Source organism: Entelurus aequoreus, linkage group LG11 (assembly GCF_033978785.1).
Source record: "Entelurus aequoreus isolate RoL-2023_Sb linkage group LG11, RoL_Eaeq_v1.1, whole genome shotgun sequence".
In the NCBI taxonomy this organism is placed as follows: Eukaryota; Metazoa; Chordata; class Actinopteri; order Syngnathiformes; family Syngnathidae; genus Entelurus; species Entelurus aequoreus.
In genome coordinates this window covers 43,655,187-44,231,875 of record NC_084741.1, presented here as the reverse complement: position 1 = coordinate 44,231,875, position 576,689 = coordinate 43,655,187, and the positions used below count along the sequence as shown (strand labels likewise).

The 576,689-nt window shown below is 40.5% G+C and overlaps 8 protein-coding genes and 1 long non-coding RNA gene across 19 annotated transcripts; 1 reads left to right on the top strand and 8 right to left on the bottom strand.

Annotated features, from left to right (window-relative positions):
• Positions 1 to 3,950: 3,950 nt before the first annotated feature.
• Positions 3,951 to 21,371, bottom strand: LOC133660173 (transcription factor E2F3-like). 3 transcript variants are annotated; one of them, XM_062063401.1, is made up of 8 exons: positions 20,515 to 20,681; positions 19,294 to 19,411; positions 16,042 to 16,172; positions 15,538 to 15,626; positions 9,313 to 9,471; positions 8,683 to 8,797; positions 6,917 to 7,058; positions 3,951 to 6,839 (listed from the first exon to the last, which is right to left on the bottom strand). In XM_062063401.1, the coding sequence occupies exons 1-8, from the start codon at positions 20,554 to 20,556 to the stop codon at positions 6,553 to 6,555; spliced, it is 1,083 nt and encodes a 360-aa protein (XP_061919385.1). In that variant the 5' UTR covers positions 20,557 to 20,681; the 3' UTR covers positions 3,951 to 6,552. The 3 variants fall into 3 exon arrangements, with proteins under 3 accessions (XP_061919385.1, XP_061919386.1, XP_061919384.1); XM_062063402.1 differs by lacking the exon at positions 20,515 to 20,681 and adding an exon at positions 20,239 to 20,349; XM_062063400.1 differs by lacking the exon at positions 20,515 to 20,681 and adding an exon at positions 20,816 to 21,371 and having other exon boundaries at positions 3,953 to 6,839.
• Positions 21,372 to 34,616: 13,245 nt separating this feature from the next.
• LOC133660172 (uncharacterized) lies at positions 34,617 to 43,034 on the bottom strand. Its single transcript, XR_009827782.1, has 4 exons — positions 42,610 to 43,034; positions 42,284 to 42,509; positions 35,976 to 36,120; positions 34,617 to 35,878 (listed from the first exon to the last, which is right to left on the bottom strand). It is a non-coding gene; the product is annotated as an uncharacterized LOC133660172 (long non-coding RNA).
• A 1,155-nt stretch (positions 43,035 to 44,189) lies between these two features.
• mboat1 (membrane bound O-acyltransferase domain containing 1) lies at positions 44,190 to 74,540 on the top strand. The gene is made up of 13 exons (XM_062063398.1): positions 44,190 to 44,473; positions 45,034 to 45,179; positions 48,200 to 48,277; positions 52,485 to 52,580; positions 64,201 to 64,256; positions 64,343 to 64,397; positions 65,609 to 65,801; positions 67,545 to 67,737; positions 67,805 to 67,908; positions 68,000 to 68,064; positions 68,132 to 68,264; positions 68,349 to 68,500; positions 73,257 to 74,540. The coding sequence occupies exons 1-13, from the start codon at positions 44,384 to 44,386 to the stop codon at positions 73,426 to 73,428; spliced, it is 1,533 nt and encodes a 510-aa protein (XP_061919382.1). The 5' UTR covers positions 44,190 to 44,383; the 3' UTR covers positions 73,429 to 74,540.
• A 15,525-nt stretch (positions 74,541 to 90,065) lies between these two features.
• Positions 90,066 to 202,748, bottom strand: LOC133660170 (transmembrane protein 65-like). The gene is made up of 8 exons (XM_062063397.1): positions 202,503 to 202,748; positions 202,062 to 202,373; positions 154,668 to 154,712; positions 150,242 to 150,309; positions 131,283 to 131,337; positions 116,661 to 116,703; positions 96,057 to 96,162; positions 90,066 to 91,116 (listed from the first exon to the last, which is right to left on the bottom strand). The coding sequence occupies exons 2-8, from the start codon at positions 202,333 to 202,335 to the stop codon at positions 90,976 to 90,978; spliced, it is 732 nt and encodes a 243-aa protein (XP_061919381.1). The 5' UTR covers positions 202,336 to 202,373; positions 202,503 to 202,748; the 3' UTR covers positions 90,066 to 90,975.
• Positions 202,749 to 204,692: 1,944 nt separating this feature from the next.
• Positions 204,693 to 294,808, bottom strand: LOC133660169 (protein MTSS 1-like). 8 transcript variants are annotated; one of them, XM_062063388.1, is made up of 17 exons: positions 294,292 to 294,808; positions 284,417 to 284,478; positions 260,621 to 260,709; positions 231,893 to 231,977; positions 229,888 to 229,979; positions 229,741 to 229,815; positions 229,223 to 229,234; positions 222,368 to 222,525; positions 222,138 to 222,245; positions 221,900 to 221,997; positions 216,440 to 216,704; positions 215,280 to 215,396; positions 212,885 to 213,112; positions 212,514 to 212,729; positions 210,042 to 210,201; positions 209,677 to 209,952; positions 204,693 to 207,257 (listed from the first exon to the last, which is right to left on the bottom strand). In XM_062063388.1, the coding sequence occupies exons 1-17, from the start codon at positions 294,361 to 294,363 to the stop codon at positions 206,776 to 206,778; spliced, it is 2,595 nt and encodes an 864-aa protein (XP_061919372.1). In that variant the 5' UTR covers positions 294,364 to 294,808; the 3' UTR covers positions 204,693 to 206,775. The 8 variants fall into 8 exon arrangements, with proteins under 8 accessions (XP_061919372.1, XP_061919373.1, XP_061919375.1 ...); XM_062063389.1 differs by having other exon boundaries at positions 212,885 to 213,115; positions 260,621 to 260,694; positions 294,292 to 294,807; XM_062063391.1 differs by having other exon boundaries at positions 260,621 to 260,694; positions 294,292 to 294,807.
• Positions 294,809 to 295,347: 539 nt separating this feature from the next.
• On the bottom strand, positions 295,348 to 334,310 carry mal2 (mal, T cell differentiation protein 2). Its single transcript, XM_062064277.1, has 4 exons — positions 333,933 to 334,310; positions 323,532 to 323,702; positions 307,460 to 307,660; positions 295,348 to 296,574 (listed from the first exon to the last, which is right to left on the bottom strand). The coding sequence occupies exons 1-4, from the start codon at positions 334,059 to 334,061 to the stop codon at positions 296,503 to 296,505; spliced, it is 573 nt and encodes a 190-aa protein (XP_061920261.1). The 5' UTR covers positions 334,062 to 334,310; the 3' UTR covers positions 295,348 to 296,502.
• An 8,430-nt stretch (positions 334,311 to 342,740) lies between these two features.
• LOC133660697 (low affinity immunoglobulin epsilon Fc receptor-like) lies at positions 342,741 to 356,059 on the bottom strand. Its single transcript, XM_062064276.1, has 4 exons — positions 355,913 to 356,059; positions 355,753 to 355,836; positions 353,783 to 354,640; positions 342,741 to 343,641 (listed from the first exon to the last, which is right to left on the bottom strand). The coding sequence occupies exons 1-4, from the start codon at positions 356,010 to 356,012 to the stop codon at positions 343,262 to 343,264; spliced, it is 1,422 nt and encodes a 473-aa protein (XP_061920260.1). The 5' UTR covers positions 356,013 to 356,059; the 3' UTR covers positions 342,741 to 343,261.
• A 7,373-nt stretch (positions 356,060 to 363,432) lies between these two features.
• On the bottom strand, positions 363,433 to 449,008 carry colec10 (collectin sub-family member 10 (C-type lectin)). Of its 2 annotated transcripts, none has more exons than XM_062063387.1 (7): positions 448,822 to 449,008; positions 440,789 to 440,860; positions 417,967 to 418,038; positions 415,619 to 415,672; positions 414,062 to 414,157; positions 411,116 to 411,327; positions 363,433 to 363,756 (listed from the first exon to the last, which is right to left on the bottom strand). In XM_062063387.1, the coding sequence occupies exons 1-7, from the start codon at positions 448,931 to 448,933 to the stop codon at positions 363,526 to 363,528; spliced, it is 849 nt and encodes a 282-aa protein (XP_061919371.1). In that variant the 5' UTR covers positions 448,934 to 449,008; the 3' UTR covers positions 363,433 to 363,525. The 2 variants fall into 2 exon arrangements, with proteins under 2 accessions (XP_061919371.1, XP_061919370.1); XM_062063386.1 differs by lacking the exon at positions 363,433 to 363,756 and adding an exon at positions 408,730 to 409,047.
• LOC133660166 (low affinity immunoglobulin epsilon Fc receptor-like) lies at positions 380,078 to 395,838 on the bottom strand. Its single transcript, XM_062063383.1, has 4 exons — positions 395,651 to 395,838; positions 395,493 to 395,576; positions 392,364 to 393,221; positions 380,078 to 380,766 (listed from the first exon to the last, which is right to left on the bottom strand). Exons 1-4 carry the CDS (start codon positions 395,748 to 395,750, stop codon positions 380,387 to 380,389), a joined length of 1,422 nt encoding a protein of 473 aa, XP_061919367.1. The 5' UTR covers positions 395,751 to 395,838; the 3' UTR covers positions 380,078 to 380,386.
• Positions 449,009 to 576,689: the final 127,681 nt, after the last annotated feature.

Genomic DNA, 576,689 nt, shown 5'->3' with positions numbered 1-576,689 from the left:
ATGTATTGTACATGCAAATTCACATATACTCACACACATACATACAGACATACATAGGTACCTACGCTCCCACATACATATACAAATAAATACAGTACATATTTACACACTCAAAGTTCGTACATCCACACGCACATTCATTATACAAACATACTGTATACACATACTGTACATATACTTTCACTGTAAAAACATACATATACACATACTGTACATATACACTCACTGTACAAACACACACATACTACACATATACATTCACTGTACAAACACACACATACATATACTGTACATATACATTCACTGTACAAACACACATATACACATACTGTACATATACATTCACTGTTCAAACACACATACTGTATACACATACTGTACATATACATTCGCTGTACACACATATACACATCCTGTACATATACATTCACTGTACAAGCACACATATACACGTACTGTACATATACAAGTACATATGCACACATACACTCATGCACATAATCACGTTTCATCAAACATATATTAAAGTTGTTGCCCTAGGGTAAACTGGGTATAACACATGGCACACTGACAAAGCTTAACCTAAGGTTACTATAACAATCTACAAGGTTAATGTAGGTTGCTTCTCTTTCTTCCCCTCCATTTTTCTGCATTCTTTCGTATCTCAAGTTATCATTACGTATATGTATTGTTGCATTTGAACAATTGTATTGTTGATAATAAAGGTAAAGTATTGGTATTGTTTATTATCAATAGCACTATTTCTATTGGTATTCATATTGCTCCATTTTTAGTGTAATAATGCTCATTGTCATTTCTGTATTTTTATTTTCGCTGCTTATTTGCTATTACTTTTACCATCATATTTGTACATGTCGTATTTGCTGATATTGCTCTGTTGTTGTTGTTGTTGTGTTTGCTGTTGTTGTTTTTGTCTCTCTGTTTAATCCCCCTCTTGTCCCCACAATTTCCCCCTCTGTCTTCCTTTTTCTCTCTTTCTATCCCCTCCTGCTCCGGCCCGGCTGCACCAAATGATAATATAAATACATTTAATAAAGTCAAAATACAAGTAAGGCAACAAGAGAAGTATCCTACACTTCTCTTTTGTAAAGTAAATCTGAAGAGCCGATATGGGCATCTACATCTGCTATATGATTTGCCCGAGAAGCTGGGCAGGACATTATAAAAAAATTAAAAAAAATTAAAAATAAAAAAAATAAAAAAAATAAACAGAACTAGCTATTTATTGATTAGCAATTGCCGAATCATGTAACATTAGCTTAATGCTAAAAAGCCAGGTTACTATCACAGACAAATAATTTCATGTAGGCTAACGTTACCTACCTGCTACCTCTGTCTTTTTCTCGTTTCTCCCCTTCTTTTCTCTTTTTTCTTCCCTGGGCACCTGACAGTTTTGGCCGTTTTGACATCTTGTGTTGATTTTTTTGATGTGGTGACATCCAAAAAGAGTCATGATACGGGAAGGGAGGGGGCGCACCGTGCGGGGGGAGGGGGAGGGGGGGGCGCAATGCTGTGGCAAATAATATTTCTATTAAATAGGCTTTACTTTACATTTTAATTAACGTGGGATTATTTTTTGTATTTGGAAATAATAGTACCAACTTTTTTTCTTCTTCTCCAACATTTGTGGCACTGGCGTGGCGCCCCCTGATGGACGGCGCCCTTAGCATTTGCCTATACGGCCTATGCCACGGGCTGGCCCTGGATAGATAGATAGATAGATAGATAGATAGATAGATAGATAGATAGATAGATAGATAGATAGATAGATAGATAGATAGATAGATAGATAGATAGATAGATAGATAGATAGATAGATAGATAGATAGATAGATAGATAGATAGATAGATAGATAGATAGATAGATAGATAGATAGATAGATAGATAGATAGATATGGTAACTGTAACCTTAACTGAGTCAAAACAAGCTCTTACTAAATGAAAAGTCGTAAATCCAGAAACATTTGGACGGCGAGTCTTTAGGATTCCATTTGTATACACCAAAATGGGTCTTAACTTTTTCCACAGAGGGCTGCATACTAAAAAATGAAAGCATGCAGGGGGAGTCGAGTGCACTTTGATACATTTTGTATTTTGAATATGCTAAAACTAATTCAATTCATCAATCAGTATATGATTAACTATCCATTCATCCATCCATTTTCTACCGCTTGTCCCTCTCGGGGTCGCTGGAGCCTATCTCAGCTGCACTCGGGCAGAAGGCGGGGTACACCCTGGACAAGTCGCCACCTCATCACAGGGCCAACACAGATAGACAGACAACATTCACACACTAGGGCCCATTTAGTGTTGCCAATCAACCTATCCCCAGGTGCATGTCTTTGGAGGTGGGAGGAAGCCGGAGTACCGGAAGGGAACCCGCGCAGTCACAGGGAGAACATACAAACTCCACACAGAAAGACTCCTAGGATCGAACCAGGACCTTCGTATCGAACCCAGGACCTTCGTATTGCGAGGCACATGCACTAACTCCTGTGACATTGTGCTGCCGTATGATAAACTATTTATTTTATTAATAGGTGACAAAGCAAATTCAGTAGTCATCCATCCCACCCATTTTCTACCGCTTATTCCCTTCGAGGTCGCGGGGGGCGCTGGAGCCTATCTCAGCTACAATCGGGCGGAAGGCGTTCTACACCCTGGATAAGTCGCCACCTCATCACAGGGCCAACACAGATAGACGGACAACATTCACACTCACACACAATTTAGTGTTGCCAATCAACCTATCCCCAGGTGCATGTCTTTGGAGGTGGGAGGAAGCCGGACTACCGGAAGGGAACCTGCGCAGTCACAGGGAGAACATGCAAACTCCACACAGAAAGACTCCTAGGATCGAACCCAGGACCTTCGTATTGTGAGGCACATGCACTAACTCCTGTGACATTGTGCTGCCGTATGATAAACTATTTATTTTATTAATAGGTGACAAAGCAAATTCAGTAGTCATATTACATCTAATTAAAAATGAGTTCATTCAATCATCAAAACATATCGAGGGCCAATAAAAAAACTAGCTGTGGGCCGAAGTTGTCCCCCCGGTGGCACTTTAGACAACCCTGGATGAGAGGGACATATGAAGGCAAAAAAGAGGAAATGGGACAGCGACTGTTACGTTCTTGAAAATGTATTTGGCATTTTCCTAATTGAATTATAGCCATTTCATAGAGTACATAACTTCCATTTTTGAGGCCCAATAGTATTAAAAAGATGTATAACCCCAAATGTTACTACCTGAACGGAAATCCTTTAGTCAACGTTATTGCTTGTGCACAACTGTTATTTTATTCATGCAGCGGATTTCCTTAATATACTGTAGTCAACACTGTAATATGTCGTGAAATGCACATTGCACATGTATTTGTGTATGTTTAAAAATATTAGATTTTTTTTTTTTTAAATGCTTGCATTGACTTCAGTAAAAGTCGTTAACCAGTTAATATTATTTTCTGATCCATTGTGGCTGTGTATAAAGTTCAAAGTTAAAGTACCACTGATAGTCACACACACACACACTAGGTGTGGTGAAATTACTCTCTGCATTTGACTCATCCCCTTGTTCCACCCCCTGGGAGGTGAGGGAAGCAGTGAGCAGCAACAAAGGCCACGCTCAGGAATAATTTTGGTGATTTAAACCCCAATTCCAATCCTTGATGTTGAATGCCAAGCAGGGAGGTAACGGGTCCCATTTTTGTAGTCTTTTTGGTATGACTCGGCCGGGGTTTGAGCTCACACCCTACCAATCTCAGGACACTCTAACCACAAGGCCAAGTTATTAAAAATGATTGTCACTTTCCAAACTGTATCATGAATATTTTTAAATTGATACCACCACTGAAGTTTTGACTTATTTCTAGCTAAATGTGACATTATAAATAATTCCCATGTACACAAACCAAAATGTAACAATATTTGCTCACGTATAATTCCTTTATTCAAATGTTCAATTACAAAGTCTGACAGTACAAAACAAAAATCCCATTTCACCCTCCTCTCCCCACAAACATTCACAACCCTCAATTCCTCATTTAACAGAACTTATGAACACGGCAAACGCAAGATACTAAACAGACATCACACCAACAACCTTTCACCAAAATCTTAAAAGCAAAATGTCTATTAGATTTGTTTCCCCCCTTAATAATTAGTAGACAACTCTGATGGGAGAGTAAAGTTTACTGAATTGGTGACAGGTTTAGCGTAACCACAACATGTAAAGCAGTGCCGTTTAAATTTTAGGGATATTGTCAATAAAATCATTTAATTTGCAGGTGCTTCACATCCAACGGTTACCATGAGATGCACGCTTGCACTATGTGGAACAGTACAGATTTAACTGGGCACTACAAAAATATCTAATTTATTTTAGAAACTTTCATGGTAAGACAAAATCCTTCCAAAAAAAGGCAGTCTCAACAACACAAAAGCAGATTCACTTTTCTAGAGGAGACAAAGAATGGAGATATTCGTTCACTTATGATAGACACCAGATTTTCCTCATCTTGAAAAGTTGGAACAAAACAGGTAGTTGATATGCAAGACTATAAAAAAAAAAGAAAAGAAAGAAAAGTCCAAAAATGTAAAACGGACACACAGTGTCACGGAAGCAAGGCTAGACTACTTCAGCAGTGGACAGAAGTCACTGATTCCAGTCTTGTAATGGCCATTTAAAGGACACGTGGGCTCAACGGTGATAGAGAATTTTGGATCTGGGGCTCAAAATATTCTATGGGAAAAAAACAAAAAAACAAACCCACACGCAGACACACACATACAAGACAGAATAACCATCCATTTGCCTACTAATCAGTATTTCCATCGGAGATGTGACAACAGTGTATTAAAAAAGGTGTAGGAGTGGATGCTCACACACAAATAAAAGTTCTAAGTGCGATGATATCCACCTTCACTGCTAATAATACAAAAGGTAACCTCCAAGACAAAATCAGCTAAAGACATTTACGTCCATGCCTTACTGTTTACTATGGTATTGTCGAACACTAAGCAAGAGGTAGCCCGGGGTACCTTGTGCACAAAACACTTTTAGAAAAAAGAAAAGAAAAGAAAAAACATGGCAGGCTTTAATCTTGAGCAATCCATATCTTCTGACACACAATTACACAGGCACACGGCAATTGTGTGAGTGAAGAGCTCATTCTAACAGCAGCAATACTACCTGCATCCGCAGGTTTCCCGAGTTGAATAAAACTACAGACTCAAGACAAGACAACTGGGTTTTACCATCAGACTTGTCAACTAATCCAAGGAGCCAACCGGGAGCGAGAGAAAATCATTTTACGTGGTTTCAAGATTATGATTATGGCTGTGAAACATGGTTTAGTTGAAGGCGAGGTGAGCCTTTTTTTTTTAATGACCCTTACTAGTTCAGTCTGCGGTTTAAAAATCAATTAAAAAGTCATCACTTATTCAACTTAAAATGACTACTCACCAAAGCTGCCTTGCAGAAAGCAGACAGTAGAGGAAGTGATCAAGTCACTGCTACTAAATCCACAAGGTTATTTGTCAAGATTAATTTAAATTTGACCATAGGGACGGCGTGGCGAAGTTGGTAGAGTGGCTGTGCCAGCAATCGGAGTGTTGCTGGTTACTGGGGTTCAATTCCCACCTTCTACCTTCCTAGTCACGTCCGTTGTGTCCTTGAGCAAGACCCTTTGCCTCCGATGGCTGCTAGTTAGCGCCTTGCATGGCAGCTCCCGCCATCAGTGTGTGAATGGGTAAAATGTGGAAATACTGTCAAAGCGCTTTGAGTACCTTGAAGGTAGAAAAGCGCTATACAAGTACAACCCATTTATTTATCATTACCATCCACTGGTTATGAATGCCTTTGGTTAATTTGTTAACTTTTAAACATTTTCATATTACTGAAAATCAGCATAAACCTTTCATGTTTTGAAAAACACTACTTTTCCACCAATGCAATTGTACCCATAAGTGCAATGGCTCCAGATCTATACTGTATCACTCAGACTCAGGTGACTAATTTTGCCCAAATTGTTGGCCTGAAACATCACTTCATGTCATTTTCTTAACAACACAAAAAAACCTACCAAACAGTCAAACATGTGAAATTCTGTTACATAATAAGAACTTTTGATAGTTGTGTTGAAATGTGCGCATTAGTTTACAAACTTCTAGCCTGCCTTCAAACCAAGTGTTGTCTTCTGTTCCCTCTGCTCCGTCAATATGATGGCATCAATCGTTTGGAAAAAAAGGCAGCTATTCTTCTTAAATGCGTATTATGCCAAATGAGACATCTTAAGTACCGATCATGCTACCCCTTTAGCTTCACTGGAGTCCTCCCAGAGTCTGAGCCAAACATGCCTGTGTGTGACACCGTGAGTAAACATGCCCTTTTGTCAGCCTGGGACTGGAGGAAAAAAGCCCTTTTTGTCAAACTTTCTTGTATTTTGAATTGGCCTAAACAAACTACAGTCACAGACCTCCCAGCTCATTCCAATGCACTTAATGAGGACATGGATCAGCTGGCGCTAGCTGCACAGGAGGTCATCCAAGCCGAGTGAGGGCATCCTATCAAAGTCACAGGCGTCGAACAAGTCGCTGATTCCCTGATCGTCTCCCAAACCTAATAAGTAGTCATCTTGCTCCAGGAGAGGGGGACCCAGGTTCAAGAAGGGCCCCAGGGTGGAGGGGATCTGGTCCTCCGTTTGCTGGAGAAGGCTGGTGTATGGGGAAGAGATGGGCGAGAGAGCTGAGACGGTGACGGATGAGACTGGCGCCAGGGAGGTGCTGGGGGACTTAGTCGGGATACTTGGATCTGGAGCAGAGTAGAGGCTTTATTTACATCAACTTTTGGAAGCAGGTTATCAACTAACTTGAGCCAACACAGCATACCTTGAAGGACTTTGAGGAACGGTGAGTTCCCATTGATATCTGTGGTGCCATTTTTAACAGGACTACCGTGGTCATTCTCCTCATCTGGACATAGGAGAACTTCTATAGGACCTCTGGTGCTGGTCAAGTGGATGGATAAACTCTGCAGAAAGAAGAGGTCTCAATTAAAACTGCAATTTAGTCAAGTAGCTGACTGAAATAACAAACATTGTACACCAATGCAGTTGTTTTCCCAATAATATAGATTTGAAAATATTTCCACATGTTTAGGGGGGTGTATCCAAACTTTTGCCTGGAAGTGAATATCATAAAAGTGATATTCTGCACACTTTCAACTTCGGGTAAAATAGTATTTCCCAGTGCAGCTGCAGTATATCCACCATTTTGCTAAGTTTGTTGCAACAATAAGGCATTTTTACAGCACCACTGGGGGAGTTTAATTTGTCATGGCCTTACCTTAAGTGTAGTCACATGCTTTTTACAAGTTAAAAGCGCATTTTGAACATAACTACACTTGACTAGCCAACTACACTCTTACAAGAAAACAGCAAACAAAAAATTACATGGCCATTGTTTTGCTTCTATTTAGTCGGCATGCACAAAGATATGCCCCATTTGCATTCCAAAAGAGTGAAAACCTTCATGTTGAGGCAATGCTACTACTTAGAGGATAAATACATGGGTCCTACACCATCCTCTCAGACTAGAGCTTCCCGATCCAGTCTTTAAGCATGAACTGATGAAGCCTGCTCATGAGAGGTAAAACGTCTTCAAGGACAACCTCAACATCAACACTGTATGCTGTCAAATTTAAAGGGGAACTGCACTTCTTATTTAAATGTTGCTGAAAGTTCACAATCTTTATGAGAGACAAGAGCACATAATTATGTCTTTTTTAATGCATTCTAACTAGTAAATAAACGAAAATAAAAGTCTGCTTACATTGGAGCCAATAGGAGACATGACGTCATTGCTTCTATTCCGACCATCAAATCCGATAACCATCCAAAAAGGCCAAAAATGCACCATTTAAATTTTGTGACCTGAATATTAACGAAATGTTAAAGACCTAAATTTAGCGGCGCATTGAGGCAACGTCCTTTGCTGTTATTTGTCGCCTCTGACCTTGTGAAAGCCAATTCTAGATTATAAATCATGTCTCTCACCTTGATAGTAAAACGATGTGGACCAACTGAGAAGTTGGTACACTTGACAGCCAACATATACTCGGAGACGGCGAAAAGACACGTGAAAAAACATTTTTTAACTCTTTGCGACGATTATGAGTCATTCTTCATCTAAACAGGAATATATCAACAGCCTAAAAGTCGGCATCCCAGTGAGAGCAAACATTGCACAGCAAATTATGTTTTATTATGTTTGTTGGCTCTCATGAAGTCTGCATAGGTTGTAGTCAGTGTTGAAGTTGAAGGAAAAAGTGATCAACGCGAGGAGTCTGTGAAATTAATGCATTACAGTATGCTTAAAATGAGGAAAATATGTAAATATTACATATTATAAATGTACCTGCAACGACATTACATATATTCTTATAGTGTGTACCGTATATAAAATGTTGATGGAAGTGTTTGGCTGTTTTTTCAAGCTTTATAGGGCGAATAGAGCGACTTTCATTGTCTCCATTGTGCACAGACTTTTGGTAGCATGTATTTACTAGTTATAATGCATTAAAAAAAAAATACATATGTGTCATTGTCTTACATAAGATTTGTGAATGATAGGCACAAGTGAATGTAAAGAAATACCTCATCAGGATCTGGTACTTCTAGCTTGGTGTCTGTAGGCGCTTTGACAAGAATAACAGTCTGGTCTTGAAGGTTTCCCAGTTGTTTGATGTCCTCATATGTGACATAGGCATATGTGGAAAACAACAAGTCAAAGAAATAACTGCATTCAAAAGCACAAAGAAATTTCACATGATTACAAAACAGGCTGCATTGATATAAAAAAATAACCTTTACATGCTTGTTAACTTAACTAGTGAGATATGTTCCCAGGGCATAATTGGCATAAAAACTGCAGAAAAGATGCATGCCACTTAGATGTAATCTTTTAATATCTATGCTAAGCTAGAACTCATTACAAATAGCATGCACATGGCACAAAACTCTGTATATGTCAGTGCATACCTGTAGCCCCCACCCAAAAATCAATGTGGGAAATACGATAGAGTATAAATTACAAAGGTCTGCTGAAATTGCTGGTGTTCTTTAAGCACATATTTTAGTGTTTGTAACACTTGCTATGTGTTGTCTAATACTATAGTAGTTAGCATCATATTGAGCAAGTGTTTTGATGGAAGATAATGAAGACTGGTTTAAAGGATGTGGAAAGGAAAGACTGTGGTGAAGTGACTCAGGACAAAAAAAGGATATTTTTGATTGCTTGTTGACTCGCTTATGTGCCTTGTGTCCAGGCTGCATCTCTGGATGAGCTGCTCCAGCCTCTGCTCTTCTTCAGCCAGTGCAGAAACTTCTGCTGTCAGTCTTTGTCTTTGGTTTAGTGAGCCCTCAACCTCCAAAAGACTGCAGCCCCTTTAAGAAGAAAAATTATGAGGTTGCTGCAAAAATTGTACAAGTTTTAACAAATGGAAAAGCACAGACTGGGAGGAGCCAGGAGAGGACAGGTGAATTATGGCCTCTAGCTTGATTATGCTACAGAATCACAAACCCAGTGTAATCGCTGCCGGCTCACTCCTCCCCCTCCAAAGCGGCGGATTTTTCGTGCACTTTATTAAAAAAAATTTTTTTAAAACTCACTAACTGCAAGGTGGATCTAGGCCCGGGCAGATACATTTTGCTGGATGAAATTGACCTACAAATTATTGTAGGTTATTAAATTATTGTATTTCTTGTATATTTTAACATTGATATTTAAAAGTTTAAATTTCAAATACAAAGTTCAGTGAAACAAATAATAAAAGTAAAAAAATACTCAGTCATGGTTATCGCGGTATTGTTGATTGTGTTTGAAAAGTACTTTTACCTACACTACTCCTGTTGAACATATCTTAGTCTGTTTCAACTGGAGATTGTTGAGTTTATATCAATCATTTTGTGAAAAAACACCTGTCTTTATGCTCAGTGTGAGTAGGGTATCTTAGTTGTTGAGACAGTAATGTGTTTATACAAATTTAGATTGGGGTTTGATGTTTCTTAATGGGGAAAGATGTTAATGTCACTTTTCATGTTAGAATTTAAGCAAGCTAATGCTAGTTGGTCCGTAATTTCATTAGAGTGGTTATCAATCACGTTTTTTCAATAATTTTAATTTAATACCATAATACTGACCATCAGGAGTTTTACAGCGGTTATAATTATTACAGTTGATGTGCATTTAGTACAAACACACGGAGCTCCTGTAACCGATGCAAAGAGTGACCGCTCTTGCAGTCCGTAAATACGCATGCACATGACGATTTATCGAAGCTGGCAAAGTTACAGAGTTCAATTTCATTAATCGTTTGATTAATTGACTTATCGAATATCGACCCAGGTCTACATGGATCACAGAGCTGTCATTGATCGTCTTTTCTAATCCATAAATCTCTGTATTTAGCCTTTTTTCTCCAAAAGCACGACTGCTGTGCCTTCCTACATCATGCTTCAAATCTCGCAGATTTAAACTTTTTCCCCCCTTATAAGCATATTCTACATGTTTTTGTACTAAATTAAGTGTTAAATTAACGGCGTGGCGAAGTTGGTAGAGTGGCCGTGCCAGCAATCGGAGGGTTGCTGGTTACTGGGGTTCAATCCCCACCTTCTACCATCCTAGTCACGTCCGTTGTGTCCTTGGGCAAGACACTTCACCCTTGCTCCTGATGGTTAGCGCCTTGCATGGCAGCTCCCGCCATCAGTGTGTGAATGTGGAAATACTGTCAAAGCGCTTTGAGTACCTTGAAGGTAGAAAAGCGCTATACAAGTATAACCCATTTATCATTTATTTATCATTTATAAATTATGTTTTATTTGTGTATAATGTGTATCACAGTGCAGTATTTGTCTTATTTTGTGTTAATTATGTTGTGGCGTTTCCAAATTAAAGGTTACACTGCTTACAACAGTAGGCGGCTAAACTTGGCGCTACTCTATTATCATCATGACAATTTCAAGTTAGCTTTGGTAGAAAAACTTTTTAATGGACTTCATCTTCAACTCCTGCTTCATCAATAATTGGTATCACATTGGCAAGCCTTTAACCCGAGCGATGTAAGTAACATCAGACATCCAACGTAGCACTTGAGAGGGCCACCAAACTATCAGAAAGTGTTCAAAGTGGAGATTAAAGGCCTACTGAAACCCACTACTACCGACCACGCAGTCTGATAGTTTATAAATCAATGATGAAATCTTAACATTGCAACACATGCCAATACGGCCGGGTTAACTTATAAAGTGCAATTTTAAATTTCCCGCTAAACTTCCGGTTGAAAACGTCTATGTATGATGACGTGACGTCAATCGTTGAACCGGAAGTATTGGTACACCATTGAATCCAATACAAAAAAGCTCTGTTTTCATCTCAAAATTCCACAGTATTCTGGACATCTGTGTTGGTGAATCTTTTGCAATTTGTTTAATGAACAATGAAGACTGCAAAGAAGAAAGTTGTAGGTGGGATCGGTGTATTAGCGGCGGACTACAGCAACACAACCAGGAAGACTTTGACTCGGATAGCAGACGCGCTAGCCGACGCTAGCCACCGACCGCACGGATGATCGTGGTGAAGTCCTTCGTCCTTCCGTTGATCGCTGGAACGCAGGTGAGCATGGGTGTTGATGAGCAGATGAGGGCTGGCTGGCGTAGGGGGAGCGCTAATGTTTTTATCATAGCTCTGTAAGGTCCCGTTACTAAGTTAGCTTCAATGGCGTTGTTAGCAACAGCATTTTTAAGCTTCGCCAAGCTGGAAAGCATTAACCGTGTATTTACATGTTCATGGTTTAATAGTATTGTGAATTTTCTGTCTATCCTTCCAGTCAGGGGTTTATGTATTTTGTTTCTATCTGCATTTGAGCCCGATGCTATCACGTTAGCTCCCTAGCTAAGTTAGCTTCAATGGCGTCGTTAGCAACAGCATTGTTAACCTTCGCCAGGCTGGAAAGCATTAACCGTATATTTACATGTCCATGGTTTAATAGTATTGTTGATTTTCTGTCTATCCTTCCAGTCAGGGATTCATTTATTTTGTTTCTATATGCAGTTAATCACGATGCTATCACGTTAGCTCCGTAGCTAAAGTGTTTCGTCGATGTATTGTCGTGGAGATAAAAGTCACTGTGAATGTCCATTTCGCGTTCTCGACTCTCATTTTCAAGAGGATATAGTATCCGAGGTGGTTTAAAATACAAATCCGTGATCCACAATAGAAAAAGGAGAGAGTGTGGAATCCAATGAGCCAGCTTGTACCTAAGTTACGGTCAGAGCGAAAAAAGATATGTCTTGCACTGCATTCTAGTCGGTCACTCTAACGTTCCTCATCCACAAATCTTTCATCCTCGCTCAAATTAATGGGGTAATCGTCGCTTTCTCGGTCCGAATCGCTCTAGCTGCATTGAAAACAATAGGAAAATATGAGGAGGCGATCAACTGACTACGTCACGCTACTTCCGGTAGGGGCAAGGCTTTTTTTTAAAATCAGAGACCAAAAGTTGCGAACTTTATCGTCGTCGATCTATACTAAATCCTTTCAGCAAAAATATGGCAATATTGCAAAATGATCAAGTATGACACAAAGAATGGATCTGCTATCCCCGTTTTAATAAAAAAAATTCATTTCAGTAGGCCTTTAAGGCTATGTCTACACTAAACTGGATAACCCCTTCAACGAATAATTATTTAGCCCAAGCCCCGTTTCAGCCACACTAAACCATTGTTTAAGCTCAATTCGAATACTCATCCTCCTACTTGTTTTTCCATGTTCACGTCAATCAACAGGCGTTCTAATTATTCATCAGGCAGAGGGGGAAGGGCAAAGTACAGTACAATACACTTGCAGACCTCCATACACTTTCGAGTGCGAGGATAAAGATGGCAGACCAGACACCCAGAGAAGCAGACAAATGTAAATAATAAGCGTAATTAATGACTTTCATAATAATGACACTGGTGGTTTTAATGACAGTCAGACCTTTGCTACTACACGTAAATATTGGCTTCAAACACAAATACACAATGAAACAGATTTTATATACTGCAAGTTGATGTGGCAGCACTTGCATATTTCAGCAAAAACGTTGTCTCCTAAACAGTATTCTTCTTAATGAAAACAGGCGAAAGAAACTAAGAAGAGCACAAGCAAAGCCGAACATCGCGCGCGACAGAATCTTGAAAGTAAACTTTTGTCGCATCTGCCTTACGTCACTGCTGGTAAACGGCGAGGGTTGATGAGACTTTGTGCAACGTTTGTATGCCTCAGGGCGTATTTGCAATACTTTGCCATGGCACTAGATGCTGGAGCCAAGGGGGAGGGTCAAGTAGAAGGGAGGGACAATTCGAAGTGAGCCTAACTCCTGAACACTTTATCTTCAACATCAATAACAGCGTTGACGTGATCGATGTGGAACAACAACACAGATATGTAACGCTAACACGGAACGCTAACATCAAAGCTAATGGTCGTAGTTACAACTGTCAAGTTGACCAATAATTTATGCTTGTGGTTTCAGCACTGAAAGTCAACTTAGAGGAATTCAGTATTTCCACGTTGTTGCTTTGCTGTAGTGGCCGACTGATGACCATAGCAATGGCACTTGGAGGATCTTCCGGGCTACACGTTAAGTGAGTATAGTACAAACTCAAAGTTAAAGTCAAGGCTACTATATTGGGAGAAACGAGTGTAAAGGTGTAAGTGGGTGTTACTTCATGTTTAGAAGGCTCTAATAATGTTAAAAAACAAATTTAGAAAGTGTAATGATTGTTTTTATGATGCTCTATTAAAATATTTTACTTAATAATAACCCTACGTTGCGGAAATAATATTGCGGTGATGTCAAGTCCCAATTATTGGTTGCTCTCTCAGGAAAACACTGCCTCTCTTATTTTGGCAGATAATCGAAAATCCGTCAACGTTCACCATTTGGCAACTCTATCCTGTAGCCACGCCCCCTTAGGTAATACAGGCCTCAAATTTTTACTTTTTGAGGTCAAGGCAAGTGTTGCCTTAAGAGAGCGCTCATATTTTAGGGCACCAACGCAAACATTATTTTCTTTCGAGGCAGGATATATATATATATATATAATCCCAGCCGAGTCATACCAAAGACTATAAAAAATGGGACCCATTACCTCCCTGCTTGGCACTCAGCATCAAGGGTTGGAATTGGGGGTTAAATCACCAAAATGATTCCCGGGCGCGGCGCCGCTGCTGCCCACTGCTCCCCAAGGGGATGGGTCAAATGCAGAGGACAAATTTCACCACACCTAGTGTGTGTGTGACAATCATTGGTACTTTAACTTTAACTTAATATACATATATATATAAAAAATACATAAAAATAGTGTTCATGTATAAGATCTGGGGCCAAAGTAATAATTAAGATTATTGTTATCAATATTGAAATCATGATTACTGATTGTTAGGTAAAGCTGTGATGGGGTGCGAACGTAATACCATCATGTCATTTGTAATGTCTAATAAAAAGGCTATAGATCAACGTTATCCATATAAAACACAAATATATATATTTTTTAAATTCTTTACTATCAACTTGTCAGCTTTTGTCATGACATGATGCCTTTATCTCTATTTTTACATTTTGATAGAGGGAGGTTTTTTTTAATAAAATGATGTACATTCATATGTACAGGTAGATGCTGGGACAGATCCATTAAGAGTTTGATCAGAAATATGTCAAATTTTTGGGGCATTACGGCGAAAGACGAGGGCCGTCACGGCCCTTGCCGTGGCTGCCGTGGTTAAATTCGAGCCCTGGTAATATACTTCCAGTGTTGTGACCTGTGTTTAGTGTTTACATCCGTCACGTCAAAAATATATCTTCTCACTGGCTACTAATAAATGCTCTAGAACTACAGCTGATTCACAACTAACAGTGTTCGGGTAATAATCATCCAAATAGGAGTAGCAGCAAAGTAGAAAGACTTCAACGTTGTGGCTCGAAAAGCGAACGCAGGAGACGACAAGTAAGCTAGCTAGATGATGCCAACTCTGCCAAGTTGCGAACTTGTTTCTGCACCATGCCTTATAATTCGGTGCAGCATTTAGGCAAGAGGAACAGCGAGAGCCTGCGACTGAGGCGAGCGTTCAACAAATGTTGTTTGGATCCTATTTTTTCGATATTGTAGTGAGTTTACATAATTAACTCACGGAACTTATTTTATTGTTAGAGTTCCGGTCGGACGGGTTTTCACGAGACACATTTCCGGTGCTGTGTGTTGCGCTGAGAAGTCACAGATGTACCGGTATATATACTGCTCGATTGCCGATAAAAAAAGTCGGAATGTCATTAAAAAAAATTTGCTTCATCTTTTGACATACCTTCTTTGACAACCATCCTTACACACTACAATATTTCGATGCGATAATGAATGTTTAACAATGCGTATTTCCGCGTTTTAGTGGACATTTTACATGCCTGCACTTACATCCACTGAATGTTGTTCTTTGACTTCTTCTTGATGAGATGAATGCCCTCAAGTACATTCGTGATGTCATACAGCCTTCTTTTCTGCACCTGTACACACAAAAGTACATCACTCCACTGTTCTTATGGGATTCTGAATGACTGACAGCAATGTGACAATATCATTAACGTTCAAGCCTTTACAAAGATAATATTTAGTTTGAAAGGTATTAAACTGTGGCTATAGTGTAAAACTGCTGTGTCGTCTTGGGTCCGTCATGTACAATACCAATGATAATATATACATGGCAAATAATTGCTGATGTTAGTGTACGCTGATAAAGTACTTGGACTAACAATAATAAATAAAGATACTATTGTGCAGGTATTAAATCACTTATGTTATGGCCACTAAGTGTATGTCATACACAGGGTATACGATTAATTAGGGAGCATATACATTACTTTAACAGTCAACAACCCTTCATACAAGCAAACAGTTCATCAATATGGGGGAGCAAATTACCTGCAAAGTTTCTGCTGCAAGATTTAGGTCCAGAACACCATCGGAAGACTGCGCTAGCAGATCCACAAACTTCTTGGTTAGGAGGCCCAGGGAAGTGTCGTACCGCGTCCTCTCTGGTGGAGACTTAGGCGCTACAGTGGAAGAGAACACGACAAAAATAAACACTAAAATAGATTGATGGTGTTTATAATGTATTATTTAAGTATAGCACTTACAAGCGATCACACTCATTTTTACATCTATGGACAATTTAGGCCCTGTTTACACTGCACACCAAATCGGATTTCTTTGCCCAAAAGCACGATGCAATGCCATGGGGGTGCGTGACCTCGGGTAATAAGCTTTTTTTCTTTTACCAGAATATGATGAAGCGTATGTAGCACTTGGCTCTACTATAACCACAGTGGGAGATGAGGAAAGACCCGTGTGTCGTTTCCTTTAATGTTAATAAGCTTACAATGTTATGCAGAGGTAGAGTTATAACAATTTTACGGACAAATTATACTATTTATAGTCACAGTGGAGAGTGGGGGGCGCGAACAGAAAACATTTGAGAAGCACTGCCCTAAAGTGACACAGATCAGATTTTTTTGGCTGTCTAAATGCTCCAAACTCTTTCAAATCTGATCTTTTCGCATCAGATTCAGGAGGTAGTCCAAATCCGTTTGGAATCTGATCTTTTCAAATGTGACTTTTTGACAGGGGGGGGGCCGCATTGGGCTTAAAAATTGGGCCGGGGGCCAGAAGTGGACTGCATGCAAAGTAACTCTCTCTCTCTTATATATATTATACATATTATCATAATATAATGTATAAATAATAATTATAATTAGTTAAGAGTATGTGAAAGTTCAACTCCTACCTTGTTTACTTCCATGACAAATTCCATAAGGTTTTTTTAATCACTCAAAAATATCAAGTAAAAAAAAGTGCCAAGCATGGATAAGTGTGGAGAGTGTTTTGCATGTTTCCCATCATCCCTTGTAATGGATGTCATTTGGATTTTTTTATGTTGGACGTTTATAAAATCCACAAATTCAATGAGCAGGTTGTGTTATGTGTGACCATGTTTGTATTGGTTGATTTTTTATTCTGCACCGTCACTAGGTGTTTGGATTGGGTCATATAAGTAAATTCTGTACTTTATTAACTTGAAAGTACATTTAATGACAGTTACTTACGTTTGCCACCAGATGGCAGCAACTAGACCACTGCCTAATTATATATGACAGGGATACACCACTCCTGGTCAAATTGTTCACTTAACTAGTGCCATCTCATGGGTCAAATTAAAACCGTCCGCTGCAGTTTGGACACCCCTCGTCTAAATGCAATGAGACCCGAGTGTGTTTTTTTCGTCAGCTTTGGGCGAGCTACAACATTCATGTGCGCGGGGAAAGACGCAGCCCCCCAGCAAAAGTGGATACTTCATGAAAACATCCGGTTTTGGCGAACAAAATCTTCTTTCGACAGCTGAATTTCCGGTGCATCACTAGTCAGCAGTGTGCAAATAATAGGCTATTTGTAATATATAAAAATATATTTTGAAAAAAATAGCGATTGTTGAAGGACGGGAATTAACACTCTGGCGTATTTGTTTACATGTTACATACATTGCGCAAGTTGAAGAAAAAAAAAAGCTAACATAGATCCACGCTGATGGCCTCTACTTAAAAGCCAAAAAGATTAGAACCATCCCAAATATATTACACTGTATATATACACATTCATCCATTATATTATTAAAATTTATTTTCATGTAAAAAAAAACAATTTTTTTTAAAGTGTAGCGACTTGTTTTATTTGGTAGTAGTAGTAAGGACTTCCTTGTTCATTTACGTAATTGTCAACTTCCTTTGTTTTCACTTTATCGTACTAAGTTAAGTTAAAGTACCAATGATTGTCACACACACACTAGGTGTGGTGAAATGTGTCCTCTGCATTTGACCCATCCCCTTGTTCACGCCCAGGGAGGTGAGGGCAGCAGACTGGCTACCCCAGGTGCCAACCCACTCAGAGGTGGAACAATTCGAAGCATACGAACGTAGTAGGACAACGGCCCGTGGGCACATGACCTGTGGGGGGTGGTGGTGTGCTTAATCTAGGGATGTGACGAAATGTGTCAAGGCTTTGAGGCGTGTGTCAAGTAACTGAGGGGGCGTTTCCGCCAAGCACCTAACGAGGCTTGCTTCTCTGTAGGGTACGAAATGACGTGAAAAGCCATACCATGTGACTGCTTCGGGAGGCGGCTCAGATTTTGCGAGGGGATTCGACAAAATGTAAACCACCAAAACTTTATGGAAAATGTGGGATTTTAAGAGTTGCGGTCTGTCTGGAATCTGGATAGAGGATATATATATATATATATTTTTTTTTAACGCCAATAGAATAAAAGAATAACAGCGCATGGTATTAAATTTGACAAGCCGTTTACCACTCCACGAGCAAAATTAATAACACAAAATTGAAACAAAACAGAATATATTTGCTAAATGTCATTTCTTTCATAGCAGTTATTTGGTCATGTAATGGTTTACACCCTTACCTTTTATGCCACATGACAAGAGTTCGATTCTCGACAGAGTCATTATTTAATTTCAGCAGTTGTCTTACAAGAAGATTTGCACCATAAGTGGTGGTTGTATGCTACTATAATAGTTACAGCTGCCCCTGGGGTAGACTGACGGTTATGTGGGTGCCCCCCCTGAAAAAAGTCTGGATACGCCACTGAAATATACACTAAAATATAACCCAAGTGCTTTGAGCGAGTCAGCTATTGTAGTCAGTAAGTTCCTTGTTTTTTTTCTGTGCTCTTGTTGTGAGACAGACTGGCTCGTATATGCCTCCTCCGCTGTTGCCATTTGTAATACAAAGTAGTGTATAGTTCTAACTCATATCCGTCACGAGACTATATATGGAAGCGCTAAAAACTACAACATGGCTGACAGGGAGAAGACGCAGTCGAAGTGGAAGCACGTAAATAATACCGCCCACAAAAACGGCGCATCCTGAAGAGATGGTCAGAGAGCAGCTTGTCTGTAAAACAATCTATGCAAAATGTTTACCAACCAACCACAATTACATGTTATATACATACATAGTGTTCTTAATGTAGATAAAAAAAATCATAATAGGCCCCTTTCAAGAGTTTAGGCACATACGAGGTGAGCAACTAAAAATCAAGTGGCTGAATTAAACTGCGTGCAAACTTGTCAATCTTCATCGCAAGTTGACCATACACACAAGTCTTACTTTTCGGCGTCTTTAAATGTGTCCCATTGGTTATTGTGGCGCCTCTTCCTCTGGACGTCCTGGAGGGCTCTGACTGGTAATGGTGGTCTGAATCGTCGAGGGCGAGCCTCCTCTTGGCCTGGTGTCATGGACGAGATGAAAACGTAAAAGGATGAGCATTTGAAAATGAGCCAAACAAAATACTAAAGACACCCATTCTGATTGGACGTAACTGTAGCACTACTTTATGAGTATCCATAATTTAAAATACTGTCGAACAGCATTACGCCTTAAAATGCGTAATGCCGGACGTCTGTAGCAATCTCACACTTGCACATTCTCGTTCTATCTGTCACAATCCCTTTATAGGAACATGCATAATATTGAAAGGTGGACATTGTGCAATGGCTCAGTCAGATGTTAAGGGTTTACCCTGCCCTTTTCAATCACTAGGAAATAATTTCAAAAATATATTTTTATAAATACACTCCACATTACATGGTCTTAGAGACTTTTCATGTAGCCTCCACACTGCCTCCAAAAAACAAAGTATTTCAGGAGTGCTGCAGTAAAACCAGTATTCTGATGCGACAACCCCAACTTGAATCACATCTGCACATCATGCAAAGGTTTATTTTATGTAGTCAGTGACTAGTCTTCTCTGTTGACAAGTCAGCCATTTTATATCAGCCAGCAGCTCCCCTCACCCCTTGCCTGCTCATGGCTCCAGCCTTAAACACACACGAGTTTAAACCTCAAAATCAAATCATATTTCAACTCAAATAAAAACACAAATAAAGCACATACTAATTGTGATGTGGTTTTGGGCAGGTTGTGCACACAGGAAATGTGCAAAGTAGCACCAACTGGAGTTTCACCATGAAATGTATGCACTTTATTCCAGAGAAGGAGATTACATTTACATTAGTGCAGACATGTAATAAGTCGGTAAACGAGTGATCCCACCTTGTTCATGAACATTGCTGCTAGCCATGACAGCTAACTCATTTTTCTTTTTTTTGCTTCATCCAAGTTGCATCCTCATGGACGATTTTGAAAGCATCTGAGCTCAAGTGAGGCAAAAAAAAGTGGCATTAAGAGCAAGGGCCTGAAGTGTAAAAGAGTGCAGGGCTGAAATGAGGCTAGCGTGGAGTCAAAATGCCCGAACACCCATTCCCAACCCCCCCAAATCGAAACGACTAAGAGCAGTCACTAGGCCACCGCTAACGTTGCTGGTCTTACCGATGTTGCCATCTGGCTTGCGAGGCTGAACTCAAAAAGCATCACTAAGTCGGCATAGCGAGCCGCTCACGTACACCTCCGCGTTTTTAAACGAGGGCCAAAAGACTTTAAGGGCCTCGTTGTGTGGTCGACAGCCACGCTGAGACACTTTCAGGGCTCCACTTGGGACAACTTAGCTCGGAGTTAGCCGCCTGGCTAAAGCGGCTAGCAGCAGCTAGCTGGCAGAACAACAAGCTCGGCTAACTAGCGAGCTAACATTAGTGAGGGGGGAAATGCATAGAAATGTTGCATGGAGGATTACCGGCGGTCTTCCTAGTGCGGGTCGATGTCCTGCTCCATTTGCAGCGGCTTGTTGTGGAGTTGTGTAAATGTTGTTTATCGAAGGCTCGGATAAACATACACTTGATGTCTGTGTAACGTTGCAAGGCGGCGGTGTGGTTATTATTTGGAAATAAGTGGCGTTGGCTTGAGTGGGGTTTAAACGATCCGAGAGAGCGGTCAAAATGATATTATTGTCCAAATGAGAGCTACCGACGCCCGCTAGAATCACTTTGTCCGGAGCCGAGGTGATCCCTCTTCTCATCTTGTTCTCGGGGTAGCCCCTTTTCTTGTCTCGACACTTACAAGCTAATCCGCGGCAATGGTTACAAAAATATTCAGTGCGAAGTAAAGGTTAAAGTCTGAAGCGTCGACTTTTGCAACGTATGGCTCCTCGTGATCGTGCATTTAGGCAGATGCGACGGATTAAAAAGTAAGCCAACTCTCGTTTCCCCCGTCGAGAAATGGCTTCAGGAAGCGGCCTGATGAATGAAGGGATACGGTTTACGCGCTCAAGAGCCCTCCCGCGAAACTCAGATTTCCCGGGAAGTTTTCAAAAGAAATTTACATACCAAACGTCAATGGTCGTTCGTGTCAGAGTCCCCGCCCCTTTTACTGCAATTCTGTCCAATGGGAGCGATGAGTCCTGTATGCCACGTGCTCATTGGCAGTTGTAAACAGGCGACGTCATCGGTCGCACGTCATGTAGTTTCCGACTGAGGCGCGAGATGGCAGAAGCAATCAAACTTTACTGAATGAGTTTGACTTGACGGTTCAGTTTTTTTTATTCAAAAGCCCTACATTTTACATACATACGTAATATACGTACAGAAAATATATCTATTTTTCGAACACATTATTTTTTTATGACATTAGATTAGAACATCAATCTGATAGAATAATTTTGGAATGTTGTGTCGTGAAACAAGTTTGGCAAAGAGCAAAGCAAGCAGAGAGTGAAGAGAGACATTTTCTCAACCAGATTTATATATATATATATATATATATATATATATATATATATATATATATATATATATATATATATTTATATATATATATATATATATATATATATATATATATATATATATATATATATATATATATATATATATATATATATAATGTATGTAAATATAAATTATGTATGTATATATATGTGCACATCTATGCGTGTAATGTATATATATTCATACATACATATATACGTGTATATGTATATATGCATATATATATACTAATGTATTTATATATTATGTATGTATGTATGTATATATATTATATATACATATATGTGTGTAATGTATATATATACATTAGTATAAATATACACATATATGCGTGTAGTGTATATATATACAGTATATACATACATACATATATATGTGTATATGTATATATATATATACATTAGTATAAATATACACGTATATATGCGTGTAGTGTATATATATACATACATATATACGTGCAGTGTTGGGTTAGTTACTGAAAACCAGTAACTAGTTAAGTTACTAGTTACTTTATCCCAAAAGTAACTCAGTTACTAACTCAGTTACTTACACCAAAAAGTAATGCGTTACTGTGAAAAGTAACTATTTAGTTACTTCTTTTTTTCTTCTTCTTTTTTTAAAGCTCCCATTAATGCCCTTTTAGCCTTCATTTCAGTACTGTTATTGCACTGGAGAATAATACAATGTGTTGATCAACTTGACATGCATTTGCATCACTGAACTCTGCTAAGCAATGTGGTCTACATACAACACACAAAGACAAAGATATGTTTCAAAGGGCCAACTTATTTCAGGCCAGAAAAAATTGACAAAACTATTTTAAATAGCTGCAACATAACATGCAAAAGTAACAAACAGCATAATAACAACATAGCTGTCAATCAAATAAGTACTTTAACTTTACTTTTACATACCAAAGCCTAACCAGGCGTTTTTTCTCTCAAGGAATTCTGAAATAAAATCATGTCTGAAGCCCAGAACACTCTACACATTTCCCCAGTTTTAGTTTAGAGATAAGGAAAGATTAGCTTGGCCCACTAGGATCCCTCTTTATGTTTGTGAACTTTATAGTCTATACATTTAGAGTGATGTGATGATCAAACACTCTAGAAGTCTAGAATGAAAGAGTATATAAGAGAATTGACAGAGTGTGTGATCTATAATTCATAATAACATTGATTTTGATTCAATATTATATTTGAGCAATGACAGTTTGAAAGAACAACATTGCAAAGTCAACATTGCAACTTTTTCTAAATTACATTTCACCTTTAAGCTTTTTTATTTCACTTTTGTTATGTTTTTGTTTATTTTCATTCACCGACATCCCACTGGGGTGAGTTTTTCCTTGCCCGTATGTGGGCTCTGTACCGAGGATGTCGTTGTGGCTTGTACAGCCCTTTGAGACACTTGTGATTTAGGGCTATATAAATAAACATTGATTGATTGATTGATTGATTTTAATACTAATTTTAGAATGGGCTGTGGGCCTTTAAAACATTAGCTGTGGGCCGCAAATGGCCTCCGGGGCACACTTTTGACACCCCTGCTATAGATAATAAAAAATTAAATCTGATAAATCTATCGATAAAAAGCTGAGCCTGGCGACGCATGCGCGTTAACAACTCTCTCGCTCTCTCTGTCTCCGCCCCTCCCTCACGAATGCTGCTGCGCGCACCCCTCCCTCCCTCCCTTCCCACACTCAAACACACACACAGCGCGGCTCCTCCGTGTGACACAAGAGATTAAGAAGAACGACACCGTAGCGCTGCCACAAAACACACTCAGATCTTCTGTTTCTAGCCGATACTACACAAAAAGTAACGTAAAATAACACAGTAAAGCATCATGTAGTAACGGTAACTGAGTTCCTGAATATAAAAAATAACGCGTTAGATTACTAGTTACTGCCGAAACTAGCGGCGTTACAGTAACGCGTTACGTTAGTCCCAACACTGTATACGTGTATATGTATATATATATATATATATATATATATATATATATATATATATATATATATATATATATATATATATATATATATATATATATATATATATATATATATATATATATATATACTACTGTATGTACATATATATATATATATATAAGCCAGTAAATTAGAATATTTTGAAAAACTTGATTTATTTCAGTAATTGCATTCAAAAGGTGTAACTTGTACATTATATTTATTCATTGCACACAGACTGATGTATTCAAATGTTTATTTCATTTAATTTTGATGATTTGAAGTGGCAACAAATGAAAATCCAAAATTCCGTGTGTCACAAAATTAGAATATTGTGTAAGGGTTAAATTTTGAAGACACCTGGTGCCACAAACTAATCAGCTGATTAACTCAAAACACCTGCAAAGGGCTTTAAATGGTCTCTCAGTCCAGTTCTGAAGCCTACACAAACATGGGGAAGACTTCAGATTTGACAGCTGTCCAAAAGGCAACCATCGACACATTGCACAAGGAGGGAAAGACACAAAAGGTTATTGCTGAAGAGGCTGGCTGTTCTCAGAGCTCTGTGTCCAAACACATTAATGGAGAGGCAAAGGGAAGGAAAAACTGTGGTCAGAAAAAGTGTACAAGCGATAGGGATCACCGCGCCCTGGTCAAGATTGTGAAAAAAAACCCATTCAAAAATGTGGGGGAGATTCAGAAGGAGTGGACAGCTGCTGGAGTCAGTGCTTCAAGATCCACCACCAAGAGACGCTTGAAAGACATGGGTTTCAACTGCCGCATACCTCGTGTCAAGCCACTGTTGACCAAGAAACAGCGCGAAAAGCGTCTCACCTGGGCTAAGGAAAAAAAGAGCTGGACTGCTGCTGAGTGGTCCAAAGTCATGTTTTCTGACGAAAGCAAATTTTGCATTTCCTTTGGAAATCGAGGTCCCAGAGTCTGGAGGAAGACAGGAGAGGCACAGGATCCACGTTGCCTGAAGTCTAGTGTAAAGTTTCCACCATCAGTGATGGTTTGGGGTGCCATGTCATCTGCTGGTGTCGGTCCACTCTGCTTCCTGAGATCCAGGGTCAACGCAGCCGTCTACCAGCAAGTTTTAGAGCACTTCATGCTTCCTGCTGCTGACCTGCTCTATGGAGATGGAGATTTCAAGTTCCAACAGGACTTGGCGCCTGCACACAGCGCAAAATCTACCCGTGCCTGGTTTACGGACCATGGTATTTCTGTTCTAAATTGGCCCGCCAACTCCCCTGACCTTAGACCCATAGAAAATCTGTGGGGTATTGTGAAAAGGAAGATGCAGAATGCCAGACCCAAAAACGCAGAAGAGTTGAAGGCCACTATCAGAGCAACCTGGGCTCTCATAACACCTGAGCAGTGCCAGAAACTCATCGACTCCATGCCACGCCGCATTAACGCAGTAATTGAGGCAAAAGGAGCTCCAACCAAGTATTGAGTATTGTACATGCTCATATTTTTCATTTTCATACTTTTCAGTTGGCCAACATTTCTAAAAATCCCTTTTTTGTATTAGCCTTAAGTAATATTCTAATTTTGTGACACACGGAATTTTGGATTTTCATTTGTTGCCACTTCAAATCATCAAAATTAAATGAAATAAACATTTGAATGCATCAGTCTGTGTGCAATGAATAAATATAATGTACAAGTTACACCTTTTGAATGCAATTACTGAAATAAATCAAGTTTTTCAAAATATTGTAATTTACTGGCTTTTACCTGTATGTATGTATATATATATATGTATGTATGTATATATATACACACATATATTCATGTAGTGTATATATATACATACATACATATATATGTGTATATGTATATATATATATATATATATATATATATATATATATATATATATATATATATATATATATATATATATATATATACACTAATGTATATATATATACATATGTATATATATACAAATGTGTATATATATATATATATATATATATATATATATATATATATATATATATATATATATATATATATATATATATATATATATATATATATATATATATATATATATATATATACACACGCATATATGTGTATATATGTATATGTATATTAGGGGTGTGGGAAAAAATCGATTCAAATTCGAATCGCGATTCTCAGGTTGTGCGATTCAGAATCGATTCTCATTTAAAAAAATAAATATTTTTTTATTTTTAAATGTAATTTATTTTTTTAATATATTTTTTTTATTAATCAATCCAACAAAACAATACAGAGCAATACCATAACAATGCAATCCAATTCCAAAACCAAACCCGACCCAGCAACACCCAGAACTGCAATAAACAGAGCAATTGAGAGGAGACACAAACACGACACAGAACAAACCGAAAGTAGTGAAACAAAAATGAATATTATCAACAACAACATCAATATTAGTTACAATTTCAACATAGCAGTGATTAAAAATCCCTCATTGACATTATCATTAGACATTTATAAAAAACAATAAAAATGAACAATAGTGTCACAGTGGCTTACACTTGCATCGCATCTCATAAGCAACACACACACACTGTGTCCAATATTTTCACAAAGATAAAATAAGTCATATTTTTGGTTCATTTAATAGTTAAAACAAATTTACATTATTGCAATCAGTTGATAAAACATTGTCCTTTACAATTATAAAAGCTTTTTACAAAAATCTACTACTCTGCTTGCATGTCAGCAGACTGGGGTAGATCCTGCTGAAATCCTATGTATTGAATGAATAGGGAATTGTTTTGAATCGGGAAAAAAATCGTTTTTGAGTCGAGAATCGTGTTGAATTGAAAAAAAATCGATTTTGATATTGAATCGAATCGTGGGACACCCAAAGATTCAGAGCCCTAATGTATATATATATATATATATATATATATATATATATATATATATATATATATATATATATATATATATATATATATATATATATATATATATATATATATATATATATATATATATATATATATATATATATGCGCTCAGTGGCCTTGTGGTTAGAGTGTCGGCCGACTCGGCCCTGAGATCGGTAGGTCGTGAGTTCAAACCAAAGACTATACCAAAGTCATACCAAAGACTATAAAAATGGGACCCTTTACCACCCTGCTTGGCACTCAGCATCAAGGGTTGGAATTGGGGGTTAAATCACCAAAATGGTTCCCGAGCGCGGGCACCGCTGCTGCTCACTTCTCCCCTCACCTCCCAGGGAGTGGAACAAGGGGATGGGTCAAATCAGCCCTTTGAGACACTTGTGATTTAGGGCTATATAAATAAACATTGATTGATTGATTGAAATGCAGAGGGTAATTTCACCACACCTAGTGTGTGTGTGACTATCAGTGGTACTTTAACTTTATATATATTTGGTAAATGGCAAAGCAAACAGATTGAAGAGATTTAAATTTTCTCTGCAAGATTTTATATACATACATTATATATACATTTGTATGTATGTGTATATACATGTATATGTATATATATATATATATATATATATATATATATATATATATATATATATATATATATATATATATACATATACATATATATACATATATAGATACATATACATATATATATACATATACATATATATATATATACATATATATGTATATATATATACATATATACACACATATATATATATATATATATATATATACTGTATATATACTGTATATATATATGTATATATATATATATATATATATATATATATATATATATATATATATATATATATATATATATATATATATATATATATATATATAGTACTATAATACACCTCATGGTGCAACCTGGACACATCATCAGTGATTCTCCCGGGGTCATAGGGTGTTTCGGGTCTTAATCAAACACCCTCACCCGGGCGACCCAGCCGAGGGTGATCAGTACCTCGACTTGTGTCCAGGTAGCGCTCTACGCCACGCGTCCCCCCTCCTCAACCAGAGCCAACGTGAAGCCTTTTCAGATGCTTCCAAGATGTTTTTTATGGCTCTTCTCCTGTGCAGTCCACAAATCCCAAGGAGCCCCAGGACCCGGTGTAAGGACTTGCCTGCAAAACCCCTGCAGCCCACCTCAATAGGCTCGCAGCGGGCCTTCCACCCGTTCCTCCGGCAGTCAGCCACAAGATCTGCGTACTTCGCCCTCTTCCTTTCCTGAGCTTCCTCCATTCTGTCCTCCCAGGGGACAGTTAGCTCAAGGAGTACCACCTGCTTGCTGGTTCCAGACATCAAGACCATGTCTGGCCGGAGTGTCGTAGTTGCGATGATGTCTGGGAATCGCAACTGCCTTCCCAGGTCAACCAAGAGCTGCCAGTCCCTTGCTGTTGTTAGCAGTCCCCCCTGGGTCTTCTTGGAGGGTTGATGTTTCTCTCCTGCTCGGACAAAGGCAATTGTGCTCTTGGTTGGATGTTGCCGCTTACTGGTGTTGATGCCTGTGCAGATGGTGTCTGCTATTGCCCGCAGGACCTGGTCGTGGCGCCACCGATACCTGCCATCTCCCAATCCCTTTGAGCAACAGCTGAGGATGTGTTCTAATGATCCTCTTTTCTGACAGAGCTGGCACACAGGTGCGTCTATCAGGCCCCAGGTGAACAGGTTAGCAGGGCTTGGGAGGACATCATAAACTGACTGGACCAAGAACTTAAACTGGTGTGGCTCCGCTTTCCAGAGTTCGGTCCAGGTGATTTTGCGACCAGCTATGTGCTCCCACTTGGTCCAGGCCCCCTGCTTGCTCATTCCCACCACTCTGCTGAAGCGAGCCTCCTCCACCTAGGCGCGAACCTCCTCTTGGACAAGCTTTCGTTTTTCCTTTCCTCTGGCTCTGCTGTAGTTTGGTTTGGTGTTGCTACCCAGCCCAGCCCGACCAGTAGCTACGGTTCCCACCAGGGTGCTGTGCCGCAGCCTTGCCTCTGCCCGCTCCACTGCATCCTGGGCACGCCACTTCCTTCCTGTTCTGACCTCCACACCTGCTGAAGATACTTTCCCATCAGCAGAATCTCTGTAGAGTAGGACTTCTCTGGCCCGGGAAACCTTGAACTCCTCTGCCAGACTACTGAAAGGAAGCTGCAGCTTGGTGTTGTGCCCAAACAAAGCAAAGCTGCTTAGGCTTCGTGGCAGACCCAGCCACCTGCGCAGGGACGAGCTGATCTTCCTCTCAAATCCCTCCACGATGGTCATTGGGAATTCGTACATCAGCAGCGGCCAGAGGAGACGAGGCAGGATGCCATGCTGATATATCCAGGCCTTGAACTTCCCAGGAAGTCCTTACTTGTCCACAGCTGAGAGCCACATGTTGAGGTTATCACTGGTAGCTTGACATGCAGCGGTATCCTTCAGATCACCAGTGAAGAGCTTGCCCATATATACATATATACACACACACATATATATATATATATATATATATATATATATATATATATATATATATATATATATATATATATATATATATATATATATATATATATATGTATATATATATATATATATATATATATATATATATATATATATATATATATACATATATATATATATATATATATATGTATATATATATATATATATATATATATATATATACATATATATATATATATATATATATATGTATATATATATATATATATATATATGTATATATATATATATACATATATATATATATATATATATATATATATATATATATATATATATATATATATATATATATATATATATATATATATATATATATATATATATATATATATATATATATGTGTGTGTGTATATATGTATATATGGGCAAGCTCTTCACTGGTGATCTGAAGGATACCGCTGCATGTCAAGCTACCAGTGATAACCTCAACATGTGGCTCTCAGCTGTGGACATATATATATATATATATATATATATATATATATATATATATATATATATATATATATATATATATATATATATATATATATATATATATATATATATATATATATATATATATATATATATGCTGAGATAGGCTCCAGCACCCCCCGCGATCCCAAAAGGGACAAGCGGTAGAAAATGGATGGATGGACATATACATATATATATGTATACACATATGTATATATATATATTGTATATATATATATATTAATATCAAAATTAAAAATTAAGAAATAAATTTAAAGGTTATATACACATACTTAGAATAGAATAGAATAGAATATATCTTTATTGTCATTGTACATTGTACAACGAAATTGTAAGCAAAACTAATTTAGTGCAAATTCATAACACATAAAACCATAAGAACATAGATAAATAGATAAAAATACATAAAATACATAAAAATAGCAAGCACACAGCTCACATGCACAGTCATTATTGTCGTCTTGTGTTCAGCGACACTATTACTCTCGGGTAAAAAGTGTTCTTAAGTCTGTTTGTCCAGCATTTTATTGTTCTGTATCTCCTGCCTGAGGGCAGCAGGTCAAAAAGTTTATGTCCAGGGTGGGATGGGTCCCTTATGATGTTTTGGGCCTTTTTGAGGCACCTGGCACTGTACAGTTCATCTAGGGAGGGGAGAGAGCAGCCAGTGACCTTCATGGCAGTTTTTATGACCCTCTGAAGTGCATTTCTCTCTGCTGCCGTGCAGCTCGCATACACACATGCAGTATGTCAGCACACTCTCTATTGAGCAGCGATAGAAGGACACAAGCAGTTTTTGTGACAGGTTGTTCCTTTTGAGGAGTCTCAGAAAGTAAAGTCTCTGCTGTGCCTTTTTGATGGTCAGTGATATACACATACTTATATTTGAGAGCACGGAGGTCTGACCTTTCTTGTTCGTCACTATGGTTCCGCAGGTATTGATGGGTACCTTTTACTTTTGAATCGATACTGTGTCAATATTCTTTACCTGGGAATTAGTACCGGTACTCAATGGTATCAAGTTTATGTACTTTTGTGTGTGTTCAGGTGTTGATGAATGTTAATTGTTTAATCATGAAATGTTTTGTATTTATTTAAGGATGAGCTGATTATGGTAACTGTGCTGACCAGTTGTTATATCTTGTTTTCTTACACTTCTGAGTCTCGATTGCAAGTATTGTATAGTAGGTTTTGCATGCAGTTGCAATTCCAAGACTTTAGATCGCAGTAGTGCATAGGCTATGGTGTGTTGCCTCATCAGGAAGTAGTCTTCGCCATGAAGCTGATCGAGCCAGTCTAGTCTTATGTTGTGCCCTACAATGTGTCTGTAATATAAGAATTGTACTTACTACCAGAGGTGTGGACTCGAGTCACATGACTTGGACTCGAGTCAGACTCGAGTCATGAATTTGATGACTTTAGACTCGACTTGACAAAATGTAAAGAGACTTGCAACTCGACTTAGACTTTAACATCAATGACTTGTGACTTCACTTGGACTTGAGGCTTTTGACTTGACATGACTTGCTACTTTCCCCAAAACCCAAACCTTAAAAAGTTATTTGGGAGCGCTCCGTATCTTTCATTTTATACGTCTGTGTCTATAAGCGTGTGTGCTGCTTGTCAGCGTGTGTGCTGTCAGTACAACAGCCAATCAAAATAAATCTACGTTGTTTTCATCACACAGCATTCATCCAATCCAATTGCAGGACAACCACCGAACATGAGTTGTCAAACAATGCGGCAGTGAGAAACAATTATGCCAAAGTTGGTTTCGTTCGGGTATAAAAACTACGACTTGGTCAACAAAAAACGAATTGCCGTATGCAAATTACGTAGTTCGAATATTACAGACGGAGACGCAACAACTTCCAACTTCGTTCGACATTTGAAGTTGCACAAAGAAGGGTAAGTTTTGAATGTAAGATAACGTTTATTGGCTAAGTAACATGACTTTTATTTGCTGTGTAGTTAAATCAGTGAGGCTGCAAACTCACTGCTAACGTTATAACCATAGACATCTTATAAGGGTACGCAGCATTGAGCGCTACTGCCTACTGGCGCAGACGAGACGCGGAGCCGCCATCTTGGAGTGGTGATCCGCTCCACTCAGTGCAATTCATTTGGCAGGAGCAATGAACTGTCAGCAAATTTAATTCATCTTACCTCACTGAATACCACTGATTTTCACGCGTTTTTTTGTCATACGTGTAGCTATGATAACGGACACATGTTTTGGCGTTTTTATTATTCATAGTTTGCTTAACAGTAGTATAATATTCTTATACGCTATAAGTGACCAGACGTCCGAGATCAAAACTGGGAATATAATCCCAGAGAAGGGGGAAAAAAACGGTCAGCTATTTTTAAATTGAAGGAACAATATGATTAGATTATATATACATGCGTATATCCTACATAAACAATGTATGAATACATTAGATATCTATATATTTTAGGGACCTATAGACTGTAACTCTGTTGCTGCAGCAGCAGAGAGTTTATTCTGTCTTGACACTTTGTATTGATATTTTGTATTACATTCTTCCCTTAAATGATAATGTTTACAGTGATTGTTTTATATCTATTTTTTATGTATGTCGCTTTGGATAAAAGCGTCTGCCAAATACTTAAACATATATAAACACCTGAAAGTCTTTATATCAGCTAAAACCACCAATCTGTTTCACTGGATTCAGAATAAAACCAAATGCTGTTTTACCCAACAATGTTAGTATTTGAATATTGTTACTTAAAGACTTATTCCTGGTTACAATTATACTGTTAAGAAAGTATTGTCTTATACTTTGCCTAAAATGAGAATGCATCATAATCAGTGGCGGCTGGTGAATTTTGTTTTAGGTGGGGCTGAAAGTTTGTAAACCAAACCCCTGTAGGGGGGTCATCCTCCCCTGGAAGATTTATTTGTGATTCTCACATACAAATATTGAAGATCTTTGCTCCTTCTCAACTTTGTGGTAATGTTATTTTCATAAAATACAACCAATAGTATGTTAATGTTTGTTTTTGCAAATGTGTTTATTCTGTAAAGGAATGAGTTAAATGTTTAAAATTGTTTAAACTATTAAAATGACTGGATAATAGTGCTATTATGAATTGCAATGTCAGCACTATTTTTTTCCCTGCAATTTCAAATGCACTTGTTTTAATAAATAAATACAGCGTTTTAAAAGCATACACAATCTGTGTAAAAATATTAGTCTGTGGTTAAAAGGACTTGAAAGGACTCGAAACTCAAAATGCAGGACTTGGGACTTGACTTGAGACTTTCTAGTCTTGACTTTGGACTTGACTCGGGACTTGCCTGTCTTGACTCGGGACTTGACTCGAGACTTGAGGGCAAAGACTTGAGACTTACTTGTGACTTGCAAAGCAATGACTTGGTCCCACCTCTGCTTACTACACACTTGCTTTTTGATTGTAATGTGCATCTCAGTTGTAGTTTTCATTACCAAATTTAGAAGTGCTGAAATTGCCATGTAAAATTGCTAATGCTAATCAGTAGCATGTATATGACAAAGCCAATGTTAATTAGCATCAAGCTAGCGTCCGGGCATCTTCTATCAGGCATAATTGCTTTATTGGAATTGAAAATTATGAGATTACTTTTAACAGTTTGAATGAGTCTGCGCTGAGTGCTGCTTGAGTAATTATTTCCTCGCTAAGTGTTTGATCCCGTTCATAGTCTGCAACTGGACATGAAGACATGGGCGACAAAGTTATCAAAATATGGCATAGCTTGATTTTACATTATAAGTACTGACGGAATTCGGTCATCCGTATCAAGGCTGTCGTTTGGCAACTCAAAGTTTAGTTCCCGCACTCTTTTACTATGAAGCCACGTTGATGTAACACGTGGCTTGGCATTGTCTTGCTGAAATAAGCAGGGGCGTCCATGGTAACGTTGCTTGGATGGCAACATACGTTGCTCCAAAACCTGTATGTACCTTTCAGCATTAATGGCGTCTTCACAGATGTGTAAGTTACCCATGTCTTGGGCACAAATACACCCCCATACCATCACAGATGCTGGCTTTTCAACTTTGCGCATAAAACAATCCGGATGGTTCTTTTCCTCTTTGGTCCGGAGGACACGACGTCCACAGTTTCCAAAAACAATTTGAAATGTGGACTCGTCAGACCACAGAACACTTTTCCACTTTGTATCAGTCCATCTTAGATGAGCTCAGGCCCAGCGAAGCCGGCAGCGTTTCTGGGTGTTGTTGATAAACGGTTTTCGCCAAGCATAGGAGAGTTTTAACTTGCACCTACAGATGTAGCGACCAACTGTAGTTACTGACAGTGGGTTTCTGAAGTGTTCCTGAGCCCATGTGATGATATCCTTTACACACTGATGTCGCTTGTTGATGCAGTACAGCCTGAGGGATCGAAGGTCACGGGCTTAGCTGTTTACGTGCAGTGATTTCTCCAGATTCTCTGAACCCTTTGATGATATTACGGACCGTAGATGGTGAAATCCCTAAATTCCTTGCAATAGCTGGTTGAGAAAGGGTTTTCTTAAACTGTTCAACAATTTGCTCACGCATTTGTTGACAAAGTGGTGACCCTCGCCCCATCCTTGTTTGTGAATGACTGAGCATTTCATGGAATCTACTTTTATACCCAATCATGGCACCCACCTGTTCCCAATTTGCCTGTTCACCTGTGGGATGTTCCAAATAAGTGTTTGATGAGCATTCCTCAACTTTATCAGTATTTATTGCCACCTTTCCCAACTTCTTTGTCACGTGTTGCTGGCATCAAATTCTAAAGTTAATGATTATTTGCACAAAAAAAATGTTTATCAGTTTGAACATAAAATATGTTGTCTTTGTAGCATATTCAATTGAATATGGGTTGAAAATGATTTGCAAATCATTGTATTCCGTTTATATTTACATTTAACACAATTTCCCAACTCATATGGAAACGGGGTTTGTAAGTCTAGCAACATTGTCGAACTCCCATCAAGATGACTTCATGAATGTAAATACAGTGGGTTTGCAACAAGGTACATTCACACAAATACTTTTTGGCTGATAGGAAAGCGCTACATAGCGCATATGACCCTACACCTACTATGAACAATGTGACACAATTAAAACAAGTGTGTGTGCCAAATAGAAATCTTTGGATGACACATGATGTAATATACTGTACAACAATTATTAGAGACAGAAATACTGCATTGTGGGAATTAAACACTTTAAAAAGGCCATACCTCTATCCCTCTATCCAAATCAATTTGCATACAGGCAGAATATTTCAACAACCAACAACACCCAAGGCTGCTCTTCATTGATTTTAGTTTGGCTTTAAACACATTCCAGCCCTACAGACTCTGTTACAAACTATAGAACCTTTGACTGAACATCACACTGTGCAATTGGATTGTGGACTTTGATCCACTAAAAGCCAAATAGCAAGTGCTAAATGGTAGGGATGCTAAAAAAAAAAAAAAGATTAACATCCAAACTGCGATTTTTATCTTTTTAGATTCTAAATTGATTCATAATTTTTGAGAAAAGATTATAAAAAGTATATATATTTTTTTAAATAATAAATTTTTGGATTTGAAAAATTAAACACCTATTATTTACATTATTATTAGCATCTGAGCAGCAAAGGCTGCGAGAGCCCATCATAATTGCTCCGTGAATTATTTTTCTACCACTTTGATTTTGTTTTAGAGGTCCGTGTCATGTACGGCAAGGGGGAAGGAGACGGCACAACACAGGAAGTATCGCTCAACAGGGTATATTGAGCTTTGATGAGTGAGTGGAGTGTGTATGCTACTATGTGTGTACATTCAATATTATGTGCAGGAATTAACAAGATAGTATTACCAGGAGTTTATTGTAAGTGTGTGTTGGTTGGAGAGGCAAACAAGTCCAAAGGGGCTGGGCAGAAAGAGGTCCATGATCCAAGCGGGAGGTCCGTGGGGGCTGGAGAGAGGCGTCCTGAGGTCCGGGTCCAAAGTGAGGGAAGTCAAGGATCGAGGGAGGCAGTCAGGGTCTAGAGGGAGAACCAGGAAAGTGAGGTGCACAGCTCACTTCCAAGGCGACGGAGGATACTGCGGGAACAGGGAAACGACAGGGACAAGTAAGCACAAGGAGCAAGAGAATATGGAGAGGAGACACAGGAGGGGAGCCAGAGACGCGATAGCTTACTGTAAACAGAGAACTACGTTCCGGTGCTGGATCGTCTGCTGCGTTGGTCCTTATACTGTCGAGACTCATCAGATCCAGGTGTGCTGATTGCAGATTGCCCGCAGCCGTGTAGGCATGTGGCCGCGCTCAGCGGAGCTTCTTGCTGCTACAGCAGCGGAGGGAATGAAAGTGTGAGCATGTGCCGTAACAATCCGAACAGGCACGAAAACGCAGCAATTTTTGAAAGTGCATCTGGTCTGGCCAAAAACTTGTTGGGGCTATCGAACAAGAAATTGCAAAATATACTCTCTAGCGCAGTGGTCCCCAACCTTTGTAACTGCGGACCGGTCAACGCTTTAAAATGTGTCCCACGGAGGGGAGGGGGGGGGGGGGGGGGGGTGTCATAAAAAAATACAGTCATGTGTGCTTACAGACTCTATCCCTGCAGACTGTATTGATCTATATTGATATATAATGTAGGAACCAGAAATATTAATAACAGAAATAAACAACCCTTTTGTGCGAATGAGTGTGAATGAGTGTGAATGAGGGGAGGGAGGTTTTTTGGGTTGGTGCACTAATTGTAAATGTATCTTGTGTTTTTTATGTTGATTTAATAAAAAAAAATTAAAAAAAATAATGTTTTTATTTATTTATTTATTTATTTTTCATTCTTGTGCGGCCCGGTACCAATCGATCCACGGACCGGTACCGGGCCGTGGCTCGGTGGTTGGGGACCACTGCTTTAGCGCTTTCTTACAAATTAGAAAAAAATTAGCTCCTGCCACCAGTCACCCATCGTTCCTCTCTGCTCAGCCACATATGTTTTAACATGACTTTTATTATGTGTGTATGTGTGTCGTGGAGGGGAAAAAAAGGTTTGGAGGTGAAGGACTGACTGTTTGAGCCTAAAATAATTTAATTTTAAAAAAATGTTTTTAAATGTAAAACACTTGGTGCTACACTTTATATGTATAAAATGTGCTATACAAATAATGTTGGATTGATGAAAATCGCTGAAGATGCCTATCATGACACACGCTGTAAAGTTCAAATTTGAATGACAATAAAAAGGAAGTCTAAGTCTAAGTCTAAGTCTAAAAGTCTCAAGAACTCATATTTTAAAACAAACAGGAAGTCAACCATCTTGGTTTAATTTTTAGGCCAAAACAGGGATCGTATTTTAACCAATTACACCTCGGGACTTTGACCAAATGAGCCACGTTTAAAATTACACAGACTAGAGAGATAGGAAATAAGTATTCCTTTTCATCAACCATCAAACTGTCATTACTTGACTTTAAAATGAACAGATCTCCTTCCAAACTGATGATGATGATGAGGCTTTAAGGTTGCGGTGTGATCATGACTACACGTTGATATCGACACCAATATCGCCCGCCTGTGGTGGGAAATTATAACGGTCATGTCTTCCACCCACAATTTCCGATCCTCCTGATATTTTTGATGCCGGGTCAGGGCATTGGGTGGGACGTGATTTCATGTCAAATCAAATCAAGCTTTATTTATAAAGCGCTTTTCATACATAAAAGAAATGCAACGCAAAGTGCTTTACAAAGTTAAAAACAATACCCCGGTGACCCATATCCCCCATTATCACATATGTACGCACGGACACAGATACCAAACACAAACACACACAACATACACACATATGCAACTATATGGACAAATGATTACATGGCTGAGTACAGAGGAGACATGTGAGTAAACACTATCACAGGAGCCATCTGCACCAGGAGGTCATCAGACCATGGCCACCAGGACACTGACACAAAAGCTTCCCCTCAAGCACGGCCGATAACCCCTGAGGCAGATGGCTCATCTGAGGATTGATTGATTGATTGAAACTTTTAGTAGTAGATTGCACAGTACAGTACATATTCCGTACAATTGACCACTAAATGGTAAAACCCGAATACGTTTTTTTAACTTGTTTAAGTCGGGGTCCACGTAAATCAATTCATGGTGGTAGGAACGTTGGAAAATAAAAATAATAAAACTTGTAAAATAGTAAGAACCATGTGTAGAGATAAAGAATAAAATACATGTAAGACATATGAAGATTAATAGAAAAAAATAAGAAAATAAAAAATTAAATATATATACAGTAAATAAATAAATATAACTAAATAAAATTGTGCATAACTAATAGGATCCATCCATCCATCCATTTTCTACCGCTTATTCCCTTCGGGGTCGTGGGGGGCGCTGGAGCCTATCTCAGCTACAATCGGGCGGAAGGCGGGGTACACCCTGGACAAGTCGCCACCTCATCGCAGGGCCTAACTAATAGGATAAAAAATAAAATACAAATGACTTCAATAAAATAATTAATATCAGGTAAAAGCAAAATCAAAAAGGTGGGTCTTAAGCCTGTTCTTAAAAACATGAACGTGGGAGGGAGGGAGGCGAGAGCCCTCTTAATGCTGCTCGCAGCTTTGAGTATCATTGATACTTTTGCTTTTATACATTTTTGGTTTTCCCTTTTTCCAGTATTTTATTTAATAAGTATTGTATATTTATGTATTCTCAATTTGCTTTGTACATTTATGTCTTAGTATTGTAAAGCTGATAATGGGTTGGAGTTTGGGTTGCTCTATTTTCTTTTATTCAATTTACAACATTCTGCGATTTTTTTCAATAACATTTTAAAAATAAATTTTTAAAAAGACATCACTAGGCCAACACTGTGTTTATGAGTCCTACGTCAGCAGCCAAGGAAAGCTTTTGTAACCTGTTTCCTGTTTTGAAAAGCTTTTATCATAATTGATATACCAAGTAATATAGTTAAAAGAATTGTGTTGAATAAAGAATGGGAATTGGACCAAATCGTGAGGTGCCTCTACTAAATAGTGTGCGCAAAGTCGAAAATTGCAAGTACTATTCGTAGGAGTGCTTCAGGTGATCTACTAAGACTGCATGCACAATTAACAAGTGGAAATGTGGTGAACACTGAAAAGGACGAATATTTTGCGTGTTCAACCGGCTGTGCACACGGAGACATTCCACATTCACATACTTTCCATATTTTTATTATTATTAATTATGTATTGTACACCCTGGTCAAGTCGCCACCTCATCACAAGGCCAACACAGATAGACAGACAACATTCACACTCACATTCACACACTACTGACAATTTAGTGTTGCCAATCAACCTATCCCCAGGTGCATGTCTTTGGAGGTGGGAGGAAGCCGGAGTACCCGGAGGGAACCCACGCAGTCACGGGGAGAACATGCAAACTCCACACAGAAAGACCCCGAGCCCGAGGATTGAACCTAGGACCTTTGTATTGTGAGGCACATGCACAAACCCCCGTTCCACCATTGTATATGAAAAAACACTATTAAAAAAACAAGCAAACACACATCAAAACGCATTAATTGGTTATAATCAGCCCCTTGAGTCATCCAGCAGCTATACAGTTATAATTAGGGATGATGTTCGTTAGGAAATTATCGAGTTCGAGCCCATTATCGAATCCACTTATCGAACCGATTCCTTATCGAATCTCTTATCGAATCCAGATAGGTTGTTGTGTGTGCAATGAGTTCCAAAAGCCATAGATGTTATATGACTGGGCCGGTACGCTGTTTATATGGAGGAAAAGCGGACGTGACTGAGGACAGCATGCGGCCGTTATAGGGTGAAGGTTTCGGTGAGAGAGGACGCTAAAGGCACGCCCCCAGTGAGCATATAGTGCTGCTTTGTGCGTTGTAAATAAAAAAAATGCTGACAAACACATCACAAACATGGACGCTCACTTTCGACATCCCGGTGAAGCACACTGGAGAAGAGGGGACCAGCACAGTAGCGAATCGATACGCACAACGAGGCAAGAGAAGTCGGCTTTTACTGTTGTGCTAGCTTGCTATGCTAATGGACAACGAGACTGACTTTGAAAATGAGGAGAGGGAATCTTGCGTGTTTGATGGAGAACTCGCCCAGCTGTTAATTTTGGACACAGAAAATGAGGACTTTGATGGATTTGTGGATGAGGATTGATCAAAAAATAATGTGAGTACATTGAAAAATCCTTAAATAAAGTACAACCGAACTCAGCTTTGCTCCTGCTGCATTTTTAAAACAGCGTCCATGCATGCTAGCGTATGTTTTAAGCTAGCGTATGTTTAACCATGCCTGCGCCCAAAAATACGCTGCGCCTTATTTATGCGTTAAATACAGAAATAGCACCTGTAACTGACACGGCGCATTTTAATATGGTGCGCCCTATGGTCGCGAAAATACGGTATAATGGCTTTGATAACGGGAACCGGTTCTCAAAAAGGGATTTGAATCCCTGGAATCGGTTCTTTTCTTATCGAACAATCGGGAGAACCGGTTTGAGGGGGTAGGGAGACGACACAGCGACAGATGTAAAGCTCAACAGAACCGTCCTTCTTCCCCACAAAGAAAAAGCCTGCTGCCATCGGGGACTTGGAGGGGGTGATGATACCTGAGGCGAGGGATTCTGTGATGTAGTCCTTCATGGCCTGTTTCTCCGGTAGGGACAGATTGTAAAGTCTGCTGGAGGGAAGGACATAGTTGGGAATGAGGTCGATGGTGCAGTCATAAGGTCTATGGGGGGGAAGAGAAAGCGCACGTTCCTTGTCAAACACTGCTGCAAGGTTGTGATAAGCAGCGGGAACACAGGAGAGATCAGTGGGAGGTGAGGTGGGTTTTGCCTTGTAGGCCGGGGGAACTGCCGACCTTAGGCAGTTAGCGTGGCAGGCGGTGTTCCAGGCAAGGACCTTGCCCGTGGACCAGGATATGTGTCGTAACCATGATCGCCCGAGAACAAGAGGAACGACGGGAGCGTCGAGCACCCAGAGGCTGATGGTCTCGATGTGGTTACCCGAGAGGGTCAGAGATAGGGGTTTGGTGCGGTGCTTGATGGGCCCAAGGGGATGTCCGTCCAGGGCTTGTGCAGGCAGGAAAGTCTCCAGTGGGATGAGGGTTATTCCTGCTTGGCGGGCAAACTCGTGGTCAATAAAGCTTTCGTCTGCTCCGGAATCCAGGTAGGCCCCAACGGTCAGAGTCTTAGAGCTCCAGGACAGGGATGCCGGAAAGAGAATGCCCGGGTCTCTCATGGTTTGGGGAACAGTACTGTGGGTCACCAGGATCCCCCTTGCTGGTGAGCCTGGTCTTTTGGCCTCGTCGGGCAGCTCCGGATTGGATGTCCAGCTATTCCGCAGTAGAGGCAGAGATGCTGCCAGAATCTGCCTGACTTGTCTGCTGCCGCCAGGCGTGACCTGCCCAGCTGCATGGGTTCCACCGTTACTGCCGGCACGGACGGAGGTGTAGGCCGAAACACAGCAGCGTGGTCGGCAGGCCGAAGCTTGGGTGTCGGAGGTGAGCTAGCTGGGAAGCTAGCCGAAGCCTCTGCTCTCTCTGCTGCTCGTTCAATGAGTCTTTGGTGAAACAAGAGAGCCAGGTCAATGAGGGCTCGACACGAGGTAGGTCGGTCCCTCAGCAAGCCGTCCTTAATTTCGTCGCTCAGTCCTCTCCTGCATGCACTCTGGAGCGCCTTGTCTCCCCACTCGCTGTCGGCCGTCAGAGTGCGGAACTCGAGGGTGTAGGCCAAAACCGAGCGGGAGCCAATGATGGATGGAGTGCAGTCGTGAAGCAGCGTCACCCCCGTCCACAGAGTGATTGAACACAGCTTGGAACTCCGCTCGAAAAGCAGCATAGTCGGTGCCCAGCCCCAAAGTTTTGTCTACTGCTGTGGTGGCCCACATGAGAGCCTGCCCAGAGAGCAGCGAAAGCACAAATGCTACCTTAGGTCTGTCAACAGCATAGCGAGATGGTTGGTGTTTAAAAATTAGTTCACATTGAACCAAAAAACCCAGACAAAGTTCAAAATCCCCCTCAAAGGGTCTGGGGCTGGCTATCCTGGGTTCCTGGGTGTAGGAGGGGCTCCAGGAGGTGGCGGATGACGGAGCACTGGAACTCGGCACAGGAGGAGGAGCAAGGCTTGGACTAAGGTTGTCCAGTCTAGTCAGCAGGCTAACGAAGGCAACCTCGAGCTTGTTCTCCAGGTTCGAAAAACGAGATTGGTGTTCCCGGAGAACAGCGTGCATGGTCGAGATGTCGGGAGCCGTGGGCGGTCGGGAAAAGGACGCGGACTTGGGTCTACTTGTGCCGTCTGCGTCCGACATGGCTGTTACGTTCTACAGGGGAAGGAGACGACACCGCGACAGAGGTAAAGCTCAACAGGTTTATTTTGAGCTTGATGATGGGATGGAGTGTGTATGCTACTATGTATGTTTGCAGGACTATGTGAATTATTACAATGAATATTACCAGGGGTTGTTGTAAGTGCACGTTGAGTGAGAAGGCGACAAGTCCAGTAGGGCGAGGCTGGTAGAAGAATCCGTAATTCAAGCAGGAGGTCCATGAGGCTGGAGAGAGGCGTCAAGAGGTCCGTGCCCAAAAGCAGAGGTCGTTGTCCAGGGAATCAGTAAAGATCCAGAGGCTAAGTCCAAGGAAATGAGGCGCACAGCTCGAGTCCAGGGAGACGAAATGAATACTGCGGGACAAGGAAGACGACAAGAGACAAATGAGCACAAGGGCGGAAGGACACTGAGAGCGAGCGAAACAAGGAGAGGAGCCAGAGACGTTAAGCTTACTGTAAACAGAGAACTACGTTCCAGCACTGGATCTCAAGACACGCTGGCTTTTATGGGGAGTGGTCTCATCAGCAGCAGGTGTGTTGATCGGTGATTGCGCACAGTCGTGCAGGCGCGTGGCAGCAGCAGAAGCTCAGCGGCAAGTGCTGTGGAATGAAAAGCTGACTGCGCACGCGCCGTAACGCTGTCAATTTTTTTATTTTCCTGAGGGAACTCTCCTGAAGGAATCAATAAAGTACTATCTATGTATCTATGTAATCCAAATATGTTAATATGGACACAGAAGGAGGATCGTCTATCCATCGTGTAGTGTGTAACTTTGCCAGTTTGCACGAACATTCAAGACGTGCTAGACATAGAAGCAAAACAGTGGCTGCAGAACAGTTTGAAGCTTGTTAAATCACAGTGCGAGCGCTAAATGATTATATTTGCTTCTCATCCTACCAGTATTGTGGGCATTCCTAATAATCAGTATACGGTATAATACACTAATGCAGTATATATTGCTCATACACGTTGCTCATTTGAGAGACGCAATCATTTAAGTATGATCTTATTAGATCAGCTTTGCGTGCGCTATCAAGTTTGCACGTATTTTGATACACGCAAACCTTTGGTAGCACTTACTCCACTCCAGGGGCCCCCAAGGGTGTGTACTCAGCCCACTGCTCTACATTCTTTTCACACATGACTGTTCTGCTATTTTTCATTGATCTTAATTGTCAAATTTGCTCAGATACCATTTATCAACAGCGATGATGAGACAGCCTACAAGGCTGAAGTATAACAGCAGACATCATGGTGCAATTCCAATAACTTAGTCCTAAACATCAAGAAGACCAAGGAAACTATTGTGAACCTTATTTGTTTTCGCACTTCATTACTTGAATGTCTTTAATGGGTTTTTGTGGCATGGGATTGCTTTAAAGAATTTGCTACTGTGCAATTGATGATGCTGTAACAACATTTTTGTGTCATTCTATGAAAATTATATGAATACAACTGTGGTAAACTTTTTGACGGCCCATAAGAGGAATATTAGGACGCCTGATCTCACGCCAACTGAAGACAAAAGTAGGGGCTGCAAGACCTACAGACAAGCAGTAGTTGAAGTTAACACAGTGAAAGCCTGGCAAAAGAGATTTGGGGAGTTCCATGGGTTACAAAGGATTGTCATCAAAGTGTTAAAATTATGTTTTTTGAATAAATATAATAATGTCACTTCATCAAATACCTTTGGAAACTGACAATTGAGGAGCGACAAAGCAGTAATTCTTAAAAGGCACTCTCTAAACATGCACTACAATATACTGAAAAATCTATCCATCCATCCATTTTCTACTGCTTATAGAAATGTATACTCCATAATATATTTTGTATGTATAAAAGAACACTTTTTACTCTTTTTTTAACCACTAAAATTCATCAACTTTTTGAATTTCTCGAAAAAAATCCCAGCAAGTTATTTGTATTTTCTTATCCATCTTGTGACAGTAAATGCTGTGAAATAGAAACAATAATAAACTTCCGGTTTGCGTTTTATTTTGGAAGATATTTCCGGAGGCTGTGCTCATCCTTCATTCATTCAACCGTCGAACTCGTAGTGGGAGGAGGTTACTAAGAGTGATTTTACTTGCGCTTTCCCAAAACCGTGGACTGGTTTGACTTGTCACAGGACCTTCTTTTTGGGAAGCAATGTGTTTTAGTCACAGAAAATAGTAAATGTCTCCTTAAAAAGGAAAGAAAAGACGAGGAGTCACAAGAGCATTTTAGGATGGGCCAGCGCGCGGACGTTGTGTTTAAAACCACAGGTTTTCAATGGCTGCTGCCTGTCAGTGAGTACTTGGGATTTCCTCTTGACCAGGTAAGACCATGATCAAAATAGTATGTCACCAACAAGGTTTAACACACGCCAGGTCGCTTATCATCAATGGGGGAGTACACCGCTTGACCTAGCGTTCCTGTTGATCGTCATTTCTAGAAAAGGCTCGTTTTGCACCTCAGTTTGGGGCAGGTGATCCCTGTCTAACTCTCACATAAATTATGGGATGATTAATCACTAACCCCCACCCAGTCGTACTACGCCTATGTTAAAAACAAACATACTGTCTAATAAGCTCCTTAAAGAGACACTCCAGGTTGAATAAGGTCGTATTACAGTTCCTAATTGATACATCTTGTTCTGATCGAAGGAACTTACAATTTGTATAATTATATGATGGATTAATGTGAATAAAACGGTTTTTATTAGCTGGGTTGATGGGTTTAAGTAGAGGATTATCCTCTACTTTTCCCAATAGATGTGAAACTACAATAAAAACATATTGTCACAATGCACCATTTGAGAATCAGTATGTTTTTTTAGCAATATTTTGACACTTAACTCCAATAACCCTCCATTAAAAATGTGCCTGTTTCTCACAGGTGAACTTTTTGGCATGTCAGCTGTTTGCTCTGTCTGCTGCCTTTTGGTTTCGTCTTTACCTCAGTCCTCATCATAGCAATCCCCTAGTGAGGCACACTGTGGCCACTCTACTTGGCATCATCTTCCTCATATTCTGCTTTGGATGGTACAGTATGACCTTTAAGTTCACAGAGTAAAGCAATAAATAAGTACAGTGGAACCCCAATTTATAAGCTTAATTGTTTTTTGAAATCATAATTGGTTCTTGAAAAGTTTATTGAAGCACATTTCTTCATAAGAAACAAACTAAATAAGAATAATAGGTTCAAGCTTTGACAAAAATCCATCTTTTAATAAAAGGTTGTTCACTTTGGACACAATATAAAGCGATATACAGTAATGTATAATGAATAAGGTTATGAATCTTTGGGTACCACACAATTCGATTCGATTCTTGGTGGTAACGATTCGATTCAATAGGATTGGGTGCCAGCTCTATGATTAACTATATTCCTCTATAAAATAGATTAACAGCTCTAGCACATTTATATATTACTTAAAAGAAAACTGTTTTTTTTTGTTTTTTTTAAATTATATACTCAAACATTTAATAAAGTCAGATACAAATAAGGCAAGACAAGTATTCCTATTTTTCTTAAGTAAATCTGTCCAGCAGATGTGGGCATCTCCATCAAAATATGATTTTCCTTAGTGGCTGGAAAGAACAGATAGAAAAAATAATAGAATTACAAAAAAATTTTTTTGAATCGATTATAGTTTTTTTAATCAATTAAAAATCGTCACAAATAAGAATTGCGATTAATTGTAAAATCGATATGTTTTATTTAATAAACAATTCAAAACAACAACAATTAGCTGAATTGTCTTAATTTGCAGCCGCCTGCCTATACACACACACACTGTCACTAGCCATGTGGTGCACTCACAATTTGAAATCACAAAACTCCGTAACTGTAAGAACCAGGTTGCGGTGATTATACAAAATAAAATCCACTTTACCTTGTTGATTGATCTTCTTGCTGTACAGCTGAAGAAAGGGGGAAGAGGAAGGCCGTGTCAACAACGCTGCAGATACTTTCTGAATGTTTCAAACCACACATCGCTTGTACATTGCTCTTGTTATTCTCAAATTGAGATAGCAAAACTTGAAAAATGCTGTAAAAAGGCTAAAACAACACCTTAAAGCACACAAAGTAGTGATTACCACAGTAGCTAACAACAGCACTAATGTACTGACTGAATAAGCGCAGAGCGCGATCAGCCCACCCACAATGGATGTGCTGCCAGGCACAAAATGCCTAACCTGACTCTCGCCAGATCCTTGTAGTTCGCTGAGCTCCACACAAGGATCTGGGACTTCTCAATAGGAGATGTATTTCAGAAGGCGGGCCTTGTAAAAAAATCACTGTATGTAATTGGATAAACCACTTGTCCGTTATCTTGAATGATGTGCTACTTCACATCGAAAACAACCGGTGACGCTGATGAGAGCAGCGCTGGGAAATCCAAAATAGAACAGCCGACATATTGGATAACGACAGAGCGAAAAGTTAGAGAACTTTTACTGAAACAAACTGTTGTTTTTATAAAGAAAATATGTCAGCACACGACTCCTCGCTGCATACCGCCATTGTTGTTTGAATCAAACAGTCGCTTCGGCGCTACGTCACATCTATGATATCCCGTCCGGCGATCCTGATTGGGTCATTATTTTTTGTTATCTTGAAGGAGTTTGTATTGCCTTCGAGCCCAGATCCTTGTGTGGAGCTCAGCGAACTACAAGGATCTGGCGAGAGTTAGGTTACAAAATGCCTGCGCTGCAGGCACACAATGGCATGTTCGCACACTGAGACAAATGTTTGTTCAATAAAACATATTTTTATTCGGTCTGTGGTAGGGCTGCATGAATAATTGACATCGAATCGACATCCAGGTTTTAATTAGTGCGATAAATAACCGACTGAAGCAGTTTTTTCTCTGGCGTCCCCGGCATATGAGTGACAGACATGTTTGCCATTCAGAATTGTTGAGCCTCATGTCATTTGCCTCCTGGCCAATCAAAAGTGTTAAAAGAAACAGCAAGTTTGTGTGTGCTACAGTGAAGGTATTTAGTTAACAACAAGCATTACTTGCACCTTGGAAAAAGGTTGGATGGTGACTAGGCCTGAGCCGATAGTCAATAAGTCAATCAATCGATCAATAATTGAAAATTAAGTTGAAATACTTGGCCGGCATAGGTAAACTGCTATGTCCGTGTGTGTTTGTTTCCTTAGTCTCCCGCTTCAAACAGGGAGTAAGAGGTCTACTTGCTGCATCACTTTCAGCACCTTAGTCTTGCTGGGCGGAGAACAGACCGCTCGCTTACACACCGGATTCACAGACATTGCCTCCCTACGGACAAACGAGCGAGGATGCTGTGATCATGTGATGGCAACAAAAAAAGGACAACCCGATATTGTTTTAGTTCAATATTTATTTAAGTTACATTTTTGCATACAGAGATGAGAGTACAATTTATTTATTTGTTTGTTTAGTAAGGATTAAAAAAAGGTATTTACCTTTCAATAACAGTACAATGGTGAACAATTCTACAGTAATGAGAAATACAAGTTTATATCCTTGTAAATTGTTACTCGCAATATTATTATACATTATGATTATATTACATTATAATCACTGTATAGTTTTTATCGGTTATTTCTTCAGTTTAAGAGCATGTAGTAGACAAAAGCTAAGAGTCTGTCTGCGTAAAGACAAATATGTTTTAATGAAAATGATTGCATACTGTTCTGTCTGGCACCTTGAAACAAGAATATGTTGATTGACAGTCTAAAAGTAACACGTCTTCCTTCACTCGTTATTTGCAGTTTTATGCATTTTTATGTATACAATGTAAAACTCGCAAATCGAATCATCGTCGCAATTTTGTCGAGAAAAAACACTATTAGTTTTTTCTCAAAATCATGCAGCCCTAGTCTGTGGTTTGTAAAACGAAAAGTTCTTATAATGAGGGGTTCATAAATCGAAGTTCCACTGTATGAGGTTTAAAAGGGTAGAGAGACGAGTAAGATGTGCGCTATTTCATATGATCTCACTTCCCTGTAATTAAGGAAGCAGCTTGACTCGCACTGTTGGTCCATTGTATCCTTCTTCCCTCTTCTATAGGTATTCCACTCACATCCTGGCAGTAGTGCTGGCAAACTACTTGATCGTTAGCCAGGCTGACCTCAGCAATGTACACAGGTAAACATTTTTGTTTGTGCATTCCATTTAAATTGCGTGTACTCATTGACCAGTTCATTCATTAGATGCATTGGTGAGCTTTTGGATAAAAAAAAGCTCAATCAAAAATGTCTGGCCTTACAAATATTATGTAATAAAGCTCAAGTGCTGCAAAAAAGACTCAACACATCAAAGTATGTTGCAGCTTGTTGCATTATAGCAAGCTAAATAAAGCTGACAAATATTAGAACGAACTGTCAGGACTGAGCAGTTTTAGATTGTTGTATCCAAAAATATACCCTATATGTTTTAAAGTGGAAGGTATCAAGAGTTACAGCAATGTGCAGCTGAAATTCTCAAGTCAGGCAATCATGCTTTTAGGTAGATAGAGTTCTTTTGTTTTAAACGAGCAAGGTCTCTCGACCAAACTGGCCTATCTGCCTAGCAACAAGCTGACATAGACTGATGATGCAAAAGCAGAAAACATGACAATGACGACATTCTTCTCAGGTATTCAAGTAAAACTTGTCTGTCAAGCTCACCCATTGGTCATCTTTCTGGGGTATTCGTTCATGAAATGTGCAGTTTGTTTTTTGTTACGCACATTCCAATGTGATGCATTGTTGCTCTTGTTTAAAAGCATACACACCAAGTAAAACATGTCAGGTCAAAGGGAGCTTGACAGACCAGTCTGAGGTACGTTTGTGTGTTGACATGAACCTGGGTCTACAAGTATTTAGGACGATAAAGGAATTTTTACAACTTTACCTTCATGTATCAATATACCTAATTTTTAGGTGTTCAAAGATAATAGGAGTAGTAGTGTACACACTTATTAACATTTACTGAATAAGACCAAACAAGCCAGCTCTAGTTTGTTATGACAATTTTCTGAAAGGAGGAGTGCGCATAGACGAGGAAGGTTACCTGCAGGCACAGATTGTTGAGATTGTTCTGTATTGTTCAGTAACACACGTAGAGGTGTGTAAACTGTTTCCCAGTTTAAACATGTCTTTGCCCAGGCCTAATGTGCACTGATAATCCAAGATTAATTCACTGTTTACTCTAAATGAGTACTTTTGTAGAATGTGACTTTTTTGTAGAAAGCCAACATTTGACATTTTGAATAAACTTGTCATATTGAGGTTTTATGAGTCACTGCATTAGTATTTGTTCATTTCACCTTGACCAGATTGTTTTTTGTGTAGCCCTTTCTTACATCATAGTTAGCTGCAACGAGATGCAGCATCAGTGTACAATGTTTAGAAAGAAAACACAACACAAACACAGCCATTACAGCCGCAGTTCGCTCAGTACATCATAGTCATTTTCAATTCTTCCATTTTGTCAAGGCTAATCTCATTTGTATGCACAAATGTACAATGTATCAACGTCTGTGTCACATTTCAGTGTGTAGAGAAAGCAGAACTAAGCAACATCATAAATTCTTCCACTTTAGATGTTATATTAGCTTGCAGAAAAGTAAACAGTTGGTGTTTAAACAGTGATCATGACAAGAAAGGACACAAGAGTGTATCATAGGGGGTTACTTACAAAGAGTAATTAAGATGGGAACCAGGTCTTACCGTTTACTGTATTCTCCTGTCCAAATTTTGAACCATCGATTCTTATTTTCGATGCTCAGTCCGTCGACAAGAAGATTTAGCTGCCACAGAAGCGGCGAAGGAGCTAACTGTGTATCTATATACACCGTGTGGCACCGCACCTCTAAGTCAGTAATCCTCTATTGCAGAAAAAAAAATTGGAGGATAAGGCTAAACATGTTACAAACAGAGGAAGAGCAAGCAGGAGTAAGCAAACTAATCACTAAGCCAGCCGCTGAACATGCTTGAAACAACACAAGGAAGAAGTGCTTATCAAACATTTAAAATAGTCTTTATGGAACTGTGTTACAGCAGAAAGTAAGCAGCTAATATTAACAAAATAAATAAGTAGCTTAAAAAGAGAGTAGATCAGTGCTTCTCAACTTTTTTCACCAAATACCACCTCAGAAAACACTTGGCTCTCCAAATACCATCATAATGACCAACATTGAAATACAGAGGCAGAGATTTTATTTAACAAGTATATTCACTATTTTTGGCCAGTGTAACATTACACACAGTTTGAACGGTAACTGAATATTGTGGAGGGTTTTACAATTTTAGATTTTTTTAAAATTAATTTTATCTTTTTATTTATTCTGCTGCTTATATTTCTTTTATTTGTACTTGTAAGAAACTTACTTTGTTTGTCGCCATGGAGGCGAGTATTAGTGATTTAGAAGTAGCTAAAACAATGTCAACTGCGGATGAACGTTAGCCGCTAGCTAGCTATTTATGTTTTGAAGAACGTCTTGTAGAGCGGCGCTTCAGTGTTTATAGCTTCAACTTTTTCATTAGTTTCAAGCTAAAATGCATCCATATTCTCCCTTTTCTGTCTCCATTCTGTTTCCGCTTGTAAGTGTGTGTTTCCTAACATGCTCCCATGCTTGTTTTACCAGCAATGTCGCGACATTACAGCAGCGCACCGTCATTTCTGGAAAAAAAAACTATCAGAATTTTTCAGAAGCAGTATAGTACCGTTTTTAATTCATTAGTACCCCTGTACTTTATTAGTACCGATATACCGTACAACCCTACTTTGGTGTACCACTAGATAAAGCCCGCATTCCACTAGTGGTACATGTACATGTACATGTTGGGACGGCGTGGCGTAGTGGGTAGAGCAACCGTGCCAGAAACCTGAGGGTTGTAGGTTCGCTCCCCGCCTCTTACCATCCAAAAAATCGCTGCCGTTGTGTCCTTGGGCAGGACACTTCACCCTTTGCCCCCGGTGCCGCTCACACCGGTGAAATGAATGATGAATGAATGGTAGGTGGTGGTCGGAGGGGCCGTAGGCGCAAACTGGCAGCCTCGCTTCCGTCAGTCTACCCCAGGGCAGCTGTGGCTACAAATGTAGCTTACCACCACCAGGTGTGAATGAATGATGGGTTCCCACTTCTCTGTGAGCGCTTTGAGTATCTAACAATAGAAAAAGCGCAATATAAATCTAATCCATTATTATTATTATGTACCACAATATACTCATATAACAACTGTTGGGCTCTTCTGTTGCTGTTTACCGATATATGGATCGATCCGTCTTCTGTCAGTGACTGCTAGTGCTGATACCAAGTATATTATCAGGATATGATGGATAACAAGAGTTATTAGATTTATATATTTTTTCCTCAAAACCTTTTTTTGTTGTTGTTTTTGCCAATGTTTTCAAACTCCGGGAATAAGGCCTTTTAGGGTAAAAAAAAGAAAGATTTCAATGAGCGATAGTACTTTTTGGTTTGATTTAGTTATTGTTGTTTAGTTATAAACAATTGTATAGTTAATACATGTGATCAGTATCGGCCGATGTCACTTATGGATGATCAGTATAAGAATGCATAAAACCCTGATCGGAACAAGCCTATCACTAACACATAAACAACAGGATACGTGTAAATGTTTAATTATGAGATTTTTTGAAATAAAGTAAAATTTCTGTGAAAGTGTACTTCTGTTGAAATAAACTCCATAACATATATTTTCAAGTTCAAAGGACTGAAAATACAAATACACTGGTAAAAATAGCCCAGTGAGAAATTCATAGTAAATTTTTTACACCGCCTTTTAAAAGAATCGGAATTGAGAATCATTGGAAACCGGAATCAAAATGAGTAACTGATATCGGAACTCGAATAGGAACTGGAATCGTCAAAATTTAAATGATGCACAACCCTAACATAACCGAGATTGTATACAAAAACAGAGGCAAAGATTTGATTTTTGTCTTTGTCTAAAACCGAATCTTACGAAAAGTGGTGAGTACGAAAACCGAGGTACTACTTTAAAATGTTTTGTATGATTAAGGACAATTAATGAAAAACAAAATCCACCAATAGAAAAATAAAAGCATGAATTGGTTCGAAATGATGGCGTAATACACTTGAAGTTAAAAGGTTGAACATAACCCACAAGATGCTTGTTGACCTCAAACATGTTTTTCCTTGCAGCATGATGGATGGCCGTGTTTGTACAGTGTTTGGTACTCATCTTTTCATCCCATTTTAAAGTCAATTCTTGTGAGAGTATGTTCTCGTTTGTCTTGCTCAGGTTGACCTCAATGTCACAGTAAATAGACAAATTATTCTCAGCTGATGTTACTCGAAACTTTTCTTCCCTTTCCTTCCAAGGTATTCCATGGTGACGGCATTGGGATACCTGACCGCGTGCCAAGTGGGAAGAGTCTTCATATTTAACTACGGAATACTGTCCACTGACTTCTCCGGGTGAGAAAACCACACCTTTACTCTGAGAGCCTGCTAGGCATTTCACTTTGAGAGCGGTTCACGTGTTATCCGTTAACTTTTCTGCAATGCGCTCTACCTGCGCAGTCACCCTTGCCGCGGCCTTTGGTAAATACAGGGCAGCTTAATAAAAGTGACGCGTTGTGTATGTGATACTGTCCATGCAGGTGGAGTTCGCTCTGCCTCCTGGCAACTGTTGTATTTGAAAACAAAGCTACTTATTCCTATTTTTTTCATTAAACTGATGTAATTAAACTAATCTCTTGAATGTGCGCATCGTAGAGAGAAAAACAAGTAATACAGTAGGGAGCTTCATCTCTCAGAGGATGGACAAATCACTCCTGTGTTGTTGCTCATCATTAAATAAATGAGACATTTTATAGTAGATACAATACAGCAGGGTTGTCCAAAGTGTGCCCCGGGGGCCTTATACGGCCTGCTGTATCATTCTAAAATGTAAAAAAACACAAAAGTGGGAGAAAAGAGGTGTAAAGTAACAAGAAAAAAATTGTTGAATATAAAATTTAGGGATGCACGATTAATTTTTTATAAGCCGATACCGATGCAAATAACTTTCTGCTGCTCAAGAACGGTACCGATAGTCAATTACCTCATTCATAACTAGTAATTTTGTGCACACCTTTCTTTGCGGCTGGTTTTGGGGCAGTTTCTTTAGCAGCAGGCGTCTTTGTAGGCTTTTAAAACATCGTTGTAGCGATGCTAGCATTGAAAGGGGACCAATTATGTAAAAGTAACTTTTCTTACCTATTGGTACCTGTTTTTGTGTATTTTAGATCTGCATAAGTCCCGAAAATTTGAAATCAAACCATGGAGGCATGGCGGAGATGTTTATAAAACAATCTTGCCTTCCTTCATACTTCCTCCAAATTAGCCATTTGGAATTTGTCCTATATTAGTGATTTTTTTCCAAATTGTGACATTAGCAGATATTTCCAATATGGTAGAAATTTACCTGAAGTGCTTTGCGCGATTGTAGTCTGACGCTGTAGTAGTCAATAAGTTCCTTCTTTTTCTCCATCCTCTTGTTGTGAGGCAGACTGGCTCGTACATGCAGATGCATCCTCCGCTGTTGCCATTTCTAATACAAAGTAGCGCATAGTTCGAATGCATATTCCTCAGTAGACTTGTTATGGAAGCGCTAAAAAGTACAACATGGATAATGGGGAGAAGACTCAGTCGAAGTGCAGCCACGTAAATAAGGCTGCCCACAAAATGGCTAATCCTCAAGAAATGGTCAGAATGCAGCTTCAAGATGGTCTACATAATCTATGCAAAATGTTGACCAAATAATCAAAATTACATGTTATGTAACCACAAGTAAGGGTTTTAAATGTAAAAAATATGACACCTTATAGATGGCCGATAAGGTTTGATGTGTTGATGTGCAATGTATTTTTCTCTCCTGCGAACTGTTTGAAAAATCTTTGGTGCAAAAACCAGGTGAAATGTCTTCCTCTTAAAGGCCTACTGAAATGCGATTTTCTTATTTAAACGGGGATAGCAGGTCCATTCTATGTGTCATACTTGATCATTTCGCGATATTGCCATATTTTTGCTGAAAGGATTTAGTAGAGAACATCGACGATAAAGTTTGCAACTTTTGGTCGCTGATAAAAAAGCCTTGCCTGTACCGGAAGTAGCAGACGATATGCACGTGACGTCACCGGCTGTGGAGCTCCTCACATCTGCACATTGTTTACAATCATGGCCACCAGCAGCGAGAGCGATTCGGGCAGAGAAAGCGACGATTTCCCCATTAATTTGAGCGAGGATGAAAGATTCGTGGATGAGGAAAGTGAGAGTGAAGGACTAAAGAGCAGTGGAAGCGATTCAGATAGGGAAGATGCTGTGAGAGGCTGGTGGGACCTGATATTCAGCTGGGAATGACTAAAACAGTAAATAAACACAAGACATATATATACTCTATTAGCCACAACACAACCAGGCTTATATTTAATATGCCACAAATTAATCCCGCATAACAAACACCTCCCCCCTCCCGTCCATATAACCCGCCAATACAAATCAAACACCCGCACAACACACTCAATACCACAGCCCAAAGTACCGTTCACCTCCCCAAAGTTCATACAGCACATATATTTCCCCAAAGTCCCCAAAGTTACGTACGTGACATGCACATAGTGGCACGTACGTACGGGCAAGCGATCAAATGTTTGGAAGCCGCAGCTCATGCGTACTCACGGTACCGCGTCTACGTATCCAACTCAAAGTCCTCCTGGTAAGAGTCTCTGTTGTCCCAGTTCTCCACAGGCCAATGGTAAAGCTTGACTGTCATCTTTTGGGAATGTAAACAATGAAACACCGGCTACGTGTTTGTGTTGCTGCAGCCGGCCGGCTTCCCACCTACAGCTTTCTTCTTTGCTGTCTCCATTGTTCTTTGAACAAACTGCAAAAGATTCACCAACACAGATGTCCAGAATACGGTGGAATTTTGCGATGAAAACAGACGACTTAATAGCTGGCCACAATGCTGTCCCAAAATGTCCTCTACAATCCGTGACGTCACGCGCAGGCGTCATTATACCGAGACGTCTTCAGCAGGATATTTCACGGGAAATTTAAAATTGTACTTTAGTAATCTAACCCGGCCGTATTGGCATGTGTTGCAATGTTAAGATTTCATCATTAATATATAAACTATCAGACTGCGTGGTCGGTAGTAGTGGGTTTCAGTAGGCCTTTAAGCGGTGAAGAAGTCCCACTCAATCGACGCCATGTTTGTTTACAATGAGCTCAGTGGAAGTTTTCGACAGGCGAGCATGAGTATAGGAGTGCTTGATTTTACTATGACACAATCTGGGTAATCTCACCTCTTTGGAGCCTTTATTTTATAAATCAGTTATCAGAGATATTTTTCATTGTCATCACGTTTATCGTTAAAATGTCATAATTCCTTATATTAATCCGATAATTATCTGTGCGATATTTATCATGCACTTTTACTAATAACACAAAGCTGACTTGCCAGCTGTTGTTTTAAAAAAAAAAAATCTATATATTGTTATAATCCTTTTGATTTTTTTTTTTAACGGGCATGACGGCACACGTCACGTCACAGGTACCTGTCAAACTATTTCACCAGAGTAAGTGATGCTCACAGGTACTACACGAGAGGGAGTTCCTCAGACCTCGTCCCCCCTAAATTCAAGACTCTCATGGGAAAAAATGCATTCTACTATTTTGCCACCACACAGAGGAATGCACTACCAACAGACCTTAAAATTCGATCTTCCCTACTAAACTTTAAAACTGCCATAAAATCCTGGCTTAGCTCAACTTCTACCTGATATTAACCTAATTTGATCCGCAGCAACTCTTCGAAGCATCAAGCAGGTTTATATGTGGTTATAGTGTATATATATTTTCTCATTCTGTTTTGCACACTCTTGGAGTCAACATGTGCATAGTCATGTACATAGTGTCATGTACATAGTGTACGGTATATACCCCCCCGCCCGCCCACAATTGAAACAAGCCTTTTGGCTTTTTGTGCCATCCATTTGTCTTTTTAAAGCATTACATGGATTCAATTCTTTAAGATGTCAATAAACTTCTCAATCAATCAATCAGTCAATGACATTGCTGGGTTTACGAGCAGAGGAGCGTGTTCGGCAGAACACAATTACGGAGTACATACAAGCAGACACGGTGTGTAGACAGAAAAGGGAGAACGGACGCATTTTGGCTTGAATACTGACGATAAATGTGAAGCTATAACACTGTAATGCCCACAGGAAGAGGTGCTTTAAGTCATGGCTAGCTAGCTAGCAGCGAACATCCATCTGCAGTCGGCAGTGTTTTAGCTACTTCTAAATCACTAATCCTTGCCTCCATGGCGACGAATGAAGTATGTTTTTGTACAAGTATCATCTCTGCAGGACAACGAATATCTAAACATTCTTCACTACACAAAATTGTTCTTCGATTGCAATAAGAAGCATATGTTTAATGTACTGTAAGATTTTTTGTTAAAAAAAGCCAATAATGCCATTTTTTTGTGGTCCATTTATATAGAAAAGTATTGAAATACATTTTGGTACCGGCACCAAAATATTGGTTTCGGGACAACTCTAGAATGCGGTACTCAGTGGAAGACCGTATGAATCCTATATTATGCAGCTGAAAGCATGGAAACTAACCCTAACCTATACTGTTAGTCAGAGGTTCTAGCATGAGTTTTACCCAACAAGAGTGGAGGAAAAGGCATTCAGTGAAAGCAGGTTGGAGGTTGACTTTGCTAGTCAGCATGTTCTTTGCAAAGTTTCAATTGGGTTGAATATGCTGGCAGCCTCCCATCACTCCACATGACTTTGGGGATGAGCTGCCAGACCTGTGGGTCAGCATTTGCAAGGAAAGAGTGACCGTTAACATGGTGATTCACATACAATAAATCATGTTAACGTGTGGAACTCGTTACTATACAGGGCACTAGTACAGGGGAAGTTAGTATCATTTATCATTTGATTACCGTAATTTCCGGACTATAAGCCGCTACTTTTTTCCCTCGTTCTGGTCCCTGCGGCTTATACAAGGGTGCGGCTTATTTACGGCCTGTTCTTCTCCGACACAGACGAAGAGGATTTCAGTGGTTTTAGTACGCAGGAGGAAGACGATGACACAATGATTAAAGACTGACTTTTCATATACCGGTAGGCTGGTTATTTTGATAACGTACAGGCGAGCACTTTGTATTATTTTGCACCGTTGTATTATTTGTACTCTGCACGAATGCTGTTCGCCATGTCAAAGATGTGAAAGTTTGATTGAATGATTGAAAGATTTATTGTTAATAAATGGGATGCTTTGCGTTCCCAAACAGTCATCTCTGTCCCGACAATCCCCTCCGTGGTAGAAGGAACCCCTATATACTACAGTAATTACACATCAAAACCCTGCGGCTTGTAGTCGGGTGCGGCTTATATATGGAGCAATCTGTATTTTCCCCTAAATTTAGCTGGTGCGGCTTATAGCCAGGTGCGGCTTATAGTCCGGAAATTACGGTATATGTTTTTTGTTTTTGCGTCCCTATGATGATTGGTATTATGGTGACAGTCAATGTCTAAGGCTGACTACTAACTCTGTTTGTGCTGGCACTGCCTGCCTCTTAGCTGGCCCGTCTGTGCACTAGGGGTGTAACGGTACGTGTATTTGTATTGAACCGTTTCGGTACGGGGGTTCCGGTTCGGGGGTTCCGGTTCGGGGGTTCCGGTTCGGTTCGGAGGTGTACCAAACAAGTTTCCACACGAACATATGAAATAGCCGCCTGAGCTAAAGTCTTAACAAGCTGCTCTGCTTTCTGCCTCTGTCTCCTACACAGCACCCATCATTGTCCCACCCACACAACCATCTGATTTGTTACAACCATAGCGGTAACAGCCAATCAGCAGTGCGTATTCAGAGCGGTAACAGCCAATCAGCAGTGCGCATTAAGAGCGCATGGAGTCAATGCTTCTGCGGTGGGGTTAGCAGATAGGTGTTTAGCAGGTGAGCATCAGGCAGCGGACTCTCCCCAAATTAAAATAAACACCTCCCAGTCAACTACTAGTAACATCACTATGAGCCCGTTGACGTTCTAGAAACAAACTACAGCTCAGCTCGTTCGCAGTCCTGGCTTGAGGTGAAGACTCAGTCCCTCTCCGGGCGCCGAGATGAGCAGTCGCATTTTCTTTCGCTCCCGCTCGGGAATCCAAACAACTGCTCGGATGATACCACACTTCCTCCTTTTTCTACTGTGGATCATGGATTTGTATTTTAAACCACCACGAATACAATATTCTTTAAAAAATGAGAGTCGTGAACGCGAAAAGGACGACCACTGTGATTTCTACCTCCTCTGTAATTCATCTGCTAAGCACTTGGGTTTTGGAGGTAATGTGATCCACTCGTGCCTTACAGCGGATCGGAACAGAAGAAATAAGCCCCTGACTGGAAGGATAGACCGACGATCAACAATTTTACTATTACTTCTACTCTCAGGAGACACTGAACTTAACCCCGGACCAGTAACCACCCGGTTAATGTTGTCTCGCCTGGCGAAGCCTAGCAATGTTGTTGCTAATGACGCCAATGTAGCTAGCTTAGCTGGGGCACCTCGTCAGAGCTATGCTAAAAACATTAGCTCTCCACCTACGCCAGCCCTCACCTGTTCATCACCACCCGAGCTCACCTGCGTGTCATCGGTCGGACGCACGACGGAGGACTTCACCCTGATCATCGGTACGGTCGGCGGCCCGGAAACGGAGGAAGTCAACCCAGACACCGGTGATGACAGCGGCGCGGCGGAGGAAGGGGAAATGGCTTTTGATGACACCCGGGTCGCCATTAAAGTCGGCAGTGCGGAGGTCCTTCCAACCTCTCCCCAAACCCTGAGGGTCTTTACCGCGTCACCTGGACCCCCCGCGGCCTACACAGGATTCAGGGGATTCTTTGTACATCCCTGGTCATTGTTTTCAACCTCATCGAAACCCGCGAAAACCAAGTCCACCCGCACCACCCCTACCTGGGCCCCCCATCGTCAACTCCGCCCCTCCCCCATCACCTGGCCGACGAACAATGGGCCTCTCTCCCCCTCCCCCAAGTTGCTCCACACAAACAGTGAATTGGACAGCAATACAACTTCAACAACAACCAACATCTCTCCATCTTCTGGACAATACCTCTCCCCAGCGAACTCTGTTGTTCTTTTTGGTTCCAGTGTGCTACACATCATCTACCTTAATGTGAACACCCTCTCTGGAACTAAACTCGACCAAATCTGAGAAATGTTCCACAACAATTAGGTAAAAATCTTGTGTTTCTCTGAAACTAAATTAGATCTAAGTGTTTCTAACTCAGCACGGTGGAAGAGGGGTTAGTGCGTCTGCCTTACAATACGAAGGTCCTGAATAGTCGTGAGTTCAATCCCGACCTCGGGATCTTTCTGTGTGGAGTTTGCATGTCCTCCCCGTGACTGCGTGGGTTCCCTCCGGGTACTCCGGCTTCCTCCCACCTCCAAAGACATGCACCTGGGGATAGGTTGATTGGCAACACTAAAAAAATTGGCCCTAGTGTGTGAATGTGAGTGTGAATGTTGTCTGTCTATCTGTGTTGGCCCTGCGATGAGGTGGCGACTTGTCCAGGGTGTACCCCGCCTTCCGCCCGATTGTAGCTGAGATAGGCTTCAGCACCCCCCGCGACCCCGAAGGGAATAAGCGGTAGAAAATGGATGGATGGATGGATGGATGGATGGATGTTTCTAACTCAGAGATAGAAAATTTCTCGGTTATCAGAAAGGACAGAAATAAACATGGTGGTGGTGTTTGTATGTATATTCACCAGGATATAAAATACATAACTCGCACCGATCTTAATCACAATGCCCTTGAATCTGTGTGGGCAGAAATCAAATTTAAAAACGCTAAGCCGGTACTGATAGGGACTGTATACAGACCCCCTAATCAGAGTGATTTCTATGGTGCTCTCGAGGAGTGCTTATAACTGGAGATCTGAACACAGATATTCAACGCAGAGATGCGCCTGTCTTCAAATCTTACAGCAAGCTTTGTAATCTGCACGGCCTCTCCCAGCTAATAACACTACCCACAAGGGTGTGTGATTCCACCCAATCAACCATAAATCTCATTCTCTCATCAGACCGGCATAATATAAAAAATAGTGTGGTCATGATTTGTGGTCTTAGCGACCACTATCTAACCTTCTGCACCCGCAAAATAACTAAACCCAAAGCCAATGGCCACATAACAGCTCAATCCAGATCCCTTAAAACATACTCCAGTGATAATTTCAACCTTAAATTAGGTGAGTCGGACTGGTCCCCTGTGCTCACGAGCAACCTGGTCGAAGATGCTTGGGATCGCTTCAAAACAGCGTTCCTAGCGATACTAAATGATATGGCTCCTGTGAGAACAGTCAGAATCAAAGCCCGCTCCGAACCATGGATGAATCCAGACCTATTAGCTGCCATAAAAGACTGAGACAGAAAATACTTCGAATACCAAAAGTGTAAAACCGAAGTAGATAAACAACCCAATAATAATAACCTCAAATCACTCCTTTCAACACTCAAAAAGCAATGCAATAAATTAAAAAAAGAAGGCAAACAATCTGACTAAATCCTTAAAAAAAAATTACATTAACGATAAAATAGAGGAAAACACAAATAAGCCACGTGAGCTCTGGAAAATTCTCAACAACCAGCTTCCTGGATGCAGCCAGAAACGTAAAACCAGACTCACCAACATCAACATCAAGGAGGGTGACTCCCTCATTACAGATAAAATGGAGGTAGCAAGCAGACTCAACACCTTTTTCACCAGCATAGCCACAACTCTAGTTAACAAGCTGTCCCACCACTCTGGTCGTTTTGGTGTAGAACACATTAAAGCCCTCTACAGAAAGCTAGGAGTAATCAACAACAATTTCAAATTAGAAATGGTCTCAGCTGACGAGGTGCTTAATAAATTGAGCGCGCCCCACCTAAACAAGGCCACTGTCCTTGACAATATTCCCTCCAGATTCCTCAGGGACTCTGCCACCACCATTGCTCCTATCATCACACACATATAACCTCTCAATTAAACAAGGCCAAGTACCCAAGGATTTCAAGATAACAAGAGTAACCCCCCTTTTTAAAAAAGGTAGCAAATTAGAACCTGGTAACTCCCGACCTGTTTCTATTCTCAGTTCCATTTCGAAAGTAATGGAAAATCTTGTTTATGAACAGGTCGATAGATACCTTGCTACTAATAAACTCATGTACAAATTCCAATCCGGCTTCAGAACTAACCACTCCACTGACACATCTGACCGACCACATCAAACATGAGGTGGACGCGGGCAAATACTGCAGTATGGTCATGCTGGACCTTCAGAAGGCCTTTGACACCGTAAACCACGCTATACTGTTGGATAAGCTCAGAGCAATCAGATTTGATAAAACCTCATCGAGCTGGATGCAATCTTACTTGGAGGGGAGGAAACAGGTGGTAGAGGTGAACGGCACTGTGCCCCCCCCCCCCCACAACCCCTCTCAGTAAGCTGTGGAGTCCCCCAAGGCAGTATATTAGGGCCTTTACTGTTCCTAATATACGTAAATGACATGTCATCAGCATGCGACTGTGAATTGTTCCTGTTTGCGGATGACTCGGCCCTGCTGGTATCCGGCAAGGACAAGTCACAGCTGGAAAAAATCCTCAGTGCTGAACTCCTTAGTATTTGCACCTGGCTCGCTGACAATAAACTATCCATACACTTAGGTAAAACGGAATCCATCCTATTTGGGTCCCAAATCAATCTCAAGAAAGTCAGTGACTTCACTATAAAAGTGGGTGACATTGTTATCACCAGGAAAGATGAGGTCACCTACCTAGGTTCCATTCTAGAGGCTAATCTTTCCTGTGATAAAATGGCAACCAAGGTAATCAGAAAGGTCAACCAACGAACAAGATTTCTCTACAGAATCTCCTCTCTGGTCAACAAAAGCACCTTGAAGATTCTAGCGGGAACTCTCGTTCAACCCTTTTTCGATTACGCTTGCACCTCCTGGTACCCTAGCACATCCAAAACCCTCAAATCTAGACTCCAAACATCCCAGAACAAGCTAGTCAGGTTACTTTTAGACCTCCACCCCAGATCACACCTCACTCCAACCCACTTCTCCAAAGTGGGCTGGCTAAGGGTGGAGGATAGAGTAAAACAACTTGCACTGAGCCTAGTCTATAAAATCCGCTACACCTCCCTGATACCGAAGTACATGTCAAACTACTTCCTTAACATAAATGACCTCCATAACCACAACACCAGGTGTATTTCCACAAACCACATTAAACCCAGATTCCGATCTAACAAAGGTCTAGACTCATTCTCCTTCTATGAAAGAAAGTGCATCTCTATCCTCCTTCAAAACCGCACTAAAACAACACCTCCAGGCAACTTCAACCCTTGACTAACACCCTCCCCCTTCCACATCCCACCTTCCTGGATTGTAAATAACCAAATGTAAATAATCAAATGTATTTCTAATGTATATACTTGTTCTTATGCTATCTGAACTCAATATGTTCTCTGCTCGCTGTACATATCCTACCAAGTCAGACCTACACTGTTTCAATGCCCATTTCTCTGATGATGCAATTGTTGATGACTGAAGTGCTGCTATCAACCAAACCCTCCTCATCCCACCCCCCGAATTGTAAATAATGTAAATAATTCAATGTATATACTCTGATGATTAACTTGTGTGATGACTGTATTATGATGATAGTATATATTTGTACCATGAATTGATTTGCGTGGACCCCGACTTAAACAAGTTGAAAAACTTATTCGGGTGTTGCCATTTAGTGGTCAGTTGTATGGAATATGTACTGTACTGTGCAATCTACTACTAAAAGTTTCAATCAATCAAAAGGCTAATTAGCTTTTAGCGTAACGTTAGCTCATTTTGCGGTGTGTGTGTGTGTGTGTTTTAGCTCATTGTGCGGTGTGCGTGTGTGTGTGTGTTACAGACAGCAAAGCCCTGTCTGCCTGTTATTTCACTTTACCTTTTTCTGTGTTGATTGAGCTGTGTTGAAGCAGCAAAAAAGGACATTATGTTAAATGAAGAGTTTCTGTCTGTGATAGTTGATATAATAATGTAACTGCATCATTAAGCCTACATGAACTCCATGGTGTTCAGGGATGAATAGTCTCTCCTATTGCTATTGTACTATTTTTTCAGCTATAGTTAGATTAATCATTAGTAATGTAGCAGCCTAGTTTTGAATGGCAGGGTCCCTGCTATCACATGTTGATAAAAATATAACATTTACATAATAAAAATCAACTACAGGCTTCACAAATGCTGTAATAAATTAAGCATGATGAGTTGACTTGAAACTGTTTAATGTTGCACTTTTTATATGTAGAAGAAAATTTTTGTCATTTTATTTAATCTGAGCAACAACATGAGGCAGTTTAATGTTGATTAACGTGGGCAGAATTATTATAGTGTTCCCAATGTTAAAAGGATAAAGCCATTGTTTACAAATTTGGTAAATAAATAACCAAAAAATTTATATTTTGTTGTTTTCTTACTGTACCGAAAATGAACCGAACCATGACCTCTAAACCGAGGTATGTACCGAACCGAAATTTTTGTGTACCGTTACACCCCTACTGTGCACACAATGTAACACACAAGTACACTCAGTAGTCTCTTTATATGACGACTTTTTATTGAAATGTAAACTGTGCGGCTTTCATGGCTTGATATTACTTAAAAAAGGCCACCCTGTTGTGGTGTCTTCTCTGTTGACATTAATGTTGTAAATTCCATGCTGTTTGACTGCTAAGATCCTCTTACTGTTAATATATGTAGACTTTTGTATTAGTCTTAATGACCCCGAAAGGGACAAGCAGTAGAAAATGGATGGACTTTTGATTCATAAAATGACTTTATTGTGAACTGTACACAGTCAGTGTAGTGGTAGGGCTCAAAGTGTCTAACATTAAATGGATACTGTATACTTAATTGTGAAGACATGCTATTGAATTGAACAAAACTGTCTTTTCTGCCTAGCCCACTGATGATAGTGACTCAGAAGATTACTACACTAGCCTTTCAGCTCCATGATGGTAAGAACACACACTGACTGTAGCTAAAAGTTCCTCTCAAAAGTGAATTGGAGTTTGTGGGATGTAAATAAAGAGTCTTCTTTCAGGTATGTGTAAGAAAGCAGAAGAACTCCCCTCAGAACATAAGCTACTGTCTATAAAGTAAGTCCAGATACGTTTAGCATTCTAATAATAGTCACATGATTGTGTTTAGAGGGCATTGAAGAACCATGCCTGTTTACTCACACTAGTTTAATTACCAGTCTAGTCAAAATGCAAACAAACACATTCCTACAAGTGTAATTATGGAATTAGAGAGAGGTTGTTCATAAAGTGCTCACCATTAAGTTGTTTGCCAGTGGAATGTTCGAAACAATCCTTCAGCATGAATGCCACATCGTTCTCAGGTTTTTGTCACTACTTTCTTATTGCAGGTATAAACATTACTTATTTAATACATATTACATTTTTACTAATTATTTAAGTTTTTCTAATTTTGCCCCATCACAATGAACATATGTAGAAACACATTTTCATGGACTCAAGAGTTTGTAAACACCATACATTGTATTACTTTTATGAAAGCCCTTTGATCAAATCAATGACGATAAGTCTGGAGACTAAGGCCATCAACAAGTTCTATTTTTACAGTAATCTCACTGAAAATGTTATTTGCATGAAAATGGTTTTATTTCTTAAATGGTAAATGGCATTTTTGTGAACCCCCATAAAATCCAACATAAGAGTTCAACATTTAGTTGCATCTTCTTTGATTTCAAATCCATTGCAGGGGTGTTTACAAACAAAATCAGAAAAATTACAGTAATCTAAATGTAAATGGTGAGTCACAAATGAAGTTTTTAGTTGATGTTTTTCACACTACTCAAGCTTTGTTTTAGAACCAGGGTATGTTGTCTGCAGATGGATGCTTCTGAGTGATTGAATATGTTCAAGAATGAATCATTCTCTTTTTCCCTTTAGTTTTGAAGCACAAGGACAAGGAGATACAGCCATGGTGAATAGCTTGTTCATGTACTGTAAAAAGCATCTTTTTGCATGGGAAAGATAGCATGAGAATAGATGGCAATATGTTCCGAAGTATATCACAGGAATCCTGCAGTCTTGACTTTATTCTTACTAAATAAAAATATAAAAAAACAGTTTGGGTACCTTAAAATCAAAGTTCATCAACATCAGTCATGTTTCAACATGTGTCTGTTTTATTGTCAAATGTGTACTTTTATGGAACATTAACACCTTTATTTGTTAAAAATTAAAATTGCTCACCCTTCTTGCATCTCTATCATTACATTACATACATTATATTGTACCCATGGCTCACATTGTTATATTTTGTATGTGTCTCTTTGCAGTGTTAGACCTTCTTTAATTGAATACCTGAGTTACAATCTGAACTTCCTAAGTGTGCTGGTGGGTCCGTGTAGTAATTACAAGGACTACATCGACTTCATCGAGGGCAAACACATCAGCAGCAGGCTCAGTCGACACTACGGCACTTGTAATGGCAAGAATGGCTACCATAAAGTTCCAGACCCGTCACCTTTGGTAAAGTTCTGTTTTCTGTAGTCATCACAAATCTGCAAACAAGAGTATATAGTAGAACACAATAAATGATAACAAAACATTTTGGCATAGTTTTTATGCAAGGCCAACAAATCTGGCATTTTTAGTACATCCCATTGATGTGAAAGGTTCCCACTGTACACAGAACACATGAAGGATATAAATATTACAGAATTAAAAAGATAAAATAGAATAATTTATTGAACGGTAATTAAAAAAAACAACCCAACACCTTTTTAATCCCTGTGGTTACAAGGGAGGCAGAGACGGGCTTATAGAAAGGAGGAAATCTCAATATTAAGGCCTTTAGGTTGCTTAGTTTTCACTGTCCATTTCAGAGTAGTAACATATTCTTTCATACACTCACAGATACCATATTTGTCCATCAAGACATTCAGTGTTTGGGATGCAATGTTGTTTTTATCCTCTTCCACTAAGAATAGAATATAGCTTTATTGTCTGTGTCTACAGTAACAACAGAAATGACTCATAAGTTAAAAACACATTCACACACAGCAACATGTATTAAAAAAAAAGAGCATTTTATGTTGTCTAATTTCACTTTACTTTTTGCTTTCACTTTCCTTTTCTTTGGCGTGCTGCCCCAGGAAGACGCTTGAGTGTTATAATGAAGCCCAAAAAGTTACCTAATAAGCAGCGTTAGACCCAAACTGCATTTTTGTGCCATGTGTGGTGCACACAGGCTACTGTATTCGTCCATTGCACTCCCTCTAACAGGGTGTCATGGGTAATCTAGTGTTTACAGACCCAAAATTAAATTTTTCATTAATTTATGGGGGAATGTTCATAACCACAAAACATAATTTGATGGAACCACCTGTGCCTCCATTGTTTTGGCCTATGTTTAAGAATTTTTTTCTGCCATCAGTGAAGCCATTTTAATGTCCGGAGTTTACCATTTCCTTTTTTCTATATAACCAGTTCATATGTTTTTGTTAAGTTACATTTTTTTAATTGTTTCTCGTATTGTTTAATTATTTCACAATACAGTAATTTGTCTTTGCTTTGTTCTGTTGTCAATCTTGTTTTTATTGAGGGCCACCTTGCAATTATGGCTGCACTCAGAGAGTCATTTGTAACAGCGAATATATACTGTATGAATATAAACGTATAACAACCTTGGTACACAAGTTTTATTTTTGTATTTTTTTCCCCAATATTGTTTTATTTAAATGATTTCATATTACAGTATTTTTGACATTGTCTTTGCTTTGTTCTAAAATAGTGCTGTCAAAAGTGTTTTTACTTAGGGCCACATTGCAATTATGGCTGTAACAGTGAATGTATAGAGATGTATACTTATAATAGCCTCGCTACACAATTTGCATAGACAGCTGTTTTTGGTTATTATATTTTTTACCAACAGATTAATGGATAACTTATTTTAAACTCATAAGTCAAGGTGGCGAGCAGATATTTATGTATTTATTTTTGATAACAAAAAATTAAGCTTTGAAAAGATTGTTACATGATCAAATAATATTTAAGTGTAGACACTATACCATTGAACGCAGTACATTTTTCTGTCAAAATTGAAATAACAAATACATTTAGCCAGAAAGTGCTTTATTATTTACAGCTTTTTGCAGGCTATATAAAAGATGTGACAGGCCCCTGGGCTTAAGTTGGACAACTGGGTTCGAAATAGTTGGGATCGTCCAGTGGTCAGTGACTATACTGTGTGTGTGTCAATCATCTCAACAGAATGCTGTCTGTCAAAAGCTGCTGGTGTGCTGCGGCTGCATGCTCTTCTTCCTCATCGTCACGCGGTCCTTGCCGATAATGCACAACGTTCACCCTGACTTTATCGACCACGCCCCCTTTGTCAGTCGGCTCACATACGCTTTCTTTTCCATTCAAGCTGCAAGGCCCAAATTCTACTTTGCCTGGACGCTAGGTAAGCAACCTGGTCCTCAGCATGATGTAACATGAGCTCAACATTTATCTTTCTTCTATCCCATCAGCTGATGCCATCCACAACGCTGCCGGTTATGGTTTCTTAGGGATGGATGAGAATGGAAAATATTCCTGGAACCTAATCAGTAACCTGAACATCATGGGGATTGAGGTAGCCAAAATGTATTTTAGTTACTTGGTGGCAATGAATATTTCATAACTTAATATCGTCATTCTACTATTTTAATGATCGTCTTCTTCAGACGGCAACCAGCTTCAAGACGTTCATTGACAACTGGAACATACAAACAGGGAATTGGCTTAAAACGTAAACCCCTTCATCTTACTTAATTTATTACATTATTGACAGCTTACTCACGTTCAACGCTCATCAGGGTGTGCTACGACCGAGCGCCGCACCATCGGTTAGCCTTGACCTTCATCTTATCTGCCCTGTGGCACGGCGTCTACCCAGGATACTATTTCACCTTCATCACTGCCATCCCTGTCACACTGACTGCACGAGCTGTGAGTTCAGGCAATTGACACAAATACACTAAATTAATATTTTTTAAATGACTTAAACAAACATGTTTTTTCTTTATCCACAAGGCACGCAGGTCCTTCCGTCACTTCTTCCTGGGCTCTCGAGGTTTAAAGTTGGGTTATGACATTTTGACATGGGCTGCTACCCAGCTGGCCATCTGCTACACTGTCATGCCTTTTCTACTGCTGGCTGTAGAACCCACCATGATGTATTACAGGTACTTTTCTTCCACTATAAACCATCTGGCCTCACACATGACAGGGGAGTGCATGATAGGTGTGAAAGCCACACCATCTTTTGGCACAGTGTGCACACATGTTTTCCGGTTCAGATTTATTTGGATTTTACATAATTAAAAAAGATATGTAAGTAAAACTTGCATCATGATAAATAGTAGTAAATAGTGTATGGTTTTAGTAGCATTTAATTATGATTAATACCCAAGATTAATGTCTTGGGTATGACGTTAAACTACATCCAGGCATGAGATGGGAGGTTGTGTGTGGGGTTAGTGAGTCCCAACTAACGTCTATAAAATGCACACAAAGAACCGTTTGCACCTTCTCTTGTGACTGGCGGGCGGTCAGCGCCATAAAGCTGAGCGGGTCCCTGGGTAATTGGGGCGTGGACAACCAACAGGACAGACTAAGTTCAACAGCCCAGTAAGGCAATTAGTCTAGGAGAAGGATCTCCGATATAAAATACCCCTTCCAACCCGCACCAAGCCAGCGTGGAAGGTGTAGGCTGATAACCAGCATGAAGAGTACGCCAAGAAGACGGCCCCCAGTCCCCAGCAGTTCCAGAGCTCCAGACCAAGATGGCGGTTCGTTAAGGCAAGGAACAGGGGGTGCTAAGAATCCCTGGGTTCATACAGGCCATCATTGGGATCTGCGAGTGGCAACGTATAATGTGAGATCCCTAATTGGAGACGACAGATTAACGGAACTTGAAGAAGAATTAGATGGTATAGAATGGGATATCATAGGTCTCAGTGAAGTGAAGCGACAAGGAGAACAATTAATTGAACTAAGCAGCGGGCATCAATTCTATCACATAGGAATGGGAAACAGAAGCCTAGCAGGGGTTGCTTTCATCATTAATAAGAAATGGACAAAGTATATAACAGAATTTAAAGGAATAAATGAAAGAATGGCCCAAATAACCATAAAACTGAACAGTAAATACAGCATTAAGGTCATTCAGGTGTATGCTCCAACATCAGCGCATGATGATGAAGAGGTTGACAAATTTTATGAGGAAGTGGAACAGGCTCTCAAATCATCAAAAACTCACTTTAACCTAGTAATAGGGGATTTCAATGCTAAAGTAGGAATCAAGCAAGATGGGGAGGAAGAAGTGATGGGAAACTTTGGATCAGGTCTCAGAAATGACAGAGGTGAAATGCTCATAGATTTTGCTTCCAGAAACAAACTCAAAATTATGAACACCTTCTTCAAGAAGAAAATATCCAGAAGATGGACTTGGAGAAGCCCGGACGGTAAAACCAAGAATGAAATTGACTTTATCTTGACTAACAAGCCAAAGATAATTCAAGATGTTACCATATTCAACAAAGTAAACACTGGCAGTGACCACCGTATGGTTATGTGCAAAGTGAAGGTAGATACGAGACTAGAAAGAATGAAATTAATAGCAAAATACAGAAAGCCCGATATGATCAATTTGGAAGCCAGAAAGCATGAATTTCAACTAGAACTACAAAACCGCTTTCAAGGACTGGAAGTAGAAGATACTTCCGACCTTGATGAATGGAATGACAAATTCATTGACATAGTACATGAGAGCTCTATAAAAACAGCAGGGAAAGAAAAGAAAAAGCAAGAGTCCAAACTCTCAGATAGCACAAAGTGGCTAATGGAGAAAAGGAGGAATATGAAGAGAGATGGAGTGGGATTCCAGAATGTTGAATATACAGAAACATGCAAGACAATACAAAAGAAACTCCGACAAGACATAAGAAAATACAACACCCTTAAAATTCAAGAGACAATAGAAAACAATAAAAGTTTGAAGAAAACAAGGCAGAAACTTGCAAGTGGAAAGCAGAAAATAACAACATTACTTGATAAAAAGGGGACAGAAATCACAGATCAAGACATGATTTTGATGAGTATTGAAGAATTTTATGAAGAGCTCTATCAAAGCAGTCAGTCAGTAGACCTTCAATTATCCACAGACTCAGAAGAAATTCCAGACATCACATATTGGGAGGTGCAGCATGCAGTCAAAAACATGAAACGAGGGAAAGCACCAGGACCAGATAATATTTTAATTGACACAATTAAAGAGGGGGAGGATGTCATTGCTAAGGAGCTGGCGAAGCTATACACAGCTTGCTTACATCAGGGGAAAGTGCCAGAGAAGTGGAAAGAAGCTAACATGATCATCATTTTCAAGAAAGGGGACAAGAGGGACCTCAAGAACTACAGACCTATTAGCCTTCTTTCAAACATATACAAGTTGTTTACAAGAATTCTGACAAATCGAATGGAAAATACACTTAATAGCAACCAACCCAGAGAACAAGCAGGGTTTAGGAGTGGTTTTTCTACCATGGACCATATTCATACATTGAATCAGATCAAAGAAAAATGCCAAGAATACAACAAACCACTTTGTATGGCCTTCATAGACTATGAAAAAGCATTTGATTCGGTGGAGACACAGTCGGTTCTAAAAGCTCTGCAAGATCAAGGAATTCATCATAAGTACATTAACTTACTCAAGGACATCTACACAAACTGCACTACCACAGTTACGCTGCACAAACCAAGCGAGAAAATCCACATAAAGAAGGGTGTCTGACAAGGCGATACAATTTCGCCTAAACTGTTTACAGCTTGTTTGGAAGGCATATTTCGCTCTCTGGAGTGGGAGGATAAAGGAGTTGATATCAACGGAGACAAATTTAATCATCTGAGATTTGCAGATGACATTGTTGTCTTGGGAGAGCAAATCAGTGAAGTGGAAGATATGCTTAAAGACCTTGCAAATGCCAGCAAATGTTGTGGATTGAAAATGAATATGAAAAAAACAAAAGTTATGGCAAATTCCATGGTACCTCATGGACCTGTGACTGTTAATGGAAATGAAATTGATGAAGTTAATGAATATATCTATCTGGGGCAGAGATTTAGCCTGAAAGAAAAGAGTCAAGAACAGGAGATAGGGAGGAGAATCAGATTGGGCTGGTGCCAATATGGAAAACTGAGCAACATCATGAGAGGAGAAATACCGTTAAGCCTAAAAAGAAAGGTCTTTAATCAATGCGTGTTACCAACCATGACATATGGAGCTGAAACCTGGGCATTGTCAAATAAAATGGAAAAGAAAATAGCAGCAGCACAACACAACATGGAAAGAAATATGCTCGGAATCACATATAAAGACAGAAAAACAAATGAATGGGTGAGAAAACAAACGCAAGTCCAAGACATTATGAGAACTATCAAATTCAGTAAGTGGAAGTGGGCTGGACATATCAGTAGAACAGATAATAGATGGACTTCCCTAATGACATCATGGAGACCCATGGATGGGAGCAGAAATAGAGGAAGACCAAGAGTGAGATGGCGAGATGAGATAGACAAATATTGGGGAACAGTGCAGGGGCAGGGAGCAGCTAGAGATCGTTCACTATGGCAGAAACATGCTGAGGCTTTCGTCCAGCAGTGGACTGACAATGGCTGATGATGATGAATTATGATTATTTGTGCTAAAAGTGCAAATCTTAATATTACAACTTCGAAACTATGTTGCAAACCTTACTTTTGGGTATTGCGGTTGGCTCTGAGCAGTGTTGGTAGTAACGCCGCTATTGTTTTGTTATCTCATTACTTTTCTGAATGTTACAATATTGTTACAGATGTAGTGCATTATCATTGTACTGTCCCCATAGATGCACATTTTTTTTACCTTTATTCTGACCTTAACAAGTCAACAGCAGTGTTGTCTAGTTAACAAATCTCTCTAACTTGTATGTTTATCAACACACTTCCTCATTTTTATAACCGTTTTTTGAGTGTCTGCAAGATGTTCGACTGTGTAGGCATTCCCAGATTGTAAATGACACCACACTCCACCCTCTCCAAAAGTATAACTTATCTTCTGAAAATGTAAACTGTTTAAATATGTATCTTGAAATTGTCGTCGCTGTGTTTTCTTTTATCAGACACAGTCGAAAATAAACTTCATAAACATATACTGCAGGTGCACCTGCACACTTTCCGATCAATACAGAGCTACATGAAAAATGTAATTTCATGTCGTACCTCGGGTATCAAAAAATATGCAGATGCCTGCAACGTACTGCAGCAGCTGACAAAACAACAGCTATACATAATGAAGTGAAAGTCCAACTATGTGAAATAATCTGGATGTGTCTTCAGTCCTTATGAACTCTCCCACATCAGCCTGGTGGAACACAACAATGAACATGGGGTCCACTCATCTGCACTCCTGCGTGGTCAACCTTGATGTTGTTATGTACATGCCACTATTAGATAAACACTTTATCCCACCTTTTCTTATGTTTCCTCAAACTCCTTCTCTGGATGATAGCGCTACTTAATGTCCAAATAAGTATGTTCACCTTGCTGTGCTTTCACAGCATAGCCAGACTGAACACAAAATCACGCCCAAAAGGCATGAACCCTATGATTTGACGCTTTAGTATGGTTTAACATGAGTATCCAACATTGTTACAACATTTATAAGTCCGAAATGACGAGTCTAGTTATTAAGGGCTGTCCAAACCTTTTCCACTGAAAAATCAGAAGATGTGGGGGCCATTTTGATATTTTTCAGAACGAGTACAATGTATACATTTTTTTAAGTAGTATTTTTACAATGTGCCGTGGGCAGCACTTTGGACACTCTTGAGTTATTATTACATGTTAAATCAGCAGTCATTATTGCCACACTGTACGCTGACACGTCCTGTTGTCTTGCAGGTCCATGTACTGTCATGTGCACATCATCAGCTTGGTGGCTGCTATTGCCCTACGCCCCAAACACAAAAGCAATGCTCCAAAAGCCAGCACAAAAAGCACAGACTCCCTGTCGGCCTCTTGCCTCCCCCACTGTCTTCATCTTCACTGTAACAACAATGACCAAACCAACTAAAGACTCACTCTTCTCTGAGAGAAATGAACAATTCTGTAAAAGGCTCCAAAGAAAAAGGGGCAGTGAGTTTATTTTTAAATTTTTTTAAAAGAACAATGCGGATCTTAGACTGTACGACATGATGACATACCTCGCCTTCATTGAGTGTGGACTAGACAGGAGGCTCTCTGTCTCTGGGAAGGATTCAGGCAAGCACAGTGGGAGTGTGAAGAATCACACACAAGACTCCAATACTACAACACACGACATTATAGACTAATTATGCCCATGCACACTTGCTCTTTGTGGCACTGATGGCACAAAAAGGTCCCCATTATGGCCGTGTTTGTGTGTGTGGCTGAGGGAGGGAGTCACTGTACCCACGGTTGCAAACTCCCCCTACGGACCGCATGGGTGTGTGCGCCTGAGATCTTGTCACTGTTCATACAGGCACATGTAAAGCAACAATTACACATTTGAAGACATCTTAATTTTGTCAAAGTAATTGACAACTTGTCATGTAAGTGGATCTGGACGTCCACACCTTATTTGTGCCACTGTACTGTAAATAGGAATATGTTTGATGGTTCACACAGTACTAACTGAATTTGTCACGTTGTTCTATTGCACACCAACAGGATCATTTATTTATCAGCTTTTCTTGGTTTAATTTGACACAAAGAGCACTTCACAAATTAATAGTTTTCAAACCTTTCACTCACTTTAGCAAGGTGCACGTGCTTTAGGTATTGCATGGTTTCATGGTGTTATATTTGTGTTTGTTAACAATACACATGGCCCAAAGAAAAAGTTTGTCTCCCAGAACTAGTGTTTAAATTTTGACTATCAATTCCAAAGTGTGAGAGAATGTATTGTTTGGACATTTTGAAGCTCCAATGTGTATTTTTGACAAGTTTGTTTTGTTTCAGTTTTGCACAGATGTCTTCGTGTAAGGAAATACCAACTCTTGTCCCAAGTTTTAAGGCCATTATACCCTCGTCTGTGGCCATCCTGGCATATGTTCAAGTGTTGCTGCTTTTTGTAAATAACCGAAATGAAGCGAAAAATGACAATGTTGGCAAGTCACACAATGTTTAATACTAATGTATGTTTTTAGACAGAATTCAATAAAGATTGTCTTCTTTTTACCTTGTGAAAGTTGTATTTCTGACTTGATGATGCTAATCATGCAGTCAAATGAATGTTCCTATGTTTCACAATGAACTATTTTCGGTAGCATTTGAGTTGCTGAAACACTTCCTGTATTTTCTTTTTTTAGAGACCACTCCACCATTATGTTTCTGGACTTAACAATATAAAAACTTTATATCACGGTTATTATTATCACTGTATTGTTGAATGTGCTCAATAAGTACTTACACACTGAAATATTTTTACCAAGTTTTATTTAAGTAAACAACAGACACATATTATATACCATATCTAAATATTTACATAGATTGGGGTAAAGTCTTAATAGCTTACCACCATCATATGGAATTAATGACTGATGGATTCTCAGTTCTCTGAAGTGTATTGGGTGTCTAGAAAAGTGTTATGAATATAATCCATTATTATTACTCATTCATGTGTATTGTATTGTATTTGGCAGCACGGTGACACAGTGGCTAGCGCACATACCTCATAGCGAGAAGGTCTTGGGTTAAATTCACGGGCTCAGGGTCCTACTGTGTGGTTTGCATGTTCTGCCTGGGTACTCTATGAGTACTCCGACTTCATCCCACCTCCAAAGACATGCAGCTGGGAATAGCTTGATTGGCAACATAAAATTGGCCTTAGTGTGTGAATGCGAGTGTGAATGTTTGTCTGCCTTCCTGCGATGAGGTGGCGACTTCTCCAGGGTGTACCCTGCCTTCCGCCCGAGTGCAGCTGGGATAGGCTCCATCCCCTGTGTCCCTGATAATCATTCTATTCTATTCATTTATGTTCTATTTATATTCTATTCATTTTACCATTTAAGCAGGTTAGCAAGTAGCAGTGCAATGAAAGTTTTACTTTTAATATCCATTTTTATTTTTATTTTTATTTTTTATTTATTAATTTTTTTCCATAAAGAAATACAATCAGGTGTGCTTACGGACTGTATCCCTGCATACTGTATTGATCTATATTGATATATAATGTATATATTGTGTTTTTTATGTTGATTTAAAAAAAAAAATATATATATATATATATTTTTTTTTTAAATTTCTTGTGCGATGGTTGGGGACCACTGATATAGACAATATGGCAGGTTTCAGACCATAGGACGAGGTCTGGACGCAGGGTGGTTGTTGCGATCGCCGGGGGGAAAATGAGCCTCTGATCTAAGTCGACTCGCATCTGCCAGTCCCCCAATGGGCTTGGATCAGGATTTGAAGGTCTCGTCTTCAGCTTTTCCCCCTCCTGAACAAACGCTGGTAGGTGTCTGCACACATCCTGGTTGTTGATGGGTTGGGCGTTGATGGATATCCTCCTGCACTCAAGTTTGTCAGCTAGACATCTGAGGACCTGGTTATGTCTCCATGTATATCTGCCTTGAGTGTGGCTGGTTCTACAGCCAACCATTATGCGCTTGAGTGTTGCTGTTGTACACAGGGGACAGGATGGGTCCTTTCCAAACCATTGTTGTAGGTTTATGGGAGATGGTAGCGTATCAAATGTTGCTCGAACGATGAAACTCAGCCTGTTGGATTCCATGCCCCAAAGTTTGTTCCACGTGTTTTTTCTTTTCAACACCCTCCCACCTTGTCCAGCGGCCCTGTTGGGCTTGTGTTGCGGCTTTGGAACGTCTGGCTGTTTCTTCCTGACGACGCACTTCCTCTACAACCATAGTTCGACGTTCGGTTGCAGATGCCTTTTGCCAGGGAGGGGTTACGGTTCCAAGGCCAAAGCCTCCTCTGCCTTGTTGGACGTGGCCCACTACGTCACGATGGAGCAAAGCTGATTTGGCCTGTAGCACAGCTGTGACTGGGGTCCACTTCCGCCCTGTAACGAGGTAAGGAGCAGCGGCTCTCACTACAGGCTCCCGGGAGTCGGTGAGGGACATCTCCAGCCTCACCTTGGCACATTTGAACTCTTCGACCAGGCTAGAAATTGGCAGCGTCAGGGCTCCGTCGCTGTAGAGTCCAACGCTGCTGAAGCACTTTGGAAGTCCGAGCCACTTCCTTACATGCGAGTTCACTAGCCTTTCCAAGCGAGTAGCATGGCATATTGAGACCTCATACATAGTTAACGGTCACCGGAGTCTGGGTAGCAACCCAAACTGGAGGCACCAGAGCTTCAGTTTCCCTGGTAGTGCAGTGCTATTAATCTGCCTTAGGCCGTTAGCCGTGTCCTGCCGCAGTTGTTCAAGTTGCTGGGTGTCTCTGAGATCTGCATTATACCATCTTCCGAGGCTCTTGATGGGCTTCTCTAGGAGTGTTGGAATTGGTTCCTCGCTGATGTGGAACCGCTCACCTGTTAGTTGGCCTTTTATGATGGAGATGCTGCGTGACTTGCTTGGCTTGAAGTCCATCCATGCCCATTGAATGTTTTCCTGGAGTTTCGGCAGCAAGCGTCTGGTGCATGGTTTTGTTGTTGTAATGACGGTCATGTCATTCATAAAGGCTCTAATTGGCGGAAGCGTAGGCCACTCTTGGTCCTCTCACCTCCCACTACCCACTGGGATGCTCGTATGACCAGCTCCATTGCCATGACGAATGCCAGAGGGGAAACTGTGCAGCCCGCCATGATGCCAATTTCCAGATGCTGCCAGGAGGTGGTGTTGCCCTAAACTGTTACGCAGAACTGGAGATCCTGAAAGTAACTCTTGACCAGTTCAGTGACTTGGTTAGGTACACCAAAGAAATTGAAGGCCGTCCACAAGATCTTATGAGGGACTGACTCAAAGGCGCTGGCAAGGTCTAAGAACACCACATGTAGGTCTCTCCGTTCTTTTTTTGCAGTTTGTATCTGGTGCCAGATCATATTGGCGTGTTCCAAGCATCCTGAGAAACCCTGGATCCCAGCTTTCTGCACCGATGTATCAATAAAGCTGTTTCTTTGCAGGAACGTAGGGAGCCCCTGGGCAAGGACACTGAAGAAAATCTTCCCCTCTACATTCAGCAAGCTGATCTGGCGAAACTGGCCTATGGATGACAAGTCCTTCTCTTTGGGGATCAGGATGCCTCCTGCTCTTCGCCAAGCTTTTGGTATCACTTCCTTCTGCCATGTTACCTTCATCAGCTTCCAAAGGTATCTTAAGACTCTGGGGGTGTTCTTATAAAGCCTATACGGGATACCATTGGGCCCGTATGATAATGCTGATCTTGCCTGCTTCACGGTCTTCTCCACCTCGCTCCATGTGGGAGATCTTATGTCCATTTGGTGTTCAGGTGCATGAATTGGTGGCATGTCGGGCGGTACAGTTACTGGCTCATGCCTCTGGCCGTCGGTGTAGGTCTTCCTCAGGTGCTCCTCCAGGTCTTTTATGGGCATTTTGAGGCTCCCACTCTTCTCTTGCTCAAAAAGACCTTTGACAAAACTGTAGGGATTGCTATAGAAGAGGGTTCTTGTCCGTTCTTTCCTCTTGCGTTGTCGTCTGAGGTGCTATGCTCTTGGCAGCTTTGTCAGCCGTTGCTTTATTTCAGCCTGCAGAACTTCAATTCCCCCTCTTTCTATTTCTGTTGCCTTTCTCCACTGCTTCCTCAATTGTCTACTTTCTTTCACCAAGCTGTCAATTTCACGCTGCCTTCTGGACTTTGGTTGGTTCGGTGAGGGAGGGTCTTTTTGCTGCCTTTGTGCCTTGCTCTTGACCCCAAATCTTTCGGCACCATAGCTGTAGATGGTGGCTCCAATGTTGTCTAGTTTTCTTTCAACAGGACCATTCTGTTGTTCTAGAAGGAGGACCAGGTCTGAGTCAATGGTCTCACACTCTCTCTTCTGGTTGGACTTGGGCCACAGGATCAGGGCTTTCCTTCCTTCCATCTTCCTCTCCGTTGCGGGCAGAGGCTGGCTGGGATCAATGTTGGAGACTGCAGCTGGCTGCTGCAGGACTGGTGCTGGCTGGCTGGGCTCCGGTCTGGAGGCTGCTGCTGGCTGTGGCTGGTTAGGCCCTAGGCTGGAAAATGCTAGAGGGTCTATGCGACGTTGAGCTTCTTTCGAGGTACTGATACCCTGAGGACTGTGGGGGTTCTCCTGCCTCCGGGCTTCACTCGACTGATTTGGCCTACTTCTTAAGAAGTACTGGTCAATGCAAGACACTTCGCTGAGCTCGCTGAGGCATTTCCTCTTGCCTTGATGGATTTTAAGGCCCTTCGCTGTTGTTATTTTTGACCAGCCACAAATGCAGTTCTGCAGTGTTTGTCCTGTTGGCGGACCATTAGTTGTAAATATAAATTTATAAAATTCGAAGTCAACAAGCTACTAATAACCACTGCTTTAGCAGCCGCAACATTAATGCTGTCACAACTATGACTCTTGCTGGCCTACTGCCTTCGGTAATGGCACCATTCCCAAATTATGTGGGCTCTATCGATAACCTCACTAACAACTTTAATTATGCTCTTCGTGAGACCATTGATAGTAAGTATAGCACCGCTAAAGCTAAAACAAGGCCCCTACAAGGCGTACCACATGGTTTACAGAAGAAACTAGAGCTCTTAAACTATCATGTAGAAAGCTGGAACGCAAATGGCGTGTGACTAAACTTGAGGTTTTCCATCAAGCACAAAGTGATAGTTTAATAACTTATACCATACCATACCATACCAACTTTATTTATAAACGCATGCTTACCTTAGCTAAAGATAATTACTACTCCAATCTCATCCGCCTCAATAAAAACGATCCTAAATATTTGTTCAGTACAGTAGCATCGCTAACCCAACAAGGGACACCTCCCAGTAGCTCCACCCACTCGGCAGATGACTTTATGAATTTCTTTAATAAGAAAATTGAACTCATTACAAAGAAGATTAAAGACAATGCATCCCAGCTACAACTGGGTTCTATTAACACAGATACAAATGTATATACGATGGACATTGCCCTCCAAAATAGTCTCTCTCTTTTTGATTAAATCACATTACAGGACCTCCTGCGGCGTGTAAATGGGACAAAACAAACACTTCTTGGGAAACTTATCAAGGAGCTGTTTGTAGTATTAGGACTATCAGTGCTAAATATTATAAACTTATCACTTTCCTCTGGCACTGTTCCCCTAGGGTTCAAAAAAGCGGTTACCTATTCATCCTCTGCTCAAAAGACCTAACCTCGATCCTGACCTCATGGTAAACTACCGGCCAGTGACCCACCTTCCCTTTATCTCGAAAATCATCTAAAAAATTGTTGCACAGCAGCTAAATTAACACATAGCTGTTTGAAAAGGGTTTTAGTTTGACGGGACGGCGTGACTCGGTTGGGAGAGCGGCGGTGCGAGCAACCAGAGGGTTCCTGGTTCGACCCCCACCCAAGTCACGTCTGTTGTCCTTGAGCAAGACACTTCACCCTTGCTCCTGATGGGTCGTGGTTAGTGCCTTCCATGGCAGCTCCTGCCATCAGTGTGTGATTGTGTTTTTGAATGGGTAATGTGGAAATAGTGTCAAAGCGCTTTGAGTACCTTGAAGGTAGAAAAGTGCTATACTTTCTCTCTGGCACTCATCGAGGGTGGACGCTCCCCTTTCCTCTCCCTTATCTCTCCTGCTTGCTTCTTTGTCTTGTCTTAACTTTCTTGTTGCCTCTTTTTGCACTGCTCTCCAAATCTAAACATTGGAACTATTTAACTGGCCTCAACGAAATTGACAAGATCTTGGGTTTGGGGGAAGCTGCTTGTCGTGACGGAGCAGTTGTTGCTGGAGACACGACGGACTCTTGGGAGAAGAAGGAGTGTCGCGTGCCTGGCGACCCTTTTCTGTCGAGGACGTGAAGATATCTACCTATTCGGAATTATGACAACAGGACATCTGCTGATTGGAGTAAGTGTTGCTCTGGTTTGTCGACAAATTGGAAGTTGCTGGCAGTCTTCAAAGTACCCCAAAGCTGCCACAAATGATTGGAGGATGCGGGAAGAACTGTGGACACTCTTGTGATTTGGATTACATCGGACTGTCTGCCCCCCAGGATTTTTGAGGACCAGTCATAGACAATTTAGAGTGAAAAGCAAATTTCATTTTCACTCGCATACAAAACATTCTAACTTGGATTGTTTCCCTGGCTTCGAGACTCTCCCGAAGGACAGTGCGGCGAAGACACAACAAACTCCCTTCTTGTCTCTCATGGACACACACCTGTTGTTGTTGACTTTGGACTAGCGACTGCACAAGATCAAGGCTGCGGAACAGAGACACACTGCAGGCTTACACACAAACATGCATCCAAAAAAATATACGTCACACATACACACCCCACCCCCCAAATACAAATATTTGAATTGTTTACATTTTGTGATTATTTTCGTGATTATTCCTTGTCATTTTTTCAGCTTCTCTATGAACACGACTGATCTGACTGATCAAGCCCTGAGACAAATATTTGTTTACAATAAAGTAAACTAAAAGTAATTTCCCTGGAACTCTTGCTACCTTCTCCAGTTGTGACAACATTTAAATGTCAAAACAAATATTTGAAGGATTCTGCGTTGAACAAAACATTAAAAATCTATTTGAATGGAAATGGATCCTGTATCAATATCCTCGTGTATTGTTGGCTGTGTTTTTGTAATGCCACACCTTTTTTTTTAATTTTTTATATTTAAAACCATTGTTAAAAACGAAGGGCTGTATATCAAAATAAATAAAATGCAGATTTGCATAATCAAAACTTTCAATACATAAAAACGATTAAAGACAATAGAACAGTGGTACTGTATGCGGGCTACAACTGGTGGTACGGCAGATATTTGATTCCATATTTAATTACAGTGCTTTATTGTCCTATAGCCAAAACAGTGTTACTGTTCAAACTGTGTGTAAAGTTATATGTGGCCAACATATGAAATACACTTGTCAAATAAAACCTCTGCCTTGTTTATAATGAATACTTGGGCCTACCACGCTACTGTATTTTAATGTTGGTCATTATGGTGGTACTTGGAGAGCCAGGTGTTTTCTGAGGTGGTACTTGGTGAAAGAAGTTTGAGAACCACTGCGATAGAAAATAAAAAAACATTTTCGGCAAGGGAATAGAGAGTATTTTGTTTGGATAACATTTTGCACACACATGGAATCAAATATACTGTGAGAGAATGTGTATATATGTACATACGTATGTATATACACTGTATGTATGTATGTGTGTATATATATATATATATATATATATATATATATATATATATATATATATATATATATATATATATATGTATATATATATGTATAATTGATTGATTATATTCTATTTTCAGCACACAGGCATGAGTGACTTGCGTGTGTCCCTGATGTCACATGACTCCCTGAATGTTTCCTCCCTGTGGACAGTCTCAAAGTGGACACCTGCTGTATTTCTTCCTTAATGTCACCACTCTCCCATCTCTCTGTTGGTGTGTGTGTGTGTGCGTGCGTGTGTGTGTGTGTGGCATGTTATGATGCAGCCAGAGCTCAGTACCATCTAATTACAAGCAATGATACAAAACAAAGTGACACACTAAGCTAAAACAAAACAAAACAAAACATATTTCTCCACTTAGGATGAAAGTTGAAGAACACTAAAATGAAGGCCATGTTGTGCCAACACATTCTAGTATTTATATTTATTCACATATTTGTAGCACATAAACACGAGTCTGCGTGGGTTCCCTCCGGGTATTCCGGCTTCCTCCCACCTCCAAAGACATGCACCTGGGGATAGGTTGATTGGCAACACTAAATGGTCCCTAGTGTGTGAATGTGATTGTGAATGTTGTCTGTCTATCTGTGTTGGCCCTGTGATGAGGTGGCGACTTGTCCAGGGTGTACCCCGCCTTCCGCCCATGTGCAGTTGAGATAGGCTCCAGCACCCCCCGGGACCCCAAAAGGGACAAGCGGTAGAAAATGGATGGATGGATGGATGGATAGACACGAGGGTTATAGTACAACCCAATGACCGGGTTCCTACAGTCTAGGCCAGGGGTGTCCAAAGTGCGGCCCGGGGGCCATTTGCGGCCCGCAACTAATTGTTTAGCGGCCCGCCACACATTCTGGAAATGCTATTGCAAAAATTTAAAATTAACATTAAAAAAAGTGGAATGAGGTGAAATCTAACGAGGAACAGTTGCAATGTTGACACAAAGCTGCCATGCAGGCTGTTTGTTTTTCTTTTGTCTTTCTTTATTTTGCTTTTTTTGCCATTGCTCAAAAAAAAAAAAAAAGTTTTTAAAAATTCAATGTTATAATCAATTGTTGATCTATTCAACGCTCCAATTACTTCAAATATTTCACTTTAAAATGTTTTATGTGGAAAATATTGCATATATTGTGTGGTTGCCATATAAAAACAATGTTTTCTTTGACAAAAGAGCATAAAACAAACAAAATAATAGTTCAAATGTAAAATGGACAGATATATCTGAAGTTGATCTCGTAATTTAAGTGTTGAAAGTAAAAAAATATATGATAAAAATGTATCACTTTATGAGTGGGGGACCTTTTGGATCCCAAATATATTTAATGGAATTTTATTGATCTTTTCACTGTGATTAATCAAAAATAATAATAAATTAAAATCAATGGTGTCCTGCATTATTGATCTTTTTAGGGCTCCAATTACTTCACATCAAACATTGCTTTCTGAATGTTTTGGGCGGTGGGGAAAATACTGCATATTTCAGTTTTACTATAAAAAACAAAGTTGTCTTTGACAGAAAAGGCATAAAACCTTTTTTTTTAACGTTATATCAACCTGAAGTTGATATAGAGATTTACTGTAAGCGTTAAATAAAAAATAATAATAACAATGTGACTTATTTTTTAACATTTTAATGACTGAGACCCTTTATATTTATATATTTTGTTATGATTTGAAAATGAAAAATACCAAAATGGTCCCCGCATGCTTTAATTTTTCCGTGTGCGGCCCTCAATGGAAAAAGTTTGGACACCCCTGGTCTAGGCACTTTGGAATCCTTGTGTTCTTTTCTAGTCAGCAAAAATTGCAATAAGATGAAAAGTACAATAACGTACAGTAGCACCTCAACTTGGGAGTTTAATTGGTTCTGTGACCGAGTTCTCAACTCAAAACACTGTCCATTCAGTGAGTCACTAAAATATTGGTCATGATACATGCAGCACTTCATGAAATGTGGGCTAATACTTAACAGATACTGTAATATGATTGTTCATGTTTTTCAGCCAGTAGAGAACAGATTATTGCACTGTTGTGCATTACATTACATTCATTACATACATTACATTACATTACATTATTGCACTGTGTTGTGCATTACATTACATTCATTACATACATTACATTACATTACATTACATTATTGCACTGTGTTGTGCAGTACATTACATTCATTACATACATTACATTACATTACATTACATTATTGCACTGTGTTGTGCATTACAAACTCAAAAGCCATTCAGCTCTTGCTGTGGCTAGCTTACGGCTAATGCCTTAGCATGCCGTCCCAGGACGATGTTTTACTGCGCTAGAAAAAGAGTTTCTCAGTGTTCGCTCTTACAATAACAATGTTGCTACAGCTTGGTTATACAGGTTACAGAATGTAAATGAAGTATTGTTGGCGGCAATGTTCCCTCTAATTGTTCATGTGTGTGAGCAAACGCAAAAACTCCCTGAGCATTGAGTGGAGTCCATGTGAGCAACATCAGACGTGCACACTGTGGCTACACCAGCAGCACACCTGTCCCAAACCTGACTAAATAACAACTTACATCTCCATCCATCCATCCATTTTCTACCGCTTGTCCCTTTCGGGGTCGCTGGAGCCTATCTCAGCTGCATTCGGGCGGAAGGCAGGGTACACCCTGGACAAGTCCCCACCTCATCGCAGGGCCAACACAGATAGACAGAAAACATTCTCTTATTATTATAATCAAATGACAGCAGTCATTTCTATTTCTAATATAAGTGTTTAGGCCCACCTACAATGACAATAACAAAAAATATTGTTTTTCATGACCTGTGTACTTGTATTGTTTGTCTGGGTGGAGGTCCTGCTTTGGAAATCATTTGTAGCCCTTTCAGACATTGCATTTAGTTCCCATTAAAACATTCACATGTTGCACAATGAGATGTAAGCAGTGGATCATGTGTACATTCCTGCAACTTCCTGTTTGTTTTATTAGTATTTATTTAATATACTAACAGCATTTCATGATTAATATTTATAAATTAAGATTCCTAATAAATGACACTAGAATAAGCACACATTTGATTGGTAAATCATAGTGTAACGACCCGGAATGACACTTTATGTGTGGTGTTGGAGTTGTCCGACTTTTTGTGTGGCTGTAAACGCATCACTGGCTAAGTGCCATATGTGCATGTGTTGGTGCAAGTGAGAAAGAGCGAGCGGCTGCTGTTGATATAACAAAGTTGCTTTTGGTCTGGTTTGTACTGCAGAAAATGACCACTTTTGCTAGATATAATTTTTTTTGGTGATGTGTTTATGGCCGACAATAAAGAGTTTTGCTCAGTAAAGTGATGGATGGAATGCATGTCCTCAAAGCGTCTCGACATACGTTACAATATTTGAACAATAATGAAGAAAACTGTTTTCTTTGTCGTGTCCGTGTCGAAAATTGTTATGCGCTTATTTTTTTATTTGATTTTGTGCGTGGCATAGATTTGCCGTGCGCAGAGGACGCTTGAGCAGTGCACAATTGCACATGCGCGCACCTTAGAGCAGGAGTCACCAACGCGGTGCCCGCGGGCACCAGGTCGCCCGTAAGGACCAGATGAGTCGCCCGCTGGCCTGTTCTAAAAATAGTAGCACTTATCAGTGAGCTGCCTCTATTTTTTAAATTTTATTTATTTACAAGTGTGACAGTCCTAACTGTCGTGCGGGTTCTCAGGACCATCCAGGGAAGACATTGTCGTGAGACGGTTTAGACTTCTTTATTATTTCAATCAGAGTCTCTTGCGTGCTTTTCAGCAGCTGCCTTTTTTCTCATGTGATCACATGAATGGTTTCCTCCCGTCCGCCGTCTTTCTCCGTCTCCTCCCTTGATGTTCACGTCTCTCGCCTCTCTCTCGCCCCCGGTCCGAGAGGGTGATTGCACTGTCCACAGCTGCGCGCTCCACGCACCTTATGCTGATTGCGGCGTCGCTCCCAGCGCGCCCCACCTTGCCGCTCGCTCGTCCACGCCTCCTCGCCGCCATCTTGGAGCGGGCGCCGTCAGTCCGCCGGCCTCGCCTCCCCACAACTAGCAAGCTGGTCTCGCTTTGCTCGACATTTTTAAGAGAGACAAAACTCAAATAGAATTTGAAAATCCAAGAAAATATTTTAAAGACTTGGTCTTCACTTGTTTAAATAAATTCATTTATTTTTTTTACTTTGCTTCTTATAACTTTCAGAAAGACAATTTTAGAGAAAAAATACAACCTTAAAAATGATTTTAGGATTTTTAAACACATATACCTTCTTACCTTTTAAATTCCTTCCTCTTCTTTCCTGACAATTTAAATCAATGTTCAAGTTTTTTTTTTTTTAATTGTAAATAATAATAAATAAATTTTAATTGAATTCTTCATTTTAGCTTCTGTTTTTTCGACAAAGAATATTTGTGAAATATTTCTTCGAACTTATTGTGATTTAAATTTTAAAAAATTATTCTGGCAAATCTAGAAAATCTGTAGAATCTGAGCTGGCTTTTGACAAAGTCGCAGAAAAGTACTCTCAGGTCATAAACAGAGTTGGGCGAGAGTTTGAGAACAGGTTTTGTGACCTGGATCAGCTTGAGCCATGTATGTCGTTCATTTGTAATCCTTTCATGAACGTGGACATATCATGCGTTGCTGAGCAGTTAAGTGCAACATTCAGCCTGGATGCTGAACAGGTGGAGATCGAAGTTGAAAATGACCTCCACCTCAAAGCCCACCAGGCTGCACCAAACTTTTGGTGCCTTGTTGACACAGCAAAGTACAGTGGTGTATGCGCAGCAGCTATGAAGGTTGCAAGCCTGTTTGGTTCAACTTATCTTTGTGAATCAGCCTCTCCTGACATGAACTTCATCAAGAACAAACACAGAACACGCCTCACTGATGCACATCTGCAAGACTCACTCAGAGTTGCAGTGTCAAGTTACACACCAGAGTACAACACACTAGTTAACAGCATGCAATGCCAGGCTTCCCACTAACTGACAAAGAAACAGATAACAGATTTGGTGTCCAGTTCAAAGTGTGACATGATTCATTTAAAAATTTGAGAGTTGACTTTTGTATTTTACTTGAATTATTATTTGTACAAACATGGTGCAAAGTAATTCATGATTTGTTAAAAAATGTTAGTGGCTAGCTAGTTAAAATGGGATATTGTGATTTCACAAGACTGTCTTAGAAGTGATCATTTGAAAATGTTCAATTTGAAAAATGTGCACTTAGAGAAAATATAAAAATAAAATGTTGCATATTGATATTTATCTGTTTCTATATATATTTATTGTGAGAAATCATTAAGATGATCAGTGTTTCCACAAAGATAAATATCATTAATTATTAATAATAACATAGAGTTAAAGGTAAATTGAGCAAATTGGCTATTTCTGGCAATTTATTTAAGTGTGTATCAAAATGGTAGCCCTTCGCATTAATCAGTACCCAAGAAGTAGCTCTTGGTTTCAAAAAGGTTGGTGACCCCTGCCTTAGAGGGAACGTTGGTTGGCGGTGTTTGGTTTTTGGCATTTTTAAAGTGATTTAGAGGCAGAATAGATTGCTCCATTAACTGCATTGCCAGCCTCTTAGACCATGCCAATTCTTTCAAATTATAATGCAAAAAACATTTGTCTTCTTGTCTTTCATGATGATTATGAGCGATTGGAAAAATAAAAAAACATTTCCCCTTCAACATAATATTTCTGTATTAACTTGTCTATATTTAGTTCTTTTTATGCTTAAAAAAAGAAAAACGGACACAACAAAATAATACGAAAATATTTATTAAATGTTTTATGTCAAACTTCGTATTTTGTTATTTCATAAACATAAAGGTAATTTAAACCAACTTTTAAAAAAGCTATTTGTTTTACCTGAAAAGTCTGACATTTTATATAATAGTAAAGAAAATAATGTAAGTAAAAAAAATCCTACTCTTACAGTGCATCTGGAAAGTATTCACAGCGCATTACTTTTTCCCCATTTTGTTATGTTACAGCCTTGTTCCAAAATTGAATACATTCATTTTGTTCTATACACAATTGCTCATAATGACAATGTGTACAAGTTTTTTTTTAATCTTGCAAATGTATTTAAAATACAAAACTCAAAAAACACATGTACATAAATATTCCTTTGCTCAATACTTATTTGATGCACCTTTGGCAGAAATTGCACTCTCAAGTCTTTTTGACTACGATGCCACAAGCCTGACACACCTATCTTTGGGCAGTTCGGCCCATTTCTTTTTACCCTTTCCTCTTTGCAGCACATCTCAAGCTACATCAGGTTGGACTGGAAGTGTTGGTTTTCATACAGGATGTCTCAGATTTTTTTTTGTTTTAATACATTTGCAAAATGTAAAAAATAAAAATAAAATACATTGTCATTATGGGGTATTGTCTTTAGAAAAAAAGAGACATGTTCCATCTTAGAGTAAGGCTGTAACATAACTAAATGTGGAAAAACTGAGGCGATGTGAATACTTTCCAGATGCAATAAAAAAACATGCAATACATTTGAACACAAACTCACTTGTTTCCCTTGCAGAGCAAATCTGCACAGCACAAAAAGGCATCTAGGTGAATAACATTACTTGTACAAACAGTTGGCTCGGACAGGTAAAAAAATAAAAATAAAAAAATAAACTAAAAAATTTTTTTTTTAAATGCTTTATTTATGTACGATTTAACACTATTACATTTTTTTTTTTTATGTTTTGTGGTCACTAGGAAAAAATTAAGTAAGGTAATAATGGACAAACTACATACTCACATTTTTTTGTAGAAAAAAAAAAGTTGCTTTTTTTTGTTATTCTAAAAGTGTATATACATTTGTATTTTTAAAGCAATTTTATATTTGTTGAAATCTAAAATATTTACTTGCTACAAAGCATACTTTATTATGTATTTAATAGGGGTGTCAAAAAAATAAATTTTTGAATGATTCACGATTCTTATTTGTAACGAGTCTTAATCGATTAAAAATAATAAAAACCAATGAAAAAAACCACAAGATTTTTTATAAACTTTCCTGTCCAGCAGCTCCGGCAAATCCTATTGCTGATGTAGGTGCACATATTTGCTGTACAGATTTACTTTACAAAAGAGAAGTGTTGGATACTTCTATTGTTGCCTTATTTGTATTTGATTTTATTAAATGTTTTGGTAGAATTTTATTCAACAAAACCTGTTTTCTTTTAAGTAATATAGAAATGTATCACATCTGTTTTTCTATGTCATGAAGGGTTGTAGTTAATCATACAACTGACACCCAATGTTACTATAAAGTATTAAGTTTGAATCAAGAATCGAGAATTAATTCTGAATCGAATCATTACCCCCCAAGAACCGAATTGAATCGAATCATGTGGTACCCAAAGATTCACAGCCTTAGTATTTAATCTATATTATTAATCCTAAAAGAATCACCAACTATTGCATGTACAGTTTTTGAGGTTCCATTCCAAAAAGAACAGAAGATGCATGATTAAAATAATAAGTAGAAAACAGGCCCAGTGACAAAGGATTGCGCTGACCTTTGACCTTAAGTAGTTGAGTGTTTAATAAAAGTAGATAATATGCAACAACAAAAACAATATTTCCTGTACAAGTCAATATGAGTTCTTTCATACAGAACACATGCTTCTTTTAGCATGCGGTTTATTGCAACCACTTGGCAAAACTAAACAAAATCAGTCGTGTTCATGCATTTCCAAGTCTCCTTCAAAGTAACAGTCGTCATGACAACAAGACACATACTACAGTTGTCATCATACTTCAAGTCAACTAAAACTTTTCTAAAATAACATGACAGCAAGTCAACATTGGAATAATTGTGCAACATAGATAAAGTTAAATAGAAATCAAGAAAAAAAAAGATTCAAGCTCATTTGACTTTAAGGGATTTTGACAGTAAAACAGTTTTGTTAAATTGACAATTTATCATTCATAATTTGTTGTGCTTTGTTAAATCCATTCCATCACATTAAGGTGTAATATTTAGCCAAGTAATAATGTTGCATAATCAATTTGATTATTCCAGTTATATCAATAAATAAACACAACAATAGTAACACATGCACTGTGGGGGGCCAACACACAACATCCAATAAGTCAGACTTCATTTCTTTAAGGGTAATCAAAAATAACATTGAACATAATCAGAACCATAAAGTTATGCAAGTTGTAGTTCTTATTAATGAAATAAACACATCACAAGCAAAACTTTAAGGAAACATATTTTCTAAAAAGCTAAATACCATTAAACAAGATAAAAAGTTTAGATCTGTTTGGCTGCAGTTAGCATGATATATATATATATATATATATATATATATAGGCACACACATACATATATATATACGCATATGTATATATGTACAGTATACTGTATATACATATATATGCATATGTATATATATGCATATGTATGTATTTATATATATAAATAAGAGAACATAAATATTGAACACTTACACAATGCGATCTTAACATCAAACTCAGATTTGATTGACAGTCAAAGATATTGTAATATTTTGTTTACCACTGAAAACTACATCATATTATTATGGTGTATAACTCACCTAAAGTCAGCATGAATATTTAGTCAAGGCAGACATTTATTGGATCTTGTTCGTTTGCACTTGCGGTATCAGAGATGTGGGTGCAGTGTGACTGTCAACCAGTAGAGGGCAGTTGAGCTCCAATGTGTTTTGTGCTGACTGATTCAAAGCTGCTACATCATGAAGATTTATGTCAAATATCAATATAATATTTATGTGAGTACTAAGCCTGAGACAAAAAATAGTAATTCAGAGAGCTGATTATGTGTTGTAGTGATTCTACTGCAGTTTAACACAAAACAATAAAAAAGTGTTGACTTAAATGTGCTTAATGCAAACCTCAGCCCGTTAGTGAGTCAGCATGCAGAGCGACTACACACACATGAACACAATCCAGCTTCATTTCAGTCTAAAAGAAAAGAGCCTGCAGGTCTTAACTCTACTTAGTGCTCCTGTGGTGAGATCAGATCCTGTCAGTCCCAGGAACTGAAGACCAAGGTCACAGTTTAGTGTTTGGAGCTAAAGGGATAGCAGCAGGCTGATGAGGATGATGATGAGGATGATGATGATGATGAGTCTTCAGGAGACGTCCATGTGCTGCACTAATATTGAAGTCTTCTTAACAATCAGACTATGTTGGGGGTTGAAGGACATGTTGGTCCAAGGAGTGTCCTGCCAGAAAGAAAGAGTTTGACATGTTGTCACTTCTTGCTGTCCTCCATTGTTGCAGCTTTTTCTTGAGCCTTGGCCTTTTTGCTGGCTTTTTTCTCCTCATCGTCCTTGAAAAAGAGAAGCGGGAACATGCCCAGGATGCAGCCGATGCCCACGCCGATAGCTTTGCCCTGCACGCAAAATACTAATTATTAGGAATAATCAATCAGTGAAGGAGCAGCTCACAACAGCACAAAGGTGCTTTAAGCTCCAAACAAGTACACATAGATCAATGATGGATATTTAAACTGTTGAAAAACTCACATGTGTGCATCAAAGCACACTCTAGACCAGGTCTGGGCAATTATTTTGACTCGGGGGCCAAATTTAGAGAAAAATAAAGTGTCTGGGGGCCAGTCTATCTGACTTTTAAGAACACTAATACAAAACCTCACAATAATGTCTGATTGAAAGCTAAAAACGTTATGACAGATCGCCTTAAAAAACGGAATGGAATTGTAATTTTTTTTTACTAAATGAGACACCCAGAATGTACATGAAAATAACAAATTTGGGATTCACAATATTAACTATGAACGATAAAACACTGAATATTGACAACGTATGAACGCCACCCCCCCTCTTGATCGACATATTTTACAATCAAGCAAAACACAAAAAAAAAATGCAACAAACACAGCGAAATATGAACGCAAAGGGTAAAAAAACAAAAAACACCTACTGATATTTCGGATACATCACTAAGCTTTAAAACTTTCTTGTAAAAATCTCCTTCTGCGTCTGTCCCCGACACCCGCATTCCAGGCTGGCCGCGCAAGAAACACTCTGTGGAAACACTTCCCACCCACACTGCTTGGTGCCTGGTCTGAGCTGCTGTGACTTAGATTACCATAGTAACTAATTAGATTACCATAGTAACTAGTATATCATGCAAAAGCGCAGATTCCAACCATTTAAATACTCTGTATAGTTCAAGACTTACGGTCATTAGAAAACATCACTGCACATCATAATGGCAGCTACACTTTCCATCTTAAAGATCTAAAAAAATTATTTGAGAATGTCCGGCCAGGCAGATTGAAAAGCTTAACGGGCCGCATGTGGCCCCCGGGCCTTAAGTTGCCCAGGCCTGCTCTAGACACACACAAGATGGTAACACAACATGACACACGTGTGTGATAGCAACCAGACTATCACATATCTCACACCAGGGCTGCAAGCATTATTCCATTAGAAAACAGCTTTGATTTATATTCTCTTGCTTTAATTAATTATTTAATGAGTGTAAATAACTAATTGAACACAAACCGCATGGAATTCAAATATGCGGACACTAAATATGCCTGAGCTGTGTGGCGGCAAACAGCTGCAGTTCTTTTTTTGTAATAATGCAGACATGTTGAAAGTGCAATGTCAATAACGATGATGTATATTTATGAAAAAGATAATGAAGGTTATGGCAAGCAGAGAAATTGTTGTTTGTATCAACTATCTCCCCTAAAATAGGCATTGAGGCTATAAAGTGTTTTATCGAATTACTCTATTAGTCGAACCAATCGACAGAGGACTTGATGGCTAAAATAACCGACAGCTGCAGCACTCGCTCACATACTTTGTCCCAATATCATACTTTATAATAACATATCATCTTGTTCCTTACTATACAGTTATCATACATGTACCTTACATGACACATGTCAAAAGTTAAAGTTAAAGTACCACTGATATCACACCCACATTAGGTGTGGTGAAATTACTCTCTGCAATTGACCCATCCCCTTGGGAGCCGTGAGCAACAGCGGCGGTTGCGCTCGGGAATCATTTTGGTGACTTAACCCCCAATTCCAACCCTTGATGCTGAGTGCCAAGCAGGGAGCTAATGGGTCCCATTTTTATAGCCGGGGATTGAACTCACAACCAATCTCAGGGCGGACACTCTAACCACAAGACCACTGAGCAGCTGGCCCTTACATCACTACATCTCACACACACCACTACATCCCTCTTGGTTTGTACTATGAAGCAGGAGGTTCCCTTTCTCCCACTCCCACACATCTAAGAAAAATATATATTGTGTTTTGGATGGACTAAATCAGGGGTGCTCACACTTTTTCTGCAGGCGAGCTACTTTTCAATTGATCAAGTCGCGGGGATCTACCTCATTCATATATATAATTTATATCTACTTATTTATGAAATATATGTTTTTGTTAACAAGTTAAAGGTGTTTAATGATAATGCAAGCATGTTTAACACATATAGTTAATATTGTTAATAAACTAAAGGTGTTTAATGATAATACAAGAATGTTTAATACATATAGTTAATACATACTTGCCAACCTTGAGACCTCCAATATCGGGAGGTGGGGTGGGGGGATTGGTCGGGGGAGGGGGGGGGGGCGTGGTTGGGGGCGTGATTGGGGCGGGGGGCGTGGTTAGGGACGTGGTTAAGAGGAGAGTATATTTACAGCTAGAATTCACCAACTCAAGTATTTCATATATATCATTTATCATATACAGTATATATATATATATATATATATATATATATATATATATATATATATATATATATATATATATATATATATATATATATACTTGACTTTCAGTGAATTCTAGCTATATATATATATATATATATATATATATATATATATATATATATATATATATATATATATATATATATATATATATATATATATATATATATATATATATATATATTTATATATATATAAATAAAAGAAATACTTGAATTTTAGTGTTCATTTATTTACACATATACACACACACACACAACACTCATCTACTCATTGTTGTACTTGAAAGTACAATGCTTTGTTAAGGGTTGAATTGTCCATCCTCTTTCTATTCTCTGTCACTATTTTTCTAACCATGCTGAACACCCTCTCTGATGATGCATTGCTGTGTGGCACGCACAAAAGTGCTTTCATCAAATGCACGAGAGTGTGGAATCTTCCATCTCTCCCTAGCATGGCCCAAAACCGGTCAATCCTTGCTTCCTGGGGAAGATCTTCCCTGGCAAGCAATTGGTACTCCAGTATTTGTACCCGGAGGCTGGTCACGTCCTATCGCAGCTGCGGCAGACTTTTTTTTTTTTGGGCGTGGCCTCCAGCTCCGGCTGAACACCGGGAGTTTGTCGGGAGAAAATCTCTGTCAGGAGGTTGTCGGGAGAGGCGCTGAACATCGGGATTCTCCCGCTAAAAACGGGAGGGTTGGCAAGTATGCAATTTTTCATGCAAAGAAAAAACTGCATTTAGTTGATTAATGAGTTTAAAGTTTTGTTTAAACTTTTGAATTAACCTAAATATTACTTATTTTATCCTTGTGGTAAATATTGGATGCAATGCATACTTTGTTAACAAGTTAAATGTGTTTAAAGATAATGCAAGCATGTTTAACACATAGAACACATAGTTAATATTGTTAACAAGTTAAAGGTGTTTGATGATAATACAAGCATGTTTAACACATATAGTTAATATCGTTAACAAGTTAAATGTGTTTAAAGATAATACAAGCATGTTTAACACATATAGTTAATATTGTTAACAAGTTAAAGATGTTTAAAGATAATACAAGCATGTTTAACACATATAGTTAATATTGTTAACAAGTTAAATGTGTTTAAAGATAATGCAAGCATGTTTAACACATAGAGTTAATATTGTTAACAAGTTAAAGGTGTTTAAAGATAATACAAGCATGTTTAACACATATAGTTAATATTGTTAACAAGTTAAAGGTGTTTAATGATAATACAAGCATGTTTAACACATATAGATTCCTTTCTTTCATGAAGACAAGAATATAAGTTGGTGTATTACCTGATTCTGATGAATTGCATTGATAGGAATCAGACAGTGGTGCTGATTACGTCCGCATTTTCAAATGGAGGAGAAAAAAAGTCCTCCTTTCTGTCCTATACCACATGAAAGTGGTTGGTTTTTGGCATCTTATTTGTCCAGCTTCCGTACTCCTTTGTATACACTTTACAAGAAATACCTTGGCGGCAAACTCCTGTTATGAGAGTAGCGTATGTGTGTGTGTGGCCCTTTAATAGGTGACAGCTTGTGAGGTGAGTGACGTCAGTGAGTGGGTGGGCGAGAGAAGAGAGGGAGCGGTAGCTTGAGTGAGGGCGGAGACTAGTTTGTTTTGTGTTGGATTGACTGTGTGCAAACAATCAATAAAGCAAGATTTGCAACTAATAGCCGGACTCATCATTCACCCTAAAGTCGTCCGCTGTGGAGACCCACTACCGGGTAAAGTGAAGGGTGTTGCCCCGAGCATACATCGGCCCTGGAGAAGTGTCTCCCCTGCGCTCTTCGACTACGGTCTGGGAGCAGGAAGCAGGAAAGGTGCAACACTCCGTAGCTTGCTAGCTTGTGCACGCCAGCTTTCTGAGACTCTTATTTTGATAGCGCAGGCAGGATGAAGCAGCGCTTTTATTGTGCAACTGTGCAGTCGGTCTCTGGAGTTTTGACGACAGGTACGGCGCCAGAGTCTGTTGAAATAAAAAGTGTTTCTCGCCTTCCTGTCGGTAAATGGTTAGAAAGTAGGTCGCGGGGGTGCTGGAGCCAATCTCAGCTGGATTCGGGCGGAAGGCGGAGTGCACCGTGGACAAGTCGCCACCTCATCACAGGGCCAACACAGATAGACAGACAACATTCACACACTAGGGCCCATTTAGTGTTGCCAATCAACCTATCCCCAGGTGCATGTCTTTGGAGGTGGGAGGAAGCCGAAGTACCCGGACGGAACCCACGCAGTCACGGGGAGAACGTGGCACTAACAAAATGTTTGTTTTCATTTAATTGTAGACCATTGGGGTACGTATTTACATGCTCTGCACATTACTTTACCACAGATGGACCAGGCAGGTCCAGCAAATATTTTAGACCACCAAACTAGAGACACAAATATCTAGTTACAGTTTACCATCTCACTGATTTTCAAGTTGCTATCAAAATGGTGCCATTTGTACATACTGGTCCTTTAATTGTAGATTTACAGTTTACCATATAAATGATTTCCAAGTTGCCAATTTTACATATTGTTCCTTTAATGTTTGTATAACCAACCGAGTGAGAGCTGACTCTGGTCTGCCACATGTCCGCCTGCTTCGGATTCAGGTCAGGAATCTGCATGCCCATACGAGATGCTAAAGCCTCAACATAACCTGCCAGCCTGAAGACACACACAAAAAAAAGAATTAAACACAATTCACATTTTGTAAAAATGTTATTTTTTTTATTGTGTCAAGTTTTGCAGTTTCATAATTTTATTGAAGAGTGAATAATCCATCACATGGATTAGATTAAAAACACTTTACACAGATGACAAATGTATTGAATGAAGAACATTTAGATTGCACCAAGCCCTCAAATATGACGTCAGTTTATGTATTTTAACATTTTTTTTTTTTTTTTTTTAAATTCACACACAATATCAATCAGTCCAACAAAATAATACGTAATACAATTCCAATTCCAAACCAATCCCAGGCCAACACCATTCCGAATAGCAATCAACAGTTGACAAGACACACAAACACAAAAGTGTTGAACAAAAATTAACATCTACAACAGTATAAACATACCATTGATTAGAAAACAAGCAAACAAAATACATTGTTATTATCACTTGTTTCTATTGTCATCACAGCCATTAATAACAATAAAAAACTAAACAATGGTGTCACAGTGGCTTACACCTGCATTGCTCCAATATTTACCACAAGGATAAAATAAGTAATATTTAGGTTAATTCAAAAGTTTAAACAAAACTTTAAACTCATTAATCAACTAAATGCAGTTTTTTCTCCTGATATATCTAAAGGTTGTGTATACCAATCAATATTGTGGTATTGCTCAAAAAGTACTTATACACACACTGAAATCTTTTGACCAAGGTATAATTTTTTAAACATAACTGGAATAAATAAACACACTGTTAGTGAAGCATAATAAACAGAAGACATGCAGTGTCGTGGCTTTTCTGATAGTCTTTTAGTGTTAGCATTGTATCTGTATTGAAGGCTAAGCTTTTATTGTTTGAATATTGGTTTGTAGATTGATTTAATTGAAAAGTGCGTAACAAAAAAAAAAAAAAATTAATTATTTCTGACAGGGGCATTGTGTCTGTCCTACTCTGTTCAGCTGTCCTTGAACGCACCGTAAAACACCTTGTTTCTTTTCCTCTAAAGCAGGGGTGTCCAAACTTTTTCCACTGAGGGCCGCACACGGAAAAATTAAAGCATGCGGGGGCCATTTTGATATTTTTCATTTTCAAACCATAACAAAATATATAGATTTCCCCCACCGCCCAAAACATTCAGAAAGCAATGTTTGATGTGAAGTAATTGGAGCCCTGAAAAGATCAATAATGCAGGTCACCATTGATTTTATTTTCATTATTATTTTTGATTAATCACAGTGAAAAGATAAATAAAATCCCACTAAATATCTTTGGGATCCAAAAGGTACCCCACTCATAAAGTGATACATTTTTATTATTATTTGTTTTACTTTCAACACTTAAGTTACGAGATCAACTTCAGATATATCTGTCGATTTTACGTTTGAACTATTATTTTGTTTGTTTTATGCTCTTTTGTAAAAGAAAACTTGGATGTTTTTATATGGCAACCACACAATATATGCAATATTTTTCCACATAAAACATTTTAACGTGAAATATTTGAAGTAATTGGAGCCTTGAAGATGTCAATAAATTGTTATTGACTTTTTTTTTTTTTGAGCAATGGCAAAAGAAGGAGAATAAAGATAGACAAAATAAAAAAAACAGCCTGCAAGGCAGCTTTGTATCAACATTGCAACGTTTTCTAGTAAGATTTCACCTCATTCCACTTTTTTATAGTTTTTTTGATTTTTGCAATGGCATTTCCAGAATGTGTGGCGGGCCGCTAAACAATTAGCTGCGGGCCGCAAATGGCCCCCGGGCCGCACTTTGGACACCCCTGCTCTAAAGGAAAGATCAATCATCATAATTCCGTTGTAAGCGAGCACAGCTTGTATGTTCAATTTGCACAATTGAATATTTTACTTGCTCACACAGTAATGTGTTTATATAAGTTTAGATTGGGGTATGTTGTTTCTTAGTGGGGATGCAGAATGCAGGTAAAACTTTATTTAATGAAAATCTAGTGCAGCTAGGGGGTGCACAGGATGCTAATAACTGTCTTGCTAGCAACAAACACTGAACAGAGAAAATATGAGCGTTTGCGCAGCAATGAAGTGCACAATCCAAGAATCCCGGGCTGGCATATGAAGCATCCTGATGAACAACCAGGAAGTGAAGTGAATTTTATTGATATAGCGCTTTTCTCTAGAGACTCAAAGCACTTAACATAGTGAAACCCATTATCAACATATTTAAGCTGCATTTAAACCAGTGCTGGTGGCACTGGGAGCAGATGGTTAAAGTGTCTTGCCCAAGGACACAACGGCAGTGACTGGGATGGCGGAAGCGGGGATTGAACCTCAGGTTGCTGGCACAGCCGCTCTACCAACCAAGCCACACCGCCTCTGATTTTGCTCAACAAAACAGCAACGCTAAAAAACATTATTGTGAAAAAAAAATACAGTGTTCATGAATACATCTCCTTTGCGACGGGCCCATACACGTCTGTGCGAGTGTAAAAGAAGCCAGTCAACTTTAAGTGAGACTACCTGTAATTTTAGCTCAGTAGTAGTAAGCTGATGTCTCACCCAGGCGACGTGGGTTTGAGCCCCGCTCGGAGCAGTAGGAAAACACAAAGCAGCTGAGAGTGAGAGAGAACACAATCGCTAAAAAATACTGAGCGGTGTGTGATTGGCATCTACGAACACCTATCATTGAATTCCGCCGTCAAAATCGGGGGCCCCTGATTGTGTGGGGCCCCTGGGCTTCAGCTCAAGTAAGCTCGTGCATTAAGGCAGCCTTGATCATAATGTGATTTCTTGTGTGTGTGACCATGAAAATATATATCCACTATTATCCCCATGAGATACAAACGGTGTCTGTTTGCCCCATTTTCTCCAGAAGTTGGCTGTCCTATTATTTTTACGTAGTGTCCAGGCTGTGCTGGGAAGCAGCAGATGAATTGGATCATTAAAAAAGCCAGCAGCAGCTGAGACTGAGAAGAGGAGACTGGCTGTCAGTAGTAGCACACACACACACACACACACACACACACACACACACACACACACACACACACACACACACATGCAAAATGCGGATGCTATTGCAACAGAAACTAGCGTCTTAATGATGCACAAGGATTCCTTGAGTATAAGGCACGGGACATCAATTCAGCTGCTACTATTAGTATGGATGGGTTTTTATTCTGGGCATTTGTGTTGTTTTTTTCATTATAAAAAGGAACAAAGCTTCTAATTTAGTAAACTGATTGTTACATGAAGTAAGCAACCTTGCATTCAAAGTAGAGATGTCCGATAATGGCTTTTTTACCGATATCCGATATTGTCCAACTCTTAATTACCGATACCGATATCAACCGATACCGATATATACAGTCGTGGAATTAACACATTATTATGCCTAATTTTGTTGTGATGCATGAAACAATGTAACAAGGTTCTCCAAAATAAATCAACTCAAGTTATGGAAAAAAATGCCAACTTGGCACTGCCATATTTATTATTGAAGTCACAAAGTGCATTATTTTTTTTAACATGCCTCAAAACAGCAACTTGGAATTTGGGATGTGCTCTCCCTGAGAGAGCATGAGGAGGTTGAGTTGGGCGGGGTTGAGGTGGGGGGGTGTAGGGGGTAGCGGGGGTGTATATTGTAGCGACCCGGAAGAGTTAGTGCTGCAAGGGGTTCTGGGTATTTGTTCTGTTGTGTCACGGTGCGGATGTTCTCCCGAAATGTGTTTGTCATTCTTGTTTGGTGTGGGTTCACAGTGTGGCGCATATTTAGACTTAGACTTACTTTTTATTGTCATTCAAATTTGAACTTTACAGTACAGATAAAAATGAAATTTTGTTACATAAGCTCATAGTAGTGCAGGATAAAAAAGCAATAAGGTGCATATATAAATAAATAAATATATATATAAGATAAATAAATATGTATAAATATATATAAATAAATAAATAGATTACTGCACAGATAAATATATTGCACTTTTTCACATGCTTCTACTTTTATGGGTGTATGTTATATTGTCTTTATTATTCCAGCGAGTTTATATATACATATATATATATATATATATATATATATATATATATATATATATATATATATATATATATATATATATATATATATATATATATATATATATATATATATATATATATATATATATATATATATAAGTAAAATAAATAAATAAAAAAAAATAAATAAATAAAAAAATAAATATATATATTTGTAACAGTGTTAAAGTTGTTTATACGTCCACCCTCAGTGTGACATGTATGGCTGTTGAACAAGTATGCCTTGCATTAACATGTGTGTGTGTGAAAAGCCGTAGATATTATGTGACTGGGCCAGCACGCAAAGGAAATGCCTTTAAGGTTTATTGGCGCTCTGTACTTCTCCCTACGTCCATGTACACAGCGGCGTTTTAAAAAGTCATATATTTTACTTTTTGAAATCGATACCGATAATCATGAAACAGAGTTAGGTTTAATGTTTTAACTTATTTCTACAGTTAAGGCTAGCACCGTGCATCAGCTTGTGAGTTAATGAATTTGCTATCAATGTTAGTATCAACACTATGTTTGCGTGGTATAGACGATACACAATATAAATTGGCTGGCAATAGAGCTATCAGTATATCGTGATAATGCATGTTGATGACACCTTCAAACCGTGTCCCACTAATTTGACAGCAACAAGCGAACGAACACTTCCTCAACGCAATGTAACATTCCAATGTCTCAAAAGCCACTTCTAAGTCAGCAGTCATTGCCTGCATGGCGGCAAATAAATTAAGTTTCTTACATGTATCGTTATCACTGGAGGACGAGGAATAGCTAAACATGTGACACTACACATGTGCTAACCGCTAAAGTAGAGCTCTTGAACGTAAACAAAAGGTGTGCGGATTAGTACAAATAGTGACAGTAATGAGAAGTGTATTTTCAGTGTATGGTTGATACTGCTGTGGTTAGATTGATATTAAAAAAAAAAAAATCTTGTCTTTTTTGTTATTGTTTACAAACTCAGGAAATAAGTCCTGGATACAGAAGGACTTCAAAGGCAAGAACCAACATATGTTGAAGAGGTTCATTTAGCCTACTGATGTGTATTTATAAATGGTTGATTTATATAGGCTAGTAAGGTAAAGTTTTGTACCTGACAAGTTTCGGCTACCTTGTTAGGTACAAAACTTTACCTTACTAGCCTATATAAATCAACCATTTATAAATAAAAACAACCAAAATATTGAAATCAGAGGCAATTTCACGCAATGGTATGGCCAATACTGTCCCTGTAACCATTGTCGTAACTTCCATAGAAGACACCGAGATTATGTCCTCTGTATTTTTTTTAAGTGTCAAAAAGAAGATGATATGACTGACTGCTAATATACTTAGGTGTAGCACATCGTGTGCGCTGTACAGCATCATGCGGTAGATCATCATCTCTCAATATACAATCTTTGGTCTTGAACAATCCGCTACAACTCCGACAACGTAATGCAACGAAGTCCACTTTTACTTTAGATATCATCCGATCCAAAATGTGCTGTCAACATAATGTTAACATTAAATCATACTGACGTAACTAATGTTGGTTTCACATGAATGAAATTGAAGTGAAATGATGTCGGTATAATAACGTTGTCATGTGAGTCATGTGCCGCCCTGCCCTAAATGCAGAACACGCGCTCTGTGTGGGGGTTTGCGATCAAGGGGGGCTAAATACACACACACATACATACATATGTATTAGGGGTGTAACGGTACACAAAAATTTCGGTTCGGTACGTACCTCGGTTTAGAGGTCAAGGTTCGGTTCATTTTCGGTACAGTAAGAAAACAACAAAATATAAATTTTGGGGTTATTTATTTACCAAATTTGCAAAATCTTCCACCAAAAATATTTTTCTTAGTGGAATATTTGATGTGAAGTAATCAGAACCTTGGATAGGTCAATAATTCATAATAACATTGATGTTGATTCAATATTATGTTTTGAGCAATGACAGTTTGAAAGAAAAAAAAACAGCTTTGTTTTATTAGTCAACTTTGCAACTTTGTCTAAATTACATTTAAACTTTAAGCTTTTTTATTTCACTTTTGTTATGTTTTTGTTTATTTTAATAGTATTTTTAGAATGTGCCATGGGCCTTTAAAACATTAGCTGTGGGCCGCAAATGGCCTCCTGGGCACACTTTTGACACCCCTGCTATAGATAATAAAAAAAAAATCTGATAAATCTATTAATAAAAAGCAGAGCCTGGCGACGCATGCACGTTTATCCTAACTCTCTCGCTCTCTCTGTCTCTGCCCCTCCCTCACCAATGCTGCTGCGTGCACAATTTGTTTTGTTTTAACCCCTTCTTAACCCTGAACGTACATTCAAAATACACGCAACCCTAACTCAAAATGCCGGACATTACACCCCTAATATATATATATATATATATATATATATATATATATATATATATATATATATATATATATATATATATATATATATATATATATATATATATATATATACACACATTTACATACACTTGTGAAGGATGTAATGTCATGGCTGTCTTGAGTTTCCAATCATTTCTACAACTCTTATTTTTTTGTGATAGAATGATTGGAGCACATACTTGCTTGTCACAAAAAACATTCATGAAGTTTGGTTCTTTTATGAATTTATTATGGGTCTACTGAAATTGTGACAAACTCTGCTGGGTCAAAAGTATACATACGGCAAAAACATACATTATCAATTTTGGTGATGTAGAAAAGTTACAATCAAATCAAGTTAGCTTCATGGCATGGCCTCTTAACTTCATGTGAGTGATTATGATTGACGACACCTGTTGACTTCTCTGAGCCCATTTAAATGTGATGCAGTCATTAGACTTGGTTACAAACGCGACAATGGGAAAGTCAAAGGAACTCAGCACAGATCTGAAAAAACAAATCATTGACGTGAACAAGTCAGGAAAGTCATTTGGAGCCATTTCAAAGCAGCTTAAGGTCCCAGGAGCAACTGTGCAGACAATTGTTCTTAAGTATAAAGTGCATGGCACAGTTTTGTCACTGCCACGATCAGGAAGAAAACGCAAGCTATGACCTGCTGCTGAGAGAAAATTTGTCAGGATGATCAAGAGTCAACCGAGAACCACCAAAAAGCAGGTCTGCAATGAATTGGAAGCTGCTGGAACTAGGGATGATGTTTGATAAGGAATTATCAAGTTCGAGCCTATTATCAAATCCTCTTATCGAACCGATTCCTTATCGATTATCTTATCGAGTCCAGATAGGTTGTTGTATATGGAAAAAAACACACAATATTTGGTTTAACAAAAGCTCACTTTTATTATATAATAAATAAATAAATATTGACTGTTACCCACCTAAAAAAATAAAATAAAATAAATAAATATTGACTGTTGTTACCCAAAGTATATTAAGTGGGATTTTTCAGAGAAACAAATATATACAGTAACACAAAAACAACCTGTCTCTGTGATCACTATAGGTGTATAAATAATAATATAGTGTTAAATAAAATCAGTCCCTTGGGCACAAAACTGAAAATAATACAGCTCTCCAAAAAGTGCACTTCTGCTGCTATTTGACATAACTGTTTGTTATGATGCTTTGACATTTTTGCACTTTATTTCTTTATTGAAAGAAAATTCTATGAAGAGAAAAGTTCTTTGCAAATGTGGTTACAATGCTAAAAAATGAAAAGTTAAAGCTAAAAAAAGAAATACACTTTATTGAGTTAACATTATTTCTTTATGGGGGGGAAATGTTATGAGCTAGAGAATATAACAACTACACTACCCAGCATGCAACGGGAGTTACGAGCATGCGCGGTAGCCCCGAAAAGTGTTGCATGTTGCCACGCTGTGAAAGTAAACGTCAAGAACTCAGCCAACACGCCTCGTCTGCATTATTTATAATTAGACAAACAACACATCTACAGTTTTTTTGTTTACAAGGAAAGAAAAACAAAAGTTAAAAAAGGGAGATGTGTTGTATATATATGTATGTGCTGCGGTTGTTTTAAGAACGTTGCGACAGCTGCCGTAAAGGAGGTGCGTTGCTAGCCTGGTTGCTATGTTTCCGGTTGGTCGTAAAAGTGTTCGTCATGTGTTTTACCCTGCTAAAATCTCTCAGTAAAGTTATTTGATGGATTATAGCTTTTGTTTTGAACTTTATTACACCTTGGAGCGCTTTTTCCCGTCCATTGTTTTCCTGCTTTCTCTATCTGCGCCTAATGACTGAGCTACATGACGTCATTTATTGTGATGTCCCACAGAGCATTTCTGGTCGGGACGGTATTCGAATAAAGAATCAACTCTTTTCCTTTACTATAGTGGTCTCGATAACGGGTAACGGTTCTCACAAAGGGATTCGAGTCCGAGGACTCGGTTCTTTTCTTATCAAACAACCGGGAAAACCGGTTTCGAGTATCATCCCTAGCTGGAACACAGGTGTCAGTGTCAACAGTCAAGCGTGTTTTGCATCGCCATGGACTGAGAGGCTGCCATGGAAGAAGGAAGCCCTTGCTCCAGAAGCGACACCTTAAGGCTTGTTTAAAGTTTGCTGCTGATCACATGGACAAAGATAAGACCTTCTGGAGGAAAGTTCTGTGGTCCGATCAAACAAAAATTGATCTGTTTGGCCACAATACTCAGCAATATGTTTGGAGGAGAAAAGGTGAGGCCTTTAATCCCAGGAACACCACACCTACCGTCATGCATGGTGGTGGTAGTATTATGCTCTTGGCCTGCCAATGGAACTGGTACTTTACAGGGAGTAAATGGGACAATGAAAAAGGAGGATTACCTCCAAATTCTTCAGGACAACCTAAAATCATCAGCCCGGAGGTCGGGTCCTGGGCGCAGTTGGGTGTTCCAACAGGACAATGACCCCAAACACAGGCTAAATCAGGCTAGAATTAAGGTTTTAGAATGGCCTTCCCAAAGTCCTGACTTAAACCCAGGGCCGGCCCGTGGCATAGGCCGTATAGGCAAATGCTAAGGGCGCCGTCCATCAGGGGGCGCCACGCCAGTGCCACAAATGTTGGAGGGGAAAAAAAAAAAAAAAAAGTTCTATTATTTCTAAATACAAAAAATAATCCCACGTTAATTAAAATGCAAAGTAAAGCCTATTTAATAGAAATATTATTTGTTACAACATTAGGGCCCCCCCATCCCCCCGCACGGTGCGTCCCCTCCCTTCCCGTATCATGACTCTTACCACATCAAAAAATCAACACAAGATGTCGTAACGGCCAAAACTGTCAGGTGCCCAGGGAAGACAAAAGAGAAAAGAAGAGGAGGAGAAACGAGAAAAAGACAGAGGTAGCAGGTAGGTAACGTTAGCCTACATGAAATTATTTGTCTGTTACAGAATGTGATAGTAACCTGGCTTTTTAGCATTAAGCTAATGTTACATGATTCGGCAATTGCTAATCAATAAGTAGCTAGTTCTGTTTTAACGTCGGGTTAATATTGTGGAGGGGGCTAAATTGTTATGGAAAATAATAATGTAACGTTAGGTAATTACAGTACTCCCACCTTACATTCCTCAGGGACATTTGTATTAGATCTTTTAAGCAGCTGTTTTTTGTTTACATTGTTATTGCCTTCTGGTTAGCTAATGTTTGCCCTGCAGGTAATAGTCACTTTTCCACCCCTTTATATATTAGGTATAGCTGTAAGCCTAGTTGTTAAAGTGCACATCAATAATGTTAATTAAGCAATATCACATGAGAGGGAATGCTGTTTTTTAATTTGAGCACTGCTGTGATTCGGTTAAAGATAATCATAACATTCTCATAATAAGTTAATTTGCTTTCTTTAAGTAAAAAAAAAGTCAAAGACAAAGCTATTCGGTTTCTTGTGAGTATATACACTAAAATCTTGCCTAGGGCGCCAGATTGGTTAGGGCCAGGCCTGCTTAAACCCTATTGAGAACATGTGGACAATGCTGAAGCCATGTGAGAAAACCAACAATTTTAGCTGAACTGCAACAATTTTGTCAAGAGGAGTGGTCAAAAATTCAACCAGAAAAAGCTTGCTAGAAGCTTGTGGATGGCTACCAAAAGAGCCTTATTGCAGTGAAACTTGCCAAGGGACATGCAACCAAATATTAACATTGCTGTATGTATACTTTTTACCCAGCAGAATTGGTCACGTTTTCAGTGGACCCACAATAAATTCATAAAAGAACCAAACTTCATGAATGTTTTTTGTGACAAACAAGTATGTGCTCCAATCACTATATCACAAAAAAATAAGAATTGTAGAAATGATTGGAAACTCAAGACAGCCATGACATTATGTTCTTTACAAGTGTATGTAAACTATATACTTGCATACATAATAATGGAATCTCCTGCAACAGATTAGTATTCCATTATTATTATAACGGGGACACACACACACACACACACACACACACACACACACACACACACACACACACACACACACACACACACACACACACACACACACACACACACACACACACACACACACACACACACACACACACACACAGTTGACACAGAAGTAGATCTTGCTTTGGTTTTTTGGCTGAGACCAGGGATCTTGGGTTTGAAAGGTTGTTGTCAGCTGGCTTTGAAAGGTTGGTGACCACTGCACTAGCACAAATGCACCACCAAAATCAATGAATTGCGCTTTTCATTAGGTTGGAAACGGTTTTGAAATAATTCCAGCGATTTGGGGTATAGAGAATGTGCCAAGTGCAACACAGCAAAGTCGGCCACATTGGAATGAAAGGCTGGATGCTAATAAATGCAAATGTTTGACTCCAAGGAAAGGTTTGGCTATTTGTCAGTTGATCTTCATTTGAAGAGGGTTCCCAACAGGCCTGCATAATTAATCAGTGTGCACAATATTCATGTATGTTTTGAAATATGTGCAGGAGGTGCAATTAAAGATTGGCCCTCTTTTGCTCCTCCTCACTTAAAATGCACCTTTTTGTCCTGGGTTATGAACCATGGAGTGTGACACCGCTGATTCACTGCAGACGCTCAGTCACCTTGAAAAACACCTCTCTCATGTCTGACCTGATCTCGCCTCACCTTGATAAATCACTCCTAAAGGTTTCGAAAGTGGGAAAGACACAAGCGGACACAAACACACAAGAAGGTGTGTGTGTGTGTGTGTGTGTGTGCCACAACAATGTGAGTCATGCATCATAACACATCCTCATTGACTAGTGTTCTGCATGCTGCTAGGTACAATACATGATACACAACAACACAGTGTGATTATACTGATGACTCCATTACAACAGGCTATCATTATCATCATCATAGTCTGTTTGATAGGCAGTTAGAACTCTTGCAGTCATTTTAATGTGCTCCAACACTTAATTACGCTCAACAATCAACACATAATGATGAATTATTTCAAATGCCGACTAACTTTCTTTACGTGTTGAAAAATTACAAAACAATTATGCACTCCCACACATTATGCAAAGAAAGAAGAGAATGCGCATCACTTTTTTGTTGATGTTCTGCTTCTATAAAGGACTTTTTTTCAAAGCGGTAATATTGTTATTTCATGCAAAACCACTTCCTACTTCAGCTTACACTGCAAAAACTGGAACCCAAGCATTACAGAGCATTCCACGGAAACTGGGCAATTTGTTTTACTCCCTCAGTATAAAATCACATTTCTGCTTTTTTTAAACTTTAAATCTGGTAATTCACATTTTGAGTTAAAAATGGTTTATTTATGTTACTACTTGCTCAACGTTATCACATACCTTTTATTGTAAATCATCTAAATTTATGTTGTATTTGTCACATTCTTATGTTGCCGTTGTTGGTTTGGATCCCAGGATGCAGAGCAAGGAAGGCAAAGTAAAGGCAAAACGGCTATATAATTTAATTCAAAACACATGTAGTGTAGCATGGAAGTGCGCAAAAGACAAACACTTTGGAGGTACAAAGCAAAATGATCCAGCAACAAGTGAAACTACTGTATGTAGGCTAGATTAACTGATGGAAAACAGGTGTGCTAGCCTGAAACATCTTTGGGAAACTCGATCCGATTCTAGAGGTGGCAATTCGATTCAGAATTGATTCTCAATTCAACATGATTTTCGATTCAAACCTGTATATCTCGCAATGCATTATTTGGTTTAATAATTACAACATATTTTCAAAACAGGTTACAAAACCTCCTTTTAGTTGCTAAGTTATGATGTATACGCACAGCAAGTAAGCATGAAGATGGCCTTTTTTTTTTTTTTTTTAAGACAAGAGTGAATTTTTTTAAATTTTTTTTTATTATGACTCAATTTAGAAATGGAACAAAGAATTGTGATTTGGATGGGAACTTTTTTGGAGCACCTATATTGTCTACCCATTCTATTGTTTTCTTATTATATTCTATCGCCTTTTTATAGTTGGTATTGTTTATCGTGTTTCATTTTTTTTTTTTTTTTATTGTGTTTTGAGGGTGCTCTTTTTATCTTTTTTTCTCGTAACTGAGCTATTGTGATTAAACATTTTCCCTTGCGGGTCCATAAATCTAGTCTCAGCTTAAGTCTAAGTATTGACCAATCTCGAACAACTTCATTTCTAAACAAAGTTCCAAGAGGAAAATTACTCACAAGAGTAACTAACATGGCATTTATGCTCATAGCATGTTGACTGGAGGTGTAACAATTAACCGATTGGTTGTCTTTTAAAAAGATGTGAGTTCATTGTTACACAGGTCCTTAGATCTATCCGAATATGAAACAAACCCAGGGGATTGTCCGATTACAAAGTTATGAATCAATAAAAAAAGAATGATAGAGTCAACTTGTGCTAATAGTGAACATTGTATATCAAGTCTGTTTTCATTTTAAGGGGCTTACAAAGTGCTTCAAGCACGATGTGTTACAGTAATGCCACATCAATGTGGAATGCGCTCCCAACAGGTATAAAAGAAAGGGCATCTCTATCCTCCTTCAAAACTGCACTAAAAGTTCACCTCCAGGCAGCTACAACCCTAAACTAACACTCTCCCCGGATTGCTAATAATCAAATGTAAACAATCAAATGCAGATACTTTTTCTTATGCCTTCTGATCTCTCTCTCTCTCTCTCTCTCTCTCTCTCTCTCTCTCTGTCCACTACTTACTGTCCATATCCTACCCCCCACCCCCTCCACACCCCTGATTGTAAATAATGTAAATAATTCAATGTGATTATCTTGTGTGATGACTGTATTATGATGATAGTATATATGATAGTATATATCTGTATCATGAATCAATTTAAGTGGACCCCGACTTAAACAAGTTGAAAAACGTATTCGGGTGTTACCATTTAGTGGTCAATTGTACAGAATATGTACTTCACTGTGCAACCTACTAATAAAAGTCTCAATCAATCAATCAATAATACACACAATAGCTTAGTAATATTTGTCAGCTGGTCATTTGTAAAGTATATTTATTGTAATATAAAGAGTGCCACAATTATAAAACTGACCTAAGATAATTTATAATTAGGAATGTCAGAATTACAGAGTTAACTCGTGTGATTAATCACAAAAAATATTGCATTCACCATAAACACAATTAGATTAATCATGCAATTTATCATGTCCGTTAAAGCTCTTTGACCGTAATCGCCATACGGTCAGTGATCAGATCAATGCATACTTCTGTATAAACATGTGTGAGGACTGGTGTGCTCACTGGCAAATTTCACTAAAAAATACATCCTGAAAGAACTTGAGATAGAAATGTTACCAAGTTTTGTGCAAAATGAATGACATGCTTTTAAGTAAAACTTTAGAAAATGTTCCTGGAGGACATTCTGACAATAACATTGCATTTGTGTACAAATATTGGAGTCTTTTCTTAAGCAATTGTTTTATTCATGCAAGAGAGTAATCACCTGTAATTAATCATGATTACCAAACCCAAATTCCAAAAAATGTAATTAATCTGATTTAAAACATGTCGTGGTTGAAGTGTCCGCCAAAGATCGGTAGGTTGTGAGTTCAAACCCCGGCCGAGTCATACCAAAGACTATAAAAATGGGACCCATTACCTCCCTGCTTGGCACTCAGCATAAAGGGTTGTATTTGGGGGTTAAATCACCAAAAATGATTCCCGGGCGCGGCCACCGCTGCTGCCCACTACTCCCCTCACCTCCCAGGGGTTGATCAAGGGTGATGGGTCAAATGCAGAGAATAATTTCGCCACACCTAGTGTGTGTGTGACAATCATTTGTACTTTAACTTCATTTGACAGCCCTGTTTATAATGTAACAGGAGGGATTTCTTTAAACAAGAAACTGTACCAGATGACACAATATTGCATCAAAGGAAATTTATTGTTTCTAAATGGTATTGTTCTTCATGTATTCAGACACATATCGGTCGTCTCATCTTGGAGAGATGCACACCTCTAATTTTGGCACAAAACACATTAAGTTCTGACGATCTTGAACCACAAGATGCAGAGACAGGAGATGGCGTGCACGTAGGAGTATATTTAATATTTAAAACAGGGTAGGAACAGTGCAGCTGGGAATTGCACAAGAAACATTCAGTAAATACAATTACAAGCGAAACAACAAGCACTAAGCTACTGCAAGCAAAACAACAGAATGCATGGAAGCAAGACTGTGTGGTCACTGGTCACAAACAATGATCCGACAGCATGTGCAGGGCAGGCTGGTATATAAAGAAGCCTGATTGGCAGCCAGGCACAGGTGTGCCCGGATTGCAAATTAGGGACAGGTGAGGGAGACAGTGCTCAGGCCAGAGAAGTGGCGCAGCCAAGTGCAACTACAATAGAAGTACTAGAAAGGAAATAAACACAGAAATAAGGAACTATAAAAAATAAAGTCGGGCTTGACGTGACACATTATAATGATCCAACCAAAATTGTATATACATTTTTTATTTATTTAGGTAACAGGACTGCTGAAATTTTATTCCGCAGTCACAGTTAAAATTCCATTGAGTATGCAGAAAATAAATAAGTGAACATACTTTCTGCTTTCCAATGGCCTCCTGCAGCGAATTTGAATGATGCATCTTGCTGGGGACCATGTGACTTATGGATTATTCCACATTATTCAGAGGGGGTTATGTGTGTTAACGTAACAGGACTGAATAAAAACCCAGGTGCACGACTAAAGTTTGAATTATTTTTTTAGCTCAGTGGTTTTTTTCCCAGATTTTTTTAAAGAAAATAAACTTGGAGTAAAGTTGGGATAAGGAGTGCTACGCATGTAAAAAATAAACATTTCTGAAGGATTTTGGTTATTTTGAGTTCATATGGAGTCTACTGACAAACTTAAGTTAGAACTATACACTACTTTGTATTAAAAATGGCAACAGCGGAGGATGCATGTGCATGTGCGAGCCAGTCTGCAGACTACAATGGCGGACTCGCACAAAGCTGTTTGGGTAAACCTCTACCATATATGGAGATATCCGCTGACGTCACACACACTGGGAAAAATATTACAAATTTGGAAAATTCCAAATAAATATGTCGGCCATGCCTCCATGTTTTGATTTCACATTTTTGGGACTTGCAGATCCCAAATACACAAAAACAGGTACCAATAGGTAAAATAAAAGTTGGTTTTGCATTGTACGTCCCATCCATCCATTTTCTACCGCTTATTCCCTTCGGGGTCGCGGGGGGCGCTGGACCCTATCTCAGCTACAATCGGGCAGAAGGCGGGGTACACCCTGGACAAGTCACCACCTCATCGCAGGGCCAACACAGATAGACAGACAACATTCACACTCACATTCACACACTAGGGCCAATTTAGTGTTGCCAATCAACCTATCCCCAGGTGCATGTCTTTGGTGGTGGGAGGAAGCCGGAGTACCCACAGGGAACCCACGCAGTCACGGGGAGAACATGCAAACTCCACACAGAAAGATCCCGAGGCCGGGATTGAACTCACGCCTACTCAGGACCTTCGTATTGTGAGGCAGACGCACTAACCCCTCTGCCACCGTGCTGCCCTCATTGTACGTCCCATTTAACTCATATTAATCACATTTTTACATTTTGATTAATCATGAATAAAAAAAACCCTCAATATCCATACACTCAATATTACTCACTTTCATGATTTGAAATAACAAAAAAAGAGCTCAACATTTAGACACAAAAGCAATTTTATTGTCAGACTGTCATACAGGAAATTTTTGTTCTACTTGGATGCATGTCATTTATTTGCTCAAAGCTTGCTAACAGTTTTGTCAGGGCCTGCCAGGTCAGGTAAAACTTGGTTTGGTGTTGTTTCTGTGTTGGGTGTTTTGTTCCTTATTTCAGTTCTACTTCCTGTTTTGTCCTGCAGTAACTTTCCTGCCCTGTCTCTGAGTGTACACACCTGCCTCTGATTAGTGATCAAGATCTGATCATGTGGAATTCAATGGGACCATGCTCGTGTCTGCAACGATCACTTTATAAAAATGTATGTTTGAACATTTGATTTGTTTGAGAAACTTTCTGCGATGCAATCAAGTTTATTCTCTACTATATTAGTAGTGTTTGAGAGCAAAACTAGACATAAAGAAAAGACCAGAGATCAGTTTGTGTTCTTGTGTGGTTGCTATGCTTATATATAACTATGAAGACCTGCTTGTGCAAAAAAATATTAAGTCCTAGTAATAAATATTGTGATATATGGTCCAATCCACTGTATTTTTTTGTTGTCGATTTTCATAACAGAAACATAGTTGTTGTTGTGCAGGAAAGCCAAGTGCTTTATTCGACACAGATGACCACATTATAGCGTCTTTGGTGATATTTTTTTGAATCAAGAAAATATCCTTAATAACTAGATGAATAAATCTATCGTAGGTTCAAAAGCATATACTGCATCTTAATATTGTTTGCAAACATTGCTGAACAACAGACATATATAGCTAAATAATGAGACAAAATATGAACTTCATACGGTAAAAGCAACTGCAGACATGAATTGTAAATGAGACTAATATTTGTAGCAGGAAATCAACTGCAAACAAACTTATAATTTTTCATGAGCGTCATGATCACAGCAGCATGGCACTTGTTATGTCAATCAAATATGTTACATAGCGATGCACGAATAACTCAAACATTGTCTTTCACCAATTAATGCTGAATTTGTGGACCCCTCCATATGTGGGCTCTGTACCGAGGATGTCGTTGTGGCTTGTACAGCCCTTTGAGACACTTGTGATTTAGGGCTATATAAATAAACATTGATTGATTGATTGATTGATATGTAAAGACATGATGTGCCTCCAATATTTTCTCTAAATCCATGTTAGTGTCAAGTGAAGTGAGGTGGTAGCAAGCAGTAATGTCTTGGTGATGATGAATGGTTGAAATCTTTCAAAAATATTTTTTCTTAAGAGTGTATAAATCCACGGCATCCCATTTTATATATTTGTTTCATGTTGCTTATATATTTGCCTTTAAAGCTTTCAAAATAGGGCCAAATCTGCACTGATGCAGGTAAATAAACAGTAGCCTAAAGGGGCTCTAAACCATTGCCTGAAATCCGGAAGTGCATTAAGGTCACGTGATTGCAAGCCAGCAGTGTTGGCCTAAAAAAATCTGTCTTTTTTAAAAAACATTTATTTTTAAAAGTGTATTTAAAAAAAAAAATCACAGAATGTGATCATTTTAATAAAAGAAAGTAGAGCAACCCCAACTCCAACCCAATCCCAGCTTTATAATACTTTAGATAGAAAACTTACAAAGCAATTGAGAAGACATACAAATATAATTTTTATTACAATCAAATACAAAATAGTCTCTCTCTTTTTAATGAAATAACATTAGAGGAATTATTAAGGTGTGTAGGTGGGATAAAACAAACAAATGTTTAGTTGACCCACTTCCTGTGAAACTTATCAAGGAGCTTTTTGTAGTATTAGGTCCATCAGTGCTAAATATTATAAACTTATCACTTTCCTCTGGCACTGTTCCCCTAACATTCAAAAAAGGGGTTATTCATCCTTTGCTCAAAAGACCTAACCTCGATCCTGACCTCATGGTAAACTACCGGCCGGTGTCCCACCTTCCGTTTATTTCGAAAATCCTCGAAAAAATTGTTGCACAGCAGCTAAATGAACACATAGTGTCTAACAATCTCTGTGAACCTTTTCAATTCGGTTTCAGGGCAAATCACTCTATGGAGACAGCCCTCGCAAAAATGACTTAATGATCTATTGCTAACGATGGATTCTGATGCATCATCTATGTTGTTGCTTCTTGATCGTAGCGCTGCTTTCGATACGTCGATCATAATATTTTATTGGAGCGTATAAAAACACGTATTGGTATGTCAGACTTAGCCTTGTCTTGGTTTAACTCTTATCTTACTGACAGGATGCAGTGTGTCTCCCATAACAATGTGACCTCGGACTATGTTAAGGTAACGTGTGGAGTTCCCCAGGGTTCGGTTCTTGGCCCTGCACTCTTTAGTATGTACATGCTGCCGCTAGGCAACATCATACGCAAATACGGTGTTAGCTTTCACTGTTATGCTGATGACACTCAACTCTACATGCCCCTAAAGCTGACCAACACGCCGGATTGTAGTCAGCTGGAGGCGTGTCTTAATGAAATTAAACAATGGATGTCCGCTAACTTTTTGCAACTCAACGCCAAGAAAACGGAACTGCTGATTATCGGTCCTGCTAGACACCGACATCTATTTAATAATACCACCTTTCATCTTTCATATCTGCAATCTTTCATCTCCGTAATATCGCTAAAATTCGTTCCATTTTGTCCACTAGCGACGCTGAGATCATTATTCATGTGTTCGTTACGTCTCGTCTCGATTACTGTAATGTATTATTTTCGGGTCTCCCTATGTCTAGCATTAAAAGATTACGGTTGGTACAAAATGCGGCTGCTAGACTTTTGACAAGAACAAGAAAGTTTGATCATATTACGCCTATACTGGCTCACCTGCACTGGCTTCCTGTGCACCTAAGATGTGACTTTAAGGTTTTACTACTTACGTATAAAATACTACACGGTCTAGCTCCAGCCTATCTTGCCAATTTTATTGTACCATATGTCCCGGCAAGAAATCTGCGTTCAAAGAACTCCGGCTTCTTAGTGATTCCCAGAGCCCAAAAAAAATCTGCGGGCTATAGAGCGTTTTCTATTCGGGCTCCAGTACCCTGGAATGCCCTCCGGGTAACAGTTAGAGATGCTACCTCAGTAGAAGCATTTAAGTCCCATCTTAAAACTCATTTGTATACTCTAGTCTGCCATTTATTTTATTTTCTCCTCTGCCCCACACTCTCTTGTAGAGAGGGGGGGGGGGGGGGGGGGCACAGGTCCGGTGGCCATGGATGAAGTGCTGGCTGTCCAGAGTTGGGACCCGGGGTGGACCGCTCGCCTGTGCATCGGTTGGGGACATCTCTGCGCTGCTGACTCGTCTCCGCTCGGGATGGTTTCCTGCTGGCCCCACTATGGACTGGACTCTCACTATTATGTTAGATCCACTATGGACTGGACTCTCACTAATATGTTGGATCCACTACGGACTGGACTTTCACAATATTATGTCAGACCCACTCGACATCCATTGCTTTCGGTCTCCCCTAGAGGGGGGGGGGGGGGGGTTTACCCACATATGCGATCCTCTCCAAGGTTTCTCATAGTCATTCACATCGACGTCCCACTGGGGTGAGTTTTCCTTGCCCTTATGTGGGCTCTGTACCGCGGATGTCGTTGTGGCTTGTGCAGCCCTTTGAGACACTTGTGATTTAGGGCTATATAAATAAACATTGATTGATTGACTGATTAAATATAATACAAAAAAATAAAAATAAAAATGTATAAAAGCAACAGTGTCAATAATAATAATGTCAATAAAGTTGTTTAAATGTATTTTTAATAAAAAAAACTGATTTTTATAATCAAAAAAATAAACATTTGATTTTTGAAGATTATGAATTGATTTAGAATCAGAATAAATAAAAATCGAGATTTGGATGTGAATCGACCCCTACTAATTTATATATATTTTATTTTCGGCACCCATTTGGTTGAATGGCCATTAAATATTTCTTGACTAACTATACAAGTATATTGTTTCCTACAATGATGTGAATTTGATTTGCAAATGGGGTGCAATGTATGGAAAACCATGTTCACGGAAATAATTATATTAATGTCAATATACACCATGTCATAACTAAATCTAAACTAAAGGCTGTTTGATTTTCTTGTACAGTGAAACATTGAGAAGTTGGGGGTTTCACAATGATACAATATATTATCCTTAATATTTCAGGTGTATTTGCCAAATAAAACAAAAAACTAATTATCACGTTGTTCTCTACTGTTAGTAATAAAAATGCATTTACCCTGCATACGCAAGAATGAGCCACAAATTTCAAGTCAGGTCACAGTGTGTGCAGCAGAAGTGTGTCTGCATGGGGGCGTGTGTGTATGTGTGCTGGTGTGAAACTCTTACCCGAGTCCTGCCAGATCAGACACCAAGTTGCCGAGAGCAGCAGCTGAGGGAGGAAGAGACCAGAGTGACATTTGAGTTTGAAGTTATTAGACTCAGATTTGCATGGATCACTGACTGGGAGGTACAATGATAACACACACGCACACTGGGTTTGTAAGAAGACCCAATCATCAGCATATTATAATGGTGGTAGTGCACCTACTTGATTTGAACTAATTCTCTCACTTACGTAACGCACATACCAATAATGAACATTTGAAATGACTAGTCCGACAATAGTTTTATAAGTCTAACAACACTTCAACATGGCAGTTTGTTGTTGTAGATTTTTGGATTGTACACCAGCACATGTTGCCAAACGAGCCACAGAGGATCCCAGCTAAGTGAAGTCAGTATGTGCTGAGATGAAATGTGACTGTGCTACCAGCTGGAAGGAAGCGTCACTATGCTATAAACTCCATGTTGGCTCCAAACATACACGTGAGCTTCTGCTAATCTCACAGGAGACCATGTAATGTTTCCACAAAATGACGATGAATTGACTGAAATGGATCCCAAGCTTTTCCTTCCATGCAGCCCACAACCACATCATGGAAACATTTACTTTTCAGTCCGCCTCCACATGTTGCTGGAAGTGCAGTCGCACTCTTGACAAAAATAGTCATCTTCTAGTGGAGGTGCACAAACTCATGAAAGGAGTGACGGATTCAAGAAAGGCTGAAGACATGCTTCAAATCATTTTACTTCCTCTTTTCATACACACAAATGTTACAGAATCATAAGAACACATGACACAATGACTAAGTGTCCATGTATTAAACTAGTCTGAGTTCTCAAATAATTTGGCTCTAAAAAAACATCCAACAACTAGAGGTGGGAATATTTGGGCACCTCACGATTCTATTACGATTCAGGAGCTACAATTCGATTAAAAATCAATTATTGATGCATCTTTTATGTATGTATTTTGATGCAGTTTTACATTTATGTTCGCTTTACTAAATACGCGTTTATATCTTGCAACTTAAAAAAACAGTGCATTTGTAATAACAAACAGTTTAATCAAATCCCACAATTATCAAATCAATGGAAATGTGTGCAAATCTGCATCATAAGAGCCCTATAATAAAAGAGCTGGTCGGATCGCTCGGCGAGGTGGTTTACTGCAGTCAGCCAAATTTTAGAACTGTCATTACTTTATTTACAATAAATAAATCGATTATTGACGTTTACTAATCGATTTTATAATCGTCCATGTCCAAATTACGATGCATTTAAAAATCGATTATTTCCCACACCTCTACCTACAACCCGTAGAAATACATTAATCTGATCATGTTTGTGCTTTTGAGAAACCAGACTAACGCACCGAGATTGTGCGATTGGAAACCAGATCTCTCGAGTGGGTGCATGCTGCCGGAGGGGACCCGTCGTATCTCAAAGCACAGGATATAACCCGGAAGCAGATACCATTCAATAAAAACATGAGCAACAATTGGCATGCGGAAGAGACTGTTTACTTAAAAGAAACTTAGATTTATTTAGGAAGATAGCTAAGGAAATGGAGAATGCAATCTTAATTTAGACACCGCAGCAGAATATGAGTGAGATGAAAGAGAATGAAGAATGTACTGTACATTAAAAGGCAAAGAATAGAGTGTACACAAACCTCTTCACTCTGCAATTATGCACTTCAAACTGATTAGAAATAATTTTGTATGCGACACAACTGGCAAGCTTGTCCAGAACAATAGCAACCTTGATCTGGACCAGTCTTTTGCTTTGGATTTAAAACTCCTATCAATCCACAGAGCCTTTTGAATGAACTCAGACATTAGAGAGGTAATATGTGTAATATGTGCCAATATTACAGTGGACATCAGGTGCAACGAGAGTTGCGCTGTTGACTTATAAGAAGCCTAAAATGCCTTGTTTAAGTGTGATATCATGGGTAACTGGGAAAACAATACGTTAATCTGCACTAAAAGTAAATAAGCGCCTCCATCATTGCGTATGACCAATAGTCATATTAGAGAGAGTGCATGGACACTTGGACTTCACATGTACAGTAGGTGTGGAAAAACAAAAAAAATAACAATTTGAGAAATCAGACTATTTTAGTGCATGGAAACGTAGTCAATGGGAGTGTTACTCAAGACTTAATATCAGTGTGTGTGCCATTGCAGTAGCAAGTTTGAGGTGGGCTTCCTCTGCAGCTTGTCAATAAAGAAAACCATTTTTTTCAAGCCTGCTATACACTTAGCAGTGCTGTCAAACTGAAAGTTGCCTGATTTTTCGGACTATTAGCCGCACCGGTATATAAGCCCATCCATCCATTTGCTACAGTTTGTCCCTTTCTGGTTAGCGGGGGTGCTGGAGCCTATCGCAGCTGCATTCGGGCTGTAGGCGGGGTACACCCTGGACAAGTCGCCACCTCATCGCAGGGCCAACACAGATAGACTGACAACATTTACACACTAGGACCAATTTAGTGTTGCCAATCAACCTATCCCCAGGTGCATGTCTTTGGAGGTGAGAGGAAGTCAGAGTACCTGGAGGGAACCAACGTAGTCACGGGGAGAACATGCAAACTCCACACAGAAAGACCCAAGCCCGGGCTCAAACCCAGGACCTTCTTATTGTGAGGCACACGCACTAACCCCTAATCCACTGTGTTGCCTTGGTATATAAGCCGCACCCAGTAAATTTTAGGAAAAAAAAAATACATATACAAAACCCAAAACCAGTGAAGTTGTGTGAATCGTAAATAAAAACAGAATACAATGATTTGCAAATCCTTTTCAACCTATATTCAATTGACTAGACTGCAAAGACAAGATACCTAACGTTCGAACTGGAAAACTTTGTTTTTTTGGCAAATATTAGCTCATTTGGAATTTGATGCCTACAACATGTTTTAAAAAAAACTTGCACAAGTGGTAAAAAGACTGAGAAAGTTAAAGAATGCTCATCAAACATCCCACAGGTGAACAGGCTAATTGGGAACAGGTAGGTGCCATGATTGGGTATAAAAGCAGCTTCCGTGAAATGCTCAGTCATTTACAAACAAGGATGGGGCGAGGGTCACCACTTTGTGAACAAAAGATGGGTTTTTAACATGTAAAGCGACTTTGGGTACTTATAAAAGCGCTATATAAATCCCAGGTATTATTATTATTATTATCATAAAAGCGTGAGCAAATTGTCGAACAGTTTAAGAACAACATTTTTTAACGAGCTATTGCAAGGAATTTAAGGATTTCACCATCTACGGTCCGTAATATCATCAAAAGGTTCAGAGAATCAACCTTCGATCCCTCAGGCGGTACTGCATCAAAAAGCGACATCAGTGTGTAAAGAATATCACCACATGGGCTCAGGAACACTTCAGAAAACCACTGCCAGTAACTACAGTTCGTCGCCACATCTGTAAGTGCAAGTTCAAAAACTGTAGTATGCAATTCAAAAGCCATTTATCAACAACACCCAGAAACGCTGCCGGCTTCGCTGGGCCCGAGCTCATCTAAGATGGACTGATGCAAAGTGGAAAAGTGTTCTTTGGTCTGACGAGTCCACATTTAAAATTGTTTTTGGAAACTGTTGACGTTGTGTCCTCCGGAACAAAGAGGAAAAGAACCATCCAGATTTTTATAGGCGCAAAGTTCAAAAGCCAGCATCTGTGATGGTATGGGAGTGTATTAGTGCCCAAGGCATGGGTAACTTGCAAAATAAAATTAAGTTTCCCAGTTCAAACATTAAATATCTTGTCTTTGCAGTATATTCAATTGAATATAAGTTGAAAAGGATTTGCAAATCATTGTATTCTGTTTTTATTTACGAAGTACACAACGTGCAAACTTAACTGGTTTTGGGTTTTGTATATTAGCTGCAGCAGACTATAAGCCACAGATATATACACGTTGGGAAATTAGATATTTACATAGAAATATTTTGTAAATGTTTATTTACATACCTAATTATTTACTAACAATGCCTGTAACACGGCAGTAAACGGCTGTTGAAACAAAACAGAAATAATTGATGTCTTTATTCATTCTTTATGAGCTGAGGTTTAAGATGTTTATCAGGATTCTTCTTCCTTGTACTTTGTAAACAATTTGAGTTTGGACAGTTTCTTAAAGGGGAACAGCACTTTTTTGATATCCATCCATCTATCTATCTATCTATCTATCTATCTATCTATCTATCTATCTATCTATCTATCTATCTATCTATCTATCTATCTATCTATCTATCTATCTACCTATCTATCTATCTATCACAGTCATTATAAGAGACAAGAACACACACGTCTTGTTTATATTAGGATTTTGAAGATAAAAAACGCTTGCGAGATGTGGCTAATGGGAGTCACCGTTGTAGCCTTCAAAATCCTCGAAATCAACTTCAAAACCCTCCATCAACGTTTTATATACACAATGCAAGTCTGTATATAACGTAGTAACAGACGTGTTCATCACAATATTTAATATGTACAATATTTACATTATTTTGGTCATCTTATGCATTACCGGAACCTTTTTCCTCAGCGCATTTATTTCCATTTTCAAAGCACCGCACTTCTGACTTCTGGCAACAAATGTGTGATCCTACTTCCGGGAAACAAACGTGAGTGTGTTTTCTAATCATGGCAAACTGGGTAACAGACAACGAAGACGACTCATTTTGGACAAATGAGGATTCACAACCTTATCTTTTTAGAGCTGAATATACGGAGGATGAACTGTTGCTTATAGAAGCAAACACAAGCAGAGGGTGAAACGTTGGAGCAGATACGTAAGCCGAGAGGGTGAGGTCAGCATGACAAAGATGTGGAACAAGCAGCCGACAGAAATGGATTGCTTACCCAAAGTCAACTTGAAAAAACTTCCCCTGCCAGGTGGACCAAATAGACAACTGTCCATCGAGTGAGTCACTAAAATATTGATCATGAAACATGCAGCACTTCCTCCCTGTTATTACAACTACATATAGTGTCAAGCTAGCTGTGTACAAACAAAACATGAAATGTGGGCTAATTATTTACAGATACTGTAATATGATTGTTCATGTTTTTCAGACAGTAGAGAACAGATTATTGCACTGTGTTGTGCATTACAAACTCAAAAGCCATTCAGCTCTTGCCGTGGCTAGCTTACGATGTTTTACTGCGCTAGAAAAAGAGTTTCTCAGTGTTCGCTCTTTCAATAACAATGTTGCTACAGCTTGGTTATTATACAGGTTACAGAACGTAAATGAAGTATTGTTGGCGATTTTTGGCATTTTTAAAGTGATTTAGAGGTAGAATAGATTGCTCCATTAACTGCATTGCCAGCCACCAAAAACAAACTTTTGCCTTCTTGTCTCTCATTAGGATTGTTAACGGTAGGCAAATTTCCACAAAAAGTGTAGTTCCTTTTTAGAGTGGATTATTTTAGTACATTGTTTAATTTCTTTGCTTAATCCATTCCATAGTTTAGCCGGATCATACCAACAATTATTTTGCTGTGACTTGAATGTAATGTACATTAATTATTTGCTCAAAACTTGGTAACAATTTTATCTAAAGTCATGTCAGTTTGTAGGTTCAATGCCCACAATTGAATAGCTTAATAGCTCAGACATTAATGTGTTTATATAACTTTGGATTGGGGAATGTTGATTAATTAATGGCGAAAGACGCTCTTGACTCTTGTTTTAATGTTAGCATTTTAAGCCAGTAAGCTGGCACTAGTCAGTCTGTGAGTTTATCAAAGTGCAGTTCAATCACGGATTTTCGATCATTTTAAATTAAAACATTAGGACTAACCGTCGAGAGTTTTACACAGTTATCATTAATGCCGTTTATTGTTACAAAACACAGGAAAACAACAAAAACAAGTCCAACCTGTCATGAGTGATCATGACACTTAAATAGGCAGAGACATCTTTACAAACATGGCTGATACGCTGCACTAGGGTTGTCCCGATACCAAAATGTATATCAATACTTGTCGATACTTTTCCAAATGAATGGAACTACGAACAAGTGACAATTTTGGCTTTATATTAACATAAAATCTCACAATACAATAAATATATGTTTCCTATTGCACTCAAAGAACAATTTTAGAAGGTTAAAATATAAACACATTGTTTTTCTTGTTGCATTCAAAGAACAATTTACAATTTCCATATTACATATTGCATATAATCTGCCATAATCAAGAATTAGATAAGAATATAATAAAAAAGGTTTATTAACATTATATTAAATGCTTCATGATTTATGGTTGCCAATCCAGGTCTGTGCTTTAAGACAAATACAGTTATTAGTAAGTACTAAAAACAAAACTATGGATAAATGGACCCAGATAAGCCATGTAGCAAGTAAAACACACATCTGTTAAAGATAAAACACAAATTGTAGCAATTTGTTACCAAATTCAGTCATTTTACTTGCACTAGTTGATGTTAGATGGGCGGTCCTAACTCCGCTAATATTTGGCATCAATCCAAGCAGCTGTCTACATATCTACATGTGCATCTAGTGTCAAAGCGCTTTGAGTACCTTGAAGGTAGAAAAGCGCTATACAAGTATAACCCATTTACCATTTACATGTTATGTATCTACATGTGCACAACAGGGGAGCTGGTTTACTTATGAGTGTACACTATGTGTTTGCGAGAACATGTTGGGCTGAGTGACGTCAGTGAGTAAGTGGGCGAGTAAAGAGAGAGAGAGAGGAGCGTGCGAACTGCGCAGTAAAGTGGTGAATGGGTCCGGTTGTGTCCTGCAAAACTAATAATAAAGCAACCAGATTGTCATAAATCTGCGGCATCGAATTCTGACCGGAAAGTAGAGCTTAGCAGACCCATTGCGGGGTAAAGTGAACTGAAGGGAACGTCTCCCCTGTGCTCCTCTACTACGGTCTGCACCGGAGCCGAACAGCAGGACATGTGTAACAACTACATTATTACCTGTCACTCTTTATAACTCCTTGGGCAAATCTGAATGCTTATTATTTAAATGTTTACCTAAGTTTGAAACAAAGGTGGTAATACTGTTAGTCACATTTGGCGAGGAGTGTTTTAAAGCAACACTTGAAGCGCGGCGCTTCTTAGTTTAAAGCGTGAGCGTTATCGTTAGTTTTAAAGCCCAAATACCTCCATATTGCGCTTCACGCACCCTCTTCATTAACCAGTAGAATTGTGTTTTTTTTGCCATTCTTCCTCTCCAAGATGTTTTTGCTTATATGCACTTTGTGTGTGCGTTTTGACACACTTAACATCATGCGCCTCCGCTCTGTAGTCACCGCCGCACAGCGGCACTCAGATGAAAGAACGGTACCGGTACTTTTCAAAGGCAGTATAGTACCAATTTCAATCAATTAGTACCACGGTACAACCCTACGCTGCATGTAAGAAAAGTCATGAAACTTCTATAATTTTGAAGCAGATAAAAACTTGGAACAGCTCTTTTCTTAAAATAAATCAACAAAACATGCAAAATCCTTCTCGTTATTCACTAATTATTGTATTGGTGTGTGTGGAAAATCCTATCGAATTGCCTTGAAAACCAAAAAGATAAATACAAATCCTTTATTTTACATAGTGAATTAAAGTAATGTTAGTTGCATTTTTGAAATAACATAAATTGACAACCTGCTAACTCTCTCTGTCTGTACCTGCAGTTGATCTTGATATTCTGTCTGCAAGAATATTGTCCAGCACAAATAAACCTGGTGAATAAATGGTCATAATGTTCTCTGACCCAGTACAGTCAGAATATATCACAAATTACGTTTTTTTACCTCTCAAAAGCCATAAAACAGACATATATCGCAGCATAGAGTGTTTTGCAGCGGTTGTAGCCCCCATCTGTGACAGTGAACTCATCCATAAACATTTGCATCCAAGAAATGGTGTGATTGGTGGACTTGATTGCAGTCTTGACACTGGCACTATATCACGCTGGTGTGGGCGCTACAAGGGCAGATGCTTGGAACTCGAATGTCACCAAAGCTGCAGTAATGGCGTCTCGATGGTAGAAGAAGTAAGGATGATGAAGGAAGAGAAGCTGCTCTTTCCTTTCATCTATCTGTTGCCGTTTGGGCTCAAAGCATCGGATAAACTGCAGTGGAACTTTCAGTACACTCCAGCTTAACAGGCAGTAAGTGTTAAAGTGCCTGGAGCTTGTCTAAAATCAGCATCTAAAGCATCTCTGAGCTTGTAACTGTGACCACAAACCTTCCTTGCCCGATAGCGCTTATGTGCCTTACATCCTGGTGACAGCTTCCACATGGTAATGTATTAGGATCGGCCTTTTAGGGACATTCAGTACAGAAGCGGTAAACACAAAATACTAGCCTGTATAAAAACTTTAGGAGTAGGAGAATCTCTCTCTGAATGTTCTGAATTCCTGTTTCCATGTCAGTGTTGCTTCCTAAAGGAATTGTGCCACAGTGGACTAAGTGAATGATGGCCCGAGTGATAACATTGTGTTGTTCTTTAGACAAGTTGTTTCCAACTACAATCATCCCTTAATGACAAGTGGCGACCCAATTTGGTCACCACTACTCACAGAATCAAGGACATTTAAAGAAAATGTTTTTTTAAATTTTGATGATTATAGTTTACAGCGGATAAAAAAAAACATGTTAAGTATCTAATTAGGACCTGGACAATTTTTAAAGTTTACACAGCTTCCACAACAACGATGATAATGGACAGAAAACAAGCACCTAAATTCAGCATTGACACTACTATGTTCCAAGGGACGACTAAACAAGAGGACCTATATTCAGGATTGCATCCACCTACACTTATAGAGATTATTGAAACAACATCAAAGATTGTTGAACAAGAAAATATGGAACAAAAACATTTCTGCAACAAAGATCACAAAAACCAGGATTTGGAAAATAATATAGATCCAGATACAAATTTTTTCTCCCACATCAGTAATAATTATTTTTGTTATACAGATGATCAATATAATAGCAACATTACATGTGATAACAAATTGTCAATTATTCATTTTAATAGCAGAAGCTTGTATGCAAACTACAACAACATTAACAACTTTTTGGAACACATCACTGAACCCTTCAAAGTGATTGCTGTCACAGAAACATGGATTGATGATAAAAAAGGAATAGATTTTGATCTGGAAGGATATGAACTAAACAACATCAACAGAACAAACAAAAATGGAGGAGGAGTAGCTGTGTACGTGATGAAGAACCTGAACTACAAAGTGGTAAAAAAAACATGTAATTTGCTATAGATAATATCTTAGAATGTATAACCATTGAAATATGTCAGGAAAAAAGCAAAAACATATTCATCAGTTGTATATATAGATCACCTAAGTCAGGTATAGAAACATTTGAAGAATGGATCAAGGCTACTTACATGGACAATGGTCAAAGAATAATTTTCTTATGTGGTGACTTTAATATTGACTTATTGAACCCTAACAAGCAAAAGTCTATTGATGACTTCATTGATACAATGTACAGCATCAGTTTATATCCTAAAATCACAAAGCCAAGCAGAATCACAGGACAATGTGCCACACTTATTGATAATATTTATACCAATGATTTTGATAATAATACTACAAGTGGTCTACTTATAAGCGACGTTAGTGATCATCTGCCAGTTTTTACAATATATGATGGAAACTACAAGAAGAACATGGAAGACAAAAGGACATTTCGAAGACTGTGCACAGAGAAGAGGATGATTGCTTTCAAAATTGAGCTACAAAAGCAAGATTGGGACAATGTGTATAATGAAAAAGAGGTTGATGAAGCATATGAACATTTCTTAAACAAGTTCATAATATTTTATGACAAACATTGTCCATGGATACAACTCAGTAATAAGCAGAGAAAGAATAATCAACCATGGATGACAAAAGGATTAAAAAATGCTTGTAAGAAGAATAATACACTATATAGACTATATAGCACAAAGAACTACAGAGGCAGAAATTAAGTACAAAAAGTATAAAAACAAGTTAAAATACATACTACGATCATGTAGAAAAGAATATTACAGTGAATTATTGGACAAGAACAAAAATAATATGAGAGCAACATGGGGCATCCTCAATAGCATTATTAAAAATGGCACTAAGAGGTACTACCCTCAATACTTCTTAGACGGAAATTAAAAAAAATACAACATAAAGGAAGTAGTTGAAAGCTTCAATAATTATTTTGTAAATATTGGACCAAAATTGAAAGAAAGGATTCCAGACCCAGTTTCAATTGAGGACTATAATGATACCATAAAGCAAAATCCCAACTCCATGTTCCTCAGTAATGTGACACAGGAGGAAATAGTTACAATCGTGAAAAAATTTAAATCTAAGACTTCAACTGATTGTAACGGAATTGATATGGAAACGATAAAAAAGGTTATTGAAGAGATCTCAGGACCATTAATGTATATTAGTAACCTATCATTTCAAACAGGTACATTTCCAAACAAAATGAAAATAGCTAAAGTTGCACCAATTTATAAGACTGGAGACAAACATCACTTTACAAATTATAGACCTGTTTCTTTACTTCCACAATTTTCTAAAATCATTGAAAAACTGTTCAATAACAGATTAGAGAGTTTCATAAATAAAAATAGAATACTCGAAGAGAACCAATATGGATACAGAGATAATGCTTCAACTTCAATGGCTTTAATTGAAATTACAGAAGAAATTACCAATGCAATAGATAGTAAAAAAATGTGCGGCAGCAGTGTTTATGGATCTAACTAAAGCATTTGACACAATTAATCACAATATTTTAATCAAAAAACTAGAACGATATGGCATCAGAGGGTTAGTCTTAAACTGGATAAGAAGTTATCTAACGAACAGGAAACAATACGTGAAGCTAGGCGAACACACGTCTACAACGTTAAATATATCCTGCGGTGTACCTCAGGGATCAATACTACGACCTAAATTATTCAATCTTTATATAAATGACATTTGTAAAGTTACAAAAGATTTAAAGTGGGTATTATTTGCGGATGATACAACAGCGTTTTGTTCAGGAGAGAACACACAGGAGATAATACAAATAATAACAGAAGAAATTAACAAATTAAAAAGATGGTTTGACAAAAACAGACTATCGTTGAATCTCAGTAAAACTAAAATAATGCTATTTGGTAACAGTAGAAGAGAAAGTCAAACACAAATACAAATAGACGGAATAGAAATTGAAAGAGTAAATGAAACCAAATTTCTAGGTATAATGATTGATGATAAATTGAACTGGAAATCTCACGTAAAAAATATACAACATAAAGTAGCAAGAAACACGTCAATAATGAAAAAAGCAAAACATGTTTTAGACAAAAAATCACTTCATATTCTCTACTGCTCACTAGTGTTACCATATCTGAGTTATTGTGCAGGAATATTGGGAAATAATTACAAAAGTACACTTCATTCATTAACGGTGTTACAAAAAAGATCAGTTACAATAATACATAATGTTGGATATAGAGAACATACAAATCCTTTATTTATTGAATCAAAGATACTGAAATTCCACGACATAGTGAATTTGCAAACAGCTAAAATTATACACAAAGCAAACTATAACCTGCTACCCAAGAATATACAACAATTCTTCTCAAAAAAAGAGGAGAAATATAATCTTAGAGAGAAATGTAATTTAAAACATTTGTACGCCCGTACAACACTTAAGACCTTCAGTATATCAGTATGTGGAATTAAATTATGGAATGGATTAAGCAAAGCAATCAAACAATGTACTAATATGATCCACTTCAAGAAACTCTTCAAACTTAAAGTGTTTACAAAGTACAAAGAAGAAGAACCAAGATAAACATTCTGAATTTATTGAATTCATCCATTCTTTCACTCTCAAAATAATCTTACTTATCTCATCATATGAAACGTAACTTACTTCACCAATTATTATTTATTTATTTATTTTTATTGTGATTACTTATGGAGTATATTGTGGATAAATTGAGAACAGGAAGTGAACAAAAGTTTTAGCAACGGTTATGTAAAAGAAAAGGGGTAGGATTAAATAAACTCTACTTCTTCTTACTCCTTTTCAAACATGTTGAAAAGAGAAACTGGAAATTGTGATGTATCATGTTGTATGCTTGCATGTTCGAAATAAACTCAAACTGAACTCAACTCAATTTTTTTTTTCTTTTGAAAAAGCTGAAAATTGTCAACTACTAGTACACGCTCTGATGAAAAAATGCACAGCAAAAACTTCCTGAGTCTTACACAGTGGAACTTCGATTTACAATTTACAGGGTTCGTGAATAGAAAAATTCATGAATTGAAGAAAATTTCTTCATAAGACGGTGCGGTTAATTTATAGATTTTTTCTTCGCTGACGGCCATAATGCAAATCGTTTTCAAAAAATCCAAGCAAATTCACTGAAAAGATGTGTTATTGTTTGTGCTATGACACCATCTTTTGGACAAGTTCTGTCACTGCAGGTGCTGCAGTGCACTTAATTTTAGAGCTTTCAACCGGAAGTAGAAGTGCTCTTCCATCTTCTAGCAGTCTATAGCGTTACTACTCGATTTAATTCTTCATTCATCACTCCAACAGTCAAGTAATGCACTGGATTTCGTAGAGCTCTGTTTTTTCTCCAGGGCTGGAATTGCTAATGTTTGTACTTACTGTCTTCGTAGCATTGTTCAACTTAAAATTTTTGTCTCCTCGCTTTGTTCTTCAGACAGTCGTTAGAACAAAAGAACCTGGGAGGACTTTGCCCCTTAAAAAGGAAGGCTCAAACTAAGCCAAATGGTGCGCTCCACTTTGCTTTAATTGCTTAAAGACACAATCAATTAACCAACGATCACAATTCCATACAATGAATTAATTGACTTAATTGGTAATTATGCCTATCCTTAAAATAAAAACTAACCAATCCATCATTTAAATGGTTTAAAAGGAATCAATTAACTTCTCAAATTTGGAGAAAAAATTGTAATAATTATGTTTTTCTTTGTAATTTTAAACATCATTTTTGGAAATCTTCATCCTAAAAAAAAAAGAAATCACTGGATGTTTGAGGAGGGGGGGCGTGTCTGTGTTTACTAACAAGACATCATGGCGGAGCCGAAGCCGAGTTTCTTAACATGGAGATATTCTCACTACTTTTCTTTTGTCGAGCTCAAAGAAAAGAGCATTTTAGTTAAATGTAAGTTGTGTCTTGGATCAAAGATCCTATCTACTGCCCAAAACAGCAATTCAGATCTGCTGAGACAGCTACAAAAGCAACATGCTACAACAAAGCTAGTAAAGAGAGACACACTTCACCTAAGGATTTTAACAGAGGGACTGCTAGCCAGGACAACATTGATAGAGCCATTGCAGCGTATGTGCTAGAAGACATGCAGGCTATTTCTACAGTGGAGTCACCCGCTTTCAGGCAGCTGGACACAGTGGACAATGAGTACATAAAAATGGAAAGCAAGCTAAAGAAGACACTCCAAACTCTTCCTCTGCTCATCATTCAGCACTGAAGGTACACACACTCGGCCAATTCTCTTATATACTCTTTCATTCTAGACTTCTAGAGTGTTTGATTGATGAAGTATGTTACTGTGGCAACACAAGTCATATACTATTATAATGAAAATTGCAATGTGTTAGAGTACCATTGATAGTTAAAAAATCTCAATATGATGATTTGAAGATGAGATGTTTTACGTACAAAATGTGGCGTCTCATTCAGAATTCGTTTTTTAAAATATTCTTATTTAAAGGCTGTCAAAATGATTATTGTGACCTTGCGGTAAATACATTTATATTGTTTACCACAATTAACCAATCTGCAACGCAGAATAATTCAAAATCTCTGACACGTCTACCGCAGTTATCTTCGTATGGCATCGCGTTAGCAGTTCCAAGTAATGTTACTGTCACACATGTGCAAATGGACAGTTTATCTGGTAGTGTCAGGTTGCAGGAGTAAAAAAGTCAATATGGAAGAGGCTTAACAGCAAGTTGGTCCTTTCGAAACGGTTGACCGGTATAGAGTAAAATGCACACTCTGCAGGAAGGATTTTAATTTTCACCAAAGCACTTCCATCATAAAATGCCACATCAATGCGGTGTATATGTTAGTCAGGGATTCTGCAAGCCCTTTGGCTAACTCATCGCCCAGCTTACGACAAACCACCCTCACCGAATTTTGGTGCCTCAGTAAGTCGACCTCAGACAAATTGACAAACACAATTGGAAATTATTGCAACATACTGCAGACCCATTAATATTGTCGAGGACACGGGCTTTGGTTCTGCAACTTGCTCCTCAAGCTGCATTGTACAAGCACAATAATGTCAAAAATTATGCGCTCTATAAAATGTCGCCCCGCTGAACTTCTGTTAGTCACAATAATTATTTTGGTGTTACACACGTACTTTACATGTTTATTATTCCCTTCTTTCTTGAGTGTCTTTGCTTACGCAAAATTTAATGCGATGAATGAAAATAAATGATATTTGATTGCGATTAATCAAAATGAATACACAGCAAAGCCCCCTTTTTGTCCGATTAAAAGTTGTAATAATTTGATAGAATTCATTTATGTATACATTTTTTAATAAAGATCTCTTACCTGCCATAGTAGAAATGCCAAGGATAACGCCAATGGACAACTCAATCTGTGTGCCCTGCAGGGTAAAAAAAGAACAATTTAACACAATTACCTTTTTTTGTCAACTTTATAAACAAGTGTTTAAAATATTCAGAGAGACCAGTTTAATAAATAACACAATTTCAATATTTTATTGTGTATTTACTTGTTGTGCAATAACATTTCCTGATGGATTGATGCTTTGGGACAAGTTATGCTGTTTTGTTATTTATTGTCAGTGTTTCATATTTAAGCTATTCTTTTAGATCAGGGGTCGGCAACCCGCGGCTCCGGAGCCGCATGCGGCTCCTTGACCACTCTGATGCGGCTCAGCTACATACATGCCGACCCCCCCGATTTTCCCAGGAGACTTATGGATCTCAGTGTCTCTCATAGATTACTCCCAGGGAAAAAATAATACTATTTACACTCTAATGACTAAATAAAGGGCGTGCCCTAATTGCACTGCAGTAATTGTCCTCTATAGCATTTACATACAGCGTGCCAGTCCAGCCACATGTTGCATGTTGTTATTACTTGCACACACAGGAGACAGCAAAGCATACTTACTCATCAGCCACACAGCTTACACTGACGGTAGCCGTATCAAACAACTTTAACATTGTTACGTTACAAATATGCGCCACACTGTGAACCCACACCAAAAAAGAATGAAAAACACATTTCTGGAGAACATCCCACCGTAACACAACATAAACACAACACAACCATTACCCAGAATCCCATGCAGCCCTAACTCTTCCGGTCTACATTATACACCCCCGCTACCACCAAATCCCCCCACACATCAACACCCCCCCCCCCCTCTCCGTGCGTTGGTTGAGCGGAAGAGTTAGGGCTGCATGGGATTCTGGGTATTGGTACCGTCAGTGTAAGATGTGTGGCTGCTGAGGTAGTACGCCTTGCTGTCACTTATGTGAGCAAGCTGAAATTGCATTCTACGTGTGGTCGAGCAGGTACATTGTTAGGGCAGACTGTAGAGGGCGCCAAAAGAAGTGTCATCACGCTCTGATATTCGGGAGTCTCCCGGGAAAAATGAGAGGGTTGGCAAGTATGACGCTATCAAGCGCCATTCATTCAAAACTCGCGGGCTACACTAACATCAAATTTCCACATTAAAGTGCGTGCCGGTGCGTGTGTCGGAGACCCCTGGTTAACATAGCACAAAGCATTTAAGCTTTGTATGCGGTGTTTTTCATTTTAAATTTTTAAAATTTTTTTGTGGCTCCCATTACTTTATTTAATTTGTGAAACTTGCCAAAATGGCTCTTTGAGTGGTAAAGGTTGCCGACCCCTGTTTTAGATAAACACTACTGTAGGGCTGTACCAAACAATTATTTCTTGAATCAGTTAATCTTTAGATTAAATTTATTTTTGTATCTAACTGTTTTTAGTGTAGTGGTACAAACACATTTTCCAAACGAGTTCCGCCAAAATACACCAACAACGTTCTTGCATCTAGAATCTTTAAATGCATGTTGGTGGGTCGGGAAAACAAAAGTAAATTACTTACAAGGAGAATGGCCCTTGGTGCCGCATTCTTTAGTGCACGTGCATTGCAGAAGTGCTGCTGTAGTGAGTCATGTTTAATTTGTTTACTGAGCCCCGTTTTGTTTGGAACTTTTCTATGACAATGACAATGGACCTTCCCCTCAAAAGACATGTTTTCTATGGTGGCATCTAGGGGTGTTCTGATCAAGGTTTTTTGCTGCCAATTCCAATCGTCAATCATGGATGCTATTTACTATCTGATCTGCAAAATGAATCATAAAATCACTTTCGGTTATGGGAAGTGAACTAGTAGTCAGTCATACTACAAATTTGTGTATCAATCCAACATAGCTGCTTACTTTACGCCCTAACGTGGTTCCATCTATATGGCTGTAAAAGGGAACTAAGCACCTATGCTGTGGTTGTTTTTGCTTTTCTTGTCGTCTGCTGCTTTCTTGCTCCATGGAGATTGTTGTCCTCAAAGAAATGTCAATTTGGGCCCTCTTTTTCCAGTTCTACAGTGATTATAATACTTGTAAGAATGATTTGCCGCAATGGAGGGGATATTAACTGAGTGAGGCTGCACTGCACTGCGTATGGACGTATACCAACACAGTTACCTGCTAGCCAGTAGCCATGTCTGTTGGCAAAATGACCAGGCTGCAAGGGATAAGCTACAAGTGATCGTTTTTTGTGACCAGCATTGAAAAGCAGTGATTGATTGGCATCTGGCGATCATGTAATTTCAATAGAAATTGGGCAATCAATTGGAGCAAAACTACTGGCATCTTTTTCTCTGTGTGCGGCCATCTTTTCTCGAGGCCTCGTAACGTCGATATATTTACGTCATTGATGACCTTGACTAAATAGACAAATCACTCCAGCGCTACACACACGTGTATAGATTGTCTATCCTCCTGCACGTTAGGGCTAGACAATTAATCACATTTTGACTTCGATTTTTTTTATGGATTCTCACGATCATGAAAATATAATAATGGAAAAAAAATATTAACAAGCCATGCAACGTGCATGCAAATTTTGGAATTTGTGACAGTGAAATGGATAAGGAGTGAATGAGTGGAAAAAAAGACCATGTCCACGAGAAGTTTGGGATCTCACTACGGTTGCTACTTTTTATGTGACGCAGCACTAGTATGCCTAATTAATAATCACTAAACTCAACAGAAACAGTAAGACATATGATTTCCGCATTCACGTAACCGCGGATGGAGTCACTTAATTAGCCAACAAAACTGTTAACCGCAGAATATCAGGGAAGTTGGCATAAATGTGAGTTAAATGTTGTCATTACCAGGCATGTGGGCTTGTATTAAGCCTCAGGGAGTTGAACGCCCCTGCCTTACATAGTTCCGGGTCACCCTTGGGCAAGGTGTAGCACCCGAATGCCCCCCCCCATCAGGGTTACGATACCCCCCATGAACTACACTAAAAGAGGATGCGTTACCCGGCCCGGAGGAAGCCCGGGGCCCTCCTCCGGAGCTAGGCCCGGAGGTAGGGCTCGTCAGCGAGCGCCTGGTGGCCGGGCTTGCCACGGAGCCCGGCCGGGCACAGCCCGAAGAAGCTACGTGGACACGCCATCTTCTCTGCCACGTGGGCCCACCACCCGCGGTCGGAACCAGTGGGGTCGGGTGCGCTGCCAAGTGGATGGCGGTGAAAGTGGAGGCTCCGGACGGACCAATTCGGGGCAGCAGAGGCTGACTTTCGGGACGTGGAACGTCTCTACGCTGGTGGGGAAGGAGCCTGAGCTGGTGCGAGAGGTGGAGCGCTACCGGTTGGATCTGGTGGGGCTTACCTCTACGCATAGCAAGGGCTCTGAAACCACACTCCTGGACAAGGGATGGACCTTGTTCACTTCTGGAGTTGCTCAGGGTGTGAGGGCACAGGCGGGTGTGGGGATACTCACGAGTCCCCGGCTGAGTGCCTGTACGTTGGAGTTCACCCCAGTGGACAAGAGGGTCGCCTCCCTTCGCCTTAGGGTTGGAGGGGGGAAAACTCTGACTGTTGTTTGTGCATACGCACCAAACAGGAGTTCAGAGTATTCAGCCTTCTTGGATACCTTGCATGGGGTCCTGTATGGGGCGCCGGCAGGGGATTCCATAGTCTTGCTGGGGGACTTCAACGCGCACGTGGGCAATGACAGTGATACTTGGACTGGCGTGATTGGGAGGAACGGTCTCCCTGATCTGAACCTGAGTGGTGGATTGTTATTGGACTTCTGTGCTAGTCACGGACTTGCGATAACAAACACCATGTTCAAGCATAAGGATGCTCATAGGTGTACCTGGTACCAGAGCACCCTAGGCCAAAGATCAATGATCGATTTTGTAATCGTATCAGCTGATCTGAGGCCGTATGTTTTGGACACTCGGGTGAAGAGAGGGGCTGAACTGTCAACTGATCACCATCTGGTGGTGAGTTGGGTTAGATGGCGGGGGAAACCTCTGGACAGACCTGGCAAACCCAAGCGTGTAGTGCGGGTGAACTGGGAACGTTTGGAGGAGTCCTCTGTCCGGAAGGACTTCAACTCACACCTCCGGCGGGACTTCTCTGCCATCCCTGTGGAGGTTGGGGACATTGAACAGGAATGGGCAATGTTCAAAGCCTCTATTGCTAAAGCTGCAGATGCGAGCTGTGGCCAGAAGGTCTTAGGTGCCTCAAGGGGCGGTAACCCTCGAACACCCTGGTGGACAGTGGTGGTCAGGGAAGCCGTCCGACTGAAGAAGGAGTCCTACCGGGGTATGTTATCCCAGGGGACTCCGGAGGCAGTTGCAAGGTACCGGCGGGCCCGAAGGGCAGCGGCCGTGGCTGTGGACGAGGCTAAGCAGAGGGTGTGGGAGCAGTTCGGGGAATCCATGGAGAATGACTATCGGGCGGCACCAAAGCTGTTCTGGAAGACCATACGGCACCTCAGGAGGGGGAAGCAGGGAACCATCCAAGCTGTGTACGGCAAGGATGGGACTTTGCTGACTTCAAGTGAGGAAGTCGTGGGGCGTTGGAAAGAGCACTTTGAGGAACTCCTGAACCCAAATACATCAGACACACCCTCCCTGATAGGAGCAGGGCCTGAGGATGATGGGGGATCGACGTTGATCTCTCGGAGTGAAGTCACTGAGGTAGTTAGACAACTCCACAGTGGCAAAGCTCCGGGGGTTGATGAGATCCGTCCAGAAATGCTGAAGGCTCTGGGTGTTGATGGGCTGTCTTGGTTGATACGCCTTTTCAACATTGCGTGGAAGTCTGGGACAGTGCCGAGGGAGTGGCAGACTGGGGTGGTGGTTCCCCTTTTCAAAAAGGGGGACCAGAGGGTGTGTGCTAATTACAGGGGTATCACACTACTCAGCCTCCCTGGGAAAGTTTACGCCAAGGTACTGGAAAGGAGGGTCCGGCCGATAGTCGAACCTCAGATTCAAGAGGAGCAATGTGGATTCCGTCCTGGTCGTGGAACAACTGACCAACTCTTTACGCTTGCGGGAATCCTGGAGAGGGCCTGGGAGTATGCCTATCCAGTCTACATGTGTTTTGTGGATTTGGAGAAGGCGTATGACCGCGTCCCTCGGGAGATCTTGTGGGAGGTGCTGAGGGAGTACGGAGTGAGGGGAACCCTGTTGAGGGCCATCCAATCTCTGTACAACCAAAGCGAGAGTTGTGTCCGGGTGCTTGGATGTAAGTCGGATCCGTTTCCAGTGGGGGTTGGTCTCCGCCAGGGCTGCGCTCTGTCACCTATCCTGTTTGTGATTTTCATGGACAGGATTTCTAGGCGGAGTCGTGGCCATGGCGGAGAGGGTATACGTCTCGGGGGGCTAAAGGTTGCGTCACTGCTGTTTGCAGATGATGTGGTCCTGATGGCACCTTCGGTTCGTGACCTTCAGCTCTCACTGGATCGGTTCGCAGCCGAGTGTTCAGCGGCTGGAATGAGGATCAGCATCTCCAAATCTGAGGCCATGGTTCTCAGCAGGAAACCGATGGTTTGTACAGTCCGGGTAGGGGACAGGACTCTGTCCCAGGTGGAGGAGTTTAAGTATCTCGGGGTCTTGTTCACGAGTGAGGGAAAGATGGAGAAGGAAATCAGCCGGAGAATCGGAGCAGCTGGGGCAGTATTGCAGTCTCTCTGCCGCACTGTTGTGACGAAACGGGAGCTGAGCCAGAAGGCAAAGCTCTCGGTCTACCGAGCTATCTACATTCCTACTCTCACCTATGGTCATGAAGTGTGGGTAATGACCGAAAGAATAAGATCGCGGATACAAGCGGCCGAAATGAGTTTCCTCAGAAGGGTGGCTGGCATCTCCCTTAGAGATAGGGTGAGAAGTGCAGTCACCCGAGAGAGACTCGGAGTAGAGCCGCTGCTCCTTCGCTTGGAAAGGAGCCAGCTTAGGTGGTTCGGGCATCTCGTGCGGATGCCTCACGAGCGTCTCCCTAGGGAGGTCCTCGTTGCACGTCCCACTGGGAGGAGGCCCCGCGGCAGACCAAGGACCAGATGGGGGGATTACATCTCCTCTCTGGCCTGGGAACGCTTCGGGATTCCCCAGGAGGAAGTCGCAAATGTTGCTCTGGAGAGGGAAGTCTGGGGGTCTTTGCTGGAGCTGCTGTCCCCGCGACCCGATTCCGGATAAGCGGTTGAAGATGGATGGATGGATGGATTACCAGGCATACTTGCCAACCCTCCCGAATTTTCCGGGAGACTCCCGAAATTCAGCGCCTCTCCCGAAAACCTCCCGGGACAAATATTCTCCCGAAAATCTCCCGATTTTCGGCCGGAGCTGGAGGCCACGCCCCCTCCAGCTCCATGCGGACCTGAGTGAGGACAGCCTTTTTTCACGTCCGCTTTCCCACGATATAAACAGCGTGCCTGCCCAATCACGTTATTCCATACGAGGCGTCCGGCATACTGCCGATGAGCATGGTGCAGATGGAGAAGATCTTCTCGGCGTCCGTGTTGGCGCACATGTGGCCAAAGCCGACGCTGGTCAGGCTGCTGAGGGTGAAGTAGAGGGCGGCGATGTACGAGCTGCGCACCGACGGGCCGCCGACCGTGTTGTTGACGTAGGGCATCTCCAGGCGTTTGCCCAGGTCATGGAGCCATCCTCGGGGAAGAGACGGGAGGATAACAGGGTGACAAGAACTAAATCATCCAGACTAGAGCTAAATTGTATTATTATGTTATCTTACCTAAAAATAAATATATTTATTAATTTTTTTTTAAAAACTAAATACATTTTTACTATATTTTGCTAAAAACATCAAAATTAATTGTATTTTTATTTGTATTTTTTCTGACTCATTACATCCAGCCATAGAATTATACATTAAAATAAACATATTTGAAATAATTAATTTTAAATTATCATAATAATTCATTTAAAATGACCATATTTAATTATTAAAATAATTGCTTGTTTATCAACAACTTTAGCATTTTATTCATTACATTTTGAAGCCAAGTTATGTTATATTCCTTAAGATTTATTTATGCAAGTTTGAAGTATCAATTATCCAAACACAGTTTTGTTTGCATATTTTCAGGATATATATATATATATATATATATATATATATATATATATATATATATATATATATATATATATATATATATATATATATATATATATATATATATATATATATATACACTACCGTTCAAAAGTTTGGGATCACATTGAAATGTCCTTATTTTTGAAGGAAAAGCACTGTACTTTTCAATGAAGATAACTTTAAACTAGTCTTAACTTTAAAGAAATACACTCTATACATTGCTAATGTGGTAAATGACTATTCTAGCTGCAAATGTCTGGTTTTTGGTGCAATATCTACATAGGTGTATAGAGGCCTATTTCCAGCAACTATCACTCCAGTGTTCTAATGGTACAATGTGTTTGCTCATTGGCTCAGAAGGCTAATTGATGATTAGAAAACCCTTGTGCAATCATGTTCACACATCTGAAAAGAGTTTAGCTCGTTACAGAAGCTACAAAACTGACCTTCCTTTGAGCAGATTGAGTTTCTGGAGCATCACATTTGTGGGGTCAATTAAACACTCAAAATGGCCAGAAAAAGAGAACTTTCATCTGAAACTTGACGGTCTATTCTTGTTCTTAGAAATGAAGGCTATTCCACAAAATTGTTTGGGTGACCCCAAACTTTTGAACGGTAGTGTATATATATATATACTGTATATATACTGTATGAAATACTTGACTTGGTTAATTCTAGCTGTAAATATACTCCTCCCCTCTTAACCACGCCCCCGCCCCCAACCACGCCCCCCACCCCCCACCTCCCGAAATCGGAGTCTCAAGCTTGGCAAGTATGTTACCAGGGGAAGGAACATTTTGGGGGGAAAATAACTGAACTAAACAATGTTAAGTGGGCCACTTTTCACAGTGACTAAACTACGTAACTAAAGCTACCAAGAAAATTCCATACACCCGTAACACATCTTATCTGCTTGTGTTTGTTGTGAACAATCTCATCGCTGTAACATTATATGTACAAACAGCAGTCGCAACTTGATAGGCTCACTCTTTTTTTTACAGCCTCAAGTCACCTCTACTGAGAACAACAGCACAGCACACTTCTCCCATTCACAATAATAGCGTGATGCACCACATCCGGTCTGACTGCGCTACAGTTAACAAAATAAAAGTTTCAAAAAAGTACCTTACACAAGCATAATGCACTTAAACCCCTTTTTGATACATTTACACAATTATTACGCTTTGACCTAAAATACTGGTCAAAATTGTCCAAATATGTATCGCAATAAACTGTAATTAACAAACATTTTATAACATTTTATTTTACACAAAAAACACATAGTCTAAGGTGGTAAAATAAGTGTAAAAGATAAACGGAAAATCAGATTTTTTTTATATTGCTATTGTTATTTAAATGTATTGTTATTATTATTATTATCGTTTTACTTGTTGTGGTTTATTCGTTACAATTGATATCCTTTTTTTAAACTATATCTAAAGTTGAGTTTTGGTGGTACAATAAATACTCATGTTTTGAAATTAATGAATATTCGTGTTATTATTCGTGATTACAATATCAATCAAAATATTTGTCTTATTTTTGCCACAATCATCCGGCACTACTGCACGTGAATGCTTTAAATTAAGCTAAACTTAAAGTTAGTCTGACCACTTAAATGTTTTAAAAAAACAATTAGGTTATTACAACACAGACTTTAGCTGGTAACGTGTTTTTAAAGCCTAAATTGTGCAGTAAGTAGCTTTTAAGTTCTTTTTGAATGAATCGTGAATGTGTGACAACCCATCAGACATTGGTGGTTGCTACTCATTTCAGAAGGTTTACATTATTGACCTGCTTGCAATAGATCTTGAATTTTTAGTGGTCAACCATCTTTTTCTTAGGAAGAAATGTAAAAAGGAAAACACATTTTGAGTGGTAGAATTCTCTAAGCATCAATACAAGATGGTTGGAAGAAGAAATATGTACATTTGAAATTGCAGAAACTTGGTGAAACATTGTCACAGCCATGAGTGATGTAATAATTGGGGAAGGCGGTGCCGTTAAACATTAGCAATGTATATTATTGCCTGTCTGAGTAGTGGTATTTTACTACATGAAATTAGATTTTTTTTTCTGGCTGGTCTTCAGTAAGATTAATGAATGAACATTATAGGAGCATGAAGGAGACAGCTACAGAGAGACACTGTAAAACAATGACTGAGTAGAAACTGTCACAGGCCCAATCTGGACTGTTGTTTCTCTGTCGACTCACTTTACACAAATCTATAATCTGTTCGGCTCATTTTGCAATAAAGAATCGCAATCTAGACAGCAGAAACTATTTGTAGCATGCCGAAGGTGGCTCTGAGATGACAACTGGATGGATGACTGCGATGGTGCATTGGAATGATGCAGAGGCAAGTAAGCGCATGTTGCAACCCCTTTTTTTCATATATATGAGATATGTTAAGGAAAAATGAATACTATTAAAAAAATAAGAGTCATCCTTTTTGTGTTCGAAATCAGCCCTTTAGTAATTAATCAGCTCAAAGATGCAATAACTAGACAGAAGGTATGTCTAATGCTTTTATTTCTGACAGAAACATGTCGATTGTCGCCACGATCACGGACGAGTCTCTCTCTCCATTATCTGTCATTGCCTCCTTCTGACCGCGCCAAGGCCATATGTGTGTAAATGTGCCAGTTTGCGTGCACATTTTAGACATACTGAATAAAGACACAAAACAGCGTTTTGAGCAGTTTTAGACTTGATAAATCACATTGTGAGTACAAAATTGTCACGTGGGTGGGTCGCAGCTGGCTGCGGGGTTGTTCTTCCAATGCAAAAAACGGCTCCGGACGACAGCGTGAAGGTGAGCTTGGATTTATTCAACATAAATCACTCAAACTACCATAAAAAAAGCAAACAATAAAGCAAAAAGGCAAGCGTGCCAAAAACACAAATGAAGCTGCTACTGAGCAGAAGCTATGACGTGGACTATGAAAACTTACTTGTTCGGCAAGGGACATGAACCGATGTGACAAAGACAATGAACGCAGAACGAGTGAACAGAAAGAAAGACTTAAATAACAGACATGATTAATAACAGGTGCGTGACTCAAAACGTGAAACAGGTGCGTGACATGACAGGTGAAAACTAATGGGTGACCATGGAAACCAAACCAAACAAGGAAGTGCAACCAGGAACTAAAAAGAGTCCAAAAAACAAACACATGGCCAAAACAAAAACATGAACAGACATGACAGAACCCCCCCCTTACGGACAGATCCCAGATGTCCAAAAAACAAAACACAAAACAGGATCAAGAGTCATGGGAGGGCGGGAGGGGGACATGGCAGTGGGTCGCCAGGCCAAGTGGCCCCGAATCCACCGAGGCATAGTCATGTGGCGGCAGCGAGTGGAACGCCGCCGCAGGCGAGGTGGACGACCCGGGAAGGGCCACACCCGTGGCCGACGAGAAGGTGGGCGCACCCGGCGTGGCGGACGACCAGGCAGCGGCCACATCCGTGGCAGACGAGAAGGCAGGCGCTTCGTCGTCGTGGCAGGCGTGGAAGTAGCAGATGACGAAGCTTGGCGTGGTGCGTCGGGCGGAAAAGCTTGGCGTGGCGTGTCCTGGCAGCGTGGGTCCTGGTCTTGGCAGCGTGGGTCCTGGTCCTGGCAGCGTGGGTCCTGGTCCTGGCAGCGTGGGTCCTGGTCCTGGCAGCGTGGGTCCTGGTCCTGGCAGCGTGGGTCTTGGCGTGGGTCTTGGTCTTGGCGTGGGTCTTGGTCTTGGCGTGGGTGGTCTTGGTCTTGGCGTGGGTGGTCTTGGTCTTGGCGTTGGTGGTCTTGGTCTTGGTCTTGGCAAGGGTCTTGGTCTTGGCTGCTTGGAGGGTCTTGGCATGGCGGTGCTTGGTCTTGGCTTGGGGAGTCTTGGCATGGGGGTGCTTGGTCTTGGCAGCGTGGAGCTGGAACCGGAGCTTGGCAGCGTGGAGCCGGTACCGGAGCTTGGCGGCGTGGAGCCGGTACCGGAGCTTGGCGGCGTGGAGCCGGTACCGGAGCTTGGCCGCGTGGAGCTGGTACTGGCAGCACTGGAGCTTGGCGTGGAGGAACTTGACGTGGTGCAGGTGGCCTAGCTGGGGGTTGCTGCTTGGCAGGCCGAAAGACCGGTGGTGGTGGACGGGCCGGAGGTTGCTGCCTGGCTGGGCGCAGCTGAGTCACCCCACTATTACAGCTCCTGGCCCTATCCCCCACCTCAAGGAGCGGATACCAGACGCGCTCCCCGTCTGGAACCGTTTTTTGGGGTGGGTGGAGGGAGGTCAGGAGGGGGGCAGAATCCTCCCCATTAAATTGTCCACAATGTCTATTCACCACCCCCACTTTAGACTGGGTCTGAAAAAAATCAAAATTTTGAAAAAAATTTCTCAAAAGGATTATTTTTTGAAACAAAGTCCTTAGTGGGCGGTTGACAGAGGGCATAAATGGAATCTAAAAAAAAATCTTGGTCTCTGATGTCATCACCAGTGGGCGGGATGACGTCATCAGCGCGGGTCTCCTGCGGCGGCGAGGAAGACAGGGCTGGTTGGGGAAACTTGTTGTCCGGAGGAGGATCCTGGGGGAACGACGCGCCATGCTGGCGAAAAGAAGCCTTTCTGGCTGGCCTCCATCTTCGCCAGCGCGTCTCCTTTACCTCGTCATGGCCCGTCTGCGGAAGAACGTCTGCTGCGTTCATACTGTCACGAGGGTGGGTCGCAGCTGGCTGCGGGGTTGTTCTTCCAATGCAAAAAACGGCTCCGGACGACAGCGTGAAGGTGAGCTTGGATTTATTCAACATAAATCACTCAAACTACCATAAAAAAAGCAAACAATAAAGCAAAAAGGCAAGCGTGCCAAAAACACAAATGAAGCTGCTACTGAGCAGAAGCTATGACGTGGACTATGAAAACTTACTTGTTCAGCAAGGGACATGAACCGATGTGACAAAGACAATGAACGCAGAACGAGTGAACAGAAAGAAAGACTTAAATAACAGACATGATTAATAACAGGTGCGTGACTCAAAACGTGAAACAGGTGCGTGACATGACAGGTGAAAACTAATGGGTGACCATGGAAACCAAACCAAACAAGGAAGTGCAACCAGGAACTAAAAAGAGTCCAAAAAACAAACACATGGCCAAAACAAAAACATGAACAGACATGACAAAAATGATTATATTAGCGTCTCATTCTCCTACTATTGTGGGTGTTCTGATAATCAGCATATATTCTGCATCTGCATGAAGACAAACACGCTAAATTGATTGCGTTCGCTATTTTGCTTATTTAAGAGAGGCAATCTTCTGTGCATCTTTTAATACACGCAAACCTTTAGTATAATCAGGCCCTTTGACTTTTTGGGGGGGGGGGTTTCGCACTGTTTTCTCAATCTGACTAAAAAAAAAATCCTACCAACTCTTTTTTCTAAAAACTAGCTGTGCAAATATTTATTTAAAAACCTGACATCCTCACCTTACACCACATTCTAAAAAACATATGCAATCTATACAAATGCGGGGCACATCACAGTCAGTCGTTAATTTGCATCTCAAAAAGAAGGGACATTCCTTTGAGGACAACAATGTCCAAATTCTGCATAGAATGAACAGCTTGTTTAAAGGCCTACTGAAACCCACTACTACCGACCACGCAGTCTGATAGTTTATATATCAATGATGAAATCTTAACATTGAAACACATGCCTGTTATGTCCTCGGCTTCACCTATATGCTTATTTAGGTGTCTTAATTTAATAATAATCAGGCAACACGTTTCAACTCAATGCCTCGGATCGCTCCCGTTTATTAACAACCTCAAGAGTCCAAACTCTCCTTCGCTCTCCTGACGTCACACACTGAACACAGGCTACGGTGGCTCGGACATGACAAAACAGTACATGACATCCCTCCTTTCCTTAGAAATAAACTTCAGGTTATTTTCAAATATCAAATATAAACATTAGGCAGTATTCAAAACATTTCTTATTAAACACATACTCAAATATTCTGTATGTTTTCTCTGTATTCTCAACCATGCATCAATTCACTATTAACACACATTTTCACTTTTGAATAGTCGATAAATATATTATACTTTAAACTTGCTTTGACATTATTTTGAACTTGTTCATTTCACATTACAACATCACACAATATTGTCACTCAACTTGACTCAAACATTTCTCCCTTTTTAAAAAAAAAAATGTTACACCTACATCACCAGACCGTAACAAGATAAACGTCTATGTCATCACATAGTCTGCCAGCTTCTGTGGCAAACGTATCTCTCTAGAAGGTCTCTGTGTCTCTCGGGTATCATGGCTGGTGATACTCTGCTCTGCGCGTTGAGCAGGTTGTGTCTCTCTGTTCATTGTGCAGCCCCCAGCGTCCTGGGATGCATCCATTCTGGTGAGTGTCTCATGAGCGTTGTTGTATCGTTTCACGAATGTTGTATTCCTTGTGTATCTGGCTCCCGTTGGAGACTCAACAACTACTTGGTTTCCTGATTTGCTCACCACCTTATGTGGCGTTGTGTAGAAAGGTGTGGTGAGTTTATCAGTCTTTTCTTGTCTCACCAGGACAGTGTCACCAACATTGACATCTGAATATCTGGCTCCACGGCGTTCATCTGCATAGATCTTGGATTGTCCTTTTTGTTCTGCGTCTGTCTCTTACTTCCAGATCAGCGTGTGCTGCTGCCGTGATGCTTGGCAACTTCCCCCTCATTTTTCGATTGAAAAGCAACTCAGCGGGGCTCTTCCCCGTGGTTGTGTGATCGATGCTCCGGTATACTGTGACATAATTTCTGAGTTCTCGCTTCCAATCAAGTCCATCTGAGACAGCGATGCGAATCCTTTTCATCAGCGAAGCATTTTGACGCTCCACCTCGCCGTTTGCTTGCGTCCATCGTGGCGGCGTTTTCACATGCTTAATGCCGTTGGTGTCACAGTACTCACTGAACTCCTCTGATTTAAACTGAGGACCCTGGTCAGTGTGATGGGAAGTCCATGTCGATCGAAAATTGTCTCTAGACTGTCTATCACCTTTGATGCAGTTGTGGATTTTAACACGTCATATTCATAATAACGGCTGTAGTAATCAACTACAACTAGAATTGAGTCACCTGTCGGCAGGGGTCCGAGTAGGTCGATTGCAACATCTTGCCAAGGCCCCTCCGGTAACTGTGTTGGCAAGATGTTATTGTTGGTCTCAAAGGTTCCGCTGCATCTGGGCGAGCAACAACTTGACAACCGTGGCATGATTTACAATGTCTCTCAGCTGCTTTGTCCATAGCTGGCCACCAGACTTTGCTCCTGAGGTGCAGCACGATGCGCGTCCCGCGTAGAACCAGTTGTCCTATCACACATAACTCACTAGCTACAACAGCATATGCTGTGCACTTTTCAAAGTGTCCACTAGCGATGGCTTTACGCACCTCACTCAGCTCTTCATCGTGGGCTGATGCTTCCTCAACCTCACGGGTTGTCAGTGCGCTGGGTGTCGCGCTCACTGCCACGAATCTCACGTATTCGTCTGATCCGTGTGCATGTTTCTGTTTCAGTACACTGTTTCCTAGTAGACGTGATAACGGGTCTGCTATGTTCTTATTGCCCGAGATATGTATTACTTTAAAATCATAAGGTTGTAGCCTTAGAACCCATCGCTCTATACGAGCACATGGTTTTGAACGTGGACTGTAGATAGATTCTAAAGGCTTATGGTCTGTAACCAAATCAAACTGTCTACCATATACGTATGGGTGTAACCTCTCACAGGCCCATACAAGAGCCAAGGCCTCTTTTTCTGTCTGAGAGTACCTACGTTCGCAGTCAGTTAGACCACGACTGACGTAACATATGGGAACTTTCTCTCCCTTCTGGCTCTGTATTAACACTGCTCCTAGCCCCACGGGACTAGCGTCTGCGATAATCTTGGTTGGTGCATCTTTTTTAATGTAGGCTAGTGTCCCTGCTTTGGCTAAGCCCTCTTTCAGCGCCTCAAACGCTTTTTTCTGTTCGGGACCAAATTCAAAAGTAGTGTCTTGTCTTGTCAGACGTCGCAGTGGCTCTGACAATGTTGCGAACTGTGGAATAAATCTGCTGCTGTAACTCACAAGTCCGAGGAAGCTTCTCACTTCTGATGCATTTTCTGGCTCTCTTGCCTCGCTCACAGCTCTCACTCTCTCTTCTGTTGGACCGATTCCCTTTTCAGACAGCAGGATTCCCATGAAGATTAGCCGATCCATGTTGAACTGGCACTTGACAGAATTCAGCGTCAGTCCACATTCCTCCAGTCTTCTCAAGACTGCATGTAGTCGCTTGTTGTGCGTTTCCTCATCCTTTGCGTGAACTATGACATCATCTGAGATGTTCTCCACCCCTTCTATACCAGCAAGTGCGGCAGCGATTTCATGCTGGTACTGTTCGCTGGCTGAAGACACGCCGAAGATAAGTCTTTTGTATCTGTATACTCCATTGTGGATGGCGAATGTGGTAATACCACGCGATTCAGGGGTCATTTCGAGTTGGTGGTAGCCCCACTTTAAGTCCAGTTTGCTGAACACCACTGATCCATTCATCCCCTGTACAGGTCATCCACTGTTGGAATAGGGTATCTCTCTCTGATGATTGCAAGGTTTGCCTGTCGCATATCTAGACACAGTCTGATTTAGGAGTTTGCCTTGGGTACGATGACCACTGGGTTTACCCATGGTGTTGGTCCATCGACCGGTTCTATGATGTCTAGATCTAAGAGTTCTTTAATCTTAGCCTCCACAGGCGCCCGTAAGTTAAAGGGTATACGCCTGAGTGGCTGTGCTACTGGTGTCACCTGTGGGTCTATGTGTAGCGTTATCTGTTTTGTTTTCAGCTTCCCTACCCCCTGAAATACAATCGGGTACTGGTGCTGAAGTGACTGTTTCAGGTCTGTGACTGCTGATATGTTGGCCCCTATTTTCAGTATACCTAGTTTCATGGCTAACTCTTTTCTCAGTAGAGGTTCTCCATCACCTCTGATTACTATGAACTCTGCTTGTTCACTGCGCTCTCCTATTTTTACTTGGCATGTGAACGCCCCTTTAATAGGTAAAGGTTGGTTGGATGAGTAAGAAAATAGTTTCCTCTCTGATTTTAGAATATAGGAGTGGCATTTTATTTTCTCTGTTTTTAACCCCTCCCATGTCTTTTCATCTATCACATTACATGTAGCCCCGGAGTCAATAAGCATCTTCAAGCTAACTCCTCCCACATTTATGTTAAGTCTCTCTGACCTGTTAGTGTCATTTAGCATAAAAGCATAATCATGTTGCTCTATCCCTATGTTATGCACTTTTTTTTTTCCTGTTGCGCCTTTAGTTTTGCATTGTTTGGCAAAATGGTCTTTACCGTTGCACTTGTGGCATGTTTGACCGCGTGCGGGACATTTAGGATCCCTCCCAAAGTGGTCAGCATGTCCGCACCGGTAGCAAGTTTTGTCTGTTTTCTCTCTGTCCATACCAAATTTTCCTTGTCCTTTCTTCTGATATTTCCCTCCTTTCTGTGTAACGCGGTTCACAGACGCCTCTGCTCTCTCCCCTTTCCCAGACATTTCCGCCATTTGTCCCTCAATTAGCTCACATTGTGCCGCCAATTCGAGTGTGCGAGCGAGCACCAACCCATGTCCTTCTTCCAGCAGTTTACGGCGAATATAGCTCGATGTGCATTTGCTAATAATAGCATCTCTAATCTGATCGTCTGCACCTGCACCAAAACTACAGTCCTTTGCAGCACGCCTTAAACGTGTGGAAAATTGTTGTACAGTCTCACTTGGGTTTTGTGTAATTTTGTGAAATGTCTGGCGGGCGAAAGTGGCGTTTACTTGTGGCACGAAGTATCCGTTTAAAGCAGCAACAGCATCATCATAGTCTGCTGCACCTCCTGTGTTATCCAGCGTCGAGAAGATGTCCTGTGTGTCCGGTCCTGCATGATGCAAAAGAAGTGCTCTCCGCCGCTGTTTCACGAAATCATCTGCGTCTTCTGTGATGATCAGACCTTTTCCATCAGCAAACAGTTCAAACGACATTAGCCATCTAGTCCACCGCGGTCCCAACGTCGCCAGGTCGGAATAGCAATCAAACGCAGACAGGCTCGTCTTCTCCATGCTAAGGCTATGCTAACGCTAGCAGCAACTTTCTGTTACACTTCAAATTAAACTTCGGTATGCTGGCGTTATCTCACTTGGCTTGTCGGCTCTGTGCATCACTCGTCGCCATTGTTATGTCCTCGGCTTCACCTATATGCTTATTTAGGTGTCTTAATTTAATAATAATCAGGCAACACGTTTCAACTCAATGCCTCGGATCGCTCCCGTTTATTAACAACCTCGAGAGTCCAAACTCTCCCTCGCTCTCCTGACGTCACACACTGAACACAGGCTACGGTGGCTCGGACATGACAAAACAGTACATGACAATGCCAATACGGCCGGGTTAACTTATAAAGTGACATTTTAAAATTCCCGCCACACTTCCGGTTGAAAAACTCCTTTGGATATGATTTATGCGCGTGACGTCACAAAATCCACGGAAGTGGTTGGACCCCATCGGACCCGATACAAAAACCTCTTGTTTTCTTCGACAAAATTCCACAGTATTCTGGACATCTGTGTTGGTGAATCTTTTGCAATTTGTTTAATGAACAATGGAGGCTGCAAAGAAGAACGTTGTAGGTGGGATCGATCGGTGTATTAGCGGCTAAGTACAATACTTACAGCAACACAACAAAGACTACTTACTACGCCTAGCCGATGCTTGCCGCCAAACCCACGGATGAAGTCCTTCGTCGCGCCGTTGATCGCTGGAACGCAGGTGAGCACGGCTGTTGATGGGAAGATGAGGGCTGGCTGGCGTAGGTGGAGCGCTAATGTTTTTATCATAGTTCTGTGAGGTCCGGTTGCTAAGTTACTAAATTAGCCTTAGCGTCGTTAGCAACAGCATTGTTAAGCCTTACCAGGCTGAGAGTTTTTAACCGTGTAGTTACATGTACATGGTTTAATAGTATTGTTGATCTTCTGTCTATCCTTCCAGTCAGGGGTTTATTTTTTTTTTTTCTATCTTCATTTGAGAACGATGCTATCACGTTAGCTCAGTAGCTAAGTGTGTCACCGATGTATTGTCGTGCCGATAAAAGTCACTTTAAATGTCCATTTCGCGTTCTCGACTCTCATTTTCAAGAGGATATAGTATCCGAGGTGGTTTAAAATACAAATCCGTGATCCACAATAGAAAAAGGAGAGAGTGTGGAATCCAATGAGCCAGCTTGTACCTAAGTTACGGTCAGAGCGAAAAAAGATACGTCCATCACTGCCTCTCCAGTCTTTCACTGTAACGTTCCTCATCTACGAATCTTTCATCCTCGCTCAAATTAATGGGGTAATCGTCGCTTTGTCGCTCCGAATCTCTCGCTCCATTGTAAACAATGGGGAATTGTGAGGAATACTAGCTCCTGTGACGTCACGCTACTTCCGGTACAGGCAAGGCTTTTTTTATCAGCGAGCAAAAGTTGCGAACTTTATCGTCGATTTTCTCTACTAAATCCTTTCAGCAAAAATATGGCAATATCGCGAAATTATCAAGTATGACACACAGAATGGATCTGCTATTCCCGTTTAAATAAAAAAAATCCATTTCAGTAGGCCTTTAAAGGTGGTGTGAAAGAAGCCATCTATGTAAAATTCACAACAATGTCCTAGCATCTTTCCCCAGAGAGTGTCTCATTCCACTGGAAGAGTGGCCATTAACAAGTTGTTTTGCCACTACCCAAACCAACAAGGTAATGGTTTGCAGGATGGTCAGAGGCTTTGATCAGGGTTCTCCTAGTGTGTGTAATGTGTTAATATTTATTTATGAAACACTTACGGCAACAATCATGATGCAGTTGTCAAGGAATCCAAATCCAACGAAAGGGAGTGCATTGTGCAGTAGAACTGAAAAATAAAGACATAACACACAATTCACTAACAAGAACAATATTGCACCACTTGGCGAATAAATAATAACCATTTGACGTAATTAGGCCTTGTGGTACCTTAACATAACTGCTCTCTGCTGAGACTAAAATGAATGTAGTAGAATACAGTGGTGAGCATGTTTTATGCATCAAGACATGCACACTGGGTATAAAAAATGTATATCACCTTACATAATTTATCTAAATATTAGAAGACAAAAAAATAAAATGTTAGAAATAATGTCTTCATTCTATTCACCCTTTACAACATATATTAATCACATTGATTGAAGTTTTACATGTTTTACACCAGAGCAAACTAATAAATAAATGATAAATGGGTTATACTTGTATAGCGCTTTGCTACCTTCAAGGTACTCAAAGCGCTTTGACAGTATTTCCACATTCACCCATTCACACACACATTCACACACTGATGGCGGGAGCTGCCATGCAAGGCGCTAACCAGCAGCCATCAGGAGCAAGGGTGAAGTGTCTTGCCCAAGGACACAACGGACGTGACTAGGATGGTAGAAGGCGGGGATTGAACCCCAGTAACCAGCAACCTTCCGATTGCTGGCACGGCCACTCTACCAACTTCGCCACGCCGTCCCGCAACTACAGCGACAATACTGAACGTTCTGTCAAATGAATGATTTCTGCGAAAAATTTGTATTGCATCTTATTAGACCGGCTTCTAATGTAATGTTTGGATAGCGTATATGACACCAATGTGAGTGGAATATTGTACTTACTTTTATATTACATTATGTGTTGCCATTATGGGACGGCGAAGTTGGTAGAGTGGCCGTGCCAGCAATCGGAGGGTTGCTGGTTACTGGGGTTCAATCCCCACCTTCTACCATCCTAGTCACGTCCGTTGTGTCCTTGGGCAAGACACTTCACCCTTGCTCCTGATGGCTGCTGGTTAGCGCCTTGCATGGCAGCTCCCGCCATCAGTGTGTGAATGTGTGTGTGAATGGGTGAATGTGGAAATACTGTCAAAGCGCTTTGAGTACCTTGAAGGTAGAAAAGCGCTATACAAGTATAACCCATTTATCATTTATTATAAACACAAGGGCATAGGCAAGGAAAAATTTCCCTTGTGGATCGATAAAGTTTGTCTAAGTCTAAGGTTAGGGCAACAATCCTCGCATCATACCTATTAAAAAAAAGAAAAAACTATCTCAATGTTGAAACACTCCTTACAAGATCTTAATCTCCTGTCTGAACACTTTAATTCAACAACAAAAATACAGACTACTGCTAGAGGTGAAATGTGTCACTGTTTTTCTTTTTAATCTGTTGATCTCTTATCAGTCTGAAATCAGAGGAAATAACTATACAGATTTTGGGGATGTTCAAAATTGTTTAAAAAAATAAAACTAAATTGAGTGAAATCATGGGGTTATGTACATTCTGTATGATGTACATCAGGGGTACCCATTACATCGATTGCGAGCTACCGGTCGATCGCGGAGGGTGTGTCAGTCGATCGCCAGCCAGGCATTAAAAAAAGACCTAAAAATTTGCGATCATCAATCTTCACTAAGACGTCACTTTCGTCACTTGATTGACATTCACGGCACCCGAGGGTCTTGTGAGATGACACTGGCTGCTGCAAGCTCATTATTAAGAAATTACCTACAGGAAGGCGGGAAATGTTTTTTATTTTCAACAGACTCTCGTGCCGTATCTGCTGTCAAAACTCTAAAGACCGACTGCACAGTTCCTGTCTTCACAATAAAAGCCCTGCTTCATCCTGCCTGCGCTAACAAAATAAGAGTCTCAGAAAGATAGCAAGCGACGGAGTTTGCCGGCAATGTATTTCTTGTAAAGTGTATAAAAACGAGTATGGAAGCTGGACAAATAAGATGCCAAAAACCAAGCACTTTCATGTGGTATTGGACAGAAAGGAGGACTCTTTTTCTCCTCCATTCAAAAATGTTGACGTTTTCAGCACTACTGTGAATCCTGTCTGATTCCTATCAATGCAAGTCATCAGAATCAGGTAATACACCAACTTATATTATTGTCTTCATGAAAGAAAGGGACCTATATGTGTTAAACATGCTTGTATTATCATTAAACACATTTAACTTGTTAACAAAAATGTGTCTTTCATAATTAAATACATATAAATGATATATATGAATGAGGTAGATCTCCTCGACTTGGTCAACTGAAAAGTAGCTTGCCTGCAGAAAAAGTGTGGGTACCCCTGATGTACATAGAGCGTTAATATGTTTAATCATTTCAACCCGACCTCATATTTTATTTTGAAATTTTCACTTTTAATACTTTACTTACCTCGTCACACCCGCGTTTAACCAGGATCATATATTCTTTAACTTTGGAAGAGGTCATGTCTTCAGAGACGTTCATTTGGATTTTAAAAGCCTAACATATTAACCTCTGCAGAAATCCAGTTGAGTCCTTGGGACAGGTCTATCATAGCACATATGCCGTATACAGTATCTTTACATAGTTAACATGACCCTCTTGGGGAGAGCCTAATGCGTTTATCAACTTCATAATTTTTGGTCATTATATGGAACCCAAATCATTGTTATGTTAATTGAAGGATCTGTCAACAAATCTCAAGTTTGCCACGCCCTGCTTGCTGCCTTTTCTGTGTCTCATTTGTTGCACGTGCCTTAAGGAACCACTGCATTAGACAATAGGTTGCTCTGTTGAGCGCAACGTTCCAGAGATTGATGAGTGAGTAGTGTTTTTATGATTACTGTTTATCTATGGTTTCGAGTAAAGCGGGAAAAACTGCATTTCACTACGACATGAAAAACACTAAGGCCATGTCCACACGAACATGGAGAGTTTCAAAAACACATATTCGGGGTTAAAACAATCTCCATCCACACAAGTGTAGTTTCAAAACTGTCTATGTCTACACACAAACACCTACACCTGCTGTCATGCACATTAGAAGCCTGAAAAAAGCAGCAATAGCTGACTTGGTGGCATTACACCTCCTATTATGCTTATTTTGATATACTAGACGTACAATGACACGTACATTACCTTTAAAACCAGCCTGCACGTACACAGAGCCCTGGGAACATTATTAAAGAGCGAATTCATGCCTGTGCTGCTGAAACCCAACACTCATAGAATTATAACGTGTTCAGCACTGTGGTGATGTATTACATGTGCAGTGAAGTGTTCATTATTTCTAAAATCAGCACGCACTAACGAGCTAAGGAAACCATTTTGAATGTTTAAGTATCTATATAAAGTACACAGACGTGCGTGTGCCGCTGCAAAACTCTCATGGAATTATAAAGCATTTAATGATAAATGATAAATGGGTTATACTTGTATAGCGCTTTTCTACCTTCAAGGTACTCAAAGCGCTTTGACAGTATTTCCACATTTACCCATTCACACACACATTCACACACTGATGGCGGGAGCTGCCATGCAAGGCGCTAACCAGCAGCCATCAGAGGCAAAGGGTGAAGTGTCTTGCCCAAGGACACAACGGACGTGACTAGGAAGGTAGAAGGCGGGAATCGATATAGTGATATAGTACATGTGAAATTAAGTGTATATGGTCTTTAACATCAGTACACACTACGAGGAGGACACTACATCATGTTTTTTTTGTTGTTGTTGCTTTTTACGTGCGAACACGGTTGCGCCTGGCTCCTTCTACAAAATTGGAAGCAACACACGTAAGTTAACTTCATGATTTGTCGTTAAACAAGGACTAAATAATGTTGCATCTTTCTTATGACACAGATCAAAAATTCTTGTTTGTCAAAGTTGTTTCGTCAGGTGGAGGTTCCACAGCGATCGTATCCAAAACAGCTAACTGTCATTAGCGCCGGCGGGAGTGTCGCAAAGCCCATTTTGATATTATTTATGTTGAGTGAAAAGAGCAGCATGTTTAGGTTCAAAACATACATTAAATCCTCTTAGTGTGTTTAAAGCCAGCAAAGCAGTGTTGTTGAGCTTGGAAATGACAGCGCACAACCGTGACGTCATTACAAGTCTCCGTTTGTGCCGTGTACACGCATACGCTAAGCGGAGAGTTTTGGATTACTACACTTTGGCCAGCGTTTGTAAAAGTCTGCATTTTTAAAGACAAAAGTATGCGTCTGCGTGTGGACAAGAGGCCTAAAACGCAGAGATATGTATGCGTTTATTAAGTATCTGTGTTCGTGTGGACATGGCCTAAATTTACACCGGAGGATTCTTACACTGCATCTAGTTCAGTTGAAAAGTCCACTGTAAAGAAGTAAAATAACTATGCATGATATCTCATGTAAACTGCACTAATATAAAACACACAACAAGCAGAAAAACACTTCTTACCATATCTTAACTGTGCAGCAGTAGGTGGCGCAATCTCGAGCTGCCCTGTTGACAAAGACAAATTAATGTATTACAACAATAAAAAGCAGGAAATGTCTGGCATGCTTTGTGACTGTACTGTTACTATTTTTGGAAACAATCTAACATAGGAGAGTGGGTAAAATGGCATATGAAATGTATTGATGAAAGTGCACTCACTGCAGATAATGAGAAGAGAAAATCATATTCATGCCTTTGAACAATTTAGAGTCACCAAGTAATCTAACATTTATGTTTTTGGAATGTGGGAGGGAGCCAGAGTACCTGAAGAAAACCCAACAGAACAGGAAGCGAAAATGCAAACACCACACACAGATGTTTGAACCTCCGGGAGGCGTGCTAACCGTTACGCCACCTTGCTGCCCTAAATCAGACTCATCTTTCACAACATTTTAAAATATTGGCTTCTTTCCAATGTTGTACATCAAAATACAAAAGTGTACAAACTGTGTTTGTACATTGCATTAATGTGTGATATTTAGAAGGAATATACAACAGTTATTTTGTATCAAAGACATGTGAGTGGTTTAAATTAGCAGGTACGCTAGTCTTGCTTGCAGGACGTAAACGAAACATGAATTACGTGCAGCCACATTGAATCTACAATGGTGAAAAAGTGACATACTGATTAAAAGTCACAAATGAAAGGCACATATTTAAGATGGTATTGGTGAGATAAAATAAACTGTTTGGACGGCCACCTTGTACAACATGTCCTGTAAGTTATAGTTCTTCAACAGCTGCAAAAAGATGGTAGTTGGACAGTATATATAAGGGTAGTTGGAGAGGTATTTTGGCAGGTCGGACGATGTTGGTATAGGTAGGCAGGTAGGAAAGAGTAGATTGATAAATGGGTAGTTGCAGGTATGGGCTAAGGATTGGTTTGTCGGTACGCATTATGATCTTATGGTGGCTGGATTGATAGGGAGAGATGGGTGCATAAGAAGTTGATACCAACACAAATTCTGGACATTTTAAACCAAAGATTTGAACTGAGTTGAATATAAGACAGTGAGATATATAATAAAGAGAAGTTCTGTTACATAGCCAATGTTTAGGCTTCACAGCCAGTTGCGTTTATTGTAGTTGCTGCGAAAAAAGAGAGGAGAAAGTGGAGGACACCAGTGCTGAGGATGGTGGGGATTTCCCAATGCACCTAACCAGTCATGAAGCTAGTGAATCATTGACTCAGGGCAACAACAACGTTGAGCTACCACCTGTTAATAGATCACCATTTATTTGTTGTGAACAACTATCAAGTTATGCACAGTTGGACAAATATGTGACTTTTACCCTTGATGGTGTAAGATGGAGATCAGCTGCATGTCGCAGCAATGTGGCACAGTGTAACCTGCCAATAAATTACAACAAAAAAAGAAGCAAAGGAAATGGACACAGTGCACATCAAATAATTGATTAAAAAAAACACATCCTTACTCCTTTGGTATTCACTGTCTTTCGTAAAATGGCACAATTCATGTTCTTCTCATTCTATTCCCATGGTTGCATGTACAGTACTGTAAATGCTGTCAGTAACAACTCTCTGTCAACCATTCAACAGACAATGTGTCTGGCTCAACCTTACCACTACCATACTACCATACTAGTACAGATGCTACCACAACAGAAGTGAACCAAATGTTCAATTTGCTATGGATTGGTTGTTGTAGTAAAATGTTCAAGTTTTGACAAAACGTGTACCAGTGTACTGCTTACTTTCAGCTGAGCTATATAGAACATAAACAAGTTGATAATTCCAGTCGGTCGCTTTAAATGCCGAGAGCTATAACATTGCTTCCTCTTGCAGGTTCTGTGAAATTGGATTTGTTTCACTTTGGTCTCTGGAAATAAGAGTCCAATTTATATATGCTGACATCTATTTTCATCTCTCACAGGCATTTCAGAGTTAGCTAGCGGAACACACCATTGGTTTTAGTCGTGTTAGTTATATAATAGCATGAAACATTCTGGAGTTTTCTTGACTTAATTCTCTTCCAGCATGTTTTGGGCTTCCATGTCTAGCTTCAAATCATGTTCTCCTTTCCTTTCAGGACATGGTGTCACATGGTCTGTTTCCCGTTTCATGTTGCTGAAAGAACAATAGAGGGCTCTGATACAGCAAATGTTATATTTGTCATCATGTTACATTCCCCAACACCACACGCAGATTAGTCAGACTACTGCAGAAAGGCTCCCGAGTCAATCCAGACATTAATTTAAAAGAACACCAGAGAAGAATTGACTCAGTCTCACGTTAAAAAAAGCCAACCCTCTTGAGGATTGTTTACAATCTGCTCAACATCACCTTACCATTTATTGGCTGACATGGCTCACTAAAGGCCTGCAAGGTCCTCTGTTGTAAAGCATTAATTATGTGGTGTGTCAAATCCTGCAGAGCTGCCCTACTGCAAGAAATTGGGCTCAGCAGGAAGGAGCGAGGAAAGCCTCTAATGGCGCGTGATGAGCAGCTAACAACCGCAGAGCGGCTATGGATTATTGATTTAATCTTGCATCTTTGTCCTACATAAATCCATCAGATAATTTGTATCTGATTATGGCCACATTGACAAATAAAAGTTTAAAATGGGCCTGTCAACTACGACAACCCCTGGAAGAAGCCATTTCACATGCTTTTTTTTTAACATAAAACCAAAAAATTTAGCTGTCTGGCTACAATACCCAGCAATATGTTCGGAGGAGAAAAGGTGAGGCCTTTAATCCCAGAAACACCATTCCTACCGTCAAGCATGGTGGTGGTAGTATTATGCTCTGGGCCTGTTATTGGCTAAATGTTAATGGCTAAATCAGGCTAGAATTAAGGTTTTAGAATGGCCTTCCCAAAGTACTGACTTAAACGTCAGGACAATGCTGAAGAAACAAGTCCATGTCAGAAAACCAACAAATTTAGCTGAACTGCACCAATTTTGTCAAGAGGAGTGGTCAAAAATTCAACCAGAAGCTTGTGGATGGCTATCAAAAGCGCCTTATTGCAGTGAAACTTGCCAAGGGACATGTAACCAAATATTAACATTTCTGTATGTATACTTTTGACCCAGCAGATTTGGTCACATTTTCAGTAGACCCATAATAAATTCATAAAAGAACCAAACTTCATGAATGTTTTTTGTGACCAACAAGTATGTGCTCCAATCATTTTATCACAAAAAAATAAGAGTTGTAGAAATTATTGGAAACTCAAGACAGCCATGACATTATGTTCTTTACAAGTGTATGTAAACTTTTGATCGCGACTGTACATGAATAAAAATGATGTACATCTAAAAGGTGTATCATGAAAATATATTGTTAATAATGAATATATTTGCTGTAGTAAAGTCATTGGAGCACTTTGAATTGGATGAGAGACAGCCTAGCGCAACTAGAAGAACAATTATTAGCCCCAAGGGCCTTTTTCCAGATATCCTCAGAAAAGTTAGTTTGTAGCTTGCTTTCCCAATCAGCGTCAATCTTTTTTACCACAGACTCATTAGTTGTGAACAGGAGGTCATAAAGGAGGGAAACCTGATCCCTGGGCAAGACCCACACCCCGAGTACCAGATCAACGCCACTGGGACTCGGAGCATGAGGAATCGCCAGTCAGTGGGTCCTAGCAAAATCAGGAAGATGAAAACATCGGAAAAAGTCGATGGTTGGTCGAAACTGGCAAAACTGCCACCCAGATAGCGAAGGCCTTCCTCTCCAAAGATGCAAATCGCGGGTCAATCCGAGCTGGTATGAAAAGGTAATTATTATAGAGCAAAATCAGGAAGATGAAAACATCGAAAAAAGTCGATGGTTGGTAGAAACTGGCAAAACTGCCACCCAGATGGCGAAGGCCTTCCTCTCCAAAGATGCAAATCGCGGGTCAATCCGAGCTGGTATGAACAGGTGATTATTATAGATGGGCGTCGTCTAAATTGTGAACATTTCTTAAGTGTGCCTATCACCACAGTATTGGACGTGAAGCTACAAGGAGAGATGGGAAGGGTACCACACACCAGAGATAGGAGAGAAGAAGAACAAGTTAACCTATAATCGGCACCAACTGCACTGGGCGAGATTAACCGAAGTATAATTTTGTAGACATTGGTTGCCCATTAATAGCTGAAGAAGTTAGTTAGCCCAAGCCCGCCCACTGACCTACTCCTCAGGAGTAAAGTCCTATTCATTCTTGCACTCTTACCAGCCCAAATAAAATAACAAATAATGTTGTTAATCCATTTAAAATGGGATTTAGGAAGAAATATGGGGCGACATTGAAACGAATACAAAATATTTTGGTAGCACGTTCAATTTTATAGTCTACCCTTTACGCCAGAAATAGTGGCAAACAATTTCACCTTTGTAGATCTGATTTGATCGCAGCAGTTAAAGCGGTGAAGTTTTTTTCACAGAATGTATGAATGGCATACGTGATTATAACACCTGTAGGTGTTTTACTCCCGTGTTAGATATTTTATATGGTATGGACGAAGGAGACATTTTCATAGCCAATTGATTAATGGAAAGACACTCAGTTTTCGAAATATTTCATTTATATCCAGAATAATGCCAAACATGTTCAGGAGCGAGAGGATAGGTGGGATACTTGCCAGGGAGTCGCACACATAAAGGAGGGGATTGTCAGCATTAAATGAGACGCGGAGTAAAACCCCTACCCCCCTGATCCCCTTGAAGCCCCCAACCAACTTTAAAGGCCTACTGAAACCCACTACTACCGACCACGCAGTCTGATAGTTTATATATCAATGATGAAATCTTAACATTATAACACATGCCAATACGGCCGGGTTAACTTATAAAGTGACATTTTAAATTTGCCGCTAAACTTCCGGTTCGAAACGCCTCTGAGGATGCCGTATGCGCGTGACATAACCCGGGGAACACGGATATGCCTTCCACATTGAAGCCAATACGAAAAAGCTCTGTTTTCATTTCATAATTCCACAGTATTCTGGACATCTGTGTTCGTGAATCTGTTGCAATCATGTTCATTGCATTATGGAGAAAGAAGCTGAGCCAGCAAAGAAGAAAGTTGTCGGTGCGAAATGGACGTATTTTTCGAACGTAGTCAGCAACAACAGTACACAGCCGGCGCTTCTTTGTTTACATTCCCGAAAGATGCAGTCAAGATGGAAGAACTCGGATAACAGAGACTCTAACCAAGAGGACTTTTGACTTCGATACACAGACGCCTGTAGAGAACTGGGACAACACAGACTCTTACCAGGATTACTTTGATTTGGATGACAAAGACGCAGACGTGCTACTGTGAGTATGCAGCTTTGGCTTCTAAACATTTGATCGCTTGACCGTATGTGCGCAACTTTTTTTTGCGTATGTACGTAACTTTTTTAAAATATATAAGCTTTATGAACCTTGGGTTAGGTGAACGGTCTTTTGGGCTGAGTGATTGTGTGTGTTGATCAGGTGTTTGAATTGTATTGGCGTGTTCTATGGAGCTAGGAGCTAGCATAGGAGCTAGGAGCTAGCATAACAAACATGCAGGTGTTTTTATGCAGGATTAATTTGTGTCATATTAAATATAAGCCTGGTTGTGTTGTGGCTAATAGAGTAAATATATGTCTTGTGTTTATTTACTGTTTTAGTCATCCCCAGCTGAATACCAGGTACCGTGAGTATGCAGCCTTGGCTGCTAAACATTTGATAGCTTGACCGTACGTGCGCGTCACGTACGTAACTTTTTAAAAATATATGAGCTTTATGAACCTTGGGTTAGGGGAACGGTCTTTTGGGCTGAGTGATTGTGTGTGTTGATCAGGTGTTTGAATTGTATTGGCGTGTTCTATGGAGCTAGGAGCTAGCATAGGAGCTAGCATAACAAACACGCAGGTTTTTTTATGCAGGATTAATTTGTGGCATATTAAATATAAGCCTGGTTGTGTTGTGGCTAATAGAGTATATATATGTCTTGTGTTTATTTACTGTTGTAGTCATTCCCAGCTGAATATCAGGTACCGTGAGTATGCAGCCTTGGCTGCTAAACATTTGATAGCTTGACCGTATGTGCGCGTCACGTACGTAACTTTTTAAAAATATATAAGCTTTATGAACCTTGGGTTAGGTGAACGGTCTTTTAGGCTGAGTGATTGTGTGTGTTGATCAGGTGTTTGAATTGTATTGGCGTGTTCTATGGAGCTAGGAGCTAGCATAGGAGCTAGGAGCTAGCATAACAAACACGCAGGTGTTTTTATGCAGGATTAATTTGTGGCATATTAAATATAAGCCTGGTTGTGTTGTGGCTAATAGAGTATATATATGTCTTGTGTTTATTTACTGTTGTAGTCATTCCCAGCTGAATATCAGGTCACCCCCGGCTCTCACAGCATCTTCCCTATCTGAATAGCTTCAACTCCCCACTAGTCCTTCACTTGCACTTTACTCATCCACAAATCTTTCATCCTCGCTCAAATTAATGGGGAAATTGTCGCTTTCTCGGTCCGAATCTCTCTCACTTCATGCGGCCATCATTGTAAACAATAGGGAACTTTGCGTATATGTTCAACTGACTACGTCACGCTACTTCCGGTAGGGGCAAGCCTTTTTTTTATCAGATACCAAAAGTTGCAATCTTTATCGTCGTTCTATACTAAATCCTTTCAGCAAAAATATGGCAATATCGCAAAATGATCAAGTATGACACATAGAATAGATCTGCTATCCCCGTTTAAATAAAAAAAAATCATTTCAGTAGGCCTTTAAGGTGATAATGGCTCAATGGCGAGTGCAAAAAAACAGCGAAAGGGGCTGACAGCCCTGCCTCGTGCCGTGAAAAAGAGTAAAGGGTCTTGAACGTTGTGTATTTGTACACACTGATGCGTAGGGGGAAGAGTACAGTAGTTTAATCCAGGAAATGAAGTTGGCACTAAAACCGAACCGTTGGAAAGTGAAAAAAAAAGGTAATTCCACTCCCCCCTATCGAAAGCCTTCTCATCGAGATATATTACAGCCTTAGGTTCGGTTGAAAAGGACGGGGTGTGAATGATCCCAAAAAGCCTTCTGACGTTAGAAAAAGAGTGCCTCTCCTTCATGAATCCTGCCTGATCTTCTGAGATTACAGTAGGCATAATAGCCTCTAGTCGACGGGTTAGGACCTTCGCAAAATTTTTTGTGAAAATTGGTCAAGATGATCAAGAGTCAACAGAGAACCACCAAAAAGCAGGTCTGCAATGAATTGGAAGCTGCTGGAACACAGGTGTCAGTCAGTGTCCACAGTCAAGCGTGTTTTGCATCGCCATGGACTGAGAGGCTACCATGCAAGAAGGAAGCCCTTGCTCCAGAAGCGACACCTTAAGGCTCGTCTATAAAGTTTTCTGCTGATCACATGGACAAAGATAAGACCTTCTGGAGGAAAGTTCTGTGGTCAGATGAAACAAAAATTGAGCTGTTTGGCCACAATACCCAGCAATATGTTTAAAGGAGAAAATAATCCCAGGAACACCAGCCTACCGTCAAGCATGGTGGTGGTAGTATTATGCTCTCGGCCTGTTTTGCTGCCAATGGAACTGGTGCTTTACAGAGAGTAAATGGGACAATGAAAAAGGAGGATTACCTCAAAATTCTTCAGGATAACCTAAAATCATCAGCCTGGAGGTTGGGTCTTGGGCGCAGTTGGGTTTTCCAACAGGACAATGACCCCAAACACACATCAAAAGTAGTAAAGGAATGGCTGAATCAGGCTAGAATTAAGGTTTTAGAATGGCCTTCCCAAAGTCCTGACTTAAACCCCATTGAGAACATGTGGACAACGCTGAAGAAACAAGTCCATGTCAGAAAACCAACAAATTTAGCTGAACTGCACCAATTTTGTCAAGAGGAGTGGTCAAAAACAACACTGAAGAAACAAGTCCATGTCAGAAAACCAACAAATTTAGCTGAACTGCACCAATTTTGTCAAGAGGAGTGGTCAAAAATTAAACCAGAAGCTTGTAGATGGCTACCAAAAGCACCTTATTGCAGTGAAACTTGCCAAGGGACATGTAACCAAATTTTAACATTGCTGTATGTATACTTTTGACCCAGCAGATTTGGCCACATTTTCAGTAGATCCATAATAAATTCATAATAGAACCAAACTTCATGAATGTTTTTTGTGACCAACAAGTATGTGCTCCAATCACTCTATCACAAAAAAATAAGAGTTGTAGAAATTATTGGAAACTCAAGACAGCCATGACATTATGTTCTTTACAAGTGTATGTAAACTTTTGACCACGACTGTATATAGTTTAGAATAAAAACAACTTAAATATGTTGTTTATTTTATATGGGGCAGCGGTTATGGAACCTGAATCGTCTCGTGCCTGCGTAATTTGGTTAGAAGCAAATCCGGCCTTGAGTTGGTGGGCCAGAAGGCAACCCGCCTTGTTGCCATGCTCGTACATAGTTCCACGAGAGCCAAGGAGGAGATGCTCAGCCTTTGTAGTTGTCAAACTCCGTTTGGAGTTCTAGCATTTTTTTGTACAAGTCAGGTGATGAAACTGACAGTAATGCATCAAGGTTAGCTATAGATCTTTGTAATTCCCTCTGGCGAACCTTGCGCAGCTTGTTCACATGACACGTGTAGATAATTTTACCTCTAATAAAGACTTCTAGGGTCTCCTGTCTTATTATTTTTGCAAAAAAAACCTAATTGAGTCAGCAACGTATTTGCAAAAGTTCACATCGGCCAGCAATAGTGGATATAGGCGCAACATTCTGAATTCCTTTGGTTTGAGGTCAAAGCGGAGGTCCAGAATCACTGTAGAATCAGACACAGTAATCAGAGAGTATTGGGTGGAAATCATTGATGAGCTAAGTGTTATATCCCCCCCAAGGAAGAATAGTCTCCACTGCGGTGTAGACTAATGGGGATCCTTAATAAACTAAACTAAACTAAATATCAACCAAAAAATAATCTATCAGAGAGAACAATCAGCGAGTGTGCCAGAAAAAGAATTACCGTCTAGTAGAAAGGTGCAAAAGCCTCCAGGAACCGACATAACCATATTGATCCAGAAAAGCCGACAGGGTCTGTGACATTTTTGAAAGTGGGCTGGGCAGTGAGTTAGACCTGTCTAATATTGTGTCTATGACGCAGTTCATGTAACCTCCAAATATCAGAGTGTGGGAGTGCAAATCCTTTTCAACTTATATTCAACTGAATACACTGCAAAGACACTATATTTAATGTTCGAAATGAGAAACTTAATTTTTTTTTTGCAAATAATCATTTACTTAGAATTTAATGGCAGCAACACATTGCAAAATAGTTGGCACAGGGGCATTTTTACTACTGTGTTACATGGCCTTTTCTTTTAACAACACTCAGTAAACGTTTGGGAACTGAGGAGACCAATTTTTGAAGCTTTTCAGGTGGAATTATTTCCCATTCTTGCTTGATGTACAGCTTAAGTTGTTCAACAGTCCGGGGGACTCCGTTGTGGTATTTTAGGCTTCATATTGCGCCACACATTTTCAATGGGAGACAGGTCTGTACTACAGGCAGGCCAGTCTAGTACCCGCACTCTTTTACTATGAAGCCACACTGTTGTAACACGTGGCTTGGCATTGTCTTGCTGAAATAAGCAGGGGTGTCCATGATAACTTTGCTTGGATGGCAACATATGTTGCTCCAAAACCTGTATGTACCTTTCAGCATTAATGGCGCCTTCACAGATGTGTAAGTTACCCAAGCCTTGGGCATTAATATACCCCCATACCATCACAGATGCTGACTTTTGAACTTCGCACCTACAACAGTCCAGATGGTTCTTTTCCTCTTTGGTCCGGAGGACACAACGTCCACAGTTTCCAAAAACAATTTGAAATGTGGACTCGTCAGACCACAGAACACTTTTCCACTTTGCATCAGTCCATCTTAGATGAGCTCGGGCCCAACGAAGCCGGCTGCGTTTCTACGTGTTGTTGATAAATGGCTTTCGCTTAATATTGGCTGCATTTCTGATAGGTGTTTGTGTACCGTTATAGACCACAGCAAACGTTACTCAGCTTGCAAAGATTGTAACAAATCCATTAGAAGAAGACAGCCTGCCATTTCCTTTAATAATAATAATACCTGGGATTTATATAGCGCTTTTCTAAGTACCCAAAGTCGCTTTACATGTAGACATTCATTCACACCTGGTGGTGGTAAGCTACTTTCATAGCCACAGCTGCCCTGGGGTAGACTGACGGAAGCGTGGCTGCAATTTGCGCCAACGGCCCCTCCGACCACCACCTATCATTCATCATTCAATTCACCGGTGTGAGTGGCACCGGGGGCAAAGGGTGAAGTGTCCCGCCCAAGGACACAACGGCAGCGATTTTTTTTTTGGATGGTAAGAGGCGGGGAGCGATCCTGCAACCCTCAGGTTTCTGGCACGGTTGCTCTACGGTTGCTGCCGCCCTTTAACTTGGACACACACCTTTGGCCATTCTAAGCCAGTAATTTCCAAGAGTTATCTCACCCTCTGAAAAGCCCACGTTTTACTAATGTTTTCCAATGTTGTAAAAATGTGTAGAAAAAATATCACATTTCAACATTTCTGTTAAAGATTTGCGTCAGCCTGTAACACAGTCATTTAGGTAGTAGGCTAATATAGCTAATGCACACACTTACATCATGTGTTGCCTTCATTATAATAAGTTTTTGCAGCTCGAGACAGATTTTTTGTTGTTGTATTTTTGGTTCAATATGGCTCTTTCAACATTTTGGGTTGCCGACCACTGCACGAACCAATGCAACAAACTAAAATAACTGTTTATGGCTAACAACGCTACTTCTATTCCTGTTGTCGGATGGTGCTAACTGATAAATAATGTCTCCAGAAAGACAGCATTTACTGGTTATCTATTGGATGAGCGTGAGGAAGGCTTGGAGAGACGGTGTGTGTGTGTGTGTGTGTGTGTGTGTGTGTGTGTGTGTGTGTGTGTGTGTGTGTGTGTGTGTGTGAGTGCACGGTGAGAGACAACAGCTTTTTGAGTGTGCGATCCCCCCCAAATAAATAAAAAATCTCAGTAGATAATACAAGTTGAGCTGTCCATGGACAGTTTCATGACCTTTCAGGACAGTTTTAGACTAGTGTTTAATATTCTCCTATTTTGGTGTTATTTCTGTTCCAGTGTTCTTATCTTTATATTCCACTTCCTGTGAGCCTTCCTTATCTGCCACTGAGTGCTGGCCTCCACACCGGCACCTGGTTGGCAGTCAGGACATACATGCTCTTGGTTGCCAGTCATAGTGTTTCCTTAGAAAAGGATCATTGTATGTAGTTGTTTTCTGCAACCTTTGCTAGAGATGTTATCTTTCTGTGCACTCCCTATCTTCACTAGTCTTTGTTTTGTGGTGATAAATTATCCTATTACCTACACACCATCTCCTGTCCCTGCATCCTGGCATCACGTTGCAAGCATGAACACTGCACTTATGTTTGTTATATTCTGTTGTTGTAACAGGTTAAATAAAAAAAAGATAGCCACTTTCAAAAGATACATTTCGTTGCTACTGACTATTTTCTTTTGTGAAAAAGGTGGCACACATAATATTTTTATATAAAAAATTATTATTCAAGAACTCAAGTTCCTCAAATCCTGATTCTTGATGAAATCATAAGAAATATGAGTATGTGGATATGACGATCAACTTGTAAGTACATAATTACGGGTTAAAAAAATATTAAAGTCCTGGCCTGACAATCCTCTGTAAGCGCAGGTCTTACAGAGGCAGAAAACAGAACATTTGCAGAGGCGTTGTTCTTCTCAGACAGTGAAATATCACTCTCTGGTTTGCTGTTTTGTGTGTGTTTTTACATGCAATTGTCATCCTCATTTCCCTTTAGGATTTTATCGATTTTGTAGTTCGTCATTAAGGGAGCGTGCGATGTGGCATACGAACTGCATTTCCATTTTTGGTGGGCACACACTGTATTATTCTGATGTGTGTGTGTGTGTAGAAGATCAATAGAGAAAAAAACAGGGCACGAGAGACATTCATCAAGCTCTAAGCCAGTGGTTCTTAACCTGGGTTCGATCGAACCATAGGGGTTCGGTGAGTCAGCCTCAGGGGTTCGACGGAGCCTCCGCCGCGGAGGTCAAGACACACCCGACTCATCGTGTAAATAAAAACTTCTCCCTATCGGTTTTATGGATTCGGCAACAGCAGAAGTCAGACTGATTTGCATGTGTGTAATTTGTTGTGAGTTCATGCACTGTGTTGGTTTTGTTCTTTGAACAAGGTGATGTTGATGCACGGTTCATTTTGTGCACCAGTAAAAAAACATAACTTTGTCTTGAATTTGAAGAAAAAACAACATTTTATTTTTCACTAAAGAAGGGTTCGGTGAATGCACATATGAAACTGGTGGGGTTCGGTATCTCCAACAAAGTTAAGAACCACTGCTCTAAGCGTTGCAGTATTTTTCTATGATTTATGAGACAGAACACAAGAAAATACCCTCAGGAATGTGGGCCACTGTAACAGTGACAGTCATAAGGGAAGAGAAAACGTGATTTTTTAGGACTGCAGGAAAAATATTTCACATTCAATAGATGAGTACTCAGCTAGTAAGTACAACAAATATATCAGCAGAACACCATGAGAACATTGCTCAGTGTGACTTAAGAGGACACTAAATACACCAGCGTCATCCCCAGAAACACTAATTAGGCGGCAGAATAGGAAGAGACACAACAACAAACCCTTGAAATATTGCCCCGACAAACAAGAAAGGGGAGCTTCATACTGGGAAGGAAATGGCAAAAACAGCTTTTAATCTGTCCGTCTAAAATAACTCCAAAGAAAGTCTACAGTGAATTTATCTTGAGTTTGACCATAAAGAGATGCCTGTGCAGTTCCTCAGAGATGATGATGATGGATCCATGGGCACATTTGATCTTATGTACAATCCATTTCAGTTGATGCACTACCATCTGCTCGGAACAGAATCACAGTAAATTACAGTTCCTTTACAGCAAGACAACTTCTAGCAATGCTCGACGGAATATATATATTTATGCAATTTCCGTGTTTAAGCAGAACATTTGCTAATGCCTGGTTCACACCAACGGCGTTTGCCGCGCTTTAAAGCGGCGAGCAAAGCGCCGTCATTTTTGTCAATTTTTCCACGAATATCCCGATCTCCGAAGTAATGTTGTTTTGATACGCTCTGATACGAATTAGTTGCCGCTTTGTTACCGTTCCTCACGATTTGATCCCGCTTTGATACGCTTTAAATCACGCTTTGATACGTTTTATTACTCTTTATTGAACTTTATTATGCTTTGATGCGATCATGACGCTTTAAATCAGGCTCTGACACGATTATCAAGCTCTGTTGTGCATTGTTACAACAAAAATAAAAAAAAAATGTGAAAAACTCAGTATACTGTTTTCCACACATTTTTTATATTCATATATTTTTTCAATTTCTCTTTTTTTTCCGTTATATTATGTTTTATATCTTCATTTCTTTGTCATCTTAATAAATATCTATCTTTCATTTCTTATGCTAGTTGACAATAATAAAAGGCATTTTTTATTTTTTATATTCATTTATTTTTTTAATTTCTCTTTTTTTTCGTTATATTATGTTTTATATCTTCATTTCTTTTATTTCTTGGTCATCTTAATAAATATCTATCTTTCATTTCCTATGCTAGTTAACAATAATAAAAGGCATTTCTTTTATTTTTTATATTCATTTATTTTTTCAATTTCTCTTTTTTTTCCATTATATTATGTTTTATATCTTCATTTCTTTTATTTCTTTGTCATCTTAATAAATATCTATCTTTCATTTCTTATGCTAGTTGACAATAATAAAAGGCATTTATTTTATTTTTTATATTCATTTATTTTTTCAATTTCTCTTTTTTTCCCCGTTATATTATGTTTTATATCTTCATTTATTTTATTTCTTTGTCATCTTAGTAAATATCTATATTTCATTTCTTATGCTAGTTGACAATAATAAAAGGCATTTCTTTTATTTTTTATATTCATTTATTTTTTCAATTTCTCTTTTTTTTCGTTATATTATGTTTTATATCTTCATTTCTTTTATTTCTTTGTCATCTTAATAAATATATATCTTTCATTTCTTATGCTAGTTGACAATATTAAAAGGCATTTCTTTTAAACGTAACATATTTTCTTTATTATTAACATTTTCATACAGAAAAATTATAGACAGTAATGTCAAACTGCAACATCAAACAGCAGAAGTACAGAAACAATGATCATCGTATAAAAAAGGCAATGATGCAAAAGAGAATGGATTTGTAATCCTGTGTTGGTTTTACATAAAGTTTCAATGTCACTAGTCAATATCACAGTCACTTCCTATTGCGCTTTGAACCAAGATCTGTTAAGCTTTCCTACGCTTTGAGTCAAGCTTTGCTGAGCTTTGTTAGGCTTTGTCACACTTTGATACGCTCTCGGCGCTTTATTCCATTCTTGACAGAGCGCAGAATTTTTTTAAACCGTTGAAAAATTTTTGGCGAACTTGCCGCATGTCCCGCTTCACTACAAGCTTTCCCACGATCCATTAGGACCCTCACGCTTTAATCAGGCTTTGTTACGCTTTAACACCGCTTTGCATGCCGCTTTGCATGCCGCTTTAAAGCGCCGTCAAAGCGCTGTTGGTGTGAACCTAGCATAAACGCTATCATTACAAATGCACTTACCATAAGCTATGAGAGGCTGACTAAAGGTCAGCACAGTTTGTTTTACATTTTTCCAGGTCCACTACTTGTGGTCAATGTGTGTTACATTCACATCTGCCCAAACAAATTCACTCCAAACTTGGAAGTTCTGATGTAATAAAGAGTCAAATACAACTGGACACGTCTTGTGCTAAATCACAGTTACTAAACCATAAGCCCATCACTGCGCCGCAATTACCCCTAGAGGGCCACAAAAATATCTGTTTCTCAGCTGCGGTCCGTATGGGCCACAGTGGTACTCGGTTGAAAAACACTTTTCCACCACTTGTGGCAGTAATGACAATATCAAACAAATAGAAGAAGTCTGGAGCTAAAGTCAGACAGAAGTTTCTTATGGGCAAAAATTATGACGAAAGTGGTGAGGCTGTATTTTCATTTGCATCAAAATGTTATTTACAATTTATTTAAGAAACATATATATTATTATATAGTATTAATATAGGTAGGATTTATTCATTTTAGCACTGCCTAATTGAATGTACATTTATTTTTCATCAGTTTTAATGAATTCCTTCTTTTGTAGTATATTAGATTGTATTTATTTTTGTAATCTGCCTGACCTAAGCGGTTACAAAATTATTTGGGATTAACACATGGCTTCGTATCATTTGACAATCATTTCACATTCCCAGCAGGAAGCCAGTGATAAAAAAGTATTGGAATGATCCTCCTCCTAGTTTTCTTTAGCCTAATGTGACTTCCAATCAAAATATAAAGACATTCAGAATCAGCTTTATTGGGCAAGTATGTTTAACACATAAGGAATTTGACGTGGTGGAGAGTAGATAAGATGACAAAGCAGGCAGTGCTTTAAAGCATGGCTCTGGCTAACAATTCACAAGTTAATTCCTCCCGGCAACGCCTAACTCTTCATACAATCATTACTGTCTGCACTAATGATTGTCTGCATAATTGATTGTTAGTGACACACCAGTGAGTGATAGCATCTTGCTTGTTAAGCTTTCAAAGGGAACTGCACTTATTTTTTTTTAACATTTTGCCTAGCATTCACAATCCCTTTTTTTTTTTTTTTTTCCCCCCAAGATGGCGGCGCGCACAGACGCAGCGGCTCACGGCTCTCCTTTTCAGTGCTCTTTCCTCCTTCTTTTCTTCTTGTTTTTTTTCCTTTTGTGTACCACCTGTACTGCAAACACCCGGTACACCCGCCAGTCACTCTTGGATATCGGGAACTCGCACCAGATATCTGTTTCGAGCGACTTTCACCACGAGCACAACATCCCAGACGACATAGCAAGAGCACCGGGCTCTCCGTGGTTTGTTGTCGGGTCTGGGAGACGGCGCAGACGGAGGAGGTAGAGGAAGCAGAAGCGTGGCCGCAGGTCCGGCGTCTTGCTCAGGCTTAGGAAACAACCCCACAAGCCACCTCTACCGAGCCTGTTCTTCTCCAATGCCAGATCCCTCGTACAGAAGATGGACGACCTGGAGTTACAACTCGCTGGAAACCGCTATGTTCGGGACTGTTGTGCTATGATTATCACCGAAACCTGGCTTCACCCGGAAATACCCGATGCTAGCATGCAGCTAGCCGGCCACACTCTGTTCCGCCGGAACAGAACTAAGGACTCCGGTAAGAGCAGAGGAGGGGGGCTCTGTATTTACGTGCATGAGAACTGGTGCAACAACGGGACAATCATTGAACAGCACTGTTGCCCGGACGTGGAGTACATGTCTGTTAGATGTCTGCCTTTTTTTCTCCCGATAGAGCTGTCTGTTGTTATCATCACGGCTGTGTATATTCCACCGGACGCCAAAGTAAACACAGCGCTCTCTCTTCTGCTGAACACTGTCAACGAACAGCAGCGGGCCCACCCCGACGGTGTTCATATCATAGCAGGGGATTTTAATAAGGCCAATCTAAAGACTGTACTCTCTAAGTTCTACCAGCACGTGAAGTGTTCTACAAGGGGCAAGAACACCCTTGACCACGTGTATACCAACGTGAAGCACGCGTACAGAGCTACACCCCTCCCCCAGCTTGGACAGTCAGACCATCTTTCCCTCCTGCTCTCTCCTACCTACACCCCCATCAGACGCCAGGCCAGGCCCATCACAAAGACTGTTATGACCTGGCCTGACGATGCACTCTCCAAACTTCAGGACTGCTTCCAACACACGAATTGGGACCTCTTCCAACAACAGGAGCTGGAGACAGCCACAGGAACGGTGCTGGACTACATACAGTTTTGCATCGGGAATGTGACTGTGGAAAAAACCATCCGGGTTTACCCCAACAAGAAACCCTGGATGACCAGCCAAGTCCGCACACTCCTCAGGGCCCGCGACGCGGCCTTCAGGTCAGGGGACAGGGCACTGTACAGTGCTGCTAGAGCCGACCTGAAGAGAGGGATTAAAAAAGCAAAGGCGGACCACAGGAGGTGCATAGAGTCCCATCTGTCCAGCAATAACTCACGGGAGGTGTGGCGGGGCATTCATGACATCACGAACTACAGAGGCTGCAATGTGACAACTGCGGATCAGAGTGCGACCCTGGCAGAGGAGCTTAACTGTTTCTTTGCCCGTTTCGATACCCCCCAGCGACACTCATCTGCTCCAGCCCTGCCCCCGCCCCCACCGGGCTCCGGCACCACTCCACTCACTGTACAGGAGCACAGTGTCAGACGAGTGCTCCTGGCTGTGAACCCCAGGAAGGCTGCCGGACCAGACGGAGTACCTGGAAAGGTGCTCAGGGCGTGCGCCCACCAGCTCGCTCCCCCCCTCACCAGGATCTTCAACCTCTCCCTGGCTCAGGCAGTCATCCCATCCTGCCTGAAGTCATCTACAATAATCCCGGTGCCGAACAAGTCTCCCATCACCAGCCTGAATGATTACCGACCAGTGGCCCTCACTCCGGTAATCATGAAGTGCTTCGAGAGACTGGTTCTCCAGCACATCAAGGACCATATCCCTCCAGACTTTGACCCCCACCAGTTCGCATACCGGGCGAACAGATCCACAGAGGACGCCATCGCTGTTGCTCTCCACTCTGCTCTGAACCACCTGGAGCAGCAGCAGAGCTACGTCCGGATGCTCTCTGTGGATTATAGTTCTGCCTTCAATACAATAATCCCGGACAGACTCTGCAATAAACTGGACACTCTTGGCCTCCCCCCTCTCACAAACGCCTGGATAAGGGACTTCCTAACGGACCGACCCCAGAATGTGAGACTTGGCCCCCACCTCTCATCCACCCGCACGCTGAGCATCGGCTCCCCACAGGGCTGTGTGCTGAGCCCCCTCCTCTACTGCCTCTACACCTATGACTGCAGTCCAGCCCACAGTGACAACCTTATCGTCAAGTTTGCTGACGATACCACAGTGGTCGGGCTCATCATACCAAAGACTATAAAAATGGGACCCATTATCTCCCTGCTTGGCACTCAGCATCAAGGGTTGGAATTGGGGGTTAAATCACCAAAAATGATTCCCGGGCGCGGCTATGCTGCTGCCCACTGCTCCCCTCACCTCCCAGGGGGTGATCAAGGGGATGGGTCAAATGCAGAGGACAAATTTCACCACACCTAGTGTGTGTGTGACAATCATTGGTACTTTAACTTTAACTAGCTTATACAGCTATATTGACATTTTGAGCCACTGAGGTGCTATATTGCCTCGGAGTTGGTAAAAGTTAATTATATATTATAAATAATGCCTCTCACTTGTATAATAGAATGTTGTGGCCATATACAGGGAAACCGAGAGATGCCACTAGTTTGCTACAATCTTTTTTTAAACCCTTTGTGAGGATCACAATGAATTCTTCATCTAAACGGAAAGATATGAATATTCCATCAGTCGACATCCCAGTGAGAACAGACATTGTACAGTAAGTGATTGTTTTATTAAGTTCATAGATTGTAGTTCTTGTTTAGCACATATACATATATATACACATACTCATGTGTATATACGGTCGTGGTCAAAAGTTTATATACACTTGTGAAGTACATAATGTCATGGCTGTCTTGAGTTTCCAATAATTTCTACAACTGTTATTTTTTTGTGATAGAGTGATTGGAGCACATACTTGTGTGTCACAAAAAACATTCATGAAGTTTGGTTCTTTTATTAATTTATTATGGGTCTACTGAAAATGTGACCAAATCTGCTGGGTCAAAAGTATACATACAGCAATGTTAATATTTGGTTACATGTCCCTTGGCAAGTTTCACTGCAATAAGGTGCTTTTGGTAGCCATCCACAAGCTTGTAGAAAGCAAATGCCGCGGTTAAATTCAAGCCCTGCATCATAGCAAATAATATGATGACGTCATATTGACCAGACCCTTTTCTAGCTTCTAAAACTTGTAGATCATCCTGCTTATATTCAGGCTCAAAAATATAAGGTTCTGGATCATCATTAGTTCCAAAGTAGCCGTCGTCGGCTCTCATGAAGATTTACTGTTTAAGCTGGGATAAGCTCCAGTCACCCCCGCCACCCTGAGAGGGACAAGCTGTAGAAAATGGATGGATGGAAGTTTGTAAATAAACAATAATTTTGTGAAAAACAATGCTATTCACTCTGGTGGAAAAAAACGGGCGAACATTTGGGGTCCATGGCACTATCGCATTATATTTAACCGCATAATATCAAAGTTTGAGTGTGGCGAATGTTGTGATGCGTCTGTGAAATTAATGCGCTGCCACATGCTTAAAATGACCAAAATATGTAAATATTTGATGTGTCTCTTACTACATTACATACATACTTACAGCATTTATCTAAAACGTTGATGAATGTTTTTATAGAGCGTTAAGGGCGTAATAGACGCAATGACACAATTCCCATTACCTCCAGTGTTAGCTGACGTTTGCTAGCCTTTATTTACGCGTTAGAATGCATGAAAAAAACAAAAACATATGTGTGCCTGTCACATAGGTGACATTCTAAAAAAGGTGCAGTTCCCCTTTAACAGGGTCAGCTTGATCTGACATTTTCCCCATTGCAAGACTAATAAAGGCTTACTGTGTTCTGAAATACAAAGATGTCACAAGGAATCTGGAACTCCCACATATTGTATTTTTAGTGCCATCAATGATTATTTGTGTACTGAATGGTATTTTCCATGCTGGTTCATGGAGCTGCAGTCCCAAGTCTGACCACTACACCAAATGACATGACAACATTCAGTACCTGTACCTGTATGTGCAAACAAGTCAATACATACAGGTCAGCAAAGCTTTCTTAACCTTTCTTAATCTTGTGTAGTAGAGCTGTTATGAATAATGCAATTACCATTAATAAGCAACAAGTTAAGTTATGCTCAAAGGGTGACGGGGAGGACTAAAGTACAAGCTTTAAATATGAAAAATCCAAACGAAACTAACTTAAAATGTATAGCTTCTGGACGTTGTGATGTTCCATGAAAGCAAAAAAAAAAATACATTAATGTTCCTAGAATATCACCTGCATTAAAGACAAAAAGCATTACGAATATCACTATCTGCAAATTAATATCACCCAAGTGTCTGCGGTGCCAATATAATTAGGTTTAGTAAGTGGTATGTCTGCCCTGAGATAAAGTTGAGCCACATGCACCACTTTTCATTTTGAATACAGACAACCGAGGACATGCATACTGATAATCAATTATGGTTGTTTTGTAACTGGGTCTTGTGCCAAAATTCAGAAGAGCTACTTTCATTTGGCCAATGTTCTATTAATTTGATATGAATGAACAAAGCAGAATGCAAACTTCTGCTGTTGAGAAAATAATGATGCTCAGCCTTAAGTGACACTGGCAGGGAAATCAATTGTATCAATTTAAATATATCATTATTGTAGAATGACACTGAGGCGATTTGATTACTTATATTTTGTTACTTGAAGGGGCACAATAGAAAAGAGAAATGCAGTTGTATGATGCAGTTTAACTTCACAACCACAATAAAAATCATAGAAAACTTATAAAGGTTTGTATTAGATTTGGTGAAGTGTCCACTGAATGTAAATACAGGCAAAAAGTGTAAATTAAACCCAAAAACTGTGAAACTCTACAAGGAGCAATGTGGCTGTATATAGTTAGGCTAATGTGTTAAATTTAAAGAATAAAAACACACATACTGTATGCATATAAGGAATTTAACGATTACTGTTAAAATGATAAACCGTGGTACAAAAAACAATTCCCCCAAAATCCAGATGGTTAGTATTAGCACTTTGAAAAACTGGGATACTGGTCATTTCCTGGATAACAAACTAGCACGCTAATTGCTAACTAGCTAAATTGCTAACATAAATACAAGACACATTAACATATTTCCCCATTACAAATAACAATCATTTTGCCTTATCATTAGGAAACACTCTCAAGCCTTGATGATAAACCTATTTAAAAACTCAAATAAAAATACAATGGCTCTTAAGAAGCCAGAACAATATTTTTTAATGTTTCTTCTACTAGCGCAATTTGGGGTGTGCGTTTCTTGTTTATTATTTGTTTATTCTTTATTTATGTATTTTTAAATAAAACTTGGTTTAAAAATTTCAGAGTGCGTATATAAGTACTTTTTGAGCACATTCAACAATATTGTGATGATAATTATAACTGTGATAATTTTGGTCACAATAACCATTATAAGAAACTTACATATCGTAACAATATTTATACAGTACATACAGTATGTATGAAAAGTGAAGCCTTACGTTTGAGTGTTAAAGTTAAAGTACCAATGATTGTCACACACACACTAGGTGTGGTGAAATTTGTCCTCTGCATTTGACCCATCCCCTTGATGCAGCGTAGCCGCGCCCGGGAATCATTTTTGGTGATTTAACCCCCAATTCCAACCCTTGATGCTGAGTGCCAAGCTCTATCAGGCATACTTGTTGGCACAGAAAATTGCAACATGTTGGACGTCAGTCTGCTATGAATACGCCTGCACTGCAAAAAGTCAGTGTTCAAAAACAAGGAAAAAAAATACAAAAATTAGGGGCATTTTATTTGAACTAAGCAAAATTATCTGCCAGTAGAACAAGAAAATTTGGCTTGTCAAGACTTTCCAAAACAAGTAAAATTAGCTAACCTCAATGAACCCAAAAATACCTTAAAATAAGTATATTCTCACTAATAACAACTGTACTAACATCGGAACCGAGGATGTCGTTGTGGCTTGTGCAGCCCTTTGAGACACTTGTGATTTAGGGCTATATAAATAAACATTGATTGATTGATACTACTATATGAGTACGTTATTTCTATTGTTTCATTGAAAATAAAACAGCAAAGTCCAATTGGCTGTCATCTGTTTTAATATGAGACACAATTGTGTCAAAGTCATGATTTTTTTTTTTTTACATGCTTGAAATAAGAAATTCTTACTTTGAAAAAGTAGTTTTATACTTGTGAGTGTTGATGACACAGCTTTGCAACAGTTGATATTCTAGTTTCAAGCATGTTTTACTCAATATAGGTCATAAAATCTCAGCAACAAGCTGTAATATCTTAGTGAGATAATTTAGGACCAAAACCCTTAAAACAAGTAAAACACTGAGAATAATTATCTTATCAGACAGAAAATAAGCAAATATCACCCTTATTTGAGATATTTTATCTTACTTAGATTTCAATTTTTGCAGTGTGTTTGCCCGCCAAGTGCTTGTGCTGTGTCTGCAACCGGACATGACATCGTGTGCAACCCGGGTATCGAAAACTGGTACCGTTTGATTTTACTTGAATCGGTACTTAGTAGTACTGTCGGAATAATGTCGGTACTTATGAAAAGTACTGAATTCGGTAGCCATCCCTACAATAAACACACTGGATCAGAAACTAATAACACCAACATGGCATGAAATTGTGTTAAACCATTCAGTAAGGCATTCTTGTTTCTATATCAGCACCAGAACTAACAACAAATGGTGCCCTTTCAAACTGCACCATTGTACTTTGTTACAACATTAATGTTTGTGTGAGGATCGCAATGGGCTGCCCAATGTACAACTCTGCAGGAATAAATGAGCTGAAAGACAATGGAGAGCTGGAAATGTGAGTTATTGCTGAAAAATAACAGCACAGAGACTTAAATATATTTAATGAAATTAAATGTTTGTTACTTGTCACACCCCGCCTCGGGTGAAGGTAATGTAACCTTTGCAAAACCGGATTTTCAAATCAAGGATGGCAAGGCACGCAGTTGGTAACAGTTTACAAACATTTATTGAAATCCCCAAAAAAAGTCAAAAGGTGAACAATGACAGGAATTGATAACGCCCTCAACCCCACCCTGACTCTTTTAGTCAACTGTGACGTGCTATGGTGGGTGACAGGTAACAATTTGTTTGTTGAGCACATGCTTTTCACTAGCTAACAAGATTGAATGTTTGTAGTTTGTCCATGTTGAGCTTCCCAACAAATGTGCACGGTTTGTGAGGAAGTCCAAAGGTCAAACAGTGACAGTGTGGGGTCAAACTGTCACATTACCTCCCTCCTCTCCAGCGACAGCAAGTTCAGGGAGACGAGACAGGTAATCAGCTAGCAAGTTAGTTTTGCCAGCTCGATGTGTGATATTGAAGCAAAAGGGCTGTAACGCCAAGTACCATCTGGTGACACGGGAGTTCTTATCCCTCATGGAGTTGATCCAGCTCAATGCTCGGTGGTCCGTTTCCAGATCAAAGGTCCGTCCCAGAAGGTAATAACGTAGGCTGTCCAATGCCCACTTGATGGCAAGACATTCCTTTTCGATGGCAGAGTACCTAGTTTCTCTGGGATGCAGTTTACGGCTCAGATATAGAAGCGGTTGTTTCTCGCCCTCCTTTCCTTGGGCTAGGACGGCTCCAAGGCCCACACCGGAGGCATCAACTTGCACAAGGAATCGCTGGTTGAAGTCAGGACTTTGTAAGACCGGGAAAGAGCATAGAATAGCTTTGACCTTTGTGAAGGCAGTTTCACATTTTTCTGTCCATTTGACTGGATTAGAGGATGCTTTGGTAGTCAGCTCGACAAGAGGAGCTGTGATGGTAGAGAAGTGGGGCACAAATCTTCTGTACCACCCAGAAAGCCCCAAGAATGACCGGACCTGCTTCTTTGTCCGGGGTCTAGGACTGTCTTGGATAGCCTTCACCTTGTCCACCTGAGGACGTATCTGCCCGTTGCCAAGATGGTAACCTAGGTAGCACACCTCAGTTTTGGCCCACTCACATTTCTGGGTGTTAAGAGTGAGCCCGGCAGAATGGACCCGGAGCAGGACTTGACGCAGGTGAGAGAGGTGGTCTTTCCAGGAAGTGCTGAAAACCACCACATCATCAAGATAGGCAACAGAGAACTGGCCACACCCCTGCAGAGCGCGATCCATTAGCCGCTGAAAGGTTGCGGGGGCTCCGTGAAGTCCGAACGGCATCATTGTGTAATGATAGAGACCCTTTGGTCCACGGAAGGCAGTGTACTCCCTTGACTCCTTCTTTAAAAGGGACTTGCCAGTATCCCTTACACAGGTCAAGGGTGGTGATGAACACAGCTTTGCCGAGCTTCTCAAGAAGTTCATCAATACGTGGCATAGGATAAGCATCAAATTTAGAAACGGCATTCACTTTGCGTAGGTCATTACAAACTCGTATCGTGTTTTTTTTTTTAGGAACGAGGACAATGGGGTTACACCACTCACTGTTTGAGGGTTCAATCACCCCTAGATCCAGCATGGTTTGGATTTCATGGTTGAGGGGCTCCACCATCTGCTCAGGCACTCTGTATGGGCGCTGACGGATAGGTGTTGGGTTTTTTAAGTGAATGACATGTTCAATTAGTGGAGTTCTTCCTGGCTTTCCACTGAACAAGACTGGGAATTCTTCACACACTTGCAATAGTTTAAGGGCAGATTGTGCAGACAAGTGACTTACATCAGGTTTCTGTGGTGTAGTGAGCATAGACAGATCTGTCTCCTCCACATCATCCTCCATTTCCACTTCCCGTGCCAGCATCACTTTTTTCTCTTGCAACTTCTTGCTTTGAGTAGGTACTTGACTGGCCTGGACATCCTTTCCTTCCACAGAGGATTTCCTCTCCTTCCATTCCTTCAGAAGGTTGATGTGGTACACTTGGGATGCCTTTCCTTTATCCGAATGTGAGATCTCATAGGTGACTGGACCAGCTTGTCTGACCACGGAGTAAGGACCTTTCCATTGGGCCAGCAGTTTATGACTTGAGGTTGGAAGCGAGAGCATGACCTTTTGACCTGGCTGTAGCACCCTGTGACGTGCTTTCCGGTCATACCAGGTCTTCCGTTTCAAAGGGCACACTGGGGCTCGATGCCCTGGCTGTTGGCAGTGGTAGCAGATGAGATCCTTCACTGGACTCTGTCTCGGGAACAGTCTGTTGTCCCCTGAGGTGCTGTAACCACCTGCTTTCTGCACACCTCTTTGGTGTGACAGGTCGGCTGCACCTTGGGCTGCTACATGGTTGTTCTGCTGCCTTGGCATTCGGAGTCCTTTACGAGCATTCAAGTACTGGCCTGCAAGTTTAGCAACAGTAAGTCCGTCTTCTGGCTCATGTTCCTTCACCCAAGTCTTCATTTTGTTGGGCAGCATGCGAAGCATTTGCTCCAGAATGAAGAGCTCTGCAATGTCTTCTTTAGAACGCTGCTCTGGCTTGATCCATCTTCTGTAGAGACCTTTGAGTCTGTTGTAAGTCTCCTTGGGGGATTCGCCAGGGGGAATGTAGGTTGACCGGAACTGGAGCCTATAAGTCTCAGGAGAGATATCAAACTTAGCAAGGAGGGCTTCTTTAAGGTCAGTATAGACGTTGGAAGCATCTTCCTCCATCGCAGAATAGGCATCCAGAGCTTTGCCGGTCAAGAGTGGAACAAGTCGGCAGGCCCAGTCAGACTGAGGCCAGCCCCAGGTGCGAGCGATGCGCTCGAAGCGGACAAGAACGTTTTCGATGTCCTCACCCTGCTGGAAAGGGAGCATCTTTGGGCCTTGTCGGAGATGATGGTCAGGTGGCAAGGAATCTCTGGACGGCGACACTTGAGGACTAGGAGTTGGCTGTGGGTGAGTTCTGGGTTTGGGCGACTGCTCATAACGACTATCATCAGTAGTACGGTTAGCATTTTGGTTAGTGAGTGAGTAATCTAGGCTAGGCCTTGTACAGACATTTTTTAACTCCTGGAGTTCATGGACTAGGATAGCTTCCCTACGTTGCTGTCCAATCAAAAAGTCTTGAAACATGTTAACCAGGGTAGGTTCACTTAGCACTCTTTCAGTCTTTGGTGGCTCAGCAGACCACCTAGCCTTCCCAGAACCCTTCCTATGCTGCTTACGCCTAGCCCCAGAGTTCTCAAAACCTTTGACGTCTTCTTCAGACTCCTCTGTGTTCCATCCAACTTCACGCTCCTCAGCCATAGTCGTCCGGTCCAGCCTCATCGCCGTGGCCCCTCGACCAGCCATCTCATCAGTCTCCTCTGTCATTGCCACCTTCGACACTTGGGATCTCAAACCAGTTCTGGCCTGCCCTCTGCCAGATTTGTTGTAAACTCTGCGGCTTGCCATCCCGCCACTGCCACCATATGTCACACCCCGCCTCGGGTGAAGGTAATGTAACCTTTGCAAAACCGGATTTTCAAATCAAGGATGGCAAGGCACGCAGTTGGTAAAAGTTTACAAACATTTATTGAAATCCCCCAAAAAAGTCAAAAGGTGAACAATGACAGGAAAACAAAGCACCTACAATCTCAGTAGATGATGTATGGAGACCGAAACTCCTGCTCAGGACAGAGAACCTCCTCTGGCAGTTACCGACAGCAGACTGTCAGAAAGACGGCATTTTCCAACTTAAATAGCCCATAGCTCCGCCCACTTGCTGGGACCAATTTGACAGGGGGAATTAAGAAAACAGTTATTTTGTAAATTACACCGTAAATAACCATCACATGTCTAAAAAGTATTCACATAGTACTTTTGCATATGTAGAGCAGTCATTTTTGTACACAGTATATTCAGGCTTTAGACAACACAACTTTCAAATGTCCAGTGTCCTTCTATAACACCCAGCTTTTGATAATCATGGTTCGACCCAAATTTGGCCTAATTAGTGAATGCAGGTGTGTTCACCTATATAACGCCCTCAACCCCACCCTGACTCTTTTAGTCAACTGTGACGTGCTATGGTGGGTGACAGGTAACAATTTGTTTGTTGAGCACATGCTTTTCACTAGCTAACAAGATTGAATGTTTGTAGTTTGTCCATGCTGAGCTTCCCAACAAATGTGCACGGTTTGTGAGGAAGTCCAAAGGTCAAACAGTGACAGTGTGGGGTCAAACTGTCACATTACTATTGAGAAATAGATTGCTCAAGTACAAAAAAGATGATTCCTCTTATACCCAGGTTGTCGATTAATCAATCAAAGTTTACTTATATAGCCCTTAATCCCAAATGTCTCAAGGGCTGCACAAGCCACAACGACATCCTCGGCTCAGATCCCACATCAGGGCAAGAAAAAACTCAACCCAATGGGAAATAAGAGAAACCTTGGAAGGGACCGCTGATGTGGGGACGCATCCTGGGTGACCGGTGCAATGGATGCCGAGTGGATAGGGTTAATAATGTGAGAGTCCAGTCAATAGAGGTTATCTATACAAACAAACAGGCTGGTTTAGCGTTGTAGAGCACTCTGCCACAAGGCACAAGTGCTTCGACATATTTTCTCTCAAATATTTGTATTTTTTTCCTATACTTAGCCATGAAGGGTTCACATTTGTACTCAAGTGAACAATGCCAGAACAGATTTACTTTCGAGCAGACGAAGACCCAGCTCTCTGGCAGTCTACTTGTTTGGCGCACACCAGGATTCGTTAGACTGAGTTCACACTTGACCAGGGCAAACAACAGACATGTTTTTAAAGGTCGACATGATCATTTTTATTTTTGTTCAATTAGACAGTTCTTTCTTACTAAAACATAATTGAAATTATTATTTTTTTGAGTGCGTACTGCTGATCATTAAAACATATTGGCTGCTTTATCCTGCACTGGAGACACAAAGTTGTACACAACATGACACGATAATAATAAAAATGAACCATGAGTCAACATGGTAATACGCTGAATATGACTTTGATTTAGAACAGTCTGATGAAACGGTATGAAAGAATTGAAGTAGGATCAGTGAAGGCTGAGGATAGATGTAGACATACTAGACATAGCAATATAAAAATGGATTGCTGTGCAGCCGTAGGGGTTCTTTGATGTGTGACCATAACAAAGTCTTGTTATACTGCTTTCTTAAAAGAGAACTGCACTTTTTATAAATAATTTTGCCTATCGTTCACAATCATTATGGAAGAAATGACGACGGATGAATTTTTTTTTTATGCATTCTAGATATTAAATAAATGTAAATAAAAGTCTGCTTATAGCGAAGTCAATGGTAGCTTGATCATTCCGCCCATAAAATCAGAGAAACAACCATTCAAAAAGCGCCAACAATACTCAATTTACATTTTGTGATATTGTTATTTTAAACAGTAACGCAGACAAACTATTTATAGTGGCACCATGATCACAAGCTTGTGTGCCTATGTTTACATCATAGAGTGGTTTGCTGCTTCCTCGCTTCCCTGTTCTCTGTAAGTTTATTGTAGATAAATCGTGCCTCTCACCTGAAAAGTAGATGGCTGAGAACATAATCCAACAAATTGGGACACTTTGACAGCCATTTCAGGACCTGGAACTGGCAAGGACGACACGAAAAGCGCTTGTTCACCACCCCATTTCTTTGCGAGGATTATGAGACATTTTTCATCTAAATGGGACTATATGAACATCCTTAATAATAATAATAATAACGGATTAGATTTTATATCGCGCTTTTCTATTATTAGATACTCAAAGCGCTCACAGAGAAGTGAGAACCCATCATTCATTCACACCTGGTGGTGGTAAGCTACATTTGTAGCCACAGCTGCCCTGGGGTAGACTGACGGAAGCGGGGCTGCCAGTTTGCGCCTATGGCCCCTCCGACCACCACCTATCATTCATTCATCATTCATTTACCAGTGTGAGCGGCACCAGGGGCAAGGGTGAAGTGTCCTGCCCAAGGACACAATGGCAGCAATTTGGATGTCAAGAGGCGGGGAGCGAACCTGCAACCCTCAGGTTTCTAGCACAGCCGCTCTACCCACTACGCCATACCGCCCCATCTTTGCAGTTGACATCCTCATGATAGCAGACATTGCACAGTAAGTGATGTTTTATTATGTTAATTGGCTTTTATAAAGTCTGCACTGAGCAGAAATCAGTGATGAAGACAAAAAAGCAACGTTGCGATGTGTTTTTGAGATTAATGTGCAGCGTATGCTTAAAAATATCAAAATATGTACATTTTAAATGTTATTATAAATGTGCCCGTTACTACATTACATACACAGGGCTCGAATTAAACCAAAAGCTGCGACCGCCCTCCTCACTTGACGTAATGCCCTAAAAAATTGACCAACATCGACAGCAAGGACATGCTGTGACCGCCTTTGACATTTTACTTGTTAATGGACGAGGGATGTAACGGAAAACGGTATAATGATAATTTGCGATAAAAGTCCTGACGTTAAGTAATACCGTCTAATTTATTAATTACCGTAAACCCGTCATTTATTCATGCATTTTTGGCAACACGAAGTCAGGCGCATGCGCACTAGCATCGTTTGGCTTGATAATCATGGCATACTAACTGCACGGACTTTGCTCCAGAGATTTCCCCTCGGAGTAAACGGAGCCAAGCGCTTGGTTTAACATAATTTTCCCTCGCTTCCTGGCTTGTGTTTAGGAGCGCACTGCTGTGTTTAGATGGAGACAGGTGTGGACAACTTTGGGGCCAAACGCACTTGTCCCCACACTAAAAGTATACAGCAAAGAAGAAAACTATTTAATGTTGCTTTTATTTTCTCAATACAGCGTCCATCAGCTGCTGTGACTGAGAGTTAATGAGGTGAGGAAACATGCCACAGGCGATGTGTTGTGAATGTTGTCACATCTTGTTTATAAAGTCTTTAGTTTGTTTACTGGGGTGCTCACTCGTCCTTTACTTAACTGCAAACTGTATCAGTGTTCAAATAACATCAGTACTAGCTAAAATGTTTTGTCATCTCATCGAATTGAACGCAGGCTGTGAAGATTGTGTATTCGATGTAAGCGATGTCACTCGTCTTTATTTTTGTTGGCCAAACTGTTGCACTCAACCACAAGGAGGCGTTGTTGGAGAAGAACATCCATCAATCCATTTTCTACCGCTTGTCTCTTATGGGGTCGCGGGGGTGCTGGAGCCTATCCCAGCTGCACACAGGCGGAAGGCAGGGCACACCCTGGACAAGTCGCCACCTCATCGCAGGGCCAACACACAAAGCTTGTTTATTAGACCTCATCTATATTAGCCAAACTGCTTTGAGTTTTATATTGATATCAAAAAGTAAAAACCATGTTTTTTTTACATTACTACTTTTTTAATGTCACAAAGGTGTTACTTTAAAAACCATTCGTCTGACACAGCATTATGTTAATGTGTTAATGTGTATAGTTAATTCCTATATGACATATTTCTGCTCAAACTCTAAAAGGATCTGTCCAGATACAGTCTCTACATGTACATATAAATGTACATAACTTAAAAAATAAATAAATAATACAAAAAATAGCTCCCTCTATCAAAATGTAAAAATAGAGTCAAATTCATCAAGTAATGACAAAAAGCTGACAAGTTAATAAAAAAAACACACACACATGTACATATATATATATGAATTGAATTGAATTGAAGTATTTATTTCAAACCTGCACAGTACAACAAAACATTTTTTTTTTTTTTTTTACATTTTGGCAGAGACATTTATGCAAGGCTTGAAAAGGGGTTGGATGAAGCAGATGCTGATATATATATATATATATATATATATATATATATATATATATATATATATATATATATATATATATTTATATATATATATATATATATATTTATTTATATATATATATATTTATATATATATATATTTATTTATATATATATATATTTATATATATATATATATATTTATTTATATATATATATATTTATATATATATATATATATATATATATATATATATATATATATATATATATATATATATATATGCATATATATATATATATATATATGCATATATATATATATATATATATATATATATATATATATGCATATATATATATATATATATATATATATATATATATATATATATATATATATATATATATATATATATTCATTTTTTACCGCTTGTCCCTTCTGGGTTCGCGGGGGGTGCTGGAGCCTATCTCAGCTGCATTCGGGCTGTAGGCGGGGTACACCCTGGACAAGTCGCCACCTCATCGCAGGGCCAACACAGATAGACAGACAACATTCACACACTAGGGCCAATTTAGTGTTGCCAATCAACCTATCCCCAGGTGCATGTATATATATATACAAAACCCACAACCAGTGAAGTTGGCACGTTGTGTAAATCGTAAATAAAAACAGATTTCCAAGTCCTTTTCAACCTATATTTTAACATGTAAAGCGACTTTGGGTACTTAGAAAAGCGCTATATAAATCCCAGGTATTATTATATTCAATTGAATAGACTGCAAAAACAAGATACTTAACGTTCGAACAGGAAAACTTTGTTATTTTTTGCAAATATTAGCTCACTTGGAATTTGATGCCTGCAACATGTTTCAAAAAAGCTGGCACAAGTGGCAAAAAAGACTGAGAAAGTTGAGGAATGCTCATCAAACACTTATTTGGAACATCCCACAAGTGAACAGGCTAATTGGGAACAGGTGGGTGCCATGATTGGGTATAAAAGCAGCTTCCATGAAATTCAATCATTCACAAACAAGGATGGGGTGAGGGTCACCACTTTGTGAACAAATGCGTGAGCAAATTGTTGAACAGTTTAAGAACAACATTTCTCATTGAGCTGTTGCAAGGAATTTAGGAATTTCACCATGTACGGTCCGTAATATCCTCAAAAGGTTCAGAGAATCTGGAGAAATCACTGCACGTAAGTGGCAATGCCCGTGACCTTCGATCCCTCAGGCGGTACTGCATCAAAAACTGACAAAGAGATATCACCAAATGGGCTCAGTCAGGAACACTTCAGAAAACCACTGTCAGTAACTACAGTTTTTTCGCTACATCTGTAAGTGCAAGTTAAAACTCTCCTATGCAAAGCTGGGCCCGATCTCATCTAAGATGGACTGATGCAAAGTGGAAAAGTGTTTTGTGATCTAACGAGTCCACTTTTCAAATTGTTTTTGGAAACTATGGACGTTGTGTCCTCCGGACCAGAGGAAAAGAACCATCCGGATTGTTATAGGCGCAAAATTCAAAAGCCATCATCTGTGATGGTATGGGGGTGTATTAGTGCCCAAGGCATGGAAAACTTACACATGTGTGAAGGCGCCATTAATGCTGAAAGGTACATACAGGTTTTGGAGCAACATATGTTGCCATCCAAGCAACATCTTTTTCATGGACGCCCCTGCTTATTTCAGCAAGACAATGCCAAGCCACATTCTGCACGTGTTACAACGGCGTGTTTTTGTAGTAAAAGAGTGCGAGTACTAGACTGGCCTGCCTGTAGTCCAGACCTGTCTCCCATTACAAAAATGTGTGGCGCATTATGAAGCGTAAAAATTGGTCTCCCCAGTTCACAAACGTTTACTGAGTGTTGTTAAAAGGAAAGGCCATGTAACACAGTGGTAAAAATGCCCCTGTGCCAACTTTTTTGCAATGTGTTGCTCCCATTAAATTCTAAGTTAATGATTATTTGAAAAAAAAAAATAAGTTTCTCAGTTCCAACACTAAATATCTTGTCTTTGCAGTGTATTCAATTAAAAAAAAGTTGAAAAGGATTTGCAAATTATTGTATTCTGTTTTTATTTATGATTTACACAATGTGCCAGCTTTTTTAGTGTTTCTTAAAGCCAGACAGTTGCTATTTAAAATGACAATAGTTTTGTGTCATGTCTGTTAATGTATCTGTTTTATTCCTATGAAATTAAACAACTGAATGAACATCCTCCAAAACTGCTGATTCCAAATGTTCCAAAAGTTGTGCATTTTAGTAGTTTTCTACCTCATGAGAATGATCCATTTTAGTATTATCAACTCACTTTTTAGTAAAAGTAGAAAAACCATAACCACAACGTATCACTTTACAAATCATTTAGTTGTTTAATATACAGTATGAAAATGCAGTATACATGTTGACAAAAGCAAAACAAAATGGTTACAATAATAAGATCAGCTATAATTCAATTGTCCACTGCTTTCTGAAATACAAGACAATGAGGAAAAAGGCTATACCGGTGCATTCATAGAAACGTTTCCATCCAAAACTGACACCTCAACAAATGTTGAAAAACAAAAATGTGAACATAATAAAAATTCAATTGTGAGCATTAAAGGGAATTTGATGATGCAGAATGATAAAGGCTACAAAAAAAAAATCAGTCCCAACGGGAGAATTGACTGTTTTAGTAGTCACTGATTCAGCTTGTCCTCAGCCTGAAGGTGAGGCCGTCAGCAGACTTTGAAAAGTCAATCAGATCTTGTCAAGAAAAAAGGATGACCTTTTGCATAAGAAAATCGTTCTAATCCCAAATGTCCTGACTTTACAGAAAAAGGGAGAGCAATTGTGCCTTTCAGGATTTTATTTTCACAGAAGTTTCTTGTAATTATTGAAACACTATGTATATATATGTATTGTACATGTATTGTGACAATTGTAATGGCACACTTGATCAAGTACAACACTGTACCACTTAATTTAATGATCAAAAATATTGGTAAGGATGGGCACCAAATGTTGTACTTTTAAAGGCATCGACTGAATTCTGTCTGTGCTTTTCTGTGTTTTAATATACACAAACCTTTAGTGGATCAAGCCCTGAGAAGGAAAATAAGCACTGAAACAGCACCCAGAGCCAAACTGCCTCAAGTTAATGCTGCAATTTTCTATGCCAAAAAATATACCTGATAGAAAGCACTCAAACATACAGTAAGACTCCACTTTTCAAAATACGTTAGCTCGATGGTAATTTACACTGGCTGTGCCAACATTCAACTTCATGGCAAAGACTGCTTTCTGGCTCGGCGACACACTGTCCTATATACCTTACTGCTACCTAATGACTTGGAATTACAAGTGCATGCAAAGACTTGCAAATGAGACTCAGAAGTGTAAGAAATCATGTTTTAACAGATGAACAGCAGTTATTATTAGCTCACTGTTGAATGTTAAATAAAAAAAAATGTATTGTATTATTAAACAAATTAACATGTACTATCACATGAGCACATACAGAAGTATCAAAGATCGGTATCATTGAGTACCAGTATTGACTTCAAGGCACCGGGAATTGGTTGTCCAAAAATACAACCTTTCTGTTTTAGGACTGTACGGCAATCAGCGTTCTGTTATTTATACAAACAGAACCTACACCGTTGGAAAATCTTGCTGGAAACTGCACACGACAACACATTCAGCAAGTGAGATATGGGCATGGGGGCGCATTTGCTCACAAACTGGGAAGGAATGAATTTGCACATTAAAGCAGTTATTTTTACTATGGAGCAAAATGTTGAGTTCAGAGGAGTTTTGTATTGGGGTCAAATTTATGCTGAGAAAGGAGGTTTGTTTATTATTACACAGTACCTGTGTCAAGGATGGTTTTATCATTGTTTGGCTGTTACACAAAACTAACATGCTAATTTATTGACTTTCTTGGTGAGTAATGTATGAGCAAGTATTCTTACCTATAAAGTTGTACTGTACTGCAGAAGTCAGAGATCTATTTACATGTGAGCCATTCTTGTATATATTTGTTAGCTGTGACTTTTCAATGAAAACTGATGATTAAAGTTTTTTGTTGAGCTTGCAATGCCAGGATGAAGCAGAAGCACAGAACCATCTCAGAACAATGACTCTTTGCTCTGAAAGGCAGCAGGGATACACAATCATACTTCCCTCAGACACAATGCTGAGAGCCTCTTTCTCATTGTTGTCCTCTACTGACTCATTGAGCTGATCTTTTGATCGACACATTATGTCTCCTCGCCCATTCCAAGATTTGCAGCGTCATATTTTGGTATGCCGGTGAAGCGCTTAGTGACATATCTTACCATGAAACCCATTCTTTTAATTAAAATAATGCTAAAAACAAAAACAGTGGGGTATTTGAATAATGTTTAGTACTGTAACATCAATATACCATAAATTCCGGGCAATAAGCCGCTACTTTTTTTTCTACGTTTCGAACCGTAAGGCTTATAAAACGCTGCAGCTAATTAATGGATTTTTCTCCACTAATAGCCGTAATGTTTTGTGTTCAACAACTTTCATTAAACAAGCAGAAACCCTATAATGATGTGTTATTGTTTGTGCTATGGCGCCATCTTTTGGATGAGTTTGCTCACTGCAGGTGTTGAGGGGCTGAACATTTACTTTTTGTTTTAATGCCTTAAACCGGAAGTATAACCGTCCATAGCTTTTCGGCTCGGAAGGATTCTTCATTCATCACTCCAAGCAATGTTTGTAAATTGAAACGTTTTACTATAACAATTCATACTTACTAAACCGTCTCATGTGTGATGTCTGTAAGAGTATTTTCATACATGCTATCATAATGTAATGAAGCTAGCATCTTTAGCATTAGCTAGTATGCTAAGATGTCTACGAGTGTCTGTGTTACTATTATTAACACACAATGACAATCTTTTTGTATGGTTTCAGTCTGACAAATTCCTCAGTAAATTCACCAAAACATCACTGTGGAGTCTGACGAGGACTTCTGTTTTGTTTGATCAGCCGTTTTACTGCTGTGTTACTAGCATCGTTTGAAAACAATTAATTAGGCTGACCATACGTCTTCTTTTCCCCGGACATGTCCTCTTTTGCGGGGGTGTCCGGGCGGGGTTTCTTAAATGCCTCAAATGTCCGGCATTTTGAATTAAGGTTGCGTGTATTTTCAATGTACGTCCAGGGTTAAGTTAAGAAGGGGTTAAAAAAAAAACTGAAGGTGCGCGCACGTAGCAACATTCGTGAGGGAGGGGCAGAGACACAGAGCGAGAGAGCTAGTGAGTGGAGAGAGACATGAGAACAAGAAATGCCGAGATGTAAATGCAACTTCACGGATGATTTGCGGGAAAAGTATTCGTGTTTTCGTCCTGGCCGTGACACATGGAAAGCAGAATGCACTGTGTGCAAAGCAGGAACGTGTATATATGTGGCAAATAAAGGGGCCAAAAATCTACAAGCCCATATCGACACTACAAAGCACAAAACAGCTGTGCAGGGCGAGAGCTCGTCTGCTGTTTTTTGTTTAAATTTAATTAACTTGTTTTGAGGCATTATTTATGTTTACATTATATACAAGAGGTTATTTTTAATATTTCTACCTCTGCACTTTTTTTCCCAAAACTGTGAATGTTACAGAATATAAGTGTGACTTAATTTTTTATACTGTCAAGCAGTGTTGGCGTTAACGCACTTTTTGTGTCTTTTTAACGCATTGAAATCAGAAAGGACGCAGATTATACATTTAAAAAAATTTTTTTTTACCATTTGCGGCCCACATCTAATGTTTTAAAGGCCCACGGCACATTCTAAAAATACTATTAAAATAAACAAAAACATAACAAAAGTGAAATAAAAAAGCCTAAAGGTGAAATGTAATTTAGAAAAAGTTGCAATGTTGACTAATAAAACAAAGCTGTTTTTTTTTTCTTTCAAACGGTCATTCCTCAAAACATAATATTGAATCAAAATCAATGTTATTATGAATTATTGACCTATCAAAGGTTCCGATTACTTCACATCAAATATTCCACTTTGAAAAATATTTTTGGTGGAAGATTTTGCATATTTTGTGTGTTTGCCATAAAAAACACAGTTTTATTTGACAAAAAAGGGCAGAAAACAAAGAAACAAAAAAAAACAACATAAAAAAAACGAGGAATAGATCTGAAGTAGACTCCAGAGATTTAAGCGTTAAATATAAAATGTATGTATGCCCTGGCACACCATTATCATCATTTCATGACCCAAGCAAAACACTTTTTACACATTTATACTGAAATAAATACACCCACAACTTATTAAAATAAAAACATAGAAAAAACTACCAGCAGCGGTAAAGTTTAGATCCATGAAGGAAAGAAGAAAGTGAATGAATGTTTATAACTGAATACATTTACATATGTATACACATTTGTTTTCTTTTGTATTATCTTTTTTAATGAATTAAGTAACGTTTATGACAACCTTTTTCCAAAACACAATATAGAATGTGAGATATAACAGGATAATGCATACATTTGTCATTTGTTTTCAAAACACTTACAAAAAAGTGGGAACCCAAAAATTTAACAGTGGGACCCCATTTTGAAAATTCCTAGCGCCAACACTGCTGTCAACAGAGGAGAAAAAATGCTTTATTTAAAAAAATATATTATTTATAAAGCAAGTTCGAGTATCATTGGCAAATTTTCACCTAGTCCCGGCCTTGGCGTGCCGCCCGCCTTGGCACGCATATATGTGTCCTCTTTTTGGGATTTCAGAATATGATCGGCCTAAATTAATGATAAACATTAATAAACATTTACAAAATCTTCCGTTGTTAATAACTAATTTCACAATGTAAATATCTGCGGCTTATAGTCTGGTGCGGCTAATATGTGGAAAAACATTTTCTTTTAAGATTTATTGGGTGCGGCTTATGTACTCTATAGTCTGGATAATATGTTAGGTGCTATCAGAAAAACAGATGACATCCTATATATGCTTGCTTGGGGTTCTTTACAAATACAAAAGTTTAAAAAAAAATCTACCAATTTGTCATGCTCTGGCCAGTTATGTTACTGTGTATATTGCATGTAGTTAATAAAGGTTTTATGATGGTGACAGTTTGACTGAAGTATCAACTTTGGAGGTTCTACAGTATTGTGTTTACCACATAAGACTCTTTCAACACATTTATCAATGACAAAACGTGAAATGAATTGTCTCGTTGGACATTTGAAAATATGGCAATCACGTTTGATTAATAAGTAATTGTGTTAAGAGTTCAACGTCATCCATTGATTTAAAGTCAAGAGGTAGGGTTGGGTGATATGGCAACAAATGATCACAATTAATTTGATCATATACAGTATCTTGTAACAGATTTTTATTTCTGCCATGTTTGATCAAGGTAATATATATATATATATATATATATATATATATATATATATATATATATATATATATATATATATATATATATATATATATATATATATATGTATATATATATATATATATATATATACATATATATATATATATATATATATATATATATATATATATATATATATATATATATATATATAAAACTTTTTTCCTCTCAAAGTTCTTTTGTTATTTTGCTTGTCATCACAAACCATGCCCCCCAAAAGAAGCCTTCTAGTGGACGAGATCGAGGAGCAGCTCCTGCTAACGGAAATCAAGGTGCTGCGGCTCCAGAACGAGGAGGAAGATCGGTGCATCTCAGATCTGGAGCAGCAAGTGAACGATCTGGAGTAATATTCCCGCGTGAATGATGTGGTCATCACTTGGCTAGAGATCAAGCCGATATCGTACGCGCTCGCTGTGGCGGGAACAACTGACAACGAGGACACTGCCAAAGAGCTAGAGGAAGGGTCAACTGAGAAACAGGTAGTGTCCTTTCAGCAAAAAAGGGGAATATACATGGACCTGCAGTGCATTGAGGCGTGTCACCCGCTGCCCAAAAGAGCAAATAGACCGGCCATCATAAAGAGATTTGAGAACAGGAAAAATAAAATTGGACCTAAACTGAAAGGTACAAATGTATACATCAATAACCATCTAACCAAAACAAATGCTAACATTGCAAAAAACGCACGATACTTGTGAAAGCAAGGGAAAATTCTAAACACTTGGGTCACAAACTGTAAAATATTCATCAAGTTAAATGGCTCTCCAGAGGAGGCAAAAGTTTTGGTTGAGAAAAAAATACAAGACTTGGACAGATAAACTTGAAAACTAACCTGATAAGTTGGAGGAGTTGGAAACGTATCATCGGACAAAAGGAACTGTACTGTAAAATATAACATCATTCAACAAACACCCATCATACACACCGGCAGCACTCAATCCAATATGGAATTTGAAACCTTCAGCAATATGGAATATAAACATCTTAAATTGGAGAATAACATAAATCCGGACATCAATTTTTTTCCCCATGTCAGGAATAATCGTTTTTATTATATAGACAAACAATATAATAACAGCATTGAATCCGACAACAAACTGTCGATTATTCATTTTAACAGCAGAAGTTTATACGCAAACTACACCAACATCAAACATTTTTTGGATTAATTCAAAGATCCATTCAAAGTGATTGCTATCTCAGAAACTTGGATTGAAGATAAGAAAGGAATAGACTTTGATCTACAAGGATATGAACTAAACTACTTCAACAGGACCAACAATAACGTAGGAGGAGTAGCTTTGAATGTGATGAAGGACTTGCAATACCATGTTGTAAAAAACATGTCATTTACGATTAATAATAATTTGGAATGTATAACCATTGAAATATGTAATGGAAAGAGCAAAAACTTACTAATCAGCTGTATATATAGAACACTTAAGTCTAGCATTGAAACATTTAAAGGCTGAATTAAGGCAACATTCACTGAAATCAACCAGAAAATATTTTTTTTAATGTGGTGACTTCAACATTGACCCCTTCAACCCATCCATTTTCTACCGCTTGTCCCTTCCGGGGTCGTGGGGGTGCCGGAGCCTATCTCAGCTGCACTCGGGCGGAAGGCGGCAAGTCACCACCTCATCGCAGGGTCAACACAGATAGACAGACAACATTCACACTCACATTCACACACTAGGGACCATTTAGTGTTGCCAATCAACCTATCCCCAGGTGCATGTCTTTGGAGGTGGGAGGAAGCCGGAGTACCCGGAGGGAACCCACACAGTTACGGGGAGAACATGCAAACTCCACACAGAAAGATCCCGAGCTCAGGATCAAACCCAGGACCTTCGTATTGTGAGGCACATGCACTAATCCCTGTACCACCGTGCTGTAACAAATATAATCGACTATTATTTATTATTAACAGCGGGCGTTATGACATTCTACTCTTTTTAGTGGTCCTTGAACACACATCGTACTCCTCTGAATATATACCAATCACTCTGTTCTAAGAGAGCACAGCTTGTAGGTTCAATGTGCACAATTTAATATCTTAGTTAAAGGCCTACTGAAACCCACTACTACCGACCACACAGTCTGATAGTTTATATGTCAATGATGAAATCTTAACATTGCTACACATTAAGGCTGAAACGACGCGTCGGTTACGTAAATACATCGACGCCGTTTTTGTGCGTCGACGCGTCGCATATTTACGTCACACTACCGTCATGGCGGAGCGCAAAGCAGACTGTGCGAGCGAGGGGAAAAACGCACGCCAAAAGTCGTCAAAAGTGTGGGAGTATTTCAATACACAGCCTAATAATGTTGTTGTATGCACACTGTGTCGAGCGGAAATGGCATATCATAGCAGCACAACGGCTATGAACGAACATTTGAAAAGAAAACCATCAACCATCAACTAGTCAATCGTCCGCGTTAGCATACGTTGTCATCATTACACAAAAACATGAATGTGTCATTTGTATCTGCTAGGGGTGTAACGGTATGTGTTTTGTATTGAACCGTTTCGGTACGGGGCTTTCGGTTCGGTACGGGGGTGTACCGAACGAGTTTCTAAGCTAAAGCTAACTTTATCTGCTAAAGTCTTAACAAGTTGCTTTGCTTGTCTGCCTCTGTCTCAGCACGCAGCATTGTCCCACCCATACAACCATCTGATTGGTACACACGCAGCATTGTCCCACCCACACAACCATCTGATTGGTACACACGAAGCATTATCAGCCAATCAGCAGTGCGTATTCATAGCGCATGTAGTCAGCGCTTCAGCGTCGAGCAGATAGGTGTTTAGCAGGTGAGCATCAGGCAGCGGACTCTCCCCAAATGATAATAAACACCTCCCAGTCAACTACTAGTAACATCACTATGAGCCCGTTGACCTACTAGAAACTTAAACTGCAGCTCAGCTCGCTCGCAGTCCTGGTTTGAGGTGAAGGCTAATTACCTCTCAGTTCCAGCCACATCGACCCCTTCTGAGCGCCTATTTTCAGCTGCTGGGAATATTGTAAACAAGAAAAGAAGCAAAGCAAGTAGACATGCTAACCTTTCTTCATTACAACTGTTAGTCACTCACTGGAATGAGTAGAATTGGTTATTGTGTACTGTGTTGGACTGGATGTTTATTTTGCACATTTTAAAAGCAATACTTAATGTTTACAGTGCTCCAGAATATTTAGATTGGCACTTTTTTGTATTGGATGTTTATCTTTATTTTTGCACATTTTAGCAAATAAGCAATACTTTCACTTTTGTTGAAATGTTTACACTGTTGTTACAGAATATTTCGTTTTGCACTTTTTTGTATTGGATGTTTATCTTTATTTTTGCACATTTTAAAGCAAAATAAGCAATACTTTTACTTTTGAAATGCTTATACTATTGCAGAATATTAAGATTTGCACTGGATGTTTACTTTTATATTTGCACATTAAAAAGCAAATAAGCTACTTTTAATTTTGTTAAATGTTAAAAGTTTTAAATGTTTACATTGTTACAGAATATTTTGTCATGTTGTTGTCAATGTTGACTGAGTGGCCATACTTTTTTTTTTTGTAAATAAAAACCATGCCTTTTGAAAAAACTGGCCTACTTTTATTTTTTCATCTTCATTTTAAATAATAAAAAATAAAAAAATCGGTAAAAGGAAAAATAATCTATAGATGAATCGAAAAAATAATCTATAGATTAACCGATTAATCGAAAAAAATAATCTATAGATTAATCGATAGAAAAATAATCGTTAGCTGCAGCCTTACTACACATGCCAATACGGCCGGGTTAACTTATAAGTGCAATTTTAAATTTCCCGCTAAACTTCCGGTTGAAAACGCCTTTGGATGATGACGTGTGCGTGACGTAGCCAGTGAAACAGGAGTATCGGTAGCCCATAGAAGCCAATACAAAAAGCTCTGTTTTCATTTCATAATTCCACAGTATTCTGGACATCTGTGTTGGTGAATCTTTTGCAATTTGTTTAATGAACAATGGAGAATGCAAAGAAGAAAGTTGTAGGTGGGATCGGTGTATTAGCGGCTGGCTGTAGCAACACAACAAGGAGGACTTACTTGGATAGCAGACGCGCTAGCCGATGCTAGCCGCCAACCGCATCTGTGATCGGGTGAAGTCCTTCGTCGCGCCGTCGATCGCTGGAACGCAGGTGAGCACGGGTGTTGATGAGCAGATGAGGGCTGGCTGGCGTAGGTGGAGCGCTAATGTTTTTATCATAGCTCTGTGAGGTCCGGTTGCTAAGTTGCTATGTTAGCTTCAGCGTCGTTAGCAACAGCATTGTTAAGCTTTGCCAGGCTGAGAATTATTAACGTGTAGTTACATGTACATGGTTTAATAGTATTGTTGATCTTCTGTCTATTCTTCCAGTCAGGGATTTATTTATTTTGTTTCTATCTGCATTTGAGCCAGATGCTATCACGTTAGCTCAGTAGCTAAAGAGCTTCGCTGATGTATTGTCGTGGATTGTCGACATCCATTGCTTCCGGTCTCCCCTAGAGGGGGGGTTACCCACATATGCGGTCCTCTCCAAGGTTTCTCATAGTAATTCACCGACGTCCCACTGGGGTGAGTTTTTCCTTGCCCGTATGTGGGCTCTGTACCGAGGATGTCGTTGTGGCTGTACAGCCCTTTGAGACACTTGTGATTTAGGGCTATATAAATAAACATTGATTGATTGATTGAGATAAAAGTCACTGTGAATGTCCATTTCGCGTTCTCGACTCTCATTTTCAAGAGGATATAGCATCCGAGGTGGTTTAAAATACAAATCCGTGATCCACAATAGAAAAAGGAGAGAGTGTGGAATCCAATGAGCCAGCTTGTACCTAAGTTACGGTCAGAGCGAAAAAAGATATGTCTTTCACTGCATTCTAGTCCGTCACTCTAACGTTCCTCATCCACAAATCTTTCATCCTCGCTCAAATTAATGGGGTAATCGTCGCTTTCTCGGTCCAAATCGCTCTAGCTGCGTTGAAAACAATAGGAAAATATGAGGAGGCGAACAACTGACTAGGTCACGCTACTTACGGTAGGGGCAAGACTTTTTTTTATCAGAGACCAAAAGTTGCGAACTTTATCGTCGTTGTTCTATACTAAATACTTTCAGCAAAAATATGGCAATATCACGAAATGATCAAGTATGACACATAGAATGGATCTGCTATCCCCGATTAAATAAAAAAAATGTCATTTCAGTAGGCCTTTAAGCAGACAGCATTGTGTTTGTATAAGTTTAGATTGGGGTATGTTGTTTTATTGGAGAAAGACATTAATGTCTCTTGTTTTCATGTTAGCATTTAAGCTAGCAAGCTGGCACCGGTGAGTCTGTGAGTTATCAAGTACGTTTTTTCAATCATTTTAATTTAAAACGATTTACTACGGTTATCATTAATATTGTTTTCTCGTTACATCCCGAGTGTGTGAGAAATATATAGTCCAGTTATTCTCATTGGCTGGCTATAACATTAGGAACACCTGCATGATCAATACATTAGAGTCTTTAACATTTCCATCAGTGTGAATTTAGTCAGTGTGAATGATTGTTTATCTATAAATGACCTGCGATTGACTGGTGGCTAGTCCAAGGGCCTCATGTATCAAGCTTGCGTACGCATAAAAATCTGTCGTATGCCATTTTTCCCGGCAGAGTTGAGATGTAACAAAACTGACGTTGACGTGGAAATGAGCAATGACTCACAGCAACTTCATAGCTGTCGTACGCATATTTCTACAGGCTGTGGATACTTTAGCTAAACACGTCTGTTTTGGCGATATACATCCATCTTCTTCACTTTCTTCCTGATGCCGATCAAATATATATTTATTTTTTTAGCCTGTGTGCTGTTTTTCATAGCAGGAGAAAGAAGCACCTCTTACTGAGCCCTCATTGGGCAATGCGTGGCCTGGGCGTTCAAAGCCACGCACACGTTTGCGGTCGATTTCAAGTAAATTGCGACGCAACAAGGAAATGTGGATATGTGCATGAAAACACTTTAATACATTTGAATATTTACTTGTGTACGCCGTTTTCTGGATTAGATTGTACGTCCATTTTTAGTAGAAAAGGCACACAACTCTCTGTACATGAGGCCCCAGGCCAGGTTGAATCATACCTCATACCGTTAGTCAGCAGGGATAGCCTCCAGCTCCCACCTGACACTGATGAGGACACATGACAGAAAATGGATGGATGGACAGATGGATCAAAATCCTTCTTCACAATAATGTGTAGCTGAGGCATCATTTTAAAGGGGACCTATGATGATCTTCCTCTTTGCTGACTTATAAATGTTGTTCACAATGTTGGATACTTATGTTAAACAATGTCAAAGTGTCAAATCATTAAGGTTCATGCATTTTGGCGCATGCTTGCACACGATTTAGATTTTTTTTTTTTAACATCACAGTTAGGTGAACATACTTATTTATATGATAAATGAAAATGGGTTATACTTGTATAGCGCTTTTTTACCTTCAAGGTACTCAAAGCGCTTTGACAGTATTTCCACATTCACCCATTCACACACACATTCACACACTGATGGCGGGAGCTGCCATGCAAGGCGCTAACCAGCAGCCATCAGGAGCAAGGGTGAAGTGTCTTGCCCAAGGACACAACGGATATGACTAGGATGGTAGAAGGTGGGGATTGAACCCCAGTAACCAGCAACCTTCCGATTGCTGGCACGGCCACTCTACCAACTTCGCCACGCTGTCCCCAATTTAGAAATTCAGGGTAAGGTATCTACTTCAGGCAGGGAGAATGTTATTTTGGCTACTGTCTGCAACCTTCTGTGTTATTCCTTCTCATCTAATGTCCTCCCACCTGCACTGATGCAGGGTTTCCCCTTAATGTAACTGAACGTGGTGCATCGCCACAGCAAAATCCTCGCTAACGTGAAAACAAATAAAACTAATATAATGTATTATAACCTCAAGAAGAAGTCAAACGTCAGACTCGCTATTTTCACTTTTATTGCCAAGCTTATGCGAAAATCCGGCCCAAATCCAAAAGGTTTTACCTCCCGTGAACACACTTTCGCTTTGTGCTTCCTCCGACACACAACAGCACTTTCTCACTCTCCGCTAATCCGCTTTCAGGCACAGAAGGTGCATTTGTGATCATGGGAAAATTAAACATAAAATCGAAACCCCACAAACAGAGAACAATACCACCAGCAGGTCGTTACAGTATAAATGGATATACCGTAATCTCCGGACTATAAGCCGCACCTGACTATAAGCCGCACCAGCTAAATTTAGGGGAAAATACAGATTGCTCCATATATAAGCCGCACCCGACTATAAGCCGCAGGGTTTTGATGTGTAATTACCGTAGTATATAGGGGTTCCTGCTACCACGGAGGGGATTGTCGGGACAGAGATGACTGTTTGGGAATGCAAAGCGTCCCATTTATTAACAATAAATCTTTCAATCATTCAATCAAACTTTCACATCTTTGACATGGCGAACAGCATTCGTGCAGAGTACAAATAATACAACGGTGCAAAGTAATACAAAGTGCTCGCCTGTACGTTATCAAAATAACCAGCCTACCGGTATATGAAAAGTCAGTCTTTAATCATTGTGTCATCGTCTTCCTCCTGCGTACTAAAACCACCGAAATCCTCTTCGTCGGTGTCGGAGAACAGGCCGTAAATAAGCCGCACCCTTGTATAAGCCGCAGGGACCAGAACGAGGGGAAAAAGTAGCGGCTTATAGTCCGGAAATTACGGTATACAGGTTATTTTTTGTGCACTATTGACAAAAGATGCACCGAAAATTCGACCACCGAAAACAGTGCTGCCGAAACTGGATGTTGTGAAATAAACAAGACGCACGCGATTGTCTGGAGTGTAATCAGCATGTCTGCGATGTGGACGTAAATTTAATATATTCCAGATATACCCGCGGACAGCAAGCTACAAAATGTGTAAATATTAAGAGGAAAGTGCAAACTTTTCAAAGAGAGAAAGTCCAACTGGAGCAGCAGTTTAATAGGGTTTATTTTGCAGTTTTATTCTGAAACAAGGTTAACTAAAATATTAAAAACATCTTTGTATGACGCAGTGCAGTTCTCCACCGATGCAAACTAAAACTGGCATTTCATTCATCCATCCATCCATTTTCTACCACTTATCCCTTTTGGAGTCGCGGGGGGTGCTGGAGCCTATCTCAGCTGCATTGGGGCGGTAGGCGGGGTACACCCTGGACAAGTCGCCACCTCATTACAGGGCCAACACAGATAGACAGACAACATTCACACTCACATTCACACACTAGGGCCAATTTAGTGTTGCCAATCAACCTATCCCCAGGTGCATGTCTTTGGAGGTGGGAGGAAGCAGGAGTACCCGAAGGGAACCCACGCAGTCACGGGGAAAACATGCAAACTCCACACAGAAAGATCCAGAGCCCGGGGATCGGACCAAGGCCCTTCGTATTGTGAGGGACATGCACTAACCCCCGTTCCACCGTGCTGCCCTATGCAGAGCCCAAATACACAAAAACAGGTACCTATAAGTAAGACAAGTTGGTTTTGCATAATAGATTCCTTTAATGGAGGACAAGAATTTGCTACTACACCCCTTGTCCTCTTTAACAATATGTTTAATAAGGTTGTATTTTGCATACTCTTATTCTGAAACAAGGTTAACTAAAATATTAAAAATATCTTAGTATGACGCAGTGCAGTTCTCCACCGATGCAAACTAAAACGGGCATTTTATTCATCCACCCATCCATCCATTTTCTACCGCTTATCCCTTTCGGGGTCACGGGGGATCTCTGGAGCCTATCTCAGCTGCATTCGGGCGGAAGGCGGGGTACACCCTGGGCAAGTCGCCACCTCATCACAGGGCAAACACACTCACATTCACACACTGGGGCAAATTTATTGTTGCCAATCAACCTATCCCCAGGTGTATGTCTTTGGAGGTGGGAGGAAGCCGGAGTACCCGGAGGGAACCCACGCAGTCACAGGGAGAACATGCAAACTCCACACAGAAAGATCCCGAGCCCGGGAATCGGACCCAGTACTCCCGTATTGTATTCCATGCTGCCCTATGCAGAGCCCAAATACACAAAAACAAGTACCTAGGTAGGAAAAGTTGGTTTTGCATAATAGATCCCTTTAATGGAGGACCAGAATTTGCTACGACACCCCTTGTCCTCTAACAATATGTTTAATAGGGTTGTATTTTGTATACTCTTATTCTGAAACAAGGTTAACTAAAATATTAAATTCACCTTAGTATGACGCAGTGCAGTTCTCCACCGATGCAAACTACAATAACTGGCATTTTATTCATGTTTATACAATTACAGCTGCACACCCACCTTGAGCGATGGCAATGGACTCGAACTTGTGCAGCTCCCGCAGCAGGCAGGTGCGTTCCGTCGGATGGAGGCTGTAAATAAACTCCTTGGCCCCGCGGGGAGAGTTGAGGGCCTCCACGGGTTCCTTCAGCGGGTGAGTGCCCAAGTGCCGGTACAGACACGGGCTGGACAGGGAGGAGGGAGCTTTCTGGCTAAACAGTCCGGCTCGGAGGGGCCCGCTCCCGGCTCTCATGTGGCGGACGGGCCGCAGGACTCCGCGCAGGCTGGGCAGCATCTCAGGGCGAACAGGGGCGAGTGCTAAGGGTCAGAAGGCTGGAGGGAGATGTTTATTATGTCCTATTACACTTCAAACGGTCACATGGGGTTATGGAAGGCGTGGCTTGAACATAAATATGAATAAATATACGAGAGTGATATTATAAATGCTTTAAATCAACTTACCTTCAGTCGGTGCTGAGCTGTCCCGTCCAACACGGGATAAAGCGTCTAAAGAGAGCGGTTGGTTCGACGCATACGTGTCTTATTTCCGTCCCCGGGCCGAAGGTTAGGAGCTGACGACAGAAACCGCGTCAAAAGCGACCATTTTGATGGTAATATTTTGGTAAAACGACATATTGTCAGGACGGAGGCGAGAGAGTGTAACCTTCGGGCGGACAGGACCGTGAGAGGCGGATGGGAGAGGAGCACTCCAGCCGCTGGAAGCGTCGACAGAAATGACCAATCAGAGAGCAGCTTTCTTGCACGCATGGTAATTACGTCACGTAATGACGTAGGCACGTTCAGAGAGCGTCGTCTATTTACTACTTCACTAATTTACATTTTATTGCAGTGCATGGTGGATTTGTTTAAGTTTAAACTTCACTATTGTAATATTACAATTTAACATAACTTAGAACAAGGTTGGTTGTCACACTAATTATTAGGGTTGAGAATCGAACAACAAATCGCGATTCGATTTTTGGATTGTTTATTGAGGATCCCCATTAGCCGACGCACAAACGCCAGGCTAGTCTTCCAGGGGTCCTTTTCAAAAGTTCAAAGTAAAATAATAATACACAGATCCAGTTACAAAACAGACACAAATCCAATTACAAACAAAAGAAAGGAAAAAGGAAAAGAAAAAGAAAATTCTCAAAAACAAATTGAAACAATAACAGTACACAGATCCAGCTACATAACATACGCAAATCCAGTTACAATAAAAGAAAGGAAAAAGGGAAAGAGAAAAAAACAAAAAAAAGTTCTCAAACTGATAACAGGAAAGATTACCTCTTAAGTCTAAAAAGGGACTTTACATGTTTCTTAAATGCTTTTTGACTGGGAATAGTCCTAATATTTCAATGAAGAGTATTCCATAATGAAATGCCTCTGTATACAACAGTGCTTTTCTTGAGGTGACGATTCGACTCTCGATTCAACACAACTCGCGATTCCAACAGATTCTTACAATATATTATTTGGTATAAAAAAAAAAGTAGTAAGACATTTTCAAAACAGGTGGGTTACAAAAGCGCCTCTTTTCAGCGTGGAGATGGCTAAAAAAAATAACATACATTTATGACAAATATGAATCCATTTAGAATAGAAATAAATAAGAATCAGGTGTGAATCGATTTTTTGAGCACCCACACAAATATATTGCTGGAAATCTAGATTATTAGGATCAGAGCTCACCTACATGGTCCTCTCTAGAGTAGGAGGGTTGAACTTTAAAAAAAAAAATCTAAATTGTAAATATTAATCTCTCCAGTTTTCCTCCTCTAGGCTTTAACACGATGTGTTTATAACTAAAACTAAAAGTGAGAAGGGAAATCTATTATTTGGATTGTTATTAGTTGGCTAGCTAATGGTTAGTTTTGCCATTTAGGGTTTTTGTCACATATACAGTACTCATTCATACATATCACATATAAAGACTGGCCTAAAACTGTCTTTTGCTTATTTTGTGTTAAAATGTATTAAGTTATATATTTGTCACTGCAACTAAACTTTCAAATGTATATTTGCCTAATATTTTCCCCATTAAAATACCATTGAGACAACCATCCTAGTGATGGGACTGGTTGTCACAATAAATGTCCCACCTTCGAGCTGCAGTATTGACGATGGTTTGATGATGAGCAATTCACACTTAAGTATAAAGTGTGCCTACCAACCCCGCTTGGGTGTGATCACATTCCTACTTTAATGACGTCATTCAAACAAGAACATATGACTCCTAGTGGGAAAAAAAACTACAGTACATTTTTCCACCACAGGGAAGTCTTGTGTATAGGACACTGGTGTAATCTGTAATATATGGCATTTACATAAAGGGTTTGTGTTTGATTGTTGTTTTAATAAATGATCAAGGGGTGTAATAATGCAGCTGCATAAATAAAGCTCAATAATGCAAGCAGAGGAGTCATGAATAGCATGGGCAACAGTGACCCCTGGTGGCTTAAATGCCTCATGTAATGACAGACCAAATGGAGATACTAAAACATAATAGAGAGGTAAAACATAATAAATATATATATATATATATATATATATATATATATATATATATATATATATATATATATATATATATATATATATATATATATATATATATATATATATATATATATATATATATATACACACACACACACACATTCACAAAACCAGTCAAGCACATTTCTTGTTTTTATTATATTGCTAAAGCTGTCAACAACCATTAAAGTATTGGAAATAAATTGCATCTTTGCCTGTTGCACTGTGGAGGGACAGAACAACTCTACTAAAATCAACTACTTATATTGTACAGTAAAGCCTTTTTTTTTTTTTTTTAAATATATACTGTATATCATAAGACACACAAACAATAAGGAACTTTGATATAATATATAATCGATATACTGGCAATTTAAATACAAAGGTGGATAATAGGAGTTTTAGACAATCAACAATATTGACGAATAAAGGCGTTGTTTCACCTGTACAACCATTGCTTGAAATGTAACAGTATGGAGGTAAATGCATTGTTCAGGGTTGGTCACATCAACAGATGTAGATGCCTTCTTGGTGTTTGAATATAATCCATCACACATCTTTGGGAGAGTAAATCAGGTTAGAGATTAAACATAGCGGGAAGTGAGTTGTTGGGAGACTACATGCTCTTGACCGTGCCAAATAAGTCTGCATCATCAGTAGAGTAATAGTGATGAAGTATGTCCATTACACAGCCAATATTTGTGAGCAGTGACCTTCAGGTCAGACACATTTATTATTATGACTGTGATTTACTTCCTAACCAGCTGGCTCCATACATTCTAGTTGCTATATGCAGGTGTGAAATAAGGGGCCCAAAGTGATTCATAGCATTGACGCCACAAACAAATCAATATTAGTAAAATAGGATTCATCACACATCATCAGACTGTATGTGCATGAATAGAGCCAAATGTGATATCTGGGAGTATAAAATGAAGAGAGAAAATAACTTAAATTGCTCCGACAGTTATTTACAAGTCGGATACTTTGTTAGTCAGCGTGGTCTCACAGTGCTTAAACTGAAATGTACATACACAAACTGTTAAGTAAAGCCTCATTGTGCTCCTACAGAACCCACAGGATGTCCTAAATACAAAGGATTGTGTTGTGATTGTACACACAGGAAGTATCTATCACAAAATGTCCACACATGACAGATGGAAAAATCTTAAATGCTACATTGCCGTTATTTACATCTTACAATTAATGACTTTTCCCAATTCGCTTATAGTAAGTGTTTTTTCCCCCCGACTTTAGTAAGGTTTATGAACTACATCACTCTGCTACATGAGACAGCATGGACAATAAATGCTAAAAATAAAGGGGCTGTACTGTACAAACCTTGGCGTGTAAATATTGCAGCTCATATTAGACTTGGATAGAACAAACTTAAACAAAGTGATGCCCCAAGGCAACATCTAGATAAAGAACATGCTTGTACAACAAGGCTGACATTGAGATTCCTATTTTAAAAAGGGAAGATTCTGATAGAAGTGTTGAGACCCAATGTGAGAAGCAGCAACACACTTTTTGGCAACAAACGTTTACAAATCATAGACATAACAATAAAGCAACAAATCAATTCATAGGTCAACGTGTGACTCTTTACGTAGAAGCCTCCTTTATGTGATGCTTGACGATGCAGTCCCCATCCTTAACTAGGACGGCAGGCTTGACGCCCCTTTAAGCGGTCAAAGGTGTCACAGTAGTGTTGCGGACGAATTAAAAGGACACAGGACGGAGGACAGCTTTGAGCACATCTGTGTGCAGCTGCTAAAATGTCCTTAAATAAAGTCTCCTTCTCTGGATTTATCCACCTCGTTTCTTGTTGTCCAATGTTCAAATAGCCTCCTCGTGTGGAACATTAACCAATTCAATTCAATAGGGACACCTCTGTAATTGCACAGCTATGGATTCAAATCGGCAAAAACACGTCAGTTTTTCGTCCCGAAATGTCCAATTTAACATCTTCTGAGACTGACTCGTGGTGCAGGATGTACCGGATGGGGTTTTGCAATTGCCCCGTTTGTTATATACAGTGTGTGTATCTTTTATATTTGTTTTTGTCAGGCGACGTGATCTCACTGCCGAATACTTTAGTAGGGAGGTATTCTCACAGTGGAACAGGGAACATGGCATCTAAAAGAAGGAACATTTGCTTGCTGAATACACAATAAGAAGTTAATGGATGGCACTACACAACACGTGGCGCAGAGCGGTCATTAGTGAGGGTCCTCTTGAGCTTGACGCCCTTGCGGATGGCCGACAACATGCTGCCATCTGCCTTGTCTCCTACTGGCTCATTGTGGGGGTGCCGCTGGGCCAGCTGGTTGGGCAGCGGGACAGTGGGAGGGTTGGTCGAAGCCTGACCGCTCCAAGACGCCACAGGCAGTGTGCCAGCATTCTCGGAACTCTCTTTCCCTATCTCCTCGACACTCCTGCTCCCGTTTGCCACCCCCGACATGTCAGGGACTGTTGGGATTTTTACCGGGATGACAAGTGTGCGAATAGGAATAGGACCAGAACCTAGTGAGCCTGCACGGCGGGAAGAGGGTTTTGAGGAGGGGGTGCGGCGGATTGTGGCAACGCCAGGAGTGATGATGACTGGACCGTGCCCTGTGGAATAGGAGCCAGAGGGGTTATGGGATCCGGAATAAAACCCATGATTTGAGTTGCCTGTGAATGAAAGACAAAACAGCTGTTTTTACAATGATCAGATTTAAGAATGACAAGTTCTACGTATGATAAATTCAGAATTCATAACGCCACCCCCACACTGCTGAAAGTGGAGCCCAGAAGAAACCAAAGAGAAATGGCCAGCAGGCATTTTGAAGTATGCGAAGACTTCATTTGAATGCACCTCGCTAGAGACACGTTTTGCTGTTGAATGCAGCTCCCGAGTGAAAGATCAAATTATGAAAATTCTGACTGAACTATTGGTTCAGACTGGGAGAATTAATTAACCGGAGGTAAAAACACATTTGATATATAAATATTTTTGAATGACATTTATAGTTTAAGTGTTTGTTTCGATTCAACTCTTCAGATTAAAACACGTACTAAAATCTTTACGCTTTTTAATAAACACTTTGGCCTGATGTACTAAAGGTTTGCGTGTATTAAGACATGTGCAAACTTGATAACATACGCAAAGCTGATCTATTAAACCCGTGCGCAGAGATTTGCGTCTCTTAAGTGACCAAAATACGGAGTGCAATCTATTTAGGGTGTCTGTCTTCATGAGTATGCAGAATATATGTTGATCATCAGAACGCCAACAATACTGGGAGAATAAAATGCAAATACAATTAATCAGCACAGGCTGTGGGATCTGCCAAGATTAAAACCATTCTATGGCTGTTGTTTTGCGTCTATATCAGGATGTCAAACGGCCGGATCAGGCCCGTGAACAGGTTTTATTCGGCCCGCGGGATGAGTTTGCCAAGTATAAAAATGAGCCGAAATTTTTGAATGAAAGAAACTGCTGTTCTAAATGTGTCCACTAGATTTCGCAATAGCAATTATTTGTATCTTTGTAGATGATGCTACATATGTAAAAAAAATAAACCACATGAAGCTAGTGCACCAGTCGAGGAAAATGAGCAAACTACATAATTAACATCCTGTAATTTGATTTTGATATATTTTTTTTATCTTGATAAATTGAAAATTAACACCAATGATGACTGATGAACATTATCACATAATGTATTCAGAAAGTATAAATAACGACAAATAAAGGTAGAATACTATTAACCGCAACATGTAAGTATAAAAAACCCCCAACAACATTATGATTTGTAAATTTTCAGAATGTGCTTGTTCTATTTTTAAACAAAGACAACAATCTGAAGTTGTCTTTATTTTTAAGTTATCGTGCTGGGATTTTACCAGTACGGCCCACTTGGGAGTAGATTTTTCTCCATGTGGCCCCCGATCGAAAATTAGTTTGACACCCCTGGTCTTTATTTAGTATGTCTAGAAAGGATGTGCAAAATGGCAGTTCGCTGTGAGAAAGGAGGCGATTGTGCTGCAGCCCCGTTGTACGTACTGTATGCTTGTTAACATATATGGGCTGTCAAAAATAAAAATATTACACATTTTATTTATTCAGTAATATCTTTTTATAATTTTATAGCTGCTGGATGACTACAGGGTCTTCTTGAAACAAATTTACCGAATATGTTTTGGTGTCTGCAGGCGTTTTTTAAATGTTAGTTTTTTCATTTAGGAGATAGTATCAACATATCTCCTATATGAGAAAATACATCTTCCATTATGCATTTTTCTTGCATCTGAAACATTCTAGAGCACACTTGCAGTTATTACCAGCATCTTGCATGAGCGCACCTTCAGAGCGTTATAAAAAGTGGGTTCTGTTGTAGATGCACTGCAGGACTGCTTCTTAAATGCCAGAAAAAACACACATGACTGTGCTGTAAATGATCGAGTGTGAAAACCTCATTTAAATAAATAAAGTTAACAACTGTACATGCAGTCTTTTAGATCACACACATCATTGCCACTTACAGTACACACAATTTCATAGTTTGCACACACTGTTTAGTGTGTGGTATTTGGATCTTAGTAAATCAGGCCCTATATGTTTAATTCATTTTTTAGTTTGTGACTAAAAAATGTTTGTTCCTGAAATGATCATTCAACTTGTTTTTGGTGTTGTCACTAGTTTTACACTTCTTCAAATTCAAACTGCACTTTAATGTACTTTCATTAAAAATCAGCATTTTGGGTCACTGCTTGCTAAACCGCTGGTGATAAATAAGCACAGATGTGCATAAGTAATCAAGGAATAAAATGCTATTTACCAGTTAATAGTGTTGTTTAGTAACTGTTAACTTTAAAGAAAAGTATTCAGTCTACCACTGATGATTACTGCAGAATGCAACATTTGCTGACAAGCAAGCTAAAGAGAGAACTTTGAGAGGAACAAGTTTTTACACTCAAAAAACGTACCGAAATAGAACTGAAAAACGTGGCCCAGAAACCGATGTACGGACCGTACTGTGGGTTACCTGTACTGTTGCAGCCCGAGTGCAAACATGTCAAAGACCATGTGTTTAAGCTCAGTGTGTACCTGTCACAGCAGGAGGATAAGGACCAGTAGCTGTAAAATTTCCTATGTGAGTGGGTGTGGAGGGATGGGATCCAGTGGGGTAGACTGTCTGCGGAGAGTAGGGAGCCTGTGCGCTTGGCAGGCCGGCGGTGGAGGCGGGCCGCTTGGTCTGAAACATACGTCGGTAGGACTGGCCGATGTCGCTGTTTCTGGGGATGGTGGATGACTTGTCGAAGTCAGACTGCTGCTGCTCAGGCTCCTGGTCCCCAGCCATTGAGAAATAGTCATAATCGGACACTGAAGGTGATAAAACAGACAGAAGTCAATATACTGGGATAACTCAAGCTTTAAAAGCACCTCTAGGCTGCTTGTGTACTGCGTGTTACCTTGTGAGGGTATTGTGTCCTCAGAGCAGCAGGGTGTATTAGCCTGAGTGCTGTATCCACTGGAACATTGGATCGAGTCCCGACTGGACCTCTGGGTGTCCAGTTCCAGGCCTTTAGATAAGGCCAGAGCCAGTTCATCATGGGCCTCAAACTCACCAGCCTGGGGGCATAAATACAACTTGAGCACACAGCTCTGAAAGTGTCACTACTGGAATATATCAAAGTTATTCCAAATGAGACACACAGTCGTCCCCTTGTTTCCACGGTTAATTCAGAAGGGATATGATACACTGATTTCCACGAAGTAGGGTTATTATTATTAAATCAAATATTTGAATACAAAGAGCATTAAAAATGTTTATGACTTTCTACCGGTAAATATGTTTTTAAAAAAAAACATTATTAAAGCCCCCTGAAATAACCCCCATATAGTCACCTTTACACTTGTTTCAGCCAGTACAGTAGCCTTGAGTATGTTCTACTGTAGATTACTGTACTTAGCAGTGTTTTGACAGCATTTTTTTAAATTTAGTTTTAGTCAGTCTTTTGGCAAAAAATATATTTTAGTTTTAGTGACTTTTAGTCATCTAAATTGATTTAGTTTTAGTCAACGAAATTAGTCAGCTAAAATTACAGTATATTTAGTCGAACAAAATAAAAAGTATAGAAGATAAGGCCTCTTTAATGTTTATTTGAAAGCACCTTTATTTAGACTACATGCAAAGCATTGTCTTAACACAAAAACAGCAAGATCTTATGGTCAAGGATGATGTACTTACTGTAAGTCATATTTTGCTCCAAATGCCAATGCCAATAAATATCTTTCAGGCACTTTTACTAGTTTTTTAAGCTACCTCTCTGGCAAACCCGGTATGCATGTGTGTTGCCAAAGGATAGGTTAGGATGCGAGCCTTCAGTGTAATTTGTTTATAAGCGCGGGAGAACCAGAAGCAGCAAATACACATATGTGGCAGGACAAATTTCATCTATCCATTTTCTACCACTTGTCCCTCTTGGGGTCCCTGGGGGGCTGGAGACTTTCATTAGTTGATAAATGTCTGTCTCAAATAAATAAATACAATCAAAACACTGCATTTACTTCCTCCTATTGCTGCATGTGTCACATAAACACGTTGGACCACATTAACATTTGTCATGCTTTTAGATTTACTATTAGATAAATGATTCCTTGAGGTAGACAAAATTACTTGATCATTTTTTGTAAAGAAGTTATATGGTGGAAATGGAATTAGTCTTAACTTACAGATGTGTATATGTAATGACCAATGACTGGCATCCTAACACCAAAAATAACATTCTGCCAGGTGTACACATATTATGATGTGGAACATATTTACATCAATACAGTTTGGTTTTGGCGGTAAAAAATCTAAATTCCTCATCCCACAAGGAAAAACATTTGATTTGCTCTCCTTTGTAACTAACTCTTGACCCTTCTTTCATAGGTATGCTGTTAAAGAGCTGTGATTAGATATATATTGACCTTGTCCAACCCATCTACAAGACAAAGTTAAATAAGATTGGATTTTGTTTCAGTCAACATTTACGTCTTGTTTTTATTCATTGAGTAAAATGTCAGTTAATTTTTTTTAAACGTTTTAGTCAACACGCACTTGTTTTGATTAGTTAACGTCGTATTTTCGTCAGGGGAAAATATGTTGTTGACAATAACTAAGATGAAAATTATTAGTCACTGAAATTAACACTGATCGGTAGCCCGAGGATACTCCAAGCGTCATTGCTATGGCCGTTGCTCGGCCACTACCACATGGCCATAACGTGGAAATACTTTGTCACGTCCTGAATAATTCCTCTAAGATGGAACTGGACTTTCAGTGCTCAAACCACAGGCGTAAATTGTTGGTCAATTTTCCGTAACTACGACAATTAGCTGTGATGTTAGCATTCCGTGTTAACTTTGCGTGTCTGCGTTGTCATTCTACATCGATCACGTCAAAACTGCGTATTGATTTCGAAGATCAAGTGTATCAAAACAGTTCAGCTCTACTTTGACTGGACAGTTGCGGGCAGCGCTCTCAAGGGTTGTGCTAAATGTCTAATGCTACTTCCAATTGTTGTCATTCGACATTCCTCACGTTAAAGGCTCGCCAATGTGAAGATGTGTTATTGATGAGGCAGGTGTTGAAGATTAAGTCCACCAAAAAGTTGTTCTCCCAAAAGTTAATTTGAAATTGTCGCGGTGAAGATAGAGTAGCTTCAAGATTAACCACCTATTGTTATGAGCAGGCTTGGTGAATATTTTCATATAACATAATTATTTGAACATAAGACAAATACTGCACTGTATAACACATATAACACACAAATAACACTTAATTTAGGGCAAAAACATGTATAGTATGCTTTAAAAAAAAGGCAAAACTTTGAAGCGTGATGTCGCGAGGGACGACTAACTTATTTATACACTACATTGAGAAAAACTCAAGTGACCTTGACAGGTGCGGTCCTGTTCCTCTTGTCGACTGAAGCCTTTTGGGGTGTCTGCATTTCAGCTGTAGCTGGGGTTGGGGCTGAAAGGCTTTGCGGTGCACTGCTTACAGTGCCCGTACCACCATTACAGTCCAATATAGCTGGCGACCCCTTGTCTTTCTTCTTGCGCAATGTGTTGACCATGGGCTGGTCATATGGTCCTGGCTTTGCCCAGTCCTGGTAAGAAACAGTCTAGTCAGTCAGTGTTCTGATACATGATTCACATTTCACTTTAAATGATTGCCAAAATACAATAAAAAAATAGGTAGAAAGCGTGACATGTAGACCAGACTATGGACAAGGAGTAAAATGCAGTGATCTTCAAGACGAACCTTCCAACTGGGGACGCAAGAGGAAGGCATCATGAGGGAGCCCATTGGGCAGTGGTGAGGGAAGTCTGGCAGCAGAGCTGAGGCGGGACGTGACCATGGCCGTGTGGGGCAGGAGGAGGAAGTGGAGGATGGAGGGAAGAAAGGGAAGGCTGTGTCCGAGCCTGAGCTCAGACTCCCACCGTTGCAGGGGGAGTTGGCTGGGCTATAGTGGTCAAAACTATTGGACAGCTGCTTGGGTATGTGGGTGGGAGGATAACAAGGACATAACAGAAACAAACAACGGGATGAATTATTGAAATAATAAAATGGAAAAAATAAGGTAACAGACAATACAATAAAAAAAAAAATTGAAAAGCACAAAAACAATGAAAGAAACTGAAGTAAATAGTAATGGCAATGACATTAGGTTTACAGTCCTTAGCAGGGATGCAACAATTATAGATTTTCACGGTACAATTATAGTCTGAGTAATAATCAAAGTTTTACAATTATAAGGATTATTATGTATTGATTAATTTTAAAATTAAACAAGTAAAACATCACATTGATATTTCTTAGAGATTGTGATGTGTTATTTATTAATACTGTCTGAAATAACAGTAGTCAAATAATAAAAAATAGGTATAAATAAACAAATAATTACCTTAACATTTGTATTATTAAAATAAGACTAATAAACTCAAGCGTTAGTCATCAACTGTCATCTATGCCTATTAATTTTTAATAAACAATTTTATGCTGCGTTAGTAATAATTGAGATGTTATTCTACAAGCTCCTGATGTTATGTTAGTGTTTCACACTTGCTATATTAACTTACAATGCCTGTAGTTTATTCAACACAGGCAAGAAGAAGCAATCTGTAACATTAAATGGTTAGTGAATGAAGCCTTTGACAGGAGTACCAGTTGCTGTTTACACTGAACTCACTCAACGCTAAACTACTGATTGTAAGTGACGCCTTTATATTTCACTATTTACCAACTCAATTCTTCATGAAGTAACTTGCTATTATCATATTTTGACTTAGTTATTATGTGTTGCTTTTACTTTGCTGCACCATTTAGCCACACATTTCTTTTGGCAGGTTTTGCAAATGGGTGAGCCATCGTCTTCAGTGACTACCCGGTCATTTTTAAAGCACCTGAAATGTTCCCTCGCTGCAAACTTTAGCAATTTGGGAGGGCTGGAACTGTCCTGTTACCATTTTTAAGGTAATGTAGCATACTAGCGTGTCTCTTGATAGGTGCGTATCTGTCATGTCTGTGATTATGTTTTGTTTTAGTCATGTTCGGATTTGGTTTTGGACTTTTTGTGCACTTTTATTTGTCACCATAGCAACCATTAGTTTCACCTGGTTCACATTGTCATGTCACGCACCTGTTCACGGTTAGAGTCACTCACCTGTTTTCACTGATCATGTCACTATATAAGCTTTTCTGTTTCTGTTGTTCGTCCTGGCGACATCACATTCACTCCTGCCACTCTGTTCACGCTCATGATCCATGCTGTTCTTTTTCATGTCCTGTTCTGGTTCCAAGTAAGTTTTCTTTATTCAAGCCTTAGTTTGCAAGTTTGTTTTATGTCCTAGTTCTGCCTTTGTGCAAGTCTTTTGTTTTGTCATAGTCAAGTTTTTACCTCCACTGTGAGCGCCTTTTGTTTGTACTTTTTTAGTTTGAATTAAAATGTATTTAAATTCACGTCTCGCACGCGCCAATTTTCCGTTGCCTTCTGGGAGAACAAACCACGCCAAGGACCGAGTCCTGACAGTAACCAAATCCGAACATGACTAAAACAAAACATAATCACAGACATGACAGTATCAGCCCGTGCACCGCTGGTGTAACTTTGTTTCCGTGCAGGTTGTGCCGAAAATAACATACCAACCTAATGTCCGAGTGACACACGGTGTAGTGGAGCCTTTGTGATTATATAACCATGACGTTTTCTCAATCATGGTAAATAGATAATAATAAAAAATAAAAGTGGTTAATTGTTGCATCCCTAGTCGTTACGAATAGGGGTGGTTATTTCTACTAAAACTTCCTGGATTAATGAATGAATGCATTGTTTTTAACCATTGTCCATTAATTATATTAATTTGATGCATTTTTTTGTTTGCGACCAAGTAGTAAACTACATTTTTTTCTAGATCCTATTACTCAACATTAAATTTCACACAATCAATCAATCCTTAATGATCCAATAATCCATTATTATTCTCTAGGTATAGTGGTCCAATGATAGAGGACTCTTCCAAGCATATCTCAGTTGTTGTAGTGTGAGTAACAACAGGTTGACGCAATGTTGAGCCAAGGTTTAGTACAATAAAGCTGGAGGTACAGCAAAGACATTCGTAAGAAGGGGAAAGGCTGATGTTGGGTAAGCATGTTTCACCTCGTCAGCAGTGTGTGGCGTTGCAGCAGCAGCTTCAATAGAATGAGGTTCACTGTTGGAGTCACTGTGAAGCTGCCCACACTCTGACACATCAGAGGAGTTGGAACTAGCACAAGGCTGGGACAACAGCAGCAAGCAGGACAAAAGCAGGTAGCAGAAGGACAGACACAGAAAAGCAAACACAGACATGTCAAAGTGATGATCAGTTTGTTAGATTGCACGGCCAACTTTTCCATAGTTTCTCAGCAGTTAGTCAGAGGTACAGTCATGTGACTATGGAGAAGGTGGAGTGGGAGTTGTTACTTCATTTAAAGCAATGTCAGTGTTGTATAGCGTGGTGTTAATAGGCTTGATAAAGGTAAGGAATGAAATGAATCTAAAGTTCCTTATTAAAACATGCAAATTTAGAGATATTTGGTTTTACTTCCGAGAATATTATGGGATCATTCTGTGCCTATTAACATAAAGGAAATACATTCATATTCCAGACAGAGTGACATTTCTGCTATAACGCAGCGAACCAATTTCAAAAATGTCACTGTTCTTTCTCACCAAGAAAAAGACTCATTCCCATAGCAGATTAATGAAGACCTAACTTGTAAAAACAGATGAACAGACTCACAAATGTTTTGTTGCTAACATTGAGGAACCTAATAGGAGAACTTGGTTGCTGCTGTGCAAACAAAATAACCACTGCAGCGATACATATGGTTTATCCCAAAGCACACTCAGCCCACACAGAGCACGCTTCAGTATTCCGGCTCCTGTTTTGATTGAATTTACAGAATGAGAGTAGTGGATAGAGACGCACTCAAAGTACTCGTGGTGCACTGTGCAACACTTAAAAATGTACATTTGGTAAAAATATTAACTCGTAATGCTTGAGCCTCTCCAAACCACAGTCTGTCACAGCGGTCTATGTTTTTAAAGCATGACCTGCTTTGCCCTGGGCTACAATGGAAACACTAATTTTTTTTACAGTCAAGCTGTAATAACCTCACCACAATCTCATAAACTTACTGCTGCTGGCTAATGCTTTACTAGGTACAGTTAATGTGTACACTTCCCACTCTGACTCAAAATCTGAATTTTATATAGTAAATCACATTTACATGTTACAGATGTTACTAAGAGTGTTGATTGTTAACATTTTTGCTCACCTTGCTCTCAGCTGGCATCGGTGAGGATGATTTCGATGAGGAGTACTGGTCATGCGATGAAGAGATGAAGCCAGAGTCGTGGGAGGAGATGCTGGAGAGGCGAGCCGAGGCCTGCTGGGACAGCGTGGAGCTGCGGTATCGGTGGCGGGGTTGATGGTGGTGGAAGAGGTGGTGTGAGGAAGAGGAGGAAGAAGAGGAGGAAGGAGAATGAGAGTGAGAGCCGCTGGATCCCCTGGAGTCACTACTGTTAACACTGTTCAGACTACTGTGACAAAGGAGGGAGGGCATGAGAGTAGGATGGGGGGCCGGTTTAAGGGGAAGCATTGACAGATGGAGCAAGGAGAAACAAGGGCACCCAAAGAGAAGAACATAAGGATGGAATTTGCATAAAAAGTTGATTAAAAAAAGAGAAATGAAGAACACAGGGAATTGGGGGAGTGAAGAGGAAAAAGGGTAAAAAATAATTAACACAGCCCACCATGTAGCAGGCAGTGACTGAGCAAATTCAGACAATTACAAGCATGAGAGGCTTTGAGGCAGCAATTGAAAATCAAAACCATTATCTTAAATACTATGTATTCTATCTATATATTAGGGCTGGGCGATATGGAGCAAAACTCATATCCCGATATACAGTATTTTGGCTGAATCCCGATATACAATATATCGAAATACCGTAATTTCCGGACTATAAGCCGCTACTTTTTGCCCTCGTTCTGGTCCCTACGGCTTATACAAGGGTGCGGCTTATTTACGGCCTGTTCTTCTCCGACACCGACGAAGAGGATTTCGGTGGTTTTAGTACGCAGGAGGAAGACGATGACACAATGATTAAAGACTGACTTTTCATATACCGGTAGGCTGGTTATTTTGATAACGTACAGGCGAGCACTTTGTATTACTTTGCACCTTTGTATTATTTGTACTCTGCACGAATGCTGTTCGCCATGTCAAAGATGTGAAAGTTTGATTGAATGATTGAAAGATTTATTGTTAATAAATGGGACGCTTTGCATTCCCAAACAATCATCTCTGTCCCGACAATCCCCTCCGTGGTAGCAGGAACCCCTATATACTACGGTAATTACACATCAAAACCCTGCGGCTTATAGTCGGGTGCTGCTTATATATGGAGCAATCTGTATTTTCCCCTAAATTTAGCTGGTGCGGCTTATAGTCAGGTGCGGCTTATAGTCCGGAAATTACGGTAGTTTTTACGGAAAAGAAATTTAGACAAAGTCAAACCCAAATATGCGTGTCAAGTTGTTTTATTGAAACAAAAAGTACATTTCGGGAAATGTTTCGGTTTCAGGAATAGACAAATGCACATAAAATTGTTGAAAAGCCTTGAAAATAATATAAGAATAGTAAAGTATAATTTTCATTGAAACAAACCTTAAGCTATGCTGAAATTCTCAGCCAATAACAAAAACACAAAAGAAGAAAATATAAAATAATGTCCCTGGTTTAAGAGGACTTTTTAAACATCAGCAGCAACTTGGAAATATTTTACCTTTGACAAGAATGTTTTTTAGCTCAACATTTTTAGAAGACCCTTGTTCCCCTTAAAAATTTGAGCGAGGAACACCAAGCTGTAAACTGCAAGATACTGTGTGGCAGCTGACAATACTGCCACTGCAGCTAAACCACCTTTTCAGATTGTTGTGATGAGTTGGGGCAGTGCTTCTTGAGCAAAGTAGTTGTGACTGGGAAGCTCATATAACCACATACTTATTTCTGGTAGCTTTTTAAATCCGTTTTTTTCATACCATTGCAACTCGGAACATATCTATTAACACAAAGTTTGCATTCTGGCAGAAATGTATTCTCCATCGTTTTCATGTGAATCCATCTCTCGCGTTGTTGATTTGATAGAATCATGTCAGTTGCAACTCGCCACGCTGCTATCATGAAAGCGTGTTGACCCGAGTGATGCCAAGCCTTCAGTCAAACAGACCTGATGGCTGTCAACAATACCGCTGAAAATAATTTTCAAGTAAAATCCGGGGAAAACAGGATCTGCAAGACGCCAGAACAGGAGGCCAAAATGCGTGATTTCCCAACAAAATGGTCACGATTGACAGGTATAATTCACACTCTCCTCGTACTGGCGTTTGTGTCAAGTGAGCTGCTCCACATGTGAGTGGAGTAGGCGGGACAACACCCAGCGCAGAAAGAATGAGTAGCAAAACATTAAGGATTGCATATATCGGGTATGATGCTATTGTCTCAAATACATAGCTCTTTATAAAATATACCGGTATACTTCGTAAAACTGGTATACTGCCCAGTGTGTGTGTGTGTGTGTGTGTGTGTGTGTGTATATATATATATATATATATATATATATATATATATATATATATATATATATATATATATATATATGCAAAACCCAAAACCAGTGAAGTTGGCTAGTTGTGTAAATCGAAAATAAAAACAGAATACAATAATTTGAAAAACCTTTTCAACTTATATTCAATTAAATATACTGCAAAGACAAGATATTTAATGTTCGAACTGAGAAACTGAATTTTTTTGGCAAATAATCATTAACTTAGAATTTAATGGCAGCAACAGTACAAAAACGTTGGCACAGGGGCATTTTTACCACTGTGTTACATGGCTTTTCCTTTTAACAAGACTCAGTAAACGTTTGGGAACTGAGGAGACCAATTTTTGAAGCTTTTCAGGTGGAATTCTTTCCCATTCTTGCTTGATGTACAGCTTAAGTTGTTCAACAGTCCGGGGTCTCCGTTGTGGTATTTTAGGCTTCATACTGCTCACTGCTCCCCTCACCTCCCAGGGGGTGCTTAAGGGTGATGGGTCAAATGCAGAGAATCATTTTGCCACACCTAATGCGTGTGACAATCATGGGTACTTAACTTTTAACTTTAATATTGTGCCACACATTTTCAATGGGAGACAGGTCTGTACTACAGGCAGGCCTGTCTAGTACCCGCACTCTTTTACTACGAAGCCACGCTGTTGTAACACGTGGCTTGGCATTGTCTTGCTGAAATGAGCAGGGGCGTCCATGATAACGTTGTTTGGATGGCAACGTATGTTGCTCCAAAACCTGTATGTACCTTTCAGCATTAATGGTGCCTTCACAGATGTGTAAGTTACCCATGTCTTGGGCACTAATACACCCCCATACCATCACAGATGCTGGCTTTTCAACTTTGCGCCTATAACAATCCGGATGGTTTTTTTCCTCTTTGTTCCGGAGGACACGACGTCCACAGTTTCCAAAAACAATTTGAAATGTGGACTTGTCAGACCACAGAACACTTTTACACTTTGCATCAGTCCATCTTAGATAGGCTCGGGCCCAAAGAAGCCGGCGGCGTTTCTGGGTGTTGTTGATATGGCTTTCGCTTTGTATAGTAGAGTTTTACAGAGTTTTGCATTTACAGATGCAGCGACAAACTGTAGTTACTGACAATAGTTTTCTGAAGTGTTCCTGAGCCCATGTGGTGATATCCTTTACATGCTGATATCGGTTTTTGATGCAGTACCGCCTGAGGGATCGAAAGTCACGGGCATTCAATGTTGGTTTTCAGCCTTGCTGCTTACGTGCAGTGATTTTTCCAGATTCTCTGAACCTTTTGATAATATCACGGACCGTAGATGGTGAAATCCCTAAATTCCTTGCAATAGCTAATTGAGAAATGTTGTTCTTAAACAATTTGCTCAGGCATTTGTTCAAAGTGGTGACCCTCACCCTATCCTTGTTTGTGAATGACTGAGCATTTCATGGAAGCTGCTTTTATACACAATCATGGCACCCACCTGTTCCCAATTAGCGTGTTCACCTGTGGGATTTTTCAAATAAGGGTTTGATGAGCATTCCTCAACTTTCTCGGTTTTTTTTGCCACTTGTGCCAGCTTTTTTGAAACATGTTGCAGGCATCAAAATCCAAATGAGCTAATATTTGCAAAAAATAAGTTTCTTAACGTTAAGTATATGCATAAGTAGTGCATTCTATTCAATTGAATATAGATTGAAAATGATTTGGAAATCGTTGTATTCTGTTTTTATTTACGATTTACACAACGTGCCAACTTTACTGGTTTTGGGTTTTGTATATATATATATATATATATATATATATATATATATATATATATATATATATATATATATATATATATATATATATATATATATATATATGTATATATATATATATATATATATATATATATATATATATATATCTGCGCTAAAAAACAAACAAATACAATGAGAAGGTGTTTTATTGTTTCTTTTGGACAAGTTTACTCACCCTACATTTACCAGTAGCCCTTCTTTTTTCCCCCAATCGTAGTGCTGTTCAGTCTTCTAGCCGTCCATAGCGTTTCTACTCCTATGGATTCTCTTATTCATAACTCTAAGCAACGTTTGTAAGTTTTACAATATAACTAAAACTGTTTATAGTTACTAAACATCCCATGTGTGATGTCTGTAGGAATGTTTCCATGCATATTTGTACGTGCTATCGTAATGTAATAATTCTAGCGTCGTTAGAAATAGCTAATATGCTATCACGTTTATGAGTATCTGTGTTAGAAGTATTAACTTACAATGGCATTCTTTTTGTATTGTTTCAGTTTCACAAATTCAGCTTCACTGTATGAACGTTTCAGTTTACGAACCATGTACAACAACCAATTAGGCTTGTAAATCGATATTCTATATACCGGTACTTGTTTTGTGAAAATCGAGCGAAGACTGTGTAATGTTAGATGCCAAGACAGACTGTTGAATAAATGTAGATTGACTGGACACATTTATACGTTACAATTTCTCAGTGAAATGTCATACTTCTTTTAAGCATACTGTAAGATGCAACCCACCATTGCAGGACAAGCAAAGTTTAATCAATGTACCAACACCAAGGTAATGACATATAAAGCGCAAAAACAATACAGCAATACAATTCCCTTAATAAGAGGGGGGACAGATACCTGTGGGCAACTCTTGTCACAGTAAATTTTGTCACTGAGTATTTTACAATAATACACTAGCATCACTTACACAATAAATACAGCAGCTTAATAATAGCACTTATGCACCACTTGGGGGCACAACTGAAATATGTTTGTTTACAGTGGAGGAAAGATTTGAAATCTCCATAAATAAGTGGTTACATTTGCAGTTGATCTGTGATTCCTAACGGCTGCAACAAATCATCAAATTGTGCTATAGAAAATTATACAATTTCCCTTAATTGGTCCTAAAAAATGTTTTTATTTACTAAGTATTCTATAATTGCTCATTTGTCTGTCTGCGACATCTAGTGACAAGAAACTAAATAAATGCTCTGATCATATAGCATATTTACTTTTTGTGACATTTTTGTTTGGTGGCATGCCGTGAGGTATTTGTAATATGAAATATGTTTCAATAAAGGTTGGGAAACACTAATGGAGTAATGTGGTCTTTGTGTTTACCTGCACATGCTGGACTTCCTTGACACTGAGGTGCTGGGAGAAGAGGGAGGAGTTTGGTATGACCAAGCATAGTCTGAACCTTTCAGATCCAAGATGACCTGGTGGGAATATAAATATATATATTATAGTATAATTTTTCATGTGAGGCGAAACGTCAAAACAACATCGGATTCAAGCTGCAACAAAAGTGATGTACTGAGCAAAATATGTGAGTGGGATAAAATCGTGGGTTTCTTACTTGTTCACTGGCAGGGGGGAGCTTGTGCGGGTCAGAGGTCAGAGATTTGAGGTCTTCAGAGATTGACTGGAGATGGGTAACCTCTCCTAACATAGAAATCTCTTCATCCTGCGCCAATCAAGAAGTAAGTAGTGTCAGTCACACATAGTTGAATATTTATCAATTAGCACATAAAGAACAAAGTTTGATCAAAGATTAAAAAACAAAGCAGCAATGAACGTTCTGCTTACCACCACAGGCCGCAACATGGCTACGAAGGAGCAGAACCTTTGTCTTTCCTCGATGAGAGCCTTTCTCAGGGCCTGTTTCTCGGTTTCTTCCAAAAGAATGTATTTATCGCTGACATCCTGCATTGCGCTGTCCAACTGGGGCAGGATATCACCACGACCTGCAATGTGTAACACACACACACACATATTAGCAATACACATGACCTCAGTTTTTAATACAAAACAAAGTGAGGTAAACTCAATGTAAAACAACTATATACATTGACATACTTTGGGCCTGATCTACTAAATGTTTGCGTGTATTAAAACAGGTGAAATCTTGATAGCACATGCAAAGCTGATCCACTGAACTCATGCGCAGAGGATTTTTTCTCTTAAACGAACAAAATAATCTATTCAAATATATCTATTGAGCGTGTCCGTCTTCATGTACAGTAAATGCAGAATTTATGCAATACTGGGAGGAAAAAATGCAAATGTATTCAACACGCACAGTGTGATTTGTAAAGACTAAAACTGTCCTGCGAAAACCATTATGGGTCTTTACGTAGCACGTCTGAAATGTGCATGTAAACTGACAGTTCAACAGAAATGGCTGTGAGAAAGGAGGTGATCGGTCTATTTAACAATTTTATAGCTGCTGTATGACTAAAGGGGCTAATTAAAAGAAATTATTTAATGCTGCGTTTTGGTGTCTTTATGACGTTCATTTTTTTTATAATGCACTTTATGAAAAAAACAATATGCACTTCCTTGCGTCTTGAACATTCCAGCGCATGCGTAATGGTAAATGGGTAAATGGGTTATACTTGTATAGCGCTTTTCTACCTTTTTAAGGAACTCAAAGCACTTTGACACTATTTCCACATTCACCCATTCTCACACACACACATTCACACACTGATGGCGGGAACTGCCATGCACGGCGCTAACCAGGCCCATCAGGAGCAAGGATGAAGTGTCTAGCTCAAGGACACAACGGACGTGACTAGGATGGTAGAAGGTGGGGATTGAACCAGTAACCCTCAGATTGCTGGCACGGCCGCTCTCCCAACTTCGCCACGCCGTCCCCCATGGGCAGACTTTCAGTGCGCTAAAAAAGTGGGTTCTGTTGTAGATCGCACCGCAGGACCGCCTTTAAAATGCCCAGAAAAGGTGATACATAACAGTTTGTAAAAAAAAATGTAAACGCCACAGGTAAATGAGTATCTCCATGGTGAAAGCCGCATAGTACAGGCAAAAACTTCATTTAAATAGGGCGGTCTGCGCCATGTCCACCGATAGTACAAGCAATTTTATAGTTTGCACACGCTATCTAGCGCGCATTATTTGGCTCTTAGTAGATCCGGCACTAAACGTAGTGAAATTCACAGACCATGGAAAACACACAGGTGGTTTCACATTTGATTAGTTAGCATCAGTTACCAGTACCTACTTCACTTTTCCCTATCAGCCCAGCATGAGGAAACATTTTATCACTTAAGTGTCTCCTGATTAGAAGTGGTAAGAATCTATGCACTTAAAGCTAATCTCTCTAGAAAATGTTAATGTTGTGATTGTCAATCTATATTTAGGCACAATTCCTTGTCAAGCCCTTCAAACATATGTTCCTGGTTGTAGCTCAACGAGACATAGAATACATGGACTACTAATCCATCCTAAAGTCCCAATAAAGGCAGAAGGGCTTGTGGTGGCTGTCCAAGTTAGGAACATACAATTGCCAGCAATGTCTTTGATAAATCAAGGTTAAACTCCCAGTGAACAACACTGAAGTCTATCCGATCTGGTTTCTGGGCAAAAAAAACAAACTGCCGCCTTTCAACCACCTCTGACCTTGTCAATGCGAGTCCGAAGTAAAAGAGTACAGATGTAATGACAAATTCACTGTACAGAACACACATTGAGGGTTTTCAACGGAATTCTCCATTATTATACTCAGTCAAAGAAAACAAAAGGGTCATTGCGCATCGGATTATGTTACAAGAGTAGACATTAATGAGCGGTGACAAGGAAAGTCAACAAATATACGGTACAAACCTTGTGGCTGTTGTGGGTGGATGATACAGTTCATTTAAGATTGTGTTTTAACTTAAAGCAAGGAAATGGCCAATCACAACAGACTGATTTTTGCAAGAGGCAATAATTTTTTGGCAAATCATTTGGGCCAATGTATTTCTTCCTGCTCCAGCTCACCTGTGATTAATGAGGACAAGTAGTATATAAAATGAATATTGTTTAAAATGAGTCAACACCACGCTATTGAATATAAAACAGTGCATATATGTATGAAGACAGATTGTTTTAATCACATCATCCGCAAATGTAATTTATCTAGTAAAGACTAATGTCTAAAATAAACACATTTAAAAAAACAAAACAATATATTTATATGTACATACATATGTGTATATATATATATATATGGACTATAAAGACATAGTACCGTAGCTCCAAAAGCCTCTAAAAATGACAATACACAATACGTTTTCATGGTTCCACTATCGTGTAGCATAAATGGCAAATATTTCAAGTTTCTGATTACATTGTACAAGGCTTTGTGATGAACTAGTTGTATAACTTAGCCCAAGGGTGCAAAGTGATCCATTTGAGTCATTTGCTCGGTTTCGACTGAAGAACAAATCACATGTGAGCAATTTTTCCCTGCATACTTCTGAACATGACTCTGGCTATTTAAGGTAAAGGTTATGGTTCACCAGTGGTTCTTTGAATGTTAGAACCTGTTACAATAATCAACCACACTGAAAACATTGATTAGAGCTTCAAAGCCCAGGCTATCTCACGGAACAGCAGAAATTCTATGGTGGGTCTCGGGGGTGCAGAGGTCTGGTTTTCTCTCACGACTCAAACTTATGGCAGAATTTTTTAAGAAAACATGAAGCGGTTTTGAAAGCACACAACTGTAAGGGCCAACATTAATATGAGAACTTTAGAGGTTAACATGATTTTTTTTTAAAAAAAAGCATCCACAGTACAGTCTGTTGCTTGACGGGATCAACACATCAACTATAGTTTATGTAAATATCTACATTATTACAGTAAATAGCTTATAATAAACTATATTGACTTACGAGATTGGTTCTAGCATCTTTAGTGCACAAAGTGTATCAATTTGGTTCTCTTATCCTTTGATCCTCAGGGATCAATACTTGGACCACAATTTTTTTATCTTTATATAAACAACATTTGTAAAGTTACAAAGGACTTAAAATTAGTATTATTTGCAGATGATACAACTGCGTTTTGTTCAGAATAGAACACACAAAAGCTAATACAAATAATAACAGAAGAAATGAACAAATAAAAAATATGGTTTGACAAAAACAGACAGTAAAACTAAAATAATGCTTTTTGGTAACAGTAGAAGGGAAAGTCAAACACACATACAAATAGACGGATTAGATATTGAAAGGGTAAAAGAAAACACATTTTTGATGATGAAATGAATTGGAAACCTCATGTAAAAAATATACAACATAAAGTAGCAAGAAACATGTCAATAATGAATAAAGCAAAACATGTTATGTACCAAAAATCACTTCATATCCTTTACTGCTCGCTAGTGTTACCATATCTGGGTTATTGTGTAGTAATATGGGGAAATAACTACAAATGTGCGCTTCATTCACTAACTGTGTTACAAAAAAGATAAATTAGAATAAAACATAATGTTGGATATAGAGAACTTACAAACCCTTTATTTATTGAATAACAAATATTGAAATTCAACAATTTGGTGCATTTGCAAATTATGTACATAGCAAACTATAACCTGCTACCCAAGAATGTACAACAATTCTTCTCAACAAAAGAGGAGAAATATAACCTTAGGGGAAAATCTAATTTAAAACATTTGTACGCTCGTACAACACTTAAAACCTTTAGCATATCCGTATGTGGAATTAAATTATGGAATGGATTAACCAAAGAAATCAAACAAAGCACTAATATGAGTCAGTTTAAGAGACTGTTCAAACTACAAGTGTTCACAAAGTACACAGAACAAGTATTATGATGAACATTTGTTTACTTACTATGGTAAATTATTTATCTATTATTTATTTATTCACAATTCTGTTACAGAGAACAAGGAAATAAGACAAAATTATATGAAAATGGGTAAGATTAAATAAATTCAGCTTCTTCCTACTCCTTTTCGGACGTGCTGTAATCAAACAACTGGAAATATGTGATGCATTACATTGCATCGTATGCATGTTCGAAGTAAACTGAAACTGAAATGAACAGAATTTTTATGTACGCTATATCGATTTTGTTTTTTTGTTTGAGAAATGTATTTATTGGAGAATTACCTGCCAGCAGATTGTATTATTAGGGATGTCAATGTTAACACGATAATGAGTTAACGCTACAGTAAATCCGTTTAACAGCACTATTTTTCTTGAAAAATATTTGTCTAACGTAGACGAATTAAAGATAAAAACAGTTACTGTGATTAATTTCAAATTAACGGACTTAAATGGACTTAAATATTTTAATCCTTTGACAGCTTTCATTTTTTTAATGGTTCATTTCAACAATCACACGGCTAAGCCGTTTTATGTTTTGCATTTTATGCCCTTACTGTACCGAAATTGAATCGGTACGTGACCTTAGAATCGAGGTATGTACTGAATCGCTAAAATTCTGTATTAAATGTTTTTTTTCCTATTGTTATAATTCAGTAGTTAGAAGCTAGACGGCTGGATAGTAGATAATAAAAAAAATCACATGCATTTGGCAGTTAACTTTCACAAACTGTTGGTTCATTTAAATCAGGGGTGTCCAAACTTTTTCCACTGAGGGCCGCACACGGAAAAATTTAAGCATGCAGGGGCCATTTTGATATTTTTCATTTTCAAACCTTAACAAAATATATGGATTTTTTTTTTTAACCTTTAGGGCTCCCGGGGACCATAAAGGGTCTCAGTCATTAAAATGTTAAAAATAAGTCAAATTATTATTATTTTATATTTAACGCTTACAGTAAATCTCTATATCAACTTCAGGTTGATATCAAGTAAAAAAAAAAAAAAAGGTTTTATGCCTTTTCTGTCAAAGACAACTTTGTTTTTTATAGTAAAACTGAAATATGCAGTATTTAGTATTAGAGCCTTAAAAGATCAATAATGCAGGACACCATTGATTTTAATTATTTAATATTTTTGAGTAATCACAGTGAAAAGTTAAATAATATCCTACTAAATATATTTGGGATCCAAAAGGTCCCCCACTCATAACGTGATACATTTTTATAATAGATAAAACTTTGATGTTTTTATATGGCAACCACACAATATATGCAATATTTTTTCCACATAAAACATTTTAAAGATATATTTTTAAAGTAATAATTCATTATAACATAGATTTTCAGTCTTTTTATTTTTTTTAGCAATGGCAAAAAAAAGAAAAATAAACAAAGACAAAAGAAAAAAAACAGACTGCATGGCAGCTTTGTGTCAACATTGCAACTTTTTCTTGTTATATTTCACCTCATTCCACTTTTTTTTTAATGTTTTTTAAAATTTTTGCAATATTATCAATTTTGCAAATTTTGCAGAATGTGTGGCGGGCCGGTAAACAATTAGCTGCGGGCCGCACTTTGGACACCCCTGATTTAAATTGATTCACACCCTGTCAACAGAGAATAAAAGAGCTGTGTGGCCACAACACTGTAATTCCCTCTGAGCATCAGTAAATAAATACATGTTTGCAGCACTAATCATTAAACACTTCTCTATAGAATATTGCAGCACCACTGACTGATTTGACTTTGTGTGTTGTGTGTTTCTACTTCTTTCCCAGACTTGTTTTTCTCTCACCAACAATCCAGCGAAGGAAAAAAGAGTGGGAGTTGAACTAGAATGTGGCATGTGTATATAAATGTGATTTTACATGGACTCACACGCGATTAACCTCTCCAGCTTGCACATGACCAGTAATTGCATTAAGCTACAGTCATGGGCTGTTTGTTACAAGCCTGGCCATTCTGACTCTTTTGCTTACCGTATATTATAAGTTGCGCTAACAACTAACCATGTTTTTTGGCAAACATCCATTGTTAGTTGTTTCTAAACTGATTAAAGTTTAAAAAAAAAATAGAACTTCACTCACTCTCAATTTCACTACCTTTTTTCTAATGACGGCTAGTTTGAGTTATTGTATGATGGAGGCCAGTCAGAGCACGTTAGTAAATCTCACTCCCTGAAACCTTCAGAGTTCACGTTGGACACCGAGTTAATAGTGCAATGCTTTGCGCTCTCGAATGACACAGGCAGGTGGTAGGACGTGGGGGCGGATTACACTTGTAACGCAGATATTGTCAGTATGACAGTAAATCACCAGCTACCAGAAAGAGAATATTATTGCAGTGTCAGTCCATTCATGCAAATACTAAGCAAGATAACATTTCAGAGGTAGGTGGAGTTTAGTTTGAGCACACCTTTCCCTTCTCTTTTCCCTCAAAATCTCCTTAACACACACCTCTCAACCAGGTATTACATTTCCTCTTAAAGATTGTTTTGACCATATCATGGCTTTTTGTTCCAAGTAATATGGAGTCTGGCTGCCATGGTAACGGGGTTGTTTAACCTTTAGTTCAACAAGCTGCTTAACTGCACTGCCTGAATGAGAAAGGCACAAAAAGAAAAAAAAGGCAGAGGACGACACATTAAAGAGGCAGCTGCTGGGTCTCAGTTACCTTGGCATACTATGAATCTAGCTATGGCAACCAAATACCTTAAATCAAAGAGGACATATCAGTAGAAGAGCTAAATGATAGCAGCTGATGATTTACTTACGGGATGAGCTACCCCTGTGTATTGACTGACTTACCAAAATTATCAGCTGCAGTGCAACATGAATCGAAGGATGGCATCAGAAATACATGAAGACAAGGAGAGAAGAAAAGTGAACTGAAAAGAGGCCACCACTAAACTCTGTCCTTAGGAAGTGTCTGGGTAGTGTAATGTCAGACTACATGAAAAAAATCAATTACAAGTCTGCTGTACGGGTTGTAGAATTCAAAGACTGACTGATGTAATGTTTTTAAAACCACAATCCAAACATCTCAAAACAAAGTGGAAGCAAATTTGGCATGACTGTTTTTATGGCATGTTTTTTTCCATGTACGTAGTAGGTGCATGTGTTTGGAGAACGTGGGCCAAGAGGACTGATGAGCGTAAACCCTACTGCCCTGTGCATGCTACCAAGTAAGGCAATGTTTAGCTGGACCAGATCATCACAAATCTTCCATCAGTCAGAACAAAGTTTTTCTGCACAATTTACTGTAATCCTTATTTGTAAAATGTGTATTCCAAAAAGGTTTCAAACTAAAATGAACTGTCTTTTACCTTTTTTTGCTTTCTTCTGAAGTTTTAGTGTGTCCGATGACTTTTTCTTGATCTCCTGTCGAGCTCTCTTATATTCTATTTCATACAAACATATTAAACAATTACAACTGCATGTATTTGTGCAGTCACATTCATTGTCATATCTACCTTTGGAATGGTCTTTATCCAAAGTGTTGATGCCTTTTTTCCACTCCTCCATTTGATCTTGGAGAGGGTTGATCAGAGCCTCCAGGAAGGTCCTGTTGAAACAAAATAAACAAAAATATGTAACTGGTTTCTGATCTAAGGACCAATTGATCGATTAGGGGATAGTCTTCCAAAATTGCTTTAATTTATGTTTAATTGCAATCACAGTGTTGGCGTTAACACACTTTTGTGTCTTTTTACGCATTGAAATCTGAAAGGACGCGCAATTCCGGGAGCCCGTGCATCTCCTGTACGCAGATTTTTTTTTTTTTTTTACTGCCCGGTTTGCTTGTTATTTTTTTATCTGATCGATTAGTGCTTTCCGTTGGTGTTTTCTTTTGTTTATATTTGCCGGATCAAATTTACGTCCCCGTTTATTGCGTTTTTATTGGTCGTAAATTTTGATTCGGCGAAAGTTTTATCAATCACAAATAATGCCTCAGTTTGCACTCGGACAACTTTACCGCGAGGGGCTGTCAAAAGAAAGACTTCATGGTAAACACTAAGGTGAGTGTAAAGTCAACCTTTTTAACTTCATCCTGTACCTTTTCTTTGGCAAAAAGGGCAGAAAACAAACAAACAAAAAAACAACATAAAAAACAACAACTTGGAATTGATGGATAGATCTTAAGTTGATGTAAACTCTAGAGATTTAAGCTTTAAATAAATAATGTATGTATGCCCTGGCACACCATTATCATCATTTTATGACTGAAGCAAGAAACATTTTACACTTTTATACTGAAATAAATACACCTACAACTTATTAAATACAAATATAGAAAAAACTACCGGCAGCGGTAAAGTTTAGATCCATGAAGGAAAGAAGAAAGTAAATTAATGTCTATAACTGAATACATTTAGACATGCATAAAAATGTGTTTTCTTTTGTATTATTTTTTTAAAGAATTAAGTAACGTTTATGACAACCTTTTTCCAAAACACAATATAGAATGTGAGATATAACAGGATAATGCATACATTTATCATTTTGTTTTCAAAAAGGTTACAAAAAAGTGGGACCCCAAAAATGTACTGTGGGACCCCATTTTTATGACTTGAAGGGGTCCTTTGGACCCCATTTTGAAAATTCCTAGCACCAACACTGAATGATAATGCACAAGCTGAAAAGTCTTCAAATGTTGGACCTTCACTCTGCAGAACATTGGACATTACAACCATTAGGTGTTTGCTCTCCTGGCTATCCAGTAAAGTTTAGTCTGTCAATCATTAACAGACGGGAGGTCGAGCAAGAGTGTTTATATGCCAGTGTGTCACAGAGGGATGTTAGAAGCGTGTGCAGTCATATCCGTCAATCATTACCCAACTGTGTCATTCTTGAGACGTACATTTAGGAGTGTGTTAGAAAGCTGCGAGTGTTCGGCAGCTGCAAGCTTAGTGCATACGACTAAAATTAGACACCACCTCCCTCTTGCAGACATTTCTCTGTTTGTCAGTAGGTGGGTGGTGCTCCCACCCGTGTACAGGCCCTGCTATGGAGATCCAAGAGGAATCTGCTGAAATGCCATCCGAAATTAGAGCCCCTTGTCTGGGTAATGTGTGTGTGTGAAAGGGAGACAGCTATGCTGTGTATGTGTAAGGGACTACGCGTAAACATTATAGATGCCTGTTGCCAGACGAATCGTCTCTTTCCCAGTAAAGAACTGCAGGGAGCATTCTCACACACAGGGGCCGCATGACATCAACTCTTGGCGGCTATAGCTGCGTCACATGTGCAAACACTTTCATTGGACGGCCACTGCAAGAGTCGAAGAACACCAACTGTGTCGAGTTACTACAGACTCCATGGCGGGAGGCTTGATCGTACATGCCTTACCCAGACAATCTTACATACCAAACAAGCAATGACCAAACCACTGCTTGGCATGCAAATAAATGTCGGTAGTGTGGTACTTGAGCAGTCAGAAAAATGGATGAGAAGTGCCACACACAGTCAGTTCCTTACATGGAGAACTGTTTGAATTTAGCTTCAATGCTGCGATGTCTCAAGCACATCCTGGTCAAAGCAGATCCAATGTCTCTGGTTCCTCCTGAAAGACAAAAATAGATAACATAATTAGAAGGGGGGTACAAATAGTGATTTTAGAGAAATTTCTGACAAAGTCAGTGTTTAGTTTAAATAGAGATCAAGTGCACAGTATGTTCAGACCCTAAATCTGTTTTTTTTTAAGTCAGGACTTCCACATGACTGACACATCGGTGATATTATGCTTATAAGGCTTTAAAATTGATTGTAAAGGCATGGGTGATCTGGATTTCATAGATACGTTTTTGTTACAGACAATTTAGAAAATAAACAAAACACATGTTTTTTTTCCCTCTTTCTGCGGCATACCCTTTGTTCCTAAAAGCTTCCGTAGCAACAACATGGCTGCAAATGACAAAAAGCAGAAGCACAATGAACTTGTTCCTGCATCTACAGTAAGCGGGAGAAATGCCACTCTTCACGATGGAAACAACACCGCCCTACCCAACGAACTCCCGCTAAAAAGCAGATTTTTATAGTGGAATCATAATTCAAATCACCAAGAATGATAAGAAAGGAGCAAAATGAAGAGCCATCACTGAAGTGGTCACTTTGCACATGTGCACATAAACAAAAGATGATGGAAAATGTCATTAACATGGAGGTTAGCACCTTTTGAAAGAAAAGAGGAAAATTGAGAAGAAAAAGAGGAAAATTTCTATCTGCACAAAGTGCTGCCAAACATACGCCGAAAGAAATTTTTTAAAATCAAGTTCCTGCAATTGGGTGCATTTCTACATTATATTTTACCTTTAGAATTATCGTCATCTACCAACCTTTTTTGGCTATCTTTTTGACACTTATATCTACGATGTAATGTACCACATCATTTAAAAAAAAATTTTTTTAGAAGATAATTTACTAACATTATTATCATTGAACATGTAATATAAATTATATAACCTGCATGCAAAGAAAATGTTTCCCATCTGGGAACTCTATTCTGTAGCCACACCATTTTGGGTAATACTTCCAGTGTTGTGACTTCTATTTACAATTCGCCACATCAAAAATATAATTCTCGTGGCTACTAATAAATACTCTAAAACGACAACTGGTTTGGAACTTATAGTGTTCGAACTGTAATCATCCAAATATGATTAGCAGCAAAGTGGACAGCAGTCATAGTTGTGGCTCGGAGAGCGAATGGAGGCAATAACAAGTAAGCTAGCTAGATGGTACGCTAACAAGCAAGCTTGTTTGTGTGCTCCTGATAGTCCCCCCATCCTGCAACTCAGTGCCTGCACCTGAGGCCAGCGTTCAACAAATTGTGTTTGAATCGTATTGTTATTCATATGTCCTTGAAAAAAATTACTTGCTAATGTTTCTGAGCTTTTAATGTGAATGTAGCCTATTTCGCTTTAAACTACATTTTTTTTTTTTATAGGAATGGGGATAATTTTGTAAACTTTTTGAATAAATACAAGCAAAACTTGTTTTGAAATATTTCTGCACTTTGAAATTACGATTTTCTTCAAGGGAAAAAAAATCACAAATCAATTTTTTTGTGAAAAAACAAACAATAAACTAAGAATTTATTTTAAGGCCATATCACCAAACCCAACTTCTCATCATGTTAACCAGCCCATGGCCTATAAGTGGTCAATCGCTGGTCAATTAGATTCCAGAAATACAATTCTAAAACCTCCAGGACCCCAGACAAATGCAAATCGATGTGCAATTGCTATGTAAAATTTCGTTATCAAAAATATTCTAGATTCTTTAATTATTTGTAGGGGTGCATGGTAATTATTGGACTGATAATTGATGTCACACTGACCAACTGGATAACATAAAAACTAGCTACATTAACCTACGGGGTTAGGTTAAACAAATCAGGGCGCTCTTATCCTATCGTAAACTTCCCCTGAGCTCACATTGTAAACAAACATGGCGTTACTAGTTACTTCGTTACTAGTTCAGAGGAAGACATTCTGCATGCCACCCACACCAAATGCCCTGCAAACACTCCATGAGGAGGGGGAAAAAAAAGACCTGGCTTCAACACATTAAACCTAACCTAAAACGGCAGCATCACAGCGATGGTGCCATTGAAGCCTATGTATATTAGGGGGGGTCAAAAAAAATAATTTCTGAATGAATCGCAATTCTTATTTGTAACGATTCATACACGATTAAAAAAAATAAACTGGTATATATATACTATATATACACTACCGTTCAAAAGTTTGGGGTCACATTGAAATGTCCTTATTTTTGAAGGAAAAGTACTGTACTTTTCAATGAAGATTACTTTAAACTAGTCTTAACTTTAAAGAAATACACTCTATACATTGCTAATGTGGTAAATGACTATTCTAGCTGCAAATGTCTGGTTTTTGGTGCAATATCTACATAGGTGTATAGAGGCCCATTTCCAGCAACTATCACTCCAGTGTTCTAATGGTACAATGTGTTTGCTTATTGGCTCAGAAGGCTAATTGATGATTAGAAAACCCTTGTGCAATCATGTTCACACATCTGAAAACAGTTTAGCTCGTCACAGAAGCTACAAAACTGACCTTCCTTTGAGCAGATTGAGTTTCTGGAGCATCACATTTGTGGGGTCAATTAAACGCTCAAAATGGCCAGAAAAAGAGAACTTTCATCTGAAACTCGACAGTCAATTCTTGTTCTTAGAAATGAAGGCTATTCCACAAAATTGTTTGGGTGACCCCAAACTTTTGAACGGTAGTGTATATATATATATATATATATATATATATATATATATATATATATATATATATATATATATATATACACAAGTGTCATTTTTCCTCTTGTAGACCCAGAAGCTGTCTTTTGGAAGACCTCAGGCTAGGCTACTATACAAAGACTCGAGGTTGATTGACAGAACTATTGTGTGGCTGCTCAGTATGACGTGCAAGTTTCTCTGTGGGACCCTGTCTGCATATCTTTATGTCTGTGTGACTTTGTGTCGGCATGGGGGGAAAGCAGGAGGCAATGTGCTCCTCTTGTAAGAGCTTGTGTGTTCGTGCACACATGTGAAGTGTGAAATCCTCCAGCAGATAAAATAATTCTTTTGTCAGCAATGTTCATGCCCCATGCCAAAAAACTCAACATAAATCAAACAGAGGTTGGAAACAACCAAAAGAAAGCTTACTTATGAGGCTTTCCTGAACAGGTGATGATTAGAAACCTTTAATATTAGTCCAATTGAGAATATTGTCACAGTAATTATTAAACTCAATTCACTGATTTCATATCGTTAGCCTTTGCCATTTTATTGCATGACAAGCAAAGGGTGTGGCTATTGACTGATACTGCAGACTACAATAAAGACTTTAACGCTCCTGGTTGCACTTGTTACGTCACCCATCCCTCCCTCCCTTCCTCTGTCACTCCCTTACCTACCAACCTTTCCCCAATCCATCGCTCACTGCTTCATCCTACCATCCATCTAGCCGTCACTAAATGGAATATTATTCTTGAGGGTGGGGCTGACAGATGTTAGACTACCACAGGGAGGCCATACGACCTCAGCAAGTGTTAGTTATGGCAAAAGCCATTCATTGCGCAGTAATTGAGCAGCTCAAGTCTGCACTGTCAGGGGAAGAGTTTAGTTTCAGTTGATAATGTATTTTTTACTGCCACACCCGTACATCTGGATTTGATATGAAGCATATGAAAGGACCACAGTCAGCCATATGCTATTTACAAGATGACTTAACTTCGATATGTGTGATCGAGTTTCATCTGAATGGCTAGATTTACAGTTTTGGATTTGAAAATTACTTAAGCGTACATGTTTTAGGCATTTCCTGCTGACGTCAGCAGTCTACCATCCTCACAGAAGGTAGCTTGTCTATGTGGCTTCTGTAATGACTGCCAGTTACCATGGCAACAGCATGTGTGTATAGCTGTGCATACTTTAGGGGGCAGGCAGTTAATATTTGGAATGCTGTTTATATGATGATTTTGGTGGTCTTTGTTTTCAGTAAAGCAACTTTGCCACTGTCTATCATTTATTTGATACAACTGTAACACAAACACCATCTGCTCTGTAATATACTAGGTACTAAGAACTAAGTAAGCTATTTTGAGAAATATTTTCATTTCTTTAATCCACAATATGTGGTATGGTATCGTATGCTCTTTATTGTCATTGCACAAGTACAACGAAATAAAATTTTCACCGCAAACTCGTTCAAGATGTGCAGTGTAAAAGACATTGATAGCAGGCTGGTGGTGAAATGTGGATGTTACAATGCTGTTTGTGGAAATTGTAGTGGCCCTTTCACGGTAAAGACAAGAGGCTGTATACACAACACATCATCTACTATGTCTAACACCAAGTGACCTCTGATAGAAATAGCTACAGCTACAGTTGTCGGCCACACACACACACTCTCTCACACACATTAATACAAACACACATGCACAAGTGCCTCATCACCAGACAAGACCGACCCGCTGGTATATGTATGCATGTACAGTAGAGTAGTTGGCTGTCAGGAGAAATAGCTGCAATGATACCTGGTGTTTTGCAGGCTTGTAATTATACCTGCACCACTAAAAGTTAGCCAGTTGGAAAGAAAAAAACACACACACACTCAAAAGCACGATAAGCCTCATTCTTGCATGCAAGTGTGCAATGGCGCTAAACAGACAAGTAAAAACAAAAGAAAACCAAGTACAAACTATGCCACAGAAGGGTTTGCGTAATTTGGCTCACATTCTGAGAGACTCAGAACGCCCATTGCCAACGTGATCTTGTGTGGCATTTAAGTAGGAGTTACCAAGTACTCTCTGTCCATGCCTTTCAACCTTCTGTATTGTTCTTAGGAATGTGACACAGTGCTTTCAAGGATAACATGTATGTATGTGTCATTGTGTACTTTACATGGAAAGCCTCTTAAACAACATGTTATACAATATAAATATAAAAAATAAAACAAATGCTTAGAGGCAGTGTTAGGTATGTAATGGCAGCATTGAGAACTTATTTAAGTATTTGTGTCTACTGTACAAAATTAACCTTCAGGCTGAGAGAATGTGACACACATTTAAAAATCAATAAAATAGGACGCTATTGTGACAACACAAATCGATTGTTTATCATTCTATTCTATTAGCTTTGGATTTTAATTTCAATATAATTTTTTCCCCACTGCATCATAGCATACAATAATGCAAGCTGGACTAAGATTCATGCAAAAATATTTGATTTGACCTGTTTACTGAACACGGAGTTTGGCTTAATCCCAGCACCGTGTACAGCAGCAGATGTTTGCTGTTAACTGTGGGCTAGTGGTTACACTGATAAGAGACTGAGCCCATACAGCTGGATTTAAACACATGCACGTACACTCATCCAGCTGGACTGAGGTACAGGGATCTGTTCACCAACTAATTCGAAAATAGGGCGTGGTGTGGCGGGGCAGCATGGACTAACAAGGGTCCCTACATCTTAAGGCAAGTTAAATTCAGGACTTTTAAATGCCATTTGAAATTAAAGTGGACCTATGAGAATGTTCCTCTTTTTTGACTTACCGTATAGATGTTACTACGTCGTGTGTGAAACAATGCCAAATCGTCAAATAGGGCTGGGTGATATGGCTGAAAACTGTATCACGATATAAGTGTGTTATATTATTCTATATAGTATTGAATTTGTAACCTTTCTCTGATATCAAGGCAGAAAGGAAATTAAATGTCAACTAAACCATGGAAATCAAACAATAAATGTAAACAAAATTCTAAATTCACATTTAGCACTTAACAATAATCTCTTTAAATTAAGTTGCAAAATGAAGAAATATGTAAGAGTTGCTTTAAAAAGTGTAACAAAATAGAGCAAAGTATGAACATTTAAACATAGACAAACCTGAGAATAATATTTTTTGCAGGTTTGGTGCCAGGAAGTTACGGCTGTGTGACATTTACTTTGGTCCTTTATTCTTATTTATGTGCCTCGTACACATTGCCTGCATGAATGACGTGCATCTAGTCATCACTGTTTTGTTGGTTCCGCTATTGTGATTGCACAGTGTTACCACAAGATTAGACTAGATCTGACCATTATAGAGTTGTGGTCGAAAGTTTACATACACTTGTAAAGAACATCATGTCATGGCTGTCTTGAGTTTCCAATCATTTCTACAACTCTTATTTTTTTGTGATAGAGTGATTGGAGCACATACTTGTTGGTCACAAAAAACATTCATGAAGTTTGGTTCTTTTATGAATTTATTATGGGTCTACTGAAAATGTGACCAAATCTGCTGGGTCAAAAGTATACATACAGCAATGTTAATATTTGGTTACATGTCCCTTGGCAAGTTTACTGCAATAAGGCGCTTTTGGTAGCCATCCACAAGCTTCTGGTTGAATTTTTGACCACTCCTCTTGACAAAATTGGTGCAGTTCAGCTTAATTAGTTGGTTTTCTGACATGGACTTGTTTCTTCAGCATTGTCCACACGTTTAAGTCAGGACTTTGGGAAGGCCATTCTAAAACCTTAATTCTAGCCTGATTTAGCCATTCCTTTACCACTTTTGATGTGTGTTTGGGGTCATTGTTCTGTTGGAACATCCAACTGCGCCCAAGACCACCTCCGGGCTGATGATTTTAGGTTGTTCTGAAGAATTTGGAGGTAATCCTCCTTTTTCATTGTCCCATTTACTCTCTGTAAAGCACCAGTTCCATTGGCAGCAAAACAGGCCCAGAGCACAATACTACCATCACCATGCTTGACAGTAGGCCTGGTGTTCCTGGGATTAAAGGCCTCACCTATTCGCCTCCAAACATATTGCTGAGTATTGTGGCCAAACAGCTAAATTTTTGTTTCATCTGACATCACATGGACAAAGATAAGACCTTCTGGAGGAAAGTTTTGTGGTCAGATGAAACAAAAATGTAGCTTTTTGGCCACAATACCCAGCAACATGTTTGGAGGAGAAAAGGTGAGGCCTTTAATCCCAGGAACACCAATTCCTACCGTCAAAGATGGTGGTGGTAGTATTATGCTCTGGGCCTGTTTTGCTGCCAATGGAACTGGCGCTTTACAGAGAGTAAATGGGACAATGAAAAAGGAAGATTACCTCTAAATTCTTCAGGACAACCTAAAATCATCAGCCCAGAGGTTGGGTCTTGGGCGCAGTTGGGTGTTCCAACGGGACTTTGACCCCAAACACACATAAAAAGTGGTAAAGCAATGGCTAAATCAGGCTAGAATTAAGGTTTTAGAATGGCCTTCCCAAAGTCCTGACTTAAAAGTGTGGACAATGCTGAAGAAACAAGTCCATGTCAGAAAACCAACAAATTTAGCTGAACTGCACCAATTTTGTCAAGAGGAATGGTCAAAAATTCAACCAAAAGCTTGCCAGAAGCTTGTGGATGGCTACCAAAAGAGCCTTATTGCAGTGAAACTTGCCAAGGGACATGTAACCAAATACTAACATTGCTGTATGTATACTTTTTACCCAGCAGATTTGGTCAAATTTTCATATTAAATTCATAAAAGAACCAAACTTCATGAATGTTTTTTGTGACAAACAAGTATGTGCTCCAATCACAATATCACAAAAAAATAAGAGTTGTAGAAATTACTGGAAACACAAGACAGCCATGACATTGTTTTTTACAAGTGTATGTAAACTTTTGACCACGTCTGTAAGTCTAAGACTAGATCTGACCAATCTAAGTCTAGACTTTGACTAATCTAAGTTTATGAGCATGAAGTGATGAAGTCTACTTGGATGTCAGGCGAAGACAAACAAAACAGTCCAGTTGCGATCAATTGAATGCCCTGAGAATACAATGACCTGGATGGATGAATGAGAACGTCCAAAGAAATGTTAACACAAATGTCAATCAGTAACATTAATTAAAAACTACAAAAGTTACCATTTATTTAGAAATCTGAGACTAATTAAAACAATAATATCATATTTATCACGTATTAACATTTAAGACTTTTAAAAGATAGATTTAAGACAAATTAATGCAGGTTGGGTTTTTAGGTTCATGAATTCAATGCCTTTTCGGACCTTTTCAGGACCTGCAGGACTAACATAAGATGCTTTAAGAATGAATAGGGTCTCTTCAAGTTGGGCTCCAGAGCTAGCAATGACCCTTGTAATCCCATTATTGCTAATGCGTAAAATGTTTTTGTACCGTGAGCAAACCTGAGATCAATCAGAACGGATTAGAAATGACTTGTGAGGATCCACTGAAGTATAATTGGCTGGTATTCACAGATATACATAGCTACTAACAACAAAAAATGCATCAGCCTGCTCACTGCATATACAGAGAGTATCTTCGTGAAAACAAACATTTTTGTGGTTACCTGTCTCTACACAATCTGTGCATTCCAGTGTTGCATTTAAAACCATATTTGTCTGTGACACATACTACACTCTCCTTTTAGAGCAGTCGGTCTGTCCAGATGGAGCCACACACATACCAACTTTAAAAAGAACGCATGTCATTAACTGCTTATGTGTTAGTATGATAAACAATTATATTGATCAAAAGAAAAAAAAGGGGCATTTCTATAACTAAGGTATAACAACAATTAAAGGTGCAATGTAAACAGAGGTGTATGATGGCATATCAGTAACGAAAAGGCCTTTGGGAATAAGAACCTGTTCTATACGTTGTCCTAAATGCTGGTTGGACTGATGTGTTGCTCGCTTAATACATCTGATGACAGACAGTCAGTAGTTTTACGCTGGCATCCAACTCACTTGACAGTCAGAATGTCTAGCCTTAGTGGGAACCAACACATGTACATGTACGGCTGTGGACGAGGGAACACACAAACGCACCTGCTACACGGTGACGGGTGCTGACATGCAAAAAAACTGTGCTAACACATCTCTCAACAGCTGTTGTCAAAAGACAGGAGAGGCAGAGAAAGGGGGAGAGAAAGATGAGGTTAGCAGAGGAGTTGAAAAAAAAAGTTGTTTTGTCGCCAATTAAATGTCAGGGTAACCACTGCAGCTCATAAATCTGAAGTAATTTAAAATTTGCCATATTCATGAAAAGCTCAGTTATACTGAATTGACTCAAATGCAATCCAAACATTGGTATTAATGTGGTTTTAGCAGGCAACAGTATAGACACACCACTTGATGCTGGGCAAAGTAGCAAAGAACAAACCACATCTGAGAAAAACGGCTAATGTCTGTGTTCTTCTGCCATATTAGTCAAGTGCTTTAACTGGCGTTCTCACAAGGCCTTGCAGAAGTTTGGGTACAATATAGAGTTGTCCCTTTTGAAGTTTTAGGCATATTTATACAAAATTTGCAAAATAAACTGAAAACAGTTGTATTGTTAAAGTGACAATGGCATTACAGTCATTTATGAAAGATGGAACACATTGATTGTGTTGTGTGTGAAGCATTAGACATAGTAATTGAAACAATGTTAACATCTAAATCACCAATTCTAAACCCCTAGCCCATCTTAAATACACGTTTGGATAAGAGCTCAGAAATATAGGAGTGGCTTAGGGCAGTGGTCCCCAACCACCGGTCTGTGGATCAATTGGTACCGGGCCACACAAGAAATGTAAAAAAAAATTAAATCAACATAAAAAACACAAGATACACTTACAATTAGTGCACCAACCCAAAAAACCTCCCTCCCCCATTTACACTCATTCACACTCATTCGCACAAAAGGGTTGTTTCTTTCTGTTATTAATATTTCTGGTTCCTACATTATATATCAATATAGACGGCGTGGCACAGTTGGGAGAGTGGCCGTGCCAGCAACCTGAGGGTTCCTGGTTCAATCCCCACCTTCTACCAACCTCGTCACGTCCGTTGTGTCCTTGAGCAAGACACTTCACCCTTGCTCCTGATGGGTCGTGGTTAGGGCCTTGCATGGCAGCTCCCGCCATCAGTGTGTGAATGTGTGTGTGAATGGGTGAATGTGGAAATAGTGTCAAAGCGCTTTGAGTACCTTGAAGGTAGAAAAGCGCTATATAAGTATAACCCATTTACCATTTAGATCAATACAGTCTGCAGGGATACAGTCCGTAAGCACACATTATTGTATTTCTTTATGACAAAAAAAAAATACAAAAATAAAAACACCATCCATCCACCCACCGATAGGGATGATGTTTGATAAGAAATTATCGAGTTCGAGCCTATTATCGAATCCTCTTATCGAACTGATTCCTTATCGATTCTCTTATCGAGTCCAGATAGGTTGTTGTACCGGTATATGGAAAAAACACACAGTATTTGGTTTAACAAAAGCTCACTTTTATTATATAAGAAAAAAATAAAATCTAATAAATAAATAAATATTGACTGTTAACCCCCTAAAAAAGTAAAATAAAATAAATAAATATTGACTGTTGTTACCCAAAGTATATTAAGTAGGATTTTTCAGAAAAACAAATATATACAGTAACACAAAAACAACCTGTCTCTGTGATCACTATAGGTGTATAAATAATAATATAGTGTTAAATAAAATCAGTCCTTTGGGCACAAAACTGAAAATAATACAGCTCTCCAAAAAGTGCACTTCTGCTGTTATTTGACATGAAGTGTGAAGTGAATTATATTTATATAGCGCTTTTTCTCTAGTGACTCAAAGCGCTTTACATAGTGAAACCCAATATCTAAGTTACATTTAAACCAGTGTGGGTGGCACTGGGAGCAGGTGGGTAAAGTGTCTTGCCCAAGGACACAACGGCAGTGACTAGGATGGCGGAAGCGGGGATTAAACCTGCAACCCTCAAGTTGCTGGCACGGCCACTCTACCAACCGAGCTATACCGCCCCAATAACATCATAACTGTTTGTTATGATGCTTTGACATTTTTGCACTTTATTTCTTTATTGAAAGAAAATTCTATGAAGAGAAAAGTTCTTTGCAAATGTGGTTACAATGCTAAAAAATTAAAAGTTAAAGCTAAACAAAGAAATACACTTTATTGAGTTAACACTATTTCTTTATAGGGGGGAAGATGTGATGTTATGAGCTAGGAAATATAACAACTACACTACCCAGCATGCAACGGGAGTGACGAGCATGCGTGGTAGCCCCGAAAAGTGTTGTTGCATGTCGCAACCGGCAGCTAAGAAAGAGGTTATGAGCACGCTGTGAAAGTAAACGTCAAGAACTCAGCCAACACATCTCGTCTGCATTATTTATAATTACACAGACAACACATATACAGTGTGATTTTGTTTTGTTTACAAGAAAAGAAAAACAAAAGTTAAAAAAGGGAGATGTGTTGTATATATATGTGTATGTGCTGCGGTTGCTTTAAGAACTTTGCGACAGCTGCAGTAAAGGAGGTGCGTTGCTAGCCTGGTTGCTATGTTTCCGGTTGGTCGTAAAAGTGTTCGTCATGTGTTTGTACCCTGCTCAAATCTCTCAGTAAAGTTATTCATTGGATTATACCTTTTGTTTTGAACTTTATTACACCTTGGAGCGCTTTTTCCGGTTCATTGTTTTTCCTGCTTTCCCTATCTGCGCCTAATGACTGAGCTACGTGACGTAATTTCTTGTGATGTCCCACGGGGCATTTCTGGTCAGGACGGGATTCGTTCCCAGGGATTTGAATAAAGAACCAACTCTTTTTCTTTACTATAGTGGTCTCGATAACGGGTACCGGTTCTCAAAAAGGGATTCGAGTCTGAGGACTCGGTTCTTTTCTTATCGAACAACCGGGAAAATCGGTTTTGAGTATCATCCCTACCCCCCGACACGTTAGGTCAGGAAAAAACACAGAGGCTATTTCATCCCTACAAGAATAGAATAGAATGGACTTTATTGTCATTACATTTGCATACACCGAGATTAAGGACTCCAATATAAGGTTCGGTAGTGGAAACAAATATGGAGTAAACATAAATCACATAAGTAGTAATATGATAAAAAATAAGAATTGAAATAAACAGACTACTATACAATAAAACAATAAGCATTTACAATCCTGTACAATATACAAAACAATAAACAAAATACTGTACAATATACGGAACAAGAGTACCAGAGTAACAAAGTAACAATCAGTGTCGGACATATTGCACAAGGCTGTTTCGCAGGTTCCCTGCTCTTCAGGGAATTTTACGGAAATAAACATGGCATAAATTCTAGTCGGTCTCAGTACTGGCTCCATTTATCGCAATTTTAAGGATTTTGTGCATTTAAAGTCAAATTATTTTGAACCAAAAAGATTAAGAAGCAAGAGGGTAAGTATTTTGGCTCTGGCAGTCTGCAAAATATTTTGTTTTGATGTCTGTGGGCGAGCAGTCATAGCCATGGTAGTGGTGGAACATACTAGGTGTGAGTTCCCAAAACATTATTTTCACCTGTTTTCTGCTCATTTTTCAACTTTTTAAAATTTTTTATAACTGTCTATTTTGATGACGTTCTGGTCAGATGCATGCGACCAGGGCGCGAGAGCGTTCACACTGCATTACATACATATCAGACCTATATCCACATACGAAAGAGGCGTGGGTCGGATATGAAAAACTTGAAATTGCAATGTTTACATGGCAATTAAAAAATCTGACATGGGTCACATCTGCGGTCTGCAGTGTGAACAAGGCCTAAAAGGTGGGTCTAGAGAAGAAATTATTTTGTAGTAAACAGTCGGCTAGAAAGAAGTGCAAAGTTTGTCTTTTTATAGTAATGCAAAAGCATTTCTAGGGTTTTAAACATATATGATTATACTGTTGTCTATAATACTGCATATTTCTGTAACTCAATAAGTACAATATTGCGTTTTTAGTTGTTTTTTCTCTTCATGCTGTCCTTTTGTTCCTATACTGGCATAGTCATCCGCTCCCTCAAATGCCGGTAATGTCTCTTGGAATGTTGTGCTATAAAGCTAAGATGGTGTCTGACTTATCCAGTCAGTAAGCAATTGGCTGTTTCATTGAGCAGCCAAAGTCAGGACAAAAGTAAATGTTCAAAGTAAAGTATTGAATGTTGCATGGGAAAGTACACAGTGGAAAAACAACTTTTTGGTGAACTCATGCAAATGCCATTACCACAAACTTAAAAAGAGGCTTACTTTAACATGTTGTCCCAAAGGAAGCACCCCCCCCCCAAAAAAATAACTTTTTTCCTTTAGCGATTAACAGAATGCCAATTGCATTCCTGCTGCAAAAAACAATCAAGGCAATAGATGTGATATGAATAATTACCCTCCAATAATCCACATCACAAATGTTGGTATTGGCTATGTGGTGCTATAGTCTAGTCCCATTTAACAAGTTCCCTGTACCATGTCCGTAAAAGTAACAACAACAAGCAACTATAATGGTGAAAAATGCCCCAACATAGGTGGCTTCACTGTATGATGAGTGGGTCAGAGAAAAAGAGATAATGACTTACAGAGTTATCGATCACCCTCGGGACTCCCTCTTATGTTTTTTCAGGCTATGGTGTCCTGCTTTTTGTGATCTCCTTATCTGGTCTGACACGCTTTCCAAAGACCGACAAAGGCTTAACTTGACATGCTATCATTTAAATCAATTGACTAACACATATTCTAGTGCCATGTAGGAAACTGAATTGAAAATAAAGTAGACCAGATTAGAAGCAATAAAGAGAATGTTCCTGCCAGTTCTACTTCCAATGGGTCTTTCCTTCCTCAATCTTAAAACAGAGTGTGAACCGTGCAGACTGGCATATACCCGGGTAATAATTAAAACCAAATAAACAGTAGAGACTAAGAAGTTTGCCTGTACAACACAACACTGCCTTGTTTGTAATAATGACCACCATATTACACCCACCACTTGTGTGCCTGAGCCTTTGCTTGTTGGGGCGTGTGTGCGCGTGAGTGTTTGTGTGTGTGTGTGCGTGTGCGTGTGTGTGTGTGTGTGTGTGTGTAGCCATCAATGTGTGAAAGCCACTGATATTGTCAAAGAGCAAGTGAGGGGACAATATCCAACCCAGCGTCACTACATATCCATCCACCCACCCACGCACACAGACACACACAGAAAACCTTCACACAAGCACATTATTCATTCAGAGAGCTTTATGAAGTGTTTAGAGGCACGACAAAGAACAATTAGAACACTGAAAGCTAAGTCAATTTGCTAACTGAGCCGTTTAACACCAAAAGCTGATGCAGTATTTCATAAATCAAATGATGTCGCCACTCCCCATTTGATTAATTGGGATAATGGTTTAATCATGTAAATTTATGTAAAGATATTTCATGGCAACAAATGCTTCTGAAAAGGCAAATGGAAAGAAACAGCCACTCTAGACATTATTCTGAAATTATACTACCTAATATATTGCCTTATTTTGTCCTATTTGATGACATGTTTCAATGAAAAGACTGATGCATTGCCTCCCCAGTATAAATGCAGAAAGTAAACAGAGAAGAGCTAAATAATAACAAGACATTGCTTTATAAGTCTATTGACATTCTTAAGTATATGCCACCTTTCAGCACCAGTTGTTGTTGTTCCCTACAGCAGATGGGGCTTGTGTTACACAGTAACAGTCTGATGGCATCCCGCTAATTTTCTCTGTATATAGTTTTAAAGGCCTACTGAAATGAAATGTTTTTATTCAAACGGGGATAGCAGATCCATTCTATGTGTCATACTTGATCATTTCGCGATTTTGCCATATTTTTTCTGAAAGGATTTAGTAGAGAATATCGACGATAAATATCGCAACTTTTGGTCGCTGATAAAAAAAAGCCTTGCCTGTACCGGAAGTAGCGTGACGTCACCGGTTGAAAGGCTCCTCACATTTCCCCATTGTTTACAATGCAGCGAGAGCGATTCGGACCGAGAAAGCGACGATTACCCCATTAATTTGAGCCAGGATGAAAGATTCGCGGATGAGGAACGTTAGAGTGAAGGACTAGAGTGCAGTGCAGGACGTATGTTTTTTCGCTCTGACCGTAACTTAGGTACAGGGGTTCATTGGATTCCACACTTTCTCCTTTTTCTATTGTGGATCACGGATTTGTATTTTAAACCACCTCGGATACTATATCCTCTTGAAAATGAGAGTCGAGAACGTGAAATGGACATTCACAGTGACTTTTATCTCCACGACAATACATCGGCGAAGCTCTTTAGCTACGGAGCTAATGTGATAGCATCGTGCTTAAATGCAGATAGAAACAAAATAAATAAACCCCTGACTGGAAGGATAGACAGAAAATCAACAATACTATTAAACCATGGACATGTAACTACACGGTTAATGCTTTCCAGGCTGGCGAAGCTTAACAATGCTGTTGCTAACAACGCCATTGAAGCTAACTTAGCAACGGGACCTCACAGAGCTATGCTAAAAACATTAGCTATCCACCTACGCCAGCCCTCATCTGCTCATCAACACCCGTGCTCACCTGCGTTCCAGCGATCGACAAAGGACTTCACCCGATCATAGATGCGGTCGGCGGCCCGGAGACGGAGGAAGTCAAAGTGAGGTCGACGGCTAGCGCGTCTGCTATCCATCTCAAAGTCCTCCTGGTTGTGTTGCTGTAGTCCGCCGCTAATACACCGATCCCACCTACAACTTTCTTCTTTGCAGTCTTCATTGTTCATTAAACAAATTGCAAAAGATTCACCAACACAGATGTCCAAAATACTGTGGAATTTTGAGATTCTATGGGGTCCGAATACTTCCGTTTCAACGATTGACGTCACGCGCATACGTCATCATACATAGACGTTTTCAAGTGGAAGTTTAGAGGGAAATTTAAAATTGCACTTTATAAGTTAACCCGGCCGTATTGGCATGTGTTGCAATGTTAAGATTTCATCATTGATATATAAACTATCAGACTGCGTGGTCGGTAGTAGTGGGTTTCAGTAGGCCTTTAACAGTGGCAGACTGGCAGTGCTATACCACTGTCAAGTGCTCCCCAAAAACCTGCAGTGAACCCTTTGACTTCAGTTTTTAGGCATGTGAGCGAGGGCTGCACGATTATGGCCCAAATATTATTCACGATTATTTTCATCAATATTGAAATTACAATTATTAATCACGATTATTTACTGTTAATTAAAACATATTTTATTGCACTTTTTATTTTAAACAAACTTGGCTTTCTTTTCAAAATGAAACTATAAAAGTTAGTCATTAATATTAAAAGAAAATGTACAAAAGACAAAGGACTAACAAAAAAAATATGCCATTGCAGAGTGCTATCATAATGTGCAAACAAGTGACAAAATAAGATTATGCACGAAAGTCACATACGAAGGAACACATTCATTGTACTGCTCATAGTACCGTATTTTTCGGACTATAAGTCGCAGTTTTTTTTTCATAGTTTGGCCAGGGGTGCGATTTATACTCAGGAGCAACTTATGTGTGAAATTATTAACACATTACCGTAAAATATCAAACAATATTATTTAGCTCATTCACGTAAGAGACTAGACGTATAAGATTTTATCGGATTTAGCGATTAGGAGTGACAGATTGTTTGGTAAACGTATAGCATGTTCTATATGTTATAGTTATTTGAATGACTCCTACCATAATATGTTACGTTAACATGCCAGGCACATTCTCAGTTGGTTAATTATGCGTCATATAACGTACACTTATTCAGCCTGTTCACTATTCTTTATTTATTTTAAATTGCATTTCAAATGTCTATTCTTGGTGTTGGGTTTTATCAAATAAATTTTCCCCAAAAATGCGACTTATACTCCAGTGCGACTTAAATATGTTTTTTCCTTCTTTATTATGCATTTTCGGCCGGTGCGACTTATACTCCGGAGCGACTTATACTCCGAAAAATACGGTATATATAGGACATATGTCTTTAGCCAAATAAAATGGTATTACATCCGTTATTTTGGCGTGTCTTTGAGAGGTAGATGGATACGAGGTCCCTCTGTGCACGGTTGATGTTACGGTCGTCTGTATTTTGGGCACCCCCGCTTTTGTAGCTGTTCGTAGGGGCTTTGTGCCAGTGGTGAGCGGCCCGTTCTGTTAGCAACCAGCTTTACAGCGCTGGCCAACGATGGTAGTTGAGAAAAGAAGGTGAGTGTTTTAAATGCTTAACGTGTCTTCGCTACTTGGTTTGTTTGAATGTGCACACCAACGCAACTTTTCCGTGCAACTTGTTGTGGTGTTTGTTGTTGCTTAACCTGCGCGGGGGCATTTCGGGAAATGAGCCGGAGTCCCTATAGAACAGCAAGGCATCGTGTTCTGGTCGTGTTCTGGGGTTAATAGGCGTGCCTGTTGGCACCCAGTGGTAACTCTGCGGGAGGGTAAAACCGATGTAAAAATGTATTAATTTTCCCTAATATTTTTGGGAGCCTTATTGTAATGTTGTTTGGTTTGTTTTTTATATTTAGTTTTTATTTTGGCCAGAGAATTTGCTTTTATATGTTGTATGTGTCCACAACCACATGACTAATTATTTATCAACACATCACTAACAATGAGGTGGATTATAGATTATAGTCTTTATTGGAGTGTCCTGTAACACAGTGCATATTGAATGGTGATGAGTCTACTTTGCTTACTCGTAATTTACGGGAATATCTCTCAAAAAGCTTGAACAGTTGTGAGCATTTTCTTCGGTATGTACCACTTTTTAACCAACAACAAGCGGTGTTGCACTGCCTCACATAACATACTTTTGTTTATCCCAAAATGTATAGTGATATCATTCAAATTGCATTAATATAATTAGTAGTTGTATGAGGAGCCCACAGGCAGAGATTGATAGACATGAGTGGTTGGCAAAAACTACAACTTTATTAACTGTTGCAAATTTGGATATAAAGTAATTAAGTGTGAAAAAAGGCTGCAGTTTATCAAGACTAAGTGAACTTATATTTAATTGTTTAATCAATACTGTTACCTCTAAAGTTGTGTAGCATTACCTTTTGCGGGTGTTACGTTGGATTACTTGTTAATGTGCGAGTCCCTACGCCTTGTGACTGTTGACGGCGAGACTTGTGCAGTTGCCAATCATGTGCAACATTCTACACATGCGCTGTGTGCTGACTGAATCGAGTGGGGGCGAGCCTTAACATACAGTAACCATGTGCAAGCTTTTGCACATGCCTTTCGTGATGAATGAATCAAGTGAATCCAGTGAATTGATTTACTTAGGTTAGTGACTAACAGGTACCCAAGTCAGTAAAATAATCACGTTTACCATCACTAGAGTCCACTGTCTATCGGTCACCCAGTGGTGGTTGGCTTGTTGTTAGCTGTGAACGTGGCATGCTTGGTTGGAAATGCAGCGGAGCCTATTTTTTAAATGTTAATATCGCCAACGATCACCGTCATTTCATCGAATCTGTCATAACAATGTATTATTGTGCATAACTAATGTGAGCAAAAAAAGAAAAAGAGGAAAACTTCTATCGGCACAGAGTGCTGCCACGCAAGCCTCGTAAAAACATTTTCAAAATCAAGACTACATTTCCTGCAATTGGGTATATTCTAGGGCTGGGCGATATGGCCTTTTTTTTAATATAGCAATATTTTAAGGCCATATCGCGATACACGATATATATCTCGATATTTTGCCTTAGCCTTGAATGAACACTTGATGCATGTAATCACAGCAGTATGATGATTCTATGTGTCTACATTAAAACATTCCTCTTCATACTACATTAATATATGCTCTTTTTAAACTTTCTTACAGAGAAGGAAATTACAACTAAAAAAATCACTATTTTTTTCATACGGTGTTGATCTGAAAATGTTTCTTTCTTTAGTTTATTTCGAACATGAACACACTTACATCATAATACATCACACAATTTCATATCATTTCATTTTACACCATGCCCGAAAAGGAGTAGGAAGAAGCAAAGCCTATTTAATCCTACCCCTTTCCCACTTCAAAGCGTTTACAAATATATAGAATCATTTACTGACCTTTTTATATAATAAAATAACATCTATGAATTAGTATACACAACAGTTTTGTAATATGTAATTAATTAATTCAGTCATTATTAACATACTGAGATGAAGAATATCTTATTTTCAATAAGGTTGGACGTATTTCTCATAATTCTTCTTCTTTGTACTTTGTAAGCACTATTATTTTGAACAACCTCTTAAACTGGATCATATCAGTACAATTTTTAACTTCTTTACTTAATCCATTCCATAATTTAATTCCACATACTGATATGCTAAAAGTTCTAAGTGTTGTACGTGCATATAAATGTTTGAAATTGTTTTTTCCTCTAAGGTTATATTTCTCCTCTTTAGTTGAGAAGAATTGTTGTACATTCTTTGGTAGCAGGTTATAGTTTGCTTTGTACATCATTTTAGCTGTTTGCAATTTTACCAAATCACAGAACTTTAATATTTTTGACTTATAAAATAAATGGTTTGTATGTTCTCTATATCCAACATTATGTATTATTCTAACTGATCTTTTTTGTAACACGGTTAGCAAATGTAGCGCACATTTGTAGTTATTTCCCCATATTTCTGCACAATAACTCAGATATGGTAATGCCTCGGCATTTCGATGGTGTGGGCGTGTGGCACCGAACGGAGATGTTGACGTGCGGAGTAAGCACTGTTCATTCTCTAGCAGGTGACTTTTCAAATGATGCTACATATTAGCAGTAATGCTACTTTTTATAGCAACGCTTTCGCCCCACACTTGACAAATTACGGTTGTCTGTTTGACATATTCCCACTTGAAGCCAAACCACCGCCTGACGATGGACCCCCTGCCGTTTTTGGGGGAATTAATTATTCCTTCATTTGTTACCAGATTCGCACCTTCTTTCGCTCGTATTACCGCTAGCATCACAGCTAAAGTTAGCCATGCTGCTACTTCACTGCTGCTGCGAGGGCGTATACGTATGTGACGTATGATGTGACAGTATGTGACGTGTGTAAGAAGCTGCACTTGCTGTCTGTGAGAAGGAGAGACAGGCAAGAGCGAGCAGAGCCTGTAGTGTAATGCCAGCAGCTAAAAGCAACTGCGTGAGAACGTATACTCGAATGTCACGATATACCGGTAGTCATTTTCTATATCACACAGAGACAAACCCGCGATATATCGCGCATATCGATATATCGCCCAGCCCTAGTATATTCTACACTATATTTTACCTTTATATTTATTCTCACCTACCAACCTCATTTGGCTGTGTTTTTGACACGTACATGTCCCATGAAATGTACAACAGAATTAAAAAAATTTTTAGGAGATAATTTACTAGCATTTGAAAATTTTTAATGTAATTTAAAATTCTATAACATGCATGCAAAGAACTAAGAATATGTTTAATATTTGGCATCGCTATCCTGTTGTGACCTCGGTTTACACCCGTCACGTCAAAAATATACATTCTCGCTGGCCACTGATAAATAAAAAATAAAAAATATATAAAATCAAATACAAGCAGTGTTCGGATTGTAATCATTTACTCATGATTAGCAGCAAAGTGGACAGCCGTCAGCGTTGTGGCTTGGAGAGCAAACAGAGGCGAAAGCAAGTAAGCTAGCTAGATGCTTAGCTAACTAGCAAGCTTTTTTCGGTGCTCATGATCGTCTCCTCATCCTGCAACTCAGTGCGACGTTTAGGCAAGAGGAACAGCGAGTACATGCGGCTGAGGCGAGCGTTCATCAAATTTAGTTTGACCGTGAAAATTAATATTTAAAAACACGGATTTCCCCGTTTTCGCGGACATTGCACATGCCTGAGATTTAATCTTGTACTTTTTTTGATGTACCATTCAGTTCCTTGTGACGAACCAAAAATGGTACAGCCTTTACTGATACACACCTGGGTTGGCAAGCATAAATGCAGACGGTGTGGGTGCCAATACAAAGAAAAGAGTTAACACTGGAGAAGGTAAGAAAATAAAGAATGTGGTTGATGAAGTAAGAAAAAAGCCACAAGGAAAATAGGAAAAAACTATTTCACTGTAGTCTGTATGGAAAGCCAACGTTTCTGTCAAAGTCACATTCACCATGGCCAGATTAATGCTCCTCTGTTTTATTTGGGCTCCAATCAAGGTCTTGTAAGGTAGCACCGTATCTGTGCAATCTAGTGAGAGTCTGTAAAAGTCTATATGCTGCTATAGAACAGAGGCTGGATTGTTTTTGGCGAGCCGAGCTCGAAAGGGAAATGCGGTCTTCAGTTCAACTGCTCAGTGTTGCTTATTAAAGAAAGGAAAACCTAAAATTAGACAACATGGACGCTTGTGAGTATTTTTTTGTCACGGCTCACTGGTCTGACCAGGTTCATGTTTGAACAAAAACACAGTGCAAACAAAGACAACACCCACAAACACCAACTGTTTGTCGCTATGGTTCTAAATTAAGTTGTTTAGCCTACTCTATGTGCCTGACAACAAAACATGTTTTTATTCCATCCTTGTGGATTATCAGCTATTTTCATACAGGTACAAACAGAGACACTCACATATGTGTCCCTAAACTCCAAGACAAGGGCATGCTGATGCCCATCTGTGAATGTATTATAACATAGGGCAGCTGCTCATGTTAAAAAAGAAGGCTGCAGAATCTTTCAAATTCTTTATTTTTCTTATCTAAGACACAGCTTTTTTTAATCCTGTGACCCTATCAAGATGTTAGAAGTCATTTATAAAGTTGAACAAAAGTTTATTTTACCTACAGTATTTAATATATGTAATGAAAGCATCAACTTGAGGGTGCACATGCACACACGTCTGTGCAAGTTTGTGTATGTCAAAGACATCGTTAATCTATGTGCGAGTCTGTGCCTTTGACCCATTAAGTGATTTAAATGCTGTTTCCAGAGATTTGCAAGATTCTGATGATGGGGTCAGGTCAGACAGAGGAGAACAGAAACTTGATTCAGAGCCACAGTACTTGTACGTAGAAAACATTCTGGGCTAGATAGAGGACAGAAAACTTACAAAAAAGGGTAGAGAGACATTTCAAAGGGGGTATTGAGGCAGGGCTCTTTCAGCATCTGAGGCTGCTCTGTAATAAGAGGACAAGCCATGAACTGAGTAGGGCACGGTGGAAACACCCAAACATTTTTTTTGTTTTTGGGTGAGTTGAATGGACGTCCACCACATAGAGCACTGAAATAACTTCAAGTAATTCCAGTGAAGTTGCTTCTTGATTCCACTATGTGCATTAACAGTTTGCCTTTCTCCCATTAGTATTTAAGAGGTAACAATGGACAACAATATCATCGTCATTTAGATAAGCAACTTGTTTAATTAAAGCAGGAGGATTGCTGGTAGTAAATGAATAAGTAGAAGTGAAGTCTACGACACAGAGTTGACAGTGGCAGAAGGCTATTAATACTAATCAGTGACACAAAAATGCACATAAGGCAAAAACACAAGATTGTACGATAAAGCATGGGCCTGCTAAAAATGTATACATATGCAAGTTGGTTTGCTTTCATTTATTTCGAACAAGATACAAACACATGCTAATAGTTATACAATACAAAATGTCTGAAATTAAGTATGAAGAAGCCTGGCTTATTTGATTCTACCACTTCCATTATAACTGACACACTTGATCTCTTTCATTCAAACTGATATGAACACATGTAGACTACGGTTCAGTGTGACCCATGGCATGCATGCACTGATTAGTGTGCAGTGTTTTGGACAAACTGAATGGAGTTCATGTGGGCACACACTCATTACAAACCTCATATAGCCCTTCTAGAGTTTTGGACCCTGCTGTTTCTCATTCTCATTTAATAAAGACTGAGCTATTAGTGCACGTTAACGCAACTTTCCCACGTCTGTCTTCAAGACCCTTTACTTAATGTTGTCTCTCATTAAACGCAATAGAGAATTAATCTGAAAGAAAGGTCCTATGTGAATAGTTAAATTATACATCCTTCATTAACACTACCACAAGATTGTAGAAACAAATACTATAATCATGATTTATAAAACACCATTAGCTGCAATTAGCAGGGTCCAAGTGTGTTTTACACATACAGTGAGTGGCAGTGCATTGGTTTAGGTGATGGTTATACAGTATAGATTGAGACAGCTTCAGTGTGGACAGAACCCTGTATTAAAAGTCACAGATCTTGGACTTCAGGCCAGTTAAAACAACCTTCAAGAGAATTGAAGGATAATGAGTTTAGAAAAAACTAAACACTTAATGGATAACAGAAAAAAACAGGAGACAGTGATTTGTCGATGAAAAAGTGTAACAAACAGATATTTTCAGACGACAAGCATATTCACTTCTTGACCGAAATGTATTTCAGGAGAAAAAAACATTTATTCCATAAGGAGAGCCAGTGAGAAACCAGACAAAGATGGTTGGCCGAAATTAGGGATGTAATATAAAACGATAAAACTAGTATTCAGTATTACCGTTTTAAATGAAAAATCTTTGACAAACAGTGTTTGACAACTGTACTTCGATAAACTCACAGACTGACTAGCGCCAGCTCACAACCTTAAATGCTATCATTAAAACAAGAGACAACAACGTCTTTCCCAATAAAGAAACAATATACCCCTATCTAAACTTATACAAATACATTACTGTCTGAGCAACTAAGCTATTTAATTGTGCACATTGCACCTACAAGCTGTTCATAGAGTAATTGTTCTATATGCAGTTTTTTTTTTTACGATGCATTCAAGAACATCTTAACAAAGAACGCCACAAAGCCCGCCAGAAATAATAAATATTAATAATAGTTTTTAGTTCATTTTATTTAGCGGTGCAACTATTCATTTTAAAAACAATTTGATTTGAATTATAATTTGATGTTGCCGATACAATTCAGGGATGATATTAGTTTTAGAGCGATACAATCCGAAACGATTCAGTGAGTTGAAATCGATTCAGGAACTTTAAGCAAAAAAAAATTACAATAAAATAACCAGTGTGACTGTAAAATAATACTGAATACTGGACACTGCAGGTAAAGTTTCCTATATTCCTGTTATTTCTTGTAAGGGAATTATTTGAATAAAGTGCAACCAACATTTTAGGTTGAATTAACAAGACAAAACATTTTATGCTCTCATTTTTAACATTTAAGAAATGTTCAATAAAGTGCAGTAACCAAGATTGTAACGGTAGATTTGCCTGCTATTTTTGTTTGGATGGCAAGTTTGTCACTTCAATCTTTGATTTGTTGTTCATATAAGACACAGAAACAACAACAACAAAAACATGATACGATATGTACAAATATGATACCAAAAATGATAGCAACATTTTTTTTAGTGAAGTAGATAGTAATAACACAGCAATTACAATGAACATTATTGCACTACAAATGGACCAATAAAAATACCAATTGAAATAGCATTATTGATACTGAATAATAATAATAGTAATAATAACAATAATTACATCGATTATCAACAAAACAATTGTTTCAAATGCAACAGTTCGGAATTCTCTACAATAACCTTTTTAATAGGAAAAACACGATGCATGCAAAATAGTGGGTTTTCAAATGGTGTGTATGTTAGTTAGTACAAAATAAATAAATAACTTGGTCAAAAGATTGCAGTATGTGTAAAAGTACTTTTCGAGCACATTCAGCAATACCGCAATAATAATGATAACCGTGATAATTTGGTCACGATAAATGTGATTGGAAATCTTAATAGATTGAAAAACAAACATGTTTCCACATGTTAGCTCGAGCAAGGAGTCTTTATCCTCCCCAAAGAAGCAGACGTGTCAAAACTCACTCTGAAGTAAAGTAGAGCCTTAGAAAGGGCAAAGGGATTAGTAGGCGCATAAGCAAGCAAGTATGTACACACACGTGTATATACATACAACCACAGAAGAACACTCCTGGTACACGCAAGACATGCCACACAGTTTAAAGCAATACAACTGCTTATACAGAAGGGGTATGGGTAAAGGTTAACAATTAAATAAGTGTTCTCTACATATATGACCAAATCATCTTCACTATTACAATAACTTTAAAGAAGAAGAAAAAATGCATTTTTACTGATGTTTGAATGCTCTAGAAAATAAGATTAGAGTAGATAATAATGATAATTTTCTTTTGAACTCGTCATGTTTAGCCTGTGGTATAATATGACTTCATCTGTGTGTGCAGTTGACTCATCTGGCACAGCTGATGCTTACTTGAGAGAGAGAAAGTAAGACAGCGAGAAAGCGGTGACATTTTTCTCTGTCAACTTTGCACACAATACTTATTTAATGGTATACCGCAGAGGGATAGCAGTGGTTTATATGCAGTGTGCATACACGCACGCTCGCACCCACAAAACACATTAAGTTAACTTTAATTTTATATGCAAATCAAAACACAGGCAAACTTTCTGCCCATTCTGGTTCTTTAGATTGTGCGGTTTAGTTAGTAATAACTAACTCAACCGGTTCATTCTTACAGCTAGTTTAAGTTCAAACTCATTAAGTCATTGGATAAAGTCTAGATACACTTCAGCTTTAAAAGTGGTATGTGTAACCTTCTAAAAACATGCAAAAAAATATGGAATCATGCGAGAGGGAGGCTAAAACGTCCCAAAGTGGGGCTTTATTTCATGAAACAATACGTCAAACAGTGAAAGTTGCAGCTTAGAAATGATCGTTTCTGGTGAGGGTGTACACACCAGTAATGCACTAAAACATTTTTCACGCAACAGGGAATTCCTGGAATGTCATATATTTCACTCTACTCACGAGAGCCACCGCTTTCCAAACAAGTAGAGCAACAGCTTCAAGGCTCAACAGCTCATTTTATAACACGAATGTCATGCAGAAACAGGTCTTTCTTTAAAACAGAAATTCTTATTAACACATTTTTTTAGGAATTAAAAACCTTCATTGCCCCTTACCTTGCTGAGGAAATTGAAAATATTAATTACCAGTATTTGGTTTGTAATCAGAACAAATACTGGCCTGTCGATCACTCATAACTAAAAATACACTTTCCATCCCAAGTGCTGTAAGTGTCTAGTAAAACAATCCTGAAGATAAAGGGGATTTCACACACAACTTAGTAATTACAGGACAATGAAAAAAACACTGATAACTGTAATAACCCCCCTCATGTATTAAGGTTCAGAGTAGTACACAAAGGGTACCACGTTTCAGACAAAAGCAAAGTGTAACTGTAGCAGCATGCTTAATCATAAAATAAATAATATCCAATCGCTGGAATTCAAATGTCAATGATTAGCTCCAACTGAAATGGAATACTAATCAAGCAATGTAGCTGGGAAGAGAGGATTTATCTGAAAGCTTATGTTCATCTTAATAGAAATTCACTCTCAACATTGGCATTTCGCTCAATTAGATGGTTTTCATCGTTACTATTTGAACAAACGGGAGCAAGTTAGTGGCTCTCATCTGGGGTTTATTTTGGTAATATGTATTTATTGTTGCATATTAATTGTCATTTCTTCTCTTAACCAACCAGAAAACATTTACATCATGCAGTATATGTTTTTCGCCACATAACTTTAGTTCCATGTGAACAATTGCATCAAATATGAACATATTACAAATACTTTGTGTTAAAATTCTGAATAGGACTCGTGCAGTCATAAAATGTTATGAAAAGAAAAATGTGTATGAGCTTTGCTGCTTCAATGGTACAATTGAGAACAGTGTCATAGTTCTTCTTTTACAACTGTTAACTATGAAAATAACGTCTGTCTCATATCAAAGTCCGCAGAATCTATAGTTCAACTAGTCTGTCGTTAGAACACCACAGAAACCACAGCGTCAGTTAAAAATTATTATATACCGCCACTGGCAAAGGATTTTTAACCCTGCTGCCCAACATCTACAAGCCTTGCAGTTCATTCCAGCATGGATCTATCTAACTTTGGGGCCTTTCTGTGGGTGTTTCTGTTTACTTCCCAAGTCTTCATAGGTTTTGTCAATTGGTGTTCCCCTTTCCTCCACAACTAAAATCATATATACTTAATTTCAAGTAAAAAAATGAATATCACGGTTATTGTGACCAAATGTATCATGGTTATCATTACTATCCCGGTATTGTTGAATGTGCTTAAAAAGTAATTAAACACACACTGAAATATTTTAGGAAAGCATTATTTAAACTAATTAATAAACTACAGATAGTAATGTGTTTTGTACTCATGTTAGCATTTAAGCTAGCAAGCGATTAGCGGTGCTAGCTGCTATCACCAGTCTATGAGTCTATAGAATTGCTGTTATCTATTATGGTTTTAGGATCATTTTGGGCTGTACAAGTAAATTTAAGGCCACATATCATCACAAACTGTTTACTGTTTGTCTACAAAAACGACTGACCGAAAATTATGGGCAAACATTTTACAAATCAGATTTGACTATGAAAATCGTTAGTCAAAGAGAGCCCTGTTTACAGTAGAACACTTTAGTACCATTTTTTGTCTAAAAACAATCAAACTGTACTGCTTGGGGGAATTGGTCTGTTTTGGAACTTTCTTGTTCTATTTGATGCCAGAGAATATAGGAAAAGTCATCATCAGTATACGATGTGACTGTAGCCTCCAGCTTGCTGATGAGCAAACAGAAAATGGTGTCTGTGTCAGAAATCTGTCTGAACACCTATTTGATGAAGATATAAAAAACAAACAGGTGCTCATTAATAGCAAAGCTACAATAGCCAGATCACATAAACAGTACATATATAATGGCTGTTCCGTACAGCCTCCCTGAGAGTTCCATTAAATGCACATGACAAACTCTGTAAATTCTAACAGAGCTGTGTGCTATAGTGACAAGTTAGTATGCAGCAAGTCATACACCACAAAATTCCTAAAAGATTCTGAAATACATTTTGTGGGCTTCACTGTGGACATTTACCTAAAAATGTGTGCATTTTTTCTTTTATTACTGAGCTACTTGTAATTATGGTTACCAGAAAACATGTCAAAAAGTCGTATCTACTGTAGACAGATTGATCAAAATTAGCAACTGGAAAATGACCTCCGGTGTTAGGGTTATTTTTGTAATGTTTTAAACAAAAGTGGCATTGGGGTCACAATGGTGTAAAATTGAGGTATGTTTATTGTCTGCCCCAAACCTCTTTTTAATGTTCTTCCTTTTTTGGGGGCTGTAAAACATTACTCATCCTACTCAATTAAGATACAATATGTACGTACTACTAACACATGATTCAATAGATGACACTGGCAGAATTAACTTAAACATCACTACTATGCATTTTGCAAGTAACCATGAGAGAAGAGCCACGCTTAAGCTAGAGTTACTCCCCAACACTGTCACACTGTCTGTCTTGCTCACTTCAGCAGGTAGGGTGATGAATGTATGTGTCTCTGTCAGCTCCTATTAATAGGGGGAGCACAGCGCAAGTCAATACAGGGGCGGTGGGGGGGAGTAGTAGGGCTCACTCTCAAGCACAAATACTTGAAGGATTTCTACATCTGGGAGTCCAGATGTAGAAGAGGCTAAGAAAAGTGTGGGGGTAGTGTGCAGAGAACACAAACAAACTGCAAACAGTACAGTGATGAATTTACTGTCTGCATGGTAAAGAAAACAACCAATAAGGAACTTCTCAGCATAGCGGGGTGACTACTGGACCAAGTTTCTGGTGAAAATAATTGAAGCATCTTCATTTCTGTCCACTGATAAACCAGTACTGCTCAATTTAAAAACACCTTTGCAGGTGATTCATAACTTCTGACATTTACGTTGCTTGGGCACAGGCTTAATGACGCAGACAAGCGGATTTTGGGATTCCTACCTCTTGAATTGGTAGCTAGGTCAGCCACTTTCTGAAATGCGTCCAAGAAGGCAGCCAAGGCGACCACTGTGGCCCTGAAAGAGAAAAAACTACTTAAGTTACAAAAACACAACCGATATAAATAAATGGCAGCAGAAGCAGTGCTTCCAACCCACCTTAGAATGGATAGGATATACTGAGGAACAGTAATTAACTTCATGAACATAAACAACGCATTACTGTTACAAGCAGGTGCCTCAGTGAATGCCTGAATGTGCCCTACATTGTTGTAAATGTAAAAGTCTTAGCCAGGCACTGTTCCACTGAGGAAAGGTGTTTAAGCAAAGTTAACCAGGCTGACAGATAAACAATTAACCCTAGCTAAACAAAATAGGGGCCCTTGGGCAGGCAAAACTCATACAGAGCCACTAATTGTTCTCTTGTTAAGTATATACAGTGCAAACAGTCTGAGGTGAAGCGACACGGCAGACCGAAGTATGTCAATCTATTCACTGCGAACAACATTGGTTGAAAATTACATTTTGCTTTAATATTATCAGACAACACTTGAAGACTGCCAAAATGACTAATCCTTTGGTGTCTGGCAACATTGCCTTAGTGTCAGGCCTGCTGACTGGTTAACCAGCATACATTGATAACATCAGACACAACACTCCTCTCATCAATGAGATCACACGTGTGGGATTAAATCAATCAATCAACCAACATTTATTTATATAGCCCTTAATCACAAGTGTCTCAAAGGGCTGCACAAGCCACAACGACATCCTCGGCTCAGATCTCACATCAGGGCAAGAACAAAATCAACCCAATGGGCACAATGACAAAACTCTGAGGGGACCCCGCCCCTGGGCGACCGGTGCAATGGATGTCGAGTGGATCTAGTTAATAATGTGAGAAAGCCTCTTTTGTTGGTGCCCTTATGTGCACATGCATTTTAACTGATACCTGGTCTCAAAAGAGACAACACTAAAGCAGTCACACATGCCACACGGAGACACGCAACACATTTTCCAAGGCACTTACAAAAGTGTGATTGTTCTGAAGGGGAGTACATTCATTTTAAAGTTTCTAAGTACAACGACAAAAAACTTTTCCATTAAAGCGGTTATATTATGTTTTTTCTACAAACCCTGTTTCCATATGAATTGGGAAATTGTGTTAGATGTAAATATAAACGGAATACAATGATTTTCAAATCCTTTTCAACCCATATTCAATTGAATGCACTACAAAGACAAGATATTTGATGTTCAAACTCATAAACTTTATTTAAAAAAAAAAAAAAAAAATAAACTTAGAATTTAATGGCTGCAACACGTGCCAAAGTAGTTGGGAAAGGGCATGTTCACCACTGTGTTACATGGCCTTTCCTTTTAACAACACTCAGTAAACTTTTGGGAACTGAAGAGACACATTTGTTAAGCTTCTCAGGTGGAATTCTTTCCCATTCTTGCTTGATGTACAGCTTAAGTTGTTCAAAAGTCCGGTGGTCTCCGTTGTGGTATTTTAGGCTTCATAATGCGCCACACATTTTCAATGGGAGACAGGTCTGGACTACAGGCAAGCCAGTCTAGTACCCGCACTCTTTTACTATGAAGCCACGTTGATGTAACACGTGGCTTGGCATTGTCTTGCTGAAATAAGCAGGGGCGTCCATGGTAACGTTGCTTGGATGGCAACATATGTTACTCCAAAACCTGTATGTACCTTTCAGCATTAATGGCGCCTTCACAGATGTGTAAGTTACCCATGTCTTGGGCACTAATACACCCCCATGCCATCACAGATGCTGGCTTTTCAAATTTGCGCCTATAACAATCCGGATGGTTCTTTTCCTCTTTGGTCCGGAGGACACGACGTCCAGTTTCCAAAAACAATTTGAAATGTGGACTCGTCAGACCACAGAACACTTTTCCATTTTGTATCAGTCCATCTTAGATGAGCTCAGGCCCAGCGAAGCCGACGGCGTTTCTGGGTGTTGTTGATAAACGGTTTTCGCCTTGCATGAGAGAGTTTTAACTTGCACTTACAGATGTAGCGACCAACTGTAGTTACTGACAGTGGGTTTCTGAAGTGTTCCTGAGCCCATGTGGTGATATCCTTTACACACTGATGTCGCTTGTTGATGCAGTACAGCCTGAGGGATCGAAGGTCAGGGGCTTAGCTGCTTACGTGCAGTGATTTCTCCAGATTCTCTGAACCCTTTGATGATATTACGGACCGTAGATGGTGAAATCCCTAAATTCCTTGCAATAGCTGATTGAGAAAGGTTTTTCTTAAACTGTTCAACAATTTGCTCACGCATTTGTTGACAAAGTGGTGACCCTCGTCCCATCCTTGTTTGTGAATGACTGAGCATTTCATGGAATCTACTTTTATACCCAATCATGGCACCCACCTGTTCCCAATTTGCCTGTTCACCTGTGGGATGTTCCAAATAAGTGTTTGATGAGCATTCCTCAACTTTATCAGTATTTATTGCCACCTTTCCCAAATTCTAAAGTTAATGATTATTTGCAAAAAAAAAAATGTTTATCAGTTTGAACATCAAATATGTTGTCTTTGTAGCATATTCAACTGAATATGGGTTGAAAATGATTTGCAAATCATTGTATTCCGTTTATATTTACATCTAACACAATTTCCCAACTCACATGGAAACGGGGTTTGTACATTTAAAACTCTTCCTTGTGGTCTACATAACATGTAATGGTAGTTCTTTGGTCAAAATGGTGCATGGATTTGGTTTTACAGAAGTCTTTAAGCTGACCATCTTTTAAGGATGTGCCGCGTTGTAGGTCTTATTTAAGTGCCTCTTCGACTGTGTCTTTGTTGTAGTTTAACGCTTTCATAGCGAGTCTACTGACAGATATATGTTCGAACTGTACGGATGTATGTGCAAGTATGACCCAGGCTGCCCCACAACAAAAGTATAGCGAAAAAGAAGGAGCTTATTGAGCGAACTACAATGGCGGACTCACACTAAGCTCTCTGGGTAAAACTTTATTATATATGGCGATATCTGCAGACGAATTAGGACAGAAAACGTCACAGGACAAAGCAAATTCCAAACGGTTCGTTTGGAGGAAGTGTGAATGAAGGCGAGATTATTTTATAAATATCTCTAAAATGCCTCAATGGTTTGATTTAAACATTTTGGCAATTTTGGGGATCCTATATACCAGGGGTCACCAACGCGGTGCCCGTGGGCACCAGGTAGCCCGTAAGGACCAGATGAGTAGCCCGCTGGCCTGTTCTAAAAATAGCTCAAATAGCAGCACTTACCAGTGAGCTGCCTCTATTTTTTTAAATTGTATTCATTTACTAGCAAGCTGGTCTCGCTTTGCCCGACAATTTTAATTCTAAGAGAGACAAAACTCAAATAGAATTTGAAAATCCAAGAAAATATTTTAAAGACTTGGTCTTCACTTGTTTAAATAAATTCATAATTTTTTTTATTTTGCTTCTTATAACTTTCAGAAAGACAATTTTAGAGAAAAAATACAACCTTAAAAATTATTTTAGGATTTTTAAACACATATACCTTTTACATTCCTTCCTCTTCTTTCCTGACAATTTAAATCAATGTTCAAGTATTTTTTTAATTTTTATTGTAAAGAATAATAAATACATTTTAATTTAATTCTTCATTTTAGCTTCTGTTTTTTCGACGAAGAACATTTGTGAAATATCTCTTCAAACTTATTATGATTAAAATTCAAAAAAAATATTCTGGCAAATCTAGAAAATCTGTAGAATCAAATTTAAATCTTATTTCAAAGTCTTTTGAATTTATTGTAAAATTTTTGTTCTGGAAAATCTAGAAGAAATAATGATTTGTCTTTGTTAGAAATATAGCTTGGTCCAATTTGTTATATATTCTAACAAAGTGTAGATTGGATTTTAACATGTCATCAAAATTCTAAAATTAATCTTAATCAGGAAAATTACTAATGATGTTCCATAAATTATTATTATTTTTTTTTCAAAAAGATTCGAATTAGCGTTTTTCTCTTCTTTTTTTCGGTTGAATTTTGAATTTTAAAGAGTCGAAATTGAAGATAAACTATGTTTCAAAATGTAATTGTCATTTTTTTCGTGTTTTCTCCTCTTTTAAACCGTTCAAATAAGTGTAAATATCATTAATTATTAATAATAACATAGAATTAAAGGTACATTGAGCAAATTGGCTATTTCTGGCAATTTATTTAAGTGTGTATCAAACTGGTAGCCCTTCGCATTAATCAGTACCCAAGAAGTAGCTCTTGGTTTCAAAAAGGTTGGTGACCCCTGCTATATACACATAAGCAGACACCATCAGGTGAGAAACACTGGTTAGCCATAATAGGACCCCTTTAACACTGAAGTCTTAACAATTGCTGGGCACAAACTTGTTGGAGCTGACTTGCAGTCAGAGTCAATCAATATCTCAACACAACCGATTACATTTTTTCAGGGTTCACAGTAAAGTTTTATTTCAAAAGACATCTTTAACATGGCTCAAGAATGATGGCTAACAGCTGCTTAAACACATTATATTTCGAAGGGGCTGCCAACAAGCGTGACATATCAAAACTGATTAACTTATACACAATCAAGTCCCATAATTTAGTTGGAGGGAAATAGGATTCCAGATTTTAGCATTCCATCTATGAAGAAAGTGTTTCCTGATCACACATAGCCTGTATAGAGTATTGGCTAATAAATACAGTGTTAGGGCAGAGGTGACTAATCCAAGATTAAAACATATATACTGACTATTTCAAGTGCTACTAGTCACAACTTTAACTCCATGATGTCTATAGGGATTGGCTGGCAGTTGCCAAATTTGTTTAATTTTCCATTATAGGGATGTGATGGTATGAACATTTCTTATCACGGTTATTGTGACCAAAATGATCACGGTTATCATTAATAAGGCGGTATTTTTTAAATGTGTTCAAACAGTACTTACTGTATACTATATACTATATATTAAATCTTTTAACTAAGTCTAATTAAAAAAAAACAAAAAAAACAAAATGATATACTTTGTAGAATAAAAATGATAGTAGATAACTGTTACATGTACCTGAAGTAGAAAATAAATGTGCATATGAAAGCAACATAGGCATTATTAACAAAGTAATATGGCAGAAACTGAATAACATAAATAAATAAAAATACATGTAAAAATGTGAAAGATGGCCATAAGATGTAACTGCACTATTTGTCCTAGTATACAACAAGGGTGTTGATATATGAGAGGTCTAGTCTTACACATATCAGAGAACACCTCTAAACTATTTGAAAGTTTGTCAATAAAATATGACAGCGCTGCAGTGATCTCTTTTGCCATTTTTGTCGAGGAAGCAAAAGCAGCTGCTTATAGAAGACATCAGGTAGTGTATGTGATGTTGGTAGATGATGATGTACGACTGTAGCTGTGGCATCCAACTTGCCCGCTGCATGCCCACTCTGTAAATAAGGGAAAAGCAAATGTATTATTATTTTTATTAGATGCTAATTATTATTATGATCATCCGACTGACACAGTGACACACAAACCCTAATGTTTCACTAGTAAAAACAAAACCCATTGCAGCGTTTCTGCTAGGATTTGTTTTTAACACTAAGTTTTAAAAGTAACATAAATTAGCAGCAGTCATTAACAGCACAAAACACATACAGAGAAGTACATTTTGTTCTGCTGCAGTATGCATTGTGTGCACACAGACTACACGCTCTCACCGATAGCGCCCAATAACAAGTATATTTATGTAACAATTAAGTGTAACTATAACAACATTTGAGGGACAAACGACATGTTCATTTTCAAACACTTTCCATCATGCATTCAGCTACAAATTGACGTACCTTGCACTCGAAGTGGAGTTGTGACCGCTGGTTCCTGAGTTGGCTCGACGTGTTTGAAGTGTGGCCTCCCTTCGCGGGGACTTTTTTCCTGCATTTTCTGGTGATGGGTTGACTATCCTCAATTATTTTACTTTCAGCTTGCTTTACCAATCCAAAATGCATCCAGACTTCAGATTTTGTCCGTGTACTACGAGGGCAAAATCTCAATAGCGACGTCCGTGTGTTTTCTGCCATTGCAAACAGCGCTGGTGCGCATGCGTCATCTTCGGAGGTGCGGCTGCTGGTGCGTTTTCAGGAAATGAGCAATGTCGCTTAGAATACATTAATAAATGACAATTTTTCAATAGTTAAATAATTAAACGGTATTACCTTACCGTCCGGAATTTTACCACAGTTTATCATTATATCGTTTACCGTTACATCCCTGGTCCATTAACAAGTAAAAATGTTAAAACCAGGGGAGACAGGACCTTCTCTGTGGTCGGCCCTAAGCTCTGGAACACTCTGCTCCTCCATGTTCGAACTGCTCCCACAGTGCAGTATTTTAAGTCTCATCTTAAGACCCACTTTTATTCTCTGGCTTTTAACACTACGTGAGTTGTGTGGTCCTCTGTGTTTTTAAATTTAGATTTGTATTTATTGTTTTAATTGGTTTTACCCTTTAAAATTGTTTTTAATCATATTTGATATTATATTTGGTTTTATATTTATTTATTTTTTGTTTTTATTCAGTCATAGTTGGAGCTAAAGATAATATTTGAATATTGTTTTTAATATTGTTGTGTAGCACTTTGGAAACATTTTTGTTGTTTAAATGTGCTATACAAATAAAGTGGATTGGATTAGATTGAAAAAGTCAAGAGCGGTCACGGCATATTCTTGCTGGTCATTTTTGTAGTGCATTACTTGTCCAGGGTGTACCCCGCCTACCGCCCGAATGCAGCAAAGATAAGCTCCAGCACCCCCCGCGACCCCGAAAGGGACAAACGGTAGAAAATGGATGGATGGATGGCATCACGGCAGGTGATAAGGGCGGTCGCGGCACTTGCCGTGGTTGCTGTGGTTAAATTCGAGCCCTGCACCATGATGCCGCCACCTGAGCTGTATCTGCACAGTGCACTTTAATTGATGTTCAGCTGATGCTCTGTATAGCTTTTAATTGCACAACTTGACAACCCCAAAAAACAGATTTGTCATTTTTCAACCTAACACACAAAGAAAGACAGCTATGTGAGACATATATACGTTAATTTTATAACACTGGTTGCTGTATTTACACGGGACAGTGGCCAAGACGCCAATTATTATGCACACCCAGAGTAGTTATAAACAATACAGAATACAACCAGTTTGTTTCTTTATATGATCCTAACCATGTGCAAATTTTTAGGCATTGAAAGCGTTCTTTTTTTTTCAACAAATTATAGATCAGTATTTTTGTTGTCGTAATTGTCTAAATAACTAGTAGACCTACATAATAAAATGTATACATTACATTTTAATGATGGAACAGAAAATAGTTACAATGTTATTGAACGCACATAATAGTTAACATATGATTCATGTAGGTTATGCACTCCATACTGCCAACAGTTCATATACGTATACATATTTGTGTATGTAAATAATGTAACACTGTATTAAAGCAGTTCTCAATATATTCTTAATGTTAAGATTTGAGCGTCAAATACATGTTTATGTTCCATTTTCATTATTTCATGTTAAATCAATACAATTATTTTAACACAAGTGTACGCACTGCGTTTGGTTTCGTTTTACACATCACTCAGAGCGAAGCTCTATCCAGCTTGTTTGCTTGATAAAATTGCAGACAATCTGCTCCGATGCATACTATACTCAATTGACTGCACGTTCAGAAATTAACAAAAAAAATAAATTCTGAGGCTTTAATTAGACTTTTAGTTTGAATTGATACTGAAATAATGGTATGCACCATATTCAGATTTATTGAAATGCATCTGGATATGCTAAGTCAGGGGTCACCAACGCGGTGCCCGCGGGCACCAGGTAGCCCGTAAGGACCAGATGAGTAGCCCGCTGGCCTGTTCTAAAAATAGCTCAAATAGCAGCACTGTAGCGGCGAACAGCTGTCTCGTCAGCTGATGTGCGAGTGAGTAACTGCGGCTGCTTGGCAACCAGCCAAACCCCACTTAATAAAATTATATTTTATTTTAGAGCACATCCACATCCCTATTCACTTAGGCCAGGGGTCAGCAACCTTTACCACTCAAAGAGCCATTTTGGCAAGTTTCACAAATTAAAGAAAGTAATGGGAGCCACAAAAAAATTTTTTAAATTTAAAATGAAAAACACCGCATACAAAGCTTAAATGCTTTGTGCTATGTTAACCAGGGGTCTCCGACACACGCACCGGCACACACTTTAATGTGGAAATTTGATGTTAGTGCAGACCGCGAGTTTTGAATGAATGGCGCTTGATAGCGTCATACTTGCCAACCCTCTCATTTTTCCCGGGAGACTCCCGAATTTCAGAGCGTGATGACACTGCATTTGGCGCCCTCTACAGTCTGCCCTAACAGTGTACCTGCTCGACCACATGTAGGATGCAATTTCAGCTTGCTCGCGTAAGTGACAGCAAGGCGTACTACCTCAGCAGCCACACATCTTACACTGACGGTACCAATACCCAGAATCCCATGCAGCCCTAACTCTTCCGCTCAACCAACGCACGGAGAGGGGGGGGGGGGGGGGTTGATGTGTGGGGGGATTTGGTGGTAGCGGGGGTGTATAATGTAGACCGGAAGAGTTAGGGCTGCATGGGATTCTGGGTAATGGTTGTGTTGTGTTTATGTTGTGTTACGGTGGGATGTTCTCCAGAAATGTGTTTTTCATTCTTTTTTGGTGTGGGTTCACAGTGTGGCGCATATTTGTAACGTAACAATGTTAAAGTTGTTTGATACGGCTACCGTCAGTGTAAGCTGTGTGGCTGATGAGTAAGTATGCTTTGCTGTCTCCTGTGTGTGCAAGTAATATCAACATGCAACATGTGGCTGGACTGGCATGCTGTATGTAAATGCTATAGAGGACAATTACTGTAGTGCAATTAGGGCACGCCCTTTATTTAGTAATTAGAGTGTAAATAGGATTATTTTTTCCCTGGGAGTAATCTATGAGAGACACTGAGATCCATAAATCTCCTGGGAAAATCGGGGGGGGTCGGCAAGTATGCAGCTGAGCCGCATCAGAGTGGTCAAGGAGCCGCATGCGGCTCCGGAGCCGCGGGTTGCCGACCCCTGACCTAGGCAACCCCAGGAAATGTATATAATTCGGCATTATTATCAGTTTACGTTTACGCGCAGGTATAACGCGGCACGCTCCCGTCTCATCTGCTGGTGCGCGAGCCCTGTAATTAGGCAGCTGTGTCAAATCAAGGAGTACAAAAGACGCCAGCGCAGATTGGAGAAAGGTTTGGTTCATAACAGATAACACAGCCAAAAGTGTACTAAAACCAAAAGCTGAACGGACAGCCGGTAAGATTGCACTTTATTTCTCTTTGTGGGTGTGGCGCACCTGTTGCGCTGGTGAGATGGGTGGGGAGTTGTGTGCATGTAGCGTGCTTAGTCTGGAGGCTAAATACACACGGTGTTTTCTGTAACTGTTGTTTAGTAAGGAAGTGTTGTGATTCTTTGCTTAGTTTGATAAATGTTGGAGCAGTTTGCTTCATCAGGAGGGTGAAGTCGCTCAACTTAAAGTGTTGGATTTAACTGTGTTGGATGATTGGCTGCTAGTGAGGGCATAGAAAAGGGGTATTTTTCTACCAGTAGACAGCGTTTAAGATTGAGTTTTTCACTGCTAAATTAATAATATATTTATATTGGATATGGATTTTAAATATGTATCTAAAATAGGTGGTTAATTGGTTAGGTATTTATGTATTTGCATATTGGGTTTTCTGCTGCATTTATCTATTGTGTTTCTGGTGTTAAATGTATTTTATATGTATCTTGGTGCATTTATGTTGAGACAATTTATTTAAAATCTGTTTTAACTTAAAGGGAAAATATTAATCCATTTTCTTGCACTTGTTTAATTGTTAAGTGTTTGATACCCTAAATAATAATTTTAAATTATGGGATTGATAATTGATTGATTTTTTACAGCATGTTAATCTTGTGGTGTTTTGTCCTTAGAGGTTTTTCACCTACTAAAGAAGCTAAAGGCTACTATAGACAGTTAATGACAGCTAAATAAACTAAAGTCTACTAACACTGCTAAAGACTGCTAAAAAGACTAAAGAAGAAAAAAGAAGCTGTTTCTTCGGTGGAAAAACTGTTGCAAACTAAGGGAAAATAAAAGGAAAAAAGTAACTACGGTCTGGTCTTTTGAGTGAAATCCAGAAGCCACATTCAGCATTGGTACATCCCTTCAAGTGTGGGATAAGCACAGTGAAAAAAGCAAGACACTTGACAAGCACTTACCAGTGAGCTGCCTCTATTTTTTAAATGTTATTTATTTACTAGCAAGCTGGTCTCGCTTTGCTTGACATTTTTAATTCTAAGAGAGACAAAACTCAAACAAAATTTAAAAATCCAAGAAAATATTTTAAAGACTTGGTCTTCACTAACTGACAAAGAAACAGATAACAGATTTGGTGTCCAGTTCAAAGTGTGACATGATTTATTTAAAAATTTGAGAGTTGACTTTTGTATTTTACATGAGTTATTATTTGTACAAACATGGTGCAAAGTAATTCATGATTTGTTCAAAAATGTTAGTGGCTAGCTAGTTAAAATGGGATATTGTGATTTCACAAGACTGTCTTAAAAGTGATCATTTGAAAATGTTCAATTTGAAAAATGTGCACTTAGAGAAAATATAAAAATAAATTGTTGCATATTGATATTTATCTGTTTCTATATATATTTATTGTGAGAAATCATTAAGATGATCAGTGTTTCCACAAAGATAAATATCATTAATTATTAATAATAACATAGAGTTAAAGGTAAATTGAGCAAATTGGCTATTTCTGGCAATTTATTTAAGTGTGTATCAAACTGGTAGCCCTTCGCGTTAATCAGTACCCAAGAAGTAGCTCTTGGTTTCGAAAAGGTTGGTGACCCCTGTGCTAAGTTATGCAGTGTTGATTTATTATGTTAAAGGCCTACTGAAACCCACTACTACCGACCACGCAGTCTGATAGTTTATATATCAATGATGAAATCTTAACATTGCAACACATGCCAATACGGCCGGGTTAGATTAGTAAAGTGCAATTTTAAATTTCCCGCGAAATATCCTGCAGAAAACGTCTCGGTATGATGACGTTTGCGCATGACGTCACGGATTGTAGCGGACATTTTGGGACACCATTGTGGCCAGCTATTAAGTCGTCTGTTTTCATCGCAAAATTCCACAGTATTCTGGACATCTGTGATGGTGAATCTTTTGCAATTTGTTTAATGAACCATGGAGACAGCGAAGAAGAAAGCTGTAGGTGGGAAGCGGTGTATTAGCGGCCGGCTGTAGCAACACAAACACGTAGCCGGTGTTTCATTGTTTACATTCCCGAAGGATGACAGTCAAGCTTTACCATTGGCCTGTGGAGAGCTGGGACAACAGACTCTTACCAGGAGGACTTTGAGTTGGATATGCAGTACCGTGAGTACGCAACCAGAATGTTGCCATAAGCATTTTGTTTAATTTGTATGTGTAACGCAGTACGCAGCTGCGGCTAACAAACATTTGATCGCTTGCCCGTACGTGCGTGCCGCTATGTGCATATCACGTACGTAACTTTGGGGAAATAATGCATATGTGCTGTATGAACTTTGCGGAGGTGAACGGTACTTTGGGCTGTGGGATTGAGTGTGTTGTGCGGGTGTTTGATTTGTATTGGCGGGTTATATGGACGGGAGGGGGGAGGTGTTTGCTATGCGGGATTAATTTGTGGCATATTAAATATAAGCCTGATTGTGTTGTGGCTAATAGAGTATATACTATATGTCTTGTGTTTATTTACTGTTTTAGTCATTCCCAGCTGAATATCCCACCCGCCTCTCACAGCATCTTCCCTATCTGAATCGCTTCCAATGCCCTCTAGTCCTTCACTTTCACTTTCCTCATCCACAAATCTTTCATCCTCGCTCAAATTAATGGGGTAATTGTCGCTCTCTCGGTCCAAATCGCTCTCGCTGCTGGTGGCCATGATTGTAAACAATGTGCAGATGCGAGGAGCTCCACAACCTGTGACGTCCCGCTACTTCCGGTACAGGCAAGGCTTTTTTTTATCAGCGACCAAAAGTTGCGAACTTTATCGTCGATGTTCTCTACTAAATCCTTTCAGCAAAAATATGGCAATATCGCAAAATGATCAAGTATGACACATAGAATGGACCTGCTATCCCCGTTTAAATAAGAAAATCTCATTTCAGTAGGCCTTTAAACAGTAATTGTAATAACCTTAAAAAAAGTGGTATCAAGACAACTTCAAAGATGTGTTATCCTTTTTAGTTTATAGTTTATATAGACATTTACTGAAATTTTAGTTGACTCAAATGTTGAGGAATTTAATCAACAAAAAATAAGTCAACTTATATGACTCAAATATGACTATACTAAAATACATTTGTTGTCAAAATGAACACTGCTGATGACAGTGGTCAAAACAGCAACAAAGACTTAAACCATTTTCCAAAACACCTGTCCTGTCCTTGAAGACGACCGACTTTATCTCACCCAGTTCACAAAAGCTCGACGAAGCCAATCTCAATTCCCCATAGATTGTGGCATAGAATAGCAAAGTGCTCTTTCTGACAATGATACATTGAGTACTGCTGCCACCACCTATTCTTAGTGCAGCAGAGACTGGAATGTAGCTGTGGTTGATTTGGACCATAGAAAGAGACTGAATTTAACACCGCTTTTGAGACACTAAATTCCAGCAATTATGATATAGAATACATTTTAGCCGTATTTTTAGATCTTGGCACGTGTTCTGTATTATAAAATGTATTCATATATACAGTATAAGTCAGACCCGGGCAATTATTTAGGGACCACATTGAGAGAGCTTTTTGCAGATGATGTGGTCCTGATGGCTTCATCTGGCCAGGATCTTCAGCTCTCGCTGGATCAGTTCGCAGCTGAGTGTGAAGCGACTGGGATGAGAATCAGCACCTCCAAGTCCGAATCCATGGTTCTCGCCCAGAAAAAGGTGGAGTGCCATCTCCGGGTTGCAGAGGAGACCCTGCCCCAAGTGGAGGAGTTCAAGTACCTCGGAGTCTTGTTCACGAGTGAGGGAAGAGTGGATCGTGAGATCGACAGGCGGATCGGTGCGGCGTCTTTAGTAATGCGGACGCTGTATCGATCCGTTGTGGTGAAGAAGGAGCTGAGCCGGAAGGCAAAGCTCTCAATTTACCGGTCGATCTACGTTCCCATCCTCACCTATGGTCATCAGCTTTGGGTTATGACCGAAAGGACAAGATCACGGGTACAAGCGGCCGAAATGAGTTTCCTCCGCCGGGTGGCGGGGCTCTCCCTTAGAGATAGGGTGAGAAGCTCTGCCATCCGGGGGGAGCTCAAAGTAAAGCAGCTGCTCCTCCACATCGAGAGGAGCCAGATGAGGTGGTTCGGGCATCTGGTCAGGATGCCACCCGAACGCCTCCCTAGGGAGGTGTTTAGGGCACGTCCGACCGGTAGGAGGCCACGGGGAAGACCCAGGACACGTTGGGAAGACTATGTCTCCCGGCTGGCCTGGGAACGCCTCGGGATCCCCCGGCAGGAGCTGGACGAAGTGGCTGGGGAGAGGGAAGTCTGGGCTTCCCTGCTTAAGCTGCTGCCCCCGCGACCCGACCTCGGATAAGCGGAAGAAGATGGATGGATGGATGGCACATTGAGAGAACTATGTGTCTGGGGGCATGGCTGTCTTGAGTTTCCAATAATTTCTACAACTCTTATTTTTTGTGATAGAGTGATTGGAGCACATACTTGTTTGTCATAAAAAACATTCATGAAGTTTGGGTCTTTTATGAATTTATTACGGGTCTACTGAAAATGTGACCAAATCTGCTGGGTCAAAAGTATACATACATCAATGTTAATATTTGGTTACATGTCCCTTGGCAAGTTTCACTGCAATAAGGCACTTTTGGTAGCCATCCACAAGCTTCTGGCAAGCTTCTGGTTGAATTTTTGACCTCTCCTCTTGACAAAATTGGTGCAGTTCAGCTAAATTTGTGGGTTTTCTGACACGGACTTGTTTCTTCAGCATTGTCCACACTTTTAAGTCAGGACTTTGGGAAGGCCATTCCAAAACCTTAATTCTAGCCTGATTTAGCCATTCCTTTACCACTTTTGTTGTGTGTTTGGGGTCATTGTCCCGTTGGAACACCCAACTGCGCCCAAGACCCAACCTCCGGGCTGATGATTTTAGGTTGTCCTGAATAATTTGGAAGTAATCCTCCTTTTTCATTGTCACATTTACTCTCTGTAAAGCACCAGTTCCATTGGCAGCAATCTTTAGACGAGCCTTAACGTGTCGCTTCTGGAGCAAGGGCTTCTTTCTTGCATGGTAGCCTCTCAGTCCATGGCGATGCAAAACACGCTTGACTGACACTTGTAATCCAGCAGCTTCCAATTCATTGCAGATCTGCTTTTTGGTGGTTCTCAATTGACTCTTGATCATCCTGACCAATTTTCTCTCAGCAGCATTTTCTTCCTGATCGTGGCAGTGACAAAACTGTGCCTTGTACTTTATACTTACGAACAATTGTCTGCATGGTTGCTCTTGGGACCTTTGAAATGGCTCCAAGTGACTTTCCTGACATGTTCAAGTCAATGATTAATTTTTTCAGATCTGTGCTGAGTTCCTTTGACTTCCCCATTGTCGCGTTTGTAACCGAGTCTAATGACTGCATCACATGAGCCCTATTTAAATGGGCTCAGAGAAGTCAACAGGTGTCGTCAATCATAATCACTCACATGCAGTTAAGAGGCCATGCCATGAAGCCATGCCATTAATATATATATATATATATATATATATATATATATATATATATATATATATATATATATATATATATATATATATATATATATATATATATATATATATATATATATATATATATATATATATATATTAGGGGTGTAACAGTACGTGTATTTGTATTGAACCGTTTCGGTACGGGGGTTCCGGTTCGGTTCGGAGGTGTACCGAACGAGTTTCCACACGGACATATTAAGTAGCGTAACGCCCGTTGTGTAAACAATGCACAAAGAGGCACAACACACGGCATGCTAGCAGCTAACGGGCTACGATAGACTGACCATACGTCCTCTTTTCACCGGACATGTCCTCTTTTGCGGAGCTGTCAGGGCGGGGTTTCTTAAATGCCTCAAATGTCCGGCATTTTCAGTTAGGGTTGCGTGTATTTTCAATGTACGTTCAGGGTTAAGAAGGGGTTAAAAACAAAACAAATTGTGCACGCAGCAGCATTCGTGAGGGAGGGGCAGAGACAGAGAGAGCGAGAGAGTTATGATAAACGCGCATGCGTCGCCAGGCGCATGCGCGTTTATTATTGACCTATCCAAGGTTCCGATTACTTCACATCAAATATTCCACTAAGAAAAATATTTTTGGTGGAAGATTTTGCAAATTTGGTAAATAAATAATCCAAAAATGTATATTTTGTTGTTTTCTTACTGTACCGAAAATGAACTGAACCGTGACCTCTAAACCGAGGTACGTACCGAACCGAAATTTTTGTGTACCGTTACACCCCTAATATGTATATATATATATATATATATATATACACATATATAAATACATATACACATATACATATATATATACAGTATATATATGTTTATATATATATATATATATATATATATATATATATATATATATATATATATATATATATATATATATATATATATATATATATATATATATATATATATGGGCAGCACGGTGGAACAGGGGTTAGTGCATGTGCCTCACAATACGAAGGTCCTGAGTAGTCCTGAGTTCAATCCCGGGCTCGGGATCTTTCTGTGTGGAGTTTGCATGTTCTCCCCGTGACTGCGGGGGTTCCCTCCGGGTACTCCGGCTTCCTCCCACCGCCAAAGACATGCACCTGGGGATAGGTTGATTGGCAACACTAAATTGGCCCTAGTGTGTGAATGTGAGTGTGAATGTTGTCTGTCTATCTGTGTTGGCCCTATGATGAGGTGGTGACTTGTCCAGGGTGTACCCCGCCTTCCGCCTGAATAGAGCTGAGATAGGCTCCAGCACCCCCCCGCAACCCCAAAAGGTACAAGCGGTAGAAAATGGATGGATGGATGGATGGATGGATATATATGTGTATATATATATATATATATATATATATATATATATACATAAACACACGTATATACACTAGGGTTGTACGGTATACCGGTACTAGTATAGTATCGCGATACTAATGAATCAAAAACGGTACTATACTCTGTTTGAAAAGTACCGGTTCTGTCTATCTGTGTTGGCCCTGCGATGAGGTGGCGACTTGTCCAGGGTGTACCCCGCCTAACGCCCGAATGCGGCTGAGATAGGCTCCAGCACCCCCCGCGACCCCGAAAGGGACAAGCGGTAGAAAATGGATGGATGGATGTGTTCCCAATTTTTATTATTATTTGTTTTTAACGGGTATGACGGCGCGTCGTCACGTCATAACATTGCTGGGTTTTCAAGCAGAGGAGCGTGTTCGGCAGCGCACATTCACAGACTACTTACAAGCAGACAGTGTGTAGACAGAAAAGGGAGAACGGACACATTTTGGCCTAAACATTGACTATAAAAGTGAAGCTACAACACTGTAGCGCCCTCAGGAAAAGGTCCTTTAAGATATGGCTAGATAGCTACGGGCGCAGCCACCACTGCTGCTCACTGATGGGTCGAATGAGCAGCAGAATATAAGAGCGTATCTAGTGGATACTACTATGATTACATCTATATTTTTTATCGTCACAAAATCGTTTTGCCTCTTTTTAAAAATTCATATTATGTTTATAAACTCAGTAAATATGTCCCTGGTATCGCATCAATACCTAAATTTGGGGTATCACCCAACGGCCTACTGAATGAATTTTTTTTATTTAAACGGGGATAGCAGATCCATTCTATGTGTCATACTTGATCATTTCGCGATATTGCCATATTTTTGCTAAAATGATTTAGTATAGAACAACGACGATAAAGTTCGCAACTTTTGGTCTCTGATAAAAAAAAGCCTTGCCCCTACTGGAAGTAGCTTGACGTCACAGGAGGAAGGGCTGCTCACATTTTCCTATTGTTTTCAATGCACCGAGAGAGATTCGGACCGAGAAAGCGACGATTACCCCATTAATTTGAGCGAGGATGAAAGATTCGTGGATGAGGAACGTGAAAGTTGTCATGTCTGTGTTAATCATGTTTTTGTTTTGCTTGGGTTTTGGGCTCTTTTTTTAGTTCCTGGTTGCACTTCCTTGTTTGGTTTGGTTTCCATGGTCACCCATTAGTTTTCACCTGTCTTGTCACGCACCTGTTTCGAGTCACGCACCTGTTTTCACTGATCACGTCACTATTTAAATCTGTCTGTTTCTGTTGTTCGTCCTGGCGTCCTCACACTATTTCATCACTCTGCTCCATGTCTTGTCACAGTTCTTTACCAAGTAAGTTTTGTTCATTTATGCCACAGTTAGTGTTTTTGTTTTATTGTTCATAGTTTTTGTGCCCACGTGCATGTCTTTTGTTTCATAGTCAAGTTTGTATTTCCGCCTTTGTGTGCGCCTTTTGTTTGCTTCCTTTTTTTGTAGTTTATTAGTGTTAAAAAAATAAATAATGTATTTAAATTCACGCCTTGCCCACGCCAATTTTCCTTTGCCTTCTGGGAGAACAAACCACGCCATAGACCCAGTCGTGACAAAAGTGAAGGACTAAAGTGCAGTGCAGGACGTATCTTTTTTCGCTCTGACCGTAACTTAGCTACAAGGGTTTATTGGATTCCACACTTTCTCCTTTTTCTATTGTGGATCACAGATTTGTATTTTAAACCACCTCGGATACTATATCCTCTTGAAAATGAGAGTCGAAAACGCGAAATGGACATTCACAGTGACTTTTATCTCCACGACAATACATCGGTGAAGCTCTTTAGCTACGGAGCTAACGTGATAGCATCGTGCTTAAATGCAGATAGAAACAAAATAAATAAACCCCTGACTGGAAGGATACACAGAAAATCAACAATACTATTAAACCAGGCTGGCGAAGCTTAACAATGCTGTTGCTAACGACGCCATTGAAGCTAACTTAGCAACGGGACTTCACAGAGCTATGCTAAAAACATTAGCGCTCCACCTACGCCAGCCAGCCCTCATCTGCTCATCAACACCCGTGCTCACCTGCGGTCCAGCGATCGATGGAGCGACGAAAGACTTCACCCGATCATAGATGCGGTCGGCGGCCCGGAGACGGAGGAAGTCAAGGTGAGGTCGGCGGCTAGCGCGTCTGCTATCCATCTCAAAGTCCTCCTGGTTGTGTTGCTGTAGTCCGCCGCTAATACACCGATCCCACCTACAACTTTCTTCTTTGCAGTCTTCATTGTTCATTAAACAAATTGCAAAAGATTCACCAACACAGATGTCCAGAATACTGTGGAATTTTGAGATGAAAACAGAGCTTTTTGTATTGGATTCAATGGGGCCGATTACTTCCGTTTCAACGATTGACGTCACGCGCATACGTCATCATACATAGACGTTTTCAACCGGAAGTTTAGCGGGAAATTAAAAATTGCACTTTATAAGTTAACCCGGCCATATTGGCATGTGTTGCAATGTTAAGATTTCACCTTTGATATATAAACTATCAGACTGCGTGGTCGGTAGTAGTGGGTTTCAGTAGGCCTTTAAAGGCCTACTGAAATGAATTTTTTTTATTTAAACGGGGATAGCAGATCTATTCTATGTGTCATACTTGATCATTTCGCGATATTGCCATATTTTTGCTGAAAGGATTTAGTATAGAACAACGACGATAAAGATTGCAACTTTTGGTATCTGATTAAAAAAAAAGGCTTGCCCCTACCGGAAGTAGCGTGACGTAGTCAGTTGAACATATACGCAAAGTTCCCTATTGTTTACAATGATGGCCGCATGAAGTGAGAGAGATTCGGACCGAGAAAGTGACAATTTCCCCATTAATTTGAGCGAGGATGAAAGATTTGTGGATGAGTAAAGTGCAAGTGAAGGACTAGTGGGGAGTTGAAGCTATTCAGATAGGGAAGATGCTGTGAGAGCCGGGGGTGACCTGATATTCAGCTGGGAATGACTACAACAGTAAATAAACACAAGACATATATATACTCTATTAGCCACAACACAACCAGGCTTATATTTAACATGCCACAAATTAATCCTGCATAAAAACACCTGCGTGTTTGTTATGCTAGCTCCTAGCTCCTCTGCTAGCTCCTAGCTCCATAGAACACGCCAATACAATTCAAACACCTGATCAACACACACAATCACTCAGCCCAAAAGACCGTTCACCTAACCCAAGGTTCATAAAGCTTATATATTTTTAAAAAGTTACGTACGTGACGCGCACATACGGTCGTTATCAAATGTTTAGCAGCCAAGGCTGCATACTCACGGTACCTGATATTCAGCTGGGAATGACTACAACAGTAAATAAACACAAGACATATATATACTCTATTAGCCACAACACAACCAGGCTTATATTTAATATGCCACAAATGAATCCTGCATAATAACACCTGCGTGTTTGTTATGCTAGCTCCTAGCTCCTCTGCTAGCTCCTAGCTCCATAGAACACGCCAATACAATTCAAACACCTGATCAACACACACAATCACTCAGCCCAAAAGACCGTTCACCTAACCCAAGGTTCATAAAGCTTATATATTTTTAAAAAGTTACGTACGTGACGCGCACGTACGGTACGGTACGTGTTATGCTAGCTCCTAGCTCCTAGCTCCATAGAACACGCCAATACAATTCAAACACCTGATCAACACACACAATCACTCAGCCCAAAAGACCGTTCACCTAACCCAAGGTTCATAAAGCTTATATATTTTTAAAAAGTTACGTACGTGACGCGCACGTACGGTACGGTACGTGTTATGCTAGCTCCTAGCTCCTATGCTAGCTCCTAGCTCCATAGAACACGCCAATACAATTCAAACACCTGATCAACACACACAATCACTCAGCCCAAAAGACCGTTCACCTAACCCAAGGTTCATAAAGCTTATATATTTTAAAAAAGTTACGTACATACGCAAAAAAAAGTTGCGCACATACGGTCAAGCGATCAAATGTTTAGAAGCCAAAGCTGCATACTCACAGTAGCACGTCTGCGTCTTTGTCATCCAAATCAAAGTAATCCTGGTAAGAGTCTGTGTTGTCCCAGTTCTCTACAGGCGTCTGTGTATCGAAGTCAAAAGTCCTCCTGGTTAGAGTCTCTGTTATCCGAGTTCTTCCATCTTGACTGCATCTTTCGGGAATGTAAACAAAGAAGCGCCGGCTGTATACTGTTGTGGCTGACTACGTTCGAAAAATACGTCCATTTCGCACCGACAACTTTCTTCTTTGCTTGCTCAGCTTCCTTCTCCATAATGCAATGAACATGATTGAAACAGATTCACGAACACAGATGTCCAGAATACTGTGGAATTATGAAATGAAAACAGAGCTTTTTCGTATTGGCTTCAATGTGGAAGGCATACCCGTGTTCCCCGGTCTACGTCACGCGCATACGTCATCCTCAGAGGCGTTTCGAACCGGAAGTTTAGCGGCAAATTTAAAATTTCACTTTATAAGTTAACCCGGCCGTATTGGCATGTGTTATAATGTTAAGATTTCATCATTGATATACAAACTATCAGACTGCGTGGTCGGTAGTAGTGGGTTTCAGTAGGCCTTTAAGTATCAAACAACAGAAGAATAAGTGATTATTACATTTGAACAGAAGTGCAGATGGAACGTGTTGAAACGGAAAATAAGCAGATATTAACAGTAAATGAACAAGTGGATTAATAATCCATTTTTACAGCTTGTCCTTTATAATGTTGACAAAATAATAGAATGAGAAATGACACAATATGTTACTGCATACGTCAGCAGACAAACTAGGAGCCTCCGTTTGCTTACTTACTACTAAAAGATAAGTTGTCTAGTATGTTCACTCATTTATTTAAGGCCAAAATTGTTCTTCGATTGCAATAAGAAACATATGTTTAATGTACCGTAAGATTTTTGGTTAAAATAAACCCAATAATGCCATTTTTTGTGGTCCCCTTTATTTAGAAAATTATCGAAAAGTACTAAAATATGCAGCACTGCACATCATAACGGCGGCTACAGTTTTGATGTTACAGGTGTAAAAAAATGGCGGGTCGGATTGAAAATCCTAACGGGTCGTCTTTTGCCCAGATCTGGTATAAAGCATTAACTATACTGTCTGTTGCACATCGTCCTTCTCAATATCTCAGCTTAAATTGATTTAATAGCCACACTACAGCCAAACAATTTGATCTCTTGTGGTGGTCTTTTTCTGTTCCACTAATACTTCCAACTAAAATAAATTGTGTCTGTCCAAGACACAGCTGCATCAGCCATGAGCCAACAAACAGACCAAACACTAAGATGTTAAAAGGAGTCTGTGATTAGAAAACAGCTAGCCTTTATTCCACTCTGTAGTATTTCTTTTAAGCACTCAAACCAACATGGGCAGTAGAAAAAATACCATAGTTGGCCCCCTGTCCTCCTCCCAAAAATGACTGAGCCGTCTGAACATTGCAATTGGTCGATTTCCGAGTTGCTTTGTAAGAGGGGTGCAGAAGGGCTAAATTACAGAGTAGTACCCTAAGGACATCATTACACACACAGACATATGCTACTACCACTGCTCGCTAGCCACTTATCTAGGCCAAAGCGGGAAGGTGGGTGTTTGTGTTCTACAATTTGTGTGTGTGTGTCCTTCTCTGTAACCCAGTCCAACAACAGATTAGAGAGCTCTATGGGTGGGGGGGACAAGCCTGCAAGTGGCCAAAACCACTATTTTGCCAAATTTGAAGTAGATGTAAAAAAAACTTAAAAGCAGACAAAAATTTATGTATGTAGTGGGTCACTGTTAGGACAATTAGTAGGGGTGTACTGATTGATCAATACATTGATATATATTCCTACATTTAAGGTATGTCGATCTGTACTCGGCAAGTTTGCCTTCCAAGAGATAGGTATCGATCCAAAATCGTTTTAAAAGGGAATCGATCTATTTTATCGATACTAAAAAAGGAAAAGAGTGGATTCAATCAATCAATCAATCATAGTTTATTTATATAGCGCCTAATCACAAATGCTTCAAAGGGCTGCACAAACCACAACAACATCCTTGGCTCTGATCCCAAATCCGGGCAAAAAAAAACCTCAACCCAATGGGAACAATGAGAAAACTTGGAATGGACCGCAGATGTGGGGACAAGCGAGATTGTATCATTCTAAAAAATAATATCGTCCCTGAATCGTATTGGCAGCAAACAAATATTGAATCTAATCATTGTTAAAACGAATCGTTTTACCTCTAACAATTAGGTGGCGGACTCCAGCAGGACTGGCATTAATACAGCTACAGTATATTGAACTACAGCAGCCTCGGGGCAGAGTGTAGGCAGAGATTAATTGGGGCAAAGTTTCAAATACCAAAACAGATTGAATATAAATAGCGCTGCACTCGAATGACTTCTGGACTGTCCATGGAATCTAGTCAAGACATTGTCAATTTTTTACTTTTAATCACAACACAGACTAAGGAATATTCCTCATAATTTAAGTGTTTTTTATTTATCTTTTACTAAGCTGGAACTCAATTGAAATAATGCAGATTCATTGCAACAGAATGTCCTACAACAGGATGAGCAAGAACAGAACCACTGATGCTGCCAGGTGCCTTGCTGTGACTACTTCCCAAAACAGGTGCCTGAAGATGACTTGGATGCTGTTTACTCGACAAAACTGACTAAAAGCATGGAGGGTAGCTACTGCCTTTTATTATAAAAGGTTTACTGCTATGTCACTTGACTCTTAGCCACATAGTGTGACAAAATACCACAATTTACAAAGGTAGAAAACCTGATTCAACCATGCAGCCACCCAGGTACATTGATCCAAATCAGCAGAAAAGTCAGTGGTCACTATGATCGTTAGACACTGCCCCAGTACACACACCCACAGAAACACCCTACTGTCAAATAGGCAGTCATTAGCAATAAGGCCACAAATGCGCCCCTGAGCTTAATATGACAGGGTCACATATCTAACCCCTAAATTATGGGCGCACCATAACAACATATCACCATTACTCAATGGGACACTGAGGGCCCTCTAGTAAGCATTGTTAAGCCCCCGAGCCTTTGTACAGCTGTCACTCCGAGTCTGCCCAGTAACACGTGGACACTTAACATGGCAAGAGATCTGCCGTGCTCTATTAATCAAAGAATATTCCTGACTGTAGGGCATCCATAGTTACAGTACTTGCAGAACAATAAGCTTTTATCTCAGCTGTCGTAAGATGTTTGTCTGCTGACACGTGGCCACTTAAAGCCAACCAAGAGAGGTGGTGAGGATTGACAGCCATTGTTAGGAAAAGACTGGCAAGACTGGTCCAAATGCACAATGTTAAGAAGACAAATCAGATTAATCTGAATGGACGTGCTCGGCAAAAAATGTTTTTAGATGTCAGGAAATACTTTACCTTTGAAAAATTCAGGCTAAAAAAAAAACTATTCTATTTGAATGAACATACACATGAACATTGTTTGGCAAAATACTAGCTTGCAATGGAAATAAGGTCATTGTCATGCAAAAATGTGGTGCAAGTCCAAAGCTCACCTCAGTTGGGACTGCAGTTTGCCAGCCTTGATAATGAAGTCCTCCCAAACAGGGTAGCTGCTCTGTGAACGAGAAAAAGAGAGACAAACATGAAGGACATAATCAAAGCAGATGTCACCATTCACACAGTTACATGAGTCAAGATTATGCGCAGGTGATGACTCGCTTCACCTTCACGACTATATTATCATTATAATATTGAGTTCCTCCAAATGATGTTGTTTTTTCCTCCACATACAACAATTATAAAGATATTTACCATCATGTCCTGTCGGCTGCAAAATGGGTCAGTGGCTTCTTTAAGAAAAGTCCCCACACAGTGAAAGTATTATTACTATGCCATAATGAGCCTGGGTCCTAATGGGACTCCAAATGTATCCAATTCAGGTCTCGGGCTCAAAATAGTGTGATTTAAAACTACAACGGAAAACAATTGGTGGTGAGTAGCGGCTGTAGGCTAGTGAGTGGAGTGGAAGTGGGCAGTGTAGAGCAGCACTAGATGAAGTGAGGGAGGGCTTGACCAAATGTTTGCCAGTTGTGTGCTACAACTGTCAAGAGCCTGAGGAATCTCATGTTATGCTGTCAAACATTACACCCAACAAAGACTTCAGCTCTTTCCCTCTAGTGATCTCTGCTTTTCTCCATTACATCCCTTTTATCTTTTCTCTGATTCAAGTAGAGCGTCATTGATAAATACACCATAACATAGTCACTGCTCTCTCTTAAACTTCCCTCATGGGTTCAATAAAACATATTTATATTTAGTAACACTGCATTTGGGGTTAATGGGTAGTATATTGTTAATAATTCATAATATTATATTTCCTACAAAGCAATGAATCAATTGTGCTGCCAGTCAATTGGCCTACGGGGCAATTATGATTGAGCCATGTAAAATCTGCAGAGGAACGCGATACTGTGAATTTGAGCAATACCACCACGCATGTTAAGTTATTTAATTACAATATGTTATGTAATTAAAGTAGGGAAATTACACAGAAACACAAGTCATATCTGTTTGAATAATAATTGTGTGGGAATTAAAGTAATACATAGAAGTGAGCAGAGGTATTGTACTTTTTTAGTTTGTAAATTGTAACCTACTTAGTTGATGGTCGATTACTTTTCTAATTGGGGACATTGGGGACCATTATATATATCCATCCATCCATCCATCTTCTTCCGCTTATCCGAGGTCGGGTCGCGGGGGCAGCAGCCTAAGCAGGGAAGACCAGACTTCCCTCTCCCCAGCCACTTCGTCCAGCTCTTCCCGGGGGATCCTGAGGCGTTCCCAGGCTAGCCGGGAGACATAGTCTTCCCAACGTGTCCTGTGTCTTCCCCGTGGCCTCCTACCAGTCGGACGTGCCCTAAACACCTCCCTAGGGAGGCGGGCATCCTGACCAGATGCCCGAACCACCTCATCTGGCTCCTCTCGATGTGGAGGAGCAGCGGCTTTACTTTGAGCTCCCCCCGGATGGCAGAGCTTCTCACCCTATCTCTAAGGGAGAGCCCCGCCACCCGGCGGAGGAAACTCATTTCGGCCGCTTGTACCCGTGATCTTGTCCTTTCGGTCATAACCCAAAGCTCATGACCATAGGTGAGGACGGGAATGTAGATCGACTGGTAAATTGGGAGCTTTTCCTTCCGGTCTCGGGCTCAAAATAGTGTGATTTAAAACTACAACGGAAAACAATCGGTGGTGAGTAGCGGCTGTAGGCTAGCATTTTTAAGTTGATAATTTTTTATTGAAAACCGTAGTTTTTACCATTGCAGCTGCAAACCAGAATGGATTATCAAAAACCATACTCATTACGGGAAAACTGTAGTTGTTGGCAAGGTATGGCAAAGAGACGGATCAAGATTTTAACACACACTGTAGGTGGAAAAAAAACTAAGTAAAACTGAAAATATTTGTTTATATTTTTAAAGAGATAAAAAAGATGGCTTTCCGGCTATAGACGGAAAAATCACATGCCTGCACGTGTTGTGCATATTGTGAAGCTTTGTGATATCGGTTATATAATTAATATCTGTTTGAATGGAATTGTTGAATGATAAATACATCCTTAGTTTTCAACAGGAAGCCTATTTAATTTTGTATATACTTGTAGTTACTCAGACTAGACCTAATCAATTAGGCAAACGAGAAATGAAGTTGAACTCGATAACTTTGCTGAAATCGATAAATTGCCATTTCCGTGTGTGCGTTTTTTGTCTGTCCCTTTCAAACAGGGTGGAGGAGGGTTCATTATGTATTTCGCTGTCAGCCCCCTAGCGCATTTAATCAATAGCAGAATTAAATGAACGCAGTGAACCCTCCTGTCAGCCATCCACAATCTTTGTCTCGGTGGGCACAATGTGCACAATTGAATATCTTGGTTGCTCAGACAGTACGGTAATGTGGTCATATAAGTTTAGATTGGGGTATGTTGTTTCTTAATGGGAAAGATGGTAATATCTCTTGTTTTCGTGTTAGCATCTAAGCTAGTAAGCTGGTGCTCGTCAGTCTTTGAGTTTGTCAAAGTGTAGTTATCAATCACTGTTTTTCGATAATTTTTATTTCAAAACGGCAATACTAACCATTGGGAGTTTCACCGCGGTTATCATTATTAGCGTTTGTCGTTGCATCCATAATACACAAGTACTTTGGAAAGTTGGGGGGCCTAGTTGTTAGTATTTCGCCCTCAAAGTTAGGGGATTAAAGGTTTGAATACACGTTGGGGCACTTCTGTGTGTGAATTTTGCATGTTCTCCCTGTCATTGCGTGGGTTTTTTCCTCACAAAAACATTCCCCAAAACATGAATGTTAATTGAAGACTCTAAATCTGGAGTGTCCAAACTTTTTTCAACAAGGCCAGCATACTAAAAAGTAATTTTGATATTTAAAAACAAACATTATACTGTATATATTTAAAGACAAAACTTTAAGTCAGGTTTTTGTTGTAAGTCATAACGCGTATTAGTTATTAGTATAAATATAGGGCTGGGCGATATGGCTGAAAACTGAAAACTGTGAAATATGGTGTAAACAACCATAGACTTTGACAGGAAACTTTAGCTCCAGGAAGTAGAGGTTCCAAGAACTTAAAGTTCCTGAACTTTTGGTGGAAAAAGGCCTATTATGCTGTAAGCCAGGCCTATTCAACTAGTGGCCCTTGGGACACATCCGGCCCGACAAAGCTTTTCATTTGGCCCACCGAACATCACTCAAATAGGCTTGATGAAACCATTAAAATTCGAGTTGATAATTAACGCAGTATTCCCGCCAACCCACAGGGGGCAACAGCGAGGCATATGTGTCACAGTGGAGCAGCAGTGGGGTGAGTAGAAGAAGACTACTCATTCAGCACTGGAAAAGGAATCAAAATAAATTGCAAAAATCTGAGTTTTAACAACGACTGGACAACAAAGTATGAATGTTCTGCCCCGAGCAAGTGCTCGAGTCATTGTTTTATGGCGGGCCTTTTAAGTGACGGACACATTGATCCAGACAAGCAGCCACAATGTTATAAATCCCAGCTTTTAAGCTCCATCACAAAACTTGGTCAACCATTTCTCGGTAGATATAATTTGTGCATAAAGATATTTGGGTTTTTTTGTATTGAAATTGCTGACTTTGTGATGTATTTTGTGTTTGTGGTTGTGTTGTTTTTTAGTCAGAGAGTAACGATCAAATCTCATTTAATACATGTAGTGCTAAATTTGACCAGTAGAGGGCGACAACGCTAATAGTGACGCTATTAGTCACATACAATGTTTGGTGTGCGAATGTTGTGTAATTTCTACAAACCCCGTTTCCATATGAGTTGGGAAATTGAGTTAGATGCAAATATAAACGGAATACAATGATTTGCAAATCCTTTTCAACCCAAATTCAATTGAATGCACTACAAAGACAAGATATTTGATGTTCAAACTCATAAACTTTATATTTTTTTTGCAAATAATAATTAACTTAGAATTTCATGGCTGCAACACGTGCCAAAGTAGTTGGGAAAGGGCGTGTTCACCACTGTGTTACATGGCCTTTCCTTTTAACAACACTCAGTAAACGTTTGGGAACTGAGGAGACACATTTTTTAAGCTTCTCAGGTGGAATTCTTTCCCATTCTTGCTTGATGTACAGCTTAAGTTGTTCAACAGTCCGGGGGTCGCCGTTGTGGTATTTTAGGCTTCATAATGCGCCACACATTTTCAATGGGAGACAGGTTTGGACTACAGGCAGGCCAGTCTAGTACCCTCACTCTTTTACAATGAAGCCACGTTGATGTAACACGTGGCTTGGCATTGTCTTGCTAAAATAAGCAGGGGCGTCCATGGTAACGTTGCTTGGATGGCAACATATGTTGCTCCAAAACCTGTATGTACCTTTCAGCTAGTGATGGGTCCGGCAACACCGATGCATCGGCGCATGCGTCGAGCTCATAGAGCGATACCCTGTGTCGGTGCGCGTATCGCTTTTAGAAAGTCACGTGACCGAACACGAGCTGTTTTGGTCATGTGACCGCTCATGAGCTGTTCTGGTCACGTGACCGCTCATGAACTGTATCGCACTGACGCCTGTGCGCCAAACTGTGTTTGTTAGGAAGCGGCGCAATGCGTGTTGTTGACGAACACCGTTAGGGCCGCTTGTTGTCACTGTCACTCAAAGTTGCATTTCAAAATTACACAGAATAATTGTGTTTATTTTGTTTAGAGATGGGTTTGATTTGGTGCGCGGCATATATTGGCTGTGCGGCGCACGGTGTGCGCGGAGGACGCTTGAGCACTGCGCAATTGCGCAGGCGCGCACCTTATAGGGAACGTTGCTCACAGGGCACAGAGGAGGCGTCAGTACGATACAGTTCGCGTATCGGTCACGTGACCAAAGCAGCTCATGATCGGTCATGTGACTTTCTAAAAGCGGTACGCGCACCGACAAAGGGTTTCGCTCTATGAGCTCGACGCATGCGCCGATGCATCTGTGTTGCAGGACCCATCACTACTGTTACTAGAGAAGGTACAGGAATGACGGCGTGGCGAAGTTGGTAGAGTGGCCGTGCCAGCAATCGGAGGGTTGCTGGTTACTGGGGTTCAATCCCCACCTTCTACCATCCTAGTCACGATACATGTTCACATTATTTGACTGTATCTAAAAAAGATAAAAATATATTTTTATTTAAATGAAGATATGAAATAATCCTAAATGAAATATGATGACTTGGTTTATATTATTGTATATACTAGGTCATAAAATCAGTGTCAGTTGAGTCGGTCCATAGGTTGCCTGTAGGGATTTTTAATGTCCAGCAGATGTCAGTATTTAGTGACACAGTATCGACACAGTATCAATACAGTTTTGCAATGTGTCGAAACGCTTCATGAGGCCTCATCAACCCATCACTACTTTCAGCATTAATGGCGCCTTCACAGATGTGTAAGTTACCCATGTCTTGGGCACTAATACACCCCCATATCATCACAGATGCTGGCTTTTCAACTTTGCGCCTATAACAATCCGGATGGTTCTTTTCCTCTTTGGTCCGGAGGACACGACGTCTACAGTTTCCAAAAACAATTTCAAATGTGGACTCGTCAGACCACAAAACACTTTTCCACTTTGTATCAGTCTATCTTAGATGAGCTCAGGCCCAGCGAAGCCGACTGTGTTTCTGGGTGTTGTTGATAAACGGTTTTCGCCTTGCATAGGAGAGTTTTAACTTGCACTTACAGATGTAGCGACCAACTGTAGTTACTGACAGTGGGTTTCTGAAGTGTTCCTAAACCCATGTGGTGATGTCCTTTACACGCTGATGTCGCTTGTTGATGCAGTACAGCCTGAGGGATCGAAGATCACGGGCTTAGCTGCTTACGTGCAGTGATTTCTCCAGATTCTCAGAACCCTTTGATGATATTACGGACCGTAGATGGTGAAATCCCTAAATTCCTTGCAATAGCTGGTTGAGAAAGGTTTTTCTTAAACTGTTCAACAATTTGCTGACGCATTTGTTGACAAAGTGGTGACCGTCGCCTCATTCTTGTTTGTGAATGACTGAGCGTTTCATGGAATCTACTTTTATACCCAATCATGGCACCCACCTGTTCCCAATTTGCCTGTTCACCTGTGGGATGTTCCAAATAAGTGTTTGATGAGCATTCCTCAACTTTATCAGTATTTATTGCCACCTTTCCCAACTTCTTTGTCACGTGTTGCTGGCATCAAATTCTTAAGTTAATGATTATTTGCAAAAAAAAATGTTTATCAGTTTGAACATTAAATATGTTGTCTTTGTAGCATATTCAACTGAATATGGGTTGAAAATTATTTGCAAATCATTGTATTCCGTTTATATTTACATCCAACACAATTTCCCAACTCATATGGAAAACATAAACTAAACATTTCTAGTTTATTGTGTGAATATATTAACACTAAACCTTTTGTATTTATGTAAACTACACAATAAACGTTATACTTTTGTTATGTTTATTTTATATTTTCAGTCTTCCATCCATCCATTTTCTACCGCTTGTCCCTTTCGGGGTGGCGGGGGGTGCTGGAGCCTATCTCAACTGCATTCGGGCGGAAGGCGGGGTACACCCTAGACAAGTCACCAGCTCATTACAGGGCCAACACAGATAGACAGACAACATTCACACTCAAATTCACACAGTAGGGCCAATTTAGTGTTGCCAATCAACCTATCCCCAGGTGCATGTCTTTGGAGGTGGGAGGAAGCTGGAGTACCCGGAGGGAACCCACGCACTCACGGGTAGAACATGCAAACTCCACACAGAAAGATCCCGAGCCCAGGATCGAACCCAGGACCTTCGTATTGTGAGGCACATGCACTAACCCCTGTCTTATAGACCTAAATGAATGAAAAAGTGTCAAGAAACAAAACTAAGGAAGGAAAATAATTCAAAAGAAGAAACATCAATCCTCAACAGAAATTGAAGCGTCTTTCTTCATACTGTTAACAAAGCTGCACACGCGAGGGCAGACTAATGAATTTATTGACAGTGCAGTGTGAAAGCTGATGTGTTTACTTTGCAATTACTGTAAGTAAACTTAGTTTCAAAGAAATATAACCTACGCAGGCACTTTCTGACAAAACATCCACATTTCGACGTCCTGCCACTGAGCCCTTGGGCTCTTGAAACTGCGGCCCTCTTCATTATGTAGTTGAATAGCCCTGCTGAAGGCAAAAAAAAACTTGAGCTGCGGGCCACAATTGGCCCCCAGGCCACACTTTGGACATCCCTGATCTAAATTATACGTTGGTTTGGGTGAATGCTTGTTGTATACGTGTCTTCTGATTGACAACCAAAGTCAGCTAGGGTGGGCTCCAGCTCCCCCATGCACATAATGAGGACATGCAGGAGAAAATGGACACACTGCAGGTAGTTTAGACCAGTGTTTTTCAACCTTTTCTCAGCCAAGGCACATTTTTTTCATTGAAAAAATCTCGAGGCACACCACCAGCAAAAAAAAATAAAAAAATGACACTCAGCAGTCGATATTGACAATAAAAAGTTGTTCTTGCAATTGTTGGATATGAATTCAAACCATAACCAAGCATGCATCACTATAGCTCTTGTCTCAAAGTAGGTGTACTCTAACACCCTAACTTATTTTGAAGTTGTTGGTGTTTTCCTGAGTGTAGTGTTTTAGCTATTGTCTTGCGCTCCTATTTTTGGTGGCTTTTCCTGTTTTGTTGGTATTTTCCTGTAGCAGTTTCATGTCTTCCTTAAACGCTATTCCCCGCACCTGCTCTGTTTTCTCAATCAAGACTATTTAAGTTGTCGCTATCCTTCTTTGCGGGGACATTGTTGATTGTCATGTCATGTACAGATGTACTTTGTGGACGCCGTCTGCTCCACACGCTGTAAGTCTTTGCTGTCGTTCAGCATTCTGTTTTTGTTTACTTTGCAGCCAGTTCAGTTTTAGTTTCATTTTGCATAACCATCCCTAAACTTCAATGGCTTTTCTTAGCGGCACTTGCCTTTTGTTTATTTTTGGTTTAAGCGTTAGATACCTTTTTACCTGCACGCTGTCTCTACATATTGTGATCATGACAAACATCTACAAAGCAATTAGCAACCTGCTGCCACCTACTGATATGGAAGAGTTACACTGCCGAGCTCTAGACCAGTGGTTCTTAACCTTGTTGGAGGTACCGAACCCCACAAGTTTCATATGCGCATTCACCGAACCCTTCTTTAGTGAAAAATACATTTAAAAAAAATTCTAATTCAAGACAAAATTATATGTTTTTGGTAACACTTTAGTATGGGGAACATATTCTAAGTAACACAGACTTAATTTAGAGTTATTTGGACACTAGGGGAACATATTCTAAGTAATAAAGACTTAATTTTGAGTTATTTGGTTAGGGCTAGGGTCAGGGTTAGAGAGTTAGGGTTATAATAAGGCCATGCCGAATAAGGCATTAATAAGTACTTAATAATGACTAGTTAAGAGCCAATATGTTACTAATTTGCATGTTAATAAGCAACTAATTAATGGTGAATATGTGACCCCGCCTTCCGCCCGATTGTAGCTGAGATAGGCTCCAGCGCCCCCCACTACCCCGAAGGGAATAAGCGGTAGAAAATGGATGGATGGATGTTCCCCATACTAAAGTGTTACCATGTTGTTTTACTGGTGCACAAAATGAACCGTGCATGAACATCACCTTGTTCAAACAACAAAACCAACACAGTGCATAAGCTCACAACAAATTACACACCTACAAACCAGTCAGCTGTTGCCGTATCCGTAATATGCCGATAGGGAGAAGTTTGTATTTACACAATGAGTCGTGTGTGTTTTGACCTCCGCCGAACCCGAGGTCGACTCACCGAACCCCTAGGGTTTCGATCGAACCCAGGTTAAGAACCACTGCTCTAGACAGTGCAGACAACGGCACATTTGCGAATTATAATTACTGGTTTGCAAAAAATATTTTTAACCCAATTAGGTGAAATTACATAATCTTCTACGGCACACCAGACTGTATTTCACGGCACACTAGAGTGCCGTGGCACAGTGGTTGAAAAACACTGGTTTAGACACAGTGAGGACCATAAAGTGGAGCATGGTACACCAAAAGGTGCTGGTGCAATTTTCTTTAACACACTGACGTCTGGCCATTTGACCTCCACACGTCAACCCCTTAACCCCGCAAACATTGTTCCAGCACGATTGTGACATTCTTTCCATTCCTTCTTCAAGCATAGCAGCTGAGACACCAACTAAAAGCCTGCTGGAAGAAGACATCTCAGTTTCGATACTGCCTTAATGAACTTGTACACCTGCCTTCCTACACACGAGCGTAAACAAGTCAACTTCTTCCAGAAATGTAGACTTTCAAAACGATCAAAAGATGTTGCAAGTCAGTCATATGCAACGAGGTCAGAGGTCAAACAGAGCTGAGTTTGAGTTTATTTCGAAAATGCATGCATACAACATGATACATCACAATTTCCAGTTTCTCTATTCAACATGTTCGAAAAGGAGTAGGAAGAAGCAGAGCTTATTTAATCCTACCCCCTTTTTCCTTTACATAGCAGTTGCTAAAACTTTTGTTCACTTCTTGTTCTCAATTTATTCACAATATACTCCATAAGTAATAACAATAAAAATAAATAAGTAATAATTGGTGAAGTAAGTTATATTTCATATAGTGAGATGAGTAAGATTATCTTGAAAATAAATGGATCAATGAAATGTTTATCTTTATTTAGCTGAGATTGGGAAGCACTTTTTTTTTTTTTTAGCGTACATCCCCAAGTAAGCTTAAGAAAGTATACTTGGGGATGTACATGTATATATAAGAATAGCAACAGAAGTAATATTCATAAAACATTTTATTTATTTAATTAGATCTCACCTTCAAGTCTCCGATAAGAGTTTGGAAGAGTCCTCCAAGCGCGCTGCAGTCCTTCTCGATAACAGCCTCCATTTTCAGCACCACCTCCTCAGAGTGCTCGATCCCGACTTCAGAGCTCCAGACAAAGGGAAAAAAAACAATAAAGCGGAAAAGAACTTCACACACAACACGAGTGTCTACTGTGACCACATAACTAATGTTTTCTTGAAAAAAATGGTGGGAAAAGGCGTTGGGAATCGACTCCGGTGAACACCTCACTTCAAACCGAAAGGTGTTGAAACGAGAGTGAAACGTAAAGCCCAGTGTCGCCTCCACGCTACTATTTTCATCGCCATGTCAGAAAGTTTGAAGACAATAAAAATAAGAACGGGTGACGCTGCCCGGTGTCCTGACAGTACCGAGAGAAATTCTCACCGGTTATGTCTTCTCTTCTAAACACCCACCGACTGGTAAAGCGCACCAAACTTTACAAGTTACCACAGCAAAGAAAGTGTTTCCGGTTAACTTTAACGCGACGAAATAAAAGCCTCCAAAAACGGATAATGTGCCATCCAGTCTAGTCTTTCAAATGTATATTTTGACTTTTTAACAAATCGTACATTCATGATAATATATGTTGACACATATCACACACACAATTATTCGCACTGGATAAAAAGCATTACATTTAAAGTTTAGTGTTTGATTGTGAAGGAAGCCTTCTAGATCTCGTAGAAAAAAACAGAACGTAAAGGAGATTGTTGAAACAAAAACATTGAAATCACGTAATTTGAGAGTAAAAAATTAATAATTTCCATTTATTAACAGTGGCAACGAATATCATATGGATAATGTATGTAGGGTACTTTTTATGGATATATCCGCTACTGTATGGAAGTATATAACAGATAAAGGGCGACATCTAACGGTTAAAGTCAAAATTACAACAAACAGTTTTTTTAAGCCCATTTATAAACGAGTTCAACAGGATCAAGGCGATATATTTCTTACAAATAATGCATTAATGTTTTGCCAAAAAGCGATTGATATGTCAATTTCAGCATATTGTATTTCTTGAGGGACTTAGGAGATAGGAAAAATATATATATACATACTAAATTGTTTCAAGCCCAGAGAATACAATGACATGGGTGAATGACAATATTAATATACCGGTATGCACATATTTACAAAGCGGTCGGTTTGAAATGCAGAACTAAAAGCTTAAGGGCAAAGGTTTACTGTAAGTCCAATAACCAACCACTAGAGGGCGACACAGCAATGTTCCAAATTGGAAGCGAATCAAGAATACATTGACCCGTTCAGTGTATTGTTATTAACCTGACGTTACGCAAACATCTTAACTCCCTGATTTTGAAAGGGAACACGTGCATTCACGTAGATGACATCTTTTATTAAACATTTTTTTCTGTACATTAAAAAGGCACCAAAATGTTAACACATGCAATCAATCATGCATCCTAAATGCATTTCAAAATGATTAATAATTTAACATCCTATTATAAACAGTGTCAGTGAACTACTAAAACATCAGTTTGGCAAACGAGTGTAATTAAGTGATAGTATTATTATTATGTGTGGAAATGTATTCAAGCATCAACAAATTAAGTCACCTAACTATGGTAATACTATGACAGTGTATGCTATCCCATGAAAGCATAATTTTCTTATGTGAGTACTTAGTGTGTAATCATGCACATTTTTCATAAATCACACAGTAATCTTATCAGATTAGTGCAACAGTTGATGTTGTGTTAGGGACAAGAAGTGATACCAAATGAACTCTATCGTTCATAAAAGTTTCATGTGAAGTGACTTTCGATCCCCTTTGCATTAATCCGCCACTGCGTGTTCAAGTTTTTTTTCATGAAATTGTGCAACCATATTCTCGGTTATGCATGAAACAAAAGCAGCACGGCTGGTGTTTTGTGGTATTGGTTGATGGGAAATATTCCCTTCAATGAGGATGTGACACAGAAAAAAAGGAAGCCGCAGTGTTGATGTGAATTTAAAAAACTGTTTCCTAAGCGTCAGTAAAATCCTTCATTGAAAGTGTATTACAGTACACTTTCAATGACCTCAAAAAAATTGTTGGTCATTGCTAGTGGAAATACAGTATCAATTCTCAAAAATCTAAAAGACACACACAATCTTGACACAAGTTTGTAACAATACAATACAGTGTTGTGGATGAAGTCGTGATGTTGCAGGTTAGATCCTCCACCGCTTGAAGCCCATCACCAAACTGCAGCCGTAGCACAGCGTCACCACAAACGCAAATATCTGTACCAAAAAACAGAGGTATAAAATGAATAACAGTGAGTGGGAGTAGTTAATGCCTAGATTATTTGTTATGAGCACAAACGTGAGAGAAATATCCTTCCCTTTACTTGTTTGCGCCCACTTTTTTTTTTGCCTGTTGGTACCCTTCTTTCTGTATTTTGGGTGCCCATTAGAAGTCTGAAGATATTTATAAAACTATGTTGCCGTGTTCCAAACAAGCCGTGGCGATTTGCCAACAAGTGTGATGTAGTTTTCCACTGTGATATTTCCATATTGATGTTTTCCTTGCATCTTTGTGTGAGTCCGCCATGCTTATTTCTGTTGTAGTACCTGCTAAAATGTGACCACATGAGATCAACTGCTCTGTTACTGGCTGCATTAACCAACACAAGTCACTCCCGGGGAAGTGCCCGCTTAACTTTTGTGTTTTGTGACAATGTGCTTACTTCGCCTAGCAAAAGACACACCGACACAGAGCACACGGAGCCCGCCTTGGTCTGAGGGTAATATACAGAAGGATTTACCCAATCCCGAAGTCAGTTCCTACAATTTATGGCAACAGTGGATACAATGATACATCAGCATGTAGCAACCCCCTGATAATATTAGCAAGTAGGACACTTGCACATGTAGTTACATAGTTAGGGTTGAGCATACATTGTTAGCATTTTGTATTACTTTTGTTTTTGTTTGCACTGCGCTACAGAACTGTTACTACAACCCCTAGAAACAAATGATGGATTCATCAGACTTGAAAGACGTTCATTTAGTTGTTTAATTTTGTAGGAAAAAAAACAGATAACAGACATTACACAAAACTATAGTCATTTAAAGTGGTAACTTGTTTGGCTTTAATAAACAATTAAATACATCAATAAAATAAATTGTGGTAGTAACAGTTTCAAGTTTAGACCAAGCAGAGTGAAAAAATTATGGAATAAATCAATTCTGAGGAAAACGATATGGAATCATGATAAACAATCAAAAACACTACAACACACTACTAGTACTTTGTTGCACCAACTTTGGCTTTTATAACAGCTTGGATTCTCTGAGGCATGGACTTAATGAGTGACAAAGTATAGTCTTCATCAATCTGGCTTTCTCTGAATGCTGTTGTCTCGTCAGCTTTGCAGGTTGGAGTCTTGACCATTTTCTTTAATTTCTTCCACAAATGTTTAAATGTTTAATTAAAAGGCCTACTGAAATGAAATTTTCTTATTTAAACGGGGATAGCAGATCCATTCTATGTGTCATACTTGGTCATTTTGCGATATTGCCATATTTTTGCTGAAAGGATTAAGTAGAGAACATCGACGATAAAGTTCACAACTTTTGGTCGCTGATAAAAAAAAAAGCCTTGCTACCGGAAGTAGCGTGACGTCGCAGGTTGAAGGGCTCCTCACATTTGCACATTGTTTACACTAGCAGCGAGAGCGATTCGGACCGAGAAAGCGACGATTACCCCATTAATTTGAGCCAGGATGAAAGATTTGTGGATGAGGAAAGTGAGAGTGAAGGATTAGAGTGCAGTGCAGGACGTATCTTTTTTCGCTCTGACCGTAACTTAGGTACAAGGGCTCATTGGATTCCACACTCTCTCCTTTTTCTATTGTGGATCACGGATTTGAATTTTAAACCACCTAGGATACTATATCCTCTTGAAAATGAGAGTCGAGAACGCGAAATGGACATTCACAGTGACTTTTATCTCCACGACAATACATCGGCGAAGCACTTTAGCTACGGAGCAAACGTGATAGCATCGTGCTTAACTGCAGATAGAAACAGAAGAAATAAGCCCCTGACTGGAAGGATAGACAGAAGATCAACAATACTACCAAACCCTGGACCTGTAACCACACGGTTAATGCTGTGCCGCCTGGCAAAGCCTAGCAATGCTTTTGCTAACGACGCCATTGAAGCTAACTTAGCTACGGGACCGTGACAGAGCTATGCTAAAAACATTAGCTCTCCACCTATGCCAGCCCTCATCTGCTCATCAACACCCGTGCTCACCTGCGTTCCAGCGATCGACGGCGCGACGAAGGACTTCACCACGATGATCGGTGCGGTCGGCGGCCCGGAGACGGAGGAAGTCAACCCAGACAGGTAAGGACAGCGGCGCGGCGGCGGACGGCGTTGTAGCTTTCGACGACACCCCAGCCGCCATCAGAGTCGGCAAGAAACATATATTTCCCCAAAGTTACGTACGTGACATGCACATAGCGGCACGCACGTACGGGAAAGCGATCAAATGTTTGGAAGCCAAAGCTGTACTCACGGTAGCGTGTCTGCTATCCAACTCAAAGTCCTCCTGGTTGTGTTGCTGTAGCCAGCCGCTAATACACCGATCCCACCTACAGCTTTCTTCTTTGCAGTCTCCATTGTTAATTGAACAAATTGCAAAAGATTCACCAACACAGATGTCCAGAATACTGTGGAATTATGTGGTGAAAACAGACGACTTAAGATGGCCACCGTGCTATTCCAAAATGTCTGCTTCAACCCGTGACGTCACGCGCAAACGTCATCATACCGAAACGTTTTCAGCCGGAAGTTTCCCGGGAAATTTAAAATTGCACTTTATAAGTTAATCCGGCCTCTTCTCTGAGCTGCCACCTTACCGTGGTAAGGGAGTTTGCGTGTCCCAATGATCCTAGGAGCTATGTTGTCCGGGAGATTTATGCCCCCTGGTAGGGTCTCACAAGACAAACTGGTCCTAGGTGAGGGATCAGACAAAGAGCAGCTCGAAGACCTCAATGAAAAATAAAACCTATGGACCCAGATTTCCCTCGCCCGGACGCGGGTCACCGGGGCCCCCCTCTGGAGCCAGGCCCGGAGGTGGGGCACGATGGCGAGCGCCTGGTGGCCGGGCCTGTCCCCATGGGGCCCGGCCGGGCACAGCCCGAAGAGGCAATGTGGGTTCCCCCTCCAATGGGCTCACCACCCATAGCAGGGGTCATAGAGGTCGGGTGCGATGTGAGCTGGGCGGCAGCCGAAGGCAGGGCACTTGGCGGTCCGATCCTCGGCTACAGAAGCTAGCTCTTGGGACGTGGAACGTCACCTCACTGGGGGGGAAGGGGCCGGAGCTAGTGCGCGAGGTGGAGAAGTTCCGACTAGACATAGTCGGACTCACTTCGACGCACAGCAAGAGCTCTGGAACCAGTTCTCTCGAGAGGGGCTGGACTCTCTTCTACTCTGGCGTTGCCGGCAGTGAGAGGCGACGGGCTGGGGTGGCAATTCTTGTTCCCCCCCGGCTCAGAGCCTGCATGTTGGAGTTCAACCCGGTGGACGAGAGGGTAGCTTCCCTCCGCCTTCGGGTGGGGGAACGGGTCCTGACTGTGGTTTGCGCTTACGCGCCAAACCGCAGCTCAGAGTACCCACCCTTTTTGGATTCACTCGAGGGAGTACTTGAGAGTGCTCCCCCGGGTGATTCCCTCGTTCTACTGGGGGACTTCAATGCTCATGTTGGCAGCGACAGTGAAACCTGGAGAGGCGTGATTGGGAAGAATGGCTGCCCGGATCTGAACCCGAGCGGTGTTTTGTTATTGGCCTTTTGTGCCCGTCACAGATTGTCCATAACAAACACCATGTTCAAACATAAGGGTGTCCATATGTGCACTTGGCACCAGGACACCCTAGGCCGCAGTTCCATGATCGACTTTGTAGTTGTGTCGTCGGATTTGCGGCCTCATGTTTTGGACACTCGGGTGAAGAGAGGGGCGGAGCTTTCTATCGATCACCACCTGGTGGTGAGTTGGCTGCGATGGTGGGGGAGGATGCCGGACAGACCTGGCAGGCCCAAACGCATAGTGAGGGTTTGCTGGGAACGTCTGGCTGAGTCTCCTGTCAGAGAGAGTTTCAATTCCCACCTCCGGAAGAACTTTGAACATGTCACGAGGGAGGTGCTGGACATTGAGTCCGAATGGAGCATGTTCCGCACCTCTATTGTCGATGTGGCTGATTGGAGCTGTGGCCGCAAGGTAGTTGGTGCCTGTCGTGGCGGTAACCCTAGAACCCGTTGGTGGACACCGGCGGTGAGGGATGCCGTCAAGCTGAAGAAGGAGTCCTATCGGGTTCTTTTGGCTCATAGGACTCCTGAGGCAGCGGACAGGTACCGACAGGCCAAGCGGTTTGCGGCTTCGGCGGTCGCGGAGGCAAAAACTCAGACATGGGAGGAGTTCGGGGAAGCCATGGAAAACGACTTCCGGACGGCTTCGAAGCGATTCTGTACCACCATCCGCCGCCTCAGGAAGGGGAAGCAGTGCACTATCAACACCGTGTTTGGTGAGGATGGTGTTCTGCTGACCTCGACTGCGGATGTTGTGGATCGGTGGAGGGAATACTTCGAAGACCTCCTCAATCCCACCAACACGTCTTCCTATGAGGAAGTAGTGCCTGGGAGTAGTGGTGGGCTCTCCTATTTCAGGGGATGAGGTTGCTGAGGTAGTTAAAAAGCTCCTCGGTGGCAAGGCCCCGCGGGTGGATGAGATCCGCCCAGAGTTCCTTAAGGCTCTGGATGCTGTGGGGCTGTCTTGGTTGACAAGACTCTGCAGCATCGCGTGGACATCGGGGGCGGTAACTCTGGATTGGCAGACCGGGGTGGTGGTTCCTCTCTTTAAGAAGGGGAACCGAAGGGTGTGTTCTAACTATCGTGGGATCACACTCCTCAGCCTTCCCGGTAAGGTCTATTCAGGTGTGCTGGAGAGGAGGCTACGCCGGATAGTTGAACCTCGGATTCAGGAGGAACAGTGTGGTTTTCGTCCTGGTCGTGGAACTGTGGACCAGCTCTATACTCTCGGCAGGGTCCTTGAGGGTGCATGGGAGTTTGCCCAACCAATCTACATGTGTTTTGTGGACTTGGAGAAGGCATTCGACCGTGTCCCTCGGGAAGTCCTGTGGGGAGTGCTCAGAGAGTATGGGGTATCGGACTGTCTGATTGTGGCGGTCCGCTCCCTGTATGATCAGTGCCAGAGTTTGGTCCGCATTGCCGGCAGTAAGTCGGACACGTTTCCAGTGAGAGTTGGACTCCGCCAAGGCTGCCCTTTGTCACCGATTCTGTTCATAACTTTTATGGACAGAATTTCAGGCGGATCGGTGCGGCGTCTTCAGTAATGCGGACGCTGTATCGATCCGTTGTGGTGAAGAAGGAGCTGAGCCGGAAGGCAAAGCTCTCAATTTACCGGTCGATCTACGTTCCCATCCTCACCTATGGTCATGAGCTTTGGGTTATGACCGAAAGGACAAGATCACGGGTACAAGCGGCCGAAATGAGTTTCCTCCGCCGGGTGGCGGGGCTCTCCCTTAGAGATAGGGTGAGAAGCTCTGCCATCCGGGGGGAGCTCAAAGTAAAGCCGCTGCTCCTCCACATCGAGAGGAGCCAGATGAGGTGGTTCGGGCATCTGGTCAGGATGCCACCCGAAACTATCAGACTGCGTGGTCGGTAGTAGTGGGTTTCAGTAGGCCTTTAATTGAATAAACATTGACCTATGTATCTTTCTTCAAAGACCACTTTCACAGTTTAAGCCCTGTGATGAGGTGACAACTTGTCCAGGGTGTACTCCGCCTTCCGCCCGAGTGCAGCTGGTATAGGCACCAACACCCCGCGACACCGAGAGGGACAAGCGGTAGAAAATGGATGGATGGATGGATAGCTCTTGAAAAATGATATTAACCCCAAACTGCTTTTTGATAGATATAATAGGAAAAGTGTCCAAAAGGTCAAAGTAAACTTGTGCATTTATTAAAGATGTAATGACAGTCATCACCCCAGTGCCATTACCTTACATACAGCCCCATATCATTAATGACTGTGGAAATGTGCATGTTTTCTTCAGGCAGTCATCTTCATAAATCTCAATGAAAGAAGTTGCAGCATCATCAACTTGCCCAATGCATATTACCGATTCATCACAGAATATGACTTTCATCCAGTCATCCATAGTCCATGATTGGTTGTCCTTCACCCATTGTAACCTTTTTTATGTTTTAGATGTTAATGACGGCTTTCGCTTATCTTTTCTGTATTTAAATTCCATATATTTCAGTTTCTTACAGTTCGGTCACAGATGGTGACTCAAGTTTCTGCCCATTTGTTTTGCTGTGCATTTTCTGTTTTCAAGAAAAATTGCTCTTAAGTTTTCTGTCTTGACGCTTTGATGTGTTCCTTGGTCTACCAGTACGTCTGCCTTTTACAACCTTCTCATGTTGTTTGTACTTGGTCCAGATTTCAGACACAATTTACTGTAAACTACCAGCATCTTTTGAAACATTGTGTGATGATTTACCTTCTTGAAGAAGTTTGATAATCCTCCCCTTAGTTTCAATTGATATATCTAGTGTTGGAGCAATGATTCATGTCAATCCACCTGTTGCAACAGCTCTTCAAGATGTGAACACTCTTTTTTAACTGCAGACTAATCAACAGATTTTATCTGATGCAGGTGTTAGTTTTGGAAATGAAAATTTACAGGGTAATTCCATTTTTCCGTTAGAATTTAGTGATTCCATAATTTTCAATCTGCTTGATCTAAAAATGAAACTGTTGCGACTACCACAATTAATAGTCTTGATTTATCTTGGTATTTCTTAATGCCGGGAAGTTGTCGTTTGAAATAACTATAGTTTTGTGTCATGTCTGCTTCTTTTTTCTACAAAATTGAACAACTGAATGAACATCCTTCAAGTATGGCGATTCCATCATTTTACCAGGTGTTTTAGATAAATCTGGCCGTACACAGTTCCTTAAAACTGCAAAAGCAGTAGTCGGGAATGAGAAACAGTTTCACTCAGCTGCATCTAAGAAGACAGTCCCCAAAACGACTCGTTTTCAGAGACCTTGAGAAAAAGGCTTGGAGATGGTCTCTAAAGCTAAACGTATGCAACATTTTGACCAAAGCGTTATGTAGACTACAAGGAAGTGTTTTAAATGTAGATTATAATAATTTGCATGATGTCATGAATGAAAAACCTTCTTCTTCATAGACATTATACCGCCGCTGATCCGCTGCTAGTTAGATAAGCACACCCCATGTACAGTATACACCCAGCACTTCATGGAGGAAAGCTTTCTAAAAAAAAACAGGCTTCACTACACAGCTTTAAATAAAGCGTTATGCTCTGGCAACTATCTGTCAGTCAGCTACAGATGTGGGAGCTGTAATTTTGATCTTTTACTTTTTCTTCAGCAAATAGGCTAACTTGCATTATATTTCAATGTGAGCGTATGTTAGCAATGTAGCTCACATAGCTAAGCTAGTGTTGCTAAAGTTTGTATCCTATAGCAAGACTAGATGGGACTCAGCGTTCTAACAAGACAGCTATCAGCTCTGAGCAGCTGTCCAGGCAATGTTAAGTGGAGATAAAATCTGTTAATGTACTTCATATTTCAGATCACCAGCTCCACGAGAAACTGGTGAACCTTTGGCGTGAGCAATGTGGAATTACAACGTGGGACACGCAATACTAACAACACGATAGGGATGGAAGCTATTGCCTAAAATCTATTGTGCGATACATATTGCAGCTTTCTGCAATAATGATATATATCGTGCAATATTATTTGGTATGTAAATTATGATAGAAACATTTTACAAAGGCTGTTAAAAAAGATTAAAAAGGTTAAAAATGCTGATACTTAAAATTGTCAATATTATTGAATTATTACATTTTTGATCACAATTATAATCAGACAAAAATGAGGTCGGTGTAACAAAATCAATTAAAGATGTAAATTATTTCCAACTAAAGTACTGGCTCTGATTTAAATAATTTGGATTTTCCCTATGAAGTCCTCCTTTGTGCAGGGACTTATTTTCTGATTTTTTTTTAAATTAAAACATGGACAATACATATTGATGAACGAACAAGTGTACATATGCAAGATTATAGCTAGTGGCTGATTCATATCTTTCGTCCCTGCGGAAATTATTGCCAAACACATAACAACAGTACAGCACCAAACAACAGGACAACAAGGCCATATACAACAATAAAACACTACAAATAGAACAGTAGGACTAAAAAAAAACAAATAACAAACCAAATTGCTCATGACAGACCAGTAATTAAGTCACTATAGAAAGTTGGATTTAAGTGTAAGAGTGCTTAAATGCTAACATGCTAAAGTGCTTTAGTGTTAAGATATGCAAGAATAGAATTGCACGTTGCCCGATATAAAGTGATAATCCACAAGTTTGGAAACAATAACAAAAATGGAAAATAACAAAAAACAAACAATATTGTGATGATAAAATATATCGGTCTAACCATTGTAGAATCGACCATATACTGATACTACACTTGGCATTATTATTGTCAATATTTGCACTGATCTGCTCACGTTGGTTTACATTCAAGAGCTCTAGCTTAGCTGTTAGCATGGCTTATTGTATCCAACTAACAAAAGTATTGAAAAGTACCGGTATCGTTCTTTCATCTGAGTGCCGCTGTGCGGCTGTGACTACAGAGCCAAGGCGCATGATGTTAAGTGTGTCAAAACGCACACACAAAGTGCATACAAGCAATAACATCGTGGTGGGGAAGAATGGCAAAAAACGAAAATTCTACTGGTTAAAAAAAAAGAGTGTGCGTGAAGCGCAATATGGAGGTATTTGGGCTTCAAAACCAACAATAAAGAAAACACTTAACAAGGAAACGCCGCGCTTTAAGTGTTGGTTTAAAAGGCGCCTCGCCAAATGTGGCGATTAGTATTGGAAATGTTTACCTAAGTTTGCTTCAAACTTAGGTAAACATTTAAATAATAAGCATTCAGATCTGCACGAGGAGTTATAAATAGTTACAGGTAATAATGTAGTTGTTACACATGTCCTGCTGTTCGGCTCCGGTGCAGACTGTAGTCGAGGAGCACAGGAGAGACGTTCCCTTCAGGGTCGATGTTTTCGTCTGAGGTAACATCGTTCACTGTACCCCGCAATGGGTCTGCTAAGCTCCACTTTCCGGTCAGAATTTGAGGTCGCCGATTCGTGACAATCTGGTTGCTTTTTTATTAGTTTTGCAGGACACAACAGGACCCATTCTCTCGGCTCCGGTGCAGACTGTAGTCGAGGAGCACAGGAGAGACGTTCCCTTCAGGGTCGATGTTTTCGTCTGAGGTAACATCGTTCACTGTACCCCGCAATGGGTCTGCTAAGCTCCACTTTCCGGTCAGAATTTGAGGTCGCCGATTCGTGACAATCTGGTTGCTTTATTATTAGTTTTGCAGGACACAACAGGACCCATTCTCTGTACCGAGGATGTCGTTGTGGCTTGTACAGCCCTTTGAGACACTTGTGATTTAGGGCTATATAAATAAACATTGATTGATTGATTCATTCATTCATTTTTCTACTGCCCAGTGCGCGAGCTCCTCTCTCTTTGCTCGCCCACTCAGTCACTGACGTCACTCAGCGATGACATTCTCGCAAACACAAATACTGTACGCTACTCTCAGAAGATAACCAGCTCCCCTGCTGTGCACATGTAGATACATAACATGTAGGTAAATAGATGCGCACACAGCTGCTTGGCTTGATACCAAATATTGGCTGAGTTAGGACCGCCCATCTAACGTCAACTAGTGCAAGTAAAATGACTGAATTTTGTAACAAATTGCTACAATTTGTGTTTTACCTTTAACAAACGTGTGTTTTACCTGCTACATGGCTTATCTGGGCACATTTATCCATATACATGTATTTGTTTTTAGTACTTACTAATATTGGCAACCATAAATCATGAAGCATTTATCTATCCATCCATCCATTTTTTACCGCTTGTCCCGTTCGGGGACACGGGGGTGCTGGAGCCTATCTCAGCTGCATTCGGGCGGAAGGCGGGGTACACCCTGGACAAGTCGCCACCTCATCACAGGGCCAACACAGATAGACAGACAACATTCACACATTAACACACTAGGGCCAATTTAGTGTTGCCAATCAACCTATCCCCAGGTGCATGGTTTTGGAGGTGGGAGGAAGCCGGAGTACCCGGAAGGAACCCACGCAGTCATGGGGAAAACATGCAAACTCCACACAGAAAGATCCCGAGCACAGGATCGAACCCAGGACCTTTGTATTGTGAGGCAGACGCACTAACCCCTATACCACTGTGCTGAAGCATTTAATACAATATTAATCAAGCTTTTTTTTTATTATATTCTAATCTAATTCTTGATTATGGCAGACTATATCTAATTTGGAAAATTGTAAATTGTTCTTTGAGTGCAACAAGAAAAACAATGTGTTTAATGCCTTTCAATTTATATTTTAACCTTCTAAAATTGTTCTTTGAGTGCAATAGGAAACATATGTTTATTGTATTGTAAGATTTTCTGTTAAAATAAAGTCAAAATTGATACTTTTTCGTAGTTCCCTTTATTTGGAAAAGTATCGAAAAGTATCAATATACATTTTGGTACCGGTACCAAATTATTGGTATCGGGACAACCCTACCTCCTACTATGTGTAGCACATTAAGCTATTACTAGTCCTCCAGTGATAATGTTGATTGAAAGAAACAGTTTATTTGCCGCCATGGAGGCGAGGATTGCTAATTTAGAAACTTTAGGCTACACTGCGTTGAGGATGCGGTCAATTGCTTGTTGCGGTCAAATTTGCGGGACACAGCTAAGTGTCATCAACATGCATTATCACGTTATAACAATAGCATTAAATAATAAATATAGTCAATTTAATATAGCAGTAAAAAGCTCTATTGTCGGCCAAATTTCTATCATTTATATCGCATATCAGGCCTGGAAACAAGTAGCCGTGATACGCAAGGGACAAAAAGTAAAAAAAAAGTATATTATGTGACCTTTAAGGAGCACCAGCTGCACATAACCAAACAGACATCGAGAAGGATATTCCAAAAAGTAACTTACCGTGGCTACTACATTAATGCCGTACTGGTTACCAGTGAGCACCGTGAATACATTTCCCTTAGGGTAGTGTATACACATCACAGCTGTGGTGCTGTTTGGCAGTGGTGCGATGATGGCTCCCCCGTTGGCTGCTGTCACCGCCGCTTCCAGCACGAAGGCGGAAAAGTAGAAAAGCAGAGCTATGAAATGGTAGAAGACATCCTGTGAATGAGAAAAAAAGATGCGTTGGGAACTAGAATGGCACTTAGGAGAGTAAAGGGGAGAGAAAGAGGGAGACTAGCCTAACTTGTATTTGTTTATTTATTTTATTTGCTTATTCATTGCCTGGCAGGATACTTCCTGTTTCATCATGAACTATGTAGACCTTACTTGTTATTGACAAATGGTGCAATTTTTTTGTTACCACTTCCACTAAAAATCAAATAAGTATCCACGTTCTCCATGAGCCTGACTAAAACTCAATAGTCTCTTTGTTGGCACATCTCTCCAAAGTCTAATTTGTCTGTTGCCGTGCTACCGGTTCATTATGCACTCAAACCTGGAAGAAGTACCCTTGTCTTTTTCCTCTGAGACCATTTTCATTCTGGGGTGCAGGCAAAACCTCACAGTGACTCATAAAAATAAAAATAAAAAATATTTACAAAAAAAGAAAGCATCTATAATAAACAATAAATAATAATAGCCATGTAACTAAATAAGTATTTTTGCAAATAAAGCTCAAAGTGCACAACAATTAAAACAGCGATTCTCAATCACTGTGCCGTCGTTCGAGAGATGATCATGTGGCCATCAGAAAATAACCCCATTTCACTTAATTGGTCCAAAAATGGTTTATATACATCATAATACTGTATTTATAATTGTACTGTATATTTATCTATCTATGCAACAACACATAGTGAAAGGTGGAAGAATTCAATACTCTTCCACGAGATAGCAGAAGGAACATAGTTAAGTTGTGTATCCCCCCGTTTCCATTCATACAACAGAAAAAAGCAAAAATCGTGTATAAATTTGGACCACCACAAATACATTTGGCGTTATCTGTTGGCCCTCACTTATAATAAACATTATAATATTGTTAGAACTCAATCACTTGGTGGCGGTATGGGTCATAACTTGGCTTCTCAAAAGGGGAACTGCACTTTTCATTTAAATTTTGCATATCATTCATAGTCTTTATTTGAGACAAGCAAATATATGTTTTCTATTATTATGCATTCTAATTTGTAAAAAAAACGCTAGCAAAAGTCAGCTAATGATGGTGGTAATGAGATTCACTCTAATCCGCTTACGACGCGCCCTTTAAAAAAACCTAAAAAACCCCAACAATGTTTTATACACACGTTGTAAGAATAAATGTAAGGTAGTAACAGGCACATTCATAATACAGTCAAAAAACAGTTTGGTCATTTTAAGCATACAGTGGTGCATTGAATTTACAGACGCATTCCAATGTTAGCTGTCCATTTCAACAACAAAACTTCTACTCATGGCAAACATCATAGGAGACAACGAGTACTACCTTTGGGACAAATGACGATCCAGAACCTTATACTTTTTAGCTTGATTATAAGGTTGAGTCAAGTTTTAGAAGCTGAGTGATAAACAATTTCAGCAAGTACATAGCACTATTGCTAAGTGCTAAATGAGAAATATAAACTACGAACATAATAAAACAATAATAATTTACTGTACTAAGTCTGCTCTCACTGAAATGCTGACAGATGGGATGTTTATATATTTTTGTTTGGATGAAGAATTACATTTAATCTTTACGTAGGTAAGATAAAGAAAATTAGGACAGAAACGACTGTCATTCTCACGATCTGTGAGCTAAATGTCAAAGTTGATCAACTTTTCGGTTAATGACCACAACCTTCTACTATACAAGTGAGAGGCATGATTTATAATATAAAATCAACTTTCACCAACTCAGAGGCGATGCAGCAGCTCATTGGCTCAGTATGTCATTATAGCTAAATAAGCTAGTTACCGCTCTGTGATCATTGCTAAAAGTAGTTCCTCAGACTTAGCGCTTATAATAACAATATTGCTAATACAGTACTTGGTTAATATTCAAGTCAAGACATGTATTGTTGGCAGTTTTTGGATGTTTTTTTAGAGGGCTTTGTGGACGCAATCGGGCAGTGATTCTCAAACTGTGGTGAGTGTACCACTAGTGGTACGCCAAATAATCACTTGATTAAAGTACAGTGTTTTATTTTCCTATATTCAAACACAGCGCTACTAAACTGTGTGTAATGTTACAGTGGTCAAATATAGGGCGGGGCGATATGGCCTTTTATTAATATCTTGATATTTTTAGGCCATGTCACGATACACGATATATATATCGATATTTTGACTTAGCCTTGAATTAACACTTGATGCATATAATCACACCAGTATGATGATTCAATGTGTCTACATTAAAACATTCTTATTCATACTGCATTAATATATGCTAATTTTAAACTTTCATGCAGAGAGGGAAATCACAACTAAGTCAATTTACTAAAACTGTATTTATTAAACAGTTATTAAGCAGTGGCACAAACATTCATGTAATTTCCAAAACAGAAAGTGCAAGATTGTCAGAGACATTTTAAAACAAGCTATTAGTGCACTTTTGTGCATGATGTCACTAAGATGACATATCAAAACAACACTAATTTAAAGTGCACTTTTTGTACAGAACGCCACTACAATAGTTTAAAACAAATAAAGTGCACTTTTGTGCATGATGTCACACAAGATATTTCAATAACTGTCAAATAAAAATTAGCTGCATAATAGGAAATCAAATAGTCTATGTCCTTCGCTATGTGGTAGGTTACAGCGGACGTTATCTCCTTCTGTTGTTGACTATTTTTTTCATACGGTGTTGATCTGGAAATGGAAGACGCCAGGCTCAATTGGGTCAGTGCATTTTGTTAGTGTGGCACCGGCCGGAGATGTTGACATGCAGAATTTCAAGCACTCTTCATTCTCTAGCGGGTGACTTTTCAAATGATGCAACAAATTAGTAGTGCTGCTACTTTTTTTAGCATCGCTTTTGCCGCATACTTGACATATTACGGTTGTCTGTTCAACATATTACCGCTTGAAGCCAAACCACCGCCAGACGATGGACCCCGTGCTGTTTTTCTTGGGAATTAATTATTCTTTTTCTTCATTTGTTACCAGATTCGCACCTTCTTTCTCTCGTATTACCCCTCGCACCGCTCCGCTTGCACCACAGCTAACTTTACCCATGCCGCTACCTCTCTGCTCGGCGAGTGTATGACGTTGCATGCGCGACAGTATGTGACATATGTAACAAGGTGCGCTTGTTTTATCTCTCTGTGCGAAGGAGAGACAAGAAAGAGTGAGAAACGCCTGTAGTATAATGCCCGCAGCTAAAAGCAACTGCGTGAGAACGTATACTCGAATACTCACGATATAGTCATTTTCTATATCGCACAGAGACAAACCCGGGATATATCGAGTATATCCAATATATCGCCCAGACCTAGTCAAATGTTTGTTAAATAAAAGCTCTGCCTTTGTATTAATACATACTTGAGCCTACTACGCTACTGTATTTTAATGTCGGTCATTGTGGTGGTTCTTGGAGAGCCAATATTTTTTCTGCGGTGGTACTTGGTGAAAAAAGTTTGAGAACCACACCCATGAGCTTCATTGTTAGCCACCTCGTACTTGCCGTACTATACAAAAAAGAATGCAATAAAAAAAGAATGAAATATGTGTTTTTTTCTTACAGAGGAATGATCAATGATAGAACAAATTCCAAAAAAAAAGTGCGGTACCTCTTTAAAAAACCTCATACACTACTGGTCTGCTACAGCAGGGGTACTTAACATTTTCCACCTCAGGGCCCAACATTTCCAATTGGAGAGGGGCCCGGGTACCACTCAAATATTAACACTGAATTCGTAATTTTACTCTTGATTTTAATCATATTTAATAATTATAACTAACCTACTTGCAGTTTCCATCCATCCATTTTCTACCGCTGGTCCCTCTTGGGGTCGCAGGGGTGGCCTAACAGTCTAAACCTTGTAAAATGATCTGAAACCATGTGTTAATCACAAATATTATTATAAAGGAATAGGTCAGGCTGATTACAAAAACAAAAACTAATCAAATATACTGCAAAAGAAGGAACTCATTAAAACTGACAAAAACTAAATATCCGTACAGTTATGCAGTGCTACAATAAATAAATTCTAACTAAATTAACGTATAAATACAAATACTATATTTTTCTTACTTAAAGGCCTACTGAAATGATTTTTTTTATTTAAACGGGAATAGCAGATCCATTCTATGTGTCATACTTGATCATTTCGCGATATTGCCATATTTTTGCTGAAAGGATTTAGTAGAGAAAATCGACGATAAAGTTCGCAACTTTTGCTCGCTGATAAAAAAAGCCTTGCCTGTACCGGAAGTAGCGTGACGTCACAGGAGCTAGTATTCCTCACAATTCCCCATTGTTTACAATGGAGCGAGAGAGATTCGGACCGAGAAAGTGACGATTATCCCATTAATTTGAGCGAGGATGAAAGATTCGTAGATGAGGAACGTTACAGTGAAGGACTTGAGAGGCAGTGATGGACGTATCTTTTTTCCCTCTGACCGTAACTTAGGTACAAGCTGGCTCATTGGATTCCACACTCTCCTTTTTCTATTGTAGATCACAGATTTGTATTTTAAACCACCTCAGATACTATATCCTCTTGAAAATGAGAGTCGAGCACGTGAAATGGACATTTAAAGTGACTTGTATCTCCAAGACAATACATCGGTGACACACTTAGCTACTGAGCTAACGTGCTAGCATCGTTCTCAAATGAAGATAGAAACAACATAAATAAACCCCTGACTGGAAGGATAGACAGAAGAGCAAAAATACTATTAAACCATGTACATGTAACTACACGGTTAAAAATTCTCAGCCTGGTAAGGCTTAACAATGCTGTTGCTAACGACACTAAGGCTAATTTAGCAACTTAGCAACCGGAACTCACAGAACTATGTACTCTCTCCTTTTTCTATTGTGTATCACGGATTTGTATTTTAAACCACCTCGGATACTATATCCTCTTGAAAATGAGAGTCGAGCACGCGAAATGGACATTTAAAGTGACTTTTATCTCCAAGACAATACATCGGTGACACACTTAGCTACTGAGCTAACGTGCTAGCATCGTTCTCAAATGAAGATAGAAACAACATAAATAAACCCCTGACTGGAAGGATAGACAGAAGAGCAAAAATACTATTAAACCATGTACATCTAACTACACGGTTAAAAATTCTCAGCCTGGTAAGGCTTAACAATGCTGTTGCTAACGACACTAAGGCTAATTTAGCAACTTAGCAACCGGAACTCACAGAACTATGTACTCTCTCCTTTTTCTATTGTGTATCACGGATTTGTATTTTAAACCACCTCGGATACTATATCCTCTTGAAAATGAGAGTGGAGCACGCGAAATGGACATTTAAAGTGACTTTTATCTCCAAGACAATACATCGGTGACACACTTAGCTACTGAGCTAACGTGCTAGCATCATTCTCAAATGAAGATAGAAACCAAATAAATAAACCCCTGACTGGAAGGATAGACAGAAGAGCAAAAATACTTTTAAACCATGTACATGTAACTACACGGTTAAAAATTCTCAGCCTGGTAAGGCTTAACAATGCTGTTGCTAACGACGCTAAGGCTAATTTAGCAACTTAGCAGCCGGACCTCACAGAACTATGATAAAACATTAGCGCTCCACCTACGCCAGCCAGCCCTCATCTTCCCATCAACAGCCGTGCTCACCTGCGTTCCAGCGATCAACGGCGCGACGAAGGACTTCATCCATGGGTTTGGCGGCAAGCATCAGCTAGGCGTGTTCTATCAGGGTAAGTAGTCCTTGTTGTGTTGCTGTAAGTATTGTACTTAGCCGCTAAGACACCGATTGATCCCACCTACAACGTTCTTCTTTGCAGCCTCCATTGTTCGGTAAACAAATTGCAAAAGATTCACCAACACAGATGTCCAGAATACTGTGGAATTTTGTCGAAGAAAACAGAGCTTTGTGTATTGTGTCCAATAGGGCCCAAACACTTCCGTGCATTTTATGACATCACGCGCATAAATCATATCCAAAGGAGATTTTCAACCGGAAGTGTGGCGGGAATTTTAAAATTGCACTTTATAAGTTAACCCGGCCGTATTGGCATGTGTTTCAATGTTAAGATTTCATCATTGATATATAAACTATCAGACTGCGTGGTCGGTAGTAGTGGGTTTCAGTAGGCCTTTAAACTGTTATTTTAATACCCATAGGAATACCCCATCAGACCCTACGTGCGTGGCGCTCCAGACTATAATTGATAGCTGTGGTCTTACACAAATAATAAATGAACCCACGCTTCGCAACGGTAATACGATAGATCTAGTGCTTGTCCGAGGTGTCACCACCTCCAAAGTTATGATCATTACCTCATAAAATTAAAAGTTCTGACTCATTGTCAACAAGCTACGAATAACCACTGCTTTAGCAGCCGCAACATTAACAATTGACTCTTGCTGGCCTACCGCCTTCGGTAATGGGGCCATTCCCAAATGATGTGGGCTCTATCGATAACCTCACTTTAACGATGCCCTGCGCGACACCGTTGATAGTATAACACTGCTAAAGCTAAACAAGGCCCCTAAAAGGCGTACCCCTGGTTTACAGAAGAAACTAGAGCTCAAACTATCATGTAGAAAGCTGGAACACAAATGGCGCGCGACTAAACTTGAAGTTTTCCATCAAGTATGGAGTGATAGTTTAATAACTTATAAACGCATGCTTACCTTAGCTAAAGCTAATTACTACTCCAATCTCATACGCCTCAAAAAAAACGATCCTAAATATTTGTTCAGTACAGTAGCATCGCTAACCCAACAAGGGACACCTCCCAGTTGCTCCACCCACTAGGCCAGGGGTCGGCAACCCGCGGCTCCGGAGCCGCATGCGGCTCCTTGACCACTCTGATGCGGCTCAGCTACATACATGCCGACCCCCCCGATTTTCCCAGGAGATTTATGGATCTCAGTGTCTCTCATAGATTACTCCCAGGGAAAAAATAATCCCATTTACACTCTAATTACTAAATAAAGGGCATGCCCTAATTGCACTGCAGTAATTGTCCTCTATAGCATTTACATACAGCGTGCCAGTCCAGCCACATGTTGCATGTTGTTATTACTTGCACACACAGGAGACAGCAAAGCATACTTACTCATCAGCCACACAGCTTACACTGACGGTAGCCGTATCAAACAACTTTAACATTGATACGTTACAAATATGCGCCACACTGTGAACCCACACCAAAATAGAATGAAAAACACATTTCTGGAGAACATCCCACCGTAACACAACATAAACACAACACAACCATTACCCAGAATCCCATGCAGCCCTAACTATTCCGGTCTACATTATACACCCCCGCTACCACCAAATCCCCCCACACATCAACCCCCCCCCCCCCTCTCCGTGCGTTGGTTGAGCGGAAGAGTTAGGGCTGCATGGGATTCTGGGTATTGGTACCGTCAGTGTAAGATGTGTGTCTGCTAAGTTAGTACGCCTTGCTGTCACTTACGTGAGCAAGCTGAAATTGCATTCTACGTGTGGTTGAGCAGGTACACTGTTAGGGCAGACTGTAGAGGGCGCCAAATGCAGTGTCATCACGCTCTGATATTCGGGAGTCTCCCGGGAAAAATGAGAGGGTTGGCAAGCATGACGCTATCAAGCGCCATTCATTCAAAACTCGCGGGCTGCACTAACATCAAATTTCCACATTAAAGTGTGTGCCGGTGCGTGTGTCGGAGACCCCTGGTTAACATAGCACAAAGCATTTAAGCTTTGCATGCAGTGTTTTTCATTTTACATTTTTTTTTGTGGCTCCCATTACTTTCTTTAATTTGTGAAACTTGCCAAAATGGCTCTTTGAGTGGTAAAGGTTGCCGACCCCTGCACTAGGCAGATGACTTTATGAATTTCTTTAATAGGAAAATTGAACTCATTAGAAAGAAGATTAAAGACAATGTATCCCAGCTACAACTGGGCTGTATTAACACAGATACAAATGTATATACGACGGACATTGCCCTCCAAAATAGTCAATCTCTCTTTTTGATTAAATAACATTAGAGGAACTCCTGCGGAGTGTAAATGGGACAAAATAAACAACATGTTTACTTGACCCACTTCCTGGGAAACTTTTTAAGGAGCTGTTTGTTATATTAGGAACATCAGTGCTAAATATTATAAACTTATCACTTTCCTCTCGCACTGTTCCCTTAGCATTCAAAAAAGCGGTTATTCATCCTCTGCTCAAAAGACCTAACCTTGATCCTGACCTCATGGTAAACTACCGGCCGGTGTCCCACCTTCCCTTTATCTCGAAAATCATCTAAAAAATTGTTGCACAGCAGCTAAATGAACACATAGTGTCTAACAATCTCTGTGAACCCTTTCAGTCCGGGTGTAGGGCAAATACATCTACGGAGACAGCCCTCGCAAAAATAACTAATGATCTATTGCTAACTATGGATGCTGATGCGTCATCCATGTTGCTGCGATTTGATCTTAGCGCTGCTTTCGATACCGTCGATCATAATATTTTATTAGAACGTATCAAAACACGTATTGGTATGTCAGACTAAGCCTTGTCTTGGTTTAACTCCTATCTTACTGACAGGATGCAGTGCGTTTCCTATAACAATGTGACCTCGGAGTATGTTAAGGTAACGTGCAGAGTTCCACAGGGTTCGGTTCTTGGCCCTGCACTCTTCAGCATCTACATGCTGCCGCTAGGTGACATCATATGCAAATACGGTGTTAGGTTTCACTGTTCTGCTGATGAGACCCAACTGTACATGCCCCTAAAGCTGACCAACACGACAGATTGTACTCACCTGGAGGCGTGTCTAAATGAAATTAAACAATGGATGTCCACTAACTTTTTGCAACTCAACGCAAAGAAAACGGAAATGCTGATTATCGGTCTTGCTAGACACCGGCCCCTTTTTAATAATACCACCTTAACTTTTGACAACCAAACAATTACACAAAGGGATTCGGTAAGGATCTGGGTATTATCTTTGACCCAACTCTCTCATTTGAGTCACACATTAAGCTCCATGTCTAGCTCCATCCTATCTTGCTGATTGTATTGTACCATATGTCACGGCAAGAAATCTACGTTCTAAAAACTCTGGCTTCTTAGTAATTCCCAGAGCCCCAAAAAAAGTCTGCGGGCTATGAAGCGTTTTCTATTTAGGGGTCCCCACATCTGCGGTCTGCTCCAAGGTTTATCATTGTACCCCATTGGGTTGAGTTGTTTCTTGCCCTGACGTGGGATCTGAGCCGAGGATGTCCTTGCTTGTGCAGCCCTTTAAGACACTTGTGACTAAGGGCTATTAAAATAAACTTTAATTGATTGATTTAAATGTAGGTGCAAATGAAAATAAAGCTTTACCACTCTAGTCATAATTGTTGCACTTAAGAAACCTCTCTATGACTTTAGCACCATACTTCCTTTGTTTGATATTCTCATTATTGCCACAAGTGGTGGAAAAGTCAATTGCACCTGAGTACCTATTTTTGGCAGCCCTCTAGGGAGCCCTCGCGTTAAAAACATTGTGCTAGAGCAGGGGCGTCAAACTCCTTTTTATTGAGGGCCACATCGCAGTAATGGCTGGTTTCAGAGGAGCGCTTTTTTAAAATTAATTAACATTATGCATGCGGGTAATGACCTGTGATTATTAATGATTAACCGAAATGCATATGCATTTGATTATTAGATTTGTTTATGAATAACTTGCTATGAAATCATAAATAAAGGTGACAGGCAGATATTTACCTATTTGTTTTTATCTCACAAAAATAGTTTTGCAGTACAGTATCCATCCATCCATCCATCTTCGGGGTCGCGGGGGGCGCTGGAGCCTATCTCAGCAACAATTGGGCGGAAGGCAGGGCACACCCTGGACAAGTCGCCACCTTGTTGGCAGGGCCAACACAGATAGACAGACAACATTCACACTCACATTCACACACTAGGGCCAATTTAGTGTATATAATAATATATTTGGCATAATCAGATAATACTAAAGTTTAAAATGTGCATTCTTTTTCTGTCAAAATTGAAAGAACGATGCATTTAGTGAAAAAATAAATAAAATAAATAAATTTAAAAAAAAGTATTTTATGTGGCCATGCTTTTGCAGGCCACATAAAATGATGTGACGGGCCAGAACTGGCCCCAGGCCTTGAGTTTGACACCTTTGTGCTAGAGAATAAGAAGATGAAGCATGGGGGATCAGTGTAGCCAACTTAATAACTTTGTCACTATGTAATTTGAGCCCTCAAGATACCTTTTCACAAACATGCTGATTAGAGCTCAACTCCCTCTAGAACAGTGGTTCTTAACCTTGTTGGAGGTACCGAACCCCACCAGTTTCATATGCGCATTCACCGAACCCTTCTTTAGTAAAAATAAAATGTTGTTTTTTTTCAAAATCAAGACAAAGTTAGATGTTTTTCTACTGGTGCACAAAATGAACCGTGCATGAGCATCACCTTGTTCAAAGAACAAAACCAACACAGCATGAACTCACAACAAATTACACACCTGCAAATCAGATGGAAATGAGAGGGAACATTGTTTGGGGGTATCCATAATATGCCGATAGGGAGAAGTTTTTTATTTTCACGATGAGTTGGGTGTGTCTTGACCTCCGTGGCAGAGGCTCCGCCGAACCCCTGAGGCCAACTCACCGAACCCCTAGGGTTCGATCGAACCCAGGTTAAGAACCACTGCTCTAGAAGCACTCACAGGCGGCTCAGTCTTATTTGTGACATTAAACAAAACTGACAAAAAGATGCAACAAAAGAAAGTTAATTTGTAGTCCTACACACATTTGTTTTGCTTTTCATGTTTTTACTCCCTTTTTGTCTCCCACAACAATATTACTTTCTTCTAAAGTCTCCATTACAATTACAGGCAAATGCATCACAGCCAATTATACCTATTACAAATTCCGGACCTCGGCTTGAAGACCTTTTTATTCATATTTTTTTCATTTTCCTGAACTTTAACATTTTTCATTGAAGGCTCCTGTGAAGCTTTATGTCCCACTCTTAAATTTATTTTATTTTACAATTTATTTTCTGCATAACAAACACTTCCCTGTGGTCTACAATAACATGTAATGGTGGTTCTTTAATCAAAATCCGGCCTAGATTATGTTTTATGGACCATCTTCAAGCCGTATCCAACCGCCTCATCAGGATGTGCCGTTTTGTGGGCGGTTTTATGTACGTGCCTCCACTTCGACAGCGTTTTCTCCTCGTCAGCCATGTTGTAGATTTTAGCGCTTCCATATCGAGTGTACTGGCAGGTATAAGTTAGAATTCTACACTACTTTGTATTAGAAATGGCAACAGCGGAGGATGCATGTGCATGGACAAACCAGTCTGCCCTACAACAAGATAGAAAAAAAGAAGGAGCTTATTGACTACAGCGTTGGACTACAATGGCGGACTCGCACAAAGCTCTTCGGGTAAAACTTTACCATATATGGAGATATGCGCTGACGTCAGCAATTGAAAAAAATATTTCACAAATTGGGCAAATTCCAAACTGCTCGTTTGGAGGAAGTATGAGGGAAGGCAAGATTGGTTTATAAATATCTCTGGCATGCTTTCATGGTTTGATTTCAAATTTTCGGAACTGGTGCAGATCCCAAATACACAAAAACAGGTAGCAATAGGTAAGAAGAATTGGTTTTGCATAACACGTCTACTTTAAATGGTTATCCAGATTCTAAACATACTTTTTGAGGTTCTTCTTTTTTAGTATAATGGTTATCTGCCAATTAACTCTAAACAATACATCTCAACGTCTCTCTAAACAGAGCTGGTTTCAAGTGCCAATACGTGAACCGTGAAGGTTATTGCTTCTAGTCTTGCTTAGTGACCCAGGATAAAGTCCAATCATTCCACACATCATAACAAGGTACACAACACTAACAGGGCAAAAAGTAGACCAGTCATCTTTAAAAGTGGGAAGTACAAAGAAGGCGCAAAAAAAAAGTGAAAGACGAGTTTGTGTTGTCAATTCAGTGAGGCCTTTGTTGTGTTCTGGCATGAGCTCATCATCCATGTCACTCATTGTTAGGATGAAAACAAACAGCAGTACACGTTGGGCGACTCAGAGGAACAAAGCTTGCAGCCTGGAGCAAATATTGGAGCCCAAATGTCAACGGACATACACAGCACAGTATTACTATCATATAGGGCTATAAGGATATTGATCTTATTTGTTATATTATAGTAAATATACACAACAGAGTATGTCATTAAAAAGACATCATTTGATGTCTGTTTAAGTAGAAAGCAAATTGTCATTGGAAGGGAATATGTGTCCAGTTTTTGTAAATACAGTTACTAATACAGTGCTACCTCAACTTACGAGTCACTTAAGATACAGGCTGTTTCTTGGCTTTTTGTTATGCTTTCGGTTGAAGCAAAATTTGTAACCAGGTTTGTGCCGTTCCAGCAATTAAGAGTTAATATATTGTTACATGTTGTTGTGCCTTATTAATTTGCACGAGAAAAAAACATAAGTTTTGATTAGACAGTTGATGTGCACAGTTGAGCAGAGATTGACATCCTGCCCTCCAACCATCAGAACTAAGAAAATGAGTGCGAAGGAGGAGAAGCGGACGACCAAATCAGAGAGAGAAACCATTAAAAAAATGTATGTTTATCTTTACATCTCTGCTAGGGATGTAACGATAAACGGTATTATTGATAACTGTGATAATTGAAAACATTTGATAGTAGCCATCTTAAATGCTAAGTTGTGATCGATCTATCCTCAGAGGAATACAGGAAGTGAACTCGCATCATGTCACATAAACCGGAATTGTTAATCGTTATTTTAAAAATTGAAACGGAAGAACCTAAACATATTTAAACCCTCAAATAAAAACAATATAGCTCTGAAGAAGCCAGAACAATACATAATGTTTCTTCTGCCAAGAAAGTGTATTGTGTGTTTACTTCTTTCTTTCTTTCATAAAACGTGTGTGGGTAAATACTTTCTGACCACATTTAACAATACCATGATAGTTTTGGGTCACAGTAACAGTAATTTAAAAATGTTCATATTGTTACATCCTTAGTCATCACCTACGCACCAAAATCTAGGCCAATTTAATTATCTATTATTGGATATCCCAGGCATAAGCTTTTACTGTTTGGGGAACTGGCTCATACTGGTATATTGTTAGTTCCTTTATGAATGAAAATCGGAATGAAAATGACATTTGTTAAGAAACTTGTCAGCCTTCATTCCGATCACAAACTATTAAGATGATATCTTAAAAAAGTGGTTGTGGAACTAATACAAGGCAAGAAGTTATGATAAAGAACACAATCCTGTCACTGCATGTGCAATTATCAACAGTATAGTAGAGCTGAAACGATTCCTCGAGTAACTCGAGTAATTTGATTACAAAATATATTCGAGGAATTTTTGCTGCCTCGAGGCGTCATTAAGTTTTTTTTTACGACATTTTGCCTCCTTTAGTTTCGTTTCGTTTCGTTTCGTTTTGCACGGACTGTTTAGGTATTGCACAGCGTGTTTACGTCACAGATCATACGCCCCCTGCACCGCACAACAGCGGTCTTTTAAATACGCTTGAGTTGAGAAAACCTTGTCGCCGACATAACTCGCAATGGCAGACGCCGCAGAAAGCAATGGACAAGAGCCATAGCAAAACGAGGGAATTAAGAAGCGACAAAAGTTGTCCAAGGTGTGGGAACACCTCACACTAAAATCGAAGAAAAACACAGTAGTAGGCAAACATTGCTAAGTGTAGCTCGCATACCATAATAGCACAAGTTCGATGCTGTAGCACCTGTAGAGAAAGCATCCGATTTTAGGGACGTCCGGAGGCGAGGTAAGTCATCTGTTATCAAATGTAAACGCAAAAGTTGTGTTAGTAAAATAAATGTTATTCATTATAATAACAAGGATGTGTTCTCTCACTCCCGCGATGTCATCAAATGCCGCCAAAAGGTGTTGAAAACTAACAACACTATCCGAGCTGTCGTGTTCCACTAGCCTTTCATTAGTAACCACGCGAAAGTAGTCGTGCAAAGTTATTCGGGTTATTCAAGTCATGCAACCACATTCTACTTGGATAGCTTGCACTTCCACCCACTATAGTCTCTATAGCATAGGCGCCGATCTACATTTCTGCCAGTGGGTGCCGGACGGGCGGTAAATCTGGCGCTACTTTTCTGAGCGTGCGCGGTTTTTGCTTGGTGGTGGCTCACCACTGGTTGCACATTTCAAATGCAGTATTAAAGGCACTACCTAATCCACTTTTTATGTTTGGTATAATGAAAACTGTTCTTATTGTTTTATACTAAGAATATAGTTTTATTTTAACTTTCTCAGGAAATATATAGTTTGAACAAATGTTATATATGTGTTTTCATCTCAAACTTGTTATGATGGCATTCTTAAAATTTAAAACTGTTGTCGTCATTATTAGGGGTTTGTCTTTTTATATTGTTTATTGTTGGCAGGTTGAAAACAGCCAGCAACAAAGGGTTGGAGGTGGGGGTTAAATCACCAAAATGATTCCCGGGCGCGGCGCCGCTGCTGCCCACTGCTCCCCAAGGGGATGGGACAAATGCAGAGGACAAATTTCACTACATCTAGTGTGTGTGTGACAATCATTGGGACAAATGCAGAGGACAAATTTCACTACATCTAGTGTGTGTGTGACAATCATTGGTACTTTAATCTTTAATCTTAATCTCAGCGGATTTGCGTAGAGAAACCACCATTTAAACGGCACCGTATAATAATCATCAACAACGACAAGAGCTTTGTTTATGCGGTCACACCACACAGCACATAGGGCTGTGAGCGCACCTGTTTTTATTAGCACACACAAATTGGCGCAATCAACCACGGACTCATTTCAGCTGTGCGTGTCAGCCTTCAATAATGAAAACAGGTGTTTAGGAAATAAAAGACAATTAGGCCAAACTCAATAATTGAGGGCACATCTTAACATGTATAATTAAACCTTAATTAAGCCGGCCCGGCTGCACCAAATAATAATATGAATCAATTTAATAAAGTCAAAATACAAATAAGGCAACAAGAGAAGTATCCCACACTTCTCTTTTTTAAAGTAAATTAGTACAGCCGATATGGGCATCTACATCAACAATATGATTTGCCTGAGAAGCTGGACAAGACAAAAAAAAACAATAAAAAAAAAAATCGAGCAAAAATATGATTTATTCGATTACTCGATCGGGATATTCGATAGAATACTCAATTACTAAAATATTCGATAGCTGCAGCTCTACAGTATAGTGAGTAATGTTATGGGTTTAGAGTCATTTTCAGTTATGCAATTTAAAAGGGAACTGCACTTTTTTGGAATTTTGCTTATTGTTCACAATCATTATGAAATACATACATTCATTTATTGCTTTATTTTGTGCCCACCACAAATACATTTGGACAGCTACAAATAGATTTGGCGCTACTACCGGTCTGACTTCGCTCATAAACACATTACGGTATAAAAGGACTGTCTTTGAATGTAGCTTGTCGTAACAAATCCATACAGTAGATGGCATCATAACTGATATATTCATATATTTAACAACTATTCAGACCATTTTTAGATTGTCTTTTTCAAAAAAGCAAGTATCAGATGTGACATAAAAAAATTACAAAAACAAAGTGAATTTGTGTTTATAAACACATTTTGATTTTCATGTTGTCACTTTTTGTCTTCCACAGATCCCTAAAAATGACATGCAAATTAGATGATGACATAATGTAGCCTCCTTTAACCCACCACCACAGATAGATTGCAGTCCTGTGGGAAACACTGTCCTCTGAGAATGTATCAAATGTGCTCCATTTTGAGAGATACTGGATCTGAGAGAATGATATACTACTTACCAAAAAGTTCCAATCAGTATTGATGCGGTCTGCCAGGCCGGTGATGAGTAAGGTGAGGTAGGCGGAGGAGAGGAAGAAGGCAATGACAGACACACACATGACCCAGCCTTGCAGCAGAGGAACGGGAACATTGGAGGAAGCCACCAGGATCCATACTAAACCACCAAATAACTGCAAACACAAGCATCAAACACTTCAGCATTGTAAATATTAGCATTAAACATTAAGGTATTAATCAATCAAAATATAATATTTAACACAAACAATTGTGTTTTTAATGGCAATAAAACACATAATGACAGCATTTCCACATATATAAGATTGATACCTTGGTACATGCATGTGGTAATAATTCACTCAACATTAGGTACAGTATGCATAAAGTGTTGCAGAGGGTCCCAAACACATGCAGAACATGTAATTGCTATGTTTTCAATTTCTGTCCAGTCCATCCTAAAGCAGCTTGATCAGACTGGAGATGTTTTTGAGCTATGATCTTATTATTTGTGTTTGTTTGTGTATTAAGTGCTAGAAATCTTCCTCAGCCGACACTGAGGAAGATGGATATAATTAATTAATTGAAAAAAATAAATAAATACTGTCCGTGCCCAAGGTAATATTTTATTATTCCTAGGTGTTAATAGACTTGAATTACCTGTAATGTGTGTGTCCCGCTAAAACACTTTTGGAACATCACAAATATATTTGATGCTCCCTGTCCGTACTTGTTCATAAACACATTACAATGGGACCATCTGTGTAACTGAGCATGATAAAAAAAAATTCAAAAGCATTTGGTCTGACAGAGAATAAGGAGACAGAGCAAGATGGATGCCAACTATGCCAGATACTCTTTTTCAAAATAGCGACAAGCAACACATCTAGTAAAGAAACTTCTGGAGACTAAAACGGAGAGGCTCTAAAAAGGGTGAGATGTTTCCTGAAATTTAAAGTGGTTCTATGATCAAATTCACCTTTTCTCACTTATAAATGTTGTTACAAGGTTGGATATTCGTGTTAAACAATGCCAAAGCATCAAATCATAGGGTTCATGCATTTTGGTGTAAGCTTTCACACAGTTTTGGATGTCTCTGTTCGCAGGGATATAAATTCTGGCTATCTTGTGACATCACAGCAAGGTGGACGTACTTGGGACGTATTGGGGCCGGCGTGGCGCGGTTGGGAGAGTGGCCGTGCCAGCAACATGAGGGTTCCTGGTTCGATCATCACCTTCTACCAACCTTGTCGCGTCTGTTGTGTCCTTGAGCAAGACACTTCACCCTTGCTCCTGATGGATTGTGGTTAGGGCCTTGCATGGCAGCTCCCGCCCTCAGTGTGTGAATGTGTTTGTGAATGGGTGAATGTGGAAATAGTGTCAAAGCGCTTTGAGTACCTCGAAGGTAGAAAAGCGCTATACAATTATAATGTAGCGGTTGATTTAAGGACATAATTCACCACACCTGTTATTTATCTTTGTCATCATCATTCACTGTACTGTTCTATTGTGCACATGACAATGTTGTTATTTGTGTGTTGTTAAGAGCGAGTAATTCGGCGCGGCCCCTTTAAGTGGCCGTCAGTACATTCTCACAAAGGTGGGGGTTTGTTGTTCCCGCGATATTTGAGTGTTGTGATGAAAGCGTTCATTCTTGCTTGTGCTTTTCTTGAATAAACGACGCACACGTTTTTGTGTGTCAACTATATTTCAAATTGTCTAGCCTTCACGCTACGAGCACAACACTGGTGACCCCGACGCTTCACTGAACGGATTCAGTGATTTTTTTATCGACCATGAATGCGAATGCGGTTTCTCTAAAGCTGCCCGAGTTCTGGGAAACTTCCGCGACCGCATGGTTTGCCCAGGCCGAGGCACAGTTTGCCCTGCGTGGTATCACCGAGGACGACACTAAGTTTTATTATGTCGTGTCCTCCCTCGGCAACGCGACGGCGACCAAAGTGGTTAACGCCATTACGCACCCACCGGAGAGGAACAAGTACCGCACGTTGAAGGCTCACCTCTTACAGACATTTCATCTTTCCGACGCGGAGCGAGCTAACCGCCTTTTTTCGTTGCAGGGGCTTGGCGATTGCAAGCCCTCTGAACTAATGAACAACATGCTAGGACTCTTAGGTGAGCACACACCTGGATTCTTCTTCGTGCAGTATTTCCTGAGACTCCTGCCTACTCAGGTGCGGGCTGCTTTAGCCAACACCACCATTTTGGACTGCCGCGAACTAGCTGTTTTTTTTAGCTTCCCAACCGGCCTATGTGGCTGCATTCCTTCCGGCTGAGACAGAAAGACCCGTGGCAGATTTTTCCACTCTCGCTGCTGCTGCTGCTGCGCCCCCCAGGCGGCAACCGGATTCTGGACTATGTTTTTTCCACGCAAAGTTCGGGACCAAAGCTAGGCGGTGCCGTCCCCCGTGCAGTTTTCGTGGACCGCCGCCGGGAAACGCAGGGGCCGGCGCTCAGCAGTGGCCATGAGCGTCGGCAGTACTGGCAGGCTGCTCTTCATCCAGGACTCCCTCTCTGGACGACGGTTCCTGTGTGACACCGGCGCACAGAAGAGCGTCCTGCCAGCATCAAGGTTGGACATGCTGTCTGAGTCACATGGCCCCCCCATGGAAGCGGCCAATGGCAGCCCTATCCGCACTTATGGAATACGGTACGTGGAACTGTGTTTTGGTGGACAGCGTTTCAGTTGGAACTGTGTGATTGCTAAAGTGACGGTGCCGCTCATCGGTGCAGATTTTCTCTGTGCTTTCGGCCTCCTTGTGGATGTAAAAAACAGGCGTTTGGTGGATGCGATTACGTTCTGCTCGTACAAGTGCAGTCTCAGCGCGAAGGACTCCATCAGGCTTTCCAGCATGCTACCCACCGCAGACGTTTTTCTGCGCCTCCTCGCTGATTTCCCGACCCTGGCGCAGCCCACGTTCTCGTCATCTACCGCCAAGCATGGTGTGGAACACCACATTGCCACCACGGGCCCCCCTGTGCACGCACGAGCCCGGCGCCTGGACCCTGCTAAGATCTCCATCACTAAAGCTGAATTTGAGACCATGGAACGCCTCGGGATCATTCGCCGCTCAGACAGCCCGTGGGCGTCGCCCCTCCACATGGTGGAGAAGCCCGGAGGTGGTTGGCGGCCATGTGGTGATTACCGCAGACTCAACGAGGCGACTACCCCGGACCGTTATCCGGTACCCCACATACAAGACTTTTCCGCCCACCTCGATGGGAAAACTGTGTTTTCTAAGGTAGATCTTGTCCGGGGCTATCATCAAGTGCCGGTCCACCCCTCTGACATCCCGAAAACAGCGGTCATCACCCCATTTGGACTGTTTGAATTTTTACGTATGCCTTTTGGCCTTAAGAGTGCAGCACAAACTTTCCAGCGGTTGATGGACTCTGTTTTACGTGACTTGCCGTTTCTGTTTGTCTATTTGGACGATATCCTGGTCGCGAGCACCTCTCAGGCAGAGCATGTGACCCACCACAGGTCCCTTTTTCAGCGCCTTAGCCAACACGGTCTCATTGTTAACCCAGCTAAGTGCCAGTTCGGGTTGTCTGTGATCGACTTCCTCGGACATCGTGTCACGGAGTGCGGGGCAGTTCCCCTCCCAACGAAGGTTGCTGCCATCGCAAACTTCCCCCGCCCACTCACGGTTAAGGCTCTTCAGGAGTTCCTTGGCATGGTAAATTTTTACCATCGTTTCATTCCCCGGGCAGCTGACCTCATGCGGCCGCTGTATGATGCTCTTAAAGGAGCTGCTCCCAAGCACACGGTGGACTGGTCTGACGCGCGGCACAGTGCTTTTGTGGGGGTCAAGTCTGCTCTTGCTAACGCTACCCTGCTGGCACACCCATTACCCGATGCTCCTATTGCAATTACCACAGACGCGTCAGACTATGCTGTAGGTGCAGTGCATGAGCAGTGGGCAGGTGGCACTTGGCAACCTTTGGCTTTCTTTAGCAGGCAGTTGCGCCCCTGCGAGCGGAAATATAGCACATTTGACCGTGAGCTCCTTGGCCTCTATCTGGCCATACGCCATTTCCGTTCGTTGCTTGAAGGCCGGCCTTTCACAGCTTTTGTGGACCACAAACCCCTCACTTTCGCGATGGCCAAGACGGCTGAACCGTGGTCGGCTCGGCAACAGAGGCACCTCTCCTACGTCTCAGAGTTCACGACGGACATCCAGCACCTTGCTGGTAAAAGCAATGTCGTGGCTGATTGCCTTTCCCGAGCCGTCGCGAGCGCTGTCCATGTGGGGCTCGATTTTGCACAAATGGCAGTTGACCAGGCCGACGACCCGGACATCCAAGCACTGAAGGCTGCAGCCACAGGGCTACGGTTGTCTGAGGTCCCATTTGAGGACACAGGGGTTACGCTCCTTTGTGACGTCGCTACCGGTCGGCCGCGGCCCCTTGTGCCCGCCATTTGGAGGCGGCGCGTGTTCGACTCCATCCATGGCCTTTCCCACCCTGGGAGGAAACCTTCCCAGCGGCTGGTTGCGCGCGTTCATTGGTACGTGGGTTGCCCGTTTCGGTACCCCATCGGACATATCATCCGACCGGGGCTCTCAGTTCACTTCCGAGCTCTGGGCCGCTGTGGCCGAGAGCTTGGGTGTGAAACTCCACCACACGACGGCGTATCACCCGCAGGCCAATGGTATGTGTGAGCGATTTCACAGGTCCATGAAGGCAGCGCTCAGGGCGTCCCTGAAGGACAGCGCTTGGGTAGACAAGCTCCCTTGGGTGATGCTGGGGCTTCGGACTGCCCCCAAGGAAGACTTGCAATCTTCCTCGGCAGAGTTGGTTTATGGCCAGCCCCTGCGAGTGCCAGGGGACTTTATTCCTAGCACGACGGCACCTTGGTCCGCCAGTAAGCAGCGAGCTGCTCTCCTCGATGCCGCCAAGGGTTTTGCCCCCATCCCCACTTCGCAACACGGCCTTACGCCGTCTCATCTTCCCGTTTCCTTAAGGGGAGCGGCGTTTGTTTTTGTCCGCCACGACGCCCACCGCGGCCCCCTTCAACCTCCTTACGATGGGCCATTTCGCGTCCTAGAGAGCGGAGACAAGCATTTTCTGTTGGACATCGGGGGTCGGTCTGAAAAGATCACGGTGGACCGACTGAAAGCGGCCCACTTGGATCTTAGTCAGCCGGTTACCACGGCCGTACCCCCGCGCCGGGGTCGTCCACCCGCTCTACCTAGGCCCCAAGATGATGTTATGCATCCTTCGACGCAGGCCCCCGGGACCTTAGACAGTACAGATACCCTTCCGGTCCCCCCTGTTGACTCCCCGGCGTTAGTACCAGTACCAGGGCGGACCCTAATTAGTGCACCAACCCAAAAAACCTCCCTCCCCCATTTACACTCATTCGCACAAAAGGGTTGTTTCTTTCTGTTATTAATATTTCTGGTATATATCAATATAGATCAATACAGTCTGCAGGGATACAGTCCGTAAGCACACATGATTGTATTTTTTGATGACAATTTTTTTTTTTTTTAAATACCATAACCCCGCCCCCCAAGTTTTAGAAGCAGAGTGCTAAACGGATAATTCAGTTTAGATAAAGACTCAATTGCAATCCTAAACGGTTGCCACAACTAGCGTCTTTTTGTGTATTTTCTGCCATCTAAGGGGGACCTGAAAGTCGACCAGCCTGTCGGTCCATGGCCACATTTGTCTACTACCAGGTGAGAGATGCATGAATAATGATCTAGAATTTACTTTTAGCAAGTTGGAGACGAAACAGAAGCAGCCACCGGCTTCGTGTGTCAACAATAGCAGCGTAAGATAGCATTAGCTCACTGCTATCAATGCTGCATTAAAATAGTCCGTCTGCGTTGGCACTTAAAATAACAATATCACTCATATTTGGTTCATTTTGGTTTCATTGACATGTAAATGGAGTATTGTTGGTGGTTTCTGGATGTTTTCAGAGGGTGTAATGGGCGCAATAGAGGACCCTCAATCTGTTGACTTAATTGTTCGCTATTCATTTACGATTTCGAATGCATAAAAAAGCCAAGCATATGTGTTCTTGTCTTACATAAGAATTGTAATTTGATTAACAGCAAATCGCTTTTCAATTTTTGCGTATTTCCAGTATGACTGGTCTGATAATATGGTCAAGAGTGCAGAAGCGTTACAACAGTGACATAGAATAGACATAAATTGTCAAAGATATTTGGAGCGGAATGTTCAAAATGGCCGACTGAATTTGTGGCATTTTGTGATGTTTAGACTGTATTTTTACATAGTTTGTGGATTGTAAATACAATTGGATATTGCTTGATAGATACAATGAAACACAATTAACAGTATAAAGTCAAATTGTTTTTCCACTCTACTGGTTCTTAAAATGTAAATTAAAAGTGGCAAATGACTCATCCCCAATGCACTGTAGCATTCTTGCTGCCGGCAAATGCTCTTCCACAGTGCTAAACATGCTAATTTACACACCGTAGGAGGAAATGCTAACCACAAGCTAGGCCAGATCAATACAAATATCAACAGTAATGATACCAAATATAGCTTCAGTATTTGATTGATACTACAATGGTTAGATCCATATTTTTACTATCAATAAATATTTTGTTGTTTTTGTCATTGTTTACAAACTCAGGAAATAAGTCACAAGGGCAAAAACCAAATAAATTAAATCAGAGCCAATAGTAGGAAATCATTTAAATATTTAATTGATATTGTTACACCACCATTCTGTGTTTTAGTTAGATTATAATTGTGATAAAAAATGTAATCATTCAATAATGAAATACAACAGAAAGTAACCGGATACTTTCTGTTGACAAGGATACTGCTTGCTGATACGGAAATTTGTATTATTGCCCAAAACAAATGTAAAGTACCAAGCCAACAGAAGAATAAGTGCTTATTACATTTTAACAGAAGTGTAGATAGAAAGTACAACAGAAAGTAATCAGATATTAACAAGTAGATTAAGGCTATGTCTACACTAAGCCGGATAACCCCTAAACGAATAATTATTTGGCCTAAGCCCCGTTTCAGACACACTAAACCATCGTTCGGGAGCTCGACCACTCCCGAACTTTGGAACGCTCTCCCCGACCATCTTAGAGCACCACAGTCGGTCGACCATTTTAAGAAGGGACTAAAAACCCACCTTTTCAGCACAGCTTTTATCTAATTTCTCTGCCTTCTTGTTTTTAAATGCACTGCTTGCTTATCTGTTTTTTATCCAGTGCTTTCATGCTTTTATTTCTATTTTTATCTATGTTTCTGTTGTATGTCATGATTTCATTTATATTTTAATTTTTTTTATTATATATTCTTACATTCTATTTTTTTTTTTTTATACTTTGTAGCACTTTGAGATTTTAACAAATGTAAAGTGCGTTACAAATGCAATTCATTATCATTATTATTATTGTTTAAGGTCGACCTCCTCTGAGAAATTTTTACACGGGTAAGTGCGCTGTGTATTTTTTGAATCTCAGGCTCTTAGCTTTGTATGGACTCATTGATCATTTACAAACTGAGTTCGGAGAGGAAGTGACACCAGAAAGACCAAGCGTGTGCTTTGTATTACCTGGCCGTCGAGGGAAAACTACGGAAAACGGCCAATCCTTTTGGACTGGCAAAGCAGACTGTATCATTTATTGTCCGCCATGTATGTCGCGGACTCAACGTCTAGGTCCAGAGTATATAAAGTCACCAAAAATGAATGGACAATGAAGGCGAAGGCAAAAGAGTGAGGTGTGTCCTGACCAGATATCTAGATCCCTAGAGTGACTGATGTAAAATGTTCTTTCTCACATTGTGTACTTTTGTGTCCAATAAAGATTTGATTAATTTATGATGGCTCAGGTGTGATTCACTACAATAGGGCCCCACAGCACACTGGATTCCAGTTAATTGAAATACCACAAAACTGGATATTGTTCAGATAAGTTAAATTTAATTTAAGAATTTGCACACTAAGCAACACTGGAGGTAACTATGACATGCGCATTTTCCGCGCTTGCGTATTAAGTCGCGTTGCGCCGGCGGACGGAGGTCTTAAACGGTGGCATTGTTGTGTGTGGACACGGATAAGGTTAGGTGGGATTTACCCTGGATAACCTTATCCGGCTTAGTGTAAACGGGGCCTAATAATAGTTTGGGGAAATTCATACAACCGGAAATGTCGCAACATGTTACCGCTTGCTTAGCAGCTAAGAGCCTTTGTAACCTGTTTTGAAAAGGTTTTATTATCATTTTCATGCCTAACAAAATATATATATATATATATATATATATATATATATATATATATATATATATATATATATATATATATATATATATATATATATATATATATATATACATACATACATACATATATATATATATATATATATATGTATCAGTGACGTGCTGTGAGGTTCATGGCTGATGAGGCACTGACTTCATCACAGTCAGATTTACAAACATATGAACCCTAAAGAGTATCTTATTCACCATTTGATTGGCAGCAGTTAACGGGTTGTGTTTAAAAGCTCATACCAGCATTCTTCCCTGCTTGGCACTCAGCATTAAGGGTTGGAATTGGGGGTTAAATCACCAAAAATTATTCCTGGGTGCGGCGCCGCTGCTGCCCACTGCTCCCCTCACCTCCCAAGGGGTGATCAAGGGATGGGTCAAATGCAGAGGACAAATTTCATTACACCTAGTGTGTGTGTGACAATCATTGGTACTTTAACTTAACTTTAACTTTAAAAATACAAACTGTAGCACACAAAAAAGCACATTTAATAAAAAAAATGTTATTATACTCTCCTGAAGGAATCAATAAAGTACTATCTAATCTAATCTAATCTTACCTTTACTTATAAATGAAGTCCATGCGCCGCTGTTGTGCTGGATTAATGCACCCCCTGACGGGAGTGTTGTATCAACTAAAGCCCACACTTAAACTTTCCACGTGCAAGATTGAATCTATTTAAAAAAGTTATTTAATAAGAAGCCAAAAAGTGCAAAAACAATAATGTTCGTGTTGGAGGAGTTGTGAATGAACGAAATGTGAAATCCGTGCTGCAGTCTGCAGGTGTACCTAATGTTGTGGCCCTGCAGTCATTCACAACTCCTCCAACACGAACATTATTGTTTTTGCACTTTTTGGCTTCCTATTAAATAACTTTTATAAATAGATTCAATCTTGCACGTGGAAAGTTTAAGTGTGGGCTTTAGTTGATATAACACTCCCGTCAGGGCGTGCATTCTACGGCGGGGGTGCATTCTCTACCACCAGCAGGCAGGATTACTGCGAGCCTCAGCCAGTGCGTCTTCGCAGCAGTTTTATGATTGCTCAGCACAAGAAATACATTACACACATACAGTTGTTGACAAAATACACTGTACATTATATACCTCAGCTAACTAAACCATGGAAATGTATAATATAGTTCATATAGCAATACGGTCTCACTGCACAGCAGGCCAGCAGTTAGCCGAGTCCGCAATCCATGTTGAGGCACAACGCAGTGACTGGCTGCTGATCACCGCACCGTTTCTTCTCAGTATTTGAATGGCAAATGTGAAAATTCAGCGATTTTGAATAAAAATAATCTAAAACTGGTGAAGTTAAATGGAAAATAACTTTATAGTATAATCACTGGATACATATAACAATTTAATTTTTCTTTTTACATTTTTTTTCTTTCCATGATGGCACGTGAGGCCCCGCCTCACCTGCCTCCACTGACTGCACGTCACTGATATATATAGTTACCATTAGCGCCTTGCATGGCAGCTCCCTCCATCAGTGTGTGAATGTGTGTGTGAATGGGTGAATGTTGAAATACTGTCAAAGCGCTTTGAGTACCTTGAAGGTAGAAAAGCGCTATACAATTATAACCCATTTATCATTTATTAGGCTACAATAGTGCGATTTTAGGCCATATCACCCATCCCTAAGTGAATGCTGTCTGTGCTTGCTGATGTCGAATAGTCTCAGATGTTCCAATTCACAACAGATTTAGTACCAGGACGCTAAACAATAAATTCAGTCAATTTTATTCTAGGGACCCGGATGCAAAGCCCTGGTGGGCCGGATGTGGCCCGTTGGCAGCCAGTTGATGACTACCATTATGTGCTTGTCGTTTTGGTTGTGGGTGTTCAAGTTTTGGACCGGTAGTGTGTAATAAATAACGAAGGTCACTTACAAAGTAAATACATAAAGTTGTTAGAAGGAATGAGGGGAGAATGCGATCACCTTGTAGCTGTAAGGTCTCCAGCGGAGATCAAGAGTTAGCTATGCTAGCTAGCTAAACTTCCACTTTTCCTATCAGATTCCCCATACACTTCTACAGTTTTATTTTGGATCTCAGTACATTTTTTTTAACTGTAAAGCAAACGTGTGAACTTACTATTTCTAAGAGGACAAGCGCTCCAGAGTAAGTCCTCAACACTTCCAGTCCCAGTGGCAGCGAAAGGGTGGGCGCCGGGAAGGAGGTGGCAGCGGGATTCGTAGTGGGATTCGTAGCCGGATCCGACATCTCTCCTTCCGCCTCTCACTCGCTCTCTCTCGCCGCTGTTTACTCGTCCTCCCCTCTGGCTCTGACCCGTTGTAAAGCCGCTGGAACAAAGGACAAGAGTTGTAGGGGGGAAATTCCTCAGGAGTCAAGTGTCCCCTATTGAACAGGTTGGACAGGTGCACTCCGGGCCACTCCCAGACGGCAACAATGGTGCTGCGTTCAAAGACATCACGGAAACATCAGTGTCCAATTGGACTGTGACCGAAAGAATGGTGCTACTATCCAGGGCCATCCATATGGCGTCTACCGCTTGTCCCTAACGCCCCCAACCCTATACGATTTTTTTTTAAACTTTTTTAATATAAAAGTTATTATTTTTTAAATGTATTAATTTATACCTAACTTGAATTTAATTTGATGCATACATTTTTCTGTATGTTTTTGGTGCAAAGTAACAAATTAACATCCTTAAAACATATACAGTGGAACCTCTATTAAATAACTTAATTGGTTCTTGAACAGGGTTCGTAAATCGAAAATTCTGTATGGTGAAGCAAATTTCTCCATAAAAAACAATGTAAATATGAATAATGGGTTCCAGCCTAAACAAAAGTCCATAGTGAAGGTTTGTACACTTAAACACAATTTAAAGTGCCATACAGTAACGTAACAGAGAGTGAAGTATCAACGTATTATTTAATCCATCCCATCCATCCATCCATAGGTGCATGTCTTTGGAAGTGGGAGGAAGCCGGAGTACCCAGAGGGAATCCACACAGTCACGGGGAGAACATGCAAACTCCATACAGGAAGACCCCGAGCCAGGGGATCGAACCCAAGTCCTTCATATTGTGAGGCACACGCACTAACCCCTGCCCATATTATTTAATAACAAGCCAAAACAATACAGTAATGACAAGTTGCTCTCCCTGTATGTGCTCCTCTGCCAACACATGTACACACACATAAGTCCCTTTGGTGCCCTTAAAATTTATCAGAAATCACAAAAATCTTTAACTTTAACAACCATATTGCTACAATAATAAACATTTAAAAAAGCAAAATCCACTTACATTAACAATGGCAAAAGAGGAGTTGACGAGAAAAGGAGCAGACAGAGGGGAAGAAGGCAGGGGGCGTGTGTGTGTGTGTGTGTGTGTGTTTTCTTGGAAGAGGCGCCACTGAACGAGAAGTAGTCTTTTCAGAGACATAGTTTGTACGCGGAGGGATAATTGGCTCAATCTAAAAAGTTTGTAAAGCTTGCAAATAGAGAGGTTCGTAAATCGAGGTTTCACTGTATTTGTAAACCGTTCTAACTTAATTCCGCCTAGCATTAACGCCCATTACCAGAACTAATGCCGTGCACCACAGGATCCACTGGGACTCAATGGGTGTATTTGCCATTATATTATTATTAGTGACGGGGCAGGAAGCGGCTATGAATACGTTACATAAGTAAAATTTCATAAGAAGCAACCTGTCATTCATTAAGAAGTGGTTCTTCATTCAAAACAGGGGGCCCTATGGATCATGTGTGACTTTTCCAGAAAACAATCACTATTCAGTTATAATTATTGCAGATCCATTTTGTTGGGAAAAAAAGAATATAAAGAATGTATATATATATATATATATATATATATATATATATATATATATATATATATATATATATATATATATATATATATATTTATATATATATATATATATATATATATATATATATATATATATATATATATATATATATATATATATATATATATATGACCCACAAATGGCTGCTCTTTGGACACCCCTCTCCTGTATTTGCAAATTATATATATATAATTTGCTTTTAATCTAGAAACAGAAAAGGAGAAGACAACAATAGCAAAAAGAAGAAAAAAAAAGCAAAAATGTATAAAAATATTGAGAAAATACCAATGAAAATGCTAAAAATGTAAATTAAAAAAACGTTGTCACCTATAACAAAGCTGAGAGCAGACTGCTTTTTCTTAGCATATGTAAATTGGATTTTCTTTTTGTCTCTGATGTTATGGCATTATGGAAACCATAATTGGACAGACTACATAATTAGGGAAATGTACCGAACAATGTTTTGATCATATGGTCATATCAGCAGACCGCATACAGTATCAAGTTGTATCGATTCATAGCACACAACTTACAGCATTTAAGTCAAATATACATGTAGCTACTGCTTGAAGTGCATACAAATTCATGATTTCAGTCTGTACAAAAAAAACCAACGTATTAAATCGCTCCCTCTACATCCGTTAATCTTTCAGTATGCTGGTATTTCAACAATGAACTGGATATAGATGCAATAATAATTTAACAACTCATAAATAAGAAGGTCACTAGATTTTTTTGTAGTTTATTAACTGTGTCAAAAGACAAAAGTGTCTCTAAACTTTTGACTAGTACTGTATGTCTGCCACATCATCATAGAAAAACATGAAATTGTGGTAGAAAAGCGACTGAAACATGTAGTTAAAACAATCACCAATTGCTTATGTAGGAGGGAAAATAAGGATAAGAGTGGAATTTATTGATTACTTATTAGTGACTAAGGATACATACAACTAAGGGGACAATGGTGTGACTACTGGTTGACTTGGACTTTGAAGGAGTTGAATAAGTAAATATATATTCATAAGTTAAGAGTTAAGACTTCGGCATTGACTGACTTTGTTGTATTTTTTGTAAAAACACATCAAGACTGAAACTTAAAGGTTAGGAAAGTTACTTTGCTGTTGTATTGAAAAGCGCACTTAAAAGAAAAAAGAAACATGCCACTGTTAATGTTTAGCTAGGATTTGGAATATAAAAACCAATATTGACATAACCTCTTGAAAGCATTCTGGCTTAAGTTGAGTTGAGGAGGAGATGAGACGTTACAATGAACGACAGGACGATGCCTCTCATCGCACACCAGCAATGTTTTTTACAGCAGGACTGCTAGGCTGGCAAACCTTTATTACTGTTAACAGCAATCAGATACAGTATGAAGGAAATAGCAGGCAAAGTGGTGAAAAAGCAGTGAGTCCCCAGTGAGTCCTTTGCATGGACAAAACCTCAACACAGAAACTTAAGAACATGTAACACAAATGTCCATTGAATAAATTGAATAACAACATTATTGGGATGTTATTGATATTAAGATTTTTATGAATATTATATGCATTCAGAGTCTTTATAAGCCCTGCACACAGCTTTTACAAACGCTTATAAAGACTTCCTAAACTATGCTCTTAAAACACTTTATACACTAAAACCTACTTTATTTTTTTCGTTTATTCTGTCTTTCTTTCTAAGCTTCAAGTTTTTTATTAAAACCATTAAACAACTATTATTGTTATGCTTTGATACAGTTTTTGTTTTCTGTTTAGCTTATTACAGTACTGCATTTGTACGTCTTCTCAATTGTTCTGTAAATTAATATTATAAGTATTGTAAAGATGGGATTAGGTTGGCGTTGGAGTTGCACTATTTTATTGGATTAGATTGATTAACATTCAATAAAAAAATTTAAAAAACATTTTTAAAAAGCCGTTTTGCAGGCCTTCACTGTGTGAATAAGTTGTTACGTACGTCAGCAGCCAAGTGGAACTATTGCAACCTGTAACCTGTTTTGAAAAGGTAATATACATACAAAATAATATATTACAAGAATCGTGTTGAATTGAGAATTGATTCTGAAATCGAATCGTCACCCCAAGAATCCTAATCAAATCGTAAGGTGCCCAAAGAGTCCCACCTCTAGTAAACATAGTTTGTCATTTGCAGTGAAGTGCAGTCAGTGGAGGCAGGTGAGGCGGGGCCTCTCGTGCCATCATGGAAAGAAAAAAAATGTAAAAAGAAAAAAAAAAAAATTAAATTGTTATATGTATCCAGTGATTATACTATAAAGTTATTCTCCATTTAACTTCACCAGTTTTAGATTATTTTTATTCAAAATCGCTGAATTTTCACATTTGCCGTTCAAATACTGAGAAGAGACGGTTGAGGCACGTCACTGCGTTGTGCCTCAACATGGATTGCGGATATGGCTAACTGCTGGCCTGCTGTGCAGTGAGACCGTATTGCTATATGAACTATGTTATACATTTCCATAGTTTAGTTAGCTGAGGTATATAATGTACAGTGTATTTTGTCAACAATTGTATGTGTGTAATGTATTTCTTGTGCTGAGCAATCATAAAACTGCTGCGAAGACGCACTGGCTGAGGCTCGCAGTAATCCCGCCTCCTGGTGGTAGAGAATGCACCCCCCGCCGTAGAATGCACCCCCTGACGGGAGTGTTATATCAACTAAAGCCCACACTTAAACTTTCCACGTGCAAGATTGAATCTATTTAAAAAAAGTTATTTAATTAGAAGCCAAAAAGTGCAAAAACAATAATGTTCGTGTTGGAGGAGTTGTGAATGACTGCAGGGCCACAACATTAGGTACACCTGCAGACTGCAGCACGTATTTCATAATTCATTCATTCACAACTCCTCCAACACGAACATTATTGTTTTTGCACTTTTTGGCTTCTTATTAAATAACTTTTTTAAATAGATTCAATCTTGCACATGGAAAGTTTAAGTGTGGGCTTTAGTTGATATAACACTCCCGTCAGGGGGTGCATTCTATGGCGGGGGTGCATTAATCCAGCACAACAGCGGCGCATGGACTTCATTTATAAGTAAAGGTAAGACCATATAAACGTTTTTTTTATTAAATGTGCTTTTTTGTGAGCTACAGTTTGTATGTGTAAAGTTAAAGTTAAGTTAAAGTACCAATGATTGTCACACACACACTAGGTGTAATGAAATGTGTCCTCTGCATTTGACCCATCCCTTGATTAACCCCTGGGAGGTGAGGGGAGCAGTGGGCAGCAGCGGCGCCGCGCCCGGGAATAATTTTTGGTGATTTAACCCCCAATTCCAACCCTTGATGGTGAGTGCCAAGCAGGGAAGAATGCTGGTATGAGCTTTTAAACACAACCCGTTAACTGCTGCCAATCAAATGGTGAATAAGATACACTTTAGGGTTCATATGTTTGTAAATCTGACTGTGATGAAGTCAGTGCCTCACCAGCCATGAACCTCACCGCACGTCACTGGTCATTTGTCTCACATATACAGTCGCGATCAAAAGTTTACATACACTTGTAAAGAACATAATGTCATGGCTGTCTTGAGTTTCCAATAATTTCTACAACTCTTTTATTTTTTTGTGATAGAGTGATTGGAGCACATACTTGTTGGTCACAAAAAACATTCATGAAGTTTGGTTCTTTTATGAATTTATTATGGGTCTACTGAAAATGTGACTAAATCTGCTGGGTCAAAAGTATACATACAGCAATGTAAATATTTGGTTACTTGTCCCTTGGCAAGTTTCACTGCAATAAGGCGCTTTTGGTTGCCATCCACTAGCTTCTGGCAAGCTTCTGGATTAATTTTTGACCACTCCTCTTGACAAAATTGCTGCAGTTCAGCTAAATTTGTTGGTTTTCTGACATGGACTTGTTTCTTCAGCATTGTCCACACGTTTAAGTCAGGACTTTGGGAAGGCCATTCTAAAACCTTCACTCTAGCCTGATTTAGCCATTCCTTTACCACTTTTGACGTGCGTTTGGGGTCATTGTCCTGTTGGAACACCCAACTGCGCCCAAGACCCAACCTCCGGGCTGATGATTTTAGGTTGTCCTGAAGAATTTGGAGATAATCCTCCTTTTTCATTGTCCCATTTAAAGGCCTACTGAAACCCACTACTACCGACCATGCAGTCTGATAGTTTATATATCAATGGTGAAATCTTAACATTGCAACATATGCCAATACGGCCGGGTTAACTTATAAAGTGCAATTTTAAATTTCCCGACACACTTCCGGTTAAAAACGTTTTATTATGCTGACGTATGCGTGTGACGTCACGAGGACAAGGGAAGTATTCGGAGCTCGGAGAATCCTATAAAACAAGCTCTGTTTTCATTTCATAATTCCACAGTATTCTGGACATCTGTGTTGGTGAATATTTTGCAATTTGTTTAATGAACAATGGAGGCTGCAAAGAAGAACGTTGTAGGTGGGATCGGTGTATTAGCGGCTGGCTGTAGCAACACAACAAGGACTACTTACTTGGATAGCAAACGCCTAGCCGATGCTAGCCGCCAAACCCACGGATGAAGTCCTTCGTCGCGCCGTCGATCGCTGGAACGCAGGTGAGCACGGCTGTTGATGAGCAGACGAGGGCTGGCTGGCGTAGGTGGAGCGCTAATGTTTTTATCATAGCTCTGTGAGGTCCGGTTGCTAAGTTGCTAAGTTAGCCTTAGCGTCGTTAGCAACAGCATTGTTAAGCTTTACCAGGCGGAGAATTATTAACCGTGTAGTTACATGTACATGGTTTAATAGTATTGTTGATCTTCTGTCTATCCTTCCAGTCAGGGATTTATGTATTTTGTTTCTATCTGCATTTGAGAACGATGCTATCACGTTAGCTCAGTAGCTAAGTGTGTCACCGATGTATTGTCTTGGAGATAAAAGTCACTGTGAATGTCCATTTCGCGTGCTCGACTCTCATTTTCAAGAGGATATAGTATCCGAGGTGGTTTAAAATACAAATCCGTGATCCACAATAGAAAAAGGACAGTGTGTGGAATCCAATGAGCCAGCTTGTACCTAAGTTACGTTTAGAGCGAAAAAAGATACGTCCTGCACTGCCTCTAGTTCTTCACTCTAACGTCCTCATCCACGAATCTTTCATCCTCGCTCAAATTAATGGGGTAATCGTCGCTTTGTCGCTCCGAATCTCTCTCGCTCCATTGTAAACAAAGGAAAATTGTGAGGAATATTACCTCCTGTGACGTCACACTACTTCCGGTACAGGCAAGGCTTTTTTTTATCAGCGAGCAAAAGTTGCAAACTTTATCGTCGATTTTCTCTACTAAATCCTTTCAGCAAAAATATGGCAATAACGCGAAATGATCAAGTATGACACATAGAATGGATCTGCTATTCCCGTTTAAATAAAAAAAATTCATTTCAGTAGGCCTTTGAAGCACCACTTCCATTGGCAGCAAAACAGGCCCAGAGCATAATACTACAACCACCATGCTTGACGGTAGGCTTGGTGTTCCTGGGATTACAGGCCTCACCTTTTCGCCTCCAAACATATTGCTGGGTGTGGCCAAACAGGAACATTTTTGTTTCATCTGACCACAGAACTTTCCTCCAGAAGGTCTTATCTTTGTTCATGTGATGTCAACTTTTGATCGCGACTATATATACACAATATAAAAATAATACTTTGCTAATATAATTAGAGACAGATATTGAAGTACAGTTGAACCTTCAAAGTCGATTGCTAAAGTTTTCTAATTTGGAATTTGGGGCGGGAAATCTGCTCTGAAGTAGCGTAAAATTGATGAAATCGAACCAAAGACGAGGAAAGTGATGGCCATCATGGAACAGGAAATAAAACTAAAGCTGTATACACCACCCGTTCTGGCTTCTACGTAAAACATGACTGAAGTGACGTCGCCTCAATCCTTTTGGGAAGAGTGTTGCCTTTCAAGCGCATGGGTTAAAAGATTGTATTCATACTTTATTAGTAAATTAGATTATTGTTGTCCCGATATTAATATTTTGGTACCGGTAGCGGTAAGGCGAGGGGTTGGGGAACCGGTACTTTTAAGAGGCGGTATAGTACCGAATATGATTCATTAGTATCGCGGTACTATACTAATACCGGTATACCGTTCAACCCAATATTGTATAGTTGATCTACAAACGTATCACCAGTCCCTTTAGGAATTTGCAATGTGTCGATTGCGCCAATTTTCGCAAATTCAACCAATTCCCGCTAAATTATGCTCGTCCTCGCAACTTTATCCAATGCCTGCAACTTCCTCGCACATGTTGGCCAATCAGCGTCATTTTCGCCACTGGAATTTGTCTCTGAAGGGCGTTCAAACACGCATGTCAACTGTCTAATCAAAGCTTGTGTTTGTTTCTTGTGCAGACGAAGCAGAAAACAACGTGTGACAATGTATTATCTCTTTGTTGCTCAAACAGCACAATTGTTGTCCTCTGGCATTGCTCAGACCTACTTCTGGTTCTTATTTGCAGTGCTAAGCCTTCTGGGTAATGTAGTATATGTGCATTTAGCAACACAGCAGCGTCCTCACTTCTTATTTTACATTAATTTATATACTTATTTATTATTTATTTGTATAGATTAAGGCCATTAAGAACATATTTTTATTTGCAATGCTGACCAAGTAAAGAGGCAGCGTTTACATGATAGAGATGTTGAAGTGTGATAATAATCTATTCATCGTTTCTCATTTACCAACAAAAACGTGCGCTATAAATCACGTTCAACAGCTCACAAATACTTTTAATGTGCGAGGGTATATATGTTGGACCATAAATGGATGTTTACGATAGACAAGCATAAAACATACATGGAGAATGTCTGCAACTTGTGGACGACAGAGCAGACAGAAGAGAATAAGGAAGGAAGACTTAGGTGGTGTTTCTTTCTAACATTAAAAAATATATTTCTATTATTAGTTCAAATGAATTAAAACAGTACTGCAATTTGACAATGAGCTCGATGCTTTTACTGCCATCGAGAGTCGACTTTTACTGTAAGTCGGTGTGGTATAAAACGTGTAAAACATATTTTGTTGCAATCATGTGCTTTATTAGGTGAAGGTTACAAGGAACACTTGAAATATTGAGGGCATCCATCCATCCATCCATTTTCTAGCGCTTGGGCGTTTCGGGGTCGCGGGGGGTGCTGGAGCCTATCTCAGCTGCATTCGGGCGGAAGGCGGGGTACACCCTGGACAAGTCGCCACCTCATCACAGGGCCAACACAGATAGACAGACAACATTCACACTCACATTCACACACTAGGGCCAATTTAGTGTTGCCAATCAACCTATACCCAGGTGCATGTTTAATTCATAAAATCACCAATTGAATTAATGTCATTGAAAAATTGAAGCCTCAAAACATTACACCGTTTGTCACAGATTTCTGAAAAAGCTGAAAACAATCATTTATTTCGTGTGGGGGGAAAAACATTGGGTAGGTCGAAGTTCCGCTGCAAAAGAAATGAAGGTGAAGATGCCTGATGGATATGCAGTAGATACAAAATGATGGCGTCTTCTGTATAATCAAACATGAGAAGCAGACTCACAAAGTCAATGTTAATCTTCACAAACCCAGGACAATTTTTCGCCACAAGGCATATCGTTCCATCCCCTTCCTGCATGTGAAATCTCAACACAGTCCTCATGTCCATTATCGTCATTGGGCTCCCCTTTCTGCCAGAATCCTTCAAAGTCCAGTTCCTGCCCGTTCACCCACTTCCACTTGCCCTCTGTATATAAGTCAGACAGCCCGATCCAGATTCTTTTGTTAAAAGTGTTGATAAATTCCTGCTCTTCTTTTGTGGTGATGATGGCCAGGTCGCTTCCTCGGTCCTGACAGTCTCTTCGACTTGTTTGCCACGACCCAGTGTTATCTTTCTTGGAGATGTAGTAGCATTTCTCCTGGAATTTGACCCAGTCAGCTGGACAGAGTTTTTCTATAGGGAGCAGGGTCACATTGTTATTTGATCAATTTAACACAACACAATGCAACAACAGCAGCTTCATAGGAAGTGTGCATGTGTTTCTGTCATCGCCATGACAACCCAGGCGAGCTTCTTTATTTACACAACATGTGCTGGACTAGCTTAGCTGCTTCTCATATACAATGGTATTAGCATTAGCACCAGCTTGGTGCTCATTTAGACCTACTAATTAATTATACAAAGATCAATTATATATATATATATTATAATTGATATTTTATTCTCTAAACTTTGACATGATGTTAAAGGAAAACTGCATTTTTGGGGAATTTTGGGCATCATTCACAATCCTTATGTGAGATAAGAACACATGTCTTTTCCTTTTACGTGCGTTCTAAATAGTGAAAAACGGCTAGTATGAGGTGGCTAACAATGCAATCTATTCCGCCTGTAAAGTGTTCTAAAAAAACATCCAAAAACTGACAACAACGCTCCTTTTTCGTTCCGTGACCTGCTCATGAATCAAGCTATAGTGACATTGGTATTGTAAGCGAAACAGCACCATGTTGTAAACCGTCTCCGCGCTTACTCGTTGTGCGCATACGTCAGCGGCCAAAAGTATTTTTTGTAAAGTTTTACTGTATTATTATTTTCATATTACGGAGCCAGAACTCTGCCAGTAAGATTTGGTATCGACATTTTTTTTTACATTGTAGAAAAAGTTGTATTGGCACCGAAACAAGTTTTGACAAAAAATGAATACAAAACATTGAAAAACATTTTTTGATGGATGTTTTCAATGCCAATATTCATATTTTTGTACACTTTTATTGTTTTTGTGTGTTTCAAAAGTTTTTATGATCACTTCTCTTTTTTATGGTTTTGTTTCTCTTTTTTCGGTTATCACTTCTTCTTTTTTACGGTTTTAAACTAATGGCAATTTTTCAGCGCGAGGGGCAGGTGCTGTGGGCGGGGCTTTTAACAAGTTTACCTGGAAGGAGTTTTACTGGACTGAAAAAACACCGTAGAAGAAGAATGGAGGACTGATGGCGATTAAATCAAGTGTAAAAGTGATGTGATATCTTCGTGTTAACCGATCCGTAGTTTGAGGATGTAGTACAAAACCCAACACCAGTGAAGTTGGCACGTTGTGTAAATGGTAAATAAAAACAGAATGCAATGATTTGCAAATCCTTTTAAACTTATATTCAATTGAATAGACTGCAAAGACAAGTTATTTAATGTTTGAAATGAGAAACCACTTTTTTTTTTGTAAATAATCATTAACTTTGAATTTAATGGCAGCAACACATTGCAAAAAAGTTGACACAGAGGCATTTTCACCACTGTGTTACATGGCCTTTCCTTTTAACAACACTCAGTAAACGTTTGGGAACTGAGGACACCAATTTTTTAAGCTTTTCAGGTGGAACTATTTACCATTCTTGCTTGATGTACAGCTTAAATTGTTCAACAGTCCGGCGTCTCCGTTGTGGTATTTGACACTTCATAATTCGCCACACATTTTCAATGGGAGACAGGTCTGGACTACAGGCAGGCCAGTCTAGTACCCGCACTCTTTTACTATGAAGCCACGCTGTTGTAACACATGCAGAATGTGGCTTGGCATTGTCTTGCTGAAATAAGCAGGGGCGTCCATGATAATGTTGCTTGGATGGCAACATATGTTGCTCCAAAACCTGCATGTACCTTTCAGCATTAATGGTGCCTTCACAGATGTGTAAGTTACCCATGCATGCCTTGGCCACTAATACACCCCATACCATCACAGATGCTGACTTTTGAACTTTGCGCCTATAACAGTCCGGATGTTATAGATAACATTCACTCTTTATGTTTATTTAAATCATCCATGTTTGTCTCGAGATAGCTGTGATATTTGGCCAAACTCCGTATGGAACAATACTGTGTTACATTTCTACGCGGAGAGAAAAGAGCGACTTTAAAATGTAAGTGTAGCTGTATTTATTCACTTAAACATATTTAACGCCAGACATGTAAAGCTTGGTGTGACATTAATAACTAATTTGTGTTGAAATACGAGACGTCGACTATCGTAATGTTGAGCGGCCTCCGGTGGTTCTTCCTCTTGTTCCCCCAGGAGAGAGCCTCATATCCAGGCCGCGGAGACAACTTCATGCACGGAACTGTTTTTAGCGTTTGAAAGTAAAACTTTACATCTGATCAAGGGCTAGATGATTTGGCCCAAAAAAATCATCACGATTAATTTTTTCATATAATCCGATCTCAATTAAAATTACTTTTTTTTTTAAATTCAAAGCGGATTGTCCCATGAAGGATTATAGCGAGTACCTCATCCCTACTGTTTATTACTGCAGTATCTTGTAACAGACATTTCCACCATGTTTTATTGAGGTAATGCTAACTGCTGACAACTGTAATTTTTTTCATATCCATATTTGTGTTTACTAGAGGTGCAACAGTACAGGTAACGCACACTACGATCCGTACCTGGTTCTAGAGCCATAGTTTTGCTTATGTTTTGGGATGTTTTGTGGGGGTAAAGAGACCAACATTTTGTATATTTGTCTCAAAGTTATTTTGTTTTTTTGATTGTCATCACAAACATTCTGCAGTAATCAAAGTATAATTGGTGTAGTGAAAACTATAAAACTTTTACTTCAAGTTAACATTTACTAAACAACACTTTCAAATGGTAAATTATTATTTGTATTCTTTAATTATTTGTATCTCCTTCAAAACCGCACTAAAAGAACACCTCCAGACAACTACAACCCTAGACTAACACCCTCCCCCCACCACATCCCACCTCCCCGGGTTGTGATTATTCAAATGTAAACAATCAAATGTACAAACGTATATACTTCACTGCTCACTGTACATATCCTACAAAGTCAGACCTACACTGTTTCAATGTCCATTTCTCAGATGATATTATTGTTGATGACTGAAGTGCTGATATCAACCAAACCTAACCCCCCCCGCCCCGACCCCCTCCACATGCCACCCCCCGGATTGTAAATAAGGTAAATAATTCAATGTATATACTCTGATGATTAACTTGTGTGATGACTGTATTATGATGATAGTATATATTTATACCATGTTATACCATGATTAACGTGGACCCCGACTTAAACAAGTTGATTGGCCGTGCCAGCAATCGGAGGGTTGCTGGTTAATGGGGTTCAATCCCCACCTTCTACCATCCTAGTCACGTCCGTTGTGTCCTTGGGCAAGACACTTCACCCTTGCTCCTGATGGGTGCTGGTTAGCGCCTTGCATGGCAGCTCCCGCCATCAGTGTGTGAATGTGTGTGTGAATGGGTGAATGTGGAAATACTGTCAAAGCGCTTTGAGTACCTTGAAGGTAGAAAAGCGCTATACAAGTATAACCCATTTATCATTTATTTATTTATTTATAAACTTATTCGGGTGTTACCATTTAGTGGTCAATTGTACGGAATATGTACTGTACTGTGCAATCTACTAATAAAAGTCTCAATCAATCAATCAGTGCTTCTCACCAATGCTTTGGCAAACGGCAAGCGGTGACCCAGATTGTAGAGTTTTTAAAAGTCAAATTTTATATCTTGTATTGAATGAAAATACATTAAAATGCAGTTTGAATTTGAGATACTATAAACATAAAACAAGTTTAATGATTATTTCAGGAATAAATATGTTTTTTTATCCACAAAGAAATAGAACACAGTGTCTGTCTGAAGAGTTTTTAAGTGCATGTTATATCAGAGGAGTGTAACCTTTGCAGACACATAAGCAAAAAGTCTAAATAAAAATATTTAGATATTAAAATGCCTTTTCTGATTAAATTCTCCCAGTCGGGACCAGTACAGTCACATAGACGTTCTCTGATTGCCTGCAAGTCAGCATTCAGGGCAGGATTACTGGTGCGCTGTAGCAGATAGTGAAAGTAAAGTCGCTGCTCCTTTTAAATGTTGTTTTTTACACTTCTATGCTAGTGATAGTCACATTTCTTTATTTTCTTCTTCTGGGCTGCACTTCCAGCTGTGTAAGGGGACGAGGGACAACGTGATTGAACATTCATTACATTGTGACGAGCCTCACTTTCGCGACGGTGGAACGAGATGGTCCCGCGCACGCGCAAAAAACCACGCACGCGCACGCACGCACGCACACACACTACAGTTGTAGTGCAAGTATCATTAGTACTTGAGTAGTTTTTTTCACTGAGTACTAACTGAAGTAATGACTACTTTTTACTTTTACTTGAGTCATTTTACTCTGAAGCAGGGGTCTTCAATGTCTTCCAGGCCAAGGAGCCCCAAACTGAGAGAAGCGGGAACCACTTCCTTATATACGGTGTTGTATATACAATTGTGTTTTAAATGAAACTGCTCCTGAGTGTACCTTGTTATAGTCCAATACTAAGATATTGAAATAATATAGTTTAGAGCGGCTAATAGCTAGCTGACAACTTTTGCTAGTAGACATATAGCGCGCTAAACGCTAGCTGACAATTGGCACGCTAATCGCTAGCTGTGCAGCTCTAATTGCTTGCTATCTTCTTATTTAAAAGATATAGTTAGTAGGTACGTGTCTCTGGTATTTCTAAACTACTAGAATGAGTTGGATCAATGTTAATGTGTATTTAGAGGTATTTACATTTGTGAAAAAACTGCATGGGGAATATAGTTTATTTTTCTAGAAGTCGAATCAACCCCACCTGCAGTACCTTTGCAGACCCCTGGAGGTCACGGACACCCTGTTGAAGACCCCTGTGCTAAATTAACGGTACTCTTACTTGAGTACAATTTTTCCCTACTCTATACCAGTGTTCTGAAAATTACTTTAAAAAAGTAATTAGTTAGAGTTACTCATTTCCTTACAAAAAAACAGTGCCAAGTGATGAGGGATGTCAGCAAAAGCTCCCTCAGAGCAGCTTTTTACCTCAGCTGTGTTTTTTAGTTCAGCAGCGGCAGTTTTGGCAGCTATGTTGAATCTTTTCACTGGACTGTGTTAGCGCTAGTTAGAGATTGACTGTGCTTCCATGGCTGTAGTCTCCTTGTCCACAAACGGGGTATTGTAGCTTGCCTGTGACGATCGGTCACTTCCTTTCTGTTTGTCTCCTTGGTTTTTGTATTACTTCCGGTCAGTGCTCCTATTTTGTTAAATTTCCTGTTCCGCGGAGCACTGTTTTCTCTTCACCTGCCGTTGATTGGCAGCCGGTCCACACCGGCTGCCAATCAGCATATGTCTATTTATGTTTTCTCTCGAGCACTCTTCAGTGCTCGATGATAGACTTCTATGTTTGGAACAACTCTGCAAGACTGCTTTATTTTCTGTTTATGTTAATTAAAATCATCTTACCTGCACATCCTCCTCCCTGGTTCTTGCATCTTTGGGACACACAAACTGCAGCCATGCGAGTTCCTAACAGTATCATCGAGCCAGAATGCTGTGTCCTCGCGAGAACCCCTGTCGGCGACGCACAGCCGACGTTCTGGACCGCACAATTCATAGAAGACTTGAAAGCCAGGTTTGTGCGGTCCCAGCCCACAGCAGGCTCGGACCTTCTCCCTCCGCCTCGACCGCCGGTTCCGGCTCTCCGACCGGCGCGGCCACCGCCGCCTTCCCTCCTCCCGGCTAGGCCGCCGGCTCCGGCTCTCCGACCGGCGCGGCCACCGCCGCCATCTTCCCCGTCGCCTGCTGTGCATCCTGTCCCGGCTCCACGGCAATCGCCTGTGCCGGCGCGTCGACCTCCGGTTCCCACACCGCGTCGCACGCCGGTCGCAGCCCCGCGTCTTACGCCGGTCGCGGCGCCACAACGACCAACACCGGCTGAGCGCCCAGCACCCGTTCCTGCTCCAAGGCAGCTTCCAGCAGCTGCACCACGGCTGCTATCCCTTCCAGCACCCGCTCGTCCTGCCAGTCCGGCGAAGGCTCCTGTGGAGCCGTCCATGATGTCCCTCCTGGCCTCCTGCTGGGACTGGGCGAGGGACGTGTCTTTTTCCCTCCTCCTGGCCCCCTACCGCCCGTCCCTGGTTTTCGCACCGGGGGACATCAACAACCCGGAACTCCTTCTCCCTGTGGTGGACGGCGTCTGGCATCCGCCTACTGGAGGGGGGGCTACTACCAGCAGCAGTGCAGCCAAGCACACGCCGCTGTCATCCCCGCCATCGTCTCCTCCCACGGAGACATCATCGCCGCCACCTTCATCTTCCCAGGCGCCCCTTCCCATGGCGCAGACATCTTCCGCGTCACCGGCGGGACACTGCACGGTGCCGCCATCGAAGACTCCTCCCATGGCGCTGTCGTCATCGTCGCCGCCGGCTGTGCGACCTCTTCATCCGCCAAAGACGCGGCGGTGTTATGGACTTCCTCCGCGCTGTTTGCCGCGATCTGCAGAACCTGCGTGTGGACCTTTGCAGCTGTTGGTGCTCAGGTACCACGCGCTTCCGCCTCCTTGTCGGCCACTAATGTGGCCGTTCCGCGGTCGCCCACCTCGCCAGTGGCAGCGGCGTTCAACGCGTCGCCGCCACCTGACTCTCCCTCGCTGGCTGCGAGGACATTTGGCCTGGCGACCCTCCACCAACTCCTCCCTCCACCCTCCCGTAATTTTTGGACTTTTTACATTATTGTTTCCAGGGAACATCTGGAATCTGTTCCTTGAGGGGGGGGTCCTGTGACGATCGGTCACTTCCTTTCTGTTTGTCTCCTTGGTTTTTGTATTACTTCCGGTCAGTGCTCCTATTTTGTTAAATTTCCTGTTCCGCGGAGCACTACTTTCTCTTCACCTGCCGTTGATTGGCAGCCAATCAGCATATGTCTATTTATGTTTTCTCTCGAGCACTCTTCAGTGCTCGATGATAGACTTCTATGTTTGGAACAACTCTGCAAGACTGCTTTATTTTCTGTTTATGTTAATTAAAATCATCTTACCTGCACATCCTCCTCCCTGGTTCTTGCATCTTTGGGACACACAAACTGCAGCCATGCGAGTTCCTAACATTGCCGCTTCAATCATTGATCCCCTCTTAGTAGTAGTAGTAGTACAAGTGTGTGTAATTAACCTACACATTGTTTGCTGTGTGATGGTGCCTCTCCCTAGTTAATATCAAGTTCATTTTAGTGTGGCACTGGTTGTTGCTTTCATTAGTAAAAAGTTACTTCCTGCTTTGACCTTGCTGTGCTTCTGACGCTGTCTTGTTGACATCCAACTACATCAAAAGTAATGCGCCGGTAAACTAAAGTTATGTCTACACTAAGTCGTTTAACCCCTTAAACGAACAATTATTTAACCTAGGCCCCGTTTCAGCCACACTAAACCATAGTTTAAAGGCCTACTGAAATGAATTTTTTTAAATTTAAACGGGGATAGCAGATCCATTCTATGTGTCATACTTGATCATTTCGCGATATTGCCATATTTTTGCTGAAAGGATTTAGTAGAGAACATCGACGATAAAGTTCGCAACTTTTGGTCGCTGATAAAAAAAGCCTTGCCTGTACCGGAAGTAGCGTGACGTCGCAGGTTGAAAGGCTCCTCACATTTCCCCATTGTTTACACCAGCAGCGAGAGCGATTCGGACCGAGAAAGCGATGATTACCCCATTAATTTGAGCGAGGATGAAAGATTTGTGGATGAGGAACGTGAGAGTGAAGGACTAGAGTGCAGTGCAGGACGTATCTTTTTTCGCTCTGACCGTAACTTAGGTACAAGGGCTCATTGGATTCCACACTTTCTCCTTTTTCTATTGTGGATCACGGATTTGTATTTTAAACCACCTCGGATACTATATCCTCTTGAAAATGAGAGTCGAGAACGCGAAATGGACATTCACAGTGACTTTTACCTCCACGACAATACATCGGCGAAGCACTTTAGCTACGGAGCTAACATGATAGCATCGGGCTTGACTGCAGATAGAAACAAAAGAAATAAACCCCTGACTGGAAGGATCGACAGAAAATCAACAATACTATTAAACCATGGACATGTAACTACACGGTTAATGCTTTCCAGCCTGGCGAAGCTTAACAATGCTGTTGCTAACGATGTCATTGAAGCTAACTTAGCTATGGGACCCCACAGAGCTATGATAAAAAGATTAGCTATCCACCTACGCCAGCCAGCCCTCATCTGCTCATCAACACCCGTGCTCACCTGCGTTCCAGCGATCGACGGAGCGACGAAGGACTTCACCCGATCATCGATGCGGTCGGCGGCTAGCGTCGGATAGCGCGTCTGCTATCCAAGTCAAAGTCCTCCCGGTTGTGTTGCTGCAGCCATCCGCTAATACACCGATCCTACCTACAGCTTTCTTCTTTGCAGTCTTCATTGTTCATTAAACAAATTGCAAAAGATTCACCAACACAGATGTCCAGAATACTGTGGAATTTTGCGATGAAAACAGAGCTTTTTGTATTGGATACAATGGTGTCCGAATACTTCCGTTTCAACCATTGACGTCACGCGCATACGTCATCATACATAGACGTTTTCAACCGAAAGTTTCGCGGGAAATTTAAAATTGCACTTTATAAGTTAACCCGGCCGTATTGGCATGTGTTGCAATGTTAAGACTTCATCATTGATATATAAACTATCAGACTGCGTGGTCGGTAGTTGTGGGTTTCAGTAGGCCTTTAAGATTCCCCTCCTTGGATTATTTTTTACACGGGTAAGTGCGCTGTGTATTTCTTGAATCTCCACTGTTAGCCTTGTATGGACTCATTGATCGTTTACAAACTGAGTTCGGAGAGGAAGTGAAGTCAGAAAGACCGTGCCCCACACAGGAAGTGACGTCAGAAAGAACGCTTCATAACAACCGGAGCTAACCACTGGAAAAATGGAGGCGAGTCATCCAGACATGCCCATATTTCTCATTCTTCTAAATGTACAGACGCTTGTGGAAATCACACATGAATACCTTAAGAGAAGAAAACGCGCGATTGCAGCTATTTTGGATACAACACATCTCAGACGGCAAGAGAACTTTCGAATGTCCGGGTCAGCTGTGATTGCATTTACCGAAAAACTTTGTCCATTAGTCGAAGGAGAGTCAACGAGAATGCGGGCTCCCGTGGATGTGATAAAAAAGGTAGCGTGTGCTTTGTATTACCTGGCCGTCTAAATAAAAAATAAAATAAAAACTACGGAAAACATCGAATGTATTTGGACTGGCAAAGCCGACTGTATCAGTTATTGTCCGCCATGTACTATATGTCGCGGACTCAACGTCTAGGTCCAGAATATATAAAGTCACCAAAAACGAATGGACAATGAAGGTGAAGGCAAAAGAGTGAGGAGTGTCCTGACCAGATATCTAGATCCCTAGATTGATTGATGTAAATTGTTCTTTATCACATTGTTTACTTTCACGTGTCCAATAAAGATTTGATTAATTTATGATGGCTCAGGTGTGATTCACTACAATAGGGCCCCACGGCACACTGGATTCCAGTTAATTGAAATACCACAACACTGGATATTGTTCAGATAAGTTAAATTTAAGAACGTGCACACAAAGCAACACTGGAGGTGACTATGACGTGCGCATTTTCCACGCATGCGTACTAGGTCGCGTTGCGCCGGCAGACGGACAGGGGTAGGGGGTCTTAAACGACCATTGTGTGCAAGTGTGGACAAGGATAAGGTTAGGTGGGATTTACCCTGGATAACCTTCCGGCTTAGTGTAGAAGGGGGCTAAGTAAAAGTAATGAAAGTAAAAGTATAGGCGTTAGTAACACCGTTTCCCTGACACTGCTCTACACCCACTTCTCCATGCTGGTTAACAAACAATAAAGAAAGGATATTAAAAACCTTACATTTTTTTGTATGAGGCCCTCTGTGGAAGACAAAAGTTTGAACATGCCTAATTTATACCAAAAGGCCCCCAAGGCATCTTTTAGTTTGTCAAGCCAATGCCTTACTTGAATAAACAAATGCAAAGTGGTGTTGATAGAACTTGAAAAATACTTACCATCAGGAGCAAGGAATGTTTGAAAAATACAGATCAAGCTTTACTTGGGAATCGAAGTAAATATGAATGTGTTTCATATTTCAAGGACTGATCTTTTCTGAACAATTCCCTTTGAGATCAAATACGTTTCTACCTCCTTATTATCTTACAGGTCTGAACTTGTTGTCTCTGTGCAGGCCTCACCTGGTCTGTTATTATTCAACTCTTTGGCCTCCTCCTTCAAGCCATCGCGACTTTCCACCACAGTGTCGAATCGACTCTGCAGGAACTCCAACGCTTTGGTCAGGTTGCTGGACACCAGCCTCAGATGGTCTCGCTCGTCTCTCAGGGAGTCGCGCTCTTTCGTGACGGTGTCTCGCTCGTTCAGGAGGGTATTCTTCTCATTTCGCAGGGTGTCTCGCTCGTTTTGGAGGGTGTCTCGCTCCTTTTGGAGAGTGGCTCGTTCGTTTTGGACGATGTCTTTCTCATTTTGGAGGGTGTTTCGCTCATTTTGGAGAGTGCCTCTCTCATTTTGGAGAGCGCCTCTCTCATTTTGGAGGGATACTTTCTCAACCTCGAGAGTGTCTCGCTCCTTTTTGAGGGTTTCTTTCTCATTTTGGAGGGTCTCCCTGTCATTTTGGAGGGATTCTTTCTCACTCTTAAGAGCGTCTCGCTCACTTTTAAGGGTTTCTTGCTCGTTTCGCTGGGTTTCTTGTTCTCTCTGTAAGATGTCACGCTCCTTCTTGACGGCTTCCTGCTCATTTTGCAGGGTGTCTCGCTCAGTCCTGAAGGTGTCTCGCTGATGTTTGAGGGTGTCACTTTCACTCTGGAGGGTGCTTCGCTCTCTTTGGAGAATGTCTCGCTCATTTCGAAGGGTGTCCCGCTCCCCTGTGACATTGTCTTTCTCTTTAGTCAGAGAACAGAGATTGTTCTCTAACCGGTTGTTGCTTTCGAGCAAGGCACTGTATTTGCCTTGAAGGTGGAAGAATTGTGAAGTCAGGTTGTCAGATTTGACAACACTAATGGGCAGTTCAATGTCTTTAAGATGTGTTGGCCTGATATCTGTAAAAAAAAAAAAAGGGCAAACTTATATAGCGCTTTTTCTCTAGTGACTCAAAGCGCCTTAAATTGAGAAACCTATTTTCTACATTTAAGCTACATTTACACTAGTGTGGGCGGCACTAGGAGCAAGGTTTTGGGTGCCTTGCCCAAGGACACAACGTCAGTGACTAGGATTGTAGAAGCTGGAGTCGAACCAGGAACCCTCAAGTTTCTGAGCCACGCCGTTCCAAAACTTTGATTCTAATTAATTAAATACATATTTTTTATAATATTTTGTGTGAATCAGTCATCCGTTATGGCATCTCCACATGGTTTGGAAATCTGTCTGTCAAACTTAAAACCCAACTTCAAAACCTTATCAAGAGGGCTGGTAAAATAATTGGCATGGAGCCCCGTTGTTCCCTTCAAGAAATATTCAACAAGACCGTGAGGAAGCAGGGTCTTAAAATCACCCGTGACCCAAACCACATACTTCATAGTGAAATTGTGTTGATGCCAAATGGTAAACAGTACAGAACAGCAAAATACAAACTCAACAGGTATAGATTTTCCTTTGTGCCACTGGCAATCAAAGCACTTAACAACATAAACCTACTGTAATAACTGGTTGCAGAATAAGGAGGGCAATATTGGGATAGTGCAATACAGGAGGTGTGCAATACGGGGGGAGTGTAATGTGTGATCTCAACTATCTGATATACCTGCACACTGTTAACTGTCGTCACTGTATTGTCGGATGAATTGTATGTATATGTATGTATGTATGTTTTTATGTAAAACGCTGTGTCTTGATGCCCAAGACAAATTTCTCGTCGGAGACAATAAAGCTATTTATTATTATTATTATTATTATTATTATTATTATTATTATTATTATTATTATTATTATTATTATTATGATTATTATATAAATCTGGTCATTAGGATGTCGTTGTGGCTTGTGCAGCCCTTTGAGACACTCGTGATTTAGGGCTATATAAGTAAACATTGATTGATTGATTGAATAACATGTATTGATTTATTTTAGCAGTGCATGCAAGCGTTTCCGTTAGCCACACACTCACATTAGCATTGTTGTTTGGATTTGCAGTCATGTCAAGGCATGTACTCACATTGGGCCAACATAGCTATGATGATAACCAGCAGAAGAAGATAGATCAGCCCCAAACACACAGCTGCAACTCCAATCCACCACACTGTGACACAAAAACAATAGCAATTAGCAATGTCAATGTGTGTTGTAAGTTTTAAATACGTCTTCAGCATCCTTACCTGATCGTCTCTTTCCATATTCCGATTTATAATCCGAGTCCATCAAGTCCCAATCATCTGCTTTCATCACCTCTGACTTGCTGTTAAATGTCACTGACATGTGTGCAATTTGTAATCACACTTTAGTCACCCTCTTGTTTGTCACACCACTACAAGTTTCACAAGTGTTGCGTCAAAAGCAGCCTTATGAAGGTTTGGGCATCTGCTGAATCGGGGAAAAAAGCAGTAGCCACGCCTTTTGGATGGATATAAATTTAAAGGAGAAGTCTGAAAAAGTTGTTATGATGTGTAATAGGTGTTTAATGTTAAGCCAGACCTTAATATAAACTGTATATTGTACTCATACTTGCCAACCCTCCCGAATTTTCCGGGAGACTCCCGAAATTCAGCGCCTCTCCCGAAAACCTCCCGGGACAAATATTCTCCCGAAAATCTCCCGATTTTCAACCGGAGCTGGAGGCCACGCCCCCTCCAGCTCCATGCGGACCTGAGTGAGGACAGCCTTTTTTCACGTCCGCTTTCCCACGATATAAACAGCGTGCCTGCCCAATCACGTTATTCCATACGAGGCGTCCGGCATACCGCCGATGAGCATGGTGCAGATGGAGAAGATCTTCTCGGCGTCCGTGTTGGCGCACACGTTGCCAAAGCCGACGCTGGTCAGGCTGCTGAGGGTGAAGTAGAGGGGGGCGATGTACGAGCTGCGCACCGACGGGCCGCCGACCGTGTTGTTGACGTAGGGCATCTCCAGGCGTTTGCCCAGCTCATGGAGCCATCCTTGGGGAAGAGACGGGAGGACAACAGGGTGACAAGAACTAAATCATCCAGACTAGAGATAAATTGTATTATTATGTTTATCTTACCTAAAAATAAATATATTTATTAATAAAAAATAAAAATCCATCCATCCATCCATCTTCTTCCGCTTATCCGAGGTCGGGTCGCGGGGGCAGCAGCTTAAGCAGGGAAGCCCAGACTTCCCTCTCCCCAGCCACTTCGTCCAGCTCCTCCCGGGGGATCCCGAGGCGTTCCCAGGCCAGCCGGGAGACATAGTCTTCCCAACGTGTCCTGGGTCTTCCCCGTGGCCTCCTACCGGTCGGACGTGCCCTAAACACCTCCCTAGGGAGGCGTTCGGGTGGCATCCTGACCAGATGCCCGAACCACCTCATCTGGCTCCTCTCGATGTGGAGGAGCAGCGGCTTTACTTTGAGCTCCCCCCGGATGGCAGAGCTTCTCACCCTATCTCTAAGGGAGAGCCCCGCCACCCGGCGGAGGAAACTCATTTCGGCCGCTTGTACCCGTGATCTTGTCCTTTCGACCGGTAAATTGAGAGCTTTGCCTTCTGGCTCAGCTCCTTCTTCACCACAACGGATCGATACAGCGTCCGCATTACTGAAGACGCCGCACCGATCCGCCTGTCGATCTCACGATCCACTCTTCCCTCACTCGTGAACAAGACTCCGAGGTACTTGAACTCCTCCACTTGGGGAAGGGTCTCCTCCGCAACCCGGAGATGGCACTCCACCCTTTTCTGGGCGAGAACCATGGATTCGGACTTGGAGGTGCTGATTCTCATCCCAGTCGCTTCACACTCAGCTGCGAACCGATCCAGCGAGAGCTGAAGATCCTGGCCAGATGAAGCCATCAGGACCACATCATCTGCAAAAAGCAGAGACCTAATCCTGCAGCCACCAAACCAGATCCCCTCAACGCCTTGACTACGCCTAGAAATTCTGTCCATAAAAGTTATGAATAGAATCGGTGACAAAGGGCAGCCTTGGCGGAGTCCAACTCTCACTGGAAACGTGTCCGACTTACTGCCGGCAATGCGGACCAAACTCTGGCACTGATCATACAGGGAGCGGACCGCCACAATCAGACAGTCCGATACCCATACTCTCTGAGCACTCCCCACAGGACTTCCCGAGGGACACGGTCGAATGCCTTCTCCAAGTCCACAAAACACATATAGACTGGTTGGGCAAACTCCCATGCACCCTCAAGGACCCTGCCGAGAGTATATAGCTGGTCTACAGTTCCACGACCAGGACGAAAACCACACTGTTCCTCCTGAATCCGAGGTTCGACTATCCGGCGTAGCCTCCTCTCCAGCACACCTGAATAGACCTTACCGGGAAGGCTGAGGAGTGTGATCCCACGATAGTTAGAACACACCCTCCGGTTCCCCTTCTTAAAGAGAGGAACCACCACCCCGGTCTGCCAATCCAGAGGTACCGCCCCCGATGTCCACGCGATGCTGCAGAGTCTTGTCAACCAAGACAGCCCCACAGCATCCAGAGCCTTAAGGAACTCTGGGCGGATCTCATCCACCCCCGGGGCCTTGCCACCGAGGAGCTTTTTAACTACCTCAGCAACCTCAGCCCCAGAAATAGGAGAGCCCACCACAGATTCCCCAGGCACTACTTCCTCATTGGAAGACGTGTTGGTGGGATTGAGGAGGTCTTCGAAGTATTCCCTCCACCGATCCACAACATCCGCAGTCGAGGTCAGCAGAACACCATCCTCACCATACACGGTGTTGATAGTGCACTGCTTCCCCTTCCTGAGGCGGCGGATGGTGGTCCAGAATCGCTTCGAAGCCGTCCGGAAGTCGTTTTCCATGGCTTCCCCGAACTCCTCCCATGTCCGAGTTTTTGCCTCCGCGACCGCCGAAGCCGCACACCGCTTGACCTGTCGGTACCTGTCCGCTGCCTCAGGAGTCCTATGGCCAAAAGAACCCGATAGGACTCCTTCTTCAGCTTGACGGCATCCCTCACCGCCGGTGTCCACCAACGGGTTCTAGGATTACCGCCACGACAGGCACCAACTACCTTGCGGCCACAGCTCCAATCAGCCACCTCGACAATAGAGGTGCGGAACATGGTCCATTCGGACTCAATGTCCAGCACCTCCCTCGTGACATGTTCAAAGTTCTTCCGGAGGTGGGAATTGAAACTCTCTCTGACAGGAGACTCTGCCAGACGTTCCCAGCAAACCCTCACAATGCGTTTGGGCCTGCCAGGTCTGTCCGGCATCCTCCCCCACCATCGCAGCCAACTCACCACCAGGTGGTGATCGGTAGAAAGCTCCGCCCCTCTCTTCACCCGAGTGTCCAAAACATGAGGCCGCAAATCCGACGACACAACTACAAAGTCGATCATGGAACTGCGGCCTAGGGTGTCCTGGTGCCAAGTGCACATATGGACACCCTTATGTTTGAACATGGTGTTTGTTATGGACAATCTGTGACGGGCACAAAAGTCCAATAACAAAACACCGCTCGGGTTCAGATCTGGGCAGCCATTCTTCCCAATCACGCCTCTCCAGGTTTCACTGTCGCTGCCAACATGAGCATTGAAGTCCCCCAGTAGAACGAGGGAATCACCCGGGGAGCACTCTCAAGTACTCCCTCGAGTGAATCCAAAAAGAGTGAGTACTCTGAGCTGCGGTTTGGCGCGTAAGCGCAAACCACAGTCAGGACCCGTTCCCCCACCCGAAGGCGGAGGGAAGCTACCCTCTCGTCCACCGGGTTGAACTCCAACATGCAGGCTCTGAGCCGGGGGGCAACAAGAATTGCCACCCCAGCCCGTCGCCTCTCACTGCCGGCAACGCCAGAGTAGAAGAGAGTCCAGCCCCTCTCGAGAGAACTGGTTCCAGAGCCCTTGCTGTGCGTCGAAGTGAGTCCGACTATGCCTAGTCGGAACTTCTCCACCTCGCGCACTAGCTCAGGCTCCTTCCCCCCCAGCGAGGTGACGTTCCACGTCCCAAGAGCTAGCTTCTGTAGCCGAGGATCGGACCGCCAAGTGCCCTGCCTTCGGCTTCCGCCCAGCTCACATCGCACCTGACCTCTATGACCCCTGCTATGGGTGGTGAGCCCATTGGAGGGGGAACCCACGTTGCCTCTTCGGGCTGTGCCCGGCCGGGCCCCATGGGGACAGGCCCGGCCACCAGGCGCTCGCCATCGTGCCCCACCTCCGGGCCTGGCTCCAGAGGGGGGCCCCGGTGACCCGCGTCCGGGCGAGGGAAATCTGGGTCCATAGGTTTTATTTTTCATTGAGGTCTTCCAGCTGCTCTTTGTCTGATCCCTCACCTAGGACCAGTTTGTCTTGGGAGACCCTACCAGGGGGCATAAAGCCCCCGGACAACATAGCTCCTAGGATCATTGGGACACGCAAACTCCTCTACCACGGTAAGGTGGCAGCTCAGAGACATTTTTACTATATTTTGCTAAAAACATCAAAATTAATTGTATTTTTATTTTTATTTTTTCTGACTCCTTATTGCATCCAGCCATAGAATTATACATTAAAATAAACATATTTGAAATAATTAATTTTAAATTATCATAATAATTCATTTAAAATTACCATATTTAATTATTAAAATAATTGCTTGTTTATCAACAACTTTAGCATTTTATTCATTACATTGTGAAGCTCTCAGAAGCCAAGTTATGTCCTTAAGATTTATTTATGCAAGTTTGAAGTATCAATTATCTAAACACAGTTTTGTTTGCATATTTTCAGGATATATATATATATATATATATATATATATATATATATATATATATATATATATATATATATATATATATATATATATATATATATACATATACGTGAAATACTTGACTTGGTGAATTCTAGCTGTAAATATACTCCTCCCCTCCTAACCACGCCCCCAACCACGCCCCAACCACGCCCTCCCCCACCCCCCACCTCCCGAAATCGGAGGTCTCAAAGTTGGCAAGTATGATTGTACTTTTGTGTAAAACAAATAAGACTCCACTTTACATGGACATTCAAAGATGGCATTTGGCTTGTCTTTATTCTCTGTGGCAGAGCCATCCTTCAAGATGGGAACATTACAGAAGAGTCAGCAAAACTCTAAATTTCCTGTATGTAATAACAGGAAGTCACCAAGCATAAGAGTGCAACATTTAAAATGTTAATTCCTTCCTATTCAACACATCAAGTAAATATCAATGTGTGTGTGTGACATTTTGTCAGAGATCTTGGCTTCACTGATGACACATTAGTTACTTTTGAGTTATTCTATCATTCTAACATCCACATTAAAAGGAAAAAGCTTTTAAATGTGTGGCGAGGGAAAGTATGGAGGGTCAAATGAGACAAAATTAAATACATAAATACATCAGGGACAAGCGGTAGAAAATGGATGGATGGATGGATCATTATATAATCACTAATATATGTAATCATTTCATCAAACGGCCCTGATATGTCAAAAGGCATTAATAAATCATGTTCTTTTCGAACACCTTTATAACTGATAACAGTAGTTCAGCCGGGATATGCTCATTTCAAAATTAGATTTACAGCCCCAAAATCTTGTTATTGTTTTAATTTCGATGTCTCGCCCTGTACCATTTGACCAATTAGAAAGTCTGTGAGTGTGTCCATCCAGGTTGCCAGTTACGCACCACCTTCTTCATCTGGCTACTGCCACTGGTAAGGTTACTAAACATGTCAGACCTTAGTAAATCTAAAAGGCCTCGTTACGATTCTCAACTTATTTATGACAAAGCCAGGGACAAAACGAGGATTTGTATCAGGGATGCTTTTGAAAGATGGACACGATTGAAGGCGGAGAAGATTTTTTTCATCTGACGCCAAACTTGCTAATTTCCTCTTTGATAGGTAAGTCAGGAATTTGCGTTTTCTTATTACTTGTAATAAAAGGAAATTGACATTTCGTATATAAACTATATTTTCCAATATAGTCTATGATCTTGTCTAACAAAGCTAGTATGTTTCTGTAATGAATGCTTAGTGTGATGGTGCTTCACTCCTAGTGTAATGCTTAGCATTACACTAGGACACATGACACATCGACATATAGGCTAACGGGGGAAATATATGCCCGTTAGCCCGTATGTTTATGTGTATTCGAACTGACAGGGCAAAATATATTTTCGACAAATAAAACCTATGTGGATATGGGTAGTGTCAGTGCCTATTTCGTTCTCAATATGCTGATACGCTGAGGAAATGGGTTCCAACATTAGCACGGCTGTCATCATGGCAATGTGAAACGTATGAAATCACATGATAAAATAATTCCTCATTCGTGTAGCCTATAGGCATACCTTGGTAAAATGTCTCCTCTTTAGTTTTGGGCGTATATTAGGCTGCTAAACATGCTGTACTTATTTTCACCAGTATGACCATTGGTAGCTTTGTTTGTAGTTTGTTTTAGTCTTTGTTTTCTGATAGTACTGCCAATAACCATATGATTGCCATTTGTTGTGATATTGTATGCTGGCATGACATACTTCTTCCTGAAAATAGCCTAATTTATGTGTAAAATGTGTTGGTTAGAGATTTGTTATTGACAAAATGCTTGTCTATTCAGCTATTATGGTCCCAGCACCTCAACCCCTAGAAAGAGGTAGTGGAAGTTTGAAGTTCCTTGGAGTCGCCCAGTCGATTGAGTTGAATTCGCTTGCGTATCTGGCAACCTAATGTCAGGGAGAGAAGGGGGGACTACAGAATTTTGACCGTGATCGCAGTACCATTTCTGGCTACTTTATTACATATAGCACCTTTAAATGGTTTATTAATTAGCTGTAATTGGAGTTAAATATATCAATGTGTTATTAAAAGTGTCACTATTATGTATGTAATGTATGTTGTTAGGATCTGCCAACTGTCTTTGATGGCTGCGTTAAAATGAAAAAGAAAAACAGCGCTGACATTGGACAAAATTATCCAAATAAATACACTACCGTTCAAAAGTTTGGGGTCACATTGAAATGTCCTTATTTTTGAAGGAAAAGCACTGTACTTTTCAATGAAGATAACTTTAAACTAGTCTTAACTTTAAAGAAATACACTCTATACATTGCTAATGTGGTAAATGACTATTCTAGCTGCAAATGTCTGGTTTTTGGTGCAATATCTACATAGGTGTATAGAGGCCCATTTCCAGCAACTATCACTCCAGTGTTCTAATGGTACAATGTGTTTGCTCATTGGCTCAGAAGGCTAATTGATGATTAGAAAACCCTTGTGCAACCATGTTCACACATCTGAAAACAGTTTAGCTCATTACAGAAGCTACAAAACTGACTTTCCTTTGAGCAGATTGAGTTTCTGGAGCATCACATTTGTGGGCTCAATTAAACGCTCAAAATGGCCAGAAAAAGAGAACTTTCATCTGAAACTCGACAGTCAATTCTTGTTCTTAGAAATGAAGGCTATTCCACAAAATTGTTTGGGTGACCCCAAACTTTTGAACGGTAGTGTACATCTTTAAATAATTACTATAATGTGTCATTAATTAATAAAATTATTTAGTACATCATGAAATCATAAAATTATGAAATCATGAAGGAATAAAATCAATGATGAAATCAATGATAATGTAATTTTACATTAAATAAATGATGACACATTCAACAACACATTTATGTATTTAATTTCAATTATAATCAATTAATAACACATAAAATTAAGTATTCAAAGATGTATTTACTTATTTAATTTTGTCCCATTTGGCCCCCCATAGGAAAGTAGTACATATAGTGGTTTAAAAAATTGATACATTATCATATTTATTTGTACTTGCATGAACATCTGAGTAATGACTCAAGATGATGAGTTGGTAGCCCCTCTAGCCCCTCCTCTTCTCCTGCTTTTTGGAAACTCACAGATGAAAAACATAGCGGTGTCACACTCCACACGTCCCCATGTCCCAGTGCTGAGCAGCTCCACACAGGTTGAGTTGGAGCTGGAAGGACTGAGCTCCTCGTCCAGACTCCAAGCTGTAAACTCCCGTGGTGGACTGGAGAGAACATCCTGAGAACTGTTTGTTCCACCCTGATGACAACAAACGGGAGAAATGTATTGACAGGACATACTGGCAACACCTATGCATCGAATGGCTTCAGATGTATTTTGTAACATTTACAAAAGGCACTCAAGGGGTTAAATCAGGGGTCGGGAACCTTTTTGGCTGAGAGAGCCATGAAAGCCAAATATTTTAAAATGTATTTCCGTGAGAGCCATATAATATTTAACACTGAATACAATTAGATGCGTGCATTTTTAAGTAAGACCAACATTTTTAGAGTATAATAAGTCTCTTATTCTTTTAATAACATTGTTATTCTGAAGCTAACCAATAATAAATAAAATACTTCTTACCATTAATGCGACTTCTTGAACAGGTGCGGTAGAAAACGGATGGATGGATTAAAATGCATGAGAATGTTTTATATTTTGAACGTTATTTTTAACACTCTGATTACCAGCTGAATTATTCATTACTTACTTACTTAACATTTATCTGAGAGCCAGATACAGTCATCAAAAGAGCCACATCTGGCTCTAGAGCCATAGGTTCCCTACCCCTGGGTTAAATGATACAAATCAATGCAGCATGTCACTACCGTTGTTCTGGCGAGACATGCTCCCCAGTGGAATTAATGCACCCTTCCATCGGTATGAATCCAAGAAATGCAGAAATGTAATTGCACATTAAAGGAATCTTACATGTGAGTACAATCGTAAATAAAGCTATATTTTTGTATTTTGTCTTTTAATACACATTTCGCACTACAAAATGTTAATCTAATGTACGAGTTAATAGAATATTGTTTCATGTAAATATATCGAAGATCCAGTGTCGCAAGGCATTCGCCACAAGGATGGGAGCATGTCACGCCAAATTTCTTCCCTCTACAAAAACCTTCCCTCCCCCATTTACTTCCGGGGCTGCGTCCAATAAAATCACAAAGTTGCCGGGGGTCCTTAACCTGTCCTGTTTCGCGCCTGTACAAAAAAAAAACAATAATCGATTTCTTCAGATTCCAGCAGCTGTCAAAGACGAAGTATCCTTCCAGCGACGGGCAGTCAAAGCCGAAGTGCTATCGATCGCTGTCAATGACGTAAGAGGAAACATGACCACGGAAGTAAATGGGGGAGGGAAGGTTTTTGTAGAGGGAAGAAATTTGGCGTGACAAGCACTTTACACATTTGATCTTTTGTATTGTCAAACATGTACAGTTGTGGTGGTATCAATTAGTTTCAAACATACATTTACAGTGTCATGCATCACACTTGCAAATTCTCATCTCTCTTTACTCCATGTCCGAAAAGGAGTAAGAAGAAGCAAGGCCTAATCCTACTCCTTTTCCACTTCATATCAACTTCTAACACATACTGTATGTTCACTTCCTGTTGTCATCTCGTAACACAATTTACATTCTATAGTACATCTTCTAAATACAGCAGTTCTTTTTATAAGTCTTCAAATCAATTCTGATTCTTACAATGAGATGTAATACATATACTTTTCAATAAAGTTTAAGAAGTTAATCAACATTTTTCTTCTTTGTACTTAGTAAACACTTGTAGTTTGAACAGCCTCTTGAATTGAGTCATATCAGTACATTGTTTATAGGACAGGGGGGGCTTAGCCCCCAGGAGATGCACAGGATGCGAGCGAACGTAGCGCACAAGCACAAAATCACAAACGGCTAACAAAGACTTAGAAATTAATCATTGTTATTATTATTATTTCAGTGGGTTTATTTTCAATCTGTGTTCAGTACAACAACAAACATGGGTTTGCACAGTGACATTTTGTTTACAGCATCAACAAGAAACAATGTCTTGCATGATCCTTCAAGATACACTGAAACACAATGAAAGTCATGGCATTAGCCTCTATGTTATTCATTCACAACATAGAGGCTAATGCCACCACTTTCGCTCACAATACAATAATTGTTTGTTCCAAAATATTTTGAAGTTGCACAGATTACATTTTGGGCACATATGTGACTAAAATGGTTGTGAATTCAAGCCCTGGAAATCTTACTTAATTACTTGAATTAAAGTAATATCTGGATCGGGATAATTTGGCTTGTATATACCATCTTCAAAGTGCAATGCTGAAACAAATAATGCAAACAATAAAATGTAACTTCCAGGGCTTGAGATTAACGTAGTCCCGTCGTCCCGGGGACGGTAAAAAAAAATGCACGGGACGAAATGAAATGCTCCCCGGGACGATGGCTTTTAACCATTTTTTTTCTTTTTCTTTTTATGTATTTATTCATTTTACATTTTATATTAAATGTCTTGGTTTTTCCACCCTCTGAAAATCCTATGAAATGTTTAACAAGCCATCCTATAATAATACAACAGCTATTAATGTGACAATACAATAAAACAAATATATTTAATGATGTTTTTTCCATTATTTTAACAATAGGCTAATGTATATTACTTTTAAAACTCATTTGTATAATCTAGCCTTTAAATAGACCCCCCTTTTTTAGACCAGTTGATCTGCCGTTTCTTTTCTTCTCTCCTCTTCTCCCCTGTCCCTTGCGAGGGGGAGTTGCATAGGTCCGGTGGCCATGGATGAAGTGCTGGCTGTCCAGAGTCGGGACCCCGGGTGGACCACTAGCCTGTGCATCGGTTGGGGACATCTCTGCGCTGCTGACCCGTCTCCGCTCGGGATGGTTTCCTGCTGGCCCCGCTGTGGACTGGACTCTCGCTGATGTGTTGGATCCACTGTGGACTGGACTTTCACAATGTTATGTCAGACCCACTCGACATCCATTGCTTTCGGTCTCCCCTAGAGGGGGGGGGGGGGGGGGGGGGTTACCCACATATGCGGTCGTCTCCAAGGTTTCTCATAGTCATTCACCGACGTCCCACTGGGGTGAGTTTTTCCTTGCCCGTATGTGGGCTCTGTACCGAGGATGTCGTTGTGGCTTGTACAGCCCTTTGAGACACTTGTGATTTAGGGCTATATAAATAAACATTGATTGATTGATAAACATTGATTGATATATAGATTCTACAAGAAACACAAAACTTAAAAACTAAATTATTTACAATTGCAGACACAAGGTTCTTGTTCTGCGGTGCTGTGTGCTAATGTGCTTCGTACACCTGCAGGACCGCAAGCAAGGTCGCAGAGAAAATGCGGACTGGATTTTGAGTGATGTGAGCATTTTCTATATGAACAAGTGGAATGGATTGGATACCGACGCGCTAAAGGGGCTCTCTACCTTACGCTATGAAGTGAGAGGAAACTGAGTGAATAATGACAGGTTATATGATTATTTATTTAAACTCATATTCGGGCCACTTTATAATGAATATGTCGGCATGTATTTGTTTAAAAAAAAAAAAAAATAGATTTTTTTTTTTTTAAACACAAAATTATTTAGGGGGGCTCAAGAAAATTTTAGGGGGGCTTGAGCCCCCCTAAAATAGGCCTAGCAACGCCAATGCCTCACACTGAGGAGCCTGGTCCCAGTGTTCGATATGGTGTGTCCTGTTTTATAGGAATAAAAAGGAGACACAAAGTGCTTGATTGCGCTGTCATCGCAGGGTGTGACCTGACTTTTTTTATTAAACATTTCTTGACTTCTTTACTCTCATTTGCATTTCTATTGTGCTTTTAATCACTTCCAAATGGTTTCGATAATGTAATTTCAATTCCCCATTTGTTCATTCACATCGATAAACAATTACATCTTTACTTTTGAAATGATAAAACAAATCCACAAAAACATGGAGGATTGATCGTTACATACCCCAACATTATATTTCTTGTGTATAAGCATCACTTAGCGGTACTGTTGCTTTAATAAACCTCTTCATTTTACATGTTTATACTGTATCCTGACATTGCTTCTTTTTAATATTGCTGCTTTCTTGAATGCTTTTTTCTATATTGTCACTGTCATTATAAATCAATTACAATTACACACATTGTTACCTGACTATACCTATAATACTTCTTAACAATCACAGTTTATCTTCAACAAGTCCACTGCCGCCGCCATTCCCGCCCAACCACGCGCTTATTGGGCGGGAATGGCGGCGGCAGTGGACTTGTTGAAGATAAACTGTGATTGTTAAGAAGTATTATAGGTATAGTCAGGTAACAATGTGTGTCCGGATTTAGGCCAGACAGTCCGGATTTTTAATGCCCTGTCCGGCGTCCGGCGCAGCATCAAGCCGGACACGCATTTGTCCTCCTTTTTGAGGCACTAGGCTTGAAGAGCGGAGTTTTTCATCTTTGCTGGGCTGCAGCGCAATAGCAATCATAAACCGTAAAAAAAATGCCCCCAACGCAGTAACATATCAAATGATTGGCTAAGAGCGGTGTCGGATACAAATCTGCTTATCATTGGTTAAAAAGGTAAACAAGGGTCCATGTGCTGCTGCGGCATGATATTGACAGAAAGTTAGCATCATGCCAAAACGCAAGACCTCGTTTAATTCTGAATGGATAAAAGAGCACAAATTTATAACGAAAAGCAGTCGAGACTCATTCCATGGCTTCTGCACACTTTGTCGATGTGATGTCGACGTAAGTAGTCAGGGGAAAGCTGCAATTGAACGGCATGCGGGTACGGATAAACATAAAAGTAATAAACGTGCGGCAGGTACCTCTTCAATGAGGACATTTTTTCGTGCAGTTTCGTCGCCCCTGGATGACAAGATAACCGCTGCAAGGGGCTGTTGATCCTGAGCTGCTACAGAGGGTGAATGTGGAGTTTGCTTAAAGACTGGTCTGCTGCGCACACACACAGACACTGACGACAAGTCCCCAAAAGACTGAAGCACTTTAGAAATGCTATGCTTTTTGAGCAGTTGAATGTTTTCTTGTTTGTTTGTTTGTTACAATCTCCTTTGTTGTTTATATAAAAGGTTATTTAGGCTTTTTTTAAAAGCATTTTTTTTTAATTATATACGTTACCTGTTAATTGTTGTTTACATTTAAGTCCACACATGTTATGCTTTGTGGCACTCTGCACTTGAAAAGATTCATCTCAGTGGTCACTTTTTGAACACCACAATGTATTGAATAAATACAAATACTGTTAACAAACACTTGACTTTAATATTTTTTCCTATTCAGCCACACAAACATCATCTTTAAACCATTCAAAATTGTACTATAAATAAGAGTATACCAGAGTCCTATGTACACCATAGTAATTTATTGATATGCCGCATAATGTCCTCCTTTTTGGTGTCATGGAAATGGTCACCCTACACTATACCGACCTGTTTTATAGGAATAAAAAGGAGATACAAAGTGCTTGATTGCGCTGTCATCGCAGGGTGTGACCTGACTGAGACAGGAAGCACTAATAAGCACGTCCCATTTTCCTCCTTTCCTATAGGAGTGCTCCCTCTACTGGGCCTGTTTGAGTTCAGTGAGACTAAATGGTGTCAATGTTTCTTTGGTCTTGGGTTCAAGCTGGTCACCCTGGGGCAGAGCCAAAGCAGCTATCCAGGCTACATCTCCCCTTTCGCCTGCTCTGCACCCTCCCCATGTCGTGGTGACAACTTCCCTGGTCAATTCCTGGGTACACTCATTGACATATTTGTTGATATCTAGGGGGCAACGTGAGAGAGTATCAACATCAACATTTATTTTGCCTGGTCTGTACCGTCTATCAAATCTAAAATCTGACAGTTCACCCACCCACCTGTGGCCAACTGCATTTAATTTAGCAGTGCTCATGACATAAGTTAAAGGCCTACTGAAATAGCAGATCCATTCTATGTGTCATACTTGATCATTTCGCGATATTGCCATATTTTTGCTGAAAGGATTTAGTAGAGAAAATCGACGATAAAGTTCGCAACTTTTGCTCGCTGATAAAAAAAAGCCTTGCCTGTACCGGAAGTAGCGTGACGTCACAGGAGCTAGTATTCCTCACAATTCTCCATTGTTTACAATGGAGCGAGAGAGATTCGGACCGAGAAAGTGACGATTACCCCATTAATTTGAGCGAGGATGAAAGATTCGTAGATGAGGAACGTTACAGTGAAGGACTTGAGAGGCAGTGATGGACGTATCTTTTTTCGCTCTGACCGTAACTTAGGTACAAGCTGGCTCCACACTCTCCTTTTTCTATTGTGGATCACGGATTTGTATTTTAAACCACCTCGGATACTATATCCTCTTGAAAATGAGAGTCGAGAACGCGAAATGGACATTAATTTTATCTCCACGACAATACATCGGCGAAATGCTTTAGCTACGAGCTAACGTGATAGCATCGTGCTTTAACTGCATATAAAAACAAAAAAAATAAACCCCTGACTGGAAGGATAGATAGAAAATCAACAATACTATTAAACCGTGAACATGTAAATACACGGTTAATGCTTTCCAGGCTGGCGAAGGTTAACAATGCTGTGCTAACGACGCCATTGAGGCTAACTTAGCAACTTAGCAACCGGACCGCACAGAGCTATGCTAAAAACATTAGCTCTCCACCTACGCCAGCCAGCCCTCATCTGCTAATCAACACCCGTGCTCACCTGCGTTCCAGCGATCGGCAGAAGGACGAAGGACTTCACCCGATGCGTTTGGCGGCCCGGAGACGTAGGGAGTCAAGGTGAGGTCGGCGGCTAGCGCGTCTGCTCTCCAACAAAGTCCTCCTGGTTGTGTTGCTGTAGTCCGCTGCTAATACACCGATCCCACCTACAACTGTCTTCTTTGCAGCCTTCATTGTTCATTAAACAAATTGCAAAAGATGTCCAGAATACTGTGGAATTATGAAATGAAAACAGAGCTTTTTGTATAGGATTCTACGGGGTACCATAACTTCCATTAAACTGACTTCATCACGCGCATACGTCATCATACCGCGACGTTTCAGCCAGATATTTCCCGGGAAATTTTAAATGTCACTTTATAAGTTAACCCGGCCGTATTGGCATGTGTTGCAATGTTAAGATTTTATCATTGATATATAAACTATCAGACTACGTGGTCGGTAGTAGTGGGTTTCAGTAGGCCTTTAAAGGGTTATTATCAGTGTAGATAGTAGAGATGCGCGGTTTGCGGACACAACCGCGGAGTCTGCGGATAAACCGCGGGTCGGGCGGGTGACATGACGAAAAAAATAGATTTTAAATAGATTCGGGCGGGTGGTGGTTGAACCAATTCGGAAATATATATACATAGTTAAATGTTGTTACCCACATACGAAAAACGAGCAGCACTTTTGAAACAGTCAATTATTCATCAGGCACTGCAGCACAACACAACACAGTCTGATGGGTTTGATTTCCCCCCTTCAGCTATTTGCCTTGGCCAATAAGTTGCAGGTAATTTATTATTATTATTTATTTAATTTATTTTTGTTTAAATAGGGACGACATACATATGTTATTGTATAATTTAAGTTTGTGCGCGTGATTGACAGCCTAAGGCTTATGAGGCACATTTTTTATTTATTTTTTTATTTCAACTTAAAAACGTATGAGCCTATACCTACGCCTACAACATAGGCTATGTGTTTATCTTTATTTTCCTGCCTGTCGTTGACGATGGAGATTGTCTGATATTTTGTCATGGCTGCAGATCAATCAATAAAGGTCCATCTTTGTCGCGAAATTGTTTACTGTTTCACTGTGCACCCCGCCCTTGTCCCTATTTGAGCATTATAACGTTAACAAGTTAATATGCATTGAAATAAATTCAGAACATTTTTTTTACCTAACGAAAATATAGGCCTAGTCTTTCTAAAACATTTTTTTAACTTCTTAAAAGCATCGTTCTGCTTGCTGCAACTGCGCACACAAAGTGTGAGGAACGCACTCCTGATCTGAGGGCATTGGCAACAATAGTCAAGACTTTCTTAATGGAAATGACAACAATATTATAATAATGATAAATAATATTATCACGCATTAATATCTCTTAGCCACTAATGCGTGGCCAAGAGATATTAACGCGGGGCACGCATTGAATGTCTCTGCTGCATTGGATCAGTCTCCTTTCTTTAACAGGCAAAAGCTTTCTAACCTCACTAATGCCTTGCATCGTCTATATTAGATATATAACAACGGGCGGGTGGCGGGCGGGTGTGGTTTTGATAAAATGTTTGTTCGGGTGGATGGCGGGTGGATGACGACTTTTGTGATGCGGTTGCGGATGAAATAATTGCCTATCCTTGCATCTCAAGTAGATAGTAAAGTGTGGGGCATAATACAAATAATCCCTAAACTTTTCGCAGACCGACCATTTGAGGGCGAGGAATTCTAACTTGCCTGAGTGCAGTCTGTAGTTTTTCTCAGCTGGTGTGAGAGTCCTCGATCCATACGCAACCACTCTGAGCATTCCATTCTGTCTCTGATAAAGAACCGCTCCAAGTCCCTTGTCAGAAGCGTCTGTGTGGACTACGTAAGGCAGTTAAAAATCTGGTTATGCCAGCACAGGTGGCTCTACCAACTGGTCAATCAGCTTGCATAAGGCTTCTTGATGCATCCTGGTCCATTCAATTGGGGTTTTGGATGGCAATTGAGCACCTTTTCCTTTTCGAGCTCCTGATCTATCCAGCAATGGTTGTCTCAAACTTCTCCCTGGTTGGAGGAGTTCTTGAATGGGGCTTGCCATTCTGGAGAAATCCTGTATATAGGACCTGTAGTAGCTCAAAAAGCCTACAATCCTTCTCACATCACCGATTGTAGTCGGAGGGTTATTCTTCAAAGCATACACAGATTCCAAGTCTTTGGGGTCAATGCGCACGCCTTCAGCTGACACCAAGCGACCGACGTACCGCACTTCTTTTTTAAAAAGGTCACATTTTGTGGGCCTGAGTTTCACTCCATGCGTCTGCAGGGCTCTCAAAACTTTCCTGAGCACTTCAGTGTGATCTTCAAAGGTCTTTGCAAAACACAATATGTCATCTAGGTACGGGATGCAACACTCATCCCTCAGGGGTGCAAGCATTTCCTCCATACTGCGCTGAAATGCAGCTGGCGCATTTGTCAGGCCGAATGGTATGCGTACCCACTCAAACAGACCCCATGGGGTGATAAAGGCGATCAGATGACGTGAACTGTCTGCAATAAACCCTTGATGGTATGCCTTTCCCTGATCTAAGATGGAGAACCAAGTATATCCCCCCAGGGTGTCTGTGAGATCTTGGATCCTGGGAAGGGGATGGTGGTCAGGGACTGTGCGCCGGTATCAGATGTTGATTCTTCTGGGGTAATTAAGGGTGATGAAGAGAGTTGTTTTGACTATATATGTGCTTACTTAAATTTTAGGACACTACTAGAGTCAGAAGACCAAGGTATTGCATGCTTACTATCTCTAAGAGATACGATTTCTGCCCCCGCGACTCGACCTCGGATAAGCGGAAGAAGATGGATGGATGGATGGATGGACATCAGAGCCAGTCGTTTCGCCGAAGTCCGTCACGCTAAGCAAACAGAGAGTGTTGTCATTAACCCACCACCCTTACAACTGACAACTATACAACAGGGACAGAGGGATAACAGTGATGACACATTGCCAAGTGTTTCCGCTGATCCACAAGCATCCTCGCTTTCCCCTGGACTCTGACGCCTCTCTCTCGCCCCGGATCACCTGCCTGCCCATGGACTGCCTCGTTCCTTCACTCATCAACACTTGGTAAAACACACTTCAGCTAACTACACACATAGCCTCAAACACACACACACTCTTGGGTTTGACACACTCCATTTCCTTAGGTTAGCTTATTTGTTAGTATTGTTTTGCATTATTATATATATATTGATTATATATATAATAAATTATCGTACATACCGCCCTCTGGTGTCTGTTGCCGTCACCTCCCCTTTAGTAAACATAACAGTAAGTTCCCGCCCAAATTATTAAGGACCTGCCGTAACAGTTCCTTAGCCCCCCCCAGTGACTTTCGTTCCGCCCCCTGTGAATTTATTTATTGTTCCTCTTTTTTCCCCATTCACCATGTCTTTTTCTTTTTTTCGCTCCACACGGGAGGATTTGTCTTGTCCTGTCGACATGTCTTGGAAGGGGATGTTTAGTAGCGACATGGGCAAGGAAGAATTTTCTTGCCGCCTGGACACCCTCCTCCCACCCTTAGTGACTGTTCCTTAGTCAGCAGGAAGCGTCTGGCATCCGGGTAGTACTAGTGGCTGTGCTGGTGTGGTGGTGCAGCTGCACCCAGACAGGCTACCCCCTGCCAGACTAATTCCACCTGTCTTCCGCTTTTCCCAGCCGCAGCCACCAGTCCCCTGGCTAGCCTCCGAGCTAGCACCAGTCCCCTGGCTAGCCTTCGAGCTAGCACCAGGCCCCAGGCTAGCCTCCGAGCTAGCACCAGTCCCCAGGCTAGCCTCCGAGCTAGCACCAGTCCCCGGGCTAGCCTCCGAGCTAGCACCAGTCCCCGGGATAGCCTCCGAGCTAACACCAGTCCCCAGGCTAGTCCCCGAGCTAGCACCAGTCCCCAGGCTAGTCCCCAAGCTAGCTCCAGCCCCCAGGCTGGCCCCTACGTCTCCACCAGCTCCCAGGCTGGCCCCCGCGTCTCCACCAGCTCCCGGGCTGGCCCCCGTGTCTCTACCAGCTCCCAGGCTGGCCCCGACCTCTGCCCCTCGGCCAGCAGCGCCGACTTCTGCCCCTCGGCCAGCAGCACCGACTTCTGCCCCTCGGCCAGCATCGCCGACCTCTGCACCTCGGCCAGCAGCACTGGCTTCAGCACTTAGGCCTGCTCCGCCGACCTCTGCACCTCGGACAGCAGCACTGGCTTCAGCACCTCGGCCTGCTCCGCTGACCTCTGCAACCTCGGCCAGCAGCACTGGCTTCAGCACCTCGGCCAGATCCTCAGCCGTCCTCCTCGTCTCCGAGGCGGCCGACGTCTGCTGCTTCCATGCCTGCATTGCCGATGACGTCTTCCTTCACGCCTGCCTCGCCGAGGATGTCTGCTGCTTCCACACCAATGACGTCTGCTGCTTCCACGCCGATGACGTCTGCTGCTTCCACGCCGCCGACGGCCGCTGCTTCCACGCCTCCGACGACGACGTCTTCCTCTTCGCCTCAGACGACAACGTGCCCTCCTCCTTGTGTCTGGCGGGCCGTACCACGGTGCCGCCGTCCTCTTCGTTGCCGGCGGGACGCACCACAGTGACACTCGCGTCCGCCTTCCCGACGGCCAAGAAGGTGGCCGTTCCTTGGTCGCCCGCCTCGCCTGCCTCAGCGGTGCTCTACTCGCCGCCGCCACCAGACTCGTCCCCGGTGGATTCGGGGACACTTGGGCCGGCGACCCACCACCAGTTCGCCCCTACGCCCTCCCTTGACTTTTGTTCTTGTTTTTTTGGGAGTTCGACTTCTAGGACATCTGGAAGCTGTCCATAAGGGGGGGATACTGTCACGGCCAGGGCACATTCCAATGCATCCTCATCTGTGCGTCCTGACGAGCGCACCGCCGGCCACGCCCCCATGCGCTCTCTCTCCGCTGACAGCGCGTTCGGACACGCCCCTGCTCGCGCTGAGAGCAGCACGCCCACGCAGCTACAAGCCTGCAGACGATTGGCAATCTACACACCTGGAATTGATGAGGGCAAGCAGCTTAAAGGACCAGTGGACCCAGGGATCCTTGCGGTAACTTAGTTCTCATACAGTGAACCGTAAGCGACTAGCTTGATGCTCTCTTTGTTTCCTCTCCGTGGCTTGATTTGTCCCTTGTCTTCTCCTGTGTTTCAGCAGTGTTTTCCTTCCTTTGCCCTGGATCTCGACTGCCTCCCTCGTTCCTTGACTCCTCGCTTGCCCCTGGACTCTGACGCCTCTCTCTCGCCCCGGATCACCTGCCTGCCCCATGGACTGCCTCGTTCCTTCGCTCATCAACACTTGGTAAAACACACTTCAGCTAACTACACACATAGCCACACACACACACACACACACACACACACACACACACACACACACACACACACACACACACACACACACACACACACACACACACACACACACACACACACACACACACACACACACACACACACACACACACACACGCACTCACACACACACACACTCTTGGGTTTGACACACTCCATTTCCTATGGTTAGCTTATTTGTTAGTATTGTTTTGCATTATTATATATATATTAATTATATATATAATAAATTATTGTACATACTGCCCTCTGGTGTCTGTTTCCGTCACCTCCCCTTTAGTAAACATAACACTTTGTTTTCCAAGCATAGGAAGGAAGAAAGAGTGTGAAGGACAGTGCTGAGAAGAAGTGGAAAATGTTCACTGAGTTAAAAAAATAAATCCTCAAAAACTTGACAGAGCGAGTCACCAACTTGGCAAAGCAGTTTGAGAGTATCACTTTTTATTTAAACGGGAATAGCAGATCCATTCTATGTGTCATACTTGATCATTTTGCGATATTGCCATATTTTTGCTGAAAGGATTTAGTAGAGAAAATCGACGATAAAGTTCGCAACTTTTGGTCGCTGATAAAAAAAAGCCTTGCCTGTACCGGAAGTAGCGTGACGTCACAGGAGGTAATATTCCTCACAATTTTCCTTCGTTTACAATGGAGCGAGAGAGATTCGGAGCGACAAAGCGACGATTACCCCATTAATTTGAGCGAGGATGAAATATTCGTAGATGAGGAACGTTACAGTGAAGGACTAGAGAGGCAGTGATGGACATATCTTTTTTCGCTCTGACCGTAACTTAGGTACAAGCTGGCTCATTGGATTCCACACTCTCTCCTTTTTCTATTGTGGATCACGGATTTGTATTTTAAACCACCTCGGATACTATATCCTCTTGAAAATGAGAGTCGAGCACGCGAAATGGACATTTAAAGTGACTTTTATCTCCACGACAATACATCGGTGACACACTTACACTACCGTTCAAAAGTTTGGGGTCACATTTAAATGTCCTTATTTTTCAATGAAGATAACTTTAAACTAGTCTTAACTTTAAAGAAATATACTCTATACATTGCTAATGTGGTAAATGAATATTCTAGCTGCAAATGTCTGGTTTTTGGTGCAATATCTACATAGGTGTATAGAGGCCCATTTCCAGCAACTATCACTCCAGTGTTCTAATGGTACAATGTGTTTGCTCATTGGCTCAGAAGGCTAATTTATGATTAGAAAACCCTTGTGCAATCATGTTCACACATCTGAAAACAGTTTAGCTCGTTACAGAAGCTACAAAACTGACCTTCCTTTGAGCAGATTGAGTTTCTGGAGCATCACATTTGTGGGGTCAATTAAACGCTCAAAATGGCCAGAAAAAGAGAACTTTCATCTGAAACTCGACAGTCTATTCTTGTTCTTAGAAATGAAGGCTATTCCACAAAATTGTTTGGGTGACCCCAAACTTTTGAACGGTAGTGTAGCTACTGAGCTAACGTGATAGCATCGTTCTCAAATGAAGATAGAAACAAAAGAAATAAACCCCTGACTGGAAGGATAGACAGAAGATCAACAATACTATTAAACCATGTACATGTAACTACACGGTTAAAAATTCTCAGCCTGGTAAGGCTTAACAATACTGTTGCTAACGACGCTAAGGCTAATTTAGCAACTTAGCAAACGGACCTCACAGAACTATGATAAAAACATTAGCGCTCCACCTACGCCAGCCAGCCCTCATCTTCCCATCAACAGCCGTGCTCACCTGCGTTCCAGCAATCGACGGCGCGACGAAAGACTTCATCCGTGGGTTTGGCGGCAAGCATCGGCTAGGCGTCAGGGTAAGTAGTCCTTGTTGTGTTGCTGTAAGTATTGTATTGATTGATTGATTGATTGAGACCCTTATTAGTAGGTTGCACAGTGAAGTACATATTCCGTACAATTGACCACTAAATGGTAACACCCGAATAAGTTTTTCAACTTGTTTAAGTCGGGGTCCACTTAAATTGATTCATGATACAGATATATACTATCATATATACTATCATCATAATACAGTCATCACACAAGATAATCACATTGAATTATTTACATTATTTACAATCAGGGGTGTGGAGGGGAGGGAGGGGGGGGGAACTTAGCCGCTAATACACCGATCGATCCCACCTACAACGTTCTTCTTTGCAGCCTCCATTGTTCATAAAACAAATTGCAAAAGATTCACCAACACAGATGTCCAGAATACTGTGGAATTTTGTCGAAGAAAACAGGAGGTTTTTGTATCGGGTCCGATGGAGTCCAACCACTTCCGTGGATTTTGTGACGTCACGCGCATAAATCATATCCATAGGAGTTTTTCAACCGGAAGTGCGGTGGGAATTTTAAAATTGCACTTTATAAGTTAACCCGGCCGTATTGGCATGTGTTTCAATGTTAAGATTTCATCATTGATATATAAACTATCAGACTGCGTGGTCGGTAGTAGTGGGTTTCAGTAGGCTTTTAACGCCAGCCAAAGATGTTAAAATAATATCTAAACGGCAGACATTCATCCATGAAAATATAGAAAAGCTGATGATGGTGTTTGCCGAAAAAGCAGCCGGAAGGAATTACTGTAGAAGTCCACTCTCCAAGGTAAATGCTGTACATTATTTTTACCTTTCTTCATAAAACTACTATAGCTGTTTGTAGTAGTAGAACATTGTTTTGTATTGTTTGTTTTTTAAAAGTATTTTTTTATTTTCAAAAGACATGTTTTTTGTTAAAAGTGTGCTGTTTTTTTTGAGGGGGGGAAGGGGAGATTGAGGGGGGCGGTTGGGAGGGGGGGTGCATGTACTTATCAAATTGACTTCAATCATTTCAATGGAAGACGTTGATTTGGGATACAAGTGTTTTGAGTTAAGAGCTCTGTCAGAGAACCAATTAAGCTTGTAAGTTAAGGTACTGCTGGATGTTAGATGGCATTCATGGATTCATATGAATGCACAGATACAGGGGGTGCATGCATTTCAAAGGGGAGCCCGTCTCGCCAGAACACTAGATCAATGTGTGCACTACTACTTGGGAAAACTACCTGAAAAGTGTTGCCAGAGACAATAATATCTTTAATCTAATTGATAATAATGACGGATTAATTCGCATTTAAGATGTAACTTTGACAGTCTTACAAACGTTTGTACATTAGATTAGTGTTGTCCCGATATTAATATTTTGGTACCGGTACCGGTAAGACGGGGGGTCGGGGAACCGGTACTTTTAAGAGGCGGTATAGTACCGAATATGATTCATTAGTATCGCGGTACTATACTGATACCAGTATACCGTTCAACCCAACATTGTATAGTTGATATATTACCAGTCCCTTTAGTAATTTGCAATGTGTCGATTGTGCCAATTTTCGCAAATTCAATCAGTTCCCACAAAATTATGCTCGTCCTCGCAACTTTATCCAATGCCTGCAACTTCCTCGCACATTTTGGCCAATCAGCGTCATTTTCGCCACTGGAATTTGTCTCTGAAGGGCGTTCAAACACGCATGTCAACTGTCTAATCAAAGCTTGTGTTTGTTTCTTGTGCAGACGAAGCAGAAAACAACGTGTGACAATGTATTATCTCTTTGTTGCTCAAACAGCACAATTGTTGTCCTCTGGCATTGCTCAGACTTACTTCTGGTTCTTATTTGCAGTGCTAAGGGTAATGTAGTATATGTACATTTAGCAACACAGCGGCGTCCTGACTTCTTATTTTACATTAATTTATATACTTATTTATTATTTATTTATATAGATTAAGGCCATTAAGAACATATTTTTATTTGCAATGCTGACCTAGCAAAGATGCAGCGTTTACAATAGAGATGTTGAAGTGTGATAATAATCTATTCATCGTTTCTCATTTACCAACAAAAACGTGCGCTATAAATCACGTTCAACAGCTCACAAATACTTTTAATGTGCGAGGGTATATATGTTGGACCATAAATGGATGTTTACGATAGACAAGCATAAAACATACACGGAGAATGTCTGCAACTTGTGGACGACAGAGCAGACAGAAGAGAATAAGGAAGGAAGACTTTGGTGGTGTTTCTTTCTAAAACTTTAAAAAATATATTGCTATTATTAGTTAAAATGAATTAAAACAGTACTGCAATTTGACAATGAGCTCGATGCTTTTACTGCCATCGAGAGTCGACTTTTACTGTAAGTCGGTGTGGTATAAAACGTGTAAAACATATTTTGTTGCAATCATGTGCTTTATTAGGTGAAGGTTACAAGGAACACTTGGAATATAGAGGGGATACATCCATCCATCCATTTTCTACCGCTTGGCCCTTTCGGGGTCGCGAGGGGTGCTGGAGCCTATCTCAGCTGCATTCGGGTGGAAGGCGGGGTACACCCTGGACAAGTCGCCACCTCATCACAGGGCCAACACAGATAGACAGACAACATTCACACTCACATTCACACACTAGGGCCAATTTAGTGTTGCCAATCAACCTATCCCCTGGTGCATGTTTAATTCATAAAATAACCAATTGAATTAATGTCATTGAAAAATTGAAGCCTCAAAACATTACACCGTTTGTCACAACTTTCTGAAAAAGCTGAAAACAATCATTTATTTCGTGTGGGGGGAAAAACATTGGGTAGGTCGAAGTTCCGCTGCAAAAGAAATGAAGGTGAAGATGCCTGATGGATATGCAGTAGATACAAAATGATGGCGTCTTCTGTATAATCAAACATGAGAAGCAGACTCACAAAGTCAATGTTAATCTTCACAAACCCAGGACAATTTTTCGCCACAAAACATATCGTTCCATCCCCTTCCTGCAAGTGAAATCTCAACACAGTTCTCATTTCCATCATCGTCATTGGGCTCCCCTTTCTGCCAGAATCCTTCAAAGTCCAGTTCCTGCCCGTTCACCCACTTCCACTTGCCCTCTGTATCTAAGTCAGACAGCCCGATCCAGATTCGGTCGTAATAAGTGGTGACAAATTCCTGCTCTTCTTTTGTGGTGATGATGGCCAGGTCGCCTCCTCGGTCCTGACAGTCTCTTCGACTTGTTTGCCACGACCTAGTCTTATCTTTCTTGGAGATGTAGTAGCATTTCTCCTGGAATTTGACCCAGTCAGCTGGACAGAGTTTTTCTATAGGGAGCAGGGTCACATTGTCAGTGTTGGGTTAGTTACTGAAAACCAGTAACTAGTTACAGTTACTAGTTACTTCATTTCAAAAGTAACTCAGTTACTAACTCAGTTACTTACACCAAAAAGTAATGCGTTACTGTGAAAAGTAACTATTTAGTTACTTCTTTTTTTCTTCTTTTTTTTTTTTAAAGCTCCCATTAATGCCCCTTTAGCCTTAATTTAAGCACTGTTATTGCACTGGAGAATAATACAATGTGTTGATCAACTTGGCATGCATTTGCATCACTGAACTCTGCTAAGCAATGTGGTCTACATACAACACACAAAGACAAAGATATGTTACAAAGGCCAATTTGTTTCTGGCCAGAACAAATTGACAAAACTATTTTAAACAGCTCCACAACGTAACATACATAAGTAACAAACAGCATAACAACAACATAGCTGTAAAGCAAGAAAGGCACACACTACATACACAAAGCCTAACCAGGCATTTTTTCCTCAAGGAATTCTGACACAAAATCATGTCTGAAGCCCAGAACACTCTACACATTTCCCCAGTTTTAGTTTAGAGATAAGGAAAGATTGGCCTGGCCCACTAGGATCCCTTTTTATGTTTGTGAACTTTATAGTCTATACATTTAGAGTGATGTGATAATCAAACACTCTAGAAGTCTAGAATGAAAGAGTATATAAGAGAATTGACAGCAACGTTCCCTCTAAGGTGCGCACCTGTGCAATTGCGCACTGCTCAAGCGTCCTCTGCACACGGCAAATCTATGCCACGCACAAAATCAAATAAAAAAATAAGCGCATAACAATTTTCGACACGACACGGACACGACAGAGAAAACACTTTTCGTCATCCTTGTTCAAATATTGTAACGTCTGTCGAGACGCTTTGAGGACATGAATTCCATCCATCACTTTACTGAGCAAAACTCTTTATTGACGGCCATAAACACATCACCAAAACATTAGTAAAAAAAATTATATCTAGCAAAAGTGGTCATTTTCTGCAGTACAAACCAGACCAAAAGCAACTTTGTTATATCAACAGCAACCGCTCGCTCTTTCTCACTTGCGCCAACACATGCACATATGGCACTTAGCCAGTGATGCGTTTACAGCCACACAAAAAGTCGGACAACTCCAACACCACACATAAAGTGTCATTCCAGGTCGTTACTCTATGATTTACCAATCAAATGTGTGCTTATTCTAGTGTCATTTATTAGGAATCTTAATTTATAAATATTAATCATTAAATGCTGTTAGTATATTAAATAAATACTAATAAAAATATATTTTTTACAAACAGGAAGTTGCGGGAATGTACACATGATCCCCTGCTTACATCTCATTGTGCAACATGTGAATGTTTTAATGGGAACTAAATGCAATGTCCGAAAAGGGTACAAAATATTTCCAAAGCAGGACCTCCACCCAGACAAACAATACAAGTACACAGTTCATGAAAAACATTATTTGTTGTTATTGTCATTGTAAGTGGGCCTAAACACTTATATTAGAAATGGAAATGACTGCTGTCATTTGATTATAATAATAAGAGAATGTTGTATGTCTATCTGTGTTGGCCCTGCGATGAGGTGGCGACTTGTCCAGGGTGTACCCGGCCCTCCGCCCGAATGCAGCTGAGATAGGCTCCAGCGACCCCGAAAGGGACAAGCGGTAGAAAATGGATGGATGGATGGAGATTGAACTTGTTATTTAGTCAGGTTTGGGACAGGTGTGCTGCTGGTGTAGCCACAGTGTGCACGTCTGATGGTGCTCACATGGGCTCCACTGAATGCTCAGGGAGTTTTTGCGTTTGCTCACACATGAAAAATTACAGGGAACATTGATTGACAGAGTGTGTACCTTCAGTGCTGAATGATGAACAGAGGCAGAGTTAATCCTTAAGTGGTGGTGGTGGAGGTGAAGTGGCATTGGAGTCTCTGTCTCTCTTTACTAGCTACGTCGAAGCATGTTGCTTATGTAGCTCGTTTCAGCAGATTTGAATTGCTGTTTTGGGCAGTAGATGGGATCTTTGATCCAAAGCACAATTTACATTTAACTAAAATGTTATTTTCTTTGTGCTCGACAAAAGAAAAGTAGTGAAAATATCTCTATGTTAACAAACTCGACTTTTGGCTCCGCCATGATCAGACACGCCCCCCCCCCACACCCAGACACACACAGAGCGCAGGTCTCTCTTCTCCGGCTTGTGACACAAGAAGAATCAGAACGATGACACTGCAGCGCTCCGATAAAACACACTTTATACTACATAAAAAGTAACGTAAAATAACGCAGTAACGCATCATGTAGGAACGGTAACTGAGATACTGAATATAAAAAATAACGCGTTAGATTACTAGTTACCGCCGAAACTAACGGCGTTACAGTAACGCGTTACACAGTAGTTAGTTAGTCCCAACACTGCACATTGTTATTTGATCAATTTAACACAACACAACACAATGCAACAACAGCAGCTTCATAGGAAGTGTGCATGTGTTTCTGTCATCGCCATGACAACCCAGGCGAGCTTCTTTATTTACACAACATGTGCTGGACTAGTTTAGCTGCTTCTCATATACAATGGTATTAGCATTAGCACCAGCTTAGTGCTCATTTAGACCTACTAATTAATTATACAAAGATCAATTATATATAGAGAGAAGAAAAGATCAATTATAATATATATATATATATATATATATATATATATATATATATATATATATATATATATATATATATATATATATATATATATATATATATATATATATATATATATATATATATATATATATTATAATTGATCTTTTCTTCTCTCAACTTTGACATGATGTTAAAGGAAAACTGCATTTTTGGGGAATTTTGGGCATCATTCACAATCCTTATGTGAGATAAGAACACATGTCTTTTCCTTTTATGTGCGTTCTAAATAGTGAAAAGCGGCTAGTATGAGGTGGCTAACAATGCAATCTATACCGCCTGTAAAGTGTTCTAAAAAACATTCAAAAACTGACAACAACGCTCCTTTTTCGTTCTGTAACCTGCTCATGAATCAAGCTATAGTGACATTGGTATTGTAAGCGAAACAGCACCATGTTGTAAACCGTCTCCGCGCTTACTCGTTGTGCGCATACGTCAGCGGCCAAAAGTATTTTTTGTAAAGTTTTACTGTATTATTATTTTCATATTATGGAGCCAGAACTCTGCCAGTAAGATTTGGTATTGACATTTTTTTTTACATTGTAGAAAAAGTTGTATTGGCACCGAAACAAGTTTTGACAAAAAATGAATACAAAACATTGAAAAACATTTTTTGATGGATGTTTTCAATGCCAATATTCATATTTTTGTACACTTTTATTGTTTTTGTGTGTTTCAAAAGTTTTTATGATCACTTCTCTTTTTTATGGTTTTGTTTCTCTTTTTTCGGTTTTCACTTCTTTTTTTTACGGTTTTAGACTAATGGCAGTGTTTCAGCGCGAGGGGCGGGTGCTGTGGGCGGGGCCTTTAACAAGTTTACCCGGAAGGAGTTTTACTGGACGGAAAAAACACAGTAGAAGAAGAATGGATGACTAATGACGATTAAATCAAGTGTAAATTGATATGATATCTTTGTGATAACCGAGCCGTAGTTTGAGGATGTAGTACAAAACCCAACACCAGTGAAGTTGGCACGTTGTGTAAATGGTAAATAAAAACAGAATAGAATGATTTGCAAATCCTTTTAAACTTATATTCAATTGAATGTACTGCAAAGACCAGTTATTTAATGTTCGAACTGAGAAACTTATTTTTTTTTGCAAATAATCATTAATTTAGAATTTAATGGCAGCAACACATTGCAAAAAAGTTGGCACAGGGGCATTTTTACCACTGTGTTACATGGCCTTTCCTTTTAACGACACTCAGTAAACAATTGGAACTGAGGACACCAATTTTTGAAGCTTTTCAGGTGGAATTATTTCCCATTCTTGCTTGATGTACAGCTTAAGTTGTTCAACAGTCCGGGGTCTCCGTTGTGGTATTTGACACTTCATAATGCGCCACACATTTTCAATGGGAGACAGGTCTGGACTACAGGCAGGCCAGTCTAGTACCCGCACTCTTTTACTATAAGGCCACGCTGTTGTAACACGTGCAGAATGTGGCTTGGCATTGTCTTGCTGAAATAAGCAGGGGCGTCCATGATAACGTTGCTTGGATGGCAACATATGTTGCTCCAAAACCTGTATGTACCTTTCAGCATTAATGGTGCCTTCACAGATGTGTAAGTTACCCATGCATGCCTTGGCCACTAATACACCCCCATACCATCACAGATGCTGACTTTTGAACTTTGCGCCTATAACAGTCCGGATGTTATAGATAACATTCACACTTTGTATATTTAAATCATCCATGTTTGTATCGAGATAGCTGTGATATTTGGCGAAACTCCGTATGGAACAATACTTTGTTACATTTCCGCGCGTGGAGAAAAGAGCGACTTTAAAATGTAAGTGTAGCTGTATTTATTCACTTAAACATATCTAACGCCAGACATGTAAAGCTTGGTGTGACATTAATTACTAATTTGTGTTGAAATACGAGACTTCGACTATCGTAATGTTGAGCGGCCTCCGGTGGTTCTTCCTCTTCTTCCCCCAGGAGAGAGCCTCATATCCAGGCCGTGGAGACAACTTTGCACAGAACTGTTTTCAGCGTTTGGAAGTAAAACTTTACATCTGATCAAAATATAAGACGAGCGCAGGCTCATAACTTGAGAGGCTTTGGATATTTCTTATTGCCGAGAGCTCAAACCACTCGTAAACGTTTTTGTGTGTCTCCACGAGTTGGAACAAACTGGACTTAAAACACAAGCAATGTCAAACTATTAATCGATTTAAACTATTATACAAACATGGGGTCTGGTTCAAATATAGAGATGAGGGTCTTTAATTTGACCTGCTGCTGTACTCTGTCTCAAAGTGTTAACATGTGCTCAATGTTTCCTTACCATTATTGTTATGTTGTCTATTACCATTATTGTTATGTTGTCTATTACCATTATTGCTATGTTGTCTATTACCATTGTTGGTATATTCATTATTCCTACATTGTTGATACAAATTATTGTTACAGTGTAATAATTATTGTTACCTGTGGTAATGCCACTATTATACAACATCTGTATTATAATCCTTGAACAAAGTAAGAGTGAAACTCATGTGATTAATCACTGAATGGAGAACTGGGGGTGGGATTAAATAAATTATCTTCTTCCCACTCCCCTTCAGGCAAAACTGGACAATCATGCATTACATACTATACATTACCTTTGCACTATATTAATTTGCACTATATTAATTTATATTATTATGTGTTGTCAACTTTGTACTTTTTATGTCATTGTCTGAAATAAATAAATACATTTAAAATTTATGGCAGATTGTCCCGTGCAGGATTATAGCGAGTACCTCATCCCTACTGTTTATTACTGCAGTATCTTGTAACAGACATTTCCACCATGTTTTATTGATATATGCTAACAGCTGACAACTGTCATTTTTTTCATATCTATATTTGTGTTTACTAGAGGTGCAACAGTACAAGTAACCCACGCTACGATCCCTACCTGCTTTTAGGGCCATGGTTTTGCTTCTGATTCGGTATGTTTTGTGGGGGTTAAGAAAACACTATTTTGTATATTTCTCTCAAAGTTATTTTGTTTTTTTGATTGTCATCACAAACATTCTGCAGTAATCAAAGTATAATTGGTGTAGTGAATACTACAAAACTTTTACTAAGTTCAAGTTAACATTTACTAAACAACACTTTCAAATGGTAAATTATTATTTGTATTTTTTAAACATTTGTATCAGTGCTTTGGCAAACGGCAAGCGGTGACCCAGATTGTAGAGTTTTTAAAAGTCAAATTTTATATCTTGTATTGAATGAAAATACATTCAAGTGCAGTTTGAATTTGAGATACTATAAACTAATGTGTACTAAAACATAAAACAAGGGTAATGATTATTTCAGGAATAAAAATGTTTTTCTATCCACAAAGAAATAGAACACAGTGTCTGTCTGAAGAGTTTTTAAGTACATGTTATATCAGAGGAGTGTAACCTTTAAAGAAACATAAGCAAAAAGTCTAAATACAAATATTTAGATATAAAAATGCCTTTTCTGATTAAATTCTCCCAGTCGGGACCAGTACAGTCACATAGACGTTCTCTGATTGCCTGCAAGTCAGCATTCAGGGCAAGATTACTGGGGCGCTACAGCAGATAGTGAAAGTAAAGTCGCTGCTCCTTTTAAATGTTGTGTTTCAACTTCTATGCTAGTGATAGTCACATTTCTTTATTTTCTTCTTCTGGGCTGCACTTCCAGCTGTGTAAGGGGAAGAGGCACAACGTGATTGAACATTCATTACATTGTGACGAGCCTCACTTTCGCGACCGTAGAACGAGATGGTCGCATATATATATATATATATATATATATATATATATATATATATATATATATATATATATATATATATATATATATATATATCTCATACTTGCCAACCTTGAGACCTCCAATATCGGGAGGTGGGGGGGTTGGGGGTGGGGGGCGTGGTTGGGGGCGTGGTTATTTACAGCTAGAATTCACCAACTCGAGTATTTCATATATATTTCATATCCATCCATCCATTTTCTACCGCTTATTCCCTTTTGGGGTCGTGGGGGGCGCTGGAGCCTATCTCAGCTACAATCGGGCGGAAGGCGGGGTACACCCTGGACAAGTCGCCACCTCATCGCAGTATATATATATATATATATATATATATATATATATATATATATATATATATATATATATATATGTATATATATATATATATATATATATATATATATATATATATATATATATATATATATATATATATATATATATATATATATATATATATATATATATATATATATATGTATGAAATACTTGACTTTCAGTGAATTCTAGCTACATATATATGTATATATTTATTTTATTTACATATAAATAAAATAAATACTTGAATTTCAGTGTTCTGGTGGCTATCCATTAGATGGCAGTATTGTCCTGTTTAACTTCTCCGTTCATGATGAGTATATCATTTCGGCCACTGTGTTCAATGGAGAAGTCTGTTCTACAAAATTTACAGGCAACATACACCTTCCCCTTCGAACTGCCCTGGATGAACTGAAATTCTTGTTTCCATTCGTTTTGGAACTTGCAAGCGTATTTCTTCATCTTGCTCGTCGACGGCGTCGCCATGTCTGTAATTTCCTCGTTCTTCTGCTTCGTCTCCTTGTTGTGTGCGCAGTTGTGCACTCTACTCTCTAAAAGCCCTAGATGTTATGACGTCATTGGGCAGGCAAGCTGTTTATATTGTGGGAAAGCGGACGTGAGAACAGTCTGTCCCCACTCAGTCTCAGGTCCGCATTGAGCTGGAGGGGGCGTGGCCTCCAGCTCCGGCTGAATACCGGGAGTTTGTCGGGAGAAAATCTCTGCCGGGAGGTTGTCGGGAGAGGCGCTGAATAGCGGGATTCTCCCGCTAAAAACGGGAGTGTTGGCAAGTATTTTATATATATATATATATATATATATATATATATATATATATATATATATATATATATATATATATATATATATATATATATATATATATATATATATATATATTTATAGTACAGTAATGAAAACAGTTGTTCAACTAACTGTACTGTACTTGCTGCTTACTTAAAAAAAAAAAAACACTTAACTTTCACTATTTGAGTAGCCTTTGTTTTGCCATTTGAGTACTGGCGAGCGATCTCTGAATCCGGGAACATATCCTTCACGGATTTGTTGAAAACATCCGCAAATGAGAACGGAATGTTGCTTGCAAGGTGGCCCCGCCTTGTGCTTCTCTGACCGTTCATGAGTGACTATATCCATTCGGCCACTGTGTTATGGGTTATAGATAAACCTATGGATAACGGAGACATATATAATAGTCTCCTTTTCAGGTGAGAGAGGACGCTAAAGGCAGTGCCTTTAAGGCACGCCCCCAATATTGTTTGTCCGCCTGGAAATTTTGGATATTACAACGTGCCGTAGTTTTGAAGCAATGCATGATGGGAATCCGGATGTTGTGTGTCAGTGTATTGTAATAATCCCAGGAATGTAGGCTCATACGACTTCTTTGTTTGTCTTATCTTTATTGCACAAGATGTAATTCAACCACACAACAGATCCAATGTGCGTCTATCCCTTTTCCCGGCAAAACTCGAACACCCATTTCCTATTAACAACGTCACTTCCCTATCTCTCCCGGAAGTCCCGCCCCCCAGCCACAGTCATTGGCTAACACCCCGTAGCCAGCCGCTACGGCAGACCTGGGCATTCTGCGGCCCGCGGGCCACATCCGGCCCTTTGTGCGTCCCTGTCCGGCCCGCGTGAGGCCAGTCATAAATTACAAAATAAATTTAAAAAAGTATCTATGTCGAGTGTGCAATACAACGGTGCTACTTTTGTTTTGAAAAGCGTTATTTGTATTACTTCCGTGTGGACGTATGCGCGTGCACACACACACACACACACACACACACACACACACACACACTACAGTTGTAGTGCAAGTATCATTTGAAAATAGCTACTAAACAAATCATAAGTTACCCAGCTGCCATGAATTGATTAACGTGGACCCCGACTTAAACAAGTTGAAAAACGTATTCGGCAATCTACTAATAAAAGTTTCAATCAATCAAAGCTGTTACTAAGTACTTGAGTAGTTTTTTTCACTGAGTACTAACTCAAGTGATGACTACTTTTTACTTTTACTTGAGTCATTTTACTCTGAAGCAGGGGTCTTCAATGTCTTCCAGGCCAAGGAGCCCCAAACTGAGAGAAGGAGCGGGAACCACTTCCTTATATACGATATTGTATATACAATTGTGTTTTAAATGAAACTGCTCCTGAGTGTACCTTGTTATAGTCCAATACTAAGATATTGAAATAATATAGTTTAGAGCGGCTAATAACTAGCTGGCAACTAGCGCACGTATTGCTAGCTGACAACTTTTGCTAGTAGACATATAGCGCTCTAAACGCTAGCTGACAATTGGCACGCTAATTGCTGGCTGGCAACTACAGCTCTAATTGCTTGCTATCTTCTTATTTAAAAGATATAGTTAGTAGGTACGTGTCTCTGGTATTTCTAAACTAGTAGAATGAGTTGGATCAATGTTAATGTGTATTTAGAGGTACTTACATTTGTGAAGAAATTGCATGGGGAATATAGTTTATTTTTCTAGAAGTCGAATCAACCCCCCCTGCAGTACCTTTGCAGACCCCTGGAGGTCACGGACACCCTGTTGAAGACCCCTGTGCTTAACGGTACTCTTACTTGAGTACAAATTTTCCCTACTCTATACCAGTGTTCTGAAAATTACTTTAAAAAAGTAATTAATTAGAGTAGTTACTGGTTTCCTTACAAAAGTGCCAAGTGACGAGGGATGTCAGCAAAAGCTCCCTCAGAGCAGCTTTTTACCTCAGCTGTGTTTTTTAGCTGAGCAGCGGCAGTTTTGGCAGCTATGTTGAATCTTTTCACTGGACTGTTAGCGCTAGTAAGAGATTGACTGTGCTTCCATGGCTGTAGTCTCCTTGTCCACAAACGGGGTATTGTAGCTTGTCGCTTAAATCATTGATTCCATCTTAGTAGTAGTAGTTGTACAAGTGTGTGTAATTAACCTACACATTGTTTGCCGTGTGATGGTGCCTCTTCCTAGTAAATATCAAGTTCATTTTAGTGTGGTGCTGGTTTCATTAGTAAAAAGTTACTTCCTGCATTGACCTTGCTGTGCTTCTGACGCTGTCTTGTTGACATCCAACTACATCAAAAGTAATGCGCCGCATTACATCAAACGTGTCGGTAACCTAAGGCTATGTCTACACTAAGCCGGATAACCGCTTAAACGAACAATTATTTAGCCTAAGCCCCGTTTCAGCCACACTAAACCATTGTTTAAGATTCCCCTCCTTGGATAATTTTTTACACGGGTAAGTGCGCCGTGTATTTCTTGAATCTTCGCTCTTAGCTTTGTATGGACTCATTGATCGTTTACAAACTGAGTTCGGAGAGGAAGTGAAGTCAGAAAGACCACGCCCCACACAGGAAGTGATGTCAGAAAGAACGGGCCACAGTCAGCTTTATAACAACCGGAGCTAACCACTGGAAAATGGAGGCGAGTAATCCAGACATGCCCGTGTTTTCATTCTTCTACATGTACAGACGCTTGTGGAAATCACACATGAATACCTTTAGAGATGAAAACGCGCGATTTCAGCTATTTCGGATACAACATATCTCAGACGGTAAGAGAACTTTTGAATGTCCGGGTGAGCTGTGATTCTATTTACCGAAAAACTTTGTCCATTAGTCGAAGGAGAGTCAACAAGAATGCGGGCTCCCGTGGATGTGATAAAAAAGGTAGCGTGTGCTTTGTATTACCTCGCCGTCGAGGGAAGACTACGGAAAACATTGAATGCATTTGGACTGGCAAAGTTATCAGTTATTGTCCGTCATGTATGTCGTGGACTCAACGTCTAGGTCCAGAATATATAAAGTGACAGAAAACGAATGGACAATGAAGGTGAAGGCAAAAGAGTGAGGAGTGTCCTGACCAGATATCTAGATCCCTAGATTGATTGATGTAAAATGTTCTTTATCACATTGTTTACTTTCACGTGTCCAATAAAGATTTGATTAATTTATGATGGCTCAGGTGTGATTCACTACAATAGGGCCTCACAGCACACTGGATTCCAGTTAATTGAAATACCACAACACTGAATATTGTTCAGATAAGTTAAATTTAAGAACTTGCACACAAAACAACACTGGAGGGTGACTATAACGTGCACATTTTCCACGCATGCGTACTAGGTCGCGTTGCGCCGGCAGACGGACAGGGGTAGGGGGTCTTAAACGACCATTGTGTGTGTGTGTGGACAAGGATAAGGTTAGGTGGGATTTACCCTCGATAACCTTAGCCTGCTTAGTGTAGAAGGGGCCTAAGTAAAAGTAATGAAAGTAAAAGTATAGGCGTTAGTAACACCGTTTCCCTAACACTGCTCTACACCCACCTCTCCATGCTGGTTAACAAACAATAAAGAAAGGATATTAAAAACCTTACATTTTTTTGTATGAGGCCCTCTGTGGAAGACAAAAGTTTGAACATGCCTAATTTATACCAAAAGGCCCCCAAGGCATCTTTTAGTTTGTCAAGCCAATGCCTTACTTGAATAAACAAATGCAAAGTGGTGTTGATAGAACTTGAAAAATACTTACCATCAGGAGCAAGGAATGTTTAAAAAATACAGATCAAGCTTTACTTGGGAATCGAAGATGCGATTTTTTGCCAGTAAATTTGGCAAATAACACATAATGAATGTGTTTCATATTTCAAGAACTGATCTTTTCTGAACAATTCCCTTTGAGATCAAATACATTTCTACCCCCTTATTATCTTACAGGTCTGAACTTGTTGTCTCTGTGCAGGCCTTACCTGGTCTGTTATTATTCAACTCTTTGGCCTCCTCCTTCAAGCCATCGCGACTTTCCACCACAGTGTCGAATCGACTCTGCAGGAACTCCAACGCTTTGGTCAGGTTGCTGGACACCAGCCTCAGATGGTCTCGCTCGTCTCTCATTGAGTCGCGCTCTTTCGTGACGGTGTCTCGCTCGTTCAGGAGGGTATTCTTCTCATTTCGCAGGGTGTCTCGTTCGTTTTGGAGGGTGTCTCGCTCCTTTTGGAGAGTGGCTCGTTCGTTTTGGACGATGTCTTTCTCATTTTGGAGGGTGTTTCGTTCATTTTGGAGAGTGCCTCTCTCATTTTGGAGAGTGCCTCTCTCGTTTTGGAGGGATACTTTCTCAACCTCGAGAGTGTCTCGCTCCTTTTTGAGGGTTTCTTTCTCATTTTGGAGGGTCTCCCTGTCATTTTGGAGGGATTCTTTCTCACTCTTAAGAGCGTCTCGCTCACTTTTAAGGGTTTCTTGCTCGTTTCGCTGGGTTTCTTGTTCTCTCTGTAAGATGTCACGCTCCTTCTTGACGGCTTCCTGCTCATTTTGCAGGGTGTCTCGCTCAGTCCTGAAGGTGTCTCGCTGATGTTTGAGGGTGTCACTTTCACTCTGGAGGGTGCTTCGCCCTCTTTGGAGAATGTCTCGCTCATTTCGAAGGGTGTCCCGCTCCCCTGTGACATTGTCTTTCTCTTTAGTCAGAGAACAGAGATTGTTCTCTAACCGGTTGTTGCTTTCGAGCAAGGCACTGTATTTGCCTTGTAGGTGGAAGAATTGTGAAGTCAGGTTGTCAGATTTGACAACACTAATGGCCAGGTCGGTGTCTTTAAGATGTGTTGGCCTGATATCTGTAAAAAAAAAAGAAACCTATTATCTACATTTAAGCTACATTTACACTAGTGTGGGCGGCACTAGGAGCAAGGTTTTGGGTGTCTTGCCCAAGGACACAACGTCAGTGACTAGGATTGTAGAAGCTGGAGTCGAACCAGGAACCCTCAAGTTTCTGAGCCACGCCGTTCCAAAACTTTGATACTAATCAATTAAATACATATTTTTTATAATATTTTTTGTGAATCAGTCATCCGTTATGGCATCTCCACATGGTTTGGAAATCTGTCTGTCAAATTTAAAACCCAACTTCAAAACCTTATCAAGAGGGCTTGTAAAATAATTGGCATGGAGCCCCCTTGTTCCCTTGAAGAAATATTCAACAAGACCGTGAGGAAGCAGGGTCTTAAAATCACCCGTGATCCACACCACATACTTCATAGTGAAATTGTGTTGATGCCAAATGGTAAACAGTACAGAACAGCAACATACAAACTCAACAGGTATAGATTTTCCTTTGTGCCACTGGCAATCAAAGCACTTAACAACATAAACCTACTGTAATAACTGGATGCAGAATAAGGAGTGCAATATTGGGATAGTGCAATACGGGAGGTGTGCAATACGGGGCGAGTGTAATGTGTGATCTCAACTATCTGATATACCTGCACACTGTTAACTGTCGTCACTGTATTGTCGGATGAACTGTATGTATATATGTATGTATGTATGTATGTATGTATGTATGTATGTATCAGTGGGGTGCAGTCACTAGAGGCAGGGGAGGCACGGCCTCACCTTCCATCATGGAAAGAAAAAAAAAAGTAAAAAGAAAAAAATAATAATTAAATTGTTATATGTATCCAGTGATTATACTAAAGTTATGTTCCATTTAACTTCCCCAGTTTTAGATTATTTTTATTTTTATTTTCACATTTGCCGTTCAAATACTGAGAAGAGACGGTGCGGTGATCAGCAGCCAGTTGAGGCACGTCACTGCGTTGTGCCTCAACATGGATTGTGCACAATGACTCGGCTAACTGCTGGCCTGCAGTGCAGTGAGACCGTATTGCTATATGAATTATATTATACATTTCCATAGTTTAGTTAGCTGAGGTGTATAATGTCCAGTGTATTTTGTCAACAACTGTATGTGTGTAACGTATTTCTTGTGCTGAGCGATCATAAAACTCTGCTGCGAAGACGCACTGTGAGAGGCTCGTCTCATAACCCCGCCTCCTGGTGCCAAGCAGCTCCACCGCAGAATGCACCGTCCGACGGGAGCGCCACACCAACCAAAGCCCACACCCAAACCCTCCACGTGCAAGACAGAATCCACCCAAAAAAAGTCACTTAACAAGAAGCCAAAAAGTGCAAAAACAACAATGCTCGCGCTGGAGGAGCCGCGAACGACCGCAGGGACACAACATTAGGTACACCTGCAGACTGCAGCACGGATTTCATATTTCATTCACTCACAACTCTTCCAACACGAACACCACTGTTCCCACACTTAAAAGTAAAGGTAAGACCATAATAACGTTTTTTTTTATTAAATGTGCTTTTTTGTGTGCTACAGTTTGTAAGTGTAAAGTTAAAGTTAAGTTAAAGTACCAATGATTGTCACACACACACTAGGTGTGGTGAAATTTGTCCTCTGCATTTGACCCATCCCCTTGTTCACCCCCTGAGAGGTGAGGGGAGCAGTGGGCAGCAACGGCGCCGTGCCTGGGAATAATTTTTGGTGATTTAACCCCCAATTCCAACCCTTGATGCTGAGTGCCAAGCAGGGAAGATTGCTGGTATGAGCTTTTAAACATAACCCGTTAACTGCTGCCAATCAAATGGTGAATAAGATACTCTTTAGGGTTCATATGTGTGCCTCACCAGTCATGAACCTCACCGCATGCCACTGGTATGTATGTATGTATGTATGTATGTATGTATGTATTTATGTAAAACGCTGTATCTTGATGCCCAAGACAAACTTCTCCTCGGAGACAATAAAGCCATTTATTATTGTTGTTATTATTATTATTATTATTATTATTATTATTTTTATTATTATTATTATTATGATTATTATATAAATCTGGTCATTAGGATGTCGTTGTGGCTTGTGCAGCCCTTTGAGACACTCGTGATTTAGGGCTATATAAGTAAACATTGATTGATTGATTGAATAACATGTATTGATTTATTTTAGCAGTGCATGCAAGCGTTTCCGCCAGCCACACACTCACATTAGCATTGTTGTTTGGATTTGCAGTCATGTCAAGGCATGTACTCACGTTGGGCCAACATAGCTATGATGATAACCAGCAGAAGAAGATAGATCAGCCCCAAACACACAGCTGCAACTCCAATCCACCACACTGTGACACAAAAACAATAGCAATTAGCAATGTCAATGTGTTGTAAGTTTTAAATACGTCTTCAGCATCCTTACCTGATCGTCTCTTTCCATATTCCGATTTATAATCCGAGTCCATCAAGTCCCAACCATCTGCTTTCATCACCTCTGACTTGCTGTTAAATGTCACTGACATGTGTGCAATTTGTAATGACACTTTAGTCACCCTCTTGTTTGTCACACCACCACAAGTTTCACAAGTGTTGCGTCAAAAGCAGCCTTATGAAGGTTTGGGCATCTGCTGAATCGGGGAAAAAAGCAGTAGCCACGCCTTTTGGATGGATATAAATTTAAAGGAGAAGTCTGAAAAAGTTGTTATGATGTGTAATAGGTGTTTAATGTTAAGCCAGCCTTAATATAAACTGTATATTGTACTTTTGTGTAAAACAAATAAGACTCCACTTTACATGGACATTCAAAGATGGCATTTGGCTTGTCTTTATTCTCTGTGGCAAAGCCATCCTTCAAGATGGCAACATTACAGAAGAGTCAGCAAAACTCTAAATTTCCTGTATGCAATAACAGGAAGTCACCAAGCATAAGAGTGCAACATTTAAAATGTTCATTCCTGCCTATTCAACACATCAAGTAAATATACATTTTAGCTTGTGTGTGTGTGTGTGTGTGTGTGTGTGTGTGTGTGTGTGTGTGTGTGTGTGTGTGTGTGTGTGTGTGTGTGTGTGTGTGTGTGTGTGTGTGTGTGTGTGTGTGTGAGACATTTTGTCAGAGATCTTGGCTTCACTGATGACACATTAGTTACATTTGAGATATTCTATCATTCTAACATCCACATTAAAAGGAAAAAGCTTTTAAATGTGTGGCGAGGGAAAGTATGGAGGGTCAAATGAGACAAAATTAAATACATAAATACATCAGAGACAAGCGGTAGAAAGTGGATGGATGGATGGATGGATCATTATATAATCACTAATATATGTAATAATCAGTGTTGGGACTAACGCGTTACAAGGTAACGCGTTACTGTAACGCCGTTAGTTTCGGTGGTAACTAGTAATCTAACGCGTTATTTTTTATATTCAGTAACTCAGTTACCGTTACTACATGATGCGTTACTGCGTTATTTTATGTTATTTTTTATGTAGTATCGGGTAGAAACAGAAGATCTGAGTGTGTTTTATTGGAGAGCTGCAGTGTTGTCCTTCTGAATCTCTTGTGTCACAAGCCGGAGGCGCGCTCTGTGTGTGTCTGGGTGTGGGTGTGGGTGTGGGTGTGGGTGTGGGGATGGGGGGGGAGGGTGCGCAATACAACGTAAACCGTTGGCCAAACAAAAAGGAACCACAGAACACTATAGTGTTCTGTGGTTACTTGCCAAGCGGACGTGACGACAGGCTGTCCTCACTCAGGTCCACACAAACCTGGAGGGGGCGTGCCTTAAGTCCGGCTGGAAATCGGGAGAAATTCGGGAGAATGGTTGTCCCGGGGAGAGGCACTGAAATTTGGGAGGGTTGGCAAGTATGAGATATTCTCACTTCTTTTCTTTTGTCGAGCACAAAGAAAAGAACATTTTAGTTAAATGTAAGTTGTGTCTTGGATCAAAGATCCCGTCTACTGCCCAAAACAGCAATTCAAATCTGCCTGGTTAGGCTTTGTGTATGTCACGTGTGCCTTCCTTAGGTGAAGCCAGGTTTACAGCTATGTTGTTATTATGCTGTTTGTTACTTATGTATGTTATGTTGCAGCTATTTAAAATAGTTGTGTCAATTTGTCCTGGCCTGAAATAAATTGGCCCTTTGAAACATATCTTTGTCTTTGTGTGTTGTATGCAGAGATGGGTAGTAATGCGCTATATTTACTCCGTTACATCTACTTGAGTAACTTTTGGGATAAATTGTACTTCTAAGAGTAGCATTAATGCAACATACTTTTACTTTTACTTGAGTATATTTATAGAGAAGAAACGCTACTTTTACTCCGCTCCATTTATCTACATTCAGCTCGCTACTCGCTACTAATTTTTATCGATCTGTTAATGCACGCTTTGTTTGTTTTGGTTTGTCAGACAGACCTTCAAAGTATCGCATGCCTGCGTTTCACCAATCAGATGCAGTCACTGGTGACGTTTGACTCCGTTTCACCAATCAGATGCAGTCACTAGTGACGTTGGACCAATCAAACAGAGCCAGGCGGTCACATGACCGTCACACGTGGACCCCGACTTAAACAAGTTGAAAAACTTTTTCGGGCGTTACCATTTAGTGGTCAATTGTACGGAATATGTACTGTACTGTGCAATTTACTAATAAAAGTTTCAATTAATCAATCAAAAGTGTGAAGGAAAAAAGACACTTTTTTATTTCAACCGTACCTCCCCAAAAGCCTAAAGACTGACCGCACAGTTCTTGTCTTCACAATAAAAGTGCCGCTCCATCGCGCCTGCGCTAACAAAATAAGAGTCTCCGAAAGCCAGCGCAAACAAGCTAGCAAGCTACGGAGTTTGCCGCCAATGTATTTCTTGTTAAGTGTATAAAAACGAATGTGGAAGCTGGACAAATAAAATGCCAAAAACCAACCACTTTCATGTGGTATTAGACAGAAAGGAGGAAGTTTTTTTCTCCTCCATTTGAAAACGTGGACATTATCAGCACTACTGTCTGATTCCAATCAATGCAAGTCATCAGAATCAGGTAATACACCAACTTATATTCTTGTCTTCATGAAAGAAAGGAATCTATATGTTAAACATGCATGTATATTCATTAAAACACCTTTAACATGTGAACAAAAACGGCAAAATAAATAAATATAAATTATATACTGTATATATAAATGTATGTGTATATATATATATATATATATATATATATATATATATATATATATATATATATATATATATGATATATGTGTGTATGTATATGTATATATGAGGAAGATCACCTCGACTTGGTCATTTATTAAGTAATTGATTAACGTTGAAAAACTTATTGGGGTGTTACCATTTAGTGGTCAATTGTACGGAATATGTACTGTACCGTGCAATCTACTAATACAAGTTTCAATCAATCAATCAATGAATGCCTACTGAGCCTATGGTGCTGTTAAGTTATTGTGGCTCAATTTGCCTTAATTTTTTTTATTTTAATGTATTATTTAATATATATTATTGTTTTAGTTGCTTAAGAGATATTCCTGGCTCTGAATTTGCTCATTGCTATTTTTATGTTTTTGTGCATTATTTGTCTTTTTCGATTACGCATGCACCTCCTGGTACCCTAGCACCTCCAAAACCCTCAAATCTAAACTCCAAACATCCCAGAACAAGCTAGTCAGGTTACTTCTAGACCTCCAACCCAGATCCCACCTCACTCCTACCCACTTCTCCCAAGTGGGCTGGCTCAGGGTGGAGGACAGAGTAAAACAACTTGCACTGAGCCTAGTCTATAAAATCCGCTACACCTCCCTGATACCGAAGTACATGTCAAACTACTTCCTTAACGTAAATGACCGCCATAACCACAACACCAGGGGGAGCTCCACTAACCACGTTAAACCCAGATTCCGAACTAACAAAGGTCTTAACTCATTCTCTTTCTATGCCACAACAATGTGGAATGCACTCCCAACAGGTATAAAAGAAAGGGCATCTCTATCCTCCTTCAAAACTGCAATAAAAGTTCACCTCCAGGCAGCTACAACCCTAAACTAACACCCTCCCCGGATTGTTAATAATCAAATGTAAACAATCAAATGCAGATACTTTTTCTTATGCCTTCTAATCTCTCTCTCTCTCTCTCTCTCTCTCTCTCTCTCTCTCTCTCTCTCTCTCTCTCTCTCTCTCTCTCTCTCTCTCTTGCTCTCTCTCTCTCTCTCTCTCTCTCTCTCTCTCCATATCCTACCAAGTCAGACCTACACTGTTCCAATATCCATTTCTCTGTTCTCAATTGTTGATGACTGATGATAACAACCAAACCTAACCCCCCCCCCCCCCCCATCCCCCTTCCACACCCCCGGATTGTAAATAAAGTAAATAATTCAATGTGATTATCTTGTGTGATGACTGTATTTTAATGATAGTATATATCTGATAGTATATATCTGTATCATGAATCAATTTAAGTGGACCCCGACTTAAACAAGTTGAAAAACTTATTCGGGAGTTACCATTTAGTGGTCAATTGTACGGAATATGTACTTCACTGTGCAATCTACTAATAAAAGTCTCAATCAATCCAAAATTGCTGCCGTCATCATTAAACGAACAGGTTACTCATCAGTTACTCAGTACTTGAGTAGTTTTTTCACAACATTCTTATTACTTTTACTCAAGTAAATATTTGGGTGACTACTCCTTACTTTTACTTGAGTAATAAATCTCTAAAGTAACAGTACTCTTACTTGAGTACAATTTCTGGCTACTCTACCCACCTCTGGTTGTATGTAGAGCACATTGCTTAGCAGAGTTCAGTGATGCAAATGCATGTCAAGTTGATCAACAGATTGAATTATTCTCCAGTGCAACAACAGTACTGAAATGAAGGCTAAAAGGGCATTAATGGGAGCTTTTAAAAAAAAAAGAAGAAAAAAAAAAGTAACTAAATAGTTACTTTTCACAGTAACGTATTACTTTTTGGTGTAAGTAACTGAGTTAGTAACTGAGTTACTTTTGAAATAAAGTAACTAGTAACTGTAACTAGTTACTGGTTTTCAGTAACTAACCCAACACTGGTAATAATTTAATCAAACGGACCTGATATGTCAAAAGCCATTAATAAATCATGTTCTTTTCGAACACCTTTATAACTGATAAGAGTACCGTAATTTCCGGACTATAAGACGCTACTTTTTCCCCTCGTTCTGGTCCCTGCGGCTTATACAAGGGTGCGGCTTATTTACGGCCTGTTCTTCTCCGACACCGACGAAGAGGATTTCGGTGGTTTTAGTACGCAGGAGGAAGACGATGACACAATGATTAAAGACTGACTTTTCATATACCGGTAGGCTGGTTATTTTGATAACGTACAGGCGAGCACTTTGTATTACTTTGCACCGTTGTATTATTTGTACTCTGCACGAATGCTGTTCGCCATGTCAAAGATGTGAAAGTTTGATTGAATGATTGAAAGATTTATTGTTAATAAATGGGACGCTTTGCGTTCCCAAACAGTCATCTCTGTCCCGACAATCCCCTCCGTGGTAGCAGGAACCCCTATATACTACGGTAATTTCACATCAAAACCCTGCGGCTTATAGTCGGGTGCGGCTTATATATGGAGCGATCTGTATTTTCCCCTAAATTTAGCTGGTGCGGCTTATAGTCAGGTGCGGCTTATAGTCCGGAAATTACGGTAGTTCAGCCGGGATATGCTCATTTTAAAATTAGATTTACAGCCCCAAAATCTTATTGTTTTAATTTCGATGTCTCGCCCTGTACCATTTGACCAATTAGAAAGTCTGTGAGTGTGTCCATCCAGGTTCCCAGTTACACACCGCCTTCTTCATCTGGCTACTGCCACTGGTAAAGTTACTAAACATGTCAGACCTTAGTAAATCTAAAAGGCCTCGTTACGATTCTCAACTTATTATTGAAAAAGCCCGAAACAAAACGAGGATTTGTATCAGGGATGCTTTTGAAAGATGGACACGATTGAAGGCGGAGGAGATTTTTTTCATCTGACGCCAAACTTGCTAATTTCCTCTTTGATAGGTAAATCAGTCATTTACGTTTTCTTATTACTTGTAATAAAAGGAAATTGACATTTCGTATATAAACTATATTTTCCAATACAGTCTATGATCTTGTCTAACAAAGCTAGTATGTTTCTGTAATGAATGCTTAGTGTGATGGTCCTTCACTCCTAGTGTAATGCTTAGCATGCTAGCCCGGTCAATGACACATCAACATATAGGCTAACGGGGGAAATATATGCCCGTTAGCCTGTATGTCGATGAGTATTCGAACTGACACGGCAAAATATATTTTCGACAAATAAAACCTATGTGGATATGGGTAGTGTCAGTGCCTATTTCATTCTCAATATGCTGATACGCTGAGGAAATGGGTTCCAACATTAGCACGGCTGTCATCATGGCAATGTGAAACGTATGAAATCACATGGTAAAATAATTCCGCATTCGTGTAGCCTATAGGCATACCTTGGTAAAATGTCTCCTCTTTAGTTTTGGGCGTACATTAGGCTGCTAAGCATGCTCTACTTATTTTCACCAATATGACCATTGCTAGCGTTAGTTGTAGTTTGTTTTAGTCTTTGTTTTCTGATAGCACTGCCAATAACCATATGATTGCCATTTGTCGTGATATTGTACACTGGCATGACATACTTCTTCCTGAAAATAGCCTAATTTATGTGTAAAATGTGTTGGTTAGAGGTTTGTTATTGACAATACGCTTGTCTATTCAGCTATTATGGTCCCAGCACCTCAACCCCTAGTAAGGGGTAGTGGAAATTTTAAGTTCCTTGGAGTCGCCCAGTCGATCGAGCTGAATTCGGTTGCGTATCTGGCAACCTCAGTACTGATTGCAGCACCATTTCTGGCCACTTTATTACATATGACATCTTTAAATGGTTTGTTAATTAGCTATAATTAAATATATCAATGTGTTATTAAAAGTGTCACTATTATATATGTAATGTATGTGAAGTGAAGTGAATTACATTTGTATAGCGCTTTTTCTCAAGTGACTCAAAGCGCTTTACATAGTGAAACCCAATATCTAAGTTACATTCAAACCAGTGTGGGTGGCACTGGGAGCAGGTGGGTAAAGTGTCTTGCCCAAGGACACTGTCACACCGTGGTGAGGGAAGTCCTGTTTTGGGGTTGTCTGGCACATTTCCTGTTTTATTTTGAAAGTTCTAATCCTCCTCTCGTTTCAGGCCACTTGCCCTTCCTCCTGTGTCACTGGTCTGATGTCTCTCCTGATTGCCTGATTGTGTCCACCTGTGTCACCCTCCCTCATGTGTATATAGTCCTCGTCTTCCCCTGTCTTGTTGCCAGAGTATATCGTCTCGCTACGTACCTCCAGCCTTGTCCACAGCCTTGTTCACAGCCATCAACCAAGTTTGTTAAGTATTGTCTCGCTTTGTTTATTGATTCCTTTGTTCCCTCTGAGAGAGTGATTTTCTTTTGCTAAAGTTTTTGGTCAAGTCTTTTGTATCAATTTTCATAGTGCCTTGTCTTCCTTTTTTTTTCCCCCTCCTTCTGGAGCGCTTTTAGTTTTCAGGCCTCGCAAATACTTTATACATACTTTCTGTTTATAGCGTCTCAACCTTTTAGCATGAGATAATTTCCTTTTTGTAGATCATTATAGATTGTTGGGTTTTTTTTTGTGTATTCGACTCATATAACTTTTTGGCTATTGCCGGTTCCTCCTTATGGAGTGATTTTCTGTTTATTGCCTTATGTCCTATGCTAATACCCTATAGGTGCTTGAATATATCTTAGATAGATTTTGTAGCCACTTTCTTTAATCACTCTGTCCTAGAGATAGCAAGGAATTATTTAAATAAAGGTCTGAGTCAATTGTCACTCCTCTGCATCTGAGTCCTCATTTACGCCAAGTCATAACAGTATACTCTGGCCAGTATGGACTCAGCAGAGGCAAAACAACTGACGGAAATCCTGCACACCCAGGAATCACGGCTCGCCCGACAGGAGGCGTTTCAGACGGCGATGGCAGCAAACATGGGTCACCTTTCCTCCCAGCTACAAGGACTACTTGAGCAGCTTGCTCGACCGATTCCGGCGACCCATCCCCCCACGCCACCCGCTGCCCCCACTGTGTCTTCACCTCCTTCCGGAGCCGGCTGCGAGCTGGCCCCTCCGGTGCCATATGCTGGCGCTCCTGGTTTGTGCAAAACCTTTTTGATAGACTGTGCTATTCATTTTGAACTGATGCCCCATGCATTCCCCACTGAACGTTCCAAGATTGCTTTCATGATTTCTCATCTTACGGATAGAGCTAAGGCGTGGGCTTCTGCCGAATGGGGGTGGAACTCTTCACTCTGCCACTCCTTCACAGACTTTCAAGCTGCGCTAACCAGGACTTTTGACCCGGTGACCTCTAACAGAGAAAAGGCACAAGAACTAAGCAGTTTAAAGCAGGGCACCGGGCCCGTGTGTGACTACGCCATTGGCTTCCGCACGCTGGCAGCAGAAAGCGGGTGGGACGACACGGCTCTTTACGACGTCTTTTTGAAAGGGCTCAGTGCGTACATACAGGACCTCCTCGTTCCTCTGGACCTACCCGACAATCTAGATGCCCTCATCGAGCTTGCCATCAGGACGGACAATCGACGGGCCCAGCTCAAACGACAGCGAGATGGAGGATCGGAAGCTGCAGAAAGAACCACCCATCCTTTAGCACCTAACCGGTCGACGACTCGGCGCTCACCCCTGGAGCTACATCCTCACTTACGCACCAACCAGGAGGGGGAGCCCATGCAGCTGGGGAGAGCCCGACTGACGCCAGAGGAGCGACGCAAGCGGCTGATGGAGGGGAGATGTTTTTACTGTGGAGAGGGCGGCCATCTTGTCGTTTCATGTCCAACCAAGAGATCCCAGGCGGTGAGTCACATTCCGGCTGTTCCTCAGAGGCCACGCACTCATACCAAGATCACGTTAACTAATCACACAGTCACATCGCTTGAGGCGTTAATAGACTCTGGGGCAGATGAGAGTCTGATGGACTGGGGTTTAGCTAGGAGACTAGGACTCAAGTCAGAACCACTAGTTAAACCCATTAAGGCCAGGTCTCTGAATGGTAAGGAGCTTTTCACCATCACACACATCTGTGAACCTGTCCAAATGAACATTGACGGCCATCAGGAACAAATTTGTCCATATTTGATTAATTCTCCTTCTCATCCGTTGATCTTGGGGTATCCATGGCTGTACCAGCATAACCCTCGTGTGGACTGGAAGACAGGGAAGATCAGTGAATGGGGAAGGGAATGTACCCAGAACTGTAATTTTTCTACTATCCAGAAAGAAAGTGTCAAAGAAATTAATCTTTTTTCTGCTAAACCTGTCACAGACTCAGAATTTCCGGACCTGAATTCTGTCCCCTCCTGTTATCACCATCTACGACAAGTCTTCAGCAAGACAAAGGCCCTGTCACTGCCACCCCACCGTTCCTACGACTGTGCCATTGATCTACTCCCCGGGGCCACAATTCCCAAAGGGCGTCTGTACTCCGTCTCGGGTCCAGAAAAAGCTGCTATGAACGATTACATCTCGGCATCACTGGAATCCGGCCTGATTCGCCCGTCATCATCGCCAGCAGGAGCAGGGTTCTTCTTTGTGAAGAAGAAAGACGGGTCGTTAAGGCCCTGCATCGATTACAGCCCCCTGAATGACATTACCATCAAGAACCGTTACCCTCTTCCCCTCATGTCTTCTGTCTTCGACCAACTCCAACAGGCTAAAATATTCACCAAGCTGGACCTACGCAACGCTTACCATCTGGTCCGAATAAGAGAGGGAGACGAGTGGAAGACCGGATTCAACACACCCAATGGTCACTATGAATACAGGGTCATGCCTTTTGGTCTCACCAATGCCCCGGCCGTGTTCCAAGCCATGATCAACGAAGTACTAAGAGACTTTCTGGACCATTTTGTCTATGTTTATCTTGATGATATATTGATTTATTCACCTGACAGTGACACTCACCAAGACCATGTAAATCAGGTTTTAAAGAGACTCATAGACAATGATCTATATGTTAAAGCTGAAAAGAGTGTTTTTCATGCCGACACTGTTTCCTTCCTGGGCTTCATTGTAGCCCCTGGAAGAGTGCAGATGGATCCGGCTAAAGTTAGCGCTGTGGCCGATTGGCCGACACCTGACAGCCGCAAGAAAGTTCAGCAATTCTTGGGATTTGCTAACTTTTACAGGCGGTTTGTCAGAAACTTCAGCGCAATGGCTGCTCCTCTCCATGCTCTTACCTCCACCCAGGTGCGGTTCCACTGGTCTCCAGAGGCAGAGAGGGCATTCCAGATGCTCAAGCACCGCTTCACCTCAGCGCCCATCCTCACCATTCCGGACCCACAGCGCCAGTTCGTCGTGGAAGTGGACGCTTCTAATGAAGGAGTTGGAGCAGTGCTGTCTCAACGCTCTCAGCAGGACGGGAAGATGCATCCCTGTGCCTTTCTGTCGCGGCGGCTGTCCAAAGCTGAAAGAAACTATGATGTCGGCAATCGGGAGTTGCTGGCGGTGAAGCTCGCCTTGGAGGAATGGAGGCATTGGCTCGAGGGGGCCGAACACCCATTCATTGTCTGGACAGATCACAAGAACTTAGAATACATAAAGAAGGCTAAGAGACTCAATTCTCGCCAGGCCAGGTGGGCGCTTTTTTTTAATCGCTTTTCTTTCTCGCTCTCCTACAGGCCGGGGTCCCGCAACGTCAAGCCAGACGCCTTGTCACGATTATTCGACCCCGAGCCTGAGGCCAAGCAACCTGAGACCATCCTTCCACTGAACTGTGTGGTAGGAGCGGTAACTTGGCCAATAGAAACTGAGGTAAAGCAAGCTAACGGTGTGGCCCCGCCACCTAGGGGTTGTCCTGTTAATCGATTGTTTGTCCCCACTGAGCTGCGTCCCCGGGTGGTTCATTGGGCTCACACCTCGCTGCTTTCGTGTCATCCGGGAGTTAAAAGAACCATGTTTGTGATCTCCCGGCGGTTCTGGTGGCCAGCCATGGAGACAGAGGTCCGAGAGTATGTAGAGGCCTGTTCGGTCTGTGCCAGGAACAAGACGTCTTCCAGGTCTCGCATGGGACTTCTTCAGCCGTTCCCCATCCCCTCCAGACCGTGGTCAGACATCTCGATGGACTTCGTTACAGGCCTCCCGGTCTCACAAGGTAACACCACCGTCCTCACTGTAGTCGACAGATTCTCCAAAATGGTCAGATTCATCGCTATGCCTAAATTACCATCCGCCAAGGAGACGGCAGAGACTATGATGACTAATGTATTCCGAGTTCATGGATTTCCCAAAGACATTGTTACAGACCGGGGACCTCAGTTTGCATCACGGTTCTGGAGGGAGTTCTGCCGACTCATTGGAGCCAAGGCCAGCCTGACATCAGGATATCATCCGGAAGCCAACGGCCAGACCGAACGACTTAACCAGCAGCTGGAAACCGGCCTCCGGTGCTTGGTCTGCCAGAACCCCTCCACATGGAGCAAACACCTGGTCTGGGTAGAGTATGCGCACAATTCGCTGCCTACATCAGCCACCGGCCTCTCTCCCTTTCATTGTGCCTTAGGGTACCAGCCCCCTCTCTTCCCAGAGAATGAGTCAGAAGTGTCGGTTCCCTCCGCCCATGCCATGGTCCGACGTTGTCGCCGCATTTGGGCAGCCGCCCGTCAAGTATTGTCTAAACAACAAGATCGGATGAAGAGAGCGGCAGACCGCAAGAGACGACCTGCGCCTGCATACGAACCCGGTCAGAGAGTCTGGCTTTCAGCCAAGAACTTACACCTCAAGGTCACATCTAGGAAACTGGCACCACGCTTTGTAGGTCCATTCCCAATTACCAAGCTCGTCGGACCTGCAGCGGTTCGGCTTCGTCTGCCTCGATCCCTCCGCGTCCATCCCACCTTCCACGTCAGTCAGGTCAAACCAGCCAAAGAAAGCACCATGGTCCCAGCCACCACGTCCCCTCCACCACCCGAAGTAATTGAAGGTGGACCAGTATACAAGGTTAAACGCTTGTTGGCAGTGCGCAACCGGGGTCGGGGCAGACAATTCCTGGTGGATTGGGAAGGATACGGACCTGAAGAGAGACAGTGGGTTCCTTCCCGCCACATTGTCGACCCCACTCTCATCAGGGACTTCTACAGAGATCACCCCGAACAGTCTGGGCCGTCCGGAGTCGGCCATAGAGGGGGGGGTACTGTCACACCGTGGTGAGGGAAGTCCTGTTTTGGGGTTGTCTGGCACATTTCCTGTTTTATTTTGAAAGTTCTAATCCTCCTCTCGTTTCAGGCCACTTGCCCTTCCTCCTGTGTCACTGGTCTGATGTCTCTCCTGATTGCCTGATTGTGTCCACCTGTGTCACCCTCCCTCATGTGTATATAGTCCTCGTCTTCCCCTGTCTTGTTGCCAGAGTATATCGTCTCGCTACGTACCTCCAGCCTTGTCCACAGCCTTGTTCACAGCCATCAACCAAGTTTGTTAAGTATTGTCTCGCTTTGTTTATTGATTCCTTTGTTCCCTCTGAGAGAGTGATTTTCTTTTGCTAAAGTTTTTGGTCAAGTCTTTTGTATCAATTTTCATAGTGCCTTGTCTTCCTTTTTTTTTCCCCCTCCTTCTGGAGCGCTTTTAGTTTTCAGGCCTCGCAAATACTTTATACATACTTTCTGTTTATAGCGTCTCAACCTTTTAGCATGAGATAATTTCCTTTTTGTAGATCATTATAGATTGTTGGGTTTTTTTTTGTGTATTCGACTCATATAACTTTTTGGCTATTGCCGGTTCCTCCTTATGGAGTGATTTTCTGTTTATTGCCTTATGTCCTATGCTAATACCCTATAGGTGCTTGAATATATCTTAGATAGATTTTGTAGCCACTTTCTTTAATCACTCTGTCCTAGAGATAGCAAGGAATTATTTAAATAAAGGTCTGAGTCAATTGTCACTCCTCTGCATCTGAGTCCTCATTTACGCCAAGTCATAACAGACACAACGGCAGTGACTAGGATGGCGGAAGCGGGGATCGAACCTGCAACCCTCAAGTTGCTGGCACGGCCGCTCTACCAACCGAGCTATACCGCCCCATGTTGTTAGGATCTGCAAACTAACTTTGATGGCTGAGCTAAAATGAAAAAGAAAAAAAGCACTGACATTGGACAAAATTATCTAAATAAATACATCTTCAAATAATTACGGAAATGTGTCATTAATTAATCAAATTATTTAGTACATCATGAAATCATAAAATTATGAAATCATGAAGGAATAAAATCAATGATGAAATCAATGATAATGTAATTTTACATTAAATAAATGACACATTCAACAACACATATCTTTATTTTTTAAAATTTAAATTATAATCAATTAATAACACATAAAAGGAAGTATTCAAAGATGTATTTACTTATTTAATTTTGTTCCATTTGGCCCCCCATGTGAAAGTAGTACATGTAGTGGTTTAAAAAATTGATACATCATTTATTTATTTGTACCGGTACTTGCATGAACATCCGAGTAATGACTCAAGATGATGAGTTGGTAGCCCCTCTAGCCCCTCCTCTTCTCCTGCTTTTTGGAAACTCACAGATGAAAAACATAGCGGTGTCACACTCCACACGTCCCCATGTCCCAGTGCTGAGCAGCTCCACACAGGTTGAGTTGGAGCTGGAAGGACTGAGCTCCTCGTCCAGACTCCAAGCTGTAAACTCCCGTGGTGGACTGGAGAGAACATCCTGGGAACTGTTTGTTCCACCCTGATGACAACAAACGGGAGAAATGTATTAACAGAACATACTGGCAACACCTATGCATCAAATGGCTTCAGATGTGCTGGTATTAATTTTGTAACATTTAAAAAAGGCACTCAAGGGGTTAAATGATACAAATCAATGCAGCATGTCACTACCGGTGTTCTGGCGAGACATGCTCCCCAGTGGAATTAATGCACCCTTCCATCGGTATGAATCTAAGAAATGCAGAAATGTAATTGCACATTAAAGGAATCTTACTGTCACAGTTCGATTAAATATAGAACAGAGGAGCCCAAGGATGCAGATGGAATGTGAGTTAAACAGTTCTTTACTTAACGAAAAAGCACTCACAACAATGATCCAAAAATAGGAGATAACAAAAAGCGACGGTGCTAAAAAGAGAACACAAAAAGAGCACAGTGATAAAAAGAACAAAAGCTAATATACAAAACTAACTAAACTTGGGTCGGAGTTGCAAGACGTGCAAACTAACAAAGTACATACCAAGCTGGATGGCACTGGAAATAGCCAAGAAGGTAAGTAGCATAAATACAAGGAGCATAAGAGTCTTCATACAAGTAGAGTCGAGGAGTGGAATTGCCGAGTGCCATCCAGCTGTCAGGGTGCTGCTTAAGTAGTGCAGGGGAGATTGGACACAGCTGTGCACGTCTCACAACTCCGCCCACAAGGGGAACCAGGAACTAAACCACAAGGTGGCAGCAGGCGGTGACACTTACACGTGAGTACAATCGTAAATAAAGCTATATTTTTGTATTTTGTCTTTTCATACACGTTTCGCACTACAAAATGTTCATCTAATGTACGAATGAATAGAATATTGTTTCATGTAAACATATCGGAGATCAAGTGTCGCAAGGCATACGCCACAAGGATGGGAGCACTTTACACATTTGATCTTTTGTATTGTCAAACATGTACAGTTGTGGTGGTATCAATTAGTTTTGAACATACATTTACAGTGTCATGCATCACACTTGCAAATTCTCATCTCTCTTTACTCCATGTCCGAAAAGGAGTAAGAAGAAGCAAGGCCTAATCCTACTCCTTTTCCACTTCATATCAACTTCTAACACATACTGTATGTTCACTTCCTGTTGTCATCTCGTAACACAATTTACATTCTATAGTACATCTTCTAAATACAGCAGTTCTTTTTATAAGTCTTCAAATCAATTCTGATTCTTACAATGAGATGTAATACATATACTTTTCAATAAAGTTTAAGAAGTTAATCAACATTTTTCTTCTTTGTACTTAGTAAACACTTGTAGTTTGAACAGCCTCTTGAATTGAGTCATATCAGTACATTGTTTATCTTCTTTGCTTAGTCCATTCCATAATTTAATTCCACATACTGATATACTAAAAGTCTTAAGTGTTGCAAATGTTTTAAGTTGGATTTTCCTCTTAGGTTACATTTTCCTTCTGCTGTTGAGAAGAATTGTTGTACATTAGCAGTAGCAGATTATAGTTTGCTTTTTACACAATTTTGGTTGTGTGTGGCTGCAAGTACTTATCAAATTGACTTCAATCATTTCAATGGAAGACGTTGATTTGGGATACAAATGTTTTGAGTTAAGAGCTCTGTCAGAGAACCAATTAAGCTTGTAAGTTAAGGTACTACTGGATGTTAGATGGCATTCATGGATTCATATGAATGCGCAGATACAGGGGGTGCATGCATTTCAAAGGGGAGCACGTCTCGCCAGAACACTAGATCAATGTGTGCACTACTACTTGGGAAAACTACCTGAAAAGTGTTGCCAGAGACAATAATATCTTTAATCTAATTGATAATGACGACGGATTAATTCACATTTAAGCGGTAACTTTGACAGTCTTACTTTTGACACATGACTTAAACATGTTTTCTGTTATACGTCATTCAAATAATATAGTGTGTAGTGAATAATATAAAGTACTACACTGTATTACTACGGTAATACATTTTTAAACAAAACCAATTTTACTCTTTGTCTATATTATATAGTTGCTTTCCATATGTCAGCAACTTCTATGTTGGATGTATCCACACTGTATGATCACTTACTGTGTAGTTGCTGTGAGCCTGCACTCCGATATAAACCCGTGTGAGTCCTGCCTGACCGACATAGTCTGCCATGAGGCGGTTACAGCTGATGGTGTTTGGCATGGCCAGGGCACCGCCTCTTAGCTTGCAGTTCAAAGAGGCCTCCTTGAACTTTTTGGGCTCCCTCACCAGCAGGTAGTAGTGCTCTTCATTTTCTGTTAAGCCCACCATGACTGGCAAAGAGCAGGGAGAATCACACTTTAAGTATATTTACATTTTGTAAAATAAAACTTTCCTTTTGCGTTGCATCAGTTCATTCATTCATTCATTTTGCACCTGTTATTCTGTGAGTTGTAGCCTATCTCAGCTGGGTGCCAGCCATTCACACTCACAATCACAACTACAGTAAATATATCCAGCATCCTTCCTATAATAATAATCAGTTATACAGTTAAAAACACAACTTATTCATGACAAAGCCAGGAACAAAACGAGGATTTGTATCGGGGATGCCTTTGAAAGATGGAGACGATTGAAGGTGGAGAAGATTTTTTCTATCTGATGCCAAACTTGCTAATTTCCTCTTTGATAGGTAAGTCAGGCATTTACGTTTTCTTATTACTTGTAATAAATGGAAATTGACATTTCGTTTGTAAACTATATTGTCCAATACAGTCTATGACCGTCGATCATAATATTTTATTAGAGCGTATCAAAACACGTATTGGTATGTCAGACTTAGCCTTGTCTTGGTTTAACTCTTATCTTACTGACAGAATGCAGTGTGTCTCCCATAACAATGTGACCTCGGACTATGTTAAGGTAACGTGTGGAGTCCCCCAGGGCTCGGTTCTTGGCCCTGCACTCTTTAGGATTTACATGCTGCCGCTAGGCGACATCATACGCAAACACGGTGTTAGCTTTCACTGTTATGCTGATGACACTCAACTCTACATGCCCCTAAAGCTGACCAACACGCCGGATTGTAGTCAGCTGGAGGCGTGTCTTAATGAAATTAAACAATGGATGTCCGCTAACTTTTTCCACCTCAACGCTAAGAAAACGGAAATGCTGATTATCGGTCCTGCTAGACACCGACCCCTTTTTAATAATACCACCTTAACATTTGACAATCAAACAATTACACAAGGTGACTCGGTAAAGAATCTGGGTATTATCTTCGACCCAACTCTCTCGTTTGAGTCACACATTAAGAGTGTTGCTAAAACGGCCTTCTTTCATCTCCGTAATATCGCTAATATTCGTTCCATTTTGTCCACCAGCGACGCTGAGATCATTATTAATGCGTTCGTTACGTCTCGTCTCGATTACTGTAACGGATTATTTTCGGGTCTCCCTATGTCTAGCATTAAAAGATTCCGGTTGGTACAAAATGCGGCTGCTAGACTCTTGACAAGAACAAGAAAGTTTGATCATATTACGCCTATACTGGCTCACCTGCACTGGCTTCCTGTGCACTTAAGATGTGACTTTAAGGTCCATCCTATCTTGCCGATTGTATTGTACCATATGTCCCGGCAAGAAACCTGCGTTCAAAGAACTCCGGCTTATTAGTGATTCCCAGAGCCCAAAAAAAGTCTGCGGGCTATAGAGCGTTTTCTATTCGGGCTCCAGTACTATGGAATGCCCTCCCGGTAACAGTTAGAGATGCTACCTCAGTAGAAGCATTTAAGTCCCATCTTAAAACTCATTTGTATACTCTAGCCTTTAAATAGACCCCCTTTTTAGACCAGTTGATCTGCCGTTTCTTTTCTTTTCTCCTCTGCTCCCCCGCCCCCTCTCCCCTGTGGAGGGGTTATTCCGGTTCCGGTGACCATGGATGAAGTGCTGGCTGTCCAGAGTTGGGACCTGGAGTGGACCGCTCGCCTGTGCATCGGTTGGGGACATCTCTGCGCTGCTGACCCGTCTCCGCTCGGGATGGTCTCCTGCTGGCCCCACTATGGACTGGACTCTCACTATTATGTTAGATCCACTAGGGACTGGACTTTCACAATATTATGTCAGACCCACTCGACATCCATTGCTTTCGGTCTCCCCTAGAGGGGGTGGTGGGGGTTACCCACATATGCGATACTCTCCAAGGTTTCTCATAGTCATTCACATCGACGTCCCGCTGGGGTGAGTTTTGCTTGCCCTTATGTGGGCTCTGTACCGAGGATGTCGTTGTGGCTTGTGCAGCCCTTTGAGACACTTGTGATTTAGGGCTATATAAATAAACATTGATTGATTGATTGATTGACCTTGTTAGGCTAGTATGTTCGTGCAACGAATGCTTAGTGTGATGGTGCTTAGCTCCTAGTGTAATGCTTAGCATGCTAGCCTGGTCATGACGCATTGACATAGAGGCTAACGGGGGAAATATATGCCCGTTAGCCTGTATGTCGATGTGTAGTCGAACTGACAGGGCAAAATATATTTTCGACAAATAAAACCTATGTGGATATGGGTAGTGTCAGTGCCTATTTCGTTCTCAATATGCTGATATGCTGAGGAAATGGGTTCCAACATTAGCACGCCTGTCATCATGGCAATGTGAAACGTATGAAATCACATGATGAAATAATTCCTCATTCATGTAGCTTATAGGCATACCTTGGTAAAATGTCTCATCTTTAGTTTTGGGCGTACATTAGGCATGCTCTACTTATTTTCACCAGTATGACCATTGCTAGCGTTGGTTGTAGTTTGTTTTAGTCTTTGTTTTCTGATAGTACTGACAATAACCATATGATTGCCATTTGTTGTTTTTAACTGTATAACTGATTATTATTCTAGGAAGGTTGCTAGATATAGCTGTAGTTGTGATTGTGAGTGTGAATGGCTGGCACCCAGCTGAGATAGTTTTCAACTCACAGAATAACAGGTGCAAAATGAATGAATTGATGCATTGGAAAAAGAAAGTTTTATTTTATCAAATTTAAGTATACTTTGTACTGTATAACTCACCATTCTTGACAAACTTGAGTGCATTCCTCAGCTTGCCTACACTGACATCCATCTGTCCCGCCACCCTCCGGTACTTTCCACAGTCACATGTAGTGCCTAGGTATTTGGATACAGGTTCCACGTCAATGAGAGCATTGTTTTCTTTTTGCAGTTCAGCTGAGTACAGCCAAAAAGAGTGAGAGCTACTATTTTGCTGATCCCCGCTATTTGCAGGGGTTACGTTCTGAGACCACCAGTGAGTAGTCAAAAAGGTAGATACATTTAAATGGATGGGGAAAATGTCAACTTTAGACACTATGTTATTCTCCTGTGTGGAGGCGCTGGCATCTGCTGTGCTGGATCATACCTACCGCTCCAAACCTTCCTGCGTACCTTTATATTGACATTCTCCTCTGATTTTGCATCAACATTTGCATTAAAAGTGGCTGTTGTAACACATTGATTAGTTTCAGCTCCAATAACACTTTAATTGCCATTTCTTGCTCACAACAAATGGAAGTTAACAAGCTAAATGCATGGAAGTATAATTCAGACTTAAAGGGAAACTGCACTTGTTTGGGGAAAATGTTGCCTTTCAGCCACAACTCCTACTTGTGGGACACTCGTCTTTCACGTTTATGTGCATTCTAAATAGGGAAAAACTTCTGGTATGAGGTGGCTAACGATGCAGGTGTATGGTTTAAAAAAATGTTTTTTTAAATTGCCAACAAAATCTGACTTACATGCTGTGACCTGCATATTAACCAAACTGTAGCATATTTTTATTTCAAGAGATGACACCGAATAACTACTTTTCTGGCATTTGACACATCGCCTTGCTCACACTGCTCCTCCGACCACTAGTGGGTAGCAAACTACTAGCTGCTGGCTGTGAAATCAATACGGACAGAAAATAAGTTCCGGTAATGCTTAAAATGACAAAATGCTGTACATTTTTCACGTTGCCTGTTACTACATTACATACATACTCACAGCACATACTGTATATAAAATATTGCTTGAGGTTTTTGGATTGTTTTTCGAGCGCTTTATAGGCGTAATAGATCATATCCCGTTATCTACATTGTTAGCCGCCTCTTACTATCAGTTTTTCCACTTCTTAGAATGCACGGAAAAGGGAAAGACATGTGTGTTCGTTACTGTCTCACATAAAGATTGTGGATGATGGGCAAAATAAAAAAAAAAAAGTACAGTTCCCTTTTAAGCCCTCTAATATGCCTCACATGCTAAAACACATTTTAAACTGTAAAATGTATATGTACTCCCCACAAATTAAGGACAAGGATAGATGGATAACATACTGTACTGTACATGGTGTATATTTTATATTTGGTTAAAACATGCTTAAAACTTTGTATCAACTTCAGGTGAATAAAATTAGTTTTTAAAAAACAAACAAACACAAAAATAAAAAATGCCTAATAATTGTTGGATAACTGTTTTGTTTTTTTGCCAAAAAATAAAAATGGCAAATATGCAGTGATCCACTGTATCGGACCTAACACCTGTGAGCATATTGTGTTGAACTGCTACAGTTTAAAAATAAAAGGGTCTTACCAGCTTTCCCCTTCAAACCAAAGTGTCCATCCAAACCTGTGTCTCCTTTGTCCCCTAAAGAGAAATACAGTTAGTTTACTTTATTTTTTAATAAATTATAGTATAATTCAAATACACCCATTATTCTAAGCTTTCTAAATATGTTCAACTTGATCAAAATGACAACAATACCAATGTTGCATACTGCCCCTTATTAAAATGATGTTCATAAAAATAAACATTGTAACAGAAGACACACAACACATTTGTGCCTTGCTTTATTGTTCTCAATAAAACCAAAATCTAACTGACATAACTTTCATCATATGCTCTAAACTTAGCTGGTTTGTCTTCTCCATCCCTTGATGATGCAGGTGGACTTTATATTACAGCCCTTAATATTTAGATCAGCAGCAGGAGTTGCGCAACCTCACAACTGTTTCTGACAGCTCGTGTAATCAGATTGTATTTTGTTGCACTTGCATAATATGACCAACAGATGGCGGTATTATACGAGGAATAGCAGTGTAGAAGTTGACTTTTGATGATCTCCACACCATTTTTGATGATGATGTATATGAGCTTGCTGCACATTTTACAGTGCAAATAATCACTTCTACATCCTAATTTGGAGGGAACAGAGTTAATAATATAATAGCAATATACATAAAAAATGGCTGACCTTTATTGACCTTTTAAAACAAACAATTAAATGAATTGAAAGCACATGTAAAAGTATTACAATACAATACCCTCAAGGTCAAAGTTAGGCTTGTTGCAAACACAATAAATACACTACAATTTACTGTAAAGTACATGTGTGTTTTCATGTATATTTTTTTTAACTATTAGGCATAATTACATCATTTTTTCACTTTATATACCAGGTGTATGTGTATGTTATATCATAAACAAAATAAATATTGTTATATAATAAACAAAATAAATACATGATTACATTATTTATTCACTATATATACCAGGTGTATTTGTTTATTTGTTATATAATAAACACAATAAATATTGTTATATAATAAACCAAATAAATCATTACATTATTTATTCACTCTATATACCAGGTGTTTATATCTTATTAAGATTAAAGATTAAAGTACCAATGATTGTCACACACACACTAGATGTGGTGAAATTTGTCCTCTGCATTTGTCCCATCCCCTTGGGGAGCAGTGGGCAGCAGCGGCGCCGCGCCCGGGAATCATTTTGGTGGTTTAACCCCCAACTCCAACCCTTTGTTGCTGAGTGCCAAGCAGGGAGGTTATGGGTCCCATTTTTATAGTCTTTGGTATGACTCGGCTGGGATTTGAACTCCAACCTACCGATCTCAGGGCAGACACTCTAGCCACTAGGCCACTGAGATAAAATAAAAACCAGAAGTGCAATAGCATGACGTACATACTTTTTCTATGAGATCACCTGAAATAGCCTGTATCGTATTTCTGTGAGAAATACGGATAGGAAATGGCAACAAGAAAACAAACTTTTGTAGCCTATACAATTCCAAATAGTGCAGAAAACAACCACTTCATTTATTATTTCTACTTCTGATCTGATGTTTCTTAAGATAGTTTTATTTTCCAGGGGAACAAATAAAGCAGCCAGGATAGCAGAAACCCTTTTTTAGTATGATGCAGTTCAGTTCTACGTGACTGAAAGCTATAATAAACATACAGCGCTAAATTCCTATGTCGGGTGCATTTTTTAAAATGATCTGACTCACAGTAGGCGCTCTTGTGATGTCTGAAATGGTGGATTACACATAAACAGAGACAAACTAATTTTTTTAACAACGAGAAATAATTGCTGTTTTGAGGTATTTAACAAAGTCTAGACCAGACTTGGGCAATTATTTTGACTTGGAGGGCCTTATTGAGAGAAGAAAATGTGTATGAGGGTCGGTATATATATATACATATATAATGTAACAAACATGGCCGAATATGAACGCAGAGGGTACAAAAACACCCATAATCTGATATAATATAACTTTTCTGCAAACCTTTGTTGTAAAATACTGTTTCAGGCTGGCTTCTCTGTAAACAAACAAAGACCCACTCTGCTTTGTGCCTCTTGTGTGTTGAGCAGCTGTGACGTATAGTCCCTATGATTACTGTAATAAGTTGTATATCACTCAAAAGTGCATATTCCAACCATCGGAATATTTCCTATACTCACTGTAATTTGAAAATGGCACTGTACATACATATTTTCAATGGTAAAGGTTTTAAATATTTTTTTTTTTGTAAAAGCTTGATGGGCTGTATTTGACCCGTGGGTTGTATTTTACGCAGATCTGGTCTAGACAAACTATTGCATTAACCCTCTCAGATCTAACAACTTGACTGCCTTACCTTTATCTCCACCGGGTCCCGTCTTTCCCAGGGGACCAAGCTCTCCTTTGAGCCCCGCTTGTCCGGGCACTCCTGGGCAATGAAGAGTGAGAAGAGAAGATTTGTCAGGTAAGTAATTGTCATAATTTCTTTATAAACTTGTTATGCAGGATATTTTGTTTCCTTTTTATGTCTTTCTGGAAATATGGCGGCTACCAACGATGATGTACAATCCCTAATTAGGGCCCGAGTACCGAACAATATAATTGCAAAGGCCGTATTGGAACTACTTTTAAAATTTTATTCTATTAATTTTTCTTTTTGGTTGGGTTTTTTTTTGGTAATTTTTATTACTATTTAAAAAAAAAAAGTAATATTCCTTTTTATTTAAAAAAAAAAAAAAAGTTTTAAATGTATTTTATTTTTTTAAAGGAACTGGGATATTCAGTGTCTTTTTGTGACTCAAGACAATATTTGTTTGTCTGTTTCTATCTTTAATAATAGTAGAATTTGATTTGATGAAAGACACACTTTAAATTGAATCCTCCAAGGCTCCAAATGTCACTAAATATTATACATTGCACATAGCAACTGAGTTCAACTGATCAACTTCCCTCCTTTATGTGGCCCTAAACCACATAAAGTGTTTATGCCCTGACTATATTATTAAAAAATGCTTTTCCAGCAAGCACATTAGGCCAACTGAAAAAATTCAGGGGTCCCAAACATGACTCCCAAATCCTTGCTCATTGGTGCCCTCTACCAATATTTTTAAAATGAGCTGTTGAGTAAATGTGATCTCATTGTTATTAATGCTGTTTCTGTGTATTATGAGAAGAGAGGCTTGCCGTTGTTGTTATGCGCCTCCAATAGGTTATATACGGTAGTGCCGGCTCATCCACGCTATCGTCAGGTGATCTCTTCCGGTTCACTGCGCGCCAGGAAATGACGTCACACACACAGAAAAGTTCGATGGAGTTGTGTTCTTTTTCCCACAGTTACCGATGTTTTGTTTCCCGGTGCTGTGAGGCATTGTACTGAACCATTCTTAAAATAAACCATCATCTTTCATATATATACAACTGGAGTATTCATTGAAGATGAATGAAGAAGGAAGAAACCCAACAGGTTATGGGCCCAGACGTGCAACGGGAGGAAGATGGCAGCGCCTGATCTTCGATGGAGACGAGGACAACTACGAACTTTGGGAAGTAAAATTTCTTGGTCACATGAGACTTGAACGTTTAAAGGACACAATACTTTCCTCTGGTGAGGTGGACCCAGAGAAGAATGCAGAATGCTTTGCAGAGCTAATCCAATTCCTAGACGACAAAAGTCTGTCGTTGGTGATGAGAGACGCTGCTGACGATGGTCGCAAAGCACTACAGATTTTACGGCGCCATTATGCCAGTGATGGTAAGCCAAGAATTATTTCCCTGTACAACGAATTGTGTTCCCTGAAGAAAGACTCAGAAGAAACTATTACAGACTACATCATTAGTGCTGAAAAGATAGTGACTGCTTTAAGAAATACAAAGCAAGTAATATGCGATGAGTTGAGCATTGCTATGGTTCTGCGGGGCCTACCGGAACCATACAAAACATTCGTCATTCACATGACACAGAGCAACAATGAAGTGACTTTTGTGGAGTTCAAGAGCAAACTACGAAGCTACGAAGAGACAGAGAAATTTGAACACAAATCAAAATCAGACAATGTAATGAAAGTGGACATAGCGTCAGCGACCTGTTATGGATGTGGGAATCGTGGACATTTTGCGAAAAATTGTCCCCACAAAACAACACCAAAGTGGTGCAACTACCACCGAAGCACAACACATACAGACGCGATGTGCAGAAGAAAAACCAAGCCTGACTCTGCTAAACAAACTATGGAGAAAGAAGAAGATTCAAAGGAAATTGGCACCTCCTTTGTGTTCCAAGCCAGTCATTTGGTGCTTCCAGACGGCATCAAACAAAATGGACTGATGGTGGACTGTGGGGCGACGTCACACATAATCACTGAGAAGAGCAAATTCACACGATTTGATGAGACTTTTAACCCAATCAAACACTACCTGGAGTTGGCCGATGGAACAAGGAAGAACAATGTGGCGCTGAAGAGAGGCGATACAGTGGTTCTTCTACGCAACACAGAGGGGAGAAGCGTCCCCGTCACACTGAAGAACGCCTTGTTCATCCCAACCTACCCACAAGACTTCATGTCGGTGAAAGCAGCCACGACTAATGGAGCTCAAGTGATCTTCGGAGAAGGACAAAACCGGCTCATCACGAAAGAAGGAAACACCTTCAAGATAGAAGTACACGAGAGACTGTACTACCTCAAAACGGTAAACCATCAAAAACTGTATGATGATTCTGTGCATGACATGATGTCAAAAGACAAAGTGAATCTATGTTGTGATGTGAAAACATGGCACGAGATCTTGGGGCACTGCAATGTGAATGATGTGTTGAAGCTACAAAATGTTGTGACAGGCATGACAGTTACAGGAGATGCAAAAATAGAATGAGACATTTGTACACAAGGAAAATTCACTAACACTAGGAACAAATTACCTGATGTCAAAGCTAGTGCACCCCTAGAGCTGGTGCACACTGACCTGGCCGGTCCCATTGACCCCATTGGATTAGATGGGCATAAATATTCAGTCTCATTTACTGATGATTATTCAGGGGCAGTATTTGTTTACTTCTTGAAAAATAAGAGTGAAACTACCCTTGCGACAGAGAAGTTCATTGCAGACGTTTCCCCATATGGCAACGTAAAATGTATGCGCTCAGATAATGGAACTGAGTTCACTGGAAACGTTTTTCAAACACTTTTGAGAGAGAAAGGTATCAGACATGAAACCTCATCACCTTATTCTCCTCATCAAAACAGTACAGCTGAAAGACAGTGGCGAACACTGTTTGAAATGGCAAGGTGTATGCGACTAGAAAAAGAGTTACCAAAAACATTATGGCCTTATGCTGTTCAAAGTTCCGCCCACATTCGGAACAGATGTTACAATGACAGAACAAAGAACACACCATATTTCATGCTAACTGGAAAGAAGCCTAACATTTCAAAAATGTGGGTGTTTGGTTCGGAGTGTTACGCATACACTCACAGTCACAAGAAACTTGAACCAAGGTGTGAGAAAGGAGTATTTGTGGGCTATAGTAAAAATAGTCCAGCATACTTGGTCTATGATCCACAGTCAAGAAAGGTGTCAAAACACAGACTGGTAAAATTCACCAAAAAGAACACTGCAGAAAAAGAGACACAAACAAATGCGTATGACTTGGAAATCCCAGATTGTGAAAGCAATGAAACCAAACTACCTGACACTGTGTCAGAAAAATCAGTGAGCATCGAAAATCAAACTGTAGCTCAAAATGATGTTGATAACCAAACACAAACTCTGGAAGTAGAGGAGGATGTGGTGTTAGATGATGCCACAACTAACATAGAGACTAGAACAGAACAAAGAGGTCGTTACCCAAAGAGAGAGATAATTCTTCCTCCAAAATACTTAGAGAAATATGTAACAAACATTGATGATATCAATGAAAGCCATGACGTTATTGATCACTGTTGCAGGGCAGTGTGTGGAGTCCCACAGACGTATAAAGACACCCTGATGTCATCAGAGGCAGCAAGCTGGGGAAAAGCCATGAAAGACGAGTTGGCATCTCTCAAAGAAAATGACACATTTGAACTAACAACATTACCAAAAGTGAAAAAAACAGTAGGCGGAAAGTGGGTTTATGCCCTCAAAGAAAACACAGAGAAAGGACAGCTTTTCAAAGCTAGATATGTTGCCAAAGGATACAGTCAAACTGAAGGTATAGATTATCAAGAAACATTTGCACCAACCGCAGACATTACTTCTGTGCGTGCATTGATGCAAATAGCTGTCCAAAATGACCTCACCATCCACCAGATGGATGTGAAAACGGCATATTTACATGCCCCCATTGATGAAGAGATATACCTAGAACAACCAGAAGGTTTTCAGAAAACATCGGACACAGGTGAAAATCTAGTATTTAGGTTGAAGAAATCAATCTATGGCCTAAAACAATCAGGAAGAAATTGGTACAAACTTCTAAATGATCATTTAGAGCAAAACAATTTCAAAAGAAACCTATCTGATCATTGTGTCTACCGAAAACAAACAGAAAATGAAACAGTCATTGTTATCATCTGGGTGGACGACCTGATCATTGCTGCAAGTAGCAAAGAAGCACTTGAGCAATTCAAAGACACAATGAAAGCCAAATTCAACATGAAAGACCTAGGTAAGATATCTTATTTCCTGGGTATTCATTTTGAACAGAAACAGAATGAAATCAAAATGGATCAAAAGATGTACATACAAAAGATGCTTGAAAGATTTGGCATGTCAGAATGTAAACCTAGAAGCACTCCTTCTGAACAGAAAGTAGAACTGAGCACTACAAATGAAAATGAGTGTGACACTACCGAAGTGGTAAATCCCAAAGAATACCGTGAAATCATTGGTAGTTTGATCTATGCCATGACCTGCACCAGACCAGATATCAGCTGGATTGTTGGTAGGTTATCACAAACATTGGCAAAGCCAACAGCACAGGATCTAGTTGCTGCCAAACGTGTGCTAAGGTATCTCAAGGGTACACAAGACTTTGAACTAAGTTTCAAGAAAAGTGAGGAAGGCCTCAACCTGATTGCATTTAGCGATTCAGACTGGGCATCATCGGTGGAAGACCGACGCAGCACTAGTGGATATTGTTTCGGTCTAACAAAACAAGGTCCAGCTATATCCTGGAAATCAAAGAAACAACCAACAGTTGCATTGTCAACTTGTGAAGCTGAATATATTGGCTTATCCACCACTACACGAGAAAGTATTTATATCACCCAACTGTTGAGTGGCATGGACAAATGTTTGTATGATTGTACAACAATTCACGGAGACAATCAAGGGGCTCTTTTGTTGAGCAAAAATCCAGTTAATAAACAGAGGTCCAAACATATTGATGTTAAATATCATTTCATTCGTGAGGCACTCACTGAAGGGAACATTTCATTAGTCTACTGTCCTACAGAAGACATGGTTGCAGACATTTTAACAAAACCTACTACAAGAGCCAAGATTGACAAATTCAAATTTTTCTTTTTTGGAAACTAATGTGTTTCACTGTTTCATGGTCATGAGATCAAGGGGGGGTGTTGAGTAAATGTGATCTCATTGTTATTAATGCTGTTTCTGTGTATTATGAGAAGAGAGGCTTGCCGTTGTTGTTATGCGCCTCCAATAGGTTATATACGGTAGTGCCGGCTCATCCGCGCTATCGTCAGGTGATCTCTTCCGGTTCACTGCGCGCCAGGAAATGACGTCACACACACAGAAAAGTTTGATGGAGTTGTGTTCTTTTTCCCACAGTTACTGATGTTTTGTTTCCCGGTGCTGTGAGGCATTGTACTGAACCATTCTTAAAATAAACCATCATCTTTCATATATATACAACTGGAGTATTCATTGAAGATGAATGAAGAAGGAAGAAACCCAACATGAGCCCACACCACCAGTTTTACCAATAATCGTGTTTGCTCACAGTTACTCAAAAAAGTCTCAAGAACCCATACGTGCAAGCAAACAGGAAGTAGGCCTGTTTGGTTTTGGCTCACAGTCTTGGGCTAAAACCAGATTTTTAGGAACTCCCTACAGCAGTGGTTCTCAAACTTAATTCACCAAGTACCACCTCAGAAAACACTTTGCTCTCCAAGTACCACTATAACCACCAACATTAAAATACAGTAGGTTAAGTTTTCAATAAAAACAAGGCAGCGGTTTTATTTAACACATGTATTTAATATTTTGGCCACTGTAACATTAAACGCAATGCACAAACATCATCTACAATGATACTCTATGTACTGTTGCTTGTATTTCGTCACGTGACTTCTTCCCGGAAGTGAAAACCAGTGGTGGTCAACCAAGCCAAGATAGCTGTTGTACAGCAAGCAGCGCACAAACTATATGAGTACAAAAGAGGCCTAAATATTCCTGCAATAAGCAGATACAAGCAAAACAATCTAACTATGCAATAGAATAGATCCCTATACTTGATCAAAAAAAGATTTGTCAAATGATATCAAGGATTATACGTCGGTCGCCTTCCCAGACATATCGAAACGACAAAACAGATGGAAACTTGATAAGCATGGAGGTCTACAACTTCTTTGTGTGTAGCTGGGTCAAAGAAATTGGTATCAAGACTCTCCCGGATAGACACGCATCGTTTTTGCTCGGGAATGGTTGTATTTCATGATTTAACTTTGCCTCTACTGCCATGTTTGTTGCTGTTGCATGCGCCGTTTATGAGTAGCGTGTTTTTCCCCATCTTTATCAAAATATAACTCTAGATGTCAACATTATGTATGTGCTCAAAGCTTCACATATGATTGTTGTCTTTGGTTAAAACTTAACTCTTTTAGGTTTTGCTTACATTTGCTTTTTTTTTTATTTAGACTCGCCGAGTTGGTGCTTTACCATGAAAGACTCTCCATATGACAGCTGGCTCCATGTTGCTGTCTCTATTTATGTTTTAAGAAGTACAAATAATATCAAGATAATACTTAAATGGGAAATAATAAACATTAAAGGTATATCAAACAAACCTTTAACAAAGTGATCACTGCAAACTTGTGAGTTCTTCAAATTTGCTCACTCAGACTGGAGTGCGTGCTACTTTTTTCATCGTCATTCATCTTCCGCCCTTCTTAATTACCGATCTTTTTCCCGTTTTGAACGGTACGTACAGCCGAAAACAACGCACGCATAGGTCATTTTTTCTTCAAAAAGGCTAAATGGCACCTAGTACTAAGAACAGGCGCTGGATTGACCACCACGCGTACTCAGTGAGCCGGATGTGATGTCATATGCAACCCAGCAATACAGTAAATACTGTATTTACGGACTTCTTTGACGTACCACTAGATAGAGCCCGCTCACCACTTGTACCACACTTTGAGAATCATTGCCCTATAAGGACTTTAAAAACAGAGCCCAAATCCTAATCACGGATACTAAACAGATGGGTGATTACAAATTACAAAGCCTTTTAGCCCCTGCCATAGGATGTGGGCACAGCATGGTGAAACAAATTGATGGTCTGTCTGACAAATCGCTACAAAAATGCAAATTTTAATAAATTAACTCCTCAAGGTCAGGTCTTACTTGGAGTTTATGATGAATATGAATCTCAGAAGCTGTGCATTTTGTCACTTCCTTAGTGCAGCACCACCCAGTAGCAAGAGGACAAAAAGTTGAATTAGTTGCCTGAAACACCAAGTTGCATGAGGGTGTAGAGGGCCTCTTGAATGCAGCCTGCAGCTGCAATGTTTATTTGTCATTGTGCTCACTAGATAGCCTCCCTTGGTTAGATATTATTACACACAAAATAAATAATCCTACAGTAGTTGGTGCATGTCCAGGGTCTTTTTTTGTTTTGCTTTGTTCATCTGTTTTTCATTTGATTATTTTTATTTTGTTTTGTTTGTTTCCTAGTTATTAATTGTTCTCTTTTTTTGGGGGGGGGGGGGGGGGGGGACAAATAAGAATCAGAAGGATGCCCACTGTTGTGTAGTTGTATTGTTCCCATTCATCTTTGTTGGTTGATTTGTGTTTGTTGGTTAGCTGGAATACACAAAAACTGAAGCACTGACTTCCATGAAACAGTGCGGCTCAGCGGCACAAACGTGAAACAAATGATGTATGAAAAGTTATTGCAAGGACTCACAACCCGAGCGTTTTATAAGTCAGGCTGTCAAAGTAAAAGCAATAATAACAATTTGACAAAAAAATATTTTAACTGCGCTATTTTTTTATGGGAAAAAATGACCCTCAGTCTAAAGCAGCGGCATTCCAGCTGATGTTGAGCCATGAATAGCAAGCAGAAATTGACAAACAAAAGTGTACAGAATATTATATCAAATGGCAAGTTTAACTCAAGCCCTGGCAGGTCGCTCTCTTGACAAAACCAAAGTTATTTCCATCTACTGTCGCTTTGAGTTGAGTTGTCACTAGAGCAAGTGGAGCCACTAAGCTGATAGCTGATACAAAGGGTACTTCTTCTCTTCCACAAAGACAGATCCTGCTAGAACGTTTACAACGGACTCTCATGAAGACTGAGGAGGCACAGTTTTTTTTAATTGTCATTAATATATGATTAGTTTTTTAAGTGAACCACAAGCGGTAAGCAAGTGTGAGACGGTATGTTTGCTTGTGTGAGATATAGTGTCTGTAGAAGAAAAAAACATATTATTTAACAAACTGTCCAGTCCCAAGTTGATAGTTTTTAAATATTTAAATTATCTGTTTAAGGTACACACAAGTTAACTATAGACAAAATGGGATTACTAATAATTAATAATTAGCAGCCACCCTAAAGGCCTATTGAAATGAAATGTTTTTATTTAAACGGGGATAGCAGATCCATTTCGCGATATTGCCATATTTTTGCTGAAAGGATTTAGTAGAGAACATCGATGAGAAAGTTCGCAACTTTTGGTCGCTGATAAAAAAAACTTGCCTGTACCGGAAGTACAGGTTGAAGGGCTCCTCACATTTCCCCAGTGTTTACACCAGCAGCGAGAGCGATTCGGACCGAGAAAGCGACGATTACCCCATTAATTTGAGCGAGGATGAAAGATTTGTGGATAAGGAACGTGAGAGTGAAGGACTAGAGTGCAGTGCAGGACGTATCTTTTTTCGCTCTGACCGTAACTTAGATAAAAGGGCTCATTGGATTCCACACGCTCTCCTTTTTCTATTGTGGATCACAGATTTGTATTTTAAACCACCTCGGATACTATATCCTCTTGAAAATGAGAGTCAAGAACGCGAAATGGACATTCACAGTGACTTTTATCTCCACGACAATACATCGGTGAAGCACTTTAGCTACGGAGCTAACATGATAGCAAAGTGCTTAAATGCAGATAGAAACAAAAGAAATAAGCCCCTGACTGGAAAGATAGACAGAAGATCAACAATACTACTATCAGGAGACACCGAACCAAACACTGGACCTGTAACTACACGGTTAATGCTGTGCCGCCTGTCGAAGCCTAGCAATGCTGTTGCTAATGACGCCATTGAAGCTAACTTAGCTACGGGACCTCGTCAGAGCTATGATAAAAACATTAGCGCTCCACCTACGCCAGCCCTCATCTGCTCATCAACACCCGTGCTCACCTGCGTTCCAGCGATCGACGGCGCGACGAAGGACTTCACCCGATCATCGGTGCGGTCGGCGGCTAGCATCGGATAGCGCGTCTGCTATCCAAGTCAAAGTCCTCCTGGTTGTGTTGCTGCAGCCAGCCGCTAATACACCGATCCCGCCTACAGCTTTCTTCTGTGCAGTCTCCATTGTTCATTAAACAAATCGCAAAAGATTCACCAACACAGATGTCCAGAATACTGTGGAATTTTGCGATGAAAACAGAGCTGGACGGCGTGGCGAAGTTGGTAGAGTGGCCGTGCCAGCAATCGGAGGGTTGCTGGTTACTCGGGTTCAATCCCCACCTTCTACCATCCTAGTCACGTCCGTTGTGTCCTTGGGCAAGACACTTCACCCTTGCTCTTGATGGGTGCTGGTTAGCGCCTTGCATGGCAGCTCCCGCCATCAGTGTGTGAATGTGTGTGTGAATGGGTGAATGTGGAAATACTGTCAAAGCGCTTTGAGTACCTTGAAGGTAGAAAAGCGCTATAGAAGTACGACCCATTTATCATTTATCATTTGTTTGTATTGTGATACAATGTGTCCGAATACTTCAGTTTCAACCATTGACGTCACGCGCAAACGTCATCATACATAGACGTTTTCAACCGGAAGTTTCCCGGGAAATTTAAAATTGCACTTTATAAGTTAACCCGGCCGTATTGGCATGTGTTGCAATGTTAAGATTTCATCATTGATATATAAACTATCAGACTGCGTGGTCGGTAGTAGTGGGTTTCAGTAGGCCTCTAAATAACCATAAAAAGTAAGTAGAATGACTCCAAAGAATCCATAAAGTCAAAGCACACACAATGTGGATTTTTCACAGAACTAATACGGTAATTTAAAGTAATTTCTATTTCCAAATCTTCACTATAGTTGGGATTGGCATGTAGACTGTGAATAATTCACCAGGAAACTATTGCACTGGCAATTAATGATGTTTAAACTAAACACACAAACTAGAGGCCTGTTGCTATGAGAGTTTGGACACACACACACACACACACACACACATACACACACACACACACACACACACACACACACACACACACACACACACACACACACACACACACACACACACACACACACACACACACACACACACACACACACACACTCACACACCAAGTTCAACACTTTTACAAGTTGATTTTCATCTTGACAATGTCCTAGCATTGTCAAAATCGAAATTCACTACAAATACTTCAGTTTACACACAGAACAAATTGAAAATTGAGCCCGTAGAATCGAATCCTCAGCTATATGAATAAATTGGATCTGTTGCGCTCTTTTCCCACTGTTAGCATTTGATTCATGTTATTTTTCCCTGTGCTTACTTGCCAGTTTAACCGTCCATATATCTTTCAGATAACAGCTCTTCCTATCACTACTGTTGCTCTTTATAATGGCCAAACCCTCCAACTGGCTTAACGTCTGGATTCCCCGTGCAGCTGCCAGAGGATTAAAAAGGTGGCAGCGCTCATTATTCACGAGGAAGACACATTTGAAACCACCTCGAGCTACTTAAAAAAAAAAAAAAAAAGTAAAGGGATTTTTCTGATCGCAATCCTGAGTTGAACCCAGATTGTTCAGTAACGATCAAGTGCTGGACCTGTGCCTTGTAGTGGACAGAGCACAGAGAACTGGTTTACATCAAACTAACGTCCTGAGGCACAATTTCCATTTGTCAACATGTGCTTCCCTGCTGGCTTTCCCAACATGGGGCCACACAGCAATTAACTTTCACAACAACAAATTCACAGCTCGGTTTAGAGGAGCTTTAATGTAAATGTAAAAAAAAACCCAACTAAAAAGCCCACCAACATTTGTTGACATTAATAAACCAAGAGCAACACATTGTTTTTGTTTCCAGAGCAATAACTCTCCGGTAGTCCCTGTTAACATTCCAAAATTAAGCCACTGTTTCCTGTAAAATCTCCTAAATTAAGACTGGGAATGTATGCGTCATCTGTTGAGCTCCTGACAAAATGAGAGGCTGTGATGTTGCCACAATAAGTATATACACGCTTATGATGGCAAAGTCACATTTACTTACTTTCATGACATTACTGAAGGAAGATTTGTGGAGAGAAACAAGCTGCTAGTAATTAGTGACGTTCCAATGAGTGTGTGTGTGTGTGTTTGTGCTCGCAGGTGCAACAATGGTAGTGTTGTGTGTGTGATTGACATGTGTGTCCAAACTGGTGTTGTCCCGGTAGCGGTACCAAAATGTATTTCGATACTTTTGGGTATTTTGATACTTTTCACAAAAAAATTGCATTATCGGCTTTATTTTAACAAAAAATCTTACGGTACATTAAACATATGTTTTTTATTGCAAGTTTGTCCTTAAAGGCCTACTGAAATTACATTTTTTTATTTAAACGGGGATAGCAGATCCATTCTATGTGTCATACTTGATAATTTCGTGATATTGCCATATTTTTGCTGAAAGGATTTAGTAGAGAACATCGACGATAAAGTTTGCAACTTTTGGTCGCTGATAAAAAAAAGCCGGAAGTAGCGTAAGGTCACAGGTTGAAGGGCTCCTCACATTTCCCCATTGTTTACACCAGCAGCGAGAGTGATTCGGACCGAGAAAGCGACGATTACCCCATTAATTTTAGCCAGGATGAAAGATTCGTGGATGAGGAACGTGAGAGTGAAGGACTACAGTGCAGTGCAGGACACATCTTTTTTCGCTCTGACCATAACCTTAGGTACAAGCTGGCTCATTGGATTCCACACTCTCTCCTTTTTCTATTGTGGATCACGGATTTGTATTTTAAAGGCCTACTGAAACCCACTACTACCAACCACGCAGTCTGATAGTTTATATATCAATGATGAAATCTTAACATTGCAACACATGCCAATACGGCCGGGTTAACTTATAAAGTGCAATTTTAAAATTCCCGCCACACTTCCGGTTGAAAAACTCCTTTGGATATGATTTATGCGCGTGACGTCACAAAAGCAACGGAAGTGGTTGGACCCCATCGGACCCGATAGAAAAGCCTCTTGTTTTCTTCGACAAAATTCCACAGTATTCTGGACATCTGTGTTGGTGAATCTTTTGCAATTTGTTTAATGAACAATGGAGGCTGCAAAGAAGAACGTTGTAGGTGGGATCGATCGGTGTCTTAGCGGCTAAGTACAATACTTACAGCAACGCAACAAGGACTACTTACCCTGATAGCAGACGCCTAGCCGATGCTTGCCGCCAAACCCACGGATGAAGTCCTTCGTCGCGCCGTTGATCGCTGGAATGCAGGTGAGCACGGCTGTTGATGGGAAGATGAGGGCTGGCTGGCGTAGGTGGAGCGCTAATGTTTTATCATAGTTCTGTGAGGTCCGGTTGCTAAGTTGCTAAATTAGCCTTAGCGTCGTTAGCAACAGCATTTTTAAGCCTTACCAGGCTGAGAATTTTTAACCGTGTAGTTACATGTACATGGTTTAATAGTATTGTTGGTCTTCTGTCTACCCTTCCAGTCAGGGGTTTATTTATTTTGTTTCTATCTTCATTTGAGAACGATGCTATCACGTTAGCTCAGTAGCTAAGTGTGTCACCGACAGTGTTATTTTTTTATATTCAGTAACTCAGTTACCGTTACTACATGATGCGTTACTGCGTTATTTGACGTTACTTTTAATGTAGTATAAAGTGTGTTAGTGTCGTAGTTCTGATTCTTCTTGTGTCACAAACCGGAGAAGAGAGACGTGCGCTCTGTGTGTGTGTCTGAGTGTGGGGGGAGAGAGAGGAGGGGGGCGGGGGCGTGTCTGATCATGGCGGAGCTGCAGTCGAGTTTGTTGGAGATATTTGTACTACTTTTCTTTTGTCGAGCACAAAGAAAATAACATTTTAGTTAAATGTAAATTTGTACTTTGGATCAAAGATCCCATCCACTACCCAAAACAGCAATTTAAATCTGCTTAAACAAGCTACATAAGCAACATGCTTCGACGTAGCTAGTAAAGAGAGACAGAGACTCCAATGCTACTTCACCTCCACCACTTAAGGATTAACTCTGCCTCTGTTCATCATTCAGCACTGAAGGTACACACTCTGTCAATCAATGTTCCCTCTAATTGTTCATGTGTGAGCAAACGCAAAAAGTCCGTGAGCATTCAGTGGAGCCCATGTGAGCAACATAAGACGTGCACACTGTGGCTACACCAGCAGCACACCTGTCCCAAATCTGACTAAATAACAAGTTCAATCTCCATCCATTTTCTACCGCTTGTCCCTTTCGGGGTGCTGGAGCCTATCTCAGCTGCATTCGGGCGGAAGGCGGGGTACACCCTGGACAAGTCCCCACCCATCGCAGCTAGGGCCAACACAGATAGACATACAACATTCTCTTATTATAATCAAATGACAGCAGTCATTTCCATTTCTAATATAAGTGTTTAGGCCCACTTACAATGACAATAACAACAAATAATGTTTTTCATGAACTGTGTACTTGTATTGTTTGTCTGGGTGGAGGTCCTGCTTTGGAAATAATTTGTACCCCTTTCAGACATTGCATTTAGTTCCCATTAAAACATTCACATGTTGCACAATGAGATGTAAGCAGGGGATCATGTGTACATTCCTGCAACTTCCTGTTTGTAAAAAATATATTTTTATTAGTATTTATTTAATATACTAACAGCATTTCATGATTAATATTTATAAATTAAGATTTCTAATAAATGACACTAGAATAAGCACACATTTGATTGGTAAATCATAGTGTAACGACCTGGAATGACACTTTAAGTGTGGTGTTGGAGTTGTCCGACTTTTTGTGTGGCTGTAAACGCATCACTGGCTAAGTGCCATATGTGCATGTGTTGGCGCAAGTGAGAAAGAGCGAGCGGCTGCTGTTGATATAACAAAGTTGCTTTTGGTCTGGTTTGTACTGCAGAAAATGACCACTTTTGCTAGATATCTTTTTTTTTACTAATGTTTTGGTGATGTTTTTATGGCCGACAATAAAGAGTTTTGCTCAGTAAAGTGATGGATGGAATTCATGTCCTCAAAGCGTCTCGACAGATGTAACAATATTTGAACAATGATGACGAAAACTGTTTTCTCTGTCGTGTCCGTGTGTCGAAAATTGTTATGCGCTTATTTTTTTATTTGATTTTGTGCGTGGCATAGATTTGCCGTGCGCAGAGGACGCTTGAGCAGTGCGCAATTGCACAGGTGCGCACCTTAGAGGGAACGTTGCTGTCAATTCTCTTATATACTCTTTCATCCTAGACTTCTAGAGTGTTTGACTATCACATCACTCTAAATGTATAGACTATAAAGTTCACAAACATAAAGAAGGATGCTAGTGGGCCAGGCCAATCTTTCCGTATCTCTAAACTAAAACTGGGGAAATGTGTCGAGTGTTCTGAGCTTCAGACATGATTTTGTGTCAGAATTCTTTGAGGAAAAAACGCCTGGTTAGGCTTTGTGTATGTAGTGTGTGCCTTTCTTGCTTTACAGCTATGTTGTTATTAAGCTGTTTGTTACTTATGTATGTTATGTTGCAGCTATTTAAAATAGTTTTGTCAATTTGTTCTGGCCAGAAACAAATAGGCCTTTGTAACATATCTTTGTCTTTGTGTGTTGTATGTAGAGCACATTGCTTAGCAGAGTTCAGTGATGCAAATGCATGTCAAGTTGATCAACACATTGTATTATTCTGCAGTGCAATAACAGTACTGACATGAAGGCTAAAGGGCATTAATGGGAGCTTTAAAAAAAAGAAGTAACTAAATAGTTACTTTTCAAAGTAACGCATTACTTTTTGGTGTAAGTAACTGAGTTAGTAACTGAGTTACTTTTGAAATGAAGTAACTAGTAACTATAACTAGTTACTGGTTTTCAGTAACTAACGCATCACTGGTCACCGATGTATTGTCTTGGAGATAAAAGTCACTTTAAATGTCCATTTCGCGTGCTCGACTCTTATTTTCAAGAGGATATAGTATCCGAGGTGGTTTAAAATACAAATCCGTGATCCACAATAGAAAAAGGAGAGAGTACATAGTTCTGTGAGGTCCGGTTGCTAAGTTGCTAAATTAGCCTTAGCGTTGTTAGCAACAGCATAGTTAAGCCTTACCAGGCTGAGAATTTTTAACCGTGTAGTTACATGTACATGGTTTAATAGTATTGTTGGTCTTCTGTCTATCCTTCCAGTCAGGGGTTTATTTATTTTGTTTGTATCTTCATTTGAGAACGATGCTATCACGTTAGCTCAGTAGCTAAGTGTGTCACCGATGTATTGTCTTGGAGATAAAAGTCACTTTAAATGTCCATTTCGCGTGCTCGACTCTCATTTTCAAGAGGATATAGTATCCGAGGTGGTTTAAAATACAAATCCGTGATCCACAATAGAAAAAGGAGAGTGTGGAATCCAATGAGCCAGCTTGTACCTAAGTGACGGTCAGAGCGAAAAAAGATACGTCCATCACTGCCTCTCAAGTCCTTCACTGTAACGTTCCTCATCTACGAATCTTTCATCCTCGCTCAAATTAATGGGGTAATCGTCACTTTCTCGGTCCGAATCTCTCTCGCTCCATTGTAAACAATGGGGAATTGTGAGGGATACTAGCTCCTGTGACGTCACGCTACTTCCGGTACAGGCAAGGCTTTTTTTTTTATCAGCGAGCAAAAGTTGCGAACTTTATCGTCGATTTTCTCTACTAAATCCTTTCAGCAAAAATATGGCAATATCGCGAAATGATCAAGTATGACACATAGAATGGATCTGCTATTCTCGTTTAAATTAAAAAAAATCATTTCAGTAGGCCTTTAAACCACCTGGGATACTATATCCTCTTGAAAATGAGAGTCGAAAACGTGAAATGGACATTCACAGTGACTTTTATCTCCACGACAATACATCGGCGAAGCACTTTAGCTACGGAGCTAACGTTATAGCATCGTGCTTAAATGCAGATAGAAACAAAAGAAATAAACCCCTGACTGGAAAGATAGACAGAAAATCAACAATACTATTAAACCATGGACCTGTAACTACACGGTTAATGCTTTCCAGCCTGGCGAAGCTTAACAATGCTGTTGCTAACGACGCCATCGAAGCTAACTTAGCAACGGGATCTCCCAGAACTATGCTAAAAACATTAGCTATCCACCTACGCCAGCCAGCCCTCATCTGCTCATTAACACCCGTGCTCACCTGCGTTACAGCGATCGACGGAGCGACGAAGGACTTCACACGATCATTGATGCGGTCGGCGGCTAGCGTCGGATAGCGCGTCTGCTGCTGCAGCCAGCCGCTAATACACCGATCCCACCTACAGCTTTCTTCTTTGCAGTCTTCATTGTTCATTAAACAAATTGCAAAAGATTCACCAACACAGATGTCCAGATACTGTGGAATTTTGCGATGAAAACAGAGCTTTTTGTATTGGATACAATGGTGTCCGAATACTTCCGTTTCAACAATTGACGTCACGCGCATACGTCATCATACATAGACGTTTTCAACCGGAAGTTTCGCGGGAAATTTAAAATTGCACTTTATAAGTTAACCTGGCCGTATTGGCATGTGTTGCAATGTTAAGATTTCATCATTGATGTATAAACTATCAGACTGCGTGGTCGGTAGTAGTGGGTTTCAGTAGGCCTTTAACAAAAAATCTTACGGTACATTAAACATATGTTTCTTATTGCAAGTTTGTCCTTAAATAAAATAGTGAACATACAGGACAACTTTTTAGAGGCGGTATAGTACCGAATATGATTAATTAGTATCGCGGTACTATACTAATACCAGTATACCGTACAACCCTAGTCCAAACATCTGCAGATACAAACGATTTTAAAGGCAGTGTCCTCTGCAGTGGACATGTATGTGCTTGCATAAAAGGCTTTTAGGAAGCACGTTACAATCAACCAGCTGGTGTGTAATACAGTACAAACACACAACAAAAGACAAGAATGACACATTCAGCTTCATGGCAAAGACTACTTCCTGACAAAGCAACTCAAAGTAACTTATACACTACTGCCATCTAACGTCATTTAATTGCAACTGCATGCAACATTTGGTAAATGGTAAATGGGTTATACTTGTATAGCGCTTTTCTACCTTCAAGGTACTCAAAGCATTCACACACTGATGGCGGGAGCTGCCATGCAAGGCGCTAACCACGACCCATCAGGAGCAAGGGGGAAGTGTCTTGCTCAAGGACACAACGGATGTGACTAGGTTGGTAGAAGCTGGGGATCGAACCAGGAACCCTCAGGTTGCTGGCACGGCCACTCTCCCAACCTCGCCACGCCGTTCACATGTACTATATAATACTTACAAATCAGACCCAGAAGTGTTAAAGCACGGTTATTATCATCTCAGAGATAAATGTTACATAAAATGTGATTTTATTAATAAACAAATTACAATTTATTAACATGTTGACACAGACAAAGGTACCAACAATTGGTACAGTTGAGAACCGGTACTGATTCCCATGTACTGGGAATTGGTACCATATTGGTTCAGATGAGAGAGGTACCCATCCCTAGAATACTTAATAGTATAGTGATGGGGTCTGTTAAGGCAGCACTAAGTAACTTCAACCTTTTATAAAATATTTTCATAACTTTTGGGATGATACATGGGCTTACAACTAGTTGAATGACACCTCTGTCATGGCCTGAGGGGGTCTGTATCGCTCTCACTTGCACAAAGCAACTTTAAGGAGGGTGGCAGGAGCCCTGCCACACAAGATCTACAAATGTGCTGACTTGCTTTTCGGCAAACGTCACTCCCCCCGTTCTCCATTCGCTGCAAAGACGGAAGTCGATGCGAACGCCTGCGTGCCACTAGAAAACTAAAACATAAAAAGAAGAACGCTTATGTGTGGTTACTGCTATCATGGCAGAAGCAGCAAAACAAACGAAAACACGAAAAGTTTTGTCTGAAGAGACAAAAACAAGAAAAAGGGAGGCTATCCGGGTAAAAAGAAAGTCAAGGATCAACATTGCCCTGGCTTTCACTTGCTGGCGTGAGCTCAAAGATGAGGAGGGATTTTCCTCCGATGCTGTCTTGGCTCTGTTCCTGCTGGAATAGTAAGTGACTTTTGATGCTCAAATCAAAATGATAATGCTAATGTTAGATATCGGAAATTTGCGTGATAGCAATAAATAGCCACCAACTTGATAGTTTGCAGTTTCAAAATGACACGACCAGCCACGCAACAAACTCAAAAGTAATGTATAAAGCAAAAACAAAGCAATGACTACAAACCGCAAATATAAAGTTTGAGTAAAATATATAGTTTCCTACTGAGTAAAGATCAGTCATACTGACTCATTGTGGTTTTATCATGTCATTTTGACCTTTAATGCGCTAGTACTCATGGGAAATGTGGTCTTCATTCTGGCAAAACACTACCGCTTTGGTCCATTGGCGGTGCCAAAAACAAAGAACCAAAACTAAAAGTTCCTACGCTGGGTTTAAGAATATTGATATTTTATAAGAATATGGCTGTAAATTTGTTGTAATGTTGCTCAGTTTTAACAATTAGGCACTGAAGTTAGTAACTCTATATTGGCTGTACATTCAAGATGTCACCTGACCCACTTCTGGTTATTGTAGGAAATTGTGCATGTACAGTATAATAATATCTACTGCTATAGCGCTGGTGTTTCCACACTGTCCTTCTACTTTTTAATAATACTTAAGATAGTTATAAACCCAATTTAAGTAGTTTTAGTAATCTCATTGGATGTTTTTTCATGCTCAATGCATGACAGTAATTTATTTTTTGTCAAGAACCACAAAGTGTGTCTTCCGGCATTCTTGTTTAACAATAAAGAACCTCAGGGTTGAATAACCATCCATTTTCTACCCTCTCGTGCTCACGGGGGTGCTGGAGCCTATCCCAGCTGCATTCGGGCGGAAGGCGGGGTACACCCTGGACAAGTTGCTACCTCATCACAGGGCCAACACAGATAGACAGACAACATTCACACTCACATTCACATTCACACACAAGGGCCAATTTTGTGTTGCCAATCAACCCAGGTGCATGTCTTTGGAGGTGGAATGAGGCCAGAGTACCTGGAGGGAACCCACGCAGTCATGAGGAGAACATGCAAACTCCACACAGAAAGACCCAGAGCCCGGGGATTGAACCGAGGACGTTCTTATTGTGAGGCACACACACTAACCCCTGTTTCACCGTGCTGCCCAGTTCAAATAACTTGAAACGTAATGGAGTATGGAGTAATCATCCAAAGGTAGACCCTTACCTATTTGCATAGTTAAATCCAGGTGCACAGCAGGCACAAGACATTGATACAACGTTTATTATACATAAATGTCCTTTAAAACTGACGTTGAAACAACATTTCAAAATGGTTGTATTTGAAAATTGAGACAACGTGTCTAATGTTGGATCCATATGTTGGTTGGGAAATGACCAAATTTCAATGGTCAAACCAACGTCAGCACCTGACGTTGTTCCAATGTTATGTTTGAGTTGCTCAACGTCAGGACCTAGTTCAACAAGTTCTCAACGTTGTTTTAATGTCTTGTGCCTGCTGGGTGGTGACCTACTTTTTGACCATGTAGTGTATAAAGATTCCATTGGGCATTAGAGGCTGCCCTTTTGGAAGGTGGACGCATAACCACCCAAGACATCAAGAATAGTGTAAATCAAACATCCTATTCCTCATAACTATTTTAAGTTTCCAGAAACAGAAACACACTAATTAGCAATCATTACCAAGCTGTTTTGGTCAAGTGTCAAGACAATCAGGAGGACTTTTTCAACAGACTAATCACGCTGGTCAAAACATGGCTCCATATCAATGATCCCAGAGACTAAAACCTATTCATAGCATTATCACTTGCCAACTCTTGGAAATACACAATTCCAAACCATAATGGGATGTCTTGCTCACAGTTATTTACAAAATTATTATTATGCACAAAATTATCAGGACCAACAAAGCATCTCAGATGGCTCAATTGATGTAGGCCATCAAAACCGAGAGGCTGAGGGTCCATCTCTTGTCAGACACTTTGGTTCTTATTACAATAGGCCGTTTTCCACCAAAAGTTCAGGTTCCTGGAACTAGAAGTCTGTGGTTTGTGTTTCCACCGCATTTCACAATTCAGGGTAGTTTATACAAATCAGGCTGATGACATATGGAGGGGTGGTTTAGTATATGTCTACACTGATATGTAAAAAAACCCAGACAATTTTATGTTAAAGTTGTCTTACTAAAAATTAATTAGATGAAATACAAAGCAATAATATACAAAACAATATGATTTAAAAAAATAAAGTGGACCTAATTGTTCATAAAAAGTCAGTTTTTGTCCACAATGTGTCAGAAAGTCGTCCTCTCAGTAAAGATGAATTCATGAGAGTCAGGTGGTTCTTTGAGGTCAATATCAGCTGTGGATAACAAAATATAAATAATAAATGTCAGTGTTTGTCTCACGCCGACAACACAAACACATCGGCTTTAACGTTAGCTTGTTAGCATTAGCATTCTGTTGACTTGGGTTGAGGCTAATAACTACACAAATGGATTGTTACTGATTACTTTTACGACATGTAATAAAGTCAATAGTTAATAATTAATGACATTTACCTTTGTTCCACTTGTTTACTGCCTCCTTTATTTCACATTTATCCAATACATTCTCAGAGTAGTTATCAGCTGAGGTCGTTGCTTTAAATCCGGCTGAATACTTCATACTCCTCTGTAAATACGTTTTTAAAGCGTTTGTGCACTTCTCGTAGCTTTGCATATCGAAATTAAGTTTGTAAAAAATAATAAACAACAATAAACTGCATATAGTTTAAAGAGTAGAGCTGAGTAAAAACACTGTAAGATAGTTCCACTGATCAGCGTTCTTCAGCTCTGCTGAAGAACGTTGATCAGTGGAAAGATCAGCTGAATCAACACAAAGATGCCCCACTAAAGCTCCTGCAAGTCGGAAATTCCCTTTGACCTTCTTTCTTTCCATTGTCAAGTTTGTTGTAATACACATACTGTACACAAAAATGTAACATTTTTAAAAGTCGCCCAGCGTTCTGTAATGGTGGTCCTGCTTTTGTTAAAAAAATACGTTTTAGGAACGCCCCCAATTGTGTTTAACCAAATAGCGTTTGACAGCAAAGCCCACCCCTGATAAGGTTTCAGGAACCTTCCAAAAGTCCCACCTAGCTGGCAAAAAAGTTCCTGAAGGACTATATATACACAAGTAGTTTTTGGTGAAAACACAGGGGGAACTTCATTTACCCCGGTAAATGGGAAACATTCCTGTTCTAGTAGGCCCTTTTCCACCACAGGAACTTTTCCAGGAACTTGTAAAATATACTAAACCACTCCTCCATACGTCATCAGCCTAATTTGTATAAACTACCCTGAACTGTGAAATGCAGTGGAAACACAAACCACACCCTTACAGGAACCTGTAGTTCTAAGACTCTAAAGTTCCTGAACTTTTGGTGGAAAAAGGCATATTGTTGTCCATAAGCCGGACAGGACTGTCTTGTGGCCATGCAATTCTTCGACCCTTTATTCTCTTGACCTCTACCAATATTCAACCACAAAGACATTCCTCAATTTCAAGCCCCTCACAGAAGATAAAACACTTATTTTTTAGGTCAAGTTATGGCTTAGCACGCAAGACGAGAAGTCATTGCAGCGGCGTAAAGAAATGGGAGTGTCATGTTTCAATATCGTGAAGCTTTACCCCACAATGAGGGGACATTGTGGCTGTTTTATAAAGTATTTAGCTTACACAAGGTAAACTCACACAAAGCGAAGAGGCAAAGTAATAAAAAAAGCAAAGTAGGGTAGGAGGCGAACGTTAACTTAAAACTCTAGGCTTTGTTTAGTGCCCGAGTTTTTTTTTTGGTGGACCCATTTTGGTTTCCAATACTACTTATTTATTATTATTGTTATTATTATTAGACTCCTGAAAGGCCCCCACCTCACACTAAACCTAACGTTACTGCGCCATATACACACACTTAGTATGTTTAAAGTAGAGATTATCTGATTCATCTAGGATTATAGTCAGTGTATATTAATCATAATGATACACCCTTATTAATATAATTACTATCAGTATTATTAGAGCATCTACTGGGGTTAAGCCTCCCCTGTCTTTAGAAACTAGCGACGCCTCTGTTTCAAACTTTAAACAAGGGTCTTTGAATGCATCACAATTATGTCCTGTGAGATGCAAAAGTGAAACTTAAACATTTTGTCCGATGTTGCCACAAATAGATTTATCTTTTTTTTTAAAACCTTTTTCTATCATCTCCTGGTTGCCAAATGTTGGCGCTGCGTGTAAATGCTTAAAGGTGAGCTTTGATGACCTTATGATGTTTACGAGTGAACACTAAATTGTTCGATGCCGGGTTTACCACTACCAGATGACTCTGGCAATTATTGTTTATTTAAGTCCATGGGAAGTGGATCAGGAGAACACCCTTTGTATGAAGATGAAACTTGGTGCAAATCATTTCAGTATAAAAATTGTTAATTTAAAATACACAGAACTGTAATTTAACATAATACCTGGAAATCCTGGAGAGCCGTTCTTCCCCAGTTTTCCCTCATCTCCCTCTTCTCCGATCTCACCTTGATCTCCTTCATACAAAGAAAGGATTAGCAAACGAACAAAATAAACAAAGCAATTGTGGGCATATTCTAAAATGGAACATCTTTACCGTGTTAACAATACACAATCCAATTTAGACTTTTGTCATTTTGTGTGTAAGTTCTGATGTACACACAGTTTGTTCGTATTAATATTTTCGATTATGCAGTACTTCACAAAAGTTTTAGGCCACAATTAGATATTTTTGCAATACTTTATTGAGCACATATACTGTAACTCAAATATCACTTAGTAGATCTTCAAGGCTAAAAAGTGAACATTGTGTTATTTGTGTTTGTTCATTAGCAGGTTACTTCCTGGTTAAAGAGGATGAAAAACAGACAGGGGTGCCATTGTGATTCTGGTGGATTGGCTGTTCCTTTAATGATATAGTGACCCAAACTGGAATAACAAGCTCCTGTATTAATCACTATCAAAATATAAAGTATTTTTCCTTGGTCCATGTGACACCGATCTACAAAGTTTAGTGGTAATAAGGGCCTGAGCGGGCGATGTAGAACACCACAAGGACCCGATTTAATTTGCAATGATTATTATTATTATTATCATTATTATTATTGTATCATGCATTGAAATTCACTAAATTGGAATCATTTTTTTTTCTTCTGCCAATTGTAGCCTTCCTTTTTATTTATTGTTTTATTATTTCAGAATGACTACTGTGAACATTTTTGTGTAAAACAATAAAAACAAGTGCTGGTCAAAGACTTTTACATGGTAATATATGCCACAGCTATTTCATTTCTAAAACCAAAAGGTCCATTGAACTATTATTTATGAGATCACTGTTGGAGTCAAAAACAAATGAGTTGTACAGTACATGCAAAAGAGGTTTTGGCAAGACGTGATGTCTGATGTGGCTGCCAAGGACACTTTGTAGCCTGGGTGCTGGGCAAAGGCAGGATAGCAACAAACCTGTTTGCATTGGTGCATATTAACGTCACTTTATTATTTTGTACCGGCTTCATATTTCTTCATAAAATTAAACTGTATACTGTTCAGGAATATTACCTTAATGTGGATGTTTCCTATACATTTATAAATGGTTGATTTATATAGGCCAGTAAGGTAAAGTTTTGTACCTGACAAGTTTCGGCTATCTTGCTTCTGCAGCCTTCATCAACCTAAATCAACAATTTATAAATACACATTAGTAGGCTAAATGAACCTTTTCAACGTGTTTCCTATACAGTTGTAACAATACAGTTGTGGTTATAGTTTGCAGCTGTGTAAAACTGCATTCTGTCATACTCAGTGGAGGTTCTTTTTGCCTCTCTTGAGTAAGTAAATAAAAATAATATAAATATAACACATCTCACTTACACTTAGTGTTGTCCCGATACCAATATTTTGGTACCGGTACCTGTACTAAAATTATTTCGATACTTTTCGGTACTTTTCTAAATAAAGGGGACCACAAAAAAGTGCATTATTGACTTTATTTTGACAAAAAATCTTAGGGTACATTAAACATATGTTTCTTATTGCAGTTTAGTACTTAAATAAAATAGTGAACACACATGACAACTTGTCTTTTAGTATTAAGTAAGCAAACAAAGGCTCCTAATTAGTCTGCTGACATATGCAGTAACATATTGTGTCATTTTCCATTGTATTATTTTGTCAAAATTATTAAGGACAAGTGGTAGAAAATTAATTATTAATCTACTTCTTCATTTACTGTTAATATCTGCTTACTTTCTCTTTTAACATGTTCTATATACACTTCTGTTAAAATGTAATAATCACTTATTCTTCTGTTGTTTTGATACTTTACATTATTTTTGGATTATACCACAAATGTATGAATGAAACAACAAAGACTCAGATTTCCCTCGCCCGGACGCGGGTCACCGGGGCCCCCCTCTGGAGCCAGGCCCGGAGTTGGGGCACGATGGCGAGCGCCTGGTGGCCGGGCCTGTCCCCATGGGGCCCGGCCGGGCACAGCCCGAAGAGGCAACGTGGGTCACCCCTCCAATGGGTTCACCACTCATGGGAGGGGCCGTAGAAGTCGGGTGCATTGTGAGCTGGGCGGAAGCCGAAGGCAGGGCACTTGGCGGTCCGATCCTCGGCTACAGAAGCTAGCTCTTGGGACGTGGAACGTCACCTCGCTGGGGGGGAAGGAGCCTGAGCTAGTGCGCGAGGTAGAGAAGTTCCGGCTAGATATAGTCGGACTCACCTCGACGCACAGCAAGGGCTCTGGAACCAGTTCTCTCGAGAGGGGCTGGACTCTCTTCTACACTGGCGTTGCACGCAGTGAGAGGCGACGAGCTGGGGTGGCAATTCTTGTTGCCCCCCGGCTCAAAGCCTGCACGTTGGAGTTCAACCCGGTGGACGAGAGGGTAGCCTCCCTCCGCCTTCGGGTGGGGGGACGGGTCCTGACTGTTGTTTGTGCTTACGCACCAAACAGCAGTTCAGAGTACCCACTCTTTTTGGATGCGCTCGAGGGAGTACTGGAAAGTGCTCCCCCGGGTGATTCCCTTGTCCTACTGGGTGACTTCAACGCTCATGTTGGCAACGACAGTGAAACCTGGAGAGGCGTGATTGGGAAGAATGGCCGCCCGGATCTGAACCCGAGTGGTGTTTTGTTATTGGACTTTTGTGCTCGTCACAGATTGTCCATAACGAACACCATGTTCAAACATAAGGGTGTCCATATGTGCACTTGGCACCAGGACACCCTAGGCCGCAGTTCCATGATCGACTTTGTAGTTGTGTCATCGGATTTGCGGCCTCATGTTTTGGACACTCGAGTGAAGAGAGGGGCGGAGCTTTCTACCGATCACCACCTGGTGGTGAGTTGGCTGCGATGGTGGGGGAGGATGCCGGACAGACCTGGCAGGCCCAAACGCATTGTGAGGGTCTGCTGGGAACGTCTGGCAGAGTCTCCTGTCAGAGAGAGTTTCAATTCCCACCTCCGGAAGAACTTTGAACATGTCACGAGGGAGGTGCTGGACATTGAGTCCGAGTGGACCATGTTCCGCGCCTCTATTGTCGAGGCGGCTGATTGGAGCTGTGGCCGCAAGGTAGTTGGTGCCTGTCGTGGCGGTAATCCTAGAACCCGTTGGTGGACACCGGCGGTGAGGGATGCCGTCAAGCTGAAGAAGGAGTCCTATCGGGTTCTTTTGGCTCATGGGACTCCGGAGGCAGCAGACAGGTACCGACAGGCCAAGCGGTGTGCGGTGTGCGGCTTCGGCGGTCGCGGAGGCAAAAACTCGGACATGGGAGGAGTTTGGAGAAGCCATGGAAAACGACTTCCGGACGGCTTCGAAGCGATTCTGGACCACCATCCGCCGCCTCAGGAGGGTGAAGCAGTGCACTGTCAACACCGTGTATGGTGCGGATGGTGTTCTGCTGACCTCGACTGCGGATGTTGTGGATCGGTGGAGGGAATACTTCGAAGACCTCCTCAATCCCACCAACACGTCTTCCTATGAGGAAGCAGTGCCTGGGGAATCTGTGGTGGGCTCTCCTATTTCTGGGTCTAAGGTTGCTGAGGTAGTTAAAAAGCTCCTCGGTGGCAAGGCCCCGGGGGTGGATGAGTTCCGCCCGGAGTTCCTTAAGGCTCTGGATGCTGTGGGGCTGTCTTGGTTGACAAGACTCTGCAGCATCGCGTGGACATCGGGGGCGGTACCTTTGGATTGGCAGACCGGGGTGGTGGTTCCTCTCTTTAAGAAGGGGAACCGGAGGGTGTGTTCCAACTATCGTGGGATCACACTCCTCAGCCTTCCCGGTAAGGTTTATTCGGGTGTACTGTAGAGGAGGCTACGCCGGATAGTCGGACCTCGGATTCAGGAGGAACAGTGTGGTTTTCGTCCTGGTCGTGGAACTGTGGACCAGCTCTATACTCTCGGCAGGATCCTTGAGGGTGTATGGGAGTTTGCCCAACCAGTCTACATGTGCTTTGTGGACTTGGAGAAGGCATTCGACCGTGTCCCTCGGGAAGTCCTGTGGGGAGTGCTCAGAGAGTATGGGGTTTCGGACTGTCTGATTGTGGCGGTCCGCTCCCTGTATGATCAGTGTCAGAGCTTGGTCCGCATTGCCGGCAGTAAGTCGGACACGTTTCCAGTGAGGGTTGGACTCCGCCAAGGCTGCCCTTTGTCACCGATTCTGTTCATAACTTTTATGGACAGAATTTCTAGGCGCAGTCAAGGCGTTGAGGGGATCCGGTTTGGTGGCCGCAGGATTAGGTCTCTGCTTTTTGCGGATGATGTGGTCCTGATGGCTTCATCCGGCCAGGATCTTCAGCTCTCGCTGGATCGGTTCGCAGCCGAATGTGAAGCGACTGGGATGAGAATCAGCACCTCCAAGTCCGAGTCCATGGTTCTCGCCCGGAAAAGGGTGGAGTGCCATCTCCGGGTTGGGGAGGAGACTCTGCCCCAAGTGGAGGAGTTCAAGTACCTAGGAGTCTTGTTCACGAGTGGGGGAAGAGTGGATCGTGAGATCGACAGGCGGATCGGTGTGGCGTCTTCAGTAATGCGGACGCTGTATCGATCCGTTGTGGTGAAGAAGGAGCTGAGCCTGAAGGCAAAGCTCTCAATTTTCCGGTCGATCTACGTTCCCATCCTCACCTATGGTCATGAGCTTTGGGTTATGACCGAAAAGACAAGATCACGGGTACAGGCGGCCGAAATGAGTTTCCTCCGCCGGGTGGCGGGGCTCTCCCTTAGAGATAGGGTGAGAAGCTCTGCCATCCGGGGGAAACTCAAAGTAAAGCCGCTGCTCCTCCACATCGAGAGGAGCCAGATGAGGTGGTTCGGGCATCTGGTCAGGATGCCACCCGAACGCCTCCCTAGGTGTTTAGGGCACGTCCAACCGCTAGGAGGCCACGGGGAAGACCCAGGACACGTTGGGAAGACTATGTCTCCCGGCTGGCCTGGGAACGCCTCGGGATCCCCCGGGAGGAGCTGGACGAAGTGGCTGGGGAGAGGAAAGTCTGGGCTTCCCTGCTTAGGCTGCTGCCCCCGCGACCCGACCTCGGATAAGCGGAAGAAGATGGATGGATGGATGGATGGATGGACCAAAAATGTAGGTATCAATCCGATACCAAGTAGTTACAGGATCATAAATTGGTCATATTCAAAGTCCTCATGTGTCCAGGGACATATTTCCTGAGTTGATAAACATAATATAAATAAATAAAAAACGAAAGATGTTGTGGTGCCAAAAAATATCGACGTAATCATAGTAGTATCGCTCCTGTACTTGGTATCATTACAGTGGATGTCAGGTGTAGATCCACAACTGCCGTTGGTTTACATTTTGACGCCGGTGAGCTACGGTGTGTAGTGAAGCATGTTTAGCTATTCCTCGTCGTGCAGGGATGATACTTGTAAGAAACTTATTTCATTAGTCGCCATGGAGGCGAGGATTATTAATTTAGAAGTAGCTAAAACACTGCCGACAGAGGCTGGACTTTAGCCGCTAGCTAGCTAGCCATGTCTTAAAGGCCTACTGAAATGAAATTTTTTTATTTAAACGGGGATAGCAGATCCATTCTATGTGTCATACTTGATCATTTTGCGATATTGCCATATTTTTGCTGAAAGGATTTAGTATAGAACAACGTCGATAAAGTTCGCAACTTTTGGTCTCTGATAAAAAAAACCTTGCCCCTACCGGAAGTAGCGTGATGACGTTGTCAGTTGTTCACTCCCTCATATTTTCCTATTGTTTTCAACGCAGCTAGAGCTATTCGGACCATTACCCCATTAATTTGAGCGAGGATGAAAGATTCGTGGACGAGGAACGTTAGAGTGACGGACTAGAATGCAGTGAAATACATATTTTTTTTCGCTCTGACCGTAACTTAGGTACAAGCTGGCTCATTGGATTCCACACGTTCTCCTTTTTCTATTGTGGGTCACGGATTTGTATTTTAAACCACCTCGGATACTATATCCTCTTGAAAATGAGAGTCGAGAACCCGAAATAGACATTAACAGTGACCTGTATCTCCACGACAATACATCGACGAAGCTCATTAGCATTAGCTACGAGCTAACGTGATAGCTACGAGCTAACGTGATAGCATCTGTCTCAAATGCAGATAGAAACAAAATAAATAAATCCCTGACTGGAAGGATAGACAGAAGATCAACAATAGTATTAAACCATGTACATGTAACTACACAATTAATAGATCTCAGCCTGGCAAAGCTTAACAATGCTGTTGCTAACGACGCTAAGGCTAACTTAGCAACTTAGCAACCGGACCTCACAGAGCTGTGATAAAAACATTAGCGCTCCACCTACGCCAGCCAGCCCTCATCTGCCCAGCTCATCAACACCCGTGCTCACCTGCGTTCCAGCGATTGACGGCGCGACGAAGGACTTCACCCGATCATCCGTGCGGTGGCCGGTTAGCATCGGCTGGCGCGTCTGCTATCCAAGTGAGTAATCCTTGTTGTGTTGCTACAGCCGCCGCTATACACCGATCCCACCTACAACGTTCTTCTTTGCAGCCTCCATTGTTCATTAAACAAATTGCAAAAGATTCACCAATACAGATGTCCAGAATACTGTGGAATTATGAAATGAAAACAGAGCTTTTTTGTATTGTATTCAATGGGGTACCAATACTTCCGGTTCAATGATTGACGTCACGCGCATACTCATCCTCCGAAGGCTTTTTCAATCGGAAGTGTGGCGGGAATTTTAAAATTGCACTTTATAAGTTAACCAAGCCGTATTGGCATGTGTTGCAATGTTAAGATTTCATCATTGATATATAAACTATCAGACTGTGTGGTCGGTAGTAGTGGGTTGCAGTAGGCCTGTAAAGCACCTCTTCCTGAGGGCGTTTCAGTGTTACAACTTCACCTAGCGTTAGTTTTTAAGCCAAAATGCGTCCGTTCTCCCTTTTCAGTCTACACACTGTGTGCTTGTAAGTACTCCGTGATTGTGCACTGCGGAACATGCTCCTCTGCTCGTAAACCAGCAATGACATGATGTGACGACGATGGTGCACGGGGGAGTATGGAACCGGTACTTTTCAGAGGCGGTATATTACCAAAAATGGTTCATTAGTATCGCGGTACTATACTAATACCGGTATACCGTACAACCCTACTTACACTATTAAATTACTACTTAACTAACTGCCGCAATCAAAACTGATAGAGTATTATCATCATCGTAATTGTTGTGGCCGGTTTTTTTGAGGGATTCTGAAAGGTTGCTTCACAAGAAAAAGTATGTAGAAGAATGTACTGGTAGAAAAAAACAATAAGGTGACACATCCAACGAGGTGCATAACATTGGAAAAAAGCCTACGTGACGCTGCTGAAAATACGAAAAAACGTGGGCGCTCGACGTCACAGACACATTTTGAGGTCAGTCGTATCTGAGATGCGTCTTGTCTAAATAATCGCTCCAGTATTGTGGCAGCTGTCTAAATACACAAAGTTTCAAAGGGGATTTTTTTTTCAGCACACACAGACACAAACATGGTCTTTACTTCTTAGCTCACTTCCATTACGTCATCTTATGTCACTTTTGCGTCCGCCTGGGCTGAAATGGAAGAAATAAATACTTAACATCACCTGGTGTGCGTTTTTATTAGGTCTGTCCGAACCAGCAGGGGAATGAGCTACTGGATGTCATAAAAGAGAAAAGGCATTCCCTCCAAAAGACTGTGGGTGAACTCGCTGTTAAACTACAGGACATTCCACGCTGGCTACCTTCATCATCAACTCTATAAACTCCTAGAGAATTATTTTGGTGTTTCCTCAGAATTTTCCATTGTGTTTTTCCATTTGACCACTTACTGACATTTACATGACGACCCGCTTACAAGAAGTCTACAAGTTAAATAGCAGTTGGTTAAAAACACATGGGAAAGTATTTATATAGCTAACGCCTATAGTTTGGAATTACAATATAAGATTTTTTAATCTCACATTCACAATGCATAAGTGGTCATATTTACCTTTAGCTCCAGGTATGAAGGAGTTGCTGCAGACGTCTGGAGAGGCAAAAAGGCAGCTGAACAAGGCTGTAAGACAAAGTAACAGCAAGCCTGTTGTGCATCTTCCTGCCATGATCTATCAATAACTCTTATTTTAAAATATTATATTGACTGTGTTGCCTCCTCTGTGCTAGTGTATGCCTTCTGAGAGACGTAACCAAAGGACAGCAGGCCAGTGAAGCACTAATGAGCAGACATGTTGAAAGTAAGAAAACACACAGTAGAATGCACGCACCCACGCTTGTTTACATGCTCTTATCTGCTCCTTGTCATGCTGTCGAGCCACACTTGCCAGGGTCTCACATTCCACGGAGCTCAATTCAAAAACCCATCAAGCTTAAAGGCCTACTGAAATGAAATGTTCTTATTTAAACGGGGATAGCAGGTCCATTCTATGTGTCATACTTGATCATTTCGCGATATTGTCATATTTTTGCTGAAAGGATTTAGTAGAGAACATCGACGATAAAGTTCGCAACTTTTGGTCACTGATAAAAAAGCCTTGCCTGTACCGGAAGTAGCGTGACGTCACAGGTTGAAGAGCTCCTCACATCTGCACATTGTTTACACCAGCAGCGAGAGCGATTCGGACCGAGAAAGTGACGATTATCCCATTAATTTGAGCGAGGATGAAAGATTTGTGGATGAGGAAAGTGACAGTGAAGGATTAGAGTGCAGTGCAGGACACCAGGGTGTATCTTTTTTCGCTCTGACCGTAACTTAGGTACAAGGGCTCATTGGATTCCACACTTTCTCCTTTTTCTATTGTGGATCACGGATTTGTATTTTAAACCACCTTGGATACTTTATCCTCTTGAAAATGAGAGTCGAGAACGCGAAATGGACATTCACAGTGACTTTTATCTCCACGACAATACATCGGTGAAGCACTTTAGCTTCAGAGCTAACGTGATAGCATCGTGCTTAACTGCGGATAGAAACAGAAGAAACATGCCCCTGACTGGAAGGATAGACCGAACCAAACCCTGGACCTGTAACCACACGGTTAATGCTGTCCAGCCTGGCGAAGCATAGCAATGCTGTTGCTAACAACGCCATTGAAGCTAACTTAGCTACGGGACCTCGACAGAGCTATGCTAAAAACATTAGCTCTCCACCTACGCCAGCCCTCATCTGCTCATCAGGACCCGTGCTCACCTGCGTTCCAGCGATCGACGGCGCGACGAAGGACTTCACCCGATCATCGGTGTGGTCGGTGGCTAGCGTTGGATAGTGCGTCTGCTATCCAACTCAAAGTCCTCCTGGTTGTGTTGCTGTAGCCAGCCGCTAATACACCGATCCCACCTACAGCTTTCTTCTTTGCTGTCTCCATTGTTCATTAAACAAATCGCAAAAGATTCACCAACACAGATGTCCAGAATACTGTGGAATTTTTTGATAAAAACAGACGCTGTTTGTATTGGGACACAATGGTGTCCCAATACTTCCGTTCAATCCGTGACGTCACGCGCAAACGTCATCATACCGAGACGTTTTCAGCCGGATATTTCCCGGGAAATTTAAATTTGCACTTTATAAGTTAACCCGGCCGTATTGGCATGTGTTGCAATGTTAAGATTTCATCATTGATATATAAACTATCAGACTGCGTGGTCGGTAGTAGTGGGTTTCAGTAGGCCTTTAAGTCTGAATAGCAAGCTACACTGAGGGACTGCTATAATAAAGATTTGCGTGTAGTAAAACACGGGCAAATTTGATGGCTAACGACGCAAAGCTGATCTACGAAGCATGTAGAGTAGGGGTGTCACACGTACGGCCCGGGGGCCGGATCAGGCCCCCGAACAGGTTTTATCCGGCCCGCGGGATGAGTTTGCCAAGTATAAATATTACCCTGAAAAATTTGAAGGAAAAAAACAACTGTTTTAAATGTGTCCACTGGATGTCGCAATAGCAATTATTTATATATTTGTAGATGATGCTACATATGTACAAAATAAACCACATAATGTTAGTACATCAGTTGAGGAAAATGATCAAACTACATTAATAACATACTGTAATTTGATTTTGATATATATCTTTTTATCTTGATAGATTGAAAATTAACACCAATGAGTTGACTGGTGAACATTATCACATAATTTATTCAGAAAATATAAATAACGACAAATAAAGTATATATACTATTAACCACAACAGGTAATTGTAAAAAACAACAACAACATCATGATTTGTACAATTTCAGAGTGTGCTTCTTCTATTTTTTTTAGCTCTGCAAGATCAAGGAATTCATCATAAGTACATTAAGTTACTCAAGGACATCTACACAAACTGCACTACCACAGTTACGCTGCACAAACCAAGCGAGAAAATCCACATAAAGAAGGGTGTCCGACAAGGCGATACAATTTCGCCTAAACTGTTTACAGCTTGTTTGGAAGGCATATTTCGCTCTCTGGAGTGGGAGGATAAAGGAGTTGATATCAACGGAGACAAATTTAATCATCTGAGATTTGCAGATGACATTGTTGTCTTGGGAGAGCAAATCAGTGAAGTAGAAGATATGCTTAAAGACCTTGCAAATGCCAGCAAATGTTGTGGATTGAAAATGAATATGAAAAAAACAAAAGTTATGGCAAATTCCATGGTACCTCATGGACCTGTGACTGTTAATGGAAATGAAATTGATGAAGTTAATGAATACATCTATCTGGGGCAGAGATTTAGCCTGAAAGAAAAGAGTCAAGAACAGGAGATAGGGAGGAGAATCAGATTGGGCTGGTGCCAATATGGAAAACTGAGCAACATCATGAGAGGAGAAATACCGTTAAGCCTAAAAAGAAAGGTCTTTAATCAATGCGTGTTACCAACCATGACATATGGAGCTGAAACCTGGGCATTGTCAAATAAAATGGAAAAGAAAATAGCAGCAGCACAACACAACATGAAAGAAATATGCTCGGAATCACATATAAAGACAGAAAAACAAATGAATGGGTGAGAAAACAAACGCAAGTCCAAGACATTATGAGAACTATCAAATTCAGTAAGTGGAAGTGGGCTGGACATATCAGTAGAACAGATAATAGATGGACTTCCCTAATGACATCATGGAGACCCATGGATGGGAGCAGAAATAGAGGAAGACCAAGAGTGAGATGGCGAGATGAGATAGACAAATATTGGGGAACAGTGCAGTGGCAGGGAGCAGCTAGAGATCGTTCACTATGGCAGAAACATGCTGAGGCTTTCGTCCAGCAGTGGACTGACAATGGCTGATGATGATGATGATGATGATGATGATGATTCTTCTATTTTTAAACGAAGAAAAACAATCTGAAGTTGTCTTTATTTTAAATTTATTGTACAGTGATTTTACCAGTCCGGCCCACTTGGGAGTAGATTTTTCTCCATGTGGTCCCCGATCTAAAATGAGTTTGACACCCCTGATGTAGAGCTTTGCGTCTCCTAAAGGGGCCTTTTTAATCAAAACCAACTTTTCTTACCTATTAGTGCCTGCTCTTGTGTATTTTGGATCTGCACAAGTCCCGAAAAACTGTGGAGACATTGCCTTCCTTCATACTTCCAGGAAACAAGCTGTTTGAAAATTGCCCCATTGGTGACGCTTATATTAATATTATCCATACAGTATATGGTAGAGATTTACCTAGAGTGTTTTGCGCAAGTCCACCATTTTAGTCCCCGCTGTGGTCAATAAGCTGCTTCTTTTTCTCTATCCTCTTGCTGTGTGGCAGACTGACTCGTACATGCACATGCATCCTCCGCTGTTGCCATTTCTAATACAAACAAGCGGTCACGAGACTCGCTATGCATGCGCTAAAAGCTACAACAAAAGGCGGTTGGTGGGGGTGGGAATGGGGGTTGCGTAGCAGTCATGTAAGGAAGTGTTTTGCTCAGCTCCTCAACAGAGATAACCTTTTTAAATATTTTACCATTAACCGTTGCAAAAACGCATTTGGAAATTGCCCTGACACCGTTGTCCCGTACATTTGCATCACTGGGAAGGAACAGGCCGCAAAAACTCTCGAGCCTGGGATTAAAAGTAAGATCATGAAGGCTATTGCTAGCTCGGAGCAAAAGATACTAGCACACGTTGATTCAAAAACAAAATACCTTTTTTTCTGTCCTGTCCAGCCACTCAGGCAAATCATATTGATAACCTCACTAACAACTTTAACGACGCCCTGCGCGACATCATTGATAGTATAGCACCGTTAAAGCTAAAAAGGGCCCCTAAAAGGCGTACCCCATGGTTTACAGAAGAAACTAGAGCCCATAAATTATCATGTAGAAAGCTGGAACGCAAATGGCGCGCGACTAAACTTGAGGTTTTCCATCAAGCATGGAGTGATAGTTTAATAACTTATAAATGCATGCTTACCTTAGCTAAAGCTAAATATTACTTAAATCTCATCCACCTCAACAAAAATGATCCTACATTTTTGTTTAGTACAGTAGCATCGCTAACCCAACAAGGGACTCCTCCCAGTAGCTCCACCCACTCGGCAGATGACATTATGAATTTCTTTAATAAGAAAATTTAACTCATTAGAAAGGAGATTAAAGACAATGCATCCCAGCTACAACTGGGTTCTATTAACACAGATACGACTGTATATACGACGGATACTGCCCTCCAAAATACTTTCTCTCTCTTTGATGACATAACATTAGAGGAATGGTTAAGATGTGTAAATGGGACAAAACAAACAACATGTTTACTTGACCCATTTCCTGGGAAACTTATCAAGGAGCTTTTTGTATTATTAGGTCCATCCACTATGGGCTGGACTCTCACTATTATGTTAGATCCACTAAGGACTGTACTTAGGGGGGGGGGGGGGGGGGGGTTACCCACATATGCAGTCCTCTCCAAGGTTTCTCATAGTCATTCACATCGACGTCCCTTATGTGGGCTCTGTACCGAGGATGTCGTTGTGGCTTGTGCAGCCCTTTGAGACTTTTGTGATTTAGGACTATATAAATAAACATTGATTGATTGATTGATGGGCAGCACAGTGGCAGAGGGGTTAGTGCGTCTGCCTCACATTACGAAGGTCCTGAGTAGTCGTGAGTTCAATCCCGGGCTCGGGATCTTTCTGTGTGGAGTTTGCATGTCCTCCATGTGACTGCGTGGGTTCCCTCCGGGTACTCCGGCTTCCTCCCACCTCCAAAGACATGCACCTGGGGATAGGTTGATTGGCAACACTAAATTGGCCCTAGTGTGTGAATGTGAGTGTGAATGTTGTCTGTCTATCTGTGTTGGCCCTGCGATGAGGTGGCGAGTTGTCCAGGGTGTACCCTGCCTTCCGCCCGATTGTAGCTGAGATAGGCTCCAGTGCCCCCCGCGACCCCGAAGGGAATAAGCGGTAGAAATTGGATGGATGGATGATTGATTGATTGATGTAGATGCCTATATTTGCAGTACAGTTTACTTTATAAAAGAGAAGTGTGTGATATTTCTCTCATTGCCTTATTTGTATTTGACTTTATTATCGTATTTTTCGGACTATAAGGCGCACTTCAAATTCTTTCATTTTCTCATAAATGGACAGTGCGCCTTATAACCCGGTGCGCCTAATGTACGGAATAATTCTGGTTGTGCTTACCGACCTCGCAGCTATTTTTTTATTTGGTACATGGTGTAATGATAAGTGTGACCAGTAGATGGTAGTCACACATAAGAGATACTTGTAGACTGCAATATGATGCCAGGAAACAACACCAACACTTTTAATGTTCCATTGAAAATAAAGAACATTACACACGACACTCAAAAATCTGTCAAAATGTTTGAGTATGACTTTGAAGCCGCACCGCTTGATGGATTGTCGGCCCATTACGGCTACTGTAGTCAGAGATACAAGTACTACTATGGTGTGTTTATAAGGACCGCTAAATGGCACCTGTTAGCAGACATTATCTGGCGTTTTGTTTGACGATATTATGCAAAACCAACTTTTCTTACTTTATGGTACCTGCTGATGTGTATTTGAGATCTGCATAAGTCCTGAAAATTTGTGCATGTCCGCCACTGTAGTCCGTGCCGGTGCCATAGTCGATAAGCTTCTTCTTTTTCTCTATCTTCTTGTTATGGGACATTCACCCTCTGCCATTTCTAATATAAAGTAGTGTAAAGTTCTTACTTATATCTTGCTATGGAAGCGCTAAAAACTACCAGTATAGTGAGTTTACATTATTCACCCACGGAATTTTAGTTATTAGAGAGTTCCGGTCAGACGGTTTTTCACGGTACACATTGTTATTGCACTAGTGATCCACGGATGAGGAGATGCTGCTCCGTTGTTGATTTAAGTAAAGTCTGAATGTCGTTAAAACAGTTAGCTCCATCTTTTGACGCTTCTTCCACTCCCATCCTTGCTACAACAAAGATGATGGAGAAAAGACGCTGCCGAAGGTGAGTCACGTAAATAAGACCGCCCACAAAACGGCGCATCCTGAAGCGACTGTCAGAAAGCGACTTGAAGATGATCTGTAAAACATAATCTATGCAACATTTTGAGCAAAGAACCACCATTACATGTTATGTAGACCACAAGAAAGTGTTTTCAATTTAGAAAAAAAATAAATATATATATAACCCCTTTAATACTCCCTATAATCCGGTGCGCCTTTTGTATGGAAAAAAAACCTGATTAGACCCGCCCATCGGCAGTGCGCCTTATAATCCGGTGCACGCTATGGTCCGGAAAATACGGTGAATGGATTTATTTACGACAGAGAAACAGCAATAACAACACAGAACAACATCAGCAAATAGGATATGCACATATATGATACGAAAAGTGATAGCAAAGAAGCAGTTAGTGAAGTAAATATTATTAACACAGAAATGACAATGAAGATTATTGCACTACAAATGGAGCAATAAAAATACCAATAGAAGGAGGGGCCTGATGTAATAATCTCTTTAGATGCGGAAAAGGTATTCAACCACATTAAATGGGAGTACCTTTTTGCCTTTCAAAAGAAATTCAACTTTGGCTCCTAATTTCAAAAATGGATTCAGACACTGTATTTCTCCCCATGGCGGCAGTGCGTACAAACAATGTTGACTCAGACTTTTTTGACCTGCGCAGGGGTTGCAGACAAGGATGTGGCCTCGTTCTCGATCTGTTTGACTTGGCCATCGAACCACAGCTGTAAGAATAGATAATGAAGTCATGGGGATTTCTGGGGCCGAAGAGCTTATTGTTTCCAATTAATAACACTGCCTGTGACTTTACATTTTCCCCTTTTAATTACAGAGTTATGCTTTTAGATATTATGTCACCCATACACTGGCAGAACAAAGCGGCCATAATTTCGATACGCTGTTAGAATATACATCAGAGGACTTTAAAAAGTGGACAATGTTAACATGTCTGTCAAAATGTCTGTTTTGCCAAAATTCATCCACCTCTTTCAGATGATCCCCATTTTTTTTTAACAATGTTGACTTTCAAAGAGTTAGACAAATTGATAGCAACATTTATTTGGAATAATTCTAATCCTAGAATTAAGAAAATGTACTTAGAGGTGCCAAGGGAAGCAAGTAGACTCGGGCTACCCAGTTTAAAATTTCTCTTATTGATGCATTTGATGGTGAGGAATGTGAAAATTGGACACGAGTTAACATCTAACTCACTTTTTCAGCAGGTGAGATACTTATCAAATGTCCAATTGGAGGTGATCTATCTCAAATATGTGTGTGTGTGTGTGTGTGTGTGTGTGTGTGTGTGTGTGTGTGTGTGTGTGTGTGTGTGTGTGTGTGTGTGTGTGTATATATATATATATATATATATATATATATATATATATATATATATATATATATATATATATATATATATATATATATATATATATATATATATGTACATATATATATATATATATATATATATATATATATATATATATATATATATATATATATATATATATATATATATATATGTACATATATATATATATATATATATATATATATATATATATATATGTACATATATATATATATATATATATATATATATATATATATATATATATATATGTACATATATATATATATATATATATATATATATATATATATATATATATATATATATATATATATATATATATATATATATATATATACATTTTTTTTTTTTTCTTTCTTAAAGTTCAGAATATTTTTTTCACACCCTCATTATCCAATAACGCATTCAAAATTTGGCATAATAAAGGTTGGAATAATACAGGTTTTGCAGTCAACTGTTCTCAGACGACAAGTTTAGTTCTTTCAACATTTTACTAAGAGGCTACAAAATACCAGCTACACACTATAGGTACATTCAACTATGTTGTCTGTGAAAATTGACAAAAACAAAAACTACAACAAAGATTGCGAGGAGAAAATTCTGTCTAAGTGGAGCCACGGGAACAAGACCTCCCACAAAACGGAGAAAGCGGCTTAAAAAAAGTCTGTAAAACAAACTATATGCAAAATTTAGACCAGAGAACCACCATTACTTGTTATGTAGACCACAAAGGTTTTTTTAAATGTAGAAAAAAGCATAATATGAGCTCTTTAAGTTAACCAAATAAGAAGCGCAATCCTTTTGGTGTGTTTGTCTTCATGAATATGCAACATATATGCTGATCATCGGAACGCCCACAATACTGGGAGGAGAAAATGCAAATATAATTATTTAACACATGCAGTGTGATTTGTCAAAACTAAAACTGGTCTGCGTCCACTGTATATTTAATATGTCTAAAAAGGACGTGCAAACTGGCAGTGGCGCAGACATATCTGTGATAAAGGAGGCGATCTTACTGCAGCTCCGTCCTACGTTTGCTTGTCAACATACAGCATATGGACTTTCACAAAGAATTTGTCTGTTATGCAAAATAATTTTACAGCTGCTGGATGACTAAGGGGCCTGATTAAAACATAATAAATGATAAATGGGTTATACTTGTATAGCGCTTTTCTACCTTCAAGGTACTCAAAGCGCTTTGACAGTATTTCCACATTCACCCATTCACACACACATTCACACACTGATGGCGGGAGCTGCCATGCAAGGCGCTAACCAGCAGCCATCAGGAGCAAGGGTGAAGTGTCTTGCCCAAGGACACAACGGACATGACTAGGATGGTAGAAGGTGGGGATTGAACCCCAGTAACCAGCAACACTCCGATTGCTAACACGGCCACTCTACCAACTTCGCCACGCTGTCCCTAAAACAAATACAAATGATGCGCTTTGGATGTATTTAAAGTTTTAGTTTTTTATACATATATAAAAAAACGTATTGCGATATGCATTTTCTTGTGTCTAGAACATTCCAGCTCACGCTTGCATTTAGTGCTGGCTTCTCCCAGGGCGCACCTTCAGGGCACTAAAAAAGGGGATTCCAATGTAGATGCACTGCAGAACTGCTTCTAAAATGCCTATAAAAAGTGGTACATATTTGTCTGCTACATGTTTCAAAACAAAGCAAAATGCTACAGGCGAGATAACATGAATGTACAGTAAATAGGTGTTTGTTTGTTTTTAAATCCTTTTGCATATGTAGTTGATCACACCCAACACGGCCACAAATAGTACACGCTATTTCAGCGTTTCTCAAAGTGTGGGGCCCGCCCCACTGGTGGGGCGCGAGGAACGGGAAAAAATGTCACTTTAAATTTATTTTTTTTAAATTATATTCTTAGATTTTTTTTTTTTACTATGCTTTCATTTTCTATACACACTGTAAATCACTTTGTGATTCTGTCTGTGAAATCCGCTATATAAATACATGTAAATTACTTATTTTTCCTGTAGGCTTTAAGGTAGGAGCGAAAGTTTGACAGACAATAGCAACAGTAACTAATGTGGGCGGGGCGAAGCGGAAGCTTTGTGAATGGCGAGTCACTGTGCGAGGATTTGCTGTTTTGCAAATACATAAAAAATAGAGCCACTGCTGATGAGCTGTTCAAGATAATGGACAGTTTCCTCAAAGAACACGACCTTAAATGGGAAAACTGTGTGGGCTTTTGCTCTGATGGCGCACAGACCATGGCAGGGTCAAGAAACGGGCTGCAGGCTCTAATAAAGAGGGTTGCGCCAAATGCGCATTGGACACACTGTGTCATTCACCGGGAAGCACTCGCGTCAAGGCAGCTCAGCCCCGAACTCAATGAGGTTTTAACAGTGGCAGTGTCAAGCCTGCAACCCCGATTTGAAAAGCTGTGCAGTGCAAAACAGGCTCATTGCAGCTGTCACGCCAAATGTCTTCCCCCTACAAAAATCCCCCCCCCAATTTACTTCCGTGGTCATGTTTCCTATTACGTCATTGACAACGATCGATAGCACGTCGGCTTTGACTGCCCGTCGCTGGAAGGATACTTCGTCTTTGACAGCTGCTGGAATCTGAAGAAATCGATTATTGTTTTTTTTTGTACAGGCGCGAAAGAGGACAGTCGCGTGCCGGTTAAGGACCCCCGGCAACTTTGTGATTTTATTGGACGCAGCCCCGGAAGTAAATGGGGGTGGGGGGGAGGTTTTTGTAGGGGGGAGGTTTTTGTAGGGGGAAGAAATTTGGCGTGACAGCTCCTCCTTTTTTTGCAAAGATTGCAAATGGGCACTTTTATTTGATTTATTTTTGAACTTGATGCAAGTTATTTGATTTATTATTGAACTTGATGCAAGTTATAACACTTTTATTTGATTTATTATTGAACTTGATGCAAGTTATAACACTTGTTTTGATTTATTATTGAACTTGATGCAAGTTATAACACTTTTTTTTTATTTATTATTGAACTTGATGCAAGTTATAACACTTTTGTTTTATTTATTATTGAACTTGATGCAAGTTATTTTATTTATTATTGAACTTGATGCAAGTTATACCACAGCTGCACAGTTATTTCATTTATTATTGAACTTGATGTTATTTTATGTTATTGAGTTTGAATGTATACAACTTGATGTTACTTGATCCATCCATCCATCCATTTTCTACCGCTTATTCCCTTCGGGGTGATGTTTCTTGATGTTCAATAAATTTGAAAATGTTAAGCTTGGCACTAGCGTTCTGTTGGGGCGATGGGGACAGATGGGGCTTGAAAACTCCCCCTTGTCCAAAGTGGGGAATGACAAAAAAAGTTTGAGAACCATTGCGCTATTTTATAGTTAACACACACTGTTTAGAGCGTGGCATTTGGATCTTAGTAGATCAGGGCCTTTGCGTGTATATCTTCATGTACATGCATTATATATGCAATTTATCTAAACATTCACAATACTGGGAGGGGGATATGCAAATATTATCATTTAGTGTTCGAAATGTAATTTATCAAGCCTAAAACTGTCTTGCCTCTATATTTAACTTGTTTGGAATGTACGTGCCGAATGCCACAGTTCTGCACAAATGACCATGAGAAAAGAGGTGATTGCGCTATAAAGACGGACCATGGAGAGCGAATACTGTCCGTGTGTGTGTTAACATTTCAGAAATAAAGCATTCTAGACATATCGTCTAATACCTTCACAACACGTCTCCCAGAGTGCACCCTCTGCGTGCTAAAATATAGGTTTTGTTGTCAAGATCGACCTATAGCCCAGAAAAGAAGGTGCAAGTTGTATTTGTGTGCTGCTATTTGAACAATACAACAAACCAGACCAGATTGTGGCATATGAATGTGTAGGGACAAGAGTGTCTCCATGGCCACGCAAAATCGTCGTTTAAAAGGGGCGGTCTGCACCACTTTTTCACTTGTTATCAATTGTTCACGCAGGCTTAGTAGATCAGCTGTAGCATGTCCACTATTAGTACATACAATTTTATTTATTTCTTTATTTTATTTATAGTGTTTCAGTGTATCCATAATGAAATAGTTTTGTTTTTTTTAAATAAGAAAAAGACCAGAATATAAATGCATTATTTATTATGAGGCATTGGAATTTGACTAAATTCATTTGGTTGACGACATGGAAAAATTGTTGTTATCGTTCAATCTTTTTAATCGCATAGTTAAGACTGAATTGACATGACTTCTAAACAATGTAATGATCAAATACGACAGTCAATTATTATGCCCATCCTTATTTATTACATTGAATTTGATAAGTATAACACTGCTTTAATACAGTATCTTTGTCAGAAAATCTCATGTACAGTAGGTGCTTTTTAAACTAGAGCTCTAGAGAATGTCTATGGATGCTCTCATTCTTCCAAGTCATTGTATTCTCAGGGCATTCAACCGAACGCAACTGGACTGTTTGGTTTGTCTTAGAAGTTGTTTCGTCTCTCATCCAAGTAGGCTTCTTCAGTTCATGCTTAGATTAATCAGATCTAGTCTAATTAGTTCGATCTGACAATCTACACTACCGTTCAAAAGTTTGGGGTCACCCAAACAATTTTGTGGAATAGCTTTCATTTCTAAGAACAAGAATAGACTGCCGAGTTTCAGATGAAAGTTCTCTTTTTCTGGCTAATTTTAAGCGTTTAATTGACCCCACAAATGTGATGCTCCAGAAACTCAATCTGCTCAAAGGAAGGTCAGTTTTGTAGCTTCTGTAACGAGCTAAACTGTTTTCAGATGTGTGAACATGATTGCACAAGGGTTTTCTAAACATCAATTAGCCTTCTGAGCCAATGAGCAAACACATTGTACCATTAGAACACTGGAGTGATAGTTGCTGGAAATGGGCCTCTATACGTCCAATGTAGATATTGCACCAAAAACCAGACATTTGCAGCTAGAATAGTCATTTACCACATTAGCAATGTATAGAGTGTATTTCTTTAAAAGTTAAGACTAGTTTAAAGTTATCTTCATTGAAAAGTACAGTGCTTTTCCTTCAAAAATAAGGACATTTCAATGTGACCCCAAACTTTTGAACGGTAGTGTAAGTCTAATTGGTTTAGTTTGTCTTAGAACATTTTCTGTGTCTCAACCAAGTAGCCTTCACCAGTTTATGCTAATAGACTTAGATTGGTCAGGTCTAGTCTAATTGGTTGAATCTGATCAATCTTAATTTAAAGGGTTTATCTCTGTCCAATCTAAGTCTGAGCATGAACGTATGAAGCCTACTTAGATGGGAGGCAAAACGTCTTCTAAGACAAACTGCACAGTCCAGTTACGATCGATTGAATGCCCTGAGAAGCTTTAGAGAACATGTGTCCAATTTACATTAAGTTTATACTTTCAAATTGGCCCAATGTTTTAATGAATGCTGGCACTGTTATCCTTGAGGTGACATGTCTGTTAACATTCTATAAAGCCAATTCATGCATTTCCATCATGAAAATTGCTATCCATGAAAGGTAGCAGACATGCCTAGTGAGGGACTTTGCTGACTGGTGCCACAGGAACCTCTTGCAGCTCAATCCGTCAAAGACCAAGGAGCCGGTCATTGACTTTGGGAGGTCGAGTCCAAGGTCACAACCTATTGTGATCGAGGGAGTCGAGGAACAGACCGTGTACTCATTCAAGTACCTCGGGGTGTGGGTGGACAATAAGCTGGACTGGACTGTTAACACGGACCACTTGTACAGGAAAGGACAGAGCAGGCTATACTTCCTGAGGAGGGTGCGCTCCTTCAACATTTGTAAAAAACTTGTGGATGTACTACCAGTCTGTGGTTGCCATTGTTCTGTACTAAATCGTAGTGTGCTGGGGGGGCAGTACATCTAAGAAGGACAGCTCCAGACTGGATGAACTGATCAGGCGGGCCGGTTCTACGATTGGAATAAAACTGGACTCACTGGTGACGGTGGCAGAGAAGAGGACTGTGGAAAAACTAGTGAGCATCCTGGATGATGCCAGTCACCCTCTGCATACCGTTGTCAGTAGCCAGAGGAGCCTGTTCAGTGCTAGACTGCTTCATCCCAAGTGCAGGACTAATAGAATCAAAAACTCCTTTGTCCCACACGCCATTAGACTGTACAACTCCTCTCTGGGGGGGAGGGAGGGTACTCTGATGACAGGGGATGCAAAACAATAACAGTGCAATACTTTTTCACAACATAGTCACTACTGCCTAGTTTCCCTTTTTATATTCTTATTTTACTGTTATATTTTTATTCTCATTGTTGCTTTTTATTTTTATTCTTGGTGTAATATTTTTCTATTTTGTTTCTATTTATACCCCCATTATTTACTTTTTACTTTTTAAATTATATCTCAATTCTGTACACTGCTGCTGGAATTTTAATTTTCCTGAGGGAACTCTCCTGAAGGAATCAATAAAGTACTATCCATCTATCTATTTATCTATGTTTCTGACAACACCCACAATCTTTGCAAGCAAAAATTGCTTGGCATATGTTGCTTGAACACACATATGAGACCTACGTTTGCTAAGATTAGAAGAGAGGATGGGAATAAAATAAAGAGATACAAAGGGGAGTTCATAAAAAAGTCTAATTAGAGAAGATGAAACTTGGAAAGGAGAGAGAAAGGAACAAAGAACACGTTTGGAAGAGAAGTGGTTAGGGCTGCATGTTAAACTAAAAAAATATGAACTTTACTTTCTAAATCTCCTTTTGTGACATTATCAAGGGCATTCACATGCTCTGGGGTACAGCAAGGTTGATGCTTTCAATGCAGTATTAATGAGAAATAAAACACATCTCTTAAAGTCAATTGCTCCCTGAGGGACTGAGTTTGGTAATCAAGACATTAGAACACAGCTCTTTGAATTTGAGCTCGCTGCTTGTTTCATTGCCTGTGTTATGCTTGGCATTTGTTAATGTTATTTGTATTTGCAGACAAAAATCTGCCGAATACCGGTGGACCGGTTGGGAAATGACAAAACATTTTTGTTTTCAGTTATGGAACAACTTAATTGAACTATTGCACACATTGTGCTCTTGAGAGGAAATGATACAGGCCTGTTACATGTCAGAGTTATTCAGTCATCACTTCTTCATGCTGATAGTTGTGTTTGTTTCTTTTAGTTAATACCGAAACTCAGTTTATGTCTCATACAGACAAATGCTCGAAAACAATTTGGGTTTATTCTCTTGATAAGTAACATGGATAGAGTCCGACCAACGTTTGTTTTGGCATCAACTAATGTTTTTTTTAAAGCTTTGAAGACTTTAGTATATCATTTCGGCTGTGGAATTCGTGGATTTCAAAACCTGTGTTCTTTGGTTCAGCAAATCTTTTATGGTCCTGGCTTTCAGCTGGCTGGTTGGGGAGAGAAGACTTGCTGTGAGGAACAACCAAAGCCAAAAACATGCCTTTTTGCGGCCAACACAGTGCATGCTAAACTCTCACAAATACAACATTTAAGTATACATTCTAATCCATGTCATTTGTAAAAAGTATGTACTTTTTTTAATTTTTTTTTTATAATGTCCTGCCCAGCTTCTCGGGCAAATCATATAGCAGATGTAGATGCCCATATCGGCTGTTCAGATTTACTTTACAAAAGAGAAGTGTAGGATACTTCTCTTGTTGCCTTACTTGTATTTTGACTTTATTAAATGTATTTATATTATCATTTGGTGCAGCCGGGCCGGAGCAGGAGGGGATAGAAAGAGAGAAAAAGGAAGACAGAGGGGGGAATTGTGGGGACAAGAGGGGGATTAGACAGAGAGACAAAAACAACAACAGCAAACACAACAACAACAACAACAACAGAGCAACATCAGCAAATACTACATGTACAAATATGATGGTAAAAGTAATAGCAAATAAGCAGTTAGCGAAAATTTAAAAAAAAAAAATACAGAAATGACAATGAGCATTATTACACTAAAAATGGAGCAATATGAATACCAATAGAAATAGTGCTATTGATAATAAACAATACCAGTACTTTACCTTTATTATCAACAACACAATTGTTCAAATGCAACAATACATATACATAATGATAACTTGAGATACGAAAGAATGCAGAAAAATGGAGGGGAAGAAAGAGAAGCAACCTTAACCTAGGGCAACAACGTTAATATATGTTTGATGAAACGTGATTATGTGCATGAGTGTATGTGTGCATATGTACTTGTATATGTACTGTATGTGTATGTGTGCTTGTATAGTGAATGTATATGTACAGTATGTGTATATGTGTGTACAGCGAATGTATATGTACAGTATGTGTATACAGTATGTGTGTTTGAACAGTGAATGTATATGTACAGTATGTGTAAATGTGTGTTTGTACAGTGAATGTATATGTACAGTATATGTATGTGTGTGTTTGTACAGTGAATGTATGTGTAGTATGTGTATGTGTGTGTTTGTACAGTGAATGTATATGTACAGTATGTGTATATGTATGTTTTTACAGTGAATGTATATGTACAGTATGTGTATACAGTATGTTTGTATAATGAATGTGCGTGTGGATGTACGAACTTTGAGTGTGTAAATATGTACTGTATTTATTTGTATATGTATGTGGGAGCGTAGGTACCTATGTATGTCTGTATGTATGTGTGTGAGTATATGTGAATTTGCATGTACAATACATTTGACTCCCAGTGTGTGCGGGAGCCAGAGTACGGCCCCAGCCTCCCCGAGAACCCATCCCACAAACAGTAGGTGTGGTGCCCAGGGAACCAGGGGCCACCGCCCCCACGCAGCCAAGCCGGACAGCGACAGGAACCCCGGAGCCTGGCCCACCGTGCCGCCCACAAGGGCCAGCAGCAGGCCGCAGACAGACGCACCCGGCAGAGGACAAGGCACGAGAAAAACAGGGGGCAGCCAGACCCCAAGCCAGCGAGAGACCACACCCCACACGGACAGAAAGGCGGGACGCCCCGCCCGAGGGGCCCGGAGACCCCCCGCAACCGGACGGGAAGACCGCCCCCGCCCCACCGGCAACAGGGCCCCCACGAGCCCCCCCACCCCCGGAGAGCGCGGCGAGGCCAGCCCACGGCCACCCCACCCAAGCCGGCCGCCACAGGACCACCCAGCACGGGGCCACAGGAACCACCCACCCCACCCGCAGGGACCCCAACGATGGAGATGGAACAACCAGCAACCGCCCCGCCGAGTCCCCCCCACCTGAGGTAGGGGAATAAATAAATAAAATAAATAAATACATAATAATAATAATAATAATAATAATAATATTAATAAAATATATTTTAAAAAAAAAAGGAAAAAAAAATAATTTTTTTTTATCTATTTATAAAAAAAAAAAAAAAATAAATAAATAAAAAAAGAATTAAAAGAAGATCACAGACATGCTGACACACAAGGTCGCTACCCCAACAACTGGCCAACTCGCAGCACCTCGGAATACCCTGCAGCACCAAGCCACCACAGTAGACGCAGGGACCAGACCCAGCAGGCCCCAACCAAGACGGGCACCCGGAAGGGATGGACGGCGGGACCCAGGAGCTCCAGACACGCAGTCCGGATGCAGTAGCCTGAGGCGCCGACCCCCACCCGACAGGCAGGCCCAGAACGTACCCCCAGAAATATACATACATATATATATACATACACATAAACATACACATGTACACATACACATGCATACACATACACATATATATACATACATACATACATACATACATACATACATACATACATACATGCTTACATACATACACACACACACATACATACACACAGTTTGTCAGCCCCGACAACCACCACGCGCGCGCGCTGCCACCAGTCACAACATCAGCCACCCCCCTGCACCAGACCCAGCAGCCACGGGCGCCCACACCACAAACAAACGGCAGCAGAAACAGCAGCCACAACACCCCCAGACAGCCAGCACCACCCAATCAAATCAAAGCGATCAAAAAAAAAAAAATGCGACCGGCAACCACACGCCAACAGGATCACAGATACCAGCCAGCGCCAGCCCGCCAGCAAGCCCAAACGCCAACACGCAAACAACAGACACCAACCCCCCCCCCGCCAAAAGACCCCACCACCCCAACCCAAACCCGCACAAACACACCACCGCCCAAACAACCGAGACACAGTATCCAGACCAGACACGGGCGGCGCGCCGCCACCACATCAAGTCGCCAACAGAGACCCCACAGCGCAAGGTCGGGCCACACGGGCACGGACCCCACCCAACAGGAAGCGAGACCCGCGCGACGCCACACACAATTAAATAATAAGATTAAACAAAAATAACAATAATTTAAAAAAAATAAATGATAATAATAAAATGAAATACAAATTAAATTAAAAATAACAAATACAAATAATTAAATAAAATAAAGTAAGTAAATAATAAAAATTATTTTAAAAAAAATAAAATAAAAAATAAATAAATAAATATATATATATACATATATACATACATATACACACACATACACATACACATACATACATACACACATACACACATACACACATATATATATATATATATATATATATATATATATATATATATATATATATATATATATATATATACATATATATACACATTAAAAAAAAAATAAAAAAATAAAAAAATTAATAAAAGCCTGGCAGGCCACCAGAACGCAGTCCCCGGAATCCGCGCCGGCCGACGAGGCAATGAGGGGTGCGCCGAACCCCAACCCCCCCCACATGCATGTGTACAAGGCCCCCAGAGTGTCTACTGTGTAGTTAAAATTAGGAGGTCAGCCATTACAGCCGACCTCCAGTCCCTATTGATGCGTGTACTGTAGCGTGAGTGAGATATGTATGCTTGTGGGAACTAATAATGCGATTAAAATTGGGGGACATCAAGGTCTTGGTGGGTCCCAACCAAGCCGAGCCCTCCAAATCCTAAGTGTCTAATATGCAGCTAAGATTGAGGGATGGACGAGCAGGGGACAAGACAGGAGGACCGGAGCCCCATAGGAGGCATCCTCAACCCCCCGCCATGCCTCCCCGCAGGACAATCCCCCAAAGTCCTATATTTGTGTGACTGTGTGTGCTATAAGTAGGAGGAGTAGAGGGCCCGGACACCCCCCCCAGTCCATGCGGCCGACAACCAGGAACTACGGCCAGGAAGCCGCCCCCCCCCCACGGCCCGTGACCCACACCAGACCACTTTAGCGTGACGTCACGCGAGCCCACCCCCGCCAAACAAAGCCAGCCCCCGCCCGCCCCAACCCAACCCCGCAGAGCCCATACCAGCAACCAAACGCAGAAAAACTGCACAGCCCCATGCCCAATGCAAACACCGCGTCCCGGCCATCCACACAGCAACGCACCCATACGAGTTCCGGCCAGGGGATGGTGCCCCCCAACTGGGGAAGAAGTCAATGCACCCCGTCCGCACGCCAGCCCCCAAACCAGCCGGCAAGCCAACGCCAGCCAGCCCCCACAACCCCACAAGCGCACAGATACCAGCCACAGTCCCCCAATCACTCCAACCCAACACAGCGACGCCAACCGCCGGCAGTACCACAGCAACCATCACCACCACCGCCCGTCCGCAGTACAAACACCTGCGGCCGCCGAAACCTGAAACAAAAAAAAAAGCGACCTACCCCGTAAACCACAACAACGCACACCCCCAGCTACCACAGAGGCCGCCAACCCACCTACCCCAACTCATCCACATACAGGCCAATCGATCCACCGGACATCCACACCCATACACACACCTACACATACATACACACATACATACACACATACACATATACATACATATACACACACACACACACACACACACACACACACACACACACACACACACACACACACACACACACACACACACACACACACACACACACATATATACACCCACATACATATACATATGCACACATATACACACACATACATACACCAAAACAAAACAAAAACAAAAAAAACAAATATAAAAAATTAAAATAAAAATAAAAATAATAATAATAATAATAAATAAAATAAAATAAACCCTTTAAATAAAATAAAATAAAAATAAACATGAGGCCTGGTTGCCAACAGTGTCCAGCGCCACCAAACCCCGCAGCCATACCCGCACGTCCAGGCTCCCCCGCCCACCACCCACCAGGCACCCCATCCGGCAAAAAGCCATAAGGGCCCAGCCCCGCACCCACAGCCGGCATGCCATGGCATCTCTGCAGGCCTGGTGCCGCGATCAGCAATGCACACCGGGGCAGCGACACACACACATGTACCTACATACATACACACAGATTCCACCATACATACATACAAAAGTACACACACACACACACACACACACACACACGCACCTATATATACATGTATATAATTTAACAGAATAAATAAAATGTATTAAATAGATAATTAAAAAAAATATATATATAAGTATATATATAAATAAAATTAATAAATAAATAAGGGCGGAGTAAAACACAGGAGGGAGACCCCCGCAGGGCAGTAAAAAGTATGTACTTGATGGTGGTACCTTGGTTTTTGGCAGTAATTCGTTCCAAAATGACGAAAAACCGAATTGTTCGAAAATTAAAACAATTTTCCAATAAAAAATACTATCATCATTTTTATGTTTATTAAAGACTATTGTTGGCAAAGACAGCAAAGAGCAGAGCGAGAAGAGGGAAATAGAAAGCCAAGCAAACACAATCTTCATACTTTTCTACAAGTTATTTCTTGAATTCAATAGTGTTTCTCAACTTATTTATGAAAGTGCTAGCTCTACTAACTTTTCGCAGTTGTACCCAACAAAACAAGCACAGAGACTAAGGGCCTGAGTTACCAAGATCCAAATACCGAGCGCTAAACAGCGTGTTCAAAAAATAAAATAGCTTGTACTAGGGTTGTCCCGATACCAATATTTTGGTACCCGTACAGGTACAAAAGTATATTCCGATACTTTTCTAAATAATGGGGACCACAAAAAAATGACATTAGTCATATTTAAAGTCCTCATGTGTCCAGGGATGCATTTCCTGAGTTTATAAACATAGTATGAATTTTAAAATAAGGAAAAAAGATTTAGTGATGATAAACATTTTCGATGTAATCATAGTAGTAGACAAGATACGCTATTGTACTTGGTATCATTACAGTGGATGTTAGGTGTAGATCCACCCATGGCATTTGTTTACATTCAGGAGCGCTATCTTTTGTTACAATTGATAAAAAATGCAAAAGTAGCGCATATCGCCTTAAGTTAATGGGGTTTTGCGTGTACAGAGGACACTTCGATTAAGACATTCCTCTATTTGCAACCTTTTTGGTTTACAAACTTTAAGATCATGCCAGACGACTCTGTGTGCGAACAATGTCTCTGTGTACGAACGCTCAATTAATTCACTTTGAATTCCGCTGCCAACCATTTTGTGCCTGCTTGTATTGAAGGGACTGAAGAAGCTAGCTTCATATCACAGCAATTTTTTAATTGTGATGAGAACGGACAATTCTGGAAAAATAAGCCAAAGCAGACATATTTCACAGCAGAGGCTGCAACACGTGCCAAAGTAGTTGGGAAAGGGCATGTTCACCACTGTGTTACATGGCCTTTCTTTTTAACAACACTCAGTAAACGTTTGGGAACTGAGGAGACACATTTTTTAAGCTTCTCAGGTGGAATTCTTTCCCATTCTTGCTTGATGTACAGCTTAAGTTGTTCAACAGTCCGGGGGTCTCCGTTGTGGTATTTTAGGCTTCATAATGCGCCACACATTTTCAATGGGAGACAGGTCTGGACTACAGGCAGGCCAGTCTAGTACCCGCACTCTTTTACTATGAAGCCACGTTGATGTAACACGTGACTTGGCATTGTCTTGCTGAAATAAGCAGGGGCATCCATGGTAACGTTGCTTGGATGGCAACATATGTTGCTCCAAAACCTGTATGTACCTTTCAGCATTAATGGCGCCTTCACAGATGTGTAAGTTACCCATGTCTTGGGCACTAATACACCCCCATACCATCACAGATGCTGGCTTTTCAACTTTGCGCCTATAACAATCTGGATGGTTCTTTTCCTCTTTGGTCCGGAGGACACGACGTCCACAGTTTCCAAAAACAATTTGAAATGTGGACCCGTCAGTCCACAGAACACTTTTCCACTTTGTATCAGTCCATCTTAGATGAGCTCTGGCCCAGCGAAGCCGATGGCGTTTCTGGGTGTTGTTGATAAACGGTTTTCGCCTTGCATAGGAGAGTTTTAACCTGCACTTACAGATGTAGCGACCAACTGTAGTTACTGACAGTGGGCTTCTGAAGTGTTCCTAAACCCATGTGGTGATATCCTTTACACACTGATGTCGCTTGTTGATGCAGTACAGCCTGAGGGATCGAAGGTCACGGGCTTAGCTGCTTACGTGCAGTGATTTCTCCAGATTCTCTGAACCCTTTGATGATATTACGGACCGTAGATGGTGAAATCCCTAAATTCCTTGCAATAGCTGGTTGAGAAAGGTTTTTCTTAAACTGTTCAACAATTTGCTCACGCATTTGTTGACAAAGTGGTGACCCTCGCCCCATCCTTATTTGTGAATGACTGAGCATCTCATGGAATCTACATTTATACCCAATCATGGCACCCACCTGTTCCCAATTTGCCCGTTCACCTGTGGGATGTTCCAAATAAGTGTTTGATGAGCATTCCTCAACTTTATCAGTATTTATTGCCACCTTTCCCAACTTCTTTGTCACGTGTTGCTGGCATCAAATTCTAAAGTTAATGATTATTTGCAAAAAAAAAAATGTTTATCAATTTGAACATCAAGTATGTTGTCTTTGTAGCATATTCAACTGAATTTGGGTTGAAAATGATTTGCAAATCATTGTATTCCGTTTATATTTACATCTAACATAATTTCCCAACTCATATGGAAACGGGGTTTGTATATACGGCATATTCATGAAGATAGACACGCTGTATGGATTGCACGCCTTTTTTTGCTCACTTAAGAGACGCAATCTTCTGCGCATGAGCGCAGTAGTTTAGCTTTGTGTGTGCTATCAGTTTTGCACATGTTTTAGTACAGGCAAACCTTTAGTAGATCAGGGTCTAAGTGACCAATACGTGGGATTCTTTGTTTGGGCATTCCATTACTCGCAATGATAAAATACTGTAGTTACATTAAATGCATTAAATGCCAAGTTTGGTCACACAATAATTTGGACTGTAAATAGGGTTAAAATCTTAACAGGTTTTGTCAAAAACCATATCATACAAAAAGTGAAGTGTATAAAAAACGAGGCACCACATGTATTCTGTTTATGTGCATTCAAAATTTGCTTTAGTTGCTTTTTACATAACAGTAACTTAGAATTAATTGTGTAGAGAAGCCCTAAAGCAAATTACAATGACTACATATACATTTTTTACAACTATTATTAAATATATAATGGATACAAAAGACTGCACATTAGTGTGTGTGTGTTATAACACTCATTCTTAGGTTTCTTTCATATGGGCTTTCTCTACATTCCTAATCAGTGAGTGCAATGCGCACATGTACGTGCAAGCCTTATAAAGCTAAACGTTTACATGTGGTTTGTGTTCCTTTCTCTAACTAAGTGTGTGAGTAACATTCCTACATTGAAAGGTGATTCTATATTGGTAAACATACTATAAAACAACCACATTTTCCCTGCCCCAAGAATGACTGTCAAAGAGCAAAAGTATGTCATTCAGTCAAATGAATTACAAAATAAGGGCATTAACAGATTTAGTTGTTTGCTTTGAACCGCATTTCTATCAAGTATGACTTGCCCTGTCTGTATTTCTTAACATCCAGTAAAATCATAACAAAGCTTTGTCCCTGGAGGACTATAAGACATAAGACAAACTATTGACATTACGGTTGAACTTTTCAGGATATGACGAAGACGATTAATTATCATCACTGAATGATCCCCAACAGAATGAATACTTTTCTGCGTTTGTCCTTGCTTTACTGGACAAAGTAATCTGCCTAAATTAAACTGTTTAGTAACACAAAACTGTTAAAAAAAAATGTGTAGGCACAAGAACACATTTTGCAAGTTGATTGAACGGATTGTCTGTTTATCACATTTATTTTGTGACAGAGCAACATTTTTGTCAAGAAAAGTCTTGTAAGGTATTATCCATGTGTGATCAGGTTCTGATAGAACTGCTGCTCTCAGAACATCAACACAAATCTCTCTGCGACCACCAGTGTTTACAAGCTGAACAACATTTGAACAAAAATGCTAAATAACAAGGTGTGGAATTACAGAGAGAGATAAATTGTATTGGGTTGATGAACATTTTTTTTACATAAGCAAGTAACCTTTTATCTCCAAATCAATCATCCTCAAACAACCACCAGCTCTAAACCTCTACGCTTCAAGATCATCTGAAACAGTTCAGAATCAATATTGTGACGCATTCCAAGATAAAGTAAGGAGAAGAAGGGGGTGGTTTATGAACAATCTCTTTATTAAGGCCATGTCCACATGAACACAGATACTTAAAGGCCTACTGAAATGATTTTTTTTTTATTTATACGGGGATAGCAGATCCATTCTATGTGTCATACTTGATCATTTCGCGATATTGCCATATTTTTGCTGAAAGGATTAAGTAGAGAACATCGACGATAAAGTTCGCAACTTTTGTTCGCTGATAAAAAAAAAAGCCTTACCTGTACCGGAAGTAGCGTGACGTCGCAGGTTGAAAGGCTCCTCACATTTCCCCATTGTTTACACCAGCAGAGAGAGCGATTTGTACCGAGAAAGCGACGATTACCCCATTAATTTGAGCGAGGATGAAAGATTCGTGGATGAGGAACGTAAGAGTGAAGGACTAGCAGATAGAAACAAAAGAAATAAACCCCTGACGGGAAAGATAGACAGAAAATCAACAATACTATTAAACCCTGGACCTGTAACTACACGTTAATGCTTTCCAGCCTGGCAAAGCTTAACAATGCTGTTGCTAACGATGCCATTGAAGCTAACTTAGCTACAGGACCTCACAGAGCTATGCTAAAAACATTAGCTATCCACCTACACCAGCCAGCCCTCATCTGCTCATCAACACCCGTGCTCACCTGCGTTCCAGCGATCGACGGAGCGACGAAGGACTTCACCCGATCATCGATGCGGTCAACGGCTAGCGTCGGATAGCGCGTCTGCTATCCAAGTTAAAGTCCTCTTGGTTGTGTTGCTGCAGCCAGCCGCTAATACACCGATCCCAACTACAGCTTTCTTCTTTGCAGTCTTCATTGTTCATTAAACAAATTGCAAAAGATTCACCAACACAGATGTCCAGAATACTGTGGAATTTTGCGATGAAAACAGAGCTTTTTGTATTGGATACAATGGTGTCCGAATACTACCGTTTCAACGATTGACGTCACGCGCATACGTCATCATACATAGACGTTTTCAACCGGAAGTTTCGCGGGAAATTTAAAATTGCACTTTATAAGTTAACCCGGCCGTATTGGCATGTGTTGCAATGTTAAGATTTCATCATTGATGTATAAACTATCAGACTGCGTGGTCGGTAGTAGTGGGTTTCAGTAGGCCTTTAATAAATACATATTACTAACGTAAATACGTTATCTAGCGTTTAGGCCTCTTGTCCACATGCAGACGCATACTTTTGTCTTTAAAAACGCAGACTTTTGCAAACGCTGGCCAAAGTGTAGAGTTCCAAAACTCTCCACTTAGCGTATGCGTGTACACGGCACAAACGGAGACTTGTGAGGACGTCACGTTGTACGCTGTCATTTCCAAAGCTCAACAACACTGCCTTGCTGGCTTTAAACACACTATAAGAGGAATTACTGTATGTTTGAACGTAAACATGCTGCTCTTTTCACGCAACATGAATAAAAAAGACACATCAAAATGGGCTTTGCGACACTCCCGCCAGCCCAAATGACAGTCAACTGCTTTGGATACGATCGCTGTGGAATCTCCACCTGATGATACAACTTTGACAAGGAAGACTTTTTGTTGTGTGTCATAAGACACAACATCATGTTATGTTTTTAGTCCTTGTTTAACGACAAATCATGAAGTCAACTTACATGTGTTGCTTGCATTCTTGTAGAAGAAGCCGGGCGCAAAACGACCGAGCAACAACAAAAAAAACAATGTACTGTACTAGTGTGTACTGATGTTAAAGACAATATACACTTATTTGCACATGTACTATATCACAATATCAATGATTAAATGATTCATAATTCCACGAGTTTTGCAGCGGTACACGCACGTTTGTGTGCTTTATTTAGGCATTCAAACGTGCAAAAATAGTTTCCTTGGCTCGTTAGTGCATGTTGGTTTGAGAAATAATGTACACTTCACTGCACATGTAATACATCACCATGTTGCTGAACGCGTTATAATTCTATGAGTGTTGGGTTTCAGCAGCACAGGCGCGCATGCACTACTATCTCTTAAAAACAAGAGATAGTAATGTTCCCGGGGCTCTGTGTACGTGCAGGCTGGTTTTAAAGATAATGTACGTGTCATTGTATGTCCAGTATATCAAAATCAACATAATAGGAGGTGGAATTCCACCAAGTCAGCTATTGCTGCTTTTTTCAGGATTCTGATTGGACAAAATGTGCATGACAGCAGGTGTATGTGTGTGTGTGTAGACATAGACAGTTTTGAAACTACACTTGTGTGGATGGAGACTGTTTTAACCCCGAATATGTGTTTTTGAAACTCTCCGAGTTCGTGTGGACATGGCCTAATTCTATTCATCTATATCCTTTTTAATCTCTTTAATGTTGTCGCTATACACGCAAAAACATCTGCAACAAAACCAGCTGTTCTTTCAACAAGCAGCCATCTTCAACCCCCACCTACACAAACGCACACACTGGGCTCAGCGGCCACAAAGACAGTTGAACGTCACAAATTTAAACACAACAAATAACTCTCAGGTCGCTTCAATAATAATCTACAAACCCCGTTTCCATATGAGTAGGGAAATTGTGTTAGATGTAAATATAAACGGAATACAATGATTTGCAAAACCTTTACAACCCATATTCAATTGAATGCACTACAAAGACAAAATATTTGATGTTCAAACTCATAAACTTAATTTTTTTTTTTGCAAATAATAATTAACTTAGAATTTCATGGCTGCAACACGTGCCAAAGTAGTTGGGAAAGGCCATGTTCACCACTGTGTTACATGGCCTTACCTTTTAACAACACTCAGTAAACGTTTGGGACCTGAGGAGACACAATTTTTAAGCTTCTCAGGTGGAATTCTTTCCCATTCTTGCTTGATGTACAGCTTAAGTTGTTCAACAGTCCGGGGGTCTCCGTTGTGGTATTTTAGGCTTCATAATGCGCCACACATTTTCAATGGGAGACAGGTCTGGACTACAGGCAGGCCAGTCCAGTACCCGCAATCTCTTTTACTATGAAGCCACGCTGATGTAACACGTGGCTTGGCATTGTCTTGCTGAAATAAGCAGGGGCGTCCATGGTAACGTTGCTTGGATGGCAACATATGTTGCTCCAAAACCTGAATGTACCTTTCAGCATTAATGGCACTTTCACAGATGTGTAAGTTACCCATGTCTTGGGCACTAATACACCCCCATACCATCAAAGATGCTGGCTTTTAAACTTTGCGCCTATAACATGGTTCTTTGGTTTTGGTTCTTTTCCTTTTTGGTCCGGATGACACAATGTCCACAGATTCCAAAAACAATTTGAAATGTGGACTCGTCAGACCACAGAACACTTTTCCACTTTGTATCAGTCCATCTTAGATGAGCTCAGGCCCAGCGAAGCCGACGGCGTTTCTGGGTGTTGTTGATAAACGGTTTTCGCCTTGCATAGGAGAGTTTTAACTTGCACTTACAGATGTAGCGACCAACTGTAGTTACTGACAGTGGGTTTCTGAAGTGTTCCTAAACCCATGTGGTGATATCCTTTACACACTGATGTCACTTGTTGATGCAGTACAGCCTGAGGGATCGAAGGTCACAGGCTTAGCTGCTTACATGCAGTTATTTCTCCAGATTCTCTGAATCCTTTGATGATATTACGGAGCGTAGATGGTGAAATCCCTAAATTCCTTGCAATAGCTGGTTGAGAAAGGTTTTTCTTAAACTGTTCAACAATTTGCTCACGCATTTGTTGACAAAGTGGTGACCATCGCCCCATCCTTGTTTGTGAATGACTGAGCATTTCATGGAATCTACTTTTATACCCAATCATGGCACCCACCCTTTCCCAATTTGCCTGTTCACATGTGGGATGTTCCAAATAAGTGTTTGATGAGCATTCCTCAACTTTATCAGTATTTATTTCCAATTTTCCCAACTTCTTTGTCACGTGTTGCTGGCATCAAATTCTAAAGTTAATGATTATTTGCAAAAAAAAAAAAAGTTTATCAATTTGAACATCAAATATGTTGTCTTTGTAGCATATTCAACTGAATATGGGTTGAAAATGATTTGCAAATCATTGTATTCCGTTTATATTTACATCTAACACAATTTCCCAACTCATATGGAAACGGGGTTTGTAATAAAATGACAAAAACATAAATTAAGTACATCGAACTGACTCATTAGCACTGGTCTGCAAAGGGCGAACAACCCCTGTCCGAGGCTGCCGAAGACAAGCTAGCGAGCTTAGAGGTTGGTTGACCTCGCCCTACTATGCCCAGCTTTTCTGGAAAAGTCTGCCTTTAAAATTAATTTTTAGGAATGTCCGACACCAAGTCAATTTCTTCTCCTACTCCATCAGCCATTTTGAGTGTTATTGTTAGTAAAACTTTGCAGACTAATAATCTTGACAAACTTTTCCCGTTGTTTGTTTGTTTGTTTTGAATCTATATGCAGTTGACAAGCTACATTTGGTGTGCTTTTTAATTTTCCTGAGGGAACTCTCCTGAAGGAATCAATAAAGTACTATCTTTATCACCACTATCTGCTTATTGAACTTTGCATGTTTTCATCTGATAAATCAATCAGGGAATGGAACGATGCTGACATGGTTGACTTGTATGTCTGCATGCTCGCAGGCTCTGTGTAAAATATAATTGGTTAAGAAAAGGTGGCATTGCCAACAGACAACTGGCCTGCACTCCTCACTCTGAGGGCCCTGGGCAGATTACATTGACATGGCAACACACAGAAGCTGAAATATGATTGGTCCAAAAATATCAAAGAAACACTTCCTAAAAGCAGTGCAGCGCACTTTACGAAATGATGATGATAGACTGTTTACAATAATTAATACAATTTCGTGGACAAAAATATTAGAGTTTAAGTTGTAAATGTAGGTCAATTCTTCTGATTGTGTTTAGAGATGATCTTGCTGGCCGGACCGCCCACCACCGCATTTAGGGATATTGAACGGTCTGGCCAGTTTGAAATGAAGTATGAAGACCCCAATGAGGTGGCGACTTGTCCAGGGTGTACTCCGCCTTCCGCCCGAATGCAGCTGAGATAGGCTCCAGCACCCCCCGCGACCCCGAAAGGGACAAGCGGTAGAAAATGGATGGATGGATGGATGGACTCCAATGCCGCTGAGATAGGCTCCAGCGACCCCCGCGACCTCATAAGGGACAAGCGGTAGAAAATGGATGGATGGATGGATGGACTCCAATGCCGCTGAGATAGGCTCCAGCGACCCCCGCGACCTCATAAGGGACAAGCGGTAGAAAATGGATGGATGGATGGATAAACTCCAAGGCCCACACTGGTTGTCTTCTTATTCAATAGTGATGTAACAACTGATGAATGGAGAATAATTTTTGTCTCTTACGCTTGTTTGTTAAATCTCTTGCAAAGCTCACAAAGTCCTTGTCAATTTTCAGATTCACCGTCTTAGATTTATTTTACAGTCTAATTGTTTGAAGCAAAGAAATACAATTCCCTCATAGCCACAAGCAGGGAAAGGGAGACATCCTGCTTCCTCTGGCTCCTCGCACAATGTCTGTCTTATCCTTCTCCACAAAGTCTGATATCATTTTCCAGAAGGCGGGTTGGGTTGTCGTTGTATCATCTAACTCCGGTTTCTATGGTTACTGCTCCTTCTCTGTCTTATCTTGATGATCATTGCCGCTCGCGAATAACTCGCACCCTCATGTCAGGGCTCTATTGTGTGTCTCTTAATATGTGTTGTTTTACAACTAACCATTTACAGTAATACCTCAATGTGAGTCTCCTGCAATAGAACTATAGTCGCCTTGTTTTTAATGGCGATCTGTTCGATGACGTTGAGTTTAGCGGTGGTAAGGCCTTCAACGTTGAGCTGCAGTAACGCTAAACCAACTAGGATTTTTGCGGTCTGCAGACGTGGTAAAGACATTAATTTTGCTTTTGTAGGCTTTTTGAACCTGTAAGCTACTCGTGGGGCAAACCATGTAGAGGCTGTCTTTGTCTCCCCCACAGTAATACCTAATGTTTTATTACAATAACTAGCATGCAGAAATATAATGGTAAAGGTAAAGTACCACTGATAGTCACACACACACACACTAGGTGTGGTGAAATTACCCTCTGCATTTGACCCATCCCCTTGTTCCACCCCCTGTGAGGTGAGCAGCTTTGGAATAATTTGTTTGATTTAACCCCCCAGTGCCAAGCAGGGAGGTAATGGGTCCCATTTTTATAGTCTTTGGTATGACTCGGCCGGAGTTTGAACTCACAACCTACTGATCTCAGGGCGGACACTCTAACCACAAGGCCACTGAGTTAGTTTAGTTAGTAAGATCAATATACTCATTTTATTAGGTGTATGTGTATGCTAGCAATAAATGTAGTAAGCATTACAAATATTGTAATCCTTCACTGACAAATAGCTTAGCATAACATCATGGCAAAGTTTGAAAAAAACAAACAATGCACACAACTATAAACAGTCAATGCTGGTCCACCATCACTGACCATTACTGTTGTTGATGTGAGGGTGCAATCTCAGAAACAAAGTGTTTTTCTCCTATGCAAATAGCATCAAATGATTTTGAAACAGTAATAATTAGACTACTTTGTTGCTTGGACAAGTGTTTCAGGCAGCTTTGATTGACATTAGAAACCACCAAGAATGGTGTCAGCATGTAAAAACAAGGAGAGAAGCAAAGGTTGCAGTAAATGGCTTGTAACCATTTCACACATATTGTGAAATCTCACCTAACCAAAAATAAATCTGGGGAGACGGATGCATTTCCAAGTTTTCATTCTTTCCTTGGATTTCCTGAAAACAAAAGATCACTGAGAGGAATTTGAAAACAGACATCATTTGAGGCCAACTAGTACAGTTAAACCGCAGGAATTGTTGCGCTATGATGATCAAAGCAAGTCAGCAATTGAAACATTATTTCATTTCATTAGGAAAGCCACTAACATCCGTCCTCACGTCCCCTCAAAGATATTACTCATAGTGGGCAACCCGACGATTGCTTCGATGCTTGTGAATCAAATGCAGACACACTCACATTTGGAAGGAACAAAAGTAAAGACCAAACTTAATGTAGAGAAACCATGTTTCTTAACTCGTTGGTCATTTATTCTGAATTAAATTTGTTTTATGCAGCAAAGTGACAACAAAGCTCTGAATCTTGCTGTCAAAGATGAAGACCAGCAAAGTTTGTTAGTAGTCTGCTGCCATTCGGATGTTTGATGTGCCAGTCCTATTCCTTGTTGAGGATCAACGTGTTTGCCTGTATTTATGCTTATCATTTATCAGCTGCTAATGTAGAATGTACATCTAAGTTGTCTACTTCATTGTCATATGAGGTGTTTAAAATCACTACGTAAAATTGCTAATGCTAATCACTATTGAGTATATGGAATTTTCAATGTAAATTAGCATCAAGCTAGCAAATTTGTAAAACATATGTTTATGGTAAATGTCTTTGAAAATTTCATTTTGAAAATATTCGGCTCATTCATGACAGGCACGCTACCATTTTTTTACTTTTAAAAAAATCCCACATTTCCAGGAATTCCACATTTTCAGGAATCATTTTTTCCCATTCGAAATAGATAATTTTTCAAACTACCACATTTCTCAACTGATTCAAAGCATTCCAAATTCAACATGCTCCTTGCTAATGTTTGTCAATTGCTAACAAGCTGATGTTAGCATGCTAGTTTTTTTTAAACAAATTTTACATGTATACATGTCAGAGTCAAATATTTTGGTACTCACAAATGATAGGGTTAGGGTTATATGAGGTGTTTTGAAATCACTATGCTGTGAAAAGACTAAAAATACTTAAAAAGCACAAAAAGTAGCAATCAGCACAGTAGTTAACGCCAATACGAGCACCCGAGATTGATTAGTGAGGCCACAATGGACGTGCTGCAAAGCACAAAAGAGGATGAGACATTAGTACACTGAGACAAGGTTTGTACGCCAAACTATATTTTTATTTGGTCTGTGATTCCTAACTTTAAAAGTTTGTACAATGAGGGCTTCATAAATTAAGGTTTCACTTCAAGGCTCTAAAATTTGGAACTCAGCTGGAGTATTTATTAAGAACATGCTATCTGTCAGCTGGGCTAGCAAGAATAGACTAAACGCTAGTGGAAGCAAAATAAAAAAACCTTTACAGACACTTTTTGCCAGTGGCAGGCCGTGCGTTTCCCACCTAGGCCTTCAGTCATGTCCTGTGTCCAATGATTACCTCTAAAAAATACCAATAATTGATGTCACCACATGACCATTGCTGGAGAAATACTATACAGAAACACATTTACTGGCCATTAAACCACATGAACAGTGTACAAAACGGGTTATTTTATCGCGCATTTAATAAACCCGCGTCAGCAATTAAAACATATCTTATGTGGTACTGTCAAAATTAAAATTGAAAAAAACACATTACACGTGAAAAAATTAAGAAATAAAATATATGAACTCACAATTTGTAGAACCCATTCAACGCCGTATAAGCCGTCTCACAAGATGTTGTTTCTCTTTAAATATCCTTCTTGAAAATGGCCTTGCAAATATATGTGTTGTCTTGTCTAATCATAAGACAAGGCGTGTTGGCTGAGTTCTTAAAGTTTACTCCACAGCGTGCTCATCAATAACATGTAGCCGGCATGGCTACCCAAAGGAGGTTACTGCGCATGCTCTTCACTTCTGTGGCATGCTGGGTAATGGAGTTCTTATTTTACCTAGGTCATCCATGCATCCATTTTCTACCGCTTATTCCCTATCTCAGCTACAATCGGGCTGAAGGCAGGGTACACCCTGGACAAGTTGCCACCTCATCACAGGGCCAACACAGATAGACATAACATCACTATATCTTTGCCTTAGGCCATCTAGAAGACCTTACTGACAACCACTCATGATCTGATTGGCTATTGCAACTGCCTATCACTGTATGTCCTCGTTCACTTACAGTGCACGGACGCCCGCATTGTTGATTCTGAAGGCTCCGGGCAGATTTGGTACAGCATGGCAACATAAGCTAGCTGAATTCTGATTGGATAAAAACTCTTTAACCTAAAAACAACAGTGCTGGAAGGAGCATAATATGACATGAAGAGTATATGAATACTTTTAGATATTTAGGGAAAGTAAATTAAAAATTACTTTTATCTTTAATTATGATCATGATAGAGGGTGGGGGGTCACCCACATCTGCGGTCCTCTCCAAGGTTTCTCATTGTCATTCTCATTAACATCCCACTGGGTTGTGAGTTTTTCCTTGCCCTTATGTGGGATCTGAGCCGAGGATGTCGTTGTGGCTTGTGCAGCCCTTTGAGAAACTTGTGATTTAGGGCTGTATAAATAAACATTGATTGATTTCTGGTTCAAAGACATGCACATGGGGATAGATTGATTGGCAACACTGAATTGGCCCTAGTGTGTGAATGTGAGTGTGGATGTTGTCTGTCTATCTGTGTTGGCCCTGTGATGAGGTGGCGACTTGTCCAGGGTGTACCCCGCCTTCCGTCCGATTGTAGCTGAGATAGGCTCCAGCAACCCCCGCAACCCCGAAAGGGATAAGGGGTAGAAAATGGATGGATGGATGGATTTCTGGTTATGTTAGGCCAGCAGAGAAGGCCTTGCTGGCCCTGACGGCACACCACTGCTTTTTGCTAATATAATTTTGAGTTTGTGGATGAAAATGTATAGTTCCTGAAATCCATCCATCTATTTTCTGCCGCTTGTCCCTTTCGGGGTTGCGGGGGGTGCTGGAGCTTATCTCAGCTGCATTCGGGCGGAAGGCGGGGTACACCCTGGGCAAGTCTCCACCTCATCGCAGTGCCAACACAGATAGACAGACAACATTCACACTCATGAAATGTTCAATGAAAATTTGTTGTGCTAGCACACTGTTATTTTGCACTACCTCCAGTTCAAACTGCATTATATTTTCATTGCATAGAAAATATTTGAGAAACATCTTCACAATTTTGGTTGAAGATTGTCATTAAGGAGCCAAAGCAGCTAAGGACCACTACTCTCTACTCTAAACTACCTGCACAAGATGTAAAGACACTTTTTATGTTCCGCTTGTGAATTTCCTGTTTTCCTTCCACAGTCCAAAGACACTGACTTTGAAATCATAGATTGCGTAAAATACTTTTCAAACTAATTAAAACAGGCACCAATTTTAGATCCTTGTAGTTCTCCACACAACATTTTGTGAAATGGAGTCTGGTACAATACGCAGAAAATATTCTTCAGAAAGGTAGGATTTAATTCCAAAGATTTGCAAAGACAATGTGGCAAATAATAAAATGTATTGCAATATGTAGTGTAATACTAATTCTTCAATTCTGAAAGAAGATAGTGTAGTCATTTTCTAAAGTAGCTGGGTTGTGTGAGAACAGGTAGTCTTCTCTAACTGTGCATGAATTCACTTGGACTGAGGTCACTGAAAGGTCATAGTATGGTTTATTTGAGCAAAAGTAGACATGTGTTGGACATAGAAATGCAGTATGCGTGACCCAAAGTACAGTTTATGTGGTCATGTGAAGGATGGGTGTTTACATCTGCCTTAAACTTTGCTGATTTTGGTTCAATCTTTGGTGATTCTTCCAGGAAGTATTTTACTCAGACACGACTTCATTTCAAGACAAAAGTTTGTCTTTTTCAACCGTGACTGGTGGCTTTCCTCAAGTTTACACAACCTGCTCTGTTGCTAAATGTCAGCCATCGGTTTGTTGCCTTAAACCGACCCTAACCTCCACTCAAGTTGTTATACTCGCTTCTCGTGTGACACCCGTTCATCCATTTTCAGTTGGTGACACAAACGTCCCACGATGCACATTTCACTGTGCTGTGTTTGCTGTCGGGAACAACTGTAAAATCTGATCTGACACGTGATGCAAATGAGGCGCAACGGGGCATGTTACAGTTAAGTGATGTATGTATGTTCCTTCACGGTTGAGTCATTTGCATTTTTTTTTAACCACAGTCTCACAAAGAAATGTTGCATCAGCTTTTCTGAACATTATGAATAACGCAAGTATTTGTTTTTGTAAAGTTTTTTTTTTTCACACCTTATTCTAATCGGAAATAAATCAAACTGTAATATGAAATATGAAATATGGATACAAATAAACACACCTGTCCTTGTAAAATATTGAATCGCCATTGTTGTCTTATTAGTCTTTAGACCTGGCACTGAAGCCACAGACTTTGCTGCCTTTAATTATACTGCAGCCTTGATTGTGAATAATAGAGCTAACTTTTATCACACACATGAAATTCTGTTTTGGAGGATCAGGTCAAAATGCAATTGCAAATAGGGGGATCCAACTCGATATTATCTTTCATTGTCATTTAGGCTACTGGTGGCTGTGTTTGTCCATTTAGAATTTAGATGTGTTTCTCAGTACTATTATATAGCAGTGGAGTCAATATGTGTATTATAGTTGCTCCAAAGCATTCACACACCAAAGACCTGATTAACTAAGTTCCAAACACCATGCGCTAAACAGCGTGTGCAATTTATAAAATAGCGAGTACTAGGGTTGTACGGTATACCGGTATTAGTATAGTACCGCGATACTAATGAATCATATTCGGTACTATAGCGCCTCTAAAAAGTACCAGTCCCCTGCTCCCCCGTCGTCGTCACGTCGTGTCATTGCTGGTTTACGAGCAGAGGAGCATGTTCGGCAGCGCACATACACGCAGTACTTACAAGCAGACACAGTGTGTAGACAGAAAAGGGAGAATGGACGCATTTTGGCTTAAAAACTAACGATTAAGGTGAAGTTATAACACTGAAACTCTCAGGAAGAGGTGCTTTAAGAGATGCCTAGCTAGCTAAAGTCCATCCGCAGTCTGCAGTGTTTTAGCTACTTCTAAATCACTAATCCTGGTCTCCATGGCGACAAATAAAGTACGTTTCTTACAAGTACCATCCCTGCAGGACGAGGAATAGCTAAACATGCTTCACTACACACCGTAGCTCACCGGCGTCAAAATGTAAACAAACGGCATTGGTGGATCTACACCTAACATCCACTGTAATGATACCAAGTACATATAGCGTATCTAGTGGATACTACTATCATTACATCGATATTGTTTAGCATCACAAAATCTTCTTTCGTTTTAAAAAAATGTATACTATGTTTACAAACTCAGGAAATACTGTATGTCCCTGGACACCTGAGGACTTTGAATATGACCAATTTATGATCCTGTAACTACTTGGTATCAGATTGATACCCAAATTTGTAGCATCATCCAAAACTAATGTGAAGCATTCAAACAACAGAAGAATAAGTGATTAATACATTTTAACAGAAGTGCAGATAGAACATGTTAAAAGATAAAATAACCAGATATTAACAGTAAATGAACAAGTAGATTAATAATTCATATATCCTAGTCACGTCCGTTGTGTCCTTGGGCAAGACACTTCACCCTTGCTCCTGATGGCTGCTGGTTAGCGCCTTGCATGGCAGCTCCCGCCATCAGTGTGTGAATGTGTGTGTGAATGGGTAAATGTGGAAATACTGTCAAAGCGCTTTGAGTACCTTGAAGGTAGAAAAGCGCTATACAAGTACAACCCATTTATTTATTATTTATATTCTACCACTTGTCTTTAATAATTTTTATAAAATAATAGAATGATAAATGACACAATATGTTACTGCATACGTCAGCAGCTAAGTAGGAGCCTTTGTTTGCTTACTTACTAATAAAAGACAAGTTGTCTTGTATGCTCACTATTTTATTTAAGGACAAACTTGCAATAAGAAACATATGTTTAATGTACACAAAGATTTTTTGTTAAAATAAAGCCAATAATGCAATTTTTTGTGGTCCCCTTTATTTAGAAAAGTATCGAAAAGTACCAAAAAGTATCAAAATACATTTTGGTACCGGTACCGGTACCAATATATTGGTATCGGGACAACACTAGCGAGTACTATTAGCGGCCGTGTTGCGTGCGATCTGCTAACACTGCATATGCAATTCAAAAGTGGCGCAGACCGCCTTATTTAAATGAGGATTTCTCCTACCATGTGGTGCATCACCACGCAGACACTGTCAGTTACTGCACATTCATGTTATCATGCTCTTACCTGCGGCATTTTGCTATGTTTTCAAACATGCAAGCAACATCTGCCACTTTTTATGGGCATTTTAGAAGCAGTTGCAGAGTGCATCATTGACACCACTTTTTTTTTTTTTTTTTTTACCGCCAAAAGTGCGCTAATTGGAGAGAAGCTGCACTTTTACTTTTCTCAGGACACAACAAAATTCATACTTAAATAAGTTAAATTTAATTTAAATAATATTTTAATAATATATATTCTATGTGAAAAAAACAAACGTCATTAAAAAAATACTAAAGGACACAAAAACGCACCAATTTAATTTGATTTAATCAGCCCCTTAACTCCTCTTGCAGTTATAAAAATGTTTAAATGATGTTGCAGTATGTCTGCCATATGTCTAATATTTTTTATTTTAGACTTTCCAAAATGTTGACACACACAAACTGGACAGAGGATTCTCGTCTGTCCGTCGGCTGTGCAGCGCCAGCACGGATCCTGCATCCGTGTGTGGAATTGTCAGTTTACACGTCCTTCTAACACGTGTTCAATAAAACTCAAAATAGTGCACGGAAAACAGTGATGAGTATTGATGAATCAAATTGCGCGTTCTAAATAATTAGATTTGCATTTTCTCCTACCAGTATTGTGGCCGTTTTGATGATAAGCATTTATTTTGCATATTAATGAAGACAGAGACACAAAATTAATTGTACACCTTATTCTGCTCACTTAACAGACACAATCCACTTTGCACACGTCTAGATCAGCGTTGCATGTGCTCTCAGGTTTGCACGTGTTTTACAACATGCAAGCCTTTAGTACAAACCCCGTTTCCATATGAGTTGGGAAATTGTTAGATGTAAATATAAACGGAATACAATGATTTGTAAATAATTTTCAACCCATATTCAGTTGAATATGCTACAAAGACAACATATTTGATGTTCAAACTGATAAACATTTTTTTTTTGCAAATAATCATTAACTTTAGAATTTGATGCCAGCAACACGTGACAAAGAAGTTAGGAAAGGTGGCAATAAATACTGATAAAGTTGAGGAATGCTCATCAAACACTTATTTGGAACATCCCACAGGTGAACAGGCAAATTGGGAACAGGTGGGTGCCATGATTGGGTATAAAAGTAGATTCCATGAAATGCTCAGTCATTCACAAACAAGGATGGGGCGAGGGTCACCACTTTGTCAACAAATGCGTGAGCAAATTGTTGAACAGTTTAAGAAAAACCTTTCTCAACCAGCTATTGCAAGGAATTTAGGGATTTCACCATCTACGGTCCGTAATATCATCAAAGGGTTCAGAGAATCTAGAGAAATCACTGCACGTAAGCAGCTAAGCCCGTGACCTTCGATCCCTCAGGTTGTACTGCATCAACAAGCGACATCAGTGTTTAAAGGATATCACCACGTGGGCTCAGGAACACTTCAGAAGCCCACTGTCAGTAACTACAGTTGGTCGCTACATCTGTAATTGCAAGTTAAAACTCTCCTATGCAAACCGTTTATCAACAACACCCTGAAACGCCGTCGGCTTCGCTGGGCCTGAGCTCATCTAAGATGGACTGATACAAAGTGGAAAAGTGTTCTGTGGTCTAAAGAGTCCACATTTCAAATTGTTTTTGGAAACTGTGGACGTTGTGTCCTCCGGACCAAAGAGGGAAAGAACCACCGGATTGTTATAGGCGCAAAGTTGAAAAGGCAGCATCTGTGATGGTATGGGGGTGTATTAGTGCCCAAGACATGGGTAACTTACACATCTGTGAAGGCGCCATTAATGCTGAAAGGTACATAAAAGTTGTGGAGCAACATATGTTGCCATCCAAGCAACATTACCATGGCCGCCCCTGCTTATTTCAGCAAGACAATGCCAAGCCATGTGTTACATCAACGTGGCTTCATAGTAAAAGAGTGCTGATACTAGACTGGCCTGCCTGTAGTCCAGACCTGTCTCCCATTGAAAATGTGTGGCGCATTATGAAGCCTAAAATACCACAACGGAGACCCCCGGACTGTTGAACAACTTAAGCTGTACATCAAGCAAGAATGGGAAAGAATTCCACCTGAGAAGCTTAAAAAATGTGTCTCCTCAGTTCCCAAATGTTTACTGAGTGTTGTTAAAAGGAAAGGCCAAGTAACACAGTGGTGAACATGCCATTTCCCAACTACTTTGGCACGTGTTGCAGCCATGAAATTCTAAGTTAATTATTATTTGCAAAAAAAAAAAAAAGTTTATGAGTTTGAACATCAAATATCTTGTCTGTGTAGTGCATTCAATTGAATATGGGTTGAAAAGGATTTGCAAATCATTGTATTCCGTTTATATTTACATCTAACACAATTTCCCAACTCATATGGAAACAGGGTTTGTAAATCAGGCCAATAGTATTCTGACTATTATTCCACCCTACTATTAGTTTGCCTTCCTCTCCCACATTTTTCCATTCAAACCATTTCACTTTCAAAATGTTCAGCACATGCATGACAGGCATGCTACCATTTTTTTAACTTCAAAAAAAAATCCCACATTTCCAAGAATTCCACATTTTCGGGAAAATGTTTTCCCATTCTCTGGAAAATGTTTTCCCATTCGAAATGGATAATTTTCAAACTACCCCAATTACCACATTTCTCAACTGATTCAAAGCATTCCACAGTCAACATGCTCCTTGCTAATGTTAGTCAATTGCTAACAAGGTGATGTTAGCATGCTATCTTTTTAACACATTTTACATGCATACACGTCAGAGTAAAATATTTTGGTACTCACAAATGATAGCGTTAGAATAAAAGCATGCTAACGTTAACATGTTAATGCTGGCTTTTTAGCTCTTTTTGCATGTATACGCTTCAGAGTTATACATTTTGATACTTGACGCATGCATACTGTTAGCATGCTAGCTTATTTAGTCACTTTTTTTAGTATACATCTCAGTAATTTTTTGGTAATTTACACATTCTAACTGTCATATTTTTGTTACCTGGCCCTTTCTGGCTAGCATGCTAACTGTTAGCATTTCAGTTCGGCTTTGGCTTTTCAGCATTCACACGCAATATTTATTGAAATTGCAACTTGTAGTTAATATGTTAGTTTCCATCTCTGATGGACGCCGGCATGGCTGTTCCGTCCTGCTGGCCTGTGCTAAATAAATATGTGCAAAGCTCCTATTTTTCTTAGTCACCCCAGCGCGGGAAATCAACTTAGCAAAAATGTGCTGGACAAGAAGTCATGTACAAACACAAAGTACATGATCGTGTTTGTTATGTTTTTGGACATTGCAACTTGCCGTAGTTGTAAGCAATGCATGATGGGAATCCGGATGTTGTGTCGTTGTATTGAAGTGCCGGCTGAAATAAAGACACGCTAAGAAATAGCTCCGTGCCTGTCTACTTTATGGGTCGTAGACAAACCTACAAATAATGGGGACATATATAACAAGTGGCGACGAGGTGGTTTGAGATCCCATGGGCGCGGTATGGCTGGATTGTGTATGTAGTCAAGTTTATGAGTGGCGGTGTTTTACTGAGGAGAAGCTAACGCGGCTAGTTAGCATTTGGCGCGCCACAGCCTGCGTCTGTTGTGAATAGGGCGAAGAGGAATTAAAAAAAAAAAAAAGGAGAAGAGGAGACGTGTGACATGGAGGGAGGACCCGTCTGAGGAGGAAACATTGTCAGAGGATATTGCTAATAACCAGGAGCCTGAAAGGAAAATGGCAGGAGTTGTTGGTAATATTGGCCCTTTTGATGAGCATGTGGAGCAGTGGACTGCATATGCAGAATGTTTTGACTATTTTGTATTGGCAAATTACATTGCTAATGATAAAGTAGTACCCACATTTTTGTCAGTGATGGGTCCAAAGACATTTAATTTGTTGCGTGACCTGCTGCAGCCCACCAAACCGGGGACCAAAACCTATGCAGAAACAGTGGATGTTCTGACCCAGCATTTTTCACCCAAACCATTAATGCTCGCAGAAAGGTTTAGATTCCACAGACGCAATCAAGAAGAGGGGGAATCTGTTACCATGTTTGTTGCAGCGCTGAGGAAATTAGCTGAACATTGTGAATTTGGGCAAGGCTTAAATGACGCATTAAGAGACAGATTGGTCCTCGGACTGAGAAATTAAGCCGTTCAGAAGAAACTGCTGACCGAAAGTAACCAGACGTTGCAGAAAGTCATTGAAATCAGTGTCGCCATGGAAATGGCCTCAAAGGAGGCTCACCAAATGAACGCTACAGGCGGAGTGCATACAGTTCAAACGGATAGACCAAGTGGACAAGGGACATGTTTCCGTTGTGGAAAATCAGGACACCTAGCCACGTCATGCTGGTGTAAGGATATGGACTGTCGCAGTTGTGGAAGAAGAGGCCATATCGAGCGGGCCTGCTTAAGAAAAAAGAACAAGGAGAAAACATCAAAGTCTGCCAACATACCTGACTCTGTGAAGAACAGGAGGAAAACACAGGTGCACACTGTGAGACAAAGGGAGACTGTGTCCAGCGATTCTTCGGAAGGAGAACAGGAGATGAGTGTACACACATTGAATATAATGAAGATGGATGAAGATTCAGAGGGTTACTGGGTGGAGCCCATGCTGGAGGGGCACCCAGTGAGTATGCAAATAGACACTGGTTCAAAAGCATCCATCATCTCAGAGGGGGTTTACAAAAAAGTTTTGGGACACCTTCCGCTGCGACCGTCTGATACTAGGTTCAAAACCTATCTAGGGGAACCTGTACCCATGGCAGGAATGACTGATGTCGTGGTCCAGAGTAACAATCAGGTGAGGAAGCTCCAAATCTATATTGTTAAAGGTGATTACCCGGCTATTCTGGGACATGTGTGGCTAGAGAAAATGAAGCTAAGGTGGCACACTGTAAAAATGGTATCACCAACGGCTACTAGTCTAGCTGCTATTTTGAGGAAACATGATGAGGTTTTCCAGAAGGAGTTGGGCAGTATGAAGGACATTATTGTCAAGCTAAACATTAAACCGAAAACAACACCAAAGTTTATGAAGGCCAGGTCTGTACCATATGCTATTCGATCGAAAGTGGGAGATGAGTTGGACGCCTTAGTTAAAAGCGGTGTTTTGGAACCAGTGACTGTCAGCGAGTGGGTCACACCCATAGTTCCCGTACCCAAGAAGACGGGAGAAATACGAATCTGTGGAGATTTTAAAGTGACACTGAACCCTGTACTGTCAGCAGAGCAGTATCCTCTTCCCCGCATTGACGATTTGTTTTCCGGGCTGAGTAAGGGGCAAAAGTTTAGCAAAATAGACCTTAACCAAGCCTACTTACAGATGCACGTTCATGAGGATTCTAAAGACTTGCTCACCATAACTACACAAAAGGGGATTTTCAGATATTGTCGACTCCCTTTCGGGATCACATCAGCCCCTGCACTTTTCCAACGTGCCATGGATCAGATCCTATATGGTCTCCCTGGGTTACAGTGCTATTTGGACGATATTCTGTGCACAGGAAGTACGTACCAAGAACATCTGAACAATTTGGATGCTGCTCTTCAAAGGCTGAAAGAGTATGGGCTCAGGGTTCGCAAAGACAAGTGCAAATTTTTACAACTGTTTGTTGAATATTTGGGACATGTAATTGATGCCCGAGGGTTGCATACTGTGCCGTCAAAGGTTCGAGCGATAGTGGATGCCCCTGCCGCCAGAGAATGTTAGCCAATTATTCATTCTTGGGCTTAGAATTATTATGGCCATTTTATACCGAACTTGTCATCCAGGCTCAAGCCGCTGCATGACCTACTTTGTCAAGTAAAGAAGTGGAATTGGAGTGATGCCTGTCAAGAGGTTTTTCAGAAAACAAAGGAGACATTAGTGACGTCAGGGGTACTGACCCATTTCGATCCACCACTCCCCATTCAGTTGGCCTGCGTTGCATCACCGTATGGAGTGGGGGCGATCATTTCACATTTAATGCCGAACGGGGTAGAGAGGCCAATAGCATTTGCATCACGGACCTTGAACAAAGCCGAGACTAACTATGCTCAGATAGAGCGGGAGGCGTTGAGCATCGTCTATGGGGTTCGCAAGTTCCATGAGTACCTGTATGGGAGACAATTTACATTGCTGACAGATCACCGACCCCTGACGACCATCCTGGGGTCACACACTGGGTTACCCTCACTTGCCGCGAGTTGCATGCAGCGGTGGGCGTTGCTCTTGTCGCCACACTCGTATGACATCAAGTATCGCAAGGCTGACCTGCACGGCAACGCCGATGCCCTGTCCAGGTTGCCTCTTCCTATCACCAGGCCTGAGCTGCGGGCAGCAGAAATCTTTTACTTCAGTTAGGTGGATGGTGCGCCAGTTTCTGCTGCTCATGTGAGGAGGGCCTCTCGCACTGACCCTGTCCTGTCTGCGGTGATGGACATGGTGATGGGGGGGTAGATCAAGTAGCGATGCCCCCAGTATTCAACCTTATCTCTCCAGGAGAGCAGAACTGTCGGTGCAATCTGGTTGCTTACTGTGGGAGAGGAGGGTGGTTATCCCGCCATCATTGAGTAAATCCGTTCTGCAACAGCTCCATGCAGGTCACAGTGGAATCGTTCGAATGAAGGAGATAGCAAGGAGTTAATTCTGGTGACAAGGAGTGGACAGAGAGATAGAGACTACCGCCAAAACCTGTTCCTCATGCCAAGAAGTTAGGAAGGCACCCCAACTAGCTCCTCTACATCCCTGGGAGTTTCCCGAAGAACCATGGCAACGGGTGCACATTGATTTTGCAGAACCTGTAGAGCAGGGGTGTCAAAGTCAAATGGACGGAGGGCCAAATAAAAAATTTAGCTACAAGCCGAGGGCCGGACTGTTCGAATGTTCATTGAAAAATTTTTAAATGACGCATATAGTCTAGTGAACCTAATTGAACCTACTGAAAACCTAACAAATATATTCCAATATGATCAGATAAATAAAGCAATATTTTCTTATGGCTCTGTCAGTAATCTTTAATTTTCAACAGACACAAAAGACAAATTTCCTTTATATAAAAATCCCCATAACATGAACATTAAATGAAAGAAACCGGTATTCAAGGCACCATCAGTAGCCTATATTTTCTATTTTAGCAAAAGTGGGCTAAATTTACTTCAAAGAAAAAAACAATAATAGCAATTTTCTATCATCCACTCAACTGAAATATTTTTAAAATATAATTAAATTGAAATACAATAAAATAAAGTGCAAAAATCTATAAATCAAAAACAACACTTTGTTTAAGGAGAAGTAACATGCAGTGAAAACAAATATTAAACTTTAACTTTTAAACTTGAATTGAGTAAAAACTCTAAATATGTGATTGCACAGTAATGTTCACATTAAACCCCCCTCCTCCCTCCGTGGGAGGGAGGCGAGTTGGGTGCCCGAAACCCCCCGCTGGTTTCGGCCCGCCCCTTGGCGCGCGTGGCACGGCGGGCTCCGCGACCCGACGGCTGGCCCTCGTGGCTTGACGGCGGGCGCGTCCCGACGGGCCGCGCGTAGGGGTCAAACGCAGAAGTCTCAGGGCCTCGTGGTGAGGGGGTGGCCTGCGGGTTTCGGCCCGCTTGACCCCCCCCGCTCCGCTTGGCGCGCGCGGCACATGACGGGTTCCGCCACCGACGCTCGGGCTGCAGCCCGACGGTGGTGCGGGCCCGGCGGTGACGCGCGCGCGGTTTGGGGAAACAAAGCAGAAGTCTCAGGGCCTCGGGGCCGGGTTTCGGCCCGCCCCCTTGGCGCGCGTGGCACGGCGGGCTCCGCGACTGACGGCCGGGCTGCAGCCCTTCGGCCGGCAGGCGCGTCCCGGCGGGCCGCTCGCCCCCTTTCGGAACCTTGGACCGGCATCCGCTTGGTGCGTGTAAAAGATCTGCGGTCTGCGGGCCGGTTCTAATAATAAATCAAGATCATCCCAAGGGCCGTAAAAAACCTTCTCGCGGGCCGGATATGGCCCGCGGGCCTTGACTCTGACATATGTGCTGTAGAGGGTTGTATGCTCCTTGTGTATGTGGACGCCCACAGTAAGTGGCCGGAAGTGGCCATAATGAAAACCATTACCACTGAAAAGACGATTGAGAGGCTGGGGGAGATTTTCAGCCGGTTTGGTTCCCCTCTTCAGTTGGTCTCAGATAACGGGCCACAACTGGTGTCACAAGAAATGACTACCTTCCTTGAAGCAAATGGCGTACAACACATTCGATCCGCACCATTTCACCCTGCGACCAACGGTCTGGCTGAAAGGTTTGTGCAGACCATGAAGAAAGCTTTGAAGACATCTCAAGAGCAGGGATCATTTCATCAGAGATTGCATAGATGTTATGCCTTGGCGAGGATGAGGACTCAGGTGCAGAAGGGGGACAATTGACATCTCTTTGAACAGAGTGATTAAAACAAAGTGGCTACAATATCTAGCTTTGATACATTAGTAACAAAAGACATATAGGCATAAGGCCATAAACGGAAAATCACTCCATAGGGAGGAAAAAGGCAACAGCAAAATAACACACGAATCTAATAACAAAAAAAACAACAACCTCTGATTAGCTACAAAAAGGTAACTTACTCATGCAGAGGAGACAAGAAACTATAAACAGAAAGTAAGCTATAAAGAGCTGAGATAACTACAAACTAAAACGCTCCAAGAGGAGGAAAAAAGGAAGGCAAGGCACTATGAAATAACACACAAAAAGAACTTGACCAAAAACTTTAGCAAACGAAAATCACTCTTTCTCAGAGGAAACAAAGAAATCAATAAATAAGGCAAGGCAATACTTAGCAACTTGGTTCGAGACTGTGGACGAATGCTGGAGGTACGTGACGAGACGATATACTCTGGCAACAAGACAGGGGAAGACGAGGACTATATACACATGAGGGAGGGTGACACAGGTGGGCACAATCAGGCAATCAGGAGAGACATCAGACCAGTGACACAGGAGGAAGGGCAAGTGGCCTGAAACGAGAGGAGGATTAGAATTTTCAAAATAAAACAGGAAGTGTGCCAGACAACCCCAAAACAGGACTTCCCTCACCACGGTGTGACAATAGATTCCTGTTGAGCTTTAGGAATAATCCCCATGAGTGTGGTCACAGGGTGAGGCCGTTTAACCTCAACTCAGAGTTATGTTGGATAACTGTTACCAAACAATGTAAAAAAATTAAAAAAAATAGGCGAAGTGCCCCATTATACAGTTGAGTTATGGTGTTTTGCTATAAGGATTTTGTTGTTGGGGGGGATTTTTTCTAAGGGGGGAGGAGATGTTATGTTTTTGGACATCGCAACTTGCCGTAGTTGTAAGCAATGCATGATGGGAATCCGGATGTTGTGTCGTTGTATTGAAGTGCCGGCTGAAATAAAGACACGCTAAGAAATAGCTCCGTACCCGTCTACTTTATGGGTCGTAGACATAATGAGGACATAATAATACCTGGGATTTATATAGCGCTTTTCTAAGTACCCAAAGTCGCTTTACATGTTTTTCTGAACCCATCATTCATTCACACCTGGTGGTGGTAAGCTACTTTCGTAGCCACAGCTGCCCGGAAGCGTGGCTGCAATTTGCGCCTACGGCCCCTCCGACCACCACCTATCATTCATCATTCATTTCACCGATGTGAGCGGCACCGGGGGCAAAGGGTGAAGTGTCCTGCCCAAGGACACAACGGCAGCGATTTTTTAGATGGTAAGAGGCGGGGAGCGAACCTGCAACTCTCAGGTTTCTGGCACGGTTGCTCTACCCACTACGCCACACCGCCCCGACATATATAACAGTGTTTACGGCGGTTCATACTTTACCTCTTGAAACGTTCTTATGAGCGGGGACAGACCTGAAGTCAACTCATGAAATGTTTTCAGACATAATTTGACAATAATGGATGCATGCTGTTTCTGGAGGTCCAAAATGAAATAATCATGTTACAGGCATAGACTAGACAGCTATTTGGGGGGCCTGTGTCAACTATGACATGATGAGTGAGAGTTGAATGAGAAGTGTGTGTGTACAAAGCTCACTTGAGATGTTAACGCTGTTTCTTTCTTGCTACTAATAAAAATATAAAGTAGTTGTTCTGCAAGGCAAAACCCTTGTTTTTTCCACGAGTTGAATCAAAACAGACTCGTCACAAACGCCCGCCGTTGGCTAATGACGAATGGCGACACTCAGAGATATTCCGTGGCGTTGCCGTTCAGCAGCTGTTACGTATCTCGAGGAAATCCGGGGTTAAAGTCCTATTAACGTTGCCCAAAATGACCTCAGTCTTGACGAAATATCAGATAGGGTAGGATGCAAAGATGTCAAGTGTAGCTGTCAGATGGGTGTTGAGAAAACCACCTCAGTCTTTCTCACGCCTCCACCTCACAGTTTTGGGTGTCACTCTGTTTTTCTAGTACACTTCATCCAGACATGTGGTTGCACTTTGACACGAAACGTCCCTCATGTTCCCAGTGATTGACTTGCACGTCAATTCTTTCTGTGTGGCTGTAAAGTACTGCTACCTCCAAAAATCTGGGAAATAACCCGTGAATTAGTGCAGACTGTTAAACGACAGATTTCAGTCATGCCCATCATTGTACATAAAGCTTTTTTAAACATGCATATTTAAATTCAATTAAAACAGTCTGGTTTGCAGCACGTTGAACTAGTGGTCAGTACGTCTGCTTCACCGCTGGAACATCTCTGAGTTGAGTAGGGTTGCAGGATATATAGCATATAAATGGCACAGATTTGGCCAAAAATAGAGCTTTTAATAGTATCATTATATGGTGAAAATGCATGTTGATGACACATTCTAGCTGTGTCCTGCAAATTTGACAGCACCAAGCGAACAAACGGATCGTCCATCCAATATACCATTCTCACTAGTTTCTAACGTCCCTCCACAGTGCAAAGCCACTTCTAGCCTTAATGACGGCAAATAAACTATGTTTCTTACAAGTCACTGGAGGACGAGAAATAACTAAACATGCTCTTTGGGTTAATTGGAGACTAAATGTTTTTTAGGTTTGAACGTGTGTGCGTGTGAATGGTTGTTTGTCTTCATGTGTCCTGTGATTGACTGGTAACCAGTCCAGGGTGGACCCTAACTGCCTTTCGTCTGAAGTCAGCTGGGATAGACTTCAGCTCTTTCGTGACCCCATGGGGACAAGCGGTATAGAAAATACAAGGTCATAGTGGGTCTCATGTCTGAATGAATTGGGCGGGGCAGACAGTTTCACCTGCTTTCCATACTTTGATCTGCTCTAAACTATAACCATTCATCCATCCATCCATTTTCTACCGTTTGTCCCTCTTGAAGTAGCGGGGGTGGCTGCACCCTCCCTAATGTTATGAAAAGACTCTCGTGAGATAGAAAGAAAACATAGCGGAATTTTCTGTGACTTATGCTACTCCCTGATTTATAACACTGAGAGATATAAGACTGTGACTTAAGTTTCTGGCACCAAACTGAGATCTTACATAAATCACTGACACAACAAATTAAGTTTTGTGGTAGATGACTTATGCAACGACAACAGAAGGACAGATTTGTATTGGAAGACTAATGTTGAGTTTCAGCAAGGCTGGTCACGTGTGTTTCATAGATTTTGGATTACAACAAAAGGTGCACTTTACATGTGTTTCATCACAGTACACAACCATGTGTGCAAATATGGCTGGCTAGGAGAAGGGTTTTTTTCAGCATGATGTGTGAGATGAGACGCTAACGTGAGGGAAAAGTGCAAGGCTTGACGTATGGGTCCATGACAGTCTGAGAGAGCGGCTCACACTCTGTCTATAAATCCTCCCCGTGATGTGGCGGTTAAACTGTGACACGAGAAATTCGTACAGACTCCAAATGTTGACGCTGATACCATGACGAGTAATTGATTCCAACTCGGAAACAAATTGACGTTAAGCCACAGCAAAGTGGTCAAGTTACAGACATCATTTGACAAAGTACAAGGACGAAAGATGAAAAACATGCATCACTGATGGATAACATTTTTTTTCCATGGCTCAAAGTTACACCATGTTTTGTGTTGCGTCAGCGTTAGGAGTTAATAAGAGTAGTGGCTATACATTATACAGTATGTATACATTAGATGTGCGTTTCAATCATTTTAATGTATATTTGCCCGAAACATACACTGAACAATATGTTGCACAATCTCTGTATGATTACATAACTTGGCGTCACTACATGTATTTTATTTATGACAGTCTTTGAATGTGTTCATCAGCTGAAGGTTACATATTTTGTTTGGAACAGAAGATATTTAAAAAATGTGTGTTATGTGTATAAAGGGCTGGACATTAAAAAGTCAAAGTATGCGCATGCTGTATTTTTTTTTTTGTCAAAAAAAATTTAAAAAAGAAAGTTAAAAACATACATTATATATTTTAAAGAGAAAACTCATATTTCTTTTCCAACTAAGCATGACATTATTTTCGGTATCAAAACTTGTGTCTGTAATGCTAGAGAGACAATGGATGCCTGGCTTCGACAGATGCATGGTGAGAGTGTTAGCGATGTGACGTTCGCGAACGAGTCGAGTCATTTGAACGGCTCTTTCAAGAATTATTATTTTTATTTTATTATGAACATTGCCGGCGCTTCCCACAGTACTTGTGCTAGCCACTTTTAGCGCTGTACCAGCAAAGAGTGTCATGATCCGTTGCCTGGATCAAGTTTTGTTTAGTTTTTGAGTCTCTCAGTTCCCGTTTTGAGCACCCCTGGGTTTGGGTTTTGGTTGCCATGGGTGCAGACTGGTTTCACCTGCCTCTGATTAGTGTATGGCACGCTCACCTGCTGCTAGGCACTAATCAGAGAGCTACTTATTCCCGTTGTTCGCCACACTCAATCTGGCTTCCTTGTTTGCTGTATGCACCAAGTTATGTTGGATGAATTCCTGCTTCTTTGCTCATGATTCCTGTGCCAAGTTTTTGCCTGAGCTCCCCATGCAATCGCCATGCGTCTCTTTTGTTTGGTATCTCATATTTTTGTATTCTGTGTGATTTATGAGGAATAAATCATTGTTCCTTACCTGCATGTTGCCTCCGAAGTTTCCGTCTGGGAGAACGACCCACGCATAAACATGCGACCCAACCGTGACAAAGAGGAGATATTACCGCCTAAAAAACAATAGTTGAGTAGATATTGTAGCTCAGTTTCGTATTCACATTTTTTAATTCCAGTTGTATTTATATGTATTGTAGCGGCTGGCTACGGGGTGTTAGCCAATGGCTTTGGCTGGGGGGCGGGACTTCTGGGGAAGTGAGGGAAGTGACGTTGTTGACAGGAAGTGTTGGTTCGAGTTTTGCCGGGAAAGGAGATAGACGCATGTTGGAGCTGTTGTGTGCCTTAAATGCATCTTATACAATAAATGCAAGATAACGGAAGAAGTCTCTGAGCCTACATTCCTGAGATTATTACACTGGTGTCAGAAGTAAAACCGACGATTTTCGGAAGAGACTTTGTCGCGGTAAGGACACGCTGCGTATCGCGCATTAGCAAGTTAGCTTCAGTCTGTGAGTTAGCTAGGACCGCAAGCCGTTTAGCATGTTTAGCTCCGGTGAGCATAAGTTTAAAGTTGAGCGGGATGACGCTGTTTTGGAACGGGTGACCGTCGAACAGCCGCGCTCCTGCTCGCACACGAGCGGCTCGTCAGCCCATGAGGACGTAAAGATGTCGCCGCTGCCGCCGCAACCCACACCTTCCCCGCACGGCGCGTCCCCCCCACCGTCTGCGGCCGCAGTGAAGACGCCAAAATTTGCCGGTGGATCAGATTGGGAGGCGTTCCACGCTCAATTTGAACTGTTGGCGGACGCTAGAAGGTGGGAAGAAAGGGACAAAGCATTGCAATTGGCTTTGTGTCTGGAGGGAGAGGCTCTTTCGTGCCTTCTGCTGCTGGACCCTGAACAGCAGCGGTGCTACGCAGCCCTGGTGGGGGCGCTCAAGAGGAGGTTTGGGAGATGGTCTCAGCCAGCGCTTTTAAAAACTGAACTGAGAGGGAGGTGCAGGAAGCCTGGCGAGCCACTCCGGGGGCTCGCTAATGACATGGAGGGCCAGGTGCGCCGTGCATATGGTCACCTGCCTGCTGATGCACGGAATGAGCTCGCAACTGACCTGTTTGTTGGAGCCATTACTCCTCCTGATCTGCGTGTGCAGGTGCAGCTTCAGCACCCGAGGTCCCTGCAGGAGGCACTGGAAGCTGCCGTGGAGAGGGAGATGCTGAGGAGCGCAGCTGCAGCCGGGGAACTGGAAAGTATACCCCATCCAGTGAGGGCGGCATCGTCACACCCGTCTAGCGACGGGGCTCCGGCTTGGGCGAAAGAAATTACCGAACTGCTGAGGTCGGTGACTCTGCAAAGTCAACGTGGCCCGCGCCCCATGCAGGTCTGCTGGGGATGTGGCCAACCTGGACACTTTCGCAGGGAGTGCCCTGCCACTCGTCGTGAGCCGGGAAACGGCGCCGGGCCCGCATAGTCAGGGGTATGCGGGCCCCTACGTCCACCGCGGACCCAGACTTGCCAGCCCAGGCTCGTCAAGCAGGGGAAGGAGCACATCAGCACAGCCAGGGGGGAGGGGCTCCATCCCCCCCAGAAGCAGACGACGACTCGCCTTCTACTCCTTCTTCTCGCTTTCGGGCACCCGGAGGAGCCCAGCGGCACAGCCAGGGGGGAGGGACTCCATCCCCCCCAGAAGTAGATGACAGCAGTGTGCCACCTATGGCGGTGGGCTGGACACGGGGGGGGGGAAAAAGTGGGGGCTCCTGCCATGTTGCTGTCTCTGTCCAGGGGGTGCCTACCGTGGGTCTGGTGGACACAGGGTCATCGGTAACGCTGGTAAGACCGGACGTTCTTCCCAGCAGTACACCACTTGAACCCACGGCAGTACAGCTACGCACAGTCACGGGCCAGCTAGCTCCTATGGTGGGGAAGGGGTTCCTGTGGTTGTGCGTGGGGGGAAAGCGAGTTCGCCACCTAGTTTGGGTGGCAGACGTGCAAGACTGCTGCATCTTAGGGCTGGACTTCCTCCAAGTCACTGGGTGCCTGCTAGACATGGGGAGGGGTACACTTAACTTCCCGGGGGGCCCTACAGTTGCCATGGGTACCCTAGTTCCCGGGCCCCTGCCCGTTTCACCGCATGCCTCTACATTCTTGTTGCCTCACACATCACCTAGTTACTACCCCTGCCCTCGCCCTGTCTCCCTTCAGCCAATGAGGGGGGAGACAGAGCTGTGTATTACCCGGGGATGCCGGCCCTGGGCATCCCTACCCACGGGCCCCCACCCGCAGCCGGTACCCCCGGTCATAGGGGGAGGAGTGTGGAGAGAGGAGTACGGGGACTTGGAGAAACAGCAACAGGAGCAGCTGAAACAGCTGCTGGTGGAATTCCAGGGCAGCTTTGCAATGAACGAGAGTGAAGTGGGAAGAACCCACTTGGCAGAGCATGTCATAGACACTGGCTTGGCGCGGCCCATCAAGTGCCACGCACGCCGCATCCCCCTCGCTCGACAGCAGGTATGCGACAAGGCCGTAGATGACCTGCTGCGGGCCGACTTTATTGAGCCGTCCGAGAGCCCCTGGGCGGCACCTGTGGTCATGGTCGCCAAGAAGAAGGCTGGAGATTGGCGATTCTGTGTGGATTACAGACGGCTAAATGAAGTGACCACAAAAGACTCTTACCTCCTCCCCCGTATTGATGAGTCCCTGGACCTAGTTTCCGGCTCCTCGTGGTTCACCACTCTGGACCTTAAAAGCGGGTATTATCAGGTACCCCTTTCTCCTGAATCTCGCCCTAAATCTGCCTTCTGTACTGGCCGGGGCTTGTGGCAATTCAAAGTCCTCAGTTTTGGGCTCTGTAATGCCCCCGCCACTTTTGCCCGGCTTATGGACAAAGTGCTGGCTGGTATTTCCCGTCAAGAGTGCCTGGTGTACCTGGACGACATCTTGGTACATGGGCGTTCTTTCGAAGCAGCCCTGGGGTCCCTGAGGAGAGTCCTGGAGAGGATTCGAGCAGCGGGCCTTAAACTGCACCCCGAGAAATGCAGTTTCATGCGGCGGGAAGTAACTTTCTTGGGACATGAGCTGGGGGCAGATGGCATTGGCGCCATGGGAGAGAAGGTGCGGGCTGTGAGAGATTGGCCCGCCCCTCGGGACCAAGGACAGCTGAAGAGCTTTATTGGGCTTGCCTCGTACTATCGGAGGCATGTGCGGGGTTTTGCCACAATCGCCGCGCCCCTATATCGATTGCTGGAAAAAGGCAAAGACTTTGTGTGGTCCGAAGGGTGCCAGGAGGCATTCTGGGGGCTGAAACGGGCCTTGTGTGAGGCCCCGGTACTCGCCCCACCTGACCTCGCCCTGCCCTTCTTACTGGACACTGATGCCAGCGGAGTGGGGGTCGGGGGTGTACTTGCACAGCCGTGGCAGGAAGGGGAAAGGGTGGTGGCATACTTCAGCCAGAAACTCAACAAGTCTGAACGGAACTATTGTGTCACCCGCCGAGAACTCCTGGCAGTGGTGCTCTCTATCAGACACTTTAAATATTACTTGTGTGGCCTCCCCTTTGTGATCAGAACTGACCACTCTGCCCTCCAGTGGCTAATGACTTTCCGGGAGCCGGAGGGGCAGGTTGCCAGGTGGGTGGAAGAGCTGCAAGGATACAACTTTAAAATAGAACATCGGCCAGGTGCTCGCCACTCCAACGCGGACGCGCTCTCGCGCCGGCCGTGTGCAGCAGACGGATGTCGGTACTGCGAGCGCAGGGAAGCCCGGGAACAAGAGCGGCGGGCAGAGGGCGCTGAGTGTGCGGCCGTCAGTCAGGCTGATGACGTTGTCTGCGGAGAACTACAGACTGTGACGAATGCTGACTGGAGGCGCACGCAGGTGGAGGACACAGACCTTCATCCTGTTTTGCAGTGGGTAGAGGCTCGGCAGCGCCCGCCTTGGGAGGCGGTGGCACCATTCTCTAAGGCTACTAAGGGCCTGTGGGCCATGTTTGACTCATTGCGGGTGTCCCAAGGCGTGTTGCAGCGGGCATTTAAGGCCGCGGCCACGGGGGAAGAACAGTGGCAGGTGGTGGTGCCAAAGGGACTGCAAGGGGCAGTGCTTAAGGCAGTGCATGGGGGAGGTGGGTCTGGACATTTCGGGGTCGCCAAAACACTCAAGCGGCTGCGACAGGGGTTCTATTGGGGTCGGCAGAAGAGAGATGTGGAGGACTTCTGCCGCCGCTGTGACCCTTGCGTTGCCCGCAAAGGCCCCACTGGGCGCTCACAGGCACCGCTCCAACAGTTCCCAGTGGGGTGCCCCATGGACAGGGTGGGGATTGACATTACAGGGCCGTACCCACTGTCTGTCAAGGGGAACCGCTATGTCCTTTCCGCCATAGACTATTTCACCAAGTGGCCAGAGGCATACGCCATTCCCAACCAGGAGGCAGAGACCATTGCTGATGCCCTGGTGGAGGGCATGATAGGTCGGTTTGGCATCATGGCGTCTCTGCACAGTGACCGAGGCACAAACTTTGAGTCCCGGGTGTTCGCGGCCTTGTGCGAGCGCCTGGGCATTCACAAGACCCGCACTACCCCATTGCACCCTCAGAGTGATGGGTTAGTGGAGCGGTTTCATCGCAACCTGGGAGACCAGCTCGCCATTGTCACCTCCCGCCACCAGCGTGACTGGGACCAACACCTACCACTGGTGCTGATGGCGTGTCGCTCTGCTGTCCAAGAATCCACAGGGTGCACACCGGCGCTTCTCATGCTAGGGAGAGAGATGCGCACACCAGCAGAGCTGGCCTTTGGCCGCCCACCGGATGCCCCGGCCTTCGCTGCAGGGCCAGAGTACGCCAGGAAATTACAGGACCGGCTGGACTCAGCCCACAGTTTCGCTCGGGAGCAGCTGCAGGAAGCTGGCATCAAACAAAAGCGCTACTATGATGTGACGACCCGAGGAAGGGACTTCGCGCCAGGCGAGTTGGTCTGGGTCTACAATCCGATTCGGAAGAAGGGCCGCAGTCCCAAGCTGGACAGCAAATGGACAGGACCCTGTAAGATACTCCAGAAGCTGGGAGAGGTTGTGTATCGTGTCCAGCTGCCCCCCCGGGGAAGGAAGGTGGCCCTCCACAGAGACAGACTCGCCCCCTACCGGGGGGGTCCCCCTTCCCTTGCCTCGGATACACAGGTGACCTCTCCCTTGCCCGCCAAGCCCTTTACCAATACCCCGCTTATGCCCCAGGGGGAAGCAATTTCCCCACTCCCCTCCTCCCCCGCCCCCTCCAGCTCCCTCCCGAGGACTGGCACACCCGACCCAGCTGTCCCACTGCTGGGAAATGGAGGAGAGCGGCCGAGGCGGATGAAGAGGCCTCCGGACCACTTGCAAGACTTTGTGGTGTCCTTAGACTGAAGGGAACGGGGGTGGGGGGGTTTGTGAACCCGTTTTTGTGTGATGTGAGGATTATGTTGTTTACACTGTTTTGTTTGCACTAATGGGTTGCTCTGTTTTACATGCTGCTATGGTGTTGCCAAATGTTGCCTTACGGGTCAGTCCTCGAGGGCGAGGACTTTTTGTAAGGGGGGGGTGATGTAGCGGCTGGCTACGGGGTGTTAGCCAATGGCTTTGGCTGGGGGGCGGGACTTCTGGGGAAGTGAGGGAAGTGACGTTGTTGACAGGAAGTGTTGGTTCGAGTTTTGCCGGGAAAGGAGATAGACGCATGTTGGAGCTGTTGTGTGCCTTAAATGCATCTTATACAATAAATGCAAGATAACGGAAGAAGTCTCTGAGCCTACATTCCTGAGATTATTACAGTATCATAAACATTTGACTCTTATTTGCATATGTTTTCTGTATATGTAAAAATAAAAAATAAATATGCATGGAGTAGGATGCATAGTTTTTATTGTGCCAGAATTTTTTTTTTTGTATTTGTTAGCAAAATAGTGAACTCATGGAACTATGGCACCAACTTGTTTAATACATACAAAAAAAACACAACCCAAACCATAATAATATATCAGAATCCTTTCCACCAATAGAGTACAAATTGGTAGAATATGTAAATTACAATTATTGTGATACATTTCTGGTACCAGTGATAGATGTCTTGATGTTTGAAAAAAATATATATAACCAGCCAGTCTTTTGAACGGCTGTTTGACAGGAACGGCTCCCTTCAAAGAGCCATAAATCCCTTCTCAAGTCTGTGTAAGTCTAGACCAGGGGTGTCCAAAGTGGCGCAGCAAATTTTTTAACAGCCTAAAAATATTATTACAAAAACTCAACCGACAAGGAGAATTCAAAAGCAAATGGATGTAAAGTAACGAGAAAAGTTTAAATGTTGACACTAAAAACTATGGATTCATGATCTATTTTTTTCCCCAATCAATACAAATTACCTCCTGCTTCTCAAAACCAATACAGAAAACGATGAACTTATTCATACAGTATATATTATTTTGTCAAATGTAGATTGAAGCGTACTTTGTGCACGCCCATTTTTTTTTTAACCTAATCAGTTATTGGAGCAATTTTTATGTTATTCGATTTATCTGTATGATGTCATAATTCCTCATATCCACACTATAATTGTCTGTCTGTATTTATGGTGTACCAGTAATAAAAACATAGCTGACATGAGGGCTGTTTTTCTTTCTCTAAAAATAAATGTATTGTCTGCTTTGAAAATGAAATTGCGGTCCCCTCCAAGGTTTCTCATTGTCTTCCCATTGGGTTGAGTTTTTTCTTGCCCTGATGTGGGATCTGAGCCGAGGATGTCGTTGTGGCTTGTGCAGCCCTTTGAGACACTCGTGATTTAGGGCTATATAAGTAAACTTTGATTGATTGATTGATCATCTTTGCTCTACTGTCAATTTCTGACAAGCAAGAAGGAAAGTCACTTTAACGTTAGATTCGATGGGCCTGGTTTTCAATCTCTGTTCATGAGGTTTTGGGACTCCTCTGAAACAAACCAAGCATGCCTTTACAGAACTTTGTGCGATAACTAGTCTCCTTGAAGCATGGAGTGCATGGTATGGCAAGTTCAATCAGATAAAAGTAAAGTTGTCCAAAAACATGCACCTATGTAACCTTTAAATCACAGCGACCCATAGAATTTGTGATGAATGACATCATTAGGACAAAACAGTAGTTTAGAATTAGTTGAAAAAGTTAGGCCTCGCATGGTTGCTGTTGGCGTGACCCCAGGATGCAAAGACCGCAGGCAATGTGCAAGTAAAAAAAAACATTTTTAGGGAAAACTCAAAGAATATAGTGCAGCAGGGAAATGCACAGGAAACATAAGGAAGCTATGAAGCACTTCCAATACAGAGCAATCAAAGCAAAATGATCCAGCCTAGTTTGGAGGACAGGGCTGGCATAAAAACCATCCTGATTATCAATCAGGTACAGGTGAGGAAGCCAGCGCTAAGACAAGCAAAGTGTTGGAGGCAAACAGGAAGTGTAAAACAAAATGAACAACCAGGAAGTAATAAAGAAACTAAGGAAAGTATTCATTAAGTCCAAACTGTCCTGTGAGATCATGACAGAAAGTTGAAACATGCAACTAATTTGACATTGGAACTCAGATAGCGTTGCAATCTTGGGTTGGATATTGTTCAAAATGTACTGGGTTCTTTGAGAGTAATACTACAATAATCCTTAAAAGTTTAAAAGAAAACCAACAAATGCTCAGGGGATTGAGCCTGTAGTAGCAAAATAGACAACATTCACACTCACATTCACACACTAGGGACCATTTAGTGTTGCCAATCAACCTATCCCCAGGTGCATGTGTTTGGAGGTGGGAGGAAGCCGGAGTACACAGAGGGAACCCCCAGCTTTATATGCTGCATTTATCCATCCATCCATCCATCCATTTTCTACCGCTTAGGTATAGCTAATCATTACTCTACTCTAAATCGAGATGTTTTTCAGAACTGTCCATTGCCAGTTTTTTTCGGGTCTTCAATATCATGAAATGCGTCTAATGACAAAATCACAGAAAATGTAACAATTTCCGGACAATTGAAGTAAACCGCAAACAGCTGTCTTTTGACAGATAGTATGATGGAAAGACTTTGAGTGAAATGTGTCTTGATCATAGATGCCAAAAAGTGCTGTTATTCTCCACAGTCTTTACACAATGATCATCATTTAAATATCCATACTAGATTGGCTGTCATTCCCTAAAAACTTCACACGTTATAATCCCTCGGAGGGTTAAATTCCGGTACCTCTTCCCTGAAGAAAACTACATCATTGAGATACTTGTGTCTATTTTTCTATAATTTTTCTTCATGTTTCCGTTAGAAATGACTACATGTCACTTGCAGATTAAATCTCTCACTCTCCACAGGGATTATGGCAAAACATATGAATACAGCACATGTCAGGAAGGGAGGGGAAGGACTGGGATGATGAAAAGCAGATTTGATGACTGATCGATTTAAACTCATGCTGAGGTTCATGCTGGTGTTGACAGCAGTTTCAGTTTTGTCGTCCTTAATTTGCATACATATGTTAGATATCTGAGGTCCCTTTCACCACAACATGTGCTTTTGTTGTGTGTAAACTATTTGCCCCTTATATGCATGGGAGTCATTTTTAAACACCAGAAGAAAGCATGTCTTTTTCAGAGAGTGAAGATTGCTTTCAGCATCCTTTTGGTGCCAGAAGATGGATCTTCTTTTTGGTCTAATGAAATCAAAATCAGAAATACTGTAAAATTGCAATAAAACATATATATATATATATATATATATATATATATATATATATATATATATATATATATATATATATATATATATATATATATATATATATATATGTATATATATATATATATATATATATATATATATATATGTATGCATATATATATATATATATATATATATATATATATATATATATATATATATATATATATATATATATATATATATATATATACACACATATATGTATGTATATATATATGATGATAAAAAAGAGACATTTAAAAAAGGAACCACAGACAGTCAATATAAAACAACAGACAGCTGCATTCCTGAATGGACAACCAACAAGCACACAAAGGGCTTATTAACCACCCATATCCCAGTTGTGTCATTGGGCTTTAAAAGATAATTTGCACACAAATACCAAAACAATTGTCTTTATTTTACACTTCCTTAATAACAATACTCCAATTTAAAATATTGTAACTATTTGCCAGGATGCAACACTAAACATTTCTCAATATTTTGTGACAATCTGTCACTTCATTTCTGTTTGTGCTTCCTTGTTTTGTATTTACTTCCTATCAGTGCTCTTATTTTGTTTCCATTTCCTGCTTGTCCCGCTGAGCGCTGTGTTTTTTCCCTCACCTGCTGCCAATCAGCATATTTCTATTTATGCCTGTCTCGCGTGCTCCTCAGTGCTCGAGGATTGATTTATGTTTGGACCTTACATGCACAACTGCTTCATTTTCCGTTTATGATATTAAAAGCATCTTACCTGCTCTTCGCTCTCCTGGTTCCTGCATCTTCGGGTCACTATTGCGCAGCCATGCGAGTTTGCGACTTATTTGACAACATCTGAAACAAGATCATCCGTTCGTTGATAAATTGAAGTATTTCAGAGCAAACACCCAAAAATGTTTAAAAGGCCCTACATTTTTGGCAAATCTAATGGTTTTTTTGTTTCGTTTAAATTTCAATTTAATAACACACATTTATATTTTAAATGATTAAATGTTCAAAAGGAGTGGGAAGAAGCAGATCTTGTCTGATCCCAACCCTGTGCCATAAATTGCATTTTAAAGCAAGCTAACTGATGTTAGTACACAACGTTAGTGCTACTAAATATAACGGGACAAAAATAAGATATTATTTAACTTGAAAAGCACTTGGCAGGCGCAGACCTCTGCCAGGCCCCATCTCCCATTGGAAAAAAAAAAAATCCTTAAAAAACTGTTCTGAATCCAGACGGTGATCCGGATATCCCCCAAAATCTAATCACTTGTTCCTTATTTCATTTATTATATTTCCTGAAAATGTAATATAAACTATAGGTATGTTGCTAACTGACAGTCAGTTAAGTCAGTCGGGGAGACGGACAGACAAACCATGGCAAGAACTTATACCTCCTGGTGAAGGTAATTATATGCGTTAAGGAATAATTAAACTTCTTGGGCGAAATGCATTTAATTTTCAAAACACAAAATATTATTAAATTAATCTGACAAAACAACAAAGACAGGCCAGGGAAACTGTGTTAGCACTGACAATAGCCTACTGCATATGAGATAGTATACACTACAGATACACTGACTCTTCATTCAACATATTTTTTCATTAAAATAAACATTTTTGACAACATCATCGAGTGCTTTTATTTTGAAAACACCTTTAAACATGGAAAAATGAAACCAGAAGCTATGTTGTCTGTTATATGCTAATGCTAATGTTATGTAGTTCTCATCTCACAGTGTTTTTTTTACAAAATAATTCGATTTACACTCTAAGCACCCCCAAAGCTTAGTAAATGCATCGGAACTGAAACTGAACGTCTCTTTTTTTTTTTTAACAATTGTCCACTAAAATATAGTTAGTGCATGTAGCTGACGCCGCTAAACCAACAGCCCCATCTTTGCTAACATAACAGTGTGGAATACCGTATAATAATTACCCCGAAAACCCCCCCTGCTAAATTAGTAAACGTTTGTTTGTATTCAGCATTCTTTATTGTATTTTTACTTTATATGTTCTTTACTTGCTTACAGAAGTACAAAGACAGGTGAGGGATTTACTCACTGCAACACTTTGTAGCTGTGACCGTTCTGTGCTTTGTCAGACTTTTGCTATTAAATGAACAGTCCGCCCCCTGCCATATTGTCAAACGCCAATAGAGTCGATAAACTCCACTTTGGTTTTAAAATGATTATTGTTATGGTTATTTCAATCAGTTCCATACACAGAGGGGTTCAAATGTGAGGTAAATAATTAGCTTGAATGAATGAATGAATGAAATAAGTTTATTTCGGTCATAAAATCAACCATCAACCATTAACCATTTTGTGTGACCAGTTTAAGAGTACAAATTATACATATATAACAATCATACACATTTACACACAAAAAGAAAAGAAAAGAAAAAGCATGACCGAAAAAGGAATAGGCTGAAGCCAAGGCTTATATTTGCCTATCATATACCTTCACTGAAAATAATATTACCTGGAACATCAACGTTAAAAAGAAGGGAAAAAAAATCAATGGGATGAAAGTAATCGTTGCTATATTTTATAATGTTCAATTATTTCACCTTTCAATGTTTTCTTAAACCTTAAAGAAGTACATGTCTTCAGCTCATCACTGAGCTTGTTCCACCATTTAACTCCTAAAACTGAAATACATTTGTATTTTATATTCGTTCTTGCTTTACCTATTTCAAAAATCAATATCCCCCGTAAATTATAGTTTAGCTTCAGATGAAGACCTGTGAGTTCAGTTGAAAGACAGGAAGAAAGAGATCCAAGATGCAGGTGAACTAAAATGTACACCTGAACAATACATCTGGAACAAAGAGAACAACTATGAGGTGCCAAATTTAAAAATTCAATCACACTTTTCTCGCTGATATAGTTTATATGGCTAGCTCACTTTTGTTACATTTACTGTATATTACGTTTGTCACATTTAGCTAATGTTCTTCACATTTAAGATAGGAATTAAATGATAAATATACATTTTAAATCCATATGTTGAATCTTTATCTAAATAGTGAATCTAAATGTGAACTATAAATGTTAAATCTGAATGATAAATCCCAATGTTGAACGTACATCTAAATACTACATCCAAATGTTAAGTTGAAATCTAAATATTAGATAGACATGTTAAACTAAATCTAAATGTAAAATGTTAAATATATATGTTGAATCTAAATCTCAATATTATTGTAAATGTTAAACTAAATCTAAATGTTGAATCCAAACGGTAAATATACAGCTAAATGTGAAATAGAAATGTTGAATCTAATTATAAATGTTAAATCTAAATATTAACATTTTAGGTTAAATTCAAATGTTAAATCTAATTCCAAATGTTACATCTAATTCCAAATGTTAAATCCAAATCTAAATACCAAATATATATGTTAAATCTAAATCCGAATGTTGAATTCAAATCTGAACATTAAATATACATGTTAAACAAAATATAAATGTAAAATGTTAAATTTAAATCTCAATATTATTGTAAATGTTAAACTAAATCTAAATGTTGAATCCAAACTTATTTTAATTTTTCTGAGGGAACTCTCCTGAAGAAATCAATAAAGTACTATCTACCTATCTACCATTTACCATGAATTGATTAACGTGGACCCCGACTTAAACAAGTTGAAAAACTTATTCGGGTGTTACCATTTAACTGTCAATTGTACGGAATATGTACTGTACTGTGCAATCTACTAATAAAAGTTTCAATCTATCTATCTATCTATCTATCTATCTATCTATCTATCTATCTATCTATCTATCTATCTATCTATCTATCTATCTATCTATCTATCTATCTATCTATCTATCTATCTATCCATCTATCTATCTATCCATCTATCTATCTATCTATCTAATGGTAAATCCATGGCATAAAAACATTTTAGGTTAAATTCAAATGTTAAATCTGAATGTTGAATTCAAATCTGAACATTAAATATACATGTTAAACTAAATCTAAATGTTAAATACAAATGTTAAACTAAATCTAAATGTTGAATCCAAGCATTGAATCTAAACGTTAAATCCAAACATTGGCATTGTTAGGCCTATCTTAGGGGGGCTTGGCCTAAAATGTTCTTAAGCCCCCCTAAATAATTTGGTGTTAAAAAAAATAAATAAAAAATCTATATATTTTTTAAAATTTTTTTTACAAATACATGCCGACATATTCATTATAAAGTGGCCCGAATATGAGTTTAAATAAATAATCATATAACCTGTCATTATTCACTCAGTTTCACCTCACTTCATAGCGTAAGGAAGAGATCCCCTTTAGTGCATCGGTATCCAATCCATTCCACTTGTTCATATAGAAAATGCCCACATCACTCAAAATCCAGTCCGCATTTTTTCTGCGACCTTGCTTGTGGTCCTTGGACTTGTTCATATAGAAAATGCCCACATCACTCAAAATCCAGTCCGCATTTTCTCTGCGACCTTGCTTGCGGTCCTGCAGGTGTACGAAGCACATTAACACACAGCACTGCAGAACAAGAACCTTGTGTCTGCAATTGTAAATAATTTATTTTTTAAGTTTTGTGTTTCTTGTAGAATCTATATAAAGTAATATACATTAGCCTATTGTTAAAATAATGAAAAAAACATGATTAAATATATTTGTTTTATTGTATTGTTACATTAATAGCTGTTGTATTATTATAGGATGGCTTGTTAAACATTTCATAGGATTTTCAGAGGGTGGAAAAACCAAGACATTTAATATAAAATGTAAAATGAATAAATACATAAAAAGAAAAAGAAAAAAATGGTTCAAAGCCATCATCCCAGGGAGCATTTAATTTCGTCCGGTGCATTTTTTTTACCGTCCCCGGGACGACGGGTCTACGTTAATCTCAAACCCTGGAAGTTGCATTTTATTGTTTGCAATATTTGTTTCAGCATTGCACTTTGAAGATGGTCCCTCAGCTCTTTGACAGCTTTGGCTCTTTTTCAGATCAGCAGACGAACTAAGTCTTTCTTATTTACAGTATATATAAAAGTTTGTCATTTCTATTCAGACTTCCATATATATTTAATTTCCTTAACGGCTTGCCATAATATATATATATATATATATATATAAATATATTATATACAGGCCAAATTATCCCGATCCAGATATTACCTTTAATTCAAGTAATTAAGTAATATTTCCAGGGCTTGAATTTACAACCATTTTAGTCACATATGTGCTCAAAATGTAATCTGTGCAAATTCAAAATATTTGGGAACAAACAATTATTGTATTGTGAGCGAAAGTGGTGGCGTTAGCCTCTATGTTGTGAATGAATAACATAGAGGCTAATGCCATGACTTTCATTGTGTTTCAGTGTATCTTGAAGGATCATGCAAGTAATTGTTTCTTGTTGATGCTGTAAACAAAATGTCACTGTGCAAACCCATGTTTGTTGTTGTACTGAACACAGATTGAAAATAAACCCACTAAAATAATAATAATAACAATGATTAATTTTTAAGTCTTTGTTAGCCGTTTGTGAAGTTTTGTGCTTGTGCGCTACGTTCGCTCGCATCCTGTGCATCTCCTGGGGGCTAAGCCCCCCCTGTCCTTAAAAGCTAGTGACACCCCTGAATCCAAATGTTAAAAATAATCATACATGTTAAGTCAAAATGTTTACTCTAAATAATTGTTAGATTTAAATGTTAAATCAAAATGTCAAATGTAAATCCAAATGGTAAAACTAACTGTAAATGTTAAATTCAAATCCATCCATCCGTCCATTTTCTACCGCTTGTCTCTTTTGGGGTCAACCCCCACCCTCCACTAAATGTAAGTGCTAAATCCAACTATATCCAAATTAAACTAAATCCAAATGTTAAACTAAATCTAAATGATGAATCCAAATGTTAAATCTAAATGTAATGTAAATCTAAATGTTACATCTAAATCTGAATATTAAAAGTTTAATATAAAAGTTTAAATGAAAATGTAAAATATATATGTTATAACTAAATCTAAATAATAAATGTTATATATATAAAAGTCAAATCAAAATGTTAAATATATATGTTACATTTAAATGTAAATATTAAATATTATATGTAAATGTTAGCACTAAAAACATTACATTTTGGATACCACCTTGGCAAATCTGTTTAGAAGCAGTTACATGGCTGTGTAAAAAGTATTCAATGCATCGGTTTTCGTCAGTGTCATTTACTGTCATTTACATGGTCACTATTATATATCTTGTACAATCTCCAAACGCACATTTTGATATAATTTCCTGTATCTTTGACAACTAGTTTCTGTGTATTTCTGGCTTAAAAGTCCCCTGCGTTTCTGTAATCTATCTAACGGAACTATTGCTCATCTCATTTTGTTTGAACTGCCGACTCACTGACATCATCATCATCATTACGGCCCTCAAAAGACACAGCGTGGTTGTGCAGCCCATTTGCAGCACAGACTGTTTAGTTTTTCTGGAAGTAGGCAAATTAGAGCCACAGTCTGATTACTTGTGTTCTTCCTGTCAGTCGTTATCGTTTTTGCTACCTTCCAATTTTCTTTCTTTTCCTGCCAGCGAGTGTTTCACTCTCCTTGTCTGATGACCCAAATATGTCAACACAGGTCCTGTTGGAGAGAGAAAGAGGACAGAAGGTGTCCGTTTCCCGGGCTTACTGGTTTTGATGAGAGGAGCAGACGTAGCACTGGCAGCACAACAGTGATCTGCTCCGGTAAACGTAAGCATTACGTGACCAGAACACACAAGAAAGATCAGTCAAGATGCACCTCAGCAGTGCAAGATTAAAAAGCCGTAAAGGTCAGGATGGCCATTGAGGTCTGAAAGTTTATTTGCCAAGGATGAATCAAAATACCCCTTTGAAAAAAAAACATGTTTGAAAGATTTAAGGTCAGAGTGAAATGTCAATTTTGTGAAAATAAACAGTGCTGTGCACTTTCCTATTGTTCGGTTTTTGGGACACTGTTTGTGGAAACTGGCGTGAATTTAGCTGTGGAGTTCTTCTGACTCGTATCATGTCAATACTGGTTGGGTTCCAGCTCGTTTTTTTACTCAATCTCTATATCAATCTATCTATTATGTGCATTTTTGAAAAGAGTTCAGTAATTGCGGCGGTTGTCTTTGCTGCTGTTTGTTTGTGGTGTGGGTGCCCATGGCTGCTGAGTCTGGTGCGAGGGGGTGGGCGCTATTGTGGTTTGGGACGGCTCATGCGCGTAGTGGTTGTCGGGGCTGGAGGACTTGCCGGCTTCGTTTTCGTTTGTTGTCATGTTGGTTGGCTTGTCGGGTGTCGGCCCGGGCCTGCCCTCACACTTTGCTGCGCCTTCCTTTGCGCCCGATGTCGTGCCGTCGTCTGGGTGTGGGCTTGTCTGGGTTTTTTTTCTTTCTTTCCTCAAGGGGAGGTTCTGCCGAGGCACTTGCTGGTTGTTCCATCTCCAGCCGCTCTTCTGGGAAGGGTTGGGCTCGTGGGTACCCGGTTACTTGTGCGGCGAGGCGGCCTTCCCATCCGGCTGCAGGAAGTCTCTCGGCCCCTGGGGACAGGGCATCCCATCTTTCTGCCCGCGTAGGGTATGGTCCCTCGCTGGCTTGGGGGCTAGCTGTCTGCTGCTTCTCCAGTGCCTCGTCTGCGGCATGCCACTGGCCTGCCTGGCAGCATAGTGGGCTTGGTTCTGGGGATCCTGTTGCTGGCCGGCCTGCCTGCTTGGGGTCAGGGGTCCCTTGTTCCCTGGGTACCGCACCTGCTGTTTTGGGTTGGGCTCTCTGGGTGGCTTGAGCTGTACTTTGGCTCCCGCACGTACTGGGAGACAAATATTTTGTCAAATAAATACACATACATTCACCCACACATACACACAATTATTCATAAATATGTACATACATACTTACATTTATTCATACATATATATGCGCACATATAGGTAAATATGTGCTTTCATAGTTACTGTACATATGCTCGCACATACATACACAAATACAGTACATACATACACACACACCCACGGTACATACATCCACACACATATTCAAATCAAATCAAATCAAATCAACTTTATTTATAAAGCACATTTAAAATTTACCACAGGGGTAGCCAAAGTGCTGTACAATGGGCAGGTTAAAAGATAACACAAGAGAAACGAGCAAGCACACCACAACACAAACAGAGCACGATAAAAAAAATAAAAAAATAAAACATAAAAACAGGTTCACAGCAGGTGCATTGTGGGACGCCATAGCGGGATGGAGATCACTCAGTGTTAAAAGCCATGGAATAAAAGTATGTTTTTAAGAGCGATTTAAAAACAGAAAGAGAGGAGGCCTGTCTAACACTCACAGGTAAGCCGTTCCAGAGCTTGGGAGCAGCAGCGGCGAAAGCGCTGTCACCTCTAAGCTTCAGCCTTGTGTCAGGGACCGTCAGTAGCAGCTGATCGGCTGATCTTAAGGATCGGGGGGCAGTAAGGCTGAAGGAGGTCGGAGAGATATGTTGGAGTGAGGTTGTTTAGACATTTAAAAACAAATAGTAGAAGTTTAAAATGTATTCAGTAATGCACAGGGAGCCAGTGAAGGGACGCTAGTATAGGGGTAATGTGCTCACGTCTGCAGGTCTGTGTTAGTAGACGAGCAGCAGAGTTCTGCACGAGCTGCAGGCAGGCGACGGAGGCATGGCTAATGCCTACGTACAGGGCATTGCTGTAGTCAAGACGAGTCGAGATAAAGGCGTGGATTAATTTCTCAAGATCATGTCCTGACAGAAACGGTTTCACTTTCGCTATTTGGCGAAGTTGACTGTACAAACATACATATACACATACTGTACATATGCAAGCACATATGTGTACATACACTCATGCATATAATCACATTTCATCAAACATATTTTAACGTTGAGGGGAAACTGGGTAACACACAGCACACTGACAAAGCTTAACTTATTTTTACTATAATAATCTACAAGGTTAATACAGTTCACTTCTCTTACTTCCCCTCCATTTATCTGCTTTTTTTTGTAATTCATGTTTTCGTTGCATATATGTATTGTTACATTTGAAACAATTGGATTGTTGATAAATTCGGTAATTATTGTCATTATTCAATATCAATAGTGCTATTTCTATTGGTATTTGTATTGCTCCATTTGTAGCGCAATAATGTTCATTGTCATTTCTGTGTTATTAATATTTACTTCACTAACCGCTTCTTTGCTATCACGTTTCGTATAAAATGTGTACATATCATATTTGCTGATGTTCTGTTGTTGTTGTTGTTGTCTTTCTGTTTTTTCCCCCCTCTGGTCCCTGCAATTTCCCTCTCTATAGTGCTTTTTCTTCTTCTGTCTATCCCCTCCTGCACCAAACATTAAATGAATTATTTTAATAAAGTCAATTACAAATAAGGCAAAGAGAGAAGTATCCACCACTTCTCCTTTGTAAAGTAATGATAAAGATATGAGAATCTACATCAACAGTATGATTTGCCTGAGTAGCTGGACAAAACATGTTAAAAAAAGAAAAAAAAAAGAGTTCAATAATTTCTAACTGACTGTGAGAACATGAATGTTTCCTGACAGTAGGAGTTTCCCAATACAACTTTTTCCCTTCCGACACTATATTGGAGCCATAAATATTGTCCAATACTGATATTTACTCGATACAATACCACCACAAATCATAGTAGATACTAGGGTTGCACGGTGTACAGGCACTAATAAAGTACCGCGATAATAATGAAATAAAAAAGGTACTATACTGTAAGTAAGTAGTATACTATACATACTTTTATTATTTTGTAGTGTGGAACGATAGAAAAGGTTGGATCGGTTTAATTAGTCAAACAGAAAAAATTGTTATGTATGAAAAACACCAACCGATACAGATTTATGCTTTTGAAGTGAAGTGATATATTATTTTTTGCGATAGCTAGTGGTCACAAAAATTTAATAAATTAAGTTCATGGCACAGAACGTTTAATAATGTGGACAGGTTTTTTACTGATACATACGCTTCTGCCTTGGGGACTTTATACATAGCTGTAAGTAATTGACAGAAGATAAAAAATAATAATTGACAGATGTCATGTTTTAGACTGCAATATTGTTCAATTTAGGAATACTTGCTAAAAGCTATTGTGCGCTTAGCAGTTGTGTAGCTGCTAGGTCCTAGTAGCCTATTGCCTACTGTATATAGTATAGATGACCATGTTATCGTTTATAAATGACTTCACTAACATACAAAAAAAGACCAACCTTGTGTGCTTATTGGAGGACATTTACATGTTAACTGGTTGTCCAGCTTTGCACAAGTAAACATGTTGTAGGAGTGTATCAGAGTTTATATACAAGATTTAAAATGCAAACCTATATCATCCGATATCTTTTTTTTTTTTGCTGGCATCTCAGACCAATAGCCAGTATCAATATCAGATTGGAACACCCTTCAAATTAAAAAAAATCTAATTAAAAAAATATATATTTTATTCTGCATCTGCAAATTGCTTCGTCTGTAAACTTAAAAAAAACATTAAAACATTTATAAGCTGTGTTATTATGTTTAGTAGGCAAAGACTACAGTATTTTTATTAAGTGGAAGAGGGGTCAAAATGGCTCCTTAAAGGTTGAGGACCACTGATCTACTGTAGATAAATACTAATACAATACAGATTTCAACCATTATATTTATATAAAAACATGCCTCCTAATTAAAACAAAACAAGCATTTGAACCTTTATCATAAGTGGCTTAAAGGCCTACTGAAACCCACTACTACCGACCACGCAGTCTGATAGTTTATATATCAATGATGAAATCTTAACATTGAAACACATGCCAATACGGCCGGGTTAACTTATAAAGTGCAATTTTAAAATTCCCGCCACATTTCCGGTTGAAAAACTCCTTTGGATATGATTTATGCGCGTGACGTCACAAAATCCACGGAAGTGGTTGTACCCCATCGACCCGATACAAAAACCTCTTGTTTTCTTCGACAAAATTCCACAGTATTCTGGACATCTGTGTTGGTGAATCTTTTGCAATTTGTTTAATGAACAATGGAGGCTGCAAAGAAGAACGTTGTAGGTGGGATCGATTGGTGTATTAGCGGCTAAGTACAATACTTACAGCAACACAACAAGGACTACTTACTACGCCTAGCCGATGCTTGCCGCCAAACCCACGGATGAAGTCCTTCGTCGCGCCGTCAATCGCTGGAACGCAGGTGAGCACGGCTGTTGATGGGAAGATGAGGGCTGGCTGGCATAGGTGGAGCGCTAATGTTTTTATCATAGTTCTGTGAGGTCCGGTTGCTAAGTTGCTAAATTAGCCTTAGCGTCGTTAGCAACAGCATTGTTAAGCCTTACCAGGCTGAGAATTTTTAACCGTGTAGTTACATGTACATGGTTTAATAGTATTGTTGATCTTCTGTCTATCCTTCCAGTCAGGGATTTATGTATTTTGTTTCTATCTGCATTTGAGAACGATGCTACCACGTTAGCTCAGTAGCTAAGTGTGTCACCGATGTATTGTCGTGTAGATAAAAGTCACTTTGAATGTCCATTTCGCGTGCTCGACTCTCATTTTCAAGAGGATATAGTATCCGAGGTGGTTTAAAATACAAATCTGTGATCCACAATAGAAAAAGGAGAGAGTGTGGAATCCAATGAGCCAGCTTGTACCTAAGTTACGGTCAGAGCGAAAAAAGATACGTCCATCACTGCCTCTCTAGTGCTTCACTGTAACGTTCCTCATCTACGAATCTTTCATCCTCGCTCAAATTAATGGGGTAATCGTCGCTTTGTCGCTCCGAATCTCTCGCTCTATTGTAAACAACGGGGAATTGTGAGGAATACTAGCTCCTGTGACGTCACGCTACTTCCGGTACAGGCAAGGCTTTTTTTATCAGCGAGCAAAAGTTGCAAACTTTATCGTCGATTTTCTCTACTACATCCTTTCAGCAAAAATATGGCAATATCGCGAAATGATCAAGTATGACACATAGAATGGATCTGCTATTCCCGTTTAAATAAAAAAAATTCATTTCAGTAGGCCTTTAAAAATATTGTGGAGAGGTCAGCTCAGTGAGCCTTAAAGGATTAACTCTACCGTTGTGCTTTGCTTTTTCTCTGTTGGCTTTGTGTTTTTTGTGACACCACCACAGTGGAAGAAAAGTGTGTTAATAACCATTTAGCAGGAAACTGGCCTCTTGGAGACATTGGAAGGGGTCGAGCTGCTCATTACAAAATAATGACACAATATTTGTATGTTATAGATGATGACCGCTTCTAGGTTAGCTACCTCTCTGTGCCTCTGTATCTTTTCTGCTGGATCTTCTATCTATTTTATGCTGCACTTTTTTTTCTCTTTTTAAAAAAAATGTATTTATCTTTTATTTTTTGCTGCAGCTGTTACATATACTGTAATATTGTACAGTGTAATTGGAATTTGTTGTATATTGTATATATTATATACAAATATAATATAATATATCAGTATATATTATAAACTGTATATATAATATGTAACTATTGCAAATATGTTGTATTTTATATTGCTACTATGGTACATTTTTAGTCTAAATACCTGCATTATCCTTTCCATCCCTACCCTTTCCATGCTCTGAAACTGAGCTACTGTGTGGAACAATTTCCCTTGTGGATCAATAAAGTTTGTCTAAGTCTAAGTTGTCTAAATCTAAGTTAACAAGCATGCTAAACTAAGATGCATGTAGCTGAATGCATATTGGCTAATAACTATTATGGTAATGACCAAGGTAGCATTTCCCCCCCATTATGTGCCTATTTTTATCATACAGTGATTAACTTCTCTTTATACTTGTATGACAAAGGCTGACTTTTGTGTCCTTTCAGTAAACGTTTTGGCCATAATTTTACACCATTTTGCATGTTCTTTCTCAGAGGCTGTTCTTTCATTTAAAAATATGTCAGGAAGTGGTGGTGACAAACCCCAAGATTCAAAGATGGCAGGCTTGGTGCAGGAAAACATGGTTTTAATGTCCAAAAAAATGCAGGTAAAACACGAACCAGGAACCAGGAGACAGGAAACAGGAACAGGAAATAGCACTCAGCATACAAGAAACAGCTAACAAGAGAAGAGCAACCACAGCAGTCCACAGCATACAGCGAACAATACTCCAGCACTGACTGGAGGGAGAGGCAGGTATATATAGGAGCCTGATAGGCAATTGCCACCAGGTGTGCCAGACTGCCAATCAGGTACAGGTGAGGGGAAAAAGCGCTCAGGGTGTAACGTGCAGGCAAAGGAACCAAAATAAGAGTGCTGACAGGAAATAAAACAAACACAGAAAAAAAAAAAAAACATAACCCAACTGTCAGTGAGAATTCTGACACAATGTCAACGTCAGTGGCATGCAGTCACTAGAGGCAGGGGAAGCACGGCCTCACCTGCCATCATGGAAAGAAAAAAAAAAGTAAAAAGAAAAAAATAATTATTAAATTGTTATATGTATCCAGTGATTATACTAAAGTTATTTTCGATTGAACTTCACCAGTTTTAGATTATTTTTATTTTTATTTTCACATTTGCCGTTCAAATACTGAGAAGAGACGGTGCAGATCAGCAGCCAGTTGAGGCACGTCACTGATTTGTGCCTCAACATGGATTTTGCGCAATGACTCGGCTAACTGCTGGCCTGCTGTGCAGTGAGACCGTATTGCTATATGAATTATATTATACATTTCCATAGTTTAGTTAGCTGAGGTATATAATGTACAGTGTATTTTGTCAACAACTGTATGTGTGTAAAGTGCCGAGCATTCATAAAACTGCTGCGAAGACACACTGTGTGAGGCTCATCTCATAACCCCGCCTCCTGGTGCCAAGCACCTCCGCCGCAGAATGCACCCCCGACGGGAGCACCGCGGCCACACCAACCAAAGCCCACACCCAAACCCTCCACGTGCAAGACCGAATCCACCCAAAAAAAGTCACTTAACAAGAAGCCAAAAAGTGCAAAAACAACAATGCTCGCGCTGCAGGAGCCGCGAACGACCGCAGGGACACAACATTAGGTACACCTGCACTGCAGGTTCATATGTTTGTAAATCTGACTGTGATGATGCAGTCGTGCCTCACCAGACATTAACCTCACCGCACGCCACTGGTCAACGTCTAATTCTTTCACAGGTGTTTGATACTCTGGCAGTTATTCCACAAAGCCAAAAGGGAACATAAAAGTCCTTTGTTCCTCAAAGAGCATAAAAACATTTTGGTTTCATATTTTTTTTGTACATTTATAGCTGAAATGTACCAAACATGTAAGGTTTTTATTAAACCCTTTGAAAGCCTTGTGATCAAATGATGTCACAGTTTTCAATTAGTATAAATTAGCTTAAAACATGAGTTGTTTTACTAATTTACACCGGTCAGATTATCTAATTCAAATGCCTTAAAAAAGTTAAACATTTGAAAAAAAAAACCCATCACGTTATTTTTGTTTAGGACTGAAGTTTATTGAGAAATTGGAGGGAAAAAAAACCCAAAATGTTTTTAAGCCCTTTAAAAACTTAAGGACTTCTATGTCTTGTTTGGCTTCGAAGAATGTCCTAAGATGGTTAAGTATGTTAAACTTTTACTTAAAACATCCACTTTAAATTATTTCCAATCGAAAAAATTATAGTGAAATTAAAATAATCAACGTTATTTTCAGCGTTCTTTATTTTATGGGCATTATTACTTAATTGTCAAAACATGACTTTCTGAAATTCAGTTGTTTAATTTATCATGGCGTGGCGAAGTTGGTAGAGTGGCCGTGCCAGCAATCAGAGGGTTGCTGGTTATTGGGGTTCAATCCCCACCTTCTACCATCCTAGTCACGTCCGTTGTGTCCTTGAGAAAGACACTTCACCCTTGCTCCTGATGGGTGCTGGTTAGCACCTTGCATGGCGGCTCCCGCCATCAGTGTGTGAATGTGTGTGTGAATGGTGAATGTGGAAATACTGTCAAAGCGCTTTGAGTACCTTAAAGGTAGAAAAGCGCTATACAAGTATAACCCATTTATCATTTATTTAATTTAATTGTACTATAAAAACAAATGTTTAATTGCTAAATCCTGCCTCACTGTTTGTTAGAATAGAAAAGCCGCTTAGTGGAATGGTTAAATATGTTAGAATCGAACTGCCAAAAAAAGTCCAGTTGTTTCCAGTGTTTGGGGAATAACATTACATACAAAACACCGCTTCACTGAACACTTTCATATGTCCAATTAATTAACTTTGATTCCACTACTGGAGCAAACACAACCCCGCTGCTCAGCAGTCATAAATCAGGTTTAAGTTAGAAAGATAATCATCACAAAAATCACTGAGGCGGTATGTAGAGTCCATCCATCAAAACCAAACAGGCTTCAAGTGATCCTGCCTGTCTTTTCCTGTTCATCTAAAGTAGCCGCAGGAGTTTGGAACCATCTTTATCATTAGTCATGGACCCACTTGGGTGTGAGTCACCAAACGGATACTTGATGGTGCTCTGATGTAAAACGCTAACCACGGCATGTCAGGAGGATGGGCACCTGGCGGCTCGCAACAACAATCATTTAAAATAATGTGACATTCAGTACATGATTGCTCGCGAAGAGAATTCCAACGGGGGAAATATTTAATAATAATGACGACAAAACAAGACACAAGTGATCCATTTATTAGAGGTATTTAGAGTGAGGAGTTTCCCCTGTGACAGCCAAGCACACAGTCATGCACACATTGTGTACACTAAAACACTGACAAAGTCAGTTGCTAATGAAGTCAACACAGTTTATACGTGAATAAGTGCCAGCAAAGGCAGAATGTCTTGTATGTCAGTGCTGTCTTTATATTTGGCCAAATATAAATCAATTATGGACAGAATAACATAAAGTTACTACAGTATGCATGGGGATTTCCACACTATTTTCAGGTATAGAATCTCCATGAGAGAATGTGCATGAAAAGAACTGGTTTCAACTCAGCCACCGGAAATAAGAACTTTTTTCGTGTCTTTAGCACAGCAGAAGTTGATTTGTCTGCAATTCAGAGAGATGACAATTTATTGTTGGTCTGGAATAGTCAGTAATAGAAATGAGGAGAGCCACAAGTGTGTTTCTAAGTAGACCTTGATAAGGAAAGAGGAAATTGCCTTTAATACAGCCAGCATTCATGTTTTTTCAATAAATCATGTTGATTACCATGGGAGATGCACCAGAAACTCCACCTGTTTTCTGCATTTTCGAAGCAGTTTTAAACTAAATAAGCCAGTTTTTACATGTAAAGATGTGATTTTTTTTTTTTAAATCACAAATATATAATCATCCATTGATCCATTTTCTACCGCTTGACCATTTTGGGGTTGCGGGGGGTGCTGGACCCTGTCTCAGCTCCATTTGGGCGATAGGCGTGGTACACCCTGGACAAGTCGCCACCTCATCGCAGGGCCAACAATCAATCAATCAAAATTTGTTTATATAGCCCTCGGGGGCTATAGGGTGGTATGGCGTAGTGGGTAGAGCAGCCGTGCCAGAAACCTGAGGGTTGCAGGTTCGCTCTCTGCCTCTTACCATCCAAATCGCTGCCGTTGTGTCCTTGGGCAGGACACTTTACCCTTGCCCCCGGTGAAGTATGATGAATGATAGGTGGTGATCGGAGGGGCCGTAGGCGCAAACTGGCAGCCACGCTTCCGTCAGTCTACCCCAGGGCAGCTGTGGCTATGAAAGTAGCTTACCACCACCAGGTGTGAATGAATGATGGGTTCTCACTTCTCTGTGAAGCGCTTTGAGTGTCTAGAAAAGCGCTATATAAATCTAATCCATTATTATTATTATTATTAATCACAAGTGTCTCAAAGGGCTTCACAAACTAACAACATCCCCTGATCTAAACTTACATTTGGGCAAGGAAGAACTCAAAAGAACCCAACAGGAGTAAAAGAGGGAACCTTGAGAAGGGATCGCAGATGGAGGGACCCCTCTTCCTGGGTGATCGGCTGCAATGGATGTCGAGTGGGTATAATTATTTGATTGTTAAATTAATAGATAATGCTGGAGTCCAGTCCATCAGGAAGCTGAATAGCTTCTCTCATCTCCAGTGGGTCTGCGGTGGGTATGCTCCAGACGCCATCGCCACCTCCTGCTCCACGCCAACACACGGTTTGACTGCAACTTGTTTTGCCTCCATGCCAGCTGACAAAGCGCCTATCTCGCGCATGTCTTACTCCTTCTCGTCGACCGCGACGGTGGCCGTTCCAAGGCCGTCCTGCGTGCCAACAGCAGCAACGCTTGGGCATGGGCCTCCGTGGCTACTGGAGCACTGATCCTGTGCATGTCTGCCTCTGCGGTGGTTGTTTCATGGACGTCCTCCACGCCACGCTGATGCGGGAGCTTTCATGGCTGGTCCTTCTCTTCACCAGCTGTAGCGATCAGCCTTCCACTCTCTGCCACCACCTGACACCCTCGCACTAGCTTCAAAGACACATGGCCTGGACGGGTGGCTGTTCCTTCTGCCCTTCATGGCGGGGGCCCAGTTGGGCGACCCACCACCACCAAGTCCACCCTGTCTTTGTTTAAAATGGTATCTGTTTTACTGAGGGCAATTACTATCAGCATTGCTCATGACAGGTTTGACTTGTGTCTTTTCATGTGTATTCATGTTTAGTCTCTGTCTAGCGCTCGTATCTCTCTTGGCTCTTTGCAAAGATGGTCGCTCTCCTTCCCCTCTCCATGTCTGCTCTGCTTGCTTCTTTGTTTTGTCTTGTCTTCACTTTCTTGTTGCCTCTTTTTGCACTGATTTACAAATCTAAACAATTGAATTGATCTACTTTCCTCTCAACAAAATTGACAAGATCCCGTGTTCAGGGTAACCTGTCTGTCCTGTCGGAACGGTTGTTGCTAGTCATACGACGGACTCTTGGGATAAGCGAACTGCCGCGTACTTGGCGACGATTTCAGGTCAAGGATGCAGACGATATCATAATATCATGACATCTACAGATTGGAGTAAGCGTTGCCCTGTATTGACAAATTGGAAGTTGATACAGTCATTGCTACAAGATTCCCCTTTAGGACAGTGCAGCAAAGACGAAAACAAACTCCTTCCTGTCAACAACACCTGGAAAGATAGACTCTGTTCCTTTGACACCACTTGCAGAATGAGTCCAAGGCCTATACAGACTTAACACATACACCATGGACCATGGCTACATATACACACATACCCCCACCCCCATTCCACGCCGCTTCACCCCACATGGTATGAAGGACAACAGAGCAGCGCCCTAGTGGCTGGCAGCTTCGAGACGGATGCCTGTCCTCTCCCCTCCTGTTGCAAGTCTTGTGGTTTCTGTGTAGAATGTCTATGTGTGCTTATTGGTTATCAAGTTTTTTTCTCAGCCCCAGTCTGTGCCCCATAGGAGCCCAGTCTGAGATCGATTTCGACTCAGCTTTCCCGAGCATCTACCTTTTTCCTACGTTTTATGTGGCGACCCATCACCGTTCCTGTTCTGTCTCCTGTGTAGTATTTGTCCAATCTTGAACGGGTTTGTGGTGAAAATGAAATTTTGTTGTACTTGTGCAATGACAATAAAGAGCATACTATACCATACCACACTATTATTTTCAGTTTCCATTTCATGTGTGCTTCCTCGTCTGCCACTGACCGCTGGCTCCCACACCTGCCCTGATTAGCAATCAGGACACACATGTTACTGGTTTTCAATCATCAGTGTCCTTAGAACACAGCTAGATCAGTGGATTCTGTATGGTGTCTTGTTCTGTGCTGTGCACGTTCTAGCTGTGCAAGCCCAGTATAGCCGTCTCCTGTCTTAGCAACTTGAGGTCACGACTACCGCAAACAATTGCAAAGCGCAACCGTGATACAACCGGCTTGATTTTAAGATGTGTAGTGAAGCTTTTAAAACATTTTTTTTTACAAATCTGTCTGTCTTGAAGTGGCTGCATGATTTTCGTTGATCCAGCTACGGGCAGGTCTAAGGCGGATATGCGTCATGGTACGTCAAGCAGAAAAAAAACCCACATGGAATTGGATAGACTCAGATGTGAATCAGGTCTTGATCGTATGTGGGTATAAATTTAATTATCTGCCAATGTGACTGCAGTGTATGAGTACAGTTAAGATGTGCTTAATCACCACCACACAATAGATTCAGCTCTTATATCGCGAAGGTATTGATCTATGTTCAGTCTGTTAAAAACTAACCCTTGGTCTCCTTGAGTTTTTTTTTAGAAGATCAACAGAAATTTACCACTGAATGAGACCAGGCTGCTGTTATGTCAGCTCAGAGTTCATTCAGACATCTAGTTTGGCAGCTCCTTGACGAGATGAGAAAAGAGAAGAAGGGGAAATTGGAACAGTGTGTGACCACAGAAAGGCCTTCGACCGTTTTAATGTGTTCCACTAAAAAGAAGGCGAAAGCAAAGAACATTGAAGGAGCTTTACGGCTGTGTCTCTTTTGCAAGCGCCCTGGGCAGAATGGGAGACATGACAGTGCTGCCATTCCCAGCTCTTCCTCTGACGTGTCTGCATTGGTTTGTTTTTGGCCTTTCTCTTTACATTCATGAAATAGTAAGGATGACACTTTTCTTCCCATATTGCTGGGTTAAATTGATTTTCGGTTGTGTCATTTAACAGGAAACCACGTTGCAATCATGGGGACGTTAAACACACAAAACTAAGCTACAGGAGGGTGGCCTTTTCCGCACGCAACTATTCTTTATAGAAATATGACATTTTCAAAAGAACAAACGTGACCATGATGGATCACACAGCCACATCAACCGTCTTAACTTCCGAGAATACACGCAGATACCGGCTCAACTAAAGGCTTTATTTAGCTATTTCAATCCTGGGCTGCCTCGGAGGAATATAGTTAATCACTAAAACAGAACCTTGGAAAAAAATCCCCTCGCGGCAGGAGTCGGCAACATTGAAACCACATTTTAAGGAGGGACAAGGGCCCACTAAAGCATACTTAAGATTGTTGAAAGCTCACACAACCTTGCACACTCCCAGAAGGAAATACACATTACGGATGATAGCAAACCTAGGCAACGTATCTGATGGTGTGTAACCTGTGGAGACTCCACAAGAGACCTGTGTATTTTTGATTAATTAGAATATTATAGCAGTATAAATACATTTGTCTGATTATAATTATAGTGCTGTAATTTCCTTTGTTACGCTTTCTGTTCTTGAACAGTCTGACCCCCTTGTCATTAATTGGGTTTTGAGCAGTGATGCCAGTAATGCGTTACTTAGTAACGCTAATATTACCACATTTTCTAGTAACAATAAATATATTTTTTTTGTCCTGTCCAGCCACTCAGGCAAATCCTATTGTTTTGATTGATTGATTGAGACTTTTATTAGTAGATTGCACAGTGAAGTACATATTCCGTACAATTGACCACTAAATGGCAACACCTGAATAAGTTTTTCAACTTGTTTAAGTCGGGGTCCACTTAAATTGATTCATGATACAGATATATACTATCAGATATATATACTATCTTCATAATACAGTCATCACACAAGATAATCACGTTGAATTATTTACATTATTTACAATCCGGGGTGTGGATGGGGTTAGGTTTGGTTGTTATCATCAGTCATCAACAATTGAGAACAGAGAAATGGATATTGGAACAGTGTAGGTCTGACTTGGTAGGATATAGACAGCAAGCAGTGGGCATAGAGAGAGAGAGAAAGAGAGAGAGAGAGAGAGCGAGAGAGAGAGAGAGAGAGATCAGAAGGCATAAGAAAAAGTATCTGCATTTGATTGTTTACATTTGATTATTAACAATCCGGGGAGGGTGTTAGTTTAGGGTTGAAGATGCCTGGAGGTGAACTTTTATTGCAGTTTTGAAGGAGGATAGAGATGCCCTTTCTTTTATACCTGTTGGGAGCGCATTCCACATTAATGTGGCATAGAAAGAAAATGAGTTAAGACCTTTGTTAGTTCGGAATCTGGGTTTAACGTGGTTAGTGGAGCCCCCCCAGGTGTTGTGGTTATGGCGGTCATTTACGTTAAGGAAGTAGTTTGACATGTACTTTGGTATCAGGGAGGTGTAGCGGATTTTATAGACTAGGCTCAGTGCAAGTTGTTTTACTCTGTCCTCCACCCTGAGCCAGCCCACTTTGGAGAAGTGGGGAGGAGTGAGGTGAGATCTGGGGTGGAGGTCTAGAAGTAATCTGACTAGCTTGTTCTGGGATGTTTGGAGTCTAGATTTGAGGGTTTTGGAGGTGCTAGGGCACCAGGAGGTGCATGCGTAATCGAAAAAGGGTTGAACGAGAGTTCCCGCCAGAATCCTCATGGTGCTTTTGTTGACCAGAGAGGAGATACTATAGAGAAATCTCGTTCGTTGGTTGACCTTTCTGATTACCTTGGTTGCCATTTTATCACAAGAAAGATTAGCCTCTAGAATGGAACCTAGGTAGGTGACCATATCTTTCCTGGTGATAACAATGTCACCCACTTTTATAGTGAAGTCATTGACTTTCTTAAGGTTGATGTGAGACCCAAATAGGATGGATTCCGTTTTACCCAAGTGTATGGATAGCTTGATGTCAGCGAGCCAGGTGCATGTTCTACAGAGTTCAGCACTGAGGATTTTCTCCACCTGTGACTTGTCCTTGTCTGACACCAGCAAGGCCGAGTCATCTGCAAACAAGAACAATTCACAGTCGCATGCCGATGACAAGTCGTTTATGTATATTAGGAACAGTAAAGGCCCTAATATACTGCTTTGGGGGACTCCACAGCTCACTGACAGGGGGGGGGGGGGGTGACAAGGTGCCGTTCACCTCTACCACCTGTTCCCTCCCCTCCAAGTAAGATTGCATCCAGCTCCATGAGGTTTTGTTAAATCTGATTGCTCTGAGCTTATCCAACAGTATAGCGTGGTGAACGGTGTCAAAGGCCTTCTGAAGGTCCAGCATGACCATGCCACAGTATTTGCCCGCGTCCACCTCATGTTTGATGTGGTCGGTCAGATAGAGAAGGCATGTGTCAGTGGAGTGTTGGTTCTGAAGCCGGATTGGAATTTGTACATGAGTTTATTAGTGGCAAGGTAACTATCGACCTGTTCATAAACTATTTTCTCCATTACTTTCGAAATGGAACTGAGAATAGAAACAGGTCGGTAGTTGCCAGGTTCCAATTTGCTTCCTTTTTGGCGCAGCCGGACCGAAGCAGGAGGGGATAGAAAGAAGGAAAAAAAGGAAGACAGTGGGTGACATTGTGGGGACTAGAAGGGGATAAGACAACAACAACAACAACAACAACAGAACAACATCACCAAATACAATATGTGCAAATACGATACACAAAATGATAGCAGAGAAGCAGTTATTGAAGTAAATATTAATAACACAGAAATTACGATGAACATTATTACACTACAAATGGAACAATACAAATACCAATAGAAATAGCTCTATTGATAATGAATAATAATAATAATAATTACCTCTATTATCAACAATACAATTGTTTTAAATGCAACAATACGTACCGTATTTTCCGCACTATAAGGCGCACCGGATTATAAGGCGCACCTTCAACGAATGGCCTATTTATAAACGTTGTTCATATATAAGGCGCACCGCATTATAAGGCGCATAGAATAGACGCTACAGTAGAGGCTGGGGTTACGTTATGCATCCATTAGATGGAGCTGCGCTAAAGGGAATGTCAACAAAACAAATAGTGATTGTACTGACACTTCTACTTGCTGCTCTCTGTTCAACAACCCACTGTTCGAGTTTGTCCTCCAACTGTAGCCATCTCTGTTTGTTCCCTCGGAAACTCTGTTTAGTCTTCTTTACTTGGCGCAGCTCATTATGTTGCTTCCTCCACTTCCGCACCATTGATTTGTTAATGTTAAATTCTCTCGCTGCTGCTCTATTCCCGTGTTCAACTGCGTGACTGATCGCCTTGAGTTTAAACTCTGCGTCGTAAGCGTGTCTCTTAATAGGAGCCATTTTTGGGTCTTTACATAAAGTTTAGGTCTCGCAACTACGGGACTTCATTTTCCCCCGTAGAAGAAGTGCTTCTTCTTCTACGGTAAGCAGCCACCGACTTCATTTTTACCGTATATACCATATATATATATCATACCGTTGCGAGACCTGTTGTGGCTCAATATTGGTCCATATATAAGGCGCACCAGATTATAAGGCGCACTGTCAGCTTTTGAGGAAATTGGAGGTTTTTAGGTGCGCCTTATAGTGCGGAAAATACGGTATATGTAATGATAACTTGATTTATAAAAGAAAGCAGATAAATGGAGGGGAAGAAAGAGAAGCGAACTGTATTAACTTTGTAGATTGTTGTAGTAAAAATAGGTTAAGTTTTGTCATTTTGCCGTGTTTTACCCAGTTTCCTCTAGGGAAACAACGTTAATATAAGTCTGATGAAACGTGAATATATGCATGAGTGTATGTATGCATATGTGCTTGTATATGTACAGTATGTGTATATGTATGATTAAACAGTGAATGTGCGTGTGGATGTATGTACCGTGGGTGTGTACAGTATGTATGTACTGTATTTGTGTATGTATGTGGGAGTGTACATACCTATGTATGTGGGTAAGTACCAATGTGTGCACGTATGTATGTATGAATGAATGTACATATGTATGTATACATGAATAATTGTATGTGAGTATGTATGTGTAGAGAGAGCCCAACCCAAAACATCAGCTGCGGTACCCAGGGAACAAGAGACCACCGACCCCACGCATTCAGACCGGCCAGCGACAGGACCCCCAGTAACAAGTAATCTAATGCTTTACTATTTCCAAACCAGTAATTGTAATAAAGTTACTTATCCAAAGTCACTGAGCGTTACTATTTTTGACATTTTCCTTAGCAATAATAATGTTAATTTTCCGACAGTAAAGGTTGGGATACAAGATAGTCATTGTGCGGTCATGTGCAGCTTGCATAGTAGTTTGTAACAACGTGGTAAATGCAAAATGTTATGAGGTGAGCCACAATGACTATGTTTGTCCTGAGCCCCGAAATGTGCCCTTTTATCGGACCTTTGTCTACCATGACACAGCGGTGACCTCAATTGGAATATGTTCAGGTAATGAAAAGAGAAGAGATGTTTGTGGGTCCTTGATTGAGTCTGCCTGTATTGTTTCTTCTTTCTTCTATACTATTACTTATTTATACTTTTTATTTTATTTTATGTACAGTATATATGTTGTTTTTTTACACCAGTTAAAACATTTTTAAGCAAGGCATCTAACGGAAAACCAATCAATTGAGTTGAACTCATGGTTTAATAAATCCTAAGCAGCAATAAACACAAATATAAAAAACAATGGAGAGAGGATGTCACAGTCCCTGCAGTGTCTTGTGTGTTTGTGTCGTCTGTCTGGGTGTGGTCATGTGTGGGCAGAGTTTGGGTTCCTGGCTTCGCAGTCTGGCACACCTGGCGCTGATCTCCCCACTCACCTGCCTGCCATCAGCTAATCACCTCCACTCCACAAAAGCCCTGGCCTCCTCACACGACACTGCCAGATCGTTTCACAGCTCTCCAAGTGGTAACACTTCTCGCCAGTTCTCGCAGCATTTTGACGATCTTGTTGATCTTTTGTTTGTGCCTTTGCTCCTGGTAGCTTTTTCCTCGACTCACCATTGTTTTCCTCTGCCTCCACAGCCGACCTCCTCTAATCCTGCCTGCCTGCCAGACACCTCCACTCCAGCCGACGACGCCTTTCCCTCCTCCCTCATCTGCCTGAATTAAACCCTTTGGACTTGTTTTCTGCCTCTCTTGTCTGCTTTTGGGTCCGCCAGCTTGTTAAATCGTGACAGAGGAGAGAAATTTGTATTTTTTGCTAAGAATACCAACCATTATTTTGACTTTTTGTTAGCTATTGATAACAATATTACACTCGGATATCTGAGAGATCTCATACTGGTCAAATCGGCCCTGAAATGGGTTGGACAGCAGACGGGGTCATGGGTGAGTTGGAACCTGAGTTCGGTCAAGATGTGGGGTTCATCCTGAACTAGTCCCCAGACAATCACCAATCACAAGGCATTAGTACAATTTGAAAAAAATAAAAATAAAATGATAAAAAAAACTAATTTTAAAAAAGCTGATTAAATGATGGGTGCTCAGTTTTTTTGTTTTTAAGCCTGTTTTTTTGGGTTTTTTTCTACAAACGTGTCCTCCGTGAAGTGGTGAGTGGATGCGTTAGGTTCGTTCATTTACAGAAGAGTTTATCCTGTACTGGTTACTAGTCAATCAGGGCATAGGTCAGGGGTGTCAAACTCAATTTAGTTCAGGGGCCTCACGGAGGAAAATCTGTGCACATGCGGGCGGGACTATTAAAGTCATGGCATTAAAACTAAAACAAAGACAACTTCAGATTGTTTGCTTTGTCTTACTTTGGCCAAAAAAAAAAAAATGCATTCTGAAAATATTACAATAAAAATATAGAAAAAATAAATACCGGCGGCGGTAAAGTTTAGATCCATGAAGGAAAGAAAAAAGTGAATGAATGAAATTTACATATGCATAAAAATTTGTTTTCTTTTGTATTATTTTTTTTATGAATTAACGTTTATGACAACCTTTTACCAAAACACAATATAGAATGTGAGATATAACAGGATAATGCATACATTTATCATTTGTTCTCAAAACGGTTACAAAAAAGTGGGACCCCGAAAATGTATTGTGGGACCCCATTTTTATGACTTGATGGGGTCCCTGTGACCATTTTGAAACTTCCTAGTGCCAACACTGATGGAGTATTGGTGCATGCAAAACAGCAGCAGGCGGCTGTGGCCTGCTGGTTGGTTTTAATACTAAAAAACCCTGTTTCCATATGAGTTGGGAAATTGTGTTAGATGTAAATATAAACAGAATACAATGATTTGCAAATCCTTTTCAACCCATATTCAATTGAATGCACTAAAAAGACAAGATATTTGATGTTTGAACTCATAAACTTTTTTTTTTTTTTTTTGCAAATAATAATTAACTTAGAATTTCATGGCTGCAACACATGCCAAAGTAGTTGGGAAAGGGCATGTCCACCACTGTGTTACATGAACTTTCCTTTTAACAACACTCAGTAAACGTTTGGGAACTGAGGAGACACATTTTTTAAGCTTCTCAGGTGGAATTCTTTCCCATTCTTGCTTGATGTACAGCTTAAGTTGTTCAACAGTCCGGGGGTCTCCGTTGTGGTATTTTAGGCTTCATAATGCGCCACACATTTTCAACGGGAGACAGGTCTGGACTACAGGCAGGCCAGTCTAGTACCCGCACTATTTTACTATGAAGCCACGTTGATGTAACACGTGGCTTGGCATTGTCTTGCTGAAATAAGCAGGGGCGTCCATGGTAATGTTGCTTGGATGGCAACATATGTTGCTCCAAAACCTGTATGTACCTTTCAGCATTAATGGCGCCTTTACAGATGTGTAAGTTACCCATGTCTTGGGCACTAATACACCCCCATACCATCACAGATGCTGGCTTTTCAACTTTGCGCCTATAACAATCCGGATGGTTCTTTTCCTCTTTGGTATGGAGGACACGACGTCCACAGTTTCCAAAAACAATTTGAAATGTGGACTCGTCAGACCACAGAACACTTTTCCACTTTGTATCAGTCCATCTTAGATGACCTCAGGCCCAGCGAAGCCGACAGCGTTTCTGGGTGTTGTTGATAAACGGTTTTCGCCTTGCATAGGAGAGTTTTAACTTGCACTTACAGATGTAGCGACCAACTGTAGTTACTGACAGTGGGTTTCTGAAGTGTTCCTAAACCCATGTGGTGATATCCTTTACACACTGATGTCGCTTGTTGATGCAGTACAACCTGAGGGATCGAAGGTCACGGGCTTAGCTGCTTACGTGCAGTGATTTATCCAGATTCTCTGCACCCTTTGATGATATTACGGACCGTAGATGGTGAAATCCCTAAATTCCTTGCAATAGCTGGTTGAGAAAGGTTTTTCTTGAAATGTTCAACAATTTGCTCACGCATTTGTTGACAAAGTGGTGACCCTCGCCCCATCCTTGTTTGTGAATGACTGAGCATTTCATGGAATCTACTTTCATACCCAATCATGGCACCCACCTGTTCCCAATTTCCCTGTTCACCTGTGGGATGTTCCAAATAAGTGTTTGATGAGCATTCCTCAACTTTATCAGTATTTATTGCCACCTTTCCCAACTTCTTTGCCACGTGTTGCTGGCATCAAATTCTAAAGTTAATGATTATTTGCACAAAAAAAATGTTTATCAGTTTGAACATCAAATATGTTGTCTTTGTAGCATATTTAACTGAATATGGGTGGAAAATGATTTGCAAATCATTGTATTCCGTTTATATTTACATCTAACACAATTTCCCAACTCATATGGAAATGGGGTTTGTAATCAAATATCATCCCGGGCCCATAGATAATTCAATCGCGGGCCGGATCTGGCCCGCAAGCCTTGACTTTGACACATAGGGCATAGGTAGACAAATAAACAAATTTAGAGTCTCTGATGAACTTAACATGCATGTTGTTGAATGCAGTGCCTGAAGTAAACAAATACCAGAACATGCAGCCTCCCCACAGAAAGGTTCAACCTGAGATTCAAACTACCGGTAAATCATTTGGATTGATGTTCCAACTGGGATTGAAGGTGGGCCAATCCAGCACCTAGAATTCTGTATAATCCGCAAAATATGGCATCACCAACAAAGCTGTTTGTGTGCTGAGGGCAGCACATATTGCACATTTCACCATTGATTGTGCCATCACAACAGACCAGCTTGATCCACGGTTGGTTCCAGGCAGACTCTTTTCATTTAGGTTCCACTGCCCTAAGGACTGAAAATTTTCCGGAATGCTGCTTTTAAATAATGATTACCATCACTTGTGGACATCCTTCATTCATCTCGTGTTGTCAGTTGATTGCAGCCTCCGTATGGGCATTACATTTGACCAATCATTTGATTTAGAACATGTCACAGGCCAATATGGTCATAAGATTAGAGTAGATAAACCATGTCATGTGTATACCATATATACCATAGTCTGTGGTCAGAGGAAGTCTCTTGTCGACAATTCAAACTTCCATCAGCACACAACCCCATGTTCTTTTGTTATTTATTGATCAAGTACCCTTGACCAATTTTGGTCAATCCACAAACACCACAATACCCAAAACGGGTAGCATGACGGAGGTGCCTCGTCCTGAAATTTCACCACTGCTTTGAACCTCCAGTTGGTTTAGGGAAAGGCTTACGAGCTCAGCTCATGAAATAATTACTGGTTAACCACGAGTGACCGCATTCGCTTCTCTGATGTTGCCTTCAGAAGGCCCATTACAGCTGGCTGATGGTGCAGGCCTTTGTAGGGTGGCACATTGCAATAGTGGCAGCCATGACCGGGAATGCCCCGTCATTGGATTCTTGGACCTGATTCCTTTATTTTATAGCGGAAAACGTCCACTTGAACCAAGCGTTATGTGCTTTGACCTGAGCAACACAGACAAATATCCTGTTGTCGTCATCTTAGTCTTAACCAGACCATTTTATATATAAAAGATTATTGATGGAGCACTAAGCTCTTAGGTACTTTTTCTCCTTCAAGTGTAATGTTATACATTCCATAGACAACATATAATTTGGGATTCAGCTCAAGGTTGTTTTTTGTTTTGCTTTCAAATGTTAGCTGACATAGATCAAGTAGATCAAAAAAGAAAATAACTAAGTTATTATTTTTCCTGCTTACATCACACATTTGTACAGCCACCTGTCCCTAGCGGAATGTGTATGGGGCTAAATTAGGGCCAAAAGTTTTGTTCATGAAAAGGAACATTTTTTAAACTAAAAAAATCAAGTGAAAAATAGTGTATTCTAATTAAAAAATGGTGCACACATTTGTTTTCATTTCTACCAAATATGAGTCACTCTGGTAATTCTTTTGAGTAGTTTTTCATTTTAATCTTTCACTTTTATATATTTTAATTAGGGCTGTCCAAATTAACGCGATAATAACGTGTTAACTATAAGTTCCTTTAACGGTGATCATTTTTTTAACGTGCAATTAATATTTTTGCCCCTCTGCCCGTTCCGTAGTTTGGGGAAATGTGTAATGGGTCCAGGTACTGTTGAGCCACAGGCTTGAAAATAGCTAGCATAACTGCACAAAGAAAGGGGGACCTTATGGAAATCTCAGATCCAAAGCCACGGCAAGTCGTTCTCCAGGCAAGACAAGACAATTGTACCTTCAATCAGCCCGAGACGACATCATTGGAGCGAACACTGAGCGCGCATCACCGTTTGGAGTAAGGAGAAGCTTCACATCGGTGTTTGGATTACAGTTAAGTGCATGTATAATAAAAAATGTAGATTGTTACTCAAACTGTTTTAGTAGGATGGGATACAAGCTCAGCAAAAAGAAAGACGGTAGAGAGGAAGTCTAAGTCACTTTTATCTGAGATTTTCGTGAAAACATGACAAGTCTTTTCTCATACCAAACACACACATCCGGTTGGCGGCTTCACAAAAATAGCGCTGCACTTCACATCCGGTCTAACAAAAAAAACTACGAAAAATCGTCTTACAATACATACATGCTATTCTGTTACTTTGTGTTATTCTGTGATATTTCTACCTAAATAAATGTTTTCTGGCAGATTTAAATTAAGTACCGTAATTTCCGGACTATAAGCCGCTACTTTTTTCCCTCGTTCTGGTCCCTGCGGCTTATACAAGGGTGCGGCTTATTTACGGCCTGTTCTTCTCCGACACAGACGAAGAGGATTTCGGTGGTTTTAGTACGCAGGAGGAAGACGATGACACAATGATTAAAGACTGACTTTTCATATACCAGTAGGCTGGTTATTTTGACAACGTACAGGCGAGCACTTTGTATTACTTTGCACCGTTGTATTATTTGTACTCTGCACGAATGCTGTTCGCCATGTCAAAGATGTGAAAGTTTGATTGAATGATTGAAAGATTTATAATTAATAAATGGGACGCTTTGTTTGGGAACCCAAACAGTCATCTCTGTCCCGACAATCCCCTCCGTGCAGGCCCGGCCCTAACCAATCTGGCGCCCTAGGCAAGATTTTAGGTGGCGCCCCCCCCACATCGGCAGTGAAGTGTATATACTCACAAGAAACCGAATAGCTTTGTCTTTGACCTTTTTTTTTTACTTAAAGAAAGCAAATTAACAATCAGAATAGTTAACAAGATTTAAAAAAATATGAATAAATAAATGAATACAAAAAATAAAAAATTAATATCTAACAATTTATTGTCATCATTACAGTGAAATGCTGAATAGCAGAATGTAAAGTAACAGTATAATATATTATATGAGAATGTTATGTTATGATTATCTTTAACCGAATCACAGCAGTGCTCAAATTAAAAAACAGCATTCCCTCTCATGTGATATTGCTTAATTAACATTAATGATGTGCACTTTAACAACTAGGCTTACAACTATACCTAATATATAAAGGGGTGGAAAAGTGACTATTACCTGCAGGGCAAACATTAGCTAACCAGAAGGCAATAACAATGCAAACAAAAAACACCTGCTTAAAAGATCTAATACAAATGTCCCTGAGGAATGTAAGGTGGGAGTACTGTAATTACCTAACGTTACATTATTATTTTCCATAACAATTTAGCCCCCTCCACAATATTAACCCGACGTTAAAACAGAACTAGCTATTTATTGATTAGCAATTGCCGAATCATGTAACATTAGCTTAATGCTAAAAAGCCAGGTTACTATCACCAGTGTTGGGTTAGTTACTGAAAACCAGTAACTAGTTACAGTTACTAGTTACTTCATTTTAAAAGTAACTCAGTTACTTACACCAAAAAGTAATGCGTTACTGTGAAAAGTAACTATTTAGTTACTTCTTTTTTTTTTCTTTTTTTTTTAAAGATCCCATTAATGCCCTTTTAGCCTTCATTTCAGTACTGTTATTGCACTGGAGAATAATACAATGTGTTGATCAACTTGACATGCATTTGCATCACTGAACTCTGCTAAGCAATGTTGTCTACATACAACACACAAAGACAAAGATATGTTTCAAAGGGCCAATTTGTTTTTGGCCAGAACAAATTGACAAAACTATTTTAAATAGCTGCAACATAACATACATAAGTAACAAACAGCATAATAACAGCATAGCTGAAAAGCAAGAAAGGCACACACTACATACACAAAGCCTAACCATGCATTTTTTCCTCAAGGAATTCTGACACAAAATCATGTCTGAAGCTCAGAACACTCTACACATTTCCCCAGTTTTAGTTTAGAGATAAGGAAAGATTGGCCTGGCCCTCTAGCATCCCTCTTTATGTTTGTGAACTTTATAGTCTATACATTTAGAGTGATGTGATAATCAAACACTCTAGAAGTCTAGAATGAAAGAGTATATAAGAGAATTGACAGCAACGTTCCCTCTAAGGTGCGCACCTGTGCAATTGCGCACTGCTCAAGCGTCCTCTGCACACGGCAAATCTATGCCACGCACAAAATCAAATAAAAAAAATAAGCGCATAACAATTTTGGACACACGGACACGACAGAGAAAACAGTTTTCGTCATCATTGTTCAAATATTGTAACGTCTGTGGAGACGCTTTGAGGACATGAATTCCATCCATCACTTTACTGAGCAAAACTCTTTATTGTCGGCCATAAACACATCACCAAAACATTAGTAAAAAAATGATATCTAGCAAAAGTGGTCATTTTCTGCAGTACAAACCAGACCAAAAGCAACTTTGTTATATCAACAGCAGCCGCTCGCTCTTTCTCACTTGCACCAACACATGCACATATGGCACTTAGCCAGTGATGCGTTTACAGCCACACAAAAAGTGGGACAACTCCAACACCACACATAAAGTGTCATTCCAGGTCCTTACACTATGATTTACCAATCAAATGTGTGCTTATTCTAGTGTCATTTATTAGGAATCTTAATTTATAAATATTAATCATGAAATGCTGTTAGTATATTAAATAAATACTAATAGAAATATATTAAGTTGCAGGAATGTACACATTATCCCCTGTTTACATCTCATTGTGCAACATGTGAATGTTTTAATGGGAACTAAATGCAATGTCTGAAAGGGGTACACATTATTTCCAAAGCAGGACCTCCACCCAGACAAACAATACAAGTACACAGTTCATGAAAAACAATATTTGTTGTTATTGTCATTGTAAGTGGGCCTAAACACTTGTATTAGAAATGGAAATGACTGCTGTAATTTGATTATAATAATAAGAGAATGTTTTCTGTCTATCTGTGTTGGCCCTGCGATGGGTGGGGACTTGTCCAGGGTGTACCCCGCCTTCCGCCTGAATGCATCTGAGATAGGCTCCAGCGACCCCGAAAGGGACAAGCGGTAAAAAATGGATGGATGGATGGAGATTAAAGTTTTTATTTAGTCAGGTTTGGGACAGGTGTGCTGCTGGTGTAGCCACAGTGTGCACGTCTTATGTTGCTCACATGGGCTCCACTGAATGCTCAGGGACTTTTTGCGTTTGCTCACACATGAACACTTACAGGGAACATTGATTGACAGAGTGTGTACCTTCAGTGCTGCATGATGAGCAGAGGCAGAGTTAATCCTTAAGTGGTGGAGGGAAAGTAGCATTGGAGTCTCTGTCTCTCTTTACTAGCTTCGTCGAAGCATGTTGCTTATGTAGCTTGTTTCAGCACATTTGAATTGCTGTTTTGGGCAGTAGATGGGATCTTTGATCCAAAGCACAATTTACATTTAACTAAAATGTTATTTTCTTTGTGCTCGACAAAAGAAAAGTAGGGAAAATATCTCCATGTAACAAACTCGACTGCAGCTCCGCCATGACCAGACACGCCCCCCTCTCTCTCTTCCCTCCCCACACTCACACTCTCACACACACACACAAAGAGCGCACGTCTCTCTGGGTGGGGGGGGGGGGGGGGGGGCGTAATGTTGTAACAAAAAATATTTATATTAAATAGGCTTTACTTTGCATTTTAATTAACGTGGGATTATTTTTTGTATTTAAAAATAATAGTACCAACTTTTTTTTTTTTTTCTCCAACATTTGTGGCACTGGCGTGGCGCCCCCTGATGGACGGCGCCCTTAGCATTTGCCTATACGGCCTATGCCACGGGCCGGCCCTGCCTCCGTGGTAGCAGGAACCCCTATATACTACGGTAATTACATATCAAAACCCTGCGGCTTATAGTCAGGTGCGGCTTATATATGGAGCAATCTGTATTTTCCCCTAAATTTAGCTGGTGCGGCTTATAGTCAGGTGCGGCTTATAGTCCGGAAATTACGGTATTGTATATTGTAATGGCAGCAGCGATTCTCCTTCTATGCCACATCAATATGGAATGCACTCCCAACAGGTGTAAAAGAAAGGGCATCTCTATCCTCCTTCAAAACCGCACAAAAAGAACACCTCCAGGCAACTTCAACCCTATACGAACACGCTCCCCCTTCCACATCCTACCTCCCCGGATTATAAATAATCAAATGTTGATAATCAAATGTAGATACTTGTTCTTATGCTTTCTGATCTCTCTCTCTATGTCCAGTACTTGCTGTACATATCCTACCAAGTCAGACCTACACTGTTCCAATGTCCATTTCTCTGATGATGCAATTGTTGATGACTGAAGTGCTGATATCAACCAAACCCAACCCCCCCTCCACATCCCACACCCCGGATTGTAAATAATGTAAATAATTCAATGTATATACTCTGATGATTAACTTGTGTGATGACTGTATTATGATGATAGTATATATCTGTACCATGAATCGATTTAAGTGGACCCCGACTTAAACGAGTTGAAAAACGTATTCGGGTGTTACCATTTAGTGGTCAATTGTACGGAATATGTACTGTACTGTGCAATCTACTAATAAAAGTTTCAATCAATCAATCAAAGGAAGACTCTCTGAATGAGCTTGTCTTCTTCTTCGCTACCACTGAGACTAGGTTTAATACTGCAGGCATGCCTGCCACTGCCCTCTGCAGCCCACATCAGGTAATTACAGTTGACTACACAATATTACCATCGCTATGGTATAATCTTTTATAACCTGTTCTGATTGATCGTCCACAATTGTAGAATGTTTAACAGGCTGAATATTTAATTTTATTAATAAGTAGGTAGAGAAGGTTAAGACATTGTCATGCAGAGATATGAATGCCATTAATTTGCACTACTGTGCAGACGTGTAGGGCAATAATTACATAAGTACACTATATCTACTCATCACCCTGCAGTAGAAAGCAATAATGGTCATTCATAAGGCAGGATATAGGGATAACACAAATACATTTGTCTTGTATTCAAAATTATTGAAATTTAAAAATCTTGTGGAACCACACGCAGAACAAATTACATATAAAGCAGAAACAATTCGCTGCCTGGAAATGTGCAAAAGTTTTTCACTGAAAGGGAAAGGGGTTATAATTTAAGGGGTAATTTCAAGCTTAAAATTCTGAATCTACGCACAACACGAACAAGCTTTTGTGTTTCAATATGTGGGGTTAAACTATGGAACAGTATGAATGCAGAATTAAAATAATGTCCAATCTTAATTTTGTTTAAAAAAAACGATACAAAGACATGATTTTCAATATATACAAGAACGAGGGTTGTAGCAATCAAATGTTTACATTATTATTGTTATTCTAATTATTTGGGTGGTTACCATATTTCCTTGAATAGCCGCAGGGGCGCTAATTAATTTAAAACCTCCTGTCACTCCGGCGTTTACCGGAAGCCGGCGGGATGGCCGTGCATGCGGTAATTATTTTAAAACCCTCTTCTCACTCCGGCGTTTACCAAAAGGAATGCGGTAAATTTAGGCGTGCGCTTTGAGTGTGATGTAAGCATACATCATGAAAAGCACATTTAATAAAAAAAAATGTTATTATGGTCTTACCTGTACTTATAAATGGAGTCCATTTGCAGCTCCTTCTGACCAAAAGCATCAATAACTTGTTTATAGAAGTCTTCCTTATTTTCTTTCTTCAGTTTTAAAAGTCTCTCTGTCTCGATGGAGATATTCCTTTAATTATTACCTCCTGCTTCGATTGAAAGTCCAGTTTAGAAAACTGTTTTATTTTAGATACCGGTATGTAATCCTCCATGTTAAAAGTTCAGGCCAGAGGAAAAAAAAAAAATCTCTTGCTGCGTGTTGTCACTTCTTCTGCAGTACCGGAAGTCGCAAGAAGGATCACTAGCGCGGCAGCGCCCTCTAACACCAGGAGGTGGGAGTCATTTAATGTCTCATACAGTATTTGACACACGCAGCTACGGTATATTAATAAAACATAGCTGCTTACTGTTCTTTTTTAGCATACTGTACCGGTAATCAATAGCTTGGACCTTAAATCCTACTGAATAGCTCTTTATCTTTTTTCCTTTGTGCGATTGCAAACTACTGAAAGCAGCTGCCTCCATTTTGAATATGAGGACAGGTAAAGCGTCACTCGTGATGTAACGAATTTGACCCGGTGGAAGTTCTAGCCATATGCTAAATATTTTGCGAAACGAGTTTGACCCGGCGAAAATTATAGACATGCGATAATAAAATTAATATTTTGCAAAACGAATTTGATCCGACGTTAATAATGAACCAGCGATAAGGCCAAGCATGCGTTAATTATTTTGAGAAACGAGTTTGACCCGGCAGTAATTGTAGACGTGCGAATACTATATTCCCTGCGCCAATTCAAGGAAATACGGTACTTGTTATTGGTTGGCGTTATCATCAATTAGTACTTGTATTCATGTGACTATATACAGTATGTATACATTGTACGTATTTGCTGTATTTTTGTGCCAAAGAAAAGTGGGTAAAATATTATTGATGATATATTGTAATACAACTAGTAAATGTATCATTGTATATAATAATGTGTCTGAGTGCTCGCGCACAGGGTGCGTGTGATGCGTCAGTGCGTTAGATTTCTAGCAGAAGTGCTTGTAGTTAGTGCATGCTGTATGCTGCCCCTGCTTGCTACTCTCTGCTTACAGCTATCGCCACCAGCTAGCCCCTAGGTGGGTGAAAAGAGGAGCCGAGTGCATAAGCCTTCTCCTGCTGGTACAAAGCCTCTCCACCACCAAGACTCCTGTGGTGCCTCCTCGTGGCCACACACGTTAAACTGCGTCTTTGCGGACACAGGCTAAATGTAGGGGATCTCGGAGCAGCAGTGGGCCCCAGAGGCGAAGCGTGCAGGCCCACCAGTGTGTGGACATGCCCTGGCGTCCGCCAACCTCTGCCCCATCTATGGGTTGAATACGGAGTTGGCTTTGCGGTCAATAACACTCTACTAGGAGCAATAGTACCACCTACAGGCGGCTCAGAGAGAATCTTAACTCTCTGCCTTAACACCACCATGGGACCTGTCCACCTGGTGAGTGTGTACATGCCAACACTTAGCTCCTCCCACGAAATAAAGGACACATTCTATGATAAGCTTGAGGCGACTGTGAGAAACATACCCAAGCAAGATCAGCTTTACTTGCCTGGTGGCTTTAACGCAAGAGTTGGCTCAGATCACGACTCCCGGCCATCTTGCTTGGGTTACCATGGCATTGGTAGAATGAACGAGAATGTGCAGCGTCTCCTTGAGTTCTGCAAATTTCACCATATCTGCATCACTAACTCATACTTTCAGTCCAAACCCCGCCACAAAGTCTCCTGGAGACACCCAAGATTTGGCCACTGGCACCAGTTGGACCTGATCATAACACGGCGCTCTGACCTCAGAAGTGTCCTCCAAATCCGTACCTTTCACAGTGCAGACTGTGACACAGATCACTCCCTCGTCTGCTGTAGAGTCAAACTGCAGACAAAAAACATCTACAGTGCCAAACCTAAAGGACCCCCCCGTGTGGACAGCAGCAAAGCAGCCGATCTAACTAAAACTGCTTCTTTCAACCATGCCTTAGAGGAATCCCTCCACCAACTACCCCAGTGCTGTTCTGCCCAGCAGTACTGGGAAGGCTTACGAGACACCATCCACACCACGGCTCTAACGTTTTTTGGCAAAAGAGTGCGAAGGTCCAATGACTGGTTCGAAGCCAAAGCATCAGTATTGGCACCGGTACTGGAAGAAAAAGCGTACCGCCCTTACCAACTACAAATGCACGTCAAGTGACAAGACCCTACATGCTCTCAGGGCATCAAAACTGCAGAATGCCTCCCGTCGCTGTGCTAACAGCTACTGGCTACAGCTTTCCAATCAGCCGCTGACTCCGGTAACACCAAGGGCATGTACGGCGGCATCAAAAAGGCGCTAAGACCATCACACCACACAACTGCTCCGCTGAAATCTGCCCTGGGAGAAATCATCACTGACCGCTCGAAACAACTCGACCGTTGGGTAGAACACTACTCAGAACTCTACGCCAGCGACAACACTGTCTTCGATGCAGCCCTCTTCCATGTTGAGTGTCAACCTGTAATGGAAGAACTGGACATGGAACCAACAACTGAGGAGCTAAGCAAATCGATTGACAGCCTAGCATGCGGTAAATCACCTGGCAGTGACGGAATCACAGCTGAAATCCTCAAGTGTGGAAAGCCTGCTCTCCTCGACAAACTTCACAAGCTCCTCTGTCTGTGCTGGAGTGAAGGTGCTGTCCCACAGGACATGAGGGATGCTACCATCATAACCCTGTACAAGAATAAGGGAGACAGGAGTGATTGTAACAACTACCGTGGTATCTCTCTACTCAGCACTACTGGTAAACTCTTTGCCAGAGTTGCACTGAAAAGACTCCAGGTTCTCGCTGAGAAAATATAACCAGAATCGCAGGCAGGGTTCAGAGCAGGAAGGTCTACCACTGACATGATTTTCTCACTGAGACAGCTGCAGGAGAAGTGTAGGGAGCAGAGAAAACAACTCTACATGGCATTTAGTGACGTAACGAAAGCTTTCGACCTTGTGAGCAGGAGTGGCCTCTTTCAGTTGGTTGAACCAATAGGCTGTCCCCCCAAACTCCTTTGCATCCTCCAGTCCTTCCACACCGACATGCATGGCACCATCCAGTTCGATGGGTCCACATCAGACCCCTTCAAAATCTGATGTGGTGTCAAGCAGGGATGCGTGCTGGCGCCCACCCTGTTTGGGATCTTCTTTTCCCTCCTCCTGCGCCAAGCATTTGGTACAGCAACTGAAGGAATCTACCTTCACACAAGGACAGACGGTAAACTATTCAACCTTGCCCGTCTGAAAGCCAAAACAAAGGTCAGGCCACTTGTCATCTGGGACATGCTGTTTGCTGACGACGCAGCAGTGCTGGCACACTCCCAGGAGCACCTGCAAACCCTAATGGACCAGTTCACCAAAGCCTGTCGGGACTTCAACCTGACCATCAGTCTGAGCAAAACCAAGACGATGGGACAGGGAATCGAACCCCCCGCTCCCCTGTATCACCATGAACAACTTCACCCTGGAAGTCATAAACACCTTCACCTACCTCGGTTCCACCATCACCAACAACCTGTCACTTGATGCCGAACTCAGTGGCCGCATCGGAAAAGCTGCCTCAACTTTTGGGAAGCTTACAGCGAGAGTATGGGAAAACAGCAAGCTCACTATCCACACTAAGGTGCAGGTGTACAGAGCCTGTACTCTACTCCCACCAAGAGCAGCGGCTAAACATCTTCCATCTTCGCTGCCTTAGGCGTCTACTGAGCATCACCTGGAGGGACAGGATCACAAACCAATCAGTCATGGAGAGAGCACAGCTTCCCAGCATGTGCTCTCTACTGAAGCAGTGACGTGTGATCATAACATTTTGTGTTATTAATGCATGAAACGGATATCTAAACATGGAAGTGTAGCTCCTCACCTCCAAATGCAAGTGCTCCTAAAGCAGTATTACAAATTCTGTATTCCTACAAAATCTGCAACTATTTTTTGTATTCTCTTTAACAACATGTTTATATCCTTTTCGTGTTGAGCTGTTTCAAAAGGCAAAAGGTTTAAGAACATTTCATTAAAGCAAATTCATTTTCCAGTCATTGTATTAAAAACTTTAAAATGATCTGTCCAGGGTACACTTATTAATGACAAAAAATTATATATTATTTTTTACAGGTTCAAATGTTTCTTTTTCAGTTTGACATTTTTATTTTCAGTTAAAATATATATGTTTTTTCATATTCATACTTCAACTGAGGGTCGTAAAATCATAACAGACAGTTTAGCCAAAAAGATAGGGGGCGTCCTTGATCACGTCATCGTCAGGGAACATAGGAACGAAAACATTTCAACCCAACATTTTATGGGACTACACCAGAGGTCCCAAACCACAGGACCATGTCTGAGATTATTTATTTGAAAAATAATATTTTGTTAGAAAGTCAACACTTTTTGCATGTTTAAGTTATTTTGTTTTATTGCACTTCGCCAAGTGTTTGTTACATTCTTATGTTGACGTTGTACGTATTTACTTTATTTTCGTGCTATGGTGAGGCGGCATTTAGCCATTACGGCCCCCACCTGTGGAACAGCTTGCCAGAGAGCCTCAGGACTGTAGAGAGCATTGAAATAAAATTTAAAAAAAGCAAAAGACACCTTTTTAGTCAGGCTTTTAACTAAGCATCTGTTTTTTTTATCATTTTATTGTGTTGTTTTCTATCTTAAGCATTAATAGTTCTATTATCATTCTCTCAATGTTATGTTTTTATTAACTTATTAATGTAATATTTATATTATTTATATGTACATTTTTACATATATTTTATCATATGGTTTATATTAAATATTTTTTTAAATGGCGTTAATTTTAGTTGTTCTTCATTGTGGCCGCCCGCCTCAAAGGTGGCGTTTTTCCTCAAATCCTCAGTGCCATTCCATGTTTTGTTTTTGTTTTGTTATTGTCAATAGTGCAGTGTGTGTGTGTGTGTGTGTGTGTGTGTGTGTGTGTGTGTGTGTGTGTGTGTGTGTGTGTGTGTGTGTGTGTGTGTGTGTGTGTGTGTGTGTGTGTGTGTGCGTGTGTGTGTGTTTGTCTCTTCTTTTATTATTGTTTTTTTTTTTGGTACAGCACTTTGTGTTTGCCACTTGCCTGTGCATGCAAAGTTCTACATAAATAAAGTTGTATTTGCTTTGATTTAATTGAAAAACACAGGAAGTGCAGAACATATCTCGTGCAGCATGGAAGTGCGCAGAAGACAAATTTTCAAGGTACAAAGCAAAAGGATTCAGTAGCAACAGGTGAAACTAAATAGGCTAAATTAACTAATAAAAAACAGGTGTTCTGGCAGTAAGCAGAGCAGAAAGTGAAGGTGCAGCAAAAACAAGGAATCCAACAGGAAGTAGAACAAAATAAGAGTACTTGGACCGAAAATGATACAAAACACAAGAAAATAGCGATCAAGGTCAAAACTGTCATCTCATAGCAAGGTTAACTTTTACCACTTTATTTAGCCACCTTTGGATGCATCATCTTCCGGAGGTGGGAATTGAAACTCTCTCTGACAGGAGACTCTGCCAGACGTTCCCAGCAAACCCTCACAATGCGTTTGGGCCTGCCAGGTCTGTCCGGCATCCTCCCCCACCATCGCAGCCAACTTACCACCAGGTGGTGATTGGTAGAAAGCTCCGCCCCTCTCTTCACCCGAGTGTCCAAAACATGAGGTCCCAAATCCGACGACACAACTACAAAGTCGATCATGGAACTGCGGCCTAGGGTGTCCTGGTGCCAAGTGCACATATGGACACCCTTATGTTTGAACATGGTGTTTGTTATGGACAATCTGTGACGGGCACAAAAGTCCAATAACAAAACACCGCTCGGGTTCAGATCCGGGTGGCCATTCTTCCCAATCACGCCTCTCCAGGTTTCACTGTCGCTGCCAACATGAGCGTTGAAGTCCCCCAGTAGAACGAGGGAATCACCCGGGGGAGCACTCTCAAGTACTCCCTCGAGCGAATCCAAAAAGGGTGGGTACTCTGAGCTGCGGTTTGGCGCATAAGCGCAAACCACAGTCAGGACCCGTTCCCCCACCCGAAGGCGGAGGGAAGCTACCCTCTCGTCCACCGGGTTGAACTCCAACATGCAGGCTCTGAGCAAGAATTGCCACCCCAGCCGTCGCCTCTCACTGCTGGCAACACCAGAGTGGAAGAGAGTCCAGCCCCTCTCGAGAGAACTGGTTCCAGAGCCCTTGCTGTGCGTCGAAGTGAGTCCGACTATGTCTAGCCGGAACTTCTCCACCTCGCGCACTAGCTCAGGCTCCTTCCCCCCCCAGCAAGGTGACGTTCCACGTCCCAAGAGCTAGCTTCTGTAGCCGAGGATCGGACCGCCAAGTGCCCTGCCTTCGGCTGCCGCCCAGCTCACTTCGCACCCGACCTCTATGACCCCTGCTCTGGGTGGTGAGCCCATTGGAGGGGGGACCCACGTTGCCTCTTCGGGCTGTCCCCCATGGGGACAGGCCCGGCCACCAGGCGCTCGCCATCGTGCCCCACCTCCGGGCCTGGCTCCAGAGGGGGGCCCCGGTGACCCGCGTCCGGGCGAGGGAAATCTGGGTCCTTTGTTTTTATCTTTCATTGAGGTCTTCGAGCTTTGAACATGTCACGAGGGAGGTGCTGGACATTGAGTCCGAATGGACCATGTTCCGCGCCTCTATTGTCGAGGCGGCTGATTGGAGCTGTGGCCGCAAGGTAGTTGGTGCCTGTCGTGGCGGTAATCCTAGAACCCGTTGGTGGACACCGGCAGTGAGGGATGCCGTCAAGCTGAAGAAGGAGTCCTATCGGGTTCTTTTGGCTCATAGGACTCCTGAGGCAGCGGACAGGTACCGACAGGTCAAGCGGTGTGCAGCCTCAGCGGTCACGGAGGCAAAAACTCGGACATGGGAGGAGTTCGGGGAAGCCATGGAAAACGACTTCCGGACGGCTTCGAAGCGATTCTGGACCACCATCCGCCGCCTCAGGAAGGGGAAGCAGTGCACTATCAACACCGTTTATGGTGAGGATGGTGTTCTGCTGACCTCGACTGCGGATGTTGTGGATCGGTGGAGGGAATACTTCGAAGACCTCCTCAATCCCACCAACACGTCTTCCTATGAGGAAGCAGTGCCTGGGGAATCTGTGGTGGGCTCTCCTATTTCTGGGGCTGAGGTTGCTGAGGTAGTTAAAAAGCTCCTCGGTGGCAAGGCCCCGGGGGTGGATGAGATCCGCCCGGAGTTCCTTAAGGCTCTGGATGCTGTGGGGCTGTCTTGGTTGACAAGACTCTGCAGCATCGCGTGGACATCGGGGGCGGTACCTCTGGATTGGCAGACCGGGGTGGTGGTTCCTCTCTTTAAGAAGGGGAACCGGAGGGTGTGTTCTAACTATCGTGGGATCACACTCCTCAGACTTCCCGGTAAGGTCTATTCAGGTGTGCTGGATAGGAGGCTACGCCGGATAGTCGAACCTCGGATTCAGGAGGAACAGTGTGGTTTTCGTCCTGGTCGTGGAACTGTGGACCAGCTCTATACTCTCGGCAGGGTCCTTGAGGGTGCATGGGAGTTTGCCCAACCAGTCTACATGTGTTTTGTGGACTTGGAGAAGGCATTTGACTGTGTCCCTCGGGAAGTCCTGTGGGGAGTGCTCAGAGAGTATGGGGTATCGGACTGTCTGATTGTGGCGGTCTGCTCCCTGTATGATCAGTGCCAGAGTTTGGTCCGCATTGCCGGCAGTAAGTCGGACACGTTTCCAGTGAGGGTTGGACTGCGCCAAGGCTGCCCTTTGTCACCGATTCTGTTCATAACTTTTATGGACATAATTTCTAGGCGCAGTCAAGGCGTTGAGGGGATCTGGTTTGGTGGCTGCAGGATTAGGTCTCTGCTTTTTGCAGATGATGTGGTCCTGGTGGCTTCATCTGGCCAGGATCTTCAGCTCTCACTGGATCGGTTCGCAGCTGAGTGTGAAGCGACTGGGATGAGAATCAGCACCTCCAAGTCCGAGTCCATGGTTCTCGCCCGGAAAAGGGTGGAGTGCCATCTCCGGGTTGTGGAAGAGACCCTGCCCCAAGTGGAGGAGTTCAAGTACCTTGGAGTCTTGTTCACGAGTGAGGGAAGAGTGGATCGTGAGATCGACAGGCGGATCGGTGCGGCGTCTTCAGTAATGCGGACGCTGTATCGATCCGTTGTGGTTAAGAAGGAGCTGAGCCGGAAGGCAAAGCTCTCAATTTACCGGTCGATTTACGTTCCCATCCTCACCTATGGTCATGAGCTTTGGGTTATGACCGAAAGGACAAGATCACGGGTACAAGCGGCCGAAATGAGTTTCCTCCGCCGGGTGGCGGGGCTCTCCCTTAGAGATAGGGTGAGAAGCTCTGCCATCCGGGGGGAGCTCAAAGTAAAGCCGCTGCTCCTCCACATCGAGAGGAGCCAGATGAGGTGGTTCGGGCATCTGGTCAGGATGCCACCCGAACGCCTCCCTAGGGACCCGACCTCGGATAAGCGGAAGAAGATGGATGGATGGATGCATCATAGTTGTGTATTTTAAGACTACAATGAGTAAAAGCAGTGTTTCCAAATTCGCTATTTTTAGCAACATTGTAGTTTGAAACTGTAAAAACAAAAATATTTTAATCTTAGAAAAACAGAATCTTAAATTTCAAAACATAAGAGAGTGAAAAATATAAATGAATAATTGCATCCCAATAATTCCCAGAGTGAATCATAAATATATTCGGCCTCAAAAAATGTGTGCATTTATTTTTATTTTGAATACACTGATGTATACTTCAAAATTCAACATCAAAACTGGATTTTTCATTTTCACAGTTTTTTTTCCCAAGTACAAACTGTTGGCCTTAATTTATTTCCACAAATGTGTTGTGCAAAACATTAAAAAAACAAAAACATTTGGGGATAAAAACAAGCAAGACCATGACAAACCTCACATGAATAAAAAGCTGACCATATTTCTGGAACTTGGAGGTTTTAGTGTATTTTGAAAAGCAAAAAAAAACAGTCTACCCATTTTCTATACTGCTTATCCTATCAGAGCCACGAGTAAGCTGCAGCCTATCCCAGCAAAATTCAGGTGAACTAGTCGTCAGCAAAAAACGGATATACTGTACATACAGCAGACTAACAGCCATTCACAGCTATGGACAATCACAGAGTCTCCAATCACCCTAAAATAGCATGCGTGGTTTAGGAATGTGGGAGGAAGCCAAGTACCCGAGGAAAACGCACACACACACACACACACACACACACACACACACACACACACACACACACACACACAACACGCACACACACACACAGCACGCACACAATCAGAGAACGAGCAAAGTCCACACAGAGATGCCCAAGCAAAGATGCATACCCTCAATCTCCTGACTGCGTGACCAACATGCTATAACCACTATGCCACCGTGCAATATTGAAAATGACTATTCAAACACTTTTAATGACCTCGTAACACACCAAACACATAAGGTGACAGTGCAGGTGAAAAAATTTACATGAAAGGTCACTCGTAAAACAACAAGTTCAGCCTTTTCTAGAATTAAATGAAAAAAAAGAAAGAAAAATAGACTCTACTTCCAATACTACAGATGCCCTTTTCTATTATGTACTGTAAAGGATTCAACTTTCCAGTATGAAAGATGAGACTGACATACTGTTTTGTTCCCATACAAATTTTACCCAACACCCCAAATTGAATTAACTAAATTATAACCAATATTAAACTTGTTCTCTATATTGCAGTCTTTAGGGATTACTGTTACACCCTAATAGAAAACAAGGTGTATGAACCTGCGCCCAAATTTGTGGTTGTGCTGGTACAGCAGCCAGGCAGAGCAGAGAGATGATGGCCTCTCTGTGTGAAAGATACTGTACTCCACCACAGAGAATCCAATGATTCACGCAACGAATATTTAGTTTGTCATCACAGTTCTACTCCTGGTTTGGTTTAGAGACGCGAAAGATCAGCGGTAGGTTTAGTCACCACTTTCACACCCTGTGAAAACCACACCCCGTTATTGTACAACCATTTTGGGTTCAGCGGGAAGAGACCACCTCGCACTCCATAAACCTTGTTAAATATTTCTGTGATGACTGGTTGCCTTTTTGGAATATAAAATGGCCGGCGTGACTTGAAATCAATCCTAAAGTTTACCAATAATGATTTTCGTCTAGTCTGACTTATAAATGTTGTTACAATGTTGGATATTTGTGTTAAACAATGCCACAGCGTCAAATCATAAAAACAAACGCATATTCTCTGAAAGTATGTATTTAAATAGCCATGAACTGGAAGAAGCAATTTTTAATCAAGGTACAATTAAGAAATTAATTAAAATATTTTATGGAATAATAAATTATCATATTACAAATGCAAATGATGCATGTGTTCGGATGGATGATGGACTTAAACATTTTAGATGAAAGAGACATATCATGAAATTATATTTGGAAAAATGCCAATGAGCCCTTTAGAAGCATTAAAAATAAACTGAGTCAATTTAAGATCTTGAATAGATTGTATTTTACATCTTCTCAGCTGTTTAAAATTGGTGTAGTAGATAGCAAGTTATGTATGAAGTGTCGGGCAGCTGAATGAAATCTTGTTCATTTATTGTGGTAATGTCAGAGGATAAAAGAGTTATGGTTGGAAACAACAAAAGAAGCAATCATATTCATAAATATAAACATCCCAATAACACTGCAAACGTGTATTCTTGGGGATCTACATCAATTTAGTAACGTGTCATCAAAGAGTAAACATGCATTTCTTTCAATAAGCATCATAACAAAAAGGGTAATATTAAAAAAATGGATAGATGTTGATAGTCCAACTCATACTGACTGGTACACACAAGCTATGGAGATGATATCAGTAGAAAAAACTGCATTTAGTTTAGATAATAATGAGTCATATATTGGAATATGACTATATGGGATCCATTATTTAAATTAGTTTTAACTATTAGATTAACTTAAAATATGACTTTTTTTATCTTTGTGTAAAATATTGGACACAATGTGTTGTCAAGCTTATGAGATGCGATGTAAGTGTAAGCCACTGTGACACTATTGTTCATTTTTCAAATATTGTTTTTATTTTTTATTAATGGCTGTGATGATAATGTCAATGAGGGATTCCTAATCACTGCTATGTTGGAATTCTTATTAATATTGATACTGTTGTTGATATTATTCATTTTTGTTTGACTACTTTTGGATTGTTTTGTGTCATGTTTGTGTGTCCTCTCAATTGCTCTGTTGATTGCTATTCTGAATATTGCTGGAATGTTTGGTTTTGGAATTGGAATTGTATTATAATGGTATTATTGTGTATTGTTTTGTTGGATTGATTAATAAAAATTAAAAAAGAAGAAAAAATTAAAATAAATAAATCATACAATTCTTGTATTTGGGTGTGATGTTGCTTGCCGTTTTGGATGCCTCTGCCCAGCGGTGTTATGTCGCCTTTTTTAAAGATCAGCTACGTTGTGACGTCACAGTGAGGTGGACGTACTTATTTGGACATTAAGCATAAGCTCTCAGCCAGAGTGGTAGGAGCTCCTAACTGTTTTGTTAAGACGGACCAGTACGAAATTGGATTTGCCGTTAAACTCGAAAAACGACTGTGGGGAGGCGGGGCCGGCAGACCGACAGCGAGGTGTGTCCCGCCGGGACCGACTCCGAGATGGCGGTGAGGTGGCGTGGCCGGCAGTCCAACAGAGAAGCAGGGCACACCGGAGCCCGCTCCAAGATGGCGGCGAGGAGGCGAGGACGGCGAGCGAGCAGCGAGGCCGGGGGCGCCGTAATGAACGTCAGGTGAGTGGATCGCCCGGCTGGGCACAACTGAATAATCTCCTCTCACTAAATAAAAGGGGAGCAGCAGAGAACGACGGGGAGGAAGGAGGTGGAGAGCCAGCAACCCATGCAAAGAGAGACGGAGAGAGAAACAGGAGCCAGAGAGAGACGGATGCAGAGCGAGAGCGAAAGAGAGCGCGAGGAAGACGACGACGCACGCGGCTGAAAAGCGGGGAGGAAGAGCGAGCAGGGAACGGCAGGGCTGAAAAGCAATCCGGCAAGAGACTTTCTTATTGAAATAATAAAGAAGTCAAAACTGCTCACGACAATGTCATTCCTTGGTGGTCCTACGAACCCGGACGACAGCCAGAGTCGGTCACAACGACTTTATGTCTTGCTTTGAGTAAACGCAAGAAAAGGTAGGATAACGTATTATTTCCATCTAATCTTATCATGCGCACAATAACACTGACATTTTTTATGCAGCTCTGTATCAATTAGAGAGTGAGCAGGTGTACCTAATGTTGTGACCAGGTGAATCTATATACTGTTTATAAAGTTTTTTTTTGACTGTGCCTAGGAACAAAAATAGCGATGTCGTTCATTCAAGATGTTTATTTAAACAGTGTACATTTTAAAAGACAGATTCGGTTTTGGAGAGAGTTGGAGAGGGTGGTGAGAGTTTTCATTTGCAATCTGGGAAGGCCTTCACTTACAAACATCTTGCAGACATACGCAGAAAGTAAATTATAAATCAATGTATATTGTTTTGGACATGATTAATATGAAAATTAATCCCAAAATGCAACAGGAAACGACACAGGAAGTCCTTCATACCGACAGCCATCAGACTGTATAATGCATATGTTCCTTTTGACTGCACTTAAATGTATAATAGACTGTATTTATATTATTCACATGTGAATAATGCTGTATAATAGACTGTATTTATATTATTCACATGTGAATAATGCTGTATAATAGACTGTATTTATATTATTCACATGTAAAAAATACCTAAGTGTTTATTGTTTATTGCGAGCGAACTGTGGTGCTGAATTTCCCGCAGGGATCAATAAAGTACTTTCTATTCTATTCTAAATACAGTAGCTTCCATAACCTTTTATATATTCTGTGTGCAGCTGTAAGCTGCTTGTCCCACATGCAATCAGTTTATATGTTGTTATGGACAATGACATTCCATAAATACAGTTTTTTAACTCCCAAGTCCGCAGTTTGCCAGGAATAATCAACGTTCCCAGATGTGATATTGCCTCCCTTTAGTATGATTTGTGGGGTGAGCTCGCTGATATGACTAAAAGTCCATCCACCAACTAGTACATTATGATTGTATTAATAATATACATTTATTGCATTATATATGTAGTGTATACTGCAGTATTCCTTTAATCAAAAATGTGTTTCCGCAATGTGTCCCTTGCTTTTTGATCAAAAGCACATCCTTCATGCCATTCATGTGACTTAATCCCCGCCCTGCTTTCCCTCTTCAGTAGCTGGATTGTTTTCTCGCTTTTCCTTATGTGTCCTAGTGTGTTTTCCAGGTTTTCTTGTTGGATCATTATTTGGATTTTTTTTCAGTTTCCTTTTGTCCCAGACAAATTTGTTTGGCTTCATCAGGCTGCACGTTAAACTGTTGTTTTTGCAATCCTTCTATCATAACAAGTATTGATAGAGCACAGGTAAGTCAATGGCTTTCGATGGACCAGGCTTTAGAAGCTCATTGGGGCCCGGGAAAATTGACACGCACTGCAGTACAAGGGAGCAGAGTTGAAGAATGCACGAGTTTGCTGTGACCACTTTGTTTAAGGTTTGTTGGATCTACTTTTAACGTTTAGTGTTTTCCATTTAGGTATTCTCTAGTTCCGATCTATTATCTATCTAAGTATTATTTTTGATACAAACGATGTATATCCAGGACAGTCGTGCTACCAATTTCCTTTGCCCAGCCACACACAAAGAAATTGTAGATTTCCATGCAAATCCAAGCTTCCATCTGTTTTGTCGCGTAGAATGCCGTCTGGAGCACAATAGTTCGATATGTTTGCGAACGCGACCACCGGATAATCTTTGATATTACTTGACAAATCTTTTTTTGATAAAGAGTATGGCTCTATTCCTTTGCATAGATTGAATTTTTGCTCATATCTGCCTTTTGCAGGACGATTTAAGCCTCTTGCATACTCAGATTGCTGTACAACAGCCATTTTGACTGGTTTTCACTTCTGGGAAGAAGTCACATGACGTTATACAACTAGAGAAAACAATAACAGGAAGTGATATTAAGACGTGACATGGACTTGTTTCTAAGATCACCGGATTCATTGATTGGCCAAAAGGGAAACCCATCAAATCTGATTGGCTCATTTCCTGCAGCTAACACTAACTTGATGCAAGAGTCTCTTTTCCTCTTTACTTTGTTTTAGTGAACTTTTTAACACGGATTGACATATGCACCTGTTTAACATTAGTAAATGTGGTTTACTTGAGATATAATTAAAAAAATATATATATAATTTTTTCCGCACCCCATTTGATTGACTGTTCATATTTTAACTGTCACGGCGCATGCGCAATCCCTCAGTCCATCTGCAGCAAGCGCCTCCGGTAGCTCCGCTAGGAGCACCCCAGGACACACCCCTGCTCACTCTTCCCGCATCGCGGCCACGTGCCTGCACGGCTTCAGGCAAACATTAATCCGCGAACCTGGATCTGATGAGGGCAGACAACAGAAAGACCAGCGGACCCGAAGATCCAGTGCCGGAACGTAGTTCACCCCCCGTAGTAAGCATCACGTCTCTGGCTTCCCTCCTCGCACCTGCTCTTTGTGCTTTCCCTCTGCCCGTGTCTTATATGTCTTTTTTGTACCCCGCAGTATTCCCTCCGTCTCCACTGATCGAGCTGTGCGCCTCGCATTTTCAGACTTCCCGCCGGATTTTGGACTGCTTCCCTCGACCCCCGCTCGGACACGGACCACTCGCTTGCCCACGGACATCCTTATTGGCTTGCCCCTCTGGACTTTCGAACGATTCATCCAAAACGCACGAACAACACCCTCTGGTATCATTTACATTGTTAATTCTTCACATCGTCTTGCACCATACATTATTAGTAGCATACACACCCCAGTACATCATCTAGTTCAATAAACCTGTTGAACTGATTCCTGCCGTTGTGTCGTCTCCTTCCCTCGCCGTACGTAACATTAACCTTTGTTGATAAGTTACAACTGGGGTATCAAAGTCAAGGCCCGCGGGCTGGATCTGCCCGTGAATAAATTATCCATAGCCCCTGGGATGATATTTGATTAGTATTAGAACAGGCCCGCAGGCCACAGACGCCTGCTGCTGTTTTGCACGCACCAATACTCCATCAGTGTTGGTGCTAGGAATTTTCAAACCCCATCAAGTCATAAAAATGGGGTCCCACAGTAAATTTTTGGGGTCCCACTTTTTTGTAACCGTTTTGAAAACAAATGATAAATGTATGCATCATCCTGTTATATCTCACAATCTTTATTGTGTTTTGGAAAAAGGTTGTCATAAACATTAATTCATTTAAAAAAGAAAAAGAAAAAAGAAAACACATTTTTATGCATATGCAAATGTATTCAGTTATAAACATTTATTCACTTTCTTCTTTCCTTCATAGATCTAAACTTTACCGCTGCCGGAATTGTTTTCTATATTTTTATTGTAATATTTTCAGAATGTTTTTATTCTATTTTTGGCCAAAGTAAGACAAAGAAAACAATCTGAAGTTGTCTTCTTTTTTTAGTTTTAATGCCATGATTTTAATAGTGCGGCTCGCGTGTGCACAGATGTTCCTCCATGTGGCCCCTGAGCTAAAATGAGTTTGACACCCCTGAGTTACGGTAAGATAGGATGGACTTCATTTTTTCCACAATGAGGAAATTCTGGGGCTGCGGTACAGCTTTTACATACAGTAACAAAAGTAAAACGTAATTTTAAAAAGGCAATGAAAAACTGGGTAATGACTCAGAGTAATACATATTTTGTAAATGTATTTTCTTATTTATTCATTTTTAATTTTATGATTAAAAAAAAGCAGTAAATTATAATAACACCACATACTGTACATATTGAACCAGGGGCGTCACTAGCTTTTAAGGACAGGGGGTGGGGGGGGCTTAGCCCCCAGGAGTTGCACAGGATGCGAGCGAACGTAGCGCACAAGCACAAAACTTCACAAACGGCTAACAAAGACTTAAAAATTAATCATTGTTATTATTATTATTTCAGTGAGTTTATTTTCAATCTGCGTTCAGTACAACAACAAACATGGGTTTGCACAGTGACATTTTGTTTACAGCATCAACAAGAAACAATGACTTTGCATGATCCTTCAAGATACACTGAAACACAATGAAAGTCATGGCATTAGCCTCTATGTTATTCATTCACAACATAGAGGCTAACGCCACCACTTTCGCTCACAATACAATAATTGTTTGTTCCCAAATATTTTGAATTTGCACAGATTACATTTTGAGCACATATGTGACTAAAATGGTTGTGAATTCAAGCCCTGGAAATATTACTTAATTACTTGAATTAGATGTAATATCTGGATCGGGATAATTTAGCCTGCATATAATATATTTATATATATATATATATATTACGGCAAGCCGTTAAGGAAATTAAATATATATGGAAGTCTGAATAGAAATGACAAACTTTTATATATACTGTAAATAAGAAAGACTTAGTCCGTCTGCTGATCGGAAAAAGAGCCAACGCTGTCAAAGAGCTGAGGGACCATCTTCAAAGTGCAATGCTGAAACAAATAATGCAAACAATAAAATGCAACTTCCAGGGCTTGATATTAACGTAGTCCCGTCGTCCCGGGGACGGTAAAAAAAATGCACCAGACGAAATTAAATGCTCCCTGGGACGATGGCTTTTAACCATTTTTTTTTTGTTTTGTTTTATGTATTTATTCATTTTATATTTTATATTAAATGTCTTGGTTTTTCCACCCTCTGAAAATCCTATGAAATGTTTAACAAGCCATCCTATAATAATACAACAGCTATTAATGTAACAATACAATAAAACAAATATATTTAATTATGTTTTTTTCATTATTTTAACAATAGGCTAATGTATATTACTTTATATAGATTCTACAAGAAACACAAAACTTAAAAAATAAATTATTTACAATTGCAGACGCAAGGTTCTTGTTCTGCAGTGCTGTGTGTTAATGTGCTTCGTACACCTGCAGGACCGCAAGCAAGGTTGCAGAGAAAATGCGGACTGGATTTTGAGTGATGTGGGCATTTTCTAAATGAACAAGTCCAAGGACCACAAGCAAGGTCGCAGAAAAAATGCGGACTGGATTTTGAGTGATGTGGGCATTTTCTATATGAACAAGTGGAATGGATTGGATACCGACGCACTAAAGGGGATCACTACCTTACGCTATGAAGTGAGGTGAAACTGAGTGAATAATGACAGGTTATATGATTATTTATTTAAACTCATATTCGGGCCACTTTATAATGTATATGTCGGCATGTATTTGTAAAAAAAAAAAAAAAAAAATATATATATATATGGATTATTTTTATTTTTTTTTAACACCAAATTATTTAGGGGGGCTTAAGAACATTTAGGGGGGCTTGAGCCCCCCTAAAATAGGCCTAACAACGCCAATGTATTGAACACTTAACGATTGCACTATGTATAAATATTAAGACAATTGTTTTGAAGCTTTGGCTACATTTTGCTACATATTGACAGTCATATTATTTGTACATTTGTAATGGTAGCATGAGTGTGATCTCAAAACAATGACTGGCATCTGTTGATGTACCGGGTTTAAAGAATTCCATGAAGTTTAAATCAGACTGCCAATGCATGTCTATAAGTGTATATGCTGTATATATTCAATAGGTGAAAACAGATCATTGTGCATCTTCACAAAAGTGGTGGAAGAGTACACATTTGTACAAAAAGAAGACGCACAATAGATCTACGCTTCCTTAAGGAAGTTCATCTGGAGTGAAGTTAACGCAACACTACAAATGTAACCTTTTCCAGCTGTGTCTACCACAGAAAACTTTCTTAAATCTTTCTCTCTGTCGTTAATTCGACTGCAAAATAGGAAGCTGGTGTGGTGCCTTTTCAATCCAAATAATGATACAACTTTTAAAATAATCTTTCTTTCACTTCCAGGAATAATTATTGCTCAAAGCGAGGTTATATGGACTGTAAGTCATATCTGAGCCAAGATAATGATGAAATAAGAGCGCTAGTACCCTGGCAATCTGCACTTTTTTAAAGAATTGTCCCAAAAAAATGTCCTTGCAATGAAACAAACGTGTTTTATTGAAGACAGCTGAGGTAATGCAGTAATTTGTTAGGGATTTTCCCTGTTGGTACTTTGCAAAATAATAAATGGTTTCGTTGTACAGGCCACTGTTCAATAACAATAAAAGTCTTGAATCTTTAAGAACACTACTTGATACTGAAGGGCCGCCATTTAAATCATTCATGAAAACGCCAGCCAAGCATGCAGTAGGCCAACTGTGTTGTTTCCTTGGGAACACTGAAAGGGGAACTGCACTTTTTTTGTCATTTTGCCTATCGTTCACAATTATTATGGAAAACATGACGATGGATGCAATTTTTTTTAATGCATTCTAAATATTAAATACATGCGATCAAAAGTCTGCTTACAATGGAGCCTATGGGAGCCGTGCAATTCCACCTACATAGCCCTTAAAAAAACATCCAAACACCTCAATTGAGGTTTTATATACATGATGTAAGTATGTATGTAATGTAATAATGGGCACATTTATAACAACATTCAATATTTACGTATTTTTATCATTTTAAGCATACGCAGCGCTTTAATTTAAAAAACGCATCATGACGTTTGCTTTTTTTTCTTCATCTCTGATTTCTACTCACTCATTACAAAGAAACGGTGTGGGTGGACCAAGTGTCTTTTTGTGTCGTTCTGTCCATTTTCGGGTCCTAAATGGCCGTCAAAGTGTACCAACTTGTCAGAACACCTACTCAGACTTCTTCTGTCCAGGTGAGATGCATGACTTATGATCTAGAAAAAACTTACAGAGAGCAAGGAAGCGAGGGAGCAAAGAATGATGTCAACGTAATCGCGTGATGACTTTTAATGTTTCTTGTTAAGCATATTAACATAAAAAATACCGTACCATGGAATGTTGGGCTGAAAAGGAAAGGGAGAGATGGCAGGAATATAATTGGACAAACACAGACTAAGGGTATTGTTTCAAAAACAGCATTGTAACAGTTATTGAAACATGTATTGATACTTATTTGGTTTGCAATCGAGTCATGATTCTAAATTGCATTGAAACAGTGTCACAATGTTCCATGTTGTTTGTGTGACCCTAGGATGCAGAGACAAGAAGCGATATACAGCTAAAAAGGAGGTTTAATGAGCAAAAAGGCCAAAAGGCACACCAAGAACATTAGACAGACAAACAAACCAGTGCCAAAAGGAATGTGACTGAACCCTTCTGATTAGTGATCAGAGCCAGGTGAGTACCTTCATTAGTAATCAAGAGCATGTGTCGAGAAAAGTTGACAAATTGGTTCTAATGAACAATCAATTAACCAATGATATGTTACTTTATTTAATATGTTTACCGGGATGGTAGAATGTTCTGCAACTCTGTTTCCATAACAGTGTTGGGGGGGGGAGAATGCACAGACGGCACAGAATGCAGGACGTAGTTTTAGCTCTATTTATTTATATTTACTAAAGTATGGAGTGTGAAACTAATCCAAATGTGTGCGGTGTGCAACTATGTGTAGTGATTAGCTGTTGAGTGTTACCGGTAGTGTTGAGCGAGGTGCGGAAGTCCAAGGGGGCAAGGCAGGCTCGGAGGTCCGTGGGCAGGCATGAGGTCAAGGGCAGGAGCGAGGCATCAGAGTCCATGTCCAGGTGGGAGGTCGAGATCCAAGAGGCAGCCAGGGAACGAGAAGGAATACGGGGAGACGAGACACACCGGTTGTGACGCGGGAACGGAGGAATGCTGCTGGATGACGACAAGGGACACGAGACAAATGAACAAGGAGGGGGAGAAACACAGAGAGAGAGAGAGAGTGCATAGAGATAGAGATTGTCGCTTGCTGTACTGGAACAGGTCGCTACGTTCCAGCCCGGAACTCAGGTTTGCACTGGCTTAAGAAGCCCAGGGAGCTCATCAGCGACAGGTGTGCAGATTGCTGATTAAATACAGTCGCTTGTTGCAGCCGGAGTGGCGCGCGCCGGCACACGCTTGGAGGTGCAGATGACTGTGCACTGGAGTGCGCCCGGGCCGTCACAGTTGTATGGATGGCTGGGACAACTGTTGTTGTCTAATTTTTTATATACTATGTTTAAATTTGTTTGTTAATTTACTGCTTTAGGAGAGAACCTTGCATAAACCCTTTGTGGGTTTCTTTTCTCACCTGCACTTATTTCTTATTACGTATTTCTCATTACTCATTTCTTGTCTCTATGTTTTTTAGTAAGGTTTTCTTTTGTACTGTTTATATTGTGCGAATAAATAAATAAAACTGCTACTCCTAGGAGGTGATGTAATGTCGTTTTTTTCAGACCGCAAACTCATTAGGACGCCTCTGCTGATTGCAGTCAGGTATCACACAATATACAATACAAGTGAAATCAATAATTCATTGATTGAGTGAGTATTATGTCTGTGATTTATATGAAATAAAAATGCACACAGTTTCCTCCCATCCAAATCACAACTGAACAAAACAAACTGCATTGCTACGAAAGGAATAATAAGTCATTCCCGCAGTGAAAATTTCCCTCCTAATTGGAGCTTACGTGTGAAGCCTCATGTAGTTATTAAAGGTGGAACTCCTGCCAAGCATTACAGCAGCAACAACATCACTGATTATTCAGCCCTGACACATAAATGCTTTCACCACTCATTGCTTAGCTTTACCAGCACAACTACTGGCTGGCCCACACACCATAGTGCAAAGGCGTCTTGTTGTCCTGGCTGCCTCACACCGCTTTCCCAGCACTGAACCCCTTTGTGTGTGTGTGTGTGTGTGTGTGTGTGTGTGTGTGTGTGTGTGTGTGTGTGTGTGTGTGTGTGTGTGTGTGTGTGTGTGTGTGTGTGTGTGTGTGTGTGTGTGTGTGTGTGTGTGCGTGTGTGCGTGTGTGTGTGTGTGTGTGTGTGTATCTGTGAGTCCACTCAGTAACACTGCTTGTGTTTACGACCGCCATTGAGTGTGGAACTAAATGGTTTCCGACTTTTGCTAAACTGTTTGCAGAATGTACCACCAGAGTGTTGCTGATTGGAGCCTCAAAGCTGCCCTTTGGTCCAATATGTAATTTCCAAAATGATGTTTGACATGATGTTTTAATATACTAAATCTTTTGGGGAAACTTTTTTTTTTTTTTTTTCATGGGTTGGGCAACCGAGTAGAATACACAAATCAACTAATAAACCGAAGTTCTTACCGTAACTTGATGACCAATACAAAGAGGAATTGTTTGCATACACTTGTGTTTTCCCCAGCAGCGTTCATATTGTTTGTGGTTAGGAGAGATGACAGAAAAGATTGTAAAACAATAGGATTACGTAGATTTTACACAATAGGCATGCATGTGCTAACCTCAAGTTGTCCATGCATGAATGTATTGTTGGGATTCTAATAAATTGTCCCTCCACCATGCTGTGACATTTAAATTAGATATGTATTTATATATTTGCAGTGAAAGTGTGCAAAGTTTTCCTTGTAAGTGTGATGCAAAATAGCACATTGGCAAAGTTCACTGCCCTCAGGAATCTTCTTGGAGGGTTTTTTGTATCGTTGTTTACTTCAAACATTTGTTTTACATTATTTTGAAACTTAACCATGTGGCACTTTAGTTTTTGTACTACAGTACAGTGAAACCGCTTAAAAATCAAACAAACACAAAATGTTTTACTTTTTGGAATTTGACCAAGACTATGGAAGTCCATTACTTTTGATGGGCAGGAAATAGTTAATGACAGAGGTGGGACCAAGTCATTGCTTTGCAAGTCACAAGTAAGTCTCAAGTCTTTGCCCTCAAGTCTCGAGTCAAGTCCCGAGTCAAGACAGGCAAGTCCCGAGTCAAGTCCAAAGTCAAGACTGGAAAGTCTCAAGTCAAGTCACAAGTCCTGCATTTTGAGTTTCGAGTCCTTTCAAGTCCTTTTAACCACAGACTAATATTTTTACACAGATTGTGTATGCTTTTAAACCGCTGTATTTATTTATTAAAACAAGTGCATTTGAAATAGCAGGAAAAAAAATAGTACTGACATTGCAATTCATAATAGCACTATTAACCAGTCATTTTAATAGTTTAAACAATTTTAAACATTTAACTCATTCCTTTACAGAATAAACACATTTGCAAAAACAAGTGCAACTGTACTTATTTGTACAAAAGTGTTAACATTGTATTTCCATGGCATATTGCATTGTAACTAGTTCCACAGCAGTTTCTATTCTGTTCTTACCTTATCTCATTGATCTCATCTCATACTGTATGTGTGTTTATGTGTGCGTACACATGAAAAACATAACAAATACATGAACATAACAATGAACAGAGTTGTACTTTTTAGATGTCAGGGCCCTATGCAATATGTACACATATTCTTAATATAGTATACATTTTAACTGACCTTTATTTGTCATTGAAAAACTGTTCAATAACAGATTAGAAAGTTTCATAAATAAAAATAGAATACTCGAAGAGAACCAATATGGATACAGAGCTAATGTTTCAACTTCAATGGCTTTAATTGAAATTACAGAAGAAATTACCAATGCAATAGATAGTAAAAAATGTGCAGCAGCGGTTTTTATGGATCTAACTAAAGCATTTGACACAATTAATCACAATATTTTAATAAAAAAACTAGAACGATATGGCATCAGAGGGTTAGTCTTAAACTGGATAAGAAGTTATCTAACGAACAGGAAACAATACGTGAAGCTAGGCGAACACATGTCTACAACGCTAAATATATCCTGTGGTGTACCTCAGGGATCAATACTAGGACCTAAATTATTCAATCTCTATATAAATGACATTTGTAAAGTTACAAAAGATTTAAAGTTAGTATTATTTGCGGATGATACAACAGCGTTTTGTTCAGGAGAGAACACACAGGAGATAATACAAATAATAACAGAAGAAATTAACAAATTAAAAAGATGGTTTGACAAAAACAGACTATCGTTGAATCTTAGTAAAACTAAAATAATGCTATTTGGTAACAGTAGAAGAGAAAGTCAAACACAAATACAAATAGATGGAATAGAAATTGAAAGAGTAAACGAAACCAAATTTCTAGGTATAATGATTGATGATAAATTGAACTGGAAATCTCACGTAAAAAATATACAACATAAAGTTGCAAGAAACACGTCAATAATGAATAAAGCAAAACATGTTCTAGACCAAAAATCCCTTCATATTCTCTACTGCTCACTAGTGTTACCATATCTGAGCTACTGTGTAGAAATATGGGGAAATAATTACAAAAGTACACTTCATTCATTAACGGTGTTACAAAAAAGATCAGTTAGAATAATACATAATGTTGGATATAGAGAACATACAAAGCCTTTATTTATTGAATCAAAAATACTGAAATTCCACGACATAGTGAATTTGCAAACAGCTAAAATTATGCACAAAGCAAACTATAACCTGCTACCCAAGAATATACAACAATTCTTCTCAAAAAAAGAGGAGAAATATAATCTTAGAGAAAAACGTAATTTAAAACATTTGTTTGCACGTACAACACTTAAGACCTTCAGTATATCAATATGTGGAATTAAATTATGGAATGGATTAAGCAAAGCAATCAAACAATGTACTAATATGATCCACTTCAAGAAACTCTTCAAACTTAAAGTGTTTACAAAGTACAATGAAGAAGAACCATGACAAACATTCTCAATTTATTTCATCCATCCATTCATTCATTCTTAAAGTAATCTTACTTATCTCATCATATGAAATATGACTTACTTCACCAATTATTATTATTAAATTCTTACTATTATTTATTTATTTATTTTTATTGTAATTACTTATGGAGTTTATTGTGAAAAAATTGTGAACAGGAAGTGAACAAAAAGTTTTGCAACTGTTATGTAAAGAAAAGGGGTAGGATTAAATAAGCTCTGCTTCTTCCTACTCCTTTTCGAACATGTTGAAAAGAAACTGGAAATTGTGATGTATCATGTTGTATGCTTGCATGTTCGAAATAAACTCAAACTCAAACTCAAACTCAAACTATGTTTGTCTTTTTGTAGGTGGCTAAAATATGCGGTGCTGCTGACCGCCGTCTAACGTTATGTTGCTGTGTGTGATACATTGACTAACGTAACGTTAAGTCTAGGTACCTCATGCAACCCTGCTTAAAAAAATCACTTGACAAAAAGTATGAATAAGGAAGCAAACTGCAGTGGACGCAACATATTGCTGTGTTTGAAATGATGTTATAACCATAGACATCTTATAAGTAGACGCAGTATTGGTTGCTGTGACGCGAGCAAACTGCATCTTGAAGTGGTGATGAGGAGCCGGCGAGCAGCCTAAACTGACAGTTGACAGGTAGGAAACAAAGATGCCGGGCTGGTGTTCAGCGTTTTCCTGCTCAAATGAGCGGACTGTTGAAAATAGGAATCGGGGGATTACTTTTCACAAGTAAGATTTAACATTAATGTACTTTTGGTTGTATTTTATGAAAATAACATTACCACAGAGTTAAGAAGGAGCAAAGATCTTCAATATTTGTATGTGAGAATCACAAACAAATCTTCTGGGGGAGGATGACACCCCTACAGGGGTTTGGTTTACAAACTTTCAGCCCCACCTAAAACAACATTCACCAGCCGCCACTGATAATGATGCATTCTCATTTTAGGCAAAATATAAGACAATACTTTCTTAACAGTATAATTGTAACCAGGAATAAGTCTTCAAGTAACAATATTCAAATACTAACATTGTTGGGTAAGACAGCATTTGGTTTTATTCTGAATCCAGTGAAACAGATTGGTGGTTTTAGCTGATATAAAGACTTTCAGGTGTTTATATATGTTTAAGTATTTGGCAGACGCTTTTGTCCAAAGCGACATACATAAAAAATACATATATAACAATCACTGTAAACATTATCATTTAAGGGAAGAATGTAATACAAAATATCAATACAAAGTGTCAAGACAGAATAAACTCTCTGCTGCTGCAGCAACAGAGATACGGTCTATAAGATATATAGATATCTAATGTATTCATACATTGTTTATGTAGGATATACGCATGTATATATAACGTAATTATATTGTTTCTTCAACTTAAAAATAGCTGACCGTTTTTTTCCCCCTTCTCTGGGCTTATATTCCCAGTTTTGATCTCGGACGTCTGGTCACTTATAGCATATAAGAATATTCTATTACTGTTAAGCAAACTATGAATAATAAAACATGTGTCCATTATCATAGCTACACGTATGACAAAAAAGCGCGTGAAAACGAGTGGTATTCAGTGAGGTAAAATGAATTAAATGCGCTGACAGTTCATTGCTCCTGCCAAATGAATTGCACTGAGTGGAGCGGATCACCACTCCAAGATGGCGGCCCCGCGTCTCGTCTGCGCCAGTAAGCAGCAGCGCTCGATGCTGCGTCTACTCATAAGATGTCTATGGTTATGACGTTAGCAGTGAGTTTACAGCCTCACTGATTTAACTACACAGCAAATAAAAGTCATGTTACTTAGCCAATAAACGTTAGCTTACATTCAAAACTTACCCTTCTTTGTGCAACTTCAAATGTCGAACGAAGTTGGAAGTTGTTGCGTCTCCGTCTGTAATATTCGAACTGCGTGATTTGCATCCGGCAATTCGTTTTTTGTTGACCAAGTCGTAGTTTTTATACAGACACGTACAAAATGAAAGCTACGGAGCGCTCCCAAATAACTTTTTAAACTTTTGGTTTTGGGGAAAGTAGCAAGTCATGTCAAGTCAAAAGGCTCAAGTCCAAGTGAAGTCACAAGTCATTGATGTTAAAGTCTAAGTCGAGTTGCAAGTCTCTTTACATTTTGTCAAGTCGAGTCTAAAGTCATCAAATTCATGACTCGAGTCTGACTCGAGTCCAAGTCATGTGACTCGAGTCCACACCTCTGGTTAATGATAATGGAAACTGCCTGCTCTCCTCGCAAGTTGACTAATTAGCTAATATTAGCCGCCTGCGCTTGTCGCAAGTTGATTGATTAGCATTGATTGATGGATTGATTGATTGATTGAAACTTGTAATAGTAGATTGCACAGTACAGTACATATTCCGTACAATTGACTACTAAATGGTAACACCCGAATAAGTTTTTCAACTTGTTTGAAATCAATTCATGGTAAAATGTTAGCAAATGTTAGCTGCCTGTTCTAGAACTTCACAAGTTGACGAATTAGCACGTGTGAGTTGAAGTATTTAACGGCCATTCCACGACGTGAGTAAGAAAAGTAAGGTAGTAAGAAAAACGAAGATGTGGAGACGAAGGAAACGGCAAAGCTCGGTGCGAACCACCACTAAAACGAGCTGCTTGTGCTAGTTGCTAGCACTGAGCCTTTCTTGGTGCTGTTTGTTATCAAAGTATTGGACTTTTTAGTTTATTTTTTTCTTTTAGGGTTGGCTTTTTCTTAATTCTTATTAATTACGAAGAGAGTGTTGAATTTTTTTGCACAGTTTTAACTAGAGATGAGCAGATATTTCTCATTTTTAACTGATTGACTGGCGAGCTTAGTCGATCTTCACCGCGGCTCTGTCCCAGTGTTTATATGACTAAAGATTGATTTCACGTGAACGATTCCTTCAACAGAGATGCACAATTACATTGCTGTATTCCTTCTTACACACATGCAGGAGTTGCATGAGTTCCAGGAGGGTGCAGGTCTTGTAGTGATGTGACGTTTATGAACGAGTCGAGTCTATTGAACAGCTCTTTTAGGTTGTCTGCGAGCCATTCTTATATGAATTTATATATGCCAAGGCTGCCACTTTCACAGCTGTACCAGAGAGAAGGATATATATATATATATATATATATATATATATACAGTAAAGGCCAAAAGTTTGGACACACCATCTTCTCATTCAATGCATTTTCTTTATTTTCATGACTATTTACATTGCAGATTGTCACTGAAGGCATCAAAACTATGAATGAACACATGTGGAGTTATGCACTTAACAAAAAAGGTGAAATAACTGAAAACATGTTTTATATTCTAGTTTCTTCAAAATAGCCACCCTTTGCTCTGATTACTTTTTCGCACACTCTTGGCATTCTCTCGATGAGCTTCAAGAGGTAGTCACCTGAAATGGTTTTCACTTCACAGGTGTGCTTGAAGCTCATCGAGAGAATGCTAAGAGTGTGCATATATATATATATATATATATATATATATATATATATATATATATATATATATATATATATATATATATATATATATATATATATATATGTATATATATATATATATATATATATATATATACAGTAAATATATACTGTATATATATGTATATATATATATATATATATATATATATATATATATATATATATATATATATATATACAGTATATATATATATATATATCTATAGATATATAGATATATATATATATATACAGTATATATATATATCTATATATATATCTATATATATATACATATATATATATATATAGAGAGAGAGAGAGAGAGAGAGAGAGAGAGAGAGAGAGAGAGAGAGAGAGAGAGAGAGAGAGAGAGAGAGAGAGAGAGAGAGCAGTTCAGCAGTTATGTATTTATTTCTGTATGGATATTGCTGGAAATTTTTAGTTTGCATGTACTTAATCTGTAGCGTGCGTAGTTTTTATTGTGCCAGAAAGTTTTTTAGGTGAGGGAAAATACAAAATAGAGAAGGTAATTGGCAAGGCCCTTTTATTTATAGAGCACAATTCGTACACCAGGCGATCCAAAGTGCTTTTCAGAAAATTAGAAGAAGGAAAAAAAATTCCAATTAAAATCAGAGAATCAATCATCATTCAAAACAATCATAATTACTTCAAACTCAATCAAATACTGTACATAAAATACTTTCAGTTGTCATATGCACAATTAAATAAAAGTGATTTCAGGCTGGATTTAAACATTGCCAACATTGAGGCCCATCTCACATCTTCAAGAAGACTATTCCAAATTTTAGGAGCATGAAACTGAAACCCAGTTTCACCATGTTTGGTCCTGACTCTGGGCACCAGCAGGAGACCGCTCCTTGAGGTTCTCAGAGTCGAGATGGTTCATATGGCTCCAACCAGTGTTCGTAATAACGGCGTTATATAATAATAATCTAAGACCAAGGATCATTTTGGAATGAGGCTGTAACATAACAAAATGTGGAAAAAGTGAAGCGCTGTGAATATTTTCCGAATGCACTGTAAGTAAGCCTTCAGTGGAGTTTCTTAATTAAATTGGAATTAATTATGAATATTGTGAGTTATAACAGTACAGTAATTTAACAATGAGTTCTAAGTATGTGCTTTTACTGCTCAATTCTGTGCCATCTCATGTGTGCTGGTATGACAATAAAATTCCCTGAATCTTTAAATCGAGTGCCAACTTTAAAAGTCTGTGTGGTATAAAATGAGTAAAACACCAATACAGCATTTGTGTTCCTTTTTTTCTTGAAATCAAATGCGTTTTCAGGTTAAGGTTACAAGGAACACACTTCATAAAATCACAAAAGTTGATTCAATGTTATTGAAAAATATTGCTTCATATCAATGCAGTTTTTGCAGCAACTTTCTGAAAAACATGCAAACAAACAAAAATGATTACAAAAAAAGCCTGTGAAGTCCTGGAGGGACAGAGTAAATATTTTATGGTGAAGATAAATTCTACAACCTACCTCAAGCCATGTCCATACAAACTCACTATTTTGGAAAGAAACTTCAGGTCTATGGGGTGCCAAATATAAAAATTAAATCACACTTTTCTAGTTAATATATTTTTAATATTGAGCTCATTTTTCTCACATTTAAGGTAGAAATTAAATGGTGAAGCTAAATGTTAAATCTATATTATCTAAATGTTAATTGTATTATTATATACATGTTAAATGTAGATACTATATCTAAATCTACATGTTAAATCTAAATCTACATATTACATTTGAAATATAAATATTAAATATAAAAATATATGTTAAATATTTTTATAAATGTTAAATATAAATATAAATATTGAATGTAAATGATAAAAGTTAAATATAAATTAAAATTTCAAATCTAAATGTAAATGTTGAATACTAAATATAAACGTTACAGCCAATTATATATGTTAAAACTAAATACAAATATTAAATCTAAGATAAATGCTAAATGTTAAATATACATGTTGAATCTAAATCTAAATGTAAAATCTAAATATATTAAATCTAAATGTTAAATCTAAATAAATGTCTCACCTAGTGTAAAAATATTCCATCAATCCGACATCTCTCAGCTGCAAATACACGCCCACATATATGCCTCTCAGTGCAGGTGTCATTAATGAGGAGGTTTAGTCAGTGCGAGGAGGAAAGCGTAACATGACCGATGATTAATGACAAATTCATGCCAATAAAGTTGCATGTAGTTGAAAATGTTAGCTCCAAATGTGTGAGTGTGCATGGTGTATTGCATCCTGTCCATGCACACAAGTCAACTTAGGTCAAGGAAAAACTCACCAAGTCAGAAATTTCTAAGAGAACCAAGACTCATGGGACAGCTATCTAAAACCAGGATAACAATGTGTGTGACAATAGATAAATCACAAGAATACAATATTATGTTCCCTCTCTCTCCTTGTGTGGTTGCGATGGTGATTTCCTGAGGCGAGCTGTTTGACCGCAGCAGAAAAACCCTCAGCACATCACTGTTGCGCTCCAAAACTGAAGACCTCACTGTAAGGAACAGCTGCAGTCGATAGACGAGGCGAAAGTCAACTCCAATCTCCTCATGACAAACCTGCGTTAAACAAACACAGCATAGTGTTTCGACGGCCCAGAATCACACATTCACCAACTGATTCCATTTCCCTTACTCGCCAGATTTAAGATCCATTCATCACATCCTCCTCTCATGTACTCGTCTGTGGACTTTTCCCCCTTCTCCTTGCGCCTATCAATTTCTCCCTTCAGAAGGATTCAACTGTTTCCTCTGTGCCAGTTCCAGTCAGTCGGTCTCAGCCAAATTTAGCTTTCAACGCCCTTTTACTGGCAGCGCACCCATCACTGGATTAGGCTCACTCACACTTCTTCTGACATAGTAAGCATGTGTGTCTGCCTGCTTGTGTTTCTGTACAGCCTATTGCAAGCCACAGGTCATCTTTTCCATAAATGACCACAGTGTCTCATTAGAAAGACATTCCATTTGATTGGTTGCAAATGAAGAACAGAGGTTAATTGGAAGTTATTTGGGCATAAGGGTGAGCAACAACGGAGGCCGTTAGACAGCCAAGAAGCTGTTATCAAACACCTAACGGTTCATTTTGGATTAAAAGCTAAGCCAAATTACTACTACTGACTTTCTTTTGTATACCCCAACTCATATTTTACAACATCTAACTCAAACGTCGCTTAAACTCTCAGGGGTTTAAGTTGCAGAGTGAAATATGAGCAAATGGGATGATGGGATCCAGAATTCCTAGCAAAAATACATTAAAGGAGACTTATGATGATTGTTTGTTTTTTTTGTCCTGTCCAGCTACTCAGACAAATCATATAGTTGATGTAGATGCCCATATCGGCTATACAAATTTACTTTACAAAAGATAAGTGTGGATACTTCTCTTGTTGCCTTATTTGTATTTGACTTTATTAAACACAACAATAACAACAACAACAACAATAGAGCAACATCAGCAAATACGATATGTACAAATATGATGGTAAAAGTGATAGCAAAGAAGCAGTTAGTGAAATAAATAATACAGAAATGACAATGAACATTATTACACTACAAATGGAGCAATACAAATACCAATAGAAATAACACTATATGCACTATAGCACCTGTGATGATTTTAATGTACATTTAAAACACTTCCGTCTAAATAAAAAAAATAAAAAAAATTGGATATGATTTGGTGTACATTTTTGCGTAAATTTTGCTCCAAAGTCACTTTTATATTGCGTTTTTTGAGTCTGTAAATGGGTTAAATGGCAAATGGGTTACTATACACTTGTATAGCGCTTTTCTACCTTCAAGGTACTCAAAGCGCTTTAACACTATTTCCACATTCACCCATTCACACACACATTCACACACTGATGGCAGGACCCCGGCTCCACCGGGGTCACTCTCTTCCTGAAGTCGATGACCAGCTCCTTGGTCTTGTCCACATTAAGGACCAGATGGTTCGCCTGAGACCACTCCACAAAGTCAGCGATCAGTGTTCTGTACTCCAATTCCCGTCCCTCTCCGATACACCCGACCACAGCAGAGTCGTCAGAGTCTTTCTGCAGGTGGCAGGACCTGGAACTATACTGGAAGTCTGAGGTGTACAGGGTGCTATAACTATTGAAAAACAAATTCAGCTCGTTGGCTCTATCTACACCCCCATCCAGCAGTTTGGCTTTATTGTTTAAGCCTGTGATGGCCTTCATACCCTTCCAAACCTCACGAGTGTTGTTCTGTTGGAGTTTAGCTTCAAGCTTCCTTCTATAGGCATCTTTTCCTTCTTGAAGCTGAACTTTAAGCTGCCACTGAATCCTCTTCAACTCGTCCCGATCACCGGATCTGAAGGCTCGCTTCTTTTTATTTAGCAGCACCTTTAGCTGGCTGGTGATCCAGGGCTTGTTATTTGGGTAACAGTGGACAGTTTTTGTAGGGATGATGAAGTCCTCACAGAAATTGATGTAGTCAGTGATGCAGTCTGTGATGTTGTCAATATCTGTCCCGTGAGGCTTACAGAGTATTTCCCAGTCTGTAGTCTCAAAGCAGTCTTGTAAGGCTATGCCAGTCTCAATGCTCCTCATTTGCACTGATTTAGTTGAGATGGGCTGCCTCCTCACAGCAGGAACGTATTGAGGTGTTAAAAGCACCAGATTGTGATCAGACCATCCCAGGGGGGGGCAGGGCAGTGGCTCTGTATGCATCTTTTGAATTAGCATACAGTAGGTCCAGAGTTTTATTTTCCCGTGTTGCACAGTGTACATCATACTTGCCAACCTTGAGACCTCCAATATCGGGAGGTGGGGGGGGGCTTGGTCGGGGGTCGGGGGGTGTGGTTGGGGGCGTGGTTAAGAGGAGAGTATATATATATATATATATATATATATAAATACTTGACTTTCAGTGAATTCTAGCTATATATATATATATATATATATATATATATATATATATATATATATATATATATATATATATATATATATATGTGACGGTCCACAACTGTATGTGGCAAAATGCAGCTCCACACTGCTGTCACTTCAACATATCACTGGCACCAGGTGGATTATGAATTTATTTTATTACAGTGTCCTGCAAAACAGTGCAAATTGTGAGACTGTGAGTCCACTTGGGTCACGGGATTATCAATTGGAAGGCGTCACAGTTCTGAGCACTTCCCGCAGGTAAAGTGCATACCACTTCTCGCCAGCAACAGGCGCTGTTGCAACACTTCATTCATAATTTAATCAAGCATAATGATCGTCTGTTTCTACACCGTTACATATATATATATATATATATATATATATATATATATATATATATATATATATATATATATATATATATATATATATATATATATATATTGATTTTATTATATAAATAAAATAAATACTTGAATTTTAGTGTTCATTTATTTACACATATACACCCACACACACACAACACTCATCTACTCATTGTTGTACTTGAAAGTACAATGCTTTGTTAAGGGTTGAATTGTCCATCCTCTTTCTATTCTCTGTCACTATTTTTCTAACCATGCTGAACACCCTCTCTGATGATGCATTGCTGTGTGGCACGCACAAAAGTGCTTTCATCAAATGCACGAGAGTGTGGAATCTTCCATCTCTCCCTAGCATGGCCCAAAACCGGTCAATCCTTGCTTCCTGGGGAAGATCTTCCCTGGCAAGCAATTGGTACTCCAGTACTTGTACCCGGAGGCTGGTCAGGTCCAATCGCAGCTGCGGCAGCCTTTTTTATTTTTGGGGCGTGGCCTCCAGCTCCGGCTGAATACCGGGAGTTTGTCGGGAGAAAATCTCTGTCGGGAGGTTGTCGGGAGAGGCGCTGAATATCGGGATTCTCCCGCTAAAAACGGGAGGGTTGGCAACCATATTGATGGAAAGTGGGTAAAATAGAGTCCAGAGAAACATAATTAAAGTCACCCGAAATGAGAATGAGGGCATCGGGAGGTTTGGTCTGTTGCTTAGCAACAGCAGCATGAATGGTGTCACAAGCAGCAGTTTCGTCAGCAGAAGGAGGAACATACACTCCAATGAAGATTACAGAAGTAAATTAGAAGGAACCCTCAGGTTCCGCACCACGCCGGCCTCCCCATCTTCTTGTTATGTGACATTCTAATATAATATGACTAATATAAAGTAGTGCAAAGTTCCCACCCACATCCGTCAGCAAACAGTCTGTCTGCAAGACGTTCGATTCCGGAGGCGTTCCCAAATTGCAAATGAAATGACGTCCCATTCTCTCCAAAAGTATAGAAGGACGTATAGTAGAAGGTAAAGGAATATAAATATTTGGGTGCTATTTTGGACCCTAAGCTAAAATTTGGTGGCCATATTATAAAAATGACT

Excerpts from the sequence above, each read along its gene's own strand:
- LOC133660173 (XM_062063400.1), bottom strand. The coding sequence starts at position 21,097 with ATGAGAAGAGGGATCACCTCGGCTCCGGACAAAGTGATTCTAGCGGGC. Across the intron at positions 15,627-16,041 it reads TTGCAGCAGAAACTTTGCAG|GTGCAGAAAAGAAGGCTGTA; the intron begins GTAATTTGCTCC and ends TTGTGTGTACAG. Across the intron at positions 9,472-15,537 it reads AAGAACAACATTCAGTGGAT|GGGCTGCAGTCTTTTGGAGG; the intron begins GTAAGTGCAGGC and ends TTCTTCTTAAAG.
- mboat1 (XM_062063398.1), top strand. The coding sequence starts at position 44,384 with ATGGGCCAGCGCGCGGACGTTGTGTTTAAAACCACAGGTTTTCAATGG. Across the intron at positions 67,909-67,999 it reads TGAACATCATGGGGATTGAG|ACGGCAACCAGCTTCAAGAC; the intron begins GTAGCCAAAATG and ends CGTCTTCTTCAG. Across the intron at positions 68,265-68,348 it reads TCACACTGACTGCACGAGCT|GCACGCAGGTCCTTCCGTCA; the intron begins GTGAGTTCAGGC and ends TTTATCCACAAG.
- LOC133660170 (XM_062063397.1), bottom strand. The coding sequence starts at position 202,335 with ATGCTGCCCAGCCTGCGCGGAGTCCTGCGGCCCGTCCGCCACATGAGA. Across the intron at positions 154,713-202,061 it reads GTCCATTGCCATCGCTCAAG|GGCAGCTCGAGATTGCGCCA; the intron begins GTGGGTGTGCAG and ends CTTTGTCAACAG. Across the intron at positions 131,338-150,241 it reads ACTGCATCATGATTGTTGCC|GGCACACAGATTGAGTTGTC; the intron begins GTAAGTGTTTCA and ends TTTACCCTGCAG.
- LOC133660169 (XM_062063388.1), bottom strand. The coding sequence starts at position 294,363 with ATGGAGGCTGTTATCGAGAAGGACTGCAGCGCGCTTGGAGGACTCTTC. Across the intron at positions 260,710-284,416 it reads AAACTGCAGTCCCAACTGAG|TTTTTTCTCTTTCAGGGCCA; the intron begins GTGAGCTTTGGA and ends TAACTTAAGTAG. Across the intron at positions 216,705-221,899 it reads AGGAAGTCCAGCATGTGCAG|TAGTCTGAACAGTGTTAACA; the intron begins GTAAACACAAAG and ends CCTTTGTCACAG.
- mal2 (XM_062064277.1), bottom strand. The coding sequence starts at position 334,061 with ATGTCGGATCCGGCTACGAATCCCACTACGAATCCCGCTGCCACCTCC. Across the intron at positions 323,703-333,932 it reads CGCTTGTCCTCTTAGAAATA|TTATTTGGTGGTTTAGTATG; the intron begins GTAAGTTCACAC and ends TTGTGTTTGCAG. Across the intron at positions 307,661-323,531 it reads ATACTGATTGGAACTTTTTG|GATGTCTTCTACCATTTCAT; the intron begins GTAAGTAGTATA and ends TCTCATTCACAG.
- LOC133660697 (XM_062064276.1), bottom strand. The coding sequence starts at position 356,012 with ATGTCAGTGACATTTAACAGCAAGTCAGAGGTGATGAAAGCAGATGAT. Across the intron at positions 355,837-355,912 it reads ATATGGAAAGAGACGATCAG|TGTGGTGGATTGGAGTTGCA; the intron begins GTAAGGATGCTG and ends TTTGTGTCACAG. Across the intron at positions 354,641-355,752 it reads CATAGCTATGTTGGCCCAAT|ATATCAGGCCAACACATCTT; the intron begins GTGAGTACATGC and ends TTTTTTTTACAG.
- LOC133660166 (XM_062063383.1), bottom strand. The coding sequence starts at position 395,750 with ATGTCAGTGACATTTAACAGCAAGTCAGAGGTGATGAAAGCAGATGGT. Across the intron at positions 393,222-395,492 it reads CATAGCTATGTTGGCCCAAC|ATATCAGGCCAACACATCTT; the intron begins GTGAGTACATGC and ends TTTTTTTTACAG. Across the intron at positions 380,767-392,363 it reads GTTGAATAATAACAGACCAG|AAAAACTCTGTCCAGCTGAC; the intron begins GTAAGGCCTGCA and ends TGCTCCCTATAG.
- colec10 (XM_062063387.1), bottom strand. The coding sequence starts at position 448,933 with ATGGCAGGAAGATGCACAACAGGCTTGCTGTTACTTTGTCTTACAGCC. Across the intron at positions 411,328-414,061 it reads ACTCAAGTTTGTCAAGAATG|TCATGGTGGGCTTAACAGAA; the intron begins GTGAGTTATACA and ends GCTCTTTGCCAG. Across the intron at positions 363,757-411,115 it reads AGGCTCACAGCAACTACACA|GGTGGAACAAACAGTTCTCA; the intron begins GTAAGTGATCAT and ends TGTTGTCATCAG.